The 494,325-nt window shown below is 38.9% G+C and overlaps 9 protein-coding genes and 2 non-coding genes across 17 annotated transcripts; 2 read left to right on the forward strand and 9 right to left on the reverse strand.

Annotated features, from left to right (window-relative positions):
* Window positions 1-34,412: 34,412 nt before the first annotated feature.
* On the reverse strand, window positions 34,413-38,513 carry mettl6 (methyltransferase 6, methylcytidine). Of its 2 annotated transcripts, none has more exons than XM_063486646.1 (5): window positions 38,081-38,513; window positions 37,449-37,583; window positions 36,961-37,089; window positions 36,539-36,680; window positions 34,413-36,248 (listed from the first exon to the last, which is right to left on the reverse strand). In XM_063486646.1, the coding sequence occupies exons 1-5, from the start codon at window positions 38,363-38,365 to the stop codon at window positions 36,106-36,108; spliced, it is 834 nt and encodes a 277-aa protein (XP_063342716.1). In that variant the 5' UTR covers window positions 38,366-38,513; the 3' UTR covers window positions 34,413-36,105. The 2 variants fall into 2 exon arrangements, with proteins under 2 accessions (XP_063342716.1, XP_063342715.1); XM_063486645.1 differs by having other exon boundaries at window positions 34,417-36,248; window positions 36,961-37,131.
* Window positions 38,514-38,770: 257 nt separating this feature from the next.
* On the forward strand, window positions 38,771-45,335 carry eaf1 (ELL associated factor 1). Its single transcript, XM_063487174.1, has 6 exons — window positions 38,771-39,030; window positions 39,404-39,498; window positions 40,346-40,482; window positions 40,653-40,825; window positions 41,102-41,323; window positions 41,494-45,335. Exons 1-6 carry the CDS (start codon window positions 38,928-38,930, stop codon window positions 41,541-41,543), a joined length of 780 nt encoding a protein of 259 aa, XP_063343244.1. The 5' UTR covers window positions 38,771-38,927; the 3' UTR covers window positions 41,544-45,335.
* A 112-nt stretch (window positions 45,336-45,447) lies between these two features.
* On the reverse strand, window positions 45,448-76,391 carry bmper (BMP binding endothelial regulator). Its single transcript, XM_063484915.1, has 16 exons — window positions 76,286-76,391; window positions 70,618-70,703; window positions 61,744-61,843; window positions 58,564-58,646; window positions 57,869-57,959; window positions 56,680-56,762; window positions 55,587-55,686; window positions 55,109-55,218; window positions 54,879-55,013; window positions 54,346-54,450; window positions 50,018-50,063; window positions 49,103-49,272; window positions 48,210-48,411; window positions 47,418-47,760; window positions 47,114-47,244; window positions 45,448-46,714 (listed from the first exon to the last, which is right to left on the reverse strand). The coding sequence occupies exons 1-16, from the start codon at window positions 76,389-76,391 to the stop codon at window positions 46,533-46,535; spliced, it is 2,073 nt and encodes a 690-aa protein (XP_063340985.1). The 3' UTR covers window positions 45,448-46,532.
* Window positions 76,392-87,523: 11,132 nt separating this feature from the next.
* Window positions 87,524-264,636, reverse strand: bbs9 (Bardet-Biedl syndrome 9). 2 transcript variants are annotated; one of them, XM_063484758.1, is made up of 23 exons: window positions 264,512-264,636; window positions 262,822-262,940; window positions 261,841-261,991; window positions 257,502-257,566; window positions 257,009-257,122; window positions 249,687-249,861; window positions 244,874-244,958; window positions 244,230-244,413; window positions 239,823-239,952; window positions 236,716-236,897; window positions 235,658-235,734; window positions 235,494-235,547; window positions 235,283-235,385; window positions 222,691-222,795; window positions 215,598-215,612; window positions 207,932-208,072; window positions 206,939-207,034; window positions 204,814-204,986; window positions 204,473-204,625; window positions 172,664-172,846; window positions 162,623-162,872; window positions 153,048-153,158; window positions 87,524-90,929 (listed from the first exon to the last, which is right to left on the reverse strand). In XM_063484758.1, the coding sequence occupies exons 2-23, from the start codon at window positions 262,931-262,933 to the stop codon at window positions 90,601-90,603; spliced, it is 2,988 nt and encodes a 995-aa protein (XP_063340828.1). In that variant the 5' UTR covers window positions 262,934-262,940; window positions 264,512-264,636; the 3' UTR covers window positions 87,524-90,600. The 2 variants fall into 2 exon arrangements, with proteins under 2 accessions (XP_063340828.1, XP_063340829.1); XM_063484759.1 differs by lacking the exon at window positions 215,598-215,612.
* A 597-nt stretch (window positions 264,637-265,233) lies between these two features.
* On the reverse strand, window positions 265,234-265,305 carry trnap-agg (transfer RNA proline (anticodon AGG)). The gene has a single exon. It is a non-coding gene; the product is annotated as a tRNA-Pro (tRNA).
* Window positions 265,306-265,652: 347 nt separating this feature from the next.
* Window positions 265,653-285,155, reverse strand: nt5c3a (5'-nucleotidase, cytosolic IIIA). 4 transcript variants are annotated; one of them, XM_063486948.1, is made up of 9 exons: window positions 285,021-285,155; window positions 284,612-284,856; window positions 270,968-271,066; window positions 270,366-270,435; window positions 270,126-270,258; window positions 269,916-270,005; window positions 269,656-269,818; window positions 269,162-269,362; window positions 265,654-268,647 (listed from the first exon to the last, which is right to left on the reverse strand). In XM_063486948.1, exons 2-9 carry the CDS (start codon window positions 284,747-284,749, stop codon window positions 268,546-268,548), a joined length of 996 nt encoding a protein of 331 aa, XP_063343018.1. In that variant the 5' UTR covers window positions 284,750-284,856; window positions 285,021-285,155; the 3' UTR covers window positions 265,654-268,545. The 4 variants fall into 4 exon arrangements, with proteins under 4 accessions (XP_063343020.1, XP_063343018.1, XP_063343019.1 ...); XM_063486949.1 differs by having other exon boundaries at window positions 284,612-284,878; XM_063486950.1 differs by lacking the exons at window positions 284,612-284,856; window positions 285,021-285,155 and adding an exon at window positions 274,095-274,247 and having other exon boundaries at window positions 265,653-268,647.
* trnap-agg (transfer RNA proline (anticodon AGG)) lies at window positions 265,950-266,021 on the reverse strand. The gene has a single exon. It is a non-coding gene; the product is annotated as a tRNA-Pro (tRNA).
* LOC134636658 (enhancer of mRNA-decapping protein 3-like) lies at window positions 278,169-280,532 on the reverse strand. Its single transcript, XM_063486748.1, has one exon. It carries the CDS (start codon window positions 280,462-280,464, stop codon window positions 279,625-279,627), a length of 840 nt encoding a protein of 279 aa, XP_063342818.1. The 5' UTR covers window positions 280,465-280,532; the 3' UTR covers window positions 278,169-279,624.
* Window positions 285,156-286,996: 1,841 nt separating the features above from the next.
* On the reverse strand, window positions 286,997-290,769 carry dctn3 (dynactin 3 (p22)). Its single transcript, XM_063486597.1, has 7 exons — window positions 290,604-290,769; window positions 289,215-289,299; window positions 288,632-288,718; window positions 288,381-288,464; window positions 288,107-288,165; window positions 287,950-288,009; window positions 286,997-287,727 (listed from the first exon to the last, which is right to left on the reverse strand). Exons 1-7 carry the CDS (start codon window positions 290,703-290,705, stop codon window positions 287,641-287,643), a joined length of 564 nt encoding a protein of 187 aa, XP_063342667.1. The 5' UTR covers window positions 290,706-290,769; the 3' UTR covers window positions 286,997-287,640.
* A 105-nt stretch (window positions 290,770-290,874) lies between these two features.
* Window positions 290,875-335,867, forward strand: atg5 (ATG5 autophagy related 5 homolog (S. cerevisiae)). Of its 2 annotated transcripts, none has more exons than XM_063485767.1 (8): window positions 290,875-291,089; window positions 291,530-291,685; window positions 296,662-296,789; window positions 298,034-298,112; window positions 298,456-298,618; window positions 302,113-302,207; window positions 314,904-315,021; window positions 334,101-335,867. In XM_063485767.1, the coding sequence occupies exons 2-8, from the start codon at window positions 291,578-291,580 to the stop codon at window positions 334,235-334,237; spliced, it is 828 nt and encodes a 275-aa protein (XP_063341837.1). In that variant the 5' UTR covers window positions 290,875-291,089; window positions 291,530-291,577; the 3' UTR covers window positions 334,238-335,867. The 2 variants fall into 2 exon arrangements, with proteins under 2 accessions (XP_063341837.1, XP_063341836.1); XM_063485766.1 differs by having other exon boundaries at window positions 290,876-291,089; window positions 291,527-291,685.
* Window positions 335,868-356,723: 20,856 nt separating this feature from the next.
* prdm1a (PR domain containing 1a, with ZNF domain) lies at window positions 356,724-371,166 on the reverse strand. The gene is made up of 7 exons (XM_063485938.1): window positions 371,033-371,166; window positions 367,624-367,953; window positions 365,587-365,706; window positions 364,126-364,378; window positions 359,403-360,484; window positions 359,132-359,260; window positions 356,724-359,014 (listed from the first exon to the last, which is right to left on the reverse strand). Exons 1-7 carry the CDS (start codon window positions 371,057-371,059, stop codon window positions 358,409-358,411), a joined length of 2,547 nt encoding a protein of 848 aa, XP_063342008.1. The 5' UTR covers window positions 371,060-371,166; the 3' UTR covers window positions 356,724-358,408.
* Window positions 371,167-494,325: the final 123,159 nt, after the last annotated feature.

Raw genomic sequence — 494,325 nt, forward strand, 5'->3', positions numbered from 1 at the left:
TTTTAGATAAAAGCATCCCTCTGTCCTCTTGTATGTTTGAGTCAAAGTCAAACATGTATGTTTGTATTCAAAGGAAAGATGGCTCCAGCCTAGTATAGAAAATCAACTGATTCACTGTACAAACCAATAAAAGAACCATACTTGAAAATATGGATTTAAAAAGTATTTTTCACTCAATATGTTTACATTTTCAACCCTTATTTTACAGTCCAACATTTAGATTTGGAACACATATACATACATAGTTAAATAGATAATGTCTGCAGTCTCAAGTGAGCCTGTGAATATGCCATTTTGACACTGGACAAACATTTCAAATATTAAAAATAAAATAATAACTTGATATTTTAAAGGAAAGGTATAAGTTCTTAAACATTTCTTCAAAAGTATAAGATTTTCATTCCTCAGTTATTGTAGTCAGAGTGGTTTTTGATAACAATACTCTTGTAATAACTATAGAAAATCTAAATCTAAAAATAGATTTTAAAAATTAGCAATACAGAATAATAATACTAGCAATCATGTATGTCCGTGTTTATTATGTATTGTCATTTTGAGCACATTAATTGACTTCAAAATACAAGTGAATGGAGCTGTCAAGTGGTTATATAACCATAACTGTACAAAAGCATACAAAAGAACAGATACACAGTTATTTGGGTATTATCACATATACATTACTGGCACAACATCATTATTTTATTATTAAGCAAAGGCATTTGTAGTCAAACCATTACATGGTTTTATCAATATTAAACAATGCCAACCAAGGATGTTTCAAACTCTGATATTGATAAATAAGTCAAAGCGTTAATTTTACTCTGACTATAAATTTAGAGTGAATCTAGCCATTCAAAGCTGTTGACGGTTCTGTCATAGCTCCCAAACAGTGGATCGGATGTCCTCATGTACTTTATCAGTAACACTGAAGGTCAAGGTGCAGGTTTTGTACACTGACACACATCTTTATTCAGACATACTCTCACCACTCCCTTCAGGACTGCAGTCCAACTTTCCTGGCTGAAAGACATCCCTGTGTCCTGTGGGCGCTGAAGGATATCCAGTCGTATCAGCATGTTTTGTCTCTCTTTGGGAGCTGGTGATTTGTCTGAATAACAGGATATGTCAAACCCTTATAAAGAGGAAGAAGCAGACTACACTGTCCTCTCACTGTAACCTAGGTCACAACTCTGGCTTACTGACCTCCGTGTGATTGTATGGCTATTAGCTTACTGTCACTATGATATATGACTTGTGCCAGACAGAAAAATCCGCCTTCAGTAGGGAAATTGGTAAAGAAATGTGGAATTTGTATCCACAGGCATCATTATCCATGTAAAACTTCTCTTTATCGTAGTAATTGAAATAATCAAAATGGCAAAAATGGGGAAAAAAAACATGAAACACAGATCTAACCTGGAATAACTTTCAATTTGTAGACTACAGTCACCTGATGAAATATGACAGCTACAACTACAAAAATAGTTTGTGATATCTGAGGAATGCAGAGAAAAATCAAACAAGTGACATAAATAAGGAAAATACTTCAGGATTATTTGTTTATGGTGGCGATGAAAATGATTTGCCTATCTACCCAAAACCTTTATCAGTAAGTTAGAATTTAGTTTAACATCATCCAAACAGAGGCACATGTGGGCTAAGGGCATTTGATGTTTTCCGAAGTGATATAAATGACGGAATATGTGTGGATATTCTTAAGGTGTGATTATACATTATTATATAACAATAACAACAACATTATCACTGCTTCATTCACTGGGTCATTGTGCTTGTTAATCTGGTAAGTCGTATAAGAAAAGAAGAAAAAAGTAACAAGGAGCTTTCTATTTATGGTGCTGTTGTGTAATTTTCCAGATATTTAGAATATTCCAGGCCTTATGCGGACTTGTCAAGACAGGTCGAGGTTGATCGAGAACACATAATCCTCGTCTCAGAAAACAGTCTTTGCTTTGCTTACTTCTGACTTTTTATCTGGATTTCTTTCTGATTTTTACTTTCAGGTTTGTGGCTTGGAATTCTGGTAATCTAAGAAATAAAATTCCACCCAGTCCTTCCTCTCACTGCAACTAACATTGGTTAAGAGTGTCAGCTAAATGGCTTAACTGGAGGTCAAACTGTCAGTGAGACAGTTGTTGCATTCACAGCAGAAGAGAAACAGATTGTATCTGTTTAACTTTATTTAAGTGGACTGTCATGAAGCGCTTGTTTAAGTAGCTCAGATTAGAGTGTCAGCTCCTGAAGAAACATGCTGTAGAAACCTGACTTCGTTCCAAAATATCCTCCTGCTCAGTTATTTTCTTTCACTTCTTAATTATTTAATACAAATGGTGAAGAAATGATTGTGTTGTGACAAATAGACTACTGAATATTTTCCTTAAAAAACTGGTATGAAAGATTATCTGACAATTTGTGAAAATAAAAAGCTGAATGACAGATGAATTCTGAAATTCACATCTGTATACCTAGCACTGGTTACTAGAGAAGAATTTTCACACTGATCAGAAATCTATGATCATCCATCCACCCATCCATTCCCACTTATCCAATTCAGGGCCGGGTGGATGCTCAAGTCTTTCCTGGCTGTCACAGTACACTCTGCACAGCCTGTCAGTCTAACACAGTGAGACAGACAGAATGTCCATGCTCACCTTCAACACCTACTGAAAATTTATGGTTGTTAATTAACCTAGCACATGCCTGTCTGTGGACTCTGTGAGGAAGTCAGAGTACCTGTGCACAAGCATAGTGGAGAGAACTTTTGAGTGTTTTTTCAATTTTACTCCCGTGACTGGTTAAACTGAACCCTCTGCTAGGCACCCTATAGAATAATTCTGTTGTATTTTTAGAAGGTTGCAGAGCAAGTCAAACAGTCAGTTAGGAAGACAGTTGCTATTATCAGGAATGGGCATGACTTTGTTGTTTATCTTGGTAGAGGTGCAGTTGACGTTTAGGGTGATACAGAACAAGAAGTGAACAACCTTTTATATTTCAAAACTTTCAAAGCATTTATTTATTTGCGTCCATTTATTTACCTGTGGAAATCAAAAGGAAAAAAAAGCCTAGCAGGTTATTTATATTACATCTTGACTATAAGTAAAAACACTGTAGTACAGTACATGTCTATATGGAGATTCCTGCTGCCCAAACTTATAGAAAAGGTCAGGATATGCAGGCTAGTAGCTGTACCTCCAACTTTACTTTACTTGCACCAGATCACCTGTTATTAAAATATAACTCCCTGCTATTTTTAGAAGGTTGCAGAGCAAGTTACATTCAGTTAAGAGGTCAGTTTCTATTACCAAACTGGGTGTAGCTATTTATTTTCATAGAAATGCAGTTGAGGTTTGATGTAATAGAGACAAAGAGATGAGAGAAGAATAAGAGAGACAAAGACACCTGTTTGTAACAACTCAATGGCACTAGAGGTCTCTGTTTGGGATTTTGTGTTGTGTTGTACTTTCTTCTGCTTGCGCTACACTGGGGCCCAGTGAACTTGGCTATAAAAGCTTCCTCTCCTCAGTCTCTCCCCTCCATTGCTCCATGTCCTGACATTGCTACCAACTTTTTGACTTAGACCAGCTTAGCTATGGCATGATTTCTGGAGTTATTTTTGCTTCTGCAAATATATATATGCTTTAATGTACACTACTGACCTGTTGACAAACAAGTTCTCTTTAATTATGGTTTGTAAATATACTCCCCTTTTTAAATTGCCACCTTGTCTGATTTCCCTCTTTTGTTTCAGTCTACGAGCTGAGCTGTGACAAATGACAGCTCATCCTTTGCAGTTTAGATTTCTAGCTGGTGTTGCATTCTGTAATTAGCTTCATATTCATGTATCTTTGATTTGAAACAGTTAATCAATGGTGGCAGTGTCTGTGTGGTTTGGGACTCTGTTGGCCTTTTAGCTGTGCTGAAAATGGCACAGGTTATGTATTTGTCTTTTATTCCCACCTGTCAATGTGACTAATAAAGAAGGTTAGGCATTACATACTGGCACAATGAGTGTGTTTACTGCTCAGCATATTACATAACAGCATAGGGGGCATACATGGATGCTGTTTAAGCAAGACCTTGATAAGAGGCTGACCTCTTTGACCGCATCTATTTGACTTCCTGTCAGGATGAGGAAGTGGGACGTGCTCCGCTTTTCAAGGACAGCTCACAAATTGTCACTCATGCAGTATGCTCTGAAAATTTGCATTTAGTATTTCAAGCCTTTGTTGGTTCAAAACTATAAACAGCAGTTCTTTATTCAACCAGTTTTAGACATCAATTTCAGTTTTATCTTCATTCCACAGTCTACAACTACAGACACTGGAAAATGCCATGTATTTCTGGGACAAATAGACTCTCTCTGCCTCTGAATAAATTTAAATCATTTGCACCGGCTCCTGAAAGTAAAACAGATAGCACCAAAACTACAAGACAGTAATTTTGTGTGACATAGGAGATAACATTTCAAATAGAACAGATTCTTAGGATGTTACAGATATTTTGGAATTATGTGTTTTATCCAAAATTACAGTATTCGTTTCACCAAAATTGAGGTGAAACGAACTTATTTTGCCATGTTTAGGGCATTTTGAAAGATTAAATGATTTATAGTGAATGATTTTCTGATGATTTGATGCACAGCAATAACATGTTAACAAAATTTTAGTTCCAGCTTTGTCATGAAAATGTATTTTATTGACATGCAGACAAAACAAGGCTTCAGTAAATATTAAAAAAACAATGTCATCTAGTGGTCACATGCAGTCAGTACAACTCTTTACTTATAAAATGAAACGGGCTTCCATACTTTTCCCCTCTACATTAGGTCTACATTTTTGCTGTACTCTTTCCAAAGTCCATAAGATTTTGATCAAAGTAAAAAAAATAAAAATTTATGTCTAAAGAGCACTAAACACTGAAGGCATTGCATAAAACCGACACGATATTCAGAATTTCAAGTTGACATGAAGAGATGATGAGCTAGTCCTGATGTTACTAAATAAGAAAAGAATGAAACTGAGATTCTATGTTCATCCAATTCTCACGAGAAGACAGCACCAGGGTTTGATCTGGAGTTTCGTACATATTTCAGGATGTCAGTGGGGCAGTTTGAACATGTTAGCAGAGATAGAAGCTCATCCAATAGGCAGAGAAATCATTTCATAGCTGTGTGCCTGAGGTAAAACAGTATCATTATACTATTTCGAAATCATTGTATAGTCAGTACAGGTGTGCAATTTGCCAAATGCAGTGATCTGATTGGTCAGATCTGATGCTTCGGATGTAAAATATCGGAAAAATCGAGCTTGGGTTGAAAAAGTAGATATCGCAGTCATCCAGTGAAACTATGCAGTCTGTGTGAACGGCTGCATTAAGCAGTCCGAAAAATATTTTAAAGGTTGTGATTGTAGTTTATTTTGCATAGGTTACTCTGTTTGTTTTGTGTGTTTTCCATAACTCTTCCATAACTGCATAAATAACAGAGAATAACAGTCCTTCTGTGAGAACTGCACCTAAGCAATCAAAATAAAACTTAAGGAATACAAAATGACTACACAGTCAATCGTTCAGTCTAACAAATTTGAACAGCCAACGGAATCGCCTATATGACTGAATGTTGTCTAGGTGTGGGCTAAAACTTGTAGACAAAAAAATAATAATAATAATAATTGAAAAGGATTGTATGAGCACAGAAGGCTGAAGCTTGCCAATCAAATTATAGACTAGAACAGTGGTTCTCTAACTTTTTTACAATGAGTACCACCTCATAAAATATATGTCTATTAAAATATCACCCAATGACTGACATTAAAGTAAAGTAGTATAGGCCTATTTAACACAATATACAGTTTACGCGAGACAATTTGATTTCTTATATGAATGTTATTTATTTTAACTGTCATAAACAGGATGTGATGTGATGTGAATAATTCTGGTGAAATGTACAGTGAACAAACAAGCTGATGAGTAAGAGAACCAAAAAAAATGTTGCACTGTGTTATAGTGACCTGGGGTAGCGCTCCTTCCTACACTGTGGGTGTAAGAGTCTACTGCTGAACGAGCTGCTCGGAGCTCTTACAGTCTCATGCAGGAGGTGGGAGGTGTTGTCAATGATGGATGTTAGCTTAGACAACATCCTCTCCACCCCAACCTGCTCGATGGACTTCAGCGACTTGAACTTACCCGACTTTCTTGGACCATTAGCACATTTATATGCTTCAGTTTGATGAATTCATACACACTGACTCTCTTCCTCATATCTCTGGCTTCATTCAGGTTTAAAGGAGAAACTCTGAAGTTACTCATTACAAAGACGCAAGGATAAATAATGACATGAAATAAAATAAATAATGACATAAAGCACAAAGTCTAGTCTTCATCTGTCATGTTTAATTAAGAACAGGACCCTAACAGGCCTTTCGTGGTTAGTGACAGGGAATTTATTTACAGTGACAGAATAAACAGTGCAAAGCAAAAAGTGTTCCAAACTGTGCAGTTTCCTTTGAGGCAAAACTCCCAACTCCCATACAGTCTTCTCCTCTTGATCCATGGTGCAAGAATAATCCAAAACGAGTTTTTTACAGATGTGCTCACGACTTTCAATACTCCTCCCGTGGTTACCTGTGTGGAGTTCTTTTTTACTGAGAGAATTTCAGGAGACAATCTATCTGTTAGTCTTATTTTATTGTCGGGCAGTTGAAGATTCAAAGCAGGGGACTTCTCTATGTCAGGCAGTCTGCACATGCAGAAGTGAAGTACAATTCATAATTCATGAAAGTATACATTAGACACATGAAAACAGGAAAATAATTGTGATTGGCTATTGATGGGGAAATACTGTGGTTTAGACTCAGCGCTCCCTGATTTATCTGGTCTTTGACCACCAGTCTGGGATCCTGCTCTGTGTGAGAAAACTCCTCCCTACTTTACCGTGTGTTCACACCAAACGCGATAGACATGACCAAAAATGCGCCAGACGCCCCTAACTTGACGCATGCAAATTTGCACCTCAACACGTGTCCAACGCGAATTAATCGCGCGTCAATATATGCAATTTTGACGCTCGTGAACCGGAAATGTGGGGGGAATTTGTGCCAGACGGTATGTTTGCAAGATGGCAGCTGTCGAGCTAGCGTTTGAAGAGAGAGTCTCCCTTCTCTATTTACTGCGGAGAGCAGAGCAGCGGCGTAAAGGACGTCCTCGCCGTACCTGGGCCCATCAGGTCCTCCAGAAGCGTGAGCAGTTTGGTGAGTTTCACCACTTGCTGTGGTATGGAGATGACTGTTTATAATATTTCTAGTGACACTCAAAAGGTCCCGATTAAATTCGATTTGTGCTATGTTATCAGTGTTTGCAATGATAGCATGGCTGTGGTATCATATCAATGTATGCTCTCGATGTTTGCTGTATCAAACTGTGGTATGAGGACCACTGTGGGTAATCTTTGTAGTGATACTCACTCCTTTTTCTTTTCTTTTTTTAAAATTTAGACCGGGTTTAATTCTGGTATAGAACCAGTTGAATATTTGTATATAATCCCTGCAGCTGTCAGACTCTATAACAGGGGTCACCAGCCTTTTTTAAAACTGAGAGCTAGATAAAATTGTGAACAGTTCATCTTTAGTTATATTATAATAACAATTCTATCTTGATATGCTATGTCTTATCACAGGTTAATTTTTCAAAAAAGGCCTGGGTCGTGTAGCAGCCAACAACTCCTCCAGAGAGGCTGTCCTGGTGAGGAAGAAGTTCATGGCCCACTTCTTGGCGGAGGGAGCAGTGTCTTGGCAGCCAAAAGAATAGCCTGTTTGAAGACCCATTGACTTCACATTGACTTTCTTAATAGTATTCACTATGTTTCTATATAGTAGTATATTTTTTCATTAGTATAATATGAAATTAATTCTACATGTGTCAAGCTGTGCCAATATTTGCTGTGTAGTAGAACTGAGACATTAGTTATTACAAAAATTTATTTCAAATAATATTAAAATTCTCAAACAGAAAAACATTAAATGTAAATATATAAAATATAACTATTTACAGAGAGACAGGACTAAAAAGGACCCAGCTTAAAGTGGAAGAGCCTCAGGGAGAAGGAGGAGAAAAATAAGAACATTGTTTCTGCCCTGGAGAGCCTGCTGCCTCATCAGAAAATTACTGATTGCAAGGGTCCAATGTTTCCAAATTTAACACAGCTGTGCTGTTTTCAAAAACTAATTTATAAATTTGAAATTTTACAAATTCTCTTGTGTGAGGCGGCATGCTCTCCAGAGCAGGAACAAGGCTGAGGAGGAAATGGTTGGCATGGACGGAAGGGACATGTCCCCACCAATATCCAGCGATTATTGAATTGTCCCCACCAATAATTTGATCTCTTCCAGTAAAGAAAAACAAACCCGATAGAAAGAAAAAAATGACCTGTCAACGTCTTATTCACCCAGCGGTGCAGAAAGAGTTAAATTACGTTCTCTACTGGAGTCCTACGTCATGTGACAAATATGGCCAATGTGACTGGTGGTGCCTTTCAGGGAGCTCTGTTTAGTTTTAGCAGCGGCAAGCCTGCGCTGCAAGGACCTGCAAGGAAGAGAGGAGGATGGCAGCACAAAGAGCAAGCCAGGATATTAGTTTGCAGAGGCTGTTAAAATTTTATGTCTACTAAATATGACTACTGAAACTGAAAGGCTTCAGATAGTTGAGAGTGAGGAAAAAAATTGCATTCATGCTTGCAATTTTGTCTTGTTGCACAATATTTGGAAATAAAGTAAACAAACAAAACACTACATTTTAGGAAATATTAGTGGGTGGTTTCATGTTTGTTTTTTTGTACTACTTGGACGCTAAAGTGGCCCTCCAATGAGATGACGGTGCAAGAAGTGGCCCGCGGCTCATTTGAGTTTGAGGCCCCTGTGCTAATGTATAAGAGATGTTGGTGTACTATAACTGAAGTAATGTTGTTAAGTCCTTCAAGTCATATTCTTTTATTGTTATGACTGTATTTGAAGCTATTTTTATTTTTGTATGATACCTGATTTATATGAAATATGGCTGAAGTAAACTAAAGCCTAAAATAGTCATTTGTTTAATAGTAATTTAACATTATATAATTCACATATAAAACTATAAATTGTAATTTTAAATGGTTTAAAGCATGTAGAATAGCATATGTAGGCAAGTATATTTCTCCTTTTTTATCAAGAAGCAAAGACAAAAAGGGAAAAAAAAGAAACAGGGCAGGGTTCGGTGGTTGAATCAACCGTCCCCACCAATGCCAAAACCAAACCTACGCCCTTGCACACATGAATATTACTCACAGTTCTCACAAGTTGATTCTCAAAGTGCAAACCTTTGTAGATTTCAAAACGTAAAAGTATTATTATGCCGCGTTTTGTCTTCGTCTGCCTGCCACTTTTGTGCGCCTTTTTCCCTCCCAGTGCAGGTGTCTATTTCCGAATGAGGCTCATAGTTATGGGTGTTTTTGTGCTGTTTTTTTATTGGACGTGATGGTTATCAAAATCAAACATGATAAATTTGGCAAGCTCAGGAAACACGACATGGAGGAGATTTGTCAATCAGGCTGCAGAATGCAATGCTGTACTGTGCAATAAAAAAAATCAGCGAAAAAGCCAGGCAGTGACGGATGAACAGCGGGACCACTGTGTGCTGTTTATTAATAAACAATAACATATATTTCTATATGACAACATGCATAAGAGCAGAAAGGTATTTGTACATCAGTGGGAAAATAGCGGGGCAGTAGGCGGGCTTGCTAGCTTTTGTGCGGCTTCCCCGGGTCAGTCAAAAATTTCAAAAGAGAAATGAATGAACTTACCAGGTTGCCAGCTTCACATATCTTCCTCCAAGCTAGGTCCTTTTTATTCCTGTCTCGGTACAGAAAGCAGCTGGTGTCCTACAACTCCAGGTGGTTTGCTACGGCGTTGATTAGCCTTTGCTCCATATTGAATAAAGTATGAAGGGCTTTGGCTGGACCAGGCTCCTGATTGGTTGTCGCGGCGTGAATTAATACTGATTGTTATAATCAGAAAATAATCAGATTTTTCCAACTCGAGCGGTAGACACGATACGTGCGAATGCACAAAATGCAACACAAAAACTGACGTGCGTATTTTTATTCACGCGTCAAATGCACCAGACGCGCTACTTTGACGTGCATTTGACGCGTTTTTGCGACGCAAATCTGCTTCTGAATTTTCGCGGGACCCGCAGTCGCGTGTCATCGCGCTTTTCCATTGACTTTACATGTAAACCTGACGCTCTGGTCGCGTCTATTGCGTTCGGTGTGAACACAACGGTTGTTACCAGGAATGTTTTATTTTCATGCTGATGTCAGTTTTAACTGACACAATGACATCTCTACTTCTTGTTGATTAGAACATCCTGTTTTTATACACCCAAGGCCAAGCAGCCTGTCCTGTCTGAAACTGTGTCTGTCTGAAACCTTCTACACTCAACTCTTTCTATCCCTCTTAGTTAACCCTTCACACTATGGGGTTAATACTTGTATCTGGCAAAACAAGACGTAGTGATTCAGTAAACCTTTCACAAGACAATGGACTGAGATAGGTTACAGTTTCCACAAGCTGGGGTTGTACTAATCGTGTCAACTCAGCTCAGCTCAGCTCTGCCATACTGTTAAATAGCAGACTGTTGACAAGGATCACTGGCATCAGGTGAATCCTGACTCCACAGGCCTGGTGTTGCCTGAGAACCAGCACACCGGCCACACACTTGAAAATGAATACACACAAGAATGCACATAGAGGGAAACACTTGAACTAAATGGCAAACCTCACCACAACCAAAACATGGCAAATCGCCTGAAGTCGCATAGATATTATAATCAAATTTATCCACTCGCACATTAAACACTAGATTAGGTCTTCATCCATGGAAAAATAATTTTTCCATGCCAAGACAATTCTCCTGCCTGTATCCCTTCACTAAAAATTGGAGGAATGTTTGCATACATATTTGATGGATTCGTGTTAATTAATGTTTGTTTAGTTCAAATACCTGTAGAAGTGACATGATATAATATTAACTTAAATGGGAGATTCTCCTGAACTTGTTGCAACATAAGCAGCATTTTGGAGAAGACTTGGTCAAAACTTGTTATGCATTTTGTTTCTTCCCTCACAAGCTATCTTTGGCTTAGCTCAGTCACAGTTTCCTTCCTGTGGTAACTTAAGGAAGCAAATTTCCCTAAATCTGCGTATTCTGAACCTTTGGCTGAGTATTATCTGTTTGTGTCACTCCCGCCACTGATGCATCAAAGTCAGTCTGTAATCAAAAAATATTTGACAACCTGGTAAAAGAACATCAAACAAAATATCGTTAAAAGAAAGAGGGGGAAAAATATAATTAAATACATGTTTAGTTCTCAGGATTGAGTGTGGCGTCCTTGGCAGCTAATTGATTTTCTTGATCCCAAAGCTCTTGTAGCGTTATATATATGATGTTATAAGATTACTTGGATGGATGGATATTTTATAAGATGACCTTCTATCCATCCATCTTATAACTTATCTTATAACTGTTTTATCTTATAAAACAGTTAATGATAACTAACTGGGTTTTGAGAGAAAAGATTAAATATAAAAATAGAATTAAGAAAAATAGATTTCAAACATAGGCAGCCTACATACGAATTTGACATGAGTTCTGCAAGTGTAAATGTCTTGTTTTAGGTTCATACATTTAATGGTTTAAAAAAAAGACTTTAAAACGAAGAGTTTAGACCCGCCTACTCTCCCTGCAGATTTCCCAGGGATCTTCCAGGAGTGATGACATTATTTTTTGGAGAATTGATTTGTCAATAGGCAGTGATTTCATTCCTGCTCCATATGTTACCATGGCAATTTAGCCCAGTAAGAAGTGAACAACCTTCTTTGTACAAAAAACCCAACAATAACCCTGCAGTTATCCAGATAAACCAAAATCCTTCTTCACAGTCCAGGACTTTGGTAGCAGTTTTACTTTAAAGAGTGCTGATAGCATAGGTGTGGCCACAGCTGTAACAAAACCAGGAAGGAAAAAAAATCAAGAGAGTTGTTCCTCTTTCTGGATTAAAACTTACTTTTCTTAGAAGTAAGAACTAATATCTTTGAATCATCCACTCTTTACTTTCCTGGGGATTCATAATATTGTGAGTTTGCTTTTTAATAACATTTTGCTGTCAAGAGACATTTGACAAAATAGAGGAAAAAGAAAAAAACAGCAAAAACAAAAGAAAAACGGGAGAGATCTGTCTCATAAAGACTAAACAACTGAAATATCAGAATTACCTTTGAGAATTATTGCGTATGATGTTTTATCATGCAATCTAAAAACCAAAGTACAGCACAGAAAAGCAAGGAATAAACTGCATTTAATATCCAATGCATTGTTATTTGTTTATTTTTGAGCACTGAAAGAAAAAGTACAACCTTTACTTTAAACAAGGTAAAGGGTTTCGGTTTCTTTTTCTATCATGAAGCATATAGAAAATAGGACAGGCTACAGGTACACCCTTATTAGATCTTAAAAACACAGAAATAAAACCTTATCAAGTGGCCACATATGATCAGTACAACTATTATACAAAGTCCTTTATTATCAATTTATTTAAAATGCAGTCTAATATAAAAGAAAATGGCAACGATGAGCAGTGCCAGATGTAAATAAGAAATAAAGCAGCTTTGTCATAATACACAGAACATTAAAATAGACTGCACAGACACACTTTACATGTATCTACTAACATGCTGCATGTACAAGTGATTTAGGAGTGATTTATGGGTTAAATGATAATTAAATATTCTGGGAGTATTTTAGATCTTTAATACTGCAATTACTAACGTATACAGTGTCCTTCATCAGATTCTACTCAATGACACACGCTTTTGTCATGTGGGCAAGGTTGATTAAACCATATTTACACATTTACATGTGTATGGTTTAATCACAGATAAATTATACTCTCTTATTTCAGGGCACTATAATATTTGGGAGATTCAGAATGGTGTGTGTGTGTGTGTATGGGAATAATCAGTTTTGCTGTTTGATGCTTTTTTTTGTATTTACTAAATTCAAGCTAGAAGTTTAACTCCTCCTCACACATCCAGTAGTAGTTTTTGTTACATTCATCAGTATACCAAATGTACGAAGTTGCACTTTGGTATGCACATGCGTAGCCGGAAGTCCAGGGTGTAGAGGATGAGGATGTTTTTCTGAAGTTGCTAGAAGAAAAATCAAATATGCGTTTTCAGTGCATGAGGCTTTGGAGTGTTGAGGTTGAAATGAGACTAACAAATAGCAGAACAGCAGTGGCTCTACTAAGGCTAAATGGTTAATAATCATTGCTTCTTTGCTGCTCTTAACCAGCTAACTACAATCGAAAAATGATTCCTTTGGTGTGTAGCTCTTGCCTCAGTGGGCAATCAGACATTTTATAGTGTAAAATGACAGGATCGATGTGGTGATTTAAGATTCAAAGGGCCTCACTTATAACACAGTTGGCTTCCATCCACCCATTTTGATGTCCACATACTGCTCATGTAGTTCCACTCATATTTGAAGCCGATCCAAAAATCTACAGCCTGTCCATAAGAACCGACAAAATCCTGTTTTGAGGGAAAGTGGTTTTAATGTTTTATTAACTTTGGTTGGAGGATGACAATAAAAGAATTCAGACATTTCAGAACATGGAAGTGCAGAACACACCAGAGACGAGATCAAATGATAACTATTGTTGTTGGAATACAAATGAGAGTGGCTTTACTCTGCTACACATTTTAAGTTTATAGCGGAAAAAAGTTTATCTAAATACCTTTTCTGCATCATCACTGATAATCATCAAATGAGCTCCAAGCCTCTCACAGTTTTGTTTGGCATCCTCCCAGGTAGACTTAAAAGAGGAAAGGCGGTAGCAGCTTGACCTGAATCTTTTCCATTCCGGGGAACATCTTGGAAGGTTTGGTAGCGCTAAATAAATTAGCAAAGGAAAAAGAATATCAGGATACTGAATGGAACAGAAACAATGCAACGCAACAGGGTAAAACACATACAGTAATTCAAGTAAAATAAAAACAAGACTGAATCTTTATGAAACGATTTCTTTCACATTTATCACCAAATAAAACATTTATAGCTCACTTGGTGCAAAATTTTCAATCACATTCATCCATCGCCATAAGTACTGGAATAGACAAGTAATGTTTGAATTTTCTGATTTATTTCTTTTACTTACTAATTTTAACTTTAGCTTAGTTTAGCTAATTTTCACTGAAGTGTTGTTTGATGACATTACACGTGTACGTGTCTTTCCAATTTCTAATGCAAGTGGCTTGACTCTTGAATCAGTTTTGTTTTACCTTGATTCAGTCTGCTGTTTTCTTCAAGCAGTTTCTCTTTCTCTCGAATGAGCTGATTTTTGTCTCGATTCAGCTGAGTCTTCTCTTCAAGCAGTTTCTCTTTCTCTTGAATGAGCTGATTTTTGTCTCGATTCAGCTGAGTCTTCTCTTCAAGCAGTTTCTCTTTCTCTTGAATGAGCTGATTTTTGTCTCGATTCAGCTGAGTCTTCTCTTCAAGCAGTTTCTCTTTCTCTCGAATGAGCTGATTTTTGTCTCGATTCAGCTGAGTCTTCTCTTCAAGCAGTTTCTCTTTCTCTTGAATGAGCTGATTTTTGTCTCGATTCAGCTGAGTCTTCTCTTCAAGCAGTTTGTCTTTCTCTTGAATGAGCTGATTCTTGTCTCGATTCAGCTGAATCTTCTCTTCAAGCAGTTTCTTGTTCTCTTGAATGAGCTGATTTTTATCTCGATTCAGTTGACTGTTCTCTTGATTCAGTTGACTGTTCTCTTCAAGCAGTTTGTCTTTAGTCTGCAGCAGCTGATCTATAAAATGATTCAGCTGCTCTTTCTCTCGTAGAAGTTGGTCTCTCTCTAAAAGCACTCCTCTGATGTCATCAGCTGACACTGAGGTAAAATTGCAAGTTGAACTGTTTTTTGATTTGTTGGAATTCTCATCTACAAAGTGAATCAGATATGGGTTTGTTTGTTTTTTTTGTTTAGTTTTTTACTGTGATTTGTAAAATGTGGGCTGATACATACCGACTTGTAGCCACATATAGACATTGAGTGATGATTGTATGACACATAGCAGGCCGAAACTGATTCCAACCAACTTGTAAATTGTTGATCCTCCTACAACACACACATCATTCATCAAAAAATTATCATCAGCATAAAGAAAGTTACATTTTTGTTTTCTCTGTGTTTTCATGATGTTTAAATCTAATTATAGAATACAGCTGTCTTGCATGTACATTTTGTTAACATTGCTGCATTGCATATTTTTCATCATCTTAGCTATGGGCCTGGAGCCCTACATTTTTCCATTACATTTATACAACTTTGTACACTAAATTATTTTTATTGTCATTTCTTAATGTAATTATGCTAGTATGTAGCTTCATTTTTTAAACACCATATAACAACATTTTTATGTGGATGTCCCTCACACTGAAAATCTTTTTGCCTTTGAATGCAGATGGCACATCTGGACCCAGATTTCTCTGCAGTGGTTATTGTTTACAAAAGTAGATTAATTAAGAATAAAAGCTAAAACTATAATCCTTGATTAACTTGCCTTTTGTCAAAACTTTTGTAAACTATCGATTTAGAGAGAAATGTAAATTATAACAGATATACCAGAGATGAAAAGAGTAAAGGAATTAAAGAGATACCTGGCTTGTGATTTTCTCTTGTTGTTTCTCTGCTATCAAGAGCTGAAGTGACAGAATATTGAGTTTCCATTCTTCTTACACTGACGATCTGAGAAAGCACTGTTTCATCATGTAAGCTGAATCTCTTATTGTGGCTGTTGCCTTTAGTTTCCTTTAGCCTTTTATTTCCTTGTGGTAAATTAATCATCTCCTTTTTATATTCACTGATCTTTAGATAGTATAGTTATAGTGGTTGTGTCATCAACCACGAAAAAAAGTGTAAACAAAGGAAATTATGATAAATCTCCCCATTTTTTTAAAATATAGAGCAAGGCCTATCGGTGCTTGCATAATTATTTTCTTATGTTGCCTTGTCTTTATGTTGCCAAAAATAACCTATTATGTTTTTCTTAATAAATAAATAAATAACATTTACAAATTTAAAAAGTATCTATACACACCCTATACCACACAGTCATGCAGTTTTACTTCCCATATGAGTTCATATCCTGTCTTGAAGTTATTTGACGTGTTTGACATTATTGCACTCCTATAACTGTACACTTCTTATTTTGCAGTGTTTGGGTTGTACATAAACAATTTTCTACCAGATTTTTGTGTTTGTTGCTTTTTGTTGACCATGATGTAGTATAAAATAAACCCCACTTCCAGATTTATGTTTGCAGGCAGGAACTATGTTAATTATTTTAAAATGCATTATATATCTTGTGGTATGCATAACCTTTAAATCAGTAGAATACAGCTTCGATTATGTCCAACAGCAGAAAATTACATAAGAAAATCTACAATAAATGAGGTGCATTAGGTGGTATAGGCATAGGAATATTGAACTTAATTATATAATACTTTGTATTAATATCATCTATGTTATATTTACTGTACGTTTTATGTTCATCTGAACTTGTTATTCAACGCACACTTAAACCTTACTTTAAGTCTTAAACTTAGCAAAAATCCTCACAGGAAAAACTTACTGCTAAAGATTCAATAGATTTTAAACTCAAACTAGTCCTGAGTGCTTGATAAACTGGACTTCTTCTGGGTCTGTGAAGACGTTTCGAGGTTATTTCAGTTCTAAAACAACTGATGGAGAGTTATTATAACTCATAATGAGGTTGTAGACATGTTCCTGAGGGTCATTACCCACTATTACTCATGACAGTCATCACATCAGTCAAGGCATAAAACGGGACTTGGATAATTGCAGCCCCAATCACCAGCCATGAGCCATATTTTTCATAACGTCTGTGTTCTGAAAAATAGATTTTGAGAACTGCATGATGAGTAATGACTTTTCTCTTGTGAGAATTGATTGAGGAAAAACTCTAATGAGGAAGATCTTCAAACCTGCATTCTTTCTAAAAGTCATGAGGGGGCGACTTCACCCCACTGAAGTCAATCCCATGATGGTACTTTTTGGTTTTTAGACAACATCTGCATGCTTTTTCACAATTTTACTTTAAGATTCCATAGTCTGCCTTGTGTAATGTAATTGCTATCACTGAACGGCTGTACTTCTCATTTTTGAGTGGAGTTCAGTTTGTGAATATTTACCTGAGAGTGGATCCCAGCTCTTTTATCCTTCCTGGGGGGAAAAAAGGCTTTGCTGGACTTTCTTTACCAGGTGAAATGTATTCAAAGCCAAGGTCAGATCAGTTGTGATGTCAATGCCCAGGAAATTATTGGCAACCTGTTCTACTTGGAATTCAAGCATTCCTGTAGTCCGCAATGACCTCCTTGGTCTTGCTGGTGTTAAGGACCAGGTTGTTTGATGAACACCATTGGGTCAGGCGCTGAACCTCCTCTCTGTTGCGAGTCTCATCAACAAAGCCAATGGAAAATCTAACTTGTGGAGTTATTCATTAACGTCTTTTATAGGCCAAACAGTTATAAAAATTAACATTAAAGTATATACTTAAATGTTAGTAAATTCTCCTGAATTTGTTGCAACATAATCAGCTTCCTAGAGAAGAATCAATATTTAAAATAGCTTACTGTATATTCTATACGTTCCCTCACAGCTATCTTTGGCTCTGCTCATACACTTATTGACAGAGTGACTAACTGACAGCCATCTTGCTGTCATAGATCCCAGTTCTATGACTATGGTAATATAGATAGTGTAATTCTAATAGCTTTCTTAGTAAATAGGTTCAAGGGTGCATTGTGTTCCCAAATAAATTTTTGCAAATCTGAGTTATGCTGAAGTATTAACTTGGTAAATTACTCTTACTACAATCATGATCCAAATTTGCCTCGAACAGCAGGTCTATTTAAGAGCGTTGGCTCCTATTTATGGAACATGACTGTTCTTCACATTTTTCCTGATGCTAATTTCACATAATCCAATAACACTGATCCATACTGTATATAATAAAGAGTCTAAGCATCTGTGTGGTTGACATGCTAACTTGTAGCTAACTGGCAAACATTTAGCAAGTTACAGATTTCCCCACAAGGGGAGCTATTTGTATTCCTCATTGCTGACGTTTTTTTTCTATGAGTCAACACCATGAGATAAAGCTGTATTTTTACTGCATCCAAGCCACATAAAATTAAAATTCCCATGATGGTTCTTTTTTTCCCCTGAAACCAACATCCATATATGTATACACACTCTATACCACAATGTCATGCAAATTTACTTCCCTTATGATTGCATTTCCTGTATTGAAGGTATTTTAAAAAATAACTACTATCATTGCAGTGCATTAATATGGTTGCCCATCTTCAACAGGTTTCTTTCAGTGGAAGCAATTGACTGTGTGGCATGTTAATGGCGTAAGGAAACAAATGCAGACATGTGGAGACAAGTGGAGATTAACTGAAAGTATGCTGTTTATTTAGCAGATAATACACAAGCAAAAAGGAACTGAAGGCTATAAGTTAATGAATTCCCCAAAAACTGAGAAACATGCTAGAGCTGGAAACATTGAGGCTGGGGACCACTGGGAGAGTGTGGAGATCGAGAGGGGTGGACCCAGGCGCAGACAATGAATCGGAATAAGAAACAAAAACAGTCCACAGAAAACAGTGGAGCTCACGAAAACAGTTTATATATAGGTCAGAGGGGCGGCCCAGAGATCGACTTCCTCCCTGTCATCATTTTAATTATTTACAAAGGTGTAATGTTATGTGGAAATATATATATATATATATATATATATATATACAAACATACATATCTAACTGAAATGCATTGTATCTAAAACTACATATATATATTAGTAGTTTCAAATACAGATATATTTCTGTCTTGAGAATAACTGAATAGAATAGGCATTGGGGGGAAAGGCATCATTGGTGGGACAGGCATCACTGGTGGCACAGGCATCATTGGTGGCGCAGGCATCATTGGGGGGACAGGCATCACTGGCGGGACAGGCAGAGGGTTGCACTGCAGTGGGCGGCACTGAAACACACCATAGAACACGATGCTTGTTGTCATCAATATCATGTCACATTTAATGTTCATGTTCAGCTGAATTTGTTATTGTCATGAATTAAATGTCATAATAGGGCATAACAGAAAGAAAGATTAATTTCCTTTTGATCTAACTTAATGGTTAATGGTTCTATTATGCTCTCTGCATGATAGATGATAAATCAGGTGGGATATTCAGTATTGGTAGGAAAGGCATCATTGGTGGCACAGGCAGCATTCGGGGGGCACAGGCATCATTGGTGGGACAGGCGGCATTGGGGGGAAAGGCATCATTGGTGGGACAGGCGGCATTGGGGGGAAAGGCATCATTGGTGGGACAGGCGGCATTGGGGGGAAAGGCATCATTGGTGGGACAGGCGGCATTGGGGGGAAAGGCATCATTGGTGGGACAGGCGGCATTGGGGGGAAAGGCATCATTGGTGGGACAGGCGGCATTGGGGGGAAAGGCATCATTGGTGGGACAGGCATCACTGGTGGCACAGGCATCATTGGTGGCGCAGGCATCATTGGGGAGACAGGCATCACTGGCGGGACAGGCAGAGGGTTGCACTGCAGTGGGCGGCACTGAAACACACCATAGAACACAATGCTTGTTGTCATCAATATCATGTCACATTTAATGTTCATGTTCAGCTGAATTTGTTATGCATAGGACACTGCAACTTTGAATTTGATGATTTTGCTTTTGTGTGACTCAAAGTCTTGCAGTAAAGGTCTGATCACTGAACTTTTTCTTCAGTGTAACACCATATTAACATCAAAATGCAATGTGCTACTCATGGATGATAAATGAGCCAGAAAAACACTTTGAATGTCTGTTTACTTTTTGAAAACGTAAATTTACACTCTTACTTTCTGAATTTGAACCTTTCCACCAGTTTTCAAAGATATTGCAAAGATTGTGGGAGACAGAGACATTTCAAATTATCCCCTGTGGATCTGAATCAATTCAGTTCATTTCAATTCATTTTTATTTATACAGCGTCAAATCACAACAACAGTCATCTCAAGGTGCTTTATATTGTAAGGTAGACCCTACATTTTCTCCTCCATAAATCACTACCTTATACTGTGGTGGAGAGGAGTATGTGTCCTATTGATCCCAGAAGCTATGTTTTTGAGGTCAATTGGCCCTTGTAGTGTACCAAGAAAAATTTGTTCTAGATGAAGTGTACTAAGTGGAATTCTCAAGACCCTTATGGAAGGTAAACCAATGTACCATAACATCTTGCCTGGATAGGGGTTACCACGGCCTTAATACTGGAACTAGGCCTGCGCAAGAGGCTCATTGGTGAGCATTGGGTAGTTGGCCCGTAGGCCATGGAGCCTGGCAAGGCTCAGCCTGAATGAGCCACATGGGCCAATCCTTCCTGTGAACACACTACCAACAGGGCAGAGATGATAATACTACTACTACTAATAATAATAATAATAATAATGATAATAATAATAATACATTTTATTTAAAAGCGCCTTTCAAAACACCCAAGGACACTGTACAGAGCAAATAAGACAAGCATAAAAACAGAAAATTAACACAATAAAAGGCAGAAGTCTTGGTTGTATGATGCCAAATTGCTGAAACCAGCTTTAGGTACATTGAATGTAAGTTCTCTGAACTAGTGTTTGAGACCAAGTGATGGCAGTTGGATATAGTATAGCTCACCATAACACACACTGGGGGATCTAAAACCAGTCTCTGGAGAGGGGTTGAACTCTGTTCCACTCTGGAGCTGCCCTTGGTGAATGGCAATAAGTAGATAGATACTTGTTCAGCATCTATGTGCTGGAGTTTCCCAAGTGGATAAGAGGGTTGGCCTACTCAACCTGAACCCGAACGGTGTTTTGTTGCTGGACTTCTTTGCCAACCATGCTTTGTCAAAAACGAATACTATATTTACATAAGTGCATGTGGCACCAGGCCACCATAAAAGCAAAGGTCGATTTTGTAATCGTATTATCAAATCTTCATCCACATGTTCTGGACACAAGGGTGAAGAGCAGAGCTGGAGTTGGATCAAGTGGGCATCTTTAGGGGGATTTCACTTCTCATCTACTTTTACACTACCTTTGCTGGAGCTTGGTCCGGATTTCCATCAATAATTCAATAATTCAATCATTCTCGATGTGTCTTGCATTCTGCTAGTGCTGCTTATTCAGTTTTTAATTTTTATGGACAGAATTGGTCACAGAATGTCATCTTTGATTTTTGCAGATGATGTTGTTCTGTTGGGTGATGAGAATTAGAATCACAAAATCTGAGGCAATGATCCTCAGTCAAGTTGAGAACAAGTTACTCCCCCAGGGTGGAGAATTTCAAGTACCTTGGGGTACGTTCTCCAGGTGGGGAGAGTTGAATGGGAAATTGACAGATGTATTAGACCCTTGTCTGCAGTTATACAGATACTGTATTGGTCTGTAGTGAAGACAGAGCTTAGTATAAAGACAAAGCTTTCGATTTACTGGTCCATTTATGTCCCAACCTTCACTTATGGTTATGACCTTTGGGTAATGACTGAAAGAATGAGATCAAAAATACAATACAACACAATGGAAATGAGCTTTCCCTGAAGGGCGACTGGGCTCAGCCTTAGAGCAGCTTAGCTAATTGGGCAAACCTCAGAGTAGAGCAGCTGGAGAGATTATATCAGATTATGTGTGGATTATATATGTCTGACTTGGGAATGCCATAGTGTCACCAAAGAAGAGCTGGAGGAGATGGAGGCCTGGGCATCTCTGAATCATGTTATTAGCATAGATTACAAAATTTAACTTTGTTTATTTAATTCACTTACCTCTGTCTATTTCGGACTGAAGATCCCTTATCTGAACTTGTTGACTGGTGATATTGTCATTATACATCCTCTTCTGTTCAATTAGGTGTCTATTGGTGGCCTTTAGCTCATTTTTCTTCTTCTCCAGTTGTTTTTTCTCTTGAATGAGTTGTGTTTCATGTCGATACAGCTGGCTGTTTTCTTCAAGCAATCTTTCGTTATATTGACTCAGCCGATCATTCGCTTCAGTAAGTTGTTTTTTCTCCTGAAGCAACTGGTCTCTCTCTAAGAGTACAGCTGAGATGTCATCAGGTGACAATAGGGTGATATTGCACGTTGAATTGTTTTTTGAGCCATCTGAAGTCCTATCTAGAAGAGGAATTCAATGAAATGTTTGTAATTAATTACATGTTATACATTGACTTGCTACTCAGTGTTATGGGAAACACATTTGCATTGAGGTCAGGGCTAATTTAACACTGTTCTTTCTGAAACTTCATCCAGGACTCATAGTCTTCGAAACTAATTAAAGGGTGTTAGCTGATTGAATTTAACGAAGTCAAAAAGGAAAAATAATGTAGTTAACTTGATAATAAGTTAACTACATTACTAACTGACAGAAGCGAGGCTGCCATATCGCGCCATCGGCCCCTCTGGCCAACACCAGTAGGCGGTAGGGTAAAGTGTCTTGCCCAAGGACACAACGACCAGGACAGAGAGAGCAGGGGGATCAAACCAGCAACCTTCCGGTTACAGATGAGCTTCCCAATCCCCTGAGCCACGGTCGCCCACTTGAAGATAGCATCAGATTGTGTAGCCCACTACAATCACTCAATAGAACTCCAGTGATTTAATGTGATCTAAGGGGTATGCTACAAGTGAAGTTCAACACAACCAGACTTTTTTGTGTTTCTTGTGTTTGCTGTCTTGACAAAACCTAAAGCTCCAGCCAAAGATGACGGCTATTTCTATGGTGTTCATCAACTTTCTCTGTTTGCCAACTTTCTCTGTTTCTGCCGTACATTCTGTGTGCGCTCAAATAACAACATGTGTTTTGTAAGTGATTCAATTCTTCTTCTGCACAAAATGATTCCTAAGCTATCTCTCCAATCAGACATCAGAACGTGATGATGATGATGATGGGATTTAGTGCAAAGTGGTAAAATAAAAACTTTAACTGAAGTTAATTATTTTATTGCTCAGTGCTGCTGTTTATTTCTAAGGTGATGGCTACAGATTAATGCTCTAAAGCCTAACACTGGATACATTTAGACATTATAATGTCTAAAGAATAACATTTATAACATTTATAAATATAAATAACATTTATAAATGTTATTCTTCCATAGCTTAATAAAGGAGACTTCTTTTAGCTGACAAACTAAGATGGGAATCACTTTTCAGCAGATTGAACTGAAATCAATTTTATTAACCTGGTATGTGCTCGTAGTGCTTCCAGCTAATTTTAGACTCAGACATGGAACATAACCTACTCCCAGTCAGGTTATGTGTTTTAAGCAGGTTTCCACAGTAATTTAGTCAAGTAAAAAGAAAGTGACCCTAATCATACAGAAAACTCCCACTTTAAGCACAACATCGCTCGTTAAGCCATCAATCTGGGTTTGTAGTACATTTCTGTGGAGGGTGTGGGCTGATACGCACCAGCTTGGAGCCAGATATAAACATTAACAGCAGATTGGATGATGCACAGCAGACCAAAGCTGATTCCAACCAACTTGAAGATTATTGCTCCTCCTACGGGTAGGCAAAAACACACATATACAATCCAACAAGATTCTGTTATTAGCATTATAAAAAAAAAAGAGTAAATGTTACTTTTCAATATTTTTTTGAAGTTATTAAATCAAATTATGCAATCCATGTCTTGCCTGCACAATTTATTCATTACATTCTTGACTTGTTAAGGCCTGGGCAACATTTAGCTATTTAGCATTATGTTTGATCATAATTATATGGTCTACTGTCTTCCTTTTTTTGTTCATCTTTTTCTTCTTGGGTTTTCACTTCCAGGAGTACATCGCCCATTCATTTTTGTTAAATAGATTTATAGTTGTTTATTGTCTCACAACAGATGGCTGCCAGTCCCTGAGCCTGGTTTCGCCAGAGGTTTCTTCCTGTTAAAATGACTGTTAAAATGAGTGCTTGCTCATAAGGGGTCATATGCAGAGGTCTCGCACTCCAGGCCTCAAGGGCCAGTGTCCTGCAGGTTTTAGATATCACCCTGGGTTGACACACCTGAATCAAATGATTAGTTCATTGCCTCTGGAGAAATTCAAAACAAGTGGAGGTAATTTAGCCATTTAAATCAGCTGTGTTAGATCAGGGACATATTTAAAACCTGCTGGACACCAGCCCTTGAGGCCTGGAGTTCCCCCACCCCTGATCTAAATGTTTTATGACTGTACTCACCAAAAAAGAAAAAGAGCCTCAGGTAAAATGAAGTTTTTCAAAAGAAATCACATTCTCAAAGACTCAGAGAAAGTCAAAGACTTCTACTTCCTCAAAAACATTATTATTATTACTACCCTTAATTCATTTTTCTGCACTACAAATTTAACTTAAAAAAAAAAAAACATGCTGCACAAAATATACTGGTGGAATAAATATTTCACTGGCTGGGTTTGGAAAAACACAAACCAGAACTTTTTAGTGGCATTTGGAATTTAAGGAGTCCTAAATGTATTACAAGCATATAGAAAATGTATGCACTTCAATAAGCACAGACACACATAGTAAACTTTATAGTTATTTTTGTCTTTTAGAGATGGAGCAAGACAAAAGAAGCTTGCAAAGAATTATTATAAACTGCTTATTTGAAGTAAAATGTAACTTCTAGAAATTACAGCAATGACAGAAATGGTTGACATAAACAAAACAAAACAAAGTTTAATTATTAAAGATTTAGACCTGACTGATTGTTTCTGGTCCTCGCTCTCCTACCAACAGATGAATTGACATAGTGCCGTAGTTCCATTCTTCTTTTATTGACAGTCTTGAACCGATGTTCAGCGAACGTGTTCTGGCTTGTAAATTGTGACTGTAATAGTTTCTAAAGTAGTTAGTTCCCTGATTTGTTCAAAGGGGAGGATAAATTCATCATTTCCTTTCGTGGCCAAGTGATTTGAGACTAAAATTAACAATGAGTAAATGTGACATCATCACTTGCTTTTCATTTTGCTTTGAGTTTTTCAGAGAGGCAACTCATTGTTTTAGCTTGTTTTGTATTGCTTAAAAAATGTTAAAATGTACCAAAGTGAAAGCTTTGAAAACAATGTTCCGTCATAACATTTACTCTACCATCATAGGTAACAAGTGAAAGAACCTTACACAGCCACAACAACCTGGCACCTCCTCCTTATACTGGTCACCAATTTGGTCCCACACTGCTGTGAGATGGTATCCAATTCTTCAACCAGCATTTAGCGCAAGTCTGCCAGTATAGCTGTGTTGGTCGCTCTTGCACAAAAGTCAAGCACAAGCTGATCCCACAAGTTAGCACGGGACTGAATGCAGTCATTTTATACTCCCAAATTCTGGAGGTAGTCAGTGGTAAATCCTGCTTTGTTGGGGCAATGTTGCCATTTTGGAGGATAGAGTTCCTCTGGTTGAGGAAATGCCATATCCCATCTCAGTATCTCTCTGGATTGAGATCCAGTGATGACAAGCCTTGTTTTTGGTGGAGATGAGAAAAGCTGTTACCCTATCGGTACAGCAATCAGCATAGCGCTCTCTGTGTCTTTTCCAACCTGCGATCCAACTGCCACAGGCTGTATCTGGACTCATCGCTCAACATAACATTGATCTACATGTTCAGGTTTCAGTGCACATGTTGCCGACACCAGTGCAAATGAGCGTGATGGTGTAGGGCAGTCATTGCAGGCCTCCTGGCAGCTATGTGAGACCAGAGACTGGCTGTGTACACTCTGTTCTGGATTGTCTGGGTAGAAAGCTCAAAAATGCTCCCAATTTTCATCTAATAGTAAGTTGTTTTTGACAGCATTGTAGATATTTATTTAGCTATACACATTTATATATATATGTATATGTGCTATATACATTTTCTAATTCTTCAGCCATGAATAAATGCAGAAAAGGGAAGACGTCATTTAGATTGCAGTAAGCTGCAGGAGGCTGTCAGCATAAACAAAACAATAAAAGACATTCAACACAAAGCAGTATGTTTTCATGTAGTAAAAGTAGTGGAAGCAGATTTCTGTGTGGATGCGTGTGTGTGTGTGTGTGTGTGTGTGTGTGTGTGTGTGTGTGTGTGTGTGTGTGTGTGTGTGTGTGTCCTACTGTGTATCACACTGTCATGCAGTTTTATTTCCCTATGAGTTCATGAACTACACTGCTGGTATTTAAAGCACTTAATGTCGTCCTGCTATATATACATCTATATATAATGTTATTATATAGATGTAATTTCTGCACGTTTTTTTACCAAGCCTAGTGTTTATTTGCTGCATTTCTGTTAAACATGAGAAGAAGAAGAAAAACTAGTATTTACTAACATGAACTGAGGTGAATTGCCACAGTGGTTTTCCGACTGTCGCCTAAAATTATTTAAATACAAACAGCCCCATCTAGGGAGCACATGTGCTCAGTGCAACTATTAATTTGCACAAAGCCCTACAAATAGGTTTGTTTCTTTATAACGTATAATATCTCTGTATTGGTGAGCAATTCACTTTTCCAAGTAGTCTTTTGGAGGACTGCACCAATAAGGTTATACAGAGATAAAATTAATACTGGACAGAAATGAGTTCATTTTAGAGGTGCAGCCCTCCACAACAGTCCAAGTTTCTCATGTGGCCCCTTAAAAAAATTAAGCCTCAAGTTGTTTATCAGTGGTTTATGTAATGTAAATATTTTCAAACTACAGTTGTTTACACCAGCAAGATGGGAGATTAATTGATCCTGTCTATATTTTTATAGATCATTATTGAATAGTTTTTGTTGTTGTTGTTTTTTGGCCCAACCCTGCTTGAGTTTAGATTGGGAGACATGTGGCCATAAAATAAAATTAATCTTAACAGGCCTTTATTTGAAAAAGTAAACATTTTTTACTGATTGAATAATTACTTAGAAACCTCCAGTCATATGAGTATAAAAGAATGTGCAGGGGCAGTTGTATACACGATAATTGGTGCCCGATATCAGTCACCTCTTAGTTCAGTGCCTCCCACTCCCCACCAGTTGTAACCAGTTAGATAGATACACAGTCTCATATAAAACCATGTGAACTGTTAGTAGAGGTTAGTCTCTTCTGGGAAGTTGGCTGCTAACAATACATAGTGATTTCATTTCAGGCTAACATATTATTTGGGACACAATGATATGCCTAGAGTTATATTACTGGAGATTGCTGGAGGCAACTCTGTACAGTCCACAGCCACCATGGTGATTCACAGATAATGTGGGAAGGTTTGGATCTTGGGTTGTTACTTCATGCTTCCACATTGTCATCGCTAAGCTCATTAGTTGCTTATTGCCTAAATAAGATAAGATAGGTTTTATTCTTGCTGTAACACTAATATCAGAGCCATGACTATGGTGGTTTAAATAATGTGATTCAAATGGTTTTTCCTAATAATGCCATGTTATATTCAAACAGTAACTGAGAACCAACTTTTCTGAGTTGTTTTAGGCAATTTTCACTTTGAAATATGTGTAACTGCCTGATGAAACTAATAGGAAATAAAAATCAGTGTCTGAATCATTATGAGCTAGCCCACATATTGGTAAAAGTACATGGATGCTGATTTTCTGGTAGCAGCAGAATCCTTTATCATACCCTCTGTGGATACAGGACTGTTGGATGCAGTGGATCTGGAAAAAGTATACAGAATAGAATAGAATAGAATAGAATAGAATAGAATAGAATAGAATAGAATAGAATAGAATAGCTCTTTATTTTCACTGTTACAAGGACAATGAAAGGCAGTTTGGCATCTCTCCATGTGTGTGAAATACACAATAGCGTAAGTATTTAAACAATAACACAGACAAATGTACATTTACACAAGAAAGAGATGTGCAAGTTATACACACACATGCGTACATATGGATACACCCAGTACTCTTCTATACAGTATTCTTCACTAAGATTTATGTACATCTACTTCTACTAAAAATGAGATCTACTAGCTCGAATATTCATTTACTTAAACAAACTGAGTGCATTAAGTGTGCTATTAAACTTGTAGTTAGGTTAATAATTTGTTGAACAAAGACTTAGTTTTGCAAATCAATTAATATGTGATTGATGTGCAGACTTTCAGCTTGAATTCAAGGTTCTTATACACAGTTTCAGAGGCTAAAACTTAATTGGACAAACTGACTGGCTTGGCCATTAAAGAATATCTCATTTCTTTGCTTTGAGAAACACTTGGGCTGCTTTAGCAGTATGGATTGGGTCATATCCATTTACAATGTGAAGTGCTGTCTGACACTGTACACTACTTCTATCAACAATTTGCTTGAAATCATGAGTTGTTCTATTTCTTCCCCACACCTTTCTCTTCCATTAGTCTGGTGCAAGTTATTCTTGGTTTCAACTGACTTAGAGTTCAGTCTTTGCAGTGCGATCCCCAGTGAAAAAATAAAAACAAAACAATGAGTCACAATTAAGATGGTGCAGGGATTAAAAAATAAATAAACAAACAGTCCACCTTGGGTTTGGGTAAGGTTCTTAAGAAAATTAAATGAAATTAAAATATTCAAATACATTTTTACATACGGTAATGAGGCTGTTATATCATACACCGGGTTATCTGTAACAACACAGGCAGGGGCAAGACTGAATTTTAACTGTAGTGCTCAGTAAAAGTGAAAGCTGCATTCAAGGCAACAAAAAAGTGTTTTTTCAACAAGGCGCAAAGGGAAGCAGTAGGTTTGTGGTGGTCAGAAGGAATGCAGATACCCACACATAGCTGAGAACAGAGTTGCATATCCTCCACCCACGCATCTGCAAACACACTCACACATTGCAGCCAGTGGTGTTCATGCATCTTATGTGAAACCTATAACCTAGTCTGCCATTTGTGCTGTGGCCCTCGTGTTCATCTTTGGTGATTCCTGCTGTTGTATCTTATCTACAATGTCATGGTTCACTGGCTTTGCAGTGGTGCTGTTGATGACTTTTTCGCTGTTGTTTGCTCAGGAGACAGGTTAGTAAACAATTTTTAATTTTTTTCTCTATATTTTATTTTCTTGATAGTGGATGGTGTCATCGCCAGAAAATCTATCTCAGTAAAACTATACATGATACGTCATTTCTAATTATACTCATACATTAAGCCAAGAAAATCATCTAAATATAAAAAGATGTATGTAGAAATATCCGTGGCAGTATAACCTTGTTACAATCAAATGTGTGTTAATAACAGCTAGTAGTCTGACCATTAACCGTACTTGAAAGTGAGGCTTAAAGGTTTTGGGAATAATAGAAAATGTTACAATATGTGAAATATTTATTCTAATCTTTTCACTGACTTAATACCAAAGAGGCATCACTCATAAACATAAAACCTGAGTGTATCACTGCTTACAACATAATATTGACATTCAGTATTTGACATCACAGATACATTTATACTAACCTTTTGTTTTTACACTGGATTTAAAAAGTGACCAGAACAAAGTGAGGGGTAACAAAGAAGATAACTGGCGATGTCTGAAACCCCCCCAAAAAACTCTATGTGTCAGTATAATATAATAGGCATTAAGGGGTTACAGAATGCAATGCACAGGTCAGATCTCTTTTTTTCACGTAATTAAATGCAGTATCTTATCCATCAACCTCTTTTGACCAAGTTGACTTTAGTTTACACAACTTAGCAGTGTCTCCAGCCCAGTAAACCGAGACTCCAGCGTATAGCGGCTGACTGAATTTGGTTTGGACTTTGTGAAGGAGAATCATTTCTTCAGAAATACCGTAGAATGACAGCGTACCGGCCCTGTGATCCAGGAACACCCCAATTTTGGGCATCTGAGAGCCTGAGAGTAAAGTTTTCATATTGTTATGTCTGAAATAGTAATTAAAGTCAAAACATCCTAATGCCCAAGACTTGTCGTTGTTTCCAAATCCACTCTCATTCCCAGTTCTGCTAATGTCCTTGTATGCAACAGCTACTAAAATTCCCCCACCGCTTCTCTCAACCTCCTAGTAACAACGTCCAGTCAGACTCTCTTTGCTTAGGCCTTGAAGCCAGAGAGTGAATCTATCTCGGTGACAGTCATATATTTGCTTTTCTCTCATCACTGTTGCTTTTGTGTTGCCTTCAGATATTGATATCCACGGGTTGACAGTTTGGGGATCCAACGTGATTTTACGAGAATATTGTAGGAATTCTTCTCTTGTCTCTGGCTCTGGGATTGGCAGTAAAACATCCACTTCAGTCACTTTTAGTGAGATTTTTGGCCACTCCTCATTAAGAACATTTTCCAGCTTACCTCTGATCTCTGACAAAGCCACTGTCACATGCTCAAAGTACAGGGGAGGATGGACATCTGAGCTGGGCAAGTCTGTGGACTCACTTAAATGTGACAGTGAAGGGTAATTTAGTAGAAACTGGATGTGGTCATCAGTATTTGAGAGCAGCTCTAGTTCCGCATCCTTCACCCACAACTCAGCAATTTCCTGCTCCAGTTTCTCCTTTAACTCTGTAACTTGATTAACTTCAGCTTTCTGCCGGGATCTGATTTGTTCGTTTAAAGCAAAGCTCATTTTCTCAACAAGATGAACTAGTTCTGTGAAGATCTTTTTGCTGTCTTTCACTATTTTATCTGCAGAGAAATTGATGGCCCCAATCTCCACCCGAAGAACTTTCTTATAAGGGTGTGATAGTCAGCTTACACAACATTCCAGTAAGAGGAGTGGTTTATTAGAAGAGGAAGTGTGCTTCGAGTCCTTATTTGCTCAGGGAAAGTTGCATGACCTCATAAGTCTTTGCAGTGGTAGCAGAAAAAAAAATATGGCTAGATATCAGAAATGATAGCCTTTTCACAGATAGTTTCACTTTTCTTGATTTCTTTCTGTTAGAAAAAGTAAGCAGTTCAAGGAAGAATGAAATATAACCACAATTTATCTGACAATTACTGATCTGTTATTTTGTTTTCAGTTTATTATCTAGTTGGATATTTAGTTTTCTTCATGGGACAAGAGCAAATCTTCAGAAAGCTTGAGCTCTCAACTAACAAGAAGTCTCATAAAATCAGTCATAAAATTATGAAGAAAACCTCAACTTCTGGTTTTTACTCTTCCTGTGAAAACATAACCAATAAAATTTTGATTAGTAATCTTTAAAACTGCAGATAGCAATAGACAAAAACCATGCACTGTTTGATTGACAAAGCACAGCAGTGAGTAAACTTCCAGACAGCTGTCAGGAAATTTAACCTGCCACAACATTGGTGGTGTTGTTTTTGAACGTGTCCTAACCTATAATGTCCTGGTAATGAGAAGCAGTAGCTCTGGGGCTCACAAAAAGGCCCTTCAGAGAGTTAATATAACTGCAGAGAAAACAACACACACACATACCTGCTCCAAAAAATATCATAACATCCTGCTGTCTCTGGAAAGCAACAAACATCATAAAAGACCCATCACACCCGGTTTACCATCTCTTTGAACAACTCCCATTGGGCAGATGATAATTTAACACACACCAGTAGCACTGACTTGAAGTGACTCAAAAATGATTTGGGAATTCAATTTATTTTCATGAAGTGAGATATTAACACTGTTTTTTTATGTTCTAGATAATTTAGAAGTCCGCTACCTACAGAAGAGATTCACTCCGTCTATAGGCTCATCAGTCACACTAACTTGTGAGGCACATTATGACTTCGAATCGTGTGGTGTGGTGCATGTTGTGTGGCATGATGTCACCAGTGGAAGTGTTGAGCTAATTAACCCCAAAAAGTACTTCACAACAGTGAGTGAGACAATCTCTGAAGGGAAAAGACGCAGACTGGTTGTGACAGAGATCCTCAACGTGACACCAAAGGACACCGGAACCTTTCAGTGCAAGGCTACATGTACAGCAAGTGGAGAGACAGCCATGGGCCATTTTATCACTGTTGATGTCAAAGGTATTTTCATGATCAGAGTCACTAAATATGCTATTATCAAAAATTAGAGGATTGTCGTTTTTGAACTTTGAGTATAACAATCTACTCCTCAGTACAGCTTTGTATTTGAGGAGTTGAAATATTTGTATTTTTTTAACTTTGTGGGAAGGTGGGGAGATAAACTCACTTTCTACCACATATGGAATTGATGTCTTATTCTGCTGTTCTGTCTGTTCTTTTACAGATCAGTGACTGAAGCAGCTGGTTTTTTGGGATGGATACTTTGATAAATATTGTTCAAAAAGCATTTCAAGAACAACACCTCTTTGCTCTGTTTTGACTGAATGAAGTAAACGGATCAAAAATATTTTTCACCATTTTTATATCACAGCAACAAGTGATTTTTTTTTTACAAGTTTAATGTTTCATCATAGAGTATAACTGCTTTAGTTGCATATTAAATATTTATCATATAACTATGACTCCTCTGTCTGTAATCTCTTTAATATACAGTAGTAGTAGTCGTCCCAAAGCAGCTACTTTTTATTTTAATTGTGTCATTTATAATAGGGGAGGCTCATATTATAATACAAATCAATTTTACTATGCATATATTAGGTTGTATTTTACTGGTGCTGTGAATTTTGGACTAATGTAAGTGAACATTAAAAATACATTGAGAAAGAATAAAGAAATATGTTGCTAAACTGACCAAAATAAATGCACTTCTTTTTGGATATCAGATTCTGTCATCATTGCCAGAATAATTTGGTGTGGAAAATGAAATCAAAATAAAAAAAAAATGCAGTTTGGAAGAACAAATTAACAACAATCAAATGTTAAAATTGCACCTGAAAGCCATGCTGTGCACACACGTTAAAAGTGAAAGCAGAGAAGGAAAGAAAACCCAGGAAGCTGCAATGAGGAGAGATTCAGTGGAACAAACAGACCTTTAAGTACGTGCTGGTTTGACTGTGTCAGTGCAGTAGCTGGTTGCAAAAAAGGTGTGAAAAGCCACAGCAACCATCACCAGGTAAAAAAAAATATCAAGGTTGGAACTTGCCTCTATCTCTCAGACCACAATGTCATCATCCAAATTCATACTCACAGTTTTATTTATTTTTTAAAACCACACACTAGAGAGCACGTAGCCAAGGCAGAAATAATTAACCTGAATTGGGATATATGATGATTAATAAATCATAAAGAAAGAAAATGTAATAAAAAAATAACACTCAACAATACAAATAAAATATAGCAGAAATACTAATAAAACATTAATTTGTCCAACAGAATTAGTTAGTTGTATTTACTCTGACTGATCACAGTCATTCAAAGCATTCATCATATATTATTTAATGACTGTAAAAAAAAGCCCATAACAACCAAGAATGAACTTGTACTGCTTTTAGCGTAGATCACTGGTAAACGTGCAGACATGAGCATCTTTAACTGTCTTGGCGCTTTCATTTCTCACTTTACTAGTAGAAAGCTGTAGAAGCCAAACCACGGGACAGGAAACTGTATCTGCTGCAGTGTACTCCTTTGAAGTCAGTCTTAAAGCGGCATGCATGGTCAGATTAAATAGGGCACCTCGCTTAACATATCACCACATCTCACTGTTCACGATTTTCAAAATTTTAAGGGGTCACTGAGCAGTTAAGTCACGAAAATATTCATTACATAGAACTGAAGCGAATGGCAATTTCTCAGGAATGAAACTAATTTTAATTTCGTTACATTTTTGGTAACCACAACTTTTCTTCCAGAACCACAGTAAACGTTTTCAGAATCAGAATATTACATTATGTTCTTTAATTAATGACAAAATCTCCATGAACGTAATCTACTACTAGTCCAGCTTTACTACTTAGCAAATTATGAAATTACTGTCATGAAAATGAAGTTTGAGTTCCAACTAAATAGAGAAAGACTGTTTACATAAAAAGAAAAAATTAATTGATCTTTAGAGTTCGTATGACAATATTTGTTCATGTTTAAAAACATACATGAACTGTTTAAACAATATAGCCCACTTTACTAGCTTTACTAGCTCAATATATTCCAAGATTGAATTATGTTTTAATATAAATATTTATTATTTTAATCTTTACCCACATCCCATTCACTCAAATAATTGTCATTTTGGATTATTTTATTTGACTCCATTGAATTTTACAGGGATTTATGCAATTTTGATACTCATTGTGATTTCTAAAGTCACCCAAAATCTTTTACTTTTCACCCATGGGTGCCATATAAAATGGTCCTCATATAAAATCTGAAAATGGTAATTTCATATCTGTGACATGAAACACTGTGATGCCAATAAATTGCACTGTGTCAAACACCAAATTACATTTCTGTGTTGAGAGGCACAACAAACCTTTAATGTGTTCTAAACTAGGAAAGTCAGTGGGCGACACAGTTGCTGAACAGGAAGCCACATTTAGCGCATGTTGCAAGTTGCTTGACAGGCCCTAAACAGATTCACCACAGTGGTCTTTTTTAGCAGAATGTACTGTACGATGAAGGCAAACATACATGAATGGAACTGCATTCACATATAAAAGCTCTTATATTTGTTGTTAAATCGAAACAACAGCAAACATGTTGATCTTGGGGAGCAGCTTATGGTAATGTAGTAAGGGCAGTTCTCTTTTAGGACTTTGTGTGTCACAGTTGAGAACCTTGATAGCTTTGTGCTCATACTGCTTACAGGTGTTTATGCTTCAAAAGAACTTTTCCAGTGCGATCAGTGTTAATTTTTTTATCAACTAAATTGTTTAATATGGAGTTCTCCAAATGGGTACGAGGAAGAAAAAATAAAATAATTTTCCTGTCATAAATTTTTTTGTTATTGTGTTTTCTCCATTAAATAGATTTTTAATTTATACATTTTTAGTAGGGGCAGCACGGTGGCACGGTGGTTAGCACTGTTGCCGCACAGCAAGAAGGTCCTGAGTTCAATTCCAACATCAGGCCGGGGTCTTTCTGTGTGGAGTTTGCATGTTCTCCCCGTGTTTGCGTGGGTTCCCTCCGGGTACTCCGGCTTCCTCCCACCGTCCAAAGACATGCACCTTGTGGGGATAGGTTAATTGGATAATCCAAATTGCCACTAGGTGTGAATGTGAGTGTGAATGGTTGTCTGTCCCTGTGTGTTGGCCCTGTGACAGACTGGCGACCTAGATTATTTAATTATCTATGTTGTATTTATGCTTTGGACAATGTGGATGTCTTAGAGTTTGGCTTCCTAGTAGCCTTAAAGGTTTCTTCTCTGTTTCTATACAATGAACATGAATGAACACAAGGAAGACATTTTCATTTAGTCGTCTGAAGGAAATTTAGTTTTTTTTTTTTTTTTTAAAGGCTCAAGATTTAGTATGTTTATTCTTAAAAGTCAGGATATCCATGCATCCACCACAGGGATTCATGGCCCATAAAATGTGAACCATAAACAGAATGAGAGACTTTGCTTTTTCATCCTCAAAAATTGTTTAAAATTTCACATAAAAAAGTGGGAAATTATAAAACACAGATTACCATGTCCTCTCACAGTAAAAATATTCAAATACATTTATTAAAAAAATACATTTTTAAATGATGACTTGAACTCAATATTAGGGGAAAGAAGGGCAAGAAAGTCATAACTAACAATCAAAATACTGGTTTATATTTAAAGTGTTTCTCAGAACTGTATCACAAACTGTGAAAGTTTTTACAAAAATATGTGACTTCAAACTGTTCACACTTTAACAACCATGTTTAATGCCTTTTCTTTTACCTGAAAAAAATCCAATCCAATCCCTTTAGATGTTGCCAGCAGAGCTTTTCTCGGAGCCTTCCTCAGGTGGTTTGGTCAGCAGATAGCAGGTGTACATACTGCTATGTTACCTGTGATGGCCCAATTTCCATTCTGGTAAAGTTTTGGCAAATATTTCCCTCACCTTTTACTGTCCAGTTTTTATCTGACATTGCAGTACTATGTTTTGCCAAACCTCTGTAGATCTGTGAGACGACAAACGCAAAGTTCAGCTCTCTGTTTTCATAAATTTGCTCTGCAGGAACACTCTGGGTACACAAAGTCCCTCCTTCTTGTTGACAGTCTCTCTAAGAACATAGTCGTTAGCAACGCACTTGAAGCCCGTCTTCTCAAACAGCTCAGCCAGGATCTCTGAGGGCAGTTATAAAAAGAAAAAAAAAGGTTTAGAGATTTTCTGATGTGTCATAAAAAGATGAAATGCATAAATTGAGCCTTCTCTACTTGAAAAAGTTATGTTAACAAAGTGTGACCTAGGAAGGAGAGGTCAATGTTCTTGCACATGAATGTGTTGATATTCTGAAATAAAAGGTGTGAATCCTCAATTCACACATTTCTAAACCGGTAATATATATCTATCTAATTATACAGCTAAGCTAAGTTAGTATCAACACAAATTAACTTTCTTAGAATAAATTACTGACCTTTAGAGAAAAAGTAGGACCTAGTTCCATCTTGGCGTACATAGAAGTTCTCTCCCAGTTTATTTCCAGGTTTAAATCGGAGCATGGCATGGTCATAAAGTCCGTAGTCCCTGAAGAGGACAAATCCTCCAGGCTTCAGCACCTTAAGATCACATGCAAATCACATTAAACTATTTCAATCTGACTAATGTGGCATATTAAAAGCATATCTTGACATTAACCACCAAATACATCATCAGATTAAAGGCTTCTTTCAATCAAACCTATATTTTAATCCACATTACGAGTACAGAAAGCAAGTGCTTGTGTAGTTTCAGTAGGAGAGAACTCTCCCACCTATCATAACATTTCATTTAAACTTTACAAGCTGTTGGGAGTACAGACTTGTACTAAATCTATCCACACGCCATCTCTGCTCTCACCCTACTAATGTTCTCCAAAACCAGCTTCATTTTGTCAGGATGGACAGCTGACAGGACGAAGATGAGTGTGATGACATCCACACTGCTTTCTGGCACATTTTCCATCAGGTCATCTTTAGTTAAATCACACTGGAAGGCACAACAGCGGTCAGGGCAGTACAGAGGGTTTTGCTGTTAACACCAAGAAAACAAAGGAAAGAATTTTATTGACAAAATTAAGTGTTTTTCTTTTTCTCTTTATGTTGATTTCAAGAGAAGAAATTCTGAAGTCCCTCACATTTTTCTCTAACATGGGAGCTCAAAATCAAAATACTGTCAGCTTGTCCACTACAGCAGCTAACTATATATCCCATGTATCTAAAGCATATTTTAGGGATCCTTCAGTAAGCAGTAGGAAAATATTGAGATTGTATTGGTTAGTTCTCAGGTTAAAATGTCTGAATCCATTGAATGTAAAGTAGTATTACAGCTGCACAAATGGAGCTTACTCTGACAAATTCAACAGCTCGTGGTGAGAAGTCACAGGCATAAACAAAGATGTTGAGGTCATCCTCGAGCAGAGGGAAGATGCAGTTTCCAACACCACAGCCTGCCTCCAGCAGCACCAACTTCTGCGACTCAAACTGCAAGCCAGATGGAACAAAGACAAATTAAAAATAGACACAAACACAAGGTATTAGTCTGCTCATGTCTCTCAACTGAGCTCAATAATTTTTAATAGTGAAACTCCAACAACTCACTTAAAAACTTTTACAATATCCTTTATGCTAAATTACTTTTGAAAGTTGCAAGCTTTGTGTTTTAACTGACCTCTAAATATCAGCTTTACAGAAAATCATTGACTTTATTAGGTGGTAATTGAGTAACATGAGAAACTACACAGCTGATAATCTCAAGTCATGTCCTGTGAAGCCTCAATTTTTCTTTGAATTGCCATGTAAGTGGAGTTTAGCAGGGTGTCCATTGTACACATTAAAATCAGTACATTTTTGATCTATTTCACACAATACCACATGCATGTCAGTCATACAACTCAAATATTTCAAAACAGACAGATGTTATATTTAATATCCTGTAAAAGTGCCTCCTCTGGTGTCATCTGTTTCAAATATTTCCTCACCTCTCGGCATGCCTTGAGCTCTTCAAATTCCCTGGTGGTCCAGTGTCTATCCTTGAAGAAATTCGTTGTGTTTCTTTTGTAAAACAAGTCCCAGTTTTTCTGCGCTTCTTTCTCCAGCTTCATCTGTTTGAAGTCAGACACCAGAGCCCGCTCACCGTTCAGTCTTTCCTGCTCTTCCAGAGTTAAAATCCTGGCAGTTTTCGCTTGGTCTTTCGACTCCTCTTCTTTTCCAGGATCTGTACAGTTAATATCACCACTGAAAATCCCACTTTCTGACAATGCCATGATAAACTGCCCCAAAGTGTCTCCACCTTCTGTTTATAATCGTTTATGTAAAATAGACTTTTCAAACATGCTAACCCCAATTAACTGATTACGAGTTTTATTTTAAAACAAATTCGAGGGTAGCCGTACTTTTTCCACATTTAATGCATCCATGTTGTCCGTTAACTAAATTATGCCGTGTAGTCTTTACTACTTAATTCCGTTTCTCATCGAGTGGCGTGTTTTCTATAATTACTCGTTACTGACTAAATTAAAGCACTGAAAATATTTTCATAATTTATTTTGTAGTGAAATGCGTTGTTTGTTTTTTGAAAAATCTTTTACTTTAATGAAAACAGGTGAAGTTGCTAACACAGCCCGCTTTCGGCGATATTTGAGAGCCGGACCAAAAGCGGAAAAGGCGTGGCCACGTGATGTTTTGCTAACTGTTAGCCACAGCAAGCTAACTTTGTGTTGTAGTTGGCATCTTATTTTGATCCTGCTCAACTTGCCAGATTGCTCTCGGCTCTTCGTGGGATTTGACCTAAATGCGAGTTTTAGCAGCAATTAAAACAACGGAGCCATGAACGGGAGCACGAATCCGCTGTTGGACAAAGAGGAGCATGTTTTGAAGCTCGGAGAAAGCTTTGAGAAGAGGCCAAAGTCTTCCTTTCACACCATCAGATGTAAGTGGGACAGACTGCGCGATGTGTTAAATAAAACTTTGGCACCATTCAAAGCGCACTGTTAGATTACTGTTGTGTCAGACTCTCTTTCTCACATGGACGGAGAGGCTGTGTCTTACACAGTCTGTGTATGGGTAACTATATGGAGAAAACAATTTAAGTAATTATTTGTTGCAAATGGTGTGGCAGCATTATACACAATGAATTTTATCTTTTTACTCCCCATTCTCAGGTTTTAAGTCTGGGTTTATCGGCTCATAATTTTTCAATATTTGTTTAAGAGACTTAATAAAATGTTTATGTATTTAGAATTACCTACATACAATGTCTCCTAAAGCACCTGATTAAATTATCTGTTGTATCTCCTTTTCAGATGACTTCAAACCAGCATCGATTGACACAAGCTGTGAGGGAGAGCTTCAAGTTGGGAAAGGAGATGAAGTTACCATAACACTACCTCATATTCCAGTAAGACTGCATTTTTTTTTTAAACACTGGCTTCATTTTTTGCTCCTTTCAGTCCAGTCTTTGTATCTGACCATTTCCAGAGGCAATTTGTTTCTACATTGCTAGTATTTTATGCCAGTCAATTTATAACAGATTGCCTGGCATAAAATACCATAACATTTGCACCAATCAGGTGATTCCCAAAGAGCTATTAGGTGTATACTTGGCATATCTCAGCATGGTTTGCAGGGAGTCCTTAGAAAATTAGTTGAAAAGTGAACATTTAGAAGATAAAAGAATAAGCGGTAGGCCTAAAAAAAATAACCCCAAAAAACTACAATCTACATCAGATGAACAAAATCTGAAAGTTGTGTCCTTAAGAACAAGTTGTGGATTGACCTGGACCTCAACGTTATTGAAGCAGTGTGAGATTATTTTAACAGAACAAAACAAAAGGCAGCCAACATCCAAAAAGAGCTTTGAATGTCCTTCAGGAAGCATGGAGAACTATTCCTGGAGGCCACTTGAAGAAATTACAAGAAAGCTTACTTAAGAGAGTTCCGGCTGTGTTGAGGAATAACAGTGGTCATACCAAATACTGATTTTTCAAGCTTGTTTGATTATATTATGTTTTTACCTTAGATACTACATTTGTATTTATGTTTGCACATTTAGAAATCCAGTATCTAAGGTAAAAACAGACTTTGTACAATCAAAGCAATTCAAACTGAAGTCAGTGAGTCAGTCACACCAGGAATAAGCACTGTATAATGATACCTTCTTGCACTGTTTTAATGTAATAGGGTCTGGCAAAATTAGCCAAGACTGTCCATATTTAGTCCATACATTTGCGTTTTTTTTCTTTCAGGGTTCTACCCCTCCCATGACAGTATTCAAAGGAAACAAGCGGCCATACCAGAAGGACTGTGTGCTCATCATTAACCACGACACCGGGGAGTTTGTACTGGAGAAACTGAGCAGCAGCATCCAGGTCAAGAAAACTAGGTGAGAAATCAGTGATTACAAAATTAAGGTGGGAAGTTCAGGCTGGCTTCTATGTTACTCTTAAATAAATCCAGGTGAAATCCCATCTGTTGTGTGTGTGTGTGTGTGTGTGTGTGTGTGTGTGTGTGTGTGTGTGTGTGTGTGTGTGTGTGTGTGTGTGTGTTTTACAGGGCAGAGGGCAGCAGTAAGATCCAGGCCCGGATTGAGCAGCAGTCACTTCGGTCCAGCCAGCCCACCTCTCAGTTTAGGGCCCCCACTAAACCCGGGGCTGGGATCAAAACCTCTCCTTCCCCATCTAAGGACAACCCCTCCCCAGAGCCTCAGCTCGATGACATCAAGAGAGGTAAGGAAGGTGATACACGGCCACAGCTCATAATAGAAGAGATGGTTTTCCTGGCATAACTATAGTTTATGATTAACATCACAAATAACATATTCTATATTAAACATATGTTATTTGTGATGTTAATCCCTTAATAAAGTTTTTTTCCTTAAACACACCTAAGTATCACATAGTTCTGAATAAATATTAGGACATTACAATTTGTTATAAACAATTTTTCAGTAAATGCTGAATGTCTTTGTGTTAACTGTGGCGATTCCCTGCTGTTCTTAACAGAGCTCCGAGCAGAGGTGGAGGTGATAGAGCAGATGAGCAGCAGCGGCAGCAGCAGCTCCTCAGACTCGGGCAGCGCCTCAGGGAGCGGCGATGACAGCAGCAGCAGCGACGGTGAGCTCGAGACCCCCCGACCCCTCAGCCAGACGTCACCCAGCCGCCACCCCATGGCCAACGGAGGACCTGACCGGCAGCAGGGGAACAACCAGCTCATGAACACACTCCGTGAGTACCTTTGGGTTATACTTAGACTTGGTCAGGTCAAGAGATGGAATGCATGCATGCGTGCATTCGTTTTCTGTGCTGCTGCTAATCTTGCTCATTCACAGCCAGTGACTCTGTGCTACCACACTGCCTTTTTGGTATTATGGTCATTTTTTTTCTGCTCCCCACAGGAAATGACCTTCAGCTCAGCGAGTCAGGCAGTGACAGCGATGACGACTGAGCTCTGCTGGTCAGTCTCTCTGTCCACACTCCTCCTCCTTTCTGCCTGGTTGAATTGTTTCTTTGCTGTGATAGCTGACCCCAGCTGTGTAGGTTGGTTTGACTACATATATTTTTTTTAATTTGCTTTAGTATATCCTGAAAGCTGGCCAGCCTGGAACTTAAGAGTGTATTTTTTATTAGATGTATATCTTGTTTTGTATAGCGAAACTGGAGACAAAGAGAAAAATTCTTCAGAGGTTTGGAAGATTATATATTAGAGTGCACATACATATTTTCTGTACTTAGAGCAGCTAGTTTTATTTACTTGTATCATTAATATTTTTTTTTTCAGTTTTGTCTATGGTTTGGCAAGCAAGATTTTCTGTAGCTGTACGATCATCGCTGTAATATTTGTTTTTTGTTTTCATTTTGCTAAGAGTACAAAAAAAGCAGAATTGCACAGATGATCTGCAAATAGCAACAAAGCAAAGAAAACAAATGACGCAGGTATTTTGTCATCCACTAAGTTTTTGAGGTCATTGTGGAACATGATGCAGAATCAGTATCAGTTGCTGATGCTAACTTTAGTTTGCTGTTTGCTGGTCATTTTTTTTAAGTAGCAACACTACACTCACTAGATGTCACCTTTTAGCAGGTTGAGATTGTGGTTTGCTTATCTACGCTCATGGAAAATTAACAGGGCAACATGCTGCATGTTGTTTTAAAGCTCCAGTTAGTTTGTTTTCTATCCACAAGGGGGCAGAAAAGACTCAACAACGAGCAGAAACTCAGATTGCTGGTATGAATAACATGTAAGTAAGCTATAGAATGTAAGTCTAGTGTTGTAGCTCTCTTTTGATTTGAACTGCCACCCCCCAAAAAATCTCAAACTAATTAGCTGCTCAACTTTCCTCACCAGCTGCGTTTTACTTCCACTGTCTACTCTGTGGTGCCAGACACACAAGCTTTTATTTTTCTAAGCTCATTTATATGAAACAGTAGTTACAAACACATGAATCTGTTAGTGTTTGCTTTTTTTGCTGATGGTCAGAGGAAAATGCAGACTTTAATCCTCCAGTCGGTCTGTGAGGCCATAACTAACAAGTTAATCATATTTGAAAGGAGACGGGTTTATACAAAATTGGCTTATACAAAATTTCTGTCAAGATTAAAATACTAAAATAAAATCAAAGAACCAAATTAAACTCGCTTAAAGGGGGAAACTAATTTGCCCCAGAAGCATGCAATGTGTTAATCATCACTTTCAAGTTTGTTGTATCAGCTATGTATCATTTGCAAACAGAGAACATTTTATTTTTTTGCTCCAGTATTTTCATATAAAACCTATACCATTGTACCATTCCACGCCTTAAAGCATTCTAGCTTGGAAAAAATAAGTGAATGTGTCATTTTCTGAAAATGCCAAAGAGCTGAAATGCCCCTCGTCATGTGCAAGATGTACAGGAATGTTCGCAGTGTAACGCCTTTTCCATGCATTGACTGCAACTCTGAAATGTTTCCAGGCATCGCCTGCAGTGGTTGTATGTGACAATGAAAATCTCTCAGTCAGTCAAACCACAAGTTAAACAGACTTTAACTGGTCAGATCCCTGTTGCACCGTGGTTGTGTGTGCATAGAGCTGGTAATATTAATTTTCTATCATGCTTCCTGCACCCTCTGAACAGGTGCCACACATTGTATAAACTAAACATAGTGTTTCCAGTAGTTAGAACACAAACAGATCTCTTGCTGTGTCCTACATGTGTGAAAATCACTTAACGACGTCAGTGTGTAATTGTACTTTAAATTTTTTTTCTGTAGTTTATGTGTAATTGTGATTTGTATCAGTGATTTTCTTCCAATTTCTGCTAGAGACTGTGAAGATACCGTTTATGATTATGAATGCAGTATAACAAGCCACAGTGTAGAGAAAACCGAGGAGTTTTATTACAGAATGATTAGACTTAAAGGTCACAGTATTTGTTGTTAAAGAAATTTTGACTAATGCAAAATTTTAGGATGAAACGCCAGATGATTGTCATTTTTGAAATTGGTGACAAGTTTTGGGTCATATTTAAAGGAAATTTCCATCAAAGTAATTAAATAGTTACTGTAAGATTAGCACAAGATGTACTTTATTATAATTAGTGTGAAATTTGCCTTGGGCACAAGCGTATGGCGAGACAGAAACAAACATACTTGAACCCATCCATCCATTTTTCTACCCCACTTGTCCAGTTGAGGTTCACAGTGAGCCCATCCTAGCTGTCATAGGACAACAGGCAGAGTACACCGGTGAAGGACTGTTGGAGGGCTAACACATAGAGACAGACAGCCATTCATGCTCACATTAAAACCTACAGTTGGTTTAGAATCACCACTTAATCTGATGAGTATGTTTTTTGGCCATGGGAGGAAGCTGGAGTACCCAGAGAGAACCCGTGCAGGCACAGACATGTGGAGTTTTCCTGTTTAAATGCAATTCTGTTAGAGCTGTATTTAAACTACATGTCTACATAAACATATGTCAGCCATATTTTCAGTCATCTGTGACTTTCGGGGGGGGGGGATTGTAAGGGTCTATTTTAATCAATACAGCTGTCTGCACAGACCCACTTTATGTGACCCAAAGCGTCTTTTTAGGTTCAAGTCTATTTTCTTCTGTTTAATGCTTGCAGCCACAGTAATGTGTGTGGCCCATATACCATACTGTGGTTTGGGAACGAGGTCCTGACATGCTACTTTTTCAAAACCTTTTTGTGTGACTGCATTCATTTGCAGAGGAAGAAACAAGTGTATTCAAATAATCCAGCTGCCCCTTACATACGCATCACTCTCTACAGACGGCTTAAAACTGAACTTTCGTTTACTGAAAAACCACATTTAATATAAGGAACAACTACAGAATGACTTAGTGTATTTTCTGAATCCCGTGTACACACATACAGATGCTGTTAAGCCTCTTCTCAGGACTGTGTGGGAGTGGATGGACCGTGCTCCTTCAACTCCACCCACCACACTCACATTTTGCACCTTTTAATGTTGAACAAACTTTGAAACAGCTGACCTCATGTAATTCCCAGCATAGCACTATCCCATATACAACCTCAGCAGTACAAGGCTTGCAAACTGAAAACATCAACAAGGAGTAGAAAACACATGTAACTGGCATCCCAGTACTTGCATCATTTATTAGACATCAGCTCCAAAAAGATGTGTCAGCTACCAAATGAAAGAGTAAATTTGCTCTAGTTTTCTGCTGTCCTATTCTCCTAAAATGAGAGATTTTACGAGTGGATGTGCAGCATCAACATTTTGATGTTTGACATTGACTCATAGCTACGTTCATGTTGTGGGCAGTGTTCTAAACTGAAGCTAGTCTTTTCTTCATTAACTCACATAACAAAGCAGACATGATTGTGAGTTATAAGACTGTCATACTGTGCAGTACTAGAAAGAGTTACAGTAGCAGGTGAAATGTAAGTATTTCTTCTTAAACAGGGGGAAAATTCACTAACTTCCATGTGTCAGTGTTTTGTTTCTCCACCCGGGCCAGACTGCAGTCATAATTTTTTTTTGCTTTTGAACATTGCTTGAAGTGAAAGAGGGTGGCGAATTGTCAAAGTGAGTGAAACCACTGAAACAGGTGGACACACGTCTAATCCCCTAAAACCTGTACAACCCTGGAGACTCAGTTTTGCTGTTGAATGAACTCTGATGTATTTGGTGCTTTTAGTCTTTCTGTTTTATTTTAGAGATGTGTTCATGTGAAATATGTTTGTATAAATTTGAAGTGTATTAAAGCTGTGCAAATGTATTTTAAAATAGTTTTGCATATTTTTTTCAAGATTTGTGTCTTTTATCTTTAGTGGAGATAAATCTAAGGAGCCACAGATCAACATCCAAGTATGAAATCAGCTTTACTTCATTTTTTTTAACACTGGCTTCTTTTGGGATTTGAACCAGCAGCCGTAATCTCGATTTTTCTCCAGCACTACATAGAGGAAGGACGACAGTCAAAAATGAACTTCGAGAAAAGATTATATTGCTGGTCTTAAATAATTATCGTCAAGTGAAACATATGCTTACACGAACACCTTCAGTTTACTAACCACTACAACCTGTACATTGAGCATAATACAATACAGTACTTAATCCCTGCGATGGTGCAACAGCTGAGTCACATTTGGGCATTTCTCTTCAAACAGTAACAAAAAATACACAACAAATACATAAATAGCTTTTGTTTCCCTTTAAATCATTTATAACACAATTATATTCATGATTCTGGCTCTTGCTACGACATTTCATTTGACTGATATATAAATTAACATCAACAACAAATAATAACAATAATATTAATAATTAGAACAATAATTATATAAAAGCTTGTCTGTCTTTCATATAAATCTGGCTAGCTTACAGTATGAAATGATGGAATAGAGATGATAAGTTCAGTTTTGATATGATGAATCCGAGTTTCTCTTTGACTTTGAATCTCACTATTCTGTTGTTCACTTTAATGTGTTTGCGAGAGAAACTCAGTCGCCATGTTGGCTCTAAGAGGAGTCCGCTGGCCCCAGACTGTTCCCGGAGGGTCTGTGGCAATATGTCGAAGTTCCTGAAATTTGTGAGTTGTAAAATCTCCAAATGCCACTTAAGTTGTCGCTTGAGATTTTAGTTTTTATTCTCCAAAACTGTAATTGGTGGCAACTGGTGTAGTAACAGTGTGACAAAGAGGCGTGAGGAAGTCAGAAATCGAACGCTCCGTGATCAGATGATCATCTGAGTTTCCCTTCAGTACGTCACCATTGGTTGGATCGCTGGCATCTAAGTCACGACAGCGTACTTCCTTGTGAAGTTATGGACCCTGAGTACCTTGTTGCATCTTATCTGTCAACTTGAGACCCTTTAGTGTCTTCCCAAACTCTTCTTTGCTAGTTTGGACCCTTAGTTTTAGTTCAGATAACCCTCCCTAATTCAGTCCCCTTCCCCCGGCTCATAGGGGTCACCGTCCAGGGCATGCTGTGGGTTTGATGCACCGTCCCTGGAACATCACCAGGTTGGCGGGGCAGTGGCAGCCGGCCACGCAGGGCTTACGGCACGGTCCGATCTCATTCCAGTTGTCACAGGTTTTGGTGCAGCCTGGACCGCAGGTGTCGTACACTGCGTCGTGTTTACACTGGGTGGCTGATGAGAGGAAGAAAAGGTAGAAAGGGGGGAAAAAAGTTAGGACTTGATTATGTCAATGTGAGCAGATTCTCAGCAGCTTCTCATTGGAATTAGCTGTTTCTCATGCACTCATACCAAACCCAATGCATGCTATTCATTTTATCAAGGTTGAACGATAATATAATGCAAAAGAGGGAATTTAAGCATACATAAGATAAATCCTTTTCTACTTCTCTAAAAGGGAGTACTATGAACTGGAATGGCAGCTGCAGTAAGTGTCAGGTTTGCTCAGAAGTGAGCAGAATTTTCTTTAAACAAAAAACAAAAAGCCAAATCTGGTGTCATTAAGACTGGCTCCAATAGTCAAGAGCACCTCTCAGAAGGCTCTGTGATTTGCTTATGAGTGTTGCCACTCACCCATACAAGCAGCTTCGGGTTTCCAAAGGACGGGCACACCTTCCCTCTCACAGGCTCTGCTGTAGGCGATGAAGGTCTCGCAGTAGCAGTTTTTATGGACTGGACACTCACACATGTCCGTCACACACGACCTACAGAGGGCAGAATTTGGTTTTGTTTAAGATTAAGTTCTTGTAATGAAAAAAGGTTTTACCGAAAGCCTCATACAAGTATGGTTATGGTAGGATAGAGAAATGGATACGTGTGACAAGCTACAGTGTTTGGCACTTTAACAGTTAAGTTGTCACTTGAGATTTCTCCTCACCTGTAAAAAGACCCGAAGTCCACCACACTGTGGCACTTACTAAAAAGCCACGATTTTATCTTCTGGCACTCCCGGTGAGCTCTGAACTTGACTTTAACGCTGCCGGGGCACAGGAATGAAGTCGGCCTGCGAGGCGGGTGATGTTTGGTGCAAACCTCATTTCCCTCGACTCTCCACGATTCTGCGAACTCGTCCACGTCAAACTTGAACTGGCCGTCACCGCCCATGGTATCGTCACGCTTATGGCCATTGTAGTTGCCGCAAAGGCCGCAGAGGCGCCCACGCAGATGGGGAGCAGCTACAACCTCCACAAAACTGTCACCATCCCATGTGATCTCCAGACCTGCAGAAAAAGGTGGAGGTTAGAAACAAAATCTTTATTATTTGTAACCATCTCTTGTAACAGAATGATTTCAAATTATCAACTAATTTTTCAGATATGTGGTTTTCATCTGCAAAGTTTGTGCTGTTATTCTTAAAGCTGCTTTAATTTTGGACAAAAAAATTCATAATAACCTTTCTGCATATTTTATTTGAGTGGCATGAGAGGGCAGAAGACTCCCACGCTTCTGCTGACACTTAACAGAAGGCCACACACAGGTACAGTCAGACCAAATCAGGTCCACACAGAATGTTAACTAGATGATGATACATGGAACCAGGCTTCACTCACTGAGCCATACCATATTTCATCAAGAACTCTCCAATGATTAATTCACCTTAAGCTGAGACCACAGATAGAGGTGAATATTTGCTGATTTAAAAAGTTGGATCAGAAAGACATACACTGACCTGCAATGGTGGTGAGTTTGAGCAAGTATCCATCCAGGTCTACATGCACCCCAGGGCCATGGTAGGGCAGGGCGATGCGAGTACCATTCTTCCGTACCGTTAAGTGCTGGTGCAGGCTGAGGATCAAACTACCCAGCCTCACCTCGACAGACTGAGTCCAGGAGAAGGAGCGAGTCCTCCGGGCGTGATTCTTCACCAACACCTAAAATCAAAGTAATGAGATTAAAAGCCAATAAAACAGGACAACTCAGGATCTATTGAGGTCTCAGAAGTCCTGATGTCTTTATAAAATGTAGGCTTCTTTTGGTTTCTAATGTGTGAAAAAAGTCAGCAGAGATTAGCATCAAATCCTAGTGTATTCTTTTACAGATAATCCAAATTCCATCAATAACACACTATAATATGGCTTAACTTGGCCCAACTTTCAGGTATTTTATAGGAAAATATACTATACACTCCTTTTGAAAATTATATCTGACCAGTGATGGCGAAAGAAAACCATCAAAAAAGTTCCATCATTATACTGTAACATTTTGACTGTATTTATTTTTTGTTGTAAGTTGGTAAGATAAAATGAATAATTGAATAACAGGACATCCAGCATGCACATCAACATAACAAATATAAAATAAAGATTAATACGCTCTGTAATAAGGCCTGCGGCCTGAAAAGTACAGCATGCTTATGATATAAGATGGGGAAATATGGTTTGTTTTCCTCCAGCATTACCATGAAATTGCACACTACTTAAAATTACCAACCCAATATCTAAATTTACTTACAATATAATTATTTATTTGTTTCCTGTATATACACTCAAATTCCATTTAATTACAGAGGAAGTATACCCTCAGTTGTGGGCTGTATTATGAAGTGATACCCTTCCATCTTACCGTGAAGCTGGAGTCTGGGTTGTTGAGGTTGATGTTATTCCCAGGCCCTCCAGAGGGAATGCTACCACAATCACGAGCCAGAACATACTGACAAGTTCCCTGAAAGTTAAAGGTCCTGCCGTCAAATGTGTTGTAGTGAGGGTCGCCAAAGACTGTACACACGCCTGGCTCTGAAGTAGGACAAAGAAAAAGAAAGCTCTTGATATGTTTAAACAAAAAAATAGAAAGAAGTCAAAGAAAGCAAATGCCTTTTTTAACCTCAGTGAACCTAAAACATGAACTTTGGAACAGCAGTAGGTCCCTGGACAGCAAGAGGCAACCCAAAGTTAAGCACTTTATAAAAAAGGATACATGTTGAAATCTGACAGCTAACAGCGGAAAAATAATTTACGATAAATGCTGAAATATGTGGCACTAATGTGACTCACTGTGGTAATACATCTGCCTGACCAGCTAAATCTAAACTCTATATTATACACAAGTGGGGTTTATGAAGTATTTGTAGTCCTGAAATAGAACATTTTGGGGGATTTTTTTGCTGCAGTTTGAAGCCAAAAGCTAAAGTAAAATGACCCAAAGGGTAAACCACAGTCTGGACTGAAGTTCACGGGGAATACTCAAGTGAACTGCTGAGGCCAGACTGAGATTTTATTTTTTATTGCTCATAAAAAGAACAATTCATAGGTTCTGACGTATAATTAGCTTTCGAAACATTCAGTATCAATAACTCTGATTCTTGTGCAGCCACAAACAAAATATATATATATATATAAATATATTTGAGATATTTTAAGACTTTGATGGGCTCAAATTAAAGGGCTTCCCTAGATATATAGATTAGAAGACACTGCAGTGAGAATCCCACAAATCACTGTGTGGAGGGAGAAGGATACGGGTGGAGAAGGACTTACTCACTTTCAGTGCAAACTGGGCAGCAGCCAGTTCTGTTCAGGATTTTATTCTGCAAGAGAACAGACACAGAAACACTGGATTAGATAACTGACAGAGGAATAAGCTTAAGGGAAGATGACAAGAAGCCTGAATGTGGAAAGGAAACTTGTTTTGATAGAATGTGGAGCAGTGTCACGAGCAAAGCATAGACACATGGAATAAAAGCCTAAAATAAAATTAAAATAAGAAAAAACTGTTATGCTTCTGACTAGCTTTGCAGTTTACAAATTTCAACTGAACTGTACATGAATCAGAATGTCCAGGAAAAAAGCCTCTCTTCTGATAAATGTTTCTAAAAACCATTAACTTTTTTGCCCTTGTTAAACTTTCTTCTACTGATTAAAGTCAGATTATTCCCAGTTTTCTGTATTTGGGAGAAAAAGAAGATCAGAGTTTTGTAAATGCAAGAAAACTAACAAAGTAAAATAACAATAAATAAAAACAGTAAAATAAATCAGAATCAGAATATTTTATTAATCCCAAACGAAATTATGGGTTACAGCAGGCAGCACGCTAATGGCGCACGCGCACTTACAAGGGAACCTTCTGACCACACTTTACACAAACATCACATTGGGAAGAAAAATAGTAGTTGGAGTTGATCCCTGATGGACCCCTGCTATTGAACGTAGGTCTGCCACATAAAATACAGTATTATAATGTATGACTTAGAATATGATGACTATTATTAATAATCTCTCATAATATTTTAACTTGTTCTTTTTCCTCTAATTTAAAATCTTGTTTCCACACAGTTGAGAGCCAAGTACTGGTGGTCAAACGATATCTATTTCCCATTTTTGTTGGTAGAGATTATCAACAGTTTTAATTTTGTGCTGTCATTCAAGCAGAGGTAACAGAAGCTACATGAAAGATGGCAATACAGGAAAAGTTCACGTTTTGACAAGTTCACAGCAACACCAGGAAGGTTTCAGAGACACAGATACTCCAACTTCAACCGCTGAACTTTGTCTGTGTAACAGGACCCTCTGTGTGTGTGTGTGTGTGTGTGTGTGTGTGTGTGTGTGTGTGTGTGTGTGTGTGTGTGTGTGTTCGCTGTATGTTTCAACTTCCATCAAAAGTGCAGATCAGAGGGCTCTTTCACACACCTAGTTTTTTTGCCTCAGGGAAGCCCTTTTTTTCACACACACACACACACACACACACACACACACACACACACGTACGTAATTCTATCTTTGTGAGGACCTTCGCTGATACAATGCCTTCCTTGCCCCTTAAAACTACCTTAACCAGCGTAACTAAATGTTTTAACCCTGCCCCTACCCCTGTTAAGCTTAACCACCCTTTGAGTCTAGACTAACCAAATACCCTCCCTTTTGAAAAATGACTCCTCTCCCAAGGTCTAAAACTGGAACTAGTCCTCACAAATAGACATATAAACATATACGCAGTCTTTTTCCCTGTCTTCCAGACATACACAAACACACACACACCACTCATCTGTCATCTCATAAAGAAGTTCTCTGTACCCTCGATGCACACTCCAGAGTCCTAACCTCGGCACAAAGGGCACTCTCTCTCTTTGAAGAGGGCTGCCTATTGACAGACTGAGGACACAAACAAGCACACGCACACACACACACACTCATTCAGGCACACACAGTGTCAGAGATTGGTTTTCAGGGGCCTAAATATAGGGAACCTCTTCTTTGCTGTCACTCAAATGCCACACAGACAAAAGGCTGTTCGGAGACACACTGTCTCCAAATGGGACCCACACGCTCTGCCGACCTGCTGCTGACCGCAGGATGATGGCATGGGAAAGAGTGTGCGTGAGTGTATGTGTGTGTGTTTTGAAGGTGATGTGGACTGTAATGACCTCTGTGAGAGTGATAAGCCACACTAGATTACATTTACTAATATCTTTTCATATCAAGAATAGTGCAAACGTCAGATTTTTCATTGTTATTAAACTGTGGGACAGATTGTTTAAAACATCTGCCTACAAATCAAACCTGACTTTATATTTTCATAAGAGAAACATACTCAATTTTATTGCAATCAGAATTTAATAAATCCACAAATTATGCTTAATATCAACATCTTTTTACAAGAAATGATGTTTACTTTATGGTACTAGCAGAAAAGTCAACCCAAGGGGTTAGCGGTAACCTCTCCACTGGTCCTGAAGTGTCCGATTTCACTCACTGATATCAACCTCACAATGCAGCACACATGTGTTATCCGATATCGTGCTATATATTCCCCACTGAAAAGCTGTTTACATCCTTTTGCATTGCTTTACATAGAACTACATGCATCTGGGCAACTTTTTCCTGTGTCACTTCTTTTATGTTGTTTTTTCTCTTACAACGCTCAAAAAATGATGTCACATACTGTCTCAATGTTGTGTCAATGCTCTAAAAAGTGCATTAATATTTTAAGAATAGAGACTGTAACTGAATATAAAAGATGGCCACTGTGAAATCACTTACTAGTTAGGAAAGTGCCGGATTTAACCCATTAAAACCGACTGGAGCATCTGTGTTCCCATAGGTTTTAGGTTAAACTTTTAGGTCAAACTACCATAACTCTTGAACCATTGGTGCAATCACAAAATTTCAGTGGTTCCTGAAAGCAGAAACTGTTCTTTTCAGTGATATAAAGGTCATTACAGTAATCCCAAGCAAGGCCCACATTCAATACTTGGCAAATAACATAGAAAACAGAAACAGAAAAAGAAAACAACAAAAAAGAACCCCAAAAGATCAAAAGAAAACAGATAAAAAGGTCTGTTTTCTGTTGAGCTCTTTCTCTTTCTCCCCTCACTCTCTCTTCTCTCAACCAACGTCTTTGCAGGGCAGTACTTGAGAAAATCGCTGAGTCTGTGCTTTCAGGAAGTTTTGGAATTCTTTCAATTGAGCATAAGGTTAAGGAGTTACGGGAGTTACAGATGTTTTAAAAAAAACACTGTAAAACACCTGTCTGACAACAGCGATGGAAACAGAAATACAATACACATTCATATGGCAGCAACTTGCCAATCTCCCTCTGTGGTTTCCTTTTTTTCTCCTTTTTTGATGAGTATGTCATCAAAACATCTACATCATTTTGCAATCACTAAGACTAGAAACTTGTGACTGAGACCATAGAGGAATCAGAAAAGTGTTTTCTAGGGTCACAGGATGGTTATCAAGGAAGCAGGAGGGTCATTTTCTTACAAACATTTAAACAATCTGGCTTTTTTTTTAGCAAACAGAAAAGTTGTCCCCTGCAGGCCACTAAAAAGAATGGCTTCTGCATTCACTGCACTTTTTCAACATTGAAGCTACAGTCCTTAAAAAACTATTTGCCCTCTTCCACATTTAAAGTGGCTTATAAAACTGCTTTTTCTCTGGAGACAAAACTGATTGTGGACCACCAACGGCACTGTGCCTGTTCTAACCGCAAACAACAGGTGAGGGCTCGTTGTAACCACTGGAAGCGTGTGAACTTAGACCAACATTGACACCGGCTTTGACTGCGTGACGGCCACCGGCATGCCAGGAATCCACTCCATCACGAAACGCACGACAGATAACCTCAAAGCGACCTCTGCAACACGTGAACGCACCATAGACCCTTCTCTTGCCAGCAGTTCCCAGAGTTCCCAGCTAATGCCACATTTCAGCTGTGTTACAGAGCACTAATTGAGACCTCTTTATGTAACAGGCTGTGTTACTCTTTGATATACCATTATAGTTATTTTGCTTATATGTCATGTAAAAAAGAGGATACATTTTTACATGACATGTTCAATGTTTTGATTCAAGCTGATACTCTACACCTTCATTTTTAGGTGAACCTGTTGAAATTGAGAGTTGGTTATGGCAGCACTGCCGATAAATCTTGACAGTATTGTCATTTTGAGGCGTTACGCATGTGAAATGAGAATCATGAAGTTAGTCATGGGCTGTAAAGTATGAGTGTGAGACAGATCAGATGGAGAAAAGGAAAGCAGATAAAGTGGAGTGACAAAGACAGGGTTGTTGTAGGTTAAACCACCAGGGGTATGAGGTCTTTTTGTTTGTGCCACCAAACCTACATCGTAGGCAGTCTCACTACCTTCTTATAAATCTCCCCTTGACGCTCATCTCCACCCACTCCATCACCTTTGGATGACTGACTGTGCCCAACTCTGACTACAAATTGCAGTGTTTTTGGCAAACATTATAGTCCAAGAAGTTAAAAAGACAAATACACAGTCAAAAAGCAGCTAGGGTAACATAACAGCACACAACACACTGCTGTAAATAAATGTAATCCATTGATCAGCTTGTGTCACTCACCGAGGGGCAGCTGGTGATTGGTACACACTGTTTGGGCTGACACTCAATGCTGCCTTTAACGCAAGTACAAAGAGTACAGTTTACTGATGACCACATGTCTCCTTCCTGCAAAGGAAAAAGGGCACAATAGGGTTAGAACAACATCCATCAAGACGTAAAGGCACTTATCATTCCAAGAATACAGCTACGTATGTTTATACATTCATCCTTTGCTGTTGTAGTCTTTCTGATCACTCAGAGTGCTTTAAGCCACTACTTTACCAATTCTTGCACATGGAACTTTAGTCACACTTTAACTACCATGCATCCACACCTACAGCCTCTATAGAATCACCAATGTATCTAACGTGCATGTCTTCAGACCTATGAGAAATCTGAGTATGCAGAGGAGGGTCACACAGGAAACATGCAAACTCCACACAGAAAAGTCTCAGCCACCAAAAAGATTTTAACAAGGAGGCAACAGAGCTAACCGTTACCATTATCCCACTCCATAATCCATCCATCCATCCATCCATCCATCCTGCACTTACCCTGTAGATCTTGTTCCGGACTCTGCAGTACTTCACCTCTTCCACTTTTACATAGGACAGACACTCCTCACAGCAGTGCCTGCCTTGGCAAGTTCCTGGCCGCGAGCAGCGTTTCTTGCACACTACAGTGGAATTCTAGAAAGATTTTTTGTATTAGGATTTTTTAAATTTACTAACTGACCATTGCTTTGTTTAATGTGACAAGAAGCCTTTGCCATTCAGGCTGATACCTGGCAGGTGCAGGTGGTACAGTTATCGTGTATAAAGGAGGTGCCATTGTCATACACCTGACTGTAGAACAGACAGCTTCCCAAAGAGAGATCGAACACCTTCCTCTGACCTGGAGGAAAGACAGAGTCATATATTTTTATAGAGAAAAAATGGTGATTAAAAAACAGAATTGATTTGGTTGTATTTAAATAAAATTCTGACTGCTTCAGACATTCATGAGTGCAAAACAAAAAATTTCCCCTGCAAGATATGACTAAAGTTATGAAATTAAAATTAATGGAGACTGAGGATAAGAAAGATACTTAGGGTTATTAGGAGCACCATTAACCCCTACTCTAAGGAAATTACATGTTTCATTGCCTATCTGTGCTTCTGGCCACAGCAGTGTAATGTCTGCCACCTCATTTTAAGAGAAGTTATGTTTTTGTGGAGTCCCCCATCACTATGATCCCCTTCATTGAAACTGCCAATCTTTACCGACACATCTGGGACAACACTGTCCGGGCAGGGTGTGGGTGAGCTGAGAAGGGCAAGAGAGGACAGGACACACCTCCCTCATGCAGAGAGTTCGGCCTCCCTGGAACAAAAACAACAAAATGACAGCATAATCAATTAACCTTCGAATGAAACTTCACATTTAGTTAACTTTCCTAGGAAGGTGATTTGTTTAATTTTGTTGTCAATCTTTGATTGTTTCATGCAATAAAAGATTCAGAAATATGCTTAGATGTTTGGTACAAGGTCTTCATCAGTGTAAAGTCCGCATATTTTGGTTCAGTTTTATTAGACACAAGAGCCGAGTTAGTACACAGCTAATGTTTGAACCTAGTTATCCGCAGAATCAATAACTTGTTTTCTGTCCCTGAATTCTTTTCACAGAGGCCAATAACAAATAGATAACTGTCTTTAGCCCCCATAAAATAAGACTTCATACACAGTCATATTTCTCTACTTGATGGCTACAAAAGTACATTTTAAAACCCAGAAAATCCATCTATCTTCTTAACACTTGTCCAGTTCAGTGTCACAGGTGGTCTGGAGGCTAACCCAGAGTGTGACAGGATATCACAGGACGAGGTAAATTCAGTGTAGTTATATTTATGTTGACAATTGGTTATTCATATTATTTTTTTAACTAAGACAAAACAGAAAATGTAACAGACAGATTAGTAACAACATGCTGATTTCTAATTGGGAAACACCTCCGTATGTGTTTATATGTGTTAAAAGCTTACAGGTTCTCAAACTAGGTGTCAGCACATTAATGCTTTAATGTGTTTATGGACAAACCTGTAGGGTTTGTTTATCTAAGGTGAGGGAGTGTGTGTGCGTGTGTGTGTGTGTCTGTGTGTGTGTGTGTGTGTGTGTGTGTGTGTGTGTGTGTGTGTGTGTGAGAGAGAGAGAGAGAGAGAGCAAAGAAGTGATGGGGGGAAAACCAGGGAAAGGGAAAGGGATGTTGTTCCAACCAAAAATTTGTGACTCCCAGGAGAGTCCAACACTAACCAACTGGTGGGACAGAGCCCCTGCTTTGCTCAGAGGGGGAATGTAAGTAGAGGGTATGTGTACTCACAGTGCAGGTACACTTGATGCAAGGTTTCCCTTCTGGACTGAACTCCTGATTCTCTTTATATAGACGACCCTCGAAGATACAACCTGCAGGGAAATATGTTACATCAAACAAATTATTTTTTGATCCACTCATGTTCACACAAATCTTTTGCCTCTTCACCTGAAGCTTTTATTACTGTACTTTTAAAGTGATTTAAATAAGTTGTAAGCATTTTGTCCTAAAAGTGTCCAGTGTTAAAAATGGACAACAGCCAGTTTATAGACACAGATCCTTCTGGCAGCAGAAGGAATGCACGTAAGTCAAATTTCAAGAAACTGCAGTGCAAGTATGTCGACTGTTTGCGCACATTGGCAAGTCCAAAAATGTTACTCCCAATTTCAACATAAGTGGAATTTGTCATATCTCATAAATAAATAAAAAACTCTATTATGAAATAAGATAAAAGATACAGTTTCATCAACTCTAACCTTTTTCTTTCCCATTCTTCAGGTCAAATAAAATATAGTTCAAAATCACAACAAGCTGCATGATGTTCCTCTTCTTTTTTGACCAGAGAGAAATTCAGAACTTTGGGTGGAGACTACAATATTGTTTAAACATTCCTCATTAACTACAGGAAGCCTTGGGCTTAATGCTAGTTTCTACATTTTCAGAAAGAGAAAGAAAAAGAGACAAAGAGATGATATAAATGTAGCGGCCCTGGCTTCGACCTTCTGAAATTGCCAGGCACATGCTCAATTCGTTTTACTTTATCTTAACTATTAAGCTTGTTATCAGTTCCTGTTTTAATATCTATAAATATTTAATTTCTGGGTTTCCTTTCAGTCAAATAGTCGCCCCTACCTGAGCCTGGTTCTGCCGGAGGTTTCTTCCTGTTAAATGGGAGTTTTTCCTTCCCAATGTCGCCAAAGAGCTTGTTCATAGGGGGTCATGTGATTGTTGGGTTTTTCTCTGTTTGATTATTGTAGGGTCTACCTTACAATATAAAGCGCTTTGAGGTGACTGTTATTTAGATTTGGTGCTGTATAAATTAAATTCAATTGAACTGAATTAAAATAAACCTTGTCTCCACTAATATGGATATAAAGAAAATGAATAAACAGAACTATTAATCTATGCATGTACAGTAGAAATAAAACTGAGCCCCCAAATGTTTCTGCGCTACACTTATGTTAAAATTCATACTCACCGGGGCAGGTGGGGCAGCACTTCTTTGGGTGGTTTTTGGGGTTTTTGCAGTGGATTACACACTGAACTTCTGCTTCAGTGATGACACCTTCCTGTCACAACCAAGAGGAAAATATTTTCTTCAGTTTGTGCATCTTTATAAGTAACATGTTAATCTGTCTTTAATGCTGCTACTTTAAAGCTTATTGTTCCACCATATTGCCTTCCTTTTCTTGCTATACATATATCTTTCCTCTACTTCTGCTTCCTCTATTTGATTCTGTTCCTCCTCACTATGTTTTTCCTACTTACCTGAATTCCTTCTGTCCAGTGCTGCGCTGTTCCTTTTTTTATCCATACCTCTTTTGAGCAGTTTTCCAGACCCGTCCGTGCTTACTCCACATTTCTTCTTAATCTTTCTGGCTTATTTCCTTTCTTCCATCCCTCAGTTCTCATACTTGTTTTGTTTTCTTCCATGGCTACTCACTTCCTTTCCTTCAGTGTCTTTGATTACTTCCCTGCCTTTTCCTTTTCCAAACCCTTTTCCTTTTTTTCCATCCTTCACTCTTCTAGCATCATGCCTTCTTGGAAACAACGTTTCTGTGTGTTTTTCACATCTGATTTGGGATCAATGCTTTCAACTCGATGCCTGAGCTTTGCTTCCATTACCTCTCATCTGCTAACAGTGCAGCTTGGTCAGTCAGCGCGCATACACACCTGACAACGTCTTGTTATGCAGGGTTTCGTGGAGGTGGTCCAGGATACTGAACTGTTATAGGAGCATCCATCTAACATACAACCTGGGAGAGAAAAATACAACCTTAACTTGCAAGACAAGGGAGAAGCTGGGGAACAAAAACAATGTAAAGAGCTCAGTTCTTCTTTTCGTGTTTCAAGTAGTTTCTAAATTTCAAGGATGTGTCATTTCTAAAATACCTACAACTTCAGACACGTTTCACTTGTAGCTTGTGGCCGAGAAGATGGCATGGAGAAGCCAAAGTCATTTTATGGCCAATGACCAACCAGTTTTCCAATGTGTTATTTTTACAAAGGGAATTTAAGACAGCCATCCTTCAGATAGTAAAGATAACTTTTTTAATCTCCCAGAACTTTGGTCCCAGTGTAGAAATGCAAACTATCCATGCAAATGATCTACTGGAGGAACATTCACTTTCCTGCCAATGTTTCTGTGAATTCATTTTTTGGGAAACAGAAAGCATACATTTTCAATTTCTGCAAATGCTTTCATTTTTCTGCCATGCAAAGAAAACTTTCTTAATCTGAAAACTTAGATTTTAGTGTGGAAAATGAGAAAGCAGTGACTATAATTATGACTACAGCCCTGCAAAATATGTCTGTTCATATGTTTATAGCTGTGTCATTTCTAATGTAGAAAAATAAATTGTGATCTAATCTTGGCCAAAGCTCACGGAAGTGACTAAAAACATCTGGTAGACATGTTTTAATTAGCTTTACATATTGTTTCTTTTCCCTCTCTTTGTTGTTGGTAGCCAAAGTTTCATCTAAGTTTTTGTTTTAAGATGCATTAAAATATCAAGGAGGTCAAATATTACAGCTGTGAGGTCAACGTCAAGTCTTCATTTTTGTGACTTAAATCTAATTTAACGTCTCAAGTCTACAAATAACCACATCTGATTATATGATGTGAGTATTTAAAAGCTCTTTCAGTTTAATGTTAAATTCAGTGTGTACACACTGATCTCTTCCTCATATACTTGGATGAGTCGCCCTCTGAGCTGTCAGCAGCTGTCTATTCAACTCTAAATGAATAGCCTATTCATTTCATCCCATTTGCAGAAAGTGGGCTCAGATCAATATAGAACTTTCCATACAATGAAACCTGATCACACCCATTGATCTACTTTCCTCAGTGTAAACTAAACCCTGTGATACTGTAATACTGCAGCAGGAAGATGTACAGTATATATTTTATTAGTACAAGTACAAGACCCCACAGAGACCAAAACCAGGCAAAACACTCAAACTGTAAATATACTGCATAAATATGACCGCTGTCAGAAAGAAGCACTTTTGCATTTGTATACCAATATGTAGAAGAACACTCATGTGAAAAACACAGTACATGCTGTGACTCAGAAGCTTTGGACCCTGTGGCTGAAAAAAAACCCTAAAACATTGCCCCTTGACTACTGTGCTTGACAGTTGGTATAAGGTTTTTGTGCTGATATTCTCTTTTCTAGTGTTAGCCAACTGTTGCCCTGTGCATTATGGCTCTCCACTTTGGTCTCATCTATCCAAAGAACAGTGTTGCAGGAGTCTTGAATTGTACGATAAGACGGTGGGAAGGATTTCTTGAACCATCCAGTCCTGGGAAGGCTGTGGCATTGTGTTAACACACAGCTGAATGCTCCGAACCAGTAAAGTGATGATGATCAGTTGATCAACTGCATTTGATTATCATTGACTGGCTGCTAGCAGTAAGGGTATCCCCACCTAAGAGAATGTTTAAAGTCCTGTGGAAACTTTCTATTTTACATGACTGTGTTTTAATCAAAACCTGATGACAGTTGTGTGGTTGTTTGGTGAGGCTGCTGAGGAAGTTCTGACAGCTATACTCCTAAAAATACATGTTTCTCAATCTCATGTGCACTTGCTATTACACTGCTGCATATATAAACGCCTTAATTAAAGCCACTTTATAAAGCTGTTCCCAATAAACTGATGTAGTCAAGCTGTGATTCTCTTTAACTGTCGGCATGATTTCATAAAAGTGAGAAAATGGTGATATGACATCTAGGAATTAGTGTGTTTTAAAAAGCAAAGACACAAAGCAGTCCTAAATTTGGTCACAGTGGCTACAACTTAACCACACAACTAAAACTAACACTGACTGCTGTGGTGACGTGGGGCTTTCCATGTCCGAGTCGAGCATGTTCTGTCTCTCTTAACGAAGTGCCGTGTTGTAAAATGGTGAACCGCAAACAAAAGGGCCCCCTCCCTGCCGAGAGCTGGGAGGTAGGTGTGACAGTTTATGTATTTTCGCAGAGCCACATGAGCTTCATAAGCACAGAAAAAGTAAGGAAAGCCATCGTAGTGCAGACTTTGTTTAAGGGTCCTGTTTTGGGTTTTTATAGAGGTTAAGTGTCTAAGCCAGTACAGAGGGAACTAAAGATTTGGTTCCTTTTATACTTGCTGGATATTGAAGCTCTACAGCTATGCAAAAATCAGCTACACTGGCTTACTTTGTCCAATACAGATCTTTTAATTCTAAAGAGGGCAAAAAATACAGCAAGTCAGGGCTCACAATTGTAAATAATATATTTATGTAGCTACAGTGTGCAGTTTGAATTTAGGTTTGATGATTGCTTCAGCATTATGTCTCTGTTTTAGCCTGATTGCATGTATCTGTTTGTCTTAAATGTAGTACACAAATGCACAAATAGTGCACAGAAAGGGTTTTTGTTAAAATGCCTCTGTTGAGTTTCAGAGTGCCCAGTTTAATTAGGCTGATGTAAAGTGACAAAAACCTTACACAGAGGATGAAGAAGGAAGGTATATAGAGGAGTTCCTGCCTCATAAAAACAACTGTATTTTTGTGGGCTGTAAACCCAGCAGTGAACCCCTTAAGCAGCTGCGCAGTCTCCATGTAGTGCAACTGTGTATATGTGGCTTACATGTGAGTTAAATAATGAAGTTTTACTCTCACATGCTCTCCTAATATAGGCCTCGCTGTTAGGATAAAGTAGTCCCTGAAGGGTCTGTGTGTGCGTGAGATTAGCATCTCTGTATTTCCAGTGTCTCCCATTAGTACAGAGGACCTACAGGGATACATAGCTTTACAATATATATAAAAAAGCAAAGGCGCACAGGTATTCTCTTATTGTCGCCTGACCTCTGTCCACTTGCTTGTCTTACCTTTACACCTTTCACAGCAAGCTCCAGTCTGTTTCACCACCAGAGCACAGTCCTCTGAGACAAGTGGACATTTCTCCTGTTTACAGTCTGCTTTACCGTCCTGCAAAAGAGACAGAGAGAGGAAAACAACACCCAGGGTTATATTTTTCCAAAATTTTTTCCCTTTACTTTTATCCCAATTTTTACTTTCTCACAATTTTCTCTGGTCGTTATTTCTCTCTGTGGAAATTAAAATGGGATATAATACAGTCATAAAATCAAGGATTCAAGGATCTGTCAGGTACAGGAGAGGAGAGCAAATGTTAAATTTGCTGAAGAAGATTAAGGAGAAATATAAATAACGTACTTGCCAAAATCCAAGGCGTGATTATTACTGGCAAACTGGGGGGGAGGGGGGTCCCAAAAGCACCAAAATATCTGGGCTTTAAAATTCCTGACGGCGAACACGTGCATTGTTTAAGGTATCAAAATTGAATGAATATAGAGTCAACAGTGTGTCTGTTATACCCTAACCCAGTTGACCAACTCTGAAATCATAAAGTGAAAGTGTCTAAATTTGTGACCTCAACATGTGTCTTGAATTATTTTATCCTTTTTAAATCAACAGCCCCTAAAGAGACCAAAACCAGGAATTATTTATCCTGTTAACACTTTTGATTTTTCGCTGCCATCCATCTTACATTGCTTTGATATTTCAGTCTTTAAAGGTCAACACTTTCATCCATCTAGCCATGCTCATGGAGTGAGTAAAGCTAAAACTCAGGATAATTGTAATATAAATATTTTTTGTGTGTATGTGGTTTAGGACCACTCTTTACCTAATATACCATCTCATTCTCTGCTGTCAACTTCATCTAATGTGAAAAGGCTGCAGGTAAAGTTCCTACATAACAAAGTGACTCAGTCTTCACAGTTTAGCTGTGAATTTTCACACCAGTTCAACAATCCTCCTGTCACCTTCAGAAACACTGCACACTGTATCCGTCATCACCAATAACTGCACCGCAGGACTGGACAGAATCAGCGCTTTTTAAAAATTCACTCTACTTTCACACCCAGCTTTTATTGCAAATTTTATCCACATGCTGCGTGTGTTTTATTTTACGCACTGTGAGGGTTCATAAAGTGGAGGCTGGCAGGTCCCGTGGCTCTGCAAGCACTGTGGCGGGCGGCTCTAACGAGAACGGATCAAAGGAGGGCGAAAATATATCAGTGTGGTTTAATATAGCTGCAGTGCTCTAACTAAACGCCAGCCGCACTGAGGACAGATGATGTCATGACATAAGAGCAGGGAGGAGAGAAATGGAGATGGAAAAGAGGGACAGAGGATGTAAAAGAGGTTAGAAGGACAAGGAGAAACACATGAAAGAAAAGAGACAAAGAGGGGCGGAAGAAAGACAAACGTCACGTCTTTATTCTGGAAAAGTTGATTTGAGCATACAACAGTTAAATGACGGTGGATTAGGCTTAATTACTTTTTTCTTTTTGCTCCGAGTCCCTGGCAAATCAGTGTGTTTTATCCACCCAGATTAGATGTGGGATTTCTTCTACACTTGTAGGCTCGTAGCAGTCAAAACATCATTTACCCATAAACCCAACCCTGATTTTAAACCAGAGGTGAGAGATTTCCCAGATGAACATCACAGAAAACAGTCATTCACAATGGTGAATAAACAAAACCATGTGCATTTTACCTCTGAGCAACAGGCGTTACCAAATCAGTCAGAGTTTCAGCTTTAAACACTGAAACGAATGTCAGGCAGCACGAAACTAAAAAAACAACAACCAATGCATGATTTGGGATTTGAAATATACAACAGATTAAAATACAGTTAAAAGTCCAAAATTTATGCCCATCTTCACACTTTCCAATTCTGTCCCCAGCCATTATATTTGACACCCCTGCCTTAGAGGGTTGGTCACTGCAAAATAGCACAATGTTGTTCCGAGTGATCACCTTGATTTCTATACTGATCTGCAGCGAATAGAACACCCACATCCATATGTCATGAGGGGAGAATGAAAATAGCCGTATGTTAAAGCCTTCATATATACCAGTTCTTAATCCAGAAGACAAAGGTCCTGCTGGGCCTTACCACTTGAAAATAAAAGCAGCAAACAAAAGCAAGGGCAGCAATTTGCTATCTGTTCATTTCAAGGTTTGGACTTGTGTGCAGGTTTTCCAACAAAAACAAAGAAGTTCATAACCTGAAATAAAGTCATGAATGCATTAGGATAAATGGAAATGGTATTTCCACTCAGCTTGCCGCTGTTTCCCTAGTATTTAAGTATTGCAAGGAACCAGAAGAGCACATTTTCATCACAGACTAAGAAACCTGGGGAATCACTAATCATGCAGCCACACAAAACAGGAAAGTGCACAATGCACTTTTTTAAGTGCATAATACATCCACAAAAAATCTTGGATGACATTTGGTTTCTATGGTACAGAATGATCTCAGCACAGGCAGCATGGAAGGAAATAAAAACATATGAAGAGATACTTCAGACTTTGATTATGATGGCAAACAACAGCAGCAAAAAAATACAAAAAACTGCCATTGGGTAAAATATACACAATGTTTACCAAAAAGCAATCAAAAATAAAATGGAACAAATAAAGAGACATAGAAAGATTTTGTTAAAATCTCACAGTTTGGTCAAAAGCCTCCAAGGTCATGTCCTTCTCTCTCTCTCTCTCTCTCTCTCTCTCTCTCTTTAGTCATTCATTAGCAGAAAGTGGTGTTAGTAGACCTCCTCCACCACTACCTGTCTTGTCATGAGGTCAAAGGTCACAACAGGTCACCACACCTTATAAACACTCGACATACCACCACGGCACCAATGCTGGCCAACTGGACGACCGTCTGTTGGAGAGTGACGACCCCCTCGACATGTGGAGGGGGATAAAGCTCTGGTATGCTCATAAGTGTGTGTGTCAGACAAAGAGAAAGTGAGCGTGATAATGGCTTTGTGTTTGTGTTTCTCTCTGTACACATGCTACTACAAGGGCTTCCACTTTAACTAATTTACAATGATTGCATTTGTGTGCAGATCTTTAAATTGTGGTAAATGAACACTGTTGATCAAAAACATGCTGATCATGAGTCATGACATAAAAAGGTGTTAGAAACATCAGATCCAGTAAGGTGTGCACCATCAGCATTATTGTCAGTTTAAATAACCTGTGAAAACTTGATACGTTCTTCTAGAATATTTTCCTTTTTTTTTGTCTATGTCCATGAAGGCCAATAATCTTTTATTAGTACAGTTTAAAACATAATGTGACTACGGGCTATGTACTCCATTGGAAGATGTTTTTTATCATTAATTTTTTTGACTTGGAAAATAGTTTTGATGATCACTTTTTGAGACTTAAGTTATTAAAAGTGAACAAAATGTGAATACTTCTCAGTTCTTCACTTTTTTTTATGAACATTAAAGATTTCTTGAATGGACAAACAGTCCTGAGCTGTGCCAACAGGGTTGGCGTTCCACTAGGAGGCGACAATGTTTGTGTTCAGCTTTGCTTCTCCTCATTAGTCTTTTTCTTCTTCTATCTCCTCATCAATCAAACCCTGCCTTTCTACCTACCTCCATCACTTTCCCTCAGTATTTGAAAAGCTGTTTTTTAATTTAACAAGCCACTCTGGCCTAAATATATCTATCATGTCTTGTTTTGTGTTTTAATAATTTCCACTAATGTGTTGAATTCATCAAAAGTCAAAGCCTCTTTCTGGCATTCCTCACCTTTCTTTTTGTGCTTTTCCTCAGACACCACTGTGGAGGAAGAGATCAGGTTTTGTCAGGTGCTACAGCACAGGAAAAGAAGCTCTCGAATTAATGGCCCACTTAAGCCCTTGGACTCTACACCCTTCCGACCTCACAAAACTTAACAACCTTTGCCACTGTGACCTTTCACCTTTCCTACAAAACAGACCAGTCGCAACCTCCCACAGACAGAAGGAGACACGGTACTTTTGGGGACGAGACAGCCGTGGAAAGACGCTGATGTTTCCAAAACTGTTTCCATGGGTTGATCTTTCTGACAGGAAAGAGCTCAGCATGACAGTCCTGCTTCTGTGGCCCGGCTGGTTGTAATAGAGGATGGAGTGGCAGGCTGAGTGTACTGGCATGTCTTTAAGTGAAGTGGTATTTTTATAGATTGGTCCAACGTGAAATGTACAGCACATTCCACCTTTATAACCAATGAGTTTAACACATTCATTTCCCTTTAGCAGCTTTGGGGATTTTAGCTATTTAGTTTTATATTTATTTATAGATTGAAAAGTAACACATACTGGTTTTGTTTTAGTGTTATCAGCAAGGATCTGTCTTATCAGGTAAACCTCACCCCTCCTGTATCGATCAGCTACTGTTTGAGAAGAGACACTGACAGGAAATGACCTCTGACCTTTCTCTCAGATCGATCACAGCTACTGGGTATAAAACTCCACACCCTCAACTTTTACACGCAGCTCAAGCGAAATGTTTGTTTGATCAATGAATGCAGTGCACATATCTCTGATGTTTGCCCCTCTGAATGATGATGTTTGATTTGGTGAAGGAATGGAGGCATGTTTGCTGTGATACTCACATTACATTCCAACAGCATGAGAATAACAAAAGCTGTTTCACACGGGCACTACAGCTCTGAATGTTTTTAAACACTACCTGGAGCAGCTGCATGTGAGAACCGGACACCAATCAGACTTTACCCTGCCAGAGCGTTTCCAGAAGTGAGAGCACGTCTGACGCAGGGAAATCTCCTGCTGTCTGCTACACGTGCTGACTTGAATCTGCAGAAATTGTACCGAGTTCATGTGTAAAAATGGCCGATGTATTTAGTCTGATCTGAGTTCACTGAAAAATGAGGAACTACTTTGTTCCAGCTCTTCAAAGCTGCCCACTTCTCTACAGCTTTTGAGGGAAATAATCACTGTAATCATTTTGCATGAACATTTGTCTTTTTAATAGTGTTTCCACTGAGGTCTCAAGTGAGATTTATTTACTTTCTCACATAACTGTTTCTAATCAGCAGAAATACACAGTCTCGTTTCCTGTTCTTATTCGGATCATATGGATATAGAAAAAGGCAAAAAGATAAAGTCTGGGAAATTCTGCAAAATCCTGAATAACATTTAAAAAAAATAGTGCACAACAACAATACCTGCACATGCAACTGTGACATAAATGAAAGACTGTGAACAATTAAAAACCTTTGTGAAGGTAAGAGAGCAAAATCATGGTTGATAAAAATAAAATGTTAAAATAAAACATGCGTGAAACCTTCTACCCATACAACACAGCAAAAAAGACAATAATGCCTGCTGAATGTTGGAATTTGGGGCTGTGGCTCTGTGGAGGAAGATTTGGGAAAAGTATGCCACAATTTCTTTTAATTATTGAGTTATTTGTAAGTTTTATGACAAAATGTGGCTCATGGGTCATCGTGCGTCAAGCAACTTTTATCAGTTGTGTTTATGTTTAAGCACAAGGCCAGTCTTGAATATCTTCAGACAACTATTTTTCATTATTGCCTGAGGCAAAACTGAGTTCTGTTTCCTTTCCATGCAATACTGAGATGAAATAAAACAGCAGATACTCATAGGTTGCGGTAGATGAAATTTTGTAACAGCAAAATGTGACTGTGCTGCTGTTACAAAAAAATGAGGGAGCCAACCAGAGGGTGAGGGAGGGGAGGAAGAGCTGATGAGAGAGTGGAAAAAGACATGGAGATGGACAGACAGATAGACGAGGACGGTGAAGAGAATGACGGCAGTGAACTGACTCCTTTCACGATAAAGGATCGTCATGGCGACCCGCCTGTCAGTCAGTCTGTCAGCCACATCCACTCCTGGCCGCATTACAGCTCTCTGCCTCACCCGGACACACACAATAGATCTTCTGTGTGTGCATATGTGTGTGTCCGATACCCACAGGGCAATTAGCAGGTACTCTGGACCAACTAAGGAGCCAACCCCCTCCGCTATGTTTCCATATATGAGTGACACTGGAGCCCGGATGCCCCCCCCCTCGACCAGCACTGCCACACAGGACTCTTTCTGGACATGTAGAACTGTCCAGAAAGAGTCCTGTGCAGAGGTCATGTAAGTATTTTCTGAGTTTTGACATTTCCTGGTACAAGAGGAAATTGATCATCAGAGTTTGGAACCAACTTTGGAAAAAGCAAAAGTCCAGAACAAGGAACAGACAGAAATTCTTCCTTTAATGCTACAAATCAAACAGAGAGGTAAAATAAATTTAATATTCATAATAATAGTGTCAAATGACAGAACATTAAGTTTTATGAAAATCAGGTCAGTATATTGATTAATAATGTTACTCTTTTATCACCTGGAGCAGAGAGAAATGGAAAATGTTTGCCACAAAAGCCAAAGTTGTGCCTTTCTACTGCAACCAACATACTTCAAAGGGCACACCTTTTATTTTGTATCACTTTCTCAAGTTTCATTACAGCTTAGGCAGTACTGAAACTTAGGCAGTCCATACATCTTTCATCCTAACTATAGGAAACCAGAGTGATCCGCTAGCAACCACAACAACCACAAGAAGGTTTGCAACTGATTTGACCTGGCGAAAGCCATCAGCCTCAAGCAACCTCTCTCCAACCTTGCACATTTTTTCCTTAGCAGCCAGAGGTTGCCAGCAGGGTCGCCAAACAGTCTCTATGTCTGAGTCATTGCAATGCATGGAGTAGGCAGGGCAGAGAGCAACCATTCATAACTGCATTTATGTCAGTGAGAGTGATCATCTCCTGAAGGAAGAGAAGCCATTAATTGTTTGTTACATATACATTTTGGCAGAACCTTAAATTTAACTACTCTAAATTGTAAATTCAGATTTATATTAGGAGGGAAGAAAAGCCGCATACCTCCAAATTCAATAAAGACCGAGCCCTAAGTGTATGGAAGTGTGTGTGTGTGTGTGTGCGTGTGTGCGTGTGTGCGTGTGCGTGTGTGCGTGTGTGTGTGTGTGTGTGCGTGTGTGTGTGTGTGTGTGCGTGTGTGTGTGTGTGTGTGTGTGTGTGTGTGTGTGAGTGTGTGTGTGCATATGCAGGGTGGCTTAAAGTAGAGATGAAAGGGCGGCCATTGCCTCCTGATGACTGATAGCATTCAGCAGGGCTTTGGCTGATGTCTGCCTGATAACACAGAGGACGGCTCAGTCAGTCTTTAGGCAGAGGGCAGCATTAGAGCAGCCAATCAGGAGCCAGTGAACAATCAAACATTAGCTGGGGCTTAATATTGTTTTAATTCCCAGGAATCATGCATTTAAAACCCAATTTATTCCCAATGTGGACATGACAATTTGGCTTAACGTAGACGTTAGCTTGATATGTACAGGTAAGAAAGTAGACCTGGTCTACTACTCTACTGCCCTCCTTCTGTGACCAGCATGGTTGCTTTCACATTTACTTTTTTATAAATTTGCCTACTTAATTAAATGCATTGAGACCCATCAGTAAGCCACTAATGGACATGTCTTACCATCAGGCGACTCATACAAAATGTCTATTTTCGGAAATATGCTTATAACCTTTTGTAAAGATCAATAAAATACGGCAGACTGCTTGCCAGCTTCATGGTGAGACGACATCATGAGGTAACTACACTTGACCAAAAAACGTTTGTGAGTTTTTGAACAGACTAGAAAAAACAAAGCGTGGCATGATGATCCATGATTCTTACTGGTAGATTTTGTTACTGCTGGACACTGCCAGGCTATGCTTATATTAAGCCAAGATCAGTGGCCGCTGCTTTGGCTTTATATATAACAATACAAAAGCAGAATCAATTTTCCCATCAATTCCTAAATAATGAAATTAAATTATTCCTTTTTGTAACATGTCTATTGCAAAATCTAAACTGTAATATATTGCCTGTCTGCAAGAGGCATGGTCCCGATTTTGGGCTTTAACTTCTAACCAATCATAAACTTGCATTTTTGTGAAGATAAATATAAAAAGGAATACAGTGTGTGGAGCTTATGTAAACTAACAAATCGGCACAGACGCACACAACACGCCCTCGAGCTCACGCCTGCATGGTAAACTGTGTTCTGGTGGCTTTTATAGAAATGTGAATGAATCTTTCTGCCAGTGTCAAAGCAGTGACACAGAAAGGATTTGTTGGTCCATTCTCATTCTCTAAAACAAAAGGCTCTACAGCAGTAAAGGTTTGGAGAGGGAGCAGGGCAGGGGTCAAAGAGCACATGTTCCAGGAAAGAGTTGCCCCCTAACGTTTTGTTGGCTGATTTTAACAACCAGGCCGAGCCAAGACAGCGTGACGACAAGCATGAATGTTAAAGTAAACAATCCCCACTTCATGTTTCACTGATATTTTGTCGTAAATTTGAAGAAAATAGTAAAAATCGCATTATGAAGTGGTTTCCTGTACTTGTAAATGCAACTGCTTGCAATCCTCAGGTTATGTGAGCAAAACATTACACACTGTGATAAAGAGGTTGACGCTTCAAACGTTTAATACTGCTAAAGTGTTTTAATCACAAAGTCGAACATCAAATCAAAGAACATATCCATCAAATCTGACCTGAAACTTTGCCAGAAACTTGTGTTACAAAGTCCTGTCAGTCTGTTACAAATCTTTCACAACCTTCTGATAAGAAACACCTCTCAAAGCTCAATAATCAGCTTTACAAATACTACTATCAGCGCTCAGAGAGGTCATTTTATCCATTCAATCTGAGTGGAAATCCTGTAGCAGCAATTACATGTCAAGGAGGCGAGAAAAAACAGCGAGGGCAGGGCGCCATGGCAGCCAGTACCTCTCTATCATTAGACACACTGCGACCTCTGCAACATATCTGACAGCGACGAGAAGGAATTAGTCTTACCAGACAGACGCATGTAATGCAGGGGTTGTCGGTGATGTTGGGGATGTGGAGAACCTCTCCTTCATTGTCACAGCTGGCCTCAGTACCTATAGAGGACAGGAGGAAGGTGAGATGTAGGAGAGTGAAAAACGATGATGATGATGTCACACAGGCTTGTATTAAATACTTTTGCACAACACAACGAGCGATGCAAAGCAGAAAGAAGCTTGGATTTCTTCTACGCCAGTGTGGAGATATTTGATACGTCCTAAACTAACAATTTTTAAACATGCAACAATCAACATATAATAAATATTTAACATGTACATAAAGAAGCAGCCTAAAATACATAAATATACATATTGTGACTTTTACTACACAAGCATACTGAACTGGTCACTTTAAGTCTAATTTGTCTGTCTGGTTAAGAGCAGTGACTTTATATCTCAGATTATTAAAAGTAGAGACCCAGCTGCCAACAATCCAGTTATTAAAAAATTATGCTAGATGAACCAACTGTTTCCAGTGCCTGTTACTTAGCACTCGTGGGATGGAGCATGTCCATCTTCACCTTCATCTTTTTTTTTTCTTATTTCAATCTCAGTTACACACTAAAAGTTTTGTAACTGTATCTTGCCCGACTCTGGTGGTATCATGTTGACTAAATTTGTTCACAGACAGACATAAAAACACCTGCCACAGTATTCAAAACTGTCTTTGTTGGGTTTCTGCTACAGTAGATGTCTCCAGGACCACAATGATGTTGTGATGACAGACAGACTCATAAGAAAACAATGAAAACGATGTCTGCCATGCTAAAGAGACTGGTAAACATGAGTCAGTCGGTTTGTTACGAGTCCAATGTAATCTGAACCAACGACAGGAAACGACCCTAAATCCATGGGTTTATGGGTAGAAGAACACAGATGTCAACATCTCGGAGGCACCAGTTTCTGCTGCTTAGAAAGCTGTAGCAGCAAAAAACAAAAAGCCTCCAGACTGATACTCGGCCGTTTGTTCATGCACTATATTTGTTTGACTCTCTGAACTAAAACCTTCCTTCTTAATTACTTTAGAGCTGAATGGGTGTCATTGAGGTGAAGTTAAAGCCTGAGTGTGAAACTACTTCCTGCTTCCAGTAATTTGTCGTGCGTCTGCAGTATCTCCTCCATGGCTGAATGAACACAGTTTCAGAACTTAAAGTTCATCCAAAAAACTGTTTTCTAAATTGCACGATGATGAAAAGTATTCAAAACCCAAGAGTTTGAATGCTTTAACTAGAGACCATATTTCAGTGGTTTCACACCAGCTGCAGCAGTTCATGCACTAAATACAGAAATCTCATGGGCAATTACAAATCTCAGAGAATATAAAGGCATTAAATGAGGCCATTGTCCCTGTACTTCCAGTAATTAGTGGTCAAGTACTCGGCTACAACTATCTTCGAACTCTATCTTCATTTGGACCTCAAGTACACACGTGTGAAGTTTCATGACTGTACATTTGCGATACTATCACCTTGACAAAATCTATCTGCCCAAACATCTGAACAGCTGCCACAGGACTCATAGCCTCCTTCTGTGCTGGTTTCTGCTGCGATAGGTCTCTTTAGCACACGTAAACGGACTGAATGAAAACCAGGCAAGCTGTTGTAGGTAAAGACTCAGGACACTTTGATATTTTTGGTTGATCTCCTATCAGTTTGACCTCTGACTCCTGACTGTTGGTTTGTTGCAATGTTGACAATTCAGGAATCTACCATCCCCTAAATGCCTTCCATGAAACAAAGCAATGTGCACGAGGCACAAATCTGCTCTACAGAAACAGATACTTTAGGGATTTTATCTGCTCATCACCCCATTGAATTTACTACCTGCCAACCTATTTCCAAATGCAAAAAATCCCCCATCAGTACCTAGTTTTTGTGATTAAAGATTATATTATAAATCCCAGTTTCCTGTGGAGCATTTCCCCGCTGTGTGAAAGCCTCACCTGGATGCTATTGCAGTTAAATCACTGCAGCAGCTCTGTGCTGCTCTTTATTGGATTTGGGAACGTTTACATTACCTGAGATAGTTTTACGCTTGCCAAACACATCGGTTACGAGCATTTATCTAAGTTATAAAAACACAAAACAGGTTATGTTAAAAATTAGACATGAATTCTTGCACACTATGATACTGGGACTAAGTAGCTCTAGTTTTCTCCCTAAATATACTGAATTTAGTGACAGTCCTTTACTTTTTTACCATGAAGTCCACCATCATAACCAAATATAAAGAATTTTTGCAAGATTTTTGTCCCCAAAATAAGCTGACTAGATACATCCGATAAAATCTGCTGGCAACAGGTGTCATTACACTTTGGAAAAAAAAAAGATTTTGATGGTTGCTGGTAAAGAAAAAGAGCTTATGTGTTCCCCTGGCTAAAATCAAGCACCCAATAAGACCAAAATGACACTGGATTTTAAACCCACTATCACTGTAAATTAAATATGGAGCATGATTGAATGAAAAGGCTGAAGGCCGTAGCAACGGTAACATCAGCTCATGTCTGAAGTCATAAAGATCTTAGCAATGTTTATATCAGGCTTGTAATGCAGTAAACTTAGATTCCACACTGCAACAATAGTTCCTTATAGCAGCGAGTCATGCCGTCTGTTTTTGTCCCTCTGAGTTCAGCAGTAAACCAGCCTGAGCCTGTGGATTCGGGCAGAGCAGACAAACCCTACCGACTCCGCCACTGTAAAATTTACAACCTTTCGAGTGTAATTAAACTGGTGGAGCTATAAGTGTCGGGGGTGAGGGATGGAAGGGAAAAGGGGTGTAGGCGGGTGGGGGTCCCAAGCCTTTTTTTACAGTGCCAAAAAAACCAAACTCTCATTTTCCAGCTGCTAGATTTGCCTCATATCCATCTTCCCAGCACTGTCAATATAGACATTATAACTGATGCATTTATATAGTTCCTCTCTATTTCAACCCTCTGCCAAGTGCTGCAAGTAAAAGGCAGATGAAGTAGTTCAGAAAGCCATTAATAGTGCCGGAGCTCAAGCTGGCTCAGATCTGTGACCTGTCTTCCCTCAGAGATCACTATCTGACTCTGATAGGCAAATTGGCAAAAACACCACAGCTGATTAAAATCTAATAAATCTTTTGTTTGAATTGACAGAGAGACTTTGCTAAATGTCAAATCTATCTATATTAACCCTTTCAGCTCCTTAACAAACAATTTCACACTCTGTTGCTACCTGCTCTGTAAAATCTCTCTAATTAGCTTAAACTGTGAATGTACTGCACGTTGTCATACAAACAAAAAATACAACTAATGCATTAAAGTAATTTCAGGCACAGCAGGTGGAGCAAATGTTAACTGCTTTATATACTGTCAGGTGGTTTCATCTAATAAATCTTACAAGCATCATGTTTTCTGTCTGTTTTGTATGTTAAAATAAATCCTGTCAAATAAATGTTGCAGTTTTTCACTTGAAATAAAAAAATGAAAACACTAAAATATATTAAATTAATCTACCTTATTCCATCATGTTTCTGAAGAGCTGGGCCTTTTTGGTAATGCAGGCAACTTGGTGTGACTTTAAGACTTATGAAACATAATAAACATTTAGAGCTGAGTTTTGTTAACCTTGAAAAACAATGCCAGCAAATACACATTCATGCAATTTTGGAGAAACAGTTCTCAGACTACTCCGCGAAATATCGGTCTAATAAATAATAATTATAATTATATTTGACTCAAAGGTTTTCTCCCAACAATTAAGTAACTAGCCTCACTTACATGTCAATGCATAGCAATGCAGGACTCATATAAGTATCATTAACAGTTCTGATTCAGTAAATGTTTGCAAAAAAAAAAAAATGTAACAAGTGCTGCGAAGTGGATTTAAACACGTTCTACTGTGGCTGTGGACACTCTAGTGGTCAGGATGACCTCTGAAGCGGCTGCTCCACCTGCTGTACTGACACGTTCAACCATCTGACTGCAAGACCTCAAACAGTTTAGAAACTTCTGGTCTGTGGTTCAGCAGACAATAGGCAGATGATACAGCGCGTGTTTGGGATGCCAGGTGGGGGAATCTGATCTGCTGGGATCGTAATGGTGCAGATGATAAAGAGGCTGTTGGTTCTCAGGGGTTTCTCACGCTGTTTTATGTCAAACAGATACACTAGGGATACCCATCTGGTACACGTTTTGTCCCTGATCTGGTTTTCATCTATCCGGGTTTGCTTTAGGAAAATAAGATAACTGCTAAGAGAGGGGGACCCCTAAAACCAGAACTCGTTCTTATCAGAACCGCAGCGGATGTGCATAAAGTAATTTATGGCGCTCCTTGTTATGCTGAGGTCTGTATTAGTGTTTAAAGCTGAAGTAAAACGTCTGCTCTAAATCACATTTTCTCCTTTAATTAATCAATTTATGATGACATTAATCCACTGTGGCCATGGCAACACTACCAATGACCTGGAGGACACAGAAGAAAAATAAATAATCATTATCAAATGCCAGGTTAGGTCAGTAAAAGCAGGTCAGCAGCAGAAGTCTCGTGCTTCACAAAGCTGTTTACCCAGCGATAAGACGCATACACGCCGGGCTGACTGGCTGAGGAGCCCGCCCAGCGCGCACCACCACATCCACCTTTCATTCACTCCACTTGTATTTTTCTCACACTTCAACGGCGCTGTAGGGCAAACAACCGATATCCTATGATGCAATCTGGCTGTCAAAAGAGGGTGAGCAAGCCGGGGAGAGAGCGCGCGTTTAGTCCCAAACAGGGAGGCCGCTCAGGAGGGAGGACAGAGTGCTGTTAAATTAGAGCTGGTTAAGGAAAGTGGTTTTCACTTTACAGCCTGCTTGTAACTAAAAACTGGGTTAATTACAACCCAAAGTGACACAAATATCAATTTGAGTTAAAGTCACTTATAATTCTACGCAGACCTTGTATCATAATGATCCGAATCATCGTGTAATTTTTGTAAGTTTGATGTAAATCACTTTGATATTGGCTCATCGTGATAGCTATGACAGAAAACGACTTCCTGCAAATAACAAGGTCTGCTGCAAACTACAAGCGTGCCAGGCTGGACTTGCTGTTTGATATTATCTCTACGGCTTCAAATAGAAGCACAAGCGTATTCCCCGCAGGGTGGCACAGAGAGGATAATCCCGGGTGAAGTTTTTAATCGCGTGATAGACTTTCCCGTAAAACGCCCAGATAAACGTTGCTTGTTCGAGAGAAAAAATAAATAAAAACAAAATCTGTAAATACTATTTTCTAAAAAAAAAAAAAAACCCTGTAAAATATACACATTTTGGTGAGCTTAAAAAACAAAATAATTTACGGTGATGCTAAGGAAGGGTTAGGAAAACGGGTAATAAAACGGGTAAAATAAAACCGCTTTTCATCCTTTTCTGCTTCCTTGTGATCGTGAAACAAACTGAAGGTTATCATCAGCGCTTCCTGAACCCTTCCCTACGCTGCCACATTACTGGTCATCAGATATATAGAAGCTGGAGTGACTTTGGTTTGGTGCGCTACTCTTGGAAGAGTAAAAAAAGACCGAAGGAGCACGGAGACGCGGCAGCAGACTAAATAACCAGGGGTTTGGGTAGATTTTTACGCACGGAGGGAGTTGTGATGTGTTATTATGAAGCCTTATGATCCCTTTAATCTTACCTGTAATTAGCGGAGAGGAAGACTGGGGCGTTTGGAGCAGCAGCAAAAAGCAAAAGAAAAACCTACAGGTGGACCAGGAGGGAGGGTTCAACCAGCGGAACAACATCCTCGGGTTTGCTCCAGGAAGAAGAATCAAAGAGCTTGGGGGGGGGGGAATGAAGGAATAAATAAAATCAATCCAAAGGAAAACAATGAAGACAAAAGTTCCACAATCAACGCTAATCTCGAAAACTTCTGGTCTGCATGTCAACCAGTAGAGAAAGCCTCCTCAGTTTGTCAGTTTGAGCTGAAATGCGAAGTGGCAATCAGCCAGACGCGCGGTGATTACAGTGATATTAAAATGACAAAGACGCGCCGGCAAGCAGGAGACAGCTGTGCCGCGCACGCCCTGCGGAAAAAAAAGACAGTCTGTGAACGAATTGAAAATATTTACATAGAGAAGCAGTCTCAGATTTTGCAGACGTGAATATCCTGAGAGGAACGGCGAGCTGTGAGTTGTTAAAATGACTTTTGCTCCACTCCGACTGTCAGAAGAGTCCAGACCGAAGTGTCCGAGGTAAATGCAGCTCTGATGTACACGTGCACATTTATATCAACAGGAGAGTTTAAACTCAAACGTCTTCCAGCAAGCGAGTCAATTTTTTTCCCCAGCAGTAGACTTGTCTTAATCTGCGCTCCCAATCCCAAAGTCCGCTTGTCACATGGATGCTCGATGCCGACTCTTTCGGGGCGGAGAAGCGGACTGCAGCCTCTCTCTGGCTGAGCGGTGTAAATAGTCGACCTGCTTCTCCTCCTCCACCCCCGGTATTAAAGCGGACCTCTGGTGTCGGAGCGCACCACGGAGCCAGAAAGTCCTGCCTCCTCTGTGAAACCCGGACCTCCTCCCGTCTCCAGATCTCTCCAAAACTTCCTCCATACCCCCTAACCCAGACCCTCTCTGGTCCCCATATTCAGGTTTCCTTCTGTGACCCCCAAACCCTGGTCCTCCTGCTACTACTACTTTAAATAAATAAATAAATAAATAAAATAATGAAAGCTACTACTTCTGTTTGACTGCTTCTGAGCGTTTGTGCAGCTAATGTAAATCTCCCTGTATCTCTCTCTCTCCCTGTGTGAGTGAGAGAGAAAGAGAGAGAGAGAGAGATAAAGTTACATTACCAACAAGCCAGGAGAGCTTTATGTCTCCACTCTGTAAGTTTATGGACTTAAAAAAGAAGAAAAACACTGGAGAAGAAAAAAGGAAAGGAAAGAGAGATGATGAAAAAAATCAAGTGCAACATGTGTGTTTCTTGAAGAAGCCAGCTTTCTTCTAAAATGTCATTATTTAGCACACTCAGAAGTTCTAGCCTTTATTTCACTTAATCTCTCCTCGCTAAGTGGGTTATTGTGACACAAGTAGCAGAATTCCACAATGATTACCCTAATAAATGTATTGATAAATGAATATTGGAGGCAAGAAAAAAGGATTTATCTCCGTGACTGTTACTAGTAATTAATTGTTTCATTACTTCCTTTTTTATAGATTGTTATCGTGTCCTGTTTAGTGTAAAATTATGTCACCATGTTTACTTTAGGTCTGGACCTTTTTTTCCCCTGTTTTGTCTTAGGCTCCTTAATCACAATGAAGGGGAATTTTAATGCTCTAGCATCACATCAGAGACAATATGTGTTTCAACAGCTTTCCTGTTACAACATGAAAGTCCTCACAGCACAAAGCTAACTACACAAAGAAATCCATTTCCCAGTCTGGTGATGAAAAACCTGACTGTCTTGCACATAGCCCAAAATTAATTCCAATCCAATAATTTTGAGATGAAGTGGAACATTGGTTGCAAGCTAGACCTTGCCCAGCAGTGATGGACCTCATTAACACTCTTATGACTGTACAGGAGCAAATCCGTGCAGCCAGATTCCAACATTTGGTTAAAAGTATTACACAAGAGAAGTAAAAGGTGTTACAGTACAAGATTAATCTCATATTAGAATGTTTACATTCTTTTATCCATATAATGTAGTTGAGCCTGCTCATATGCATGCTTTGGTTTTAGGATCAAACTTCACACCGATTCCAGGGGTGGGCAATAAATTTTCCCAAAGGTACCACATGAGAAACTGAGACTGTCCCGGAGGGCCACGCAAATAAGCTGAACTGCTCAGTATTAATTTTACTTCTTTATAACTTTATTGGTGCAGTCCTCCACAGCAGTCTCAGTTTCTCGTGTGGCCTCTTGAGGAAATATATTACCTAGCCCTGAATTAAGCCATGCTGAAAATTAGTTTCTATCTCAATTAATTTCACAATAAACAAGTCCTGGTTCCTGACACAGGACTTTTAAGGCTCCATTAGTGGCTTTTGAAAGGGTCAAAGGTCCACAGTTGCTAAACTGGGGTCTGGTGGATTCTCTAGGGGACACAAATGTAAGCATTATATTATGAGGAGTGAGCAAAGGATTTCTGGTTTTTCTTTCTTTCTGAGACTGTTTTCCATTTAAAAACGCACATTAACATTTTATTCAGTTTTCACACCCATCTGTTTACGATCGAATGATTTCGCCCTCTAGTGGCCATACTAACAAGAGCCGTTGTTAGGAGGCTGCTCGGGAGGATGTTGGGGTGGATTATTGGGCTGATGCTACATGAAGTAAAGAGCATGCACAGTCCCTTCTTATTTTGAGCATAAAGATTCTCTCCACATCTCTTGACCTTTGACATTGTCAAATTATATAAATACTTTCTAATGGTTTTGCTACTGTTTATTTTACAGCCCTATATCAATGGTTGCCTCCTGAAAAGTCCTCGAAAGAAGCAACAAACCACTGATGTGGTTGTTTGGGTTGTAAGATTATTTCTGTTTTTTGCTAATTTTCGGAAACACCCCTTCCCTCCTTTGTGTCAGACTCAGCATGCTCCTTCACATCATAAATGTCTCTATATTCCCGCATTAAGTTCCCATAAATCTGCAGTCTGGAGTCAGCATTTCAAAGCCTCATGTGACAGATCAGGCAGGTTGCATGACAGTGTCTGTGTATGTGTGTGTCTGGCCTCTTTAAAGTGAAGCTCATCAGATGCTCAGACGGGGAGGAAAAGCAAGTCTTCAAAGAAATAATTAGGACCCACCCAGCAGCTTTTAACTGAGCATCAGCCGCTGCTCGAAATGTGCTGCTGCACACTGAAAACACACACCAGTGCAAGCACAGCTGAGGTGTGCATCAGTCAAATGAGACAGAGAGGAAGAGAGTCCAAAGAGTAAAGTGTGTGCTTGTGTGTGTGTTGCAGAGAGAAAAAAGGAAACTGTGCTTTTAAAAGTAAGCTTGTGGAAAAAAAAAAAAAAAGCATGCTGCATGTGTTAAAGAGATAAAGATCAAGACATAATGTGTGTGGCGAAAGACTTTATGTGGTTAAAAGAGAAAGAAAAAAGCACAGTGTGTTTAAATGAGACCATGAAAGGTCCTGTTAAAGATAAAGACTGTCGCAGTGAGATTGAATTTCAGTAATATTAACCACTAGATGGCAACAGGGAGAAGAAGGGGGTCTACCTGATCTGACTGCAGATGGTCCTTTAATGATTATCCACACACAAACGCATAAACACAGACTGAGGAAATGTTGGAGAAAGTCATGAAGGATGCTGCAGAACCCAAAGCAGGTGCTACTGGGACTCAAATATCGGCTATACTTTTCTTTAAAAACTATATAAATATATTGTCCCATTTTATGGCATCAGTCTTGATTTCCTTTTTTTTTAAAATCTCATCAGTTTTATTAAGTGAATCAAATTTTTTGTAACTTTTACAAAAGTCTGTTCTCCTGTTTTTTTTTTCTCCTTCTTTTTAATACAGGCTGCTTTGAATGAATTTCCCCAAGACTGATTAATCAAGTTGTGCTGAAGTGAAATTAAATGCTTCAGTTTTATAGAAGTCTGAAAGAGCTGTGGGATTAAAAACTGCTTCTTACATCTTACAAACCTCATAATTTTTGTTAATTTGCTATTTTCATGTAACCACTCACAAACTCGGTGAAAATATCAACAAATGAGAAAGTCAGATGTATACAGTATGTGTTCAAAAGCAAGGTGAGGAGACAAAAAGACATTTTCTTATGGTAGTTGGCTGGCTTGCGGACACAGGAGGTTTTCAGGGTGTGTGATGACCCTCCTGCATTCAAACTGGCCACAGACGGCAGCTGGGGCCACAAAAGCCCCGAGGTTAAGGCCCCCCCTGCAGTGGGTAGGTCTGGCTCAGAGGCGAGGAGGTGACAATGACGATGTCAGGAATGCTCCTGGTCAGGACGTTGTCCAAAGTCATGCTTTCTCACATGTAACAACACATCAGGGGACAAGCAACTATCTCACAACTGGAAATCTTCCATTCGATTCAGGAGGGGGAGCTGGAACAGAACCCAAAGGCGGCAGCACACATGGTGCCCACTCACTCACTGTAAATTAACCGATTAACAACATGCACTTTTCTCACACGGACAGAATGCACTGACCTTGTACTCGATAGCTAGCTGGTTACAGATGTTTTAATGTCCAGTCAAACTGTGTTGGATGTTTGCATCATTTGCTAGAGAAAAAAGAGAGAACGGATAGAATCTATCCACTGTAAGAATAACACGTGACAGCGATCAAAGCTGTAGTTTTTGAAACATTTCTGTCTGGTCCAAGTGGTGTCATCAGAGAAAACAGCAGTTTAAGCTACTTAATTATAAAACCTGTCACCTTACAAAGTGGTACCTGTGAGAGGGAATAAATAATGAAAAAAAAGATCCCACATTTAATATTTAAACCACCAACACGAGTCAGATGAATGAGTTGGATGTCGATGTTACCAGTAGCCAAAATGTTGATGCTTCTTCCTGCAGCCATGGATCACAGCTGGCAGCACGAAAGGTGGAGCTGCACAATAAAAACCCAAATTGTGACATGAAGTTGTTGCGTTTTACATCCTTGTAATGAAGTAAACTGCAGATATTTAAGATGTTTATGGAGGCAGTTATGAACAGCCTCAGACGAACACCCTGGAAACTGTGTGTAAAGTGTAAATGAGCCAAATGGAGGGTTTGATACCTTGTATATTTCAAGATGTAACTAACAGCTCAAGCTGCTTATGTGAAGAAGTGAAGTGTTTTCCATGTATCATTCAGAGAGCAGGGAGGTATGTTTTTAGAGAGCTGCTGAATTAGAGCGGGAGCTCTGGGATATATCACGCTGCGTACTCTTCTGGTTTTACAAGCTTCTTACAGGGAAGTCGGGCTACAAGCTAATCTCTTGGCATGTATCACTGCTGTCGGACAGAAGCCACATATCTGCAGAAAGGACATTCTGCAGGAAGGAAGCAAGGAATGCTGTTCTTACAGGTTTCAAGGGCCCAGAGGTCATGAAACTCACTTGGCAGATAATTGACTTTGTAAATTTCAGCTCAAGTTAGAAAAAGAAAAACAGTCAAATTGCAGTTGCGAGGAGGGGTTTTCCATGATTGCAGCAGAGATTAGTTTTCAGCTCATTACCTGCTTCTCTGGACCAGCACAGGAACACACACAGAAGCAAGGAACTGTGCTGTGATTTTTGCACAGTGGCCAAACAGCATTATTACAACTCTCTCATATCACGTGACGAACGCTGGCGCGAAAAGTCTTTTCCTCCAAGAGACAATGACACTGGACACTGGAACAGTAGTTGCTGTAAAATGGTGAATAAATCTTTGAGTGTATTACAAACCTCAGGAAATGACTTGTTTTATTATATATTAAAAAAAACCCTTATCCATTCATAAGATTAACATTTAAAAAGTGTAGAAGAGACTTTATTTCATCCCATAGCTATAAAGCGCATGATCAAAAGGGGCTAAAATTGTGGAAGCAAGCAGAACAACTTGGTAGATTATGTTATCAAGCTCTCTTTATTACACCCATGACTGAGGGAGACCTTCACATGACAATGGGCCAGCTGGGCCAAAAAGCATTACCTACAAAAACCATCATTATGAAAATACAAGTGCTGCTATGGTCATTTCTTTTTGCATGTTTTTAATCAATGCAGGCTTCACAGTGTAGTGGTTCACATATTTGCCTAACAAGCAAAAGATCCTGAAGATGCTCTTCTCAACACAAGAACCGTCTTTTAATCCATGCTGGTTTCAAATATGTAAAGCCTCTCTAGCATTTAGAAAAGGGAGACTTGCGTTTTTTGTTTTTAATACATCATAATAAGGTAAAGTTTAGAAGCCACGCAGTGACTTGTGGAAATAGTCCATCAGGGGAAACATGGAATGCTGCAGCAAACCTGGAAGCTGGCTCAGACACTAAAGAGAGCAAACTATAATTAAAATGTGGGGATGTCGTCTTTGAGATCAGTTGAGAGTGGCTGTTTTTACATGTCAAAGAAAAAAAAACATAATGAGTAGGAATTCAAACTCAGCTGACATGAGACAAAGTGAATTGCACACATTCAGCAACAGTTTTTTTATGTGCAGGATAAAATACCTGAAAGTACAGCCAAAAATTATTAAGCTTCACTATGAAAACAAGAACCGCCAGAGTGAAAGATAAGGCTCACAAGATGGTAGTGAGACCTGCTGTGATGTATGATTCAGAGTCAGTGGCACCGATAAAAAGATAGGAAGCTGAGCTGCAGGTGGCAGAATCGAAGATGTTAAGATTTCCACTGGGAGAGACCAGAATGGACAAGACTGGAAATGAGTACATCAGAGGGATAGCTCAGGTTAAACAGTCTGGAGACGAAGTTGGAAAGCCAAGGCTGAGATGGTTTGGAGATACTGGACAAAGGATGGTGAATATGGGTAAAACCAGGAAGACCTCATTGAAAATAATGGAGGTCATGAAGGAGCACATGCAGAGGGTTGATGTGACAGAGGAGGATGCTGAGGTGAGGTCGAAGCAGATGATCCACTCCTAAAGAGAGCAGCTAAAATAAGAAGTAGAGTGGTAGTTCTGAAGCTTGGAGACATACACGTATCAGCCACAACATTAAAAAATACTCACTTTGACCCTTATGATCTACCTAAACATCTCTGCAGGCCAAGCAACCCCTTCTCCACAGCAACAGGGCTCCCTGACGGCAGCAACCTCTCCAATAAAGACAACATTTAAGATATTTTTATTTTTATGTTGCTTAACTAAAAGGGTCTTTCTCATTTAGTTTTGGTTTTATATAACTTGCCAATGTGTCATGAAAACATGATATAGACAAATCACCAGAGAAATGATCAGAGAGATGCAAAGAAACTTGAATCCAAGTATAATTTCAGGGGGGACAAGATATTTTTCATAAAAGTTATTGTTGGAGAAATTTCATAAACCTTTGACTCTGACTCAAGACACTGACACTTATATAAATTATGATTTTCAGTTTTTATTTCCCATGATCACAAAAATTAAAGTCACTGCCTGCATTTTTCAAGGTAGCCGTTGAGAGATAAAAGTTGATTCGGTGTAATTCAGGGAATATTATTGCACTAAAACTGTGTTTTTATAGCAAATATATTGAAGATGTTTGTATTGAATATCTGCAAATTTAAAACATTTTGTGCATTAAGTGACATGTAGATAAATAAACATATTTATTTTAAATAATTTTATGGCAAAAATGGACACAAAGATGAACTCTTACAAAATGGAACAAATCATATCGTAAATACTATTTTCTATTGTCCTTTCACATAAAAGACTGAAATGTGATAACATCACTTTGGGAAGTAAAAACATGATGTAGCTGCGTTACTAAGGAAAGATCATTTCTTGTAATTTTCCACCGGGATCAAAACACAGGATCAGTATTGTTCACACAAAAAAAGAAATCCGAGCTTAAGTTCCCCGTGGCAGAAATGAAATGTTGCTGACGCTTCAAATCTGCAGCGAGAGTAAAATGATGCGGCAATTATCTAATCCAGTTTGTTTACGCCTTAAACCCAGAGAGACAGAAATAAGCTTGGAAATAAAACCCCAGAAGAGACGTCTGCTCCTCAGTGTCTGAATCCCAACTCTGCGCTCTGTCCAAACTTCCACTGCGGCCCCGTTACACTTTGATTGTTGAAGTATTGTTTGATGTTTTTAACAGTTGGGCGTGTGCAGCTACGTTTAGTGGTTCCTCACATCAGTGCTGATTTACTACAGGCGTGAAAGAGGGAAGAAGTCACTGATGAGGAAAAAAACTAAATCTGGGAAAGTGTTTAAAACACATAAACACTAAACACTAAGCAGAATGAAACAGAGAGAAACAGCAAAAGTAAAGAAAGGAGGAGGCAAGGAGACAGGAAGAAAAAGTGGGGACTAATTTGTTTTGTGACAGAAAAATGAACCAAATGGTGGAACAGAAAGTAGCTTGGACATCCAACAGACCTGGATTTGGCACAGGACAGCATCTTCTAGCTGTCGGTTCTACAGCAGCCTTTTTTTTTTAATCTTTATTTTATCTTCAACCTTCAAGATGAATGCTGAGTTTGAAAAAGAGAGGGAGCAGGACAGAACGAAAAAAGAACGCAAACTCATCCGAAACAATTACAGGCACACAAAAAATGCTCCAGATAAACACACTCCAGTGTGAGACTAACACGCTGACTACACATGTGACCGATTCTTGTGCAACATTCATTTCGCAGGAAGAGCTGAACTCTGTGTGACTAGTTAACCGATTTTGACATACAAAAATAAGTATTGCAAGAACCATAAATCAGAGCACGTGTTACATTTTCAAACACTCCTCGAACCTTACGAGATATTTTTCATCTGTCTCTTTAGTTGAGTTTAATCCATTTCTTTTGACCATTTCCATTTGTTCGTACCCGACGCATGTTTATTATTCTACACAAATATCGAAAACTATTTCTGTTTGTGCTCCAGGGATGCAGGGAGTTTCTTTTATTCTTTTCTTTTTTTTTTTGGTAGGGTCAGAAATATGTCCAAAGATCTAAAGTTGGAACGTCACGTGGACAAAGGGGGTAGAGTTTTTGAGTTCCTGAGCTTTTGAAAAAGTTCAAGATTTCCAGGAAAAGTTGCCTTGGGTGGAGAAGGAGCTGCAAAGTGCTGAAAGAGGAAAGAAAACAACAAAGAGAGTCAGGTAATTCTGTGAGGGATGACAGATGGAGGGATGAAGTGGTGGGAAAGAGGATAAAACGCTAAGAGAGACGGACCAAAGGGTGAAAGTTAAAAGGGACGATGAAAGAAGATAATCAAGACCATAAGTAAGAGATTGGGAAAGAGTTAGTGAAAGAGGAAATGGAAACCTAAACAGAGTTTAAAAAAAAATACCGAAAGGAAGAAACTGATAAGGAGTGAGCAAGAGCGAGAGATGTAAGATACAACAGAGAGAGAAAAAAACATTGGGAGAGGAAAGAGGGATAAGAACAGAAGAAATTCATGAGAAACTGTAAAGACAGATGACAGTGGGGATAAATATAACTAAAGAAAAACAAAGATCACGTTTTTTGAAAAGAGAGACGTAATGGCAGGTATGAGCTGAAAGAGTGAAATGAAAATATTTGACCAAATGAGAAAAGGAAACAAAAATTGAGAGAGTTTTTGTGGCAGTGTAACTCTATCTGTAGCGCTCCTACATGTACACACACTGGGAGCTGCTGCCAACTTAAACAGCAGCAGCCCTGCTTTAGCACCGTTACCCAATCTGCAGCTGATCTCGCCCGCGCAGCCCAAAAAGAGGGGAAAAGAATAAACAAAAGGGGATCACTTCAAAAGTCGTCAGACTGAGCTCCGTTTCTCAACTTGACAAGTGTTAGGTTGGCTTTCACTCTTTGTCCACAACTCTCTGTGGAAGCACAGAAATGTAAGAGTGTGAGAAATGATGGAAATTTGCACATTTAACCGTTTGCCCATGTGAAAAGGTCAACTTTGCTGGAATTCAAAGAAGAAAATCTTGTCTCAAGATTTTAGTGCAACGATTGCTTAACTTAGTAAAAGGTGAAATTGAATGAAGCATGCTGAAAGACCTATAGACACGTCTTTGCTCCAAGGTGAAGCTTTTGATAACTAGTCTAAATGAGCGTTCTGTTTCTTGTGCATTCATCTCTGCTACAAATATAAGATTAGAACTTCATTCATCTCAGAGGAACTTCTGGTGCTTTTTAAACATAAATATAAACACATCAGAATGTACAGTAATGAGGGTGTAGCTCTGGATAGAGGTAGACTACCAAATCTACAAACTGGAAGGTTGGTGGCTCGATCCCTGGCTGCTCCAGTCTGTATGCTAAATATGCACAACGTACTGACCTAAGTTGCTGCAACAATTATTATAGACTCACTGGCAACTTTACAACTGCTCATTAACACAAATATCTAATCAGCCAATTACATGGCAGTAACTTCATGCATTTAGGCATACAGACATGGTCAAAACGACCGAACAACAAACTAAGGATCAGAAATGGGAAGAAAGGTAATTTAAGTGACTTTGAACACGGCAAGATTTTGGTTGGTCTGACTCTTGGGTTTAGGGAAAATGGTGTGAAAATATCCAGTGAATTTCCAGTCAGAGGAGAACGGCCAGACTGCTTTAAGCTGATAGGAAGGCAACAGTAATAGTAAACACCGGTTAGAACCAAGTCATGCGGAACAGCATTTCTAAATGCATCAAATTTTAAGCAGATGGGCTACAGGACCAGCTGAAGACCACATTCAGTACTACGCCTGTCAGGTAAGAACAAAAAACTGAGGCTACAATCTACAAAGGTTCACCAAAATTGCTGTTCAGATTTCTGCTGCATCATTTGGATGGCAGGGTCAGAATTTCACGTAAACAACATGAAAGCATGGATACATCCTGCCTTGATCTAACCCCAGCTGCTTTGTTACAGGATGCTGGTGGGTATTTCTGGGCATATTTTGAATGGTCTCCACAGTCACCAGATCTCAATCCAATAGAGCACCTTTGGGATGCGGTGGAGCAGCAACTGTATGATGCTATCATGTCAGTATGGAGCAAATATCTGAGGAATGAGTCCAGCACCATATTGAAGCTATGCTATGAAGAATTAATGCAGTTGTGATTGCAAAAGGGGTCCATAATGGGTATTATTCACAGAACTATCATAAGAAAATGGATGGAAGTTTTCTGTGTGATAGTTGTCGTTTAATTAATATTGTATCTATCCATCATTAAGCATAACTGTATATAAAAAAGTGGCAATAAATACACCATAGTTACAGACTTCTAGTTTTAAATTAAATTAAAACAACTTAATATATTTGCATTTACAATAAATTCAATGATTTGATGTCATGTGGAAGGGGGTATTTAAAAGGACAAATGCACAGACTTATTACCAAACTGAAAGAGAATATTAGATTTCGTCATTTTTATGATTTCATTAACAGGAGCTGTACTCCCTTACTTTATTATTAGCACTCAGTAGGATTGTTTCTCTCTCTCTGTTAGCAGCAGCAGGCAGCAAAACCATCCCCTGAAAGAACCCCACTGCTATGTATGTATGTTATCTGATATGAGTTGAATGACTTGAGTAAAGTTTGACTTATCTGGCTGTTTTGTTCCGCTTAATGCGCCTTATAATCTGAAAAATACAGTAACTTCCACCTTCCTTTAACATGTCCAGAAGTCCAACTTTTTGTGCAATGGTTAGCATCTTCCTCTGCCTTTTGGGTGCTACCACAGGTGCCTTTGACGGTGCAAAACGTTTCATCTACATTGTTGTGTTTGTTGCGGAGAAAACTTACAAACATACAGTACAGCACTTCAGAGTCACACTGCTAGCGATCACAGATTTATGTAAGCTGACCGCATTCTGTACTGTACAGGATACACAGCATGGAAGAGACTGATTGACAGTGGTTTACAGCCGATGAGGACGCAGAACACAATGTGCTGTAAAAAAAAACAAAAAAAAAAAAAACATGCAAAATTGCACCCAAAAAAATATCCACGAAACAGCAAGATCGCGAAAGGTGAACCGCGTTATAGGGAGGGAGCACAGTACACGGAAATCACACCTTTGATAACTTACAACTCACTACTTTTATTACTAAACATTCATAAACATGGTTTATTTCATTCACATCGTTGGTGATCTTGCACCAGCTGCAGACTAATGACAAAGTCGTGACTTATTCTGGAGTACAGAAACTTTCTTTTTTTAATGAACTGTGGCTACAAAAAGCAAACTCAGAGCTTGGTAAATCTGCACCACTAATACAACAATTACAAAATCTAATGTACATTATAAACATTCAAGATATTCAAAACCATTGACATGTAGTACCTTGTGTCCAGTGGGAACCCTTTACAACATCACAAACTTAACCTAATTGTCCTTCTTGGCAAGGATGAGCTGATGCTGGTTTCGGCTGATCTGTTTTTAACCTCTGCTCAAAGTTTACATCTTAAAATATTTACATAAAAAAAAAAAGATATACACCAATACTATGTCATTTTTCGATCAGATTAGTCAGCAGTAGGCGTAGGCACTGCTGCAAACAGGGACTCTGTTACACAATACAAACTAAATATAAATTTCCCAGCAGACAGATGGGCTGAAACTAAACATAAAGACATGATGCTTACAGTTGACTTGTAGAGGAGTGCAGAGCCACTGGGATTGCTGCTGGCACAGAACATATGGCTGAAGTCTATAAGCTTCAATTCTGGCTTAAATATAGCTCAAAGCTATTACATTTATGTGTTTTAAGTGGATTTGTATGAGTGAATGTGTCCAAAATTATATATTACAATATAATATCACATATTTGGTTTATAAATCTCTAAACCAGGGACACAACTATATGTTTTAACAAGTAGTGATTGTTTCATCTGGGGAAAAAAAACTCAGTGAACGGCTTTTTGGTTTAAATTCAACTGTCCAGACAGATTCGCATCTCCACCCTTTAAGCTCAGTGTTGCACATACAGTATGCTGTAAATTTGATCAGCCAGTACAGACATTTAAATTCTAAGCTGACCAATAAACTCACCAGTCTGTACATGCTGGTTCCAGTATGATAAACTCACCAAAGAACATCTGTAATCTTATTTACATCTTATTTTGTGTGTTTTTATGAAAGGATTGGCTAACTCTATTTATATTGTATATTTTTCAAACTTCCCTCTCCTGGTGCCTAAATATGCATACTTTTTGTCTCAATAACTTCAAGATTTTTTGAATACGCTTGTATCTGTGGTGTTTAGAGTAAAGAGAAGATGTTTCCGACTATGAAATGTAAAGGGACCTATGCGCTTAGACAGAAGTGCTGTTGGACATCTTTGGAAACCCCTCCGCACTCACATCTACTTTACAAAGACAAGACACGACCCAAAGTAAGACAATATGCAGTGTTGCTCTACTGTAAAAGAACTAACTCTCTGACATCATTTAGTACAGTGCATTAAGACATTTCTTGCTCTGGTGCAAACATCTTGCGATAACATTGCTGTACGCAGCTGTTAAAACCAGCCTGCCCTTCACAATGTTCCTGACTATTTAAGGATGAGCAGAAAAGGCTGGAGTATTAAACTGGCCCTTTAGACTCTGGACTGCCACGCTGCTTTTTCAGGAAACACCCTGTTGGTTTCCATCATACAAAAACAGTCTCAGGTTCGACCCCGCAGCAACAATTATGTGTCCATCAGCCACCGCATGTCCTTGAGTATCCCAGCTTTAAAAAAATAAAACCCCAGGTCGGAGGGGGTGGCGACGGAACCAAATGTAGGATGTGGCCTTGATTTACCCGGAAGCAGCAGGATGGCTGAACGCCTCAGGCGGTTTATTCTTAGTGGACAGACGGGGGAGGCTCAGGCAAGGCCCGGTGCCATGCGAGGGGGCGACAAGGCGGGTGCAACGTCACAGCCAGAAGTAAGCGTGGGCCAGGGCGTGGTTGGGGATTAGGGAGGTACTGGGCTGTGGGTTCAATTGCTGCTGAGGCGGAAGGAGAAAGTCAGCAAAATGTCTGAGAGGAGGACAACTTTGCCTTCCTCCTCACTCTCCGTGGGTACAGTAAAACTACTGGATGTGGTGGATCAGCAGTGTGTGTGTGTGTTTTTGAGATCAGCTATTACTAGAACATGTAAATATCCATATAGGAGGAAACTGTTTTGCTGCTAAGACATGTGACCTTGACCGAGTCGATTTACTGTATTTATTGTGTATACTGAATATGTGTATTTGTGTCCGATTGAATTACATGGCTTTGTATATGTTTAAATGTGAACTGTATATAAACACATGTATATTTATATGTACGAGCCCCCAGATGTGCATATTGTATCTGTATATGCTGTTTAGACATGTTTTGTTTCTGTATGCGTGTGCATATTATGTTATCGCACTGTTTCTATTAACCCTCCGCAGCCTCTGGCTCCTTCTTCTTCTCTTTCACTTTAACTGATGATCTCCTGGACACTTTTTTGTCCCCTGTCTCCTTCCCTTCCTTCTCTTTTTCCTTCTCCTTCTTCTCCTTTGATGACTCCTTCTTCTCCTTGGAAGAAGATGATTCCTTCTTGGACTCCTTCTTTGCCTCCTCTTTGGGCTCTTTAGTTGACTCCTTTTTGGATTCCTTCTTCTCCTTGGATGACTCCTTCTTCTCCTTTTTTGTCTCCTTGATCGGCTCTTCTTCTTTTACGCTCGCCTCTGATGGTTCCTTGGACACCTCTTTCTTCTCTTTTTCTAAAGAAGAAAATGAAAAATATGTAAATTTCCTTACATATGATTTAATATCTCTACTTCTTTATTCAAAAACATTACATTCATCACATTCAGTCTCAGGTCTCAGTCAAAGTGACAAGTTGAGAGTGACAAGGGAAGCCTGGAAAGAGCTGTAGAAGCCTGCTGTCACCGTGACCCAAGCGTCAGAGAAGGGTAATAAAAAAGATGGCTAGAGGTTTGGTCTGAAAGAACAGAAGGTCACAAATAGTAAATTTAAGCTTGATTTGACTCTTAGGTCCAAAAAGTCTTAATTAATAACTAAGCGGAGTCTAAATTGAATTGTCACTTATTTATTCTCACTTCAACTCACTCATGAAGGCCAATCCTGGCATCATAGCAAGTTTAAACCTTTGATTTTAGGCAAGAAGGCAGCTCTTTCCATCCTCACTTTTGAATTAAGATCGAAAAACAGTCCTAAATCCATCCATACGACTGCAGTTAACAAGGGGCCAGCAGCCAGAGGAATTAAACTGCAGGTACAGTTGTTTAAGATTATTAAATTATTAAATGCAATGAATGAGACGGATTAGAAACAAAACAGAAGACGAGCAAAAGTAGTAATTGTATTATTTTGCAAAACCATGTCGATATAAGTGCAACTATTAGTTGCACTTATATTATTCATTTAACAAAGTTAGTTGCACTTATACTGTTAGAAAAATCCTAAAACCCCTGATGTTTTAGTGGGTATAAGGAACCCCCAAAATAATGACATAATGGTACTAGAGAGCATGAATGTGAAAAAAAAAAACATCCAGCATCTATCATTTTAAATACCAGTTCAGTCAAACACTCAGTGTAGCTATTACAATAATACGGGGTTATGCTGATGTTGTTTTAAGATGATGATGCTAATGCTATAAAATAAAGATGAGATCAGAGTGGCAGTGGATCCGTGTCAGGATAATTGTTTTTCTGCTGTCTGACAACAGGAGCCGAAAAATATAAAAATAAAAATTATAAAGTGAATCTGTGACCACAATGTTGTGGAGAGGACTGACTCGAGCAGCTTTCCCACAGGTGGTGGCCTAGAAGCAGTTTTGTTGTTTACAAACTGCAAAGAGAATAAAGGAGAAGAAGGGATTTAGCCATGTAGACACACGCAAAGACAATGGTGTTGTTCAAAATGTTAATGGGCCACAGATTCTCTTAAAATACAACTTTAGATGGGTTGTATTTTAAGTCCATTAGGAGTAAGAATGAGGATTAACTAACGTTTACCCAATCAGCCTGTGTTTTAACAGAGTGATGCAAATACACTGCAACTCCCACAGGTATTTAAAATTAAGACCAATTGATTGACAACAGCACCTGCTGCATGACAAAGGACCCCCACTTAACTAGAGTCAAGGGTGGGCCCTTGCAACCACACACACACAGACACTCACACACATGCACACACACACTCTGCAGCGCTGCCTTCACTGGATTGGCTTTCTGATAAGGTGATAACGGTACGGGCGTCTGCCAACAAAGAGACACGCTTCTTATCTCCATGAGAATGGAGAGGGTTTTTCAGACTGGAGACTACAGCCTGGTATCTCACTGTGTGTGCGTGCGTATGGAAGCGACAGTACAAGAGCCACCTCTTAGAATATCTGCCAGTGTGTACGTGTGTGGATGAATCTGTCTTTGCATGTATGTGGTGGAGACTACAGACTGCTCCCTAAAGACTGAGCGTGTTCACAGACTCCAGAGAGAAGCTCTAATCAGACAGCTCATCGTCTAGGGCTTAAGAAAGAGAGACTCTGGTAGTATGTGTGTGGGTGTGTGTGTGGCAGATGGGTGTCTGTCCTAAGTGTGCTGCAAATAGTTGAAAAGTTTTTACTTTATCTTTTTATAAAGTCACACTTTACATCTAAATGAATTCATTACATCACGCACTGGGCTTTCGGTGTGTGCTAAAAACAAATTAATGCAATAAAAAAAAGAACTGACTTTGGCTAAAATACCTTCAATCTCTTAGTGACTAGAATCGGTAGTTTAGTGTCTTTTTCATATCTTAAGTATGTTGTTTTGTATATTAGTCAAAAGTGGCATTTTCGCCCCTAATTTCCTTTAATTGCTAAATCTGCTCACACAGGCAAGAAAATTGAAAACACACGTGGATGATAAGACATTAGACATTATGGTCTGCAGCTCCATTGTTTGAGTTTCAGTTGAACTGTTTAATGGGTGAGACGGTTGATTAAGCCGCTCGTGTTTCTAAGTACACCCAGCCAACCAGGTCTAATTAGATCCAAAAAACCACAAAACCCCTTAACTGTGCCGATCCACTTCACACTCTAACATGCACAAAATCTGTCGCCTTCTACAGAACAAGTGAGAACAAATAATTTGGAAGCACAAACAGAGAGAAAGCTGACCGCAAACTGTTCTGCAAAAGAGCAAATTTCCACTTTGGCATGCAAATTCTCCCCCTCCGCCTCTCTCAGTGACCTCAGAACTTTTATAGTTCAACATGAAAGAAATGTTGGGTGAGGGTGTGTCTCTATCTAAGAACTGCAGCTATAAAGAAATAAAGACCAGAAAGAAAGCACATGCATGTGAAAATAGCAGAAAACATGTACACATCTGTGTTTTTGCACGTGTGCTACGCTAAAGACAATATGCGCTAATCAATGATTTTCATGTGCATCAACAGCATTGGGGTCTCTGATGGGAGTAATCCTGTAGTGACCACCTAATCCCGACTGGATGGTAAATATCTGGCTAGCATTGCAAATACACTTTCCTCCACATCATTCCTCAGCACCTGAGCCAACAGATACCAGGAGTCTGTTCTTGTGTTGCACATGTGCATCTGTATCTCTTATGTGCACATTTTTGGGTCTGAGAGATCATTTCATGTGAATAGAGACTCTCTGCAGATGGCAAGACTGAAGTTGACCTTTAAATGATTTTTTTAGCATTTTAATTGTAATGTTTTTAATGAACAAGAAGTTATTCACGAAAAGTTAGATGCATATGACAAATTTCCCATCATTTAGGCAAATCGTATCTGTGCTTGTATATGAAAGCCAGGAGCTTGTAGAACCACCTTTAGCAGCAGTCATTGGAAAAAAGTCATTTGTGTACGACTTTATCAATCTCTTACATCATGGTGGGATTTTGGACCTTTTTTTATAACGCTGCTTCATTTGATTGAGGTCTGCAGATATTCATTTATGCAAATCTCCCTAAGTGTCCTGCCACAGCATTTAAATCATGCTGAGGCCTGACTAAAAACGTCAAAGAATCATGCAACGCGTTGATTTTTTTTTCTTTCAGCCATTCTGTTGTAGATTTGGTGGGATCACTGTCCTATGGCATGACCATGGCCATCACATTAAAAAAAATTAAGGTAAGTTGATTTATGTGGTCTGACTTTAACCTTTTATTGGTTTGTAGATGTCACCCTCGCAGTATGGTTCTCCTCTAATCAAATTAATATGAGGACTGAATGGCTTATGTATCATCTAATGGATATATTCTACAAAAGGTCACAATGAAAAATTAATTTAATTAAAATCCTTTTAAGATTTGAGAATAAAGGTCATCACCAACATAAAAAAAACCACTTGAAAAAAATGTTTTACAAAAAATGTTTGGTTTTTCTCTAGATGAATAAAGGCTACAAAGGAGAAATTGTCAGTACAAATGGTTTGACCATTAACAGGAAATTAAGTTCAACCTGAAACTAAGCCTAGTAGCACCCAAGTCTTAAACCTGGGTCAGACATCTCTGTTTGATGTCAGAGTTCACAATTTAACCCAATATTGTCCGTTCAGATTAACACTGATGATAAATCTGTGGCTACAGATGAAGTCAGAACGCACGTAAACAATCATCATGTGAGGCATGGGTCAAACCCTGATATGTTTGGTGTCAAAGGTCCACAGTCCTTACCTCTTAGGTTTGTTTTCACAGCGCAAATAGGTCATACATGTGAATTACAAAAAGGGGGGGCCACCCAACAATTTAACGTTTTTCTTTTGTGATTAAAAAGATTAACTTGGCTTCTAGCTTAGCAGAAAGCTGAAGCTTCTTAAGTTGGAAATATCTAGCCAGACAGATTTTATTTTTTGTTCTAGGTATTGAGATGTCTATCATTTTTCACTGTTGTGAAAATTTACCTCGTAGTACGTGTGAAGGCATATCTTGGCTACTTCAGGACTAAAACCAAAACTTACTGCATGGATAGCGATAAGCACGAAGAAAGAAAATGTTCCTTTGTAAACAAATTCGGCTTCTAACAATCATGTAAAATGGGAAACCTGTTATCTGTGAAAGAATTAGGACACTTCAAATTCTTTTGACAAAAACAAATTCAAAATTCAGTTTGTGTTTATCTTTCTTTCTTTCTTTCTTTCTTTTTAAAGTGCAGCTCAGATACAGTAAGTCCAAGTTGGGAAGATGAAAGATAAAACTTTCCAAATGACCCAAAAAATATCTTCTGCAGTTCTGTGGTGCGCTTTGTTGTTACTTCTGAAACACCACTTGTGTCCATACTTGTATAAAAGCTAACAGCTAATAATGACCAACATACCACTTTATTTTGCTTCTGTTATAGTTTTGTGGTGCTGAATGGACAGTTCCCTAAAAATGATTTTGCATGCATCTTACAGTTTACTCCTGTTATCATGTATGCTTCACTGTCACAACACTTTTTTCATTAAAGTTCGACTATAATAGATTTAGTGCTGTTAATTTTTTACTTTGTTCATCTGCCATCTTGAATCACTTCATTTTTTAAAGCGTGGTTTCAGTTTTCTGATGCCAGTGTTCATTTCCGTATTCACAAAAAAGCAGGTCTTACAAAAATGTTAATGAACAGGAAGTCATAGTCAGTATGAGTTGTGACAGCAATGACAGAGGATACTTTCATGTAATCTGAAGCATAAAACTTCTTTGTAACACTTTAAAAATAGAGCAAGCAAATCTGTGGAAACCTTCCGAGCATTTGTATGTCAAAACCATTTCCCAGCTCTCATGAAAACCACCGTCTTGTCTTAGGTTTTCATTTGTACTCTCAAAGCAGGAAATAAAAGTGTGTGTAAAGCCAGATCCTCGCGGGAGCAGTAGCAAGGAGTTGATAAACATTGACGTTGTAAGACAAGAAGTCAGCTCCCCTCCTCTATGGAAACCCAAAGGGGTCAGGTCACATCTTGTCAGTCTGCTACTTCAACAAACTAACAAAGTGGAAGTGTGCAGACTAAACAATGAAGAAACGTGTACTCTACATCACTCATGGCCACGAGGATCGAAGTGACGTTAAGCCCTTTTTGCATGGGACACGAGCTACCTGGAAAGCCTGGTGGTTTTTGTCAGAACTTAAACAGGCACAGCCTTTTTTTAACCCCATGTGAATCTGCTACAGCTGTGTCTGGATGGGACCTGTTTGGCAGGAAACCAGGGGTAATATATTTCTTGTATTGCACATCATTGGTTAGACTGAATGGTCATTAGGGGAAAAAATCTATTTTAATAGTATTCTACCAAATTACTGAGGAGGTGTTTCATTTTAGAGAACACACTTTTCTGCGAGAAAAAAAGAAAAGAAATAATGCAGAAACTAGGTTCCTTAATGACATGATTGCCTTTGTGTGGTTTTTTTAGTAGGTCCTATGTAACTAAGTTATGCAGTGGCGCGTCCCCTCCAACCCTAGTTTGGGTTTCCATATTTCCAAATTCATTTTAGAACGTCTTAATTTGAACAAAGACTGTTTATTGGTCCATTGTGGTAACTTAACCTCGGCTGCATGATTATTCTTGTGTCATGAAATCATTTTTTTGTACACATATTACTCAGATTTGGGTTTGTGGTTGCCAGTTTAAATCCCATGATAAACTGTGGATGGGAAAACTGAATGAGCAATACTCTGTGAACACCCAGCTGCTGCAGGGAAGCTGCTGGATGGTACAGGGCAGCTTTCAGTGCTCTACACAGCTGGTATAGAACAGGAAGGTGAACTTTTTTGGATATAAAGTCATTTTTTTAGTGTCTTTCTTTAGCCTCTTCATTCTTTAAAACAGACTTAAAAGATCGTTAGTGGATTTATTAAAGACAAAAAAAGGAGAAAAAAGTTAAATGTATGGCTAGCACAGAAAGATCGGTAATCGGTTTAAATCATCTGCATAGGCGTTTAATAGTGTGGAAAACTACACTGTACACGTGACGTCACTAGTGTTAGTATGTTTTGTCCTTCATAAGCAACAGCAAATTTGACAAAAGGGTCACCACTGCACACACTGTAAGCAGTTTTGAGCTTGAGTGTACACAGAAGTTATAGGTTCCTTTTTGTGGGAACCGGGTTGTAGGATTGTGCTTGCTAAAACGAAAGTGCCTTGACTACCCTGCCTAACGAGGTTCTGAATGACACCGCTTTCTGTACATTAATGCACTTCACCACCGGAGTTTAGAATGCAACACTTGTTTGTTCCTCATGGAACAAAAACAAAAACCACAGCAACAAAAGTCAGTGTGTTGATTAGATAAGGGGAGTGACGCTATCTGCACCATGTTCAAAGCCCACATGTTCTGCCTGGCTTCACATGTTAGCGACGGATCACAACTCTGCATTCATCTGCAGGCAGCCGTAGTCAAAATAGAGGAGGCCGCACAGATCGCCCGCATCCCGACCCCGTCAGCATGTAGGACAGTGCAGCAGAAACCTGCTGATTTACAGAATCCACTCTGCAGAGTGTGTACGAAAGAGAGGGCCAAGTGCTGACTGATTGGATCTGTGGTGGAGTGTGTATCTATGTGCATTTGTAAGTGTGTATGCCTACTCATATGTGCCCGTGTGTGCGCGCTTGCACAGTCCAGACCAGGCGGTAGAATAGGACACAACAGGATTATGTGAAGTTGAAAAACAAAGCTGTGTGGTCGGTATTGTGGGGAAATGATAGTGTGAGACACGAGAAATGTGACACATATAAGACAGAAAAAGACAGAAAAATCATTTAAAAATATTATTCACAAGCCAGAACATACAAAAATATACTAAACACTCTAAACAGATTTACTGACTTGCACACGGTGCACTAATTGATTTCCTCTTTAGAGGGTTAAAACTTTGTTTTTCCTTATTTTCTTTTGTATGCTTCTGTCTGTGCACGTATCTCCTCTGAGGCAAACAGTCAGGATTCAGATTGCTCTAGACCCTCAATTTCAAGGTAACTTTCTCTACTCTTGCATCTTTAGGATGTCATAAAGTGTGAATATCGCTAATATACTGCTCTGCTTGTGAGCACATAAGCCCCTCCCACCAGCTGTCCAAACCTTTTGTTTAATGAGGGTCAGCCAATAAGATGAAAGTTTGCTTAAAGTGAGGGGAAAAAGCTAAAATGGTATATTACAGACATGGTTAAAATGAGGGGATTCACCAACATCCAGTATGAGAAAAGCAGTATCATGTAAACTACTTTGGTCAGAATCAGCTTCATTTTATGATTTCAACATAATTTTTCTACTGGAGAGACAAAAAGCAGACTATGAGCAATGAGAAGTCAGCGAGACAGAGAAGGAGTTTGACAGCAGCCGGACAGGCAGTGTTTAATACTATTCTTGGTGTGGAATGTGCTGTTGAAGCACAACAGGCCTTTCCATTGGTGGGTGTATGTGTGTATTTGCAGACCACTGACAGCTCAGCTAAGACTGAGCCATACACTACACCTCCCATGGAGCACTACACACACAAACACAAAATGTCTTTGCAAGAAAAAAAAAGAACACATATTTATGAGAAACTGGTCATTTATACACGGGCACAGACCGGCTATTACTGTAGACTGTTATTCACGTGATGATGGAGGATGTCTTCACCAAATGATATTGCTATAAATATTCCTCAAACAGACAAAGGAGTAGTGAACCTGTGTTTAAAATCTTAATCCCTATAAATCATTTATTGAGTATAAATAGTTTTAATTTAAATAAAGAAGTAAAAATAAAAGGCCAACCTCTTTGGGACTAGAAAAAATAGGTGGTTGTCCAGTGATTGCATTGCACTCTCAACCTCTTGGCAACCACTTTCTATCACAACGCAGTTTCACAGGTCACCAGGTGGGAGGCAACTTGTTTCCACTTGCAGTCTGACTTAGATTGTCTACAACCAGTTGCAGACAGATTGGTGAAGGTTTGCAAATAATCACTGCCTAATTTATAAACACAGACAGACTGTCAACACATTACAGTTGATCTGAGTTAGTCTGCACCAATGAAGCCAACACACATGCACTGCTTCTCTTTGTAGTAGTTGACTTGACTCAACTGGTTGTATTCTGGTTATTTTCCATATAAGAAAGGTTGCAGAGTGCCTATGTCATCTTACAGTTAAATTGTTGATGAGGATTATTAACCAGGCAACAGGTGGGATTTAAAATACTATTGTTACTTTAAATTTGGGCATTTGCTATAGCAATGGACACATATGTTGCCAGATAGGTCACACAAACTAGTTTCAAGATTTGACTCAGTGCAAAATTTGTTATTCTGAGCAGCATAAACCGCCTAAGCTACTTTAACCTTTCTACTTCATTCTACTTTATTTATTTGCACATCAGTTAAGGATTTAGACCCTCACAGCTTTTATTAATATGGCATTATTACATTTGTTACTGAGAAAAAAACAGAGCAGAGGGGAGATGGGAGTTAAAGAAAACTGGAAAAGAAAGGGAAATGCTGAGGTTTGGGTAATAACAGTATGAATTAAGGAAGAGACACAGACAGAGAGGAAGATGGTAATTCATGTTTTTAAAATGAGACAATAAAAGAGAAAAAAGAAATGAGAGACAAAGATTTATAGAGAGAGAGAGAGAGAGAGCAAGACTGACTGAGGCTGCTGCTTCCACTGCTTGCTCTCTCTCTCTGGGTGTGGTATAGTGGGTGGGTTCATTCCCGTGGTCGGCTAAGATATTTTCTCTCTGCTCAGCTACGCCCTGCCACTAACCAGCATGCAGGCACACACACATCCACACACAAACACACACATAATGTACAGAAAAATATACAGTGGCCAGGCCGAAGAACCAGTCTTTTGGCCTGATACAAAAGGACATGAAGTTTTCCAAATCTGGTGGTGACACAAAATCTCTTCCTCTCTGTCCCTCGCAAACACGGACTGATTCGCACAAACACACGGATGCACACATACACGCCTCCGTCAACTTCCTCGGCACTCTCTGCACTCTGCCTTAAATACAGCCAACCACATCAGAAAGGGCATTTACAAAACTGGCTAACTTACACACACACACACACACACACACACACACACACACACACACACACACACACACACACACACACACACACACACGCATACACACATAAGCTCAGTTTGCAACACATCTCGTATGAACATATGTCACGACCCACACACATAAGCATGATGACAATTTGCATATGTGAACACAAACACTCCAAAAACATAGGATGCAAAATCTAGTGTTTGTGTGTTGGCTTTGATGTTTTGTTCTGCCCATTGTTCTGCTCTGAGACAAAACAGTTCATCCCTGAAGAGTGTTTGAACACCCACACACACAAATACCCGCATGCACAGTATATATAAAGTGGATACCATCTACACACACAGTCAGCTCACAAAAATAGCGCCACAAGAACTTGTTTAGTTCATTTTTGCATGTGAAACAAAGAGAAACAACCTAAATCATTTTACACTTTATTTTCATATTCATACCACCCTACTTCTGTCAAACTTTATCAACTCTACACTTGCACAAAGATTTTCAAGGTAACTGGAGATCATGCCAAAGTCCTGTGGATCTCTTTCTCTTTGCAGTGATGTGTATAATGAATGGATTGCATTGAGATCAGGACTTCTTTCTGTCAGATGTCCCTCTTAAAGTATTGCATAGACATGTGTACCTAAAATTACACACAGTTCTAGACTGATATCAGCCAGAGGTGTCAACTCCTTACACACTGTTTCCATCTGCAGTCTAACATTGACTCTACCCAAATTGATTTCTAGTGGGTGTGATTTTCCAGTCACTAGAGACCAACATATCCACCCAAATTTCATCATTTCAAATAAACTCGCTTCAGCGGGTCTTGAGATTGGAGTGGAGCAAGCTAAAAATGATTCAGGATGTTCCTGCATTTGTTTGTCATTCCTTGGTGTTGCCAAAAACAAGTGAGAACAGACCATGTTGCACCACATTGCTTGACAAAGCTTGACAACAGCTTGTCAACAGCATTAGTCCTGCCCAGTGTGCTGAATGGCAAAGCCTTGGTCCTACCATGGCTGCTAGTAGACACTGGAAAGTAGAATAAAGTATCCTTTCAAGTGCTTTACGACAGAATGCTACAAACATAACAACAAATAGCAACCCAAAAGTAAACCAAAAATCTAAAATATTTTATAAGTGAAAAAAACAAGAGTTCAATAACGTTCAGCGACCTGCTTCCTGACAGAAGATCTAGCAAAATTGGGAAGAGAATCCAGGGTTTCCATTACCTTAGACACAAGTCTGTCAGTGGCACAAACAAGGACTTCTGTTATTTAAGTATTAAGTGAGAGAAAATTGTCTGCTACCCAACGTTTAATAGGGTCTAAGAACCTATAAAATATCTGTAACTTGGGTCCTAAAGAGACACACAGCTGAATTAACGTCCTTAAAATGCTCGATATGTGCTAAAAAGGGAGCAGCTATAAACCGTAAGGGCCCAAAACAGAATCTTGTGGCACGCCATAGGCAAGAGAAGTGAGAGACCCATAGAAAAAGATTGTTGTGTCAGATGTGATGTCTTTGAGCAAAGATGCAGCTAAAATGTTGACAACAGGCGGATTCTTTCACTGAATTTAATGATTTGACCAGATTAGGCAAAGAAACGGGTAAGAAGCTTTCAAAATCCTTTCTATAAGCACAGTCCTTTACATTGATACATTCATGCCACTTACGCAGCCATAAATATGCCCAGTGTGCATTTATTAAAAATATAATATGTGCATTTGAAAACAGCCAGTCTGGTCAAGCCCTGTACACTGACACACACATGTTCACACTGTAAATGTAACAGTGCGATGAAACGTGAGCTTTCTTACTATCTGTTCAACCAAGAAACACATAAATAATATGTAGTTACTGGAGAAACAATTAAATTTGTAACCAGAATCTCACAGGTTTTAGATATTAAATAATTATTTTGTCACTCAATCTTTCTATTAAGGTTCCAAAGAAAAAGCTGGTATGCAGTGGATAAAGTGATAATCAGGAGTCTTCCTGAATGTATAATTTTAGCAGTGCCCACAGAGGAACAGTGCTCTTGTTATACTGAGATAATATTAAAATTGGTGTATAATGGAACATTTTAAAAAATAATAATTTTCTTAAATCCAGTGGAGAGTGAAGATGACAGGTGACTTCTGTCTTGTACAATCTGTTCTTCTTCATGTCCATGTTTCCAAAAATTGTGCTGCACAGTATCTTTACAGTCCCTCCATTAAGAGATTAAACTGTTTCACAAGGTAATTTTTTTCCCAACTATTTGGCATCAACAGTAACGCTAAAAGCCAGTTTGATCTGAAACAATAACACTGTATCATAGTGGGGGGTTTTTTTTCATTTGCTCTAAAGCTGTCTGTTGGATTGGATCTATTCTCAACAAGTTTATCCAAGTGGCAGAGATGTTTAATATTACAGATACTAACACTAAAACTTGAATTACAGCTTTGCAGCTGCATGCCTGAACCAGCCAGTCAAGTGGTAGCTTATATCATTTTTTGGTAATGGGAGAAGTTTCCTGAGGCAAATTTTGATTTATGATAGAAATATATCTGAATAAAACTTGAACTAGCTAGATGATTTGTATGGGTTCACGTGGTTTGTGAAGCAATGACGGTATGCTTCAAATAAAAATGTGTGCAACAAACTCTAAAACACGAATGCTTTGCACAAATCATAAAACGTGCAGCACAGAAGATCTATGGAATCACAATTTTCCCTTCTGTTTCTGAGTTATGGCGAAAACAATTTCTTTTCAGAACATTATGATTATCACATTGAAACTATCCTATTACATTTCTGGGTTATTTTATTTCTCAAGTGCCTGAATCCTTAATTTATGGACAAAAAGGCTTTTTCTTAAGTCACAGTCTTTGACTACCGAATTCTAGAAATGTTATCCTTGAGTTCAAGTTGATGTTTGTGCCAGACATTATAAAATCCCCTTAAGGCATTTCTGAGATATCTCATTCACAGGAATGGGACTGATGGACGGCAGCAATTGGACTTGTCTGTGTTTCCTGCTCCCACCTTTGCAGTACTGCCACAACAAGTGATGATAAAGGGAAAGGCACCAAGGATAGGAGCCAAGTTCCCCCTGACAATATATTATCAAAATCCATCATGGCTGCTGCCATCTCTACATCATATCTGACGGGATCATTGTTGTTTATTTCAGTATCTCATTCAGTAGTTCTTTGTTTAGTTTTGTTTTTGATAGTCTGTGACATGGGCATGAACCCATTAAGAACCCTTGTATTTCTAATATTTCACCTCACAGATGTTAAATTTACAGCTTATCCTGCCAGTGCCCCCACACTAACTCTCTCCTTGGTGACAGCATCAGTGAAACTCCCACCATGTGAAATATAAATGGAAAGAGCCGAACCAGCATGGCTGTGACCTTGGCTTCTCTTGAAACAAATTATAAAAATATTTACAGATATTTTGAGACCTTTTCATATTTCAGGGCGCTCGGTGTTTTCCTTGTCACTCATGCAAAGCGGAGGGAGGAAGGGGCAACACCCAGGCTGGCTAGCCACAGACAGAGCACCCTGCTGGGGGAAACCCTGCACACAGACACCCTCTTCCTCAACTTCCCAACCAAGCTGAAAGACCCCTGAGGACCTGAGGGACACCACAGTGTATATACAGGTAGACTTTACAACATGTACACAAAACCGCTTGAGTGCCTACAAATTAAATGCTGAAAGAGTCTTTCATACTCACATATTTACGCACAATAAAACGCAGCAATGGAAAAGTATTACACATACACCACGCACACAATTAACGTGGGAAAACTGTGACTTCATAACTAGTCTGTCATAAAAAAATACTACCATGAAAACAAACAACCGCAGTAAAAAGAGAAATGTATTCTTCAGCCTGGAAACAAAATTCAAAACACAGTCTCACAATAACATCCATGTAGGAAATGTTCTGATGCATTCAAGGATATCACATGATCCTCATCAGCGAGGGAGATGTGTTTGAGTGTGCTCCTTCCTTCTTTCTCTTATCCTAAAATCTCATATCCTCCTTAGCCCACCACCTTTTACCCTCCAGTTTCTCCCTCATCTTTTACTTTTCTTTGCTGGTGTTTCTTTCTCTTTTTTAATCCTCAATTCCAGCCTCCTCCCTTTTCTCGTGGCTACTCCATTTTTTCCATTTCGCATTTTTGTTCACCTGTTTTATTTTTTGTTTCTTTGTCTCTCTCCATTCCTCCTACCTCCTTCTTTGCCTTCCATATATGCACCTGTTTGGTTTCCTTTTAGAGGCCGCAGTAGCTCTGGCTCTGTGAGCATGTGTTTATTAAATGTACTGTGGTAAACCACCATTTGCCCTCCTACTCATCCACTTAACTTCCCCTGCTGAAGATACATTTTACCTTGCCACATCTCCGGCAGGAAAGAAGGAAAGGGAGGAAACGCAAAGTATTTTGACTCCCACTGATTAAAAACAAAAGAGACTTTATTCTTGAAAACAAGAGCTCAGACAGCCCCCTTTTCTCACCAAAAGCCACAAGCATTCAAAAATGCCCGCATAACACTTTCATTCTTCAGTCAAAGACTTTAGTTTTAAACCACTATGGCTTCCAAACTATGACCTAAGGTAATAATAAATAAATAAACCTCAGTACTAAAAAGACCAGTAATAATTTTGATAACGGATTGCTTTTCTATCAAATATTGCTAAAAATGGTCTATTTGAAATCTAATAAATTTCAAATTCCAGTATACAAAACAACAGGTTCTTATGGAACTGTGGGACCATAGGAATCTCTTTAAAAAGACACTCTTTTAAAGGTAAAGTAATGCCCAGTATTGCACATTTAGCCGGTTGTATAGTGAATAAACTGACAATCTTATGAAGTGTTACCTGATTTTTAATTACCAACTGCACTTATTAAAAAAAGAAAAAACTGCAATTGAAGTAAAGTTAGATGAACTTGCTCTGCCTCAAAATATGACACATGTTAAAGAAGCTTGTTTTCATTCTATTGCATGGTAATTTAATATTTTTCTACGGTTTTCAGTTCCTTAAGGCCAAATAAAACATCATAAATGACAGACTGACAGTGTGAGTGCAAACTGTTCAGGGATCCTTCACACACAGTGTTTGTGTGAATTTCTGTGTGGTATAGAGTTTGCCAAAATTATGTCTGACTGATTTACCCAGCATTAGTAAACCGCACGTAGTACACACACATATACACTCACCGACGTGTGCGCGCAAACACACCAAATTTACTGCAAATACACTTTATTCCAGGGAATTAACTGGTGGAAAAGTTCTTACAAGAAACACATGGGGCTTTTTCATAAACACACAAACACACCAGATTAATTCCACAAACATACTATAAGTAATGCTTAATATAATTTCAGAGGCAGTCACTTATTTTAATGACATTTTACCTTAGAAACACACACACACACATACACACACACACACACACACACACACACACACACACACACACACACACACACACACACACACACACACACACACACAACATTCCTACTACATTAGCTTAGTAAAAAAGTGAGAATCAATTAAGCTGATATAAACACTGTGATGTTCTCATTACCATGGAGGTGTTGTGGAGGCCACCTACACATTTACACACATACATGAACACACAGGTAGCAAACATCCTCCACTGTGTAATCACACAGTAACTTTGCTCACTCTTTACTTTCACGCTTCAGTTTGAGCTCCCTCCTCCTCCCCTTCTGCTTCCTCTCATTGCTCTCTCCCTCTCTCTCTCTCCTGCTATCTCCTGCACACCAGCAAACTCTCAGTTGTATGTAAATTGTTGCTGCAGCCCTGTAATCACAGTTCAAAACAGCCGAAAACACGGCCACTGCTGTGAACGTGAGCCAAACTGTAAACAGAAGCAGGAACATCACAGCTGATTGTAAATGCAATAATTTAGATAAAAGTGGCTATTTATAATTAATTATCACAGACTTTTAGTCAACTTCAGCATCATTAGAGTGCTGAAGGTCAAACATCACAGACCTTATACTTTTGTCGATTAGCATGAGTCTGAGACGTAGAAGAACAACCATTTTAACCTACTCATGCAGACGGAGAGATCAGGTATGTGTCTGTCACTTTGCAGAAAAGATGTTAAAAATTATTTTATAAATATCTATTTAATTAATGAATATACAGTGTCTGCTTCTTCTTAGCATGTATAAAAACTGAGATAAGCTGCCTAATACATATGTTTGTTTTATTTTTGAAATTGATGTATGATGGTAATTATTAAAGTGCATATATAATATACACATCATTTGACTACACTGTCACTGTGCTGCAACTTTTATTTTCAGTTCCACAGCACTCAAATGAAGCAAACATTTTAAATTAGTAACTTATTTGTTGGTTTACAGCCGCTCTCATCTAAGACCAGCGTTTGAGAAGCAGAAATGAGTGGAAAAGAGTGAAAAAAAAATACCAAGAAGGTCAAACAGTGAGTTTACAATCTCCACATCTTTGGCAAACTCATCAAATTTCCTGTTACCACAGGTGTGACTGTGGGTGGTTCAAGTGTTTAAGTGATCCAGCAAAATATACTGGTCACCAGAGTTTGTGCACACATACACACACAGGCAGGGTTACGCTGGATGTATAACTACAGAATGTGCTCTCTTTTAGTTTGCATACACATTCAAAGTAAGTCAGCCACACCCACATACCACACACACACACATTTACTCTGGCTACTCTTGCAGGCCATGCCTCATTGCTTCTATATTTAAAATAAGCTTCTGCAAAAAAATAAATAAATAAATATAATAATAATAATAATAATAATTAAAGAAATAAAAATTTTCATGAATCTTTGCAAATTCAGTTCCACTGTCTTTTCTAAAAACTGTCCATTAGCACATCTACCTTCCCTCATCGTCATCATTAGAAAACAGGAGTGTGCAAAAGTTTGTAGAGGTAAAAATAATGTGATAATGCCATGAAAATGCACTGTATGTCTGGGCTTGTAGTAATACTGCATAATTATTTGTGATTCCTTCTTAATAATATGGCAGGATTGCATTGATGATACTCCAGTTCAGGGTTTGCACACAACTGTATTCTTTTTGACTTCTGACCACCTCACAATTTGCATCAAAATATTTGGTGAAAGGATGGAAAAATACTGCATAAAGCACTACTTCTTACATATGCAGAACATCTACACAGATATTGAAACTATGTCACAAAGTAAAGTGACAATTTGACAAAAAAGGCAACTGGAATTAATATTCTGTCATAAATCAATAGCATTATGGAAAAGTCAAACTTCAAGACAAACCAAAATATACAAATTTGGAATGACTGCAGAAAATTTGTGAAAGATGCATTAAAACCTAATAGAAACATTTTGTTTTCTCAGAGCAGTTTTGCATCTAAGGGCAACTTCTACAATGGCTGCAACTGTAAACACACAGACAAGTGATTAATCTGACCACTCCTGCTCTTGGCAGTGTGTTTCCGCCAGTAAATCTGGGCTCTGGTGGCAGTCTGCATTCCACAAACGCACACATACATCATGCACAAACTAACCAGGCCAAATTGAATGAATACAACTCACACATTCAGATCCACCCATGCACACACCTGCAGAAAAATACACATTTGACCAAAGTATGCTTCTGTCAGTACAAGCACAAAGCACACACCTGGGAAATTTACAGTTATGTGCTCCTGTTACACAGTGAAATCTCATGCTGGCAATTTTTATATGTGATGATCTTGTTCAAGTAAATTCACTTTTTTTTCTTCTTCTTCTTCTTCTTCTTTTTTTTTTTTTATAAAACACTTCTCCAGAAAAGCATTACTTTACTGCATGACATACAACAGCAATACTTTATGTTTAGGTAGAAAAAAGTGCCTTACATGATGTTATTAATTGTCACTCATTAATAGCAACTGGTGTTCTTATAAGGAGCTGTTTTTAAACAACATAGCTAGCTATAAATTGGCCCAACAGTCTTTCCAGCATGCACAAGGTATCCTTTAGTGTTGTTGCTTTAAAGCTCTGGCCGCAGGTATACTGGCTGCTGAGAGATAATAATCATGTTTAAATGAAGTGCAAAACCTTTGTTGACGTGGTTGGATAGCCAGACAGAAGACGCTGGTTGATGTCCCATCATGACCTTTATCTTACACATAACTCCCTGGTTTGGTTTAAGAACAAAAAACTATTTGGTTAGGTTTTCGTACTGAAATCCTCTTGGTCTGGGCTAGGAAAGGACTGAACCTGCTCACCGATAAATGGTAAGTTGCCGGTGTTGGACCACTTTCGATATAACTATGAACATTATGTGAGATTACTAGGGGTGAGTGAATCAATCCAAAATACCAGTGCCAACATTAGTATTGATATCATATCGATACGAAATGATGGGATCAACAGTTTGGCTTCTCTCTATATTCCATGTGTTGCTCCAGTTTCATCAAAAAGTAGACAGGTCTGTGCAAACACTGCTGCTCTCACATCTCCATGCAGACTTTTCTCCTTTTCCTCCTCTGCTGTTTTTTGTTGTTGTGCCGTAATATAACTGAGCAACGCTGAGCAGACACATGAATGCTGCAGTGACATCTGTATGAAGGCTATTTGCTACTGTGGCAACATCAACAATTTACAAGAAAACATGAAAAAGAGAACTCAGAGTGAAGAGAAAAAAAGAGGAAAAGGAGGAAAATCTTTTAGACAGACCCAGACCCCTGGCACAGAGGCAGAAGCCACTGGCAGATCCCTTTCAGAGAGGCAAATAATATCCAGCTAGCTCATATAGTGGTGAAATTGATGTTTGACACATGACTTGGATCTTCAGTATTAGTTAATGTTAATTTTCAGAGTGTGACTGGTAATGACAGGTCTTACTTTAGGAGACGATTTCCCACCACTGAAACGTGTTGCATTACTTACTTCAATGGAACTGAAAATAATCACCTCAAAATTGTAATGTGAAAACATCTGAATATAACACTCCATTTGTGTTAACTCAAGTCAAGACAAGGCAATTTATTTTAAATGCACATTTGAAACAACAGAAGCTGATCCAACGTCATTTCCAGGCCAACCAAAAACAAAAAACTGGAATGTAAATGTAAAATTTTCAAAAGCTGAGAAATTGTGAAAAATGCATTTTGTTGTGTTAACAAACTAACAGCGGAAAGCAAAAATCACAGTCAGTTATTTGGTCATTAAAATGTAGTTGGCAATACTGGCCCTGCATTTACTTTTTAAATGTATTGCATTGATACCAAATGATGCAGTATGACCCCACTAATCATGACATCTACATTTTAACTTTTTTGCTGCTTAGCTCTAGCAGTCCAGAAACTGAAGGTGTCCTAAAATTTTCTTTTATCAGCATGAAAAGATAAAGCTTAAGTTGCAAATTTCAGACCTCAGATCAGTATCTACACTTGTGTGTGGCAGTGTATTTATACTACAAGTGAGGATTTAGATAAAAAGTAACTGCAGCACGTATCCAGGGTGTGTAGGTTTTGTGTGTGTTGTGGCCAGTGTAGTCTAATTGTAGAGGGAAGTCTCTGGCAGTCTGCCTGTCCTCTTTTGGCCCAAGGATACTCATCATAGCAAACCAGTGGTGCATCCTATCATTTCACAACACCTCACATACGTTCAAACATACCAAAAAAGGCATCAGACAAACTACAAAGAACTGCACAACGCACTCCATTCCTTAAATAAGTTTAACAAAAGATCACACAGACGAGTCAAAAGCTGCGTGCTACTGAGTTCATTGTTTGCACTGTTTGGCTAATTTATTTTAACCTTGGCTAATCTAATCAAGGGAGGCAAAAGCCTAAATACACACAGTCTCACGCAGAGTACTAAATTTATAGTTTGAGATAAGGTTGGGAGCTAAACAGGAAACAGGAAGTGTGTGGAATTGTGGGAACAAACAGACTGTCAACCCTACTTCGGCTGGCACACAGTGTGGCTGCCCACACACCGAAAATGACTCACTGGCAATTTGCTAATGTAGCAGAGCAAGAACTTGGAGAGAGACATACTTTGGTTTTCAAATGAAGAGTGACGTTAATCTGTAATTTAACGTTAGCTTTAATTTTAGCCTCATCACATACACACTATGTGCACTGTGTGGGGTATCTGAGCCTTTTTAGTCCAAAGAGCTGGTTAGTATGGCCAACAATTAGAGCCAGAATAACTTATCAGTCTGTCTAATTTATGATGACATTTCTGCTCCAAAATTAAAACTTCTTTTTACCGAACATACAGCAGAAAAATGGACCACTTATTTTCACCATTTCCATCCTCGTATTAAAGTGACACCACAACTTCTGGGGCATGCCTTGCTTTGGCATCATTTTTGTTTGTTGTGTGTACAAGTGTACAAGCTAAGGAACCTTTATCTCCATTTCAGCGATATAGCTCAGGAGATTCCCAGATGACACAGTTGCTGCATCAGTTTAGAAAAGATGAGACTTTCTTTTTCTCTCAAATGTATTAGTTATTATTAATCTCTGGCTCTCTTTTACAGTATGTCCTGTCTGCCTCCCTTCACCCCCAGCTGGTTGCAGCAGATGTCTGCCCCTCCCCGATTCTGCCGGAGGTTCTTCCTGTTAAAAGGGAGTTTTTCCATCCACTATCACCAAGTGCTTGTACAGGCTCATCTGATTGTTGGGGTTTTCTCTATATTATTGTAGGTCGTTATCTTACTGACTGCTGTTGTGATTTGCTGCTGTATAGATAAAACTGAATTGAAATGAAAAAAAAAAAAACTTTGAAAGAAAACTTATTTCTCTTCCTGTTTCAAATTCTTCCATTCCTGCACCAGCACTGACATTTTTTATTTTTTTTTACTGAGCAGTAACACCCATTGATCAGGAGAAGACTGCTGTGAGTCCTGCACACCTCAAGCACCAGCAGAAGCAGTGACTGTCAGAGTTGGCACACGCAAAAGCCAACATAGTGACCATGAATGAGGCTTTACGGTGATTTTGAAATGGTATGACTTCATAGTTTGTCCAGCAGAGCCATTTCATCATTTATAACAAATGTAGCAGAGCATGCATCATTGGTGAGCAGACAGATGGTGGTGTGGAATAAAGTGGCCTTTTCAAAACTTTTAGCTTGATGTTCAAAGTGCTATTATTTGACTCATAATGTATTTATGAGTCAATACTTTTCTCGTTGATATTTACACAGCACACAATTTTTCTTCAATTTTAAAGTGACAAACTGCTACATGTCTCTATCCTAGAATTGAGCATGGTGTACAGGTTACAGAAATAAGGTATTAGGGATAACAGACATCTATGCAAACCTAGGTGAAGGTGCTCAAGACTTTAGGCCGTTTTCCATTAGTACCTACTAGGACTGACTCACCACGGCTGTCAGGGTTTTCCATTAGGTAAACCCTATATATAGTGCCCCTATATATATATAGTCTCCTTAATGTCCATCTTTGTTGTAGCTTTCATGTCGCATACTAATTACGCCACAGGAAGCTCAGCTGCTTTGCTATAACGACGACCAACCACCCACATTAGGTGGTACTCAATTGTAATTAAAAACCAGTTGATCAGAGTTGAGCCGTAGTGAATCGTGGCGAGTCAATCCGAGTAGGTACTAATGGAAGAGGGGCTTTTGTCCTATGGCTTATCTTCTCAAATAGAATACCAAGGTGTAGCATTCATTTTCATTTCCTAGTCTTCATGAATAGGAAATCAAATTATATTTAAGCCACAGTTCTTGAACCCTGCAGAAGAGAAACCTCCAGACCAAAGAAAGTTCAGACTCCAACGTAATTGCAAAACACAACACCATCAAGTTTTCTGGCTACTGTGTCAGTTTATCAAAAGACTTTTTCTTTCTCTTTAACTTATAATAGTGGCCACAAAAACATGTATATATGTTGATGTAAATGACTATATAAAACCAATAATTATATATTTTACTGTTTTCAATCATGTCAATGATCATTTCACCTGAAACTGCAGTAGATGTTATGATGTGTTGGATATTAGAAAGTTAGTTAGAAATTCCTGATATTCCAGCATGAAGCATTAGTGTGTTTAACAAGAGTCTCTTGAAGACTCCTGCAGGGATATTTTTACCGGAGGGAGGAAAGAAAGAGTTGTTAAAGGCAGCGTTGACACAACAGATAACACAGCCTTACAACCTTATCACACACACACTTCTCACCGGAGTGTGTACGGCTAAGTGAGTGAGTGTTAACAGCAGAGAAGCCGGTAGTCTTGTCTGCACGTGTGAGGAGATTCTGAGTTATGTCTGTGTGTGAATGTGTGAGAGAATACTGCTGTCTTTGTGTGTGTGAGTGTGTACAGAATAAGACTTATGGGGCATTTGAGTGAATGTTTGTCCATTTAAGAACTCAAAGAAAACAAGCAGTGTCTGAACAGTGGTAAAAATGAAGTGTGTGAATATGTGTGTCTGTGTGTGTGCTGTGGGATGTGGGCTGTGAAGATGAATAAAGGTTGTGACACTTTTTGAAAGCTAACAACTCTCTGTTTGTTCTCCCTCTATCAATTTAGCAGCCTGCCACCAGCTCACAGTGTGTGTGTCTATTTGTGCGAATGTGAGCAAACACAATGGGAACGAGCTTCAGCAATTATCCATTTAGGAGGTGAGAAAAGGTTATTTTCACTGAGAGCTTTATGCATGTTATTATTTGCAGTTTTTAATAATAAGGGCACAACTGTCAATAACAACTTTAATGATGTCTGGCTTTATCTTATTTGTCTTTATTTTTGTCTCATACTATGGAAAGGTTTAAAAGTTGGTTGGTTCAAAAAGTTGGTTCAAATAAACAACTTTTTAGTACTAGACTGAACATGATTCCTTCCACACCGTTGTTTGTTAGCCCAAATAATCTTTCATCAGATAAAGAGAAACGTGGCAATCATTAAAAATTACCCACAAACTGCTTTATTTATAGTACAGCATTTCTTTTAAATAAAACTGTAGACAGTTCCATCCAATTCTGCAAACAGCCTCTAATCCAGCTGCATAAAGTGTGCGTGTTTGTGGTGCTAGTACAGACATCTACGTGCAGCTTTACTCATCAGTAACACTCTGCCCTCCAATTAACAAAGACACACTGGGACTCTTTGTGTGATCACACTGACTGTAATTTATGTGTGTATGTTGGGGGGTGCTCAGGATGGGAGGGTTAAATGCAGGTGGTGTTTTTTTCTTCCTTTCTGAACATTCTTCATTCTCCCTCTCACTGTTTCACATGGCTATTGCATTTTCTCATCAAAAGGAGGAGGACATGTTTCTTAAAAGAGAAGTCTAGCTGATATAACTCTGCTTACTGACAAATATCTTCTGACCAGTACATGCATACAAAAACAGACAGTCAATAATTTCACTTAAATGTTAGTCGATTCAAAATGAAGGTTCTCGCTAACATCTTGACTTGTATTTTTCTATGTGTAGGTTCCTGTTTTGTTTTTTTAACCTTGTGTATTTGCATAAAGGCTGGCTAAACAATGCTAAATTCTAAGAAAAGAAATGCCTGTTAGTGGGTTTTATGGCAAGGGAAATGTTTGATATAAACAAATCATTTTAGTGATAACACATCAGGGAAAACATAGCTTTTTGTAAGTTTACCAGATAACTCCAGATGGCACCTTTAATCATGACTCTTTAAAAATCTTTCCAAGTAATATAAAAATTTACTTTGCTATTTTACTTCCTCTTCTACATACCAGTACAGTTTTATGATCCAGTACTGCGTTAGGGTAATTTTGAAACTGTGCTGTTACACCGTACTGCATTACTTCCAGGGCTATAGGTTTAGAAATACATCAGAGATCTGACTTGGTGGTCTTCTCTGATACATGTATGTATTAAACACACATGACGGGACGGCTGAATGTATATTTCTGTTTATTTTTTTTGTTAAACACTTCAATAGAGCCCTATCAGTGATGTCAGGACTTAACAGAAGCCAGGCACGTATTGTATAAAAATCAAGCCCATGTCCTATATTTCAATTTTTCATGTGTTTATAACTGTGATCTGCACCCTGAAATCCTAAACAGCTGACAGGAAAATGTGGAAACCACGGTTCCTGCTTTGCATGTGTGTTTAATGTAAAAAAGGACGGCCACGTATGTGCTCGGTGTGGAACACATGAATCTGCCATCGGACTTACAGACAGAGACAGACAGTGAGAACTGGGGAAGCTCTGAAGCTGAACCTGCTTGACACCCTTCCCTGTGGTTAATGCGCACAGTGGTTCATATGATTACTTAAGTGATTTCACCCAATTTTATTTCTTCCAACACAGAAACATCTGAGGGGTTTCATACCGCAAGAAGACAGATCATCTAACGAGAAGGTGATTTTGATGGCTTCTTTTCTGACTACTAGATATTGTCCAGGTCATCGTAGTCTAAGGAGCTTGGAAAGAAAAGCGTCTGGACTTCTTTAAGTTGCTTGAAGAGGTTTCACCTCTCGTCCGAGAAGCTTCTTCAGTTCTAAGGTCAAATGGTGGAGAGTCCCAGATTTAAGCCCTATGGCAGTGTCCCCCAAGAGGGACATGGACCCCCTATTGATCCTCTACCTAATCACACGAGCCAAGGTGTAAAAACAGGTGTAGGTCACAATCAGCCAAGGTTTCGGGTGAGCTCATTGTGAAACCTAGCCCCACCCTATCATGTGATTTCCTGAGGTCATCAGTGATTACCCTTGATCAGGAAGTCATTTTACATAGTGGGCCACATATAGCTCACTTTGATCTTAAGTGGGCTGGACCAGTAAAACTACCCTTTCGATATGAGTCAGGGCTTAAACTGTAAGAAATAAATGCATAAAATACAGTAAAAGATCTGTTACCTCATAAAACAGTCATTTAATCGCTCTGCTTCTTATTTACTTTAGTGTAGTATGCTTGACAATGGAGGAAGGCTTTATGAATCAGAGAAGCCTTAAAAGTTATGAAAAAACTGTTAAAAGTTCATAAATTTATTTACACATTTTCCAAAGCTGCCCAGTGGACTAGACTGCTGTCTTTGGAGGGTTGATTCTGGCCCCTGGGCCTCATGTTTGACACCCCTGCCAGTAAATTCATGTAAATGCTACGCTCCAGTATTGTAGGGACTTTATCTTACAATAAAAAGCTCCTAGTGATGGATCACATTCTGAAATGCTGCTATAAAAAAAATTGAACTAAGCTAAATTTAAATAATCTAAAAAAGTGCAGCCAAAGTGGCAAGCTTTCACTTTGTATATGTAAAAGCCAGATTTTTTTAAGGGAAGAATTTATGTTGAGACTACGATGTCTGTAGAGATGATTGATGTGTTCAACTTCAGTGACTGACTTGAACATTTATATAAAAATACACTATCACCAGTCACGAACACAAACACTACAGCCACAGGGGTTTAAAGTATATGCTAATGCATAACCAGCACATTAACACAGCACAAACAAAGGTACTGATTAGAACAAAATATGCAGCAACAAAATTTTCTGAATAATTTCAAAAGTTTTGTCGCTGTAAGTGTATTGTATATTCTGCTGGAGTTGTTTAACCAAACACTCACACAGCCTGTCTTTCTCTCTCAGTCTTTCACCACCAACCCTAAACGGTCTGTTCATTGATGTGATGGATGGCCAGCAATGTGTGTATGAGATATGGTAAATTGTATGAATACTGAAATACAGTCAGGCAAGTGTATTTTAGTGTCTCCAATGTAGTGAAATACATGAACACACACACACCCTTGGAGCTAAGTATGTTATATCTAGGAGAGGCCAGGAAGTTTTCAACACCCTTATTTAATGACACCATTTATCTCTGACCCTGTGTGCATGTACATGTGTGTGAATAGCTAGGCCTTTGTTTGCAGTAGAATAGGCAAGGTGCCATTTAAACAGGGGATGGATCTCTGAATGCGCCTATAAAGGAATTCTAGAAAAACAGAAGTAAAGAGGTCAACCAGACCCCATGTAAGTGAAAGTCCAGGTGCTCTGCAGGCAATAAGATGAATGGTTGGTTGGTCCCAGATGGGTTTTCAGAATTTGTTTCTGTAGGGTTATAATTATTCTCATAACCCTCCCTCTCTCAGACAGTTAGCATGTTGCATTTAAATGACACTTGTCTAGGGCAAGCACTTTCACTGTCCTGCACTGCAGCTGGCAGAGGCTGTCATTTTTCTGCAGACTTTGTGAACTCATAGTGGCACATGAACGCTTTAATCCACCTGCTATGACTTGTGGTTTGAGTGTCCTTCAAGCTCTCCAGTACAGAAAGAAGACTACCTTCACCCTCTCCTTTTCATAACAATTATTGGAGTCAATTGGAGAGGTGCACAGACTCTCTCAAGAGGCAGCTGCGAGCCAGGAACCAGGTCAGCCTGCTCTAAGAAAATATATGTGAGAAAGGTTGGGGCTAGCCTGTTAGCAACTGAAGCTTCAAAATACACAATTAAATCTATCAGAGCAGGTATCCTTTTCTTGGATTAAAAACAAAGCAAAAAAAAAAACTAATGAAAAAAGCTACAGCATGTCACAAAACATACTTTAATGGTAGAGGAAACACTGACCGTATTCTCCATTTATTGTCAATAATGTTTACACATTCTGTATTTTATAGGATTGATGATAAAGACAATTATGATGTACTGACTCATTCAGTATATGGCTAACAAGTATGCTAGTTGGTTGGTAACTAAAGTAGTAACAAAGGCTTCAGTCACTTTTTAAATGTAATCGAGCACTGCATGCTGAAGATCTATGAGGAGATTGTGTGTGTTTTCCTCTGTATGGCCAGATCCGCTTCTGGCCATACAGTATATAACAAGACACTTGTGATGAAGGTGTTAGCTGTGCAGTTCTTAATTAATGCAAAACACTAAACTGTAGTTGAGATTGTAATCATTCATTAAAATGATAAAAAAAAAAATGCTTTTTTGTGTATTAATGCTAATGCAAAGAGCATATAATCGAACACATCACATGCAGTTTACCTCCAGCTCTTAAGGCAGAGCCCGAAGACCTGAGACAAACACAGAACTGCAGGTAAAAAGACTGAGAGGTCTCTAGGTAGTGAGACTGGTCATGGGAGAGAAACTGTGCTTACAGAGGAGAGGAAATCATCCCTCCAGTCTTTATGGATGCTTCACATATACACACAAACGTATACATACACTACATCACACTGAACGGAGGAGGTTATGTTCCCTGTGGTCACATTCCCAGTCAAAGGAAGAGAGGAGTTTCCTCTAAAAAGCCAAACCTATGTGTAAATACTTTCAGCGTCTTAATATTTGTTTAACCCATTGAGACATTCAAAGTAAACGCAGTGGGTATAGTTTAGCTGATAAATGGAAAAAAATTTCTTATTTGCTCATGCATACAATAGTTTCATCTACCTAATGTGCATGTGTGCTACATAGTGTAGACTTACTGTATTTTTATTCTCTCAATAAAAGTTACAAAATGTGAGACAATGTTCCTTCAGTATGGATTTAAGTTGCACAGAATACTTAATACATAAAAGTGGTTGTGCATTTTTAGGGAGTTGTGAGCCGTAACTATTTCTTAGTAAACTTATAACTTGCACATTATTAGAACTTGCACATTATTAGAACTTGCACATTATTAGAACTTGCACATTATTTTTCTCAGTTTATATATAAAAAAAACCTATACTTTAATCTTAATAACTGTACAGTCCTCTGTTTTTGTAACTATTGTCCATGATGTAAATATTTTTTTCTGTAAAAATTGTGTGTGTTTATGTTCTTTGTCCTGTTCTGTTTGTATATGTGCATTTCTATGTTGCTGTTACAACCAAATTTCCCCTGGTGGGACAATTAAAGGATTATTCTATTCTATTCTATTCTATTCTAAACAAAAACCCTGAACACACACTCACAGCACACTTTATTTGCAATCAGAATGACTTAAATCTTTGTGGCATAGATTCAACAAAGAGCTGGAAACATTCCTCAAAGATTTTGGTCCACATTGAGAAGAGAGCATCACACAGTTGCTGCAGACTCGTCAGCTGCACATCCACAATATGAATCTCTCATTTCACCACATCCCAAAGGTGCTCTGTTGGACTAAGATCTGGCAACTGCTGAGGCCATTTGAGTACAGTGAGCTCACTGTCCTGTTCAAGAAACCAGTTTGAAATTATTTAAACTTCGTGACATTGCAAGTTATGTTGGTAAAAGCAGGCATCACACGATGGGTACACTGTGGTCATAAAGGAATGGACACGTTCAGGAACAATATTCATGTGTGGGAAAATCCCAGTTGATCAGCAGTTTCTGAAATAGACCAACCCGTCTGGAACCAACAAACATGCCACATTCAAAGTAACTTAAATAACCTTTCTTCTCTAATCTGACCTGATGAAATTTAAATTTCAGCATGACCCTGCTCACGTGCCTAAACGCACTTAGCTGCTACCATATAATCAGATATTTGCAATAAAGAGCAATTGAACCAGTTTACTTAACAAAGTGGCCAGTGAGTGTAATCGCTGCTATTATTTTGAGGTTACAGTTGACAATATTTTTTTTAACCTTTGTGTACAAATTAAATGAAGAAGACACACTAGTATGGGTAACTTTGGAGACAGCAGGGCTGGCCATTCAGTTAAAACAAAGACAAGTGCTACTGACTCTTTCCTAGCACTTGGCAGGCAAACCCAATATGAATGTAACTCGTGAAAATCACTAGCAACAAAATTATTAGAAAATGATGAGAATGTCAGTGATTTTAGGTATGTGATATTTATATGCATTAAGCAGCTTTTGAACTACCTCAGCTATTAGTCTGTTGCACTTAAAGTGTCCTAAATTACAACGTTGCCTGTGTTTTCTATGAGGAGGGTACCAATCATCCAAAAACATATCTCACTACAAACACAGAGAAGAAAGAGAGGAAGAAGAGGGAAGGAGAGAAAGAGCGGCAGGGAAAGGAAGTGTATACATTCCAGGCTAATCCTGATATGATATACCCATTGGTTACCAGGCAGGAAACAACTACATTATCATGCAGAACACACACACATACAGTTACGCAGAGTTGGACAGTACTGATTATTTATGAGCTGGAGATTTAGCATTGTTTGTTAAAGGCTTGTGTGAAAGGATATTGGTACTTAAAAGCGCACACATGCATTTGTGCAAACTCTGGATATTTGTTGGTTAAATATAACCCTCGGAGTATGAAGCATTTAAAAGTATGAATGAGAATGAATGAGTGTGTGTGTGTGTTGTGGTGCTGGTTCAACACAGATCCTATACAGTATTTACTTTGGCACAATGAGAACAAAAATAGTGGTGTGTGCAGGAGAGAGAGACACTGAGATAATTCAACTTATTTTCCAACACAGTACTTTTTTTTAAATTCCATGTGCCATAAATCTGCCCAACTATAATAGACTTCCCACCCTGTACCCTCACACACTCTGTCTCTCTCTGTTTCTCACACACACACACACACACACACACACACACACACACACACACACACACACACACACCCTCTAATGTGTTAAGGATTACAGTGTAGTTTAAAGTAAAATACTCAACAGGACGAAACCCATCTCACCCTAAGCTTTCTGTGTTGAACAAGCTGACAAATGAAATCTTTTTAATTTTTTAAAGGTGTCAGTATTTCATGGAAACATCTGGTGAGAAAGCTGAGTTGATGACATATTTAATTCTAGACATTAGTTTGAAAAGGCAGTTACTTAAATTGTACATAAAGTTTGGACTTGATGTCCTTTAAACATCAAAATTTATGTTACTTATGTGATAGCTTGTTTATTTTAATAAATGAATGTGGATAATAAATCCTGAAGTGAGCCCACACACTGAAGAGAAGGAGATGTGGTCCATTTCTCTCAGGGTTCCTACCTGCAGAGCTAACTGCAGCATTGCATTTTGATGGTCCTTAGCAGACAAGAGACGTGTAGCCCACTTTATGCAGCGTGCATGTTTTCTCACTTTACTGTAAAGGTATATTTTCCCATTTTCTTCAGCTTCTCTTAGCCAGTACTTTCTATTAATATTAAATGCTATGATATGCTAAGCTTTTCAATTTTTGAACATATTTTAACCATCAGAAAATTGAACATACAGTCAGTTTAAAAAAAAGGAAAAAAAAGAAATAATGGTTCAAACCTTTAGATCCATGTCTCCTAAAATAATGTTAAAATAAAGTTAAACCAGTTTAACATGCAGCATTTTCTGCCTGATCCATCAAGTGTGACAGATTTCTGTTTCTCACAAAAATCTTAGGGAGGAGGTAAGTGTAGATAGATGGGCACAAAAGCCTCAGGAGTGTGACGCTATGCCATGGTTCGAGTCCTACACAATACAGTAAAAGCTTACTTTTAATGCAGTTTTCCCCACTAGATTTAAAATAAATAGATAAAAAATTTTTTCATCAGTTCCAACACTCCATCCTTTTTTGGATCCTTTATTCAAAACATTTTGCCATTAACTGATGGCAAAATGTTGGATAGAATAGAATAGAATAGAATAGAATAGAATAGCCTTCTTTTGTCATTGTACAATGAGCTGCTAGTGAATTGTCCAGAGATATAAGCTGCAAAGATCTTGATAAATTAACAGAAAAGGTATTATGCTTGCTATAAAACCTGTTGGCCGATAAAATATAAATGAGAATATAGCTTTTAGGAGGTTGTCATGGCTGTAAAGGCAGTATGGAGGATTTATTGACAGTGTGGGGTTTAACCTATTAAACCTGAATGATAGAAGCTCTAAAAGTGCAAGTGTCTTGTTGATCCTGACTTTTGACCTTTGGCACAAATGAGGATATTCACAGAAGGCTGCTAGCATTTACTCAGTTGTAACTGGTCAGATGCAGTGAGACAGAACTGAAGATGCATGAAGTGAATTATGAGAAAATGACCTCAGACACTTTCCACATTTCCTTTTTCTCATTTGTTTTATATGGGGTGACATCACAGACTCGCCCTCTCTTATCAGTTCTTTATTTTCCACCTGCCTTTCACTTCATTTCTCTCTCACATTCATCTCAGCTGTTTCAAGTCTCCGTGGACACTCATTTGCGATTGTGTGTGTCTGCGTGTGTGTGTGGTTATTTATGGCACCTGTGTGAGGAATGGGAGGGGAGAGAGAGGGTCAGAATAAGGAAAGGAACAGGAAAGGCCAGATGACCTCATCTTCTCAGAGGCTCTCAAGGCCATCTACTGTCACCTGTGTGAGTATTTAGGTTCCACATGAGTTCATGTGATGACTTTAGACACTTTCGTGTTTAATCTCTTCAGTATCTTGGAGTTAAGAGTGTGTGTTTGTGTGTCTGACAGCAGGACACCTGGCTATCAGAGTGGGAACATCAGCAGGACTCTCCATGCATCCATAAAAACACAGACAAGGATGAACTCCTCTCTTTGTGGGAAAGAAAGATGGGTGAGAGAGGCGCAGAGGAGGAGAACTACCTGCTGTTGTGATAATTAAAAACTGTCTGTGGTGGCTAGAGGCTCATTAGGGCACATTACTAAAGTAGTTACCATGGACGCCATGCATAGACAGACACACACACACACACACACACACACACACACACACACACACACACACACACACACACACACACACACACACACACACACACACACACACACACACAAAGGATAAAAAAAAGAGAAACCAAAAAGACACTTGACAGAAAATAATAAATTGGGTTGTTAATTATAGGTGCGTGGAGGGATGGAAATTTAAAGAGAGGGAAAAAAAGTGAGGGGTAAATACTATATGGGACAGGCAGTGTAGGGAGAACTGGGGGAAAAGGAGCAAGAGGAATTGAAAGGTGGGTTGGGATAACCAAGATGTAGGTTAAAATGGAAATTGAGAAATATAGGAAGAAGAGAGAGAAAATTAGGAAAAATGAGCAAAGATAAGGAAACAAATGAAACAGAGTGAGACACAAAATTTTATGAAAGTGATCTGATAAAGATTTGTAACAATAAAGATAAGTTGAAGAACTTCATAGGATATATGACAATATGAATTACCACTTTAAAATTGCAATGAATCACTCTTTTTTAATATAGTTTTGATAAACAATGTAAATCAGTCCTTATCAGTTAAAAGTTATGGACAGACTCATTCACACATGAATGCACTCAGCAGGTTTGCTCCAGCTATCTGAGGAATGAGCCAAGTTTTACATGTGGTGGGCAGTTTGTGGGTGTGCGTGAAAGGATCACCCGGAGGGGAATGAAAGAGAGATAATATTATATTTGCGTGAGAGAGAGAACATCAACCCACAAGAAAGAATGATGTGAAAAAAGGGATTTAAAAAAAAAAAAGATGATGAACATTTCAGAGAGAGCGCAAAGTGAAGGAAAAAAAACAGACAGGAAGTAAGTAGGAAGCAAAGAAGAAGAAGGAGGAGGAAATGAGTGAAGTGAAAACCGATAGATGAAAAGAGAAAAAAAAAAAAGCCGCCTTTAAAAAAAGAGTGCTGCTGCATTGGATGACAAAGTAATGACACTGCTTGATGACAGGTTTATGTTCTGTGCGCTGTAAAAAGCTCTAAGCTCAAAGTTGGCTTTATGAAGGAGTAGCTGAAGGAAGAAGACGGGGTTAGGAGAGCTAGGAGAGGATAAAAGGTGGGGTGAAGTAAGAAGAATGAGAAAGGATAGAAGGAAGGAGAAAAAGGAAAGAACTAGGTATTGTTTGTGGGAACAGATCAACATAGAAAGCGATGGATAAGAGACGGATACGACTTTCAGCAGTAAAGTAAATTACCTCAAATAAAGCAGCTGCATGATGGTGTATCTAAATCATGCTCTTGTTTGTGTAGAAGAGGGCTGGCAGCCAAAGAAACAAACACACAGACAGAGATTTTGTGCATTGTAGTAAGATGCTACATTGAAGAGCAAAAAATGTATCAGTCTCTGAGATATTTTCAATTTTTAACTCTAATAAATACCTAAAGGGAAAGAGAAGGGTGTGTGAGCACGCTTGTATTTAAATGTGTGTTCCTAACGCATGAGCATCGCAGTGTGGGGAGGGTGACAGTGAGCTTTAGCGACATCTGCTCCATACCAAGTACAGCACTGAAAGCCTGATCATGACCCTATGTGTTTAACTCTATCCCATGAGTCCATTACACCCACACAAATACGCACTGTGTCGCTGTCATAGCAAACATAAACAAGGCAATCTGCTCTAATCTCTTAAACTCACAGTGGAACTTGAACAGATTCGGCTTATACCATTTCTGACTTCCACAGTGAGTAAACCAAATAGTTCATTATTACTGTTGTTATTATTATCAGAGGAAAAAGAACAGTAAAAGAGCATCCACACAGGAAGTGATTAACATGGATGTGGTGATCAGAGACCACTGAAAAGCTTCACTGACTTCGAGCGACAGCAGGCAGAAAAACGCCTGAGGACGCAAAGTGGGCGGGTTCTGAGTTTCTACTGTACCAATAAGAACAAAGGATGCTGTTGATTTAACATACGGCAGCGTGGTAAATGCATTAGAGGGTTATCCAGGCAACCGGAGCCTGGAATGTCCACTAGTAACCAAAACTTTCCACCGGTGCTTTTAGAAAGTCTTACAGTGTCCATTTCTCTACTTGTTGAATGTGTAAACTGCATAAAAACTTGAATGTCTGTGAAGGTTCTCAGTCATCCACTTGAATCTTATTTTCATGGGATTATAAAGATAAAAACAAGCAGTGAACTGGAATGAAACAATAAGTCTCCTTCAGAATGTTTTACACAGTGTGCAGGCAGAAGAAGACAGTTCACAGGTTCAACATCAACAGATTTTACAGAGACAAGGTCTGATGTCTTTGCCAAGATGTAACCAAAGCAGGATCACATACACAGCAACTGCAATGACATGCTTTTCATCCACAGCTCATAAACAACTCTCCTGCTTCTCTGTGGATCGTGTCACAAGAGTGAAAGAGATCAAAGACAGAAAGAGAAAATGAGTGTGTAGAAAACAGACTCTAAATCTCATCTGTCTCTTTGAATAAGGAAGCTTAACATGTAAAGACAAAACACACTCATACACAATATAACTAGACATAACACTGTTTAGTTTACGAAAAACACACACACACACAAAAGAAATCAAATCAAAAATCAAATCAAATCACTTTTATTGTCACATCACATGTGCAGGTACACTGGTACAGTACATGTGAGTGAAATTCTTGTGTGCGAGCTTCACAAGCAACAGAGTTGTGCAAAATACAATAACGTAAAACAAGCAAAATATAAAAATGGCTAATCTAAAAAGTAATAAATATATGTACAATATGTAAAGGTATATACATTACTGAATGTGTATACTAAATATGTTTTTCTACGTGTGTGTGTTTGAGTGTGTATATAGTATGTATATACATGTTTTACAAATGAAATAAAGTAAACAATAAAATAAGATATATAAAATATACAGAGGTTGGTATGTGCAAAACAGTGGTATTTATATACAGTATGGAGTGCATAATGTTGAAGTTCCAGTAGTGAGGGTGAGGTGTCTATGAAGTGTTCAGCAGTCTGATGGCCTGATGGAAAAAGCTGTCTCTCAGTCTGCTGGTACGGGACCGGATGCTGCAGAACCTCCTTCCTGATGGAAGTAGTCTGAACAGTTTATGGCTGGGGTGACTGGAGTCCTTGATGATCCTCCCCGCTTTCCTCAGGCACCGCTTCCTGTAGATGTCTTGGAGGGAGGGAAGCTCACCTCCAATTATCCGTTCAGAGCACCGCACTACTCTCTGGAGAGCTTTGCGGTTGTGAGCGGTGCTGTTGCCGTACCAGGTGGTGATGCATCCAGTGAGGATGCTCTCAATGGCACAGCGATAGAAGGTCCTGAGGATGCGGGGGCTCATGCCGAATCTTTTCAGTCTCCTGAGAAAGAAGAGGCGCTGCTGCGCCTTCTTCACTGTTTTGTTTATGTGTACTGACCACGTAAGATCCACACCAAGGAAGCGGAAGCTGCTCACTCTCTCCACAGCGGCGCCGTTGATGGTGATGGGGGTGTGTACTCCTCTGCACCTCCGGAAGTCCACTATCAACTCCTTTGTCTTTGCGACGTTGAGGGTGAGATGGTTGTCTTGACACCAGTGGGTCAGGGCGCTGACCTCCTCCCTGTAGGCCGTCTCATCACCGTTGGTAATAAGACCCACCACTGTAGTGTCGTCCGCAAACTTCACAATGATGTTGGAGTTTCTAGTGGCCGTGCAGTCGTAGGTGTAGAGTGAGTACAGGAGAGGGCTCAGTACACACCCCTGTGGAGCACCAGTGTTCAGTGTGATGGGGGATGAGGTGGTGCTGCCCAGTCTGACCACTTGGCGTCTGTCAGACAGGAAGTTAAGGATCCAGCTGCAGAGGGAGCTGCTCAGTCCTAGATCCTGCAGTTTCCTGTCCAGCTTCGAGGGAACGATGGTGTTGAATGCTGAGCTGTAATCTACAAACAGCATTCTCACATACGTGTCTCTCTTCTCCAGGTGTGACAGGGCAGCATGGAGTGTCAGGGCTATGGCATCATCAGTGGACCTGTTGTGGCGGTATGCGAACTGTAGAGGGTCCAGTGAGTCAGGTAGTGCAGAGCAGATGAAGTCCCTGACCAGCTTCTCGAAGCATTTGCTCACGATGGGGGTCAGGGCTACGGGTCGCCAGTCGTTCAATGAGGAGATGGTGGAGGATTTGGGTACAGGGACGATGGTGGCCATTTTGAAGACATGTAGCAGACACAGATACCTACATGGTGGAACTGTCTATAACTTGTGAGGAGTGGAGAAATCGACATTACTTTTGCTTTTATTGCACAAAAGACAAAACGGCAAGACAGAAGCAACAAGTAGATGAACCTGTGATATCTATTTATGTCACCTTGTCCTCAAGTTATCACATTCACAAGGTTTGCAGAAAACTAACAACAAAGAAAAAGAAATATGTTTTGTGAATTAAAATTAGTTACAATTACGGAGGAAATATCCTTAGTTTTGCAGTTTGTTAAATTGGTCAAATTTGGTAACGCAAACTGTCTGATGGGGCTTTGATGGACATGTTTACGGAGGCTTTGGATGTCTACAAGACTGTGAGTCAAAACCCTGGTTTCAAGTTTTGTTTATATTAAAACATCTATTTTGATTTTCCAAAATCTTGCCTCTTGTTATTTTCCATAAACACAATAATAATTTTAAAAAAGACTACAACTAACACTAAAACTAATGCAACCTAAACTAAAATTAAATGATAACTAAACTGAAACAAGTAAACCCAGTCTGGCAAAAACTCTCAAGCTTAAAATACCATACTGAGTGTGCTAAACATTATAAATTTGAGCATTAGTCAGTGAAACATACCATATATCACATAGGTCTACAAATACTATTACACATTACAAGAATTATTACACTTCAACATGACACAAATTCCAATAAACGTGGTTTTACTCAACCATACGCAATCTTAAACACAATCCAGGCTAATGGCTGATGATGATGAATAAGCTCCATTTTAGCCTGTTCACGGCCAATGTGCTCTTAAACTAGCAGTGAGTTGTTATCTGATTGGTTGAAAGCCAGGAGGCAAACCAAGGTCACACCAAGCAGCAAGATTGGATAACTAACTGCTTGCATGTAGCACTACAACTTGGACCTCTTTAAAAATACACATTTGTAATTCTTGTAATGAAAAACTAGTCTTACAGCTAAAAAGATATTTTTAAAAGAGTCCTGGTTTTACTTTTGGTATATTCTCTTTCCATTTTCCACCAACTTTATCAATTATTTGTTGGTCTTTTTGTTTTTGTCCACAGGATGTAGCATGTGAGCTTGATCAAACAACCCATATGAAACGATTTTTACAGTTTTGTTGCATTATTGCTCTAGAGGAGAGTCTTTGTAGTGTCTGGGCTGTTAAATAGCATGACATTATTAGACTTTATATTACAACTCCAGCAATAAAAACAAGCTATGCCATCTCTCTTTTGTCTCTTCATAATTTCTGGATGAGCTGCTCAGTTTGTGTGTCTCTGTGTGTGAGAGACAAGGGTTAAACTATGTTCTCATAGGCAGGTCATGTCTGGGTCAATCTCTCTGGCTCCAGCATTTCCCTTCTTAACCCTTTCATATCCCCTCTCTGTCTCTCTTTCTCTCTCTCTCTCTCTCTCTCTCTCTCTCACACACACACACACACATACATATATCCTTTAAACAACCTCTAGCTACTGTATATTTCAAACAAATGTGCAGGGGTGGATGTGTGTGCGTGCATGTGTGTGTGTTTTTATTTGAATAGATAAAATTCATTGCGTGAATACAGAATCTGCATCATACACCATTTTTTTTATCATATCAAGAGTTATATCACTTGTTTTGCATATTTAAGTTGAGATTATCGACATTATAACGATGCAATCAACAATACAAGGGGAATATTTAAAATGTGTCTACTGTGCAAAAGTCATTAGCCACTACTTTATATTTTGCTTCCAAGGAGTCAGACTCTATTGTGAGTTTTTAAAAGTTGTCTCGAGTAATAACTCTTCAGGCTCTCTGAAGGTCTTTCAAATATTTGACATTTCCTTTGGACATTGATCTAAAAAATCAGCGGCTACAGGTCTTATGGAGTGACGAATCCAAATTTGAAATGGTTCGTTTGAATCGTCATGAATATGTACGGCGGATGTTAAGAGACAGGTGTTGGCTTCATTTTTCAGCATTACACAACAGTGCACTGTCAGTCATGGATTGGCCTCCCCGAAGAAGAGCTTTAAATGTCCTTCAAGAAGCCTGGAAACTATTCCTGAAGACTATGATGGCGGCGTTGAAGAATAAAACTGATCTTACCAAATATTGACTTTTCTAACATTAAATGTATAAATTCTGTTTTTTCCCTGTAGACAGTATTTTCATGTATGTTTGCACGTTTCAGTAAACTGTTACACCTATTCCCCTTTTTTCTAGCAAAATATAAAGAAATCTGGAGTTCCTCAAGACTTTTTCACTGTAATGTACATTGATAAAAATTTAAGCGAGAAGGTCTTGACTGCTTTAGCTTTAATTTAATCTGACATTCCTATTCCTATTACAATAAATTCCTATTACATAAAATGACAATACATAGACATTCTCAGTTTGGCTGTTTAAAGCAGTTTTACACATGAATTTCTGACAGTTTTGAGAGAATGTGATTGGGATGTTTTCTGCAGTTGTCACATGTTTCCCACCATTAAAGCCCAGATATACTTCACTTGAGACACGTCCACCATGCTGGGAATGTCATGTGTGGTTTAGACAAGGGAGAAATAACAGGGAAAATACAATAAATCACAAACAGCGCAAACACCATGGCATCATAAATATCTAACAAAATCTCATCTTTCAAATGTGTGATAACTCCAGTAAATAGACAAATAAATATTTTTTTATGGGTACAAAACACAAATATACCCTACGCACGTGTGTTCACAGTGTCAGTATGCAAACTCCCTGCAGACATTCCAGTGGTTGCAACAGATTGGCTTTGATTGATGGAGTCATTCAGTACTGGTCCCACTGGGATGTTCCCAGTTAATTACTGTCTGACGCCACACACATAACAGGCATTGCAGGCTTTGATGTGTACATCTAATAGTGACATGGTACTCAAGGGGTGAACACAAGTGCGTTCAGTGTGTGTGTGTGTGTGTCTGCATTCCACCAAAATAACAACATGCTTTGACAACTAGGTCCAAAAGTGAGTTTTAGTGTCAAAGAATATGTTTGTGTGGGTGCACTGTTTGTGTACGAACTACAGCTTTGTGTGCAGTTGGCCAAGGATATTTATCTCTCTCTGTATACTCTCAGACTACTTGTAAGCTTTGAAGCGTTCGCCCTTGCTGGTAGCTAACAACGAAATTGCTTGCACCCAAAGTGACAAAGTATTCCAAGGAATATAAATGTATGTGTGCGGTTAGCCCGCAAAAAAATACTGTACAGGAATGCTCAGTTTGGTGATTTGACAAAGAACCACACATATAATTATACCTCAGCTATCTTAACCTCAGTGATTCCAAAAATTTGTCTGAGCCACTTCCAGAGCTGCATGAACCAACATGGAATCAGTGAAACGAAACCCACGCAAAGCAAAGTGACTTTGGTTTGTGTGTTTGGTGAACGTCTTTTTTACGCTTAATTCTGTTGTATTTTTCAGGCCAAAAGCGCCATTTATGCACATATGGAGGAGACCAAGAGAAAGACTGTAAACTACTCTGATTTTTAGTGTTTGGTATGAGGCTTTGCAGGGGCAAAATAAATCACCAAAAACTAGGTAATGCATATCTGTATCATGAAGGTCCCTCACACCACTATACACATGCATGTTATACATTATAAAAATCAACAGTCCGTAATAAAACTAGAGTCATGTGGCCAATTCTGCAAGGCTACTTCTACACTAAACTAAGCATGCTAACATTTATACAATAACACTGCAGAGGTAAAACATTAATTCTAGTTATGTATTTAATTTCATCTAACTCTCCATCTAACCATACCATCCTCCTTTGTCACACCAATCCTGTGCATGTCCTCCTTCACTCCATCCATGAACCTTGTCTTCTCCTCCAGCCTAACAGCACAATATTTAGCACCCTTTGTCCAAAGTATCAACTATCTCTTCTCTGCACATATCCAAACCATTGCAGCCTGCCTTCTCTAACTTTGCTTCCAAAGCATTCACCATGAGCTTTCCCTCTGATACACATATACAAATATCTGAGTGGGTCACAATTCTATTTCAACTGGCTACTGTGAAACTTAATTTAAAATTACTCTGTAGCATATGTTCTACATAGTGCACTATGTGACTTTTCTGTCATTTATCTAAGTGTATCAAAGACAGCAAAATACATCACAATGAAACCCAGAAACAATACAGTCAAACAAGGACAGAGAAGCAAGCAGCAACAACAGCAGCGAGTGTGGTGCTCCATGCTGTGAAGACACTCCGTCTTCCATCAATTCCACCTGAATCACCAGAGCCAAACACCAAAACACAGAGCGGTGACGAAAACCCGAACACGCCCAGCAACCCAAGTGGTCGCAACCAACACCAGTGTAATCTACAACTGTTCATGATGTAAAAAATGATAATGACTCACTAGATTACAATGTTACATTATAGGAGTAAACTAGTATTTAAAGGTAAGAGTACATTGCGAACTTTTCAAGAGAGTTTCAGACACAAGCACAATAAAATGGGATTCAAGCTTAGTTTTAACGTAAATATCTGCTGATGTGAGTTGACATTGGCTGATGAAAAACAGGAAGACAGAGGTAGAGCAGCAGAGCCAAACCTTTTAACCAACTACATGTGAGTACACGCTTTTAGAAGGGAAGACCAATTTGACTGCATAAACACTTTCTCCAAAACACACAGCGATAAACAGACTAACACATAAACCAAGCTAGACATACACATACCACAAACGCAGACGAACGTCAAAGCTCGGTGCTTCCAAGAAAACTGTTCCTTCCTCCCCACACACTCCCACATCCTTACACAGAAACTTACAAACACAGACATACACAACATTGCATCTTTCCAGACAGGCATCAGTGCCATAAACATCAGGGCATAGCTCTGTACACCACAAACGATGGAAAAATACCTCAGTGTGTATTTACACTGTATGTGTGTGTTTGTGTGCGTGTTTCAGGGCTTCTATCTTCGAGAGTTTCCCTTCCAAATCTAAACTTACTGTACACCCAGCAGCTCAAAGACATGGGTGTTTGTTAAAAGAATTCAGATGAGCTCATGCACACATATTAGGCTGACACTGTCTGCAAAACATGTTGAGGTCAAATTTTGAGTCCACCTCAGTGGTCTCTTCCTGCTGGTGGGGCTTGGCTGTCTTTGTCTGTGTTAAACCCTCTTCCTCCTCCTCCAGCTAGCGTAGCACCAGCTCAGCACATAGCTACATTGCAAACATGTGTGTCTATGTCGGCGTAAGGGGTGGAATAAAACAAGAATGTGTTCAGAAATTAGAATTATCTGTGTGTGTGTGTGTGTGTGTGTGTGTGTGTGTGTGTGTGTGTGTGTGTGTGTGTGTGTGTGTGTGTGTATCATGGAACAGATCAGGAACAGATCAATGTATCTGTATTGTAGCAGTTACATTGTATCTGCTGCTGGTATTCTGACCAATGCATCAGTGTGTGTCCCCTACAAGTCAGGGGAGCTAGTAATGGTAGTAAACAATTAAAATTGACATATTTCACTTTCCCTAACCTAAAAAGCATATCTTTGGACTGCGGGAGGAAACTGGAATATCCATGGGAACAGTAGTAGTTGCTGTCAGAGCAGCAACGGCAGTATTAATTAAAGTGGTATTAACAATGGTAACAGCAGCATTCCAGGATACAAGGGACACTATTATGCTTTCCTTTATTTTCTGTCATATATCATCCATCCAACAGTTACTGTTGGATGTTCATGTAAAAAAAATGCAAATTCTTCAAATAATTCAAATAATTAAGTCAGTTTAGGCACAAATAAACCCTATAAGCCAAAAGGCTTCTCTTTCTAACAGTTTCTCCTCTACTCTTGATTGTATCTCTTGATTTTCACTATTGTCAAAGAGGGAGGATGCCCTTAACCCTCTCAAGGCAGGCGTTGCAGATTTGCAACAGTTTACAACTAACAACCTGATTACCCCACATACATATTTTATGAGGGTTTTTTTTGGTTTTTTTGATAATTTTCCCCGAATATCAGATTTCTCCTGTAACTAAAACTTAATTTCAGCCTGAGAGGGTTAAAATAGTCATTAAGTTAGCTGTAAGCATAGCTCACCTGTGGTTTAAACCATCTGTTTTCAAGGGGCCAGCAATCAGAATAAAACTGGCTTAAAGGGAGAGTGGGCTTAAAAAGAAAAAGAGTTAAAATGTCTTGTTTCATAAAGTGGATAAAGTTGGAGGCCAGGTATAAGATAACTACAGATTTATTTTGAACTGTGAATCATGCAAAGCTTCTTCAGCAGAGGCCAAGGACAAAAAAATATGGAGCCGGTAATGAGAATAACAGGTCCACCTTGAAAAGAAATAAGGTACACCTTGCACACACATTTTAAAATTATTACAGTAGCCCCGTTTATGCACAGACACTCCCTAATATACAACCAACTTTCATCAAGGTGTGTGTTGCTGAGAGGCAGCTCTCACACCCAGGGCTGTGTGCCCAACTCAGTCTGGAACTGATCACGTCTCATTAATCGCTGGAATTAATTAAAGCCGCAGGAACCCACTGCTGTGCCACAACCTGCGCCCATTTGCTTTGGCACATGTGTGTGAGTGTGTGTGTTTTCCATAGGGATATATTTGAGTGTGTGTGGTGGGACTGGGCAGTGTGTATGAGGCCAGAATGTGTGTGTGCATTTCCCACTGCATGAGAGGGAAAGTGTCAAAATGTGGTCAGAATGTGTGTGTCTGAGTGTGTGTCTGAATATGACTATTTAAGTTTGTGTGTGCGTGCGCTTGAACGTGTGTGCATGTCCATTTGCTGAATAAATGAGGAATGTCCTGTCCAGGACTCAGAGCCCGTATTAGACGAGTGTTAGAGGTGTGCCCTTTCAAAGTGTGCATGTGTGTGTGCAAATGTCTCATTTCCATGGCCCAATATTTGCTATGGAGCAAAGCCCGGCCTTTAGCCTAATGAAGGAAACTAATCATGTCCTCTGATCACACACATACACACTACTCTTATTCCTGCGCACACAACACCAGACTGCAGCGAGAGATGGAAGGAAGAATGGAGGGCGTGAGGAGGAGAGAAAGGATGGCGAGGAAAGAAGGCATTATGTACCCATAATGCTTCTGTCTGCGGTTGAAAGCCTGTACTTTGTTTTGAGCAGTTGCCAAAACAGAAAACTGACCTAACTCTTTTTACTGACACTGATCACTTCTCGCTCTGCTAGAGAAAACACTTAAGCTCTCAGAGGAACAGGTAATTTCCAGACCTCTAGAAAGTCTATATGTGAACTTTGGAAAAGTGAAATGACCTCAGAGTCATCATTCAGTGTGACGGATTTAACTTTTCCTTTGTTTATTTATTAAATATTTAATGTAGGTTTTCTTAAAGGATAAGTGGGATCGTCAGAATCTGGACCCAATTCTTGTACTTTCTGCCCATCTTTTCTGTTAAATGCAGTAAAAATCAGTTCACCAAAGTATGGCTTAACTTTAACAACAGAATCAGAAACAACAATAAGAAACAAGTGCGGTCACTCAAAAAAGCTTCAAACAAACCAAAGGTTTTTTAAAGAAACAAAACCAAAACCAAAAGAATCGACTAGGATCAGTTTAATATCTGAATGATAGTATTTCTGGTTCATGGTATGCTGCTCAGCCCTTATTTCTTTCATTATGTCAGTGATACCAGATTTTTTTTTTCATTCAATTAGTGATATAAATGATGATTCAAACTACTAACTAATAAGAGTGGAGTTAAAATTAAACACTGAGCAAAATCCTGTCAGCAATGTCAAAAATAATTAGAATAATAGATTTTAAAAGATGTTTCAGATAAAATTGCTCATATTTAGGCACTTGGCACCTGTTACACAAATAAACAAATCCCCAATAAAACTAACTATGTTTAACAGACGTTTAACCGAGTTTGAACTTGATGAGCTGATGATGTCTGTTTTTGACTTTAGAGAACTTTCCATAATACAGAATACACTGTTTTTTGTTGTTATTAAAAAAACGTTGACATCTATAAATATTATATATATGAAATATCTAAAAGCTAATATTTATATTATTATTATAAATAATTATTATATCATTATATCATACATTTGTGCCTATTTTAGTAGCTTCAAGGAGTACACGGTGAATACCATTTAAATAAATGAGAAACAGAGAAATAAAAAAGGACTTTGTCTTTCAGAGGAGACTGTTTTAATTTTATGCCTTCAGGCTTGTTGCAGGAGAAGGTGTCACAAACCACACACAGGGAGCTGTGTGTCTGTTCCCAGTCTCGGCTCAGTGGCTTCTGACCCACAACGAGGCCCTCCCAATGACGTGCACGCACACAAACACACAGACAAGCATTGGAACACAGTAAGTTTTTATAGCTAGTGACAGCTGACGAATCCCCCCAGCCTGACCTATAACCTTTGACTCTGCCTTCTGTACCCCCCTGCTAATTGACATGTCTCCTCTGATAAACTCTCCTCTCACACACACCCGCACTTTCCCTAAACATGAACACAAACACACACAGAAGCTGCCCAAGATCCACACATTAGACAACAAATCCCACAACAAAATATATAATGAAAACATTCAATTTAGAGAATAAAGAATTTTATTGCTTCATATTTTTGTGCAGCAAAAGAATGGATCATGCTTTCCACATTTAAACTCTGCCTGAGTGTACCTGATTATTGCATATCACTTTTTTATGAATCGAGGACTGAGCACAGAAAAGAGAAAACAAACAGAATTAAAGGGACACAGATGACAAGTGATTAAGAGGAGCGCAGTAGCAGCTCAAGTACCACATGTGTTACCTATTGGGTTTTGCATTAGGCAGAGTGGAGAGACACAGAAAGAGGTCCACTCTTCCCAGGCCGTTGGTGGAAAAGTGTACTTTACAATTCATTGCTTCCTTCTCGCCAAATTAAAGGTCCCTTGTTAAAAAAAAATCAGGGAAGGGGTGGAGGTTAAGGGAATTTAAGGGGGATGGAGCAACAAAGAGGAACTTTTATTACAAAGAAAAAAACAATCCTGATCACCCCAAAAGTGCAAACTTTATCCTTTTAAAGCTGTCGTTGTGGCAAGAGCAGAGCCATTAACACCGGTGAAATATTATTTTAGAAACATCACAAACAAATATGGTTTTATTCTCTAATCTCCATGGGTGCTGGTACTTATATTTTGCTTTTAGAATGCAATCTCGTCCATCAATTGTATAATTATTATTTTACAGATAATATTTCTATGCTTATTTTCATTTATTTTCATCTTACACTCAATAACAATTCATGTTTATACTAAATAAATGCATAGTATTACAACAGAATTCATAACCAAATATGCAAGTTAACTTGAACTACTGATTAATAATACTTTGAGGAATAGTACGCAGAGCACGTATTTCACTAAGGCGGTGTTAACCTTGCATATAATCCTGTAGAACAATAAATTAATTAATTTCCAGTCTTTTTTATAATGCTTGTTAACTCTACCTTGTAGTTTCACTGCATCAAACAGATATATGCATCTTCCAGGTGTGCAATTTATTTCATTTTGTTTCCTTGGCTAAACCTATGGTCATGTATGTTGGTTTATAGTGCTGATAAACAAACAATGCATTTAGTTTGAAAGTAGTGAAAGACAAGGTTTTTACTTGAGCTTATAGTTTTCAAGTAAATGTTGATTACACAATGTAATGGCTAGACTGGTTCCTTATTTGGCTCACCGTGTAATATACAATTCTTCCTTCCATCCAATAAGGCATTTTTCTTAAGTAAAAGAAAACATGATTGGCCAACAAAAAACATAAGTTGTCATGAACAATCTTTTACTTCCCCCTTTAGTAAATTAGACTAAAACACACAAAACTAATTCCAAAACTGAAACACAATGAATGGATTCGATGTACCAAAATTAACTACAATTTGTAGAAAAAATAAACATTATAAATATTTGCTTATCGTGAACTTTCTTTCAGGAAGAAGAAAATGAAAGTGCCAGAATTATGGCAACATGCATTTATAGTTCTTCCATGAACAATCTATTTTGATAGTTGTTAAAATTTAAGTTTACCAGGTTGGCCACTATCTTATTCAGACAGTCAAATGTATCACTCTTTTCAAAGAGTATTAAAAATCATGTCCATTTCCTTATTATTAGTTATGGCAGCCGAAACCTGTACAGCAGGAATGACCCAGAATAGCAACCATAAAATGTATTAGATTAACGGTTATATCCCATAACATAGCTGCCATGGCCTTAATGTGAAAAGCAGCAGGGGGTGTGAAGGTCAGTTCCACTAAGCTGGAAGCTTCACTTCCTACAGCAGTCTCCCAGAGGAAGCGTGTTCATTCCTTCTGGAAGGTTCCCCCAGGAGCCAGAGCCTGAATGGACACTACCGCAAAAACACAGCCTCCTTACCACATGTTACATGACCTGAGGGGAAACACACATATACACATCTGGGTTTCCACCTCTGAAAGACCGTCTGGTTTGTTGATGGCTATCATAGCCAGAATAGTTCCTGCCCCTCCTTTTCTCCCTATTTCTCTCTCCAAACCTCTTCCCAAAATCTATTTCCTCTTTGTTCCCTCCCTCCTTCTCTCCCACTCTCTGTTAGCCATAATTTACAGAAACTTATCAACACGCCTTTGATTAATTAGATTGCTTTGATGAAACTCCCTATTGCGTCATACCAGCTTAATAAGAGTTGATATATTTTTCCCAAAGTGGCTGTTTTTCCCATTCAAGAATTCCCTCTTTCTCCTTATTGAAACCAGAGAAACTCAAAAAATTTGATGCTGGTTTGTTGATAGATGAAATCTTTGGAGATGCCAAAACATGTGTGTTTTGAACACATTATGACTATATAACTATGAATCAAAAGTTACTCGATATCGCACATTAATTGGTTAATCTTTTTTTATGGTTAAGCCATAAAAAGTCTATCAGACTTCACTGTTTAACCTAAAGTAGAAGGAAAGCTAATAAATCATTAAGGTGTATGACAGAATGTATCCTATTTTAAAAGAACAGAAGAAAAATAAATAAATTACGATAATTTGTTAAGTTTCCATGAAAAGTCTGCTTCTATAATCGTCAGAATTTATGTTTGGATGCTTGGCCAATATAGCTCTTGTGCTTAAAGAAAAATCAGGCAATTACTCAACTTGCCATTAAATCAAGATTTCCCGTTTCAAAATTTCCTCAATATTGCACATTAATTGCTTGTAATTAGTAACTAGTAATTAATTATCAGTAATTAGTAATGTGGAAGGGAACCTACTAAAACTGTGTATCACAGAATATATCCTATTTTGAATGAAAACACCATAATGCTTTTAACCAACTTAAAATAAATACAACATGTAAGTCTCATACATTTTTCAATGTTTATATCAGTGTGATACCAATGATTTTGTATCTGTTGGCAATGTATTTAAACCTATTTCCTTTGGCCTAAAATGTGAATAGAGTAGTACATGTAATTAATGTGTTATCATGAGCTGATGAAGACCCAGCGAACTTTAAACCAGTCGGTCAAGTTTTTATTGTTTGACAGTTCCACATTTTATTAATACGTATTACTGTATCAGTAGGCTGTGATGAGAAATGAGAAATGCCAGGAGACATTTTTTTTCCCATCTAAATGAGCAGCACAAGATTTATTACTGCATGCGAAACTAATTGAGCTGGTCCTTGTCATCATCTTAGCAGAGCCCCCCCCCCCCCCAAAAAAAAAAAACAAAAAAAAAAACAAACACAACCAAAAAAAGGTAACTGGTTCATTAACATGTCTGGTTTTCCCACAAGCTTCAAGACACTCTCCAGAATCCTGCTTTTACAGAACTTTATCACCATCTCCAAGACAAATAACACTGAATGAGCTATCCCAACACAAGGTCAATGACAGGACTTAATGGCTATTAAAAGGCTTAAAACTCTTGAACTTTCCATTACAGGGTGCCACAAGGCCATATCCATTAGTCCAACCTGGTACCCGACCAAACAACAAATATTTGGAACAGCGTCCTCATTTATATCTGCGAGCATTAGCTTCTGACCAAGAATAGCATATCAGATAAAGCTGCTGCAGAGACATTAGTGGAACATTACATACACATTAAACAGCCAAGCATCTCATCAGTGCTCCGTCAACACAACCGGAGCCAACAAATAGCTCATGAGATGGTCTGATAGCCATGCGGTGGGGATTTTGTTGGCATGCGTAAGCTTAGGAGTTACAGTATAAGAGCAAATGTTGCTACCTAAAAATGTTGTTGACAAGTTACAAGCCTGGAGATTAAAAGGAGACAAGAGGCCAGAGCGATGATGGGATGACCTTTCTTTCCTGTGCAGTTAGGATCAAAGAGGGGAGTCTCTGTTCCTTCTGCAGTTGCTTCTTATCTCTGACAGTGACCTCAGATATGCTTTCACTTTTTTCATAAATAAACCCTCATTTTTGGTGAGGAAACTAAATTAACATATTTGGAAATATTTTCTCTTAATTCTCTGGCTTTTTTAAATAACCTGAGAAACATTTTGCCTAAAACGAAACGCTTGTAGCCTTTTGATGGGTATTTTGATGACGGATGGTTTTCATACTTTGGTTTAAATTTGACCCTTGGAAAAATAAATTTAAGAATAGTTTTAAATATAGTTTTACTTTTTAAAAGGTGTTACCAAATTACATTTGGTGTAAGTGTTGCAATAACTTAAAACAACAAACACTGAACAGGGATGTAAGATCTGCAGAAAGTAGGAAACAAGTTCAAGATGTTAAAAACAGGAAATCAAGAAAATGTATGAGTTTTTGTTGGGAAAGAGAGAATCTACAAAATCCTATCCATTTTTGTCCAATAACCTTTTGTCTTAGCTGAATGTAGGGACACCTGAAAAAGATATGAAAGATACAGATGGTTGTTTTGCATCTTTATCTCAGTTGATGATGCCATAGATTTAAAAAGACAAAAAAGTGCATGTCTGAAGGTAGTCTGAAGTGCCAGCTCACACTTAACAAACTGACATTAGGGAACTCTGAGGTTCAAATCCGAGTTGGATATGAGGGACTTACACTATAGTTCCAGGAACTGACAACTGCAGAAGATTTGACTTTAAATTGGTTGACAAACATTTGGATGTGTAGAGCTCATGAACAACACCAAGCTGGACTGGAGGAGAACACACGTGATGATTTGGAATAAGGGAAGAAAGCAGTTTTATTTTGAGAACACCCATTTGACATGTTTGACTTCGGGGACACGCGTTTAAAACCCAACTGTAATTTAGTGAACACGCCACACTAATTTAAATGCCATGTAACCCCCGATTAGGCAAAAATATAAACTCTTGTGGCACTCCAACGTGCCTCTAAATCTAAAAACACAGAAGGGGATTTTTTTTTCTTCCTGCAAATTACCAGAACAAATCCACAGCTGAATTATTATCACTGGTTTGCATGCAAATCGTAAATGTTTTCATCTTTTAAGTCATGGTGAATTTGGCTGACAGGTCACAGGTCCGGCCAGTTTGCTGTGTTACTGGTTGTGCTGGCAGGAATAGGAACACTGCTAACCTCAATTTGCATTATGGGATGACACGAAACAAGTGTAAGAAGAACTGCAGTGAATCTGCTGCAGGTTTTATGCACAAATACATAGTCGCTCATGTGCACAAACACAAATAGACATTCGCACACATTCCACAATGTCTCGCTCTTTCCATTTTTGAGAGAGAAGATAATGGAGGCCTAAACAAATCATTCTACACTGTCAAATATTCAGATTTTGTAGTTCTTTGCAGTAACTTTACTACTGTTATTACTCGGCTTGTTATATTGCTATATATTGTTAAAATGGGCTTTGGTGTAGTCCGTCAGTTCATCCACTAAATCGATCCAAATTAGCTGGCCTCCTCTTCCAGTTTGGATTCGGGAGACAGACACTATCTCTACTTTTAAGATTAGGCTGTGCGCTTGTTCGTCTGTGTCTATATGTCAGGTTGGGTCTTAGACTCCACCTCTCTGGGAACATCTCAGGCTCTCCGAGGCATGGAGGCCTATCTCCCCTCACCACACTCCCTGCCGGTGGGCTGATGCCCTCAGACGTTGGTGTGTTGGTGGTTCTTGGTGTCTGGGGCTGGGCGCTCATGTATGTACTGACTCACTCCTGGTGGCCGATTGGCGGGGCCTGGCGCCTGTGGCCCGGCTGGGCCCCTTCCGGGAGGTGGGGTGCCCTCAGGCCTCTGGGCCTGAGGCTCGGTCCTGAGGCACAGCTGGCTGCCGGCAGAGCCCGCGGGCACGTCACTGCAACCCCCTCTGGCCTCTGCTCTGTGGCTGCTGGGTGACCTCTCGTTTGGGGCTCTCCTCAGCTCTTCCCAGGAGGGTGGCATGGTTGCCCCTGTGGTGGTCCTCCTTGGGTCCTCGTACTCTGGGGCCTCTGGATGTCTGGGGCCTGGATCTCCTCCATACCTGCTTCATGCCCTGGGGGACGGGGCTATGGCTCCCCACACTCCCTAGCAGATCGTTACATGGAGAAACCTTTTGAATACAAGCATGCTGATCCACACAGGTGTACACACGGGTGTTCACAGACACAAACTACCCTTTTCTTGGCTGCTACCTCAAAGCACATTGTGTGCTGTCGATCTTGCGTGCTGCACAATAACATGTAATATTTAGTATCTACTGTTATCTACTGTTAGCTAGTTTATTGTGATGGCGTTGTATTTATTATGTTGCTCTTTTCTGTTTGTTTTCTCTTCTGTTTTTTTTTATCTCCATACAGGTGATTCAGGTGTTTTGTTTGCTTTTCTTTTTTTTCTCTTCCCCCCTTTCTCACCATCTCTTCTCCCCTCTATTTTTCTTTCTCTTTCTCTCTCTTTCTTTCATTCTTTCTCCCTGTCCTATCCCCCAGTCATGTCTGTTCCATCTGTAACAACTGAAAATCAAATCAAATAAATACATAATTATAATAAAGGTCAATCAAATGGACCAATATGGCAAGGCCATGATGATCCACTTGGTAAAGTAAATCCGCTTGGCATCTTTCTTGGCCTTCAGACAACAATTCTGATGGCTAAAGATCCAAACGGGACAGGCAAAAAAAGAAAAAAGAAAAAAGATTAGGCTTAAAACTTTCCTTTTTGCTAAAGCATATACTTAGGGCTGGATCAGGTGACCCTGAATCCTCCCTTAGTTATGCTGCAATAGACGTAGGCTGCCGGGGGACTCCCATGATGCATTGAGTTTTTCCTTTCCAGTCACCTTTCTCACTCACTATGTGTTAATAGACCTCTCTGCATTGAATCATACCTGTTATTAATCTCTGTCTCTCTTCCACACTATGTCTTTATCCTGTTTTCCTTCTCTCACCCCAATCGGTCGCAGCAGATGGCCGCCCCTCCCTGAGCCTGGTTCTGCCGGAGGTTTCTTCCTGTTAAAAGGGAGTTTTTCCTTCCCATTGTCACCAAAGTGCTTGCTCATAGGGGTCATATGATTGTTGGGTTTTTCTCTGTATCTATTATTGTAGGATCTACTGTACAATATAAATTGCCTTAAGGCGACTGTTGTTGTGATTTGGCGCTATATAAATAAAATTGAATTGAATTGAAAAATTGATTGGCTGCTCCTTGGAAACAGAAGTTTTGAACAGTAGGTGGTTGATAGTGGCTGTGCTTACAGACAACAAAAAGACCCCAAACATTCATGTTAAAAACAAGTAATCACCACTGTAACAATATATAAAATTTCCCAATCTAATTTTACTTATTTATGTGGCACATTTAAAACAACAAAGCTGACCAAAGCACTCTACACATAAAAGGAGGGTTATATAATAAAATATCAGATGCACTATACACACATGGACACACACATATCAATAAATATATCTAACGGACTAAAAAAAACAAACAAGTATTTAAGTAAGTGTCTCCAACTCTTACTTTGGGTTGAAAGCCAAGAATAAAAATTAGTTTTAAGGTGTATTTTTAATAATGTGCAAGGTGGCCACTCATGCTAACTGTCACGGACCTCACCCAGCATTTTGAGTTTTGTGATGTTTTGAGTTTTTTGTGAAATAATGATTTTTTCCTTTGGATTTTGAGACGTAGTTCATGTTCTAGCTCGGCATCCAGTCCTTTCAGTATAATGTTGGCTTGTGCTTCAGTCTGTGTTCCTCATTAGGTTATGTAATCTTTAGTTATCATCTTTTGTGATCCCCTTCTGTCTCTCCAGTCAGTCATGTTTCCATGTTTATGTATCTCCTGTAACTGTGTCAAGTTCTTAGTCCTGGGGCCCGTTCTTCGTACCTCGCTAAGTAAGTTAGCCGGATTTGAATGTTGACGATTTCGCGTGATCTTGGATCGTTCGGTTCTCCGAAGCTCATCTGGGACTTGCTGTCATAGCAACAGATCCGTAAGCGTAAACCTGCTTGGGAGCAGGTTTACTTTATGTAAACAGGATTAGATCGCGGCCACTCAGGTATGTCCGCTGCAGTTATATGAAAGCAACAGCGATATTTCGCCACTGTTTTACCATAAATAAATATTATCAATGTAACTAAATATAATGCAGCATTTGATGCTCTTATTGATTTCATACAAATACATACAGGTCATTTCCGAAAAAAAGGGAAATGTACTATTAATCATTCTATTACATGTATTTGATTATTTCAGATGTAATTCATATTTTAGAGTAGTAATAGTAAATTACTTCGTGTAATCAAGATGAGAGACCACGGCTATAAAAGCGAAGGTGGATTTGGGAAGTCTGTCGCAGCCATGTCCTGTCCGTTTGTACGCGAGCAACCCATTGCCGAAGGTGCAAGATTGATAAGGAGAGTTCTCAGAATTCAGCGTATATTGCGGGATAGACAGGATCCTTTAGCTCAGCGCGACAGTGTGCTCATAGAGAGATATCAATTTTCCCGTGAGGGTATTATTTACTTAACCAACTTGTTGGATCCCTATGTTAAGAGTTCCACTCACCGTAGTCGGGCATTAACAACTGCACAAACTGTGTGCATTGCCTTGCGTTTCTTTGCGAGTGGCACGTTTCAGGAACAGGTAAAAGTGATGGAGTGTTATGTGAAACTACACACAAAAAACACACAATGCCAATAAATTACACAGTACAAAAAGCATTTTAATTAAGGCAACAACCAAATATTTTACATTGTACAAATAGAATTATGAGCTCATTTACCAGTTATGAAGGTGCTGCTGCTACTGCACCCCGGCTGCTGGTCTAAGGAAGAGCTGCCCCCAGGGATGCCCTCCACAATGGGTCTGGTGGCATCCAACCCTAGGGCCAGCTCCTCTGCCGGGGTGTGACGAGGGGGTGCAGGACCACCACCTGTCTTTATTTGCTCTGCCCTTTTCTTGGTTGCTGTTATAAACAAACAAACAGATTATTTCAGGGTCTCTTTTCAAGAGACTAAAAGCAATATAAGTGATAGATATTACCATTCTGTAGAATATTCTTATATTTCACTTTTACTTGTTCCCATGTTCTAGTGGGTCCTGTTGTGGCTCTAATGTGAAAGAGGATAATGTAATATAATATAATATGATATAATATAATATGGTATCATGTAATATGATATAATAGATTACTTACGAGTTTAATTTGTCAGCAACTTTCTGCCAGCCCTCTCGCCTTGCTTTTGCAGCCTTTGCAGTGTTCCCTTGCGTTTTAATTAAACTCTGAAACTCCTGAAATCCTTCAATCAAGAGTTCTTGCTCTTCTGCCGTAAAATACTGAGCGCGCTCCTTCGACATCTTCGCCGACCAATCACAGGGTTGCCGATCAATGTTTCTACTATCGATGCGTAGCCCCTTTTAAGCCACCCAGTGATCTCACATTACTTCATCCAGCTATACTAATCGTCAACAACAGGTGTGTTCGGAGAACCGGATTAGCGAGCTCAAAGTTAGCGCGATGATTTGATCTTGGATGTGTCATTTGATCTTGGATGTAGTAAGCGAGGTACGAAGAACGGACCCCTGGTCTTTGTTTGTTATTTTCTGTTTTATTCCCTCATCCCGTGTGTTGTGTTTACCTCTGCTCTTTTTAGTCAGATTCCAGTCAGCTGTGTTCCCTGGTGTTTTCCATCTCCTGTAATTACCTAGTGTGTGTAGTGTGTATATATTGTCTCAGGCTTCCCTTGCCCTTTGACGTGTATTCTCTCTCTAGACTGTCTGCTTTTTGTTTCGTGTGTTCCTAGTTAGATTCCTTAAGTTTGTTCATTCATTCCTGGCTTTTGTCATGTTCCCTTTGTAAGCTTTAGCAATAAAGTGTTTTTTGAGTTTTACTTGGTACTTTTGGAGTCCTTTGTTTGGGTCTTAACCTGCTTCCCCCACAGTCACCTTGTCACTAACATCAGAGGCAAACTCACTATACAGTTTCTGTGGCTGAAAAGCTGATCTCCCCATGTTCTTAAGTCCAGTCTTTAGGACATGGAGGAGTAACTGGTCAGCAGACCTCAGTGATCTCAAAGAGGCATAAGATGTTAAGAGATCAGTAAGACATTTTGGTGCCAACCCACTAAAGAATTTAAAAACATAACATGAAATCTTAAAAATCAAAAATGGAAAGTCAAGCAAGACATTTTACATTTGGATAATCTGCTCTCATGTAACTAATTTATTAATCTATACACATATACAAAGAGTAAATCAGACTGCAAGGAGGATGATTAATGTGCTATCATAGCGTCAGTCACCAGTGGCAATAATTAACAAGCTCATAAAGTTGTAACTTTATAAAACATGTCCTCCCCAAGCAATATGCATTTCCTTACATACAGATTAGACGTTTTAACTTGAGTAATGACCACACCCATTTTTACAGACCATAAACACCATTAAACATTTACACTGACACATACTTCATCTCCACATACACATCCAACATTCAAGGCTAGAGCCACCAGCCACATATTTTACTTTCCATCTGTAAGGACACTTAACATTAACCTGTGTGTGTGTGTGTGTGTGTGGGTGTGTGTGTGTGTGTGTGTATGGAGGGCCAAACAAGGGCTCATTTTCTGTCTGTGTTTTTATTCATGGGGGGTGAGCTGGGAATCCAGACCTCTATCTGTCACACCCATCAACAACTGTGAACACGTCTACAACAGAAATCCTTGGGTCAGAAACTCTGGCCACAGCCCCAGAGAATCCTGTTCAGGATGAGGAAACCTGCCTGCTGAGAGTGATGTGTGCATGTGTGTGCAGCTTCTGGATGTGAGTAGCAGCCACCCTGTGTGACAGTAAGTTGATAGCTCTGTTCACCGTGCTTCTGTAGTCTGACAGACAGATTGACACAGCAGGACTGTGTATTTCAGCCATGTTAGTACAAGTTTCCTCTGGTTTCTTAACACTGATTCTCACTGAGCCACTACAAGTTTCATTACCTGTGTGGCGTCACTCTGTCGCTGACAACACAACTTACTTGGGAAGGAAGCTGCAATGGATGGGTATGCTTGCGTAGATTTATTCATCTGTCTGCATGTAAATTCGGTGGAAGTAATATCATATGTTGTGTGAATCATATACAAGACCTGAAACCAGCTTGAAACTATTCAAAATTTAATTCCTAAATATATACACCTACAGACTCAAAGCTGCTGATGAGCAAACTGTAATTCTACTCATTTTTTGCTTATAGTTTCAATCACTTTCCAAAGTTCATGGCCATGAGTGATAGTAGGAAGACTAACCAGTAAATCATCAACTTTGACCAAAAGTCTGTTTCAGCTACAGTCAAAGCTGCACTACCCTTAACCTGCCCCTGATTTCTCTCTTTGCCTCAACAGATAGTTACAATTATTTAGAGGTGCCAGTTCTTATCCCCACCACTTTTCATTTTACTGCAACCCACCCCAGCATAAGCTGGAGGTCACCACTCAAATGAAGTGGATCACATCATCCACAAAAAGAAAAGACAGAATATTGAGTCTGCCAAACCTTCCATCCTTTGGCTATACCTAGAAATTCAGGTGACAAAGAGCAGCCCTGAGAGAATCCAGAAAACACAGACTTATTGTTGGTAATGACAGCCATGCTCTCACTATGGTTTTACAAGGTATGAATAACCTGTAAGAAGTCCGACACCTTAAAAGTCTGGAAGCACCGACCACAGAACACCCTGAGAGACAAGGTCATACGGTCTCTCAGAATCAACAACGAACAAGTCTACTGCTTGGGCAAACTCTGACTGCCTCAAGAATCCCGAGGAGGTTGATGCTTGTCTGATCTGTGTGGTGGTCCAGTGTTACACAAACAGGATGTGAATCAGCAGAACTGAGGAGATCTCAGTATAATATATTATACAATAGAGTACAGTACCTCAGCATACAATATCAGAAAGTATTCTTGTCGGTGATTAACTACGCCCCCATGTGAATTAAGCAGCACTTTAGCCTGACTGCATCATGTGGGCAGAACATCCCTTCCCTCTCCTTAGCCACCTGACAACTTGCCTGAATCGCTTTGAGGATGACCAAAAGTCTGGTTTCAGCTACTGCCAAAGCTGCACTACCTTTAACCTGCCCCTACCTGTTGGCCACCACAAAGTCCCACAACCTAACTAAGCACAGGAGGATTATTTCCTCAGCCTCTTCATGGCTGACTTGACATCTGGTGTCCAACATCTATTTCAGGGGTTAGCAACAAACAGCACCTTGCAGCGACCTCGGCGATGAAGGTATGGAGCATGGCCCACTCGGTGTGTGAATACAAGAACACTATGTGCCAAAAAACTAAAGACTCACATAGTCGTGTGGATTACAAGCTTATCTGTTCCAAATCATCACATAAAAGAGCTTCAAAACGTCTCTGAATTGAACATTACTTGTTTTCCTGTCAGCACATGTTGCTGATGAGCCAAGCAATGAAATGTTGACTAAAATATTGAGCTGCTCAGCTGCAAAGTACAAAGAAAAGCATTTGCTGTCTTTGATGTGTGCATTGTTTTGTTTATTTTTGAATTACTGATTTATTAGACACATTTTCACAGTTCTTTGGATGATGTGAACACAGGGAAAAGCTAATTGTGTTTACTTACTAGGATGTCTTGTTTGAAACAGGGTACCTTTCATTGGGAGTTTTACATGACTGATAACCTCATGGCTGACTCATCCGCTTGTCTCATCTGTAGGGGTTTTCACAAATGCAATGTAGACATTATTAGGAATACAAATGTCTAAATCGGCAGGATGAGAAAATTATAATGAACTCTATCTTGCAGCTCCCTCGTGTAATGACCGACTGGATTCAAACTCAGCACAAATTCACACAGTGAGTGGGAGTAAAGTGTCCTATAGTGGGAATCCATCTAAGATGGAAAATCCCTTGTTGTGCTCTACATGTGAGAAAGGGCAACAAGATTTGGATTTTGTCCAGACCTCATGTGTGAATGCAGATTTTCTTTCCACTCGTTTTTGTTTCTTTCTAACTGTTACAAAGAGTCAATAATGTGCAACAGCCTTTATTTGGATTCAGGGCATAATCGACAAACCTTTTCAAGCTAATACAGAAAGTACGTTCAAAGGGGTGAAAGTAAATAGGTAATGCAAACTGCCAGATGCACAAGCAATACTGACATGCCAGAATGACCTTTATCGATAACCAATAGAGCACGCTAATGATTGTGGGAGTTAATGGCTGATGTTTGATGGCAGTATACACATCCAGGATTTCTGAAGATCTGAGTAAAAAAGGTCAAGGCCCTATTATGGTTGCTAATTGCTGCTGCTAATAACATAAATCTATAATGGTGTGGCTAAAGAAGATCAATGACCACAGACTGACACTGTACCTAATGAATCCTCTACTGACTCAAGGACAGAAATTAGGTAAGAGACCGAACTCACAGTTAGGGCTGAGTTCAAGTCCAATCTTCTCTTCTAATAAAGAAAGATATGTATAAATGCATGTGTGTAATGTCTTGTGTGTTCACACAATCTGTATATAGCTTCCTAGTTGGTTGTATGTGCCTACATGTTGTCATTTGTGTATGTGTGCGTGTGCGTGTGTGTGTGTGTGTGTGTGTGTGTGTGTGTGTATGTCCTTGCTCTGGATCATGTCTGTGATCCCAGGTGGGCTTTAGGGGTGGAGCAGCAGAGCAACAACAAAAAAAGATGCAGCACCAGGAAAGAGAAGAAGGTAGACACTCTCTCTTTCATCTCTCTTTCATCCCACCTTTTCAAGGAAAGGAAAGAGAGTTTATTCCACTGTTCTCTCACCCTCTCTCTCCTCCTCTGTCCTGCTCTCAGATGCCTTTTGATGCCTTTCAAGTCAACCAAATGTGCTTTCCGGCTGCCATGCACTCTAACAGAAAGGTCTGTGTGTAGTGTGGGGTTTGGCACAGTGCCTAATTACTTTTAAGTCATAGACAGGTAGGCGGAAGACAGAGGTAGTTGTGTGTGTCTTTGTCTGCATCATGTGGGCTTTAAGCTGAGTTGTTCTCTACCACCCTGCTTTTTAGTTTTATGGGAGTTACGAGCTAGCCTTTCTACCCAAAGGCAGTTTTGGCATTTTGCCACCATAAGACAAAAATACTACTGTATGTGTTGGGCCAGACATAAACCATTGACAGAAGATCACCAATGTACTGGCATGATATGTAATAAGCAGATTGTGTCTGATACCACAGACACAGTATTTACTCCAGGTCAGTCACCAGGTAATGGGAAATTTAGAATAGAATAGAACAGAATAGAATAGAACAGAATACAATACAATACAATAGTCCTTGAATAGTTGGTGCTCCACACCAACTGTGTCAGAATAAAATATAGATAGTAGACAGCAGAAATAAATAGGTAGTGCAAAGAAAAGACTTGGTCTGACTAGAGTATGTGTGAGTGACCTGAGTGATGAGGGTAACTCAGACCATGGCTCAGATTGGTGAGGTTGGTGGGCATGGGTGGGGTGTGGGGGGATAGTGTTTATTGACGGTCAGAAAGGCCCAGGGAAAGAAGCTGTTTGACAGGTGGAGGTGTGGAACCTGACTAGCCTGAGGCACCGACCGGGTCAAACAGATGGTGAGCGGGGGTGCAGGGGGTCACCTGCGATGGCCCTGGTTTTCCTGAGACAGGAGGATCTGGCGATAGTCTCCAGGGGTGGCAGAGGGCAGTGAATGACCTTTTTTGGCGGTGTTAATTACCCTCTGCGCCGCCTTCGTGTTTCAGTTATGGCTCCTGCGTATCAACCAACCAGGCAGTAGAAGAGCACGCTCTCCACTGAGGAGCGGTAGAAGGCCAGCTGGAGCTTCTGGTCCAGGTTATTCTTCCTCAGGACATGGAGGAAGTGCAACCGCTGCTGGGCCTTCTTTACCAGGGCATTGCTGTTGTGGGTCCAGGTAAGATCTGCCCAGAAACGAAGGTTGAGACAGATTCTACCCATTCTCCATTTATAATGAGAGGGGACTGGAACTGTCTGAGTCTCCTGAAGTCTATTATGAGTTCTTTTGTTTTAAGGAGGCTCAGCTTCAGGTTATTTTCTGAGCACTAGTGGCTATGACAAATAAACTGATTTATCTGCTTTTGCACAAGGCAGTACTGAAAGATTAATGGTCATTGGTAAAGTTCATATTTGGGTAAAAAAAAAAGAAACCTTATGTTTATTTGTGCCATGTGTTTGTTTTCAACATCATCTTATTTATACGAGCTGACAGAAACAAAGGTCACTGACTCAACACAAAACAAGGATGTGAAGAATAAACACTCAAAACCTCATGTAGGCTTGTGCATGAAGCATAAAAAAATAATCTTGTAACGACTTAAGCATGATGCTAACAAAATTAGTTTTTGTGGTGGCACAGTGAATTGTTATAGTGAATTGCAGGCAGTGTTTTCCCGAGTTAAGCCTTTAAACATGGAAACATCCTCTATGCTGAAATGTCCTTGAGCAACACCAACATGCTGCAGAGACTTTCACTACAAAGTTTAATAAACAATCACATTATTATGTGAAAGGGCTTTACAAGCCACTGCTGTTTCTTATTTTCTCCCTCTGTCTTTCTGTCTGATCAGGAGGAGGAGGAGTGGCAGCTACAGGACAAGTCTGGACATGATGGAACCCCCCCCCCCCCTTTCCCCTTCCTCTCTTCCCCAAATCATTTCCCTCATTCCCTTCGTCCCTCCTTCCTCTTCTCAATTTAAGCGCAAACCACAGACTTGCTGTGGAGGTTTCCATGACAAACATTACTAATTGGGGATCATTTTCATTTTGCTTTTTTCAATCATGTCTGGCAAAAGTGACGTGTGTGTGTGTGTGTGTGTGTGTCTGTGTGTGTGTGTGTGTGTGTGTGTGTGTGTGTGTGTGTGTGCGTGCGTGTGTGTGTGTGAGAGAGAGAGAGAGAGAGAGGGAGAAAGAGAGAAAGCCACAGAAGGGAAGCACTGTTAAGTCTCTGTTTTGATATAAAACCTCTGGCTCATCAGACAGACAATAATGGAGCTCAAATAATTGCACACTGAATTATGGCTATGGCAGTTAACAGTGTGTTTGCATTGAGCTCAGTGCAGCTAATAAATGCAATATTACAAGTGCTATGCTGCTTTCAGAAAATGAGCAGTTGTTCCGGAGCAGCAGGTTGGCGGCAGCAGGGTGCATCGCCACTGCAAGTGACCTCTGATCCTGCTGGGCTCCACACACAGCTGGTAACTGTGGGTTGTTGCTTACAGTCATAAAATCTCACATCAGTATTTCCTAATTCATTTACTCACAGTTGCCCACTGGCTCATTGAAATGCAATATAGTAATTCAATATACTGATACTTACAGATATCACATTTGTGAAATAGAGAGCACTTTTATCAGACAGGTTCACACAACCTGTTGGTCCAGGTTGAGGACAGGAGAGAACACAGACATTTTCTAGTCTAATTTAGTGCCTATATTCTTTTAGCTGGCACATTTCAAAGACATCAAAGCTGGTTTGGTTTAAGCATGTAACCACAATTAATGAAAAAAGCAGATCCCAAGTATTTCTTTAAAATACAATGAGATTTTATGTCACATGCATATTTTGGTGAGGTTTGAGGGGTTACATAAATAAAGTAATTAAACAAACCTTCATTGAGGAAAGAGTGCATTCATGATGGGAAAGAAATATTTAGAGGAAATATAAATGATCTGCTTAAGTCATTTATTAAAGAGACAATGCCAAGCATTCCTAGGCTGCAGTTTACCAAAGTGTTTTTTTTCTTTAAGTCACATCATTTTAAAATTAATGCAACTGTTGGAGGGCAGTTTTTTTGTCGTTGTAATTTTTGCAATTAGTAAGGTGAAATTCTTAAAGTCTCTAAACAAAAATACATGTTTATTTGTAATATTTATATATTTCTTGATTGTAATTCCTTTATGGTAGACTTCAATTTTCAAGACTTAAAAAGTGCCGAAACACATTTAAGAACAAAGGCATATTATACCCTCAACATCTACCCCCTTGTGTGCCTGAAAGCCATATATCTAAGCTCAGAGAGCACAGACTTCTGACAAACATGCTGACTGTGCGTGTGCGTGTTAGCGTGCGTGAGTGTGTATAGCTGTACTGTATGTATATGTGTTGGTATCTAATGATCCCTGTGTCGCCTTCTCGGTGTCTCCCACACCTCCCCTTCTCATTAGCGGTGACGCCTTAGTGGATTAACCGCACGCGTGCACACGTACGTGCACAGTAACACACACGTCCACCCCAACCACTAACGAAAGTAGAGCTCATCAAAGAGAATCTATCCACCCTGGTTTAGGAAAGACAAACTGTCATAAAACTCGGATTTGTACTCAATGCAAACCAGAAGCCCCTTTCTGGCAGGAGGCTGGGTATGTGGGTCCATGTGTGTGTATATGTCTGTGTGACAAAGGCAGGAGCTCGGAAACAATATGTATTTATTGTTTTTGTGTTAAGGCCAGTGTCTTTCTGTGTGGGTTCAAATGATGTGTTATATCATCTCAGATAAAACTAATTTGGTAAGTAATTGAGAGAGGAAAAAAAGCAGAGAGGAAAGGAAACAGGAAAAAAACTTGAATGAAAAGAAATAAAAGGATGATGAATCGCAGGAAGAGAATGAAAGCAGGACTCACTTGATTAGAACAATAAATATAGTCACAATACACAGCTCTACTCAAGACCACATATCTTCCCTTCTAATCAGATATTTCCTGTGCAGGCTCATAGATAGAAGAACAGACTCAGAGCAGAGCCAGAAGGATGGAAACATAAAGAAAGTGAGAACTTAATACAACCAACACCCAGCACAAAATGAGAGTAAAGTCCTGGTAACTGTAAACCAGATGGACAAGATCTAACATCTCCTGTCATAATGTGTGTGTGTGTGTGTGTGGGGGGGGGGGGGGGGGGGGGGGGGGGGGGGCACACCCACTGAGGTGTCCGTCATCCTGATTGAAAGAGACACTCCAGACTTTTGTTTTATAACCAGGATCAAAACCTTACCTGCCAGTCTGGTGGAACTGTCCTCTAGTACATTTTCAGTTTAAACCTGTCTGATTCAACAAACATAAATCCACTGCCTGCTGTAAGCAATTCAGCAATGGAAGAAGGCCAGCCAGGATTTAGCTGTTAGCATTAATCTAAAACTTTGCCCATACTGTAAGTCACACCAACAAAACTGTGCGAGACAGGTTTAAACAGAAACAATCAACAAACCTAAGGAAGCACAGTTATTTGTGTTGTAGCCGAAGAACCAAATTTGCTGATCTTTTGGCACAGATCAGAATCAAAACCATGCAGATTCTCCAGACCACGAGCCAACGGCAGTCAAAGCGTTACATACAAATAACAGATGAGAAAGCGCATGATGCTGTGAGGAAAACAGAGGTGGATTACAACAGTGTGACAGACAGAGAACAGATATCACTGTCAGGCCTCCGGTTAGGATTCAGTAAAAAACTGGGAGCAATGCAGCGGATGTACTGCTGGGGTGATATGGGCTGCTTGGAAGTGTGACAAGAAGAAGCAGAGCCACGGATGAGTCTAAGAGCTGGAGAATATCCAGCTCCAAATAAAGAGATAAAGGAAGGAAATAGAGTTTGTGATCCTACCTTTCTTGGTTTTCTTAGATGGTTGTTTCTTCTTAATGAACTTGGTCGCCTCCTGTGGAACTTCAATCTCCTCCCCATCACCAGCCAGCTCTGCTATGGGCTCAACACCTCCTGAGTGAAAGATATGAAGGAAAATCATTACAAAAATAAGTTCAACAAGTCTTTTTTTCCTTCTTTTTTTCTTAAAAACACATTGTTATGACACACACGTGTGATGCAGTGTCTCTGAAGATAAAGTTTGCTTTCAGTTTTGATCCTCTGAGCTGCAAAGCCATTGGGTTGCCATAACAACATAAATCTTTGTATCCAAGGAGCAGCACAGTCACAGTCCTGATTAGATTGTCAGTGTATGGAATAACTAGGAATTCCTATAGTCTTATTTCATTACATTCATTATTTAGTACAACATTTACTAATGTGTTCTAAATACAAAGCAGCTAATCCTTCCCTACACATTAAAAGCATAAGTATGTCTGCGTGTTTTTCCCAAACTCCTAACCCTAGACAACATGTTCAAACTTGATGAAATCTAGCCTATATACTGCCTAGGGCACCCAGATCTGTAATATCTATATTGTAATCGATTAAAATATTTACTTCAAATACATTGCAGTTGTTCTGTGTATTTGTATCCACAAACTGCATGATCGAGGGAATGTACTGTCATTTTTATGCACGTAAATCCAACCTAACGTTTGAATGTTCGTGTACATGTGATACATATGTTTTAACCGTTACCAGAGGCTTCAAGCTTAAAGAATTGGCAGATTTGTATTTCCTGTCTGGTGAGCCTTTGCCATTCTACACTAAGTGAGGGTAAAAGACGGTCACAGTTTGCAGAGAGAGATGAATCTTTCCAAAAATTTGCATGTTTTGTCCAATGAACCATCATCGACATAAAACTCTGCAAGTGGTTGCTGCAAACGATGGGTGTGGCTGTTTTTTCAGTCATTTCCATCCATCCTTTTCCGCTTATCAAATTCAGGGTCGCATGGGGGCTGGAGCCCATCCCAGCTGTCTTAGGGCAAGAGACGGGGTACACCCTGGACAGGTCGCCAATCTGTTTTAGAGACAGACAACCATTTGCACTCACATTCACACCTATGGGCAATTTAGAATCACCAGTTAACCTAACCCCACCAATTTAATGTCTTTGGCCTGTAGAAGCCATTTATATGTTACCCAATTAAAGCCCCTATGATTGGTAATAATCCAAGTGTTATAGTGTCTGACCTGTAACAAAATGTTGTACCAAATCACATTTCATAGCAATTGGGTAATAATTAAGCTATTTAGTCTTATGTTTTCTATTTAGATCAACATTTACAAATAACAGAAAAGACATGTATAACAATCAGCGCAAGTAGCTGACTAGACAGGACTCATACCATATTTAAGATGTCACCGTTAGCATTATTGTCCTATAAGTTGAACATTGTTTTTGCATTTTCATTTCTAATGGTTTATAATGATTCCAAATTGTTAATAATGTTATGTAGACCTGCTGCTATGTAGCAGGCAAAAGGTGGACGCAAATGCAGGACAGGAGAGACAGCTTTAATGCTAAACTTTAACAAAATACAGAACAAAGTCTGAATAGAAACAAGGCATCCAAAAACCAGAGGAACACAGCGCTTAAACACACAAAACCATGGGGAATGAGGGAGGACGTGACAAAGAACTGAGACAAACTGAGAGAATAAATACAAGGTGATGAGGGGAAACGGGAGACACCTGGGAGGACAGCTGAAACTAATTGAGAAAACACGCGAAGGCATGTAAAACTAAATACAAAGCATAAGAGACAAAAGACTAACAAAATAAAACGGAAAGCAATTAAACACGAGAAAAAATATGCATACTTGACACAGAAAACACAGGAGGGCAGGAAAACTAAATGTAAGTGCAAATTATAAAAGGAGACTGAACCAGGACTGAGAATAAAATCATGAAGAGAAAGGAGCCAGAATACAAAACTGAAAGTGGCCAGAACTACCAACAAACTAAAAGCAGAAAGACAAACAATTCAAATCTAAATCAAATGTGAACTAAGAAACAAGAGTTATTTAACAATACACTTTCTTGAAAATTTGCATTTGTAAATGTACCAAGTCTGATGCAAGACATCAAAATATTCATGTTTTAATTTTGCATTCTCGTCAACCATGAAGAAAATAAAGCTGAATAAATGAAATGAAAACCTTTTTGCTACAAACATGTAATAGGTATTTGTTTTCCTAATGCAAGTAAAATGTGGCTCAGAGTTTAACTCTAAACAGTTTTTGATATTTCTTCATCCGTCCAATGTGTAAGAATTTTTTTTCAAAATTAACTTTCACTTTTTGACTCTTGCATCGAGATTCTCCTGTTTGTATACATTTGCACCAACATATGTAATATAAACAAAATCTTTCAAGATGTTTCAGAGAAAGGTAAATGTAGCAATGAAATAACAGCATCAAACATAAGGTTTTAAAGTGTGTGTGTGTGTGTGTGTGTGTGTGTGTGTGTGTGTGTGTGTGTGTGTGTATGTGTGTGTGTGTGTGTGTGTGTGTGTGTGTGTGTGTGTGTGTGTGTGTGTGAGAGAACCTGGATGTGTGAGAAGAGTGATTGTGTCTGCGTGACGAAATCCCTGCTAGAATCCCATGGATCAGTGTGGATTTAGGGAGCTCCTGAGGCCGATGAATTGGACGCCTTGTCTCTCTCTGTCCTACCTCACAGTCTCCTCATCAAGCCTCCCCCTCCCTTTCCATCCCTCCCTTTTTGTCTCCTCTTCATCGCTTCTTCATTCCTCTACTCCCCTCTCCGTCTCCTCTTCCTCTTTTCATCCCTGTCGCCTTCTGATCTTTCGTTCTTTCTACTCCTTTACTTCCTTCTGTCATTCTCTGTCCACTCCTCATCCCTTTTTCTTTTCTTCAGTTCTCTTCTTTTTCTGTCTCCTTCCAACTTTGTTTCTCATCCTCCCATATTCTGATCCTCGTTCACTTCCTTCCTTCCTATCATCCTTCCCTCTCTCCCCATTTCTGCGGCTCCCTGAGGAATCTGTCCAGTTTCACGGTACTTTCATTTAATGTGCACGCCACACATTGTTTCTTTGTCTTGTGTGTGTGTTTGTGCATGTATGAGAGCAGAGTGTGCATGTGTGTGTCTGCCATCGCGTCTACCTTAAGGTGTCTGAGAATGTGTGTGTCTCCATCTCCCCCACCGAGTCTACATCTGTGTGAGTATGTGTGAGTGCAGATTATCCTAAGTCCTCTCTAATATTTATCCTGGCCTTTTCTAAAGCCAATCTTGTTCTCTTTGGTGAGAGCACAGCCTGTGGCTTCACATGCACAGAGAGGAGTGCACACACACACACACACACACACTCCCAGTTGTTTGAAATGGGATATGCCTCACTCTTAATTGGGAAGGTGTTTTTCTAAGGCTGTCTTACAATTTCACGGGGAATGTGTGGATCTGTGGGTGTGTGTATGTGTTTTAACCTCATTCTCACATCAACATAAGGTAAGGAAATAGCCCACCTCTGGAGCAACTTACTCTGAAACACACAGACTGTCTCTTACCACTGACCTCCAACACATTCCAGCCTGTCCCTCATTCTGTAAATAGTAGGTATTATACCACCTGGTTAGAGTTGTGACGTTGTGCTCTGTTACAGTTAGTCTATATTTATCTCATTTGATGAGCTATCAGTTTTAGAGAATCTTAAGATTTAGACACTTAAGACTGTGCTTTATATTTTGCACGCAAAGAAGCAATAGAATATAGAATAGATGTGACTGCCTATTTAATCATTGTTTGGATAGGCCACCCACAAACTATAATAACCAGTATATAACTACTACTACTACTACTACTAGTACTAGCAATAGCAGAAAAAGTGTAAGCATGAGTAGTATTAGCAGTATAAATAACAGTTATCATAATCTATACTTCATTCTGAATGGATTCCCGAATGGGAACGGCATGGTCAGCTCTTCTGCCTGTTAAAGACACAATGGAAGCTTCTATTTTCTGTGCTTACACAATAAATATCTATACAACTCCTGAATCTGAAAAAAAAACAAACAAAACAAATATAAGTTTAGCGCTTATTAGGAGGTACAAGAAAAGTTTAGGAGACATAGTTGGGGAAATTGTCTTGGACGTTTGGAAAATGTGTTCAGCCTAAGAGACAATCTGAGCATTTGTGGATCTGTTTGTATATATATGGGAATGGTTTGGGTCACTTAACAACAATTTGAGGACAGCTTGAAGAAAGTTTAAGCCATTTTGTGATGGTTTGAGACATTGTGGGACGGCGTGGGACCATTTGGGCCAGTCTGTGACAGTTTGGGGCTGCTTTAGGACAGTTTTGGAACAGTTTGGGCAGCTTGGTTGAGGGGTTAAGCTGCTTTCAATAGACATTTCTTTCTTGGTTTGCAGTACGGAGACACCAGTGCATTCCTGCTTTATTCTGGGCTGCGGTTTGAAGATGGGGGTGATACTATGCCGCTGTGGTTACCAGCAATTTGGCTGTGGGCTTTTACGTTTCTTCCCCCCGTCAATATACATAATTGTACGCACATATATATATATATAAACGTTCAGTACATTAGACCTGCACATTTCTGCACACACACAGCCTCAAAGTAATATTCTTTTGAAAACACACATCAAAAACCAGGAAGTGTGATTCTTTAAAAAAAATTGTGTGCTTGAATCAGACACCTGGTATCTTTTGTCTAGTCTTCACAGTCTAAACTTACAAACCACATATGAGTACGGCAAAAGCACCTCGAAAAAAAACATTATGAGTTGTTCCCGCTAACAATTTTTTTCCACTGCAATAAAATCACTAAAAACTAAAAACAAATGTAAACAAGCAATTTTAGGCAACGAATATTTAACAGCTCAGGAAAGAATTCTTATAGTTTCCTGCCTAAAAAACATAAAAGTCTAACACTACGTGTGAATTACTAAACAAATTTCAGTAAACGGTTCAATCTCTTCTAAAAATAGAACTCTGCTGTTTTATATATAGCATTGTGGAGGAAAACTCTTCAATTTGAACACCACAGCAAGAGAACAAAGACAGCTGAACAGGAACACACAGAAAACATGACCTACACTTACACACAGTGCATGTAGTTCAATCTCTGTTGTGTCTTCTGACCTTCCACATGCACACACAGACATACATGTGTGTGCACGCTCATGCAAACACAGCCCATCTTTTCCTCTCTCTTTAAGTCTAAAATAGATGCAGGCCCCAAACCACAGCTACCAGTGGAACACTGTGAAAATAACTGCGACACACTTGTGCTATAGGGGTGTGTGTGTGTATAGAGTGCCTGCTTGCTTTAACTGGACTGTGAATATAAGCAATCTCTTCTGAGTTCATTAGGAGAGGAGTATAAAAGAAAGGAAAAAAGTGAGGATGTTAAAATGCTAAATGCTGGAAATAAAACAGGGTTTGATTCATTAGTGGAACATGTGGCATAACGTAAAAAGAGAAAAGAAACAAAAACAGCAGTGTACAACAGAATAAGATAAACAAGAGATCAGCCATTGATTAAAAAAAAGACTAATATACAAGATGAACTGCAGATTCCTCAGTGAAGAAACCACCAGAATAAACAGGACATAGCGCACAGATGGGATTGACGACAATAATGAGTTTTTTGTGGAAAAAAAAATATTGCTCATGCAGTCAAATAACTTATTCATCTTGTCATCTTGTTTAGATAGTGTATGTATGTGTGTGGGTGGGAGCAGGCATCTATATACACACCTCTTTAGCTGAAGGAAGAGCTATGCTGACAGCGCGCTGACTAATGAACCATGTGATAAACAGTCCTGATTTCAGCAGGTGTGTGTATGTGTACAAAGTACAGCTGCTGAAGCTTCAAGTTGGTCCAAATGATGTCATCAGGGTAAGACACAAGGTCACATGATGGAGCGAGAAACATATAGACAACCAGAGATACGGTGGGATACATGTTAGCCAGATAAAACTTAACAGCAGTTGGAATATATTAATGTTCTGAATATGTCCTTTATGTATTGGTATACTGTAACTGTTATATCTGGCTTGCATGTTCTACTATACTACAGGATTTATATCTATACTTCACAGACTACAGTACGCAGAAACCAATAAACCAAAACATACAGTGGAACAAGTCAGATCAATGGTTACAGTAAAACTAGATTAACCTTTTTAAAAAACTGCTGGTTTGTGTTTCTAAACATTGCCGCCTGTGTAAATAGCAACCAGTAATTAGTAACTGGAATACTAGTATTTATAGTGTATATGGGATATGCATCACCAGATTTCTCCGAGCTCCCACTCCACGGGCCCGTTCCACCTCCTGTAATTTTCCAGTAGCTGAAGTGATGTCCAGAACAAGAATTTATTACAAAAGAGATATTTCATTATCCATTGGCCAAATGGGCTCTATTGTCATTACGTGCTCAACTCATTAATACATTTTGCATACTGCAACAAATTTTATTTTTTAAATGAAATCCAAGAAGATTTTATAGTTTGCCTTCAACCAGATTTTGAGCCTTTGACCAACCAGCATGAACCAAACCTGGTCCTCCCTTCTCTATACTTCTGGAAAAGACAAGCAGAGACGATAATGTGCTTAGAAGTGGGTGTGTGTGTATTTTGTTGGGTTTCCCTACCAATGAACTGAGACTTATTGTGCGGTATTTCAGTGTGTATGCGTTTGTGTGTGTTTCTGTGGTCTTGGAGTAAAACAGTTGCTGTCGGTGTTGTTGGAAACGTAAACAAGTGTGCATGTTTACGGCCGGGTGAAAAAGCAACATCTGAGAGGGTTAGCGAACGCCTGTTTACTGCAGTGCAGCGTGTGTGTGTCTGTGTGTGTATGTGGTGTCTACATCTGTGTCAATTTTGGCAGAAGACCAAAAGAGAAAGGACAGACCGCATGACAAGAAAATGTAAATACAAACACATTCACCCTCTCTCTCTCTCTCTTTCTCACACACACACACACACACACACACACACACACACACACACACACACACACACACACACACACACACACACACACACACTTTATTGACCGACTTCTGCTCCACTGAACTATGCGCCGAATTACTGTAATCACTATAATCACTTATAAACATGCCTTTAACACTTTATAGACCTCTTTCTCTGTTTCTCTCTCTAACACACAAACACACATTTACACACACACACACACACACACACACACACACACACACACACACACACACACACACACACAGAGTACAGTACTAATTCTCAAAAACAAATGGATCCACAAATCTCATGGTGTATGTGGAGGATTTCAACTTCCTCATGCAGCCATGAACATTCACACATTTACCTTAAAACTGCTGGACAGTAAGTGTCAGCAGCACTGAGGAAAGAGTTGTGGATCAGACAAAGACTCGGCAGTAAACTCAAATGAGCTGATTTAACATCTGGCAAGGGAACAAGAATTTAAACTAAATACTGCAGCTACGACTTGCATATTCATACACTGATTAATTATGTTGATAAACGTGCCTTGTCCCTAGACCCTAGAATGTACATAAATAAAAAGCAAACAAGCAAACATGGTCCTGGAAAACCGTTTGGCACCACCAGGCACTGTTATGTCCCCTATGCTATTAGGCCACATCTTCACTGATAAATCGCACCAGCAAAATATGCAGATTTCCAGGAATTAACCACTTCTTTTTATAAGACAGAACACGTCTTGACTGAAAAGAATCAAACTGTCAATTTTAAACTAAATTTGGTTGGTTTTGGTCAAACAGAACTAGACATAAAAAATACTGAACATACAAAAGATACACCTGTTCAACTGTCTGTTAATACAAATATCTATTGACCCAATGATAAGGGATTGAGAAGTGATAAGAAGCCAAAAGTAACTCAAATAACCAGCAGAAGACCTCAGTGGGTTCTAATCCTGTCAGCTAAAAACAGAAAACTGAGGCTACACTTTGCACTGGGTTACCAACAGAAGACTGTTGAAGAGCAGAAGAGCTGATTTGTTTTGATTTTTGCTGCCTCGGATAGCACGGTCATAATTTAGCCATGAAAGCATGGATTTGTCCTGTCTTGCATTAACAGTTCAGGCTGCTCTTCCTTTTGTAAGGGCGTGGGGGACCATTAGTACCAACTGAGCATCGTTTAACACAGCGCCCCCTGAGTATTGTTGCTGACTAGTTCATCCCTTTATGACCACAGCGTACCCATCTTCTTTTAGCTGTTTCCAGCACCATGTCAAGAAGCTCAGATCATCTCAAATTCTTGAACATGACAGTGTCTTCACTGTGCTCAAATGGCCTCCAGATCTAAATCCAATAGGGCACCTTTGGGATGTGGTGAAATGGACCACATCATGGAGGTGCGGCTAACAAATCTACAATAACTGTGTGATGCTATCATGTCAATATAGACCAAAATCTCTGAGGAACGTTTCCAGCACCTTGTTGAATCTGTGCCATGAAGAATTAAGCCAAAAGAAGGTCCAACTCAATAGTAGCAAAGCATACCTAAAGTGACCGGTGGGTGTACATTTTGGTTTTTACTATAAAAGAGAGTTAAGAGAAGGAAGAGTATAAGGAGGTAAGAAAGGTAGTAGGGGTTGGGCTTGCAGAGTATAACTGATGATCTGTCAAAAAGTCCTTTAAAACTTCTGCCAAGAGTAAATGATCCATAAGGTCCCTGAGTGAAAGAGTTTATGTATTTGCATGTATATGCATGATTTTACGAGTGTCTACCTTGCAAAAATTATGTGAGTGTATATTTTTTATGCATGTGCCTGCACTGTGTAACTTATGCAGCTGTGTATGTGTACCTGTTTGTAGTGGTATTATTTATTATTTTTTTCACATACCTGTGTATATCATTTTCAAGGGTGTGTGTACTGATGCATTTAAATATGAGTCTCTGTGTTGGCTGTAAGGTGTTAAATGAATAGGGTCCATGTTTTTGCCTGCTGAGCCTTAAAATCTGCACCAAGGGACCATCTTACAAGGCTGTCCACCAGCACGCACACAGTATAACATGCACAGATTACAACACATGGGTACACACACACACACACACCACTGATTTTACCACTGAAACTGTTCAGTCAGCAATATGGTAGCAATGCAGTTCCCTCCCAAATTCTTTGATACTTTAGTTGGATCTTTCAGTATTTACATTGCTGGAACTGTTTGTTTTCTGCAAGAAACAGCAGAATTAAAGTATTTTGACTAAAATGATGAATGGGAAGTTCCCATCCTATAATCCCATGGTTGCATTTATCTAAAATACCAAAGCCAACAACTCAACAGAGAGGCAGAGTAATAACCTTTAAATAGGGTTACTTTAAGTTTAATTCATTTTTATTTATACAGTGCTAATTTACAGCAGCAATGGCCTTAAAGTACCCCGGCAACCTGAGTATTTAGCAGCATAACTGAAAGATGGCTCAGGGTCGCCTCATCCAGTCCTAAATATATTAAAAAGGAAATTTTGAGTCTAATTTTGAGTCAGTCTAAGTGGAATGTAGACAAGTAAACCAATGACTCACCAGGAACAGCAAGATTCTGGACTTGAGCAGGGACCTGGACATTAGCCTCAGAGGCCAGAGTGAGACGCCCTCCTTTGCCAATTCGTTCACAAAGCAGGGTGATGTGCTTCTTGAGACGGGCAGTGTCACTGGGGAGGCCCAGCACTGATCCTCCTGTCTGCGCCAGAGAAGTAGCCTGGTCCTTGGGGTTCTGTGACAAGCAGGTCCGTAGGAGGTGGGAGACGGCCGCATCACAGCTCTCTTCCCAACCCTGTGGAAAAAAATAGGAAGCTTACCTTATGCACTACCAGTCAAAAGTTTGGATACACCTTCTCATTTAATGGTCTTTCTTTATTTCATGATTATTTACATTGTAGATTCTCACTGAAGGTGTCAAAACATGTTCAATATTTTAGATTTTTTAAAACAACCTCCCTTTGCTTTGATTACTGCTTTGCACACTCTTGGGATTCTCTCAATGAGTTTCATGGGGTAGTCACCTGAAATGGTTTTCTAACAGTCTTGAAGAAGTTCCCAGAGATGCTGAGCACTTGTTTGCCCTTTTGCCTTCACTCTGGGGTCCATCTCATGCCAAAGCACGGATTTCACTGGTCAAATGTCCATTCCTTGTGTTTTTTGGCCCAAACAAATCTCTCCTCCTTGCCTTTCTTTAGTAGTGGTTTCTTAGTAGTTATTTGACCATAAAGGCCTGATTCGCGCTGTCTCCTCTGTTGATGTAGAGATATGTCTGCTACTGGAACTCTGTGTGGCATTTATCTGGGCTCTAATCTGAGGTGCTGTTAACTTGCGCTTTCTGAGGCTGGTGACTCAGATGAATTTATCCTCAGCAGCGGAGGTGACTCTTGGTCCTGCGACAGTCCTCATGTGTGCCAGTTTCGTCGTAGCGCTTGATGGTTTTTGCATCTGCACTTGGGGACATATTCAAAGTTTTAGCAATTTTGAAGTAATGATGAATGGTTGTTTCTCTTTATTTAGCTGATTGGTTCTTGCCATAATATGAATTCTAAAAGTAGTCAAATAGGGCTGTCAGATGTGTAACAACCTGACTAAAACACAACTGATGGTCCCAACCAAGAAGGTAAGAAATTCCCCTGAACCCTGACAAGGCACACCTGTGAACTGAAAACCATTTCAGGTGACTAAATCATGACACTTATTAAGAAAAGGCCAAGGGTTTGCAGCACTGTCAACAAAGCAAAGGGTGGCTACTTTGAGGAATCTAAAATTTAAGACAAGTTTAGAGTTATTTATCAATTTTTTATCAATTCTTTGCTACATAATCCCATATATCTTGCTTCATATATTTGATGTCTTCAGTATGTATCTACAAAGTAGAAAGTAGTAAAAATAAAGAAAAACCCTTAAATGAGAAGATGTGTTCAAACTTTTGACTGGTAATGTATGTTTAATTATTGAGATAGAGCCTGAAAGAAGAATGGCATAATGGACACAGAAGGCCTGTATTATAGTAACTGTCTTAGTAAGTTTTCAGAAACAAGAAATCAACATTCAGAGAAAAATAATAAATACTATCAGATTGCTAGTTAATAACAGAAACACAAGTTTAGAATGTAGAACTAAGACTGGGAGGTGTGAGGTTAGATTTGTGCTTCACTAAAGTAAAAAGGGATGGCGCAAAAAGAAGCTAGAGCAAAGAATAGAGGGTAAAAATTGTGCATAACAGAATACATTAAACTCTTCAAGGCAGATTCAAGGCAGATCCACTCAAAAAAAAGAGAAATGAGGAGGAAAGAACCATGAGTGCATGACTTTGGAAAGGTGATGGAGAAGAGACAAATAGTTAGAATAAACAATTTTAGCCTTTTAATTTGATGCCCTGTTGAATTTTGACATTTATGATTTATGAGAGAGCAAGAAAATGATAAGACATTCAGAATCGAAAGAAAAGAAAACACACACACACACACACACACACACACACACAAAGCCACAGTAATAAAACAGTGAGGAGGGTTTGGTCTCTTGTTGTCCCCCGTTCATCTCTCATCCTTCACCCACGCATACATACACAAATATACCCAACTCATCCTACTAAAAACCATCTCATCTGAATGGGTGATTTAGATGGGTAGGTCTGAGGATGATGTGGTATGTGCATGAGTGTGGTTTGGGAGGGTAAGGGTGTGTTGACAGGTACCCCCCCACCCTCCTAACCCCCCCACCCATCTCTCGTTCCCCTGCCTGCCGCCATGCTGATAGGCCCCTAATGAGCCATAATGACAGGTAATCAACCCTGTAATGATGATGACAGAGAGATACAGACAGAGACAGGGGAAAGAGCGAGAGAGAGAGAATGCAGGAGTGTGAGAGAGAGAGAGCTAAAGAGGACGAAAGAGCGAGAGAGAGAATGGGGGGGGGGGGGTGAAGGACATGAGATGATGATGGAGGGAAAGGCAAACACAAAAAAAATTAAACATGTGGAAAGCCGAAAGATGAGCAAAGACAAGAGTAAAGAAAAGACACTGGAGGAGTCTGGAAGGAGAAAAATTAAAGAGGAGGAGTAGGAGGAGGCGAGATGGAGGTTGGTGACCTATTCTTACAACAATACCTCACCAGGTTATCAAATACTTGGAACAACATAACTGCAGGTTTCTGTGGAAACTTGGCATGCTCATGCACGCGCTCGCTGAAACATACGTTCCACATGCTGCGGAAGAAAATTAAACGTCTCTAAACCTAAACTGCAGACATTCATCCTCCTGAAGGAGAAGAAAGGAAGCAAAGAAAGGTGGAGCTGAGCGGTTTTGGATCAAGGCCAGAGCGATAAATTACGGCAAAGTTCCCACTAATGCAGAAATAGAAGAGGAATTTGTTTTCTGTACCAAGAAACAAGAGAGGTTTTGTATTATTTGGTCATCTTTAAAGACTTTTTGAAAAGAGAAGTTGTACAAGTGCAGCAAAGAAGCATGACAGAGCTTCTATTTTCCTTGTGTGTTTATGATAGCAAAAAGGAATCTTTTTTGAACTTTTACCAACACTTCAGAGTGGAAAGTTTTAGTTTTGTGTATATTGACACTGTATAGACACAGATTAGATCAGTAAATAAAAGTACCCTGTTGAATAACACTGAATGTATGATTATCCAAAACGTTAAAATGCCATTTTTACCTTGTTTTTTCTTAAGTGCACAAAAAAGCTGATACTCAGTGAGAGCAATACCAATCGCATCACTTTTGAGTCATGCATTAACTCCGCATTATACCGCATTACAAACAAACACATTAAAATAAAGCACATGTGGTATTATTAGCTTAGACAAACAGAACCAGTTATGAATAGTTTGACCTTTAAACCTGTATAGCTTCAATGTTCCACTGTTGAAGTACCAACAAAGACAAACCTTTTTTTTTCTTTGTTCTTATTAAATAGTTTCCTCAAAAAGCCTATGGACTGCATCAGGAATATCAGGTCTGACAATGGGAGAAACCCCGGGTGTAACTGCAAAATTACAGGCTGGCAATACATAAATTATAACAGAGTCTAGCACACAACCTTGGAGGACTCCCAAAGAGACAGGTAAAGGTTCAGAAAGCAATCCCTCTGCAGTCCTGATATCCTCATCAAGACTGCGAATGTCATTTGAGAGACCGGAGTTACGGCTCTGTGAGAACAATGCCATACAGTCAGTCTCAGGGGGAAACATTACCCACACAATCATCCTAAGACCAAATCAAGAGTGGATTTAGTACAGTATCAGCTACCTTCCTTAACTTCTGGGTATAATCAACTTTAATACATCTATTTACTGTAAATGCTTACTTACTGACAATCAGAAGCTCTCAGAGTCAGGAGGCCTATTATGTCATAAAGAAACCTGTGGTTTGACTATAGATCCACAATATGAAGGAAGAAATTATGGACAAATATAACCTCTTTATTTCATAATAATTAGATGCACAGAATCTAGTTCAGTCTGAGTTATTAAGTATGCCAAACAACAGGTATGGAAAGTGGAACAGTTTGTTTTAAATTATAGAATTATGACCTCTGACCTTCTTGAGGTCTAGGTCACTGAAACTTGAACTCAGCCAAGGTTTTTAAGAAGAAGCACCTATGGTATGAATGTAAAAATACTATATCGCCATGTTTTCATGTTATCACATTTGCAAACTTTAGTGTCTATGCTGTCTACCCCCAAAATTATGGTTGAATACAAAAAACCCCACCATAACATGATTGTTTGATAGATAGATTGAAAATTCTCTTTCAAATGTCTTAACATTGTTTAAACGTTTATAGAACCATTTGACTTGATTCTGCTGTGATTTAAGGCTACAAAACACTTTCAGGAGCTATATCTGTATATCTGTTGAGACATGGACAGGGAGCCTTGAGGGGTGTCCTTTGGTGTCTGTCACCAGAGTGCTGGCATTGGATCATTTAGATCCTGTGGACTAAAGATCAGAGCTTCTGTGGATGTAACTTGTTCCAGCACCTTTTGCACATGTTTGCTGAGACTGGAATCATCTGGTCATGTCTTGTTCCTTTAGCCATTTCATAACTACATATATATATATATATATATATATATATATATATATATATATATATATATATATATATATATATATATATATATATATATATATATATGTATATGTATATATATATATGTATATGTATATATATATATATATATATATATATGTATATGTATATATATATATATATATGTATATGTATATATATATATATATATATATATGTATATATATATATATATGTATATGTATATATATATATGTATATGTATATATATATATATGTATATGTATATATATATATATGTATATGTATATATATATATATATATATATATATATATATATATATATATATATATATATATATATATATATATATATATATATATGTATACAGGTCCTTCTCAAAAAATTAGCATATTGTGATAAAGTTCATTATTTCCTTTAATGCACTGATAAACATTAGACTTTCATATATTTTAGATTCATTACACACAACTGAAGTAGTTCAAGCCTTTCATTGTTTTAATATTGATGATTTTGGCATACATAACTCATGAAAACCCAAAATTCCTATCTCAAAAAATTAGCATATTTCATCCGACCAATAAAAGAAAAGTGTTTTTAATACAAAAAAAGTCAACCTTCAAATAATTATGTTCAGTTATGCACTCAATACTTGGTCGGGAATCCTTTTGCAGAAATGACGGCTTCAATGCGGCGTGGCATGGAGGCAATCAGCCTGTGGCACTGCTGAGGTGTTATGGAGGCCCAGGATGCTTCGATAGCGGCTCATCCAGAGTGTTGGGTCTTGCGTCTCTCAACTTTCTCTTCACAATATCCCACAGATTCTCTATGGGGTTCAGGTCAGGAGAGTTGGCAGGCCAATTGAGCACAGTAATACCATGGTCAGTAAACCATTTACCAGTGGTTTTGGCACTGTGAGCAGGTGCCAGGTCGTGCTGAAAAATGAAATCTTCATCTCCATAAAGCTTTTCAGCAGATGGAAGCATGAAGCGCTCCAAAATCTCCTGATAGCTAGCTGCATTGACCCTGCCCTTGATAAAACACAGTGGACCAACACCGGCAGCCGACATGGCACCCCAGACCATCACTGACTGTGGGTACTTGACACTGGACTTCAGGCATTTTGGCATTTCCCTCTCCCCAGTCTTCCTCCAGACTCTTGCACCTTGATTTCAGAATGACATGCAAAAGTTGCTTTCATCATGGACCACTGAGCAACAGTCCAGTGCTGCTTCTCTGTAGCCCAGGTCAGGCGCTTCTGCTGCTGTTTCTGGTTCAAAAGTGGCTTGACCTGGGGAATGCGGCACCTGTAGCCCATTTCCTGCACACGCCTGTACACGGTGGCTCTGGATGTTTCTACTCCAGACTCAGTCCACTTCTTCCACAGGTCCCCCAAGGTCTGGAATCGGTTCTTCTCCACAATCTTCCTCAGGGTCCGGTCACCTCTTCTCGTTGTGCAGCGTTTTCTGCCACACTTTTTCCTTCCCACAGACTCCCCACTGAGGTGCCTTGATACAGCACTCTGGGAACAGCCTATTCGTTCAGAAATTTTTTTCTGTGTCTTACCCTCTTGCTTGAGGGTGTCAATGATGGCCTTCTGGACAGCAGTCAGGTCGGCAGTCTTACCCATGATTGCGGTTTTGAGTAATGAACCAGGCTGGGAGTTTTTAAAAGCCTCAGGAATCTTTTGCAGGTGTTTAGAGTTAATTCGTTGATTCAGATGGTTAGGTTAATAGCTCGTTTAGAGAACCTTTTCATGATATGCAAATTTTTTGAGATAGGAATTTTGGGTTTTCATGAGTTATGTATGCCAAAATCATCAATATTAAAACAATGAAAGGCTTGAACTACTTCAGTTGTGTGTAATGAATCTAAAATATATGAAAGTCTAATGTTTATCAGTGCATTACAGGAAATAATGAACTTTATCACAATATGCTAATTTTTTGAGAAGGACCTGTATATATATGCACATGCTGGGGCACAGTGTCTTGATGGGGAGGAAGGGTACAGCCATTGGAGAGTGCGTTTAGTATTAGGGGTGCTTTTGGTCTGTAGCGTTGAATAGTCAATCAAAGTGACATCCACATCAGTGGCAAGTCCCAAGGTTTCTGACAAGAAAACTACAATAGAACAAAATGATCGGTGCAAATTACTTCACCTATCACTGGTTTTAAAGTTACGGCTGATGTATAGTCGTACATCAGCCGTCTATAGTGTTAGTTCAGAGAGTGAGAAGCCTGAGCAAGACTGGCATTATGACTGTATCAAGAAACTGGGAGGAAAATAATGCGAAAAGGAAGGACAAGATAAGAAACTAAAGCAGAAGCAGGAGGTGTTGACAAAGTGAGAAAAACAGGGTAAAGAACGCACTATGGTATAAACAGAAAAAAAAGCAAGAGGGATGATGGAGAGTGGTAACACTGCTGGTGTTAGAAATAGAGAATAGAAAAACAATGAGCAGTGAGATGAGGATGAAAAGTGGGAAAGAGGGCAGAGTGGGAGGAGGACACAGAGGGAGGAATGCATGAAGAAAAAAAGGAGGTGTTCTGCTTGGCTGCAACTAAATGAGACGTTTCGTTAGATACCCCACAGATGCATTTCCTCTGGTGTTCCTCCCTCTCCTTTTTTCTCTACCTCCTCCTAATTTTTGACCTTGTTATTATAAATATTTCTATTTTCTTTCAGATAAAAAGCAGTGTAATGAGCCTGCACTCAATTCCAAATATCCTGAGAAGCATAAACTTTGCCACAGATTTTTGCCATTCTTGGAGTTCTTTGTGCTTTCCAATCACATAATATGAAAGTGACATGGGTCATTTGGTATTGTATTATATATTTTAGTTATTCTGCATTTCAGTGAGCAGAGATTGCTGTGTATAGTATCTCCTTTGTCAAAATGAATCAACTTTCATATTTCAGTCTTCTACAATCTTCTGTCTCAGAGGTGCAGCAACAGGTGCATGTTCAATGGTTTTTCACAGAGCTGTGCACCATGATTTTTTTTAAAGTGGACACCAATTGTTGTTCAATATGAGCTCCACTACCTGTGACTTCATCATTATCCCCAAAATAAAGTTCAACTTCAAATGTCATTGTTTTGAAACCAAGTGGAAAACTCCAGAGCTGAAAATGAAGTAAATGCACAAGTGGCAAAATTTACAGTTCCTCTAGGTGCCACTTCATGCTGGCTCCAGAAGGGAGACATTCCCCATAGACGGCCAGGTTAAAATGGCCAATTTTACAGCATCAAAAAGCATATTTGCAGCCTGGTAAAAAATGGTTTTGGCCTCTATGGACAGTTACCCTATCATAAATAATCTGGTAATTTTTTTTTACAACTCATCCACCTGGTGTAGTCATTAAACCGGACCTCTTTACTGTGTGTGTGTGCGTGTGTGCAGCATTTATGCCTTTTTGAGCATTTTTAATGGATTACCTGACTAATGTTATGGCTTACTCTGCAGTACAGAGCATCCAAAAAGTTATTGCTTTGGTTTTGGAGAGTAAAATTCCAGCATTATTTTAGTCTGAGCACCAGTTACCTGATATGCATGTCTGTGGATTGTAGCCATATAGTTTATGAATTTAGTTTGCTAACTAAGCTAATTAGCATCAGCTGATAAATTATAAGTCCACCCTCTCGTGAGTGATGTCAGCGTGGCTCCATCCATCGTTCACGCTGACAATGAACTGTATGCACAAGTATCTGGGTCAGAATGGCAGCGACCTATGAATAGCAGCCACATTGCTGTCCTGTCCTAGGACATACCTTGCAGGAAAAATTTTAATTGCATGTTTGTTTGTTTATTATTATTTTTAATGAGTGGACTAACAGAACTTTGGGATCATGTGCTGTACTGGAGTTTGCTCTCCAAAAACAGTATCTCGATCAGGATCATCTCCGCGGGTAAAGCTGCTCAGTGAGACTGAACTGAAATTATGAAAATTGCATTTTTACTGAAAAATGAAAAAAGCTCTGCATTTGAAAAAGTTCCAATAAATGGGTAATGGGTAACAGAAGAGAATGTAGGAATTTACTAATGAATTCAAGCTGGAGAAATACTTAACTAAGTTAGCCAATCGTTCATTTTGGCTGAAGAATTGATAGCGTCAATAGAGAATAAATGCTGGAAAAAACAGAGTTGGACTTGGATTATGCACCAAACTATAGCCTTGACTCTTCTACCTCTCCTCCCTCTGTCTTTCTCCTTTAACTGGCTCTCTCTTTTTCCTTTAATCCAGCTGTTCCACCCCCATTCTCCTCAGAGACTTTATTCATATCTGTGACAATCCTGGAATTAACTGAGTGACGGACTTGTACTCACCTGGAATGACCTCGCCAGTGCACCCACAGAAACGGTAAAAAGTCAAGATGAAGATTTAGTGTTTTTTGAAAAAAGAGTTTGCAAAATTTTGACTTGAATAATAAAAAAACAATTCCCTCTCAACAAAAGAAGTGCCTAGGTGCAATAAGCCAAAATAACACGTTACACAAAGAAAAATAAATGTTCTAATAACTTAATAAAAACTCCACCGGAATCTCAATAGATGTTGTCACAGCACTGCATCAGGTAATGTAAATTTCCTAAAATAACCCTTCAGTCCACCTGTTTGTCTTAATGTTGTGGACATGACCCTGATTACTACTAATTTACTTAATGCCATTAATCCCATTTAAAATAACACACACATACACAAACTTACTTTCACAGTCCCTCGAGGCTCATCAACTGACCCTCTGAAGCTATTTCTGTCTACAATCACAGTGCGTGCGTACTGTAAGATATTTTATGCGCAGTTGTGTGCATGTGTGTAACTCTGCGCCGTTAGCGAAAGCTGGAAATAGACACAGTCGTAATGAGAGGTTCAGGGGATTGATCAGAGCTATGGAAAAACTAATACAAACACACCCACAGTGGGCACTCGCCGTCCCGATGGAGTGACAAATCTTTCGTGGTCTGACTGCAGCAAATGGAGGAGCTCTGTCAACACGGCAGTTTATACGGAGCAACATGCACAACCCACGCTCACATAAGCACAAACACACATTCAAACACACACAAAGCTTGACGTCTGAGTCAGAGGCTCTTTAAAGAGCAATATGCCATCTATTCACACTAGGACCTTTCTTTGACCTTGACCTTTTGCGTGTATTTGTGTATTTTATATATATTCACACATGCATGCACACACTCACACTCACACACACACACATAGAAAGCTTTAATGGTCAAATTATGAACAGGTACCACAGAACACACTCTGACTCTGTGCAGAGCTGACGGGTGAGTGTTGAGTGCTAAAAACTGAATGTGTGATTGAGTTTGTGTGTGTGCGTTTGTGTGTGTATTCCTCAGAGACCAGAAGTACTTAATGTATTTTAAAAGTTTTTAGAGAGTGTGTTTAAACTGGGTCTATGTATACTGAGCAAGCTGCAGATGGATGGACAGATACTGACATGTTAATGGCCACCTGTGTGTGTGTGCGTGAGTGAGAGACTGTGTACCAGCTGCGGTGTGTCCTGCAGCAGAGGAAGCAGTGTGGCCTCCAGGATGCTGGTTTGATCGGGGGTCAGGCCCTGCCACAGGGACAGCAGGAGCACGAGAAGGTGTGTGGCACTCCGCAGACGAACAAACGCCTCTTCCAGCAGTGCCCGGTTCTCCTCTGCAGCCTCTGCCAGTGCCATTACCTGGAGGAGACAGGAGCTGGTAAATCTCTCCTAATCATCACAAGAATCACCATTGTATACAGAGGTGATGATGATGCATTCATACATCAACAGTTTGCATTGCTATATTTACCACAGCGAGACTACACAGCGTTCTGAATCACATAAATGCGACAATGGTATTTTTAAAAGTAAAGGCAATACAATGTCAACATTTTGCATTTAAGGAGCTGTGACTTCACCTCTGATCTTGATCCAGTTTGTTTTATAAAAAACTTGAATACTTGTCAAAAATTATAAACATGCTTCAAAGTCAGCCTCTGGTTCCAGTCATTTTGAATTTTTGTGTATTTTCTTCTGAGTCATCTCCAAAATTATTATATTTTCTTAATATGACACAAAAGGCAGATTTCCCCCTTTTCTTTCTTGCTGGACCAAATGACGAATCATCCCTAAAAGCTTTGCTGGGTCACTTTCTCTACAACACACCCATTTATCCCCAAAGACTTGAAACATCAGCGGCAAAACCTGTGTAAACAGTTTTGTGAGCATCGAGTCTGCAGCATCTTCATTACTCTCACTGTGTGTTAGCCTGAATTCACCCTGAACCACTTCATCTTTGTATTATTTTTATAACGGGGGTCACAATTCCCTGCTGCAATATTAAGATCTCACAGTTCCATTTTGGCCTTTAAAATCTGAAATTAAATTTTAAAATAATGTGTAGAGATGACATGTGTGGCAAGATTTTTGATGGACTACCAGTTACAACGCAAGTCAAACACACTGCTTTGTCAGAGATGAAAGAGACAGTCAAATCATTTGTTACACTGTTATACACACAGGATGATTCTTCCTTCCTTTCTTGTCTAGTTTTAGCTAACCGGTATATTTACAGACAGAAAAAAAACACATATCTACAATGAAGCTAGAGCCTAAATCCGCATTCTATCTTAAGGCCACTAGAGGGCGACAGCTGTAGTTGCAAAAAGACGTCTGGTCCAGTAGAAGTTTATGGGAAAACAGCTTTCTGTTATTTCCTGTTTAAACATGTTCTTGCTCAATCTATGGGCTCAGTCTCTTATTTTGGGACATAATGAATAAAAAATTAACTCTGTTTCGTAAATCTTGATCATACCGCGTTTCAAAAAAGAGGATTATCTCATGTGTGAGGCTACATGACAAGCAACCTGTCAATGACAAGTTATCAGCCAACGGGTGTGTCCCTCCTCATCACATCCCATAGGTATGTTGATCTGGGTCCAATTCTAGTTCCCTTGAATGGTTAAGACTCTTGACCCATAAGACCCATATAAACATTAGTTTAGTAGTAGTCAGTTAAGCTACACTGGAAGTGATTCACAGCATTATGGTGACCAGAAATCATAGGAAGTGACTGACATTTTGCTACTTCAAGATACTACACGTGAATTAACCACTGGGAACAGAAAGATTTCAACAGATTTCAACATTTCTCAACTTCCAGGACAGCAACTGAAGAAACTAACTTAACCTGGGAATGAAGAATAGCACTGACTGATATATGACCTGTTAGTAGATATATGTATATTCATTACATAACTAACAAGCTCTCAGCTTAAAGGTAATGCGTAATATGCAAATCACACCATTTTACCACTTTAGGAGTCATATCAATTGGAAGATATTGCATTCAATATCCACATTATAACACCCACTTAAAGTTCCCACCTGTATGCTCGGTATGTTTTTAAAAATCATTGCTTTGACAATAACATCTTAAATGCACTACTTACAGGACAGTTCTGCAACAATTCTGTAAATTAATTAAATGTTACCAGTGGAAATCTTCCTTTTAGGATTTTTTCTAATATTTCTTCAACTTAAAAATTATTTCACTCTTTCCTTTACCAATATATTCTTCAACAGGAGGAAATAAACCCCAGTCCATTATTTCCATGCCCTTCAGTCTTTGTGTTTTATGGCTCTTTCCTGCAGACTACTGGATTTAGTTTTTTTTCTCTGAACAAACTGCACTGCTGTTCTCCGGTTAGAGCACTGGAAATCCCATTTACAGACTGTTTATTACGGATTTGCTTCTTTCTCAAGTTTAAAAATAAACTAAACTAAAAAGACGAAACACAGCAGAATTCAAATAAATTGTTCTCTATATGTAGAGACTGCTTGCTCTGATGACTTGCCCATACACTCGGTTGGCAGGATTTTCGAAGGCATGTTTTCTTAAGAATTGTAGGAATCAAAAACACAGACAGGGAGCAAAGAGGAATGAAATACTTGCTTTGCAATGAAGACGAGGTTAAACAGCACAAAAGTGAGGGTTAAGCTCTTCTAACGTTTACTCAAGTACGCAGCTCAGCATTAGAAGGCAGAAAGAGAGAGAATACATATATGAGGTGTGGTAGGACCAGGTGAACTCTGACCTTCAGTGAGGGGTCAGTCCTTTCATCCCTGTATCATTGCAATAACAGAGGAGTGGAGATGAGTAGAGAACAAGCGATGAAAGAGCAAGACGGATGAATAAGAAGACAACAAGAAAGGGCAAGCCGGATGAAGACGAGGGAAATGAGAGAAGCAGGAGGAGGAGGAGAGAGATGAACGGACAGAGAGAGAAAAAGAAGAGGTGAAAGCAGATCTGGGACTAATGGAAGAGTGTGTATTCAGATAAATGAGTGATCTGCAGGCCTGAGTGCCAACGTACGCCAGCAGTTTGTTTGACAAATGGATTCAGCGCTTGCCATTTGATACTGCGAAAACAGAGATGGAAGACTCAGAAATGAAGTGTGTGTGTGTGTGTGTGAGAGGGAGAGAGAGAGGGAGAGAAAGAGAGAGAGAGAGACAGAGTGAGTGAGTGAGTGAGTGAGTGAGTGAGTGAGAGAGTGAGTGTATATCTGTGTGCATGCTAGGGTAAAGCACCAATTGCTAAAGTAAGCCGTTTTGATTTGCGTAATACTAAACTACAAACATGAGTACATGGGAACGAGAGCCTCCTCTAAGACTAAGTGTAAACAGTCAGAGTTAAAGTCTTAATTCACTTCCTTTCATTTGGTGGTAAACCTAAAAGGACTCAAGCACTCATTCAAGGCTGAGGTCATCTGTGGGTGCCGTGTCATTCACAACTCTCAAGTTAGACACACATGCACACACATGCATACACATTCTTGCCAAATGATTAACTATTTCTCATCACTGTCTTGCCAGTCTAACCCAGTCTAACCTTCATGAGTACACAAAGACATAAGCTTGGCTTAAGTCTTTTAAAGAAGTGTGACCGAATGTAAATTATTTCTGACTCACTTGCTCTCTTCATTTTTTTTCCCTCTCTTCTGCCCTTGCATCTTGTACAACCATATGGTAAAAAGCTGTAAAATTCTGCACACTTATTGGGAACACTGCTCAGAGTATTTAGATAAATAATCCAGAAATTGCAAAATTCTGTTGGATCTTTGGGAGTCTAATTTTGTGAATTGTGAAAAAAAATAATATACGTTTAAAAACACTCACGAGCTACAACTCCAAGTACATGAACTCTTTATACTCTAATGCAAAATTTCTGCCATGCACCACACAGACACACACTGACTACCTTCATCCTTCTCAAGATACAAACAAAACCCCATCCACCTTCCCCTCGAGATCTCTGAAAATGTGCATGTGTGCATATCTGTGTGTGCGTATTGATAAAAGGCTCCAGGTTCGGTGAAGGGCTTCATTGTTGGCAGTGGGTCGACTCCACACACACACACTCTGATTGATGCCAGCTGAGAGAATACAAAGACACATTTAGCCTAAACACCCCCCCCCCCCCCACACACACACACACACACAGAACAGAGAGTAAAAACGTGCAAATGTGAACACACACCCATTTACACACAGATATGTACAGAATATATACACAAATTTTAAAAACAAATAACCAATACAAATCAGATTCCAGGAAGCCTGGACAGAAAAGGTGCTTAAAAAAATTATAAACTTGGACATCGATTCATGTGCCAACACCATCTTCCTCTCACAGCTAGTTAGCTGTGCGTCAGCAGCTGAACTACTGGTGACCTTAAACAACCTGCAGTTGAAGCTGCTGGGGTTACGACCTCCCGAGGTGTCTGCAATAAAGTCTGGAGTCTATTTGAAACACATAAAAGGGACATTCTGCTGCATCTTATGCACTTAAACCTGGTTTACATCTCAATGACAAGGCACAAGTTTGTGACAGTGTCATGGCCCTTTAACCTGGACCGTCAAAAAAAAAAAGTCAGAGGGAAAGACTGAAAGTCTATGAAACCTGTTATTAAAGAAAAATTCTCTCTATTAGAATTTCTTCCATCCATTCACTTGTTCATCTTGTTCAGATGCAAACGCAGAGTATAAAGCTTCCAATACAAGCCAACATTTTATGTTACTCTGGGGATTGCAAACCACACACAGACACATACACAAACAGTCATGTTTATCTATTCACGCACAAATGCACAAAGATATGCACACACATGTACTAAGAAAAGTACCCAAGAAAAGTACAGAAAAACACAAACAGAAATTAGCAATACCCTTATCTACCTTATCTATGGAAATGGAGTATTTAGAGCACACACACTATATATACATATACATATAAACACACACACACACACACACACACACACACACACACACACACGGACACATAAAAAAACCGTAACCGTGTCTTAAATTTAAGCTGAGATGCAACAAACATTTAAAAAGTTAGAGTTAAGAATTAGCTGCCCAGGATTCACATTTGGCTGCCATGCTGTTCAAAGGAAAAAAGAGAGGAGAAAAAGTTTCAGAATGAATTCTGTGCTTGACTAATGAAGTTTATTCTCAGTACATAAACCAACCTAGCACCCTAAAAATCATGTATATATGATGAGCAAGATATAGCTAATGTCATGTTCCTTTGAATTAACATAATGTGAAGATGGTTACAGTGGTTACAGCAGCGTTTAGGTCAAAGAAAGCAGCATTTTGAACTTTTTAAAATAGACAGGGCCAACTTATCTCTCAGAATAACCAACATGGCCAATAACTTATAATAGATATGCCCCATGAAGCAGAAAGAAAACACAGGAAATGCCACTAATGTAATTTCATTTCCTTGTGTTAATGCAGTTATAGGACTTATAAAGTGAAAAAAAAAAACGATAAAAAAAATGTAAAAACAAAAAAACTGACTCTAAAGTCGCCATCATAATATTAACTAAGACAATGCACAACAGCCCTGTCACAGTTCAAAGTGGCGCTTGAGCATGTGCCGGACTTGTTCAGTATTCTCCTGAGCAACAGGTACCACTACTCAGAAAGAAAACTTCACATCAGTGCTGATAAAGGGGCACAAGAAGTCAAAATCATATGCAAAGACACTGCTGTGTTTTTAAGCTTCCTCCACATGTGTCATCTTATGAAGCTGTTGAAGCATCGCTCTCTCTGAGCTCCTGCACCAATATATCACTGAAATGGTGGTAAAAACTGGCACGATTGTACACTTGTGTATTCAAGACAGTCATGGCCACACATCTAATGCCAGGATATAAAAGTCAGCGTGACAACAAGGCATGAAATCATGGCAAAGACACCAACTGTGATGTCACTTTTAGTGCACGCCTTTGTTTGTTAGGGTGGTAGAGCAAGCATAAACTAAGTGTAAGATGCCAAACAAGCCACTGGAACGTCAAGAATCACAGTATTTATCCTGTAACCCAATTAACATTCCCATCTTCTGACATATGCAATAATGACATTGCACACAATCATCATTTCTAACCTGTGTAACTGCTAGAGTAACTCAGACATATTCTTTGTCCCACATTTAATATACGGGGATCGGGTCAGTCACTCACTAGTAACATTAACATTACTTTTCTTTTCAAAAGCACTATTATACATGCTGTTAAATATTAACAGATATGATGTCAAACTTAAACTAGTAAAACTATGTCCTCAAAAACTGGTGGAAAAGTGCTACCCAGTCCATGACCTTCCACCGTGCAGCGCTGCAGTTGATAATTTGGTGTAGAATTTGTTCCTGTTTGACTTTCAACAGCTACAGTATAACTCAACACCAAGTTTGGACAATTTTACAACACAAAGCGCAAAAGCACTTGTGTAGCAGCTCAGATATCAAGTGGTGAAGTCTGTGAAAGGCTCTGCAGCAAATGCCGAGCCAAATACACACAAAAAAAAACGCATTTCTGTCAAACATCGCTGAACGTTAGTAAAAGTCAACATGGCGGCAAGTGGAAAAATAAAATAAAGGTATCTGCTGCCAGAGTTTTATCCTTACATAAAGTGAAACAGACAAGAAATAAAGCTCAGAGTGTTTTTGTGTGTGTGTTCCTGTGTGAGCGTATCCTCCACAGAGTCGACAGATTAGATGTTTCCTGCTCAGTAAGCCGCAGCAAACAGCATGGATGAACTCCAAGCCACAGACACACACATGCACACACATGCACACACAGTCCAATATGAAAACACATATGCATACATACAACGTAAAGATAGATGCGCCTACAAATACACAATTGACTTTGTGCACACAGTGCTGCACTATCTGTGCAAGTGGAAAATAACAGCAGTCCGTTTGGAAGAAAGCAACGTGGCAGAACACATCGCTCTCAGCCCAGGGTATTATGGGACGATCCATCAAGGAAAAGAGAGACAAGCTGGGTGAGAGTGAAACACAGACAGGGACAGGAGCAAAACAATGTTTTACAGGACAGGAAAGCAAAGGAGAAGTAAAGGAGATGGGTTACAGTATGAGTATAAAGAAAGAAATGAAGAACACAGTTGAAAAAGTTCACACTAAGGTCAAATGAATGTGTTACAGTTGGTTGTGTGTGCATGTGCATGCGTTTCCGTGTCTTAATTAAAGAGCAAATTAGAATCTCAGTTTAACGACGGCTGGAAATACAGAGCCCATTTCCTCACGCAGGACGACTAATAGACATACTCACAAATGGATACAATTACATAGACAGGCACAAGCTCCTGAAATCATCTTAAACACACACACACACGCGCGCACACACACAGTATCACTTACACAAACACTCACGATCGCACAGACTTCCATTAACATCCGTTCTGCTCACAATCAAATGTGCTTTCACTAACACAAGACCACATTTCCTCAGTACTGAAAGAACAGTAACAGATTCACTGTTTCACTTATGTGTGTCGAGGCCCAAATATCTAAATGTGTGTCTCATTAGAGTTCCTTTCTGCTGTTGCAGAGCCTGATGTTGGCTGCCAAACACCTGCAGACACGCACACAAACACAGTGCAGGGGTGTACAAAGACCTTCAGGGAGTTAACCTAAACAGTGCAGTGTCAGACACTAGCTTATGATATCATACTACACAAACATAAAGAGGTACCAAATACTTTTGATGTCTTCAGTCCATCACCAAAAAACATATTCTGCTTTTCACTTTGGTCTTTACCTCCTTAATCATCGTAGTCAGTTCAGGAAAATGATAGCGCTCATTGTGACTATTAAACGTACACTTTGAGTTACTTTGGCTTGGTTACCGAGGATCATTTAGCAGTGTTTGTCATGTTTGCAGCGCAGTGTTTGATCCTCTGCAGGTCAAACTGTCTGAAGGAAAAACTCATTATATGAGGATTGCAACCAACCAGTTTGACCACCAAAATGTTGAAGTGAAAAAAAGAAACCTGGGCAATAATGATTTCTTTAAAAAAGCAGATTGAGCTAAAATTGAAAGAGTCAGACAGTTAGATGGTATGTTGGGAGGTAGACATGCCGAGGACGGTGGAGACAGAGCAATCTGGTGGATGAGTGACAGAGTGATCAGCATCTCTTCTACCAGTGTCTGATAGACAGATAGCCAGACAGACAGACAGTAACCACTATTGTCTGTGGTCAAAACAAGCACACACACACACCGTGTTGATAACACTGTCTGTCTACACTCCCACTGATAAGACAAGAGGAGAGGGCAAGAGAGTGTAATAGACAGAAGGGGATGAGAGAGATGAGGGGAGAAAAAACTTGGAGGCCACAAAGAAATTGAATAAAATACAGAGAATAAAAGGTAGGGTGAAAAAAAGATTGTTTACTCAAGTCTGAATGGAGTACCGAATGAGGAAAGATGTAGAGGATAAAGTGATAGGATCTGGCAACCAAACCTGATCCAACCTCTCATGGTTTATCATCTGCTGGGAAAAGACTTGGAGCATATCCACCAGATAAGCATGAACTCCAGGCTTCCACATCCTCTTCTTTTGTTTGTCTTTATATCTACGCTTAACTTTATATCTACCGTACTCTGGCAAATTAGCTTTAGTAATCATGCACAAAATGTCTCATAAAAAAAAATCCCAATTAATTTTACTGTATTTTAGTGTGCAGGTCATTGAGCCTATCATCTTAAAACAATAATTTGTTAGTATATATACAGACAACATGCCATTATCGGCTGGAGGAAACCATCCGTCCAACTATCCGTCTTTTAGCGCTGATCCAAGTCCTGGTCACAGGAGCAACAGTCTACATAGACCTGCCTGAACATCCAAAGCCACTACCAGCTCTCCTGAGGGGATACTGAGGAGCTTCCATGAGTTATAGTCTTTCAAGATGAACCCATAGATTGTTTCAGGAAAGCTCTTTTCTGAGAAGAAAAAAACATCACAGATTCAGATTTTTTCTTTTCTTTTTTTGTCACCACAGCTCAACAGATCAACAGATCAATAAATAACAAACAACCCCAAGAGATAGATACAGTGTCATTATGACTGATGACACTAAACCACTCCATTTGTCAGTTTCCCACTTCATATTTCACCAAACTGTGAACAGGTGCCCCGAGATACTATAACTCCGCCATTTGAAGCAACTAGGCAACTAGTCATACCTGGAGGAGGCAGTCCACCCCTTTTTAGATAAGAACTGTGGCCTCAGTCTTAGAGGTGCTAATCCTCATTGTAGATGCTGCACTCTCAGCTCCAAACCACTGCAGTGTGAGCAGGAGGTCAGCATTACCGGTGTTAATCTGGATAACTCCAGGACTGATCAAAAAGTGCAAGAAGTACATTCTTGCAGCCCAACAAGGGCTTCTGAATTGCTTCTGAAAGCGGTATGGCAAGGGACTAAACTGAGGAGTGGTAAATATGTAACTGCCAATAGTGTTTTCACAGACATTACGGACACTGCTGTTACTATGAATACTGGATTTTCTGGACAAACCTCAAGTAAGGCAAGCAAATCATTATTGCAATATTATGCAGGTAGGACATGCCTCTCAAGTGCCACTGAAATATTTTTCAAGGAAATTGTTTTAAAATGTAAAAATATATCCAATTTTATAGAAAAATAAGTAAACTGCATATGTGAGAAGATGTAAGTAAACAATTATATTTTTTATATAGCTGATAGAAAGATTCATTTTGTCTAAAACAATTAAATCAACTGTTTTGGGCAATTTAGAAAAAAATTGGGCAGTTTGAGGAAAAACAGATATAGGGCAAAATGCCTTATAATTATTAACTAATTAGTTAAAGAAATTCAATAACATTCTGAAGATTACTTGATCAGTGACGATGAGCGATGTAGATCTAGAGGCTGATACCCAATCCACTGTTTCACTTTCTTTGATACAATCTAGATGGCTGTAAGCAACAACTAAATACCTCTAATGTAAAAAAATACAAGACATGTTAATGTTTATGTGGTTTCTTTGGTTAAACAAAAAAGTAAAAGTCTACTTTTTTGACCTCCTGCCCAATCAAGGCTGTCAGAGATGCTTTAACAGGCCGTCGTTCAGCGGTATGACTGCTCTAACCCTGTGCAGTGATTTATGAGGCTGTCCCACTCCGACAAAGAGTCAGCTGAACTCTTGTGTTTTTTCTGGGCTGGTGAGACTGAGAGAGAGAGGCCTTCTGCTTTTCTTTGACACGTGTGTTCACACGGTCATGAACAAAGAGCTTTATTCTCCACTGATAAGTTGTGGGTGGGAGAGCTGCACTCCCTCCCTCACTCTCCTCATTCCTCTGACTTATGGATGAATATGTCAGTCTTTCTGTAGTCAGAAAATGTCCTAAATATGGGCAGATCAGTTTACAGAAATGAACACAACTCCTTAAGAACAACATAACTTCATAACATACAAAAGCGGGATACATAGCTGCAAATACGCAAATACAAAAATTTCGCAATCACACATGCAAATTCAGACTTAAGGTGTCTACTGCTTAAATGCATTAAGGCATTTGGCTTTTATACACTGGCAAAAAATAAATTGTATGATTAAATCCAAACACCCTCTGCTTCCCTGTGAAACACACACACAGATGCTGAGGTCAATAGTTGCTACAGTGTGCTGGGTGGTCCTTAGGGGCCAGAGGCCCTGGATAGAGCAGGGGACTAAATTGCAGAGTGTGACCCACCGCAGTGACACCCAACCTAGGATTAACACCCAGGCCTAGCCCCAGACTGCCAGTAGCCCCAGGCTATGAGACCTGACCTTGACAGGTTCAGGAGTGACCTCCAACACCCACACACATTCGCTTGCTGGTTGACTCAAGGCCCACCCAGTGCTGACATAATGAGCGGGTTTGGTCCGTCCAGCTGGATGGAGGAGGGCGTGGGTTCTGTGTGAAGGCTGGACTGATGATTTTGGCTACGATTAGACGGCTTATCTTGCGTCCAAAAAATGTCTAGATTGTGTCTACACATAAATTTGATACAGATCTTCGGTCACACCTGCAGCACATTAAGTCACAAATGTGTCGAAAGAGCAGCAATAAATAACTTTAATAATTTTCAAAACTCAAATCATAGAAAATATCAAAATCAGAAAGGATTTGACAATGTGTTATAATAATATAATTGGAATATTAATATAATAATTATTTTTTCAAGTGACAGTTCACCCCTAAATTAAAAACAACAACAGTATTTTTTTACAATGTCTCTTTGTAGAAATTGTAATACATGTACTCAAAAATGACCCACAAACCTTGTCACGAGCTTTGTTAGTAGGAGCTATGCCCAACAGCTATATTACTCTGCAGAAGAAAATATCCCTCATGCGACAGGAGATGTACTGCAAATGCCACAGTTAAACGTGCCCAGAGACAGGCTGGCAACTATCTGGAGAGGTTGCAAGAAAAAAATATGTATTTCCTGAGTAGTTAGTTCTCAGCAACTAGTGGTTGCTGGCGGCTGAAAATTAAAACTGATCACACATTTTTATTTATTTTTTTTGCTGCACCAAAAATCTCTCCTTTGGTAGCTAGCAGACTGAAACAGTTGCCCGGAGCTTGCATGGAAGATGCCAACTTTTCTGCATAAACTTGCCAGCTATTGTCTGAGTGGTAGTGAAAACTGTGAAAGTGCTGTGAAATGTTTTGGTGAGATACAACTTTTACTCTGGTTTTACTACCCCTTCCATGCCAGCGTGACTGAGTTGTAAACAATCAGGAAAGGAAATATTTCAAAACACGCCCTATAACAGCTGGGATAGGCTCCAGCACCCCCCCTCTCCGCGACCCTGGAAAGGACAAGCGGAAGCAAATGGATGGATGGATGGATGCTTTGAACACCATTTTTATATATCCAAGAGAAGGCAGACATGTGTCAAAAACTCCACAACTGGATAACTGAACCAAAGACAATCCTGGATAAATAATAATACATGCTGCGGTAAACTTAAGAATAAAAGCCTAATAACTATTAGTTAGAAAATAATAAAATTGATCCTTAAATTACATCAGGAGGTGATGCATTGTCTTTGAGTGACACTTAAATGAATGATGCCATGTGTGCTCACCTACACACTAACTACATGTTTTACATGCTACATACCATCAGACATTTTTTTGTGTTCGACTGAAACCCAAAGGTCTTAAGCAACACGAGTTGTTGTGATACTTACCAAACAAAAATGTTAATGTCAAATGAGAAGAAGGTTTTAAAATAATAAGCATCGATGACTTTTAAATAACACCTGAGTATACTGTAAATCAGCGGTCCTCAACCTTTTTTGCGCCACGGACCGGTTTATGCCCGACAATATTTTCACGGACCGGCCTTTAAGGTATCGCGGATAAATACAACAAAATAAAACTAGTACCAGTACCGAAAAAAAGAAGATTTATTCATAACACACGTGAAAAGACCCAGGAAAACCGAGTTAACGATAAAAACGATAACAAAATAACGCTGAAAACCAAAAAACCCTGAAAACCATACATTTCACACCTGAGCCTCAACTCTCGCGGCCCGGTACCAAACGACTCACGGACCGGTACCGGTCCGAGGCCCGGGGGTTGGGGACTGCTGCTGTAAATGACTTTTACTAGAAAGTCAACAAAAGGGCAACTATGTGAGAGGCGTTTTATTTATGTTTTCATGCAAACTGTAAATCAAAAGCCATAACACTAAGACCTTACAAAAATACATATGAACATTTTCATGACAAACTGAGTCTCTTTCTAACTAATGAAAAGCATATGTATGGTAAAAAATGTTCTTACTTGACACACACACACCAAAAAAAAACACGCCATAAAGGCGTTAAAGTTTGAAAACACATCTTGCTATATTCGTGAAATAATCTCTGAGGATTTATCAAATTTCACAACCTTCTGCCTGGAATAAACTCTTGTTAGATCTAATATATCAAACTTGTAAATGTTTGATCAGTTCACTTATGCACAATATCTACAACACTTTTTTTTCACTTGCGTTTCCCAACATTTCCAAATGTGCCTTTAAGAAAACAACTGATATTGTTTCACCCAGACTGCATCAGCAGTACTAACAGTAGAGAGTTGGGAAAAAGCTGGATTCAATTATTAACTAAACAATTGTTCATGTTTTTATATCACAGAAAATGTGTCTGTAATGAAAGCACACTGGAAAAGCTGGAAACATCTGGATGTGACATCACATTGTCTGAATGAGGAGGTCAGCCCAGGTGAAAGAAAGGGAGAAAGTGGAGACGGAGGGTGTAGAACTAACGCACACATGAATATAATACACACACACCTAATAAAGAGGGCAGACACAGCTGTTTGGAAGTGTGGTTGAGGTCAGAGTTCAAACAGATATACTGAGACACTCGTGCCCTAAAGCAAGGTACTTAAAACAATTCACACTGAAGCATGCATGCACATATATGGTCCCCACACGAAATTCAGACATTTTCCCGAAGAGACCTGCATGCACACATGCAATGCACGCTGTTAGCGAGATTGTATTAATAGCATGTGATGTGACTTAACTGAAGGGCCCATTTCACCAGAACAGCTGCAAATGCAGTGTGTGTGTGTTTGTGTGTGTGTGTGTGTGTGTGTGTGTGTGTGTGTGTGTGTGTGTGTGTGCGCGCGCGTGTGCGCGTGTGTGTGTGCATATGTGTGGCTTTAAACCTTCCTCAAAAGCCAAAAAATATATGAACTCTACCAGCCCGACTGAGAGTTCAGTGGTGCAAGAAAACACAGGCCTCACACACATTTTCTCACAGTCTGACTCTCAGCTGCTCAAAAGTAAAATCAAATATTTACTATGCACTACAATAAAATGATTTAATTCAAATGTGTTAAAACAGACCAAAGAGCACAAAACTCTGCAGCAAAACGAGACATTTAAGTTGTGTTTGGGGAAATCTATTGAGTCTCACTGACACATACAATTCTGTTTCCTTTCAAAGCTCTATTAATCATCTTTTACATAACTGAGAAGTTCTTCCAAGACACCATCATAGATGATAATGTCCACTTTCAAGGTGGGTGGTTATGCAAGACCTCTACTTAATTTTTAACAAATCCACTGGATTATGAAATGTGAGAAAATAGTTAAAAGTCACCAAAAAAGGGGCTTACCAAGATAATCTAATCTTTTTGTTCCTCTGGTTTCCTTTACATTTTCCTCTTATAATACAAATCTTAAGCAATCCTAATCAATTAACAAAACTGTAGGTGATTTCATTTCTGTCAGTCCAATAATTGTAAGTTTAAATTAGACTGGGGCAAACTATACTATACTGAAGTCTTAAAACTGAAATATTTGAAGTCCATAAATAAGGAGTACTATTCCAGTTTGTTATCAGTTTGTTGTTCAAAAATCAGCATTATCAGTGTTACACGTGTGTAGGGGACACAAAGCATGTGCGACGCGTACATCTTTGAAGGCCAGAGCACTGCTATGACTGCTATTCAGATGATATATATAAAATTTTTGGAAGGACTGTGTTTGCTTCATCAAGACAATGCCAAACCACATTTGCACATAATTCAACTGCATGGCTCCATAGTAAAAAAGACTGGATGTTAAACTGGGCTCCTTGGAGAGCAGCCCTGTCATCCAATAAAAGCGCGTGTAACATGAAAGGAAAAATACAGCAAAAGAGGAATATAATTAAGAACAACACGTAAAGAAATCTGAAACATTTGACTTTTTTGTTTCCTAATTTTTCATTTGTTGTTTTCTGTTTTGTTTGTTTGTTTGTTTAAACTTTTAGTTTTTAATTTTAAGTGAAAAGTAAGTCCTGTTTCTCAGCAGCCAGCTCAAGAAACATCTACTGTACACCTACTGTACTACTGTTTTTATTCAGACCTCAAAACAACCATCTACAGCTCCATTAAGCACCAATTTTCCAAATGTCATCAATTTAGGTTGAGTCACAACATAACAGCTGAAACACCTAAAGCTGCCATCATGAGTTTAATTCCCCCTGCCCTTTAACTTAAACTATATTGTGAAAATGTATAAAGCGTTGTAAATATAAATTAGTTAACAAATACTTTAAGCTATAAGTTTCAAGCTTTTCTTCACATGGATACTGCTTTCTGAAGTCAAAGCCTTTAATGTCCAACTATAATTGTCCAAGCTGCAATTACAAAATGAACATGAAGAAACCACATGACAACTTACTACTGGACTTCAATAATTTGTAGTTTAGATTTATTTTAACACACTTAGAGGAACACAGAAACACACAGGATGAAGATAACTCCTGTCCTGTCTGATCATAAAAATATCTTCAAGTTATTTTCAGACTTTACTCTTCATATGTGCTGTATGTTGCCAATGTGTATGTGGTCTGTGGTGTGGTGTGTGAGCATGTGTGTGTGTGTGGGGGGGGGACAGTGTTTAGTCTGAAGCCATATTTAGTCTCTCTGGTCCTAAGAGGAGCCCTATAATCACACAAAACCTTTCTCTCTACTCATTACACACACACATACAATACAGGCACACACATGCATACACACACAGTGGCCTGTCATTAACAGTTCACACTAACCTCCCAGGCTGCACATGTGCACACGCATACGGCGCACAAACACGCGGCAGGTTGTTTGCATGAATGCGGACGTACTTACACACGAGTATTGATGCGCAACCACATTTGTAAACATGAACATGTGCATCAAGTTTGAAAGCCCATGTGCACGTGATCTCACACACACAAAAACACACATGCAGAACCAGATGTGTGTCCAGCTGTGTGTCCAGCAGGCGTTCTGCCGCATGATCGCATTCAGTCTGGCTGATCTGTCATCGATATTTTAACTTGACTTTAAATTCAATATGACACACAGACGGGATATTTTGCTGATCAAGAACGAAAAGCTAAACAGTCAGCTAAACAGCTGACTGATACATTCCCAATCCCAGCGTCACACTGTATATAAGTCACACATGTTCAGAGGAGGTCTCAACAAAGAGCCATAATTTTAATACCATAAAAAAGCTGATCTGAGATGAGCAGGTTTGTGCTTCAATAGTGAAAAATCCTGGCCTTGTTGTTGAGACATTAATGATGCTACTACTTTGGTGGGTTGCTAGTCAACAGTTGGTAAATATTGTTGACAGGTCTCTGTGCCTGCTGTCCAACTGCCATTTTAACAAAGCTGTTTATTAAATTTCTTCGATGTAATAAAAAAAGGAAGTAAAACTTTCATTATAAAAAAAATGTAAAGCGTTATAAATAATAATGTTAATTAAAATATTTTACTACAGTTGTTTCACAATGAGAAGGGAGTGGCAATTCTCATACTTTACATGAGCCATGTTGTAATTAACTTCAGCAAAAATTATGTCAAATGACAAGAGATATATGATTTAGTTCAAATGAATTAAAGCAGCAGAGCTATGTTCCCACTTAAGAAAAAAAACACTTCTGTGATGATTGATATTATATAGAGGAAAATAGATGTAAGGTAGAAATTATATATAATGCAACATAATATCAAGAAATGTATACACTTATTTGTACAACATGCATGTTGTTAACTTAACACACCCTGAACCACAGTGAGTGCAGCAGGCTTTTTCCCTTCAGATATTTAACATTCTTTGCAAAACACATAATTCAATTCCAAACTATTTACATAATCCCGAATCTTGTGGTTGACATGTCATACTTGTGCTGGAAGCAGAATACAAAAAGATGTCCTTTTGGGCCTGTTTGAGTTTCTTGTTATGGCAGTGAAGTATAAACTGACCCCAAAAACCCCTTTTGATGAGTGTCAGTTACCAGACTAAAAAAAATTATGTCAAATTAAATGTAATTTTCTCAAGCTTGTTATAATACCACAGGAACATACCAAATATGTAGCACTGCTCTGTTTAAACACGTAGATACATTCATTATCATTGCTGTCATTGCCTAGATAAAATATGTATGATTTGAAAGGACAGTTTGCGTTTGTCTGAGTGGCTTATGGGAATTGTGGGACAAATATTTGCAATAATTTCAAGTTTGCGTCATTTTCCCCGGACTCTCTATGACTAGACCACTGAACCGATGGGAATGATCTAAGTTATTACGCTTGCTAGTTACTCATTCAATAGCTCGGGGACTGTGGATGTAAAAATAAAAAAATAAAAATTTAAAAAGACAATCTTAGGCACAATCCACAGAAATTGGTTTAGAATCAGCCAGTCAACTGCAGATGTGTTTTTTAGGTTTTTGAATCCCCAGCTGTGAAGGTCCAGTAAAGCTTATTTTTTTGCCAATTGAAAACTGAAAATGCCTAGCTTGGAGGGCTTATGAGCACTTGGCCAGCACAGTATTTGGAAATGCCAAATTTTTGTGCATTGTGGGTGGGATAATGATTTCACAGGTGCAAAGTGTTTTTTGTTTTTGTAAGAATACTGACTGTAAATCATTCAAATGTTAGGTCACTATAAAGCTGTGAAATCCAATGTTAGTTGTATATAATAATATTGTTTAGTGTTATATATTAATATGTTGATATTATTCAGTCTAAATCAATCATTTAATACATGAACAGCTTTAAGAACAGCTCTTTAACAGCTACAAGTCAATATTTTTCTTTTCTACTTTAACACAATGTGCAAATATTACACTAAAAATCCACATAATCTTAATATATATTTATATTATATGTACTAATATGTAACTTGACAGTCAATAGTATAGCAGTATTTATATATATTTGTAATTTAAAATAGAATTGTAAAGCCGTAGTTCTTTCTTTAGTTCTTGTTGTAACTCTGTTGTTAACTTTTTTAATGACTAAATCTTAATTTGTTTCCAAAGTTATGAAGAATATAATATATAATAACAAAATATACTAATTATGTCAGTTCATACGTGCATATTCCCTTACACAAATACATACTCAGTAACACAACGTGTTCATACAGCGTCCCCTGGTCCAACACTGAACCACACACTTGATGCAGTCCAGACCAGAGAGACCTGAGAAGCCAACAAACACACACACACAGCGCCAGGTCTGAGGTGATGGTTTTGGTTGTGGTCCCAGTGAAAACGACACTAATTTGGGGCTAAAGAGCTGTGGCAAGCTGCATCAAAATTCCAAAATCCTACAACTATGAAAGACAAAAGCTCACTGAACGCTAACAAAGTTAATGCAGAACAAATGAGATCAGCGTTAATGCAACAGTGATACCAGCAGTGATAACACAGTCCACTTTTGCTTTAATTGTTAATCCAATCAAACGCACTTGTAGCTTTGTAATGTGAGCTCCACACACTTAACCATGGACACACAACACACTTCCATAATTATAAAAGTCCACACACACTCACATTTGCACAACTGCACAAACTCCAAAAACCACAGTAAATAATTTGCACCTAAAAACACACTCGTGGCGTTGCTGTGTATATACCTGAGTGTGCCTGTGTGTGTGTGTGTGTGCTGCCCCCACCATGTCTGTTTGCTTTTCTCTCAATGGCTTCCTTTGAAGGAGGCAAGGGAGGGGGGAAAAAAGAGGGAGAAGTAAGTGAGGGAGCGAGACAGAGACGAAAAAAATGAGGAGAACTCTGGGAATTCACTGCAACAAGATAAATATCCTCAGCTTGGCGTCACACGGCCGCCACACTCTCTTTTACTACACACACATACACACACACACTGATTACAGAGTAAATATGTGTAATCTTATAAATCAGCCATTGTTTGGGAGGCGGAAGAAACAAACGCACATACACAACATGTTGACTTTGGAGAAAGTGAACTTGTGAGGTGATCAGTCAAGTAAGGTCACACACACACGTGTTTTAATGGCATAAGGAATCAAATGTACAGACATTTCTTCTATTTATTGCCACCAGTTTGCAACTTCAATGGTTAATGGATCAAATCATTAGTAAAGGAGCCTCTGGTGTTACTTATTCTTTCTGCATCATTCTACACAAAGCAAAAACAAATAAGCACGGCAATCCAAGTTTTACAAACCTATTGTTGTCTTTAACTGTCCAGCTAACTGTAAACCAAAGTCAGGATAAATTATAGGAGCACATAACAGCACGGTGCAGAAAGCAAAGTGGTAATTGCATGTCTGAGCTTACAGTTTTAGTGCGCAATACTCTCAAGGACTGATAAAGCATGATCCTATTATAGTTTTTTCTCTCCCTCTCACATTCGGTTCTATTAGAGGGAGAGTCACTCGCTGATCACTGATACAGCTGTTTTACAAATGCAAATGCCGGTTTTCTAGCATTTTTCATGACACGAAAAATGCCTAGTACAACATTACACTGCCAAACCACAAAATGCAGCACTGATTTCATACACTGTTTAGTTTGACTGCTCTACACAATGGTTTTCATAATCATATTATCACCTCCTTTTTCAAGACTGAGCATGGAGAAGTTCTATTTAACAGAACAGAAATATGACCATCTCTTCCACCAAGTAATGAAATAGTGCCAGAAGATCAACAACTATCAGTTGTTACTAGGACACACGTATTTTGGCTTATCTGACCGTCTCTACTGACCCTTCATTTGCTAGCACAAGGCAACTGTTCTGCATGGTGTAGCTGCCAGTGAAATTCATCTTTTTATTCATCAGATTTTGGGGTCTTTATAAAGTAATCAGCAATATTCAAATTGTATTGTAATAAAAATACATCAGCAACATTAAAAACAAAAGCAACCAATAACATCTAGTGAGTCAAGAGTCAAAATAAAATCTAAAAAGCTGTTCAATATTAGTTTATTTCATAAAAATAAAAAACCAGATGTCACCTGGAAATTACCCTTCTTTATATATAGTCATACTTGTTACTGTTTCTGCTTGAAAACCGGAGATAAGCATACGCACAAATGTTTTCATGTTATGTTCAGAATCCATTAGTTACAGCTCTGGATGCAGTCTGCGTATATTGTTCCACTGTATTATAATTCAACAGACTGCCAGCTTGTCCCTTTTTTGCATATGGTCTCCATATATGCAGAGGATATCATTGTTCCATACGCACTCTATTCACAGCTAATTGAATCATGTGAAGACATACGCACATGCAGGGATCATTACTGCAATGGCATTTCCTTAATGAACAGGAATTTATTCATGAAAAATCAGATCCATGTGGCAAATTTCCTGTCATGTAGATATAGTGTATCAGCAAGTCTGTGCCTGCCTGTATATGAAAAAGAAAGTTTTCACAGCAATGCAAAAACTAATCACACCCGATGATTCGATACCTTGTAGAACCGAGGAACAAGTAATTATTTTCTGTATGACTTTATCAGTCTCTCACATCATTGTGGAGAAATTTTGGCCCACGCTTCTTACAACTTTGCTTTACGTCATTTAAGTTTGTGGGCATTTGTTCATACACAGCTCTATTAAGGTCCCACAGCAACATTTCCATAGGGTTGAAGTCTGGGCCATTGCAAGACCTTGAGTGTTTTCTGTTTCAGCCATTCTGATGTAGATTTGCTGGTGTGCTCGGGATAATGGTCCTGTTGTTTTGTTTGGATCATACAACAGGACAAGCCCAAATCATCACCCTTCCACCATCTTGCTTAACAGTTACTATCGAGAATTTGTGCTGATATGCACTGCCAAACATTAAACATCTTCACTTTGCCTTCTCTGTCCGAAGGATGTTGTTCCAGAAGTCTTGTGGTTCATTCAGATCACAATTTGAAACCAAAGCCATGTTCTTTTTACAAAGAAGAGACTTTCTTCTTGCAACCTCACCAGACATGCTATACTTGCTCAGTCTTTTTCTAATTGTGCTGTCTTGAATGTTAACATTTACCATGTTAACTGAGAACTGTGCAGTATGAGATGTAATGCTTGGGGTTTTGGAAGGTCTGATTTTGGGGTGAATTCATTGGTGCTTCCACTCCAGGAAAGATTGTTGATTTGTGTTAACACAAACCTGAATGTTACAGAAATGCAAACTGCCAAAACTTAATGAAGTGCATTTGATTAACAACACCTTGTCGTTTGTCAAATAAACCTATTACTTTATTTTTCTTGTACTTTTTTTCTTGGAGAAGGTTTTTTAATGGAACAGCCCTTTCTTTACGTAGTTTTACATCCCCCTACCACTGTAGTCACTGCCACTAGTTCAGACCACAAAGCACAAATGGACATTTTCAATCACCACTCAACTGCAATCTTTTGACTCATAACATCACTGAAAGCATAAGTTTACAGTTTGTGGTCGACAACATAAAACTGCACACATTGTGTTGTGAGCTGCAAAGCTGATTTCATTTACTCTTTGGCTAAACAACAGCTTCCAAAGACCAAAGCAGAATGTAAACAGCACCCTGCTGTGGTTTTATATGTTGCAGTTCAAACTCTTGTGCCAGAGAAATGAGGTGGGAACTTATGAAACCATGACACAAGACCAAAATTGACCTTTGACCGCAGGGACAATTAGCAGTGTGCCAGGTCTCACTCACAAGTCAGTGTCCAGTATCAGAGTGTAAAATCAGAGCTGGGTCCATGCCACTGAACTATCAGTGTGTTTAATTAAAGCCACAGGGGGAAAAAAAGCCTTCAGTCTATAATCTCTGCCTCTCTAATCTCCTCCCAGCATGACAGCTTTCCAACGTGGATGACTTATTAAATCTCAGCTTGGCGCTCAGCAACAGAACACAATGAGAAATGATGTGGTAAGCACAGTGAGAAGCCTTTCTATATAGTTAAAACCTTTTAATATTCTACCAGTAAGCCCAATATCAGAAGCAGAGTGAGATCACACTGGTGAAAATCTCTTCATCATACAGTTAAATTACTATCTTGTGCTTTTTTAATTATTTCTTTGTCCTTCCAATGTAGCATTTCATTGTTTTCTCCTGTGCTTACTTCATTTCCTAGTTCTTCTACTATTTTTGTTACTAGTGCCAAACTTCCCAGACATAATAAATTCAAATTTCACTCTCTTTCCTTACACTCTGTAAACTTTCGCTGCTCTTTTCCTTTTTAGTCTGTCCCTTTGTGGCATGATGGAAAGATTGTATAACTCTGTCATTTGCAGGACAGACAGTAGACAGATGAAAGCAGATGAATGGGGAAAAAAGACAATAAAAGTCAGATCTGTTCTTTGATTCCGTCAGCTGTGGGATCAGAGGACAGGATAGAAGGAAAGGCGAGGGGAGGAGATGGTTTACAACTCTCCCTCCATCCGCCTAATTTCTTTTTATGTGACTTCAATCTCTGTTCTATCTTCATTGCATATGTCTCTTTAGTTTGGTCTTTCTACATAGTTTAAATTTCTGACTCATTTCTACATCATTTTTTGCATCCTCACAAAAGTTATGTAAATAGAAACGCTGTATTTCCACTGTTTAAAAAATAAACTGCATCATAATCCCTGTTTGCATGTGACATAAATTACCTGTAGTAATTTATACGAATTGCATCTGTGATTTTAATCCCATGTAAACCTGCTACTTTCATAGCCTGTAAATTAAAGAGTCCAACATACAAATGCATCTCTGTGATTTTTCCCAACTATTCCCCCACAAGAGTTATAGAGCCTGTGTTAGCCATTACAAAGTAAGCAGGCATTTTGCATTTTTGGTGCAAATTCAGGAGGGCTTCTGCTGTTACACAGCATGGAAACCCACTGATAGGAGGAATAAAAGGGAAAAAAGCTCAAAACCATTAGAAGAGTTTGAGCAGGCTCATTTGTTTCAATAGTTATGTGGCAGGCTATTAATAACAACGTAGCTGGGGCCACAGAAGATCCTAAATCGGAGTAAAATGGATACTTTGCTTTCCCTGCATGAAACTGCAGTATGCACACAGATGTCAGAAGGTAATTTCTAAATTATATGTTTTTATGCTGTTTATGCACTTGTCTGTATTCTTTCCTCCATATTTCAATATCTTCAGTCCATGACTTGCTATGGCTTCACATTTGGCATATCACAATTCTCAGTTTTTATTAAATTCTACATCCTTCTTGTGTTTGCCTTTTCATCTCTCTATTTCTTCCATTCATTCCTCTATGAATTTCACCCTCTTGATCCCCTCCCTGACAGTCTCTCACCCCTCCCACCATTGACCATATCCATATGTTAATAATAAAGTCTCTTCCAGTTCAACCACATCTATGAGGAAATCCTTTGGCAGGTCATCTATGCCTCTCTGATAAAGAACAGTACAGATGTTTCTTCCTCACTTTTCTCTTCCTCCCTCGGTTTTTTCTTTTCTTTTACATGACTTTCATACAGCAGCGTATGCTGGGTCCAAAAATGTGGCCTAGTGGAACCGATGTGGATTGTGTGTTATCCCACCCAAACCACTGCAGCATTTAATGAGCCCGAACCTGATTAAAATCTTGGGAAGATAAATAAAATGAAACTCGACCTGATCAAGCCTGAGGGAATAAGAAATTAGAGCCAGACTTGGACCAAATCCACGTGGTGGTCAGGGCAGGGCACATTTGTTTTGGGCTGGGAAGCAAAGCTTCATCACAAACATTTATCTGATCCTGCTGATATGACCAGGCTTTACACAGTTAATCTGAAACATTTTAACTTTACACACACTCAATGATGAGCTAGTGCTACCTGGTAGCACTGGAAGGCCTATCTGAATCAAAAATAATTGAAAAAAGCTGACAAAATAATCCAATTTGTTTCTTCATGACTAATCAAAGTTGGAGAGCAGACAAGGCAATTAAAAGCAAAACTACAAGAGGTAACAGTGTAACAGAAACATATGCAATCCTATGAGAATGGGCCACAAAAAAGTGGACAGCCAGCTTTAAACCTTACACACATGCAACCCCACATGTGGTATAGCTGGCAAACATGTTAGGAGAGAAAACGCTTGTTTATACTAAGCAGACAACACACTGGGAATCTTTAACATTCATTTGTGGAAAAAAATATCAGACTTTTCAGAAACCACATGCTTCATGTTTATCAGCTAGTCGCTAATGCTGTCTGTCTGCCAAATGGTGATGGGCAGGTTGCATACAAAGGGGTTTTAGGGATTTTGTGCAGGAAACAGTTTCCTTATGTGGTTGAAAACTATGCTCGTGATCAGAATGAGAGTAAACCAAAACGCTAATGATGCAGGCCGCAAAACCACAACTGTGAGCTCAAAGATACTATAAAATTCCTCAGAGCTGATTGGAACGGTATAGATTATTCTCGCTAAGATAAAACGATGCAGCTTGCACATTTGCTTCACTGTTTATATGAAAATATTAACCAAGATGTTCTAGCTGCTCAGGTTTAATTATAAAGATGTAAAGCAAATGCATTCAAGATAATAAACAGTTAGATCATGAAAGGACAGGAATTAAACAACGGCTAAGGGCAAAAAAATAACTTTCTCTTTCTTACTGGGCAGACTACCTGCCTGCAGGCCATCACCTGGAATCTTCACCTGGAGGCTCTAACAGTCTATATGCAGGTGTGTCTGTGTGTACCTGGAGGTAAAATTGGCTTTGCTAAGACTCCTCCTAAAAATATTTAAAAAAGACAATATCTCACACCTAGGAGACAAGCGTCCCCAATCACGCACACACACTCACAGAATCACGTACAGAAAACTGAATCTCAGTCAGCTGAATGAAAGACAGCCATTCATTGATAAGACAGTCACATAAACAGACCTTCTGAAGGAGAACAGTTTTCTGAAGAAAAACAAGCAGGTCCACGACCACCCATCTGTGCTCCACAGCCTCGAGAAGGGTCTCAGTGTATGTGTGTGTGTGAGGGTGAGAGAAGGCATCTAATGAGTTTAAATCTGTGTGTTCTTGGGGATATCTCCTGGGGGAAGAAAATTATTAAGAGCGAGACAGAGAAAGAGAGAGGAAGTGGAAGTTTATCGACTCCCATCGTCCCTTTAATCTCATACGTAAAAACACACACGTGAACTAAGAGGCTGCCAGTTACATCAGAGAAATACACATATTCTACCTCTCCTTGTTAATGTGTTAACACATCACCGTCATCTAAGAGAAGAGTTCATGTATAGATACACAGAAGACAGACGGATGAAAGGAGTACATAAACACACAGATCTGAGAGCTTCATCATAAAGCATGCTTATGATGTATAGGTTTCATTAACAAAGCAGCAACTTTAATAGCTTGTTTCAGGATTTTCAAAATCCTGATTTACATAATTGACTTTTTCTAGTACAAAATGGAAGATTAACTTTGCAGAAATATATCTCTTCAATTTTTCTCTTAACACAAGCAGATGAATGTATGCAAAATCTGTGAGACTTACATTTGAAAATACAGTATTGTGCAAAAGTTTTAAGCAGGTGAGGGAAAAATGCTGTAAACAAAGGATGCTTTCAGAAATGGAAGTGTTAATTACTTATTTTCATCAATCAAAAAATTGCAGTGAATGAACAAAAGAGAAATCTAAATCAAATCAATATTTGATTTGCCTTCAAGACAGCATCAATTCTTCTGGGTGCACTTGCACACATTTTTTGAAGGAACTCGGCTGGTAGGTTGTTCCAAACATCTTGGAGAACTAACCACAGACCTTCTGTGGATGTAGGCTCATCACATCCTTCCGTCTCTTCATGTAGTCGCACACACACTCAGTGATGCTGAGATCAGAGCTCTATGGGGGTCATACCATCACTTCCAGTACTTCTTGTTCTTCTTTACGCTGAAGATAGTTCTTAATGACTTTGGCTGTATGTTTGGGGTCATTGTCCTTTTGCAGAATACATTTGGGGCCAATAAACAATCATTTATATTTCTGAAAGCATTCTTTGTTTACAGTACTTTTTCACACCTGCCTAAAGCTTTTGCACAGTCCTGTACCTAATCCAAGAAAAAAATTAAACTTACGAAGAATCAGTCAGAGGTTTAAGTAATAGATTTCAAATTTTCAGGGACAACACATTGAAATTTGATATCCAACCATAGCATACTGACTTCAATCTGGTTCCTCATGGTTCCTGGTAACAGAGAGTAGGAGTATAGTTGCATTACACCCAAATGATATTTAGTTTTCTTCAGTTCATATTGTTGTATCAATGTTGGTAAATGTGTATCTTTACTTTGTGGATTTACCTCTCCATTACATGTGTGATTACATGCTGAGTCACAAACGTCAAACAGAAGGTCGGGTTAGAGTTCTTCATGACTTTATGTGTCGCTCTTTTCGATTGGCTGTTGGAAATTTCTGGAGTCTGTATTTAATTTATTGCTGTGAATTTGATCTAAATCGCTGGTTCTATTTTGTTAATTTATCAACTTCAGAAATTTTGCACAGCCAAATAAAGGGGGAAAACATGCAAGTATAATCTTGTAAAGTGTTTGAACTTATATAGAAACATAGCATACAAACACAGCCAGCTATGTCCATCACAAATATGTACATCTGCAAAATTATGATTACACACATTAATACACATATAGGTACACAAACAAATGGCCAAATATATACACCTTCCTCATGCACTCTTTGATACACACCCACATAGATACATGGTGTGAGAAGCCTGGCTGTTAATGGTGGTGGTCCTGTTCTCCACAGTGGGATCAGTGTTTAGCCATGTTTAGAGCTCCGTTTGGGGCCAGATAAATCAAGCTGCTGTCTACTAGAGGCCTCCATTAGGGGCCCTGCGAGGCCAGTGTACGGCCTGTCAGTCACGCCGTCAGTCAGCGAGCTGCCCTCTTCCAACGTTTGAACTCATAATTACAGAGAGACTCAGCTTGGCTTGGAGCGGCCTGGCTCCCGAGCCCCCCACCACTTCCCAGACAACCGTGCTTGTTAGCCCAACGCTAATGCTAATACTAACAAACGGCGGAATTTCACCTCCAGAGGAAACAGAAGAAAATATTTATGGAAACAGAAAAGTCCCCTTTTTCAACCCCCCATTGGCTTTTTTCTTCTTCCAATTCCACAAACTGTTTTAGGGGATTTAGTTTTTATTTCTATGAGTGACAGTCCTGAGTTCTCCCTTGAATTTGAGAGGCAGATGAGGTGGCTACAAGGAGGAGCACTGATGCCAGTCAAACCTCTAGTAGCCATAAATTAATCAAACACCAGTTAGAGGGGGAGCGTGTAAAATACAGGGGATGTGATGACTGATGACTTTTTAAGGAGGGACCAGGGAGGGAGGTGGAAGAGAAACACACCTCCAACCAGGACAGAAGACAGAAGCGCTCACAGGGCAGAGCTGGAAATTTCCTGGAGCCACCAAACAAACTGGTGGATTTGTCCATAGCTGGTTTCTCTTCTATACGAGCTACTCTGACACAAAAATAATCATTCATGGGTCTTACTCTATTCTGAAACTCATCAATCATATTCGGCTAGTTCAAGCACTTGGTGTATTTTGGAATCAAGCCACTGTATTCGGCACATGAAAAAGTTTACACGCACACACATAAAGTAAGACGTGGCTTGCTAGCTCTTAGGAATTCATGAATAAAATATAGGCCCATAAAGGCAGCATGAACAATGGAAATATTATCCTCAGCTGCATAAATGCACAGCCGACCGCAGAGTATTCTCACAGGGAGCTCATTCCTCTTATCTCTGACGGCGCGTCGGCGATTGCCGGCCACTGCATGTGGAGACACACACCGCTAACGAGGGGGAAATCCCCCCTTGTTTGCCCAAGATTGATGCAGAAAATTTACCCAGCAGACATTCCTCTGAGCCAAAATGAAAGAGGTGCCTGGTTCACCAGCATTCCTGTTTAGCCGCACATTCCTTTACCATCCTAACAACAGTGTGAATGCACCCATGGACCCGCAGCTTCATGGGATAAACCTCCACAAAACATCTTATGTTCTTACTCCAACAAGGTTTTACCTGATAGGCTTTTGACCTGGTTAAATGACCTGGTAAAAATCATGAACAATATATTACCTTCCTACATCAAGAACACTGAAATGCCTCTGAGCAAACTGTTGCAACTATTGAAATGGAAACCCAAAAGGTGACTCTAAATTTAACCAAATGACTGTTAAATGCTATTTGTTGCAGAAAAGTTTGAACTGTAAGAACCTTAAAAATGCATTTTAGATAGAAAATTAAAAATAGAAACAAGGATACATGCAAATAACACTGGTTGATTAGAAATGACAAGAAAATGAAAAAGAATTCATACCCCTAAATCTATAAACAGAAACTGTGAGTCAAAATCCAATAAAAGAAAGAAAACAAATAAATAAAAGAACAGATAAAAACACCAAATTAATAGCAAATTAAGGCTTATCTAATGTCCTTGTCAAGCCTTCTAATAAAAATGAAGATATGATGTATCCTCACAAAATTCATCCAGTTACAGAATTCAAACTGCTGAGTTGGCCCTGGCATCAGCAGCATGACTCTTAATACTGACGTGAATTATTAATTTGATGTATTCATCACTCTTCCGACCAGCCCGTCGATAGCCTCCATTATGGCGGGTGTGTATACATTACAGAGTGTATAGTGTGTCAGAAACTTCCCGCATACAGGCCACTGGATGGCGGGAAGAGAGGAAGACACAGAAAGGGAGAGAGAGAGAGGGGAAAAAGTGTGATGGACAGGAGTGACACCAGAAAGCATTAGCTTGAGGAGGCAGAGTCAAAATTTCAGAGGTATAAAGAGCTAAAAAAAGAAAGAAAGTGTGAGCCAATGGCTTTTTGAGAGGAGATTTAAACTCCGGTCTGGAAGTCTTAAGAGAGAGTTATAAGGTTACATGTCAAAGTCAAAAAACAACTATGTCCAGTAAATCTATGGATGTGATACAATGTGATATCATCACATTACTGTAAATTGAAAGAAATGATGAATTTAAATTACATTAATTCACTAAAATTGTTAAGTGACAAGTTATTTTCAGTTACACCAATACTTCTCTATCAAAGTCTTGGTGAAAGTAAAAGTACGGCTCCAGCAGGGCAACAAGTCAGTGTACGACAAACCACTGATTACAGTGATCATTTAAGTCAAGTTGCTGGTATCGTCACTGATTTTCAAAATTAGTAAATTAGTGACTAAAAATGAAGTATCTGTGTACTGCTAGCAAAGCAATCAGTGCTTTGCTAGCAGTACACAGAATTATTTAATTTTACATGAGCTCACCGTATTAAAAAAACAGAAAGAAAAAAACCCCTGCAGATTAATGATTACCAATTAATTAATCAAAGGTCCTCTCTAAAGTTTTACTCACCAAAATTAGTAGCAGTAATTAAAAACATTAAATATGTTCCACAATGCTGAAAAATTATCACATCTTACATCTTAGACTCTTGAAGGTTCCTTCCTATAGAAACAGGTAAAAACTTCTTTTTTTTTTTTGCATTTGTGGATATACATTTTATAACCACAGCTGTAGTCGCCTCAAGACACTATAATAATACAAAGAAAACCCCAACAATCAGATGAGTCCCTTTGAACAAGCACTTGGCAAAAGTGGGAAGGAAAAACTCTGTTTTAACAGGAAGTAACCTCTGGCAGAACCAGGCTCGGAAAACAACAGCGATAAAACGCAATTTCACAACAGTTATTTGAAATTTAAATTAAAAAATGTTTAGTCCTGCGTGATATGCCATGATGTTATCAGGCTGCCTGGCAACCACTAAAATGACGTGCTTTTCGCTTTACGCAGCTATAACAGCTTATGAAAGCCATTTTATGATTATAATGTCATAACAATAATATTCAATATACATCCACAAAAATGAATTATATAGGACACATTATAATGTCATCATGTTGCCCAGTAACCAGCTAGAAACGGGCTAATGTGGCTCACTTTTTGCATTTATGCAACTACAACATTTCATTAAAGCATCAAATCATTTTAATTTCACAACCAACAGCACAGAGAGCCCAAACAATACTGCAGTATAGGCATGTGCTAATTAGCCAAATTTACTACAAAACCGCTCTGAGCATGTGGAATGAGCATGAAGTCATATCAGTACAGAAAGGTATATGAACACATGCAGCATTATATTTATTTATGATTATTATTATTTTGATTACCTTAAAATGATCAGACACTACTCCCCAAATCACTTATCCAGCTGAGGGGTGCCATGAATGGTATTTTAAAGCATGTGAAGAGCAGGGAGAGTGTGGGGTTCATGACATGCATGTCATTTCAGTAACCTACCCTCTCAATAGCCCAGATTTTTTAATGTTATAAAAAAAATTAGATAAATGTTCTGAAATTACCCGCTGATGATTTTTAAAAAATCTCTTTCAGCATGTCTAAAAATGCTGCTGTTGATGTATGAGCACAATAAGTACTGCTGAATAAATGGTTAAGGTGGTAGACATTCAGCAGACCCACACATTAACATTTAAGGCAGACATGTTTAGATCAGGCTCTCTGATTGCTTATCCTGGCAAGAGTCAAGACAACCCAAGGTGAACACTATTTATTTGGGTTAAAATGGCAATTAGAACTTCAACAAGCTCATTAATTTCCGCTCATTAAGCTCCAACAAACTCTCAGAGCTCTGGAAGTTAATTTGCATTAAATTAAGGTATTGTTAGTGCACGCTGTTGGACAGAGAAAGCGGCTCTGATCACACAAAGCCAAACAGTAATGTACTGAAAGCTTTAACAGCTAATGAAGAGATGATGTCACCTAGCCCTGCTATGTTAACGAGAGGCTAATGGAAGGTGGAAGTAATGACCGCCAAGTCAAGAATTAGAATAAACAATAGGGGCAAGCAACCATCACTTTGTCTAACAAACACATACGTGCAATATCACGGTGACACTAGTACTGCTCCACCCTCCAATACCTCACAGTTAAACAAAGAGAGAGACAAAAGCTGAACAGCTGCTTTGTTTTAAAATCAACTTTATACGGACCTCAGCTGCACATGCCAGTGTGTCTCTACAGTTTAAACGACATTCACTTACACTGAGCCTTCTCCTGCCCAAAAATGAATAATCTCAACTGAATGGCCAACACGTTCTCATTTCAGGGTGACAAATACTTCAGTTCTGTCAGCCGCTGGTGTCACATTGACACAAATATCTATATATCTATAAATATAAGAGTCTTTCATTTCCTGATTAGGTCGTAACACTAAGCCAACATGTTGAAAAATAACACTCAACCACTGCAAAGAAATCACCTGTTGAGAAATCCATGCACCCTACATCGCCCAGGCCTGGTCTATTAGAAAATAAAGCAAAAAGACACCTTTCGCATACCTGACCAACGTAACCATCTTTGATAAAACTTAAGTATCATATAATCTTACTCATATCTAATACTAACTCTACCCCTGAAACCAATCTGAACCCCCAAACACCCTTTAAAGGTGCCAAAATGTGAGCACTGGCCAAAATGTTCTCACCTTCCACAAGTATCCCCATGAGAGCTAATAGTCCAACTGGTCCTCACAAATATACACACAGCACACACAGAGACACACTGTGATGATGTGTTAGTGTAGATTTATAGTGTGAGGGCTACATTTTGGAGATTTATAGACTTCCTCTGTTTAGGTGATTAGCTGCGTGCTCACACCCAGTTGGACACACACACACACTTTAAACAGACATGGCACTGGGCTGATACTTTTGTTCCCAAGTACATATGCTCCCTTTCGTTCTTGTGTGAGTGTGCTTTCAAGATGACACAAAACAGCATAAAAACATAGGGAAACACATGCTAAGCCGTACTGAAATCTCAGTAAGTACCCAGGCCTAAAGTTTCTTGTACCCACCCCTCCTGGAAGTTTCTAAGGTACCATGAGGTCATATAAGATGTCTTGCTTTGTGCTTGTTCCACATGCCTGAGGGTCTCCTCTCAGAGTTGTCCCGAACAGATGCTGAACTACGTCAGATGGCTTCTTTGAATAATAGCTTCTCCCTCTTTAATATTGGCGTATGGGGTTACATCAGACAGCGTGCGTATCTAAGACTCCAAGAAAAAAAGCAAACCTCAATGCATGTGTCTGACCTGGCTGTAAGTGGCATCCATTAGCGTGTCAAGGTTCTGCAGGGGTGCTGGGGTTTTGTCCTTGAACCGAGTCAGCAGGCGGCGCTGGATGGCTCGGAACTGGACTGCTCGCTCCGACAGCAGGTCCTGATATTTCTGAGCACTGACACGCAGCTAAGAGACAAAGTGACAAATATTTAACAGACAAATTGTGGTTTAACTTAATAAAATTAAATAAAGGTGACAGATGACAGAACTGATAATAACCAAATTGACTGATATTTAACTCATTTCTTTTTTAATCCCTGACCCTTGACAATGGAGGATTTACACTTATGGTTGCCCTCGGTGTGTGTTAGTACCTGGAAGTGATTGTCTACAGACAGGAAGTACTCCTCCAGTGGGAGAGGTCCACTGAAACTTTTCTTGAAATCCTTGATTCCCAATTTGGAGAAATGCTGGTCAAACCTGTGGACCAGCTCCTTTACAACCAACCACATGTCTTCAAAACTGTCGCTCTGAATACGGTAACGTTCTGACAAACACACACATAAAATATATAAAATATTTATGCACATATATTCTAATATGGAAAATATAATTGATGATACATGCAAACGAAAGATGGTTAGAGATCTTAAATAGTTAAAACCACTGAGCCTTGTGTAGTGTGTAAATGTGTATGCTACTAAGAACATATATTTAAACACCTGGTACTAAAGTTTGTTAAGAATGAAACACCAAACGAATATAAGTAGTGACACAGTGACAAGTGATATTTATAAAAAGATCTCTAAGAACCAGAAATGGATTAAGGGGATATACAGTTTTAGAATCACGGGTGAATGAGCTCAGTGGATGAGCAGAAAACCACATGTTGCACGGCCGAAGAGTGGCGGTCTGGGTTCGAATCCTATCCCGGCCCTTTGCTGCATATCTTCTTTATCTCTCTCACCCTACTTTCCTCTGTGTCTATCTTCACTGCTTCACTATCCAAAAAAGGAAAAAACAAACAAACAAACAAAAAACCTGAAAATAACAATAAAAAAGTTTTTGAATTGTCTTAATATGAATGTCTCATACTAAGTCCTGAAAGCTGTCAGTAAATATAATTCAGATCTTACAACTTATTAGTACACAGACCAAAGAGGTTTGTAAAAGTCCATAGAGTGGTGTATGTAAAAATTAAAAGCTCAGTATCAGCTATATAGAGCCTATCTCAGCTGACACTCAGCTAGAGGCGGGGTACACCTTGGGCAGGTTACTATAGAGACAATCCTTCATGCTCAGAAAAGAAAGAAAGAAGGTTCTTAGTGAGGGTACTCAAGGAGCTACTCAACCTTTGACCAACCGGTTGCAAACCTACAACGTTCTTGCTGTAAGATTATAATACAGTGGTCCCTCGTTTATCGCGGGAGTTATGTTCTAAAAATAACCCGCGATAGGTGAAATCTGTGAAGTAGCCAGCTTTAATTTGTACAATTATTATAGATGTCTTACAACTGTAAAACCCCTCACTACACACTTTATACACTTTTCTCAGACAGGCATGAAAGTTTCTCTCATGTTTAAAAACCCTCAAAGTTGAAAACCTTCGGCCAAAAAATAAGTCCAGTGTTATAGAATGAAACCAAAGATCAAACCCTGTTTTCAACATTAATGAATCAATGGTACGGAAGTAGAGGAAGCAAGAAGAATGAGTTGAGTAAAGTTTGAGTTGAGTAAAGTTTGACTTCTCTGACTGTTTTGTTTCCCTTAATCCCGTGCGCCTTATGGTCCGAAAAATATGGTAACTTCTACCTTCCTTTAGCATGTCCAGAAGTTTAACTTTTTGTGCAATGGTTAGCATCTTCCTCTGCCTTTTGGGTGCTACCGCAGGTGCTTTTGGCGGTGCAAAACGTTTCATCGACATTGTTGTGTTTGTTGGGGAGAAAACTTACAAACATACAGTACAGCACTTCAGAGTCACACTGCTAGTGATCGAAGATTTATGTAAATTTGACAAGCTGAATGCATTCTGTACTGTACATGAGAAAGGCACGAGATTGACTGACAATGGTCTACAGCCAATCAGGATGCAGAACACAATGCACTGTAAAAAAAACAAAAAAAACAAAAAAAAGCATGCAAAATTGCACAAATAATCCGCAAAGGAGCGAGGGACCACTGTACTTACCATGTGCCACCAAACTACCTATTCTCTTTTAATCCAACAGGTATCAACAAAAGGTCCCCAAAGACTCCAAGAAATACAAAAAGGCATGATTTTCTATCACAAGTAATTGAAAGCTATCAAAAGAAATTAGCAGGTGAAGACAGGCTATGAGAAAGACATCTGGTAAAAAAAATTAGACACCTGGAACAGGACTGTATTAGAAACAGATAATTCGCAAGACTTGTTTTAATCCCACAATTAAACAGCTTTAATGGAGCAAAAAGATGAATCTTATTAAAATCCCGTTCATTATCCAGTGCTGTTAGACTTACGGGAGGTCTTGGAGGCTAGCACAGTAACCTTGGCTCCTGACAGAAGCTGGAAAGCCAAACTATTCCCATCCTTATCTTCTGATTTTGCTGAAAACTCTGCAGAGAGAGACAGAAAGACAAAAAACTATGAGATGAGACAGATAGGACAGGCTATCGTGATATAGGACGCCAACAAAGGAGAACAAGATACAGTCGCATGTACAAACACAAAATAAGCTTACACAAATCTCTATTCACACAAAAAGCACACACTCAGTATGAACACTATGTGTGTGTGTTTAGACGTCAGAGCTGCTGACTGTGGCCGATTGTTAGATAACTGGGAAGCAGAACAGACGTTCCCAGAGCTCAGACCTACACACACACACACACACACACACATGGAATCACAAATAAACACGCATAAACAGACTCGTATAAATACACAACCACACACCGATACATAACCGTTGATTATTCATATAAATGTATACACATTCACACAGCTACACATCTCTCATTGCCTTCACTAGCTTTCCATTCATGCTTACATCATCTGGCTTTGTGTAAAACACTTAGGTAGCCACGTCATTGATTATTGGCTATTACGAATCATTAACTGTAAGATGTAGTCAATTCAGAAGAACTAAACAGACACACACGGTAAAGTGTGCATGAAAAAAAAATAGTTTAATCACTGACATTTTACTGATTTGTGCTTTATATAGCATACGTTCCCTATTTATCACTTATACCTAGAGCTAAGCTTTTGGTGTGGGTTTACATTTCAAACGTGTGCACAAGCCAACCAGTTGCAATAAGTGGACACCCCACTTTAAACAAATGCACGTTAATACTGCATACCGATCTCCACAGACAATGACTTAAACAGAACAGTGCACTTTGGTTTCTGGAAATCTGTGATTCAAATACAGAACCTTAATTGTTTGGGAAACAGAGCGCCACCAGCACATCATTGTTAAGTGTTTGCATACAGAGTGAGTGTGCTATTACCTCGGAAGATGGAGCTGAGGTCAACTGGTGGCTGGTTGGTGTCCACAGTTATCTTAAACTTGGTGGCTTTGGGTGGAGGACAAGCGACACACACCAATGATAGAGGAAGATTGAACCTGGACTGGAGGACCTTGGGAACTCCTGCAAATAAGAACAATCACTATAGTCAGAAAAGATTCTTAAAGGTAGACTATTTATTACTATTATTATTATTATTAATAAAGTAATTCTGCATTGCTCATCTTAAAATCTTAAATCCAGTCTCCCTCCTCCTGTTGCTCCTTTCCAGAAGTAGAACCTTAACGTTAGAGACTAGTCCTTCAATTTATACCCCCACCTCCCACCCCACCACCACCACCACAGTGACTCAAACGAGGCCTCAGGTATTCCTATTGCATGAGCATCTGAGAGCTAGGAGACCGAGAGACTTGACATCAACGCCAAGTGTGGAGGTCAGTTTGTCGAAGATCAGAAAGGGAAGTTTTGTAAAAGATGGTGTGGACTGACTGACAAGAAAAAAGAAAAAAGGAAGTGAGGAGGCGAGTTAAGGCCAACTACAACTATGTTCAGAGTGTATGGAGTGCTGAGCTTGGCAGAAATGTACACTTAGCTAGAATAACAGTGCGAGGGAAAGGAGCGATGGAGGAAAACAGTTGTTAGGAAGAGATGGAGCGAAGTAACCAGAGGAGAGGAGGTGAGCTAATGACAGGAGAGTTGAGCAGAAAAACAAGTGGAAATACACCAACATGTGAGAGAGAGAGAGAGAGAGAGAGAGAGAGACTGAAAGGAAAATAATATGAGAAGGGACGGTTTAATTAGGGAAAGTTCCAGGTTATTACAGATAGTAATAATTACCCACAACTACTGTGCACCTTTTCCTCCCAGACAAGCAATTATTATGTGATTATGTGAATAATTCAATTTGGTTTGAATGTATGCACTGAGGCCTAGAGAGAAAAAGGGAAGAGGCAAAGCCAAGGAAAACAGTAGAAAACAGGGGAAAAGGAAGATGGAGAGAGAGAAAAAGTTCAAAGTTTTAAAGAGCAAGACGGACTGAGGCCTGCTTTCTTCTTTCCTCACTCAGCTAAATTCTCAATGACCCTTCGTTCTGGATGGCTGGATAGTTAAACAACACATCACTTCCAACAAACACAACAAAGAGGGTTAGATATACATGTTGTCAAAGTGAATATGCTGCAGATTTACTAAATATAAAAATCAATCTAAACGCAAACTATTCTCAGCGCTGTTAAGTAATGTTAGCGGTCATGATACGTCAATCCATTTTTCACTTTTTTATCATCCAGCTGACTGTTCAGTTTGAACATGATCGCCTTAACACAGAAAATATCAAATTCCGATCTCCAACAAAATACAATTTCACGTTTTGACTCTATAAAAAAAACAATTTGATCTTTTTTTATGTGCTTTTGCATTCAAGCTCATTTAATAAACATCACAAATTTTTTAAATATATAACAGATGACCAATGTGTTTTAAAGTAACATTGATGATAATCAGGGCAGACATGATGTGCGCTGTGATGGATTGGCTGACTCAGGCAAGTTTCAAGTGTTTCCAAGTTGAATTTCACAACATACTGAAATGAATGAAAGCACTGGCTGCCTGAAAGGAAGGAAGGAAAAACATTAAAAAATCAAAAACACCAAGGTATCAAGTAAAGGTCGTTATAGCATTGGAAAATGATCCCTACTAAGGTAAAGTTTATAGGATATATAGTGAATGGTGAATGCAGCCACTTAAATCCTTTTATTATGTGTTCTGATGGTATTTTTTTTACCCTTATGGTCCTTCCTTACTAAGGTAATAATAAGGGATGTTTTATGTTTAAAACACAATTCAAACACTGTTTGCTGAGTCAGGCTGGTTTTGTTGATCTTACCATTTAAACAAGAAACTCTAAAGAAATGCTAAGATGGAACTGGAAAGCGAGAGGAGGAAATATAAACACATAATAAAAGTTACAAGTAGGGAAAAATGACAAAGAAAGGACAAAGAGATAGAGACAAATTAGAGGAAAATAATGCTGACAAAGTAACAAAGAGAAAAAAAAGAGTTGAACATGGAGAAGAAAGGACGGTGAGACAGACAGGGAAGAATGAATTGGACTAATAGGAGGTGGCATAGGTGTGTGCACACTTATCGCCAACTTCATACAGTGTTATGAAGCTGTGTTTGCCCCCTTCTTGATTCCTTTTTGCACATTTGTCACACTTACATGTTTTAATCAAAAAATTAAAATATTAGACAAAGATACATTGACTAAATACAAAGTGAGTTTTTTTAAATTATGATTTATTTATTAAAAGAAACAAGCTACCCAAACATACGTCACCCTGTGAGAAAAAGTGATTGCCCCCTAAACTTAATAACTGGTTGTGCCAACCTTGGCAGCAAGAACTGCAATTGGCAACAAAGACTGCAATCAAGCATTTGTGATAACTGGCAATAAGCCTTTCGCAGCGCTAGAGAGGAATTTTGGCCTACTCTTCTTTGCAGAATTGTTTTAACTTAGCCACACTGGAGAGTTTCTGAGCATGAATGGTCTGTTTAAGGTCATGCCAAACCATCTCAATTGAATTTAAGTCTGGACTTTGACTAGGCCACTCCAAAATCTTTGTTTTGTATTTTTGAATCATTCAGAGGTAGAATTGCTGGTGTATGTGGGATTATTGTCTTGGTGCATGTCCCAAGTGCTCTTAAGCTTCAGGGTATGAACTGATGGCTGCACATGCTCCTTCTAGTAGAGAGGAGAAGTCATGGCACCATCAATTACAACAAGTCGTCCAGGTCCTAAAGCAGCAAAGCAGCCCCAGACCATAGTATTATCATGTTGGCATGATGTTCCACAGAAGTTTTTCCCAAAAGTCTTGGAGATCATCAAGATCATTTTTGTAAGATAAGCCTTTGTGTTCTTTTTCGTCAGCAGTGTTTTTTGCCTTGGAGCACTCCCATTTTTGCCCAGTCCCTTTCTTATCATTGCGTCATTAAGAATGACCTTAACCTTAATGACCTTAATCAAGAGAGGCCTGCAGCTCTTTAGATTTTATTCTGGGTCTTTTGTTATCTACTGGATGAGACGTCAATGCACTCTTGCAGTAATTTTTAGGCCAGCCATTCCTTGGAAGGTTCACCACTGTTCCAACTTCTCTGACCCTGATTCACTGCAGTCCCAAAGCCAATCTATCTACATAATTGTGTTACTATGTGTTACTTTTTCATATCTTTTTTTTTTCGGGGGGGGGGGGGGGGGGGGGGGGTTACTTAACCTCAGGAAGGTCTCTCTCCTTAATAAATAAATTAATTTATTCATTCTCCACCAGAGTACATCCTGGACAGATCGCCAGACCACCATTCACACTGGCATCTAATGCTAATTTTAATTTATGAATCAAGCTAACCCCACTAAATGCATGTCTTTGGACTGTGGGAGAAAGCTGGAGTTCCCACACAGACACCATGTGGCCCAGGTTGTCTTTGTCTAAAATTTAAACTCTGTTGAAGATCACAAAAAAATCTGGAAAACAAACAAACGAGAAACAAGGAAAATACTTCTGGTCACCTCCAGTCCAGAGTTTTATGCATGGAGACACAGTTAGTGTGTCTGTGCTTGTGTCTGTGTTGCTGTACTCATTACTACAATTGAACAAGGCCAAAATTTATTAAAAAAAAAAAAAGATCCCCATAAATAACCTGTTCCTCTTGAGGCTGTCTCAAAAAACGAATAAATCCCCATAGACTCAAGGTAAAGTGTCCAGATGAACAGGATTAAAAAGCATGTCTATAGTCTGGTACACAAATGAACAGTTTCTCTTAGTTCTTAACAATAGTATTAAACTCATCCAAGCAGATTCTGCCACAGGCAGCTGTAGAAAGTTAGTAGCTGCTAGACCTCACTGACCTGGACCTCTCAACATTATACGTGATGTTGGTGCACTTCGCATACATGAGTTCTACACAGTCCTAATTATTTATTTTTACTGCATATTATTTATTTTTGTTTATATTATTTATTTTTTTCATTTTATTATATTTGTTTTTTACAATAACCCCAGGGATGACTAAAAACAATTATCAAAGAAATGCATACATGACCTTTAACTAACATTGAGATCAGTGATTTTGACAGTTTTATTTAAAAAATGACTTGGAATATGAAACATACTTTTTCATCATTGAGATTTTAGACTAATTAGATGAGGTTAAACTGCATAAAGTGATTAAAAAAGTGAAAAAGCAAAGAAAGGAAGGACCTGATAAGATGATAACAACTCTGATGTTAAAGAGTTACAAGAGGCAAGCATTGTTTTGTGGTCTCAGACACACGACAATGTTCATCTATGAATGCTTTCTAAATGCAGACTCTGAACATACATGATACATGTTTTTGTAGATGCATATCATAACTATTTTAAAATAACTCAAATACAGAATATCTCTGCTAAAGTTGCACTCTGAGACACGCAAAGTAAATGTTTAATATTGTAGTTTGTTATTTTTTTCTCTGTTTTAGTCAGTTTTGATGTTGAGAAGGACGTCAGCAGAAAGAAAAACAGCAAATTGTTCAAATTGTTGTTGTTTGAGGAAATGCTTCAATTCAGAAACTCGAACTGAGGCCTGCAGTAAGACTAAAGCCAAAGAATAAGTGGCTAAACACAGTTTCTCAGCTACAGTAAACTGAGGTTTCCCTGTTTTTCTTACAGATTCTTTAATCCATCCACTGCCTCTCCTGAGTCTTCTGTAAGCTGCTGATGTTTTGGGGATGTATAAATTGAAAAAAAGTGTAGGTGCATTTGAATCTACAGATCAAATCACACATTGTGACCTCTAACCCCTTAACTTCCTTTCTGATAGCTCCTAGCAAAAACAGGTGGGGTTGGGAAGTGAGATAGAGGAAATAAAGCCATAAAGTCATTTCTATTATCAAATGTTAAATACTTAAATTCACAATGTACTGTAATGGAATGGAAGTGTACTTCCATCGCGCTGTAATATGAGAAGACAGATGTATCTTTGCGGTACAGTATGTCAGAGACGGGGGGGGGGGGGGGGGGGAGAGAAGGGTAAAGGAGAGAGAGAGAGACCACAGAGTTTATTTAAGAAGGAGACCACTGTACAGAATCAGGTTCTTACTAGGGGTGGGTTTTTATAATCGATTTATCGATTAAAATCGATTCTGGCTTGGATAACGTGAAATTGATTCATTAAAATCCTGAATCGATTTTTTTAATATAAATTTATTCTGCCCGAAACGCCAGAATCTCAGGTTAAACCTCACAAAATTTCAACAACCACCAAACAGCTAAGACAGTAAATGAGAGCAGCTACACGGATTCTGCACAAAGACGTAAACACAAAGCGCAGACCCGCAGATCAGAATTAGTGAGATGTCGCCTTTCTCACCTGACGGCACGGACACGGTCGGGGCTGAAAGCCGACAGCTCGCTGATTCTGATCTGTCGGCAGGTCCGCGCTTTGTGTATACGCCCATTTTGCGCTGATTCTAAAGCTGTTAGTTTGATCTCTCTCCAAACAATATTGACCGAACCAGCAGCAAAAGAAGATCCAAACTACGCTTCACATAAACATCGTCATGAATTCACTCTGACTTTTACTGTTTTGCTTCCACCACGATAAAATCACACGTCATGCACAGCTCTCTCTCTCTCTCTCTCTACTTCAAGAACAGTTTCCCGTCTAAAAATCTGTTTTCTGCATTATTCGCTTGCTTGTTACGCACAAGTCTACCGTTGTTTACAGCGCTGTCGGCCGCTGTTTTTTTTTTTTCCGTTTTACATACTTCCGAAAAGAAAACCTAATTTCTGCCGTTCAATACTGAACAAATTTAAACTTTTTAAAATGATGCAAAATGCAAAACGCTTAGCCGTGTCTCTAATAAAACCGCTGTAACGTCAGAGGTAACGTTCATATGTTAATGGTTTTCTTTCGTTTTTGATGTACTGCAGAATATTTTTATAAAATCCCAGGCCAGGAAAACCACCTTCATGTTTTTCTGTGTTTTATCTTCAGCTACTTTGACACAAAGGCATCTACTGTGATGCTTACACCTTTGATAAAGTCTTGCGAGTGTCAGCTTCCTTTTTATAGATACAAAAATATGTAAATGTACTGATCTGAATTATAATATTTCTGACTGTCAAAATTTCCCAGATTCAAATCGAATTGAATCAAATCGAATCGAATCGAATTGAATCGAATCGTGGATCGAATCGATTTGGGACCTTGTGAATCGGAAACGAATCGATTCTAGAAATCAGTGACGATACCCAGCCCTAGTTCTTACCACAGCAGTGGTGATGTCACTCATGTGTTTGTGTCTATATGCATTCAGAGATGTGTTTGCGTGTCAATCGACTCTGCATTTAATGCACATATCCTCTTGCCTTACTTGTGTGTGGACCCAAGCAAAACAATAAAAGTTAAAAAAAAAATAATTCACAGTCTGGTCTTCAATAAATCATGTGCACATGCTGCAACTAACCTGCACTACATGTTGGCATTAAATATCCAGGTGAGTTCCTACGCCTCTCTTATAGTGTATTAGTAATCTGGCATTTATGCTCTGCATAAATCTATACACCGTTATTTAACACGGCGTGACGGTTTAAACAATCCTAAAACTTTTGTTTCCCAAAGCTACGGTCCAGTTTGTGCTGAATGCAACAATTAACTAGGGCTACCCATGACTCAGGACAGGAGATCCAGTGGATCAACCCTGATGGTGGGGCTGCTGTTTTGTAGTTCATCATATTCAAAGGTGATTTTGTGTAGAATTCTAGCTAGCATACTAGAGTTTCACTTATGTCCTACATATTTTAAATCAACTGACAACAAGTTCTCACAGGCCTGTCAGAGGGACTCCCATAACCCTAGGTAATGGTAAACTAAAATCTTTAATTAATTTGATTTTTTTTCCTAATTCCTGAAAAAACATGCATCACTGCCCGAGAATCACTAGTCTAGTGAATAAATATCCTCAAAAAATGGCCATACAAACATGTGTGGGTGTACTGCTGCAGAGTCACTACAGATCATAGGGGTCCAGTTCTGTATCAAAGCACACAAACTCACAAACACAAACAATCTTAAATAAATGCCAGCTGACAACTAGGACCACTACTGCTGGAGTGCATGTGTGCGCAGCAAGTCAACACACTTTATGCTTGTATGTGTGAGACAGATGATATTTCTGTGTAAACTCAACACAGTTTAAAAGAATAAATGGATATAAAGGGATATTTACATTTTCTATAAAGCGGGAAAATGTGTGTGTGTATAAGTGTGTTTGTGTATTTGAATTAGAGTATGTGTGTGTATAGACTCTTGCCAAGTATATCACATAACAGGAACATAAACAGTAGGCAGCAGGCTCTTCCTGTATATACAGCTCTGAATGTATGTGTGTGTGTGTGTTTGGAAAGTATATGGAGTAGTTTTGATAATCTTTACGTTTCAGTAAGTGTAGAAGTGTACATGAATATACAAGAACATGGGTGTGATCTCAGTAGCCCATATATATTTAGATTTATTTATGTGTATATCTAGAGTACATGTTTGTCTTTTTAATAAAAGACTGTGTTTCTACTTGCTCTAGTCTACGAAGCTCTACGAAAAAAGCACTTACCTTTAGGGTTAAGCTCTGCAGAAATGAAAAGGAAAGAGTTAAATGTTATAATATGAAAGATGAAGGAATGAAAAAACAGAAAAAATAAAGTGTTATCAGTTCTCCCATCTAGTTTTATTTGGTCGGACCAGTAACAAAGAACTGGAAGAACTGGCAAGGGAATTCCCTGAGAAAACCTCCATCTTCCTTCATATGGATATAGACAGACCTAAAAAAAATTCCTCTCAAGTGTTTGGTTTGCCTTCCCACACAACTGGAAAGTACAGCTGGAGGAAAAGGCAGCCATCTGACTCAGCCATACCGATCGTGAATATGATAAGATGTCCAAATCAAAAATTAAATAGTCTATCGTCATGAGGTTTGTGTGGAAATCTGGCTGACGGGATCAACAGAAAGAGACGTCTCTTCTTATAACCTGATCAGTATTAACTCATTTAGAAGACGAAAACTGTGGAGGGCCTAAGTAGAACCAGAGGGAGCATTCAATTATGATGCAGCGAAACAGTTTTGGTTGACAGTTTTAACCTTCAAATGAAAATATATGAAGGATTTTTGTGTGTGTTCCTTGTGGTGATAAAAAAAAAATACTTTGGTTTGTGTCTGTCTGTTTATGTGAAGGACTACAAGTCAGGGCTGAAAAAGCAACACAAAAATATTTGTGATAAGACAGCATCTCTTCTCTGTGCTCCTCAGTGCTACATTTTTCCAGCTGCCCTGGGATTTAAAAAGTCAGTGTGCTGCTTCTCTAACCTTTAGTTCACAGCAACAGAAATCTGGCAGATTAAACTCTGATATGATTGGTTGAAGAGGATTTCCTGTGAAGGTGAATGAGAAGCAGATGGCAGGTTGCAAGCCAATGAAAAGGTAGCGAGGTGCTGAGTCAAAAGGTTCACGTCTTATTAAACCTGATGAAAGTCGCGCTTCCTACGGCTGCCTCTCCTTCCTGTAATAACTCTACCTCCATTGCTCCCTCTCGTCATAACTCTGCCACTTCTTTAAGAAGCAAGATTTTTTACAGTTTAAAGAGTTTGTATTTCAAAGATATAATTTCATGCCAAGTGCACAGGATATATACTGTTAAGAATACAGGGTACCTAACAATATATTTAGTTGGGTCTGAATCAATTCAATTCAATTTTATTTATATAGCGCCAAATCACAACTAATGATCAGTTGAACTAATGTCTAGTTGGTAATATTTCCTATGTTTTATTTATTTATTCAATTTTATGCAAAATAAATAAACAAATGCAGAGGTAACCCTTGCTTTTAAAAGTTTAAATTCTCTTATTAAACAATCATCATCACCATTTGCGCATACCGACTTCACATGCTTTCGTATATATGCACAAACATAGCCAAATACAACACAAGAGACTGGAGTTTGATCCATTTCCTGACAATATTATAGTTTTGCTTTAACTACCTATTTGTTTTTGTTAAAAATGCATGGTTTTCCTGGCTCTAAAATGTGCCTTTAAGTTTCTTCTCACAGCTGCTTGAGGTTCTTTAACTTGAAAACATAGCTATGGGTCACAATATTACCGCACCCAAATTATTACCACAATTGTTTCCTGGTAATAAGACAGTCTACAATACTCCTACATACATAAAGTTTCTTTCAGTTCTCAGCAGTAATGTTGCTGCAAGCATATTGGTCCTCTGTCCTGACTCACTGATAATGTAGCTCTGCTATACAGAGAATTATTCAAAAAAAGAAACATCGGAGCTATTGGCAGTTTGATGGCTAATCTACCTCAAATGCAGGATCAGCTGCATACCTACAAAATCCCATAATATCTTCATATTGAGCAGTATTATCTAATCCTGAAATGCTAAGTCCAATAATTACTTTGTCTGGGGCTCAGATTACTACTCTACACTGCCAACGAAAAGAAAGAAAAACCATAACGGGGAGGGAAGAAAAAGGAAGAAAAAGACTGGATAAAACAACACAAAAATGGACGAGAGAGAACGAAAAGTGAGAAGGACCTAAAAGCACCCATTACATTTTTTAAATGTAAAAGACATGTCAAATGGAGCGAGGAGGCTCTCACAGCAAAAACCCATGCACACACATACACATGTGTGGATGGATACACACACACACACACACAGTAGTGTGTGTAGCTGCTTCTGGCCAGCTGCCAGGCAATGGTCAATCAGTCTTCGGTTTTCAAAAATCTCCTTCAAGTGAAACTCTGGATCCATTAGCTGCTGTGGTAGAATTAGAAAAGTTTAATGTTTCATGGCTGCAAGCCTTTATTATATCAATAATAGCCGAAGAAGCTGAGAAGGTGTTCTTTTTATAATTAATTACAGAGCTCAGAACTTTTTCATTCTTTTTAAGAGTTTTGGAAATAAAATCTCTTTACTTTTGAAAAATCCATTCTCCACTTTGTAACATCCCTTTCGCGCACAAACCAATGTTTTTATTTGTTTGTTTTTGTTTGTTTTTTTCCTTAGATTAGCAAGAAAGTACAACATCAGGATTATATTTTCCTCCATCAGTTCACAACTGACTTCTGGTTGACAACTGCGGGCTCGTGGACTGAGAACGTAACAGAGGAGCATCCTTGTAAGGCGCTACTTTTCCCACAGGAGATTCACGGTTTGAATTCATGTTCCACAGTGCTGCAGTGTCCATGAACAAAGCACAATGGACAATAAAAGGTTATTATTCTTGTTTTTCTTCTGTCTGCACTGATATATGAGGGCTTCTCATTGAACAGTCTTTGCCTTTTCTGTGGTATAATCTACCGTAATTGCTTTAGCAAGAGGAAAAAGCTTTTAATATGCCACGAGTGTCTGCTGCCAGCAAAAATTCTGAATAAATGCGAAACTGAAAACTCATGAGGGGTTCGAGATGCCATCCATGAATTAGTTTGTAAAAAAAGTCTGAAATTCAATGACTTGAGTAACTATTTTCGCCCCAATCAAGGTGTCTGCAGGGTCTCCACCAGTTTTAATAGCAGAAAGTCCAAGCAGTATATAGGTACAATTATTAATTAATTTAAAATAACCTGATGCCAAATAAACATCCAAGTAGGAAGCACAAATCAGCTAATGGAAATCAATGAGTTCAATGATGCTCATTTAGGTTTTCGCTAAAACTGATTTTTCAGGTCTACTGACAATAAAAAAAAATATATAAAAAAATAAAATAGAACAAAATAAAGAATATCTAATATGCATACTGTCCAAACACACACATTTAATTAATAGATGCAATTTATCTCTGAACACTCTACAATTGCATGCAAAATATTTGAAAACTAGCAAAACTATAATGCAGGAAAAAATATTTTGCATGCAATCTAAATTTTCAATAAAAAATGTTTTTTTTTTAAGTGCAGATGAGGTTTTGCCCTTTCTAAAACGAGAAATCATCACGATTAATTTTTTTTTCTTTTTATATCAACTCATACATAAAATACATTTTGGCCACAAATAACTGGTAAGTGCATAGATTTCTGTCAGTAAAGTAACACTGAGTCACTGCCTTATCCACACGTTGACCAAACACAGTTATGTGCACAGTCCCCCTCAAAGACATATTTTGAGCCAGGAAAAACTCTGCCATCTAAGGTCCTTTCAGATAAACTAAATCCAGCTCTATCAAGTTTTTCAATTCCTCCAAATACCCCCTTAGTGGAACAGAAATACAGAGTAGAAATCTCCTAAGAAGCTTAACCCTGAAAACCTGTTTTTGTATAAGGTTAATAAAAAAGTTAAATTAAGGGTTATTAGGATATGCTGTATGCATAAAAATACTAATAAAAATACAACAACAGACAAATATGGTTCTGTACATATCACATGATCTTGCAGCTCATGAGAAAATATTAATTTGCTTTTTTTTTTTAAAATCTCAAGTTATCCTGTAAAAAAAAAAAAAAAAAAGGAAAAAAAAAACGACATTACTTGTTTCCTGGCCTGTGGCCTTGCATTCCTCCAAATCTGTTACTAAGCTGTTGTAATACAGAGCACGCTAACAAAGAGAGTTTAGAACATGATCCGCTTGGCAGAGGTAGCAACCAACATCAGCATCAGCTGGCTTAACAAAAGTTCCTTACAAATGGATTTCAGGCCTGGTAGTCAAAAGAGGAGTGACCCAACAAAAATACTGCATTGTCCTGGAGACATCAACATATGGAGATGCTGGTCATTCTGGCAAGTTCAGTAAAACAGAAGAAAACAATAAAGGCTGCCAACTAGCTTCCTAGGTTTCCACACGAATTGGCCTAGCAACCAGTGAATCACGGCTGGCTGGGTTTTATGGAAAGTATCCGCACAGTCACAATGTATCTTTGCATGTTCAGATGAAAATGGCCATTGTGTACGAGCTAACAGTGTACTGTAAACGCCAACTTGACCACCTGATCCTTCTCAAGTGTGTTTGTGCAGAGCTCTCTCTCAAAGTATTAAGAAAATCAAAGAGGGCCACTAATGAAATTCTTTCTAGATTGTAACAACTCCTGACACCGTCAAGCCTCCTTTGAAGGGCTTAAGAAGTCAGCAGTCTTCTTAAATGTCAGAGCCTTTGTAGGGCTTAAAGAAGGGCACAGTAGCCCCAGGGTGGGATGGTGTTATATAAGTGGGTGGTGTGAAGGCATAATCATCACCCCCGGGTGGGAATGAGGAAAGAAGGAAAGCAACAGAAACAAAGTGATGCATTCCTCCCAAGCCAGGACAGCATTTAGAGGATGAGAGAGGATGAGGCACTGCTGGAGATTAACACACAACCATGGAGTTACAAGGAATGGACTGGTCATTGTTAAAAGATACACTGACAAAGACACAAACAGCAGTGTCTCACGTTGAATGTTTTTAATCAAACCTGTCAGGACATCTGTTTCATTTTTATTTGCATGTATGTGACCAGTGTTACACTTGTCTGCAGGCCACTACACTGAAGCTTATTCGGCAGCACTGCACCAATTTGCCCTTCTTTCTGATCAACGAGACAGAGTTTTTTCAATGGGGCAGAGCCGAAGTAGGCCTGAATCTGGCATGACTGCTGTGTGTACTTGTGAATCATTTTCATATAAATGCATCCACCTGCATTGTCGTCACAGCTCCAGCAAAAATAAAGTTTTACTCACGAATAAAGTACAAGCTGTGATAAATGTAGTCATTTACTAAAAATCTAAAGTAGTTCTGGTGACTCACAGATTAAATCGCACCTGGTCATATATCAAAACTGAATGAGTGATTTTTTTTTTAAATAAATCCTGGAATCTTTGTTGAGAAATATTCTGATTCAGTAATGGCAGTGCTGTCTACTAATCTACCACCCAGATCAGTTTTGAGGTCCACATTCCCCTCAACACTGCCAACTCTAATTTACATTACATGGCCAAAGGGGAAGTTTTTTAAGATTTTAGGTAAAGCTTCTTCGTTCCATTCCCAGGAAATCTTAATGATCCTTGATTTCAGTCCAACACTTGTTGGACTAATGCTCTTGTATATGAATGGGAACAAGTCCTGCAGCCAGGTTTTAATATTTGGCAGACAGTGGTTGTAATGCACAAGTGTCCTCATAGTTTTGACCATGCAGTGAGAATAAGCTTAATTTACTTCCCTGCTTTTCCTTTCTGATTCTAACAAAGATTGCCTTCTTTCAGTTTATACCTAGGGCTTCTGTAGTTCCCATTTTCCTCTGCTTTTGTCGTCCTCCTCCTTCCCATCCTTTCTCTCAACAATGTTTACCCTCCCTGTTTCTCTTTCTCCGTTCCATTTAAATGTAACTTGTGTGTACCTCATTGATGGTCCCCATCCTGTTATTCATCTGTCTTCATCCTCTAACCTGCAGTAAACTTTTTCTAATTCTACTTACAGTCTACTGGCTCTCTTTCCAAACCCAAGATCAGCTCCCAACATATTCTCCCCAAGCTGCTTGGCTACTAAGATCTGCTGAACTACTCCAGACTCCGTATTTTCAGCTATTTTTAGCATCACAATAAAATTCAACAAAAAAGAAACACTTCCCAATATTTCCAGACATTTCACGTTAAATGTGCTTCTGGGGCGGAGAGACTGTTCCACCAACAGAGGCCTGCCAAAGCAAATGCAATCCAAGGAAAACAATAGCAAGAAAACAGGGTTTTTTTCATGACCTGATTTCTGAACAAATACTCAAATAAATCTTTTTTTTTTTTCTAGGAGGTCCGTGACATTTGAAATAAAGAGTGGTTTTGTTGGTTTGCAAGGGGGAAAGTAATATCTTCCAAAAATATTGCAGGGCCTAGAAACAGATGCCTGGAGGCAGCAGGGGGATGAACTGGGCTTGTCTGGAAAGTGCCCAGATGTCATTACCTCAAGTCAGCACACTGTTAGCAGCTGGTGTTCAACACTGTCACACAACACTGGAAGTGATGTTATAGACCAGAATGCTTCTAACGGTAATGCTGGAACAGACTGATAGATTTAACTCCATCGCAGGAAAGCACAGCGAAAAGCCAAGTGGGAATAACATCGCGCTTGGCTTTTTACTCTGTTTGCAAATTTATGCTGCTATTTGTTAGCTAGTGTTAAGTCGTTGTCCAATTTCTGTTAACTTCTGCCTCTGTGAGCTTGTGAGGGTCCACTTGGGTCTGAGAAAGTAAATTTTGTCATCAGACAGTGAACAAGGCTCTATGATAGAGCCCGACCAATCAGGGATTTTTAAAAGATTTAAAATACTGATGAAGTGGACTTTATTCACCAGGATAATATGTCAAAGCAGTTTAAAAATAAACTAATTTTATTGTTACAAATTGTGGATTACTCTTGTCTTCTTGTTACCACTTGGACCCATCTACAATACTACTCTATCAATTGTGAATACGTCCTTCAAGAAGACTTCGAGCTGATTGGAAGGTAGCGGGACTATCAGCTCTTGCATGCGTTTGGAGGTTTATGCATGCAAGTTAAATATTAGCACAGCAAAGCCTGATCATAACTACTTGGTAACAAATTTAACAAAAAATTAATTCAACAACATGTAATAATTAGGATAATTGTGTTGTATTCTGTGAAATTGTAAGTTTTAGGTTAAATTAAACATGTCCATTCAGAAAATTTGTCACATGGTTTGGTTTGGTTTTTTTACCTGTCGGCGAGCTGTAGGACACAGTGATGTCTCCGGTGAGGTCAGCAGGGGGGTAGTGGCCATTGAGAAACGCTGAAAACATCACGACTTTGGATGAACCAACACCTGAAAGCAAAGCACAAACACGTCGCCATTAACACATGTTGTCCTGTTGTCCCTCTCTTACACTATTTATGCATTTATTCCCTTTAATCACAGAAAGTATTACACTACCTGTGAGAATAGTCCACAGTCTTCTGTACATCTAAAAAGGTTTAAACAATAATCCTAATAATATTATTTTTGTTACTTTGATTCTGGCTTGAGCGCTAATATTATTCCTTAGTAAGGATGTACATTTTGAATGTAATCTAATGAAAGGGCGCTTCAGAAGTAAATACTGGATGCACTGTAGCTTGATCAGCACCGTGGACAAAAAGTTTAAATATCTTGACCTTTCTGCTTCAATTTCGAGTCTCACGCAATTTGCTATGAAGTGCCATAATAACTCACTGGAGTTTCCCTTCAGCTAATTTGTGTTATTACAAATGTCAATGTAATTTTGAGTAAAACTTTCTTACTTTTGGAACAGAAGTACCGATTTTATTCCAGCACTCTTTAAAAGAAAGACATTGAATGATGAATGAGGAAACGGGGTAGTCAATGAAACGCACACACAAAGTGTAAGTGTCAGCTTTTTCAAGATACGTACAGAACAGGACGGAGTACGGTTAATACAAACCAGACCTTTTAATGTGTATACACACACACACACACACACACACACACACACACACACACACACACACACACACACACACACACACACACACACACACACACACACACACACACAGTTTGAACCTCACCATGGAAGGTGACTTATATTATTAACCAGATTTTTTAAAACTGTGTGCACATACATACACACAACACAAACTAATTATATTTAGCATGAGGCAGAGGTGATGACTTGTAGCTTCCTTTTGAATACCCTAAATCCAGAGAGAGCAAGATAAAGAAAAAAAAAACAAAGGCAGAGAGCGCAAATAAGCTGGAGAGAAAAAGCAGGGCTCAAATATAGATGGAGAGGAAAGGATACATTACAGCTAATGGCTCCATGCAGCAGCACACACACACACACACATATATGCACACACAGGGCGGTGAGGTGGTGTAATGGGCCGTGATGTTTCTGAGCTCACTCTGTTACAGGTGACTGAATCCCAAGTATGTGTGTATGTGTCCTAATGGAAGCGCAACTTACAGGCATTCTGCAGGTAATGAATGACAGCGAGGAGACGATGTGCCAAAAGTTTGAGACTATGTCACCGTGTGTTTCAAAATATAACTCAGAACTGTATAAACTCTCATTGACCACGTTTAGCAGGTGTGCGCACACGCAGCCGTAAGCGAAACGAGACCGCTCCAGCTGAGGATAGACAGAGAAGGAGGGAGCAAGATGGATGAGAGGAGATGAAAGGCGAGACGACGACACCCACCCGCCAACTGACAGAAGAGAAGATAAACGATAAAAAGCAGAGAGAGAGACTTTCTCCGCACTCTTCAGATGTACTGACAGCATGACCTCCTCTCTCAGCTGATCTCATCCTTCTCCCACACTGCTCTCCTCACTTCTCCCACCAAGCATCCATCTCCTTTTTTCCCCGCTCTCCTCCCATCTCAGCCTCTTCTGAGAGATGGATCTTCTGTTCGACCTTTTCATCTTTTCTGTGTAACAGCTAGACCCCAGCCAGTTTGGGGATTTTTAATATCAGTGGTGACACTAACGATAAGTGTAAAAACTAAAAATCACCAGTAAGACAAAGATCCCTTGAAGGCTACATTGTGCAGAATGGGCTTATTAAGCTGAGTAAGAGATTGGACAGCTGGTACCACTCATGCCTGTATATTAAATCTAAAACTTGAACACAGAATCAAAAACCTAAGAATGTGTGGTTTTCATAGGCTGGAAGTTGAAGAACTTATCACACATTTTAACACACATAACACTTGAAAATGTTGAACTATTCTTTTCTGTTGTGTTATTAGAGTTGTGACCTGAAACTGGGAGCTTTTTGAAGCAGGACTTCACTTTATGGTTTTTTTTCTAATGATCAAGTGCTGATGTGTTGAGTAAATAAAAAGTTTGTAGCAACATATTAATTTGCATAAATGCCAGCACTGTAAAATGTAAATTTCAGACTAAACTGGGCAAGGTAATTGAGCAAAAGTTTGGCTAGGAACAGACGGAGGTTCGGATAGATGTGGACTCCACAGCTGAGTGACTGTTATACTTTTCGCTGGATTATGTAATTGGTACCCAAATCTGTGCAGACAAGATCATACGTTCACAACTGGCAGGCAAGTGAGTGTACACACACAGAGTCTTGTGTTCACCCTACAATGAGGAGAATTACAAGTAATTTGTCTGGAATGAAACAATGACCGTGCTGAGGATTTTACAGACAATATAATTAAATAAAGATTGCAGATGAAACAGTAACGCCATCAGGCTCTAATAAAGTCTCCTCTAGCTTTACTTTTATTCTCTTCCCTTATTTGTGTCTTTCACATCCTTGTTACTACGACGCTTTCCTCCACCTCAGTGTGTTACCATTCTCTCTAGCTTTCTTTTCACTTCCCTTGGCCCCTCCCTCCCTGTCATTCTGTCTGTCAGCAGAAGGCTTTTAACCCCTGTGCCCTGGAGGTCACACTGGTCAGACTGGTTTAAGTGCTTTAAGTGTTCTCAGGCCCATTAAGACTAACAAACAAGACCAAAAAGACACAAAGTAATCCCTCTTCTTTGCTTTTTTTCCTCTCCTTTCTTTCTCTCAGTTTTCTTTTTCTCACTTCAGTTTGTCATTATATATTCAGGCACATCTGGACAGGTTGTGGGCGTCAAACCTGTGAGCATCAGGTAACGTGTCTGTGTGACCCCAAAGACCAACCCAGTCAGAGACTTTAGACTGGTTCAAGTGTTCTCAGGCACATTAAACCATTATCAGTGTTGCCAACAAAAAGAGTTGACAAAGCAGACTAAAATCCCCCACTTTACCACCTTTCCTGCTCTGCCCTCGTTTTAACCCACTTCTTTCTGGACCTTTCTTCACCTCTTATTTCATCCTCAATGACTGTTTTCTTTTTGTCACTTTTTCACTGTGTATTCTCCCCCCATCTTCCTCCCACTCATTCTTTCATTAAAAAAAAGACTTGATCTCTGTTTTGCTTTAATTATGTGAGCTTACATGTGAGAGTTCATTCTAGGTTCAAAGGGCGCTGTAGCGCTGTAGCTATCAGGGTTCAGGTTATAACACTTGACAGATTAGGTTAAACTGACCACTGACTTTAGAACAAGAGGTCAGAAGTCAAGAGGGTGGAGATGAGCTCTATGCCACACAAGCAGATGGGAAAAAGGTATGTATATATAACTGCATTTTGATTTCCACTGAGAAATAATATAAAAACAAAATACTGATATTCAAATTTGAGGGATACCTGGCTTGTGTGCAAGTATGAGTGTGGAGTCACAGATGTCATTCTGTAGCAGAAAACACCATCAGTGTGGTGTTAAACATTGACCTTTGACCTATTCAGGTCAGAATTAGGTCACATTACTGTGTCGGGTCTGTCCACTTAACCTAATGTCCACTCAGAGATACAAAAATTGTACTCATAGAAGAATTCGCTTCTTTAGATTAAAGCACAATAACATAGGCTTTGATAATGAGGATGACTCTGTTGCAACAAGCGTGCAAATGATCTAATATGGATGAAGACAAAAATATAGTGAAAACCTCTTTATGTATCCATTTTTAATCATTTGTATGACTAGATTCAAAGATGGGCCAGAGCCTATCCCACCTGGCACAGGGCGAGAAGCAGGATCCACCCTGACTGGGTTGCCAGTTCATCACGGGGAAAACACAAAAAGACAGATAACTATTCAAGGTCACAACATAACTTACTGCTAATTCAGAATTACAAATTAATGTCTTTGGACTGTGAGAGGAAGCCAGAATACCAGCCAGGAGTAAACCCACTCAGGTACATTACAGGGACAACATGTAGTCGCCACATAAAAAAGCCCAGCAGATCAACAGGTTCAAACCCAAAACTTTTTTCTCTATAGCAACGGCGCTAATCACTGCAGCACCACGGTGCTGCAAAGGATCAAGAAGATTATTTGCAAATTCAGAGACATTTAAAAGACCACCAGCAGCTGAGACAAACAGGTTTTTGAGTGTATTTGTTTCTGTATCAGCAGGCAGACTCAAGCAACTTGAACTGCTTAGACAAAAGGGTGGATCAGTCAGAATAGACTAGCAATGGTGAATATCCATTTAATGGTATTAAAAAAATAAAATATGATAGCATATAAATACAAATACCTCATATTATAATTGACTGATTTACTGCACTTGAAAAAATAAACTGCACATGAACATGTACGGTGATAAAAATCAATTTAATGTAATTTGACTGTTCCTAATTTGCAAAAGTCAACACGTGTGAGTTTCACAAGAAACATACCTCACAAAGACAAGCGCTGATCTATGGATGCATCCCTACTGAACCCTAAAGAACAGCAGCTGAAATAACTGTAAGCAGTTGTAAAAGTAACAGCTACAGAAAAAGGAAGTGTGCGGGTGTACAAAGACTGCATTAGACCATCAAAACAACTAAAACACATTGATAATTAATGATTTCAAATAAAATACACACAATCAATGCCAAACTATTGAACTACAAAGTTGGCGTGTGTTTAATTTCTAAGTTAGATTAAAATGTTGGACTTCTTCTCTACATTAATACTGTGTTCCATGCTAACCACACAAAAACACATTCTCTCCAAACAGAAAGATTAGCTCCAAAGTTTTTGATTGTATAAGAGTTGTATATATTTATCTTAACTGCAAATATGTTTGTGTATATTATTGTTATTGCACACAACTTCAATAACAAGTTATGTATTATGCATACCTAAATGTTTAGTTGTCACTGTCCAGCTAATTGCATGTTCCAGCTGATAAAAGCCATCATATCACTCCTTTGCCATTTGACATTTAAAATGAAAAGAGCTACAGCCTAAGAATGAGTCAAATTATAAAAAAAATATGATATTATCTGCATATTATTGCATACAGTCGACTACAGAGAAAAGACAATGAACAATAATGAAAGGGATTACGGAAAACAGGGGGAAGTAAACCGGAATAACAGGAGGAAGAAGGCATTTAAAGTCACTAAAGGGCAAAATGACAAATGAAAGAGAGGAGGAAAGAAAGGAAAAGATGGAAAGGTAGAGAGAGAAGGGAGAGAGCGAGAGTAGGAAGGCGAGAGTGAGAACAAAGGAGGCAGTGTGTGGTGAACAGGGGATTGAGTCGCCATCTGAGACGAATAAAAACTGGAATAACAATAAAAGTCAGAAGGCGCTACCTCCCCTCCTCTTTGCATAACTGGTCCTCATGCATGTTTGTTTGTGCGCGCGCACACACACACGCATCACCACTGGTCGTTCTTTATTTGCAGTAAAGCACTGTGTGACAAATCTCAGCAAAAAAGTTTGGAAATAAACTTGTGTTGACACTTGCACTTACAGTGAACACACACTCTTGCAAACAAGCGTGGACGCAAACTGAGCTAGAGAATCAAAGACACATGGGGCAGCAGCTAGCACACAAACAGATACGCAACAGCTGTAGCAGGAAAAAAAACATACTGTTTCCACGGAGATGAATCCCGTATGCCAAAGATTTGAGAAAGTGCATGCGATGTTTGCATGTTTACATCTGAGCAAAGACAAACCTTGCATGTTGCATTGTAGGGAAATAATAAAGGAGGACACAAAAAAAGAAAAGTGATGAAAGGCAGACACGCGAGGTGTCGTCCCTAACACTGTTATTGTTTTTAGTGTTGCTAGTGTTCCTCAAAATTGCAGCCACATTTTCTTATAACACCTGCTCCTTCGTCACTTGTATTTGTATCTGTTTTTCCCTCTGGCTTTGTTTCTTTTATGCAAAAATGGTCAAAATGAGTCATGAAAAGAACAAGAGAAAAAAAGAGAAGCAGGGGATTTGTACTGTACATAACTGAGAAATAAAGTTCTCTAAAGTTCTAGATGTAGTTGCTAAAACACTAAATAAAATAGACTGGAACTACACGTGCTCATCTTAGATCAGGGGATTTCAGTTTTTAGTTGAGTGATGACCATTACGAAAACCTTTGCTCCTTAAAATTGGCTTCATTTTTGCAGTAAAGTCGGGACATCCTCACTGGAGGAAAACAGTTTTTTTACTTTAAGGGCATCTGTACATTTTGTTTTTATTTTATCCCAACAAATCAAAACCAAGTGACACATCTGTCCTGTTAACAAGGGATTGTCAGCAGTTGATGGGAACGGTTAATGTGACAGCAGATTTAGAAATGTGATTTAAGAGCCGTTATTTCTGAAATTCAGCTACAGCAACCTTTATTGCTGCACCAGTCTCATCCAAACTTGCTGTTTCTGTGGTTATTTTCTTCTGCTTCTGGCATGGGAAGATGACATGGCATTTATTAATCTCAGCAACAAAGCTCTGACTGCCACAGCTATTTTTATTCCAACTGGTAAATGCTTTTAAAAACAGGAGACCAATTTAAAGAGCTGAAAAAGAAAAACACAAAAAAAGCCCCAACTTGGGTGCGTTAAGTCCAGAAGTGTGACTCAAAGCTACCTGTTTGTACCTCAACAATAAAGCAGTAAAATTAATTAAACATTTCCGGGTAATGGAAATAATTTTTTACAGCATTGTATTTTTAATGGTGATAGTCAAAATGATTTACTTCTGTGTACATGGTGCACTGTTTACACCAGGCGCTATTCCATCTACAGCTCAGCAGCCACTTCCCCTGCAATCCATAAAGCAGGGTGCAATTTTCTGGACAAATCACAGAGTAAACTCTAGCTATGTGACTGGGATCCAGCTCCTTTAAGTCATGTCCTGGTATTCATTACAACTCACAAAGCTTCCATTAATCTATTTTTCCTTATTTTCAGGACTTTAACTGATGTAAAGCACTCGCCTTAGGGCCAAATCTGACCACTGAGGGTCAGCAGAAGTGGTTCAGCTCTTGCAATGCTGATCCACGCCAGGCTGGCCCAGAGCAGGCCAGCGTAGAGGCAGAGAAGGGAGTTAAGAAAGGAAAAAGAATGACACAAAGTGTATATATATATACACTGTGTGTACATAAGCAAGCAGTGGTGATGGTTAGGGTTAGGGTAAGACTCCAGGAAGTGTAATGTAAGTCATGTAATGTCCTCTGCAGCTATGGAAACATGATTGTATGCAATGTGTTTGTGTGTGTGTAGTACCTCTCATGTTTCGCAGCAGAGAACTGCTGAATGACTACTGAAAGCCAGCGCCAGATTTCTGTGTGCAGGGAAACAAAAGAGCGTGACATAAACACACACACAGCTACTTTACTTTGATTGTGTGTGTGTGTCTATATTTGAACAGTGCACTGTGTGGCACGTGCATGCATCCATGGTTATGCATGTGTGAGTGCTGAAATGAGGTCTGTGACAGTATGTGTGCCTATGTGCTTGACTGCGGGCTTCTGAATCTGACCCGTCTGACCGCTACCTAAACTCATGTAAACAAAGCATCTCTTTAGTGGTGTAAACGTGACAGTGCAGTGAGTCAGAGCTTCTGATCTTCCATATAAATGGTGAAAACTTCAAAACAGCTGCCAAGAAGAAAAAAAACAGAACAACCAAACCATCCAGATGAGCCTGGATTTTTTTTAACCTGTTTTGGCTTCATGTCCAATAAAGTTACTTTTGATTTTGTTGGAATTTTTTTTTTGGCAAACGTTTTATTGTCTGTTCAGACATGGAAGTATTTATCCAACCAACTTATTCTTAAGCTTTTAGTTTGTTTATTCACATGACATGGGAAGCTTTAAATAAGAAGTCATTCATGACCTTTGAATACTTGCAGTGTGTTATTCAATTGCAGCAATATGTTGACTGCTTCAATCAAAGGGTCTAAAACCATCTTGTAAAAGTCAGCCACTGATTATGTGGTTCATTGCACAACCTTGTTTCCAAAGAAGTTAAAAATTAAAAACAGAAATGCAGTCATTCACAAATCATTTAAAATTAAATTTAATCAAAAAATACTAAGAAGAAAATGTACTAGATGTAAAAACTGAAAACTGTTTTAAAAAATGTGTGTTAATTTAAATTTGATTCAAGCAGTGCTGGACGGGGATAATACAAACTAAACCAGGAGAAACTTAGGAACTGAATGCACAGAGGAACACACAGCCATGAGGGAGATCGCGACACAGGACGAGTTTGACACAGGAGTGGAGGAAAGGCAGACGAGTGAGGGGACACAAGAGAGAGGAAGATAGAGGGTTTAAGGGGAGACGAGAGCGAGAGGGACACAGGACAGAGACACAAGAGGAACCTAAGAGGAAAGGAACCAAACAGGGAACATAAGAAACTCAAAAAATGGAATAAATTCAAGACTACTAAATGAACCTAAATCATAATATAATACAAAATGACACCAAAAACACATGAAACTCAAAATGCTATGTCAAATGACCCAGAACCATGACAAGTAGAACTTCTAAAAGAGTTATTAACACAAGAAAAGTCCTCTAATGTAAAGAAACTATGGAATATGGCATATTTCTGTCAGCAACAATACTCAGGTAGGCTGTGGTACTTATACAATGTTCAGGGTGCCAAAGGGTGACAAGAAAATTTGCACAAACCACCAGAAAACCATTGATACAAGGCAGGATCGATCCATGTTGCTTACATCAAATTCTGACCCGACCATTAAAGTTCACAGCAGAAACCGCAACTCTTTGGACTACGCAATGTTTTTCCAATCTTCTTATGTTCAGTTTTGGTGACCCTATGTGAACCGTAGCCCGAGTTTTCTGTTCTTACCTGACAAAAGAGGCAACTGGTGTGGTCTTCTGCTGCTGCTGTCCATCTGCTTTAACATGTTGTGCATTCAGAGATGCTCTTTAGCATATCTCGGTTGCACTGAAAGTTTTTTTTTTTTTTAATTAGTGTTGCCTTCCTGTCAGTTCCGAAGATGACTGGCCATTCCCATCTCTGTATTTCTGTGCAAAGAAGTGATTCTCACTGGATATTTTCTCTTTTTAGAACATCCTCTTTTAACCCTGGAGATGGTTGTGCAGGAAAATTCAAGAAGTTTGTGAAATACTGCCCGTCTGTCACCAGCAACCGTGTTACATCCAAAGCCCCTTAATCCAACTTTCTTCCCAATTCTGATACTTGGTTTAAACCTCAACAAGTCTACATTCCTCAGTATATTAAGTTGCTCTCATGTGATTGGCTGACTAAATATTTGTGTTAACAAGCAGTAAAATAGGTGTACAAAGGCGGCTGGTGAGAACTGAGCAAATGTGGTCCACCTGGAATCTTATATACATGTTATTTTCTCGAACTGCATCTTGAATTAGTTAGAGCAGAACATAAGGAACTGTACTACCAAATCTGATGGAGCAGTACAAAAATGTGAAAAAAAAATAAAAATTAATGATTGGAGATATCCAAATGAGGATACTGCTGACATACATAATATACACTTCTAGCACTGTAGCATTAGTGGTAAAAATATACATATAGAGAAAGTCTGGATTAAAACTGATAGAAAAATAAAAAAGGGTGGAATTAAATGTGCAGCATAAAATATGGCAAATAATATGAAATACAAGACATATGAAAAGGGATCAATATTAATGAAAGCTGACACAAGAATTTAATAGAAACTGTTGTTCAAAAAGTGCATCATGGTTTCATTAACAGCTGGACGGGTCATGTATAGTATATGTAGAGATAAGAATGCCTGTGGTAAAATGCATTACATTTCTGCATGACACTTTATGAATCATGGTAAACCAGTGGTCACTTTGAGTCAGAGCTCAGAATAAATGGATGGTGTTCAAACCGCCTGAGAATACTGTTCACATCTTGAAATCATAAATTCACAGTCCATTCTGGTCCTTCTCAAAAAACTCGGGGAATACTCCTCTGAGATGGATGACTGTTTCGGCAAAAGCCGAGACCAGTCTTAAAGTTAAAAAGAACCATGTTCTGGGAATAAACCAGCTTCTGTGCCTGTGTGCATAGATTCGAAAAATGACAGCCAACACCATCCACAATAACTTGCACAACCTGTTGTGCGTCATTTGACATATGACCACATCTCTAGCGAGATTTACACCCTCACAGGGACAGTTCTGCAAATCACAAGACAACTTGACAGTGTTTTGTTTGTACAAAACTTTAAACTGCAAAATGCCAACTAACCAAGCTACAAAGTGAGGCAATAACCTCAGTTACCTTTCTGGAATGAGATAAAAGTGCCATGATAAAGCTGCTTTTTTGTTTGGAGCAGCTTATTCAAGGCTGCATTTTGGGTGTTGTCAAATTTGACACACGAGTCAGTTACAGGATTCATTCCTAAAAGTTTGTTTTCACACACAAGAATTCTTCAGAGACACACCATCCGTGTTGATATTGCGTGCCATCTGCGTCATATCAATGAATCATGGCTTTTTTTCTGTACTTTTTTTTAAAAACAAGAAAGATGCTTCTCATTATTTTAATGACTTAGACTTTGATTCCACTGACAACAATGCTCATTTTAGCACCATTTACAACAGGAAATTACTGGGTCCATGCTATAATTATGTCACTCCTGACTTTATTCTTCACTCAGTTGCAGATTGCTAAATGCAAAATATGGACAGCACTTTTGTATGTGGAATGGAGTCCAATTTTGAGTCTGATAGCAGATTTTAAAAGATTTTTCCTAAGCTGTCTTAGCATGAAGACATATTCTGATGTTCTGTGTTTTTGAAAAGTGACAAATTTTTAAAACTCTGGTGGACAGTCTAAAAGAGCCATAACACAAAAAGACTCTGGGTGGCATGAAGACAAATAACATCTAAATGCTTGGAAAGCTATGTGTAACCACAATAGCAAGAATCTGGACAGATGCTCATATGCAGCTACTTAGAAATATGATCTCGGTACCACAGAAGAGAGTGACAAGAACAGCGAGGTTGAAAGACTGGCCTTTCTTGTGGTTGTTGGTTTATAAAGAAACATCTAGCCTGAGAAAAAAAAAAGTTGCACAAACTCCTACTGATCCGACTCCTACTAATAGTAAGAAACTTATTACTCACTTGTTTTGTTTTTATTGTCTTGGAAAGCTTATAATTAAGCCTCTTAAAAGAAAATTAAACAGATACATAAATGCAGCAGAAGAAACCACTGGTTCAAACTACTAGCAATCTGTAGGCGTGACTGAACGCTGCTAAGATTAAGAGTCCCACTCCATATGTAGACTAACAGGCAGCGCAAAGCACCGACACCAACAGGGTTAGAGGTTTAACTCCCAACAGGCCCACACATTTTTAAAAAGTATGTTCTCATCGCACTAAAAGGACGTTCTGATAAAAAAAAAAAACTCCCTCCAACTGCTTTACATTATGCACACAGAGTACATGTTAAAAAAATCAAACAGAACAAAACAGAGGACATACAGACAGCTCAAAGTGGATAGATGGCTAACATTGTATTACAGGATGAATAATGTTCTTTTAATGAGCCGACAGAAGATATCACTGTTTGGGGTTAGTAGGCTATGTGTGTGCAGTGTCTGGGTAATTCATTTCAAAGTTACCGCTGTCTGGGCTCAGTGGCCAGCAGCTAGACTAGAGAACACATAAGACTAAAGCTGACTGATAAGAGCTGAGAAAATAAACACACACCTCTCACTCAGTCGAGGCCAACGCATTCATCTGTAAAAGGAGGAGGATTGGATAAAATTTGTGTGTGTGTGTGTGTGTGTGTGTGTGGGTGTGCCCTCAAATGATTCAGAGATGGACTGAGGCTGCAAAAGAACAAAAAGTGATTGATGACACTGGATGATGAAAGATCATACACCAAACCAGCTGCTTAGAGTTTCCATAAAAATGCAGGGTGTATTGTATTCCCATACGATACACCCTTACATTCTTTCCTTGGCACTTCTCCTTTAATTTTGTGCATTTCGCCAACACTGCACGTCTCCTCAAGAAGAAAAAGGTACTAATTACTGCTAAAGGTTATATGTCAGATTTGCTATTAAACATGTATTCCTTTCTGTAATATGGTTTTTCTTTAGTGCTGGCATTCTGTTTCATAAGTTTTCCATCAGGACAATCATGATTTAAAGGAACTAGTTCACACAAATTAGAAAAAGTTACTTTCACACAATTTTCAAGCATTAATAAACCCAACCTGAACTGCCCTTCTGACATGATCATTCTTAATCTGTCCATTTTGGTCATTCCCAATGAAAACTTTTGGATTTTCAAATCTACCACCTCTAGCTAAACCTGTCTATTTGTCAATGCCACTGTCTCCAGTGGAAAAACATGGACAAAGGCAGAAATCCCAGAAACAGATCAGAATGTCAGATAATTGGAACCAACAATAGGAAAAAGAAGAAGAAAAGGTTTTACAGGCATACACATAGACAGACACCCAATCATAACTCGCATATAAAGACTACAGCTACAATTAACTGACCCATGGCCTCAAGGACAAACTGCTCCTGAGTAACTGCCAGAGGAGGCTGGACACCAATGCTCAGCTTAGATGACTTCACCACACTACTGGCTTTCACCTTCACCTGAAAAGAGAAAAATGATGATGTTAGATGTAGACAGGATACTGGTAAAGGGCAGATAAAATTCTGACACACAAACTGAGAGGAGAAACAATGATTTTAAAGGTTCACCTGTACGGTCACTGAGGGGACAGGCAGACCGTTGATATCGTGGATCAGGGCTTGCTATGGACAGATATTAAAGGGAAATATGACTTTCTATGTTTATCATTGCATATGCATCTAAATGTGCGAATGTGAGTTTGTTTTTTTATGTGTGTTTTGTGTTTGTTTACCGATGGGTTGTCCATGCTGGAGGAAACAGTGGTAGTAATGCACAGGTCATCCTCACTGTCAGTTTTGGGCAAAATGTCTGAAATACCAACAGTTTAATCTCAAAACACTGAACTGATGTGTTCATTAGTCAATACAGCATTTCACCACATTTTGAAAGAAGGCATGGTACTTGGTCAGTTTGCAAACAAATCAACCAGCATACAGAGAGGACAAAAGATAAAATTCACATTAACTTGTTGTTAAAGGCAGTTTAAATTGAACCTTGTGTGGCAGTCTTAAATTTATTTTATATATACACACACACTGTTACAGTCATTGATGCTCATATTAAACATGGCCAGTCTCAAATAATGAGGTCAGTGCATGTATAAGAGCCAGAAGCCTCAGACTGCTCTAAACCTCCTGGACCTGTTAGATGTCAAAAAGGGTAATTTCTTAATTATGGTCATCTCATACTCTCTCACTCTCTTACACAGACCTGGCTATGAGCACAGCAGCCCCTCCCACCTCTTTCCAAGGCTTCTGTTTCCCATTCAGAAGGCAGTTAGCTTAAACCAGTGGTTGTCAAACTGTGGGGCAAACCCAACTGGTGAGGTATGGATGCACTGCAGGTGGGGTGTTGACAACCAGGTGACAAATATCAAGTGAAACTAAGGTGGATATTTTCAGTAAAAAAAAATTTATTCTTAGCGACTGCACCAGATCTTAGTCTAAGATAAAAAAAAAGGAACTGTGAATCATTTTGAACTGTAAATCAAGCAAAGCCACTCTAGCAGAGTCCAGGATTTCAAATATGGAGCTAAAAATGGACATAAAAGGTCACCTTAAGGAGTAAAAATATCAGATACTTGCTGCTCAGATACTCCAATGGGAAATTTTACCAACTTTAAAGTGAATGTAGACAGTCAATTGATTCAAAGAACTAGTCACTTAAGAATGACAATATGATTAAATAAACCTAGGATCAGACAAGAATGATCAAAAGTTGCCTCTTAAGGGCATATTTTGGTATTGTGATAATTAGAAAATCTGTATTATGCTTCCAGCAGTCTCCTACCCTGAGTCCTGGTGGCTTCTCGGATGAATTTCTGCAGTTTCTTCATCTCAGCTTCCACCTGCTCGTAGTCAGCCTCCCTGGCATCCACCTTCGGAGTTGAAAAGAAAGAGGGATCTGTACCCATGTAAGAGCACAGAAGATGACCATCTGAACTCAGACTGACCACGACTCCCTTCACATCCCTGAGAAGAGCAGAGAAGAGGAAAGTTAACTTTTTCCTAGTGTGCTATTGGTCGTTAGTCAAGAACGTCTGCCAAAAAGGTCTACTGTAGTTCAAAATTAGTTGTTTGCTCCTTTAAAACAAGTAAGCTAAATGCTTATTTAATCCTTTTAGAAAAAACTAAATATAAAGTTCAGAACTAATTTATAATATGGAACCAGATGAAACGAGGGAGAGCATGAAGAAATGCTGAGTGATGCAATAATGTGTTTTAACTGTGTGTGTGCTAACTGGTTGCAAATGTGTTGTGTGTGTATGTGTGTGTTTTCTGTTCCAGTCCAGTGAGACGATAACACATACACTCAGACCCACACATGAGGGGGTTCAGGTCAAGAGCGGCAGCCGGCTCCACACCTGCACAGGAGGGCGTCTGAGGGGGCATAAAACTTTCACTTTACTGCTGCGGAAACACTCTGTCACGCACACGCGCGGGCACACACGTACACAGAAAAATTTACATTCATAGAGCCATGACCAACTGCTACAGAAACGCATTCATAAAAGTGATGGCTCTCACATTTATTTAAAGCCCACAGACACACACACACACACACACACAGACACACACACAGACCATGCTGAATAATAGCTCCATGTTCAACTGAGAGAAAGATTGTTGCATACGCATCAACTAAAGGAACTCACATAATTTACCAGCGGTGTTAGATAATACATACATACAAGATATGTGACAATACAAAACTATGTTGCCAGAATTTATTTCAATCTTTAAAAAAATAATAATAAAAAATGTGGCACTGTGAACACTGTTTGTTCCAGTGTCTTATTACCTTGCACAAATCAAGGTTTGAAAATATTTCTCAAAATATTGTAGTAGTGTACAACACTAGTTCCAAAAAAGGTCTATAAAATGTAAATAAAATCAGAATGCAAAGAAGTGCAAATCTCATAAACCCATATTTTATTCGCAACAGAATATAGAAAAACATTTTTATAATGAGAAGTGTATGGTTTTAAGATGTAATGTGATGGTAGCAACATGTCATAGCAAAGCGGGCCAGAGGCGAAAACGGGCTGGAAAAGTTAGTAGTACCAAGGAGAACATTTTGAAACTAATTAGCTTAACTGGCAACCAGTCAGTAACATGAGTGTATAAAAAGAGCATCTTAGAGAGGTTGAAATTGTTGAACTATTTCAGAATATTGTTCTTCAAAATAAAATTAGAAAAACTTTTCATCATCTACAGCACATGGCATCATCAAAAGATTCAGAGAATCTGGAGACATTTTGGAGGGAAAAAAAAGGCCGAAAATAAATTAAACTCAGTTCAACTTTTATCAGAATCAGAATGCTTTAATAATCCCTAAGGAAATTATGTTTTCCCTATCATTCCTATTAGAGTCAAATCATAACAACACCTCAAGGTGCTTTATACTGTGAGGCAAAGACCCTATAATAATTAAAAAATCGAAAGTCAATACTGGATGCGCATGATCTTCAGACCTTCATGTCGCACTGCATTACAAACAGGCATGGACATGGAATGAGCTCAGGAACACAGTGTATGAACCCTGTTCACCATGCCATCCACAAATGCAGGTTAAAGCTTCATCATGGACCGAAGAAGCCATGTGTGAACATGTTCCAGAAACGATGCCGACTTCTCTCGGAGCCAAAGCTCATTTAAAATGGACTGAGGCAAAGTGGAAAACTGCTTCCTGAGGGGCGCAGAATACAAAGCTGGATTTCCACCAGAAAGGTTGTTAGGCCCAGCAATGCTCCGAGGTTAATGGAGCACTATCTACCAACAATAACACATAGTATGTTTATCAAAGTGAGCAATAGGTTCAGCTCTTACTGCTTCAGATTTCAAACATACTGCTGCCATCAGAGCAACTGAAGGTAAACTTTTGTCTGGTTCATTTTCCCCCCCTTTTTTAAAGTTCTTGAGTGTAATGATCATTTATGCAAATAGCCTCAAGAAGCATTTGTACTTCTTGAGGCTATTTGCATAAATGATCATTACAGGTGACAGCAAGTATGCATGAGATATCTTAACAATTGTAGCTTGTGTCAAAGTTACAACTGTTACACTGCTGATGGTGCCTGCATTCGATTTCTATGAATTAACTTAACATTCTATTTAATAACGGTCCTCTCAGATCAGTTTTAACATAAATATATATCAAGTTCTGAGTCTTCACAGTTCTGATTCAGATTTGGTCCATGTTAAACTTGAAGGATCCCAAAATGGTGAGAATATTTAATCTGGGGTTGGCAATAAAATGCAATATTGCCTCCAAAACACAAGAACTCCTGGAGCACTGCTATCACATAGAGATAGCCAGAATGAGCTGCTGAAGTGATCGTATGTTGTTTTTGTGTATATTGGTTTTGTTTTGTGTGTTCCTATCCCACACTCTGCACGGTGTCCCACCAACACACTAAATCACCCGATGATTATCAAATGCTTTAAAACAACACAGCCTCAAACTAAACCAAACAGCTACCCAGACACACACTATCTCCTGCATCTAAAAGACACAGGCACACACACAACCAAAAACCACATCATTTTTCAACCGTGTTTGTGTTTTGCATTGTAATTGTATCAAATTGTGCTTTGATTGGAGTTGTTTGGAAAAAGACAAAGGATTGCCTATAGCTGGCCCCTCCCCACTACGCTCTGATTGGCCAGCTGGAAGACATTGTCGAGTAGTTTACACACTGGATTTCACAAGCTGATAAACACAACATTATATTTGCTATAGGTGTGTGTTTGTTTACATGTATAATCACTGCTGTGTACACTACATGCACTGAGCTCTCCTAAGCTATCCTACATCTTTTTATTCCTCAAATGGTCATCTTTAAACTAGGAAAATTCTAACATCAGATTCCTTCATTTGCTGGAGGTTATACTCACAAAAAGTTGGCAACACGCACAGCCACGGGGATAAAGGAGAGCTGGGATGCCCACTTCAAGGTCACATCCTGGTAAACCAGCAGCATGTTGGTGTGATTACCCAGCAACAGGTTTGTAGTGCCATCTGTCACTAAACACGACCACAAAAAGAAGATTAGAAACAACAGACCTTAAATATCATGGCATTTTATTTTAAAAAAATAAATAAAATAAAACTGGCTTTCAGAGTTCAGACTCCATCACCTAAAAAAAGAGGCTAGAGAAAAGCTAAACTAATTCACTAGTTTTGTGTCAGATTCTCAAATTTCAATTCACAAATTTTACCATGCAGCGTAGAAATAAATTCCTCTGGTGGGTGGCATTGCCCTGTAAGAAGTTCCCACAGTAAAGAAAATCACTTTTCACGTCTGGTTTGTATATAGAAATTTTGTCATCTCGATTTTTCATTTTGAGACAAGGTCACCTTTTATAGGTGTATATACAACTGAAGTTCCACATACACTTTCTTTCATGACACATGGCTTGAAACCTTCAGTATAAATACTACTTACATTTTACTACTTATGTTTCACTCACAGACAGACACACACATATCCAGCCAATCCCACCAATGGCGCAGTTACCACCAGGAGAGATCTGAGGTGACGGCCACACGCAAAACAAACACACCTCACTTACACTCACACACACACACTCGTACACATACTCACACAGTGGAATACGTAAGTTATAATATAGTAACAGCGGTCAGCAGGGTGGCACAGTGCAGGGGTCGAAATGACAGAGTGTGTTGGTGCCACATTAAAGCAAAATACACACCTTACGTCTCCACATCAGCCTTATAATTACAACCATATTATAAAAATTTCCAACCTGTGTTCTTCGTTCTCCTTCCTTTCTAGGCTTTTTTTTTTACCCTCCAGGCCCACTGATATCTCCACATCCCATTCTTTTCTTTCTCCTTTTCCTTATCCTGACATCTCTCCCCACATCCATTCTGGCCTCTGCATCATAGGTGCCACATCATGATCCTATCTGAATGAATCTGTTACCCATGTTATCATGTTATCATGATCCTAGAATATCATGTTCCTAGAAGTAGGAATCATTAAAAATCAGGCAGGAGCTGGTCTTTGATTGTAAGGCTTCAGATAAGCAATGAAGCCAATAAAGGTAAATGCCAAAATAAGATACAAACAGCATAAAAGAGGTAGACTGGGAGGGCGAGGGAACTGGTCAAGCAGGCAGCTGTGAAGATGAGTGCCAGAAAAAAAGCAATAGGAAATGCTAAGGAGAGCACTGTTGTCTATCCTCGTCTACTCCAATCTCTAGACTATGAAGACACTATAGATCCACTGAATGGCCCTGCATAATAAAAGAAGCCCTTGCTGCTTGTTGGCTGGCAGCTAAAGCAGTTAGACTGTCACTAAATATCACACTGTTAAAAATAAACTATAGAGTGGACTTTGTTTGTTTTTTGAGAGTGAAGACTGCAACAGCAGTCTTGCTCCTGGGAATTGTTATCATCCCCCAGTCATGTGGGAATTTTTATGTGGTTTTGACTGTTGACAGCAATCATGTCCCAATAAAAGTTGCTTTTGTTGAAATGACACATTGGGGATTGAGTTTATAGACAATTTCCAAGAGTAATTTAAATAATCTAAATAATATTCAGAGTAGACATTGGAGGGAACTTTGAAAGCTGAGATATTTTAATTCTAAAATTGAAAACAGATATCATGGCCACTTTTTGCAGTCAGTCCACGAAGCCTCCATTCTGGATCCTTCCTCCATAGAGTCAGAGTATTTTATATCAAACGTAATACCCTCAAAAAAATGGGTCTATAGTACATTGTTGCATAAATTAAAAAGTGGGCAGAAGCACTTTTGACGTTGTTTTGGCTCCATTTTCAGGAGGTTATACACAGAACTGTACTGCTAACTACATTAATATAATTCGTGTTGCTTAGGGTTGAAAGTGACAGTTAAGCAGCAATCGATAACCACGCAGGTAAGGCATACCCTTTTTCTTCTTAACAATTTTAATATAAAAATCACAGCTGTCCCCAGCTGCCAGTGCAACTTAATGGGACAGAAACAAGGAGAGCAATACTTTATTGAAGTGCTTTTGGAAGCACTCTTATCCAATTAACAAGTTTTATCAGAAACTTATGGTTTAAAACAGAAACAAAGCCATGAAAATGGTTTCTGGATAGAGATCGATTTTATGCACTTGAATCAAAGGGTTTCTGAGTCATACTGGTTTCTTAGGCAACCACAACATCAACCCAAATAATGGATGCGTGACCATGCAGATCATAGGCTTTTCCCACTGTGCATGGAACTAAAACTCATAAATTCACCATCTGTGTGTGAGAATGTGTGTATGCACACCTTTTTTGTGTATGTTCTCATATTACTCATTCTAAATGACCACAATCAGGCTGCAATTTGATACAATTGTGCCGCTAATTGCTAATTATTGAATAATGGAACTTTGTGAGTACGTGTGTGTGGGGAGAAAATCAATTCATTTAGTCAGGTGCAAGCTTTCAGTAAAAATGACAGCAGAGTCGGCCTCCATCGCCTCCTTCTCTAAGATCAATTTAACATTTGTAGCCAGGCTAACACACAGAACTAATTATCATCCACCCACAGCATATCCTGTCCATTGTGTGCATAACAAGCAGTAGCCTCTTGCCTCAGATGTGACGCCCTTTCAAACGCAGCTAATAATCACCACACTCTACACCTCTTTCTCTTTCTATTTTCTCCCCATCAGAGGTGAAGTCAGGGAGAGGTGTTCAAAGCTGGAACCCATTATTGTTTAACAAACACACACACACACACGTACCCGTGGGTGTACCTTCAGTAATGCCTATGATTTCAATATGCTGCATACTCATTATGACAAAATGAATCCTGTGATCATGGATCCTCCAGAGCCATACCTAAATATTTTTAAATGACTTCTTGCTGACAACAAAACGTACTATTGAAGCTTGTTATTTCCTTCTAAGTTTTATCGTTGCTGTAGGTTGGACATGGGAACAGTTATGCCAAGCGATTCAGTGCATGCACATCTTAATCACTGAGATGCTGCATTTAGCTAAATCTATTCGAAAATGGTTCTGACTGATGAGCAATGTGGAGAAAAAAATCTAATCACTTGAACTGAGGACTATTCAGTTGTTGACTGAAGCTTTCCTTGGCTTCATTGATCCTTATAGCAAGTTTCATTGTTTAGATTCCAAACCAGCACTTGAATGTACTTGCACAACACAGCAGAGAGCAGTTTACAACTTTTTTAAATTAAAAAAGAAAAAAAAAGAAAAAAAAATCATGTGTGCTGGTTATTTAGCAACAAACAGCAGCCAGAGATGAAGTAAGACACAGATTTGCCATCATACTTAGTGACTATTTAAATGCTAAAGAGCCAGATATCTTATTCAGCCGTTCATTAAGAGTAAAATTGAAGGTAAATGGAGGTTTAGCCTAACTCACAAAGGAGCAGTTATCTCTTCAGTTTCCCTGAAAGACTAAAAAGAAAAGAAAGAAAGAAAAATACACTAGACATAAAAAGTATTTTTGGACAAAATAACAGTTTATTACCTGTATGATTCTGTATTATATGTGCTATTCATTCATCTTTTGGCACATGTCTATAAACTCTATTGTTCAGCAGTCAGTTTTATTTATGTAGCAGAGCTATTCGGTTTATTCCATCACATTCTGCCAAAAGCAGCTTCCTGTAGAGCCATTCACATGGCAGTATGCCATTCCAGTTGCTTTGTTTTTTAGTATTTTATCCAGTTAGTGTTTTGGAAGTTTGCTTATGGCAGGTGCACTGAAGCATACTGAATGTTGTGATTCTGTGTTTCACCTCACTCCAGGCTGAACACATCTGAACTTTGCCTCTGCTGCTTTGGCAAAATATGAAAACTAAGGGAAAAGAAAAGCCTTATCCCTTAGCTTGCCGTGTGAACCTTTGCTCTTTGTTACAAGTGATGCTGACAACAGGTCCATGTTTTTCTATAAAACTAAAACTAATCACTACCTTTGAAGAAAAATATACAATTTGGACCTTCTTCTGGAAACAAATCGTTTTGTTTCTGCATTATGATTTGTCCAGAGAAACATGACTGGTGTTTGCTTTGCTTTTTTGAAACTCAGCAGCCATCACTTTCCATCCAATTCTCAATTCTCTGTGTCTAACATGTTTGTTAAATCATTATTATTACACATTCAGCCTAAATAAGTGCTGCAGCAGAAATCCTGCCAAAAACCTACAAGGAATATTGTTATTCCTAGTACGAATAAGAATAATAAAAAAGACTACAATAAGGACTGCGAAGGAGAAATATCCCTTTATAGTGTGTCAACTTTTTGTCTGGTGTCCTGGGTTACCCGAGGCATATGGCAGGAAGCAGCTGGGGTTGAACTCCAACTTCTTCATGAAGTGGATCTGCCCATTGTCACGGAGACAGTAGATGTTCCTCTCACCCAGGATGAAGATGTGGGAAGAAGCATGGGAGAAAGAGGGCACACAGAGATCCAGGGCCTGCTCTCCCAGCACAAATACCCAGTCAGGCTATGGGAACACACAAAGACACAGAATAATGTCATTTATTGCACAAAAGAAAATAAAAATTGTATGCGTGAATGTCAGCCTGACATGTGCGTTGTCTGAACACGCTTGATAAAATGTTGTGCGGTGCCTTTTTATTAGATACTTAATTTCCATTTACCATAGAAATGGGTATCAGCAAAACTTTAAGCTCTGCAAATAAAGAATTTTATGTTCAAATTCAAGGCAATAGTGGCGACTTTTGGTGCTGGTGGAGAAAAATTCAAATAGCATGAACAGTACATTCATAAGTGCTCTGACATTTGGATTCTATTATTCACATTTGACTGAACATGAGGGGATCCCCAAGAACTATCGAGATTCAGATATCACTCAACCCACAGTCTTTAAACACTAATCACAACACAGATAAACAAACAATCATGTCAAAGAAAAAATAAAATATGTGTGTGTTAGTGCTCACCGTCAGCCTCTTGCCTCCAGTCTTAAGGGGTAAGTTGGGATCCTGTCGACTTTCTGCTTCTGTAGCCACAGCGAGAGTCTCATACCTGACAGTAAAAAAGACACAGACAGCTACTTTTTCTGTGTACGTCGTCTCAGACAGAAAACAAATAACTTTTTTTTTTTTTTTAAACACTGTGGTAGGAGAAATTTGACTTGTGAAAAAACTGACAGAGTTGGTCTAGGACACTTTCCATTGTCCATAAAGTACTAGATATTCCCCAGCTATTCTAAAAAGCCAAACTACACAGTTTCTCAACCATTAGAGCAAAACCACAACAACAGCACACAATTCATGTTCAGAATAAACAAACCCCTGCAAGCATTTTATAGTCACCTTCTCTTTTACAGCTTCTCTGTGGTCAGTCAACACATCACAGACCTGCCGTTCCCTCGAACCGTGATCTATCAGTTTTAATCAGTGAGCCGCAGGCCACTGGCTAAGGATAAAGTGGTCAGACTGATCGGTGGTCAGTTGATTTTGGCATCTGCATGTTAGGCTTTTTCCAGTAAGAAGCTGGCAGTCAAAGCAGCTTAGCGGGAATCTATCCTTCTTCCCAAACACCTGGATGAACAGAGCTCCAAACCTGACTGACCCCAATTGCACACCACAGACCAAACACTAAATAACTGCTCATTTATCCACCAACCTTCTCACTCTGTTTTGCATGTTTCGACACAAAGCTGTTGTTAATCAAAGCAAGCAACCCTGAAATTGACCTGTATTGGAAGGAGCACAATCCAACATGGCTGCTACTTTAAGGGTACTAGTAATACTTTATCTTAGCCTCTTTTTTTTATTGAGTCCTCAAATATTTGTGCAAAGCAACAGCGCTTTCAGTACACCATATTCATTATGTATACTAGCCACACGTGGAGCTGCTACCAGGTTAAAATTGTAATGCTAATAATTTAAATAACTGCTTTTTTATTAATATGTTTTTATGCCCATGAAGCTCTTTGAATCTGATTTTGGGATACATAAATACAATTTTATTTACTTACTTTAATTTACAAATTACATTGACTATAGTCTCATTTGTACTTTGTGTATCTTCTAATTAACTGACCTTATCACGTTAGCATTTAAACAGCAGACAGGGAAAAAATCTCCAGCTAAACACTAGCATATAACGTAAGCGTGCTGAAGTTACATTCTCACAGAGTTTTGACTTCAGGGCACACTTAGTTTTGTTATGCTTTCAGTGTCTAAGCTTCATTCTCAAAAATGCGCTTAGGGTTAGTATGTAACCTAGTATGAAACTGCGGCAAAGCTTTAGTATATACACTGTAGGCCTTTTGGTCACTTGAATTACGAATTTCTATTTGTAATTTCTAACCCAGACAAAAATGTAAATAAAAAATAAATCAAATTTCAAGCTCTGTAACTTCACATGCAGCTCAGTATGGCTTTCATAAAAAGACTGTGACTGCCTTCTTTTGGTTAAATTTTACTTATTTCATGTATTACTCACTGCAGAGCAGTCACATCTCTCCCCTTTCCACTCTTCTAACAACATTTTCGTTTTATACCTGGATAAACCTGATTACCACATGTGACTCAAAGAGTGATGCTAATTCCTCGTAACATTTTGTATAAAATAGTAAATGAAGTGTTCTAACCTTTGATTTTTGCAATACAATGCAAGATTTATAGTTTTGAACTCATCCGTACAGTAGCGCTACCCGCTTAGCCCTCTATGAGAAACGGCGAGCAGACTAATGAGCTTTATGGATGACTGCCAGTAAAGAAACCTTTTCATCACGCCATGACCATTTCCTGGGAAAGAAAATGGACTAAAAAATATATTAAACATGTCAGGGGTTTTAAGCTTTTAAGGCAACACTCAATGGATCGACAGACCAGCTCCTGCATGAGTGAAGGGATTAAATTCAGCCTAATAATACTAAAACAACACTATAAAATAAGTATATTCTTTCACTCTGTTTTGATATTTCATAATTATTACATCCTTCACTTAGATGTTTTACTAATCATGGGATAAGAGGTCAAACGAATGAATTAAAACTGGACATGCATGCGCACGTGTGTGTGTGGGTGTGTGTGTGTGTACAATATAAAAGAAGGCCAAAAAAGAAGAAAAACAAAATCACAGAAAGCCTTGTGTTTGAGAAAGAATCAAAGAAATCTGGTTATTCACCTGCATGAGCAGCATGTAAGGAGGAAGACAAATATCACTGACAGTGATATACACATACACTTTTTTTCTATTTGTCATTAAAATACTGTTTCCAGTGAACATGCTGTGCGAGTTGGACTTTGTGTGTGCAGGAGTGTGTGTTTAGGCAGTATCAGTCATCGTGCAAGTTTAGGACACTGAGGTTGAGGAAACAAACATCCCATTTATATGAAAGAGGATCTCTCAGAAAGGAGCACACACACACACACACACACTTACCTTCAACATACAGATCAAATAAGCATATACATACACGCAAACTACACAAATACACACTAAGCATGTACGCTTTTTGAGTGTAACGGATAAACACAAACTAAAATCTGAAAGCTGATGCCAACACACACACATACACTGTAACCAAATCAAGCTCTCATTCATCAGGGCAGGAGAAGGTCCAGCAAGCTAAATAAACTGAGCCAAGCAGAACTGTTTGACCAGTCATATGATATTAAATGTATAACAGTCAGCAAGGCTTTGACCCCGTCATCTGATATGGTGTGTGTCTATATATATATATTTCCATCACTCTGACTACATGCAGAGATTAGAACATTTCTAAAGCATCTAAATCAAAATTGGGATTAAAAAAAAAACATTTAGCCCATACATAATGACTGCATAAATAAACAGATAAACATGTTTTATCCATTTATTTATTCGATTTTGCTAATTGGTAGGGTCTTACGTCAGTGATCTTGATCACAAAGTATTTTAGTCGAAAAGCGATTTGTTAATGCTCTCCCTGAACCGCATCATTAATGCATCCACTGTTTTAGTGCTAATACATTTCCTGCTGCTATTGTGTGATATGAAAACCATTTATCGTGCATCTGCAACAGGAACTGCTCTATGCTCATCACCAAATCCAAAGTCCACATGGAAAGAGATGCTTATGTAAGAGCGGATGCTTGGATGTGTGTTTTTATGTACTTTATGTGGCAAATGTATGTGTTCAAATGTTTATCCAAACTGTGAGGCACCTTCTAACAGTTCCTAAAGTCCCATACAAATAAAGCATTATTTCTATTAAAGTCATCACTTCTAAAATTTAATGTACAAAATCATTTTTTTAATGCTATATTAATTTAATTAATTTTCAAGCAGAGTGATCTTTATTATGAAAATGTTTAGTGACACACATACACAGACACACAAACACAGTGATAACTTAGGCTTCCTGGATGTGCAGCAAGCTTGAATATGAGGACAGGAAGAGCAAAGTATAAATCATAAGTTGTATGTGTTGGTGACTTGTATCCCAAGGAGCAAAACACTTTTACTTCTAGCAATTTTTTAACTTTTATTTTTTAGTAGGTATCCTAATCAACTGATCATTTATGTAGCACTTCATATCTTTAGTTAATAATGCTCATCTGTACTGACTGAACAGCTCTGACTGCATGCTATTTAATGTTTACATTTATTGTGACACATCAAAGTCTTGTTCTGGCATTTTAAAACTCTAAAGTCTCCACTAAATGTGAAGATCTATTTATAGCGGAGACATTACGTTGGTAAGAGGTGTTTAATGCACAGTGTAAAGGAAATAAGTTTGTTGCATTTGTAATGCTGTGCTGTCATTTATGGAAAGCTTGTATACGTCTGCTGAGTTCTGTCTGATTTACTGCAGTCTGTACACTGCAGAGCTGTGTTTGCGTGTGTGTCCAGTGAGAACGGTGACGTCAGGGTTTCCACTGTGATATCTAGTCTGGAGAGTGTCTTGATACTGGTGGGGGGCACCCAGATAACAAACAGCTGGAAGAGAAGACTGCACGCATGCACAGCGTACACCCACGCAGTCTGTAAGACTTCTAAATGGTATGCAGTCAGAGTGAAGTGTACATGTGCTTACATTAAAATGAGGTACTTTCCGATCAAACCATGTGTGCGCAAGTGCGTCTGTGTGTGTGTTTCGGTCCATCCAGACAAGATCTGCACTGGGAGCAGATGGTTTTCGGATGGTGGGGATTTAGTCAGCACTGCTCGTTAACCATCAGCAGCTGATACTGAAGACTGTGAATCAGATAACCTTAAGAAAGTTTATACTGTTCGAGCCTAAACATTACTTGTAAACAGATGTGAATTCCTTTTTAATAGCAACTTGGGTTTTTTTCCATCTTAGAATAAAACTTCAGTATTTTCTAGCAACTAATATATAGGCCTATATCAAGGATCTTGCTGTTAGAAATCAGTTTCATACATTCTAGCATACAACATTACTACTCTTATAGTGCATCCATACAAAGTCTATGCAATGAAGAAAATGGACTCGAAGCTGTATTGCAAAAATCCCTCAGCTGGGATTCTCCCATAGACTATGGACTCCTCTGATGCCACCAACAATCAGAAATGAAAGACAAGACTATTGATGCCATTTGAGGGCATCTGGAGATGTATGTTGTAGAAATTATTACGTGATGGACTTAACTGAAAGCTGTGAAAGTATTATACTGTAACTTTATCCCAGCTATCTTGCTTGCAAATATTTGTGGGATTACAACACAACAGTCTTCAGGCAAGTAACACAAGATGAAAAAAGTTATTAAATAAATGAATTATAAAAAAGCCTACTTGTAGCTCTCCAGCTCTCGTGCAGAGGATACAGTGAGGAAGCTGTCTGTTCTGGGGTTGTAGGTCAGGGGACCAGGCAGCAGAAAACCAGGGAGGAACCTGCCAAAAGAGTAGCTGTCCTGCTCGAAGAACATCAGCATCCCGTCCATAGACTGGATACAGAGGGAATGATGACCTGATGGAGAGAGTGGGGGGCAGCAAAGTAGATTTATTCACAAGCTAAAATGTTTTGAACTGATGATAGCAAACAAAAACACAAAAAAACAATGTAATTAAATACAATGTTATACTGTGAACTCAGGTATGTTTTGCTGGGTATTTTCCAGTTTGGCTTTCAGAGAGAGGTTAATTTCATGTAGCAATTAGCAACGTCGGTGGCGTAAAAACAGGCGGAGCTTCAACTTTTAAGCGTCTCCTAAGCTTTCCACCATGTTTCTCTGACACAATTTGAACAAACAACCTAGTCTAACATCATCAATGTCACTGAAGAGAAACCATCTCAAAGTGTACACCATTATCTACATTTGTACAACTCATCATGTCCAGTCACTCTCTGGGACTTTTAGCTCCACCTTTCGAAACACTTTGGCCTTTAGACAAGGTCAGATTGCACAGCAAACAAACTAATTTGTGTAAAGAATACAGGCTGCTTTTTTGGCTGCTTCATCTACATCCCTCAATAAAAAAAAACAAACAAACAAATAACACTTTTTTAATAACACAAGCACCAAAGATCCTGGAGGACTTTTGTGGCTTTTGTTTAATTTCAGCCCTGATGTTGTGTTGTGCTGTGAGGTGCGTTACTCCCTCTGCCTGAATCTGATATCTCCATTAACACCTCCATACTCATACACACAGACACCTGGCTGTAAGTATAAATGTGTTCAAGACTATGTGTTTATTAGGAAAGGCCTGGTGTAGGACATACTAAGCCCCAACACACAAAATACACAGCAGCACACACTGCCATAAAGCAGTGGGGCTGTGTGACCAGAGAACTATAATTAGGCCTCAATGCGCTATTAAAACTCACACTGCCATCAACTAGAGGTCAGGGAGACAGCCACCTACAGTGCACACACACACATACGTACATACTTAACATCTATCACCAAGGATTTAGACAGAAAAGCCACACACTCCTACACACCTATTCTGTGTCAACAAGTATGTGTGTGTGAGAGTGTGTGTGTGTGTGCCTGAGTGATGAGCGGCCATTCAGGGTGGCCATTAACACACTGAAGGACAAGGTCTCATACATCGCAAACACACCCTGTGAATAAAAGTGTGTTAAACACAATATTTGATGGTGAGCCAACAGCAAATGTTGAAGCAGAATGCGCATGTCTTCATATGGGTGGATTTACATCCAGCCACAAGTGTGTATTCTTGAGTGTGGAGTTTAAAAAAAAATTTTGAAAAACAAATGTAGTCATCTGAGGACCGAGTGCATTGTGTTTAGTTCAAAACTGTAAGTCATGAACGTCTGCTGTCCAAATGTCCTTAATGTGGAAAATTTGTGGAAATGCACAAGCTCCAGCCAATTATAGTGTTGACAGTGTCTCTTAAACACTAGTGTTCTGTATTTTCTTAAAACAGACCCAGACTGTGATTGTTTTCATTTATATTATGTTCAATATAATTAAATTAAAGCTAAAACAACCCTAAATTCAGCTGGCTGAGGTTGCCATAAAGAGCAATTTGTCCTAAATGTCAGCATACGTCATTTATGTTTAAAATTTTTAATTTAATAAATGGTGTGCTGTCATGAAAGGGTGGATTCATTGTCTGTTTTTCTCTACTTGCATTTGCCTGTTGCTGTGTATTGTTTTCCTCATTCACACAGGCCTAGAGACCTGTTGGTGACTACCCAGAAACCGTTGGGAAACAAAATGCAGATTCCTGAACAGTTGTGAGTCATTGCTGGAGGTTGTTGGCTATTGCATGCAACTGATTGCTCAACTCTCTTTCATACAGGCCCAGAAATCTATTAGTAACCCTGTGATAAATGCAGTCACTAGTTAAAACTGTGTACTCCACAACTGGTTCATGCAGGTTCATGCAGTTTTGTGATCAACTGAGAAGCTTGGGTAGATAGCAGGTTGTGGTGGTTGCCAGTAGTTTCCAAGAAAGGTACAAACTTGTCTGCAAACAGTTGCAGACTACTCACCAGGTGGTAGTGAAATTGTGAAACATACGATGCAACCTGGAAATGTAGAGAGTTTGCATTTGAAGTAACAGTTGTGCCTTTTCACTGGAACCAACACATTTCAAAAGGCAAAGCTTTTACTTTTGAGGGAAACATTCTCGGTTTCCGATTTGAGTATGAAAGTAAATGGGAAGTGTTTGCAGGCAACTCAGTGTCTTTCATGCAAATTATGGGCAAACAAAACAATTTGCTAGTGACTAAAGGAATCAAAAGGAGGTTTTTGACACCCTCTTTGAGACAGATTTCACCTAGTGACAGCTAGCAACCTCGATCAGCCACACACCAAGCATTTTGCCTCTGGGTCACCAACTGGTCTCTAGGCCTGTGTGATGAAAACGTCCGTTAGAATGAATAGTAATGTCAACATATGCTGTACCGTCCAAAATGGTATGCTGTGGTAGGCAACGTCTTCTGTTGGTGTGAAAATATCATACAGTATAACATTTTATAAAGGTCACTAAGATTTCTTTGAAAATGACTTCTGGTTTTATAAATTTTATTTCCTTGAAATTTTCCTAAAGAGGAATATTTTGTGTATTTTTTATAGACTAAAAGAAATCACTAACAATATATGCACTTAGTCTAACCTACAGTACAGACTTAAATGATGACTATTTGAAAAATACAAATTTTCAATTACGTATGTTATGATATAAATTCAATCAGTCACTCAAGGAAATTCTTCTGGAAAATTTTACATCACCATTTCTCCCGCAACAATAACAGAAACTATTGGATGTTCAAGATACTAGCTGGATATTATCATGAGAGAGTAAAACAAAAAAATAAACTGCTAAAATATTTTCACAACCTACTGCATTATTGAAATCCATCAATTATAAGCAACAAATCAGATTTGGGAACAGGTTACTGCATTATAAAAGGGAAAAAAAGACAACAGCATTGAAATGATCAAAGTCATTTTTGTTTCTTTAGTCATTGTTCTACTCAAAGCAGAGCAAGACTGTGTGAACAGGCTGAGGTAAAGACCTGTCTCAGACAAACACTTCACCGATTTGTCAGGTTTCTGGATGTCATTTCCGACCCTCAAAGGCAGCTCAAGGGTCAAAACAACAGACACTCAGCACAGCCTGACATGACTCTGTATCATCAATAATAAGAAATACAGAGTGAAAACGAGAGCCAAGCTGTTTCATAACAGCAACTGTCCAAATGTAATTTCACACGCCCACGGCCAGGTATAGCGTGTCAAAGAGCCCAGTATGAGAGCCACTGCTCAGACACAGTGGAGGAAACAGGCCTGTATTAGTGTCATTAATAAGACTTGTTGAACAAGCACACAGAGCAGCCAACAAAGCACAGAGGCTGGCCGCACACTGCTGTGGGCAGCACCTCACCTCTGTGTAAATATGAGAGAGAAAATGTGAGAGTGTGAGAGAAAGAGGGAAAGTCTGTAGGTACATGTGAATGTGCTGGTTTGGGGACCACAACATGTGTGTGCATGCATCTGTGTGTGATTATATGTGCATGTACATACATATATATATATATATATATATATATATATATATATATATACACACACACATGTGTGTGTATATAAGACCAGTCTATACTTCGACTGTAAGTGTGTGGCCTGAAAGTGACCCAAACCAAATGGCAGCCCAGCTATTAGAGTAGTATTAATACAGAGCTGCTATTACAGTGCCTACAGCACTGCTAAATGGGTGCTATTATAGACCAACACATGCAAACCCACACACACGCACACACACACACTCACGTGTAACAGCAGACACGACTTGCAAAAACACTCCCACACGCACACACACTAGTTTCCATATCCAAACCAAGCAGCAGCCTCCACGGGTGACAAATGAACCCACATGGATGTGCCAAAACTGCAGTACCTCTAGTGGCCACTTGAGGCTGGCTACAAAAGTGAGTGAGTACCTGTAAACTCCAATGTTAAAATGGCCAACTTTACAGCCTTAAAAAGCATTCGTACAGACTGGTAATAAAATGTTTTAGGCCACTACATAAGTTTACTTCCTTCACAACAGCTTTAAAGCGGATGAACCTTATCATAACTCCTCCATCTAGAAATTGGATTTAAGGGACATGGCCACTTTGACTGACAGGTCTGTCCCCAGGCAGGCAGCCAAAAGCAATTGGTTTCTGCTAGTCCTCAACTCTGCTAAATGTACTTAATGAGCTGGATCTCTCCACTGCATTTGTGCTGTTGGTGGCTTGTTGGGCATTTTAAGAGAATTATCTCATAATTAAAATGGATTGCTGTGTGGTACAGAATCACCAGGAAGTCTGTGTATCTGTTTTGATACATTTTTAATATTGCAGTAGTCTGTTACTTAGCAAAAATTTACCAGGATATCTGTGTAGGGCGTTTATTCCTTACAGTGTATGCATGCAGCTTACTATCCAAGCTTTCTATTGTTAGTTGGTAACATGCCACTAAATTAATTCTCATCAAAATATGGTTAGTTGTGGCTCCAGAATACTAATATGGCAACAGCACTTCCACAACACAAGCAAATGTTAAGGTTTCAAAATACAACCACAAAAAAAGATGACATCATAGTGACCAAATCTGTCTATTATACTAACTGTGATCTAAACACACAGAGTCTTGTCACACAGCATCTGTGGAAGAAATACATGTTGAAGAAGCTACATTTTCAGAAGTCTGCTCTTGCCTCAGAGCTGTGACTATCACTGTCTATGCAGTAAAACTACACAGAAAATACTGTCCAGTGTGTGTGTGTGTGTGTGTGTGTGTGTGTGTGTGTGTGAGTGTGTGTGTGTGTGTGTGTGTGTGCAAGATAATCATTACGAATATGTGTATGTTTGTGTTTCATCCAATCAACCGTGAGATCGGCTCATTTTCTTGTAAACTATGTGAAATGGTGAGGAAAGAGCAAACGGCGAACATCTTTCCCCAATCAAACGCACACAGATCAAAAACTCATCTGCCCTTTAAAAGGAAAAGAGAAATAAAAATAGCCTCTTTTGTGTGTATGTAGTCAAACAGAACACAAATATCTTCAGTTATAAATGAAGCATTGATCGTTATTGGTATAATTTAGACTACAAAACTAAACAGCTGCTACAGTAAACAAAGAAGACAGAAATAATGGAGAACAGTGCAAAATAAGTGGGGAGCACTTCTGTTGCACATCATCCTTTCCCCTCTCCTCTGTTTCTACTATATCCAATCTAAAATGCAAAAAAAATCCCTCCATACCAATCATAATCAAAAACAAGGTTAAAAAAAAGGCAGGCAGCAAACTGAGAATTTAGATACAGAGTTGCAACATCAAAATAGATTCAGATTTCCCCAAATGTCATTTATTTTGGGGGATTTTTCTCTAATCATTTTTTAGGATTATTGCCACATATATAGTCTTACACTCATAAACATTTAAAAGCATTAAAAATGATCTAAAAATGTAAAGAAAAAATATTTTTTGAAAGAATAAGCATTACCATTATCTGCAAAATAAAGCATGTGTAACATGCACACCATTCTAATGAAGCTGTTCTTGAGCAAGGCACTAAATCTCTACTAGTTCCATAGCTCCTTTTCTGTAGCTAAACTCAGACCTCCTTACTTGGGAAAGGTGGGAAAGGGGAATTCCCGTACAAGAATTAAAACAGGAGCTCATTCATTCAGTATCAAGGTGCAATAGAAGAGCAGTTCTAGGGCCTGTACTGCCATCTACTGGTGTACACTATAGGAAAAGGCTAGAGATGTAAAGTGAATACTAGTCTGCTTGTATGGTTTTCTGTGTTTACCAAGTTTCCGGTCAAGGGCTGTTTAAGGGATAAGACTTGGTTTAGGCGTTAACCAGAGGTTTAGGTTAGGAAACAGCATTGGGTTAAAACATTTACTTGTGGTTATAAAGTTTAAGGTCAAATGGTCGGGAATGCATGTCTATTTTTGGTCACAAGTAAGGATCGCTAAAACATTTAGGAACATAGATGTCAAACTTGGACATAGCACAAAGACCCAGTTTTATTTACACCACACTACTTCACAACAATCAGCTACCTCATGCCATTTTAGACTGCAAGAACCCCAGAGATGACAAGTTGCCCTATGAGGAAGCACTTGGCGACAGTAGAGAGCATGGGTGAAAGAACACAAGTTTACATGAGAGCTCAGCTGACATCTGAAACACATCCTGCACAGTGTGGGGAAACCAGAAAACACGTGGACACACAGTCAGAGTTATTGGTTTGTGGTATGTCCTACACACGTGCACTCAGTACAGGCCAAGGTATTGGTTTTGGTTTTAATTAGCCCACACTGTTCTTTCTATCAATCAAATACACACTCAGATGAGCACTTGCACACAGACAGACAGACAGGCTCTCTAAACATGAAGTGAATGACGGATTCATCATGCCAGGCCACAGAGTCTGGCAAGCTCTTTGTTCACACACACACCTTGACAATACAGGCTTTATTTGGAAATGTCATTTTCTCTCCTTTAAAGGGGGTTCCCTGTGTTTCTGTGCGAGTGTGTGTGTTTCAGTGTGTGTGTGTGTTTTTCTTGGATGCTTACTCCATTAGGGCTTTCCCCTACTTGGTTTTTCCAAAAGCCCAATAGACTACGGAGAGCGCAGCTACATGACCTCTCTCTTTCTCTCCCTTTTCCTCCTTCACTCTTCTTACAGACTTTTATAGTTTTATGTATTTGTCCAGCGCTGCCAATTGCCTCTTATGCCAAGACACATGCACAGATGTTCACTAATGCACACCGCTTGCACTTCAATATATTTGCGAGGTCCCTCACTGATGTTGATGATAATCAACACAACTAAATGCCTATACTCAGCCTTTTGACTCTCCTTTATTAAATACTCAAAAGAAAAACCCACACACAAAAGCTGACACACAGAACTTGTAAAGCAGTAAAAGTACCCTTTATAGCCAGCCACTATTCCTGGTGGACATAAAGTTTTCTTTGGTATAAATGACTTACATGTGTGTGCATGGCTTATGGCACTGCTGTCAGAAAACTGTTACTAAGAGAAGTTATTATGCACCAAAATCCTTGTGTGATTCCAGGACAGCTTTACATCTCTCTTGTTTAAAACAATATTATGAAAAAAAGTGAATTTAGTGTACCCGTGACTCCTCCAAAGGTGCCGTAAGTCATGTTGCAGGCTGTTCTTTGCAGGTTATGCTCATAAACCAACTTGAGCTGGTACTGGTCACCATGCTCCACGTTCCCTGCAGTGCCTGCATAAGGTTAAAAAAAAACACAAAAAACCCCAACATCAATTAAGAGAAGATATAATGACACCTTTAAAAGTGAAAACTGATCCCAAAACAGGTGGCTGTGGCTTAGCAGGTGGTTTGGGATTTGAAGATCAGTGGTTCATGTTCTCCAGTCTGCATGGTGAAGGGCAAGATACTGGACCTCAAATTAGCCATAAGGCATCCATAAACGTGTGAGTGTGACAGATATAGGGAACTTAAAGAGCAGAGAACAATCTGTGTATGAATGTGGTTTGTAATGTAAGTGCTTTGAGTGCTCCGTAGTGTAGAAAAGCATCTTATAAATATCAGTCCATTTACTAAACATAAATAATGAAAACCCTGTTTATGTAAATTTTACCTGAAACAGAGTAGACTGACAGCTTTCTGGGGTGGAGAACAGCCAAGTGAAGAAGCTCTGAACACCTGAAAAGACAGCAAAGGAAGTACTAAAGCAGTTCAATAATACAATAACCTACAAAACTAAAACACTTTTATCAGAATCAGAATACTTTGTGTGAAATTATGTGTTTCAGTTACTCCAAGATACTGAACCAAATTTAACCAAAGATACAATATGTTACAAAGTTACAAAATATAAAAAAATGCTCTAATAGATACAAATAGCTCAATTATAAATATCCTGAATATTAAAGGAGATTAAATATATATGATTGACATTTTACTCTAAACTGTAAAACTTTGTGATTTGCACTGTAAAGCATGTCCAAAAGGGTGTACTGTGCATTCGATGTAGAGGAATTATGTCCTGTGTTGTGCAGTGGTGCATTTGGGTAATCTCCTTTACAGTTTAACAGGACCCCATGTTGATTATTTTGGACGGATACCTCTAAAAATCCACAAGTATTTAACAAGACCACCTAGTTATAAGCCAAATAACAGCTAAAATCACTACACTAGAATAACATTAGAACTGCAGCCCTGCAGCTGGTAAAGATAGAGTTTCTGTCTCAGACACCAGCAGGGCAGATGCTTCCTGCCACTGTGGCTGAATCCATGTTCTTAGCTCAAGGGTGGCATCCACTCTTATTCTCTCTCATTCGTCTAAAATAATTACTGCAACAGCTGGTGCATTTTTTTAACATTGGTTATGGTTTAGGTGTAGATGATGTTCCAGTGATGCTGATCCTAGATTTTTCACTTATTTACCATGCCACAAAACCACTGAGACGGAATGTGTCCGCTTTCTGGACTGAGAACAAATGCGTCTTACTAAGTTTCAACCACTGCAGTTATGTTTGCTGAGAGAACAACAACAAGGAACTAGAAAACTGAAAACCACAAGCTTTCGCTCTTTCTTAGAAAACCAAGAAAACAAAACCTTTCACCATCTGCCCACCTCGGTCTGCCCCAACAATATTTACAACGTGCTTTGCTATCAAGGCCAGCGTCCAAAATGTCCCACCAGTCTCTGAAGAATGCTGTGCCGAAAAACCGCAGGTAACTAAACACAACGTCTTCCAAACAGACTGATTTAGTTGGATTCTGCTCCCAGTGTGATGATGTGGGAAGCCTTCGAGACAGACCACAGCTTTTCCCAGAAACCTTCCATTCCAGGACGTTCCTGTGCAGCCGCAGCAAGGCAATGTGTGGTATTAATGTTGAGATTAATGTTAAAGAAAGGCAGCATCAGTTTCACAGACAGATTCAAGTCCTTGATTATTTTAACAGATAAATGAAGGTTTGAATTTTACTGTGTATTTACTACAGTAAACAATGAGTCCGAAATACTACACATATTATATGCATCTCTAGTTTCTTTCATGGTTCAGGACTAAATTGTCACACTGGTGACATTACTGCATGAGCTGTACAGCATCTGATTTATGGGAACTACAAAACTCCCTTAAGAGTCTGTGCTGTTTGTAAAGTTTTGAGCACTTAGGGCAACACCACATTTTACTATATTTACACAGTGCATGTTCTTCCTTTATGTCTTATCCAAAGAATTTCCACAATCACTAGAGTCAGAAAACATTATTTGACTTTGCTTTCTGTCTCACCTACGTTTTCCACATTGTCTTGTGACCTGTCGTCCCCAGGTACAGCACTTTTGGATTTGCTGGGATAAAACTAAGATTTTCAAACCATGCCAAATGTTACCAGTACCTTTCAATGACAAGGTACTGGTAACTGGTAGAGACTGTATCTCTAGTGTTTTGATTTTTCTTTTTGGGGGGCGGGGGGGAGGTTTGCAGCTACATCAAGTAAAAATTGGTCCACACTGCAATCAGTCATTGTCTGAAGCCCTTCAAGATGGTATTAAAAACAACATTTACACTAACCATCAATATTTGAACACTTAAGAATATTTCACAAAGAACACATCTAGCAAAAATTAAAAGTGGGGTCTACAAATTCTAATTACAAGCAGTTAAAGGTCCCTCACTTTCTCTTCATTTGTCGAGGTTTTCTTATCTCACTTGATTAACCATCATGGATTAAAAAGGCATGGAGCCTGAGAAGGAGTGAATTTGTTAAGTCATTTATTTGAAGTTTTTTAATGTAGCTGTAAAATATGAGTGCAGTGTTGAATCAAGCAAGCGTGTGTTTTAGTCATACCTTCAACTTTTCAATTACATATATAATAGAAAATCTGAGATATTCAATCCTTTAAAATCTTCATAGTCCTGCTTTAATTTCCTTTTTTCCAGCTCTGAATAATTACCACAATAATGCTATATCTATAATCAACACTGCCCTATCCCACATGATTGCTTTTATCCTCCTTCCCACATTTACATAGTTTTGAAACCTGATCAACGTCTCTTCAAAACAAGGGATTTTTCCTGGACACATCTGCACATTACACTTGACTGACTCGTAGTATCCAGCAACGCACTAACATCGCTGGAAGTGGCCCTGGGTTTTAAAACTATGCTAGCAACTCAGTGGTTAGCCTGACATTATAAGCACAACTATGTTTGGGCCACTGGGTGGCTGATAGATCGTGTAAATCATGAGTCGGGAGAGAAACTCCTGACAATCTTGGTTTGAGGTTAGAATACTTTGCAGTGGAAAAAGATGTTAATGTGGTTGTAAGTAACAGAAGGGATGTTTTTTTTCTATGAATGAAAAAGCAGTGCATTAAGCTACAAATGGTTATTTCTGCCTGGCATTTTAAAGTAAGGCTTTATTACAGGCTATACTATGAATGCTTATAATTCACACAAGGTCATGACACAGAGTTCAAGAAAGCCCTGTGATTCATTACTGCAGAAAGGCACACATATGTAACAGATGACACTGAACATTCAATTACAGGGCAGCTCCTCTGTGCATCCTGCTTCAGTTCCTAAAGCTCTATCAACTGCACAGTATCCTCTCCAACTGTGACCTCTGACCTGTTCAGCCACCAAAGACAATGTAAATATAAGATTGGTTACTTTTCAAAAAGACCCGTCTTGCTTTGCCTAAATCTGCAGTGATTGCTGGAATGGCTCACATCAAACACAGATATTTGCAAGAATGATCTAAAAGCTCAGATTTCAGATTGATTTAAATGGATAGTGTAGTGGTAAGACTACACACCTTCGGAGCGGGAGTCACAAGTTCGATTCCCACCCGGTATCCAGTAAGGGTCCTGGCTAGACCCCTCATGCTAAAAACAAAGCCCTGGAATGGCGCGGCTATGTCTGCAGCCTGTCCGCAGCTCGGACACAAGAATTTCACTACATGTTGTACTCTGTATAATTGTGTATGTGACAAATAAAGGTTGTTTGTTGTTGTTGTTGTTTGAAATGCTTCATCTCAAATCAAGCATGTCAGTTCGGTATGATGTCAGTGAGAGTAGATGTATTTAAAGTGGACATGAAACACTACATGTCATTTCTATTTTGTACCATCAAGCAATGCTCTATGAATTTATGCTCTCTGCGAAGCTGGATTTAGGACATACATGTTTAAAGTTAATGCTTTTAGAGCATGTGTTTAGAACAAGCCCCACCAAACCCTTGTTTCAACCTTTTTGTGAGAGGCAACCAAACAGAAGCAAGATGGTTTAAAAAGATTTGATGTTTGCATTAACAAACTCTGTTCGTTTAAAAGAGCAAATGTGTAATTTGTAAGGTAGCGCTTTTGTGAGACTGTGACTGGGAGTGCTTATATCAATTTGTCCTACACAACACCACCACAATGGTCAAGGTCTGACATGGTGGAAGGCAGCCAAGAAGGCAGGAGATAAGATAAGATAAGATAAGATGACCTTTATTAGTCCCACACGTGGGAAATTTGTTTTGTCACAGCAGGAAGTGGACAGTGCAAAAGTTATGAAGGACAATTAGAATAAAATAAAATAAGAATAAATACAGTACACAACTGTACAGAATAGAATAAAAATAGAATACTATATACAGTAGAATAAAATAGAATAAAATATACAATAGGATAAAAATAGAATACAAATGCTATAGATAAGGTGTAATGAGGGATTAGCAACATAATCAATGGTCCTAGTGTTAGAACACAAGGCTGTGGTGATTTGACTTATCAGGAGTGACACTAAAGACCAAATCCATTTTAGTTTCATTCAGACAAACTCAAAAGAAATGTTGACAAAACTTTGACTCAAAAGGGGAAAAGAGTTTAATTTAGAGAAAGAACCAGCAATGACTACAGTACATTTTCATATGTTTTTGGTATGCTTGTCCACTGTTTGTGGGTTAGATTTGCATACTTACGAAACAAACTTGCCCAGTTCCACTTGGATGATGGCATTTTGAAGCTGAACTTCAAGCAGCTGGGCATCAGCTTGACCTCCTTCACTAGTCTTACTGACATGCGGGGAGAAGATTCGCAGCATCCCCATGTAACTTCCCACTACAACTTTGTCTGCAAATTTATAATCACAAAGAGGGGAAACAGTGGAGAGAATGGAGGTTATTACTCATTGGTAGCAGTCTAACTTTCATTATTTTGGAGTTTGGCTGACATACTGCAAAGAAAAGAGGTCCAGTGGCTCAAGCGGTGTTACCATCAGCTCTTCATTCAACCAACTTGAAAAAAATACAGTTTATCAACACATTATGTTATAATGCAGAGTTGAACTGCAAATCAAAATGAGAAGGGTTTTATTTATGCTCCCATGCTCCTGTGTTTTGGCTACTTTGAGGATATCTAGATGGGATGTTTTATGCTTTTGCTTTTTTTTTTTGTCCTAAGCTCCAAATAGTGAGGTGACTGTGAAGGGCCATGAGTGCCGCTATCTATGAGTCAAAAGCTCAAATTTCAGATTGTCAGTAACAGCAGGTGTCCATAATATGGCCATCTCAGGTGCACACCTCTCTCGCTTTTGTGCTTTTGGATGGAGAAGGGCAGCCAATAAGAAGAGAGTTCATTTAAAAGGAGAGGAACTAAAGTGTTGTTCAGACAAAGGACTGAACTGGGACCCTTCACCAAGATAAATAAAGATAATTCAGGACTCTGAAACAGTAAGAAGAAAATCTAGTTCAGGTTGCCGACAATCACAATTCAATTTAATAATAACAGTTTAAAGCTTCAGTTGGCAGAAATCTAGTAGTAAGTGTGTACACACAAATTATATCCAGTAGACACATTTAACTTAATGTGTTTTTATCCTGACAGAATAAACTAGAAGTGACGTACTAAGAAAGATAGATAAATGGGATGGCTAGTGTATCAGTTCCTCACAACACACTGACCGTGCCCAGTGCCACTGTTGTCCACGTCTCCAACACACAGGCATCCCTGGTCAAACTCCTCCCCTTCGCCAAGTGTTGCTGACCACCAATCACGTGCCTTGAACAGAGACATGCTGCCTCTATTTGACCAGAGAGGAACACAGAAGAAGTGAAGGATTAGATGCTGTTAACAAAAAATAACCACAAAATGTTCAGTTAATGAGTTTCTCTGTATAACTGCATAACTGAATAACTATAGGTACAAAAACATTTAAGATAGACAGATGAGCAAAGAGACAGAGCAGAGTATGCATCTACAAGGCATTAACTTTTCACAGCATTAACTCCTGTTCACTGAGCAGCTCTAGGTAGAACAACAGAAATGTTAAGAGCGTCACCACAGCAAGTATAAAGAAGGGTTAAGGACTACTTATTCACAAAATCAATCCACCATCTATTTGCCTTCATAAAAGGCTTGCCTTGAGCCATTTGCATAGTGACAGCTTGACCCACTACCCCAGGAAGCCCTAGTGCTCTGAACATAACACTTACAACTGCAGCCAATGGCAGAGAAGGGAGCCAGTCACGTGACCTCAGGATTGTGCGTGTGAGCATAGAGGGGGGAATAAGGAGGTGTATAGTTGGGGGCAAGCAGCTTTTCTACTTGCTAAGTGCTGAGCAGGTGGAACGGACAGTTAATCCATACAAAGAGAATCCGACCTATTCAGAGTGCACTGCCATGCAGGAAGGGGAGGCTGTTAAAGGAATACATTGCCGAGTCATTGCATAAAAAGCAAGGTTTAAAAGGTTAAGAATTTGATCAGTATTACTCTATGATCAGAATAACTTACAGTATCATCCTGTGACTATTTGCATGGCTTTGTGCTAATTTACTGGTTTTGCTTGGGGCAGCCTATTGCTCATCAATGTCTCCAGCTTAGATCAATTAGCTTTAAATATATTTTGAGGTTCCTTAAGTAATGTTTCCAGCATAGATGAGTTACTTTTTAAAAATAAAAACCAAGAAACTTTAAACCCTTTGTTAGGCAATTCTGTTTTTTTTTGTTTTTGTGAATGAGACTTTAAATTATGTGCAAATATCAGACAAATAAAAGCGGAATGGGAAACACAATTTTAGCCCGTCATTTCCAGTGGTTTGTTTCCCTAATTTCGGACTTACTTCCACGTATTTTGGAGTCTTAAATGTGTGCACAATGCCTATAAATATTAAGAGAAAATAGGATTTTTCTCGAGTTAAATGCTATAGTAGAGACTCAGTCCAACACTCAAAGAATAGAAAGGAAAAATAAATCAAGAAGTAAATTTACTGTTCTAGTCGTCGGCTGATATTAAACTTTGAAAGCTCTTGGATTTTAGACTTTTGTAATAGCTATTCAATTGTAGATTTATTGCTTCACACCCATAAGGACTTTTGTTTGGGCAACAACAGTCTCCATATTTGTACGTTAAAAACAGTAAAGTTAGTGACACAAATTCAAGAACGGTTTTAAGTCGTTGTGAACCTGCACAGGTGAATTACCCTGCAATTACACTCAAGCCGGCTGAATTAACTGTAGCTTAGCCGGCTAATTAGCTAGCCCTTCAAGTTCCCTAGTTACACGCTAGCAGATCAGAAACAGGGTCGCTGCTGTTTTCACGGTTTCTCATTTGATAACAAAACGCCTTTGTTATTGTTCCGGTTACCTCTTACCTTCACAGGAATCACCCAGTCCGAAAAATGTCGAAGATTCGTTACTTCTCGGTCACACAAACATCACATTTCTCACCCTCTTGCTTGCAGCCATCGTCCTGTTGTCATGGCACTGACGCTTAGCAGAGAAGCCGAGGGTTAGTGCGCATGAACGGAAATACAAGGGGGTGGTGTTTGGGAAAACGAGTTTTTAAGAGGACCAAAAAAATCTCACTCATCTGAAACGTCTTCGGGCAACTCCATGGGGAGTTTTTTTTAAAGCATTATTTCTTTTAACGTTGTTTAATCACTCTGTATATCGAATCACAAATCAAATGTGAAAAAATCTTTAAACTTCATTAAATTTGGACAAAAACAATGTTTTTAAAACTTTTAGATAGCTTTTTTAGCTGGTGATTATTCTTCTGCAACCATCTCCGTGACTGTGGCATCTGTCACAGATTTAAATTCAGAATTGTAATGGTGCTGTTTTTATTATTTGATATTATTGATATTTTTCATTATTTCCTTTTAATAATAATAATTATTATATATATATATATATATATATATACACATTTGCACACTGACATATGTGTAGTAGGTAGGGTATTTAGTTTGTTAACCCAGGAACTGTGGAAGAGTGTACCTCAACCATTGGTGTTTCTTGGAGATTCATTACACTTTCTAAATGTGGGCGCTTATAAGCACGATTCACTGTCAAAGCCCACCTTAAAAACGGAGGGCTCGTCCGGGATTTGAACCCGGGACCTCTCGCACCCTAAGCGAGAATCATACCCCTAGACCAACGAGCCACATAGTCGCACGTCAGCCTTGCCGATTCTGACGCACACATGTTTTCATTGCATGTTCATACAGACAGGTAAGGAAATCCCCCCAAAATGATTCTGCAGATCTGCACGCTGCGTTTTCAGTGGGAGAAACGTTTCGTCATTTATCCAAGTGACTTCTTCAGTCTCAGCTGAATGCAGGTCTCACCGACAGAAGGCTTATAGCACACTAGGCTCACTAGGCTGCTGGGACTTGTTCCAGTCCCAGCAGCTCTTCTAATAGGATTTTTATCATCTTTATATCAGCAAAAGCTAGTATTGCAAGTACTGTATATCAGTACATTTCTTTATTTTCTTTATCGACATATATCACATAATAACATTGCAGGAAAAGCATTGTAATGGTTTGCATTTGGCTATCCATTGATATAATATCCATGTTTTTGGACTACATTTGACTGATGGGATGCAAATTTGAAGCTGTACTTCAGTACTTCATTTCAGAAAACTTCCTGTTACTACTCAGTCTGACAGAGTAGTAATTCTGTATTGACCCACTAAAGAAAAATTTCCGAAGAAAAATTAAATATGATTCCAGATGTCCACTATTTGTACTTTATACTTTATGCCCCTTCAAATACAACAAAAATGAGTTTCTAACTAAATATGGGCTCGTCCGGGATTTGAACCCGGGACCTCTCGCACCCTAAGCGAGAATCATACCCCTAGACCAACGAGCCACGACTTTCTCATGTGAACACAACAATTTCTGAGATTCAAAGATGCCACGTTGATAAACTTTAAATTGTATCCCACAGTTCATCCAATGTTCACTCTTTGTCCACTGCCGCCATCTGCAGGACGTCTTGTGATACACCGGCTAAATAATGACGTCCTGCAGATGTGCAATTGTCAAAATGAACAGTCCATATTCTTAAACATTCTCTTTGTGTGCACATTACATATGGTGCAATATCATTCACAATTTGAAAGCAACCCCACAAAAATAGGTACTGTGCACACATCACTTCAAAGACCACTAAACACATTTGCAGAAATGCAGTTACCATTTTTTTTTTTGAAACTTCGTATTTTTTGTTTTCTTTCTTTCTTTTTGGAAACTCTCTTAGTAGGCTTAAATTAGAAATTCAGTGACATACTGTGCTTTCTTCCCAGTATAAAGTAATTCTATAGTTGCGTGAGTGATACATGTTTGTCAATCTTGATCTTTACAATTTCCTGCTGACTTTACTGAATTATAATTATTCAAGTAATTATGATCATTCAAGAATGTTCTGTTTTATAATAGGCCAGTTTTAATTTTGGATTTGATATATTATATTTATTAGTAAATTTGGCATTTTTTGATAACTCTGATTACAAACAGCATTTATACAACATTTATACGCAATAGCCACATCCAAATGTATCTGTTTGGACTAACTGATGGATCACAACACTTCTTCACAATTACGCAAATGTCCCATCATTTAAAGTATTTCAGTCAATGGTCTAGTAAACCATAGCGAATATTTAAGAGAAACACTTGTCCTACATTACATGATCCACATTAAAATCCCAATGAACCCAAAGCTTTCAGTTAAGTTAATCCAGTCTGCTGTCCACGCACGGCCTGACAACAATAACTTTATTATGTTTTCTTTTCACACCATAAAATAAAGCCTTTCAGCTTATAAAAATAAAACACACCAGTCTAAACTCTGAAAATATCTCCAAATGCAGTAAAACAATATACATTTTGATACAATGCCCACATTTACAGTATGCCAGTATTCTCCATTTTATTGATATATCTTTTTAAGTGTCCCGTGTCTTTAACATAAACTGAACAATAACAAAAGGCAACATGCAGGTGATAGCAGCACATTTAAACCACAAACAAATTCAACATTCTACACATGTTGAGACGTTTTAGTTCTGAACCTCCCAAAACATAAAGATGAATATTTTAGAGGTAGTGCTCATTGAGAATGTAAAGGTGATAAAACACATTACATTTAACAGGTCTTATGCTGGGTTTTTGTGAGCCATAGACAGCAGGTGACTTCTTTCTTTACTGAAACTGTGAAATAAACTATATTTCTTCATAAATAATGTAATATTTATTTCAATAGAGAAGCTTAAGGTGCCATATTTTCGGTAATTATTATGGCTTTTTAGTTCCCGGTAATTCCCGGTAATGACAACTACAGGTATACTTCAGCATTAGTTAATACTTCTGTAACCTTTATCTCTGGCACAGAGAATACTTGAGTAAGAGAGCCGTGTAAACTATCTCCTTAATCAAAAATGGCATTTGCCATAAATGTTTCAGTTGTAGCATTACAACATGTAGAAATAAGTATGAATGAGCACATTTGGGTAAAAATTAAACGCATGTAAACACGGCCTTTCTGTCCAAGAACCTGTTCCAACATCCATAAATCAAAACGGTGCCACCTCTGCACATCTACAGGAGACTTGATTTCCCCGTACATAGAATTTAAAGTGCTTTTCATCTCGTTTCTCATCATCACATGAGTTTCATGTTGACACCCCAAATCTCTCTTCTTTATCTAAAAAAAACAAAAACCCAATACTGGCTGCTGATGCTTCTTTAACCAAGCAAGAGATTGAAAAATGCTATTACTGATAAAAAGGTCCGTTAATAAATGTTCTTAATTACTTTCCCAACCTTTAAGCTTTACCTGTACAGATATGTGGTATGTCTAACAACAACAGCTTACGTTGCAAGACTGGCTAGAATGACATCTTACTGCCAAGTCGCAAAAATAGAGTAACTGAGGTGACAGGCATGCTGGGATAGCTCCAAAAAAAGAAGAAAAACCAAACTGTTTCATCCATCTGTGGGCACCTCATACATGGTATTGAAACATCACCATAATAAAAATACTCCTAGAAAAAGCTATGATAACAATACTGTGCAAATATTCAGATGGAGTAAGAGTTTGTGCTTTTTTTCATCTCACTTTTTGTTATTATTTCATAAAAATATATAGAGAGAAAAAACATCAGAAACAACTGCAACAGACAAAACACACCAGAGACAGTCTGTTGATGCTGAGTGGACTTCATTTACAAGATGTAAAATGTCTTTTTTAAAAGCCTGTCAAAGGGTGATGTGTTGAGACAGAGAGTGGAGCTGGTTAAAAAGGGTGTCAAGCCTAACTGGCTCCAGATTGAAGGGGGAACAGAGAGGTGGACTGGGTGTGGTGTGGGTTTGCGGCCAGCTCAGAGGTGGACTTAAAGAATCTTCTGGAGGATGGCATTTGGGACTTCCAATGTCTCGTCCTTCACCAGAACTATGTCATAAGAGTCCAGATATTTGTCAAGTCGCTCTTCCACCTGCAAAGAGAGGCCACAGACAAAAGGTCAGGAGACAGTTCATCTAATCAATCTTCAAGCAGCCACAGCACCTGCCTTCAGGGAAAGTGAGCCTGACTAAGTCTAAAAACCATGTTTCCAATTTTTGGGGGGTCAGCTCTTAAGTATTCTGTGATTTGCATTAAGACATTATTTATCCTCAAATCTGAAAAATGACATGGTTTTTTTTAAGGAGAAAAAGGATCTTGGGTTAATTTCACTCTAATAATCTCTGGGTAATAATCTCTCAGTAAATAAATTAATAAAATTCAAAAGACAAATGCTTGCTGACAGTGTGCAATATTACAAAGTATAAGGGCTAGATGGCAGAAAGCCTTCAACATGGCATTTCCATAACCCCAGACAATGAGACACTGCTATTCTATTATTCCCTTACTGACCTCGAGTAGATGTAACATTGATAACACAGCCAACTCAATGTTCAGACCCATTTTTACTATGCTTAAGGATCTGTCTATGCATGTCATGGTTGTACCTTGTCATTGAGGAAGCCAATCTTTAAGATGTTCTCCGCATTGGTCACACCATCAGCCATGCTTAGGTCCCCCAGTGAGTCGCCCAGCAAGATGATGTTGGAGTACTCTTTGATTTGTTTGAAGTACTCTGTGTTCCGCAGGGCACCGTCATGTTTGTTGTACACATGGATCAGCTCACCTTTAAATCCCTTCAAGATGCCCTGCGAAACAAGGAGACAATAAAAAATTCCATTCAGTTCTATTTACATAGCGCCAAAATCTCAACAACGGTCACCTCAAAGTGCTTTATATTGTAAAGTAAAGATTCTACAATAATACAGAAAAACAATATTCAGACAAGCCCAGACAAGTGGAAAGAAAAACTCCCTTTTAACAGGAAGAAACATCCAGCAGAGCTTGTTCAGTCAATGTGCTTCTATTTCTCTACAGATTAACTGTAAACACCAGAATTAAGACTCAAAAATGAAGACTTTGTCTTTCATTAAACACTCACATTTTCATCAAAGTCCATGAAGTTGGAGACGACCTTGACGTTGGGGTGATACACTCCTGCCTGGCGCATGATTTCCTCTAGGACATCTCCTAGGCCAGCAGAGAAAATGAACACAGGCACATTGTGCTGATGCAGGCGGTCAAAGAACTGCTCAAAGCCGTCTCTGAAACCAAACACAGGCACAGTTTATCCTTTACACTGTGCTCAAACAGGATTCACACGTGTAATTCAGTTTCCTCCACATCTTCCTCTACAGTTACCTGAGGGCAACATCAGACTCTCTGACCACCTCTGGCAGCTTGTCCCTCTCTAACCGCTGCTCCACAAGCAGTCGGTGAGAATTGAAATACCTGTAAACATGCAAAAACAATCTTTTACTTTTAGTAAGATAGACCTCACAACTTAAGCAACACACAGCAGTAAAGTAATCGAGTGAATTTTTACAGTGTGCTGGTGTGTGCAAGACTCACCACTCCACCATAAACGGGTATTTCTCCTCCATGGTGAGTTGAGGGTCGATCTCAATGGGATAATATTTATTCTTCAGCGCTAGCAGCTTACCCCTGCACTCTTCTGTTACCAGTTTGCAGTTATCAATGATATCTGTGCAGAGTAAATAGAACGTATGATTCACGCTTTTTATGTTTACATTTCTTACACTGTAAAGTGCTGCACAATAAAAAGAAATGTCTTTTTTGTGTTTTACTTACTGTGACACGTTGGACAACGCTTGCCGTTAACTGAGAATTTGCTTAACGTCATGTCAAAGTCTGTGATGATCTGAAACAGTGAAGAACACTTTGTTTACCAGAACCATAAAAGACCCTGAATCAGACACAAAAAGAAACAAAGGCCCTCAAAAGAAATGCCCTGGAGGTGATAACTGCCAACTGAAATCTTTTTTAGTTTAGGTGGTGTAAGACAATTAGGGAACCCAATAGCTAAACTGGTGACAAAGTCAATTTGGGCAAATGCCATTTTTCTGGGATACCTGAGTCAAGACTTCCTGTTCTCTGTGAAAGTTATGTTTACAAATGATAGATTTCAAAAGATAATAAAAAGGTTTTGCTAAATTTTAACCTGTCAATAACCAATGGTTAGATATTTGCCTCAACATGGACTATTTTACCTGTATTCACAGCTAAAGCCCAGTGAAACCTGCTGGGCCAGTAAAACACAAGCTAACTGGTGATAACTGGAAAAAAAAAATTTCCATTCGCTGCAGCCTTACAAACTTCTTCACCACCAGGTGGTGGTGTTTTACCAAAAGACACACAGACAGGTTTAGTATAATGACAAACTGATGTTTTACCTGCAGTTTGGAAGCTCCTCCTTTGATGAGACCGCAGATGATGTCCTCCACCTTCCCATGGTCCTTCATGTGGACCGTGGTTTTCTCAAATTGAGGCATCTGGAGGGACAAAGAAGAGGAGAGACACGTTAGTGTGGGCTGACTTTTAAAAATTCCTTTAGTGTAGATTTGGGAAACGTTAATTTACCAACATAACCGTTTCAATTCTCAACAGATTCTTCAGCTTTAGAGATTTTTGAAAGGCTCTGGTTCTAATAAAAGCACCTCAGAGTAAACGTATCTGGTTAGACCTGCCTCGTCTTTTGGGTATAGAGAGAAGAATGAGGACACTGCAGAGAAGTTTGTGTGTTGAGAACTTTGGGCTGATTTTAACTGAAATTAATTACATTTGAAGCGTATGTGTCAAAGAGAGTGCCAAAGGAAATGGAGACATGTGCTGTCTTGAATGCACCTCCTACATGCACACGATACTCAAACTGAACTACAGTCACTGGCATTTTTATGCATCAACACCTCGAGCATATCTGAACACAGTGTTCCTTGATCCACATGCAGAGTTTGAGGGTCATGAAACAGCTGATGTGTGGAATCTGTCAGTGTTGTATAACGAACTGAAAGACACACAAACAGCTACAGTGACTCTCTGCAGAGAGGGGGTGAACTTCAACCTTTCTTGTAACTTAATCACATCGCCATGAGCTCTGCCTAGTCAGACAAGACTGTCCTCAAAGCGCCGCACCACCTCATAACTTTTCTTTGTGAGTTTTAATTCCAAAGTACTGGTGATGATGAGCTTTTTATTATTTATTCGGTTTAATTTAATATTAATTCCTGCCTTTTAATTTGCTGACATTTCTAAATGTCACACACAGCAGGACAGCTCAGATCAGTTTGTGTACATTAGAGCTACAATATACCAGACAACCTTAGAATTTGGCTGAATCAAGGGGAAAAGAAATACTTTGCAAAGAAGTTGAGCATTCAGTTATAAATATAAAGATGTTTTGATCACTTTTTACAAGTTAGCAACAGTGTGGCTGGTGGTGTCTTTTCCTTGCGAGTCTGAGTTTGTGTGTGGGTCATGTCAATTTGCGGTCCCTGTGACATCTACTGTAGCAGGAAGTACCATAAAAGTGGTTATGAGTAGTCTGGCAGATGTTTATATGTCTGTTTCCGGATTTCTGTGGGGAGCTTTGTCAACACAGTAACACTGTAACTGAGCAGGAGCCAGCAATGAAACCTTAGAGGAGTGCAGCTGAGATAAAATATAGGTCATGTCATGATGCTTGTCATTTTTCTTGGTAATCTGTATCCATAACATGAACTGGCATGGCATTAGTTCAAGTGTTGTGTTGGGAGGAGCTAGTGTCACACCAGCATAATCAACATGCTGATTTATAATTTATACCTTATTCTGAGGAGAAGTCACCAAGTAAAGGTTTTTTTGTTTTTTAATTTATATATAAATCAAATGATTGATTAATGATTCTCTACATGCATTTTCTCCCGTGTACCCATCTCATCATCCATTTAGAACGAGGGCTTGGTCTTGTTAGCCCAAATTAACTGCTCAAAGGTATTACCAAGATGGCTGCTAAGTGGCAAGATGCTCTTGGGCACACTCTAAGATATTCAGTGGGTTGAACCATATCTAACGTACTGAATAAATGACATATTGCATGTCTCCTCACACTCCAGATGTTGAGGTACGAGGCAATTTTTTCTTGAGTATAAACATGTTCCTACTAGTGCATGGTCACTAATAAGTATTTGCATATAAATGTTTGATTCCTCACATTCCAAACCCAACTGTATCTTTATACAGTCCAAATCATGGAGTAATTTTAATGCTTACAGTTTAAGGAATTATACAGGACAGGAAGGTTGAACGAATAATGAAGGAGATTTAAAACAAACAAAAACAACCACTAACAACAGAAACGACAGGAAAATGCATCACTTCAATAATTTTAGGATTTTCAGAGACTTAGTTTAAACACAGCCTGGGCCTCCACTGTGAATGCAGCTTTCACTGAAAATATATATAATTTAGTGTTTCATAGACCAACTAATAACAGACATAGTCCTGCAATTAGTCTCTAGTGGAGGACAGTTTTAAAGGTTGTTGGAAAGATGACCTCATGTGTTTGAGGGAATTAGTGTATTTGTGTAGAGACGTTAAATGACCTTGTTGTACAACAATTCACCTTGAATAACACCACACCCGTTATTTCACAAGTAAAGAATAGTTACGTTAAGCCAATGATAGGTGATCATCCATTTTTGTTTTTGCTCATTTGTGTTTTTGTGATGTCTCTTGTGCAGCACAGTTATGTGTTTGGGTCTCAACCAAACAAACAACCAGAGAAGGAAGAAGAACCAACTAAAGGCACACAGACAACAGTTTCACCATTTCACAAACACCCCCACCCAACATAATTTACACTTACAGTAGCATTTGACTCGTTACCACTTCATAAATTATTCTGAATCTATAAACACAACATTAAGAACACAAAAACATTAAGAAGCTAAAAATTGACCTTGTCTCATGTATTATCTACCCTAAAAAAGGACTCATCCAGGAATCTAAGCATGGAAACAACTTATCTAATCTCACATCTGTTGAGTGACGACTATATTCTGGGTCACTGTTAAAAGCATAAGATTACATTTGTCTAAAAGAGATTTAATAGGCTGCCAGAGGGGTGAAAGCACTCAAACTATGAAATGGCAGTTTATGGGTATGTTTCCTTGATGGCAGTGACATCTAAACCTGTTTATTATGAAACGCTGCTTAACAGCTTACATGTTATGTGTCTGAGACTACTTAACGGTCATGATCTTCTTAGCAACGGCTGATTACAACATTACAAATCAACAAGTTTAGTAAATGTCCCAATTTCAGAATTGAAGCCAACGTTTTAAACATCAAAACTGCTAAATGCTTAGATTTTTTTTTTCGTGAACATTGACAGCAAGAAGTTGTTGCACTTAATGAATTTTTGCAATAAATGTGTAATAAAACTGCATGCAGCCTGGAGTACAACCATTTGAAACAAACACCCCTCCCTCCCTTCCTCCCTCCTACACACACACACACACACACACACACACACAAACTTACCTCCAGTTTGGCGTCTCAGCTAAAACGAGAGTGAAGAAAAGATTGTGTGTCTGCAGAGGCCTTATATATCTACAGCAACAGCAAGGGAGGGAGGGGTTCTTGCTCAAAATAGATTAGAAAACATAGGCCCTCCCTCTATACAGAAGGGCTCGAACACTAGAATACAGTGTCCCTGTCAACACACACACACACAAACAAACCTCATATAAACAGCTGTGAAATTGAGCTGGGGGAGGAAAAGGGCATTGGTAATTTACCCTTGTTTCACTGATGTGACCTTTGACCCCTTTTTTAAAAAGGAAACCTTTAAAATCAATGAGAATGGGTTGATGACTGCTGCTGAGCACACACATTTTTAAACACACAGCATACGCCCCTCCACGTGGAAACACACAAATGCAGCAAAATGCTTGACGATGCATTAAAAGTCACAGGGGTCAACGTTCGGTGTGAGCATCGAGCTGCTTGGGCTTTCAGTGGTCAGTCACACATGAAAGATCAACTAATAGACGTGACTCAATGCAAGTTAACACATATATACATATTTTACGTATCTTATGCTCATCTTTTTGGAAATTCTCATACATATAGATCATGCAGATCTACACACATGTAGAAACATGCAAACTACACTGTCTTTACATTTCTGGATGCGTCTGAACACGTCCAACATTCTTTTTTGAAATATATGCACACAAACTGGTATTCTGGCTGAGCAAGTTCTTGCATTAAAGTCAACTCCTAGATAACTTTTCTCATATCAGTATGCAATCATGCAACTGATATGCAATTTATTTCATCAATAAAATGTCTGATCAATGGCGCTATCAGTAAAAATCCATCACTGGCCCTGGTATTCAGTTGAGAAACCTGCAGTTTGCTATGGATAACATTCAGAAACCTGGTCAGCGGTCACATGTTTGTCATATTTTTGTCAACAACTCCAAGTTAAGAAGCTAAGAAGCAAAGAAACTAATGCTAAGTAATTCGATGACTATATAAAATTACAAATGAAAGTTAAGAGTTGAGCCTTTAGAGTTGCGCTTTAAAGGCAGTGTCATTTTAATTGTTTAAGGGCAACTGTATTGGCACTATATAAAAAAGAAAAATTGAATTGGATTTTCCACCAGCAATCACATCTTGCGTGCACCAAGGATCACAAAGCATGGGAAAAAACAGCATTGGATTGGTGAAGGTATTATCACCATATAGTCTGCATACATGAAACTCAAGGACATATCTAAGTTTCCTTGATTTATTGCTCAAAGCTCACAATCTGGATGGACCTTAAGTCTGTTTACAGCTTTCATGAAGTGGGTGCAGCCTCTAAGAACTCTATTATCAGCATTTCAGAGAACATAAAAGGGAATGTTGCATAACAACATTTGGACCTTTGTGCGACACTGACACGATGCCACAGGCTTGATTTTCGCTGAACAAGGCTTGGTTCCCTGCTGTCTGTGCTGCTGGTGTTGTTGCTATCAGATGGCAGAGACTGGATCGTGAGATGACCTCGTCTTCTTTTCTGATCACCTCGACTCCCTCGCATACCACAACACCCAAAAATTAGGTCAACTATCTCCGGTTACATCTCACCCCTATAACAGGTCCCTGCAGCACAAGCATGAGCCTCACAGAGACACAGCACCAACAGCTGCCTCACGGCTTTATAAGAAAAGGCCCAGTGACTGTTTGGTGTAGTTGTGTGGCAGGATACCATTTCTGTTCTAACACATTTTGACTTAACTCTGCCTTCGCGTATTTTGGTTGCACAAACCAAGTGACAAAAAGCCAATGGAAATCGGTACCATTACCTTTAGTGTGAAATGTGCAATTTCACACTTTCCAAAATGCAAACCTTCAACTAACATCCATCCTTGCACCATCAAGCCCCTTCTAATCAGATTCACAGCTCCAGGGGATAAAACAATGGCAGGCTCTGATATTTTTAGGCATACACTGGGATTATTGTCTTATCCATACAGATCATATGATATTAGAATGCTATCCTGAGCCATGCACTGCACAAAGGTTTCAGTACTTCAGTTTCAGGTTTGTTTAATTTCACTGATTTAATCTGTGTTTGTTTAGAAAATATTGCATATTTGCATGTGGCCATATAGACCCAGAAGCATTTTTAATATCAAAATTAACACAGCTAGTCCCTCCATAGCCTTGGAGAGACAGCACACCCACCCAAGATGCTGCATGAAATAAATAAATACATAAATAAATAATCGTCTTGATGCATTCTCAATCATCCAGGAAAGTAAATCTCCAAAAGTTGATTTTGTTCATCTGGACGTAGCGTTTTGTGGGAGAAACCTTTCGTCACTCATCCAAGTGACTTCTTCAGTCTCAGCTGACTGCAGGTTTCCCCAAATCTTATAAACAGTAAATTTGCATAATGACTGACATAATTTGCATAATGACTTACATAATGACTTGCATAATTATGATTAAGGAACTGATCTCCCAGCCCATTGTTCCTTCAGTGGGCTGGTTTCAGTCATTATGCAAATGTACTGTTTATAAGATTGGGGAAACCTGCAGTCAGCTGAGACTGAAGGAGTCACTTGGATGAGTGACGAAACGTTTCTCCCACAAAACGCTACGTCCAGATGAACAGAATCAACTTTTGGAGATAAATAAATAATGTATGTTAGTGTAAGATCAACCGAGCACCCCAAAAAGCAGTCAACTTCACGGAAATGATCAGGCTAACAAAAACATCTGATCTTTCAATTTAAATCTTGACTTCTCAAATAGGCAAATGATGGATGAGCACCTTGCTTTTAAAAAACCACAGACTTCAATCCCCTGTTAGGAGTCGACTGAAATCCCACATGTTGAGTCTGAACAGAGGTTACTGTTAGGTTCAGGATGCTGTGATCCAATCCTGGCATGACCAGGTCAAAGTTCATTAAGGATTAAATGCACAGCCTGACTGTACGTAACCCCCTAATGTTCATGTACTATGATTTCATTACCTGTAAACGCAACCTAAAAATTGAGTGATCTCTAATTAGAAATAAGAAAATTTCCATGGTATGAAGCTCAAATTTTGCATGTCTTCATTAAATATACTAACTCTGCGCAGAAAAATGAGCTGATCCTGATTGATGATGTGATTGATTTTTCATGTGATGACCCTATTGTGTTTTATTTTATCTTCATTCTCTTCTCAGTGCTGTAAACAATGTGCTCAAATGCATTTATCTCCCCTTTCTAAGCGCAAACATTTAGATTCAGGTCTAATAAGGATTTTACAGACTCTGATTTCAGCTCTTCTTTAGCACAACAGCAGGGAAATTAGTGTTCTCACTAGCCACAATCAATGAGTCCAATCCAAACTCTAACCACTGTAAAATCCTTTACCATCACAGTAAAAGCATCCAAACAATCATCATCTTGAACATGAATAGATGTATCCAAGCTGATATCCCACATTAAGCCAATCTTTACTATTTTTATGACAAACTCGAAACATGTTTTTGATAGCAATACCAGCCTGGGTATGATTAATGTGTGACATGGTGCCAGCTTTAAGGAAACCCTTTAGTCTCCCATTACCACACCCACACTGGGAGCTGCTATGGCTGTCAGCGTGACGGCAATCTGTTCCTAATGATAACAAAGTTTGTTCACTAGAATAAGTGCTTGCCAACCTGCTGAGAGACTGAATGCCAAGAGCAGTCTTAAAATTGGACAAACCAAAACTGTCTTTTTTTTGTCTTGACAATTTCTTATGCAAATCTAATAACTGAAAGTGTAATACATGTTTTCATTCATTCAGCATAGCACATTATAGGCCATTTATTTTAAGTCACTACACAAACTTAGTCTCAACTTCTCTCTCTCCCTCACGTTTTTTTTAAGATAAGAATCAAGTCTATGTATGCATCCAGCTGTGCTATCCAAACTGTCACGCTTTAATACCAACAGACATACTGCAAATATCATAACACATAATAGTAACACCTGTATAACACCCTATATATTTATAAACCCTTCAACGCTCTGCTTTTTTTTTTTTTTTTTTTTTTTTTTAATTCAACACTTTTATTTTGCAAATCTTCTCCGTTTTCCCCCTTTACACCAATGAATCTCAAAATAAGACTTCTCCACAATCAAAAATCCAAGGCATATTTTAAAACGTGAACTGATGACAGTCATGATCACATTTTAGTCTCTGCTACAATGAAAACAATGAACGGTGAGAATACACAAGAGGCTGTAGTCACTGTGACCTTTGTAATCCTGAGTGGTCACTTTGATATTGTGAATATTTATTTTTATGCAATTCACTCACTCTAAACAAATTCCTTGATTCCTTCTTATTGTTTTTGGCAAAATACCTATTGCCATGTTCTAACAAAAATGACAAATCAGCAAAAGCACAAAAAGAAATGTGTATAGACACCTAAGATGAAGTACAAAAAACAAGGAACAGTTATTTACAAATGTAACAAGTTAACTGAGTACATAAAGTGTAAAACTGCAAAGCCTTCATATTTATACCCTTACATTTCAACTACATTTGTTTGATGCAAAAAAACGTTCATAAAACCAGACTTATGAGCTTTTGAAAAACTGTTATTGCTCCATTTCAAAAGTGCACAGCTTCAGTTTTGGAAATAAAATACAGACTTTTTTGTTCAGGTACAGTTAACATTTTGCTGAAATGTTAGCTTTAACAGAAAATTTTCATGATGACCAAGAGCAAGTCAGTTAGAGAGGTAATTTAACTGCAAGTGCCAAAAAGGAAAATGTTATGCAAATAGTAATAACAACAACAACGCCACAATAAATAGCAGTAATACTTGGAAAATCAAAGTGGTAGAAAACTACTACGAACTAAAGACACCAACTAGTGTAGAAAGAGTGCTACCACAATGTCAATGAAAATATAAACTTCTGTTTTTCCACCTTTTTAACAAGTTATTCCTGAGATGTGTTCAAAAAAATAAATAAAAATATAGATTCTGTATAATATCACATTTTCAATCGAACATGCTACACAATTTATTTGACAAAGAGCACCCTTTTCAGTAAAAAAACAAAAAACAATACAACATATGGAAATACAATGGGCACAGACCTAAACTGTGGAAGATGAACGGCAGTTTTGACTGGCAGTCAGCTTTAGGTTGAGCGCCACTCCAGGTCCGGGAGTCAGGACCTGACTCCACATGCAATTTAAAGAAGGAAATAGGAACTGTGTATTTGCTACTTTGACTGGTCACAAGGTCAGAGGTCAAAGATAGACTCACAGTGGTCAGCATTTTGTAAACATATTCACATCACCACAGAGCCCTTATCAGAACGCACAAAGAACAGGAAACCTCTCCCCTTCCAAAACAAGGTGTCACACACAACGTAACACACAGTTTATTCTTTCCAATGATGCTTCCAAAAGTATCAATAAGTTTCATACATATTGCAACACAGTTTTGCTTGGGGCATGTTGTTGCTTGTCTGCACACTCAAATTACCCATTCACTCCAAGCACCAATAAGTATAGACTCTGTTATATTGAGTGCAGAGGGATGACAAATTTGCATCCAAAAGGTGAGTGGTAGTTGATTCCAACTTCTTGGTAAACCATCTTAGGGAGGCCAATATCACAGAGGTAGACTCTGCTGTCTTTGTCTGCTAAAGGCAGTGGAAGTCCTAAAGAGAGGGTCCACTTTGCGTCCACACTCTGAGGCTGCCCACTGACTGGGGGATCAATACTTAGGACTGGAGCACGGTTCTTGTTGGCCCAGTCAGCAACAGATTGGTACCAGGACTGCTCTTTCAGCAGTGGATTCTCATGGCAGTCCAAGCAGTTGATGACAAGATCGACTGGGCTCATGGGCAAGTCTTTGACGCTGGAGACCTGCTTGCCGCTTGTCTTGCTGAAGAGGTTGACCTCACTGGTTACCGACTCTTGCATCTTGACAAAATTAGGCAGGAACAAGATCACCTCCACTTCATGGTTGGCTAAGTGCCTACCACAACTGATGCCTTGGGCTCCCTGAACATGGGGACCACACAGAAGGACCACGGTGGGTCTCTGGTGGACATTTTTTGGTGTGAGCCTGTTCGGTCCACCTAGCAATGTGAGAGCCATCTGACTGGAACAAACACCGACTGCTTCTAGCCTGCGCTCAAGAGAAAGACCCCAGCGCTCTGCAGCTGCTAGAAGTTGTTTATGAAGCTCATAGGGCACGGTGGGAACCACCAGACCTGTGTCCGTACAGTATTCCTTGCCCCCATGCTGGGGCACAGTTATCTGTCTGTATGTGACCGGTTTCCCCTCCAGAATATTCTCATCATGGCGATAGGCCTGGGTCTTCAACGCTCTGCTAACAACCAGCTGTAGCATGTTCAGCTTTTTGTATAGGTTGTCTTGTTAAAAGTATACCTAATTCAGCCAGTCACTGGAGAGTTACATTTTCTTCACAACATTGTATTCATCATTAAAGCCAATATATATGTCCAAACCCAAAGTTGTTTAGTTGTTTTGGTCACATTTTTCTCTGCAAAACTACATTATAGACTATATTTAAAAACAATCCTAGCATATATACATATATACAGTAAGGTTTGGCAGAGATGGAGAAGGGAAAATTTACACTGTTCTGCTCTCTAGTGGTCACAACAGTTAAACACAGTCCAGCAAGCTCCTTCACCTAAAAGAGAAGTGTGTAAGTTTTGGTGGCATCCAGTGGTGACAGTGCAAATTGCAACTAAATAAACGCCACTTGCCTCAAACTCATCTTTTTTATTACATTTGCAACAGGAAAGGATCTACAATCAGAGTTCCATAAAATGCAGCAAACTGCAGCACTTGGAAACATATACAGACAGCTACAAATGCCTGCTGAATATGATGTTAGAAACCTAGAAATTACCGTCATTCATTTAAATGTTTTGTTCATATTATCAACTATCAAGGCCACTAAGACAACACAGTAAGTGTAATCAGTATCATCATGTAGATAAAAAGAGGAGAACAGACAACAAGGCAACTTCCAAAAGACTGCACGTTTCTCTGCGCTTTTCTCTCTCTGCATTTAGTAAACTGGAAAAGCAAATACATGCTCACATAAAAATAGAGTACTTCTAACAGAGAGAGGAGCTCTTTACAGATAACACTCTGCTTCTCAGTTAGCATATAGGAAAGTTGCTGCAGATACCAATAATTCTGTCGTACGCTTGCCTCCGTAATTGTTTTCATTTTATTTATATAGAATTATGGGATGTTTTCCTCCCTAGCTGCAAATTGAAAAGGTTCAACATAATATATAATTCTCTCAGAGCAGGGTTCTGACATCACTATCCGCTTCAATGTAAACAATTAAAGCCTATGGATAAAAGGACTTTTTTTTCTTTTACAAACTCTAAGATGTCTATAGCGTAACTTAAAATCAGATTTAAACTTCTGCTGTCTGTTAATACAACACATATTTATGCTAAAGTCAGTAAATATTAACGAGATACTCACTTGATACCACTGAGGACAACACTACAAAAACTCAATTCCCAGATGCATTAACAACTACTCAGTTTCATGTCTCATCTCGTACTATCCTGTCAGGGATGAACACTGATATCTCTCATTTGTGGTCATTCTATAACATCAGATTACTATGATGCATTTAACAGATTTAATTTCACAAACCAACATTTCCACACAGGTGTAAAGCAGTCAAGGATCAAACTGGAACAATGAAAAGAATAAACTTCAAACCTGTGAACTGAGGAGCATATCAACAAAGACAGACTAAAGATTTTTGGACACCACTTCTCAAATGGAAACGTTTTCCTTCAGTACACGATCAGAGTTTTAAACAAACCAGAGAGGCCGTTGTTGTGAGACAAAGCAAATAAAAGAGTAATTATGACATGACGAAAAGAGGATATTTGCTATGAAAATTACAACTGGCAAAACTGTAAATCTTTATCTGCAGCCACAGCATTAGACTGCTGTTTCAGCCACTTCTCAAGTTTCCACAAACAAATAAAATGGGAGATGTTCCTGCAGAATTCAGCTAATTGTTTTTCCAGTAAACTGGCTGTGCATATATGTTTAGCTAGAAACTACATACAAACAACTTTGACTAGCACAGCAAATGCACCAATATATAAAAGTCAAAGACATATCTCCTGTGTGCGCCAAAGGTTTTCTTAATGTTGGACAATTATATATTTGCATGTGGCTACAAAGACCTTACTGGATGGTTAATACCAACATTAGCAGGGTTTCTCCTCAGAGAGATGGAACACCCACCAAAGAAGCCATGTGAAAAAAATAAATAATCGTGCTACTGAATTAATTTATGTGCACTTGATTCATTAGTTAGAAAACTGCAGTTTTCTATCATTTATGGTCATGCCAGTGTGTCTGCCTCTAGCATTTTTTTCTGCACATGTTACTGTAAAACCAAAAAAGTCTGACAGACAACTCACTCAAGCAGAGAAAACTATCCTTGCAAAAGGAACTTTGCTATGACACAGAGACAAATCCCACTAGTGGAACTGATCACAGCCACAGAATCAGCAATTTGAAACAACAACAATGCAGATGTGGAAGCAGAGTAACTGCGGACAAAGGTTTTGGCCTGTCTCAGCAATGCAAAGCCCCCAGTTTCCAACATCAGCATGGAGGAGAGGAAAGCACTCACATCACTTAGTAATGGCAACAGCATTATCATTCTTCCGGCAGACAAGGGCAGGTGCACAGTTTTGCAGAAAACCAGAAAGACAGCCATGAGAAAATTTTGTCACATCTTAGTGACAAAAATACTTGATGAAATGAAATGCAGGTGGTGGTTACATGAAGATGATAGATTGTCTGAAGCAGTTAGAATAAGAGAATGCTACTGACCGGACCTCATACCACAGGCTATTCCCAGGGGAAACTACACCAAGTCTATATGGTTTACGGAAGATACATAAACAAGGTGTACCTTTAAGACCAATTGTCTGTATGAGCAACTCGGTCTCTTATAACATCTCAAAGTTTTTGGCTTCGATCTTTAATTCGATGTGGTGTTTAGGCAGCTCTAAACACAACATCCAGAACACTTTGAATTTCGTTGAGAAGGTGAGAGATGTCATTATGAAGGCAGATGATCAACGGTCATAACAATTTACTTATTAATGATCATTAAACTGTCCATTGACACGTTTTTCTTCAGTACACTATGAGAGTTTTATACAAAGCAAACAGGCCAATGTTGCAAGACAAAGCACATAAAGAGGAATTATGACTTAATGACAGGAGGATACCTGCTATGAAAATTACTATCAGCAAAAATGTAAATCTTTATCTGGAGCCAAAGCATTTGACTGCTCCTGCAGCCACTTCAGAATGTGAATGTGCCAACTGAATTCCAGGGGATTCTTTCTAGTAAATTAGGTTATAAGTGTGTGAATGTTTTGGATAGAAACTGTATACAAACAGCTTTGACTAACACAAAATAATGGCTCAGTTGGTGTTTCATATATATTACATTACTTCTGGATATAATCTAGCATGAAAGCTTGTTTAATATGGATTTATACAGTGACAAAATATGTACATTCAATCTCACATTCTTTGCTGCACCAACTACCAAATGTCAAACTATGTATCTGTAGAATACATTATAAAAACACAGTTATAAGTAAAGATTTCTGACACCAACTTTGGAAGGCGTGTTTTTTTTCTGAAATAAAAGATGTACATACCTCAGTGTGAACAAACTAAAAGAAAAATCATAATTATCAATTTGTTTGTTTTATATAATGGCTCATACATAACAACAAAGTTATGTGCTGCTTTTTCCCACCTTTTTAACAACAGTCATATGACTTTTCCCTGCACATTTCTTTCCTTCATGTTTGTGTCAACTGTTTATGCTTTACCAGACCATTCTGATTCCTGCTAGAATGGTTAGAGAGCTGGACCCAGAGTCCTACCTGCGCTCCTGATGATTGCATAACCTGCAGTAGACAGTAGCACTCAGCGTTTTTCTAATGTTGAAAGAGCTGCAGAGCATCACTGACACAGAGGGTCAGCTGTCACTGCATATAAGTGGCTCCTGCTCTTTCTGTGGGAGAAAAGCTGCCTGGTGACCTCTAAACAGCTGCTGTTTTAAGGAACTGTCGCGCACGCGTAGAGCATTGTGTAGGCCCATTAATGTCAAGATAACAAGAGCATAGCTTCCCATTTCCGGTCGAAAATTTCTGAACGCATGCTCCAACCTCCTGTGAGTGTTTCAGTGGACAAAATACAATGTCATAACAAGTTTTTTACTACATAAACACATTAAATAACTCGTCCGACCCACGCCTAATTTTAAGAAACTGTTAAATCTTAAACACTTCACACAAAAATGCTTTTGTAAAAATACAAAATAAAAAAGCTATTCTGTCTCTAGATAAAGACGGAATAGCTGTTATGCACCTTTACTTTGAAGCCCTTGCGCCTCCCTTTCCTGTTTCTTACCGCTCTTCATACAATTAAATTGTCTACTTTTACTCACCATTTCTATGATCCTGGTTTTCTTTCCAGCTCGCTTCTTTTTGGCGACGATGTACTGGGCAAGAACCACGCCGCCGAACAAAGCACACACACTGGCGCTGGCTGCGGCTCCGACCTTTACCACGGCCGTCCTGTCCATGACGGTCCGCTGCTTTCTCACCGACCTGCCCGCCGACCGATCAGTCCCGTCCTTCCTCCTGTCAACAGACGCCTGCCTTCTGGCGCAATCACGCAATCAAAGATCGTCTATACAGAATGTGACCAGTCACTATGGGGGCAAAATGTGTGTGATTTTTCTAAGAAACTAATTCAAACCAGACCTTAATTTGCCGGTTGCTAAGCGGCAGCAGATAAGCTAGCAAACTTGCTAGATCGAAATCTTTCTAAACTTACATTCAAAATAAACTCACCTTTTGGCTTCTGCTGTAGATGTACTTTCCTAAAACTTAAACTCCGCTAAAAAAAAAAGAGCTCTTTTTATCTCTACCCACGTATATTTACAAGAACGTATGTAATATTTGTACCGCGGTTGTCTTGGCTTCTTGCGTTCCTAGTTTTCGAAGTAAAACACTTCCGTTAGAACAGGAAGTACCAAAATAAAATTAATCACCAAAATGTAAGCTAAAGTAAAAGTTTTCATACCGCATGTACTCCAAAAATCCAATAATAAGTGGAATAACAGTACTTTGTCTACATTAGCATCATAGTCTGTACTTATGGCCTTCAATCATCATAATAATAATGTACAAGATGAAATTTCCTTAGACGTTATGATTTAACTTTAGCAAGTCTGACTGATTTTACCGGGTTTAGTATTTACAGCATATATACATGATATTTCAAATATTATTAGTCTACAAAGGTTTTTGAATTTTCTACACATTTGTCTTACAATTTGTGGACAATATTATTTAAGTGATGACTTAATCACAGCTGGTCCAACATCACTGTTCTTGCTATAATAACCATTGTCTATAAAAGATGTCACTCTTTGGTTTACCATGTCCCATTCAGGATTCCTCAGTCTGAGCATTTTGGTTTAAGGTTTTTAAACCTAAAGATGTTACAAGCAAAAGTTGGATTTACGCTTCTGCATTAAAATTACACCATAATTACCACAAATCCCCGTGAAAACCTGCGATACAGCAATAAATTGATGTGCACCGCCCTAGAATTGTAAACAGACGTTCCATCAGCAAAGCCTGTAACAGCTGTGACTGACCCTTTCAGTATCATTGTTTCCTTCTATGCATTCAGAAGTCTGCAAATTTTAGGGCATCTTGAAAACTAAACTTGGGGTTATATAATCTATGCTTATATTAGCTTATGCTTATGGTAATTATTGTGATGTTAGCATGGGTTATCGTTACAATAAGCCACTAAATCACAACACTAAAATGTGTTTTTTGTTGTTTTGGGGTTTTTTGATTTTTGTAAACAGAGTGAAATTATTTAGTTTCATGTCTGCAGGATTGTCCTTGTCCGCACTGATGTCTTCCAACTGGACAATAAGGGCAGCTAAAAATGTAGTGGAGAACTACAGTTGGTAAAAACCCAGACCCAGATATCAGATTCTGTGTGGGTGGAAACCTTGCAACAGCACTCAGCCAACACATATCGAGAATGTTAGTAGATAGATGTTTTAAGTTAAATCATTTGAATGAGTCAATTTGCACATGTGGCATATATCATCTTCTGCTGTATTTCTCAGAATCTTAAATAACAAAATGCCTGATTTTGCTACGGCAGGCTTCCACATCACACTGAAGAAGGTAAGACATTTAAAATTCATTTATTTCGAGACATACTCCTCTATGATAACTACTACTAATGAATTGCTGTGTGACCTATTTTTACATGACAGGTACGTTAAAGTGTATATACTCCCCTTAGCCCAGTGTTTATATTTATTCTCATTCTTACTATATTTATTGTTGTTCTTTTACACTGAATGGAACTGGAGCCTCGTTGTCTCGTCTCTCTATATACTGTACTGTATATAGCAGAGATGACAAAGTTTACTTTGACTTTGGTTACGTGCCTTCATTTATGCTGCGCAATTTTCAACTAGGAAAAAAAGTCTCACCTTTTCTTTGAGCTGTTACGAACAAAATGAAAAGTGATGTACTCTGTCCTTACACAAGACAGCAGCAGAAATAATCATTGGTCATTGTTCAGTCAGCTGTGCAACATCACAGACAATATTATATTGCTTCTTGATGTGGTTAATTTTTTCCAAGTTTCCAATGTCATCTATTCTGTGAAAATGTGAAAAATGGCTGAGTAACCTGTTGGAAACTGACAAAACATCATAAGAATTCACAAACAGACTCATATATACACACACAACATGCAACACTTTTGAATATCCAAAAAAAGTCATATTTATTTATCAACAACATTTATTTGCTGTAAGATAAATCAGATATAATTAAAATGTTCAAACCAAATATTGGAAAAAATACTGAAGCTAAATTAAGGTTTTATAAGTCATGTCAAGAAGCATCCATAGGGAAGTAACTAGGTATGTGTTTTTGAATTGGGGGAAGAGTAATTTAAGTCTTGTGACATGCCTACAGTAAGGAGGACAGGAATGCATTACAAGTAAAGTACTTTTGTCTGACAATAAACAGCATAACAACTACAAGTTGAGTGATAGGAGTGAATTCATCCACAAATAAACGGTTACAGGAAACCCATTTTCTTCCTATATGAGTGTCAGTGATAGTATTACTATGTATGGGCACCACCAGCATTAGCAGGAAGACAAACCTGCCTTCAATATTTTACAATCTGCAGTGACTATTTCTGGAATTGTTAATGTACTGTTTCTTGCACTTTTGAGGATTTCTTACATCAGGTTAGACTATCAAAGTTATATCACCTGATTCAAATAAATTAAATGTTTAAAAAAAAAAAAGAAAAAAAAAGAGAAAGAAATGTGGTGATGCCGTTGCCTCACATATCTGACACTCCCACCACAGTGCAGTGTTTTTCCACTTTCGTCATCTGAACGTATGTTGACAATCACTATTCCACAGGTCGGATTCCTTTGGCCTCTTCCATCTTTCTCAGGGTCTCATCCCACTGGGTGAACTGCTTGGACAACAGGAACATCTGGCAATCAAGAGGTCAGCTGTCAGTGGGTGGAGCTTTATCTCAGCAACAACTTGTGTATTATGAATTTTTCCATGACTGACCAAAGTAGCTATAGATATAAAACTTTGGTAGTTTGCTAATTAAGTTTAAGATGTTTTTGATTATTACATTTTGTTTACCCAAAGAATATACTTATAGCTTTGTTCTCATAATCATTGGAATTTAAAAATTGAAGTGTACCATTTTGTTGTATTCTTCAAAAAGCTTCTTAACTTCCTGTGACTGAACCTCACTTTGGTCCTGTAAAACAAACAGAATATTTACACATAAAACCTAGTGAGAGACAAACTCACAGGAGTAGATGGAGAAAGAAAGAAAGAAAGAAAGAAAGGGCTACCTGCTCTTTGATGTGAATCTGTGACAAGCGCTGCAGCTTGGTGGCATGTTCTGGTACATCTGTGAACAAAAAAAACAAGACCTGATGAGGTTAAACATGGAATACTACAATAGGCACATCTATCGCCCATTTAAAACAGGCTGAAAACCTTGGCTAAAAGTAGGTAACAAACCTAAGGATAAGATCCCTCCAAAATGATGCCAGGAATTAAAAAACAAAAAAGACCAGACATTGTTTTGTTGGGTATTAATGTGTCCTTCAAAGTGAAACTCACCTCTGATGTAGGTGCTGTCCAGCAGTGGCTGCAGGTTGCTGACCTGTTCCAGTAAAGCAGCCTGCGAAAGCAAGAAGTCCTCCTCTGCAAAGAGACACAGAGCAAGAAATTGATTCAGCTTCTACTTGTTTTCAATATATAATAAACTTAATACCAATACAATTTTCACACATAGCAATTGACATTAAAGTTAATGCCTGTGTATGCCTGAGTAGTATTAGTTTTCATTTAAATTTTTTAAGAGTTCTTACCAGCAAGGATGAACTCCAGCTTCATGGCATCAGGCACAGTGATGTGGTCTGTGAACTCAGGGTCCAAGTACTTTAAGAGGTCCTCAACTGCACCACAACACCAATGAGCATGATTAAAAGTTCAATAGACTCAGTCTAAAATCTAAATAAAGAAAAAAATTCTGCAAGAACTTTTGGTGTCTTGAAAGTTAAAGGTTGTCACAGAAATTTAGAGCCCTTTCAAGTTTTTAATTTTCAGTAGCCACATTACTAAACACATCAGTTTAAAAAGGTATTAGTGATATGCATCTTAATGGTTAAGATGCATATCACCTGCTGTTTGAAACAGCTTTATCACACAGCATCTTTTGATGTATCTGACTATATGTTATTACACTGAGTGAATAGTATTTGAAGGAAATGAAGGTGAAACACTAAACAAAAAAATAAATTACTGTATGTATCTGTGTATAATATGAATAACCACATCAGTGTAAAGCAGTTGCTAATTTTGAGTAATGTTAAAAACATATATTCACAAAAATACAACAAGCCAGTAATCTAAAGTGTAGGGGCTGAGAGATTGACAGAATGTGTGACTCACTCTTCTTGTGCAGAATCTTTACTCGTTCTCTCTTATTGGCCGTGTTGGTCAGACCGGCCTGAATCCTGGCCAATGACTCTGCACACTGCAGGGGAAAAAGTTTGTGGTTATCATCCTGATAGCAAGGGTTTTTTTTTGCTTTTTGTTTTTTGGTGGTGTGATATAGAGTAATATGCTAGCACATAAAATACATACAAGAGTCAAGTTTATATGACACTGGGAGATACAGAAGGTACCACCAAAACATAATGGCATTTTAAAACAAATCTTTTCTACTCATGCTCACGAGGACTGGAATCTTATTATCATAAAAGAAATTTGAGAATTAGCACGATGCAGCTAAATTTATGCTGATTGTATATTCTGTAAATTCCCTTAATACATTTAAGGTCTTATTTGGCTTTTTGCAGTACATATTGGATAATGGTCTCCACAGATGACCATTGGAAAGCAGTATTACATCACATGTCACAGGCTGTGCAGCATCAGGACCAGAAAAAACAGGCATTCTCTTCTTCACCTCTTTTGTGCAATGTCTGTTACTTTGGATGGTTAAACCACGGGTATTTAAACTCATCCACCTTCACTACCCCTGCTCTTCCATATGACACCTGTCTCCTTATTCACATACATGCATTCTGTCTTGCTTCTTATGACTTTCATTCTTCCTCTATCCAGTAGAGGTACATACTACCTTTTGTTTTTCTAAATTTAGAAAGCATTTTAAATCGTATTAGTTTTAGTCGTTTAGCTTGTTGTAGTGCTGTCTTACAGGAACCTCATTCCTTAGTTTCGTTCCCTCTTATGCTACCTCATGTGTTGAGATGGCAATAATACTCTTAAATCTTTGAATTTAAACTATATTAAGCCTAACAGCACACTGTAGCACTATCTCCACCTTTGGAATTACAAAATCTAGTAGAAAACAAACCAACTTAAATGCCTCTTTGTAAGCCAGAGTGTTTTTTCCAGATCACATGATACCCTGCTGAGTCCCCTCGCCTCAAAAAGCATCTCATCACTAGCTAGCCGAGGTTTCTTCGTTTAACCGTGTCAGACTATTGTATTGTTGCTTATGCTTAACTTGAACAGACACAAAAGTACAGAGACACAAAAGTACAGAGCCACAAAAACCAGGTTACAACGTACAGCTTTTTAATGTAAACAGATGAAAGCTAAATAACCAACAATTATAAAAATAAATGAATTGCTTCTTGATTGGCAGGAAAATAAATTTCTCATATTTGTACTAAACTACATTGAACAACTAAAACAACTTCTGCTAACATTCTAGTGTATAAATTAAAAAAGGGCGTTTACTCACAACCACCGTTAGCTCCGCAAGGCTAACAACTAGCATATATACAGATATACATAATATAAGCGAACCTTTACAGGTTTTCCACTCTTGTTTTTTCTCTCGCCATATATACGACTCTCTAGCGCCCGGAGACGCATTTCCAGGTTATCCATCTCAGTTGTTTTATCCATTCCCGGAGCTGTCGATGAACACAACAGATCCCAAACAGGCGGAGGAGAGCTACGTAGTTGAGAAGGGCCGTCGCATACTGATGATGCGTCGTCCCCGGTTCTCTTTACCACTCGGCAATTTGGAGGGGGTGGATGCAAAACCTTCAACGCTTTAAAATACTTTAAGCATTTAATATTTATTTTTCAAAATTTTAGTGTCTTTTTCAACGTAAAATTGCAGATCATTTGGTATGTTTCTGTAGTTGGTTTAGTAAAGATAGCTGTCGCCAGTGGTCGCTGTTTTGCGGTAAACGGGATATTTTTGCTGTTTTTCCGGTGTCAGCGGGGGAATGACAACATAGGCCCTTTTTCCATTCAATATATCTACAAAATATCGACTAAAAAGTAAGCCTTACCCATCTCCTTCTCATAGAGTAAGGATTTCTGTCTGTGGGAAATATTATCAGTACCTTTGTAATTGGACTTTAAACATTTCTTTATTATGTTTCCATTGGTTAAGTTAGCCTACTTAGCCCTCGAGCTAACATCAGTTTTTGCTCTACAGCTGCGTAGTTTGACAGTTTTGGAGTTCTTTTGGAGGTCTAAGAGATAGGTCGCTACCTATCACCGAACTGTAACCTAGTAATAACTTCACTGGCAATTTACTTAAGAGATATCTAAGTTACCCAAACCTAAAGTGCGCCAACGTGGTGCTAGCTTAACTTGCATTGGTTATTGAACTGAGGTTCAGCGTTTGTGATGCTGAAAGTTTTGTCAGTGTTTGCTTGTTAGCCATGCTCCGATCTTTTGCTGACAGTAGGACGGTTTTATCTCTTCTGAAGCAGGCATCTGTTTGGGGAATTCATTCTTTATGTGCCACTGGGAGCAGCAGCATGGCAGATGACAAGGACGTGTTGAGAGACGTTTGGTTCGGCCGGATACCCACCTGCTTCACTCTGAACCAGGATGAGGTTACTGAGAGGGAAGCCGAGGCTTATTATGTAAGTACAGTTATTCTCATCTAACATGATGCAAAATCTAGGCCTGACTTAACTTTTGTTTTTGGAGATTAATGCTTTCTGACGAAACATGCTTCAAGGAAGTCCTTCAGACAACACAGTCAGTAGGAAGCCTCTTATTTAACTTTTGTAAGGGTGCTTACAGAAGGATACATGGCCCATATTCATTCTGAGGATCCACTCAGCAGCAAGGAGTTCTAGCGTAAGAATGATGTAAAACAGTTGTCAAAGCAAAATGAAGGAACTAACTACCTCAGTGTGGAGGTGTAGCTGACCAGGCTGTGGTCTCACCTGAACCGAAAACATTAGTGAAATAGTCAAACCTACATAGATTATAGGTGTAGTTCTAAGTATCGTCTAACAAAGTGTTTTTCAAACATTTTGTTCTTGCTTGCAATAATTTAATTTCTTTATACTTCCAGGTAGCCAGACATTATTGCAGTTGCTTTTTTTGCTTTGGCTTTGAGTGGCGTTGAGCACTGTGAGCACTGTGCCTCCTTTTGCTCTCATTTTTAGTCCAGTCCCTGTAACTGACCATTCTCAAAAGAACATATATATGTATATATATATATATTATGTTAAACCACTTTACACTGTCCAATGAATCATACAAACATAAAAGAAGCAAAAAACCTAACTCAAGGAATGAATCACTGTTGTATCTATGTATAATAAATTTAGGAAGGAACCTGTTTTAAATTATATAATGTGTTGTTGGGGGAAAACAAATCATTTGTTCACATCACTTTATTTTGAATCTATAAAAACTGCCAAGAGTAACACAGTTTGACAGGCATAAAAAAGTATTTTTGCACCAATAAAGTGATTCCCATATAACTATTAGGTGAAAACATGACTTACCTCAGCGTGGTGCACAGGAAAATGGTTAGGTAGGTGGAAGGCAGAAGAGGAAATTGTATGCCTAAAACACTATCTGCAGCAGATAAGAAGCATCTGAAATTCACACCCTTCAGAAATAGAAAAGAAAACAGCAAAGACCTGACACAGTAGAGGTGCATTCTTTCAGTTGGTCTATCTGCTGTTCACTGAAGCCTCATCAGAAATTAGTGGAAGGGTGGCCGTCAAGAAGCCATTCTTAAGGAAGGGAAACGGGGAGAAAAGGATGAGGTATGCCAAATTACACAAGAAATGGACTGAAAACACATATTATGGAGTGATAAATCCAAACTTGAAATCAAACTTTGTCAGTATGTACAGAGGAGGTCAGGAAAGACGTAGAACAGTGTGTATCTGTAAAGTGCATTGGAGACTGTCACAGTTTCGGGCTACATTTCACCCAGGTGTGTTGAGTATCTGGTCAAAATTGCTGGAATTATGATTGCAGAAAAATGCCATCAGATTTTGGTCCATTAGGAAAGCATCTGAGTGGCTATGATCCCACATAAAAAATGCAGTAGAAGGATACCCGAATAGACCAGATATACCAAATACAGATTTTTAGCTTGGTAGAACTGTGGAACCTCAGTGTATTTCCATGTATGTTTGCACTTTTTTCAATAACTTGCGGCTCCCATTTCCCATTACTCTAAAGAAAATACAAAGAAATGAGGGGTGGCTCATGACTTTTGTATATGTCTGCTGTATCAGTGTTTGTTACAGACTCAGTGGTTTTACAAATAAATGAACAAGTAGACAAAAATCATATAGAATAAAAAACAAATACAAGTACATACAGATAATTTTCTTACAAAAGATTGTATACCAGTACAGTGGTCCCTCGCTATAACGTGGTTCACTTTTCAGGGCCTCGCGGTTTCGCGGATTTTTTGTGTGCAGTTTTGCATGGTTTTTTTGTTTTGTTTTGTTTGTTTATTTTCTGATCAGTCCTGATCAGCTGTAGACCATTGTCAATCAATCTCGTGCCGTGTCTCCTGTACAGTACAGAATGCGTTCAGCTTGTCAAATTTACATAAATCTTCAATCGCTAACAGTGTGACTCTGGAGTGCTGTACTGCATGTTTGTAAGTTTTCTCCCCAACAAACACAACAATGTCAATGAAACATTTTGCACCATCAAAGGCACCTGTGGTAGCACCCAAAAGGCAGAGGAAGATGCAAACCATCGCACAAAAAGCTGGACTTCTGGACATGCTAAAGGAAAGTAGAAGTTACTGTATTTTTCGTACCATAAGCAACAGCGGATTATGAGGCGCATTAAGGGAAACAAAACAGTCAGATAAGTCAAACTTTACTCAACACATCTTGCTTCCTCTACTTCTGTATTATTGATTCGTTAATGTTGAGTTCTCTGGTAGCTGCTCTATTCTCGTGTTCTGGACCTGAAAATAGGGTTTGATCTTTGGTTTCATTCTGTAATACTGGACTTACTTTTCTATGAAAGGTTGAACTCTGGGAGTGTTTAAACAAGAGAGAAAAGTGTGAAAATGTTCATGCCTGTCTGAGAAAACTGTATAAAGTGTGTAGTGAGGGCTTTTACAGCTTTGAAACATCTAATAATAATAATGGATTGCATTTATACAGCGCTTTTTGGGACCCCTCAAAGCGCTTTACAATACCACTATTCATTCACTTTCATATTCATACACTGGTGATGGCAAGCTACAGTTGTAGCCACAGCTGCCCTGGGGCAGACTGACAGAGGCGAGGCTGCCATATCGCGCCATCGGCCCCTCTGGCCATCACCAGTAGGCGGTAGGTGAAGTGTCTTGCCCAAGGACACAATGACTGAGACTGTCCGAGCCAGGGCTCGAACCGGCAACCTTCCGATTACAAGACGAACACCCAACTCTTGAGCCACGATCGCCCATCTATAATTATTGTATAAAATAAAGTTGGCTACTTTGCGGATTTCACCTATCGCGGGTTATTTTTAGAACGTAACTCCCGCGATAAACGAGGGACCGCTGTATCTCAACAACTGGGATTGTTACCCTATTTAGTAAACTTGTTAAACCCACAATAATCTCATTTTCAGAAGCTTTTAGGCTGTAAAAAAGTGCCTACAACTGCAAAAAACATTTCATTTGCACTAAGTTATCAGTTCTTCTTTTAATTATATATTTCCAGATGAAAGTACTTAGATTGCACATTTGCAGCATCTGGACCTGGCATGATGCATACAATTTAATAAGGTGTAATTTGCTCCACCTGTGAAAGAAATCTGTTTTACCTCCTTACTGTCAGTCAAACACTTTGATGTGTAAAAATATATTAAATATCAATCTCATTTATTACTTTTTAAATATTTTCATTTCATGGTTGACACAAAATCCCAAAGCACACCTGGACCTTCCTCAAGGAACACGATTGCACTTGCACTGCACACCGATTGGGAATCACTGATCTAATGTAATGGACATTTCAGTTGAATACATTAGCTTTTAGACAATATTTACAGAATATTTGGAATCACAAACCAGTCTGTGCCGAAGTGCAATGACATGCCTATAATTTTTGCTTGTGTTTATACACTGTTCTGGGATATTTTGTAAGTTACTCTATCTGTTTATCCTAAGGGAAATAAATGATGAGCTTTTAAAACTTACACCAGCAACATCATGGCAATTTAAATGAAGTGTGTAATAGTTTGAGACTGTGAAAATGCTGTAAACGATAATGAGATCGCTGTGGTTTAACAAATCAAAGTAATTACTGCTACACTATAACTCCATTTTATGGTTTCTGACACTTCTGATATTACTATTTCTACCTTGTCTCAATCAGCTGTAAGAAAAAAAAAAGATACAATTTCTCTGCTGTTTTAAGGCACCCAGTAAGTGAAGTGATTTCTTGCATGAAACTAAGTACATAGATTAATGTGAGATAATCAGCACACCATGAATATCAATATGCTAGCTTCAGTTTTTGTTTATGGTTCTTTTATGCTAGTCTTTAGTGATAATTGGATCTTCTCAAATAAAAACAAACAAACAAAAAAACCCAAACACATTAATTAACTCAAATATGTAAACTGCAAATTTGTTCCTCACTTGGAGGGAAAATGGTAACTCTACTCTTTGTCTTTCTACCATTTCCTTCTCTGCTGTCGAGTCTCCTCGTGTCCACTGCTAACATTTTTTCACATTAAGAGCTCTTTCAAGGGCTGTGGTGCTTTGTGAAAAACTTTTACCTCTGTCAGGAATTCTTTTTTTTTTAGTGTAGAGTATATCGCAGTTATCACTAGTAGCTACTCTTAAGTCCTAAGAAACCCTGTGAATACAGGCCATAGATTATGCAAATAATCTATGGCCTGTATTCACAGGCCATGGAACCCCAGCTGAGCAGGTACTATTTTAGTATTTGGTACCAGAAACTATGACCTAATGGAAAACCCTGAAAACCGTGGTGAGTCGATCTTAGTAGGTAATAATAGAAAAGGGGGTTTAGACTTCAGGGGCTTTATTGGTGGTTTCAAGACGAAGGAGCTTGTCATGTAGAGTCTGTTGCTTTTGATCTCAACCCACACATGACCAACATGTACTTCAAGTCTCAGGGTATCCATGTAAGTTAAGTGTTAAGAGTCTTTGAATGTGGTTAATTCTAGTGAATTGAGGGATTGTGATCTAACAGCAGTTACTATGTAGTTGCCGTAGCTATGCCACATAGCTCACATGCACCACAAAAATGTACAACATGAAGCTACAGTTACTCTACAGATTTGTCGTCTGCAATTTTTCAGGGATTTTGTTGAGTGTTGTTATGTGACATATATGATATGTCACAGTAAATGGAAAAAAATAACAAAATAATTCATTCATTGTTTATAGGTGTCTTTAATTCATAATTGTGTTAGTATATTTTACTCATCTGTAATATTGGATGTTAATACACAAAGAACCAAGCAGAGACACAATATATCTGCTCATTATGTCATTAATGTGCAGTTTCTAAATTTAGCCCACGGCTACCATGTATTTCAGAGTCACAGACTGTTCCTTATTAATGCACCTCTTCCTCTGTTCTCTTGACTTTATCAGCTGCTGTTACCCAGGGTGAGCTACCTGACTCTGGTCACAGACAAGGTGAAAAAACACTTCCTCAAAGTGATGAGAGCAGAGGATGTGGAGGAGATGTGGTTCGAGTACGAAGGAACGCCACTCAAATGGTGAGAGAATAACTGCTGTTGTTTGAACTGATTTCAATCAGTGCATGAATGGAGTTTTACTTTTCCAGTCATGAGATGGTGGTTTGGCATTCGTGGAAGATATATGTTAAAAGAACAGAATCTCATTCTCTGTTTATCATGTTTAAAGTTTGTTACTGTCATGATTCTTTTTATAGAAAGGTCTACTGATGAAATGTCTTTTGGCTGATCCAGTTAGTTTATTGTCCTACTTTATAAGACTGACACCATATTACAGCTAGCAGTATTATCTGGAAACTGGGTTGGGGTTTAATGTTATATTTAGGCATCATCTTGAAAATAAATGTAGTCATTGGGAATAAATAATCTATTTAATGTAACTGTCTTTTGTTTTGCTACCTTGTGTAAACATTTATGTTCTCTAAAGCGTTGTGTAGTCAGGACTATGTATTCATGCCACTATCAACTTAATCATTCAGGAACAGCACAGAAGCTTTTGTCAGTATTTGCATTTCTTTTCTGCCTACTGACTGCTAAAATCAGAGCCAGTTATAAAGATCGAATTACAGCACGTAGCCACAAGATGTCAGTAGTGCAACACAAGTGATTAGCCTATTTCACAGGCTAAGTAATAGTAAATCACTAAATAAAAAAGTAGTCGTTAATTACTTGTTGTCCTATAGAAAAGTAATTTTATCTTCCGAACCATTATGATAACCAGTGTGATTAGCATATGAGTACAAACATGAAATGCATGCATTATTTTAGGCTCTGATGAAGAAAAGCCTCTTCATTTCTGAAACATCGAAGTGTGTTAGGAACCCATTCTAAACATTGGAAGTTAGGATTAAAACTGATTATATGTTATGGTTAAACTTAAACCACTGCGCAAAATTTTTTTTTTTACATAGGTGAATGTGAAACAAAGTCATGATAAAATGATCTATGTAAAGATGTGACTAGACTAAAGTAAGTTGGATCCCTAGTATAAAATGCCAGCTGAAAGGCTTCTACAGGGGCCTGGATTTGAGTCAGTCCTGGGCCACCTCCAGTGTGTTTTCCTCCCAGTCTCTCCCCCTACTTCCTGTCTACTCTACTGTCTACAGGTGATTCAACCGATCAGCTTAAACGTTTCCAAGCCCAAAGATAGGGGTAAAACTAGTTTCTTGGCTTTGGGAACAAATATTCCCTCTGATGCTGAACACAAACATTCAACAGGTTTTTCTCTTGTACCATAATTTTGTTTTTGCATTTCATGGATACAGGCACTATCCAATTGGAGTCTTGTTTGACCTCCATGCTTCTAACAGCGTCTTACCCTGGAGCATCACTGTGCACTTTAAGGTAAGAGCTGATCACAAATTTATTGTTTTGATAAGTCTTAGCGCTCCTATCAAATTTGTTTCTAGAAGCATGAAGTTCTGTTAAACCTACTTGCTCAGCTACAAATACAATACAAAATATTGGAAATAAATATACAACAAAATATTGAAATAGTGATGAATGAAGAGGATTACTCTGGTTGGTGAACCAAAGCAGAGACAAAACACTGTGTTAATTGCCAATTAATTATTTTGCTTTGTCTGTAGATATGTAAATAAAAATGGTCTGAGAACATGTTTTCCTGTTTCTTGTGGTATCCCCATCATCGAGCTTTAAATATTTTTGCCATGTGAATATGTGTCAGGATTTTCCAGATCGGGACCTGCTCCACTGCCCATCCAGCTCTGTGATAGAGGCTCACTTCATGTCCAGCATCAAGGAGGCCGACGCCCTGAAGCACAAGAGCCAAGTTGTCAATGACATGCAGAAGAAAGACCACAAACAGCTGTGGATGGGCTTGCAGAACGGTGAGACACACGCACATGCCCATTTCAGGGTGTGGCGTTGACATGCACACAAAGAATACATCCAAACAGATTGGCAGATGATCAAGATGCACAAACAAACCAAAGAGAGGGACGGTCTGAGTTTGCAAACTTCTTTCCAAACGCCCACCAGTTTGTATTTCCACACCATCATTCCAAACAGATTAGTCTCCTACCGGCTTTATAGAATAGTCAAAGCTTGTGTTGGGAGAGGTGTCAGGGAGAACTGGATGCCTCTGATTTGTGGTTTGTTGTAAAACTTGTGCTTGTTTTTGAATCGCAACCAAGTCTGCAACATGATGTGCCTGGAATGTCTGCTGGTCAAGCTGATTAAAATGGTAACTATAAACACTTCAACCACCAGGGATGCAGCCACCCTTTGGACCAGTCAGCAGCAAATGTGTCATCTTGGTTTTCTGTATAATTGCCTGCTTCTTAGTTATTATTAGAGCACACAAATGTTATTCCAGACCAGTCACGCTTATATCTAAATGTCTAAAGTGGAATTTATAGTTCTGCAAATATGTCCGTCTATGTACACGTTTCCATTTCGAGAGGGTGAAGAGAGGGATTTATACCGACTGCTGACGCACTCCCGTGCAGTCCTGAAATGCTACATCTGCATCGCTGGAAGTGGATGACTTATGCGTCTCCCAGATGCTGACTGGTTGATAGTGGACCAAAACTACAGAAGAGTTCACCAGGAAAAGAAGAACTGCAAAAAAATCCAGGATGAAAAGCACAGAAAGTGGCTGCAGTGAGCACTTCTCGTCGTTCTCAACACTCAGTTTCAGTTCTTTGTATGTTATAACTTCACTCTTCTCCATGGCTGGCTGACATGGAGAAAAGTGTTTTTGGCTGACGGAGCAAAAACAGTGTTACGTGCCAAGAGATGTGGCTTTGCAAAGCAAGAATGACCCAAGACTGGTTGTGCTTTTCCCCTGCCTCCATTTAACTACAGAGCTCACTGCAGGCACACAGGGTATCCCTGGACTGGGGCAAACAGTGAACACACCAGCCATCCTGAACAATAAATTCTGCTTAAAGTAGCAAAAGCCATTTATATGAATATTATTACAAATAAGTCTGCATCTAACGGTTCTTTTGGTTAGTTTGCATACTCTATGGATGTGAAAATTGTTAATGCCTATCTCTCAGATAGTTTGCTTATAGTTGTTATTAGCCCATAACTGTCAAAACTGCACTCTGTGCATGTGGCATTTGTAAGAGTCGAACAGGTTTGCAGAAAAACCCAAGGGCTTCAAACCCGCAAAACTTCAGCTGCTTGTCTCTCTCCCACTTTCCCCTGAAACTCGTGGTGTGAAAATAACAAAATATCACAATTTATTATGAAAAGGCAGATAAAAGTGAATTTAGAAGACTCTTTAAAAGATAAGGTTATAAACTTGTTTTTTTTAACTGAGGGTGTTGTTTGAAACTGCATTTAACAGAGAAGAAGCAAGTCCTTTTAACCTATCCAAAAAGAAGGAGTTGGGCCCAGACATGAAAGTGAAAGATGAAACTTAATCTGAACTAAAACTTTCACATCCAAAACAGACCAGAAACAGAGAGGTCTCAAACTTTCATCCAGGAGAGAGAAAAAACAGAATGTTCATGTGAAAGTAAGGTAGGGATGCAGGTGGGGGGTTTGACATTAGCACATGCTGTGTGGAAACATTTTGATGGTGAAAGATCACACTGTAACTAAAAGACTAAATTCTTGTGTTGCTTTGACAGTTGGCCCGAGTAATACTGACACTAAATTTCAGTTTTAGTGACGCGTCTCTATCTTTTACTATAACCTCCATTTGAATGTGCTGAGGTGTTTGAAAACTGGTGTTTCTCAGAGTTCAAGAACAATTTCATTCTCGTTCTAGCACATGTCTTAGGCTAGGCATGTATTCAATTCAGTTCAGTTTTAATTTAAGTTACCCCCCCTCAAAACAACAGTGCTTTATATTGCATCCGCTCCAGCTCACTTAAAAACCAGAAAATCCCATAGAGTCCATGCACCCAATCTTAAATCTTCACACTAATTAAAATTCAAGTGAAAGTGATGCATTTCCTTGAAACATTTATGTAGTAAACATAAACAACACAGGCTGTTGTTTTTATTGTTTATTTAAATTGCTAATGATACCCAGTCATATGTGTCCCTCATTGCCACTGCGACATAATCTTCAAAATAAGAGCAATAAATGAGGGTCACATTAATGAGTTAATCCACAAATTGACCACCTCCTATGACCAGTTTTCATACACTTTTTATATAAGTAAATACATTTTATATAATTATGTCACTGTGAGTAATTTTAATCTTCACGGCCCACACTTTGAGAATCATTGCCCTAAGCATTTGGGGACATTAAAAGGAAGAACTGTCTGTTAAGTAGAAGAGACTACCAGCAGCACCATCCCAGCCCACTAGCAACCCAGGACCTGTTAGTACTGTTGCTGCAGTTGATCTGGATGAACTGAAGACTTTTAGAACAGCTCTCTGAGGCAGATGTTTCTCATTTTAATAGTACTGCGTATATTTAAGGCTATCCTACGCATTTGTTTCGTGAGTGTTAAGGGACACATCCTGGTCAAAAATGACTAAGAGATTCCTCAGTGCATTGCTGGAGGCCGGATAATGCTATCCAGAGTAAATGCCTGGATAGATGCCATGTTTCTGTTCAATAATTTCATTTTCTTTCTTAATTTAGAAGTAAAAATGACAGATGTAAGATGTACCTGTAGTTTAAAAAGTTTATGTATGTCACCTGGCTTTAGAGATAAATATTATATTACAAGGTAATCAGCATCAGCAACATCAGCACAGCGTTTTCTAACAGTATAACAAACAGAACCATGTGTGATGTCAGAAATATTGGTCACAGCACAGAACCCTGTGGAGCCACGTTGCTAACTTTTGTCTGTGAGGAAGTGAAAGTTTGCATCTATCACATTAGTACAATTGAAAGCAGCACAGTACATTTCCTTTAATACCAACGGTGTATTCTACTCTCTGTAATAAAATTTAGTAGGTGGTATTGAGTGCTACACTGAGGTCGAGCAGGACAAGCACAGATCAGTCCACTGTCTAAGGTCATAAAAAATAAATAGTAATCTTCATTAGTGCTGTTTCGTTGTTATGATGAACTCTAAATTCTGACTGAAACTCTTCAAATAAATCATTCCTCTGCAAACTGTCGCATAGCAGATTTACAATAAGAATTGGAAGAGTTTTCAGAATGAAAGGAAGGTTTGAAATCAAGTAAGGGATTTTTAAGGAATTACTTAGGAACAGCAGCCTGAATTATTTTGTGATACATATTTAAAGAAAAAAGTGTAATAACAATAATTTTTATTAATGGTAAGACTTATTTGAGTAATCTTTTAGGGACGGGGTCTAATAGGCATACTGATGACCTATTAAAAAGTTAGTTTTATCTTTGTGTGATTTTTATGTTATGCGTCTGTTTTTGTGTCAGATAAGTTCGACCAGTTCTGGGCCATGAACAGGAAGCTGATGGAATATCCCACTGAGGAGGGAGGCTTCAGATACATCCCCTTCAGGATATACCAGGTAACATACACAAGGACACACGAGTAAAACTTAAAAACCACAAACCAAACTCTTTCCCCCATAAAAATATGCTTTAAACATAGTATTTCCACTTTGCACAATAGATTTTTAATTAATTGAAAGGGAATTTTTCCTCTTCTGCCCTGTAGATGGTGCCAAAGGGCTGTGCAAAAGTGAAGAGTGTTTCTTTAGCAGATAAATCAACCAATGATTCCTCCAGCTACTCACTGCCTCTCTTTGTCTACTGTAGTCTACTGTTAAGGTCACAAAAACTATTACTTGGAGTCACGATCTGTATTTAAAACAGCCTGTTGATTTAAAAAAAGAAAGAAAGAAAGAAAAGAACTCTTGATGAAATGAAAGATGAAATGAACTCTTCTTTCCTTTAATTTTAAACTCTCAGATAATAATTCCTACACAATTTAAGGATTGTACCTGTACATTGCTTCTGCCTGCTATAACTCTACATTAACAGTAAAAGAAAATCTTGTCAGTCATCCATGTTAACCTCTTCTTGGACCTTTTCTTGGTATATTCATAACTTTAATAAACAATAAGAGCCTTGGTTCATTCAGTTTAGAACACACAACCAACAGCATACATGCCAGTCATAATATTCACCTGACACCTGACACCTGAGTGTAGGTGGTTTTAATTTCTTTTTCATGCATGTTTGCTTAAACGCTGCCCGTAACTTCACTGCTTTACATGTTCCTACTTGTAGTCGTGACCTGTGATAAAACAGTCGTTCTGTAAATGATGAAAGCAAATCAAAAAAACAAAATATTTCTCGCAATATGCGTATGATTCGTTGTGCCTGGGTGTTTTGGGGAAGTTATTCATTTGTTCCTGTACATTTGATACCTGTAACACTCACAAGTTTGTCTGGAATTTCATTGACCCATGTTGAGCCAATGTGTAAGCCTAAGGGTTCAGTCTGGTTTAAGGAGGTGCAGGCAGACAAGCAGCCTCAGGTCGGGTGTTTCCACTACGCCGATATAGCTTAATCCTGACTCAGGTAAAAAGTCCCTTTGGAGCACAGAAACAAGAAGGGATGAATAAGCAACTGGAAAACATTAGCCGTCGCAAGCCAGACAGTGGGGGAAAGCGCTTTGAGTCAAGTGTTGGGGGTTTCTACACCGATCACAAATGGCCGAAAAACGTCTGGAAAATGAACTTTACAACTTCTAGAGTACTTGGTACAGTTCACCGAATGAGTAAAAATGCATTTCTACAACAAAACATGGCATTCTGATGGACGAATCTGTAGCACCACTGTAAACATGTATACAACAAGTCTGTTTTTTATCTTTCTTGTTACCAGAGAGTATCATTCAGACCAGTCAGGGAAGTAAATAGCATGAACACATCTGGAATTTTGTAGCAAAACATGTTGACAGTCTGCTTTGAGTCTAATGCCTCATTGTGAGTGCAGAAAGTCCCATCACTGTTGTTCTGTTAACAATTTAGTCTGTCAAGGCAAGTTAGGAAATATAATATGAAAAAAATGGAGTGGCAAACAGTGCAAAAAATAGATCTGGTCTTAAATGACTGTGTCAAGTGTTATGTTATGGAACCGAAAGAGATTTGTAGATGTTAATAGCACAGCAGGACTTCAGTGTAATGGTAAGATGCTAGAGTGAACTTTCCTACTAAGCATATTTTTCCGTCACCATATCTGCTGTGACTGCTGGTAATTTCCCATCATGACGATTTATTATCAAGTGTTTTAAGTTTTAATTAGACCTGCTGGGCTCCACATATGGCAGCATTTACATTCTGCACAACAACAAGGGCGACGGAGCAGCTGTCAGTCACTGTCAGCGCTGACTGTTTTGCATGAAATTCAAAGCTGAAAATGCTTATGTTTTTACTTTCACATCTTTAGCACATAAATAAAACATTTTACACTTCAACAAAAGCATTCTTGTTTTCAGTAATAAAACATTAGCGACGCTTTAAAGTGGTACACAGAAACATGCAGTTCAACCAGCGCAGCCCGCCCTCTCAGACATGCACTTGTTGCAGCCACAAAGCTATGTAACTTCTCGTGGGTAGAAGAAACCCAAACCTTTCTACTTTTGGACATTTTTCATGACTTAATTGAAAGTTTCAATGGTCATTTATGAGCTGGGTTGGTTTCATGACAATTGCAGCATCAAAGCCTGTTACGAGCTCACATTGTAATTTCCAAATACACTAGAGAATGTCAGCATCATTCCTGAAAAGTCTGGATTGTTGTGGAGATGGTGTGGTTTTAGTCTTACAAACTGCTAAATATTTACAACCAAAGAAAGTCTGGAAAGTCTAAAGAAGAGTGGGAACAGAATCAGTTCATTATGATCTTAAAAATACTGAAGCTTTCTGCAGTGCTAGGCAATTACTTTCACGGTCTTAAAGTGCTATGAGTGTCCACAGAAGTTTGCAAAAATTGTTTGGAGAAACCAAAACTCATGAATGTCTGTATTGTTTCGTAAGTAGGGCACAGCTTTGCTGAGCAGTAACTGTGGCTAAGTAAGTAGCCTGCTTTTAGAAAGGAAACGTTTTGCCGTTACCTAGATGACCCGACACCTTTTTGTGTTTGTTTGTTGTCGTTTCTCTCAAATGCTGCGCTCTACGGTGTTACGTCTACTGACTGTAATGCTTCTTTATGACATGTCTTACAGATTGAGGTAATGAGGCTAATTGGGGATAACTCAGTAATAATTCCTAATTGACAAAGTTAGCGGCATTTATTCCTTTCTGAGTTTATTACATGCTGATTATGTACTTCCAACTAGGTGTGGGCAATATAGACACAAAATTACTTGACAGTATTTCAAGGAAATTTCCAATAATGATATTTCTGAAATTTTAAAAAAGCAATGTTTTTTCATGATTGCAGCTTGTAGGCAGCAGGGTTATTCGCGGAAACAAATGAAGAGCATTTTCCATCCTTCTTTTCCAACGAGCTTCTGTCATTGGTGACAAACTACTTAAATTAAAGCGTGAATTTATTTTCATAAGCTGCCAGCAGCAGCAGGGTAGTGAAGTGCAGTAATATAGTGCTATGACTAAAGTCACTTAACCTTGCAACTCTTTAGCGGCATGCATATTGCCACAAATTAAAAACTGAATTAAAACATCTCAGGTAAAAAATATTTTTTTATCTCAGGTTGAGGTTTTTAACCAGTTGCTTAAGGCCCTGATTTTCCACCAGGTAACCGCATCAGTAATTTCTATCCACCGTTTGCTCTTCCTGTCATATGGAGTGCAACGAGTGACTGATCCAGAGATGCTCGGTTGAGTCATTTGTTTACTTTTGCTAATATATCCTCCTCGCGTGCTTTCATACCTTGGTTGTGCTCGACAAGTGTGTCTTTACCTCTAGTGTGTCTTTACCTCGAGTGGTGAAACAAGCATCGTGTTTGCACCTTAAGCGGTAACAGTCTTCTTGCATATTTTGCAAAGTATTGTGTTTTTCTAGAGGTTGTTGATGTAGCTATCTTTATAGCCACAAAATCATCATCAGAGGCTGACACACAGCTCTCGTTCTCAGACATGCTTGGGCTTGTCTCGTTGTACAACCATATCATTAATATTGCAATATGATACTTTTATATCATGTAAAAACGTACATTGACATCACTGGCGATATGACATGGCACAGCTGCACCTGTAGGATCACACAGCATAGCAGCAGGAACATTTTTGGATTCTGTAATAATCAAAATAGAACTGCCAAGTTAAGAACACCTCTTGGTGTATTGTTAAATCTTACACATAGTTTACATGATGGCTTGTTCCTTCACTTCTAGTATTATGTTTGCAGTAATGAAAGACCGGTCTATTTCACTATAAGGGATCAATTAAGCAATAAGTGTTACATATCCAGTGTCTGAAAATGTTTGGCTAAACCTGATCATCTTAAGTTTAATGTTTTTAAAAACTCATCGCAAACCCAGAGGAGTAGTATGAAGCTAGTTCAGCACAGCCAGACCTTTCTTATGCTATGCTATTATGCTTCAACAACACAGATGTAGAGGACTGTTAGCAGTCATCTGGCAACCACTGGTATCAAGAGAAAAATGCATGTTTCTGACTGGTTGTGAGTGGTCTGTCTGGTGAGCTCAGTTGCAAAGAAGATGCTGCACCAAAAGCCTCCTTATGATTGCTTTGGTCACTAGCAGATTGCTGCGGTTGTCTGTCGTTCGTGTGAAAGACACCAGCTAATTTGCAACGACTCACAATTTTCCTCTATGAGTAGCACAAACTAAACCACTTTTCACTCTTTCACTACCACTTGTTGAGTAGTTTGCTTGTATTTGCCGCCAGGTTGCTGCTGTCTGTCATACAGAACAACAGCAACCTATTAGCAACTAAAGCATTTACAAGGAGGTTTTCATTGCAGCACCATATACCTCTTTGCAACTAATTTCATACTGGCAACTTCCAGCCACATCCAGAAACCACTGCCAGTAGCCAAAATACACGCTTTCCCTAGCGATCAACAGTTGGCAGGTTGCTGATGAGTCTCTAGGCCTGCATGAATGAGACTTAAGAAGTTGACTTGCCAGGAAGCATTAAGTCATTAGGGAATACACATTTTTCCCATTTGTGATTGGTGGTTGCCAAATGGTTGCTGACAGGTCTCTAGGCCGATGTTAAAGAAGCAGTGGTTGGCTCAACAAAACCTAAGAACCCTATTAGACATAGTCAGCATAAGAACAGCAGTTACTACCTTTCTTTCTTAATCCAGGATTTCTTCATCAGGGTCATAAAAGGGCACATTTGTTTTATTGTTCAGAAAATGGATTATACTCAGTCTGCCAAGTACATTTCAAATGTTCACAGGCAGCAACTTGTAAATTTGTAAGTTAACATGTTTATTGTATCACTAAGTGCTCTCTTGTTGCTGCCATTTATTTCTAACACCAGGGGAAATGGCTGATATATAGAAATAACTTTTTTTTTTTTTTTTAATTCAAGCCGAAGTGAAAGTCTTTTTTTTTTATGCTTGTTATCTGTGACAAATAAAGATGGCTGCTTTGATTTTTAAGCAGTATCACAAGTGTGGAACATACCAGGCAGCAAATCAGGAGACTGCATAAAAATATACTTATTTGTTCAGCATTCCTGTTTGAATATATGGATATTGATCTAGCAAAGTTTTGCTCAACAGATTTGGAAATAAAAAATATCCCTACAACTGAGAATCTGTATTGCTCTTGATAATGTCATCAGGAAAAGAACTAGTGATTTGTACAGCTGATTTCAGTAGGAAACTCTAAGAATAGCTTGCTCTGGAGGAAATAAATGTGCAGCATTATGCATCTTTAAATATGCAGTTACCATGGTAATCTAACCAGGTTAGAAGAGGTCCTCTTAATGACACTTAAAGGTTTGGCTTTGGTCTCTACACACACAACTAACTCATTAATCTTGTTGGAGTTTATGCTCCTCAGATTTGTCTTTTTGAGTGGAACATTAATACTTTTGAAGAGTGAGTCCTAGAATTAGGGGGAAAAGATCTAGAACTGGATTTATCCTTTAATTAAAAAGCTTTATGCTCCACAACAAAGGCCAAAACAAAGGAAGGAATTAAAATCAAGCAAAAAATAAATAAATTACAATTTCTTTGAAAAGTTTCAACATTTGTAGCAGCTCTCCAAGGCATATTTTGTTGCTATGAGTATAGTATTTTGCTAGCTAGATTTGTTATGGCAAGACCAAACATGATAAAATCAAGCCAAGGCACAAGCTTTGGAAAAAAAAAGTAGATAGACTAGAAAAATGGTATAGACGCTGAGAAGAACAAAGCTGTTTGGCACACAGGAGTCATTGTGGATGACTTAACACGAGGCTGCCTTCAACTGAAAAAAGACACCCCTACCCTCCACCTACCAAACACGCACGCACACACACACACAGACACACACACACCCTCCCTCAGTGAGTCCTTCAAAGCCAGATTGTGGTCTTTAGTGTAAATAACATGTGCTGGGTTTGATGCAGACAGAATTAATGACAACACTCAGTCCAAATAACAGAGGGCTCATTTCCGTCTGGCCTGCTGTCCTTATGGAGATGAAGACACCTCATTGGCACGAACAACACATTTGTCTCTGTGAATGCATGTGTCTGCATTGTCTGCCACAAACATCATTAATAATTATTATTTGTAGAATTAAACTTCTGTTTTAGTATGAATGCTGCTTTGTTTCTGTTCTGGTCAGATCAAATTGACAGACTTAGATTTTAAACCCTGTTTTCCCTCCAGGCTATCTGTAACAGTGTAAATTATTTAGGTAAGGTTAATGAACAACCACAAATTCTCAGAATAGCTTTTTGATGGTCATGACATACTTTTCGCAACTACCTTTCTGTGTGAACGTATACATCTGCCTTTTCAAGCTTCTGTTTTTGTGTTGCAATTTTTATTTATTTGTATTTGTCATCAAATTGCTTCCACTTGAGCACTTTTCTCATGTTATTCAGCATGTGTGTGTGTGTGTGTGTGTGTGTGTTCCTGTGTGCACATACACTGGAAACCAACGAACCAAGTGAATCTTTCTGCTCCAGCAGTGACGCCACTCTGTGATTTAAAGAGGCAAACGGGGCCGACAGTCTCGCAGCACGGAAAGTGAAAATTACTATCCTGCTTTTGAAGACCGTTTACATTGTTGCTGTACAGGTACTCCTCTCTGTTCCTGCTCCGTGACTAAGTGCTGAGTCACAAGCCCCTGATGTGAAAGCAGGCAGTCCGCCTCCAGCCACCTCTGTTGTGGTGTTCGGAGGGTGCCTGCTTCGAAGAATACAGGTTTATTGCCTCCGAGATATCTTGTAATGGCTGAGTGAGAAGAGGGGGAGGTGGTGACTACACAGACAATTACAAAACTTGGGAATGCTGGAAACAGTTGTGCGTAATCGTGCCACAGGCAACAGGTGATTTGCTTGTTGAACTCGGGAAGAATGTTTTGCAGCATTTACAGTAATAGGTTTCCAGGATTTCTAATCTGCTGTTACTGCCAAGCCTTTTGGAACAGAAATTGTGCAGCCATTGAAACAAATAACACTCCTACGAGACAGTAAAATACCCCCCAAATTATATCAAAAGAATAAAAGGAAAGAATTTTTTTACAAAAAAGCTATGGACTTTTGCTTCAGAAATATATGCATAAGAGTATGTGGTGCAGTTAAGCTTGACTGAGAATTTGCTGGTCTGCTGGTGAGAAACTGTTATTTTTAGGGGTGGGAATAAATCTTCCTTAATTAAATAAATCTAATTAATTAGATACTTTGTAATTAATTAATCTTGATTAATCGCAAAAGAGAATTTGCCCCAAACTGCAAATGTTTTGTTTTTTTTGTTGTTTTTTTTTTTTATTTTAAAGGGTTTTAGTGGGCAACAGAATAACTAATAGACATGGACATGAATATTGTAAACTCAAGCTCTTTTAATCTATGGGGAAAAATGCATTGAAACTGCATTTCAATGCAAAACAGAGGAAAAAAATTATATCCCTTTTTAATTATAAAAGGGATATAATATATAATAATTATAAAATTGGGCAGACTTCAAAATAAAGTGTTATTTTAAGAACTTTAAGTACATTTTCAAAATGGTATTGTCTTTAAATAATAATAATAAAAATTTTAACATAAAGTTCAGTTTTTCTTCTTAAAAAAATAAGGCAGAAACTTAAAAGGTTATTTATACAGCTTCACCTTTAAACTCTGAGTAACCTTAGCCAATATTATTTTGTACATTAGGCTAAAACAGTGTGAACATTAAACATTTTGGTGCAAAAAATAACAAACCTATTGGACTCACAATACCTCCATTATTATTTACTGTCCATCTCTTTCAGCCAGTTACTTAGACAAACTAGCCTGTTCACATTTTCAGAGCTCAAGGAAGTTCGCATTTTTGTTACTATGTGACCTGCAAGTCACATAGTAGTCTCTCACATGGGACAGAAGTGGCAGGACTAAAATAGTTGCAGGCCAGGACAGAAAGCTGTGGGTGGGTCCCTGCTCATCTGGACCACCACTGCAGTCTGTCTCGCTGATGGTGGATTCTGCTCTGTACGAACTTAGGGCCCTGTTACACAGGGCTTCCTCGTCTGAATCTGTAGCGCATTTTCTAACCCCCTATCTTCTACCACTGATAGTGGTCTACAGTCCAGACCAATCCATTTTGCGAGAGAATATGCAACTTTGTCCGATGTTGACTTATTAATTTCCTCTGGTTTCTGGTCCTGAAGCCAGCCATTTCATTACGTTTGGGCTGCCGACACCTTTTGTTGGTACTCAAACTGCTAGTGTAATCGGTAAAATTAATTAATCGAAATTAGCACGTTAAATCCCCACCCCTAGTTATTTTGTATATATATATATCGCTTGGTGTTAGGGTATTCTCTGCCTGGGATAACTTTGGATTCCAGTTCCCATTTAAGTCATGGAGAAGGCAGCACTAGCTAGCTATGGTAGAATCACCTGCTAGCAAGACTACTAGTTGCCATAACTACCTATTTTTCAACATGACTTTTTATAGCTGTGAGCATAAAAGCAATAACACGTTGGTTTAAAAAAAAAAGTAAAAAAAGTCATTTATAGCCCTCGTTACTCTAGCCCAGGGGTGGGCAATCTCAGTCCACGAGGGCCGGTGTCCCTGCAGGTTTTAGATGTGTCCTCGAACCAACACAGCTGATTTAAATGGCTAAATTAGCTCCTCAACATGTCCTGAAGTTCTCCAGAGGCCTGGTAACGAACTAATCATGTGATTCAGGTGTGTTGACCCAAGGTGAGATCTAAAACCTGCAGGGACACCGGCCCTCGTGGACTGAGATTGCCCACCCCTGCTCTAGCCTCATGCACAGACTAAGGTACTAGCAAAATTTATATTAACTGATATGTTTGATTTTTTTTTTTAAGAAGCAGCCATAGTTGATGTATTATGTTATCTTCTAGATTATTAAATAAATGCAAGAAATTGATGGAAAACTGCTGTTTGTAGTTGTTGTTTTTCAGTGCTTAAATGTTGGTGATGCCAAAGAGACCAAAGTAAAACAGTGAGCACTGTATCAAAAGCCCACTTCTGTCAAATGTGTCAGTGTCGTGCGATAGAGTTTTTCCTCCGTAGGTGTCCATGTCAAGCTCTGAGGAAAATGAAGTTGGAACTTTAATTTACCAATGGATGGTCTCAGTGTTCAGTGGTAATGCTTTGCCTCACCCCACTCAGTCCGTAGAAACACATGTGGATTGACAGTGCTTTAGCATCATCCATTGTTTTGCCTTCAATTAGGTGGATTGAATCTCCTCCATCAATTAGCCGACGTCTTGAGTTCCACTGTTCTTTTCACTCAGCGAGAGCGGTTCATCTCTTTTCACCTGAATCCCAGTGACACCTCGCCCTCTTTTTGTTGTCATGGGCTGCTGTAGCAGCTAAGGTGTCATGCCAGCTGAAAAGAAAAGTGTCTTCATCCAAACAGTATCACGCTTCTCTCCCAAGGGATCAATAGCTCCTTCTTTGTACGCCAACTGGCTCAATAATTCATGATGCCAATTTAAAAATGCAATGAAGTAGCTGTCACTTATCACACTCTCTCTGCTCTGGCCCTTGGAGATGATCCCGCACGAAAGGCCATGCTTCCTGTCAGTGACTCAGTTTTTCTGTGTAACTTGAGCATAGGCTTCGCACCTCTACTGCAAGCTTCTTCTTGCTGGTTCACGCCTGGCTCTGTGGTGTGTAGTTACCACTCGGTTATTCGATCCCTGTCCTTGCCGGTTTCCTTTTTACGGCTCCATGATTAGCCCTATAGTGTGTCAGACTCTCCGTTTGACACCTCAGGTTGGGTATCTGCCTGTACTAGGTTTTTCTTTGTGAGGACACATTTCTTCCATTGTCTTACAATGCTCAGCAGGTAGAGAAAGGCCCCAAAATTTCCCAGTGGAATTTAATTGTAATAAAATGATTGCATAGTTTTATGCAATACAATGCATACAATTAAAAAGATGCTATTTCGAGATGTACACACATTTTAAAACACTGACTTTATGACTACAGCTGTTTTCATTATTTAATAATTGGATAATTGGGGATAGGCAATAATCTAATTAATTTCAAAATTTAAGTGAAAAGGATATATAATCTTTGCAGATGATTTTTTCATTGGCCTAGTCAATTAGTCGCTTTATTATAATACTTGATACAAAAGCGAGCATACATGGGAGTGCTTTTCCTTTTGATGATTTACAGATTAGGACAACATGTAGCAAGTACAGCATTCATGCTTTATTGCAAACGGGTGTGGTGCACAAGTTTGCTTCTCTTGATTTCAGTAATTGGTTCATTTTCAGTCAAACACAACCATTTTAAATAAAGTTTAATGGTGTAATGTTTCGCTTCATCAATCAAATGGCACACAAAAGTCACAAAGAGTTGCTGACAGCTGGATTGAGTCCAGCTCCTGGCATCTTCTCTCATGACCTAAGGACATGGGTCACTCTGTAACGAGAACTAATGAATTTTTTAACTTGATTCTGAAGCGATAGGGAGAAAAACATTTACAAAGAACATAGATGCTTACGTACTAGAATCACATTTAATACACTTCAGGGGTATTCTAGGGTGTCACAATATTTTATTGTGTTGTGAATAAAAAAATTGTGCAGCTATGCTTTTTGTATGCCTTTTTACAGATATTGCAAGTGCATGGAAGTGGTATATCACTTTTAGGCACACAAATATTTTGCCCTAGATATTTATTATTATTATTATTATTCACTAATAATGATTTAAAAAGTGATTTTTTTTTTTTGGCACTTTATATAGTTGGGTGGAAACCAGCATTTCCCTTTTAGTGCTTGGCAGTAGTGGAGTGGAAAAAATCTTTCAACAGGAAGAAACCACAAAGAGTGGGTTTCTACCTAGACTGGTGTAGAGGAGAGAAAAAATGTTTTTATATTTTGAAGTGTGGTTTTAAGTTAGGTGATTTCTACAGTTTAAAGTTTTTATCATAACAGGTAAAATGATGCTATTTGTAAATGTATTCTTATTTGTGTTTATTTTATTTGCTGTTAACATCACGCATTGGGGTGGCTGTAGCTTAGAGGAATGAGCAGGTCATCTGCTAATTTGAAGATTGGAGGTTTGATCCCTGGCTGCTCCAGTCTGTAAGCCCATGTATTCTTGGACAAGATACTGAACCCTAAGTTGCTCTCTGATCCAATTATTCATGTATGAATACTAGATAGTATTTAGGTGTAGAAAAAATGCTTGTATGGGTGAGTGAGGCATGTTGTATAAAGCGGTGTGGTGTGAGTCTACATAAGAGCCAGCCCATTTACCATTTTAAAACCAATCATGCATTTTTCATCACTGAAGAGAAAGTTTTGTTTTCATTGGCTCACTATTTTGAAAATAGTGACAAATTATTGCAAGCCATCATTCAGCTAACTAACTATAGTTAGCTGAGAATTTGTGACAAAGGGCATGCCAATACGCCAGGAAAGACTCTCTTGAATCAAAGTCCATTATCGGCTCCTGACACAGTCTACTGCGTTTTTTTTGTGCTGCCTCCTGGTAATTTCCCACACATCTCACTCAGGGAATGTGGTGGCTGGTTGAGCAATCTGCAGCATCTGAAGATCTCTGATGAACACTCGCGGGGATATTTGCTACATACGTCACATTTGTTCACTGCCCTATAAATAGTTGCTTAGTTTACATGTTGGGCTTTTAGCGGTCACTATTACCCAGAACTGTCTCACTGAGACAGTAAATCTCTTATCATAGAAGGAATGTACAAAATGTGGGTAAACGGAAAACAAGGAACGGCGGAGATAAGTAATAATTAGCGAGTTTTCTTCAGTTTTCTGCTTTTCATTATTTGGTTTTTGATCAAATATTTGTTCAGTTTATTTGTTATTCACTATGCAGCAGCACTTTTGTGGAACAGCGAGAAAGAAACCCAGTTTACTGAGAAAACCACCTTCTCCATAACCTCAAACCATCTCTTGGAGAAGAGTATTCTCTATCATGAAACAATAAAAGATGTCACATTTAATTCTATGGTTCACTGAACTATTCTCTGCTTCTGAGAACCTGAGGATGAGCCAGATGAGCTTTTAGTTTTGGTAGAAGCTGATTTTTCTGCCAAGTGCATACTAAAGCACTCTTTAATGATTTCCAGGCTTGTTCAAATCGGTAAAACATGTCAGCATCACTTGTAACATATGTTGAAACGCGGTAGATTGCTAAATCACATTCTAAGCAGTCAAGCTCATCAAAGCAACACATTCTCAGCTGAGCTCAGAACACGGTTTATTCACAGCATTTGCGTGCTTAGTGTTTTGGACTCCTTCCTCCATCTTAACCTTGTGAACTCTTTCTCACCTTAAAATTTCCTCTGGTGTTTTCTCACGTTAAAATGGCCCACTTACGGGATATTTTGTCTGCATTTCCCAGGAATTTTTCAAATTAATATCACATGTCTGATGAGTAAAATATTGAAATTGTATTTGTTTTCCTTAGCATGAAAGTTGGAATGAATAGCCATATTGAATGTCTGACTTGAAGTTATGGACTAGCGATGACCTAACATCTGAGTCTCTGGTTAATTCATCTAATGTTGTTTGATGTTAAACTCAAATTTCATGTTTGATATACTATAGTTATGATTCTATACTTTCCTCTACTCTCATTACTTACAGGCAATGAGCGATAGGCCATTCATCCAGAAGCTGTTTCGACCAGTTTCACCTGAAGGCAATGCATACACCCTTGGTGACCTGCTAAAGGAAATGTACCCAGCTGCTATAACAAATGATGGTAAGTGGTACACACAGGCAAGTTCGAAGTGAGGGAGTGGGTGAAATGTTGTGTCTTCACTTTTTTTCTTTTTTTTTTGTAGTCAGCAGCATAGTCACATTTGCACTCATCTCCTTAATAACAGATAATGGTAATGCCATCAGGAATAATACAAGCATAACATCACTAACATAAACACACAAGACTGTAATGCCAACATCGCCACAAGTTAACACAAGAAGTAACAGAATGTGTTATCTTTGGTTTTCTTATCAAATGTGGGTCATGCCATATTCCAGAAGTGAGAGGAGAAAAGAAAGGATCCCTTCTTCTTCTTCTTTTTTTTTATGCTGCCACATGAGACATGTCTGAGATTCATTCTCAGAGATATTAAGGTAGTATAACCATGAGATGGTCTCGGTGAAGAAAAATAGTGGTAGTTGCCAGAAAAAGTGAATAGATATGGAGATGGGTAGATAAAGAGTGGTGAGTCATTAAGGCTACGTTCACACTGCAGGTCTTAATGCTCAATTCAGATTTTTTGATCAAATCTGATTTTTTTTGTGTGGTTCACACTACAAATAAAATGTGACAGCAAACACGCTCTAGTGTGAACGGTTCACTGCCCTCAAAGCGGCCCGCATGCGCAAAAGAAGACGTCACACACAACGCGCTCTGCTTACGGAAGTAAAAGTGGCGGCTACAGAGCTAGTAGGTGTTGTTGCAGCCGTCTAACAATTTTTGCACAGTCGAAACTGACAGAATTTTGACAAATTAATTAGAGAAAGAAGAACACTGAGAAAAAAGTGAGCACGTGTTTTAATAATGGGCTTGTTTGGAGCAGGGGCTGCTACCTCCGTGCAGAGGTATATATGGACACGGAGTCGTTTAGCTTGAATAGAATTGTCTCCCCATATGCCTAGCGCCGTCTCCAGTTTCCGCCGCCATGCTTTCTCGTTTGTCTTCTCCGGCGTTGATAATTGGCTTCTGTCTTGTGTCAGTGACGTAAAAGATGGATTTAATGCGACATGACCATTCAAACAGCAGTCGCTTTCTAAAACATCAGATATGTATCGGATTCAGTACCACATACGAAAGTGACCCTGCTCAGATTTCAAAATATCAGATTTGTGCTGTCACACCATGATCGGATATGGGTCACATAGGGTCAAAAAAGTCAGATTTGATGCGCCTGCAGTGTGAACGTAGCCTAAGAGACAAAGTCATGTAACGTAAAGTCTTTAGGTGAGCTGTAATCTTAATAAGGGGGGGGTTGGTACTGTATTAATAATAAATAGATGTACAAATGACAAACACCTGTTTTTCACTATCAACTCTAAAAATGTATGATTTTTACAGTGGGTTTTCAGTAAAAGAATTTATTTTTATTTATTTTATTTTTTAAAAAGAGCATATTCTGCCATTTAACAATAACTTTTCACAGGAAAGTGTGCAGTGAGCTAACGGAAACTTTTCTCTTCTTGTACACATTTAAGAGTCATGCTGAAAGACTTCTTTCATTTCCCACAGCAGAATTTCTTCATCTCTAGAAAAAACTGAAATGTATAGTTGAAATTTGACTTCTTTTTTATATTAGAATATACCAGGGATTCAGTGTGTCGTTGAACCTCTTAACACTGACAGAAAGGGTAATTTTCACTGGTCTAGTCCGCTTGAGATCAAAGTGGGCTATATTTGGGCCACAATGTAAAATGAGTTTGACATGCCTGTGTTGCCTGTGTTACAGTTTTAAGAATAAGGAGAGAAATGGATCAATATGCTGAGATTTACTTACTTTATGTCCAGGTTTTGGGGCAGTAATCTGAGATGTCTGCTAAGGCCACAATATGATATTTTGAGCTCTGGAACCTAAAGATAATGGCTATGTTCTGTAAAGTGACCACTTGGGGAAAAAGTTACAAACAACATGTTTATCCTTTTTTTTTTGTCTAAATAAAGTGAACTGAAAGAGCAATGCCAGTTGCATATACATAAAATGACACCTAGTGTGGTATAAAGGCTTTGTTCACCTGTGGCATACACAGTTTACTTGCAGCTGTGATGGAGGCATGGAAATAATGAAAGAAGAGATAAGAGGAGAGGAGGAGAAAGAGAGCAGCAGCAGTCTAAACAGGCAGTGTCTGCGCAGGAGGAGAGAGGAAGTAGATAAGGACACAATAGTGTGTTAGGACAGAGGACCCACAGGAAACTCACCTGCATGAAAGAGACAAAACCATTAACAGCCCCCCTTCTCCCTCCGTCTGCCTAACTGTCTATTTAACATTCACTCTCTTTCTGTCTCCTCCTGATTGTTTACATTCAGGGCTTTCCGCAAGGATATAGAGCAGCCAATGAAGCAAACTAGCCAGCTAGGGACGTGTAGGTCCCCCAAAATAAAAACATGGCTATAAAAGTAAAAAAATGGCCAATATGTACACATGCACTTATTACTTTTTGTTAAGTTCTCTCTTTCTCTTATATTTAAAATAACTAAACTACGGACGGCAAGCGACTGTTTTTACTTTGTTGTTAGCAACAATGACGGTAAACCCAGCGTGTGGCTCTGCCGTCCACTTATTTTCCACATAAACCTTTCACAATAAAGCTGAAGATCCTGTTGAGGTTTTTCAAAATAAACTGAAATGATGACAAACAGAAGGACCAGTCAAAACAAATCAAGGACCTTATTTCTAAACGAGGGGCTACCTCTGACATGGACATGGTTTGGTTCTGAAAAGTGTGACATGGACAGAAAAGAGCCGTCAGGTGCTTAAAATAAACCTTAGACTCAAACGTTAGAACAGGCTTTTTCCAGCAGCACGCCATGTAATAAATACTCGCAAAGAAAATGGCAGCTCTTACAACTTATGTCTAAAAATGTATAGTTTCATGCATTGGTCAAAACACTCGACTCCAGGTACACGACGCCCAGCTGAAAACACTTCATGCAAGTTGAGTTGCCTGAGATTCACAGAATTTACAGAAAATGTAAAATTTTTGTGATTTATATCATTGTCGGCATGATAAATGTCTTATGAGATTTTGGTCATATCATATCCTAAATACACCCTTTATAAGAAAATAAACAGGATTAAATATGCAATAGCACAAAAATGCTTGATTATCATCATATTTTAAATCTCCTAAAGTATGTAATTAGTTTTATTTCAGCACCAAGCCACTGCAAGATTTGCTTGTATCAAAGTAACCCAAGATGTTAGATTTTCCCAATTCTATACAACAAATAACACAGCACACAAAACACATCTTTTGCAGCTAGTACACTCAAAAATAATTCAAATAAAACAACAGAGTAGTACTTTTTAGTATATTTCGACAAAAATGGTGCTAAGGGTTTAGGGTGTGATGCCAGCTTCTTCACTGTTTTGGTTTACCCTCACCCCTCAGTTGAACAAAGCCTTTAAAACCCATTGTACATTACCCACTTATCAGTAAATGGGAAAACACAAAGCACATTTCCTTTAAGAGTTGGTTAAGCCCAAAAGCAGACTTAAAAGTAAGTAAATACTGGAGATAGAGAGGTAGCTCCCTACCTGCTACAGAGCATAGCCATTAACTTTAGGTTCCAGAGCCAAAAATATGGTGTTGGGGCCTTAGCAGCAATATGGTAAAATATATTGTTTGGAGTGCCCAGCATGGACAGGAATTGAAATCACTATATCAGAGGAACAGCATAAGTGGAGCAGTTTGGAGACAAAGTAAGAGAGGCAGGGCTGAGATGGTGTGCACTTGTAGTTTGTTGTCTAACAGAGTCTCTGGATTACCAAGAAATTCTCCTGACCTAGTATTAATAACTAAAGCTTTAAGTGAAAAAAGTAATTCAAAAATCATAATCTGTCCTTGTACAGTGCATGTCTTTTGTGCTGTCATAGTTTCACAGCCTTTGGAGGCTTGAAACTCGCCAAGTACAATGTCTTTGGTTTCAGTGAAATCCAGCCAAGACGCGGCATCTCTGTACTGCACCGTAACAGCTGTCATAGTTTCCGTCACAGTTTAAGAAAGTTGTTAGAAGTTCATTTTATATGCATTGTAGTCATTGCCGTATTTTAAGGTTTGCTTAAAAAATTTTGTGACTGTTGGAAGAATGGAAGTAGTGGCAGATAAATCTTCTTCCTTTTTCTTCTTTGCTTTTTGTTTTTCTGTGTGTATAGTTTTCCTGATCTAAGGCTCCTTTTTCCTCTTTGATCATCTATCTCTATCTCAGGTGTAGTCTTCATCTTCCCTGTCTGCTTTCGATGTCTTTCATGTCTTTGACGTTAAATCTGCTTTTCTTTGCTCTCCTCCCTCCCAGAGGAGTCCGCAAGCCTGCCTTCTTGATCAAGGTGAAAGTGGCCTTTTGTCTCTTGTCGTTTGTTTGGTTTCCACGTCTTCCTTGGCTGCTAGATGAGTTGGGTGATAGCCAGGGATTATGGCGGCATGTTTGGATTAGTGAGACCGGGACTTGTGTTCAGCGACTGGGTGGGGTGGTGATGTTTGGGGGGAGGGGGTTTGCTGGTACTATTCTTGAAGAGTTCAGAGAACATTTCTCTTTTTATGCCAGCACTCGAACAAAAAGAAAATCTGGGGTGCTCTACATCTGTGTGATCTTTCAAACATCAAATAACAAGGGTTTTTCAAACAAACTCCTCCTCTGTTATGTCTGAGAGAGGATTGGTGCTGACCCTGCTAGGATCCAGAAACCAGTTGTAGCAAACAAATGGAGGTGGCTTGAATTAAGACATACAAAAAGGGGATTCCCAAATCATTCTCTGTGGTGGCCGAAAAGCCTGATTTGCCGTTAGGCTTTCGTTCCCTCCACACTGCGGGAAACGAACCCAAAGCAACATTTTCCTGTAAGCAGCGGTCAACACTGACGTGTGTTGAAGCTGTCTCATCTATTTAGTTTTTTTTTTCTTTTTTTGGTACCAGGTGTGTTACTGAGCAAGCTTTTGTTAGGAATTTAGCTTAGGTTTGCCACAGAAATCACAGCCTGAAGGGTGACACTGCCCACACATGACATGTGTTTGACAGACAGTTCTTGTAAGCGAAGTTGCAGGTTTTTATCGGAGGCGAGCACAATCATGAAAAACCCTTGCATTGATTATTGTCCATGAATAATCGTAGGAAAACCCCTACCTCATCATAGCCCCCACAGCCCCACCCTGACCAACCCCCCCTCTTATTTGAGTGACAAATCCACACAGTGATCTCTCAGCGCACCCTCTTTCCTCCTCCCACGTTCACCCATTTCAGTAACATATTTGGTACAGCCCACTCACTATTGGCAGGCTTCCCCATACGGTTCGGCTTGGTTCGGAGGCTCGAGGGGAAGTGTAGGTTTCAGTGGCTGTTTTGATACAGCAGATATAGTGGGTTATGGTTCATGTGCGGGGGCGTCTGAGATGTGCACCAGACAGGGGAATTCAGAATCGCTTGAAAGCTTGCTTGATGACTCTTTCTATTGTTGATTAAAATGTGGTCAGCTGAGATCTTCTGCTTTCTAATTCTATCCGTACAGCTTTACTGTAAAAGACTGCGATGCCTGTGAATGTTTTGATAAAAATTTCGATTGTCTTGTGCCTTAAAGCAAATGGAAACATGAATGCACTGCTGGTGCTGGTAGGATCGGTGATGTTAAAATTTTGTCATGTACAAGGTTTTTCCACATCCTTAAAGAGTCTTAAATATACATTTATGAATAAGAGGAGCTAAGAAAATACTGTATTATTATAAATGTTTTATAGTATAGTGTATAGTGGGTATCATTCATTTTGCATTGAGACCATATGTTTTTGTTCGCCTAATCCTTTCAGACTGTTTTTATCTAGTCTTTACAAGGTGTTAAAAAGACATAGCTCAGATGAAAAACACATGAACAAATTATTGCATCTTGTCATTATTTATTTAATTAAAAAATCAAGACAAAATGCACAAGCATTTTGTGGAAGAAAATAGGCATATACCATGATTCAGTTACTTGTAAAACCACTTTTAGAAGTAATAACTTGACGTAATGTGAAGTTATATAGCCTCATTATATATTATATAGTAATATAGCCTCAAAATTACAGCACTATATTTAAACGAAATTGATAATAGTATTTCTGACAATATGGACGTTTTGGACGTGATGTCACGGGCACCATACTGGATGTGATAAGTGGTAGCGATCACATCCAGTATGGTCACTCATAAAGTTTACATGGAAATTATGACTACTTCTTTTTTTCTGCCTCACAATCTCCCTATATTCTACATCCAGGACAGAAAGAGGGTTTTTTTTTAATCACTTTTCTGTTTCAGTCTCACTCGTGACCTGAGTGAAGGGGTTCTAACATAAGAAATCCTACATGAACATACTTAATTTAATTTTGATATCATCACAATAAGTTATCGTCAGCAGATAAGTCATGCGACCCTCCCATCTTTGGACAGCTGACCATTGGTGGCTAATCAACAACATAACTCTACAAGGTAACATCATGTCAGCTAGCATTAGACTCTAGCGTCTTAAAAGTTTTAACTGCTTTCCCTTTGATCAGCATTTTGATTACATCACATCATTAGATAGTTTATTTGTTAACTGCAAGTCTGCCCATGATAGAGCCACGTCCAAAAAAAAAAGTTCCTGTGTTAACCGTGAATAGGGGTGAACTATTCACGGCTAATACGGGTAAACTAACAGCAGCGCTTACTGACAGAAAATTATGGATATCTTTAACAATTTACCTCGGTATCATTGTTGTTAATCACAAATGAGCTATGTTGACAGTTTAAGGGATAATGCACAGATGTATCAATATCAAAATGGAATAAATATCAGGTAAATACCCAAGCAGTGACCGGGGTCCACTTGACCCAGTAAGTACATTCCAGGCAGAGTCCAGTGGCTGGGGTTTGTTGCCCATCTTCACACAAAATACTGATAAGCATTCACGTTTTTGTGGGCCTTCACATCTTGTTCAATAAAATGTAAGGGGTTGTTGATAATAAAATGATATAAATCGTGTGACATTACGACAGGGAGAATGTCAGGGTTACGCTTCACAGCACGGGTAAACGCACTCAGAGGGTGAAAGTTAACATCCATCTTCACCCCTCCCACATAACGAGGAAGATGCTAGTCATTAATGTGTTTTACTTTCTCTGAAATAATATATACACTTGTTTGTTTACTCGTGGTTGCCATAGTTTATCTCATCTACATAATGTTTAGTAGGTTTTTCACTATATTTCAGGATTATTACACATCCAAAATAGCCAACCTCTGTAGAGGGGGGGGTGGGGACAGTGAACAGTGTTTTATTGGGTTTTTTTTCAGCTTGTAAAGTGAACGGCAATTTCCACTTATGTTTTCCAGTTTTACTGTCAATGATGACGCAATTCAAAGTGTGAATTTTTTACCACAAGGTGCCACCAGCAACAGTAGCAGCATTATGGTGCAATAGACACTGCAACTGTAAGTGTAAAAGTATAAAATAACACTAGTTTTACCAGCCTGTGTAGTATTTTCATATAATTAAAACAGAAAACAACAACAATAACTCTTGCACACTGACTTGCGTACTGTTATCACATTGAAATTACAAAATTTGGTCCTGCAGGCCTTCAAATGTATTAGCAGTAAATGATGCAAGAGTTGCACTTTTTTTTTCTTTTAGCAAACCTGCCATGCATTCAGGTGTGAATGAGTAATTTGCCACATAATAAAATTGAAACTGGGATGTTGTAACTTGAATTGAGCTCTTTAATCAGCTGCTTTTCTACCGTGTAATTTTGTGATTAATTTCCAGCCACAGTTTGTTCTTACTGTCATATGAAGTGATAATTTGTGAGCTCTCCAGCAATGGTCTGTTGAGTCATTTGCTTACATTTGGGCCGCACATTACCAGCTGCTAGCGTCTCTTCTATGGAATTAATGACATAAATATGATACCAAACTCCTCCCTCATAATCTGGTTGTACTACTGAGTCTTTGCCTCATCTGGTGAAACTAATTTGTCGTTTACACCTGTAGTGGCAACAGTTTCTTTGCATATCTTTCAGAGTATTGTGCTTTGCCAGAGGTTCAAGAAGCTCACTTCTAATTAACAATCATCACAGGCTGACACATCGCTTTCATTCTCAAACATGTCTGGTTTTGTCTTGTTGTTTGTGCGCAAGCAAAAGTAGATGCACAGCATCGTTATATCACTGATAACTTTACTTAAATTGTTAACACTTTTACATCATGTAAAAATGAATAGTTTTATTATTGTGGACAGTATGATCGGGCAATAAGCACTGCTCTCTAGAGGTTCTGCATCAGCACCTCTGAAGTCTCACAAGTGTCAGCTTTGTTTTATACATTGATATAAAAATATGCATATGTACTGATAAATTATCAGAATTATAATATGGTTATAAATATTTCTGACTGTCTGAGTCAAAATTGCTCAGGCAACCCAGCTATAATTTCAATCCAGCTTAGGTCTGGAGTTCAGGCTATTAATTCTTCATTTTTTCGGTTGTTATGTATATTTATTGGTATGCTTTGGATTATTTTTCTGTTGCATGATTTCTGGCAAGTTTTAGTTGGCCCCACATTTGACCCAAGGATTCTTTGGTATACAGAAGAGTCCATGGTTTACTCAATGACTGCAAGGTGCGCAGGTCCTGTGGGGCATTCCCCTGGCAATGCTGCCAAATAAGCCACACTTGTTCATTCCTTTTCATGATTTTACTGTCATGAATTATAGGATTTAACATGTTAACTGAGGCCTCTAAAGTCTGAAATGTAGCTCTCTCTTGTTTTTGGGTTGTTTTTTTTGTTTTGTTTTTTTGTTTTTTTTGAAAGTTCTCTTTCATCTTTCTCACTTTATAGCTTGATTTTTGCTAAATAACCAAGGTCAGAAAATCCTAGAAAGTCAATTTGGTTCATCTGGAAACGGTGTTATCAGTAAGAGAAATGTTTCATCACTCATTCAAGTGACTTCATTAGTGTCAGCTGACTGCAGCTTTCCCCAGCCTCGTAAATAGCATCATTGCACAACATTTAAAACTAGCACCATTGCTTAACAGAGAATTCTCATGGTCATTGAACAATGATCATGAGAATCTGCATATTAATGATCATGAAACTGAGCTCATGGCTCATTGTTAGGTAACGGCACTAGTTTCAGTTGTTGTGTAACTGTACTGTGTATAACTTTGGGGAAACCTGCTGTCAGCTGAGACTGAGGAAGTCACTTAGAAGTGTGATAAAGCGTTCCTCTCACTGAAAATGCTGCGTCCAGATGAACAAAACCAACTTTGTGGGACTTTTTCACTGTAGGGTAACAAACTTTAAATTGTGTGATCTGGTATAACCCTATTGATGGACAGCAACAATTGCTTCTCTAAGACCATGTCTTTTCATTGTGTTAATACACATCTGAATGCTGCAGACCAGCAACACTGCCACCATAAGTAAAAGTAGCCACTTCAGGTCACTAAAGTATGAGTATGAGTGATACGTTTAACAAAAATGTAAACTCGGTAGGGACGGGTTTCTTTTGCAAAACCACAGCACTAAACTCCTTGAGATAGGGTTACAGTAACTTATTCTAAATGGATATTTCTCAGTCTATTTTTTATTTATATACAATCACATTTAATTTGATTTGTCAAAGAAGTTATAAACTATGGAAAATGGGATATCATTTAGGATAGTGATATTTTCATTGCAGTAATCACAATACAGTGATGTTAATAAACTCAACCACCTTACTGCAGATTTTAAACAGAGATAATGTTTAATGTGATTGCAAGTTTGTGCTTGTTTTATATTTAAAGTGGTAATCAAAATGTCCTAAAACTTTTGTAGTGTTGCCAACCAGTTTATTACATAAAATGGTCATTTAAATAAATGACCAGTTTATGCTATGCTGAGGTTGCATTAATTCAAAAGTCAAGTCAGCTTTACACGTATGGGCTAAAATTGAAAAGTTTGTATTTTCTGTACATTAAACAAATTAAAACTCAGTCCACAAAAAATAATGTGGATGGAGTGTTTTTGTTTCTGACTCAAATGTGTCTCTAGCACAGTGTTTTCAGAAGCTCAGTGTGTGGTAAAGATGATTAATTTCTATCAAGACACTTATGATTAAGATATATTATTTCGCTTTTTTTCTAATCACAGTTCTTGTGCTGCTGCAGGTTAACGGTTAACATTTGAAAACCATAGCTTTTATCAAAGGTCAGTGGTTTTGTAGAAAAAAAGATATTGAAACTCTAGCATTCAGGGTCATTATCTAAAATACTGCCTACTTTTACTTCTATTATGTACAGGGGCTTTATATACCCATATGACTGAGCAGAAGTTAAAAGATGTTAGAATTATAGTTTAAAGAAATAATTTGCTAAATCAAAAGTTATATGTTTCTACATATTGTAAATTTAATATACTATCTGTGGTGCTAAACCCAAATCGTATAGGTACAGTGTTAAATACCTAAAAAGAAAATGGATAGCATCTTCACAAAACCTAATGAAAATCAATTTCACCAATTTATTTTGGCCATGTCAACAGACATGTTAATAGTTCAGCCTCGCAGCCTTCATCAGAACATTAGGTCATTTTATTTGTGTACACCTTTGTTTTTAATTACTATCCTATTTTCAGAATATACATGGATCTTTGAATCTTCCAGACTGTGAAAATGTCATGACATAAATGACATGAATAACAAATTATTAACGGTGTATTAAAATGTGCCAGACAGGAACATTACATGATGACTTTTCTTCAAACATATATTCAGAGGCCACTTTATTAGGTACACCTCGCTAGTACAGGTTTGGACACCCTTTTGTCTTTATAACTGCTCTAGTGCTTGGTGGCGTACATTCGGTAAGGTGCTTTGAAAATTTTTAGAGGTGTTTTTTTAGTAATATTAACATCCCACAGTTACTGCAGATTTTTTGGCTATGCATCTATGATGTGAATCTCCCGTTCCACCACATCCTAAAGATACTCTATTGGACTGAAATCTGGTGACTGTGGAAGCCATTTTTAAAAATCATGTTCAAGAAACCCTTTTGACATTATTTGACCTTTGTGACATCGTGTGTCATCTTGCTGGAAGCAGCCATCAGATCATGGGTACATTGTGGTCAGCAACAATGTTGAGGCAATGCTGTGGTGTTCACCTTATGTCACCCCCAAAGGATTTGTGTCTTCGTTTTCAAGGATTGAATAGGTGAACTTGTTAAGCAAGTGTAGTAGTAGTAGTAGTACCATTGTATGCAATGAGCACTGCCCAAAGCAGACGGGCCTCTGACCTCTGACACCAACAAGGCATTTTGACACAGGTATACCTAATAAAGTGTCCATGAGCGTGCAGTATACTGAACCTTCTTTAAATAGTCACACAGCAATCTTTGTGTGGTGGCTGTCAAGGCATTTTTCAGTTATTGTATTTATATGTACTGTAACTTGTTAGACGAAATTCCTGCATGCATACTTCAGTACATCAGTAAGATTTCCGTAATACTCACAGAAAGTGTTTCCATGTGGAGAGTTGGACTCCCCAGCTTTCATTCAGTAGCTAGGTAGTCATTTTTATCCACCAGTTAGTCATTAGTAATTCATTCTGTCAGCCAGAAAGTCTGACCAGCTGCCAGTCATGCAGTCAGGCGCTGTTTGCTGTGAGGAGACTGCAGCATTGTGGTCTTTCTAAATAGTGTTTGGCTGCGCTTGGTTGACAAAACATGTTCTTTTGGCCAGCAGTTGGGTACTACTCAACCACAGGGTGTGTGTGTGTGTGTATGTCAGCAAACAAATTACTCAATTTTTTTTCTTTTCATATAGATACTGTTTATTTGCTCTGTAAACGAGTTATTATTAATGAATTGATTTGGATTTGGAGTGAGCCAACTGAGCTCTTACTATTAAACCATAAGCTCTCTGTTTGGTCTTTTTAGCAGGTGTGGTCATGATTTCTGGACATGGAAAATCTTCCACTAAGCAACTTCCACTACAGAGATTTAAAGATATTTACAATCATCACTGATTAAGTTTCTTGGATTTTTTTTTCCTTTGGACAAAACATTTTTCCAAACATATTTTTCCAAAAATACTGAAGTAATGGATTGTTATCTTGTTATCTGTAAAAAGTACTTATGAAAATCAGAAGCTGGAATTGCACACTACGTTATAGTAATGTCGTTTAATTATGCAATTTAAAGTGCTGAAGACAGGAAAAAAATCAGGTGATTTATTACTTAGCAGTAGAGCTGCTGGATATTGATGACTAGATATGCGTGTTAACTCTTGTCAGTTGGCTTCAAAAAGAGCTTTTCCCGGTGTTAATGGTCAGAGCTGTCACACGAATGATTCACAGAACTGTATTAGTCAAATTGGGAAAACACCACTTTTAAATCTCTATTCCTGTACGATATTCCTCAGCATTGTTTTTTTTTCTATACGTGACACATCTTCTGACAGTTATACCTGTACTTCTGGTTGCTTGAGGGGGAATCAAACTCTCCACCTTGAATGTAACCACCTTTTTTCTTGGCATTAAAAACCAGGTTAGTGTTGTTGTTTGTGTCACTGCCAGAATGCTTGCTCATGGGTCATTTAACCTCAGTTTGAAGGGATTTCTTGCTAACAAGACATTGTGGACAACCCATTCTTACCCTTTTTAATGGTCTTTACCTCACAAATAAACTCATTTCACCTTTTGCTTCACTCAGCAGTTCATGACAAGTAACTTGGCCTTGCCTCTCATGAGAGAGAGCTCAAGAGTTGCTGGTTTTACCACGACTTCATTTCCCTAGCTTGTGTGTCTTACTGTGGTGCCTTAAAATGTTAAGCAGGAACCAAACTAACATGCTAAAATACCACAGCCTCACAGTGGTAACCAGCAACTCCATTTTCTGCGAGGTAAATGGAGTTGCATGTTTCTACAAATCAACAAACTATGCAAAACTTATGTAAAACTATGTATGCATCCATATTGGCACACATGCATTTTTAACATCAAGTTAAATTCCAATTTCAATATTCAAATATTATTTACCACTATACCTGTGTTGTGCTCCTTTGCGCTGCAAGGGAACTTTGAGAGCAACCTTGAGATTGAGAGGGTGTGTGGGGGCGGGGTGTGAGTCAGACAGGGTAGTACGAGAAGAGGCATACAGACGCTGGCACGGCTCTCAGAAAAAATATGATAATATATTATCAAGCTGTAATAATATAAACTGTAAAAATGTGTCAGCCTAACTTAGAAACTCATTTTTCTTCCCCGCTCTAGTTCAGAGTTCACATTGTGTGTCTTTCATAACACCTCCGTTCGATATACTTTCCTGGTAAATACCCATGTTTTTTTCAGTGGTTTACTACTAGCGCCTCACAACGAGAAGCCTCTGGGTTTGAAACTCCTGGTCGGCTGGTGCCTTTCTGTTTGGAGTTCACATGTTTTCCGTGTGCCTGCGTGGGTTTCCTCAGTACTCCGACTTCCTCTCCAAATCTAAAGACATGCATGATTGACTAGTTTTTCTACACTGGTTACAAATGTGTAAAAAGTGCATACTGGTTGGAAAAAAGATGATTGTGGCATTTGACTTGGGTTTTAAAGAGATCTTTATTAATTATGGTCCATTCCATAATCCTTATGGCATCATCTGAGTCACTAAATGCTTTCTTATGGCTCTGTCACACTAGATTAAAAATAGGATGGCAACCTCCTGGTGAGTAGTTTAAAACAAAACAAAAACAAAACAGTGGTTGTCCAGTGATTGCATTGAATTTTTTTTTTGCTTTTGGCAACTGATTGTAGTTAATTATGGTGACCAGCCAGTCACCCAGAGGTCGCTCATGCTGCCACGGCCATATATTGATCACAAGGAGATTACACGGGTTGGCTGGTGAGAGGCAGCCTGCCTCCAAACAACTGCAATGATCTTGTGAGGATAAGTAGTAGTTCATGCACATAATAAAATGAACTTGATGAACAAGAATTGTTAGGGGGAAAAGGTAATTTTACTTGCTTTGAAAATGTCCTGGTGGCTAAAGGCTATTTTAGCACTCTACAAAGTTCAATTCTTTTGACAGTCTTTTGCTGTATTTTGCTGCCCTTAAGTCATCTTAGAAAGTTAAGGATTAGGTGGGTTACATATGCGCTATCTCTATTTCTCTATTTCCTTCTCATATAACACACGAATATGATATGTTTCTGTGGTTCAAAGGAAAAAAGCTTGTTTTAATTAACTGTGTCAATTTTTGGGGGCTTAACATGTGTCAGCTGTTCCAGTGGTGCAGATGTTTGATGTGTTTTTTGCAGACAAAGTCATCAACCCAGGCTGACCTTACTGGCAATTCAGTTTGCCTTTTCCTGCTTTTTTTCTCATGTGTTTCCCAAATACTGTATGAATTTGTGTGGGTTTTAGCGTGACACTGCACACATTCGTCTGACTAATTTGGGTGCAGGTGGTTAAAGTGATGATCTAAAGTAATATTTATGTGTTTGAGTAGTGTATGGATGTGTGAGAGTTTTTGGGGGGTGTGGCCCATTGCAAATTTCCCCGATTTCTCATAGTGATACTGTGATAATACGCCTCCTCCGCCCCCATCTGCCTTTCTGTTGCCAGGCAAGGGGTAAAGGTTAGTGATGGTTAAGAAATACCACCCAGAAACGTGGTGTGTGTGTGTGTGTGTGTGTGTGTGTGTGTGTAGGCGTGTGTGTGTCTGTGTCTGTGAGTGCGTGTAAAGCAGAGAGAGCGCGATTAAATGAGTGAACCAGGGAAAGTGTGTTTTCACTATTGCTGTCACTTAAGCAGCATCTCACCTTTTACTTTCTGTGCTTTTGAACTAAATTGCACTTTTTCTCATGAATTTTTTCGAGACATTATTGCCAAATAGTTTATTAAGCATTGCTCCCCACCCCCCTAACACGGTGTCACAATTATGCACTTTGTTTCACTGTTCACACTACAAATGAATGCAGATTCAGAATGATCAATTTCAGCCTTTGACAATTTTCACAGGTTCATTGTTTTTTTGGTTTATATTTTAACACATTAAAGATTTCCTGCTCATAGAGGACACTATGGAGAGGATTGTGAATTGTAGGACCTTAATAGGACCTTACTAAAAGGATTTTGTGTAAAGTTTAAACCAAAAGCTGCCCTTTCTTAGTTGCACGCTGTACATTCACTGTTTCTTTTTTTTTTTTCTTTTTTGCGTAACATTTTTTCCCCTTTTCAAATTCCTTGTAACACATTTCAGTTCAGCTGTTTTTTCCTCAACAGCTCATCTGTAAGTAATGGACCTCCACCCAAAGATGATTTTCTTCAGAGTATGGACTCTACAAATCCCGTCATCAAAGAAGAAATGACATTTAAAAAAGAAAGAAAAGAACAAAAACTTTTGTTTTTTTATCCTCTTTTTTTTTCAGATTGTGGCTAAGTGGTTTGAGCACAGTTAACCAGAAGCAAAGAACACATCCTTTTCATTTTGCACTTCTTGAATCTTCAAACATTTTTTATGATGTTTAAAATGCATTAATAATGCTATTGTGGGATAATTTATTTAATTAATTTCATTAATTAATTAATTTCACTAATTAATTAATTTATTTCCACCAACAGCTGTACTGGAAATGAATGGTGAAAAATTATAAATAAATTAAAAAATTCAACAAAATATGTTATCACTGTTTAGATACAATTGGTAATGTTTTTTTTTTGTTTTTTTTTTTAATTTTAATTTTACCAACTTGTTTTTTTCCTCTCACATCTACATGGTTTGTACTTTTCTCGAATGCATTTCTAGGTGCTCAGAGGTTTAAAAGAAAAAACGCTTAAAAAAAAAGAAGTTTTATTTCTGTAAAATAAAGTCCTGTTTAGATGCTTACACGTGCACAAACTGTATTCACCAGACTTCCTGCATGCACATAGCATTAGTTAAAATAAGCATGCAGAGGCCAAGTCCTTTTTTTTTAATCATCTGCTGGGGTAATCTTATGAACCGTTACTCTAAAATAGCACTTGAGCTATAATGATTAAACAATTCTGGTTTGTTTTGAAGACTAGTACCAATACTGGATTACATAAAAGCAATTAAAGAGCTTTTAAATTTAAATTCCAGCTGCCACCAGTAGAGGCAGCTCACAGGTCTGGCCTAAATGTGCACAGCCTCCATCTTCAGAAGCAAACCTTTGCTGAGAACTTGCATTGCTTTTTCATTTTAACTTATTGCATGTTTCTGTTTGCCAGTCAGTCAGCAGGTGTGGGGTGGAGTTGCTTCTCAGACCGGCAGTTAACGCTCTGTCTTAACCGTCCTCCTGATATTACGTGGAACTGAATGAGGACAACAATGTGTGTGTGTGTGTGTGTGTGTGTGTGTGTGTGGGTGTGTGTGCGTGCGTGCATGTGTGCGTGTGTGTGAGGACAACAGTGATAGACAGGAAAAGGGCAATCACTGTCTGCCTTTCTCACGCAAAGACAAATGCAAAGTACAAATGGTAAAAAGCTCAAAAACTGTTTCTCAAAAATAAATTCATGTTTAAAATTTCAAATCTAAACTAAAAGAATTGCAGTGTCATTTCTGCCTGTACGATGAACTGGACCAAAAAATAGTGACTGTTTTTATGTTAATTGACATATTAACATAGTTTCTGTTTTATGGCCAATTAAAAGTTTTGTCACCTTCTGGCCTGCTCACTGCAAAAATATGTGTCTTGAAGCATGAAGAAATTATTTGTCAGAGAAGTCAGAATATTTATGACTTTAATGAAATTAAAATATGAACAGATAACATAATTTGAGTTGCTTTATATAAACTGCCCTGCACATTACAATGTAATGATTTTGTAATTTATTATATTAAAACTAAAGGTCAGTTCCTTACTCTAAGAAGAGATTATCATTTAAAGCTCAGTGGTAGAAAATATGTGTGCATACTTTTTTTTCTAAACATTTCTGGTCTTCAGAAATATTTCTGAGGCTTGAAATGAGTCTGATCTGAGCTGCTGTATGCATGCATCCAACCACTACTTGGATAAGTCTGTACTTGCATAAATCTATAAAAATTCAGAAACTTTTTAAACTAAAATATGCTAAAACAAATGTAATGGTGTCTTAAAAATTGTTGGAAAGTATATAAAATGTACTTAAGGCCTTAGTATTAAGTACAGCTAAAAGTAGTAATAAAGATGGTCATCTTGGCGTGGTTTCCTGTTTATTGCCCTTGTGTTACCATGATTATCTTTTCTTATTTTTGTGCCATTTTTTACTTTTATGACATTGAGGTAGTTTAGATGAAAGGAAAAAGCTAGTGCTTTTAATTGCTAAAGGAGTTTTATTCTTAATTTCCCATATTGAAATGAAATAATTTTCCAAATTCACACCTCATTTCTTCAGACTTGACAGAGCTCCTTCAGAGGACATCATGCCACTGCTGATAAAGAGATCATTGGTTAAACTAGAGGAGTTTACAGATTAAAAATTGTCATTTAATCTTTAGAAATGTACACTCGACGAATGATCTGACCTCCGCAAGTTGAAAAGGTCGAGGAAGTTGTTTCTCATAACGTTCGTTTTTTTGTGTTTTTAGTCGTGGTCTTTTGAGGGATGGGCGTTACCAAAGGACGGTGACTCTCACTCACCACGCACTGTCAGAGTGAAAGTTTAAAATTCGAATCCTGTGACAGGTTAACAAAAACAATAAACTGCCACTTTGCTTTTTAACTGAACACACACTCACATTTCCACTCATACTTTCTCTCTTCTCTTTCTCTCTCTCTCTCATCCACCACACCAGTGGTATTACTGTACTATCTGATGTGGTCTCTCTCACCTCATGTTAGCATCTCTTTTCCTCTCTTCTCCTGCATTGCTTCCTAGTCTTTGTGCTTTTATCTTGTTTCTTTTTGACACCTTTGTCTTTTCTTTTCTCTACTCTGCTCTGACTTTCTCACGTTATTTCATTTATTTCATATCTCTTTCTCTCCTTCCTGCTTTTAAATTGTCACATGATGTTTTTCTTCCTTTGTTTTTTCCTCCTGTTCATTAATTTATGCAGCACTTTCCCACTCTTGTGGGATGTCCTCTGTTTGTTTTATATCGGCACCCGTTTTGTTCAGAGTTAAACTGCAGACAGTTTATCAGACAGGCTCTTTTACTGTAAGCCATGCTGTTGATGTGTGATGTGTGGAAACAGTGGTTTAGCATTTTCTTGCTGTTAACAAGCAAAAACATGTTGGACTGGATGCCAGCAAAACCTGTCGAGCATTATTGGGACTCCACGAATGTGCAACTTACCCACATTGTTGTGCACCGGTGCTTCCGCTTACCATCATCAGCACTGGTTTTTTGCCCTGCGGCATTCTTGATTCCATTGCTCACATAACAAGACACCTTTACACCTTTACACTTCGGTTCGTCTTAATGTTAATGACTCAGGAGTTTCTGGATCTCGGTTATATTAGTTTAATTTGCATAACAGAGCATTGATGGGTGTTTGACTTCATTGACTGTGGCTTTCAGAATGGTTCCTGTGCCATCGCAGTGGTTTCCTTTACAGAAACCTGTCATTTTTTTGTGCAGTGCATCCTCAAGGCCTAAGAATCACATCTATTTAGTATTTCGTATCTATTTAGTGTTTCTTCTGGGACTAAGTTGATTGCATGCTGTGATCTTTCCATATTCTCTGAATCCTTTCATGATAAAAATGTGCAAGTACTTCATATTGAATCCCTTAACCTGCAATGCCACATTGGGGGGGAAAAAAGCTATTCTGAACTGTTTTCCTGTATAGTTTTTACAGATTGATTTTACTCGCTTGGATGCGCTTTTCAATTTAGACCTACTGGTCCGTTGCCAGTTAACTTAATTAGTTATCACTGTGTTGTGTATTAGTATTTGTTTTCTTTTTTTGGTCAAAAAATCTTTCAGTATTTGTGTAATTGTGATTGAAATACTTTGCATTCTTTTGGGAGTGTAATTGTATATTACAGGAACAACGGCAAATTAAACACTGAGTTTGGAAAACCAGCACTGAGAGTAAAACATATTGTAAATTTGTACTTTTAAATAACTGATGGTATTTACTAACTGTCCCCTCTCGCTCCATCTAGGTGAGCAGAAACGTTATCAGGTGGTGATCCACGGCATCGAGCCGCTGCTGGAGACGCCTCTGCAGTGGCTTAGCGAACACCTTAGCCATCCTGACAACTTCCTGCACATCTGTGTTGTTCCCACTCCGAGTGATTGAGGCCACTTCTGCTCCTGCAATGTACTGTCACTGTGATAAGACACTGGCCAGCCCGTTGACCAGCGTTTTCTTTTGGTGGAAACCTTAACGTAACAGAACTCTTTAATGAGAAGGAGGTCAGAATCTTGACGATAAAGATGAGCAAAGGATGCAAAAGGGGATATTTATTAACCCTTTTCCAGCTTGTCTATATATATTTATATCCTCTTAAAATTACTACTGCTCCTCCTCTTTCCCCCTCAAAAACTTGTTTAAAAAAGGAAAGAACTTTCTCCTCTCCTACAAGGAGAAGCATGAGTTGAATGAGCAAAGGATCTCCTTCTTTTTTTCTTTTCTTTTTTATTCTTTTCCCACATCTTCGCCTTCCACTCCTTTCTGAACAAGCAAACATCTCAATGGGAGAAGAGGAGGTGAATGGATCCTTTGTTTCACCAATCTGGCACACATCTTCCTCCTTGTCTTGTTGTTAACTTTTCTGTAGACAGGGAAATGGAGTTGTTTCTGGTTTGGGGAGCGGTGTATCAAATCCTGCTGAAGTTGCCTTATTTACTGCACATTATCATCTTTATTCTTATTGTCCTCTCATCAATGTGTGGACATGTGCACATGAAGTCACTTTAAGCTCACATCACAACCTTTTTGTTGGTTAAAAATACTGATTCATTTGACAAAGTGGGCTTGAATAAAAAGAAGATAAACTGTTTTGGAGGTTTGGCAGCAGTGACTGACATACATTATCTCCTTTCACTGATCTCAGCATACCCAGGAGGTGGTTTGGGCTGACTGTTTACCATCAAATTTTGAGTTATTTGCAAAAGCAACTTAGCAATCAGAATGTCCAAAGTGTTTCTGTACTGTTGCTGAATTAGCATTAAATTGTAGCTTTGATTTTAAAATGGTGAAATTCCTTTTTGTTTGTTTGTTTGCAGAGAAAAAAAAACTGCCTTTGCACAACTTAAGGTCTTTAATTTTTTAGGTTTGTTGCCCAGTGGATGGTGGGAATCTGCAACTCTCAAAACCAAATGTCCATAAACTAAAGATGACATGGTGGCATGGTAAAAGCCTGTTTTTACTACTAAAAAGACAATGGAGATGTTGAATTTTCACAGAGTTAACATTCAAAAATCACGTAGCTACTAATGAGGCTAAAGCATTTACTGAGAGATTCATGGGAAAAAAAATCCACATGTGTTTTCAATAGCAGGTGTTGATAACTTTCCATCAGTACAACACTCTTTAGCTGTTTTTACTGTCTGTTTTTGTCAGATTTGGCAAGAGTGTCTTTTCTTCACTGCCAAACTTAAATGAGCATCTGGTTTTGTTTCATTTAAAGAACTCAGCTGAGATAATGAGACGGCAGGCGTACTTAGCACTAAGTCTGCAGTCTGTTGGGGGCATTGGTGGTTTTACATGTTCTACATATGCTTTAAATAATTTTGTTTGTTGACACAAAGAGAATTGGCAATAATGGGCAGCACTTCTTTTACAGCATAATGGCAGTAGCTGAGGAATGCAATGACTAGATGAGTTTGTAAAATGTTGCCATGTTTCTCTCTCGTATCGGCATCTTGACTTTCTTTTGTTTGTTTTGATTGTTATTTTTACTGTTCACAGTGAAATAAATTGCCATTAAAAATCAATCTGACATTGTTAATCCATACTGATTTAAAATCAAACTGAAATCTTCTATACGTATTTAAAGGCTCTATACGGAAGTGGGTTTCATGTGATGCCATAGGTAGTGGGACTCACCCACTCAGAGGACAAATAGTACTGCTTACCTTTAAAATCTATTGATCCTCTGAGCGGCTTTGAGTTTAACTTAGACAAAATGTACTAATCAACATATATTTACAGCCGACAGTAAATTATGCCACTAGCCTGGCTTACAGGACAAATGGCATCAATCCCTGTTTCTCCACAGCGAACCTGTAGGAATGATTTACATGGCATTGCAAAAATACTTGCTCAACCCTTATAAAACAACATTATGTTATAATATGTGACAATTTTCTTGTTCTTCACTTCATACACGTGGCGTTATTTACTCAACCAGATTGAAAATACATGCAGCTCTCCATACTTTGAAAGCTTTCACTCTGGCAACAGTGTAAGGTGAGCATTCTCTACAAGATTCACATAGATGCCGCTGAACTGGAGCTCTGGGAGAGACGTCACCACTTACAGGAACTTGAATAAACCTGCTGGGGCAGAATTAGTCCCCAACACTTGTAGTTTCTCTTCATATCTTCGTTTTTCCTCCATGGGTAGATGATCCAAGTAGTCTTGGCTCGAGATAGGTGGTTAAAAAACCCAACACTTGTTTCCTGCAGCACTACTGACTTTCCACTATGGGCCGTCATGATAAAGTAATGTTTTGCCTGCCAGCGTGGTGAGACAGTCAAGTGACTGAAAACTGAATACGAGTAAGGAAGTTAAAATAGCAAAAAACTACGACTTCCTATCAAACTTCTTATGTCTGCATTAAACTTAGCTTCTCTGGTGTTTGTTCATGTGAAACTGAACTCTTTTTTGCAATGAGAAAGTGTAGAGCACAAAACAAGTTCCTCATGTGCAGAATATCTTTCCTTTCTCTGGCTATACTTACCAAATTACCAATCAGGCTAAGCGGTCAAGCAAAGGTTGCTGTTAGCTAAAATCTATCCGTGAGTGCAGCCATGTGAAGGAAGTAGTGTTGGCAGGATACAGTATGACCAATCAGAAATGGGTCCACTGGCAGCAGAACAACAAAGGGAGATAAAAGTATAATGTTAGAAAAGTATTAAAGGTTAAACACAAAACAAGCTGAAAGTGCACTGTTCGCGCACTGTGGTCCAAGAGATCTTCCGAGAAGGGTGACACTATTTTTCGGAGAATTGATTTGTCAGCCAGTGGTGACTTTTTTTTTCTTTTTCTTTTTCTTTCTTTCTTCTTCTTCTTCTTCTTCTTCTTCTTCTTCTTCTTGTTTTTTTTTTTACATGTTCCTCTCTTATATGGGACATAACCTTCTCCCGATCAGGTCACATCTACAGCATGAGTCACCAGTACTCCAATGAGAAGTGAAACACCTTCGTAACACTGAAAACCCAAGGTTAACCTTGAAGTTACCTCACCAAGGCCAAAATCCTGCTTTGCAATTCAGGTTTCAGCATCCAGTCAGTGGCTCAAAAAACCCCAAAGGAAACAAAGAAATCAGAAAAGCAAAGTTCATTTAAGCTAAGAGTTTCTGAAGTTTGTGTATTTGTGCAGATGCAAGTGTTATGGTGAGACATTGAAAAAGTCAGATTGAAAGAGCTTTCCCATAAATCGCTGAATATATTTGCAGAAAGAAAACGCTGACTGTTCTTCATATAATTGTACATTTTTACATTCATAGTAACGAGCCTGGTGTTTTAAAACCAAATGTGAAATCCTCCTATTATATATAAAGCTCTACATGGACAGGCCTCTGCATATATATATATATATATATATATATATATATATAACAGATCTTCTGTGACCTTAAGTGTCAGTGTCTGACAACTCCCAGGGATGATGGCAGCTAAGAAGTAAAAGAATAAAGGGCAGTCAAATATCAAAGTAATGAACTGGTATGCATACATAAGTAAACTAAATGTGTGTGCTTACAAGTAGAACAAATGTATCCAAACCAACCAATAAACTTATTAAAACTAAAGTGTGTTATTGTGTTCAAATAAAGAAATGAAAATACACAAGAGTTACCGACCTTTAGAGTGTGGCCATGGGTTTGGCCATCACATAGACATACCTTGAAGGGCCCATTTTTCATTGTAAAAAGATAACTTAATGGTATCAAACTCCATGTCTGGATTATCCAAGGTAATCAACAAAAGGACATTTTTGAAGTTTTATTTTAAATATACATGATTTTGAAGATAACTTTATTTTTTCCAAGAATACAAATTCAGTTTGTGACTTCTTTGAGACATGGTGAGAACAGACACGTTGAAACCTGGAGTAATGAAGCCATAATGCTCTGCGCCTTTATAGCACTGGAGCAAAATGCTGCCCAGTGAAAGTGTTTTCTGTGTCTTTTGGGTTTGAAACATCAGACAGGACAGAGTCATCTTTGCTCCCCTCTGGTGTTTCACTGGCTTTTTTACTTTATCCACCTCATAAAGAACATCTCTCTCTTATGTGTTTTACTGCTGACACTCACCCTCCCTCTCGCTCTTCATCTCTTCTGGTTAATTATCTGTTGGCATTCCACCCACTGCTAATGAGACCACTAAACTGTCCAGACAGGCCTTGGGCTGCCCTGTCACTGTGTGTGTGTTTGTGTATATATATGTGTGTGTCTGCTTGTCCTGTTTTTTTTTTTCTTCTTTTTTTTCCAAGTAATTGAAATGTACAGTGTGTTTGTGTGTATGTGTGTACATAATTACAGAGATCATTTATAGCCCCCTACAGGTGTGTATGTCTGTGCTCTGAGACATGCATTTGAATTTTTCCCTCTGACACACACACAAACAGTCTTGTCTTTTGTCACACTGCCAGTGTGCTAATCCAAAGTGTGTGTTTTGTGTGAGTGATGTCACACATCATGTCATCACGTCAGGCTTCCTCAGCCGCCAAGTGTGATGGGACGGTGGGTTTATGGTGTTGACTCAAACCCCGGGGCTCGGCGTGGGGTAATGTGTGCATTACTGCATGTGTTTGTGTTAGTGTGTTTGTATACTGTACACACACTGTGGCCGTAGACGCTGTGATGAGGAGTCTGTCTCACTCTGTCATCTCCCTGACTCAGACGTTTTAATGGGATTTCCCAAGCTGCGATCCAACCCCCATACTCAATACAGTGAGAAGATGGAGCCGTAGGAAATAAAATTCAAGGCAGGGGGAGTGAGATGCTTGGTGAAGTGTATGGATGGAATGAGCTAAATTGTTAGCAGAGATACTGTCTGTGTGGTGTGTGAGATTTTTTTTTTCCTGAATCAGAGTTGGAAAGCTTTGTCTAGAATCACACTGTATAGCTTTTAGCAAATAAAGAGGCCTTATATATATGGACACACACATAAATATATGCATAATATATATACATATTTAATTTTATTTGATTATAGATATTGAAATAGGTTTTAATCAGGTTGGTACAGCTGTTGTTGGGTTAGTTCTAAAAAGCTCCACTTTAGCTATTAGCAGTGGATCAAAGTAGGCATTCATTTTACCTGAATCCTTCCAAATTATGTCACTTCATCTATTTTCTTACTATTTGAATTTCTTCTTCCTCTGTTGCTTCCTCACCTCTCCACAGCTGGTGCCAGCAGCGCCGACAGCTGACATGTTGTTAATTTGACACATTTTTCTGCACCTTCTCGCCACCTCTTCCATACTAAACTTTTTAAACTTTGCACACAGCGAAGCAGAGGAGGTAGGGGCCTGTCGCTTTAAGAGATTTGATCAGAAAATACAGTGTTAATAATGAAAATGAGTGAATGGGCTGCTGTCAGTGCTTGTACGGCTGGTGCGAAGCGGCCCTTCAGGCCAGCCAATTGGCCTAAAAGTGCGTCAGCCCACTGGGAAAATGCCAGGTATGCCAGATTACCAGTCCAGCCCTGTAGTTAGGTCTGGATCAGGTGACCCTGAATTCTCCCTTAGTTATGCTGCAATAGATCTAGCTGGTGGCTTCACTCACTATGTGTTTATGCACCACTTTGCATTTAATCAGTACTGATTTCATATCACCTTCTGTGTTTAAACCATCCTAAGCATTAGGTGACCTTCCACCATGCACAGATTCCAAAGCCTGTGCTTTGGTCGAGAACAGTGACAGGAGAAACTACCTTTGACACCAGAAACCCTCAGTGAGGGAACAGTGTTAACTGCTAGGTCAGCATACAGCCAAGTTATATGAATGAAAATCTCCAGACAACCCTTCAAAGCAGCTAAGAGGGAGGTTGTCATGGAAATAATCCAAGCAGCACTCATTTTCTTCTATTGTTATTGTTTCTCTCTGATGTTTTCTGATAGTCTTGCAATTTTTCATTCAACTTACATTTGGCTCAAACTGTAGAGGGTATGTCATTATTATTATGAGAACAAAATAAAGCTACATCTTTATGTTGCTATCCCTCAAAAATGTACAACCTCTCGGTGTTGATGAAGCAGTGATGAGGCTCCATTTTTGTGATTTTTTTTGTTTGTGCAAATGTTTTCTACATGAAATATATGTAAAAGAACTGCAAATACTTTTAAAAACAGTGAAAACATCCGAAGGCACACAGAAGAACCGCATTGTACATTTTTTTTTTATTGTGGGTAACACAGTATGTGACAATGCTGCAACAGGCCTTTTTTTATGAATGTGTGTCAGGCGTGTGTCAGCGGGCTCTGAAAACATGATGATCCCACTTTTTTCTTAGTTTGCCAAGACTGTTTAAAGATTTCAGTGAAAAGGTAATTAAAAAGTCAAAGCTGCGTAAGTTTTTCTTTTTTCTTTTCTCAGAATCCAGAATTTAGTTCATTAAATTAATTTTGTTCAATTAAAAAAAGGAAAAAGCTAAACCTGTCTCTGCTTTATTTCCTAATATAAATTGCATCATAAGGTTTAAACAACCGAGCGGGCAACTGTTTAGTCATAATCTGATTTGTATCAGGGAGATTTCATCACCAGTTTGTTAATATCTCCATAACAACTGGAAACAATTATTTGTTTGTTCCAAAAATAGGCAAAACTTTACCGGACAGCTGATTTCCACCAGATTCCGTGAAACAACTTTTTGTCATGCACACACACACTTTTACCATCAACTCAAACCACAAACTATGCCCTCCAGTGCTGCGCGATCCCCTATAGTCTCATTTTGTTTTGGTTTTTTGAGATCACAATCTTTCTTACTCAGAGAGAAACTATACTCTAAAATTTCAGTAGTTTTTAAGTTGCGTTCCTTAACGCAAGCTAAATGAATGCGCTTAACAGGTTTGAAATGTATGTTGTGAGAGTGCACTCTGACTACAAGCAGCCATCAAAAACCTACACAGGATCATCCTCCAGAGCCTGTGAAAGAAAGCCTCATGCGGGATAATTAATACCTTAATCTCTTCTTCATCTAACATCTAAATATAACTTTAAACCTAAAACCAAGTCTCAATCCTCAAACAGCTCTTTGAAAGTATTTCTCGACTCAAACTTGTCACAAACATAGACAAGTACACACAGACACACACACACACACGTGCACACACACTCATTCTCCTGTTTTGTAAGTGTCTCAGGGGGCCGCTGTATATCAGACAGCAGAACAGAGATCAAGCAGATCAGCAGATGAGAGTGATTAGTGATGAAGAGGAAGTCACGAGTGTGTTCCTCATCCGAAGCCACACACACAAACATGTAACGCAGCGCAGACTGAGACAGAGAACACATGTGACAAGTGTAAATGACAACAGGCTGTAACAGCACATTCATGCCGAGTTAAACACTTTAAATGTGAGTATGATGGTCGAAAAATGAGACAGAAAAAAGAGAACATAGAATAAAGAAGCACCCAGATTAAGTATGTTGGCGGTAAGTGTGTGCTCACGTTTACAAACCATGCTTGGTTACATATCTTGTAACAGATAAAATAGAAAAACTACTTTAATAAAAATATCCAAACAGTCCTCAAGCCTTTAAGGTATCCTTTAAGAGAGTTTTAAACTATAAGGTTGCATTTTATATCTATTAAAAGTTTTTAAAGAAAACCATTTCCATCAAAACTTTTATTTCATTCACATTTTTCCTGCTTCTGTGTCCTTATTTTAGCATTAAATGCTTTGAAATTGAATAATGCTAAACTCATTCTCAAAATGTTAACACTGTTGATGTCATTTTTTTTAAATTATCCAGTGTTTTTCTTGAAACCTACAATTTTCTCTCAAATAACTGTCGAAAGTACAATTTAAAAAACCAAAACAGGAAAACGTATTTTTAACATTTTCATTTTCATGTCATTCAGAGTTAAACCTTAAATGTCACCCGTGTTGGTTTATTTCTCAAACAACACCATTGAACACTACTGTTAATAGCAGTCTGTTTTCTGCTCTGCCACTTGGTGTAAAAACCTCTATTCTGTGTTATGTTTAATGTTGTTGGAAAAATTAAAAATGAATACCTCTTTTCTTTGCTAAAATTAACCAGCAGTTATTTTTCTCTTCTTGCTAGCTTCTCTTACCTTGGTACAAAAGTGTTGCATCAGTGTCTGATAGGGAAACGTGCTGTTTTTTTATTTAGGCTGTGCGGTTACATGTATTTCCCTGTCAGGAAATCAGAACTGAGCCAAGTTTAGTCTGTTTATTAAACAGTAAGAGGACGCTAAATAGATAATTGTATGTCTGCTTGGGCTAAAAAACTTGTTTAGCCATAATTTATTAAAAAGACGGGCACTTAGAGCACACTGAGCAAACAACTCAGTGAACACTGATTCTATAATTGAAAGAAGAACACAAAATTGGCCTTTAATGTAAAAATAGAAAAACACTGTCAGGCTTGCCCTGGTTTTTGACTGCGCAACATGTCTGCATATAGCATCATTGCAAATTAGATTGTAAACAAAACAGATAAACAGTCCATTTTAAGCCAGACTTTGCATTTGTACCCTACATAGATGTCAACAGATTTCATAATCTTACAATGTATATGCACTTACATTCACAATATCATTTTAAAGCTGTATCCCAAAAAAAAAAAAAGAAAAAGAAAAAAAGAATCATATAATGAAATGTTCTTTCACTTTCCCTTTACAGCAACAGGTAATTTTTTTTTACCTGTTACAAAAAATTGTCATGGAAAATTTTAGATGACATCATAGTGGCTAAGTGATGAGACTCGTATGAGAAAAAAGAATCAGGTTTCCTCACAAAGAACCTGTAAACAACTGAGAACCAGAAGTGTGTACGTGTTTCTTTGTCTCCCTATTCCTGGCAGTGTGACACACACACACACACACACACACACACACACACACACACATACACACCCTTCTCTCTGTGGTTCTCTCGTCTCTTCCACAGGATGGAGGGCTTGATGTCCATTTTTAACGAGAGCGACAGCCTTTGAAGTTGGTAATGATTCAAAGGACACGATTCCGCTCTTTCTCTCTCTCTCCTGCCTCAGCGCATGCACACATATCCACTACTATGTGACGTAGTTTTTCTTCCTCTTTAGGTTATAATACCCGATTTGTTTTTAATGCTAAAAAGGTGCAGTCACTTCCCCTTCACATTTTCTTATGCAGTCTTCTCAAAAAACTTTAACTTCAACTTCCCCTGATGAAATTCACACAGAAACCTATATATTGTACATAAACACCCCCCACACTTCCACTATAAGAACCAAAGAATGCAGACTCTTTAACTTTACACTCGCAGATATCTTATTTCAACACAGTGGATGTTTATATGCTGCTGTAACATTCCCTACTTGTTCTGTGGAGGTCAGTCAAGTTCTTCCAGACTGGTTTAGGGAAAGAAAATTAATTTATTGATGGCTTTGTACCCATGGGAAATGTTGTTTTGAACAAGTCTAGAGACAAAGAAGGCTGAAACACTGTTCTTTGAAGTGGTGCTCTGTGCTGTAGCACTACCATTTTCTCTCATTTAAACTCTTAAAAGTAAATGAAAAATGAAAAAACAGCCAAGGGGACGTCCATATACTTTTGGTGTCCAAATCTGACATGCAGACTTGCACATACACATATGTATGTTCATAGAACCCAGTTGTAAACATACACACACACATACATGGTCTAGTTGGTCTGAGAATGCAACACAAATGCTCTCTGGAGATGCTGTCCGTTTCCAGTCATTCCCTTACAAACACACACGGGGTGCAACCTGTTATTATTAACCTCGCCGCCCTCTAATGGGCAGGTGTTCGGAAGAGACAGGACGGGCAGACCCACTGAGAGAAAAAGAGAGAGTATGACGGGAAGATGTGGATGATAGGGGCAAGCGAGCTATTACACTTTGATCTCTGCCTTCATCCCACAGACACTCTTGCACACACACCATTAATAAGCACCGTGTGTCCCTTTCCTCCTCCTGCCTTGGGGTCAGGACATCATGTTGGGTACCTAAGTGTGTGTGCGTGTATTGCTGTGTGGCTCCTGACTGTCTGGTATTGTCACAAACAAGGCTGTGTTCAAAATGACATTACAGTCTGTTTAGTATTTCCTCTGTTGTGTCACAAATGTGTCCTATAACCATAGCAGCCTTTAGGATCTCACTTTTAACTCACTCTGTACCCCTAAGCTGTGTTAAATAGGGCTTTCCAGCTCACGCTCCAATTTCGTTGGCATTGTCTTTGGCTCAAAGTCGTCACAGGTCCTCAGCAGTATGTATATTTTAAAAATTCAAACAAACTTGTCATTAATTACATCTCTGTATAACCTGCAAGAAACATGTTAGTATGGCTGATTGCACTGTGCTGTTTGACAGGTGAGACAAGGGGTCAAATGATAAGAAAATATATTGAGAATAATTACTTTTCCCACTACACAGACACATTAGCATTAGCGGGATCCACATTGCAGTACTCATGGAGACCAATTTCAGATGTTGTTCAGGGCACAGAGACAAGAGAATTAACCTCAAAGTGGGAGGTTTTCCATGCCTTCAAATCCATGGAAAACCACCATGCATTTAGGGGAACTCATTTGCCTTGTTTTTGTACCTCCTGCATTAGCATTAAGGCTACAAAGCTTTAAGGCTGTGAATGAAACAGATGTAATCCTCAGTTATTGCGTTTTAAAAATGAAGACAACACATCAGCTGCTAATGCACAGCACAGCAGTAAGAAAATATGCAAACAAAGGAAGATATTCTTGTTTTTCTTATTTATTTTATATGGAAACAACAGGTGGTCCTGCTGTGGTACAGCTATCTTTAGTTTACTGTTCAGAAGAGTTTTTTTTCATTACTAGAGGTAGTTAGGAGAGCTTTGTTTTTAAGCACACAGAAGAAAGAAGGTTAGTTAGAAGTACTTACTAAAAAGTAAATTACAAATAACTTTTGATCACTCGTGAAATAACTCCAATGGGAGCACCAAACGGGTGCAAATGAACCAAAACCTGAACTTAACCCCATGCTTGGATGGGTCTTGGTGGATGTAGAGAAGTTGAGGTTTTCCTGTGGTCCTCCTCCTGTTTTAGACAGAAATTCCCAGCTGAGGTAAACGCAGCTGAGGGACTGGGCAGCGTCATTGGTTCTGCCTTTTTTAAAGCAGTTTAACATGATTCTGTTTAAGATAGTTAAGGTCTAAAGTGCTTTGTGCAGTACATTAATTTAAACATCTTAAGCTGGCTCCAAATGAAACACACACTGAACAAAAGCCAGATGGAGAGTGGCTGCTGGGATAAATACCATCTGACCAGGTGAGATGAATTTTCCTGATGACTTGACTCCAATACCCAGACACCAGCACAGAAAGCGTGCCCAATTAACAGAAATGCTAATACATAAAAAAGGGATAAAGTAATGCCACTATTAATGTTTTCCCCCCACACAAGAGCCTGGTAACTGCACAAATATGTGCAGTCTTGTGTCTAGACAAGAGCAGACAGGCATGATGATGCAATACATACTGTAATTTAGCTGATATCAAGAAGTTGTCAATAACTAATAAAATGAAACTCGGGTTAGTGATAAACATCCTCAGAGCCATCACACACTCCCCCTGTGTTCCAGTAACCGTATAAAACACTTCCTCAGTGACCACGTCAGACGTTTTGTAGAAAAGTTGTTGATATGTAAAACATGTGGATGATCTGCAGGAGGAAACGTCGTCTGCTGCGGTTTTAAGACGAAGAGAAGAAGAACGTAACTCCATATGGGTAAAGAATAAGAAGGGGGTGTACGGAGTAATATTGCTGCTTTCTGCTGAGTCACCTTGGTCGTCCTCTTCATACACGTGACCATATTCTTCCGAGACAAACTGATTATTGATGGGAACATGCAGACATGTTTGTAATCACAGCAAACTGCTGTGATTCTCTAAACTGGTTCTGGATGAAAAGAAGAAATAATTAGAATATATTTAACTATTTAAGTTGAAATATTATAATGAGCAGACATGGCACTTACAAAATCCTGGATATTGCAGGATCCTGTAAGACTGGGTTTGTGTGACGCACACCCTCCTTTTTCCCCTAAAAAGCCCGTCATCTGCTTTAGAGGAAACCTTGCAAGCCAACTGTGTTGTTGCAAGCTCACAGCTGAGAGTTCCAAGTGGCCAGAAGCAGGATGGTGATGGGAATTGAATAGAAATAAATAAGTGCAATAGACCAAGTGTAATGGCCTTAATCAGTAGTGTATTAAAAAGCAGAGATCAAGCAGCACTCAGATTAAATCCAGAATTACAGTTTTCATGAATAAAGCTGGGGTCAAATACCGATAAGGAGTCCATAAAAGGCAAGAGGGAGAGTACAAAATTCAAACAATGCAAAAATTGACGGGAAACAGAATCACAGAGAGGAAGGACAGCCGATGACAAAAAAAACCCAACAAGATGAGTCATTTCACAATAAAATAGGAAAGCGTCCAGATGGTTCATCACACAAAGGACAGAGACCATTTTGTTGGCTCTCTGTGACCTAAGTCACAGAAATAATTTAACTTTCTCACCAGAAAATATTATTACCCAATGACATCCTCATGCATGAGATCAGCAGACACATGTGTACGACTACACGGCCAAGTGCACAAAGCACCCATCAGTCTCACAGCAGTTTCTGCTGCGGTGAGTGTTAATCACATAGAAAGTAAATTTCTTTGGTTGGGTAACTCGCAAACAGTCAGCTGTGGACACCAAGAGTAAATAATCCTATAATTCAATTCAAATTTTTTTTAGTCGCTTCCAGATGCTCTATATTGTAAGGTAAAGACCCTACACCAATACAGAGAAAACCCCAACAGTCACACATTCTCCCATGAGCAAGCACTCGGCGACAGTGGTAAAGAAAAACTCCCTTTTTAAAGGCAGAAGCCTCCAGCAGAACCAAGCTCAGGAATGAGCAGCCATCTGGCAGGCAGGTGAGGAGACACTCCACTTGGAGCCTGGCTTAGATCCATACTGGTGCACTGTAGCATTGTGCACCAGTCTGCACAACAACAAAAAAACAAGAGGTCACAAACATCAGAACAGAGCCTCATAAATTTACGCCACTCTGACCCATGTGACACACCAGTGGATGTAGAAACTCTGACAGTGCAGTGAAGGTCACAACACCAGCGCACATTCACACGTGCTTATTCACTTTAACGTGTAATCACAAATGATCAAGAACACTGGGTGCTAGTTTCCTTCTCATTGTTGTACCGCCAGCTGCTGATTTGAGTGTGGAATTGTTTCTGTTTTCTAATAAGTGTGTGTGTGTGTGTGTGTGTGTGTGTGTGTGTGGGTGGGGGGGGTGTATTCTGTGATCATTTAATAACATCCATGAAGTGTGCGTGATAAAAAGACCGAAGGGTATGTGCGGTTTTTATGAACCACATGAAGTAATACACTCACTTCCTGTATCATCCTGTAAGATGATGTGCTCTTTTCTTTACATACACACACACCCATACACACACACACACACACACACACATGTACACACACAAATGCATAAAAGTTATGGTTGCATAATTTTGGAAAATCCGTTAAGGTATTTTAGATAACAGATATCTTAACACATCTTTGGCAGTACTTTTTGATTTTGTTAATTAACATAATCAATACTAAGTATGAGAGAAGATCTGAGGAACACAGCTGTGTCTAATCAGTAATATTTTATTTCAAAGGAGGAACCAAATATGGAGTGGGAGTGTCTCAATACCCACTGAAAACACACCTTACTAGGTAAACAACGTTAATGCTTGCCTGTTCATTAATGTAGTTCAACTGCATTTGTGCCATTTTTTGTGGCGTTAACTAGTAAAACTACAAACGAGGAAACCATACCACTGCTTTTCTGCTGTATTTAACCCCCTCCAACAAAGCCACTGTTAAGGCATGCCAAGACAATGCGTTCATCGAACAGCCACACCACACACTTGTTCAGAGCATGTGGGAAGCATGTGCGCAAGTCAGTTTGAACATTTACGAAGTAGCTTTAACTACATTTTCCAGGAAACTATAACCAAACCACGTGCCACCCTAATGTAGTTTTGAGGTTGTTTTTCACTTGGAAGCAATTAGTAGTTTGAAAAACTAGTAGTAGTAGTAGTTTTGGAGTCACTGGGGGGAATTTGTTGGGGAAAAATGGATTTCAAAACTTAATGGCGGCCCTAGAGGAAAAGTAATGTGTTGAGATTTTTTTCATGAATGTGTACTAACTAACAGACTAGTATACCCATTCAGTGGGGGATCCCACCAACATGGTTAAAAATACAGCATATGGCATTAGTCTTTATTGATAAAAAGTTGCTTGTGAAGAAAAGAGAAATGGAATTAAATCTTGTCCAACATCTTTATTCTTTTGATTAAAGACAAAGAGGAAACCATTAGCCGAGGAAGGAAAGCTCTTATTGGTAACAGGCAGCAACAGGATTTATGGGAAATGTGATCTTAATTTGGAGAAATATTTGGCTCCCAATAGTCTTGTTTGTTTAGAGTATGTTTTTGATGATGTAGTGGAGTCAGTTTGATAGTGACACACTGATGTTTAAAAGAACTTCCTCCTCTTTAAACTTTGACACAAGACGTTGTTTATTAGTTGGCTGGATATCATCTGTCAGCAAGACAAAAAAAAAAAGAAGCTTCCGGTTTCAAATTTTTGGGAAATAAAAGTGGATTTATTGGAAATCAGGTCTAGGCAAAGGGTGGGGGCAATTAATCTGAGTCAACTGCCTGGACAAGTGACCCTCTTCTGCTGCATGTGAGCGGCACAATGACGCGCTGCAATGTGTTTACTGGAAAATAGCCGTGGGGGACGCCACTCGGTTTCTGAAAACGTCTTGAATGGCGTCACTCTGGAACAGAGCTTGAAGGAGATTGAGAGTATGCTAGTGTGTACAAGTGTGTATGGCGTGGGTGTTGAAGGGTTTGTTTGGTTTGTAGTTACATCATGATAGAAACTAATCACAACATTTCGGGGGAAAATGACAAGATCTCCCAAGAGACAAATGGTTTATCAGTAAATGGAGACGTGAAAGAAGAAGGTTTAAATCGCTATCTGTACACGAACTGTAAGCTTGTGTGGACATCAGGTTGTTTTTTCTTACATAAATGTTTCCAAGTGTCTCTATGTGTGTTTATGTTTTTCTTATTAAGTGCATGCACTTTTGGTTGTTTGAGCGAGAACATGTGTGGGCGCACATGAGCGCATAAATCAAGAGTATTTTCATGAAATATTCTAGCAGTGCTTTTGCTGTTTACCGTCACCTCTTCGGCTCTCCTTCGCCACCTCGTATGTCTGTCTGGCGCTACGTCACGATGAGAGAAGTCAAGGAGAATCTAAACACCAGGTATGCAGGACGTTTCAGCCTGCTGCTGGATTATTTCTCATTCTTGAGATTGTGTAATAAATCTTGCGGCCATCTGTGGGCCACTTGCCTCAAGGTGCATTAAATTGTAAGGTAAAGACCCTACACCAACACAGAGAAAACCCCAACAATCACATGACCCCTTATAGGCCAGCTCTTGGGAACAGTGGGGAGGAAAGTCTCCCTTTTAACAGCAAGAAACCTCCAGCAGAACCAGGCTCAGAGAGGGGCGGCCATCTGCCGTGCGGAGACGGGACAAAAGACTATCATATGTATTTACATGAGTGAGTATTTCCAGTTGTAAAAATCTGTTTGAGGGGTCTTATTGTGTGCTAGATGAGAGAAAGTGTGAGTGAATGTGCCTCAATTTGATTCTGCTGGTATTTTCTGCAGTTTATGTGTGAAAACAACTACAGCAAAAAGTGGATAATTAGGTCATATACCACCCTGGATAGATAAAAAACAAAAACAACAACAAAAAAAGGGGCAAAGGGTAATAAGGAAATTATTTTTTTATTTCTTTATGTGTTCTTGTTTGTAGTGATGTTGGCAGTCGTGTGACAGCAGACCACTGTCTGATTGGTCTCTGCGTCACACTAAAGTTATTCATATCTCACTTTCAATGGTCAGTTAATTTCCTCCATCTGTGACCTCAGCAATATTCAAATTACTAAACAGTGTAACACATAGAGTGACGAGGACAAAGTGCTCCCTGTTAGTACTGCTTCATGAACAGGGACAATTTTTGTATATTACCGGACAAAGACAGTATGCTCTGTATAGGACGGGCAAAGTGGCAAGGCTGGTTAATAAGCAATAAAACCAGAAAAAAAATATGAAGAATAATAGTGGGTAGTTATATACAATAAGGATAAAAAATGAGTCAACATTAAAAATAATCCTTGATTTCCTGTTGTAATCAGGCAGGCTAAGGGACACAAGCCGATGACCTGAGAATCACAGGCAGTGGCTTAGTTCATAAGGTGTGGCTAAATTTATAATATAGGTAGGAATAAACGCATATAAGGCTTTTAAAAATAATTACTGAAAGCTTAAAATCAGGTCTCTCTCTAACAGGTAGCCAGTGTAGTGTAGGATGGCCCACTGTGACTCTTGCTGGGTAAGAAAATGAATACATGGGTAGGAAATGTGCCAAAATTGTAATTGTGTGGACCTCATGAGAAACATCTTCACTAAAAATGTCCTGAGTAGTGGGAGAGCATACCATCAGTCTCTGATTAGACTCCATCCAGCTGGACATTGATATTATTCTGCTGCTTTATTTTCCCCACACTTAACGGAAAAAAGTATATGTCACTTTGAAATTAAATTAAAAAGAGGTGAGAAAAAAGACTTTAAGTAGAACAAACGGTAGGTTGTTTTTTTCTCCTTTTATCTTTTCTTTGTCTTGCAGATGTGTCAAAAATGTAAACTGAAATGACTCATAATAATTCATAGTTGGATTTAAACACGTCTAGTCAAGGGAACATTAAATGAAATGGGTTATCTACACAACGGAATAATTTTCATTTTTCACTAGAGATTACATCACCCTTGTTTACAGTAGTACCCACTCAGCAGTGGAATGGTTTTACAGCAGATTTCTAAGACCTATTTCCTTCCAAATACCAACACTGTTTGCACTGTTTCATTTCAGTGAACCTCCTACCACTTCACGCCTCTCCTCCCACCTGTCTAACGTGGCAGCTGGGTATCAAATTACCACACGGATGGGTACAGTCAATTTCAATATAAGGGAAATATATACATGTCACAGCTTCGAACCTTTTTTTTGTTTTGAGTTTCCTGAAAAAGAGGACCTAAGGTATTTATTTACCTGCTCAACATAAAGGAAGAATGGACCCAACATTAACTATACTCCTGGTTTCCACTGACAAAGTTTGAGAAAAGTCAGGTTATTACCATGCTACATGTGGCAAATAGAAAATATTCGTGATGAGTATGTTTAATCTAAAGTAATTTACATGCTGACTGACCTTATGACTACTTGATATTGAAATAAGAAAATCTCTAAAAATCTACACAGTTGAAATGCAGGCTAAAATCACTGCATGATCATCAGGTAACTACCGCCGATACAGGCTTGTGTAGAAATGTCTACATTTCTCCAGTATTTCCCCCTAGCTGTCCTCAGATGGACGCCATTTTCCTTTAACTTTAACTCGTGGGCGTCCCTTTTCTTCAAAACTGTGGGTATCTCACTTTGGTAAGAAGCTGTTCGCGTGAAAGGGAGGGCTGTGTAAGATGAGATAAAGTTTGAAACCTTATCAAACGCTGTGGGGAAATTGGATACCAGATAAACAAAACTCACCTCAGCCTAGGCAAGTGGAAGGCGGGCCTGTCGTTTCGATACGTGCATCTGGAACCGTGGGATATCCCCCCTCCTCCAGAGCTGGGGTAGTGGAACTCGCTGTGTCAACGGGTGGCTTGAGAAGTTTCCCTGATAGTAATAATAAGATTGAACAAACAGGAAAGAGCGATGCAGTGTGCAAAAGTGAAAGATGCTTAGTCAAAGGGTGGGGGCGCACCGAGTGTTTTTAGTTGAGTGATGAGGTAATGGATTGATACTGCTTTCTCATACAGTGACTTTTTACTCTCGGTGGGATCCTTAATAATATGGAGGTGGAATTTGTTTTATCACTTGTTTTCTGCTTAAGTCAGCTGGCTGTTGTTCAGATTAATTTCAGAAGAAATTAGTTTGATGAAATGACGAATGACTAACCAAGTTGGGCTTCTGACTTCAAAATGTTTATTTTTAAATATGATTTTTTTTAAAGGATTTTGGCTTTCCTAGAATGTATTTCATAAATGTTTCATTCATATTATTGTTTATTATCGGCCCGAAACTTCATATTCCGCCCTCATTCAACTACCATTTATCTCAATTGAAAGGAAACATAAACTTTAATCACATTTTACATGGGTCTGTGATCTTTCAGCAAAAGATAAAACTCATTATTTCATCATGCAGAAAATACAGTTTAAGCCTTGAGCCTCTCAGTGTATATTTCTGTAAATTGAGTGACTGAAAAACCTACTAGTGTAAAAGCCTGGAAACAGCATTAATCAATAATAATCCCTTTATTATTTAAACATGGTGCAGGGCCAAAATGCTCAAGGAATGAAAAATAAAGCCAGTGTGGAGGTGCCAAAAACTGCAAATCCTCTTATGTCCACTTCTGCTTTTCAGCAAAAATTCTCATATGTTCAGCATACTACAAAAAATGTATTTCCTCTCTATAACTACCTTACTGTTTAAATGTACAGGGGGTGTATTTTTAACATAAGAAATCACAACTTCTGTGTCATATTTTCAGCAGGAATGCCCCTTAAGTTGAATTTCCCACTCTGAATGTCAAAGAAGACCCAACAAAGTGCAATCTCACAGTCCAAGATGGTGGACTTGCAGCTTTTCTGTGCGACCATTGGTCAGTATTTGCGACTCAGTAATTTAGCCATTCACAAAGCACTGACCCAGCATTGTCTGTGAACATGTAGCAGCAGGCATTGCATTGTATTGCTAGCGACAGATGAATGGCTCTGTCTTGAAAAGGAGCAAAACAAACCCTGTTTTTTTTTCTTCTACTTTCTGATTACTAGTACTCGAACTTGGTCAATTCAGGAGTGATGTCACTCCTAGCTTCAGTTTCCAAAGTAAATGGAAAGCATTATGTGGGTGTTGCTGCTTTGAGTGTCAAGAGGTGCCAGGATAGGCAGCTAGCTGCTAGCAATGAAGTCTACTGAACCAAAATGGACCTCTCTGCAATGTTTTGGGTATTTTTGATTTTAAATGCAGGTGATTTTCAGACCACGCAAGAGATCTGTGACGTACTGTTACAGTTTATGGATGCACTTTGCTGATTAGCTAATTAATTAGCAATTTTCCAGCTTAGCTAAACATGGTCACATCTGGAGCCACAAAAAACAAAAGAAAACAAAACAAAAACCGAAAAGCTTCAGTTCCAAACTCCAACGCTCCAGAAACATAAGTCCACCTGTTGATGATGTCATGGATACGTCTATCTTTTATATACCAGACCCATTAGGTGTTCCCTTAAGACAGCCAAAACTTGTTGGTTGACCTTACTGCTTTTGTACAGACTGTACTGTCCTTGTCCTGTAACATAAAAGTGGTTTCCTTCTTCATTATTTGGTACTAACAGGTAGTCCTTTGTCCTTAGCACTCCATGTGTTACACAGTTATATGATTTCATACGGTGAGTAAACTTGCTGACTTGAAAATGGGATGCTCTGACTTATTTTAGTATCACACAGAGATTGCAAAAACCACACTGTGCTATCACAGCAATGTCACTTGTCACAACAAAAACGAATATATTAAAATAAGAATTTCCTTTTTCTAACATGTAGCACATATGGCACTCCAATAAACCATATACTGAATTATATTGATTTATTTAACACTATCGTTAGTCACCCTTTCAATAAAACACCTCAAAGAGATTCTCATTACTGGAAATACTCACTCACTTAAATACATGTGATTATCGTGCGGGTTAGCTCCTCCGGACAGGATATATCACCCCCACTCGCCCACTGTAAATTTGTTATGATTATCACATGGGCTTTGTGCTAGAGAGCTGGAACGTTACAGACTGTTTTTATTGTCTGATCCAGTCCAGATAGTTGCGTTCTCACATGCAGCTCTATGTCTAGAAAAGTTTAAGGCTGTGGTGGATTTCTGAAAACAGCTTTGAGTTCAAGATCTAAAAAAATGACTCACTTGTTTGCCTGTCTCCTGCATGGCAGGATAAAAGACAGACCACAGTTAGTGCAGCCCATAGGGCACTGGGAACTGTGTTCCCATTTCCTGCTCTAGTCTTAAAGCTTGGCATTGCACGGAAATAGACATAAAGATTCATGGCTTTCCACTTTTACTGCAGGTTCAGTGATAAAAGCTCGAATGAGTGAGTTGATATGGTGCAAAAAAAAAAAAAAAAAATTATTAAAAACAGTAATGTAGCCTATGATGATTTTTCAGCTGTTTGCATAATATAACTCTTTTCTTTAGGCTGCCCTTTCCCTTAATGTTCAGACGTCATCTTTTACTGCTCTTAGTTGATGGGTTTCATCTATGACTGAGCTCTGCTTGTAATGAAAGTAACAGTCACTCTCACACACACATACACATGCAGGTGTTTTCAGTTAATCTGGATGGTTAGACCTTTACTCAGGTTGAAGTTGAGCAGGGCTGTGGTCGGAAATGTGCAGTGTGAGGTCACCATCTTAAATATACAAACGAGAAAGGGGCTACATCAGCATTATTATGTTTTAAAACAAAAGTGATCTCTGTAATCTCCATATGCCATACTAAGCCACCTGAAAACCATAATGCATGACCAGTCAACAGTCATATACACAATACGTGGTCATACTCATTTAACTGTCCCAAAGAAGCACTGTGACAAATCAAGAAAAGGACACGCACTGCTTTAAAAGGCCCACTCAAAACCAAGAACATGGGTGCCTGTGTCATTGTTTCCGAGTTCTCAGTGTCTGCTTTTGCACACGTCAGGACTAAACATTGAGAATATCTTTATCCTGTCTGATGATAACTCATTTCTGTAGATTTGATTTTCTTTAAATGCATGTATATAAGTATGCATGAACATATATAAAAACATGTATCTGACTGTGTGCTTATGTGTACTGTTTGAGGGAAATGTACTGTAGCAAAGTCCTTCTGAAAATTACAGAAAAGTACCTTTACTGGATATTAAAAGTAAACTGCGCCAGCTCCTAGGTGTGAGTCTGAGAGAGACCTCACAGTGCCTTAAGATGACATTGTCACGGTTCTGGGTCATTTTGACCCAGGATTTTCAGTTTCTTGTATTTTGGTATTTTTCTGTATTATGGTTCATTAGTTGTCCTGTTTTGAATATTATAATCCTAAGTTTCAGTGTTATTCTGGTTAAGAGTTTGCCCTTAGGTTTAGTTCAGTGTCTCGTCTGTGGCTGTCATGTTTCCTGTTTTACTTTGAAAGTCCGTGTCTCATGTTGGTGTGTCCAGTGTTACTCTCCCCTGTGTTGTCATTATGTTTCATTGGAGTCAGCTGTGTCCTCATGTGTCGACACTTCTCCTGATAACTTCATGTGTGTATTTAAGCCCTCAGTCTTCCTGTGTTCAGTGTCATGTCGTCTGCTTTACCTCGTTCCATCTAGTCATCATTGTTCCTCTGTATCGTCTCTGTTATCTTAATTTTTCCCAGTGTAGGTTTTCAGTTAGCTGTCACTCCTGTTTGCCTTCGTTTGGGTTGTATTCATGTTATCAGCCACAATAAAGACTTGTTTTTGGTTTGCAACTCAAGTTCAGTGTCCTCGCCTCTGTCTGCACCTGGGTCCACCTCACTCACTCCGCTCGGTCTGCCCCCCAGACCGTGACAGACATCAGGCAAATAAAGTGATAAAGTATTGGTGATGGGCTTTTATAGCCTCTTGAAAGCTCTAAGGCTCTGGGGTTTTGCAGTCTCCAGTCATATACATCTTTTCAGATATTATGGAATAGATATTTGCAATTGCACCTATTTTAACTCAGTCAATAATTATAATAGATTTTAAATTTCTTGTAGACAAAATTGACAAATTTCCAGAATCTCAGGAGACATTAAATCAAAATTTCAGTTTATAATTTGAAAATAGATTTAAAGTTTCAGGTTATACATTCATTTGGCCCATAAAAGCAATTGTAAGTAGCTTTTTCTGCTTCTTTTAGGTAGGAATATAACTTGTAGATATATAGTGATGTACTTTCAAGTAGTGATTGTATGAAGTGTTTTTTGATGATTAAATATATGCTGCAATTACAGCACATACAGCTATAAATTCAGATAGTAATACAATTATCAAAGGTAAGCATTGCTATTCACCTTTTATCAGATTTTCTGTACAGTTCATGTATAGTTAATGTGTTTTTTTTCAACCCCCAAATTAAAATAAAACACACAGAGCCACATCGTTTAGATTTCAACAGTGAAGATTTATATCATAATTTACACATTTTGACATATTCGCTCATAAATAACTATGTAAACAGAATGTAAACAGAGACAGTTTTTAGGGGTATCTCCTCTGGAGTTAAAGCTCTGAACGAAGAAAGACACGCTTTGGTCGAACATTAGTTAGAGAGAAAGACAATGAAACAGAGGAGGAAGCTATGGAGAGCCGGGTGTTGGCATGTAACTGCTAACGAAAACCACAGTTGCACCGTTGTAGTAACATTAAGTTGGGTCTTAATGCCATTATGACCAGTATCAGATATATTGTACAAAGTGTGAATGGTGTGAGCATCGGCACTGAAGATATAAAGTAGGACGAGGGGGCCAGTGCATGAAGGAAGGCCGAGGTGCTTTGGTGTAGGCCAGTTCGGTAACGAGATGGCGGACGAAATGGGCCATTGTTTCTCAACCAAAGTATTAACAAATAACATTAACGACAATAAAATCAAAAACATGAACCACAACGAAAGACCACAGTTAAAGAGTGAACACCTCACCATGTACACAAAATACATCATCCCTTCCCTTCTTCAGCATTTTGATTTCTCAAGTCCTTCTTCCTTTGTTTGGATCTTGCCATTTTTTTTGGTGCGCATTTAAAATGAAAGCCAAGTGAACTTTGGTTTCTGGTGTCAACTGTAAATCCCTAAATGTGAGGACGTTCACATCTCTGTTGGGTGTTGACAATGCTAAATAGAAGATAAAACAAAACAAGAGGAGGGACGAGGGGACGGAGGTGGCTTACCAGCCTCCCAAGTCTGTTATGTGCTACACGTTGAGCAGGCTGTGCCTCTTCTTTGGACCACATGAAGAGCTGCACTCCAGTTCAATTTGGTTCTTCTTCTTCAAGTAGCAAAAGAAAGCAAATAAATACAAAACTCCCATCTTCAGCTGTCCTTTTAAATGCAAACACACGCAGACACACACTCATCGCATCCACACTGAGGTAACCGTTGTGAAAAATATACAAAAAAATGCCCTTTCTTGTTTCATTTAAATTAAGTAGGCATCGGAAAAGGGCGTAGAGAAGTTATTAAGCAGGGCTGAGTTAAACGTCTTCTTTCTAAATTAACAAATTGCTCTGCCATGCTTTGGCAAGCTCTCTTAAGCCTTTCAACCTGCTATTATTGGTTTCTACATTTAAATAGGTAAAACCCTGAAGAATGGATACCCCTGGTTCTATAGGTCAGAGGTCACAAGACAGATAAATGCATAGGGAGAGTGACTATCTACAGAGAAATGGCCACAGGAAAAAAAACTTTAGAAAATCAATGTAACCATCCCTTCCACATATTGCTTTTGAAGACAACAAATAAAAGTAAAATAAATTAAGTATATAACAACAAAGCGATCAAAAAAAACCCATGGACATCTGAAATTAAAAACAAAATAATACAAGAACAATAATGATAAAAGCATTATATTAATAACATTACAGGTAAATCCTGCGTACATGATTGTCTCTAAGTATAATAAATGCTGAAACCATTAAGTAGTCATGGGACAGTGCAGCCCTGAGTACGTGAGTCCCTGATAGGTTTAAACCCTGGAGTGGTCATGATGTCACTACTCATGACAACCAGGTAGACATATTTACAGTTGTTGCTCCTGGCAACCCAGTCCACCATGCAGTCTTGGCTCTATGTCTCTCAGGTGCAAAAGGTCACTTAAGCGTGATCCTCTGATTCCTGCTTGACAGTTATGTTGGCAGGAAGTGGGGGGATGGGACTGCTGTGCCGCATCTTGATGACCGACGTCTCGTTTGGGGACTCGTACGCACCATAACCTGCAGACCGAAGCTCAGTGGCGTTACTCTTGTGGTGGGGATGGAAGTTTGAGGACTTAATGTCAGTCTCCCTCCACAGCATCCCCAAAACCTGCTTCTCCAACATGGCTTCCATCTCCACCCCTCCCTGCAACTGCTCCAGTCGCTCAGCGTGTTCGCTGACGTCAAAGCGCTCAATCTCCTCATTGGCGCGGTGCACTTCCTCCAAGGCAATCTGGCTTGAAATGGCTGGGCTTCCAGAGCTGGAACTTGCAGCCAAACAATAGCCCTTCAGGTGAAGTCGCAGGCTACACAGGTGGATGTAGTGGCGATGGCAGTGGGGGCATTTGTGCGGACGCTCGCGGGAGTGCAGGCGCTTGTGCAGCTTAAGGTGGACAAACTGGGTGAACTTAGCAGGACAGAGTTTGCAGTGGTAGGGCTTCTCCCCTGAGTGAAGGCGCAGGTGAGTTTTCAGGTTGCTGGTGCTGCTGAAGCGCTTGTGACAAACCTGAATGATGAGAAGCAAAAAAAGAAATGATGTCAGAACCCTGTCGAAACCCACCAGTTAACAGTCATCTATGCTCATTAGCACTCTGGTAAAGCAATAAATGTGATATTTTCTCACCTGACATTCATGCGGCTTCTCCCCAGTGTGTACCAGGTAGTGTTTCTGCAGGTGAGCCAGCTGAGTGAAGCCTTTGCTACAGGTTTGACATTTGAAAGGTCTCTCCCCACTGTGAACGCGAAGATGAACCTGCGTGACAAGAAGAGAAAAAAATATCAGCTTAGAAGTAGTCCAAAACCTTCTCTACATGCTAATGACAACATTGTGATTCAAAAAGCATGCAGGACTTATAATAAGCTAAAAAGACATGACTTTGACAGCCAAAACCTACCTTCAGGTTTGACAGCTGTCCGAAAGTCTTGCTGCACACGTTGCACTCGTATTTGATTTTGCCATTCTGCTTCTTCAGAGGGTAAGGCAGTGCCTTGTAGCCTGCTGAGCCTGCACCACGCTTCACCTTGGTCAGGTTAATTGCCTCGTCATCGGGACAACGCTCACTGGTGTTGCCCAGCAGGGCTGAGGTAGGCTTAGTGGGCACCTGCTCACTGGGAGGTGCTGTGCCTGCAGTCGGGGAGCCGCTGGAGGGAGCGTGGGCTGAACCATGAGAGTGAGGGTGCCTGGGATAAGTGCTGTGAGGACCTGTTGTGTCTCTCAGAGAAGTAGCAGCTGAGAAGGCACTTGTGGGCCCTGGAAGGAGGAAGTCTCTGTGGCCAGAAATGGAGGAGGGATGCACAGGGTCAGGTATTAGGAAGCGCCTCCCTGTTTCAGAAGGCAGGAGGGGCACATGATGGGGCAGGAGGTTGCTGTAGAGGGGATACATCCTGGGAAAGATTCCTCCTACAGTTGGGATGCCACCGCCAGGGAGAGGATAGTGATGGGGCATAAGATAACGTGAGTAAGGGGCCCCTGGAGGGTAGAAGGGAGAGGAGAGGGGGGCAGATGGTGGGGAATAACCAGGATAGGTTCCCAGTCCGGTGGGATAGAAAGAAGCAGGCGATGGTGCTGCACCAGAGGGGCTTCCGTGAGGGCTGCTCTCTGGGCTGCTCCTTGCTGATGGGCTAGGTGTGGCTGAGGATTGGTTGCCAGGCGAGTGAGTTGAGGGGTAAGCAAGGCGGGCAGCTTTGTGATTGAGGAAGTCCTCAGATATTTGAGGGTGGGGCCTGAGAGGTGGGTAGAGAGCACGAGGGTACAGGAGACGATCGGGGCTGTCGGCACAGCGTGGACGTGTGGGAAGCGGCTGGTTGGGCTCCCTCTTTGTGGACGACGAAGATGAGGTGCCACGCAGAATAGAAAGGACACTGTGTTCTTTCTTTGGTGGGGTGGGGGTCACTGCGACAGGGGACGGGCTGGATGTTTCTTGCACATGCTCCTCATTGCTCACCTGCTGCTGCTTTACCTCCAAAATAGACTGCTCTGAAGGGACAGACAGAGAAAAAAAATGGTCAGGGAGGGGTTTGTCAAATCAAAATAGGATCCTCGTGATTTGACGCCCAGTAAAAGATGATTTTAAAAACATTTGGCATTTAAATCACAACTTCTTTATAAGAACATAAAAATCTCTGTAGTAGAGATGTGTGCAACTCTGTGTTAAGAAACACCATTAGTAACTCAGTGGGGCAATTAGCGTGACAGATTTGACGAACGAGTGTGGGGGGTGCGAGGCTGGGGCCAAAAGACGGGAAGTGAGGCGTGACAGCTCCCTTTAGGCATTCTGTGTATGTGTCTATAAAATCAAGATAAAATCAAATGGTGGCAGACCGACAGAGAGGGCTGATGGAAGGTTTCCTGCTAAAGATATACTAAGAAAAAGCTTGGCCTCCACCTGCCCTCCATAAACACACATACACACACCTACACCATGTGACAAGGTACACACACACAGAGGCGCCTCCAGACAAAGGCCTCTGTCTGATTTGTTGACTCTTCCACTTTTGGACAGCACACACACACGTTTGATCAAGCTCCTGCTCTCCTCATTTTCCTGGCCACTTGCTATTGTTTCCGGGTCAAAGGTTAAATTAAAGCGCTTCCTCCTCACTCACTCGCACCTACTGTCTTCTCAGTATGATGAAAGAGTAGATTAGGAGGCGAGCTCACTCACATACACTCTAAAAGCCCCGGGATGTCAGTTCGCAGCACATCTCGGCTGTTAAATTGCCACAGATGGGCTCTTAAAATGCCGTTGTGTATTACCTATAAGCTCATTTAGAGGGCAGTCAAGTTTTTACTACGAGGTCGCCCAGAGGGACATGCGTGTGTGTGAGAGAGACGGAGCATGTCAAAGTTAATCTTAAGTGCCAGTACTGGTGAAATTTGCTCAACTCCTCCTGATTCAGCCCCTCACTCACAGTTGCACACATAGTCAGTGACCCTTTTGTCAGCAGTATAGCGACAGTGTGTAAACACTGAGGTTATCAGTTAGCCTTACTCCTCCTTCTCTACCTCCTCCCTCCATCCCTCTTCTGAAAAACAAACAGGGCAGCCATCTTGGAGATATCAATCTGTCAACACGGCCCTTCTGCCAGGAAGTTCAAGTAGTCAACAGAGGGGGGTAGGAGGTGCAACTCTACCTCCCTCATTCCCTCCTCCACCTTCTTTCTAGTCTTTTTAAGTGGCAAATATATCAGCGCGATTGGCTGACACGCTCGCACACACATGAGCAGCAAGCTTGTGTGCATGTGTTTGAGATGAAAAGGGTGGCTGTAAATGTGGTGGCATGTCACGCTCCTGACTCTGTGTGCGTGTGTGTGTGTGTGTGGGAAGAGAGAGTGTCTTTGAACACAACGCATATACACACACACACACACACACACACACACACACACACACACACACACACACACACACACACACACACACACACACACACACACACACACACATGGATGACAGGTGCTCTCCAGCGCTAACACTTCATATGACGGCGACAAAAAGAGAAAAAGGAGAAAGTGAGGGAGTAAAACTGTGGTGCATGCTCACTCATTTTGCTCACACACTTAAACACACACATATGTCTGGTTTTGCTATGACTGCGCTAGAAAGGGCTAAAACCAGAAAGAAAAATATGATACAAACAACTGTCATCGTTGCGCTCCTCGGGAATATAATACAGGTTGTCGCTCGGTTTGGAGCAGTAGCTCTAGTGCCTCCTTAAGGACACATGTAACATTTTACAAAGAGCTAAATGCAACACTTTGATGAGAATCTAGTGGGCGGTATCAGAGATTTTAGTTTTTGCAGTGTAGACTAATTTCTCTAAAAATGAAACGGTTTGAAAGCCCAAAATAATCTCGTGGGTAGGCTACCAAATTATTGCAAAGAGTTAGTTTATAATGGTTATCTAGTGCCTAGATTTGCATTAACTACCTACACTACCAAAAATTGGAACTTATTTAGTATTTAAGCGGTTCATTTCGGGCGCATGTACTTGCATTAGTAGCGAACGAAATGGGTCCACTTCCTCAAGCAGCAAATCGGTGAAAAATAACAATCTTTTACAACAGTCGATGCCAGTAAAGCAACGTTAAATAGACTAAAATCACTAATAAACTTCGATGACTTAATGGTATTACATTCAGTGCGCAGCATGACTATTAAGATTCATCAAAGCAGCTTCCTCTTCTTTTACCTTTTGCCCTTTTAACTGAGTTTCAGTTTAACGTTACTCAGTCAGAAAGATTGTGGTTTTTCTTCTTCGTTTTACTCAGCCAATGACATTATTTCTGACTCCGTTTGTAAAGCTTAACTGTAGTGGGCAACACCAACAGTCAAATGTTTTACTCATTTTAGGAATGAAAGATCAGTAGAAGTAAAAAAAAAGAAAGAAAAAAGGCTAGAAACTTGTGTGGTAGCTCCAAGACAAAAATGGAGTCAAATGAAACAACTGTTTCTGCTGCAGGTAAGAATCGGTATTCAAGTCACTGGTAGGTCAACAAAGCCTGTGGGGCTTAACTGACAGGGGAACCTAATTAAAGGCAACACTTCTACTGTATACACGCTGAGTTGCGGGGAGGGGAGGCAGGCAGAGGGATCGTGGGTACCTCCTGCCTCTGTGCCCCAGGTCATGCGCATTTTTCCCTGGGCAGTGGAGTCACTCTGGCTGGGTGTGCTAGTTCCTCTGCCAGTTTAACACTACTATTAGCCTGCAGTCACACCTGGAAACCACTCAGCTCCCACTCTCTGCCTTTGTTTTCCTCTTAGCTCGCTCTCCCTTTGATCAGCTCAACTACAGTGAATGAGCGTAGTTAGTCGGCTGTGTTTAAAGGTTGAGATTAAGCGTTTTTATTGGTTAGACTGATCAGTTAAATACTGATCAGTCTAACCAACCGTTAGTATGAAATAAAGCACAAATATTTGAGGACTCTTTTTAATCCTTGTTAATGTGCATTTTGTATATACTCTTATGAGAGCAAGTTTTTCCCGTCAAAAGGTCACCGAAAACACACAGTCAAGCAAACACACTCTCCGACTCTTCTGCAGAGGTTGAGCGAGGTTTTGTGCGTGCACGTGTGTGCGTGTGTGCGAGCTTTTATGTTAAAAGCGGGTCTTTAAGCGTGTAAGACTGTGGCATTAGGGGCCGTATCCCCTGTCTGTGTAATTACACTGTCACTAGCACACACACACACACACGCAAAAATACAACGATGATACTGACAGAGATGAAAGGTTGTTGGTCTTGTACTTTTGAGTGTGTGTGTGTGTGAGAGAGAGATAATGACAGGCTAATGTTGAGAGAGGAAGGAGACACAGCTATATTCAAAAACACTGCTAGGGTTTAAGAGCGGCGACAGGACACAGTCAAGACAAACACACCTACACTGACTATTGATTTCATGTTTTTTATGTGCGGTGGTCAGTGCATCAGGCGAGTAATAATGCATCCTGCTCTTTCACAGCAAGTGAATGCTGTAGTAAGTTTTAACCACACGAGATGTCAGATAACAAATTATGTTTAACTTCAGAAAGAAAAATTAATAATTAATGTTCCAGTGAATGTCACTACTTCTACTCATCAACTTTGTGGTTTCAAAAAATGTCAAATCACAGGAACTTACTAAGTTTCTGCATCATCAGCTCCCCAGACGGTGGGTAGTGCAGGCGTCGGGCAAAGTCGTGGCAGTACCAGACAAGCAGCTCGGCACCAGCTGGGACAGGCTTCACAGTATAGAAGTAAATCTCCATGCCATTCTGACACGCCGCCAGGTTCTGCTCTGCTGCCGAGTGGGCCGGGTTCACATACCGCATCCAGTTGGAGCGAGTCTCATCCAGGCCATCGACAAAGTGATGAAACTCTGCGTCCACATAAATCTGAAAAGAGAGAGGAAGAAAAAATAATAGTGAGTTAATTTAACAGAAAAATGGGAGAATAATAAAAATCCCTTGTCCGTTGTTCCTTTTTTATGCTTTTTCAGGTCTTATGAAAAGAAACAAAGCAGTAACATGCAAAAAAACCTCTTATTTCACCCCCTCCTTCACTTATTACATCTTAATTACAATGCTAGCAATTTGATTAATAAACAGGTCAGTTAATTTAAGTAGCTAACAAAGCAAATATCTAAATAAGTAACAATATCTCTTAATTAAAATAGTGAACTAGCAAAATTAGGAGAAGTTAAACGACTGGCTAAAATGCTGGTAAAGAAGCAATTCATCGATTTAAAAAAATCTGTCAGAAATCAACTAAACAAGTTAAAACAACTGCATGTTTGTCAGAATACTTGATTGAAGTAATAAAAAAATAAAGCCAAATAATTTACTTATCATGTAGCAAAGAAGTAGCTGCCACCAACAGACACCACTGGTTATAAACTGCATCACATACATACATCTTAAATCTTTTCTTGTCTCTTTCTTAATGGTTTCATTCCTTACCATTTCCCTCTCTTCACTTTCATCTCTTTGAGCCAGAAGAACAGACAGAGACAGACAGAGAGTGGTGAGGAGGAGGAGATCCTCTTTTATATTGAAAAGGGAAAGGAAAGACCAACTCATTTTCTGCCTCTCCTCCCCCTTTCTCTCTCTGTCTCTCTCGTTCTCTATCTTAATAACTCGTTCTCTTGGCTTGGTGTATGTGTGTGTGTGTATGTGTGTGTGTGAGAAAGTGAGATATGAGCATGAATGGAACTGTGGTTAGGTTCACATACTACACACACACACACACATACACCACACACTGTGTAGGCGGTGGTCAGGTAGATGGTTTTTGAGTATGTGCAGTCGCACTGTCAGTTACTGGTAGTGATGGAGCGTCTTCTGGCGAACAGTGTGTGTCAGTCTCTGTGGACTTACAGGAACGGCAGTGTGACATGCTATTTGTATACGCTGACATCACATCCTCATCTCCGTTCCTTGAACAGACTCACACACACACTCACACACACACAGAAAACAGCAAACCCAATTTCCTGTTCGGTGACTGACTTTAGATGTGCGTGACGTCACAGGAAGGGGTCTCTCCGGCTTCTGAGGAAGTATGTGTTTCTGCTGTTGTGTGTGTTTTTGATGTTTGCGCTCACCCTCCAAAAGTATTTGCGGTTGGCGTCTTTGGGGACGCTGTCAGCCGTGTAGATCTCGCCCACCAGGGGACCGAAGCGAGTTCCTTTGGGGATGTACTCCCTGCTGCACACGCCAGCCACCTGCACGATGACACGCACATATAGACAGGTTAGGAAAAAACACGTCAAGGCCAAACAGGATGTTTGAAGTGGATTGCGTGATGATGATGAAGTCTGAAATGTTTGAAGAGGACGTTCAGGTGTATGGAATATGTGTTTTCATAATATCTGCACATCCATCTGTAGTACATATCATTAAGTCTCATTAAGTCTTATTTCAAATACAGACTCAGACACACAGCATCAACCAGCTGTCAACAGAGACAATGATTAATGAACCAGCTCCACACTTGAGTTCATCTGGAGCGTGTGTGTTGGTGTGTGACTGCAAATGGCTGAAGACAAAACTAAAATCTCTTCCTTCGAGTCTCTCCCTCTGTCTCTCTTCTTACACCTCTACTGCTTGCCACATCAAACCAAAACCACCGCCACTTCACATGCTTCAAGAGGAAACATTCAGATACTTGGGTAAAAGAAAAAAACAACAACCGTGTTTCTCCTTTTTTCTCACTCTGTCATCTGATTCAATCAAAGAACAAGAGGCAAGAAGAAGAAAAGGAAGAAGAAGAAAAGCGAGGGATTATGTGGTGGCTAGACGTTTGGCTCCAGCCATGGATGGTAGAGAAACGCACTCACACACATTTTCTTCATGCTTAACCCACACAAACAGAAGTCTTTCCCAAACCCCCTTGTTCCCTGATGACATGGGAAATCCCCATTTTCCCTTTTTCTCTCAATAGGACCAGACATGAAAATGTGTTAGCATGTGATTTTAAAAAACCCAACTTATTAACAGGCTTTTACAAAGCTCTCTCTCTCTCTTTGAACATAATGTAGCTTTCTTTCTAGAAACTGCCATCCTCAGCCTTTCCTTTTTTCCTCTCTCAAACATTATCTGATAGAATATCAGCTTGTAAAGTTCTCCTCAGCTTCCCACTGCTAATCGCCTGGTGAAAAAAATCAATGACATCACACAGCTTTACTGGGAACCTCACAAGTGCCAAAACTGACATTTTCTGAGCGACAGTCATGCATCTTTAAAATACCTTGAAACACAGCATAGAAGTGCTGTGGCTTTTCTACTTTAAAATATCCTATCTGTGACAATCTATAAAGTGGAAACAAGCTTTTTTTTTAAAAATTGCTTATTTGTGCTCTTAGTCACTTGGATATCTGATTGTTTTCTGGAACATTATTAAATGCTTTTTAACCCTTGCAAGCTGCAAACCACTCTTATCACTCTAAGAGTCATGGTGGTTCTGTGCACTCTCCCTGTTATCAAGTTTCATCCATTGCCTGTTGACATTTTGACTTTGCCACCCCCAGTTAGATCAGTGAAAAAAAATCTATTACTTTAAGCTTATCTAAAATCATGTAGTGGGCGATTGGTTAGTAAAGAAATATTTACAGTACAGGAAATCGTCAAATGCTTCATATGAAGCATTCGAGTGATCAAAGCTCAAATCACACTCTGACACTTTCTCATTCAGCAGTTTTAAGACGAGCAGACGGAAACAGTTTGATGCACTGTGTTGGATGAGAGGCTCGATGGTGCCCCCTGCCTGCATGGTTCGGTATTTCAAGTAGTTTTATGACTTGAAACAATTGCGATCAAGGCGCCATAATTTTTCTCAGATGACACAATCCTTTTCATGGATAGATACAAGCTGATAAAACAGCACTGTAAGTCAAATCTGTTTCTGATGTTTCACACACCCACGCACACATTAATGCCTCTATGTGTGTGTGTGTGTGAAGTTTTATGAGACCTGACCCCTTTTTCATTACATGACCCATGTCTGACTCACAGTTGTGTGTATGTACAGATGCCTTTCTCTGCCTCAATGTGTATGAAATATTCTGGCTGGAGAGAAAGTTTGTCTGTCTGCCAGCATGTGCCTGTGTGTGTGTGTTTGTGAGTGTGAGAGAGAGTCTGACCTCCTTGCTGCCAGCCAGGTGTTTGAAGGCCAAGTTACGGGGCAGCGAAGCCTCGGCTCTGGTCGTCGACATCATCATGGCATCACCGTCTGGGCCCGCCTCACATGCCGTGTCTTTGACAATATACGTGCACTTCTCTTCAAACTCTGCCTCCGTCCACTGTGTCATGTCTGCTTCCTCCATGTCGACGTCGTTATCTGTCATCGTGCCCGCTCTACCTGAGCCTGTGCTGGTGGCAGAGGAAGCCATCTTGGCTCCGTGGCGTGCGTCGTCCTGCTCCATGGTGTGCGCCCCCTCACTGGTCAACATGGCCGAGCTATGAGAGGTCGCCTGGACAGGAAAGGCAAGAGTGAAAAAGGTTATTTCTGATCGCTTTTATCTAAATATTTCCACTAATGAAAGCTCAGCAAGTGAAAAATAGTTGAAATTAAGAAAGACATTGCAAAATAGAACAAAAAAGGAAAGAAGTGGGAGAAAGAAAGCCGAGTAGATGGAAGAAAGGAAAAGGAAACTAGATCAATCGAGACAGACAGTAAAAAAGCAACAGAAAGGAAGAAGGGACAGCAAGAGGCAAATAAGAAAAAGAAAAAAAAAGTAAAGAAGAGAAAAAAGAGAAAGTAGAGACTGGGAGTGGTGGGAAAAACTACCACAAGAGAAGGAGATATGGGAGGAAATGATAAGAGGAAAGAAAGAAAAGGATTGGAATGATGTAAGATAAACTCCGAAAGAAGAGATCAGGAAAGACAAAGAGGAGAGGAAGAGATGTGATTATTATGTGTGGTGATTCAGTGAGAAAGGAGGGGGTCTGACTAATGCTACAGTCACACACACACAGACATACGCACATATAGACACACTTACACACACGCGTAAATGAACATGCACACTAAGGGAAAGACAGGAAGCTGCTTGTCTTGTCAACTATTTAGACTAAATGTTAACTAATTTGGGAAACAATTAGGGGGAAGAAATCACAAAATTCCAGTCTTCATTTTGTCATGACTCTAGTAAAGACCAGCTCATTTTAATAATAATAACGATCTAATAATCTAAATGCATACCATTTGCCAAATAAAACTCCTAATCCAGCATTGTAATAATTCATTCCTTTGACTACAGTCCCAATCATTTTAATCACCTGAAATGGCCCTTCTGGTCTTGCTGGTATTTGTATTACAAAGCTTAATTGTTATCAGAACTGAGTGATGTCTTCAAGGTGAAACTGAACATGACTCAGGCTGATATAGGAGCGTACAATACCTCAGGGGACAACGATCAAGCGCGGTAACGAAAAGCAACTGATGAGGAACTGAGCTTGTGTTCTCACACATAGTGACGAAATATGATTATGAAAATCCCAAACCATATGAAGAACTGTGTGTAGTTTTTACAAGCTGCGCTGTCGATGAGATTTTCCCCTTTACAAAAGATCAAGCGTAAACTAAGTTCTATGCTTGAGCCTCAAAAAATCGACCCGTTTTTTAAATGAACAATATAACAAAAAGTTATTAACGGTCTGAGCAAACTTTCCAAGTGACCTCTTTGTCTCTAACTTTCTTTCTTTTCCTGAAGCAAAGAAAGTTTTCCTGTTTTGTTTGCGGTGCTTTTACTCGGAAAGACAACGACACTGCAACTTGGAGCTTAACTAGTTTACACATGTAAGAAATTTGGATTTTGCTGGATAATGTGATGAATCTACTCAGATTATGTGACGCTAACATCTTCCGTATTTCCTCCCTCTTCATTCCCCCTCCTCCGTGTCTCTCCCTGGGGTTGAAGACAGAGGAAGGAAATGCTGTCTGTGTCTGAATGAAGCTAAAATTGGAAGCAGAGTGGCACTGCAGCGGAACCGGCAAATCATCCCGACTCCCAGCTTGTGTGTGTGTATGTATGTTAGTAATGGACGGGGGAGTGATGAGGAAGGGAGCGTCAAAACCTTTCCATTTGGGGGGCCACAGCAGCGCAAACAAAACTTCAAACGTGATCCCACCCAAGACAATCCCACACACACATACAGGGACAGGCAGATATCCACAAACGGACAAACATGCTGCTTGTCCCACGCAGAGCAGCAGAAAGCAGCACATCTTCAGTAACCACACTTTTCTTCTGAAGCCACAAAAAAGAATATTTCCCTCACATTCAACAACTTTGTGCTTAAACAGTCAGCACACAGAGAATAAAGTGACACATAAAAAAATAAACTCTATAAACACCCTTAGTTACTGAAAATGTAGACTTACATTTTCAAATTGCAACACTTTTATAGAAGACAACACTTTTGAGCACTTGCGACCAATGCAACTGACTTTCCTGTTCCAGACTTGCAATCAAAAAGTAGTTTCTAAACCCTGAATCTTAAAGAGTCTGTATGTTGACTGTAACAGTCTGACTTGCCAGGCTGTAACAAAGCAAATTACCCAAATTACATTTAAGTACCTTAAAACCACAAAATCTAATTTTTGACTAGCAAAACAATAAAAACTCCAGTGAGAAAGATTTTTCCCAAACAGCGGCTGGATTTTTATTTTTTACCACAGAGGATACGCCAAGCGAACAACAGGTTCTGCCCAATTTGTTATTAAAATGAAGAGCACTTAAAAGTGATCAGTTATGAAAATACAATATTTCAGCTCTCTGCAGAACTCAGAATCTTCTTTGCATAACAGCTGCAACATTGAAAACTAATAGTGAAACCAAGAACCAAGAAACAATTCGCTGTTTGCACATGTAGAGCAACTGAAAAATACATAAAAGGCGAATCTGCATACAGGCAGCCAGATTTCAAATCAAAATGACATTAAATAACAACATTAAATTCTAAAAACTTGAAAAAACAGACATGAGGAATCATGCCAAGAATGTTTTGTTCTGAAATTCATGTGTGGAAAAAAAACACTACAGTTATAACAAAAATCACATGTTTCTATGAACAAACAATGATTGATTTGTAAAAATATGTAGAAAATATGTCAAATATGTGAATATGTCATCCCTGAGCTGCTAAACAAGCATTGTAATACCTCAGTTTTTCAAACTAGTAAAAGCATCTACAGCAGCAGCTAACCATTTTAAGAAAAATCTTATTGGAAAAATGAAGTCACGCTGGCCGCAACCTCAAATTTCTAATTAAAAATCGTACTAATGTTCAGAGAACAAGGCTGGAAAATGAGATTAAAATAAGCTTAACAGTATATTAAACTGGATTAAAAAAAACACAAACAAAAAAACTCTTAAAGTTTTATTTCTACTCTAAATTCTGAAACTTTTATTTAGTTTCTCTAAAACTAAAAGAAGAAAAAAAAGCAAAAAATACAAAAGCAAAAAAAATCAATCTTTGTTCTTCTGTATCTTTTAGTAAAAATGTAAAAAAAAAAATTGAGCATGCCAGCAAATGCTCCACACTTACTGTATAACTCTGGTCCCATCCACACATAGGGACGTCCGGTCAGATCCTTTCTCCCTGTATGTCTGTGAAGATAGCGTGTGTGTGTGGGACAGGTGCAGTAGTTCTCCGCTCCTTCTGTCCTTCTAGCTCCGGGTGCTGATATCCACACTAATGCGAGTGTGTGTACTCTGAAGTGAGTGTATGTGCGAGACAGAAGTCTATAGCTCCTCCTCTTGGCTCCACCCCCCTCATTCTCTCCTTCCTAACACACACACCAACTTTTCTTTGGAAGGAAGCAGCATGTGCTTTCACCTGAGGCCATAAGCTATACACACACAGAGACGCCGACATACACACAACACTGAAAACACAGCCTTTTGTCCCCCTGCCTGTTTTGTTTTTTGCAGTGATTATGATTATGTGTGAATATAAGTGTGTTTTTTTATGTTTAGGAGTGCCTTTCTCTGTGAGTGTGTCCATTCAAAGCATTTAAAGAGTAAACAACAACAACATATGTGTGCGTGAGAGTGTGTGTGTGCGTGTGTGTGCATGTATTGGGGGAGGAAACTTTGAGTCACTGTCACAGGACATCCCTCTCTTCCTCAGCTAAACACACACACACACACACACACACACACACACACACACACACACACACACACACACACACACACACACACACACACACACTTTGCGTATACCTCTAGGGGGCAGGACTGGTTTGCTCTTGCTGCTCTTGCAAAAGAACTTAAAAGTACTCTCTCTCTCTCTTTTATTGTCTCTCACCCTTTCTCTGTTGCTCTGCATCTTCCCCTTCAAATAACTTGCTCTCTGTCTTTCTCCATATGCTTCTCCCGCTGTCTTTCTTTCTTTTACATTTTACAAAGACTTAATTTCTGTTTTAATAGAAAATGAATTTTGCCTTATTGGCTCACATGCGATTGCACATGTCTGACAGGAAAGAAGAAGAAAGGGCAAAAAGAACAAACTCAAGCAATTACAACTGGTTTAATTTTAGGACAATATGCTGTATCCACTGTATCCTAAATGTAAGGAACTCAACTTTATCTCCTTAGTGGCCCCATCACCAGTCAAAGTAATTCTGGAGGAGATTTGAATGTAAAGACATTGTTATTAAGGCAAATAAACTAAAGTTAGGGTATGTCACTGGTAACGAAGACACTGAAAGACAACACTGTGGTTAAATTTAATACACATGGTAATATCTATAAACAGATATCAGCATATGAATATGTATAATCAATCTGCAACTGACAAACACCAACTTTTACCACTGGAAGTGGTTTGGTGTTCATTGTTTAGCTCAAGTAACCCTTTACACTTTAGCAGGCTCTGGTTGCATGCAGGTAGATATTTCTTTTGAAGAACAAAGTGTACTAACTGTAACAACTATTGCCTTACAGCCACTTAACTTTTTAATACATCTACATTCCTAAACAACGAGTAGATGACAGAACAGGAAATCTTATCTCTTCTGGCTTCACTGAGAGCACAAAAATATCGGTCTTTGCTTCCGGACGTTAAGTCATCAGACAATAGTTGACAGACTGGATCTACAGCGACACTGGCTGTAGATTACAAAAGAGAAATTGTTCTGTATAATACCCAAAGGTCCTAAGTAAAACAATACACTCTCTCATCAGGATAATTCTGCTGCTTATTGTAAAATATGCTCTCAATGGCAAGATGTTTCTGGCTATAGTTGACATGGGGAAAAATGAAGCCTATGCAAAGTGCCCCAAAAAACTGCAGTTACTCTAATGGCCACTTCAGACTGGCTCCGAAACCAAGTCGGCCCTTAAAGATTGATATATTGAAATGCCCAACTTTGCAGCATTTAAAAAGAACCTGCTACAAAAATGATTTTGGCCTTTGGATAGTTTGATAGATGTTTGCATCCCGGCAGTTGTAGCTAATGGACGTCTGCCAGGCCTCACCTTCACTGCTTCTCGACAGTGTTTGCGGTGTTGGTGTTGTTTTCAAATGAATTAACTAAGACAGCAGCAGCCAGAATGTTTAAATAAGTTTTCAAAATGAAGAGTCCAAAATCAACAGCTGATATTACGATGGCTATGCATGCATCATTTATACAGTCCACAGGTGAAAGTAAGACAACGGCTTTCGCTCAGTTCTCTCTTGCTATACATTTTGTATCTACTGTCTTTCTTTTTTCGTCCTATACATCCTCTTCTCAGCTACCAGTTCAGTGGCATGCATAAAATAACGCACAGCTCTCACTCATTCGGCTTGTTATAACAAAAGCTCACTCTCTTACTAACACTGGAAATTCCCATCTAATTGTCCCCCTGACTCCCTCAATTTACCTCCTACTCATTCGCCTCCCTCCTCTCCTCGTTTTCTCCTCATTCCCTTTGATTTCCACATTGTATTTACAAAAATGATTTTCCACACTGACCTCTAACTCTAGTTTTTCCATCACTTTTCCCCTTTTAAAGCCTCTGTTCCTCTAAGGATTTTCACGTTTTTTTGCTCAGGTTGCACAAGTGTTTTTTTTCCTCTACGAAATGAAATTCAGTAGGTAAGTATAAGATCAGAAACTAAATCAATAAGTATATTAGAACTTCACAATAGAATTTTAAAAATATATGCAGAATGAGTGTGAGAAAAAAATAGAATACACTTTTGAATTGAGACTAAATGAAATTTTTTTTGACTTTGATTTTTCTTTTTGCATAAATGAGAAATTCTCCATTCATACTATGAATTTTTAAGGGCAATAAATTTGATTATTCTCTTTTCTGGAAGCATATGACTTTTTAGTCTACAATACAGACTGACATTATACTGAAAGGAACCGAGTGTACATGATATGAGTACTAGTCTGACAATCATCAGTATCAGCCTTCAGAGGCCTAAATGAGCTTCCTTCTGTTTGTGTTTTTTTTTCTCTAATGAAGAATGATGATCAGGAAAAGAAAACAAGCAACAGGAAGACGACAAGAAGAAAGCAAGAGAGAGAGAGAGAAGGAGAGACAGACATCGGACCTCTCTCGCTCTGTCTCTGGTGACAGAGGGTCTGACCACATCACTCGCTGCCTACTGCTTCCTGCCAACGGACGACCCCGGCATACACACACACACACACACACACACACACGCACACACACACACACACACACACACACACACACACACACACACACACACACACAGCTGCAAATCTGCCCCACAGCTGTCGGACATGTTGATGCTTTACAACCAAGCAATTCCTCCCTGTGCAAAACAACCGGCGACAGAAAGAGGGAGAGAGAGAGAGCAGATGAGAGATAGAGAAAGCTTGAGGAGAAAGAGATATTAAAAAGAAAACACTCTTTTACTCAAAGGAGTACATTTTTTATCTTCTATCATCATTTTTATGATAGAAGATTCACTTAAAAATGACTACTATGTTTGCCTTTCAAGTTTCCTTCACACTCTTTGTGAGGGGGTGAGGACATTTATATAGCTATGGGGTATCTGAAGTTGGTGGGGAGCAGTGTCTGAAGTTACCCTGAAGTCACACTGAAATGTGCTTTTTTAAATTGTATTGTTTCCACAGTGGCCCTGCATGCATACCTGCAGGATACAGAGAGGACAGACAAAAGAGGGTCCAAAGACCTCCTGGGTCTCTGTTGGTTTAACAGAGGGCCTCTATCACAACCATGCTCACACGTACAGTAGCGTGAGCACACACATATTCTCCACTTACACAAACTTTCTACTCAGCTTGGCATTTAAACTCTTTGAGTTTTCCTGAAATCTGCAATTTGTGAGATGTTTTCAAAACACAAGGAAGTACAAGGAAGAGCAGAGAGAAGAGGAGAGTAGAGAAAGAACAGAGACAAAGAGAAAGGTGGGTTTCAGGACATACATGTGGGATTAACACCTCACATTCCTTTGAGTAAACCACAACCTCTCTGTCTGTGTTTATCCCCTAATAGCAGTCAGGATCTGGTAGTCTGCATGCTCTATGGCCAAAATATATGTGCACACCTAAACATGTATCTCCATCTTTTATGAAAGATTTTTTTCTAACACTAAGTGGTAAGACTTTGCAAGTTTCAGTTCACAGAAAAGGTGATAGGAAGCGTTAGGATGACTAAAACTCCACTTAGCTTTGGTTACATTTTTAGAAAGATGTTAGCTCTTTCATCTCTTAAATAGCTGATCTGGATATGAACATGATTGTTTGGTAGGAGTGAAAATACACCAAGGTTACAATCCCTTTTCAGTTTCTAGTAAGAACTCAGAGAGGAGACAAGGGTAGTTTTTCAGTTCTGTTCATATAAATTGGTGGCAGCAGTTTAAATTGTTTGGTTCAACAGAGATTTGCCTTGAAAATATTTTATTTTATTTCTAAATTCTAGAAAGAAAAAACACGTTACTGTTTGTATTTTGGAAATTGTTTGGGCCAGTAAAAACATCCAAACACGAATGCATAGATGCTAAAGAGAAAGTCCCTATAAAGTGAAACACACACAATCAATGGGTCTATGGGTCCTGGTTGCCACTTGCCTAGAAATTCTGTCCATAAAAATTATGAACAGAATTCCGACGCATGACAACTCTGGAAAAGAGCTGGTTTAGCTTTCCATGATCGGAATGAGATCTGTCTTGTTCCTCCCTAACCTGAGGTTTGCCAAACGGTGCAGAGCTTCCCGGGGAGTAGTATGATATCCTTATAATTAAAGAACACCCTCTGGTCTCCCTTCTTAAAGATGAGAACCGCCACCCAATTCTGCCAGTCCGTAAGCATCACCATGGGTCTCCATGAAAAATGTTGCAGAGGTGTATCACCCAGACAGCCACACAACATCCAGTCCATTAAAGATGTCAGAGTGAATCTCACTCAGGTAATCAGCTAAATTTACTCTGGGGCCTGCGCAGAAAGATTTGTTGAACTACTTCAGTAATCTCACCCCCTTGTCCTATTCTCTGCCTCCTCTATGGAAAGCGTGTCAGTGGGGTTGAGAAGAACCTTGCAGTCTTCCTTTCACCACCCAACTATACAACTCGGTTGAAGGCAGCAGCATCCCACTCGCACTATAAACCGTGTGAGTATAGCAACACTTTCCCCTCCTGGTTTGCCCTGCAGTTTGCCAGTTTTTAGGTGAGCCCAACTATATCCAGACAATATCTTTCAACCTCAAACACTAGTTCAGGCTCTTCTCCATGTGTCAAAGGCTAGTTTCAACAGTCGGGGATCAGACTGCCAGTATCTCTGCCTTAAATGCCACCAAACACAGACTGCACCCGATCGACCCCTCGGCACGTCCTACAAGTGGTGAACACATGAGAGGGCAGGCCCACATTGCCCTTTTGGGTCCCAAAAGCTAAGGCCAGCGACCAAGTGCTTAGCATTGAGCTCCCCAAGCCTGAATCCAAGATGAGGTCCCGAAAACCTTGTCCCAGGCAGGATAAACTGGTCCCTTAAATATTTCCTCATAGTTTTTTTTTAATTGCTCTTTGTCTTGCTCCTCACCAAGGACAAGTTTGCATTGGGAGACCCTATCAAGGCAAAAGATGACAACATAGCTCCTGGAATGTCAGGGACACACAAGTCCTGCCACAATGGTAAGTTGGTAAGTCCTAGAGGGTCAAAGAAAGAGTTTATCCTGATAAAAGTTAAACACTTTCTTCCCCTTTCTCTCAAAATCTTCCCCCCTCCTCTTTTCTTTCTTCTGCCTTCCCATTTTCCCCCATTCTCTCCCCTCGAGTCCTCCCTTGAGTTCTAAACATTTTAATTGAAGCCCACAGGCCATTTGATGCCTCGCCAAATTACTGCAGAGATCAGCTATTGTCCATTTCCTTTGTATTTGTGTGTGTGTGTGTGTGTGTGTGTGTGAGAGAGAGAAAGAGAGAGACAGTGTGCTACTATGACCGTTACACTGTAGGCCAGTATATGGTGGACCCTCTAAAAGTGTGTGTGGGTTATAGGGAGTTAATCCCTGAATAGAGAAGCCATTAGAGAGAATTAGGCACGTTAGACCTAACCATGATCCCCTCCTCTTTATTTGTGTGTCTTCTTGTGTGTGGGACAAACACGAACGCGTGGCATGCAGCAGGTTGAGGGCCTCAAAAAGTAGGTGGAGGTCCATCAAGGATGGAAGGGGGAGGGGTGTGAGGTAGCCACCTCCCCTAATCTTGCCAATCCACCCCTGCTGTGTGTACAAGCACACACACATAAATGGGCTCATCTTGACACCATCAACAGATGGCTATAGCAGAGAGGCCGAGGGTAAACTTGAGCAATATCCAAACCAGACAGTAACCCTCCACATTATCCCCTCCCCCAGAGTCTATAGCTAATCAGACTGCACGCAACCAAATACACTCTACTCATCAAGAGACAGCTAAACAATCATTCAGGAGTGTGTTCAGAGGTCATTTATGATCAGGCAACAAAAGCTATGTGGCTAAGGTTAGAAAAAGTCTGTGTGAGCAAACTGTTTTTCCAAACTTTGAGTAAATATTGCCAGTGCCTAAATATATCCATGAAAAATGTTATTCTGGTTAATTATTTGTGTATATGCATAATTTATAATGGTACAGCCCAGTTCGCCTTTGAAATCCATTCAATTTGTAACCCCCCCCCCAAAAAAAAACCCCAAATGAAAACTCAGAGTTCATTATTTTCATGAAATCTGTTGCATAAGCCACAACCATTATTTAAAGTATGAGCACCACTTTCTTCCTTATAACAAATTAGATGACCAACATAACACCACTAAGGTGACTAAGCCAATAAGGAGCTTGCTATTGCAAAAAGAAACAGGTGGAAACAGTCAGACTGGTTGTCGTCAAAACTCTGAAGTCCAAATATCAGCAAACAATAGCCAGACACGATAACTGAATCTTGAAGTAATTTCTCCTTGTTGCTTTTTTCTCAAGAAATAGCGTAACGTGACATTTTTGTATGCAGATTAAGTAACCACATGCATTGTCTTCATTAGCAAGTTTTTGAGGGCTTTTCTTTCATCTTTGTAAGAGGCTAGGATAGTTGTTTCTCCCAACTTCCAGTCTTAATACTAAGCTAAGCTAATCATCTCCCAGATCCAGCTTAATACTTAATACGCAGACATTGGCGAGGTATTGAGCTTACCTTGGTGTTAAGGCACAGGACGTAAATTACAGACTGTTCTTCTGTCACTTTCAGTGGTAGCTACCCTGGTAAAATATTTACATTTTGTTTTCACCCTGTTTAACATTAGTAACCTGATTTCTCTTTCTGTTTGGAAAATCAAAGAAAATTCCTTCCAATCAAATAAAGATATCATAAAACATCTGGAATAAATGATTTTGATTAATCTGGATGCAAAAAACAACCAACAATAAACACAACAAAGCTTTTTAGTGACTTTGATAAGTTAACAGAGCTTACAACCCCTAATTGTTGTGTTTGTTCTTCTACTTGTCATTCATTTTCCAGACTCCAGTCCAGGCATGTGAGTCAGTTTCACTGCTCCGTACGTCACTTACAGACAACAACAAACGTCAGCACTGAGACAAGCTGAAAAAACCTTCTAAGAAACAAAAATAAATCAACTTTTATAAAGCACTTTTGCAAGAAAAAGGGACACAGAGTCTTTCTGCACCCACTCTCAGGTAGCCATTAAAACTTGAGGACATAAACATGTTCCAGCAATATTCCAGTGAACAGAGGAAACTTGAAGTGAGTCACCACATGAAAAAGCACCACTGAGATAACGCTCACAAATACACATGCCTCATGTAACACCAACCTACATCCTGGTAGTTTCATTCATTAGAACATTTCATTAGAACAAGCCTCAGGAAAAACCACTTTAGTCCAACTATTATACTCGCAGTGAGTCTTTGGTTGATGAAATCGAAATAATAGTCACTTTCCTTTCTCGTGTTTTACGATAACATTCCAAAGTATTCTCAATATTGCTAAAGAGCCTATTACTGTAGTATAAAAGTAAATTATGTTTATTTAGCTTCTACCTTTATTTTTGTCACTGTTGCAGTCTTCTTATGTGCTTTACTCTGCCCTTGCTTTAAGCAGCTGGTATTCAATTGTGATGGACTTAGCAGTGAATACTCTGGCGATGACCACTGATATGAATACAGTTATGAAATTAAACCCTATGAGCACTTATATGCAAGCAACATGGAACTGCAATTTCTTTTTTGTTTAATAAGATTTATAAATCAGCAGACAGCTCCAGCTCACCTCCAGTCACTCATTATGAAGAAGCTACATGTTGCACCAAATTCATTAAAAAGAAACGTGACTATGATATATTTCATACGATACCGTTAATTCAAATCTGGTATTAAAAACACTGTGTATGTTTTAGTTCATGTAAAATCTTAAGAACTACACCCTCTAAACTGGGTGCAGAATAACTGGGCTGTGCAGAACTGCTGGTACAGCTGCATTGGGTCAATATCTATCTAAACTGCCCCACTGGTCTTAACTGGAGAAGACTTATGGATTGCTAAACTGACTGAACTAGCAGAATGCCAGAATCCTGTGTGATATGGATTGTGACTGTTGGTTTTTTTTGATATCTGAAGGCATTTTGACTCCTTGTACAGTAGGAGAAAACTGTAGGCTTGGTTTAAGTGGACACTTATAACCAGCAACTGTGAGCACTTTTAGTTGACTAAATACTTCAAATCCATCAGGACAGAAGAGCTAAAAACACAGTCGTGACATGTTTGGAATTTTCTTCATCCATAAGCCTTTTCCCATTTCTCATCGACTGTAAAGCTGTAAAGCTAACGTCACTCCCCCTGGAAATCAAAACTAAAAGCTGTGCAGGCAGACATTTTTTATGCTCTTGGCTCTTCGATATGGCAGCTTGGTCATGATACCGCTGGAGTGCAAGGCCGAGTGCTCTGGTCATACTATTTATTAAATATTTAGGACTTTTAAAACAATGAAACTAGGGCCCACAGGACGAAATAGTCCAGATTCCTTTTAAAGCTCTTAAAGATTATTGCATTAAAAAATTACATTAGGTTTTTCATACTAAGTTATTTTGTATTTTGATCATTTCTTTGACATATAATGGACTTGAGAAGACCTAAAGTAAAATGAAATGAATGTTGGTTGACACAGTTGTGCAGAAAAAGCCCGTTTTGAATCCGTCTGTGTGGAATTAGCATGTTCTCCCTGTATCCATGTGGACTCTCCTTGTACTATGGCTTCCTCCCACAGTTCAAAAATCAGCAAATTAGTTCAAGTGGCAATTTGTTGGTGTGAATGGTGTGTTGGCCCTGCAACAGACTAGCAACCTGTCCAGGGTATACCCTGTATTTTGCCCTATGACTGCTGGGATATGCTCCAGCTTTTTCCTAAAATGCTATTGTTAGTAAACGAGGCATTTTATTAGTTGTGAAATTTCCTTTCAGAATGATTATGAATAATATTGTATATTCAGGCATGTACCTATCTACCCATCATTCACATCCTTCCCGTAAAGCGCTTCCAGGGCACATTCTGTTTAGACTTTCCATTCCTCTCTGAACCATAACAGGTTTTACACTTGTCATTAGTGTTTATGCTTTTAAATTAAGATCAAGCCTCCTCAAAATCCGGGAGAAAGGAATGAGAGGAAGTTATAACTTCTTGGAAATGAAGAATTACTCTGTGGACTAAAAAACTAGCACCCAAAAGTCTAACCTGTTATACATGTGTGACAAAAGGCAATCAAACTCTTTAAGTATAAAAACATTTAAAGAAAAAAATCCACGATCAAAATAACAGATTTTTTAATGTAATAACTTCTAACCGAGATCTAACAACTTCTAAGGGTGTGTAAACTCCAGGAATCGGACTATTATAGAACTACAGTAATATATCAAAGCAACCTGTTACACTTCAGTGGAATTAAACTCACAGCTAATGATGGGAGGATGAGCGAAAACGTGGCTCTTATCTGCGGACTACTACCGTAGCAAAAATCCTCAATAAACTGATAACAAACTCGACAATTTCATTACAGTAATCGCAAAGCAGACTCACACCACACTTCACGCGCGCCTCCCCCTCCCCCGCGTGCCTCGGCTCTCACCTGTTACGCGGAGATGTCCTCCCTCCTCGTTGTCTGCAGGATTCTTTTGATTATATCAAACAGATATATTCTTAATACCACAGCGCTGTCTCGGGCTGCAATATGTTGCTAAAAACGCTAAAAGTTGTTTCGTGTGTTTTCCAATTTTCAGTGACAACAAGCAATCTGGCTTAACCCCGCCCCCTTGCCTTTTTCAAAATCCTTCCTTTCACCGTCCATAGAGGGATAGATGATTCATGTCCTGGTGATATTTTTCTTTTCATCTGTTCATTGATATTTCTTGTCTGGCTTTTAAAATTAATGGCTTCCCTAGGATAACTGCTGTTGGCAACTCTTGTTTCCCACTTTCCTTTTTCTCCTTTATCCTGTTTCTTCCTCCTCATCGAGTCCTTCCTTTGACTATATTTCCTCTTCATTCCTCTCTCAGGCCCATTTTATCCTCACGCCTTCCTGTTTCAGTTTACTACACTGGCATGTGTCTTAATTCATCACTGATCATTTGTTTTACTGTAGGAGACAACTTATCATTTAGCTGCCAATGCTCAAACCAGGGACATTGCTGATGGGGCTTGGCGCCAGTTGTCACTAGCTTTTATACAAGAGTTAAATAATTTTGTATTGTACCTATTGAACCCTCATGAAACCTTTCTTTAGTAGGGAGCGTAGGATTTGGCTGCTAATTAACTTTAAAGTAACAATCTAGTGAGTCTATTTGGAAGACTAGCATGCAGCAAACATTAGTGTCAATGGGAGGGAAATGTAAATTTAGGCTGGTTGCTAATGCAGAATGTATTTCTTGCTCTCAAGTGTGTGTGTGTGTGTGTGTGTGTGTGTGTGTGTGTGTGTGTGCTGGCTTAAATGAAAACAAACACTCAATACACAAGTTTTACACTTAACATGTTATGTTAATTAGTGCTCACACCTCAGAGTTTAACTGTCCACTTAACACTTTCTACTTTCACTAATGTGATCACCCTGGGCACACACATCTCCTAACAGGAGGGAGAAAAACTGTTGACACTTCGTTCACACCCTGCATCTTTTTTCTCCTAAAGCCTGAAATGAGACAAAGTGGCTGAACTTTTTTTTTATTATCTTATGAAGGTATCTGATTATTATCTGATTCACAAGGTGATGAAAGGAAGTCCTATTAATGGACTTTTTCTTCTGAGTAATGATCTGTGGAAAAAAAATGCAATTACAAAACCAGCAATTCCAGCTTTTAATCTTTTATGTCTGGGTTGCATATTGTTTGAAAAATTAATTGCATTATAAGACTGAATCTTGTTTGTGCTCTAACAATAAACTGGCTGCTTCGGAAAGAAATATCAAAACATTATAAACAGAAAAAAAATGTTTTCATACAGCTGACCTTTTGTTGTTAAAAAATGTGAATCCAATGTGAAATTTTGCACAACAATGACTCCAAACCTAGTGACACACAGACACATGGGGCAGGGACACTGTTTTGTCAAATCAAGCAGAATGATCTGAGACAATGACTACGCTGACAGAAAGTGGGTCACTGTGGATAGATGGAGTATGCTAAAGTGACAAATGTGCAGCTCAACACACACACACACACGCATATTTTTAAAATCTAAACACAGACGCAACTACAAATTAGGAAACGGACTTAAATTTATTGAGCGTTTGATATTTAGAAGTTGATAACTGTTGCTTCACTGATTGCAACTAATCACTGTTGCAATGTAAATAGTGACTAGATTAGATGTGTCAGAGCCTGCAGCAGGTCAGTGCACTCAGCTGTGAAGTCTTAATTACATTATCTGTTGCAACAACCAGCGTGTCAATCGTTCCTAAGTCCATGAACAAGAAATCAATAAAAGGATGAATGGGAGAGCAGCGGGGAGCAATGAGTACGTGTGTGTTCATGTCTTTGTGTTCGTTCAGCACGAGATCTTTAAGTGTGCTCGTGTCAGCTTTTATTTTTGTGTGTCTATTTTTGTATTTTAGTCATTTTAGTCGTTTCCTCATTTCACACTGGCTAAGTGAAGCCCCTCTCTGCATTTGTGTGTGAGTGTGTGTATGTGTGTGTTCACACTGATGACCAGTCATTAGGAGGTTAAATGGACTCTCTTGTCCGAGGGCTCTGCTGATTAAGCTAGACTGGTCAGAAATGGTGGGCACCTGCCATAACCAGGCTCAATCTCATCCATCACCAGCTGACCTGGCCGTAGCCTGGCCCCTGGACACTGCTGAGGCCCGAAGGCATCAATGCCCCCTCTCCACGGAACTGACCACCACCATTACCCCCTGGTCCTGGAGCCAGGATGACCCACAGGCCCCTTCTCCTTTCTAACCTCAGCCACAACCCTAGCTGTGACCCTCCAAGATGACCAGTTGGGTAGAAATGCCCTACAGAAACCAGGAACTCCAAATGCTGACCGTGATGACACAACTAGTCATAGTTACAGCCAGGACCCTCTCTGGCGCCAAACTTTCTGGCTCTAAACTAAACTGCTTGATGCCATTAACCCCAGAGTGAGTAGAGCATTTCTAAAATGCTGTGTCCTCTCACTAACCTCTAAGACTTGCCTCTAAGGATGGCTATATAAACCTTACCAGTGATATCTAACCCGACACAACCAATTTGCAACATTCAGATGCCCCACATAGTCTGACACAAAATCCCAAACTCCTTGAAGTGGAAAAAAGTTATACCCTGAAATGACTTCCTCCATGTGGTTCTAACCAGGTACTTACCCAGCCCTCAAACCAAATCTGAAGAATGCTATAACCCCGCTTTGGGGCATCTTTGACTAGTTGCTGAAGTTCTAAATGAGCTCATTTCTTCCTTCAAATGTGTACAATTATTCAGAAGTCTTGTTTTGTGTTTGGTAGACAGAGTCACCTAATGACTTTAATACCACCAGGCATTAAGGTTTAAGTCTCTATTTCCACTCTTCTAGAACAAAGCCGTACCCAGACAAAATAAGCTCAAGTAACTCACCTAGCCCAAACTCAATGCTTTAATATCACTCGCATTAACTAAAAAAATCAATAAAAATAATCAGTATCTCTCACAGCTCCAGCTGTCAGCTAGAATCAGAATCAGACTAATAACCTGATTAATTACATCTAAATTAAACAGACTCTAATAGTGTTCAGTTTGTAATTAGGCCAAAAGACACTGGGGGGCTTCTCCAAAAATAGCCTGCAAGACCTATGCTGACAAGAGCTGGATGTCCCATCATAATAATTCAAAACTGGTCACGAGTACAGTAGCAGTAATTGCCTGTGTGATTGTGAGCTACCTTTGACTGGTTCATAGTCCATTGAGGTCTGATAAAAGTTTAGTTCAGCTCTGTTTCTGGTAAGTGTATGTGGCTTCTTATCAGGAATCTGTGGGGCAGCAACTGGTAATACCGATCCAGTTACCTGCTGGCCTTGAAAAGTGAAATGCATTTATTACTGTTATATATCAGCCTTTCCCTGCTTTGATTGCTTCACCGTTGTCATTTTGAGATTTTATTGTATAGCAAGTAATGTTTTGCATGTGTCAGCTGTAGAATATGCAATGAGGTTAATGGGGTTTTCAAGGCCAGAGTCGAAGCTTATAGCAGTGTGGGTCCCGAAAGAAACCATGATAAGTGTCATAACATGATTAAAACCTACACTATGGCTGCATTGAACCAATTTATTTTGTTAGCAGAACCATTCATGAAGCAGCTGGTCCAAAGCTATGCTTCCACTAAACGGCTTCATACAGTCCACACAACCAGGAGCCAGAATGTTACAAAGCCCTTGAATCTCAACCATCACTTCTTAAAAATATGTGGTTGTTATTGTATCAAACTTGGCTGTTGAGTTTTTGTCCTGGTTTGAAACCAATCACACCAGAGGCCAGTTTCAGCAGCTGGATGGAAGCTCTAGGTCAGGCTAGCTATCCAGCACAGTGAAAATAGTTTTAACTGTTGCATCATCCAACATCTGGAAGCTGCCTGACACCCTCCAATGGATAGTTGCCATTGTTCTTCATGTTAATAACATTGCAAACTTAATTTTCACCAACAGTACCACTTAATAGAAATGTATGGAAATTTTTTCTGCACAAAGCTGCTAATCTCAGGGGTCATCTAATGTTTCATGTGATGCAGTATCACAAGAATATAAGTGGGCATGGAAACACCAGCGTAATTACAGTTGCAGTTCACATGCAGACTTTATAACTGTGAGGGTTTTTATTAGCTTTTGCAGATTAACAAAAAACCTGTGGGTGGAACAGCTATTAAAAGGTAGGTATACTTTAGTCATAAAGAGATGGACAGGGTCAACAGCGGCAACAGTACTTAGATTGGCTGTGGTGTTTAAACAATGCTCATTTAGTACTTAGAGACCCAAAGTGTGCCAGAAAATTTCCCCTCACTCCATTACACCACCACTAGCATGAATAACTGAAACAGAACAGATGGATCAATTTTTTCATGTTTTTATATGCCAAATTTTGACTCTACCATCTGACTCTTATAGCAGCAATCGTGACTCATCAGACCATCAGACAAGGCAGCATTTTTCCAATATTTTCTTGCCCAATTGTGACGAGTCCATGCATATTGTAGCCTCAGTTTCTTAGCTGACAAGAGTCAGTAGCAGGTGTGATCTTCTGCTGCTGTAGCCCATCTGCTTCAAGGGTCAACTTGTGGTTCAGAGATGGTCTTCTGCATACCTTGGTTATAACAAGTAGTTTTTTGAGTCACTGTGCACTTAGCTCAGAGCACTCTGACCAGCCTCCTCTGACTTCTGTCATCAACAAGGCATTTTGACCCAGAAATCTGCCTGTGACTGGATATTTCCGCTCCTCCAGACAATTCTTTTACACCCTAGAGATGTTTATGCGGGAAAATTCCAGTAGATCAGCAGTTTTCATGTACACCTGTACATAACCATAAATAATTAGATTAGCTGGTTTAAATACAAGACTGAATGCACATTTCTTGCAGATATATTTAAAACAAATCCTCTATTATTATGATGAAAAAATTTACCTCAGGTATATTTGTTTCTTTAGTATAATTGTACTAGTGGGTAGTGCAAATAACATCATCTAATTCAATGCGTTTTACAGCTTCAGTTCACCCAAATGTTACCAGATTTTCAAAGGTGATTACCTCATAATCAAGGCATGACAAAAAAAGAACAAAAACAAACTAACAAAAAAAACTAACTGTGTGTCCAGCTAAAATGAAAGACCATTTCATTGTTTATTAAGCAGTAACAGATATTTGGGTTTCCCTTTGGCATGTAGAACAATAACTCAGTTGTCTGTAAAAATGCTTACTGTGAAAATGACTGGGAAAACTGACAGTAGTAGGTGTGACGTTGTTCATCCTCACCATCTCTAACTGGAAGCTACAGTCAAAGTATCAGTTTGCTTCAATTAGATTGGTTTACTAAAGAAATATAGTGTATGCTTATGTTGTTACAACCAACAAAAATGTAAATGAAGACAATATTAGAAAGTAAAGAAGAAAACAGAGTTTTGCCATATGTGATGGGACAATCTATAGCATAAATATCAAGAAACACACACATGCACATAGACACTAACACAGCAGGCTCTGGCACGTGGCTGCTATTCCAGGGAGAAGTTTGGCTGCAGTCCGATTTCCCTGGCAGCCTGCCAAGCTAAACACATACATGCACCCCCCAAACACACACACACACAAAACCATTCACAACTTTGCGCCAAGCTCAGATAAAGGCTTCCCTCGATCTGGCTGGGTGGTTGTATGTGTGTGGACAGAGAGAGTGGAAAGAGGAGGTAAAGTTTAAGTACAGTGAGACAGGAGAGAGTAAACACTGATATGTCCCAGCTGTGTAGCTGTGTGTGTGTGTGTGTGTCCATGCGACCATGTGTGTACGCCACCCCCAATGAGGGCACACACTAAAACACTTCCGAGCCCCCCACCTTTCCATCAAGCCCATCGTCCCACACACACTTCCACCACTTTGATGAGGTGAAAGAGTGTGTGTCCATGTTCAGTGTGTGTGTGTGTGTTTGTGAGGGACAGCCTGATCTGTTTCATGTAAAGATCAGAAGATTCAGCTCATGGGCACGACGGAAGTAAAACCCACATAAAGAAACAGAGAAAAAGAGGAAAACGAGGAAGAAGATGAGGAGGAGGATGAAGAGGAGGAAAAAATAGAGGCTTAGTTATCAATGGATCAGTCACATTGATGACGTTATCATCAAAATCCTTTTTGCTGCTAAACTAAATACATTCCAAGCAATATGTCCTTAATGAAATGAATTTTTTTGTTCATTGAGTTCAATTTTAAAATTATTTATTGTCAGTTGGAGTCCTGTGGTGCAGCTCATAATGCTGCCTCTATAATTAAACCAGTCATTCAGTTTGTTTGAACTTTATCTTGCAAAAAACCCATGTCGGTATTCTTCTTGCTTAGCAGTCCAAACACATATAAAATTTTAATTTCTTTTCCAAATAAATCCAACTCTCCAAACTCTTCTTACGATCAAAATGGCAAATCCAATATGGATAGGTCCTCTGTTATATTCAGTTGTGCGTGGTAGTGCTAATAGAGGAACGATGAAGGAAACTAAGGGAGAAACACGGAAAACTTGGAAACTTTTAAATGAAGGCAAAAAAAGGTATGAAGGTATTGAGGTAAACCATAACTGATGATTTGTTTTGAAAGTGCTGTCAGCACTAATTTACAACACACATGATTAAATATTGATGGGAGAATAAAGACTTGGTGATGCTGTTTGGCCCTGTGTCATAAAAGCTGACAGTGATCACACGTCCGTTCATCACACACAGTATTTCAAAGTGTTTATCTCTTTTCAGACTGAAGCTGGATTTTCGGCTCCATGGTGGTTGGCCTGATGACACACAGCTCTGTCTGGCCTGTGGTTTCCTCTCAAGTGGTCAACAGACCCCCCCACAGCAGGGCACATGCACACACTCCCATATAAGAGAGAAAAAGACATAATGCATGTGCGTATGCGTGCGTATACATAGAAACGCATTGAACATGTACACAGACTGCTGCAAGCACACACAGGATGAAAACATGGTGATCAGGAGCACACTAAAACACACATGCACACACCCACGCACACGAATGCACAAACACACACATGCTCCAATGAACACACGCACAAACAGCTGTTTCCAACATGCTGAGGCAGTCTGGAAAACCACTTCCTCTCAGTGGGTCAAACACATTTTATTCATTTACTGTTCACTCAAACAGGCAAGCAGAGCACTTTCACTGCACACACATGTTTTCTGTGTGTGTGTGTGTCTATGCGCACATGTGGGTGTGCGTACATGAAAGAGTTTAAGAGAGAGACAGAGAGAGAAATCTGTTCTTCCATGTTTGGATAAAAACATAGTGCACTTTCAGAAGAGTTAATCTGTGCACTTGTAAGTTGCAGGAAACCTTTTATGATGTGTTTGTGTCTGTTTATATATGTGTGTGCATGTGTGTCAACATGTGCCTGACTACCAGAGCTAATGATTGGTCTGATACTATTTGTAAAAAGTTTTTAAGTGAGTGTCAAGTTTTAAAACCGATGTGCCTTAACTTTGTGAGTCCATTGTGATGGAGAAATAGTGTGCAATCAGTCCAAACTCACACAAAGACAAAAACATAAAGACCCATGCCCGATGCACTTCTGCATGCCGTGGCTGGTGGCCAGTCTCTGCTTGGTTCTGATTGGCCAGCCCTTTGTAAATATTTAGAGGAAGCGGAAGGGTCCATGGTCTTGCCTGTCGCCATGGGAGACGGATCATCCCTCAGCCCCTCCCCAAACACACACACACACACTCACGCATATAAAGACATGCACACAATCATCTCCGGTCGTTGGGATCTATAGCTATGGCCACCGGGTTGAACGGATCAATCACACACGCACACACACACATATGTAAACTGCAAGGTAGATACGGGACAAGGTGTTGATATGCTCCCCCTACAACCCCTGCATGACCTCTCACCTCACCTCTGAGTCACTCCGGCCAATCAGAGGTCACCTCTCCCTCCTTCAGTCTGTCACATCCACACACATGAGAACCAGTTGTTCCTTTATTCGGAATACAAACACCCACATGAACCCCAGTGTTTACAGGCTGCAGAATGAATTTGTGTTGCAACAAAGGAGGACATATTACAGGAACATGCCAGTTTTTAAGTGGGTGATCTACAAACTGCTTGCGCTTAAGATTACTGAGCAAACAAAGCGTTCGTCTTTCCAGAATCAAAGATATGACATTTTGAACAATGCGAACGAGAGAAAAGGAGCAAATCCTCACATTTCAGGTCCTAAAAAATGTAGTGTAAATGATATAACCGGAAAAGATTTAATATATTGGAGCACTTCATTTTCTAAGATAGCCTAAACTTGCATGCAAGAAGATAGCTGGGATAAGCTCCTGCATCCCTGAACTGGTTAATTAGTTAGGGAGATGGATGGATGGAAGCACATACATATATAGTTACAGACAAGATGGAACACAGCAGGAAGTCTAAGAGCAGGGCAAACAGGTGATACAAAATAATATAATATTAAATAGTATTTTCCAAATAAAAAATATCTAAAAATGTTCAAAAACCCCCCAACAAAATGCATGAACACAACAGAGCTTTTTTAAAATTTAAATTTGTCATTCAGGAACTGAAATCAGAGCAGCACAAAGACACACACAAACACACGAAAGAAACCACGCCCACATCAACGCCATTATCCCTCTACCTTCCGTTGCAATCTGCCTCTGTCCTTTTCTCTTCTGTCAACCAGCCATACATCTTCTGATCCCCACCACACACACACTTCCATTACTGCTTCATCATGCTGACCCCACATCAACCCCCCAGCCTCTGCTCTGACCCCGTTCTACCCTTCCTCCACTCATTTCTCTTTTCTTCTCTCCTCCTCCTCTCCCACAGTACCTTCATCTCTTCTTCATCCTTAGCCTAGTTCTCTCTTTTGCTTCTCCACTTCTCCTCTTTTCAACTCCTACCTAATGTTCTTGTCTTCCTCCCTTCGTCACTTGTATATTCTCTTTTCCATGCCTGAGTCACTGTGTGGTCATATTAAAGGACAGAAGGGGAACAGTGAGGCAGAGCAGATACTTCAAAGATGGAGGTGCAGGAAGAGGATAGGTAATGCAGGGAATGAGTGAAGGAGTAGTGGAGTAAAGGAGGGATGAGGAAGTGAAGGAACAAGTAGATGCCTGAGAAAAGACGGAGAACAACTTGATAACTTAATGTCCATCTGTTGTGTCATCTTTTAGCATTTATACAGATACTGCAAACACAATTCATATCTCCCCAGATTTCCATATCGAAAACTAACCTACACAAAGACAGGTTCTCATTACTTTCTCCTTCTCTGTGTCAGTTCCCACCTTCACCTATATATTCATCATCCTACACTATATGTGGAGGGAGGCTGAACCTCTTTGTCAGCGTCTACAGGAGTTTGATGTCATCTTTACGAGCTTGCCTGGGCATTCCTGAACGCTGTTCACAGAGTTTAACACACTCCTAATTAGAGACACGAAAAAGGACAGGGGGAAAAAGAGAAAGACAGGAGGTGGGGTGAAGGGAAGAGAAGAGAGTGTGAGTAAAAGGGTGGGGAGGAGAAGAGTGAGTGTAATAGCTCCTATTAGCACATACCTTTAAAGAGCAACAAGTTTTACAGACTCACTGTACTTTATAATGTCTGATGAGGCATGGAAAGGGGAAGAGAAACAATGTTCTACTAAATATTTCCTGTCCAGGTTTTTAGTTTAATCGTAAATGTGTGTTTTTTGGGGGAATCAACACCAGAAAATTTGGACTTATGGTATGCTCGATTATTTACTTACCAGCTATCATCAGGTTACATTTATTTTCTATTAAATTCCACTCTGATCATATGGGTTCACAAATAAATAAACAACCAGTTTGCTGTTTAAACAAGCTGGAAACAAGAAGGTCACACTGTCACAGCTTTTACTAACACATCCAATGTCCTTTGTCAAAAACCTGCTCAGATATCAAGATGATTATTTTGTAGTCTGGAAAAATGAAAATATGGAAGAAAGGCAGTTGGTGCTGAAAGGGTGGTGATGAACAAAGGGATAAAAATGGGTCTGCGAGCAGATGACGTGATGGAAAAAAAGCGGTGCAGAGTTTCTTTTCCGTGTTATCTGTCACATGGTGCAAAAACCAAACTGCAACTGCTGTCCCTCCTGGACCCTGACATGACCTCATCTATAATGTTTAAGCACACGCTCTGAAAAGTTAAAGGGTCAAGAAGAGCTTTCATAAGTGATTACTTACGCCAGAGAGCATTTTTTAATAAATCCTGCCACTAATGTGTCTAGTTCATGTGCTTCCAAAATAAAGGATGTAATTCATACAGTACAGCTGAAGTCACACTTTTAATATCACACAATGCTGCAGGATAGTCCCACAGAGCCAAACTGGAATATCCCATGGGAAGGTCATAAAAAATTTAACTCTATGTACTGGCTATGGTGACCATTTAGATATCACTGGGACAATATAAACCTTGTGGCCTGTAATCTTGGGCTCTTGATAATTAAGACAGCATTGGATATGGCTTTTGAGGAACCCTGAAGTGTTAATATTACCAACTGACAATATTAAGTTGTTAAGCCTAAGAAAATCAATCACATTTAATGCCCCATGATTTAGCAGACAGGTGAAAAGGCGGACACCTCCAACATCTCTGGTCTCAGCTGACTAAAACGTTAAGTTAAGCATCTGAAAACCAAGACAAAGAGCCGCATGGATTGCATAAATAAAATCACAGGAAATACAAACAAAACAAATGAGTCCTCTCACAGATTGACTCTCACTTTGGGTATAAAGTCTAAAAAGATATGCTGTTGTCATTCAACACTTATTCGTGCATTATATTATGTTTATTTGGTTTTCGTTTGGGGAGATGACACAGAGTTTTAGTAACTCGCTAATGTACAGTTTCACTTATCACACATCCACCTGAAGACACCTTTCAACACCAGTAGTGTGCTTACACTGACTACTTCCTCCTATCTTCCTCTTCCTACCGACCTGTCATCAGGTGATTCCTCGTCCCCTGCTACCTCCCCCAACTCCATTTCCCAGCAGACAGTCCTTATCTGACCTCTGACCTATGATGAGCAGAGATAGAGGAGACAGTCCGCACTCTCTCACTTTAAAAACAACAAATCACCTCTTAGTAACTGTGTTATTATGTTTTATTATCAAAATTTGTATTATCATAAATAAATAGACATTTCCTGTTCTCGACAGAAAAAAAGTGATTGCAGACTTTTGTAGCGTGCTGAGTCATTTAAAATGCATTCAGAAAATAAGAAAGGAAATTTACATTGGAAACAAATGAAATAACCTTAACATGTTTGAACATTTTCACTTTGGTTAGCAGAAAATAAGATTTTATGAGTCATTACAAGACTAAATGGCTTGCCAGGGATATTTTTCTGTGGCAGTGTTTCTTAACTCGAGAGGAGCAGTGGGTGTGTGTCTCTACGTCTGTGTGCGTGTGACGAGTGTATTTTGTTATGGTCTGCCCTGACTGAGCTCTTAGTGTTAAGCAAGAGGTTGAAAGGGTGGAGAGAAAAAGAGAGGTAGAGGTAGCAACATAGAGTTTGTATGTATGTATGTGTGTGTGTGAGTCTGTGTGTGATCCTCTGTAATTTGTCCAGGCCTTACACTGAGCCTGTAATTACCCCCCTGGCATACACACTCACACACACAAACACACTCACACACTTGGAGCACCACCGCAGGATGTGTCTCACGATAGGCCAGGCGAAAGAGATAAGTGCAAAACAAAGATACCCCATACTGCAGATAGCAAAAGTGACAAACACGCACAGCCAATCGGGTAAAGGTGAAAACCGCAGCTCTTGTGACATACACATACCCACTGTCATGGTGGTGAATAACTGCTGTGTTAGACATAGTCACACAGTGGACTGACTGCCTTTTAGTTCATCAATATTTGGTTAAACTAGCAAGTCACATGATAAGAAACGCACAGTGGGAGGCAAGACTGATGGATTTACAACAGCTGACAAACTGTGAGTGAGTGCGAGAGAATGAGCTGAAGGGGGAAAAAAGACAAATTCAAATAACCATAGTTGGGATGAAGTGAGCAATAAACACTAATTTGTCTTGGTGTTTATTATCTATGTGTGTGAGGTAATCTCTGCCTGCTCATTCTTAAGAAAGCAGTCATCCATGACAAGGCAAACAGGTGTGTTAGACTGGCTCCAGACAAGCACACTTGTATGGCATTACTCAGGTATTACATTTACTATAAAAGATGTATTCAGACACAGATTAAAGCACTTTTTTTCTATTATCAAACCTGGCCTGAAATTTTCCACCCACTTTTTGAAATCTAAACGAAACAACAAAGACTTCAAAATTTTACCTTCTAGATTATAGGTCAAGCATGAGGCTGCACGATCTATTCATGATGATGGGAGCTTTGTTTGATTTGTTAAAGTCTAGCTGAAAATTGCAGTTAAAATACATGCCTATAAAGCTATCTTTACTTTCTCTGTTTAGTTTAAAAGTTTTGTATCACTTTGATCAAAGCAAATTCACAAATTTGGGAATTACCAACCTCACAATATGAACCTCAGCACCACGGCTAGGATTTGAAATCTTTCAGGTGGGGTTTTTCCAAGCTCAGAGTGCTCTTTCAGGAGATGATTACACACAGCAGTAAACATGATCCCTGTATACATACAGGCAACCAGTCTGTGTTACCTTATTTGATTGTAAACTTTGCATAATCTTGTTATTTTGAGCAGTTTGGCTTGATTAAATTAAACTGGAATCATCAAAACTGGTTAAGAAATGTTCCTACCATAACATAGATGTGTAAGGTTTGGTCATTTTCTGTATTTTTCATATTGACCATAAACCAAGGCAGTGGAGTGGCTCAGTAGATTGAAGTGTGTCCTCACAGCAGGATGGTCGTGAGTTTGAAGTTGGGCACGACTCTGGTTTCTCCACCAAATCCTACTAAGTTAAGGCTCCTATCTTGAATCAGAGAACTGTTAAAAAATTAAACAAAGCCTAAAAAGAGGCCATTTAAAAAAGGGTCTAACAACCTAGTCTGTTTTTAAAAAAATATCAGTGACCAACACAGTGGATGTGGGTGACATTTTACTTTATTACCAAAAACACACAGTCAGTAGAGTTTATTGTGGATTCAGCCATGGCTTAAAACAGTCTCCTACAAATTCACTATTAGCTGGGGTTCAGTAGGTAGACCAGGTCATTTACTAATCATAAGACTGGCGGTTCGATCCCTGGCTTCCTTAGTCTGCATGTTGAAGTATTGTTAGGCAAGACCAACAATAATTCATCATGAGTTTCCTCTGATACATTTATTGCAGTATGAATGTTAGGCAATGTGCTTAGGTGAAGAAAAAGTGCTTGTGTGAATGAGAGTTGCAGCAATTAACGGCTTTGAGTGCTATGTAAGTACAGACCATTTAACTTCTCTTAAAGCAATTTTTACAGACACCAACAATATATTTAAGACCTCATTTTTTGTCTCAGATGGCTGAGAATGAAAACACATGGTTTGTCTTAGCCTTTTCATAGTGTTATTTGAGAAATAAAACCACACATCCTTGCCTTCTGTTGTAAGACTTTGAGAAGACAGTGCAGTTAGTGGAAAATCTGACCTCTGAGTTCAGAGAACAGCTATTAGAGGAAAAGTTCACTTCAGTTTCACGTTGTTACTCTGCTGTGAGCATGTATTTTTGTGTGAGAGTCTGCATGTCCCGGTGTAACCCCAGCTCTCTCCATCATCACTAGGTTTAAACCCACAGGAAGCCACACATACACCAAACCATGCAATCATTAACCTGCATCACACACATGCACACTGACACAGAGTGACATACACACAAACCCACATACCTATGCCAGCTCACAAAACTGCTGCACACACGCACCGAGGCATGCACAAACAGATACACAGGTTTATATGTAGACACATAAAAAGACCAACACAACTGGGCATGTGACAGACACCATCAAAATATCAGCACAGGTAGCACAGGGTTTCAACAAAACAACACAGAGTCATGCAGCCAACCAAACCACCGCGAGTAGTCATCGGCTCATCAGCGAACACACGCTCCTCACGCATGTGCGCACAAGCACGCACACACATACTCAGCAGTTAGGACCTGGAGATATGGAAGCTGCTAATGTCTTGGTTGAGGCCCGAGCAATCAATCACTGATAAAACACAGCAGCTTTATGGTCTCGGAACAAGGTGAGCACTGTTTACACTCACACACTCACACAGACAGATAGAGAGTTTGTGAAATAGAAAGTATGGAGGCCAAGGGCCGGTCCTGCAACACCCTGATAAAATATGTCACCAGGTCACCACGAACCACCACAAACACACAGCTAACAAGGGAACATTTTTATTCTCGTGAAGCCCTCCTTACTGCTTGTATCAGCCCTGTTGAGCTCTTACCTTTAACCTTTAGTGAGAGGCATGCAGTGGCCTCGTTACCAGAGACGTTCAAAATATATCAGCGTCATATATATATATATATATATATATATATATATATATATATATATATATATATATATATATATATATATATATATATATATATATATACATTAAATCTACTGAACATAGACCATGATCAATCTCTTTATGTTAGCTGGATACCCTGTCTAAACTATGCTCTAAAACACGGCCCGTTAGTCTAGGGGTATGACTCACATGCATGCCTTCAGTCTTATATAGGCAGTCAGGGCTACTGATAAAGGGTTCAAGTCCTACCATCCAGAAAAGCTCCCTTTAATGGGCCATTGAGCAAGGCTGTATATCCATTCTGCTACAGAAAAAGTATGTTGTGATACATACATGACAAATCTTTATTTGTTCTTCTTCATTGACCTGAATAGACCTAAGTAGACATTGAGCCACTTCCGCATTGTGCTTCATTATGGTGCTTTTCATCACAAGTAAGTTGTTGTTAATCCATGTTATAGCCTCTTCACTCAACAGTTTATTCATCCATCAGCCTGCTTTTCTCCTGAAGTGACAGAACACAGAAAACAAAGAATTGATACTGTCATCCGCAGGTGTAAATGTTAAAGGCACTGATACTTTTGTAGCCTTTTTCTGGTCTAACAGAGGACTCAAAGCATTTTTTACGACAAGCTACATTTACGCATTCACACACAGATTTATACCGTGCATTATTTTATGCATCTAAGTGGGGACTATTCAGTGATCAGTATCTTGTGCAGCAACATTTTCCCTCTACTGCAGTTTTGAACAAGTGAGATCGTGTCTGTATTTTTTCATTCTATGTGTGTAATGTGCAGGCGGTACAGATTTCAGTAGTTGTAACGTATTTGTTTATAGAGTGTGTTTGTGTGGCAGCTCTGACTCACTTCCGACCTCACCAAGAAATCCGGTTCTGTAGTTTCTTTGGGTCATTTGGATTTTCTAGTCTTCTCAAAGCACTTAACACTAGAAGCCATATTTCACTATTCACACACTAACATTCAGTCCTTTAATTTTTTTGCTACACGTACAGCAGTTACACTCTCTCACATACTAACACTGATGACACATTCCCACAGTTTTAGTGCCTCAGAAAAGATGCTGACCTACTACATGGACTGAATGAACTCCCACTTAATGGACTATTGGATTAAAACAATCACACAAACACTTGTGTATCTTCTCAATTTGCTGCCTAAAATTTGGTTTGCATTCACTGTTGAAGTTTACTGTGAAAATAGATACTAAACAGAATTTCCTCTACTGTTTCCCAGTGCAGAAAACTGACAAAAGAATTGACAAAAATATCCAAAAAGTAGAGGGCTTGGTTAAAAAATATACATGCAATTATAATTGTTTTACCCCAGATTTATCAGCAAAATCCCCGTATCCTCACCTATACCTAAAATGAATTCAAAATGTGCAACTAAAAACTAAATAACAGTTTTTTGGGAGGACTATTTAAAAAAATATAGCAGTTTCTGTTAAAATAGAAACTGTGTGGACCATAGACTGTGATAACAGATCAGTAGCGGAGAAGTGGATGCAGGAATGGTTCGAGAAAGGTAGGTAGGAACTTTTGCTATGTTCTTTTTATTTGACTCTTTTCTTTGAATTCATTTGTAAACCTAAATAGATCTAAACTATTACTAGCTATTTTCAAGACTACAAAGGGCTCTATTTTATTTCAGACAGAAAGGTCAATGATCAAATTCCCCAAACATCGCCAGAATCTGACTTTTAATGGTAATTCAAATGAGTAAATAAAACAAGTAAGGCTGAACTTTTATTAGGGATTTCTGCTTGACCAACCCCATCCCCTCACCCCTACCTCCAATCTACCACACACTCTGCAAACACATCACACACACTTTGACCAAACTGACCCACACACAGTGACCAAAGGGACCCACCAGCACTGCAATAACAAGGTAACAAGGTGACAGACAGACACACAGACAGCGGCATGGAGAAGATGGGTGGGAAGGAGGGTGAAACAGCTGAGGGTCCAAATTGATTCTAATCTTTTGCACATACACACACATGGAGGGACACACACACTTAAGTGAGAACACACACAGCCACACCCTGACCCCAACCCCAATTACAAACAGGTTATGAACAGAGTTACACACAGTAGAAATGACAGAGCTGTACGGAGACAGAGTGTCTGGCTCCATATGTAAAGTCCACTTTGTCACTTTGTGTTTTTGTATCGCGCAGCCTCTTTGCTTTATTACTCTGTTATTTATCAACAGTAATGAGCTCAGAACTTCATGGCCTCACCCAGCTTTTATCAACAGGCAGACTGAGGAAGAAGACAAATATTTCCATCAGTCATTTTTTATCACCTATAGAATAGCAAAGTGAGAGACGTGGCTCCTTATATGAACATTATCTTCTGTTATAAATATTCTTTTAATATTGTTCTGAACAAAGAAACTTGAGCATGTCCTCATTGATGAAACTTCTCTGATGGTGCCATTATTTTTTTAATTTCTTTCTGCTGAAGGAAACTGAGTGGATGAAAAACCTTTTGGTCCCAGCTTTTCATTCAAGCACCGAGTATGGCAATGGACTCTAAATATAACATCATGTAAGCAGCCCTAATGGTGCTCCAAGTGGGGCCTTGTTTTATGTTTGAGTCCATTTGAGCATCCTCTTACGTCTTGTATTCACCTCAGATAAAATACCTTCTAAAACTTACAATGTATTTTCTGTATTTTGCTCCATTTTTAAAAATCATTAGCATGGAAATTAAATTCAGGGGGGTTGAGGCACATTTTCTGTTTAGTCTAAACACATACACAGAAACTATTTATATGAAATATTGACCCTAAAAAGATAAAGAACTAAGTGATGCTCTGTTTCTAAGGGGAACAGATTCTTGCAATAACTAAAACTTCTTTAGAACTTACTGATGGGCACTGTAACATAAATGTCAGGCAGCTGGTAAAAGACACGCTTGGTCTCATGCGCTTTGTATGGAAGCACACAAAACCAGAGCAGAAACTTTCCAGGTGTGGCACTTGGATAACCTATTTTACTCCTTAAAAACTGGACTTTATGGATTTTACATTTAAAAATGGCAAAGTTCTTATACAATTACCAAGAGGATCAATTGGAAAAAATACAACACAAATAAACAAAGAAGAACTGTTATTTAACATTTTATTGATCAGCCTTTTGAGACTGAATAAACATGTGTTTTGATATTTGATGACTTTAGACTGAACAACTCAACGCTGCCAAGGTATTTTATTAGGAAGATTTTTTAATAACATCAGAGTAATTACCCACCATCTGAAAACACTTTGTGTGAAGTGTTCAAAAGACCAGTGTTTTTTCCTTTTTCTTTTTCCCCCAGAAGCCTGACTAAACCCTTAGTGACCTTTATATTGTACAGTGCATCCACACACACACACACACACACACACACACACACACACACACACACACACACACACACACACACACACACACACACACACACACACACACACTATCTGTTTGGTAGCATGCCAGCAGCTCTGCAACATTATCACTCATTTATTCATTACATCAGGCTGTAGTATTTACTAGAAAGCTGCCAACAGCCTGCTGTGTGTTAGTTTGTTGTACAACGAAAGAAGGAAATGCCACCATATTGTCTGACTTAATCCTTAAGAAGCATAACACCATGTTCAAACATATTTTTTCAAAGAACTGTTAAACAGTAAGCTCTTCTCAACCAGGTGACAGACATGTTTTACCCGGCGTTGGGATTTCCTGCTTGTTTGAAGTACTTACCTCAAACGTTGTGCAGGTAAATTAAAATGAGGTAAAAACAGGTAGAAACACCCAAAAAAGAATAAAGCAAATAAAGAAAACGAAAAGAACAAATCTGAAACGTGGCAAAAATAAACAGTAACTATACTAAACAAATGATTAGACAGCAAATCAGAGAGCTCTCTGTTGCTTCCTGTCCTGGACGATGAAGCGCTGAGCACCGCCTCAGTGGGCGAAGGCTGGTTTTGTGTAAACATCTGATTAAAGTTTATATTTAAAATATATCTGGTAAATTTACAAATGAATATAAAGGTAGTTTTATGTAGTGTCTTTGTGTTTATACCTTTCTGGCGTGTTTATATGTTGTCCTCTTTTTTTTAACCGCAGCTAAATCCATTGATGGTGGATCAGTGTGTGTCACAGTGAGAGTGACAAAGAGGTGCTAGCCTTTTAATTACACAACTGACACATGTAGGAATGCAGGGAGTGGTGTATGTGGGTTTGTGCCGGCCCCGACCCGGCCCTGGCCTTGTGCCACTGTGTATGAATGTACACACGAATGCTTTAAACCCTCTTTGTCGGTGTGGGTGAGTGTGTGTTTGTGTAATGCGATGCGTCCCAGCTATCCCAAACGGCCGTCAGTTAGCTAGCTCACCTGTCGTGCGGCATGAAGCCCAAAGCAAGCACGACAGCAGCTGAAGGGGTCAAAGTGCATCCAAGAGTATGTGTGAGTATCAGCTATTGTTGTTCTTTCTCCTTTTTTTTCACCCCACCTTGTGTTCAGTAACTCTAGTCTTTTTATAGCTGCTTCTTTACCACACACACGCGCGCACACTGATGTTGGCAGTGAAAGCTATGCTACTGCTGTCGATTTTCAATTCTCCCTCCTTCTCCCTGCCTCTCCCTCGATCAGCCACAGTGCAGATCGGCTTTCACACCCATCTGCTCTCTGCTTAGCACTAAAGCACCTTCACTTCACACACGTACACACACACACACACATGGAGAGACACATGGACTTAAATGAAGAACAATTAAGTGAATCAGCACAAGCATGTACATCAATGTATATAACACATAACATATTAACATTATTACCATATTAACATTTTTCTGCAGCAGATATAAGCAGGGAACAAGGTTGTAAGGTTGTAACAAGGTAATTGCTAATTTAAGCAATTACAAAAATCTGTAGTAGTTAAGCGGGGCTTAATTAGACAAGCTCTTTGAACCATGTGTCTTAATGAGAGTGGATGTGCTTTATCTTGTAGCCTGAACTATTTCAAAGATTTCTAATCCAGTAGTCATAACCTTTTTGCACCTTGATTACCTGGAGAACGGTATCTTGCTATCTATCATACCTTAACAAATTACATTTACAACAACCGTGGTTTGCTTCATGTGAACAGATGTCTCCAGAAAGCATCAGTCTTCTAGGATTGCACTGAACTTAAACCTTGAGTTTATCGGCTATCGCTAAGCATTACAGACCAGGTAGCAAAGCTCAAAGTGATGTCTCCAAACAGCTATAGAAAATTTAGAATGCTGTAAATTATGTTTTGATGAAAATAATTGTCTTTATATATCCAAATCAAAAATTCCAGGGTTAATTTCTTTCAATAACATTTTTTAATAATGATCCTACTCATGCTTTATACTTTTAGGCAGCACACACCCATGAACTCACAGAAGTGAGGACATGAAAGAACTTGGCGTGTGCAAACTCTGATGGCGTCTCTATTCCTGTCTTGTAGCAGGGGTCAAAGGTGACAGCGGTCCTCACGCTGCTTTTACAGGCAATAAAAGTCTGCAACTGAATACACAAGTCAAGGTGATGGGAGAGGGGGCGAGTGTGGGCTGTGTAGCATGTCTTCAGACTCCAGTTTAAAGGCTAAAGAGATAATTAATTTAAATTAATATCAGGCAATAACATGATGATTGTAAAGGTCTGATCTTGACTTACTTATTCACAGAAATCTAAGGTTTGGCAAATGCATACTAAATATATATATATATATATATATATATATATATATATATATATATATATATATATATATACACATATATATATATATATATATATATAATAAAATCGTTATACAGCTCAGGACATAATTATTAGCCCCAAAGTGGTGTTAAACAGAGCAAAGGATTTTTAACACAGCTTTTCCAAAAATTCTAGTTTTGTTCTTTGTTTGTTCTAGTTTTGTCCCCAAAGACTACCAGGATCAAATATTCTTAGTCCCCCTGATGCTAACTATCAATTATTTTTTTATCTTCCTGTAGTTGTTTATTGTAGTTTTCAACAAGCCTCATGCCCATCTCCTGAGCAGTCCTAACAAATTCTTCTTCGACAACTCTCTTAAGCTCTTTGAGATTTCATGGTCTTCTGGCATAGATGTTAGTCTTTCGTTCAACCAACATATTTTTAATTCAAATCAGGACTTTGTGCAGGCCAATCAACATCGTGCACTTTGTTCTTCACCAGGAGCGACATATGTTTTAGGCCGTTGTTGTACTGAAAGACAAAACAATGAACCAGACCTGGTTCTTGATGCTGACTTCTTGAACTTTTCTTTCAGAATCCTACCATATCCTTCTTTCTTTGTGATTGCTTCCACCTTGACTAGTTTCCCAGTTCTGGACGCACTGGCGCACACAATCTTTTGTTCTCAGCATACTTCAATCTGGCTTGTCTCTTCTGCAGAAGTAAGATTTTTTACTAGTTCACTAGTGTCATGGCAGTTGGTAGGTGGGTGGTAATCCTGTCCCCTTCTGTAAATGGAAAATGGGAAGCATAAATGTAAAATGAAGTTAAACAACACTTACACAACTGAAGCTGTATACACAAACATTTCATAAACATTTAAAAGAAAACTTGAGAAACAACAACGATAAGCCATGGAGTAATTTAACTAAAAGAAACACAATAAATAAAAAACATTCCATTCTTTACAACTTAAACTGGAAACAGAAAATCCTAGAGAGACAGACTGAAATGAAGAAGAGAGGAGGAAAGAGGAAGAGAAAATTCTCTGAGTGCTAGTCTTTCTTTTTAAGTGTGAAACGAGGAACATCTCGCATGCACACTCACACACACACACACACACACACACACACACACACACACACACACACACACACACACACACACACACACACACACACACACCTGTCTGAGCAGCAGCTGTACTGGGAATCGATCTGTCACTCTCGGAGTGTGAAAAGGATGATTTGTCTTTCTGTGTTTGTAAGAAGAGCCTGTTGCTGTCTTAGTCTGTGCGTGTTCGTGCGTAAGTCTATATCAATGCGTGCTAATTTGTAACTAGTGAAAAAGAGTGTGCATTTATACTCTATTTATGTTCTGTGTCCGTGTGTGTCTCCGCTCTGGCATTCGACTCTCATTGGAGTGTGAAGTTCTGAGCGGGCCAACATAACAACTGACAAAATCACATCTGTATCTGTGAAAAACTCAACGCATGTATGTATGTTTTCTCAACCTGATGAACTACATGAGTGTGTGACTACATGGCATAAATACTGGATTAACTATGGCAGTCAGTGAATGAACAACGCCAAAGGATAAGCAAAAAACAGAGACTGTTGAACAGTTGCTGGATGTTACTTACAGCAATCCCCGGAGTCTCTTTATTTAATGGCAACCACAACAGCAGAAATGAGTAACAACCGGACTAATTTTGACTCTGAAGTCTACCACATTTTTCCTTAATGTGATAGTCACAGCTGAGCAAGCGCAGAACCGCTGAAGAAGTATGACTTTTGCTATGTTTTGATGGTCGCTGGGATAACTAATTCCCGATGAAGCTTTGAGTGAGTGAGGCAGCGATCTGTCGACCAAATATGCTTTATAATTTAGTTAAAACCAATAAATCGACATGCACTTTATATATACTACTATTTCTTATAGCCGTCTTACAAGCATACTTCACTGTGGCTCAGCTGGGATAGCAGTGGTTAAATAATGGGTTGATACCTCAGTCTGTTTTTTGCCTTTTCTTTCAACTGTTCATTCACTGACTGTCGTTGTTAATCTAAAATTATCCACAAATTTGAAAGGCTGGTGATTTAATACTGCTCTCTTGTAGTCTGCATGTCAGAGTGTACTTAACCCCAAAACGGTCCCTAATGTGCCACCGCTGTGAGTAATAGACACATAGATACAGTGTTTTCGTTCTGCTTTGCTGTATGTGGCCTTTAAAATAACAGTAACGTATAAATGTGTTATTATATGACTTGAAGTGTAAAGACATTTGAGTGCAGATTAAAATGCTCCATATAAATGCAGTCTACATGTGACAGACAGATGTATTTTGCATTAGACATCTTAGCACGTATGACCACACGTAAGTCTGCACTCGATGCCTCATCTTTTCGGGCTTTAGCAGCACCGCACTTAGTATTTCCAGATGTATCTCAGGAAAAGTGCCTCATTTGTTCACATGATGATAAATATTGAAAACACCCTGACTCCAGTAAATGTCTTTCAATTTCCAAATAAATCTCTTTTGCATTTCATCAAAAACAGTCATAAACAGTGCCAGTAAACTTAGATCTCATTTGCAGAGAAAAATCTGCATTCCTGTATATAAATCACAATTAATTAGTTATTCCTGTAAAAGCACACAAATATACAGAGTGTACGTGTAAATCCATCACGTCAGTTTTTTCATGGTGAACCTGTTCTTTCCTTTTTTTAAACCCATACACTCACCTGGTGAGGAATAATATTTAGCAGAAGGGATGATACATACAGTATGTGTATCATTTGTAATGGAGCTGTCATTCACACAAGGTCACACACATACACACACAAGTATAACCTGCTGTTTAACTGACAACCTGCGGCATTTAAACGGATGACAGATTGCGTCATCTGACCTGATGAGTGTGTTAGTGTGTGTGTGTGTGTGTGTGTTATGGGGTCTGATTGGGCCTCTGATCACTACACATACTCAGCTGGGCCCCAGCAGTAAATCACATATACACATACACGCACACGCGCACACACAGACGGCTTCCCTAAATCTCTAACAGTAACACACCCTGATTAGTCTCATCCGACAGTTGCTAATGAAGTCTAATTAATGAGCACAGTGTGTGTCTACGTGTACGGCTCTTAGCGGCCAGCTGCCCCTACCCCGTCCTGCACCCCCCGGGGAAATCTGTCCCCTATCTCGCTCTTTCTCTTTCCTTGTTTTCATTTCTTCCTCGCTCATTCTTATGCCATCTTTTTGTTTTCATTCTCTCCCTCTTTCCATTGTGCCAAGCCCTCATTTTTCTATGAATGTATATATCACTCTATTCCACTTTCCTTTACTCTCCAAGATACACTCCTCCCTCTTTACTTCTCTATTTTTGTGGTTCATTTCAGCCGAGCCAGACAAATTACAAGCAAACTAGGACTGTAAACATCTGTCTCTCTGTCTGGGACAAAAATATCCACAAAACTAGAGCCAGATTCATGTGAAATTTGCTGTGCATGTTTTCACTCTTAAGAGGAAGAGATCTTTTTTTTTGTTTTTAGCCATTCTCTTTATAACATCGTTAAGGCAAACTTGGGTTAGATATACATTTGCAGTGTGATGAAACCATTCATTTCTTCATGCACTGACACACACTAAAGTCGATGCTGGACCAAGTCATTTCCAGGCTGTGTCAGTTTTGTTGATGATCAGAGGATAAAAAGATCAAGTGGAGGTTGAAGGACCTATTAAACATGTTTGATACTGGTCGTACTGGAAATGATACGTCCAACATCATGTGCAAACAGGAAGCAAGAAAAAAAAACATTGTTATGAGCAGACTATATGTGCTTAGAATAAGAGAATAGATGTTATTTTTGTGTTGATTCAGTCAGTTATATCATTCACATTAAATGTCTTTCCTCTGTTACTCAACTCCCTTTCAGTGTGGACTCAAGAGTAAATTGTTTAAAAATGAAAGGATAGAGGATGTGTGTAGAAGGAGGATGTTGACCAGTGCAACTGTTTTTACTGGGAGGTATTGCCCAGATTACAAGGAATGTGATGTTGATATCGTTGTAAACTGAACGTGACTTTCCATTTCAGGAAGAGATAATCATGTTTACAATCTTGAAAAGCAGGAAAAAAAAAATGAAGGGTTGGAATGGAAGGAGGACATGATGTGTGAGTGTATGTGTGTGTATGATTGTATCTGGTTAACCTTGGAGGGTTTCATCAGTGGCCCAAGGCCAGCAGACTCACGATGAAATAGGAGGCCAGGGGCCACAAATTTATCCTGGACAAGGCCTTCTCTGATTAATCCTTTTGGACACACCCATAGACACACGCACACAGACACACACGCACAAAGAAGTAAACACATTTACACATGGACTATGCTGGACAAAATCAGCCATGTACAAACATATGTAACAATGTATTCAGCAAAAAAATCAACATAGACCTGGATCTGGTGTGGAACCCTCATTTCTTTATTTTCCTTGGAAAATATTGAAACATGTTGATGGCTATATCAAAGTATGTGTATGTGTATATCTTACAGAGCACCAGAGCAACTGATGACTCAAAGCCTATGCGTTATATATGTCACCAGCATTTTAGAAGGTAATTGTAATTTACTGACTAAGTAAGTCTGACTACATTTATTTTCCTTTTTAATTATGTAGCTTTTACTACAGTGATGAACAAAAACTATTCAAAGTTGGAAATTATCCTCTGGTTGCAGGTAACTCCAGCCCCCAACCCCAAAGTAGATGCCAGTTACACTTCAGTGTAACTGTGTGAAGAGTAAAAATTTAAGAAGAGCTCAGTGTGGACATGTTTTGCTCTGTGAATGCAATTCAGATTTATTTTCTTTATTTGGTTAAAATGTGTTAAAACATGCTTTTGCTTTATAAGCATTGTTTTATCTGCTCTACTTGAATAACTCTTTGTTAGTTTAACTGATTCAGGAGGTGGACTGCTGACTTTGGCTGTCAGTCACGTGCCTCCATGACTGCCATGTTGATCTCCAAAGGAACAAAACTCCACTGACGCTCTTTTTGCCTCGATCTTCGCCTGCGGATCCATAAGACAGGCTTTGTAGTCACAACGTAACTCTCCTACTGGATGAACCTGGATGTGGGAGTACCCAGAGAGAACCCACAGAGACATGGGGAGAACATGCAAATCATGCAAACCCCACACAACTCCTGGCCCCGGTCAGGTGGTGGAGTCAAACTCAGGAGTGTGCTTGGTGTGAGGAATCAGTGCTAACTACACCACCGTGCTGCCAAGTTAGTGTATAATAATTGAAAAAATAAAGCTGCGGTATTGACCAAAATAACAGCCTAACAACCTTACATCTTCCCAAAGATTGGGAGGTTACAAAACAAATAAGTAAACATCATGTGAGATCGTCTTGGCCACCACTCCCCCAGTCATCCAATGTAATCTGGCTGATGAGGGGTCAACAGGTTCTTTGCACAGTTTGCAACGTGACCAAGGTCACTCCTCTCAGTGTGATATTAGCCTACTTTTATCCAAGCTAGAGCCTAAACCCTGTAAGTTAAGGATGACTATCAATCTCTGTATACACGTACACATACACAGAGGCTGCTGAAGGTCACTTAACATTTGCTTCCTTGAAATATCCTGGGTTAAGCAGATAATGGTCGGTGTTGTGATCCGAGCTGGGCTGAGATGAAGGTAAACTTAAAAGGGCTTTCTTTAAGTAGAACTTGGTGAATGCATCCCTACACGACTTCTTCTTCCTATATAAAAGGAATATTAATCATTGGTTAAGAGGGAATTTACCAAATTAAATCAAAGAGGGTCAAGAGGAGCTTCTGGTCACCAAACCCATAAACAATGGAAAAATAATTTCTGTAATTACAAAAGTGAAGAGTACAGGAAACCTTTGAGGATTCTAGTGAAATACGTGTCTTAGGTCTTGTTTATGAATCAGGCATGTGCTCCAGTTACAGTCTGAAGAGCACTGAACTTTGCTTAATAAATAAAGAGAGAGTCGTTTACACTGCACTTGGTCTAGCCCCTCCGTCTTAAGGACTACAGTGATTTTATTATGACCCATTTTAACCCTTTCATAGTTTTTGCTAAAAATAAATGGTGACTGATAAATGTATATACAGAGCAGTGCAAAAGCTTGAGTCAATGCTTTATATTTTCCTATGAAAATGGGAAGTGGAGCAGCAGTTTGTGGAAAATAAGACAAAAACAGAGTTTGTACAATTCTGTTGAACTTGAAAGTCAGTATTTGGTATGACCACCTTTATTCTTCAGTGCAGGTTGAACTCTCTCTTGACATTTCTTCAAGTAGTCTTCAGGAATAGTTCTACTGGCTTTTTGAAGGACATTCAAAGCTCTTCTTTGGATGTTGGCTTCCTTTTGTTCTGTTCTCTGTTGAAGCTCAGGCTCTAGGGAGGCTAGTGCATGGCTGGTAGTCTTCAACTGTGTGTTTTTCTATCCAGGTATGCTTTTACTGCAGTGTCAAAGATCTGATTCTTTCCAGATCTGACCTAATGTTTCTGAATTAATTCCATCCATTCCATTAGTCTTGGCAAAATCTTCAAAACCTGAAATGTAGCCCAAGACCATGACAGAGCCTCCACCATGTTTTGCAGATGGTTGTAGACATTTGTTGGTCAGACCTTTTGCCCGAGATACATACATAGACTGATTTTTAGCTTAGTTCTTTTTGGCCTTTTCTCCCTGTTTCCCTTCCTTACCAATGGCTTCTTGACAGCCACCCTTTCACTGAGGCCATTTCTGATGAGACTTCAGTGACTTTTGCTCAGATTTTTGGACATGACTTTCAGATACTCTTTTTTAGGCTTTCCACTTCTTTTTTGTCCTCCATTTGTCCAGTTCCCCAATTTTTTAAGGATACATTGCACAGGAAACTAAGGCATGCTGAGTTTTTTTTGGCTAAGAGATCTTTGGGAAATAAATGGTTGGTGCAAAACCTAAATTTTATGCCTCTCAAACTGTGTTATCTTGGGTGTCTGAAGACAATGGTTCTTTGCTCAGTCATTCTAATGCTCCATATGCACAGTTTCCATATCCTTAAACAGTATGGCATGGTTGTTTTTGTGACAAAGTGAGCAAAACTAACTTTCTTTGTGAGAAAGAGCTCGTCGATCAAACATCAACCAACTCTGGAGCCTATAGGTAATATCTCTGACCCACTCTAGTTCTTGTCCCATGTGCATGTGGATTTACAGCCCCTTCCAGACTTTGTTGCAACATCAAAAGAGGAAAAACCCCATCAATCTTACACACTTTCCCTCTGTGTCTCTTTTTATTAGTTTTCTTCTCTTTTACCTTCTCTCTCACACATACAAAGTGAAAGACATTGCATAGGTTGGGTGCATTTGATTTATCCCACTGTGTTTCCTCCATGGCTCATTTCCATAAATCACATGTCAGTGTGTTTGTAGCCAGAGGGACGTTAACAAGAGGCCACAGTCCAAACACAGAGTGCATAAAACCCTGAAAACACTTCCGACACACAGTGCTGACCAGCTCCATGGCTACATCCATCAACGCAGAGAGGAGGTCGGAAAATTTCATGTGGAGACAGTGAGGAAATGTTTTGTCATCTGAAGAGCGCTGTTGAAAGAAAGCGTGTGTGCGTTTGAAGTGTGTTTGTGTCTTCCACTTTCTCAAGTTGGACCACATGCTGAGCTGGGAGAGGTCCTGTGAGTTCATCCGAAATCTGCGCCAAAGTGAATTTCCTTACTGTGTGCTGCAAACACACACACGCACACAATCACAAGTTCTGAGGTAAAAGTTCACATACAACCAGGGTTATGGCTCGGGCGGCGGTCCTTGCTTCCATGGTAACGACCACTTAGATGATCCTTCCTGTGTTTTTGTCTTGAAGGCAAAGTGGCTGTTTGTGTGCATTTCCCACGATGCAGTGATTGAATCAGCTTTAGCTACTATCTACTGTCCCTCCTCCCTTGTCTATTTACTAAGCACTTCCTCTTTGGCCTCGGGGGTTAAAGTTCACAGTGTAAAATGGGGCTGGATTTTGGCCTTGAGTTTGGCCTGGACTGGCTTTACATGGTTTTACAAATCACTCATTGCTTTTGAAGAGACAGCCACTCTAAACATCTTATTCTTGTTCTGCCTCATTCCTGCAGTAAATCAGCCGACTGAATGCTTTTGAAGCCATTTAGCCAAGTACTTACTAGCCTCTTCTGCTTTAGCCACCTAAAACAAAGTAGTCTGTTCTTTCTGTCCATTATAACAAGTAAAAGCAAGGACGAGAGGAAAGTCTAAACACATTTTCACCACTTTGCTAAGCAGAAACAAGACCCCTCAAAATTTATCTCAAGAACTGCTGCATCATCCCAGGCTGGTAAACCCTGATTTGCCACTATACTGGAAATTTGAAAAACATATTCTACTTCTGGAAAGCCATTTATTAAACATCAAACTTCCTTCCACTAATCTGATGGCTTCTGGGTGTTCTGGCTTCATGTCAAAATAAGCACCAGTGTTCATTTTTCTGTTAATATCATGATGACAAAACATTTTAGGGTTTAGACCCAGTGACATTTACATTTGAAGTTTACCAAGATTTCCTTACCTTTTTCCTTTTCAGCTCGTGCTGTAAGAAATTCAAATCTTACTCTCTTTTACACCTTTGCATGCCTGGCCAGAGTGATGGTTAATTTACAGTACAGCAATTGTGACTGTTTGTGGAAATATTTGCCAGTGGAGAGTTTATTGAGAGAGGATTCCAACAAGTGCTCTTGTGCAGTTCTCAAAAATCTACCCATGGCTTGACGTGGATGATGCTGTAAATGTTGACTTTGCGACAAATGGGCCAGAACAGTTATGGAGGCAATGGTGGAGTTCATGAGGAATGGGTGAAGCTCACAAACAATATCAAAGATTGAAAACTAAATAAAAATTGAAATATGGAAAATACAGAGAGTGGATACTTTTCATTGTTTTTAAGACTCAGTTTCACTTAAGCACTTTGTAGGTTACATCGTCATTCTTCTACAACAGCAGCCCACAGATCTGTTATACCACATATTTTTGACACTGATTCCATCTGACAACAGACACTCTGTAAAGGTACACAGGCAGTCCTTAGCTGCCCCTGCACTGCCAAAACTGAACCATAGTTTCCCCAGAAAGCTAACTTGATTTCTGGTCAATTGATTGGTAGTTATATAATACTTTTCTCCTCTATTAGAGCAACTGAGGGCTAAGCATCATGCCCAAAGATACACTGATATACAAACTAAAGGAGCTGGGGACCAAAATACTGACCTTCTAATTAGTAGATGACCTGTTCTTCTCCTGAGCCATGGCAGCTTAATTTGGTAAACTTTGGAAATTTACAGGCACTCTTGATTGCGGGCCAGTTTCCACAACTTATTTAAAGATTAAGTAAACATGCATCTTTGTATCTTTAGTCATACTAAATAAACTAATAGCAGTTCCCAGCAGTTATCACCTGAATTACTGTGTGGAAAAGACACCTAAAAATTGGAAACTTTAAGTTGTGCGTTATTTGATATCATCAGTATCACTTCAAAGTGATTAAGGTAAGACTACACAGAATGGCAGATAACTATTTGTGTTTCTTTAAAATTGATTACGCACTATCACAAACTGTTCCCCACAGGGGCACTTGTGTGGCCCTGAGCAATGTCAACATATTGACTTATTAACTGCCTCTGTGACAGATGTGTGTGTATGTGCTGATTGTAATCTGTGTTGCTTCGATTAGCATTACACAATCCCTGCATTCCCAAGAGACAAGCTGTCAAAGCGAGAGAAAAGTGGAGAAAGAAGAAAAAGGTTTAAAGAAAGAGTATGGGATAAACATCTTCAAAAGTTAAGAGGTAAGGGAAAGTGGGGAAAGAAGAAGCATTGTTCTGGATTGCAATATCACAGAATTCTTTTTACTAATATATTTTCATTTTAATATACCATCATTTAAAGCAATACAACACAATGGAAATCAAAAAAGACTAAATATAAAATAGGAATTAAAATTAAAATGGTTACATTGTAGTGAAAGATATGAATGAATAGACTCGAGCTTAATTTAATATGAATATTAAAATTACAGTGACAAGTGTTTATCATGATGATGATAATTATAATAAATACGAGCCTCTGTGCTTTCTCTGATGGAAGTCATTGCAAATTTTAGATGAACATCAAAGACATACTAAGAATGGAAAAGAAACAACACATATGTAAATGGAGATATTGAAAATCATTTGGATATGAAAAAATGAATAGAAAGAGGAAGCGATACTGTTTTGACTGCAATGACGACTCAAATAAAAATCTTTAAATATGAGATTCCCCTTAAAACCTTTGTTCAAATATCATTTTCTCACAGTTCACAGTGGACGTGTGGAAGTAAAAATACAGTATTGTGCAAGATCACTAAAAACAAACCAAGGATGTCTAAAAAAAATTAACAGTAAACGTCATACAAAATACAATAAATGGCATTTCGAGTAACATAACCCACTCGTACAGTCGCATGACATTTGACAAGAAGGTTCCTTTCATACACTGTGGAAAAATTGTCACATTTCAATTTAAGCTGTCTAAGCCATCTTTACACATGTCCTGTATACCTGAGCTTTTTTAAGATGTCACCAAATTGGAGGTGCTTGAGAGAATGTAAACACATATATGATGGATAAAAATCCAACCAACTTCAATGCCTAACACCATAATACAATATACTCTACATTTAAGAAAATAAAACAAAACAGCTGCCACAAAGGTTTTACTATAATTACAGCATGCTATATGTCAAGACTGAGCAATTAATTTTCCCAAGGGGTCACACAGTTCTGCTCATGATTCATTTGATCTCTTTATAGCCTTTTTGGTGTGGCCCTTCACAACAGTCCCAGTTTCTCACATGGGCCCTTGGGAAAGTTAATTACTCACCCCAGTGCTATTGTGTGCCAGGTTGTAAGCCAGCATGAAAAAAAGGCGATCTACTCTCAAGGTAGGTGTAGGGGAATTTGAATTTAAAAATGGCATGACATTAAAAAAAAATTAAATCATTGCAGCAATCGTGTTTTTTTTCTTTGAAGATAAATACACAAGATTTTCAAAGGTTAAACGTCATATGACTCATATTCTAAGTATTTTGTACACTGCTACGCACATTTTTCTGATGTTGTGTTTGTGTAACATCTGATGTAGACTGGTTGTGTTGTAAAATCTGAGATGTTTAGATTGTTTAGTTTACTGTTTGTTCTCTGATTAAAGAGCTACAGGACAAGTGAATGAACCATAACAGACTGGCAGTAAAGTACACTCAGATCCTATAACTGGTCCTGCACTCATGTTCGCTCCCTTTCTCTCCCAAGAAGGGTTCTTGACCTGCTGTCTTAACTCACTGGCCTGTTTGCCCTCAACCATGTCACTTTCTCGCTTGATTTCGGTATTCTACACTTCTATCACGCCTCCAAACCAGTTAGAGGCAATTTAGAGCCTCATTTAGGACCAATTCAGGAAAGGAGGGTGGGAGAGAAAGAAGAAAAGAAATCTAATGAAAGCTCATTTATATAACACAACCTCATGTGATTGTTGAAAATGCTTCAAATTTTAATTTAGCCCTGCTCATGCTGGTCTTCCAGTTAATCTCACAGGTGTTTGACATGCTTGTGGTTTGGGCTGTGCGCCAGTGATTTTCCACACTTGGGACACAATTTATGGATCTGTTTTGACGCACACAACCGCACCATCATGTTGAAACAGGAAATGGCCCATACAACACACACACACACACACACACACACACACACACACACACACACACACGCACAGAAAGACTCGAAATCACCTAAGTAAAAAATACGGATAGGGGTGTTCACATGCTTTCGAAACTGTGGTTAGAAAGAGGAAGACGGGAGGGTAAAAAAAAGGTGGCAAGAGGAGGACAGCATAGTCCAGACACCAAAAGCTAAAACAAAAACAAGAACAGAGAGAGCAAGCCAGTCCAGGTGATAGTTACCTGCCCATCAAGTCTGTAATTTATTCCTTGACGACAGGGCTGCGCTGGCGACATTTCCTCAGGGACTGTCTCCCGCGGCAACCTAATGGAGCCATGGGACCACACCCCCTTTTGTCCGGCTCTTTGATCACTGATGCCCTGGTCCTTGTAAATTGAGGTTTTGTTTGCAAGCTTGGAAAACCCCCATTTCTGAGTGTGTGCCACCTAAACAGGTAAAGATTGGTGACTCAGGCTTAAGTAACAGGAGCTGTTCAACCGCACTGACTGTGTTATTTCTAAAATTAGCCACGGTGAAAATACAAAAAGGCTTTGAATTACTAAAAGACACATTCAGTATTTAAAAGGAAAGGGTAATCTTCCTCAAATGTCCTTACTGGCAGTCAAGAAGAGTGGGTTGGAAAAATGAAATAAATATTAAATGATAAACTCTACAATGAAAAGCAATATGCATATAACCTGCCTAAAGAGAATATGTAGCTTTTGTAATCACATCATCAAAAAATTGTCTTGTCAAGAGTCATCAGATAAGATAATCATGATGACTTGCAATTTTGAAGCTGGCACCAAAGTATTTAAGTGCTTTGTTGCTATTGTGCAGAGGAGGGAGAGTGGATATATTGGACAAACAATACAAGAATGTTGAAGATGGAGTTTCCAGTCCAGAGGAAAAGAGGAAGACCTCAGAGGAGGCCATCCAGAGGGTTGGTGTGACAGAAGAGGATGCAAGGGATAGGGTGAGATGGAAGCAGGCAATCCACTGTGGTGACCTCTAAGGGAACAGCCAAAAGAAGAAGATATGCGAGGTCTATGTTAAAGTTTTGAGCTAGGGTTTGTTTTTGACAAAAAAAATCACTGTGGTTCTTTTAATGTGCAGTCTTGTTAATGCAAGGGAATGTACTGAAGTTGTATGTGACAGTGGTGCACTGTTATTAGCGCTATATGTGCTGATGTGGGGTGGCTGTAGCTCAGGTGGTAGAGCAGGTCAGGTACTAACCGGAAGCTTGGTAGTTTGATCCCAGGCTCCTCCAGTTTGCATCCTTGGGCAAGATACTAACCCCATGTTGCTCTCCGATGTATCCATCAGAGTGTGAATGTGTATGAATGTTAGATACTAAGCACTTAACAACCTAGAAAATGTGCTGGTGTGATTGGGTGAATGAAAGTACTTGGAGTTCTCAGATAGAGTAGAAAAGCGCTATATAAGAACCATTTACCATGTAGTTACACATTTTGATTATTTCATCCAAACAACAGTGAAATGAAAACTGTTCTTTGGACCAGTCTGTACCATTTGTTAACTTTAGTTATCAAATAATCATGTTAAGGAGCAAACACTGCAAAAATTGTCTGTTTAACCAAATCTTACAATCTTATATCCAACCAAAATTTTTTTGATTTTGTTTTGAGAGTGATATAATAATCAAGAGTCCAATGAATACAATTTTTAATCTTGCTTTGAGAATATATGACTTTTATTTTATATTTAATTTAAAAATCTTATTTTATAAATCAAACAACAAATTAACAAATTTGTTACTTTACATGCACAATAGGCTAATTTATATCACCAAGACACAGTTTGAGATCACATTGTATTTTAAAACCATTTTTACCTGTGAAATCTTGTTTCAAGACCTCTCAGTAACAATTTGCACACTTAGACTTCTGTTTAGCACATGGGTGAGAAAGTAGCACAGTGGTTAGCACTACTCCTTCACAGCACAAAGGTCCTCGGTTAAACTCCACCATCTGGTGTGGCTCTCCTCCACAGTCCGAAGGCATGCAGTTACTGGAGTTAAGTTAACTGGTGATTCCAAATTGTCTGTGTTTTTTTTCTACTTCTTCTCTGTTGCAGGTATATGCGCTTCTCTGGGTTTTTTTAATGGATTTACTTGCCTATATATTCCACATTTCTTTATTCAGTTCATGAGGTTTTATATAAGTAAAACTGTATACATGCAAACAAGGTCTGCTTTGATCTCTTTTAATCAAGGAAGGTAATGATGATGCTTAAGCAAACAAAGAAAAAAGAAAAGGACTTGTTATTTCTTCATAATATTAGACACTGAAAGCAGCTTTAGCAGAACAGCTCTGTCAATGCTCTGCACTCCACCCAAATTGTTAGTGTGTCTGAGGGTGGAAATAATCTGTTTAGCAACTTTCCTGGGAAGTTGCAGAGTTAGACCTACCACAGAGGCAAGAGAGTGAATAAGCATATTTCCAAAAGTATTGAACCCTTTATTTAAGTCCAGTGTGGACTGCACATTTCTAAAATGTAGATACATGATAACTGTGTGGCTCTGAAACAGGGTTGCTTAAATAATTAATCGTTTGTGTGACATCATTATGATTGCATCCATAATTCGACTGACAAGAAAACCACAAGAAAAGAATCACATGCAGCATTTCAAAGAAGTTTTCAATACTGCCCACACAGTGTGCTTGAAATGCTGTTTCTGAGAAGCGCAGTGCAGAAAGCACATAACCACTGGACACAGCGCAGTCACATGAGCACTTCATATTAAACTTTAAGGTGAAATATTTGTTCACCTGAGAGCGGTAGCAGTTTCACCTTCAGTCCAGTTAAACTGTGAACAATCTCAGTCAGATATTTAGCAACAGTGTCTGAGTATGTGTGCGTGTGCATGATTGTGTGTCAGTGTGAAGTGAAGGTCTGGCATCCCCCTTTCCCCTCCAGGGGCTAAAACCAAGCTGTCACCTCATTCATCCCTCAGTGACAACCGAGAAAGAGGGGAGGAGTGAAGAGAGTGGATTTTTTTAAAAATTCACTTGTAAAAAAAAAAGAAGAAAGGAAGGAGTGAAAATGGAAACGGAGATAGGTGAGGCAGAGAAAGAAAGTAAGAAATATGGGGGCGGGGGGGATTGAAGAGCTGAAAAAAGAGAGGATATATTTGAGCTCGATGATGGGAAGAGACATAATATTGCAAAAATGGAGATGAGAGAATGGGGAGAAGGAGGCAGGCAGAAAGAATGGAAGTGCAGAGAAGAGTTGAGCAACAAAGAAAGATAAAAAAAGAGGAAAGAAGAGGTGAGATCAGAGGAAATAGCAGAGATTGTGAAAGCAAGATGACAAGATGGGAGTTATTGACAGAAAAGGGATGTGAACATGTGGATTTGCTTGCCGCTGACAGAAGAAGACAGTGGTGGTCATGTGATTAAACAGGGCCGTGAAAATGAGGAAAAACTTCTATGTATTTCTCCATTCTATGAATATCCTCATCTGTTGACAGATGGCTTTGTTCCACTGAAGATTAAGATCCAAACCATGTGCTAGCACTCTATAAAGGACTATAAGAGTGCTGTGAGATGTTTAACATAGAAAGCAGAAGTAGGAAAAATGTGCTCAATCAAACCAAGATCAAGGAAAATGTTTTACTCTGATCACAGCAGGCAAACAAGGATTGTGTCTGCCCACAATTTGCAAGTGGAAAGGCTGATTATCATGGAAATTCAGATTGTGATTAAATTCATGTTAAGTACTCTAGATAATATAATTAAACTTACTGACTTACTGTCCCATGATCGTTTATGTCCCTATCCCAAATCCAGGGAATACCAAAGAAATGAAGACAAAACGTGTAAAAACGAGAAAAATTTCACCTTGCTGATTTGTGCTTATTTTGCGATAGTTGAGCTAATCTGCCTTCTTGAAAAGCATTAGGTAACGTGCTTCAGAACTGACCTGCAAAAAAAAAAAAAAATCTCCAAGAAGCAAAGTTTGTACAAAAATCAAACAAACAAGCAAACAAGCAAACTGGAATGTCAAACATGTTGACAGACAGGCAGAGTGGCAACACCTCCTACTGTCCTCTCTGCCCAGAAGGGAGAATTTACACGCACATCTTGGGGGTCCTCCTCCCCTCCATATTGCTACCGTGCCTCTGGCAAGCTGTAAAGCAGCAGGTTTGTGAGTTTTTGGGGTGTGGATGATCCAAACTATTGACCACTGCATTGCAATCACTACCATAGCTGAATCAGCAAGATGGCCTCTCCCTGGGAGCGACATATGTTTTACTGTCTGTCTGTCTCAGTCGTCCTCCTACACACACACACACACACACATGCACGCACACCACACACACACACATACACCGTGTCCCCTGCTAACACCTCCTCGGGTCAAACAAATCCCTTTCAAATCTGGGCCTGCAGCCGCCACGCAGGGGGTAAGGCGGGGTGACTCTCAGTGAGTGAAGCTCAGTTTGCGTGCGTTTGTGTGAATCTGGGTGTGTTTACATGACTTAGTATGTGTGTATGAATTCCTGGATGTTCACGTAAACCATGTCATAAGAGTCATAAGATTTTCAAAGAATTTGAACCTTTCATTTCCTCCTATGTAAATGCAATAGGAGGAACTTGTTTGTTAAAATTAAAGGGCAAATTATTATTTTTGCAGTTTGAGTGCCATTGTTTTTCATTCATCCTTCTTCACAAACATAAGACGTCACATGTGTTAACAGCCGGTCAAGTCAACATAACTAAAGCTGTCTCATTGAGATGCATTCAAAATAACAGTTGGCTTTGTCCACACATCGTGAAGATAAAAATGAGGTGTCTATTTAATACATGAACTAAAATTCAATCCTAATTTAAGTAGTTTAAAGTAAGCGCTTCCTGTCAAGATTCATTTAACTGAAAGGAAAACTTGTTAAAAGGAAGCGTGACATTCCCCACAACACTCATGGAGTGAAACACTGTGTGTGTGAGCTTACCTCAGATAATCATCAGGAGAGAACGGGGAAATGGCCTGCAGGGTGAAGCGACATATCCCACATGCTTCTGCCACCATAAAAGACTCAGTAATACTTTCCATTCTGTGTGTGTGTGTGTGTGTGTATGCCTCTGCAGCTCTGTGTACTCTTCACGCACACTTGCATAGACTCAAGTGCACAGGAGCTCTGGCTTTGGCTATTTTGACTGTTTTTTCATTAGTTAAAGCAATTTACTAAAAAGTATTATGTATTAGGCATCTGCTATAGGAAGGAAAGATCTAGTGACTTGAATACAATGACAAATGACCTCAGACTTCAGTGGATTAGACTGAATTTACCAAAATAAATAAAGCTGGGAAACTCCCGTCCAGGTTTTCATTGCCTTGTTGTCTTAGAGCTGCCATTTTCATTGCTATAAGAGAATTGGTGTTGAGGATTTTGGGTGGAGTTTGCTACATCTGTAGATTCGGTTGTTTGACTAAATCGACAGAATGGGGCTGCCACTGGGGGATTTTTGGGGCTGGGTGGAGGATTTGGGTTGCGGTTTGGTTTTTCTGCAAGCTCTCTATCAAAACTTGGAGAAGTTTAACAAAGATTACATGAAAAGATATGGGAGGTAGAATAAGAGGCCTTTTTGTGTTATCTTAGGTAGATTTTTTACTACATGGCTGCATTACTGGACACTTCTGGATCTTATACACTTGTGTGTCTTTTCTCCAAGTTATCAATACTGTAAAAAAAGAAACAAAAAACCAAACATCAGAACATATATGGGGATCTGTTTGTCCAAGGTTTTCCTGTTGCCTTCTTTAACAGTAACAGGGAGAGTCATCTTTGTTTTGGCGAGTCCCGCTCTCCTTGTTTATAATCCTCTAAGGCCAATTCACTGTCTCAGACATGGGAATTAGACCGGTAGATTAAACTAAAAAGAATTAGCCTGTTGAGTTTTCTCAGCAAACACAACAGCCCCAAAACTCCCCCAACATATAAGCTGCTCACAGGCTCTTTAGGTCTGAGACACGCACTAAAAGACATGAATATATACACACAACCAATTAGAGCCACAAACATACACACAATGAGCCTCACTCACAGTCACTCAGCCTTCTGTGTTTGCATGTATGTATGCAAACATGTTATGTGAACAATCATGTGAAAAAGAGTTTTTCACAGGACTCTGGCAGTCCAGAGAACAGAATCTTTCCCTTGGCAACCCTTGCGAACAATCGATATTTAGTCAGTCTTTTTCTAATTGTAGTGGCATGAACTTAGGTTAGCAAGCTAACCAACGCCTGTAGAGTCTGTGATGTAGCTCTTGGGGGTTTTGCAATGATGATCTGACTCTTGGATAATTTGCTGCAACATCTACTCCTTAGAAGACTGAAGATCGCATTGTGCTTAAACACACCTTGAATGCTCCAGACCCATAAACTGCCAAAACCTGTGGTTTTATAGAGGTGGTCACACTTGCTGATGATCAGTTAATAAAGTATATTTAATTAGCAACACCTGGCTACTAGGTACCCTCTTATTTTTCTCACATTTTTCCTCAACCTAACGGTAAAGACGTATGTAAAAAATTTACGTGTACCAACACTAATGTGACAAAGCTTTGTATCAGTAGTATTTTTCATTTATCTTGAATGTGACTTTTTTTGTTCTTCCAGTGTCAACACAACACTGGTTGACAACAGCAAAGCAAACAACGATAGGCAACACTGCTGCTTGGTGTGTTAACATCTCCTGAACAACTGCACTCTGGAGTAATTGGAGCTATGTTAGCAAGTGCTAATTGACTTGGCAAATGTTAGCTCACTGTCATTTAGTTGACACTTAATTTCCTCAGTTACATCAGTTACCAGAAACACTCCACACTCTTATCCACTTGATTAAAAATGTTCATCATTTCATCATGCTTTAATTGTCTTTCAGTTCTGCAGTGACTTTTGTTGGAAAGCATATATGTACTTGTTACAAAGAGACAACTGATATAACTCAAGAGGAATGTTATCTTAGGAATGTGTTGAAATTTTTGTAATCTCTATTAATTGCTATTACGCCCACATTTAACTGCATGTGTTTAAAGACTCTTTCTGTTTTAAGGTTTCCATAGTTCTGCAGAAAGTTTCAGAACATCAAGAATGATAAGATCTCTTTTTATTATTAAATACCAACCGTTTCAAGGAAATCAAGAAAAGGAAACTCCACAGCTTATGCAGAACAATAGCAGCGTGTAATTAGAAAATTAAACTAGGAGTGATTCTAGTGAATTTTGCTAAAAAATAATGTGTCTACTAGTTCCATGTAGATACAACTAAAACTGATTACATTGTGCTTTACATCAATCAGGTTTGGACAACAAGCATAACACAGGCTTCTACTGCTGAACTGTTACCTCTCATTTGCCAGTGTCTGTATGTTAGGACACATCATTAGTCACCTGTACTTTTAAGTGCAACTTTAAAAAAAACCCCACTTGAACATTCAGGCAGTGATGTTCCTTCTCTGATATCAGATTGATCCTGAGGGGCTGTTTTGCTCCCCAAATTGCATTGCAAGTTTTTATTTATTCAATTCTTTTAAATAAGGGATAAACTGAAACCTCTGTTGGATTAGTGACTCTAACTCAGGTGACTTTTAGCTTGTATCAATAGACAGTTCAGAGAATGCTAATACTGGCTCATTCCCTGGCTTTGTTCTTTAGCTTGTTGATGCTAATGCTAGTGGTTTTGGGACATTGACTACATAAACAAACAATGGAGGGAAGCTGATTGCATTTACCTGTGTATGGTTGACTTTGTGTGTGTGTGTTTGAGCTGTAAAACTAAAGTTCTCTTTAGTTAATTCTCATAAGCATACACATTGAAACCTCAGTCTAAGCAACAGAAAGAACCGATGGTCATTAGTATAAGGTACACTTTTAGCAAAGCTAGGATAGTTGAGTAGAGCTTTGATCCAGAATTTCTGCACATCTGAACTCTATAAAGCAAGTTATTTTCATAAATAAGATTGCTTTAACTGTTATGGAAATGATCCCACTTAATATTCCTTCCTGTTACAGTGGTGTCTGTTTTTTTTTTGTTTTTTTTTTACATGTTTGGCTAGGGATTTAGTTTTCGTTTAATAATTACTGTTTGTTTTGAAACTACAGTTAATAACAGTGGGCTATAATTGATGCAAATGAATAGTTTTCTCTGAGAAGAAAAGTTTGCATATTGTGTACCATTTGGTTATTATCTGATAAAAAAAACAGTTGCATTCTGAAAAGACTACGTTAACCTCTATCAATTCAAGTCTTGTGAAACCCGATTTCAGCTTCCAATGCAAATCAGTTTTAGAACTTGCTGTTACATCAACCATACAGTCTTACTTTCTCTGTCAATAATGTGTGAAGTGACAGTGAAGAGGCCAAGGGTCAAAGTCACAAGGCTTCGACAGTACAACCTCACAAAAGATATTCACAGCTTTTTTTCACAATGATGGGCGAGCTCTTAATGATGATGGACATTGCTGTCGTGGAGAGTCACAGCATTGTTCAGCTGACATTCCTGCCAGTCATTTGGGGCTGCGTTTGCCTGCCCACCTCTTTCCATAACAAAGACCTGGGTCACCTGACGCCCCAACTTTACCCATTTCACTCAGCAGCCTCCCAGCTAAAGTAAACACACTGTTAATTCAGGATAATTCACCATAACCTATAGCCCCGGTCATATAAATTCCTCACCTCTGTACCTCCTCTCTTTATCTTTATCTCCTTTCCCTTCCTTTCCTTCTCTAGAATGTGGATATTATATAGCTTTCAAAGAAAATCCAATAATCTCCAACGTTACAAATTAGCAACATTAGAGAGTTAACAGTTTTCTAACTGGCATAATTAAATTTCTGATAATACTGTGTCTTTACTCTTTTGGGGTTTTCATATTAGTTAATGAATTCCCTCAACTTTTATTTGAAGCCATGCATTGTCACAACAATTTGTTACACTGTGGAAAATTGTAACTGGAGTTGATCACCACCAGGTAAAGGTAAACTGACATAACATGGCTTTTTTCCGTAATCAATAGGCAACTATTGGAAGGGTTGCCATGAAATTAAGTGTGGGCATTCAAATATCCAACATGAATTATCCTGTTACATTTTTTAAAGCCTAATCATCAGATCAAATTTGTTTATGAATGTTCTACAACTGCTTCTTTAATAATACTTTAATACTTAAATAATACTTATTAGGCTCAGTGTAAGGTGTGTATAAGGAAATAATTCCTCATTAACATGGCGTGCATCATATTAGCATAACATAAGCAGCTAGCACAGTCATGAATATAGTATTCGAATCAAGTATTAGCAACCTCAAAGTTTTTACGCCTCAATTACACCTTGTGTGTCTGTTAGTCCGCTAGGGTCTGCCGAGGTCCTAAATAAAGATTTTTCTGAACTTGTCCATAGAGAATTGAGGTCAACAGTGGAGATATAAACATTCCTTTTATTTTAATTGCATAAAAGGACAAGAGAGCGATGGTAAAGTTTAAACTGCATCCAGGACAGAAACAATTGCATTACACAGAAAATTCGGCTCTTTGCAAAACAACAAGCTAACACAAAGCTAGCCAATAATGCAGACTCAGTACAAGGGATGGGAATCGAGAATACTAAGGGTAAATACTAAGAGAGAAATTATATGTGTGTCCTCATTGGGATAAGGATTTGTGTTGTTGTGTGGGACTGTAGACTATATTATTAACTGGTAATTATGAGGCAATACATTTCAGGTCAGTTTATGGAGTAACAAGAAAATAATATACTGAGTAGTGTGATGAACTGTCTCTGGGGAGTAATTAAGTAACTTACTGCAGTACTTTTAAGAAAAGTGACAAGTAATGTGCAATAACCTTTTTTGAGTACCAAATTCAACACTGGGAATTTGCCTTATACTTATCTCTATCGATGCACTGAGCTATGGGTAAGTTCAACATTACATAGGCACTCTTTTAAAAGCCACCTCTAAGACCTGTACCTAATTGGGAACTGGTTGCTCACATTACCACTTAAAACAACAAAAACAAAAAAGCATGCACCATTGTCCCCAATTTGCAAGTCCAAAAAAAAACTGGAACCACTTACAACACAATCGGTAGGATAGGGAGTTCCACTATGTTGATAAAACATGAAAGAAGTAGCAGCTTCCGCTATGTACAATAAATAGTTTGGCTCTCAGTACAGCTGAACTGCTGGTTCTCAAAAAGCATTTGGCACCAGCACTGGTACCAGCATTAACACCCACACCATCTTGAAAGACAAGAAAGGTATTTCGGATTTTTCATATCTTTATTATACATTGTAGGTTTTTGTATTGTGAATTTGGTTTAATTTGAATTTGATTTCTAAAAAAAAAAGAAAAGAAAAGATTTCTAAAAGGTTGGATTTTGCAACCAGCATGTGTGAAAGTACAGCACCAGACAGTACTCATTACTGCATGCTGTTAAACACTGTAGCTAGTAGGCATGAAATACCAAATAAAAGTCTTAGGTGAGCAGTGGAAGTTAAAATACAAAACAGCCACAAATATGATAACAACACAACCATGAAAGAAAACAAAAGCAAAAAAGCTTTGTATTCCTTAAAAGGCTTAAAGACAACTGTTTACTGTCCTGCATTTTATTTAATGGGTTACTAGTTTGAGATCTCCAGTGACTTTCCACTGGACTCTGATTCATGCTCTGCCTCATAAAAGTGGCTCCAGCAGTGTTTGTCGTCTACCTATTAGCTTCAGCAATAGGGTAAAAAGATCCAATGAAAAACAAATGGAGCGATCCATAAAAAAGCAGAGGAAACACACACGGAAAGCCTCTAGTTTTGATGCCCGTTCAGGTGTAAAATGTGGAGAAAAGCATTTGTAAAAGGGAAATCCAATTGCTTGCAAGGAAATGTGGCAAGTTTGTATTTCATAAGTTTCATATTCTCCTTGTCTGTTCACAGACAATCGAATTGCAGTGAAATAATCAGCAGAGAATGCTAAACGTTACAGCAATTGATGACAAAGTTGTAGGTCAGAGAAGGTATTTTTAGTTTCCTCTTCCAAGCTGTTTCCAATTTACATTTTTTGTGCAATACCTTTATTTCCCTTTAAGATAAATATTTATTTATTTCCCTTCAGCTACATTTTCTCTTTTCTTTTCTGCAGAATCTCTTTTAAGTTTTGCTTCCATGACCTCACTTAAACCCCGACTTTTTGTTTGTTTTGGAATTTGATACTAAAATAGAAACTTGAGATACGTTTTAATGTGACAGTTTAAAAGTGCAGGGAAAATATGGATATATGTTGGCTGTTTTTCTGTAAGAGGAGATGCACATCATTCCCTTTTCTTTTCTCCTCCTCATGCCACAGTGAACGGATCATTCATCCTCTTATCAGGTGAATCCCCCCCCCCCCACACACACACCTACCTTCGACCCCCATTTACCTCTCTCTTTCTCGAGGCCTTTGTCCCGTCCGACAATGGGGCGATCAGGGGTGAGGGGTGTATAGAGCGGTGAAGGGGTGGTAAAAGAAAAAAAAAGAAAGGTGGTGTTGATCCCTCGTTCTTTATGGAGAGGTGGTTCAGATAAATAGGGGTCTTTTTCCCTCTTTGCTTTGTCGAAGGTTCGGAAGCACAAAGAAGGGGTTTGTGCATGTGCATGTGCATGTGAGAAAGACCCTGGACCCAGCCCCCAGCTCAGCTATTTCAGGTCACCTACCACATAAGGGAAAATGGCCTAAAATCTCAACACTCTCACCAAAACACTGATTTTAAATGTAAAAGTTGAAACTGTCCAGGAGGAAAAAATTGAGGTGAAAAGTTTGGGCACTCTCTTATTAACCCTCTACTGCATGAATTTAGATTTAATTACATACTTTAGGTCACTGATCCTGCTCAAGCACTCACATGAAATAATCAGTTAATTAATTATGCATTTGAAATAAATATTTACATGATCATTTCAGTAATATATACAATAAATTCATTTATAATTAAGTTTATTCATTATTTTAATTGTCAAGAGTTGCTCATTAAGTTTTTTTTTTATAAAAAGGAATGATGTTTGAACTTATATATATTTTCCTAGTCCTCGAATGTTCATTTATATAAACAGTGTCAATACACCCATCTGGTGATCTACTGGTTTATTATTAAGGTACCAAAAATGAACTGCAGTGTCACCTCTTTAAGTAAACTTGGGGACTTTTCTACTTAGGATTGGTTAAGAACAGTCTTATACTATTGCTAGATTTTACCCTCCTTGATAGAAAACATCAGCTATAAAGGTAAAGAAAAACAAACAAAAAACTTCTCTCATTGTTGTGTCACCAGCATTTCATTTAACACTGTGTTTGGCACCAATCATCTCCATCAATCACTATGAAACTAATTCAAGAATGAAGCTCATTTACAGGCTTTGAACTTTTCAACAACTACACGCAGTCAGTGTAGTCTCCAGCTTGACATATTTCTTTGTGTCTTTAATTGAACAGTTAGATTTAAAAAGGTTGTTGTTATTCTCATTTTCTTGTCTTTTAATAATAATTAAAGAAATCTGTGAAAAAGAGTTTTAAAAAAGAGTTTTTATAATGCTTTGCACACAAAGCTAGACTGTGAAGTTTTTTGACTTTTGTCAGGTTTTAATCTATTATGAAAAAAGTCAAAAATACAGTGAATCTAACATTTTTCTAGAACTATAACACTCACACTTGTCCTGCCATTTAGCCTGAGGTTAGCTTTGCGGTGACCCAGGGAGGCCTGGAGCTGTCAGCACCCCTGGGAGGAAGCCTGACTTCTGGGAGAGAGAGAGAGAGAGTCACCTGTGTCTCCCCCCCTTCCCTCCTCTATATTCTCCCCTGGAGGAGATCAGAGAGCTGAGAGTGGAAGGTGAGGACAGAGCGCTGCTTTTCTCCCACACTACACTCTGATTTCAAGCACAACTCCAAAAATCCTCAACCCAATTATATGACTGAAAACTCTTGAAACACAAAAGCAAAAAATGATTTAATGTTTATTTATGTCATTTTTTTTACCAGCATAGACTCAAAATAAGGGAACAGTTAGAGGAAGCTTCATCTCTTGTGGATTACTGAGATCACAAGAAACAAACACCAAAGAAGTCAAAGGTCACAAACACAACAAATCAGCCATGAAGTCCCATGAGTATTTAAGACATTCTGAAAAACCCTTCTGTGGCAGAAGGTACAACACATATGCTGTGGTTTACAGTATGATTACATAAATATCAGGTGAATATCATAAAAAGAAGGTTACGTGAATACTGCATGCAAAGAAAAATGAAAAGAATAAATCAGTCAGCCTTATAGATCAACGGTCTGTGGCAAGGGTCAGAGAGAAAGAGCGATGGTATGCAGGTATGTGTGTATGTGAGTGAGTGTGTCTGAGCACTGAAAGGGAAAGGCTCCATTAAAGCTCACCTGTTCTAACCCCTGCAGGTATGTTACCTTCCTTTCATTCATTCATTCATTCTTTCATTCTCCCGCTTCCCCCCTCTCCTTCCATCAGCGGCCCGAGGCGGCGCTTTGAACTCACAACTGCACCTCTGTGTGAGAGCGTGGCCCTGAGTGTGTGTGTGTATAGTCTTTCTGAGACATAGGATACATAACATTGCTGGCTTAATTAGTTTGTTAAAGTGATGGCGTTCTGTCATTCAGACATAGGCTGTTTTTGTTTTAGTGTTCTTCAACACTTCATTCAAATATATCCATCACAGTGATGGAGCAAGAGCTGCTGTATACGACCAAGACTGACACTGTGTTTTTGAAGCTGACACGTTCCAGTGCTGTCATATTAATGGAAAGGAGTGCTTGTCTGAAAGAGGCTTAAGTTTCAGAGAGGAAAGGGCAAAGTATGCAAGTGAGACATTGATGAAGCGATGAGGCTAAAGATGAAAACAGGTCATTTTCCCAATTAATAATATTTGTTTGATGAACCAACTTCACTTGCTTATGTCGTAAAGCAGCGGTCCCCAACCCCCGTGCCATGGACTGGTACCGGTCCGTCAGTCGTTTGGTACCGGGACGCGAGAGTTGAGGTTTGGGTGTGAAATTCATGGTTTTCGGGGTTTTTAGCATTGTTTTTTTTATCGTTTTTATCATTAACTCAGTTTCCCTGGGTCTTTTCCCGTGTGTTATGAAAAAATCTTCTTTTCTGGTACCAGTACTGGTTTTATTTTGTTTTATTTATCTGCGACACCTTGAAGGCCGGTCTGTGAAAATATTGTCGGACATAAACCGGTCCGTGGTGCAAAAAAGGTTGGGGACCACTGTCGTAAAGGACTTTATGGCACACAAACGCAGGGCCTTACATAGGCCTCTAATAGCATAGAGAGAGAGCTTTTCTTGTGTGTGTGTGTGTGTGTGTGTGTGTGTGTGTGTGTAGGTAACAACATCCCTGGAAGCTACACAGATCTTATCTCAGCTTTTGTCCAAGCTGTTAAAAGGTGAGTGTGGGTGTTTACATCAGGCTGCATCCCATCTACTGCTGATCAATTTGAAAACCTTGTCTACCTGTCAAATCGTCCAATCACAGTGAGACAACGTCGTCATTAAGACTTCCTTTAGACACATAGATACAAACACTGAGACAGTACGCCATTCATGTATGAACAGACCATCAAAACACCAGGCAATAAGGCAACATGAAAACTCAGCAGAGGAAAAAGAGCTTTATAAAAATGTTTGCTGCAAATCATCAAGCTTCAGGCTTGTGAGTGATGGGGGACTTTGGGCGCAGTATCTTCAGCCTCAGCTCTTGAGTGATGCGTGATGTTGCAGTTCCAAGACTATGATGCCAGTCAAGCAAAGTTAATGATGTGTGACTGCAAAGTTGTAAAGCATCCCTAAGCAGTATGACCAGGTGTTGACTAGAACTGGGAAGAGAACTCTAACCTCTATAAGGTCACTGGATGAGAGGCCTAAACAGAGATGCCTTAATTAGGGAAAGCAGATTTTCTTGCAGTTATGATATCTCATAAAAACACTTTTGTCTAAAACTGATGACTTGGCATAATGGATTTTATAGTTTGTAGCTGGGATTTAATTGGCTCATGGAAAATATTTAACACAAATTTACTTGAATCACTTTAAAACTCAAACACAAATTACATGCCATAGTCTGGACGATACCTCCACCTGGATTACTCACTAGATAACTGAATATCTTAGGATCCATGACATCCCACACTTTTGATTTTGGATGTCAAACAGTGTTATGGATTATGCCCCCTGAACCCAACAACAGTAGTTTGATATTTGATAAAGTGACTATTGAACCTCCATACCATTAAAGCTGAAAGGGGGGCATCTAAGGTCACAACTGTCTATCCTAAATGGACCAATCCTTCCCATCATCCTTTGCGATTATGAATCACCTAAACGGAAGTACAGACAGATGCACAAACACACACACATGGCCTTGTTTCAGGAGAACAAGTCGAAGGATTGATTGGAAGGTTGTCTAAACAAGTCAGTGAATGGAGAGACGTTAATGTGCGGAAGCGTGTGCGCGCTCTAGATTCCCATCTCTGTGAGACTAAATTAAGAGTTTTAGACCTTGAGAGTGAAGATATTTTTGACAGAATCTGTGTGATCTGTCAGACACCTGACACCTGATTAGAACTGAGTATTCTGCCAGGTTGTGCGTCATTCCTCCATTCTTAGGTTAAAATGCATACCTGCTGTGTCCTCCCTGCTGACGGTCCATTGTCAGACCTGACCCGCTCAGTGGGGTTGTGTCTACACCAACCAGCAGGAGTGCTTGAGTGTCTGTTTGAGTTTGTGTGTGTATGTGTGTGTGTGTTACCTGGCTGTTCTTAGAAAGACAGACCGTCAGACACTGATGCTGCTGACGTAGACAAATATTCAGAGTTATACCATAAAATGCTCCAGCTGGTAAAAATAAAGACAGAAGAAATACATAATGTTGAAATGAAGAACTAAGAAAATGGCATACCTCTCAAATTATCACAAGAAGAGGAAGATGATAAGAGAATGAAAAGCAGGAATACAAAGTTTTAAAAGAGATAGAAGTAAAAAGATCTTAGAGGATGCCTCAGAAATAAGATTAACTACACTAAATTTGAGACTTAAATCTTATTCTTTATACTACTTTATAACCAAAGACTGATTTATTATTTTGAGAAGGGAAAAAAACTTTAGGACTCTGGATAATGAATGTATGTGTACCATAACAGTAACTGAGAGCACTTTCTGTCACCTTTCTGTTCCCCTGTGTGAAGCGGCACATTGTTTGATACCACTGGTATATGGGATCATATGCTGTAGATAAGTGGCCCAGTATAGGTGTTACACTGTCTGCTGTGCAGTAGTGGAATGAGCACTGGAGCATTGCAAGGAGGAAACACAAGGGGTTTATCTACAATGTTTTGTTGTTTTTATACCTCAGTGTAGACTTGGCAAAAATCACTTGAAAACATATTGTGGACACATGTTGCACACAAATGAATGGGGTCATATTTAGATGGCTCAGAGTGAGTGCAGTCTGAGAAAGGAAGTGATAGAAAAGGAAAAATCAAAATGGAGACGAAGGAAGAGTCAACCACTCTCTCCCCCTCTCTCTCTGTTTTATGAGTGTGTGTCTCTGTTCTGTTTACATGTTAAAAGCTCTTTAATAAGAAGCTGCAGGGGAAGCTAGCAGACAGAAACCTTTCATCTCAACCTGTCCTGTCACACCCAGGGGTAGGGGGGTAGGAGGGGAACTTTATTTATGGCTGTGTGCAGGTTGGCTCTTTGTATGGAGCACTCACACAGTCGTCTGAGTCAGACTGCAGGCTCCAGAGGAAGACGAGTAGGAGGGTCTGGTAATCCATTACACAATACATATTACCTGCTTGGAGTAAAGTAATACTAATGCCATCCACATGAACTGTAGGGAGGATAATTTAAGACATTCTTCATTCTTCAATCAAAAACTTTTTATCATGCAATGAAATATATCCTTTAAATAGTTTACTGTTTTGTCACTTTACTACATAATGCAAATTATGTCGTATTTATTGTTTATTTATAACTGCTTGCAGGACGGTTGTGTGATCTCTGCTCACTAAGCAACAAATTACCCTTTAGGGTCAATAAAGATCCTTGCTTTTTTGGAATAAAAATGTATTTTTAGAATTTTTTTTTGCATGTAACCTTTACCAGCCCTGTTTGATGGACTAGTCTATATTTCAGTTAGCAGGTATCTTTTTTGAGAGAGAGAAAAAACGTAAACAAAAAAGCTAGACACACTGATAAAGATCAACAGATGTTTTTTTTTTTTTTTTTTTTAAATTTGTGAACATGAGCATGTCACCTTCTCCAAACCTTGTTTTTCCCCTCAAGTACTCAAGATTTGATTTAGCCTTTATATAAATTTATTTTCAAAGAGAGCAAAATACACCACAATGAAAATCACAAAGAAAACATTCAAGTAAGGATAAAGAAATAAGCAGAAACTTTAATAGGTAGTATGGTAATTTATGTTGTGAAGATACTTTCTGTCCTATCAAGGTCACTTGAATCACCAGAGTGGTGATGAGAACCCATATGAGCTCAGAAACTCCAAGTTGCTGTAATCAATAGTGAATATTAAGCCACAGAAGCTATTAGCATGTTAGCGTCTTGAGCTACAAACACGCAGGAACGTCTCCATTGGTGGTTTGGGCCAGACAGCACATCCCAGTCCCACGGTCAGCATGAGCACCCAGGGAGAGGAGCCAAATGGAACCGCAGGAGTTAAGGGACAGTAAATAGTCCCAAAGCCCAGGAAGGAGATTTAGTGAATCACTTCAAATTTCATATTTTATTTACCAGTAAGTCACACAGGCCTGCTCAGGGCCCTCCTGGCAACATCTACAGCTTCTTGGGAAAAATGTTTTGGCAAGTGGTTGCTGGATGTTCCTGGCTGTCGCCAAGAAAAATTAGCTATTTTTGGAATGGTTTTCAGAGGATGCTGTATCAGAAATGACACTGCAAGCTGATAGCCACGGTCACCTGCAGTTTGTATAGATGTCACCAATATATGTTTTTATTATCCCAGCAGCCAAAAAATCCTCCTGTAGCTCAAAAGGGTCAGATAATGAATTCACACACTTATATAATGCAAAAAGGATTCTAAAAATATACCAGATTCATATGCCTTGAAAATACACTAAATTAAAAAAGAAATCTTTAAACTGCACATTAATATCATGTTATTATAAAGGTCTAGTAAATGTAAAGTAGAGCAAAAATATTTATTAGGGACTAATCATATATTTTCCATATTAAATTTGTAACAAACTGGGATAGGAACATAAAGAGTTCCACTGTGAACTCAGATTAACTTAGTGCATGATTAGACAGTCTTATTGTGAACTAACACTGAACTAACACACCACAGAGCGCAATAGTAAAACTGCAGACTTCTAGTTTCTGTAAAAATGCGACTTAATCTCATGACAAGTACTGTGTTCATGTGGATCCCCATGAGGGTGGCATACGAACATAGCAGCGTGAAGGAGGAAGCTCTCAGGTTGCAAAATGTAAAGGTAAATAGAGGATTTGTCCTAGATATGAAAAAGTTTTGGAACAAGCTAACAAGATACTATTGTATTTAGTTTCAGCAGCTTCCTCTTTTACTCACATTTTCTTGTTTTCTTAAACTCTGTGGAAAGAAAAAAAATATTCCAGCAACACAAACAGTAATATGATAAATGTGATGTGGAAACGCTGAAACATAAGAAATGAGTTAACATTTAACACATTTAAATAATGATGGAAACATCCCTTAAAAAGGTCAAAAACCCTAAAACATATTTCTTAAAAATCACATGTTAGGGAAAGATAAGTTACTTAGTAACTGAAGATTACTGCTGGAGAAAACTGATTTTGTGGTCACGTCTAATTGTTAGGATGCCTGGGTCGTTGACCCAGAGTTTTGAGCTTATTATATTATTTATCATTTCTAGTTTTTTGGTTTCTTTGTCAGAGTTGTGTCTTCTGGTTTCTGTTCTGTTCCATAGTTGCTGTCTCCCTGTGTCCAGTCAGAGTCTGTGTCTGTAGTTCAGTCTGTGTTATGTTTCCTGTTTTACTTTGGAGGTGCATGTCTTATGTTAATGTGTCTGGTTTTGCTTCCTTTGTCTCGTTAGGCCTGAGTTGCCCCAGCTGTGTTTCCCTCCTGTTTCCCATTCCCTGATTGCTCCCTCTGTTGTATTTAAGCCCTGTGTTTCTCTGTGTCCGTGTCGTGATCTACCCTTATCTTGCTGTGTGTTCTGTCTGCGTAAGTTTACCTTGGAGTCTCAGTTTTGTTACTTTTTTGGAGTTCAGCATTAAAGCTGTATTTAAGTTCACCTTTTGTCCCCGAGTGTCTGCACTTTGGGTCCTTTTCCTGCCTGCACACAGCCTGCACTTAACACTAATCAGCTTATCAAGAACCAAAACTTTTATTGTCTTTGTACAAGCGCAACAAAATTACCAAATTACAGTTATACTAACCTCATGTGGTGCATAACATTAAATAAGAAACATGTAAAGAGTTTCGAACTGCAACATGAAAGCTGATTAGAAAAGAAACAAATGTTCACACAGACATGCACACTTTTCAAAGCGTCTTATTCAAAGTGAGTAAAGGGAAAGAATTCATTTATACTTTCCAAATGGAGTTCACTTTTCTTTCTACATATTTTCTCTGGTCATCTGAAATAGTACTAGGGTGGCCAAATCCCAACACGGGGTTAACACCAGTGTGTGTGTGTGTGTGGGACAAAGTGGGACATGTCAACAATGCTGAAAGGTAGTCTGAGATTTATTTCACTCTTATTTCAGCTGCTCTTCTGTCTGATTAGAGTTTCTGGGTTTCAGTTTGGGTGTATCCATCGCCTGGCATAATGGTTTTTGAGCCATATCTGACAATTTTAGCATTTTTGGCCCAATTATACACTGTGTCCTTTTACACCATATTTTCCCTATGTGGAAAAGTGAAACAGAATTCTAGTGAAAAAGACAGAAACTCTATTTCTGAGAATATACTGCCTCTTCATTTTCTTTCATGATAGTTTCCATCATATTATCCATCATCTGATAAACCTGTGACTTTTTGGTGACATATAACCTTCCCTGATGAGAATGGCATTACACAGTATGGCCTTTGTCTGATTTTAGTAGAAGCCATCCCTTCATATGATCTGGACAAAAGCCAGACTTTAGAAAAGTGTATGTCCTGCAGAACCAATCAAAATGTGAGACATTGTCTCAAGTTGTGAGGCAGGGAGATAAGGACTGTGCAGTCCCACATAAACAGGGTTCATATATTCGATTCATATCCCATTTAAACCACAGAGTATTTCAGTTTCTCTGACAGTTTTCTTTTCTTTCTATTAAGAGTCTTCTAGCAGCATTTTAGATCTTTCAGATTTAGGATATGAGATAGGATTTGACATTACCACTGTGGCTTTGTGAACACCAATCAGCTGACAGACCTGCACTCAGTTGGGCTGGAAGTGTTGCAAAACCTCTAAAATGTTTTGTTTTACTTCACACACTCAGAGAAAAGTAGACAGAAAAAACATCAAAGAACTTTTAGCTACAATGAAACATATAATTGATGTAATTAATGTTGTGATAATCTGTTATTATCAGATGGCCAGTATGTCTGTCCAAGTCTATATTTCTCATTTTTGCAGTCAACAGTGTAACAAAGACAGAAGCTGTTATGGGAAAATGAGATAGCAATAACAGCATCATGTGTTAGAGGCTAAAAATCATGTTTGGAGGTTAAATGTGACCCTATGGATTGTGGGTCAGATGATGATCCTCCTGCTGGAACCACAGACAGATGACTTCTTTGTATCCCCCACTTCAGGTCTCCTGGTTAAAATCATCACTACCCCACAAAAATATTTTGGAGAATCTTGAATGATTAGTGACTGGCGAGCTCAGAACAACTGGTGGTGAAAATGTTAATAAAACCAACCAAGACAGGTGACACATTCACCTTTAATGTCATGCATCTCATCATAAAGCTTCTCCAGTGTTTTCATTTTCAGTTTTACATTCATACTCATCATTTCTGTACTTTTGCATTGGTCATTATTACACTGTCAGGCACAATGTTCTAGTCTTACATATTCACATATTTGATGTTTTTACTGTTTGATGACAACTTTTAAACAGTTACTCAACGAATATATTTATAGAGAAGGGATTTGTTTTACTCTCCCAAGACAGTGATGTAAAAGCTCTTACTTATACTTTTACTTATATATGAGTAAAAAGATAAAAGTTAACTCATTTTGTCCTCTGACACTTTCTTGTTCCATTCTAATCTGAGGCCAATGGAGTGACGAGCTGTGGGCTAACTTTCCCTTCTGGGGCGAGATGAACTCTTAACTCTTCACCTAGCTGTGACTGAACCCCCCCCCCCCCACATACACACCTGCTCCAAATAATCACACAGACTGACAGCCCAAGGCCAAACCTGCTGTAAATCTGCCTCGACACAGTGCACAGCATACCGCATACACATTGGCAGCAGCATGTCTCAACAAAGACAATCCTGTAAAAGACTTAAGAGTTTTATTTTCATCTCTGACTTATTTATCTTACAATTTCCTTCTGTTAGAATTAATTTCTTAAAGTAGTCTTAAAGTAGTAAACTCATTCAACAAGCATTAGGCATTTCAGGATTGATGAATACCTTTACGTTGTGGTCTTATCTTTCTTCATTCTGGTTTTTAGAATCACTTGTAAAAGTATGGAAGACTCAAAAGAGGGGTGTTCACACAGGAAGTGACTTGAAAGTGACGTGGGAGCCTGAGACCTTCAGAAGTCAATGACTCATCTGTCATTCGAGGGACTGCACGTGAAATATCTGCAATGAGAAGTGGGCGGTTCTGAGTTAAACTTTCATCAAGTTTGAGGTGAGCAATTTAAGGATTGGGGTTGTCTACATGACTATGTAACAGACTGGGATAACCTAGCAGACAGTTTGGCACACTCTCAAATAAAGAATGAGTTAGCTGCATCAGCTAGAACCAAATGTAACTAGCTGCCCCACAGTGACCCTCAAAATATTCCAGTCATCAGATTTTTGACATAGGTATATATATACATATATACACAACAAAGATATAGAGAATGATTAGTGAATCATTAGTGACTGCCAAATTCAGAACAATACTCAAAGGAAAGTGTTAAACTCTAAAGAGCCTCAGTTATTTCTACCATCTGCAGAACTGACAGCCTAGGGGATTATTTGTGTTTTGATGCCAGTGTCCCCATAGTGATAAAAAAAATCCCTTTAGTTTTGTATTTACATAGCGCGTGGCTAGTGTTTCACTTGTGTTACTATCTATTTCCTCCTCTCAAACTCTTTTTAATAAAGCCAAATTATAATTTTGTGTAGAAAACAGAAAAACCACATAATACTGACAAAAACACCCCAGTATTTAACCCAACCAATAAATAAGTACGCAAAACTTTCATTTCATTTCTCTGTGCACTGCTAAAATCCTGATGACACTGTAGCTGTTTGAGAAAAACAGCTGTGATTTTGTCTGTATTTACAAATAAAATTATCAGGTCAAGAGACGGTCAGTTAACCGATTGGATAGTGGGGTTTTTGGATGGCCTTAAATGAAAGATTGCAGACAGTGAGTACATAGTTAGCAACTTTTTGCTGCTCCCTCATCACAAGTGGTCACCACAGGAGGTAGCTCTGCTTGTTTTCATTTGTCAGTTTTACCCAGGATACCCTCCCTAAAAGAAACCTGAAGGGATGTGTACATCACTACACTGTGGAGCCACTTAAGTAAGAAAAGTAAACAGACAAAAAAAATTGTACATTTCAAAGTATGTGTTAAATAAACTGGGTGGGCCTGGGGCATTCAGTCTGTCCAAAGATGTGATTGACAGCTGAACCCCTGCAGTGCTTTTCTCTGTTGTGGTCCAGCCGTCTGGTCTCCACCTACAGGGGCACCCAAAAGCTATTCAAAGCTCTGTACCATCAGAACAGGACAGGGAATTAAAATGTCTGGGGCGATCGTGGCTCAAGAGTTGGCAGTTCGTCTTGTAATCGGAAGGTTGCCGGTTTGAGCCCCAGCTCCGACATTCTTGATCGTTGTGTCCTTGGGCAAGACACTTCACCCGTTGCCTACTGGTGGTGGTCAGAGGGCCCGGTGGTGCCAGTGTCCGGCAGCCTCGCCTCTGTCAGTGCGCCCCAGGGCAACTGTGGCTACAATGTAGCTTGCCATCACCAGTGTGTGAATGGGTGGATGACTGATTGTAGTGTAAAGCGCTTTGGGGTCCTTAGGGACTAAGTAAAGCGCTATACAAATACAGGCCATTTACCATGTCTTTGGTGCTTTATCAACTACAAATGCATACAGCTTTACTTAAGAAAATTACACGGCAAAAAGAACTGAATGGAGATACTGGTGTAAAAGTAAAACATTCTGCTGAGCTGACTGAAAAGAAGCAAAACAAATGTTTAAAAAAATCATCACCGGTTTGTTACCAATTTATATTCCTGAGTGTAAAAGCAGTGGCACTGCAGCTGCCACAGAAAAATGTGAAACTCTGTTACTTTCCATCAGAGCCACCACACACACACATGCACCGATACGGCAACGACACCAAAGGGAGACAATGCTACAAAAGGAGCCTGTTGTCACCTGGCAGGGTGGCCTGATGGTTACTTTGGGTGCCATAACATAGAGGTGACAGGCCGATCACAGCAGGTCAACACACTAAACTGAACCCAAGTGCGCCGATGTGGAAGAGAGCGACATCTAAGGCCGGAGACACACACTACATCACTAAAGAAAATAGAAAAGGGTAGAAATTGTCAATTGATCAACAAACTTGATTGCCCAAAAACCAGACCGAGGCTGGATCACAGTAAGTGTTGCTTAGGAAGCCAAATCATACATGTGAAAAGGGAAGGAACGAAAGAAAAACAGAAGAGAATGAAATACAGTTACTTAACACAACATTAAGTTTCCCAGGGTCCTGTGTCATTTGTAATTCATGCAGTGCACTGACCACAGCCGCACTCACTCCTGACATCCAACATGTCACATCATTTTCAGGAACTGAGGCGGATAATTGCAATAACCTGACACTCTGTGACAGCCATACACTGACGTCTTTTTCTAGAATAACATGATTAATGAGTGATACAAAAACTGAGTAGCACATACATGTCATACTGTTGGTACTGTTTAGCTAAAAGTTAGGAAGAACTACTTTGTTGGCATTCATGAGTCTTAAACCTTCTGTCATACATGGAATAATGGCAAAATAAACTTTAAGACTCTTTTGGTCTTGAGTGACTCAAATTTGAAGGTTGCAATAACCAAATGTCACAGCGATAATTGTCTCTGAAAGTCAGGCAGTGTGTCATCGTCCTTAACGGTCTGGGGTGTAAATCTTCAGTCGGGAGCTCTTTCTTTTCCAAGCAGCCAACAACTGTGCTTCGATCTGACGGAGGGCTGAGCCTGCAGTGACATTCCTCACATTGCCAAGATGGACAAGGTATAGGGTCTACTGTCCAAACACACACACACGGTCATCTCCTTGTCTTTCTGTCCCACCTGGGGTCCTCTGCAGCTTTGTGGGCTTAAGAAACAGAAACACACACCCCTCATTTTAAAATAACCTCTGTCTTGTTCCCTGCACTGCCGTCCTTGTTATGATAAGGAGTGTGTCTAAGATGTCCTGACTCACACGCACACATAGACACTAATTCCCCACATGCTCTGGAACAGTGGCCTGAATAAGCAGAGTGTGGAGGGCCGAACATTCAGCAAGCGGCTGCAGGAATGCCAGCATGTCAAATGCAGCAACACATACTCACATACAGCAACCTGAACCGAGCAGCATTGTTCTGACAAGACACTGACAGCTGCTGTGAAATAAAGACGAAAAAATAATCAGGACAGGAGACAGGGAAGGAGGAAAAACAGAAGAAAAAAACAAGAAACGAGAGTGCAAAATGGACTGAAAGTGAAAACCCACTGTCGGCTCAGTAAAACATTAGAAATCATTAACTTACAGTAAAACGATCATATGCATATAAAGCTCTTTCATAATACATTTTCCTTGGTATTAGATGGGCATTACATAATTTTGTAACACAGGCCTCTTACATTATATTATCCAATAAATCAATAAACAAACCAATAATTAAGAAAAATATAATAATACAGAACTGCAATTTTTCCACACAGAAGATTAAAAAATTATTGTCATAAATTTAGTGATGATGAAATCTTGGGGAAAATGTGTCATATGATTTGTTATTCCATGTGTGTGCGCCAAACTACACTTGACCTATTAGCTCAGTTCCTGGAAGCTTGGAAGTTGGACATGATGGGAATTACTGGGATGAGTTAAATGTTTATATAAATTAACTGTGGTGTAATTGAGCCTATTGCACTGAATATAAATAGATAAATAAATAAATAAAAGTACATTTGAAATGTCAGCTCTTGTTTTTTTTAATTTTTCTTTTTATCTCCAGCCAGAATGGATTGGAGAAATCAAAACCAATCAAAATTAAACTTTTTTGGTTAATCACAGCCTTTTGAACCGTTTATGATGGAAGGAAAGAGTGAGAGAGGCTTTACGAAAGGGAGGGGGATTACAAACACAGGACGAAGAGCACGGATTAGCGAAGGAGGACGAAGGCATTTAGTTTCACAGCTAAAGGTGTCAGCTGTGAATATTTAATGTCAGCATTTTCTCTTGTTTCTATTCATGTTAATTTACTCATCTGCTCTCATTTCACTCGGCCTGCCAGCTCCATTTACACTACAGAAGCATTTCATATGGCTAATATAGGATCCATATGGCCCCAGCCTTGTGATTGTTGTGGGCTTAAAAAGAAGTGTTCCTCTAGGTTAAAACTGGATATGCATGCATTCGAATTCAGGAGCGACATCCTTACACTGAATTGATTGATATGAATAAAATAGCCAACACTACACACAAAATAACTTTAAAACTCCTGAATGCAAACAACACAACAAAACTGAGCAATAATGACAACATGAAATAATAAAACTCATAAAATAATGTTACAAACAATAAAGGGTAGCTCTCCTCCTCTTGCTTGCTTAAGGTTGTGAGTAGTCTTGTTTAGAACATGACTGCTTACATGTATTGCATAAAAGCTTGGCAGCTGAACACATCTATCCCATCCATCAAGGCTTTAGTTACATACTTTCTAGAATAGCATGATAAGGGTTTAATACCATTTCTCCACTGTAAGCCTGCACTTCAGCTAGATCTGTATTTGATGACACCATGCTTCCTCTTCAAGTATCTTGTGCTACAAAGTTACAAATTCAATGAAACAATAAACTGCCCATATAGCACATAAGTAGCATCAGTTCCACTAATTTACTGACACTGCACCATTTTAATTCAAACAAGCACATCCATAAAAGCATACCACTCTCAAGCTCTCCTTTACATGTGTAAATTCAGAGAATCTAGTAATGATACTGACTTGTATCTCATGTGAAAAGAGAGACATTTGACATCACGCACATGCACACAACTTAACTTATGAGTATGTTCTACAGAGACATGGGCATTCACACACTTAAGTGTACATTCGGTGTGCATAAATACCTTGTATAAAAGTGTTTTTCAGATACACGTCGACAGGCCTATAATCTGAGCGTGTGATTAAATCTTTAGCTACTAAAGTTACACTGAAGCATTTTATCTGTGACCCACAGAGAGTGGGGGAGAATTGGCTGCATTGTCTTGGCAGCAGACACAAGACATGACATGATGACAGATTACTTTGTGTGCGCATGAACGCAACAGAGAAAGCAAGAAGTCGTGCAGTTATTTATGTTAGTTATGTCCTTAGCAAGAATTTCAATCAAGCATGTTGCATATACATGTACTTAAGCAGCCAGCGTGCAACTGGCTTTCTGCCATAACGGTATTCCCTAAAAATCTCGGTAAACAAAAAACGGCGCACATTATTGATTCAAGTAGGTGAAAAAGTTCCGCTGCAGATTACAATAACGATGCCTTAGCTAATACAATTCTACGGTGTTGGGAAGGTTTATAGAAGGTTACTGACAATTTCTGTACTTCTACAAGCTACTATACAACCCACTTCAGTTCCTTTTTTCATACTTTCATGAGTTCATCTGTGTCACAGCTGTTGTCATTGATGCCTGCACCGATCTGTGCTGGGGTCTTGCTGTAACTCTCTCTGCCTTTTCGAGTTTCTGAGTATAGTGGACAAAGTAATTATTTAATTCCCTTTAATTTGTAAGTCTGCTCACTTACAAAGAATGGATTTGCATATCACTGTGAGAAATAATTATTTGATCCTCTAGCGAGAATTCTGGCTTCCAAAGATTGGCACACGGATTACAATCAATCAATCAATCAATCAATCAATCAATCAATCAATCAATCAATCAATCAATTACTGATAATCCTGATTTCAGCTTGTTATCTTTTAAAGCACACCCTTCCACAAAATCAGTTTCTTCCACAAGACTAAAGAGCTGTCAAAGGACATCGGGGACAAGACTGTAGACTGGAATGGGCTACAAAACCATCAGCAAGAAGCTTGGTGGCAGCTAATGCAATTATTTATAAATGGAAGAAATATAAAACGGCCATCAGCCTCATGAGGTGAGGATGATTATGAGAAAGGTGGTAGATCACCCTGACACTACACGGGAGGAGCTTGTTAATGATCTGAATGCAGCTGGCACAAAAAACAACACTGGTAACATACTACGGTGTAACCTTACAGTGCCTGCAAGGTCCCCTTGCTCAAGAAGGCACACGTACAGGCTCGTCCTGAGTTTGCCATCCAAATGAGTCAGAGAAGGGTTTGGAGAAAGTGCTGTGGTCAAATGAAACCAAAATCCAGCTCTTTATTTGCCCATTGTGCACCAAGATGGGAAAAATATTTCTTTAACAGCTGGGTAGTGGCATGAAAATAACTTAACGTGACATATTAGACTTCATCAAGTACAGGAGAACATAAAACAACCACGCTGTCGCAAGCATTTACATAAAATAGAAAACTGCAAGTCACAATTGGGTTTCAAGTTTCAAGCGCTTTCATGCTTTTAAAGTTCTAGTTTTTGCTCCTGTTTGACTCAAAATCTTGTGAGACTGAATAAAGCTGAAAAACACCTTCAACTTTATTCCTGGCACAAAAATGGATTGCGAAAATTTCCTGATTTTCCTTGCTTCCTCCTCAGGGTTTCGTCACTGCATTAATCCAGTGCAGAAATTCTGACCTACAATAAAACAAAACAAAACAGAAAAAAACTCAATAAAAGTGCTTGTTGGCAGTGTCTATTTTATATCTATATTTGGAATAAAATCTTCTGCTTTCAGTTCCCTGCTTAGGATGACAGACGTGCATAAACACCCACGCAAACTGTCAAGAACCTATGTTGAGTAACAGAACTTTCAGCTGTTTCTTAATAACGGCTATATCTCATCTTATATGTAAACACGGCCTGTTGCACATATGACTTGCATTCATACTTACACTGTAATGTCATCGTTGCAGTAAATATTTTTTACTATAAGTTGGTATGTTGCTTGCTGAGCAAAAGTACTTGTATATATTCAAATGTCTTTGTTTGTGTGTCTTTGGTGAGTACTGGATGAATAAGTTCACAGTAAGGACGTCAGGAGTATATTTGGTTCTTTCCACTGCTATATATTAGTCAGCTTGGCCTATCAAAAAGAGGGAAGTATGGCTATGTTTATAAATCCCCATGTATGTGTTTTTGTGTGTCTGTGTATTTATTAGTCACTTTCTGACCAGTTGGTCTTGGCCAAGCAGTGGTCTGCAAACAGCTCACCATAGAGACATAAGAGTGAAAAACTCCAAATGTCGACATGTGCAATATGTTTGATCAGAACTGCTGCGTCACAACCTGGCAGAGTTAATGATGGGAAAAGCAGTCCGATAAAATTGCGTTATGAGTCATAGCTGAAGTGAAAATACAATCCCGAAATCACCCCCATGTGATAATTACCGACATTCTAATTACTCAGTTTGCCGTAACTTGAACAACAGTCACCAGCATAGCAGTAGCAAAGTCAAGGAACAGCTTTGTGGACTTTTTCTCATATAATCAAATTTTTACTTGTAGCATGAATTGTGTTTTATTAATAAAAAGGAACACATACACAACATGAGACAGAGTAGGGGAAATAGAAAAATGCAAACAAGAAGAAAAGCAAAATATTAAATTATAGGAAAACTTTACACTCTTTTTGTTGCTGTAAGGATATTTAAGAGGCGGTATGAATATACATATATTACCTCAAACTCAATACAGTGGATGCAGTCACATCCAAAGGAAACAAGAGATGATTTTTAGTCTTGCTGTTTAAACAAAAAAAAAGAAAAAAATCCAACAGAACAGCAAAACAGCAGCATGTAGGAAATGGAAATGTCTGCTATTTTAAGACAGTCACATTAAAAATAGAAACTATATGTACCCAGTATTTTTGCAGAACTTATGACAACTTTTTTTTTTTTTTAGCAAGAACTTTTTTTAAAAAAAAGTAATTACGACTTAAAAATAAAGCTTCTTTTTAACTCTCAAATTGAAAAAAGCAAATGCATGGAGGAATGCAACCCTCCATGACTTCAAGTTTTTTATGCAAATATCAAGTGCATAAAAATTGAAATGTGGATACCACAGAAACCTTAGAATCCCAGCTAAATGCTCACATATACCGTTAGGGTTAACTACCAAACACAGGGAAAAAAAATTCACAGCAACTCGTAAAAATCACATTGAGGATAGTTCTATTTCAGCCTGATTTAACAGTTTGGCAAATTACACATCCACCATGCTTTAACCTACCCGTGCAAGCTGCATTTTAACAAACCTCCGTCCCTGCTTGTCTTTCTTGTAAGTCTTGCTGCTGCCCTGTTTGTGCCAGGCTTATTGTGTTTGATGGCTGGGGAGTTTCAAGGATATTACCATACCTTTAAATATAAATGACTGCAAATGGCAATAAGAATTTTCTTTTGACTATAATGGACCTAGCTGATTTACCTAAGTGTCATAAGAAAAAAAAAGGGAATGTGTAGAGCTTTACATATATCGATTATTTTAAAAGTGGTGTATGGAATGGTGCAGGTGACCTGGCCCTAGTTAATGTAAAATAAATTGTTTCTTTAGACCAAATTTTCTTCTTGCATGTTATGTTAAAACAAAGGCGAAGGAAAAAGAGCTTTGTGCTAACATGCGTGCCCTCATCCAGGCGCACACTATTCATTGGACTGTCAACCTCAACAGATCCCCCGACACACACATAAACTATGCCAGCACTGTTTCATTAAGTCAGATTCCTTGAAATTGTTTATCTGCCTGCTTATCGATGCAGCTTATTGGTTCTACTTACACTTGCATCTCTATCAGCTGATTTCAGACTGTGCACCAGAACCTCAGTTTCTGTCTCTTTATGTTTTTAAAGTGGAGTCACTGTGATGATCACTTTAAAGCCTCTTTGCAATGTTTTTTTTTCTTAATCTTTGCTTTGTGCTCTCGGCTTTGTGTTCACACCTACGTGCTAAGAGAAAGAGCATATGTGTCTCCTTATTAGGATAGGAATTTCTGTTAGTTGTTGTGTGGGACTGTAGCCTATAGGTTTATATTGGTAATTATGAGACAATGAGTAACAACAACAACAACGCAAAAGTAATGTAACAAGTACTATAATAAATGACTTTCTCCTGGGAGTAATTAAGTAACATTACTTTTAAGAAAAAATGTTTTGTGTAACATTTGTAATTCATTATTTCTTTTGGATAATTACGCTGACCACACAGCATGCAAATAATTTGCACAAATGTAATGTCTGATACACTGGTTCACAATAGTGGTGAACCCAGTGAGAATTGATAATAGAATTGATTCAATTAGTGATATTGCGAACGGAATTCTTAATAATTCCCATTTCTAACTCATGCATAAGCTTGTATTAATATTAAGGCCCACAAGTGTGCATATATGAGCATCTGTGTGCACTTAGATTAGTACAACTCAGCCATGCAGTGTGCATGGGTATTGTGTGCAGAGCCAGAGTGTGACCTACCAGTTTTCATCTGCAACATGCAAGTTAATTTATTACAAAGGTAGAAAATTAACAACTTTAAATGCATTAAATGATCCCTATAGAGTCAAACTCTGATGTTGTTGCTGGACAGTGTAGAGTCCAAACGTCAGGCTTGGTGAGAAAACATGACAATACAATTAAAATGCTTTTAGCTGCAGGACACACAGATCTCTAAATGAATGCTGGTGATTCTTATCTGCTAAAAATTACAATTTTTGTACCATTCTTTTTGCATATTCCTAAAATGTGCGAGTTTTTTTTGTCTTTGTGTCCATCAGCCTTATCACCCAAGCTGAATCATAGCCAAAATAAATTAAAAGTTTTCAGTACCTTGATATTAATCATCTCACACGTATTTAACGATTTTGTGGTGGAGGAATACAAGGAGACAAAAGAGGAAGTGGGATTTCTGGGGCAAAAACTAAATTGCACGTGTGATAGTGGCTAATAAATGAGATATAAATAACTGCAGCCTTTAAAAAAAGAGCTCTGAAACTAACCTAATTGCCTGCATGGCATTTCTAGCTATATCCAATTGGCATTCGTCAACAAAGATAAAGTGTTGCGTTATTTACTCAAGATTATATACACAAATTTTATATATGCACATAGCTCTAAATTAAAGCTAAACATTTCAGTACTTTGCAACCTTTGAAGTCTTTTAAGCACAACTTCCTTGGATTAAATAAATCTTACAGTGTGGTTATGTCTTTAACTTAAGTTTATTCTGGTAATACTACCTTTACAATATACACCATCTTCAACTGAGAACAAGAAAATTCAAAATAACATAGTAGAGAAAATGAGCAGTTAAATTGCACATATAGACAGTTAGGTAACTATAAAAGAAAAAGGAAGTGTTAATGCTCTACGTGGCTGGAATTCACTCTCTCAGGGAAAAAAAGTCAAAGCAACTCCAGCTGCCGAGCAACAGCTGCTCACATAAAATGTATCTTAAAAACCATAAAAATGAAATAATTGAAACCAAGTTTAAAATTATATGACGACTCAAATGAGTACTTATGCGCATTTAGTGCAATGCTTTATGCATCTCTGAAGTTTGATAATCAACTTAAAAGATAACCAAACTGACTTAAAACAGATGTCTTTATTGGCATTTACTATGTGACTCATGGCCGTGATCCACATCTTGATAATTACCAGTTGCAGGTTTGCTTCTCTTCAAAGCTGATGAAATGTAAAAATATGTGTTTATATTCACTTTATTAGTTACACTGCCAGTATTGGGTTGGACCCCCCTTTGCCTTCTCAGATTTAGCAAGGTGCTGGAAACATTCCTGGCAGATTTTGGTCCGTACTGACATGATAGCATCACAGTTGCTATAAATTTCATGTAAATCTTACATGTGCAGCTTTGTTACCACCACATCTCAAACGTGTTGTGCTGTGCTGAGATCTGTGGAGGCCATTTAAGCACAGTGAACATACTGTCACATTCAAGATATCAGTTTGACATGATTTGAGCTTTGTGATATGGTGAGTATAAAGAAATTGACGTGGTCATTAGTAATCTTCAGGTGGGCTGTGGCAGACACTGACAAAGCATTTTCATCTGCTTTTTCAGACCTTTTTTCTGTTGCCATATGCAGGAAAATTCCAGTAGCTCAGCGGTTTCTTTGTTCAGATTAGAGACCAAGGCATTCAGGAACCAAAAACCATTCCAGGTTCAAAGTCATTTAAAAAAGAAAGTCATCGTTCTTCCCCATTCTGATGTTTTTCTTTGAACTTCAGCAGATAATCTTAAGACTGTATACTTCCCTAAATGAACTGAGATGCCGTCATGTGCTGTAAAAATACAATGGCCAAAGTAAAAAATGGCAAACAGTGCCATTCTCTAATGACTGACATAAAACTGTACAGATTTTCCTCAGCGGTATGTTCTTCTTAGTTGTTATCATGAACAGAAGCCTGTCCTTGGAGCCTGTTTCAGCTACCATAGAGAGGTGGGGTACACCCTGGACAGGCCACCAGTCTGTTGCAAGGCTAAGATATATAAACAGACAACCATTCACACCTATGGGCAATTTAGAAGCACCAATTAACCTAACCCCACTAATTGCATGTCTTTGGACTGTGGCAGGAAGCCGGAGAGAACCTGTGCAAATATGGGGATACTATGCAAACTCCACATAGAAAGGCCCTGTTGGAGTCCAACTCAGGATCTTCTTGTTGAGAAGTAGCAGTGCTAATCACTACGCCACTGTGCTACTCCAATCCCTATTCCAGCATTTGAATGCTCAAATTCACAAGAGAGAGAGAGAGAGAGAAATTTGAAAAAAAAAAAACCACTGCAAGGAAAACTTTGCATGGTTAACAACAAACTGGTGGCAACCAAATCTTTCACATAGTTCAAAAAGGATTTCCAAACCTTTTCACATTTTGTGTATTTCAATATATAGTGGGGTACGCTATTCTTTCCGGTGGAAGGCTAGCCGTTTTATCCGGTTCATAACACATAGTCTATGAGTTTGTTGCCACATACTTCCCCATATTTGCTGGCCCAGCTAGTAAACCATAAATTTGTTGGTGCAAGACCCCATTCTTATCCACCTGCAATATCCCTTTACAACATATACATTTTCATGACATTATGAAGAAACAGATGCAGACTGATTGTTATTTTATTAGTGAAGTAATCGGAAATTTGTGCACTGCTACTGAATCAACATGAATGTTGGTTGATTAATATTTTTCATAAATGTTATGTAACACACAATAATTGAAATGTTTCGTCTAATGAATTTCATATAATGAATGTGTTTGTGCTGTTAGTGCATAGCAACAGGCTGTTTTTAATCAGGTCTAGCAGGTTGAGTATGTAAAGCGGGTTGCTGCAGTGAAAGGGCTCAGTCAGCAATCAGACCACACACACGCACATACATATGAACAGCAATCTGACTTCCTCTGTTCAGTCCACTATCTCTCTTGGTTTCCTGCGTATCTGACAAAATAAGTGAAAAACATTCACTTTCAACATACTTTCACTTCAGCTTCCTAAAAGCTCTTGGGTGCTGAACAAGCTTGCAATATACAGAGAGAAAGAAAGATAGCATGGGAAAGAGGAATTAAAAAGAGATGGTTCATTATTACTCTGCAAAACCATATTTGGCTTGCTCTGCACATCATTTACCCAGAGAAAAGTTCAGGCTGTAGATTTCCTTTAAATGGTAAATGGCCTCCACTTGTGTAGCGCTTCCTAATTGTACTGCTTCTTTATTCACCCATTCATGCTTAAATATTTGGTGGTGACTGAGCTGCAATAAAAGGCATTGACCTGGCATTGGGTTTCAGTGTCTTGCCCAAGACCCTTTGGCAACTCAGTGATGTGACAACCTGCTTCACCACATAAACCATGGGTGCTCCATTTTAAAAGTTACATTTATGAACCAAAGAATCTTTTAAATGCAAACACATTTAAAAGCTAAAGTTATTGGAACTTTAATCTGGTAAATTTAGCATTTAATTGGGAAAGAAATTATGTGAATATGAAGTTGATTTCATAGATTTGGCAGTAGTGTTGCAAAACATCAGCCAGACAATTTCATAAGCTATTGTGGTGAGACATACCTAAAATTCCTAATAGCAGACACCTTGTGTCTGTCTAGTGCTCACAGGTTTCCCTGTCATCATGGTCCAGTCTGGCCAGACTCATGCCATTCTTTAAACCACTGAAAGATACAAAATAAAGTGTGTTGTTGGGGTTTCTACTTCAATGAACATGTATGAGAAGCACCAAGCATTATGACACAAAAGTACTCTGTTCTAATTATTGTACATCTGTTCTTCTTACGCAAATTGCTCCTTTTATAAAATTCCTTATTAATCACTTGCACCCACGCCTCATTGGCAAATAAAAATATCTCCTACTTCACTGAAAAGTGTCTGCTTAATGTTACTGAATTCTGATTTGACTGTGTTGTTTTAGATCCATTCTTTTGAGAAGTGCAGAGTACTACAGTGGCACGTGCAGCAGGGTGACAAGACCCCACACTGAGAACAAAATGACAGTGCACAGAATAAAATAAAGATAGGACTGGGCACACAACAAATATACATCACCGTACGTAGCAGAGTGGTAAGTAAACAGTCAGGAAACAATAAAAGTGAAGCAATGACTGGACCGCTTTACCACACGGTTGTTATCACAATGGGATCCATATGACAGCACTCTGATGGGCACGTCAGTTACTGCAAGAGTTGCAAAAGGATGAAAGAAAGAAAAGTAATATCTTTGTTGTCCAAACTATTTTTCAGTGTTCTGAAGGGGGACTGTGCTTTCACTTTCACTGTTAACACCAAACCTGCGACACAACTTGGAACTGATTTTGTCCAACAAATCAGCAATTTATTAAGAGGAATGTTGATAGAATTGTATGCAAATTACATGTGCAAAGACGTTATTTTATCCAACGCGTCCCCAAACTCAACAGTCATATCACAAACACACCAGAGTTGTCTGGGACTTTTGCTTTCGCTTCACTTTCTGCTTGGTTCAATTTAGGGACTGAAAAACTGTGATTTTTCTCTTATTCACACAATTTCTACAAATCACCCATGGTTTATAATAAGAGCTTGTACGACCAGTCTGTGGGGAAATGCAGTCTGTTATCCAATGTGCAGTTAACAAGAAAACACAGAGCAATTTTTGGTTCACGCTGTTATGTCCTCAGATCCTAGAAAATATCTAACCTACGATTGAACCCCCCAAAATAACTTGTATCATGCAATATGCAATATAACAGATATGTAATTCTGAAATAACTGAACCTGTATTGTCTACTCTAGGCCTAATGCCAACTGAAAATAGTAGCTGTTCATTAAAATTAAAATTTGGCCATTATGTCGTCTTTAAATTTAGTAACTTTATTTATGAAGTTTTCACAACTCTAAACCTGCATTCAATAATGAACAGTTTTTCACAACACTGACTGAAAGTCGCAGATACATCTAATAGTGTGTGGAAGTGTTTGGCAAACATTATGCAGAAGAGTTGGAGTATAGCTGTGGCTGCAGGTTGACTAACCTTGTGTTGAAAGTGAGTGAAGACACAGCAAAGGACAAAAGTTGGGTTCGTGTTTTGACATAACCGATTACACAAACATCATACGGTGCCTTTCTGCTTCCTGCTCAGGACCCACAGGAAGTGGGTCAGTTGTTTGCTTTTGCGTGAGAAGAAAAGGGAACCTTCTTCGGTGACGTTATTCTCACGCAGACAAACTGAAATAACCCAAGCTGCATTTTTTTTTTGGCTTTTTCTCTCTCAAACTCTCCATCCTCCCTAAACAGAAAAAAGCAGAAGTGTTTTAAAGAAGGTGTTGGTGACTCAATGTCTTTATGGTTAGCTCTGTCTAGCATTTTTGCTGCAATTAGTCAGTGGCCGTTATTATTTTCACATTTTCGCAGCTACTATGGAAAACTGTAAACCGCAGAAGGCAAAGAAGTTGTGCGAAAAAGCATTAGTAGCTCAGAAGCTAACTACAGATACAGGTCTAGCATATTTAAATTCTAAATATTGTGTGGAAGTTGACATAACTGTATCTTGCGATTTTCCCCAAACAAATGCATCATCATAGGAAAATTCTTTGATAGTTTTGCTAACTGGACAAAATGTTAACTTATGCTAATCTATATTTTATGACTCACTGATGCAGTTGATGCTTTGCTAAATGCTAATTAAGCTATATGCTAAATTGACGGTAATCCGTAGATGATGAGTCATTAGGGTAGCTTATGCTTTGCTAATTGCTAATTGAGCAAAATTCATGGTAATCCTCACAGAGCAGTGTAATGAGTCACTTCAAGATGCCTCACAGAGACGTTTAATCCGTGGGAAGCAAATTAAGGAAATTCCTCTGCAGCTGCTTCATTCATCTTAATGTCTTTGTGTGTGTGTGTGTGCGTGCGTGTGCATGCGTATGTAAGAGAGAGAGGGACAATTGTGAAATAATCGCAGATTACAGACGTGTGCTCGGTGATCATCATTTTCGCTCATAATCAGTTAAGTTCTCATCAGCTCTTAACACTGACGTAATGAAGTAGATGAGGCAGCTAAGCTTCTGTTAATTTCCCACCAGCTTAATTCACATGAGCGTTCTGTTTTATGATTCACACATAGTTCAAGTCAATTTAAAGACCAAGAGTTGGCCTGTTTTTTAAACATTCCCAGAATTTAACATGTCATCATCAACAATTTAAATTCTAAAAAGATAGATGTCTGCACATTAGCAAGATCTTCAGGCAAGAAACAAACTTTCTTGGTGCCTGAGGCCTTTTGGTTTTAATGAGCACTCATGTTTGATTAGTCTGGATGGAGAACAAAAAAGAGATTACAATCTAAGACCTGCCAGCTGTTCTCTGACATTTAGCTATTATTCGTTTTTTAAAATTTGCCTGTATTTTTAAATAATCATCAGTGGTCAGAACAGAGGTCTGTAGTATGAAGCAGGATTTGGAATTATGCAGGTAACCTCAGGCTTAACCCTATGAAAGTGGTTCATGTCTTCCCAGCGTACATCACCATGGTAACCTATACTGTGATGGAGCATCTTATGTTTGAGATTAGCAATAAACAGATATGAAATCAGTACCTAGTGACCACTCAAATCTCTAAAAATATTCCTGGAAAATCCCTTGAAACGTTGCGCATGTATTGTGAAAGCATATAAAATATTTGTCTTTCCTTGATTATCATCAACAGGAAATGCACTCTTATTCCTGCTGGCTGCAAATAATTTAACAACACTTTTATTGTTCTATAGATTGATACATGATCCTAAAATGGGAACATATTTTTGTGACCTTATAAATCTGTCCCTCTAAAATTTGCACATAGTCTAAGCCTACACTTGAATTCTGAAATCTTTACTCTCTGTCTCTTAAACACCATCAGGGATGCAACAAAAAAAAAAAAAACCCTAAAACTTGTCCATCTAAATATTAATTTAATGGAATAACAGCTGTAATCCATCAGTGTCTTTATGGCAGAGCATTGATACTCTGTTAACTTTAAATTATAGACATATTTTATCCATGTTTCTGATTGGTCAGATGCTGCTAGCACTACCACTTGCATCTGAACTCGGTCATTACTAGACTGGCAAAGCCTGGGTTGGCTTATGGAGTTAATAACCACCTTTGTGTTAATGCTTAGCCTGATTGCCGATGGTTACATTGAACTTGCTTCACAGTACAGGGCACTGGCTACACCAGAAAAAAAAATCCATTGCTATCACAGTTAGCAGACTTTGGGATCCTAGATTCTCATTGACTAAGTGACTGTAACAAATTAAACTGTTAAGTAGCTATATTTAGAAATTATAGTGTTAAGTTGGAAAACTGTTGTAAACAATTCTATACATTTGTATCTTTACATGTATAGCTTTTATTTTGTATCTTGAATGAGTTATTTATACTCTTAAGCTTAACTGTAAACACCTGACCTTTTTTAAATTTATGCTGTGGGTTAGACAATGTCAGTAAACCCTATTTCATGTTGGTACATGCTGTTCTCAAATTAGTCCTTATTTAGTCTATATTCAAATGACAGGTAACTGTCTTAAAATCTTTCATATGGGAACATTAGCCAGCCACTTTTTTGTAATGGTGCCAAGGTAATTTACTTTTTTAACACTGTAATGCACCACAAATGTAACATTTTTAGCTTTAGTATTTTTGTGTATATTCTCTGTGCATGTTTTATTCAAACAGGACTAATCACAGAGAGTTTCTGTGTAAAAAAACTGGAACATGGAAAAATATTTGGCAGTCAGGATCTTATTTGTTTATTCAGGACACTTTGTCTTCTATGTCAAGCGCTGCATTAAACAATGGATGCTAGAATGAATGAGGCAAATATGACATGAAGATCTTAGTCCTTGTTTCTCTAAAAGTTGCCTGTATGAAATAAATCAACTGGTACTGCAGTGAGTCTGAATAGAGAATATTTTGTCATCAGCTTGTCTTAGTATGAGATTACTGCTAACAACAGGCAAACAGCGAACCATGTGAGAGTGATTTACCTCCACGCCAACTCGCACATGTTTGTGTCTGTTTTGTAATCTGCATTTTAAGACACGCAAAAAGGAACTTGACAGTATTGCCCACACCACATGTCACTCACTGCTTTCTCCGTTTTCGGCCTCTGCAAGCCTTTTTTTTGGCAATTGTGGTCGCCAGATCTGAGGGGGAAAATCCCCCTTAAATGCAACCAGGCTATTGATGGTAAAATGTCTAACAGATCAGAGAAAAGGGAAGACATGGAGGAGAGGAAGCGACATGGAGCTCTTTGATGGCAGCGTTGAGGACAGCGTCTGCGTGTGGCATGTATATATCTGTCTGTATGTGTGTATATATGTTGCTCTTTGTGTGTGTGTGTCTGCATCAGTGTGGGTGAATGTGACCATATTGTATATATGTGACTTTGCACGGCTAGTTGTCTGTCATTCCGCCCGTGAGCAACCGCAGTTTAGATACACAAAGCTGAGCAGGGGTGGTACAGTGAGTGTGTGTGTGTTTGTGTTGGTGGGGAAGCAGGGGTGTTAGCAGTCATTGGGTTTCAGCGGTTAACCCCTAAACTTTTTATTTTTTCAGAGGAGTTTGGGATTAGTGGGGGGCATTTTAACATCAGCGCTGGTGTGTGGGCACATTATGTTCTTTATGGGCCCAGAGCAAGCAGGAGGGGAGGAAGTGAAGGGAAAATGGAGTGGGAGGAGAACATATGAGGAAGTAACTGCCACCAGTCCCCCAATACCAAGCTTGTACCCCCTACCCTCCATTCCCTCTCAAAAACACCCTCGCACCACCACTGGAGAGAGAGGAGAAGGCTGCTGGACCACAGACCACCCAGAGAGATGGAGACACACCGATACAGACAAAAAGACAGACAGACGATGAAGATGTAACATAGTCACAGACACACAGGCGAGAATCCATTGTGAACCTGAAAGAATCAGACCAAAAGCATTTGGTAAAGAAAAAGTAACTGATTTATAAACTTATTGAGACACAAGCAGTCAATCAGTCAGGCAGTTAAAAAAGACAATTGATAAACCAATAATAAATAAATGAACAGAAAAGGAATGAATGACAGAAGATAAAAGAAAGAATAAGTTCATTATGAAAGTCATGACTAAATCCTCATACCCATCCAGGTAACACCAATCATAGTGCTGATATGGCTTGCCTGCTTCGATGTTGTGATAAAACACTAAAAAGAGAGAGATAAAGTTTAATCTGTTAAAAGCCAGGTATTGCAGTCAGCTGGTTTAACGTAACAGTGAAAGAAAAAACTAACTCCAGGAAAGTGTGATTAGAAGAACTAATACTGCTGGATTTAACCCACTGATCCTAATTTATAAGCACACAGAAGATGTAAAAATAAGCAGTACGAAGAAAAATTGTAACGTTTCTAAATCAGATATCACCCCATGAAAACAATACATTTGCCAGCAATCATTTTAGGTAACGGAAGTAATTAAAAAAAATATTGCAAGAAGTGCTGGCAGAGCTCAAGGACAGACTGAAAGTGAGATGCAAAACCCAGTTAAATGCTGGTATGACAGGACACACACACACATGCACACACTTCACTGCTGATGGAGAGACATACTGAAAGAAACCCAAAGGATACATTAAGGCATTGATTCTGTTAAACTTTGGTGTGCAGGCGGAAATTGACAGGAACAGTCATTTGGGAAATGAAAAGAGTGAGTTTAGGGGAGAAGCACGTTTTGAATCTACTAATATATCATATAAATCACTCAAGTACAAATACTGGTGAAATAATATTTGTATTCATTAAAAAAATGAATGAATACTCCAGAGGAAGATCCAGTTTTTGCACTCCAAATGAGTCAAGGCACAATTCTTAGGTTGAGCTGGGATTTTCCCTGAGCTGAAAAAAAGCCCCACTCATTTCTACATGAAAGAAAGGAATGAAACAATTACACCATGGACAACAACTTAATGAATGCATTAAAAAAGAAAAATATGTGGAGAACCTAATATAAATGAAACAAAAGGTAACTAGAAAGAATTTTTACAGACTGTCACTCTCTAGGGAATCATCGCTGTGACTTTTGTTTTCATGTGCTTTTGGTCCCAGGAGTAAAGAAAAAAAACCCTCTATGCTGTTGTCTTTTATTTCAAACATGTTCTGGAACAATAGAGGTCTGTCTATCCACAAGGCCTGTTTTCATTCTCCGCTCATTCTGGACAAGATACAGAACTTCAGGAAGACAGAAAGGTTGAGCAAAGGACCGCATTTATCCTCATGTCTCTCTCACATTATGTGCATTGCTGCAACAATGCTCTCACACACCAAGCTTCCCGTGTGTCCAATGCAAGGAATAAGAGGACAGATCAAGGACAGATGATTTCACAAATATGCAGTTTTCTTATGTCTTCGCAGCTCTTCATACATGTATCTGTATGCATTCATATATATTCACATACTAGAAAACTCTTATGGTGTCTGAAGAAATCCACAAAGCTCTGGTTTGTATGCATGCTGATGTCTCTATTCTATATGTACTGTGAATATGTGAGCATATAGCGTATGTGGGTAGATGACAGAGTTCTGAGTTCACCACATCAGTGTTAGCAGTGTGTTTGTGTGGTTTCCTCCACTTCACCGCTGCCTCCTCCACTAAGTGTCACTGCTCCTCTGTTTTCTCTCTTTCACCCCAATATTGTTAACATCATTAAAGCTTTTCTTTTGACCATTTTTTCATTTTTTCAGATGGTCATTTTTTCAGTCTGAAAATGGTTTATTTACAGTTGAAACTAAATCTGCCTCACTTGTACTACTGTTTATGTAGGTGTATGTGGTTCTTAGAGAGAGGACATCTTGAAAATTAATATATCATCCTTATTCTCAAAGGACTGCAACACACACGGGTCTTCTTGACAAAGCTCCTGGGAAGTAGTAGGAGTACCCCTATGTAATGCTGCCACCACGGTTGTGACAACATTTGGATTAAAAGGTGACCGGATAAAGTGGGTGGAGATCTCAACAAGGAATTCAGCTTTTTCAGTATTGTGCAACAGTTTTGAGCCACCACTCATCTTTATATTTGGCTAGGGAGATACAGTAAGACATAGGTACAGTGATTTTTTGAAACGTGTTTAAACATACATGGAAATAGAGTATATTAGGAAAAAAAAGTTTATCTGTGGTAAGCATATCTATCCATTATCTATGCCTTAAATGCAGCCCCAGAGCCTTCACTCTTTTTACAGAAGACATTCACTGTTGGACCTTCCAACCTTCTGTGCAACAATGATTTGAACCAAAAGTTTGAAATTTGGACTCATCCCTCACATCAGTGAATGGTAGATGGATCAAATGAAGACCTACATCTGTCAGGTCCTGTATCAGGTCTTTGCTGGATTTTTTTTTCTTTTTGGTTTCTTAAAGATGTGACTTTCAGATACTTTTAATCTGCTGTAGACAGTTTTTATGCTTGCGACTTTTTGTTTTCACTGCTACTTGTCCAGTCTCCTCATTTTTTTCTAGGAACACACTACAAGATATGCTAGGGTTTCAGCTAATAGCTCTTTGGGACTTGCCATGGCTGTGTAGACACAACAATATTTCATCCCTTGAGTTAGGTGCCATTCCTATACTTGAACGATTCATAGGTTAATGTAAAATGGCTTAACAAAAAACAAACAAACAAATAAAGAACCGGACTGAAAGTGAGTTAAAAATGTCTAAAGAGCAACGTTGAAAAACTTTCTGAAAGCCTGGAACTATCATATAGATCATCTTAGAAATTACAAGAAAGTCTGGCTCCTAGCAAGCAAAATACTAAAGACTGATTTCCTAGCAAGCATTTCAAAACTCACTGAAAAATCCAGTATAAAAGTTGTGCCAATGTTGGAGATGTAAATCTGCGGTCTGCTCTACATTCTTTACCTGGTCGTCCTTCTGGGCTCTTCTAGCAGGGGGAGATTTGCGTACAATGATGTTTATATATTATACTCTTTACATTTAGAACCAAACAAAATATTGTAAGGTCTGAGATGAGTAAGAAAACCATGAAAAACCTGTCAGTTATGAGGGTGACTGGAGTCAGTGACTTCTCACTCTGTACTCCATTTCATATCCTACTTTGCTAATGGACTACAACACAGGAAACAGATTTATAATCCCATCATGAGGGATAGAGAGGCAATGCTTTTGACAGTTCATCCAAATAAATTCACCATGCAACACATAATGAGACAGAATTTACACATGAACATAAATGGGATAAACTGGTGGGGAGAAGCCAAACTGGTTGTTAATTAGAGTAAAGAAACATAACTTTGCTTTCTGTATTGCACTAATGTCCATTGCAGTCACATGACCACAATCCATCTGATCCATCATTTTGGATGTGTGACAGTCACACAGACAGCCCTAGTCACACAGAGTTAGAGACCAATCCAGCACCATATGGCAACCACTGGTTGTAAGGGGAAAAACGATAATGCCCCAAAAGGTTGTGGTTGCTGGAGATTGATCACAGTCGCTGGAAGATGATTGCTAAAGCCCCATTGATGCAGTTCTAAAGATCGACCAGCGACATGCTAACAACCTACTAGTTATTGAGTATTTGTAGACCAACATTAAAAACTACAGGCAACTGGGGCAATCTGCTAGCAACCAAAGCAATCACTAAAAGGTTTCTGATTCTGCACCTTCTTTGTAACCAGTTTCACCAGATAGAGCTAGCAACCTCCACACACACATTCACACACACATGCATATTAGCTGCAGATATGGCTCTTTTATAAGTATATGCTGATGTGTCTACTCATTACAACAGCACCACTAATGGTCTGACTGATTATTTTATCGTCCATGTTTAATGATTAAAAAACACTGGATACTATTAGAGACCGAGATTTAATTTTTACTTAAATAAACTCCCCAAGCTGCCATTTTTGTCTGAGGTTCTAGAGAAAGTTGTCCTCCACCAATTATCCTCATTCTTAGACACAAATAATATTCTGGATAAATATCAGTCTGGTTTCAGAGCTTTCCACAGCACAGAGTCTGCTCTACTGAAGGTGCTCAATGATGTGCTTTTTAGCTGCTGACTCTGGAAAAAGTACAATTTTAATTCTTTTAGACCTGAGTGTAGCATTTGACACTGCCGACCACACAATCCTATTAAGGCTCTGCTCTAAAGTGGTTTGCCTCTTACCTGGAGAGCTGATCCTACTCTGTGATGCTGGGTAACAAATACTCTTCCCCAGCTACACTCACTTGTGGAATACCTCAGGGCTCTATTCTGGGCCCTGTCTTATTCTCCTTATATATACTCCCATTAGGCTCCATTTTTCGGAAACACATGATCTCCTATCACTCTTATGCAGATGATACACAGTTCTACCTCTCTCTAAAACTAGGTGCTGATAGCACACTGCAGACAGTCTCAAAATGTCTTAGCGACATACATTGTTGGATGTCTCTGAACTTTCTCAAATTAAATCACAACAAAACCGACATTATTATTTTTGGTAAGCAGAACTCTATTAGTCTCATAAGAAGCAACTTGGGCCCATTATCAGCTAATGTACATCCCCACGTAAAAAAATCTTGGTTTCATTTTTGATTCTACCCTCAAGCTGGACAAGCAAATAAATTCAGTTGTTCGTTTTTTCCAACTCAGGAGCATTTCTAAACTCAAAAATATCCTGCCATCTAAAGACCTGTAAACTGTTATCCATGCTTTCATATCATAACGTCTTGACTACTGTAACTCTTTCTACTTAGGCATCTGTCACTCAAGCCTGTCCCGCCTGCAACTTGTTCAAAATGCAGCCGCAAGGCTCCTGACGGGTACCAGAAAGAGAGAGAGTATTACTCTGACACTCACATCTCTACATTGGCTGCCAGTTAAATATAGAATTGATTTTAAGGTTTTATTATTTGTTTTTAAAGCTCTCCATTGTTTGGCTCCAGGTTACATTTCAGATCTTCATAGCCTGCACTTACCCACTCGAACTCTGCGCTTCTCCAGTCAGATGCTGTTATTAGTTCCACGCTCCCAGTTCAAATCTAGAGGAGACAGGGCTTCCTCCATTGCCGCCCTGAAACTCTGGAACAGTCTTCCCCCTTTCATAAAATCCTCTTCATCCTTGGAAGTCTTCAAATCGAATCTGAATACCTACCTATTTTCCATTGGCTTTCGGATTTCTCTGACACTTTTTTTATTTTGGTTTTAGCTATTCTGGTCTTTTATCTCATTGGATGATGTTTGCATGTGTATACACGTATACATATATTTTATGTTCACGTATGTGTGCTTGTGTGTGAATGTGTACATTTTTGTATATGTATGTGCATATTTGCATGTACACATATTTTTTTACAAACATATATGGATGTCTAACAATGTTTCTATAATGTTTTCATCTTATCTATTTTAATTCTTTTTATTATATTATCCCTCTGTTCAGCACTTTGCCGACACTTGATGTCTTTTAAATGTGCTATATAAATAAAGATGACTTGACTTGACTTGACTCCATTATGAGGCAGTGTCAAGCAGCAAACCAGGAACTGAAAAATGTGAACTGAAAACATCACAAAACACTAATCGTGCAGTTTAGTGGAATATCACAGATTATCAGTTATAGCAGATATTAATGTGAGAATTAATAATATAGATTTTTTGCAGTTGTATACACCTCCTCTGTCTAATCACTAGTTAGTCCTGCACCACCTTTCTTTCTAAACTGTCCAATTAACTCAATAGATTTCAGTGGATTTTATAAAAAATGGAAAATATGCTTGCAGTTTGTGAATATAGGTTACTGTGCAGAAACTAAAAATACTAATATAAAATCAATTCAATTGTTTGAAGTAAAGTATGTAATACAATTAAAAAATGTTTAATGATGAATGCCAGAAAAAACTCTTTAAAGTTATTTTTACATCTGCTAAAATATTCACACACAAGAGAGAAGGCAGAGTTATACATACATATATCAAAGGTCTGTCTGAAAACCTGCATTCATCAATCCATTTTCTTCTGCTTACCCAATTCAGGGTCTTGGGGGGCTGGACCCTATCCCAGCCATAGGGCAAGAGGCAGGGTACACCCTTGACAGAGCTATCCAGGGAGACAGACAACCATGCAGACCTATGGGCATTTTAGAATCACCATTTAATCCAACCCCACTGTGGGAGGAAGCCGGACTGCCTGGAGAGAACCCATCCATGAAAGCTTTACACAGAGAGGCCTCGGCCAGGTGGTGGATTCAAACCCAGGACCTTGTTGCTGTGAGGCAACAGTGCTAACCACCGGCTGTCCTTGTGTGAAAATCATTTTCTCAGGGGAATTCTGGAAAATCGGGGAATTCTACAAATGAGTCACATAACAAAAATAAAGCAGAATGTGCTAAATAAACGTTTTTGTACATTCATTTTATTTCATTGTTAAAAGACAAGAAATTCAACATGAACTGGAAAGAAACCATATTTTTAGTCAAGAAAAACAAGTCATGGAAAATCTTTCCAACCTGTCTCCCTTTTCTGCTAGCACCTTCTCCTAATTTTCTTCTCATTCTGCTTTCTAATTTAAAAAGCAGAAATTATTTACTGGTGTGTGTGTGTGTGTGTGCGTGTGGGGGGGTGGGGGTGGGGGGTATGAGGGAGAAGGAGGAGAGGTGGAAATTCCCTGTCTGGATCCAGGTCAGTTACTTCCACATGTCCATCTGTCTGTCTGACTGACTCACATTGCTATCATACAGTTGAGACATAAGTCAGGTGATACATACAGACGGTTACATACATATATGCATATATCCAAAGAATGTATGTAATTACGCAATATTTCCTAGAAAGTCCCTGTCGCGTCTCTAACAGCGCATTAGTGATATTTAAGCTTTAACATGTGCAGGCATGTACAGAATTATATCCAGAAATCTTCATGTCCTTTGGCTCAAGAGGGAGAGAAGTTTGTTCACGAATCAAAGTGCTGCTGCTGTGGTCCACATTCTGCATTCTGATGTGTCGATAGGAAAGTACATTACAAGTGTAAAGAACAGATTGTTATGTGAATGTGAGCAAAGGTTTGACTGCGATTCTGAGTGGTCAGTTCACGAAGAAGCTGATAAACTATTTATTTTAATGACAATGAGACTCCTTTAGAAACTACTCAGTCTCAGTTGCACACACTGTAACTACAGTGTTGTTATTGTGTCTGTTTTTGTATGTGTGCAAATATGCCTTTGTCTTTGTGTCTGTGCGTATACGTGCTTCCCTGTCTGGACTGCAAGCTCTGTGTGCAGACATGCTTTGTGTTTGAAGATGTGTGTATCCAAGGTTTTCTGTGTACAGATCAGGTTCTGGGTGTGTTTGTGCGTGTGTGTGTCTACAGTCACGTGTTTGTCTGTGGCTTTTCTGTGTGTGTGGGCTTCACTTTGCCGTAAGTAGTTGTTGCACATGATCTATGACGGCAACGTTCAACCTCGCCTCCATCTTTCTCTTTCTCAGTCTCTTTGTCTATCCTACTCTCCTTTATCTTTATAATTTGATAACAATTTCACTTACCAACAATAACTTATAAAACATTTGGTCTTTATTCTAGTTTGGGTTTTTTTCAATGTGTTGCATACTATGCTACAGTTTTGGTATTAAAGACAATGTGTTAACGGGAAGAAGATGCTGGTGATCCTGATGGACAGAGTGCGTCTCTCACTGAGCAGGAGAGACAAAAATCATACTTAAATACTTTAGATTATACGTACAAATTTAAATAATGTTAGTAGAAACAATCGCCAGCATCTCTTTAATGAAGATGGCTTTTCTGTCCTCATTATTCTTCCTAATCTGTTGACCTCTTACTCATCTCTGTGATATTTGATTTCTTCCCCATTCCCGATGCTATTACCGTTTGTCTGCCGGAACCACAGCTCGGTTTTGCATTTGTGCAATAAAACTCATTGGAATTTTTTTTTTGTGTTAACAGGTCTGGTTTTTATGTGAGCTTTAAAAATTTCAAGTAATAAATTGAAACTCCCATCTGTGGTTAAGTTTAGGAAAATCATGGCTTTGATTAAATGTCACAATCTTTCATGACCTTTCCTAACCGTAATCATAGTTTCAGTGACTAAAAATAGCCATAAAAGGATCCATGATGCTGGCATCACCATGAAGCCAGATTTATGGTGTGTTCATTGCCAAGATATTCGGGTTTGCCAAAAATGTTTAATAATATTTTCTCATGACATTAAAATAAGTCACAATTAAGTTTACTTCAAAAGGTGGTTGCTGCTGCAGTTCAGCTGAACATAATTTGTAGATTTCTAGGAATTTGTTGCTCTAGTGCAAGGCCCTCTCCTGGAATTTTCTCCTTAATTAAAGTTTATTTTCCCAAAGACAGAAAAGGGGAGAGGTTTCTTTTCCATTATAGTAACCACAGGATAAAGAAAGTACATTTTTCGAATGGGAAATAAGTAGCAACCTGCAACATTTGCAGATTTGTGTAACTTTTTTTTTTAGCATGATTGCAGCTCTTTGTGAGGACGAGTGCAGAGTGGGCAGTGTGTGTGTGTGTGTGTGTAAGCCTGTCTTTGCTTGTCGGTCTATCAGTCTGTCTGTATCTGTTTTTCTCCTATGTTTGTAACGGCAACTGACACCTACTCAGGGTGTGTTAATGTGTGTGTTGCACTTTGTCAGTCTCTGCTCATTTCATTTTGTCTACCATATGTGTGTTGGTCCATAATGTGTATAGTGTGTATGTGGAGACTGAAGATCAGGTTATTAGTTCTGAAATCCCTCTTGCTTTCGATTGTGTCTATCTTGTTGTGACTCACCGTGCTGCACTTTACCTGGTTAATCACCACAGCATTAAATGTGATTAGTTTTCATTGTTGCTCTGCTTTGGTAACAGACAGTGGTTTTGATAGGGAAAGGAGAGGCAGTCAGCCAGACAGTCTGCTGTGGTGCTGAGGTCACAAAAAATGTGATTTTTAACCCCGTCTGACTTGCATTTTAGCGTTTCTCAATAAGGCTAGACTTGCTCTGTTGCCAGAAAGACAATGGGTGTTGTTGATACACACACAACAGGTGAAACCTAATAATAACCTAATAATAATACAGTTTAACATCTATTAAGTCTTTCAGGATTTATTAAATGCATCATCCATCTTGTGGTGGTACTTATTTGACAGAAAAAGTATGCTAAGGTCCTCAGAGCCTCAGTCCTCTTTAAAGTAAACCTGGCTGAAAATAAGCATTAAAAACTACGTTCACAAACCTTTTTAGGATTATTAGAGAGATAATTTTAAGAAATTTTAACAATACTTTCATTGCAGCTTTCGCAGTATGCGGCTGATCCTTCTAACACGTGTGTGTGTCCACAAACACATCAATGAACATCGCTGTCGTACGGTGTGGCATAAACACACTATTTTGATTCTTTTCCATGTACACTTAGCTCCTACAATAAAAACCTACAAAATACTTCATACTGAGTCTTTTTTTAAACTAATAATAATAATAATAATAATAATAATAATAATAATAATAATAATGAACAACAACCCCAAAACGCTATATACTGTATTATTGGTATTCATCTATAAAAATGGACTCAGGTTAACAGAATGTTGGGAAGCCCATTTTTATTTTGTGCAACTATGAAAAGGTTTATTGTGTTTTCCAATTTGTTTTCTATTTAAGTTTGTGACAGTGCAAGACACAAGATTTCCATAAAATGAGAACCAGAGTCCAAATGCCAGTATTTTTCTTCTCTGCTTTACCAGTTTCGTCTGTTGATCTTGGTTCCAGCACCACAAATGAACATTTTACTGACCCAGTCATTATTTATGATTTGATGGTCACCTCTGAACAATATTATGAGAAGAGCAAACTGTGGCAAGCTTTAATTGGGTTTAGATGAGAGCAAACTGGACACAGGTGTTCAGACTTTAGTAGAATTTGGCAAGCAGAAAAATCAGTTAACGAACAAAACCTCTTGTTTTGAAGTCTATTTTTTTGTGGGATTTTCCCCTTTATTCTGACTTATGTCAAAACAAAGTATTATCTGGAATTGATAGTACAAGGGGTTAACCGTCTGTTTTTCTGAAGAAGGATTACAGGCACTGAAGTAAAAACTCAGGGATGAAGATGAGCAGTGATGCATGAGTTGCAAACAGGCTTGTTTGCGTTCTCGGGTTGATGCTGTTTAGTATCTTATAGCAACAACTGGGATTCCATCGGGTTGTTAACAAAGGGGAAATTTACCTGAGCTGAACTTCTGAAGAAAACCCAAAGCACAAGTTGTGCATCAGAAAGATTAACTTGACCTTGATACACCTTCGATACCCAACACTGTAAAACTAGAGCAACATAGATTTGATAAGTACATATCGTAGCTCTAATGCATTTTAGTCGAGGTACTTTTAGGAATGAAACTTAATTGCTTTTAAGTAGAGTTACAGGCTAAATCCAGAGCTCAGTAAGCTCATCGTTTCTCAAACACCACCACTTATTTTTTTGTTAAGCTTATTTCATTAAGTACAGTGATAATACTAGCTGTGCTAGACAAGCAATCATTTTTTTCTTCCAAAGTATAGTGCGGGCGTTTTAAGAGACGTTAACAAGAAAGTAAACTGGAAACAGTAGAAATTAAGGAACAAACATCGGATTTTGAAAAGCAAAAGAATTGAACGGATTTACAGAGCAATACTTCCTCAATTTTTTTTTAAATTAGATCTTTTATTGACGTTTTACTTCCCTTTCCTTCCTTTCTTGTTTCCTTTAATTCTGCTACTCTCCCACCCCACACCCAACTCCTGACCCCCTTCCTTCTCCCTCTCCGTCTGTGTTATGTCTTCCTGGTTTGTCCTTTTATCCTTCAGAGGACAGAGAAGAGGAGGACGATGAAGTTCCCTTTTGAAGTTGGCGTCTGTCCCAAAAACAGTGGGCACACCTGGAGGCCAAATTGGTGGTGTTGTCCTCTGGTGGCAAAAGTGTACACACACGCGCGCACACACACAAACACTAATGCACACACAGTCCCCTACTCATTTTCTCACAGACACTCTCTCTCACATTCACACACACATTTCCATCCTCACATCAAAGTCCCATGACTACAGGGCTTGGAAAGACTAAATACCGTTTACCTTCAGCTCCACTGACGGATCAGCTTCCTCTCCACTTACACACCACCGGAAACACATGTGTGCACACACATACACACGCACACTGTACACAGAAAACTTGATGACATTATGTTTTTCAACTAAATAGCTCCTCCAAGCTATCAGAAATGAGTGCATCTTATGTTTGTGTTTCAGTATGTGCGCGTGTCTGTTTATACTTGTCTCTGTGTCACCCTACACCTATATACGTTTTAGTGCCAGGTGTCCAGTTCTTGTGTCTGGTTGAGAGACCACTGTATGTGTGTCACCATTACCATTATACCATGTCTACCCTGATAGTGCTCATCTTACATGTGTTTGCAGTGTCTGTGCTTTGGTGATCTTTCACTTGTAAGGTAGTTATTCACCCTGATTACAGAAACACACTTATGACTACAGTATTATATTAAATAATAAAAGTGAGTTTTAATATTCTATGGATTTAAAATGGCAACAAATGAATAAAATAAACTGTGTAAAATACACCAAATTTCTAATCAAAACTAAGAAAGGAAAACATAAAATCTTTTTTTAAACAATTGATTTCTAGTTCACTAGACCCTAACAGGTTTACTATCTCAAAAGGATTTAGACACACTGTAGTTAAAGCTGAATCCAAAAACAGTATTCATATTTAAATATAAATATAAATATTTTCTATAACTATTCTTAAAATAATTTATTTAGGTAATGTCAAATAGGGACATAAAACATCCTGGCTTCTTCTGCTTGTGCTGACATGATGACAGACAACAGGGAAGCCAAAGAGATAGAGAGTGAGCACAGATTAAAAAGGAGAAGCTCAGCTTGAATAAAATATAGGCAAGAAAGTTACACTGATACATTACATCGTGTTTCATTACATAGTTTTCTGTCTTAACTGGCTGTCTTTTGTACTTCATTCTAATAATACTTTTTAAAAAATTTTCCTGCTAGAGTGGAAATGAGAAGGAGTCTGTTTAATTAAAAGCAGATTAGCCTACACTCTGGAAATACGGTACCTCAGGTAGTGTCTCAGACAGTGCGGTACTAACTGTGATTATTGCTTGAAAAAAAAAAATCGTTAATTACCTTATAATCTTGTTTTTAAGGAAAATGTAATTTATTTCCAATCATTAAGGTGCTCCATTATTATGTTTTATTATATTTTAGGCATTATTATGTATAGATTGCTATATTATAAATCCATATTCTTTTTCCATGAAATTTTACTTTGATTATTTGCATAATTAAAATGTCCAGTTTCTTATATTTGTATCAGGACAGAAAACTCAGAAGACCCCTCAGATTAGAGAATCTTTGATATTAATTTAATACAGTGCGGTCTTTTGCAGTGTTTTAAATAATGTGCTGTAAAGACAGATTCACCTGCCATAGAGGAATAAAGAGAAAGAGTTGATGACAACAGTCTGCTGTGTTAAAGTCAAGCTTGAATTGCAGAACCTTAAGCCCTCAGATTACCAATTTGCGCTCCAGTAATATGACTCATGTCATACTTGCAATAAATAGATTTCTAATATTTGCAATACACATTTATTAGAATTATATATCTTATTGAAAACATCTGATGAAAGGAGTTGTGCTTCTGTCCCACAGAAACAGCTTAGGCTGTCTGTAACTATTAAGTATTTGTGTTTATGTCTTCTGTCATACAATAAACTCCTGTCAGATCCCACTGTGTAGGAGATATCCTGTTACAGCTCATCCTGCGTCTACTGTGTCAGTTCTCCTTTGTGTAACAGGCTTCAAATGTGTCAACATAAGGTCACGTGACAAGGATCCTCCTGACACGTGACAAGGATCCTCCTGAATATGAAGGCGAGACACTGTGATTCAAAAACTGTAAATAAATAAAGTACGGCAAATGGGTGAAAGGTGAAGCAGACTGGTCAAGTTAGTATCATAAACAGTAAAATGATCTCACGCTATCAATCCCACAGAGCAAATAAAACAAATGCAGCAGGTGCAAGCTCAAGTGACAGCAATCACCAGCAAGCCTCTCACAGGGTTTCACCACAGTATCATAAGCTCAAATCTAACTCATGACATATTTCACAAGTTATGCCTCACTCCATCTCTTTCTCTCCAGTTTGAACAATGTGCATGCACCAATGATACACATACAACTAATAATGCACTACCTGATCATGTTCCTTGCAGTATTAGTGTATCTTTAGTTATTGAACACAAAATTAAGTGTTGACCTGATGCAATCACACAAAAAAGTCTGAGATGAACTCAAATATTAAACAATATTAGCCATATCATGTTAATAATTATGTTATTGTTTAATAAATGAGTAATGAGTAATTTGGGCCTGACTGGTTTTTATCACTGGTCAGTAAACTAACAAAGAGCTATCAGATGATGTGGCTCATCGGGATTAGAGACTCAGCTGTACAGTGCTGACCTGTTTCAGTATATCCCCTAATCTACTAAGGGATTTCTGTCTAAATTTGATTACAAAATCATATACATAGTTGTGAAATAATGATGAAATAAACATAGGCAGTCAAAGGGAGACAAAGATTTCTCACATGGGTAGGAGACAATGTTACATAAGCTGAAAGGCAACTAGCCAAGTATTAAGTATAAATTTTGTAAGTCACATGTTCAGGTTTTAGTTCAAATGTCAAAGTGTGAATTCCCAATGGTGTCATGAGACAGTTGCTCCTGACATGAGATGTTTGTGTCTGCTGCGTGGTTTCACTCGCTCGCTCACACACACGCACGCACACACACTCACACACACAAATTGAAAGCAGACAGGCCTGTAGGAAATGACTGGATGAATGCCTTTTATTTTGTCAACATGCTAATGTTCCACCAACCAATCAGAGTGCAGGTCAATCAAGCACAAAGATAAGGCAAACTTAGACGTGCATAATGTACTGATACACAAATGATACATACACACCTTCATGACCCAGACATAAATGCTTCAAGGGTTTCATGCACACCCACACACCATCAAATCTCTCGCTTCTCTCCTGAAATTAGAAACACATTAAAAACAGTTAGCCACCGGTTGTTTCCAGAAATCACACCCAATCACAGAGCGATGACAGGTGAGGCCCTCGGGACACACAACACACATCTCCTATGAATGCACATAAGCAAAGGGCAAACTACTGGTTTCAGTGATACAGTATAATTCACTTTAAATACATATGCATGTGCCCATTTACTGTATGTGACTTTCTCAAGCTGCTAATTATCATGTTTAATCACGCTATTTTCCTTTTTTTCCCCATTAAGCAACACTTTAATGTTCAACTCATCCAGAAACATTGAGGGCTAGGAGTGTTTCTAATAACTGCCGGTAACATAAATTCTTACTTCAACACTGGCAGAGATGTAATTAGATATTTAAAAAGAAAAATGAAATAACAAAACAAAGCTGTAGGTGTTCACAAAGCAGGTTATTTTTTTTTTTGTCACAGGAAATGTTGCAAATATCAGTAATGACTCATGGCTTTGAGGATGGACGTGCCACACCCCCACATTTTCCAGAAGTTCCAGATATGCTGTAGTCACCAGTTGTTGCAGTTATAGGTGCAGACAATGGAAGAGCCTGTTCTTTTGATAAAACCTTCAGAAACCTTAAGAAACCCTATTTTGACCCTTCTGTTTGAAAAAGCATGAATAAACCTTTTCCAGAGTCAAAACTAAGGGCACCTAAACAATAACGTTGCTTGAGAAGTTACTGGGTGGCTGTTTCTCAAACTTTAAATAATTTATTTAATAATTTTCACTGTCTTCACAGTTTCAGTGTTCTGACGTTTGTATTATTGTACTATCACTTTAGATGCCAGCTCACCATGATATAAGTTCAGCCGTCGTTATTCACATTAGGAGAGTAATCAGACTTTGTAATGCATCAGAATAACATGTTTTTAACCATTATCAGGATATTTATTTGCATCAAAGGCAAACCCACGTATGAAAAACTAAATCATTAATCAATTAATCATATAAAACACATTTCTAAGGTGCCCCATATCGGCTCCAAAATATCACCAATTTTTTACCTGTTTCAAAGCAAATAATCAAAACCTGTAACGATTTTAAACACAGTAAATATAAAGGAGTCCTAATTGGATTATTGAGTATGCATATATGGTACATAAGAAGATCATATTACTTACCATATTCATACTATTTAAGTGAGACACATGCACATGCATTGTTTGTGACCAACAACCCATCTCCAGTCAAACAGGTAACTCTACAGAAATGTGTTTCCTCACAATGTAGGACAATAAATAAATAAATAAAACCTCTGACATCCACAATGACAATCAGAAAAGGAACTCATATCCTCTGTGTGTGCACACGTGTGTGGGTGTTTGTAAGTGTGTGTGTATGTGTGTGTGTGTGTATTTGCTCATGAGAAGGGACTGTCCTATTGCACCTGGAAATTACATGGACTGCTATGCGTGCCTGTGATGACAAACAGTTCACTTGTGAGTCATATGACAACATAAAGTATCTATTTAGTGGTTTCACCGTGCTGATTGAAAAGTCATCATAGCGTCGTTTTACATAATCTGATTCCAGTCTGTTCTATTTTTAGATCCTCTTATGATAGTAGAATTTAGATTTCTCCGTTTCTTTTTTCTATTTTGGTTTTACTTAGTGAGGTACTTACATACTGAGGTACATCATCGGTACTTTTTTCCTTCAAAATAACCAAACAATTTTGAGGAGTACCCTAAACTAGGTGGTGGATAGAAATCACAGTCAGATGTTGTAGGTGGGCTGCTGTGCTCAGAGTACAGCTCTTTCTTTTGAACTTTTTGTCAGAGAATTATTTATAGATTGCTCTAAGGTTCATACAGTCCTGATGCTTTATCATAATGAATCAAGCTACATGTCTGTGATATCTAAAAACTTCATTTCTAAGTCTGCATTCTGTATTTATAGTGGCAATGGAACAAAATTCTGTTGAAGACACTGATCGTGACACATGGAAAAAAGAAATGGAGAATGTAACATTACTTGTGGAGTGAGATGATAAAATGAATATAACACAAAAAATGGGGTTTATAATAAATCTTTAAAAAACATAGAGATATTAATAAATGCTGCATATGTGATGATATATGTAGAATGTTTTTTCAGACTGACCCACTTGTTAAGGAGGGTATATATATATGTATATATATATATAAACATACATGGTGAAAACCCCTTTAAAAAACAGAATTAACAGAGACTGACTGTTGTCTCTTTAAAGGCCTACACAACACACTACATATGTGAAATTAATCCAAATATTTTGTGCATTAAAAAATATTTACGTTAAACTTGTTTTGCAGGGCAAGTTTCCTTCATTATTTTTCAGATCAAGCTCAATTTTTCTCATGCAAATAAAGATCTCACCAATCAGACTACTGAATTTAGCAACAAGTGTCTTCGTACCTCATAATGCTCATTCTGCCAATAAAAACTCAAACCTCCCCTCTGACATTCTGAAGATGTACAGATGTGAAATCCTCCCTGCTTCTGCCTTGTCTTAAGAATTGGCAGAAAAAAATCCCAGTTTTAGTCAGTTGGTTGGTAGTGCATTTTTTCACAAAATCAGAATGTTTTCAATGTTTATATACGTTATTCAAAAAAATTCACGTCTGAAAATAGTGTCACTTTTTCTCAACGCACTCAGTGTATGAAGGATTTAAGTTGGCAGGTGTGTACGCTTTAACAGTGAGTGTGTTCATAATGTCACAGCAATGAATTACGCCTGCCTGTACTGTGTTGTATGTCAGTGTGTGTCCTTGGAGGTAGATGAGTTGTGAGAAAAAGGGGGGTTTTCAGCCCAAACCTGATCAGGGCTGGCAACCTTTAAATCACCCCACACTTTTGGCCCTGGGGTCACGGAAAAATCTGGGATGGCAGATTAGATGAAAACCCACTCTCTCTATCCATCTCTCTTTATCAGTGTCTGATTAGGCACTGACAGAACAGTGAAGGAGATGGATAAATGAGGAGAATAAAACCGTTGGGAGGTGGATGGAAAAATCAGGATAAAAAAGGACAAATCAGTGAGAGTAAGAAAAGATGGAAGGAGAAAATTAAAGGAGAGAGGGATGAGAAGAGAACACTGACATCCTAAGGCAAGAAGGCAGAAAGAAAAGGTGAAAGGAGGATTGAGAAAGAGAAAAGGGAGAAAAGAGTAAATAAGAAAGAGGGATTGTGTAACTATGACAGAAGCTTGGCAAATGAAAAGGATCAAGTTGTTGAGAAAAAAGTGGAAGACTGATTACACCCATAAAATAAATAATAGCTGCTCACTGGCACACACACACACACACACACACACACACACACACACACACACACACACACACACACACACATTTGGTATGAAATATTGTTTTCAAAAGCCACAAAACCTTAATCATTTAACATGTGACAGGACATGTTATTTCATTCCTATGTGTCAGTATTTGCAAAAATGTATTGCTTTTATTTCTTTGTGCATGCAAATGGATCACACAACCTGATCAAGGGGAAGCAGTGCTGTTGTATCTGCAGCATTTTCCACTGGCTGAAATGTTCCATATTTCCTAAGAAAAGGAGAACATTTATATTAAACTGAGATCAAACCACACCCAAAGTTGCATTCAGATCCAAGTTGTCAAGCTTCAATGCCTTGAACCAGATTTTTTGTTGGGTACCTGTGTTCCAATCCTTTGGGTAAATTTAGATCAATGGCCAAGATGTGAAACCATTAGGGTATAATTTGTATTCCAGTAGGAATCTCAAGTTATTGACTAAAGAAAACAATACCTGTACCATGTCCCTTAAATGACTCTTTTGAATTAGCTTCCAAGTACAATGAATAAATATAAATGTATGCGTCACTGTTGCATGCATATATATTCCGTTTATAAACACCTGACTGAGTACAGTGGTAAAATAAGGATATTCAAAATAACAAGGTAAATTAACCATACATGATTTTCTGTACACATTAAAGCCCGCAGGCTGGGGTTTTGATAGTACAGAGATATTTCAATCTGGACCAGAGTAGTGGACCAAGTAGCATTCAACATATTTATTTATTTGTTTGCTAAACAAATACATATCAAAGATCAAATCATTTCAAACTAACTGCTATGAGATAAAACTCAGTCCTGATTTTTAGCTAGTGGAACATCCAATAGATCTACATTTCCCATACAGAAAAAGATTTTCGGCTTTCTACTTTCTTGTTTTCTCGACTCTCAGTTCTCCTGTTGGTGGCCTGTTTATATCTTTACTCCATTAGTTTCCAGGTGTGGCTATCAGGGAAAGCCCTGTTGATGCCACTAACCTGTGGCTCTCGATATCAGCTGTCAGACTGACTGACTCACTCACTCGATGCATGTCTGGTTATTAATGACTCACATTCAGTATACACATAGTGGCACCCAAGCACAGGGAAATTTGCTAACTGCGGTATGGTGAAGGACAGACAAACACACAAACAAACACTCTAATATGCATGAACACATGCACATGCACACTTTCGTGTACACACACAGCTTACTGACTTATGCTAATTTCCTAAAGACCTACTTGACTCTCAGCCTTACTTGTCCAAATTTAACCTAGAATACACATTACCATAATGTGACTGTGTAAATGAATTTAGGTCTGCACAACCCAAGTAGTACCTGGACCACACATACACATACACACACACACACACACACAAATTGAGGGCATTCCCGTGTGTAGGTGACTCAGCGTCTGTGAGCGATAGACACAGACTGAGGAATGTAAACAGCAGTGATTGCTGGTTCAAATCCCTTCAGAAAGCAAGAGAACATGTTGTGGCTCTGGCTGCATGAACAAGACTGAAACCAGTTGCTGTTTACACTTTATTTACTCTTGGATGCTTTTGAGCATCATCCCACACTTTGACACCACCCTAATGCATTCTTTTGTAGCTGGGATCAGTGAGTAAGTTTCTAAAAGACAGTTGAGAAATCAAGTCTGGTTCACAAAAACAAGCAATCATGTCTTTGACAACTTCCTTAACAACTTCCTAGGAAGTTTCCTGGTCATAATAAGCACATTATATAATTTTGGAGGCAGTACTCATATCACGATCCTGTACAAAAAAAAGAGAAAGAAATTATGTAATTTGCCTTAAACATGGAGTAAAATGTGTCAATTTCCCCAAAGGCTTCACTGAAAGATATTAAAATTGGACTTGCTATGATAATAATGATCCATCTCAATATTTTGGACAACATAAAACTACATGTTTCTTACATTAAATGCTTGCGGTGCAGCAGCTGACTCTAAGTGTACCAAATAAACACAAAAGTAGAGGTAAAAAGATGAAAGAGTAGTCAACTTACATTGTACATGTGGACTGGCCTTCACATTTCAGTGAATGTAAATCTGCAGCATGTAATGCCAATAAATGATGGCATTTATTACATTTACATCATTTTACAAACAGCATTTATAAGTGAGCCATAAGTTGGTAAAAAAAATACAATAAAAATAACACTAGGACACAGAAAGAAAGTATTATTGTATATACATATATATACATACTATTTTAAGTAGGGATGGGTATCATTTAGGTTTTATCCGATACCGGTGCCAAACCGGTACTTTTGAAACGGTGCCGGTGCTTAAACGGTGCTCAAACCGGTGCTTAAAGAATGGAGAACACAAAATTGGTCCAAAAACCTCTCATGTTCAGCTGTATTTTTTTTGTAAAAAGATAACAATGTTAGCCTTTTCTGCAGCTATAGGGCATATATGGTATCACTCTTGGCTGGAAGTAGTGCTTAATCAATGGAAAAAACACAAACTTTGTCCAAAAACCTCTCATGTTCAGCTGTTTCCCACTTTTTCTTTGGTCATTTTAGCCTTTTTGGCCAGGGTGAAGGGAGTATCTGCCATCAAACAAGAAGACAGCCGCATGTAACTACGACGGTGTTTGCTAGTTCACCTTACATGCATTAATGTAATAACATGGTTAGCCTACTCAACGTAAATTACACACGAACAACATTAAGCTACTCACGCAGAGAAGAACGGCTGCTGCTGCCATCATCATCGTTATCATTTCTGCTACACTGGCAGGGCTAGGGGCCAGGACTCTACTCTTCGGGTTCTTGGGGGATGTTGCTAACTCCGGGTCCGATAACAGGCACCACACCCGCAGTAGATGTGCACGGTGTGAGGTCTCGCAGCAAGCTATCAAACACGGCGCATTTCTCGGCTTTAAAAAAAACGCTATGCGTCGCCAGGTGTTTCATCGGATTTGAGGTGTTACCTCCTTTGACAGTATCACAGTATCACCTTAAAGCACTTGTTGCAGGCTGCTGAGTTTGCATCTTTTGCTGCGAAGTACAGCCAGACTTTTGACCGCTTCGCCTTGGGCATTTTTAATCTGTAGCTCTGCTCTAAAAGAACGTACGTACCTGGACCCGCCTACTATCCTCGGAAACGTAAAAATGATTGGCTAGAATTGGCTCAGGAAAAAAAAAGCACCGAAATAAAGCACCGAAATGTGCGCTGCTTTTCGGTCTGGTTACTACCGTTTATGTCAGACACCGGTACCCATCCCTGATTTTAAGTGAGGTGACATTAACATACATAATACAGTAGCTGATAGCCTCTCTAGTGAGCTGATAGCCTCTCTGGTGCTCATAACACTGGAAGTAATGGCACTTATCTTAAGTGTTAGAAGAGGCTGTTCCTACTGTAGTTGTTGTCATGTATGTGGAGGTGACATTAAAGTTAATTGTTCTTTCCACTTCCTGTGTGTTCATGCTCAAACAGTTGTATGGACATGTGTGTGTTCCCGTTCATTCATTCACTTGTTCATTCCCATCTGTACTGCTGCTGCTGCAGGTGCATTATTCAGGTCAGACCTTCATTCATAAAAACAGGCTGGGGGAGAAAAACAAAAGGAAGGATGTTGCACTTCAGCGCAGAAAAGAATGGACGCATTGTGTCGTCGCAATGCCACATCCACCACACATTTCTCACACTTTTCATTTTAATGTGGACTTGACGCTCAAGTTCACAATGTTGGGAAACAATGACTCTCTTTATTTCCACACTGCAAATAGTTTTTGTTTTGGAAAGAGACAAATCTCAGGTCACAGCAGTTTTCACTCTCATTCACTAACCAATCTTTGTTGCAGTTTTCTTTTTAACTGTTAGTCAGCGGTTTTCAACCAGGTGTCCAGAAATACATTTAGGTAGTAAACCTATCTATGGTATGAAGAAGTATATTGTAAAAATAAATTGATTCACAAAACAAATGATAAACAGTCTGATATAGGTTTAGAAAAATAAGTGCGATTTTAATAATATTTTATGTTAAATTTTACAGGAAAAAAAATCATCTCATGGTCCTTAACAAACATAGCATTCTATTTATTTTTGATTCCAACAATTTCTGAAATAATTTGAACTATTCCAGTCTGCTCCTGTGCAGTATTGGTAGCAGTCATAGCGGTTCAATTTATTGAAAATTTTGAATTACTACTGACTTCACTGCAATTTCCAAACTTTTCAAAGCCATCCGAAAGCGAGATTGGATCCTTTGGTGTTTCAGTTATGGCCTACAGGTCGTATCCTTAACACCAGAGGGTTAAATCTAATTTTTTTTACTGTACGTGTGCCATTTTTTCATTCTAGAGCACAAAACATGTAAAGTACACATTCCCTCCCATCTCAACGGACCTAGTTCTGATAACATTCCCTATTGCTGGTCCTAAAACCCTCACAATGCTCTGTTCATCCACACCCCAACCTACTGAAGAAAGACATATTTATATTGTAGCAAGCCCTCTGAAAGGCTTACAGGTAAACAGCTGGACTTCAGTGCTGAAACATTTTGAAAATGACTCCACATTGAGCCACAGAGAGGCTGTGACTGACTCAGACAAACAAAATTGTAACAGTTACCTAATATCACCAAGTATATTCATTCTTGCCCCTCCTTTCTTTAGATATGACTCAAACATGTCCCAATCAGACTGTTTTCCTGATCCTAATAATTCCAACTCCCTTTCTCCACACCCTATGGACACTCATGACCACATCAGCCACCCTTTAACCCTAGCCTGAGTCACCTTGCCCAGTACCAACCAACGCTCTAGCCCCTGGCTCAGTGGCCTTGGCCTCTAGGATAACCAGTCCCGCAGCCACAGGCATACTAGCTTAAGCTATTCTGAGTCAGCAATACCTTTAAGGATTACTGTGTGATGAAACATTGGTTTGGAGAAGTATTAGTGTATTTGCCCCCTTTTCATTTTGATCCACAAGGATTTTTTTTTTGAATAGTTTCAACTTGCTAATGTGAAGGCTGACTGATGTGCGGTCAGACTGCATTGAAAGCAATGCTCGGAATTAGTTACTTGGGTTTTGTTGTCGCTAGGTTGAGAGCTATGGTGTCATTTCTTCTTAAGTGACTGATGAGCTGTGTCAAACACAAACACATTCACTGACTAACACAAACTCATACACACAAAAAAATGAAAGAACTCTTGGATAATTACAGGAGCAGTACTTTTGAATCACACATGAGTTGCCACACTTAAAAATATTTACTGTTGTCTTTTTTTATTCAGAATTTCTATATTTAGAAATTGTGGGATATTTATACTTAGAGCTTTTTGTATATATTAGAGCAATTTTGGTGTCTTTTGTAACATATCAAAAGTTGTAATTTTATTTTTTAATTTAGTTTACGTAGTTACTGTTTTTATTGTCTTGGAGCCACTGTGGCCACATAATTTCCTCAGGGATTAATAAAATATTGGGATTCTGATGATTCTGAATGACACTGGGTGCTGGTTTAGCTCAGTCAGAGTGAGTGACTGTATGCACAGGTTTGAGTCTGACCTATGGCCCTCCACTCAACCTCAACCATGCAATAAATTGATTAAAAAAGCCCCCAATTTTTTTTAAAAAGAGATAAATATTATATATTAAATACATTTATATAGATATATACTAGATTTATAGATATGCAATAGATTTCTTATTAAGCTTATGTTTTAATAGTAGTCAGGTAATCGTCGTGTTAAATGCTGCTAATGATATAATGCAAATTTTTAGATTTTTCAAAAATTAATGCAGGAATTTAGAAATCAGAGTCACAGTCAATACTTGTTTGCATAGGTATTTGCCTATATAGAGCAGCACACAGCTCTGTGTGGATAACACCAAGCAAATGCTGACCATTTGGAAAGTGGGCTGACACAGGGAAGGGAGTGGCAGTGGAGTTTGCTATGACCAGAAAGGCAGCCAAAGGACCCAAAAGACATGAAAAAATACAGCGTGAGAATCACAAAGTGGACACTTTTCATTGTTTTTAACATTTAGCATCACTTCAGTTCTTTGTAAGTTATAATTTCACTCTTCATCAACAAGCAGCAGTAGTCTACAGAGATGTTATTTGTGAGGCTGCCCTCTGGTTAAGGTGAACAGCTACAACATGTAGATCACAGTGTGCAAAGCAGTCAGTAGACTGTGCATAGGACCACCATATAACCATGTGCAGTGATCAATACTGTAGACCACAATAAGATTAGAGCTAAGATTAGAGCGTGTTGTAGCTTCTTCTTCAATTGCCAAGGGTAATTATGGAGCTCCAAAGGGTTCTGTGCTCTATATATGGTTTTGTCCCTTAGGCACCTTAGACACATGTCTAACCAGATACATACTCTGGATGGCATTACCTTGCGCCTTCAGCAACAATGTGAGGAATCTTGGAGTCAGTTTTGACTAGGATATGTCCTTCAAAATGCATATTAAACAAATATATTGGACTGCTTTCTAACAATTTTGCAATATTTCTAAAATTAGAAACTTGCTGTCTCAGAGTAATGCTGCAAAACTCATGTCATGCATTTATCACTTCTAGGCTAGACTACTGTAATTCGCCATTATCAGGATTTCCTAAAAGCTCCCCGAAAAGCCTTCATTTGATTAAAAATGCTGCATTGAGAGAAATAACTGGGACTACTCACTGGGACTACTACTATACTGGCTTCTCTTCATTGGCTGCCTGTTAAAATCGCTGAATCAAATTTAAAATCCTTCTCTTCAAATGCAAGCTCTTGAATAATCAGGCCTCATCTTATCTTTAATACCTTATCACCCCAATAGAGCTCTTTAATCTCTGACTGCTGCCTTACTTTGAGGGTCTTACGATATTTAAAACTAGAACGGGAGGCAGAGACTTCAGCCTCTTCATGTCCCTCTTCTGTGGAACCAGCTCCCAGTTGCGATTTGGGAAACAGCCACCCATTTTTTTTTAAATTAAATTTGCACTCTCCTTTTTGATAAAGCATATATTTATAGCTAGATCGAGTGATCCTGAACTCTCCCTTAGTTACGCTGCAGTAGGCGCGCTGGGGGCTTCCCATGATGAATGAATTGTTTCTTCTTCACCCACATCTTCTCACTCTCCTTGTGCTTATACACCACTTTGCATTCAGTCATTAGTTCCACTGGGTTGACACAGATGGCTGCCGCTTTCTGAGCTTGGTTCTGCCAGAGGTCTCTTCCTGTTAAAAGGGAGTTTTTCCTTCCCATTGTCACAGGGGGTCATTTGATTGTTGGGATCTTGAGGTGCTCGATATTGTTGTTTGATTTGACACTATATTAATAAAACTGAAATTAATTTAACCAAAATGAATGAATGAATTCAATCAAAATAAGCTGATGATGATTAATGACTGAATATGTGTGATGACTGTGTAACTTTTCTCATACACATTTTCTCTTTTTTTGGGATCACTCATTTTTTCAACGATTTGGAACAATTTATTTGAATGACAAAAGCATTACAATCGTAAGAGTGCTTCTTAAATCGAAATATAAAAACTTGCAGAAAGAATTAACTAAGAATAAATCAAACAAGAATACAAACCGATGCATTGAAGGATATAAACACACACAGCAGATCTGTGGTAATGATAGAGCATTTGGTTGACGGTATCCGCTCTGTCCAGCCATCCTCCTCTATTGAGAGCTTTGACTCAGACTCACTGTGTGTGTGTGTTTGTGTGTGTGTGTGTGTTTGTGTGTGTGCGTGCGCCCTTGCACTGTCTTTCAGAGAACCCGTTAGAACTTCAGATCTTTTGAGTGATGACATTTTTAGAAAGTGATGACATTTCGTCCAGTCCTAACTTCTTCAAAGGGCTGTTTGAGGTTTGGTTGAGAAGACTTGGTTATAGGGTTACGGTTTAGATTTAGGTTTAAGGTTAAGGGCTATGATGTGTTTTGTCAATGAGAGTCTCCACAACTGCAGAGGTACAAATGCGCTGCCAAGTGTATGTGTGTGTGTGTCTGTGTGGGGGGGCAGGATGTCTGAATTTTCCTTTTTACTTTTTGCTTTGAAGTTTCAGCAAAATCATCCCACTTCTCTGCTGCACCAACACACACAAACACAAACATGCAGATGTTGTGAACATAGTCATTCATCAGGACGATCAAAAGACACAAGCACACACGCTCACACATGTACATCCACACATGCAGAAAATTCATCCATCACACCGTAGAAAGCACACACAGACACACAACAAAATCTGCGTGTGTGTCTCTAATACACAGGCCTATAAATAACATGAGAAGAGGAGACACACTACATTTCTGTTGTGGTTTCATGTTTTGTCGCTGGAGGATCCTGCAGACACACAAACATCCCCAAAAGTAATTACTGACTCCATGGACAATGTTGACTGATGAAACCCCCCCTCCCCCCACGTGCACATCGCAGGCCTAAGAGTGGATGAAAAAATTTCTAACGTTGCCTGCCGCTGGTGGGTCTACTATCTGTCAGAGTTTACGTGAATGTCAACTTTAAAAAATTCCTCAAAGTTAGTTAATATTTGTAAAGTTAATTTTGGTATCCATCAGTTAAATTACACACAACATATGTAAGTTTTTCTTGACATGTTATCTTAATTTAACTTTCCCAGGAGAACTGGACATGCTCAAGATGATTATACTTATCAATGATTCCCAAAAATCTTTAGTATCATTTTCAGAAACCTTTAATGTAAAAAAGTAAATCTAACACAATGGCATATCATGTTACGGTGAGAACTTAAACTTCTTCAAGCTTCTTCAGCTTAAACAGTTTCATATTTTGATAACCTGAAGGAACAAGGCCAAAGCTGTGTTAGTCCGCAGAGGTATGAGGGACAGAAATTCGTGCAGGTGTACACGTGCAACCTAAAATTTGAGACCACACAGGGAGCACATTAAACACACCAACTGCCGCTTTCACCAAATCATATCGGTCTGCTAACACATCATCACATCAGCCTGGAAGGGGATGACTGATCTTAATGTAGGAGAGAGTGTCGATGGGATACAATGACCTGAGAAAGAGGGGGTTCTTGGTTTATATAGGTAAACAGGAAACACACATGCACTCGCACACAATGAAAGAAAAAATGAATTCCTTTGATTGTTAAGGGCTTGTGAGAAAAGCTGGCTTTAGAGCTTCGAGCTTTACGTGTCTGTGCTGGTATTGTTGCAATTAAGCACCTGCTGCTGTAAGTTATTAAGATGTAGTTTATTTTTTGATAGTTTGATATTTGCGAACACAGACACACATGGGCTACAAAGAGGAATGTATTTATATGTAAGGATGTGCATTTAATGTGTGTGTGTGTGAGGGAGCGAGCGAGAGTGTGTGTGCTCTGAGAATAGCTCCAAGCAGGAAGTCTAAATCTAGCCTGGACCAGGAAGAAAAGTGTGTGAGAGGAACAAACAAATCTGGATACCCTACTCCCCACCCCCCATCTATGCTGCACAAACACACACACACACAAACAGTTATTAGGTTATTACATAAAGTAATATCTAATAACCTAATAACGTAGAATGGAAAGATTTTTATGATGAACATTTGTACGTGTACGATAACTGTCAGCAGATTGGATCTCCACAAAACGGGTAATACCTGGACCATGAATGAAACATAGTGAAACATGAAAAAGTCCAAGGCAAGTTCATGGAATTTAGTGCTTGAGATCTTTGGATTTCTCAAGGTCAGTTGGAGATTTTGGGGGACTTTCCCTTTGTCCAACATCTGTGTTTTTTGGACTGATCAAGACGAAGCATATTTGCATAACAAATCAAAAGAAAGTTGCAGTGGAATGGCATGTGAATTTAAACCCAAAATTTCATTCAGTGACAAACAGGTTCATGTTTGTTCTGGCATTTAAAATAACTGGGGAGTAGTTGTTTAATATGTAAATAAATTTGGAAAAACACATATCTGTAACACTAGCCTGATATTTTTAAAAATTGTGTATGCAACTAAGCTTAATCCAAACACAAACACATTCACACACACACACACACACACACACACACGCACACACGCACACACGCACACGCGCACACGCACACACGCACACACACGCACACACGCACACGCACACACGCACACACACGCACACACACACACACACACACACACACACACACACACACGCATGCACATGCACATGCACATGCACATGCACACACAGGAGGAAGTAGGATTCAATTTTTCCCTGAGGAAGCCTGCATGTGTGTATGAGACAGGTTCTCAGGCTGGCCGGTACTTCCTCCTTCTCCTCCTCCTCCACCTCTTCTTCTTCTTTTGTCGTTTGTTCCACCTCCAGCTGGACCCCAGACAGGAAACAGATGCTGTCCCCCTCTCTTCCTTCTTTCTCCCTTTTCTCTTCCTCCTCTTTTAATCTCTCTTCCTCACTTTTTCTATCATCCGTTTTTGTTACTTTTTTCCTAGCCATTATTTATTCTCTCTCCATTTCAAAATCCCTACATATTTTTCCCCATTTTTATTATATGTTGTCTCACACTCCTTTCACTCCTTTCCTCCATTTCTTCTATACTGCGTCTTGTCTTTCCTCTTTTCCTCCTCTTTCCCTTCCTCTAACTCTTTCCTTTCCTCATCCATTTCTCCTTTTAGCACTTTTCCCCAATTTTTCTGATCTGTTTGGTAATTTACACTCTTTACTCTGATGATAGCACTTACTATGTCTTGTATCTTTTCACGCTAAAAATTGAGATTTAATTCACTGCTATAAATCTATAGCATTAAATAAATGTACTGAAAATGAACCAATAAAATAAATAAAGTAAATTTAAAATACTCTATGATTTTGTATATGAGTCTTTGTGTGTGTTTGAGTGAGTATTTGTGTATGAGTGAGGTAGGGAGACAATGAGAGGTTTTGTGTTTGTAACTGTGTGTCACCACCTAGTGTTCATTCGTTGTCTGTTCTGTTCCAAATATGAATTTTCCCTTTCAGAAATTTTGGATTATTTATAACAGACATTCAAAGCAGCATCTTTCCAACAAATCATGCTTGTAAGCCAATATCTGTCATATCAGGACTCTGCAATGATAAAAAAAGAAAGAGATGAATGAATGCAATTGTTCTTGATGACTTTATTGCAGTGCAATAGTGTAACCAAAAGTGAATGTAGTTTAAGAAGATTCTTTCCTGGCCCTCTTTTTCTCTATCTATGTGCTGATCTTGTCATCTAAATGAACACACTTTTATATTTATACACATTTCTGGCAAATCTCATGATTTCACTTGGTTGAGCATGCAAAAAGAATATGATATGAATAGCATGCTTACACAATTCAGTTTTAATTAGTGTAAAATAAGATATTACTTTTTTAAATTTTAGAAACTACTAATTTGCTTGAGTTAGTTTATTCATGCACACATGAAAAACATGTAAAACATTAATCTCTTGTTTCTCTCTTTTAGAGAGTGGATACATACACATGCAGTTTCTCTACTTTTGCCTTTAACACAACATCATTAATAATAAAGATCCAGCTCAACAGACTAAAACATTATTTCACATCTGTTCAAAAATTTGTTTATTTGAATAAACTCAACTTTCTTATTTTTATAGGCATACAGGTCAGGCTCTCTACTGAGCTACGCTGAGGTCATACAACCTTTGTTTACAGACACAAGTTGCCTGAAGTGAACATAGAACACAGTGTTGTGAGATGTGGGGGGTGTCTTCTGGTTTTATGATGCCATGTTACCCTTCCAGTAAAACCAGTCCACTGTAACTGCTGTAACTTCAATCTGAATGAATCAGAGTTTCCAAGCATCCTGCTCAAATGAACCCCTCCCCTTCTCTCAAAAGCACACACAGTCATGCCCTCTCCTTAAGCACCACAGCAGTGAGAGGAAGTAGCCTGTGGCTCATGGCTGTGGTGAATTATCATCTAGTGGTGACCATACTCTGTGGGATATTCTGATGGGATGCTTCTCTGTTGGTACCTTCTTTAACTTTCCTCTACCTTAATTAATTTTCTTCCTGTTCTTCCGGCCTCCTTCCCTTCTTTTTCCAACTAATTTTTTCCACTGCACAAACACAAAAATGCTGCATGCATCAAACAAACCCTAGTGAATGTTTGTCAGTGGATGTAGTGCAGTCAAATTAAAATGGACACTATTATTCCATCAAGTGAATTTTTTCAGCTTGTTTTGTTCATTTAAATGCCAGTTTGCTTTCATATTGCCTGCATATATATAATGCAATTTTAACTTAAAAATACTTAAGCGGAGTTATTTTCTTCGTGTATTTCACCTGATCTCATGGGTTAACTGCTGGTCAGGGGCTGATCACAGAACTCATACATCACGTCTTTATTAGGAGGAAGTCATTAGGTTTCTGTGTGGTGTCCCAGCCTTGACCCTGCTGAAGCTGCATTAAAATCCCAGACTTAGAGGTCAGGGCATGGGATGGTCAGACCATGCATCAGCCAATCGCATATGATCTGGACAGACATCCAGTACTTTCCAAGTTTTTCTGTGCATGTCTATGTGCCTTTGAGTCTATACATGTCTTCTAGTGCTGTTGAAGTTTGGCAGCCAAATCTTGTATTTCATCTGGCTTAGATATTTAAGTATTTGCAGTAATTTCCACCCCACAGTTACCAAAAATTACAGGACAGCCCGCTGAAGCACACTGAGTACATTCATCCAGTGACAGGAAAACCTTCCCAAGAAGCATTTATTCTTTCACTTTCCCTGCCACAGTTCTGCTTGAATTGTGGGTAGTTCAATTCTAAGAGTTTTAAAATGCTTTGCATTCAGGAGAGCTGAAGAAAAAGCATAATGTTCATGATAACCTTTGATGGAAAGTTTGGCTGGGAACTGCTCAAGTCACATTTAAATCCTATTCTTTACTAACAAGGAAAATGCCTGTTGAAAAACCTGCTGCACAAACACTGTACAAAAATACTGCAAATATTTTAAACTGGCCTTTGCCTATTATTCCTTTAAAAGTTCAGATTTCCTTGAGAAGATATTGGCTAGATAAATAACTAAATAACTGTGTGCTGAATGTGCTGAACGGTTTGTGTGTTGACAAGTTGCAAAATATACTCCTGATGATATATTCTGTCTAGACAGTCAACTAAATGTTCAACTTCTAAACTAAGATGGTATAAAAAGATGGATGTAGCCACCATGACCTCACTCGCTGGTTTTGGACATGTTGAAGCTTCAGTGTTAGTGTTTTAGCTATACATGACTTTATATGAATGATGCAATGCCCTTTTATCATCTAACACTGCCTGGCTTCGTTAGCTGCATGGGTGAAACACACACACACATGCAAATAGGCTAATTACTGCTAAATAATTGACTAATAAAATAGCAAAACTGAAGCAAAAACTAATTGGATGGTCTATGCCACACAGCAAGTCTTAATATTAGCCATGTAATGGTGAGGAAGTCCAGTTAAGTTTTGCCTGAAGTAGTGGATGAAGCCTAGTTGCCTAAATGTTAGGACAACCTGTGAATTAGTGCAGCCACATCCCTAAACCAGTTACATAGGGAATAAGGTACAAGCAAAATTGGTCCCATGCAGAGTTGTTATGAAGAAGGAATCTATCCACACAGGACAAAAGTGCATTTTGTACCCATCTGTAAATAGATTTGCACTTATTCTTAATGCTTTACTCTTCAGCTCAAGAAACTGCCCCTTGCTTTTAACATGAATGCATCTATGATCTAATCAAATTTACAATGTAAGAAATGCCTTTGTGAAAATGCATTTTTTTATTTTTATTTTACAATTAATTAGTTTCTACGTGACCTGAACAAAATGTTTTGGGACAGTGACCTTTAAACTGCAGCGTATTTTTTTAAAGCATCTTTTCTAAGGTTGGTGGTTCTCACTTTCAGTGGATGATCCCTCATGAGTGGGGCAGCAGTGGGTGTCTGTTTGACTGACAGGAGGTATAATGTGGCGCCTGGCGCCCCCTTAGCCTCCATCTCCCCTCTTCACCTCTCCCCTGAACTTCCTCTGTCCGGTTCCCCTTTCTGGTGGTCAAAGGTCATTCATTAGGATGCCCTCCATTTCTGATAATACACACACACACACACACACACACACACACATATATATATATATATATATATATATATATATATATGTATATATATATATATATATATATATATATATATATATATATATATATATATATATATATATATATATATATATATATATACATACATATATATATATATATGTATATATATGGAGAGAGACAGACACAGTTTGTGTGATAGTTATAACCAGCAGTGGACTTTGCCAGGGGTGGTGAGGGTAGCAGGGGTTGACAGCCACCATCAGTCTTTAAACAACTCTGCAAAACCAACTCTTTAACACACACACACACACACACACACACACACACACACACACACACACACACACACACACACACACACACATGGACTTCTCCCTGAGGGGTATTAGTGTCCTCACTTTGCCCTGACCAAGAGTTGTACTGACCGGTCACAACGATGACAGAAAACGTAATGCTCCATTGGCTCGGTGCTGCTGCTTCAAACTGCAGAACAATTTTAAGCTTAACAGCTGTTTGTTTATACACACATTACATTAAAATTGAGTCTTTTAGTTAACAAAAATTCACATTCAGTTAATTTGTTGCCACATTTAGATTGGACTCACAGCATCTCAAATTAATAGCCAAAGGGTGACAGAAGCATACTGTGAAACAGGGTGGTGCTGCTGGAAACAAGTTCAGTGTTTGTCCACAGTGAGACTTTGCTTATTAAACAAAAGTCAGGTATTGTATGTTTACAAAAGCACTTTTTTCATTACTGGTACATTAGAAAAAGTTTTTACTGTTTGGCAATGTGTTGCTGTAGTTACTGATTTAGCACCCACTGGTGACTCTTGGTACTGGACAAACTGGAACTCAGTGAAGTCATGGTAATGTATTCATTTATCTGTAATTATTATCCACACAAAGGAGGATACTAAAGATTAGATTTGATATTTGTCAAACAAAAGCAACTTTTCATTTCTTCTCTTTTCTTCTTCTGGTCTCTGCCTTTTGTTTGTTTGTTTTTTTTTGTTTAAGAGCTTTGTCTTCCTTTGATTGGTTCCACTGATTTGTCCTATCTTTACAGTATTGCGGTGCATGTTCAGCATGTTTAACATTTTTTGTAAACTCTGTAACTGAGCAATTTCCTATCACCTATACTTTCCAAACCAAAGGAAAATGACAAAAAAAAAAAAATCTCCTGAACCCATAAAAAAGATCTTCCTTGTTTATGATCGAATTTTCAGTTATTTGCAGATGTATTATAATCAACCATACCATACATTACACAGTACACCGATCTCAGTAGGTAATGTAAAGGAGCTAATAGTGTACACTCTTAAGGGACTGCCAGTATTTGCATATGAAACTAACTAACTAACCAACCAACCAACCAACCAACTAACTAACTAACTAACTGACTGACTGACTGACTGACTGACTGACTCACTCACTCACTCACTCCATACATAAATAAATAAAAATAAATAATGAATGACGCCCTGATGACTCTTGGATGGTCTGGGAAGGTCTGATAATCAGGCTGGAAGAACACACACACTGTATAACTTAAAGTTTTCAGTCTTTCCAACTGGGGGAGTTTGAGAAAAGCAGACTTTAGTGACATATCTCAAGAATATGTTTCTTGAGAAATGTCTCCAGCTGGGCTACATCCTAACACAGTTTTGTAATGCAAGGCGAGTCTGCAGAAGGCGAGTCTGCAGAAGGCGAGAAATTGTGTGCTTTTGCTGGCTTAAATGAATCTTAAATAAGACTACACAATACCCTGGTTTGTCTCCATCATCTAGGGAATATTGCCTTTATTAGGCTGGATATATACAGTAAGTGTGATGTTTGCACATGAAAATTAAATGATTTGTATTAAGGAAACATTCATTTGGTCCGTTGGTCCTCACAATGTAAAAGTGTAAACAGATTTATATCCAAACAAACTGATCAGCTTCTGCATGTAAATTCATTCTGTTCTTTCTACACAAATGTGTTTGCAATTATGAAAACTGGCCCAGGTAGTGATTCAAGTTCTATAGAGCTTCCAGTTCTATGGAAATCCTACACACAACTTCTGTGGGTACAATTAGAATCTTTCCATGAACTATCATGCATAATACTAGTGTAAAGGGTTTTACAAGGACTCATTAGAGGAGGAACTGCTGTATTGTTAACCTAGAAAATCTTTTTACATTTTCTTACCTGATTATTTAACAGTTTTACTAAAATCTTTTAACTAATTTGGAGTAAACTACTTCTTTACATGATGAGAGCCCCCAGCCAAGATACCAATATATTGTTGCAGTCTGTTTGTAAGCCGAATAAAGAAGAGAAGGTTCACACTGTTGACCTTAGCTGTTTTGAATACCATCAAATGACAACCTTCATGTCCTGCAGTCAGATATCAGGAGACAAAAAAATATACATTCTGTAGTGCTAGTAGAGCTTAAATTACCAAGTATAAGTTAACCAGTCAAAATATTTCAGAGCAGCACATTACTGAGGACATTTCTAAAACGAAAATAGTTTAACATAATTGTAAATGCTAAAAGATATCTTGCTAAGGCAAAGTGGGCCATGACCTAAAGGGTTGTGGCCAAGGAGGTGCGACAGTCACAAATGGCTGAAAGACTATTACAAGTACAGAAGCTATTCTTATTCAGGGTTTCATTTTAAAGCTGGGGGCAATTCTCAAAGAATTTACTTAAACTTAATAAACACCTACTAAAATAATAATGTATAAAATTCAGTAGTTGATCTAAGGGGTGGAAAATGTCACCTCGATGGACTTCCTCTACTTGGTAGTCACTGTAAATACACTGGATTCAGGTGCACCACCGTTATTCAGTTAGAGGAAATTAAAGTATTTATTTATGTAAACTTTCTGCAAACCCAAAAGAGGCTAATATCTCTACTGCAAAGAGCTTCCTCCGTTTTTGTTTTGTCCAGTCTATACATTGACACATACAGTGTTACATGTTAATCACTGAGTGAGGGAAGCCTGTACATGCTTTCTCTTTGAGCAATTCTGAGTGACACACATCCACCAATTTAAGTATAGTCTTCCTTTTGCTTCTGTGTTATCTTATTATTATTCTGGAGTTGGACAGTGCTGCGTGCATTGTCTTGGCTCAGCGTGACAGTTTGATGAGCCATTAGTCGACATAATTTATCTCTGTGTTCACTCTAGCTGCAGACTCTCTGTCTGCTGTGGGATGGCATGCCTTTGTCCTGACTGCTGCATTGGCTAAGGCCAAGGTTTGTCACGCACACACATGGATCCATACACACAGAGTCACGACTGACGTAAAAAATATATTGCCATTTGGCGTGTCTGTCGACATGGTGACGTCACAACCTATGAGTACTCAGTAGTCACAGGTATATGATTATCTGAGTACTCATAACTAAAGGGTTTTATGAAACACACCTTTAAACTTGGCCTTAATTTCGATCTTAGCAATGGATCTGCAGAGTTTTATGACTGTATCTTGCATAGTTGTGATACCGATGTGGTGACAATATCTATCCATAGGGAAAATAAAGCCAGGTAGCCATAAAAAGATCTACTAAAGATCTACCAAAGAATGGCTGCCTTTGTAGTTATTCCTGCCACCACAGAAGGATCACATTTTACCATCTCACACACACACACACACACACACACACACACACACACACACACACACACACACACACACACACACACACACCTATGTCTGGTTTGCTATCCTCGTGGGGACATCCCATTGACATAATGCTTTCCCTAGCCCCTTACCCTAACCCTAACCATTAAAAATGAATGCCTAACCCTAACCCTTACCCTAAACCTAACCATAACCTAATTGTAACCCTGACAGTAAAACCGCATTTTGAGTGTGAAAATTGCTTTCAACCCCAAGGGGACCTGGATTTTGGTCCCCACGGTGCAGAAAGTCCCCACCAGGATAGTAAAAGTCAGATTTTGGTCCCCACCAGGATAGTACGAACCCGTACACACACACACACACACACACACACACACACACACACACACACACACACACACACACACACACACACAATTAGAAAGAATACCATCTATGCTATTGTTCATTGTAAGAACACAGAGCAAAGACTTTGCAAACACTGAAAAAAGCAAACACTAATAAATTACCAGTCATAGTTAATAGCTACTTTCAGCTGCTCCTTGTCATACGGGGTCAAAATGGCAGGTCACTCCACATGTTTGATTGGGAAGTTAAATATTCATGTTTATATGGTTCATATGAACATCACAGAACATAGTTTACATTAGAGTAATACATGTTTCTGGCCACCTCATGACTGCAACACACTCATCACCGTATCCTGGCTATTACCCCCAGCAGCTAATAAAAAATATCTAACTCCAATAACCCAAAATTTGGATCATTTTCTGAGCAGTGGCAAATATGAGTGGTAATAACTGGATGCTGGTGGGCTTTGAGATCAAGCAGTTATCCAATTACAATAAATCTAATCTAAAATAATTTATGAAGTCCTGTCCATTTAGAACAACCTGTTTTCTTTTAGCTGTTTTCTTTTCTTTTGGTTTTCTCAATATATGTAAGGATTTCTCTTTTGTACAAAAAAGATAAGAAGTAAATGGTAAATGTTATGGATTAAGGTTAACCTCCCAGAAAAAGGTTAATAGTTGACAACACAATGCTCAATCTTTCAAGTTCATAATACACATTCTTCCACCTGCCGTAGTTAAACATAAAATCGCTGATATCTCCTGTTTTTGTGGTTTTGGTTCTCATATGTCTCACTTTGTTAGTGTTCTAATCAGACTGTTGCTCAATAGTTGGACATGCAACGAAGAGAAGAGAGGAAAGGCTGAGGGTAGAGTCAAGGAGCTTTAAGCCTGGGTGGAGTGCAAACTTCCAGCCTGATAAGAAAGGTGAGAGGTAAACATTGACCTGAGTCCTATCACTGCTTGTCCAAGTCCATCTTTTACTAGAGAAACTATGCAAACAGCAAGGATGCATTGATAACTCTCTTTCACTCCAAATAGTAAACTTTAAGTATGGTCTGATTATGAGAACTAGACCCCCAGAGCCTACCTTTTTGTGTGTTTTATTATTAGGCATTCAATTCAAAAAGTTTTGTTCAGATAAAGTGTTACTGCTGTTGCTCTTCATGTTTCCATTTATAACTGCACAGGTGAGTAAATGGCTTGGGCTGCCAAGATACTTGAGCAGAATACAAATGTATGGGAATGGATCCTCCTCCTTATCAATATCAAGTCCTGTGGAGTCATTTAAGTGTACATAAGCACTGGAGATGACACTCAAAGGATCCATCGATCTCTTCAGAAGTGATTTTGCACCAGCCCTGGTAACCTGGAGGAAAAGGGTTTCAGCTTTAACAGTAGTGGAAGCGATGTCCCTCAGACATCACAAGTCCAACATGCCAGCAGAGGATTTTGGCTGGGAACAACAGTACCCACCTAGGGCTACACCAAGTGAACTAGACCATCTGGTGTGTTGATTGGACAAGGCATCAAGATGTGCCACAGCAATTTCTCAAGCCTGACACGGTTGCAGGGGTAAGTGGGAAGGAAAGGAGGCACTTTGATTATGAGTTCCTTTATCAGGGCTGTGTGTTATTTATGTGCAACTCCAAACCCTTTATTGTAGGTAGCAAAATGATTCTAACAGAAAAAAAATGGACCCTGACTCACCTGGGAAAGAAAGAGCATGCCAAACTCCATCTGAAAGAGGCCTACTGCAGTCAGCCAGAGATTGGGAAATGAGGGGTGATCTCAATAAAAACCTTACCTTTTCACCTGAAATCACAGTTACCAACCTCCACCCAGATCTGGTGCTCTGGTTCATTTCCTGTTGGAGGGGGCATACGAAAGGATGAATACTGCAATTATAGGAGGTGAAGTCAGAAGACAGGCGAAGAAGACAGGCAAAGAAAAGTAAAAGTCTGTCCAGTGGAAATGACCTGCTGGGCTTTTTAGCCAGCTCTTCTCCTTAACTAAAAGGCACTAAAGTATGTTGTGGTTGTTTGAATAATTTGAATAATGACCGCCCCTTTCCCTGACACAGGGAAATAATAGCGATATGGCTATGTTATGTATTAAAGTTTGTGACTTTCACACTGGAGGATGCTATAACTACTGTACATCCTGCCATCCAAAACCAGTCATTTTAACCATACATGCCAACAATCCTGTTATGACTCTAATCAGTTTTTATTCTAACCTCAGCCATCCTAGCCTTGGATTCAGTTCACTGCACCACATCACAACAACCATCACCTCAAGGAACTTTATATTGTAAGGTGAAGAGAGAAAGATAGAGAGAAAGAGCTCATCAATATACATTATACTGTTACTATAGCATCTATATCTATATATAATTATGACTGATTATTATGACTGATTAAAAAAGAGGGCTTCTAGTGTAATTACAGTGGCTTGCAAAAGTATTCGGCCCCCTTGAACTTTTCCACATTTTGTCACATTACAGCCACAAACATGAATCAATTTTATTGGAATTCCACGTGAAAGACCAATACACAGTGGTGTACACGTGAGAAGTGGAACGAAAATCATACATGATTCCAAACATTTTTTACAAATAAATAACTGAAAAGTGGGGTGTGCGTAATTATTCAGCCCCCTGAGTCAATACTTTGTAGAACCACCTTTTGCTGCAATTACAGCTGCCAGTCTTTTAGGGTATGTCTCTACCAGCTTTGCACATCTACAGACTGAAATCCTTGCCCATTCTTCTTTGCAAAACAGCTCCAGCTCAGTCAGATTAGATGGACAGCGTTTGTGAACAGCAGTTTTCAGATCTTGCCACAGATTCTCGATTGGATTTAGATCTGGACTTTGACTGGGCCATTCTAACACATGGATATGTTTTGTTTTAAACCATTCCATTGTTGCCCTGGCTTCATGTTTAGGGTCGTTGTCCTGCTGGAAGGTGAACCTCCGCCCCAGTCTCAAGTCTTTTGCAGACTCCAAGACGTTTTCTTCCAAGATTGCCCTGTATTTGGCTCCATCCATCTTCCCATCAACTCTGACCAGCTTCCCTGTCCCTGGTGAAGAGAAGCACCCCCAGAGCATGATGCTGCCACCACCATATTTGACAGTGGGGATGGTGTGTTCAGAGTGATGTGCAGTGTTACTTTTCCGCCACACATAGCGTTTTGCATTTTGGCCAAAAAGTTCCATTTTGGTCTCATCTGACCAGAGCACCTTCTTCCACATGTTTGCTGTGTCCCCCACATGGCTTGTGGCAAACTGCAAACGGGACTTCTTATGGTTTTCTGTTAACAATGGCTTTCTTCTTGCCGCTCTTCCATAAAGGCCAACTTTGTGCAGTGCACGACTAATAGTTGTCCTATGGACAGATTCCCCCACCTGAGCTGTAGATCTCTGCAGCTCGTCCAGAGTCACCATGGGCCTCTTGGCTGCATTTCTGATCAGCGCTCTCCTTGTTCGGCCTGTGAGTTTAGGTGGACGGCCTTGTCTTGGTAGGTTTACAGTTGTGCCATACTCCTTCCATTTCTGAATGATCGCTTGAACAGTGATCCGTGGGATGTTCAAGGCTTGGGAAATCTTTTTGTAGCCTAAGCCTGCTTTAAATTTCTCAATAACTTTATCCCTGACCTGTCTGGTGTGTTCTTTGGACTTCATGGTGTTGTTGCTCCCAATATTCTCTTAGACAACCTCAAAGGCCGTCACAGGGCAGCTGTGGAGCTGTTTTGCAAAGAAGAATGGGCAAGGATTTCAGTCTGTAGATGTGCAAAGCTGGTAGAGACATACCCTAAAAGACTGGCAGCTGTAAATGCAGCAAAAGGTGGTTCTACAAAGTATTGACTCAGGGGGCTGAATAATTACGCACACCCCACTTTTCAGTTATTTATTTGTAAAAAATGTTTGGAATCATGTATGATTTTCGTTCCACTTCTCACGTGTACACCACTTTGTTTTGGTCTTTCACGTGGAATTCCAATAAAATTGATTCATGTTTGTGGCTGTAATGTGACAAAATGTGGAAAAGTTCAAGGGGGCCGAATACTTTTGCAAGCCACTGTATAAAGTCTTCCAGGTTAGAGCTGCTCCAGTGTACTCCACAGTAAAAGGCAAGCAACAAGCAGAGAGCACATGCAAACTAAAATGAGAGGTTGAGCAGTAAAACCACAGACTAGGGGTTTACTTCAAACAAAAGAAGGAAGGTAATACAAGACGACCCAGTGTGTCTGTTAATAGGTAACTGGATCAGTACACAGTCTGCCCTTCTTCATGAGCCCAATGCAAACTTGTAAGCAAATAAATGAATGTGCGCATAAAAATACATTTGTACACAATTTTATCAGCCAAAGAGTAAAACGGCCACAATGTAATTTTCCAATTACATGATTTACAACCAATATGTTAGGATGAATTTAGTCCTTCTCTGAAATCTCACCTTAGTTGATTTTTTTTCAGAGAATTGTGTTCAATCTAAATATTTCATTAGGTTCACTTTAGTAGTATTAGGTTGGACCACCTTTTGCATTCAGCACAGTCTTAAATCTTGTGGCATAGATTCAACAAGGTGCTAGAAACAATCCTCATAGAGTTTGGTCCATATTGACATGAAAGCTTCATGCAATTGCTGCATATTTGACATGGGTGCATATCCATGTTGTTCTATTCCAAGGTATTCTAACGGTGCATACCTTGATTTTAATGAATGTTTATTTAAACTTCCAGTTGCCTTCTTATCCTCTGATCTCTGTCCTATTTTTCTCCAACAAAAATAGGACATATAGAGTGATTTAAATCTTTTCATCTTTATGCTTAATTCAGGTGCTTTCTTTGAACTTTGTCATGTCTACATGTCTAAATGTACTGAGATGTGACTGGCTGATGAATGAACAGTTTAACAGGTATATTAAATGAAGTGCATATTTTTTATTTTTTTTGTGTGTGTTAAACTGTAACCGTGGAAGAGTGGAACTGTGAAAAAATGAATACAGTGTAATTCATTCTTGTTTACTCTTATTGAGACTGCATTAGGACAAGGACACAATAAAACCCTTGTTTGCTCACATATACATAGAAATCCATTAGTTTTATGGAATTTTGTGTTTATGTGTCTACACTGCTGCTGCACATATACAGCTCCTTAAATATGTTTTAATGCAACCTGATGTCAGAGAGCTAGCATTCATATATGCATGTGCAAACACTTTCTAACAACCATTGCTCCACATATGCAGTCAGGATATTGAATTTTTCATTGACTCTTTCTGTTAATAACACAGCACATTTCCTGTCTTTTTCAGTTGTAAACCTGCTAGTTCTGTATAATTTAATGACACTTGAAACAAACTGGAAGTGAATAAAAATAGACGATTTACCTAAATGCTC

Source organism: Pelmatolapia mariae, linkage group LG10_11, assembly GCF_036321145.2.
Source record: "Pelmatolapia mariae isolate MD_Pm_ZW linkage group LG10_11, Pm_UMD_F_2, whole genome shotgun sequence".
NCBI lineage: Eukaryota > Metazoa > Chordata > Actinopteri > Cichliformes > Cichlidae > Pelmatolapia > Pelmatolapia mariae.

Bases quoted from the DNA above. Each gene is read 5' to 3' on its own strand.
- mettl6 (XM_063486645.1), bottom strand. From the start codon at position 38,365: ATGGCATTGTCAGAAAGTGGGATTTTCAGTGGTGATATTAACTGTACA. The intron at 36,681-36,960 runs GTGAGAGCAGAG...TGTGATCTTAAG, and splicing joins TTTTGGAGAACATTAGTAGG to GTGCTGAAGCCTGGAGGATT. The intron at 36,249-36,538 runs GTCAGTAATTTA...AACTGCCCTCAG, and splicing joins GTCCTACTTTTTCTCTAAAG to AGATCCTGGCTGAGCTGTTT.
- eaf1 (XM_063487174.1), top strand. From the start codon at position 38,928: ATGAACGGGAGCACGAATCCGCTGTTGGACAAAGAGGAGCATGTTTTG. The intron at 39,499-40,345 runs GTAAGACTGCAT...TTTTTCTTTCAG, and splicing joins TAACACTACCTCATATTCCA to GGTTCTACCCCTCCCATGAC. The intron at 41,324-41,493 runs GTGAGTACCTTT...TGCTCCCCACAG, and splicing joins CCAGCTCATGAACACACTCC to GAAATGACCTTCAGCTCAGC.
- bmper (XM_063484915.1), bottom strand. From the start codon at position 76,391: ATGTTGTTCCGCTGGTTGAACCCTCCCTCCTGGTCCACCTGTAGGTTT. The intron at 58,647-61,743 runs GTAAGACAAGCA...TTTCTCTCCCAG, and splicing joins TTGCTGTGAAAGGTGTAAAG to GTTGTATGTTAGATGGATGC. The intron at 55,687-56,679 runs GTGAGTACACAT...TTTTTGTTCCAG, and splicing joins GCATCAAGTGTACCTGCACT to GGAGGCCGAACTCTCTGCAT.
- bbs9 (XM_063484758.1), bottom strand. From the start codon at position 262,933: ATGTCTCTGTTCAAGGCACGTGATTGGTGGTCAGCAACACTTGGCGAA. The intron at 235,548-235,657 runs GTAAACAAACAC...ATCTGTCCATAG, and splicing joins CCAGCATGGACAACCCATCG to CAAGCCCTGATCCACGATAT. The intron at 162,873-172,663 runs GTACACAGTCTC...TTTTTTCCACAG, and splicing joins TGCAGGACACACCGCAGCTG to GGTTGGGAAGAGAGCTGTGA.
- LOC134636658 (XM_063486748.1), bottom strand. From the start codon at position 280,464: ATGCTACAGCTGGTTGTTAGCAGAGCGTTGAAGACCCAGGCCTATCGC.
- nt5c3a (XM_063486948.1), bottom strand. From the start codon at position 284,749: ATGGACAGGACGGCCGTGGTAAAGGTCGGAGCCGCAGCCAGCGCCAGT. The intron at 269,363-269,655 runs GTGAGTGTTTAA...CTTGTTTCGCAG, and splicing joins TCATGGACTTTGATGAAAAT to GGCATCTTGAAGGGATTTAA. The intron at 268,648-269,161 runs GTACAACCATGA...CTCTCTTTGCAG, and splicing joins TTGGCTTCCTCAATGACAAG to GTGGAAGAGCGACTTGACAA.
- dctn3 (XM_063486597.1), bottom strand. From the start codon at position 290,705: ATGGATAAAACAACTGAGATGGATAACCTGGAAATGCGTCTCCGGGCG. The intron at 288,719-289,214 runs GTGAGTCACACA...GTTGTGGTGCAG, and splicing joins AAAGATTCTGCACAAGAAGA to TTGAGGACCTCTTAAAGTAC. The intron at 287,728-287,949 runs GTACACTTCAAT...CTTGATTGCCAG, and splicing joins TTGAAGAATACAACAAAATG to ATGTTCCTGTTGTCCAAGCA.
- atg5 (XM_063485767.1), top strand. From the start codon at position 291,578: ATGGCAGATGACAAGGACGTGTTGAGAGACGTTTGGTTCGGCCGGATA. The intron at 298,113-298,455 runs GTAAGAGCTGAT...AATATGTGTCAG, and splicing joins GCATCACTGTGCACTTTAAG to GATTTTCCAGATCGGGACCT. The intron at 298,619-302,112 runs GTGAGACACACG...TTTTTGTGTCAG, and splicing joins GTGGATGGGCTTGCAGAACG to ATAAGTTCGACCAGTTCTGG.
- prdm1a (XM_063485938.1), bottom strand. From the start codon at position 371,059: ATGTGTGGATGGGACCAGAGTTATACA. The intron at 367,954-371,032 runs GTAAGTGTGGAG...TTTCCTGTCCAG, and splicing joins GATGGGACCAGAGTTATACA to GCGACCTCTCATAGCTCGGC. The intron at 364,379-365,586 runs GTGAGCGCAAAC...CTCTCTTTTCAG, and splicing joins ACCGCAAATACTTTTGGAGG to ATTTATGTGGACGCAGAGTT.